Source organism: Bacidia gigantensis (assembly GCF_019456465.1).
Source record: "Bacidia gigantensis strain McMullin 20006 chromosome Unknown contig_49, whole genome shotgun sequence".
NCBI classification, from domain to species: domain Eukaryota; kingdom Fungi; phylum Ascomycota; class Lecanoromycetes; order Lecanorales; family Ramalinaceae; genus Bacidia; species Bacidia gigantensis.
Window position 1 is genome coordinate 283,198 of NW_025408612.1, and position 465,103 is coordinate 748,300.

The following is a 465,103-nucleotide window of genomic DNA, read 5'->3' on the forward strand; positions in this document are numbered from 1 at the left end:
CAAAGATAACAGGTGCGGAAAGACGCCACCAAATGATCCGCGACAGAACCTTCCCAAAGAAGGTTCAGCCTTGTATGACCAAGCAGACATCTTCGTAGCCTAGTCAAAGTGCATTTGATTTCATAGAGCCTTGCGAAGGGCGTAATAATGTAGGATCACTTCAGACTCGGAGGGTTAGCGATCTTGACAAACTAAAAAGTGACTCGCACGTGCTGCTTGTGGCTCATGCCTCTAGGGCTCGGAGACTTTGACCAGTGGACAGCACGCTGTAGCTCATAGTCAGTCACTAGTGCTGATCCTTGACTTCAGTGTCTCGATAGTCTTTCGTGGTAGGTACGGCGCCACTATTGGAACAAAAACGCCCGTCGAAACACGCTGAAGGCTGGCGGTGATGGACGGATGCAGAGGCGGGCACGGGTCGGCATCAGCGAGTCTCCTAGAAGACATTTCGGAGTGACTGTCTCGCTACTGTCAAGAAGTAGCTGTGGCCATCAGACGGATTTTGCGCATTTGAAAGTGGCACTGTCCTAGTATAGCTGTTGTGAAAGGGATAGGGTGAATCACTGCTTAAATGTAGCGCTAATGTTGTGCACGTTATTGATCCTTTACTGTGGAAAACCCGTCCCACAAAATTTACCGATCTTATTGGGACAAAAGGCGGGTGTGTGGACATATCATTTGATGCCAAGCATCATAGGGCTGCTCGACGCGGACGCGAATGTCGTTGGGGCAGAATACCATGTAGGCAATCATACGCTCTGATGAATATAACCTTGCCCGAAGAGCTTATACAGCTTGTGAAGGACCAGGTATCTTGTAGAGATCTTCAAATAAGACAGCTTGCATTGTTGTTAGGTGTGCGTCCCTCCCTTTCGTATTACGAAGACCCCTACTAAACATCCCCAGATCCCGGCATGCCGTCTCCAGACTATCATTGTCCATGGCGTCGAAGCGACTGGCAAATCATTGGCCCTTGATAGACTTCTCCCCCACCTACAAATACCATATGCCGTCATTCGTTCGAAAGAATGCATCACAACCCGTCACCTTCTTGAACGAACGGTCTCTTCAGTCAAACAATCGCTGACAGTCCATGACGACTCAATTCCCTTGCCAGACATTGACGGACGATGCGAAAATCTCGCTATCTTCGTAGCCACGCTCCAGCAGCTCCTCAATGGCCGTGATCGTTTCATCCTCGTATTCGACAACATAGACCGCCAGCGAGAAGCTGCGCCAACGCTTCTACCTGCCCTCTGCCGACTAGGTGAAATCGTACGGTCCACTCCCCATCATCAACCTCACCCCCTTCCTCTCTCCTACCACTCTTTCAGACAGCCAAATAACAACCTTCAGATCCCCAGCATAACCACTATACTCGTCCTCCGCCTCCCGTCCCCCCACCTCTTCTCACACGCAGCAATCCCCCACATCGAATTCCCGCCCTACAAACCTTCCGAGCTCCTCCAACTCCTGTCCCCCTCGCCCTTCCCCACTGGCTCCCTCTCGTCCACCGCACGCACGTCCTCCGGCGAAGCACCTCCATATACCTACAGCGAAGAAGATACGCGATGGCTATGGACGCGCTTCCTCGGGCACATGTGGGACGCATTAGGCCAAGGCGCCGCCCGAGACATCGTCTCTCTCCGCAGGGTATGTGAGAAGCTATGGCAGCCATTCATCCAGCCCATCATAGACGGACAGTACGGGGTGCGTGGATCGCAAGAGCTACCGAAGCTGCTGGTCAGGCATCGAGCGTTATTGCAGAGCGAAGCAGCGCTCATACCGAGCATCATACCCATCCCCATGACGTCCGTTGCGTCTTCGAAACCAGCCGCCAAGACCTCCGGTAAGATTCAGCCGCCCCCTTCCCTACTTGCCAGCTTTACTAATATAAACCGCACAGCACTCAAACTCCCCTACATCCCCGCAAACCTCCTGATCTCCGCCTTCCTAGCCTCCCACACGCCCCCCAAAAACGACATAGCGCTCTTCTCGCGCTCCTCGCACTCCAAGCGCCGCAAACGCGGTGGCGGCACCGCCGCCACTCCTAACCGCCCTTCGAAAAAGAACACGGGCATACATTCCCGAAGGAGGTTAATGGGCCCGCAGCCTTTCCCGCTGGAGAGATGTATGGCAATTTTTCATGCGGTGACGGAGGGAGATGTTGCGGGCGGAACGGCGGAGGTGTTAGTGCAGTGGAAGACGCTTGCGGGATTGAGGTTGGTGAGTAGAGCTGGTGCGGGGGCGGGGGGAGACGGAGGGGATGTTTTAGAGGCGGGTGGGGGGAAGTGGAGGTGTGTGGTTGGGGAGGAATTTGTGAAGGGCGTGGCGAGGGGGGTGGGGGTGGATTTGGAGGAGTATACTATGGATTAGGATATGGAACCGAGGATGCAAGAGGAAAGAGCAAGTGATGAGGGAAGGGGAGATGAAGGTGCAGAGCAGGGGTGAACAATCTCAAGAGTTGCAATATCCTTTACCTGGCAATACTATACATTATATGGCTATATACTACCCAAGCCTTCCTTCCATGATACTCCAGTCTAATGCAATGCAACCCCATGCCCAACCCTATGCAAAGCACCTTTTCAGATCATTCAAAATACCCCACCACTATGTTACAACAATCTTACACCCCTTCCCATTCCACGAGCTCCAACAACTCAAAGTCCCGAGTCAATCATATCAACTACATTATGCCCGCTATACTCATACCAATCCATACAAGTCTGCCCGATACTCTGCGGCAGCGTCTTCTGCTTAATTTTCTCCGTCTGCTCCATCACATTAATGTAAAATCCTGCCGACACATGCCTAGATCATGCACAAGTCAGCCATTCACAATCTTTAGAAAACATTCCACAATCCATCCCCTAATTTGCTGGAGTAGGTCGCCTCAAAAGAGCCCACAAAAGAAGGATCACTCACCAAGCAATATGACAATGAAACGGCCACACCCCCGGATTATCCGTCTCATACTGCACGACCAAATACGACGGCACGTCCGGACCGCCCGCCTGCAACATCTGCGAATCTCTCCGTTGCGTATTCTCAATATGTTTTACTTTCCCGTCCCAGACCCCGACGCCCTCGGCCAAGACGTTGAAATTGTGCCCGTGCAGGTGCATCGGGTGTGTGGCGTTGTCGAGATTGCGGAAGATGATGCGCACGGAGGAGTTGGTGCCGAAATTGTAGACGTTCCATTGCGGGTCGTCGGGGTAGGATGTGTTGCCCTGGTTCGCTGCGATGAGAAGAGGATGATCATAGTTTGCGCGGAAGGATTCGCCGTTCATCTGGAAGACGGTGAATCCGGTCGCGTTCTTGTTGTGGGTTATGTCGATTTGTTGGGTGGTGGCGGGGTTTTGGGTGGCGGGGAATTGGAAGAATGGGATTGTTTTGTCGAGGTCGTCGTTGCCGCATTTGCTATCGTCGTACGGCGTAGCGGAGGTAGTGGGTTTGGTGGTTGTGTTGGCTTTTTCGTAGTAGATGGCGGCGAGGCCGTTGTGGTTCTTCGCGATTGCACAGTTTGGGGACAAATCGGAACGCATCCAGACAGCGGAGTCGGACGGCATTTTGGCTTCGACGATCACGTCGGTACGTTGGCCGATGCCTAACGTGACCATATTTGTGTCGTAAGGTTTGACCGGAACGAAATCGTTCGCCATTACCTTCATCGTGTGGTTGTCGATGGTGAAACGGATGAGACCTTCAGCGCCGCCGTTGATGAGGCGGAGACGGTGCTTTTTGCCAGATGTGAAACTGAATTTCGCGAGACCTGCGTTCGGAGTGCAGGCTGTGCCATCGGTGATGAGCGAACAATCGTACGACATTTTGCCGTTGATGAGGCTGTTGTCAGAGAACACCGGGGGCTGGGTGGAGAGTTGCATGGTTTGTTTAACGAGGTCGAAGTAATCTCTGTGAAACCAGTCGCCGAGGAGGACAGGCCCTACGTCGATATCGTAAGGTTCATTTTTAGGTCCTGAGCGAATTTCTGAGTCAGCGAGAATCACCCACAGGAGACCGATCTCGCTCACCATGGATAATTAGGGGCCCAAACAAGCCCCCAGCGTACTGGGCTGAGTAGTGCGAGTGATACCAAGTAGTACCGTAGAGATCGGCTTTATAGTTGTAGGTGAAAGATTTGCCCGGAGCGATCGGACATTGCTGGACCGAGGGGACACCATCATACCAGGGAGTTTCACGCTGCAGAATTCCATGCCAATGCAGCGAAGTGCCTTCTTCGGGATTGCTGATTTGGTTGTGCACATTGACAGTGATCATATCCCCCCAATTAGCTTCAATGGTTGGTCCAGGAAATTGGCCATTGATCAACAGCACGCTTGTGTTGACACCATCTGGAGCGATATTTCCTCTAGCAATTGTGAAGTCATAAGAACGGGTGACTCCTGTACCGGGTTAGCTAGCTGTTATATTGTTTGAATGGATGAAACTCACCTGTAGTGGGTGACTGCTCGTAAGGGTTGGTGTGGACGGCGTCGCGATTTCCCCAAGGATACCCGTTCACCAGAGGCTGTGCATGTCAGTGATGTTCAAGTTCTGTAGATCAGAGTTCATACATTATTGGTCAGAAAATCGGCAAGCTTTGGAGCAGACAGAGTACCCAAAACGGATTTGCCTCAGTGGGAGTCAGTAGGGCATTGAAAGTCACATGAGAAGTTCATACCATTTGTAGCAGTTTGAGGTAAAGCGGCGACAAGACTGCTAACCTTCAAGATAGCATTGAGGACTGAACCCATGATAATGCGGTGTGCTCAGCCTCGTTGCTGAGGTCGTGTTAGGTGTATGTAATTTTATCTTATCACGTCTTATTATAGCCAGACGACCAAAGCTATTAGGGAGTAAAGAGTAAAAAGAGGGAATCGAATAGGTACAAGAGACCGAAGCAAGTCAGGTACAATAATGACTAGATATTATAGACTCTGATACGAGAAACGAAGACAATCCGAGTTTGGGTAAGCACTGAGATAGCATCTCCAACAATCGAGCGACTGAGAGATTGAATTGCTATCAGAAAGCCAAAGAATGATGAGAGAATGACATGAAGGGTCTTATATAGTGACTTCAGTCGTTACATTACCACAACGTGTCAGGTTTTTCGAAGTCGGGACTAGGCTTCAATGAAGGTATCAATCATGCAAACACACGCACCTTGCCTAAGGGCGTGTATCAGCCACAATCTCTCGTGATAGAGGGTTACTGTCCAATTGAGTCATGCGCCTGGCGAGTCCTCATGTAAGCTCCAGATGCCAGTGATCGCGCACTCGGGAGGTGAGGGGCTCGACGAGTCGATAATCGAGTCAAAGACTCCGTTGAATGAAGAAGTGGAGTCAGGCCGTGCATGAAAACGTGGTGTGGCACGTGAAATGGGCTCGAGATGGAGCGATCGTCAGCACCGTTGAGGCGTCTAGTGATTCATTGATTGGATATCCTGCAGATCATCGCGTCATGAAGCGAGCGCAGGCACGGGAAACGCAGTCGAAAACCCGACTCATGCAGGCTCATGGGAATGGAGGTCATCGTGTGGGTTGTAATTCAGCGAGAAGAAGCTCGCAGCGGATGCATGTATGTCTCCCGCGCCCTGGAAAAGAGGAGAAGAGGAAGCTACAGAAGCTTTGATTTGTGGAGACCGTCCGGCTGCTTCGCTTGTTTAGTTCCATCTTGCAAGCTGTAGATACGAAGATAACGTCAGATCGGGTGTCCTGTGCTCTTAGTCTTTCCACCTTAATCCAGATGTTCCCGATGGGGCATAAGTGAGCGGAGACTTTACTGTGGCCTCATTTGGTGTCACGTGGGCTTAGGTGGAACATGAGGTGCTGGGCAGTTATCAGGCGCTGTTGGTTTCGACTAGAATGACAATAGACGGCGATATCGGACCTCAGAATTGGGGCGATGTAACATTCAAGCATCCGCAGGAATGTAGAGGGGTTCGAAGAGCAGGAGATCGCTATTCCAGAAGTGGTTGATGTCTCTCTTAGGCTGATAATGATGATAATGATGCTCCACCTGGGACGTTGCATCAAATCCTGAATAAGGCTGACGGAAGTGGCTTGCGCTTATTCTATTCGCCGATCCGGGACGCTAGCTTAGTAAGTAGCTTCAGGGGGTCATCGTCAAGATTCTCACTCTGTGGCTCTGCTCTGCATCTCTACAGTCAGCCTTCTTGGCCTCCACCTCGAGAGGCATTCAAAGGTCACTGACTGTGTCGATTGTCGTCTTGCATCGGGGGTTGTCTTGAAGAAGGTGAACGAGCACCTGTTCAGAGGCAGGATCTAAGCCGCCAGGACGACGATCTATCGCAGCCCAACCTGATGTCTTTCCTGCTTGAAGCCTGACTAAGGTCCTTTTTCGCATATCATGTTCCAAAGCCTTCAGGAGCAACAATGGTCCGTGGTTGTGGTCCGTTGTCAACGCTACCCTTCGAGCCACAAGCTATGCCGTGTGATCCCGCATTCATCCTATCCTATCATACGGCAGCTTTGCTAGGTGTTTGCGACTTGAGTTCCGCTCTTGGTTCCTAGTATATACACCAGCCCTTTTTTGAGGATGTTGGAGGGAAGCATTACTGTACCCGCATCATGTCATGTGCGTCAATATGTATGTGCCACGAGGCCACATGCAATGTTTGACCGTAAAAGGTGGGTCGCTTCGATGTTCTCGACCACCCTCCAATTTTTGAGGAATTTTCGCGATTACGGTTAAGTAAGGCTGGAAGATGCTTATGGTAAGCTCGTCAGTGAAACGTGCCTCCAGGCAGGCGTTACCCGCGCCATTGCTGTTTCTGTTTGATAAATCTCAGTGTTTACTTCGAAGATCAGCTGACTATAGCCGTTGGCAGGTCGGTGGTGAACTCGAGACAGATTGTTGCTTAAGGAGATGAGTTCGCGTAAAATTATCGAGAAGGATCATGCAGATCCTTCGGCAAGTTCAGTACTTGCAGTTCCAGCGGAGCGGCTCAGCCTTATGCTTGAAGCACGAGACCCATGATGATCATTGCATCCCACGAGGGAACTGTTCTGTTCTGTTCCTTGCAGCAACATCGAGATGAACGTCAATACAAACGGCCGAGTCTCGCCCCTAGCGGGCGTCGGAAATGCGAAACTCTCGGTCACCGAGTTCAGCTGCATGAACTCAGCCACTTTTTCTCCGTGCCAAGAGCAAGGCAGCTTTCATCTTGTCCGGTATTCTAGCCAATGCCTCCGTCCTCCATCAACTTTTTAAGACTGTCAAAGACTCGTATATCGAGAACGAGGCCAGTGACAGAAACGCCACATTTCGCAATCTAAGAAACAGCTCATTCAGGCATGCAGTCATCATCTTCAGTAGGGTGTTCGTCGTGCGCGCACCGGCCTGGAAGGGTTCGCTTTCGCTTTCGCCTTCAACTCTGCCTAACGAGAATGGAATATCTCTCGAAGCAGACCATATGCTTGCCTAATTCCCCAGAGTCATAGACCATACCAAATGAGTCCAGACCAAGCGACCTCACTTGACATACCCTGCTGACTCGTATTCGCCTACATCAATCCAATAAAGTTGGGTGAAATTTGAAGTCATTGGGGCAGAGGAACATGGCGATTGCTCCTGCCAAAATGAAGCAATGAGAGACGGCAAGTCTCTAGGAGTTCTGCATGCGTTCTGTATTTGTACGTCTGCAGATCTCGCTTTCCTTCACATCCGCTGGGACTTACTAGGCTAACGGTAAAGTGGAAATGTCAGTTGTCACATTCTTGCGCTCCTTCACAATCAAGTATGGTAGCATGTGCAGCGCTAGTCCTTAGCAGCATCGATTCAATATTTCCATCAGCACAGCAGTATAGATATTGGCCACGGCATTGAACCTTTGGCAATATCATCGACTCACCACATCGTCCTACTTCAGACTACGTCGTGTGCTTCCGTCTCTGAGGCCTACTGTACCGTAGCTTTTCCGTCTTTTGGTCAGCGTACTACATGTAAGTGCTCGAAATTCCTTGGTGACGATCGACACGGAAGTGCTTGGTCCTCAAAAGCCGTCAATTGCATAATCAACATCGCCGCAAGCCCCTATGGTCTTTGGTCTGAAAACCTCGCGAGTCCTCTCTGAAGACCATGACCGCGCGAGAATCTTAAAATAGGTCTCTCAGAGTCAGCCTCGTCCGGAGGCTTATTGCGCCGGTTGAGTAAGCTGACTCGAAGAGGTTTACCTCGGAATGCTTAACACAGCCCCTGCGACTCACATGATGGTCTACGAGTCGCGTGTCTCCGACCTACAGACGGCCAAAGTAGAAGGATCCTGCGATTGGCGCTCCTCCCTCGAGACCCCTTTACGGGGCAAACGACTTTTACAAGCCTCGTGGTCGGAGCCGTCCACATTGGATTGGAAACCCAATGAACGAGGAGAGAGCCATCTATAAGCCGATGTTACCGTGACCTTCACAGCCTTGTAATTGTCGTACCTTGATGTTCTCAAAATTGAAGCTGAAGATCATCTCAAGATCATTAGGAGGGCACCTCGTAAAACAAGTTTGATATCATGTTAAGTATTTGACTGATCTTTCCCATCAGCATCTATCTCACATCAACCTTTCTATCGAGCTATCCACTCCAAGTTCTATCCCAACCACTAGTCAAGCCATCCACCTCCATTAAGCCTCACCAACAAAAGTACCTACCATCTCCCAACCCTACAGCAATCATGTACTTCCCTACTGCTTTAACCCTCTCCTCCCTCCTTCTCCTTCCTTTCGCCCTCACCAGCCCCCTCACCGCCCGTGACACCTGCAGCACATGCTCCCCCAACCCCTAAACAATATCTGCGATCAGACGACCTCATGCTCCCTGGTCAGCACCTACACATATTGTGCCTGCCGCGCAGGCTACCGCGCCAATACGGCCGCTCCGCCTAGTGATCGCGGCGTGCAGTGGCGCCTCACGACGCCCTATCAGGAGGGCAGGGTCTTTGTCGCCCCCGGTGTGAAGTGTGACACGCTGTGTGACCATTGGGAGTTGGGAGCCCAGGGGTGTCAGGAGGTCAGTGTTGCTGAGGGGTGTGAGTAGGTGTGTGGATGGTTTGAGGAAGAATTGTGGATTGACGAGGGTTGAGGAGGGAGGGGAGGATCCTACTGAGGGTTTGACAGGTGGTTTGGAATAAGGATACCAGTAGTTCAAGTATAAATCGAGACAGTCAAGGTGTGATGAATGATTAGGACTGTGTATAGCAACTCGTATAGTCATAATTCGTAAACTATCACTGATACCGCATACGCGTCAAGCTGCAAATCTCGCTTAAGCTTCATATCTCGCGCTAGTGAGGGCACACCTGACGGTGACTCTTCCACGCCGCTCCCTTCACAAGCAGAATCTTCACACTGACGCCTGCTGAGACATCATCGAGGTTTGTTTTCTTTGCAATCACCTGAGACATCATGAGAGACACTTTTCAGATTCACCTGAGTGTGAAGCGTGTGAGACTTCATCACACGAGTCACTCACGATACCGATTCACACTTCCCTCACTTTCCAGCGTCCGAGCATGTCTCACTGGCATTCATGGCGAATATTTAAGGTGTTCACACGTATACAGACGTGTGATCAGTCACAGACTTGCGTCACGCTTCCCGTGAAATCAGGTGTGTACACCCCCCCTTGCCTATATAAACCCCCTCCTCTCCCTCTCTTTTCTTACTTTCTTCTCAAGCATCACAGCCTTTCTGATGGCTTCATAATTATATATATACGACAATACCTCTTCATTGCAAGGGCTCTTACTGACCGTCTCTCAGGAGGTGTACAGATTCATGAACGGTCTTCACATGGATCGTATCATGCAAGCAAGCCCATCGAAGTCCCTTGTGCCAACAAAACCATCGACGTCTTCGGTCCCGACCTGCCATTCCACCCTTCGAGCCCCTTCCGACTTTCGGAGCTCCTGGAATACCAGTGACCCAAAAATGCCTCTGTGCACACCATATGAACTGCAACGCATCGCAGCGAATGGTTAACCTTTCCGGGAGACCTTACGAACGGCTCTGCCTTGATCATGCTCTGATAGCTCAACTAAAATAGTCGCCAGCAGACCTATCGTACATGGAGTACATTGGCTCCCTAAGCGGTGGTCGTTTGTTTGCCTACACCCTCGAACTTGTCGTCGCGTTGATCTCACCATTCACTCTAAAGCGGCTTGTTCTTGGGATCTCTCACGATGTTCGATACCATCTGGGATGAATGAACGTCCTTTTACCGTGTCAACGAGCCTTCCACAAGAACTGTAATGCGTCTCAAGCGGAGACCATGTCTTCGCTCTCACACATCGGAAAGCATTCGCCTTGTTTTTTCTATAGCGAGTCCACGTGCAAGCATGCACAAACAGCTTCTCTTTGGTATCTGGAGCGATGATGTACGGCTTCCGCGATGGGTTGAAGACACTACACAGCACAGAACACTCCAATGGGGCTCGGCTTTACTAACATCCGATCAAGGAGGGCATGTTCACTGATTGACTGAATTTTCCAAAACTCCTTGGATTCAGCGAATATCAGCCTCGATTCCTCCTTTCTTTCACTTATAACAAGGAGGATTTCCGGTATCTGGTGCAATTGGGCAGAGTCCAGGCGCAACTGGCACGATGCAGCAGACCGGTCTCATTGAGTCCTTTGACGTCTGCTTGTCTGACCAATGACGAATCGAGGCAACACTGATTTGTTCTCACATACAAAATCTTTCCATAGGACTTATTGAGAGAAAATCCAAATCTCTCTGCTCTAGCATGTGGCCAGGCTGCGACTTCGAAATCAAACAATTCCCTGGTCGAATGTCATCATGCAAGCAAGCAAGCACAAGTCGTTGCGCCATTTTCGCGTCGCCACAACCCTGGTGGAGTGGACAAGCTCAAGACAGCCATGCAATTCTACGAATCACGACTCATTCATCCTTCGAGCAGCTCATAGGAAACTTCGACACATCTTCACTCCTACGACGGTTACTTCTGCAGAATATCGAGGTCGAGAGCGGTGCAAGGGTACGAAGCCATATTCAACCGGAGAGGCAGAGCCAAGAGAGAAGCCACACTTGCTTCAGCCGCTTACAAACCAGGGCAATGTACATCTGACAGGGTTTTACACGATAGCTGCATTCGGTCCTTACACAATGTCTGGCGTACGCTAGCAGGTCATCAATGCCTTCTAGACGTCACATCCAGCATGGCAATCTGGGTATCGTTGGCATTTTTAAAGAGGACTCAAAATTGGAAGGGTCCTTTGGAGATCGTAGTGAAACTGCAACGACTGCCAGGACCACAGGACAGCGGGTCCTCTTCTTTCTATGCCTATGTGGTAACCTCCTCTGCACCGTGTGGTACCCTCCTTTGCAATGCGTACAAGTATCGTCACAATGCAAGCCCTGGTCTGTTCTGACCACCCATATCAGACCCCCAGCAGAACCCTAAATGGAGACGAGATGGAACAACAGTCGGGGCCCGACAATAAAGCCCAGTCCAGTCACGGCAGTCTGATCGCGTTCCCAATCGAAATCGACTATAGATTTACGGCTATGTCCTGGTAAAAAGCTTCGGTTCCGGCATCTTGGGCCTACGTCAACTATACAACTGGGCGAGAATGCGGTACTCGGGATCCTAACTACGAGCACGGTCATCTCGGCGGAGGTCTAGGCGTGCTTAGATCGGTATGCTAAATGGGAGCTCTAGCTGAGCCGCAAATACAAGTGTCTCGAAGCCATAGCCTTTACCCTGCCACCGAAGCTGCGTTTCACCCCGAGGCTAGAGCTCACTCTCGAAGTGACGGACCCAAAAGCTGCAGGGCTGAGGCTACCCCGAGGAGTACCGCTTTTGAATCACGGAGGCACGGACTAAGTGTCGGGCACATCTCGGGCAATCGAATTGGTGGGCTCGGACGCTCTGGATAGACAGAAAGGCCTAAAATTCAGGCCCAGCCATTTTAATATCTCATATGCCTGTCAAGAACACAGGCTGAGATCCGACGCGGACACCTACTCAGCGGCAGGCTTTCAAGCACGCATCGAATAGAGATGAGGAAAGATGTTGGGAAATTCATAGCAGAAATTTCGGTACATGGAACATTGGCAGGTAGGCCATAACGTCCATTTCATATGAGTGGGCGGAATTCGAGGTCTGAAATCCAACCTAAGTTCCCTTGATTGTCGCTTCTGTTCTGCCACAGCGACGAACATTTCCAATTCATACGTCCCACGGACATTGTAGTAGCCCATATGAACTTCAATGCATCGGCTAATGCAATTCTTCACCATATTTCGAAACTGATCGAGTGCGGTATCCTCTGATATCTCGATATATACACAGCATACCACCATCAATCCCGCCTACGGTGGTGGCAAAGCTCAAGTGGTCATCGAATGGCCTCTCTCGCAGCTCCGCAAGAACCTGTAAAATCAGCAAATAAGGCTTGAAAAGTGTCGAAAGTGAGGATCATCAGATCTCAGAGGAGATGGTGAGGTCGAAACAGCCACTAAAACGCAGTAAGTGGGAAGTTCATAACGAGCGTCTCATTCTACGACTTCAGCGAAGCTGAGGCTCTACGACTACAAGAATTAGCCAATATATCCCATTTCCCGCTTAATAAAGCATTTGAGACTCCAGGGATCAGGGAACAGGCAATGTACGTTTAGGTAATTACACCTCTTGGAAGTTATAAATAAAAATATTGGGCGAACGGTATTCATGCTCTTGTGGCTGAACGGAATGTCAGAGCCAACAGAACTGGCGACCAACGGGATCGACGCGAACTGGAGTACTGTGGAAGAATACGACGAGTGGCCGATCTGACTAGAGGATAGATTGACACGGTGCAACAGACAATGAACGAATACGATGCGGACTGGAGCATCGTCCACAAGTACATGGATCGCTCAAGTAACTCAGCCGATGAGCTGATGCCACGGAAGTGCCTTCAAAGGGAAACTTGCCATCCTACAGCAGTAGACCACATCTAATCACTGTGGAATAAGCACATAAATAGGTGCTGTATCTTCTGGAGGAGGCACGGGATGGCTAGGTTGTAGACTGGAGCATCATCCTGGGGCAGTCAAGTAACAGAGGTACTCAATCACATATCGCCATCGAAAACACCGATGAGATGCTACCTCTTCAAACTCAGCCTGTCCTGAGTAAAGGGCAGGAGCTGGTCAACAGCTTGTACTCAAGGTCGCACGAGTGGCTCACTGTATATGATGGCGGAGCTCTTTGTACTCCCGATTCAGACTTGCGCTGATGTCTACAGGGAGGAAGAAAACAAACCTTATATTTCTGAGCTTCTGTACTACCTAGAGCAGGATCAGCCCTGTGAAACTAGTCAAACGTTTCGCGGGCTCAATGTAGGAGTGGACATCGGCATTAGGGGAGTGATGGGGAATAATATGGTAGACATAGCCAATGGAATTCGTACAGAGTGAGACAAGCTACATGGCGTGAAGGGAAAGATAAGGGAATGAACAGGTCTTTGTTTTCGCGGTATGACTTTAGCGATTCGAGATCGGGAACGATGGCAGCTTGAGCGATGAGGAATGCTGGTATATGTAGACACGTGTGTGATGAGACATAGTGGAAGCGTTTGAAGGAAGTAGATCAGACCAAGAAGGTGCCAAGTTCAAGGCCGTCACATCCTTTTGAGACAGGAATGGGCTGCTACCTATTGAGACGGAATTTTCTCAGTGAGCCTGGATTCTTTAATCACCAATCCTTTAACCACGGATTCTTAGACATATCACACCAGCGCGACATTTCTCTTTCCCGGTCCCACCTGCGGTGTAACAAGTCCTTATATTCTGACAATGTCATCCCTCTTGGTATTTCCCCTTTCATGATGACAGAAACGTCTTCTGGCTTCAGTGTTCTTGACAAGACTTCCTGTGCGTCATATCCGCACGCTCCTAACGCTGATATCCAATTCTTCATTAGACCAAAGTATGCTTGCTGCAGTCCAGGAGGTACTTCCCGTTCTAAGTGAAGTATAAAATTAGAGACTGGAGTACCGTCGCGATCCTCCTCATAGACATTAGCGCCAGCCTTAATCAGGATAACAAAAAGATCTTTCATTAAATCCATGTTATCGTGAAAATTGCTTTTAGCGCAAGCGTTAATGAGACAACCTTGCAAAGACTGGTGTGGCAAACCATCCTTTCCTTGCCTTTGGAGTAGCAACGCCACTTTTTCTTGAGTCTTATGAGAAGGCATTTTCACTACCTCTGATATCAGTGAGTGCATAGGGATCGCTTCATAGGAATGGAGGAAATGGAGGCCGTGGTCTAATACAAGACGCAAATAATCCTGTTTGCTCGTCAGACGTTTTCTTCTTCTAGAGTTTCAGAGTCTCAAAGCACCGCAGTCCCAGTGAATAAGACGTCTTCCCAATGATTTCTAGCATAAAGTGTGGGGCTTGCGACAGTCGGGTCAGCACCAGCCTCCATGAACAGCCGTCGACAATGTATACCCCGATTCAAGTCTCCCGCGTTCATCGCGCAGTCGTAGGGACTCCATTTTGTTAATGACGGCACCCTGATTGAAACGTCAACAAGCTAGCAGCATAACTGCGGACCTGACTACCTACATTGCTCTTGGACTCCGGATATCTGGCTCGAAAAAATTAACGTTGGAGCCCTGGTCAATTAGAAAACTGCATATGCTCGGCTGCCTGAAGTACATAGCGTACTATGTGTGCTCATTTCAGACGAATTCAGACAGAGGAATAAATTGCTATTAGAAGGGCACTGGCGACTCACGTGCAGTAGACACCGTCCATAAATGTCACGGTCATTGAGGCGTACTTCCTTCAGACTCATTGCTCGAATCAATCCTTCTATGTCTCCCTCTCTGATTAATTGGAAGCATTTCGAGTCTTCAGGAAACAAGAGCGATACACTAAGAATGGGTTTGTGGAGGAATGATCCCGTATACGATATCCTTTGTTGGAATGCAACAGATACCCAAGGATTTTGTCTGTTGTTAGGAAGAAACGAAACACAAGCATCAAGAATTTCTTCTTCTTCATCCTCCACTTCTCCATGCCCCTTGTGCTCTTGTCCTGCGTATTCGAATTTGAGCATCCTGTTCAGTCGCGTTCCACGATTCATCTGAAAACTGAGGGTACCAGCTTGTGTCTTACATTCTTGATACGACTGGCTGCATTTGATTTGTCTTGTTCGTTTTGGGGCCGGTCGATAAGCTGCGCGAACGGAAGTGGTTAGAACAAATACAATTACAAGCAGTGGTGATCAATTGAGACTCATGTGGATTGTAGACCGACCTTTCTCATTAACTGTGATACAATGGGACGTCACTAGATGACCACTCATACGTTTCACGTTTCGTTGAAGATTCTTTTCCTCTACTTCATCGATGTCGTCGTAAGACCTCTTTTTCCGTTTTCCCTCTCTGCGCCTTGACGCCTGAAGAGATTCTTGATCAGCCTGAGCCAAGATTTGCTCGATGTCGTCAATGATGGCCTCTGCTGCTTCGGAGAAAACAATTTTGTCGGTGTCGTGGGCTAGCTGAGATAGTCGTTGGAGGGCTTCCTGGAGGCCGTCTTCTGCGACCGCGGCATTCGGTGCCATGGAAGCTCTGTCATCTCGGCTGGTGTCTTCTGAAGTCTGACGAGGGAGATCTTCGGTAGGGGCCATTGCTGCATGCGCTACTGACGAGGCTGGTGGAAGACGCTCCAGGAGAAGTTCAATCTTACGCTGCAAATTTGCGTTCTGATCGACTGACAGGCTTGAGAGCTCTTGCATCTTATCTCCTTGTTGTTGAACAGCATTGGTACAATTCTGAAGCAGAGAATGTGTAGTCTCGTACCCTTTCCGCATGGAACCAGCTAGTGTTGTCGAGAAATCTTGGAATTTGTCCCCAAATTGTTGAAAGGAGTTGGAATGATTCTGAAGTGAAGAGTAGGTAGTCTCATGACCTATCCGCATAGAATCAGCGAAGGTCGAGGCCGACTCCCTACGGTGCTCTTCGTGATCTGTTACTAATGCAATCAGTCTGTTTGCCAGCATCTGTACATCTTCGATCCGGTTCCTGTCACAAGGTGAGTCTCGCGGCTTCAAGGAGCCATTCAAAGTTATACGAACCCTTCTAGAACTCGCAGTTGAAGCTGTAGGGTAGTGAGGTGGTCCTGCACAAGTCGTGACATCCTGTCTAGTTCTTTCTCTTGAATCATGCTCTTCACATTTTGCCATACCACCGCAGCTTTATTGCGCTTCTGTGGGGATAGCTTTTCCAGCTTCCGGCGAAACAGCTCCAGATTCTCGGTACATTCCCTGACCAATTCGGGCAAATCATTTGACAAATGGAGACTGTTGCTGCTAACAAGCTGCCCAAAGACTTTCGATAGATTGTGAACGTTAGACGTTGTTTGTCGTATCGTTTGCGGGGCATTCTGGATGCTTGATATTGTGGTATACAACCCTTGCGAAGAATGCAAAGCTAGGCCCAGGAGTGTGACAATACTAGCAGCTGCTTCCATCACCTCTGATTCTGAGCTGACGCGCGGCTGCCACGGTAGCCTTGTCGAAATCGGTATTGCACGTACGCTCCTGAGCACCCCCAAGAGATACCAACGATGGGATCTTGCGGGATTGCTTCAACTTCTCAAAAATGATGCCATTGGCGACGGAATGCATCAAATGATATGAAGTCTGATTGTTGTTGGAGAATAATCGACGACACGGGTGCTCCGAGCCTCCGAGCCTCAAAGCACCGCCGATCCATCCTTGCATTGGTTTGCTTGGCTTGCAGGCGCCACAAGGCAAATTACAGGCATCCAAGACCAATGAGATGCCGTGCGGGGAGACTTCCCCCCCCCCCCCAACCGCCCGAAATCATTAAAATAATGGGTACAGGGACTCTGGAAGATGTTCTGGTGAAGACAAAGCATTTCCTTCAGATGCTTATCGTTTCGCTCAGGCTGGAGATGTCACAGGCCTACAGTACCTTTACATCTCTGGCAAACGTCCATTCACGACGCCAATCCAGAGGAGGGTCAGAGCGCGTTGTTGGTAGGTTTCCCAGTGTGAGGGAGCATGGCATGATTTGCGGAATCAGATGTACTCACGTCAAACAGGTCGCGATTTGGTGTGGTCAGGCCTAGTTCATACAATTCCTCCTAGACCACGGCGCATCCACCGAGGAGACGACGTTCGAAGGCCTGTACGAAAGTCCCTCCCTTTGATTCTCCCGAATACTGACCTGTAATAGGGAGACCATTGATGCCGCTTTTCGACACGTATATGGGAAAGTCAGTCCAAATGCACCACTCATTTCCCACCTTATGAACCTGGAAGACTACCTTGAAGATCAGCAACTATCGCTTGCCCACCGGATCGTACTAGGCCGATCTTCAAGGGATCTCCAAGAGGTACTGAGAGACCAACCGGAGCTAGCCAAAGCAACGGACTATCATAATCGGTCTGCCCTATGGTGGGCTGCTCTTCGCCATGACATCCATGCATGCAGGACACTACTATGCTTTAACGCAAACCCGAACAACGCAGATTACCAAGGCGAAACTCTCATGCAAAATGATGCCGGAACAAGTTACACCGAGATCCTAGAGATGCTTGTTACTGCTGGTGGCTCCATAGGAAGTGATGACGCCCTCAAAGAGACACCTCTTCATTATGCAGCTCGCTCGGACAGCCGTATCGAGAACACATACTTCTTGCTTGGGAACGGTGCCAATGCCAGCGCTACGAACGCCAATGGCGTGACGGCAATGCATGAAGCTCTACAAGTCGACGCTGTGGACACTGCCGAGCTGCTCATCAATTATGACGTCAATCTCAATGCTGAGGATATGTATGGGGATTATCACTGGCACCTTGCAATTACGTTGTAAGCACCAAATATCCTTGAACATTTCATCGGTGCAGGATACGATTTGCACATGCCTGGAAAATACGGAATGTCAATCAACGACTACCTTCAGATGTATCCCAACTCAGATCTCGAGAAGCTTTGGATGGAGAAAGAAGACGTCTCCAATAATCCGGGATTGAGGACCTTCGACGTAGCTTCGAAACCTTGGGACCTGATCGACCCAGCAGCAGTCCTTCGAAACATCTTCACGTCTTCAGACTCACCTTCAACGCCATACAAAATCCGACAATTGAGTCGAGGATTTACATCATGGCTGACACCCTTACTGTGGGGCGATTAGGTAGGCAGTCCGCGGAATGTCGCTGTTGAAGAAAGCACGGGTACAACAAAGGGAACTGTGGACACCATCTCCTTAATCTCTTCTCATTCTTGGTCAGCATGTCACATCAAAGCGTGCTATATTGCTGGACACTAATCATCAGAGACAGCTGGCCAAGTGGCTTCAGTCTACGCCTTACGAAAACTTGGTGCTTGCCTTGCACTTCCACAGAAACTCCAAAGGGTGCCGCAACATGCATTCCTCGCAGAGCTGGGAGATTATTACTCAAGCCTTACCCTTCTGCTTTCCAGCCAATCTTCGACCGTCTACCTCTGCCAAGATCCTCTCTGGGTCGATAGTGATGTATTCTGAAGATACATCAGATACATGGGAAGCTTAGGCAAAGCCGGGTACTTCTTAAAATCGGGAGTGTTGAGTAGAGAAACACCAGAAGGATGTCAGCCTCAGATCTTAAATCGACATTTGAGCAACAGAAAGAGTACCGCGCTAGAGAAATACTATCTTTGAGGAACGCCATTGCTACAGTCCGCTGAAGTGGACTGGGTGTCTGCCTTGGAGTGGAAGCCAGTTCCTATTGCAGCCAAATCTCGGCTGCCAGGCCATGAACTTGACATACACAAAGGGCTTCAATTCACATGTCAGCGGATTTAAAACAGCACAATAAACTCGCGAAGTCAATAGAGGCTATCCAAACGTCTCGACATAGTATAATCTTGCTACCAACCGCCCTCTATGTTCTTCTCAATGATAGTATTGTAATTTTCCTGCATCATCTCCCGATGGCTATCATTATCACCACACTCTCCAAGATAATCCCACATATCGATTGCACTCTCTCGTCGGCTGTCACGATCTTCCTTTTGTCAGCTAAACACTCACTTAGATTTAACTCAGAGTACTTACCAGACGCGACATCTGTACCAGAAGTCTTGTCGATAATCGCTGATGCAGGAATACCATAGAGACAGATGTAGGCCCCGTGAATATGCTGCGATGCACGCTCGGGGATCTCGACTTGTAGCTTTTCCACCAGGTCGCTAAGCTTGAACAATTTCATGCCCTCCAACTTGTCTGTGGAAATGGTACAAAGTGCCCAGTCACCTTTTCCACCACGGTGGTTCCAAGGCTCCTTGCATCCCCAATTCTCAGCGTGCTCACGGTTAGAAAAGAGAGAAATGAACGGAGAAGCATCCCGATTGCCCCATGTGAAATGTTTCTCGATGGCCTGCGTAAATTTTGTCTCATCAGTAAAGCCAAAGGTCGTAGTGGTATCCTTGGCTTTAAAGCCTGTTTCTGTGGAGAAGGTAGTATGGCTTTGTGAGTACTGGATGCGGTAGAGCTCGCTGGGAGGGTTTGAGCAGATGTATTGGTCCATGTTGGAAGGATGAAGCAATGCTTGGAAGCTGGATGATGTCTGCTCAGAGGAAGGTGGAAGTATTTGTTCTGACGCTTGGTTGCAGGAAGGCAATATCAGGCGAGCACGTTAGGCTCAATTGAGAGAGTGCAAGCGGCAGTCACTAGCCGCCATGTTGAGCAAACAAAGCTTGAACATTCTATTTTGCAGTACTGGGAGACCCTCTTCTCTATCCTCCTATTTGAAGCATGATCAAACACGTCTGATCAGTCCCAAGTACCCGTGTAGCTACCAAAATCTACGTCAGAAGTAGCCCGTTATTCAGTGCAACAAGTCTCATAAGAAGACCCTTCGTACAAACTAGTTTCATTCCAATGGAACGTGCTTCAAAGTCCAGACGCCTACAGATCCTCAATTGCAGTACGGAACAGCAAGGGCTAGGGCGCTGATCACATCAACCGGACACTTGCGGTCCTTTGTACTCCTCAATCGCCCACATCAGATTTTTGCTGACTCTGCACCCTAGACTATGGCTATTTTCTAGCATACCTACCTAGCATCACCCTTTCACAAAGTATCGACGCTCAGGTAATGGTCAAGACGCAGCCTTGCTACTGTTCTCCAGAACCCTGTCTTAACTTATTGATCCCTGACCTTCCAATGAAGCCCATTGATTCCTCGTTGCCTATTACACCTCTGCTCGCTGGATATTGGAATATTCCTCGATCAGATTGAAAGAGCTTGGAAGCCGGTCAATACATTGGCTGCTGCAGTCACTCCAATTTCTAGCTTGTGACGCTATACGGAAGAGATCGAGCAAGGGAGAAGTCGCCTTCATCTTGCGTCTTTCTAAACTTGGCTGATCCTGGTGTAGGTATGATCTCACGAAGTACGCGGACAACGCATCACAATTGAGCCCTCAACAGTCTAATAGCCTATGTATCCTTTAAGCAAATATCTCCTCTGTCATTAACGCCTATCTTTGGACGATTATTCGGCTATCTGCAGCAACAAAGAAAGAGAGTGTGCATCCACTAGGACAAGGCCCGATGGCCCAGCATGATTCAAAGAACTCAAGATCTGATGAGGTAGAGAGAATTGCCCTGCAGCAAAGGACATCAGCCCTGTTGCAGAGTGCACATACGGATATCAGCAATGCTGTCTTTCAATTGTCTGGCTAGCATCGACAAAAATCTAGTTCATTGGTGAAGGGCATGGTTGGGATGCACCTACAGGAAGAAGAGAATAAATAAGAGGGTTCATTTGACCTATTGGCGAATTGGGAGTCGAATTAGCTGGACTTTAACAAAGTAGGAGTAGGGATCCCCAATTGGCAGGCAGATCTCAGGGGAAAATTACTGCCCTAACGCTAACGCTACAAAGTACCTTGCTAACTATACTTGGCCTAGTCTACAGCTGGTCCTGAGGACCTTGGGTCGCTCTTTGCAGCGTAAGTTTGTGTAAAGCCTAATACAAGGGAGCGGCGCTTGTATGGCTGGACTATTTCTTCGAACCTTGTTAGCCTTGTAGATAGAAAAACAGGGTAGTTAGTGTACCACGAAAGATTGAGAGAGACCAGCCTCCAATGAGAATGTGCTCATGCTGTCGCAGTACTAATTGTGGAGGTCAAGTCAGGGATGGAGAGGGGTATGGCTACCTCAGCGAAGTTCGCAGAATGATATGATATGATTACATGGGATGCAGAAGAGGTATGCTCTGCCCACATGCGTAGAAAAAGATCTTCTCTTGGCATTATCCGCGAATTGATAATACCACCTCGCTCGCTTCTAGCCCTACATCGATGGGGGAGAAGTTAAGCTGTGACAACCCTTGCACCGCTCTGACCGTCGGGACATCCTCAACAGACACGATATCTCATTGTCCACCTGCTCTTGCAGCAAGAAATCCCTACTAATATCATTACTTCCTAGCAAGGCTTACTCCCAAACCCGCTTTCATTCCGCAAGTAAAGCACGTCAGTCTTGTTCTACTGGTACAGCACAAGTATTGCAGCACAAGTTGCCCCAGCTATCACATACTATATCTCGACCGATAAGCCAGCAACCCTCGTGCATTCAAATAGGCACTACATCCACCTTATTGATCAGCTTTGTACCGTAATTGACGTATCCAATCCACCGGAAATTTTTCAAAATGCCTTTACAATCAATGCCCACGGAAATCATCGAAAAAATCTATTCTATGTGTCTGGAGCCAGGCATGGCGCACGCGTCACCAGTACTTGGCAAGAAGCTCTCGTCAGAGACTATTTACAGAGCTACCATGTTGCACGCATTCTACAATTTCAGAAAAATCGAAGTCTCGCATCTCGTAGACCTGGAAGCGAGATGCAAGAGACCTCACTACACGTTCGACTACTCTTTTGAACTCGCGAAACCTCGAGAACAGCCAAGTCTCCAGGCGCAAATTATGCACACTCGATGGTTCACGTCGTCACGGTTCGAACGCTTCGTCAAGCATATACTTTCGATCAAAACTCACATCGCCCTCTCGAAAATGACCAATGACATTTTTGGGCTCAGCAAACAATTCGCAGATGGGTTTTTTGGAGACTTCGATGTCTTTTCAGTGGGGATTACACGAATGACCCATGCAGGATATCATGTTGAATTACATGGCGTCCCACATCCTCACATCAAGATCAACACCAGGCGACAGACCGTCAGACTTTTCCCCCCAAAGGTCTATGTACTTCCACATACCATCCAGAGTTCTACCAATTGGACCAGAGATCATTTTGATATTCTCAGCGCAATACGCTACTACTGAGCTCCTCGGGGAGCTACCTACTTGAGAGCAATAAGATGTGATCAGAGACTTCTCCGTGAAGCAAAAGAGAAAGCTAAGGATGCTATGGATGAGGTAGTGCGAGCGAGGGTCAGTAGCAGTCCACAGGACTAGAGGAATAGCCTAGTTACCCAGGACTTGGAGCTACTGCGAGCGCCAATTTGGCTCGACAGGGTTGCAAAACCCGTATGCAGATGAGAGAAACAAAGCAAGTGACATGATATGAGGCGCAGCTCTTGATCAGGCCGTTTCTTATGATCACGAGTATGATTCTTAACCATCTGCTATACAAATTGCTACTGTCCCAGGCAAACGAAGACTTGCCATTCGTGCGGATAGGTCAGAATCTGGGTTTTAATGATTTTGCAATGACGACGATACAAAGAGGCACAGCTTGAAGCCCAAAGACCTAAATTATCCACAGAAAAAGGAGGCTAGAGAGCTCTTGCTTCTTGAAGAATCGGCCGTCTGGATTCTGCCAATATAGTCTCACCTCCCCTTTCACTCACCGACCAGGCTTTGCATCGCTCTTCCCTTCATAGCGCTCTTCTTGCATGACACCTCTTTCCTTACGACCCTCCTTGTTTGCAGTATCCATACTGCTATATTTATATATATCAGACCATCTTTGCGCTTTTGAACAACAAAGAGCTTAGATAAACCTCGGAAGACAGCTAAATTGCAACCTGTTAAGCTATTCCAGGCGAAGTGGCGGGTCAGCTAGCAACAATCCAGCCGAATGACCATCCGCTCAATGAGCGATGATGCAAGTCGCTATCTCAGGTGATCCAAGTACGAGAACTCCGCACATAGATTAGTGTTGGCCTGCTCAACCTGCACCACAGGAGCCTCTTGGGTGGATGTAAGAAGAAGGATTTGGCCAGCTCAGTCAGCACCACAGGAGCCTCCTTGGGTGGATGTAAGAAGAAGGATTTGTGCCGTTGTCTGACAAGCCGTCAAGCGTCGCTCGCGGGCCTGGAATTCGTCATCTATCTGCATCGTCAGGCAGATGTCATCCGGCTCATTGACTAGAAAATGTTTTTTCCTCACAAAATCTTCGCGTGGAAGCTGCGCTCACATATTGCTATTGACATCGTTGATCTGCTAGTGCACAAGGTCAATCTCGATCCCGCGACTTGCTTTTGCTTTTTCCGCAACCTTCCCCACCTAACCTGGCTTTTCTTGACAAGCGGCGGCATGCGAGAGTTGAAAGTTCTTGAAGAGATGTCTGCGTAAGAAGGCGCAATGATGCAAGTGATGCCAAAGTCGAGGAGCGTGGGTGACGCAACAGTTCCACGGTAAGCACGCAGGCACCCAAGTGACCAGCTGAGCATTGATCATTCCCTGTTGCATGTTGTTTTGCCGTTCTTGCGGTGGGGTTGGATACCGCCCCAGTCGCAGGTGGGCTCGATGCAAGAGCGTAGATCGCCCTAGTGGGGCTCGGTGTCATCGGCACGGCGTCGGTACTGCAGTTGTTTGATGTGTCCTTGTAATGGCTCCCAAGTGCTTCTGCGTTGTCAAAAATGGCCGAACAGCAAGGCCATCGAAGGCTTGTACTGTGCTGCGGCTGTTCTTGAGGGCCCGTTAAATCCACCCATTGCTGGCTGATTTCGCCTATTGTACGTGCCCTGTCTTGGCTCGTCCGGTTCTGTTGAAAACATCGTGTTATATATATTTATAGCGACATTCAGCTATTTGCTGAATGCTCTCTCGATCAGCTTCCGTTAATCCTGAGTTGACTGAAGTGCCTCAGCTGTTCGCTCTCATTGTCATGTCCATATGCGGCACTGGTGTATGGCGTTCGAAACCTGGGAAGAGATGCACGAACTTTGCTCCAAAAACGATGATCAATCGTCACCGCTGCTCGGTTCTGGATGTTGCTTATGGAAACTCCTTCCTTGGGAATGCTGATGCATCGTACCTTCCCTAAGTGGGTGAGGCTATTCTGATACTGGGTCCAATTGTTGGGCATGATCCTGACTCCACAAGGCTCACACCACTTTTTCCGCTGGCGAGGAACTTTTGAGCCTATGGATCGCTCTGTAAAATCGAACTTTCCAAGACGCCCTTTCGGAATTGCGGATATACTCTGCTGATGCAATATGCGCAAAGCAGTTCTGATGTGGCGCTCCCAAACCCGGATTTGGTACGCGCTCGTCGCGGACCGCGCAATGCTACACATCGTGAGCAACAACCTCCCCCTCTTCTCGTTTGGCGTTTTGACCCCCATGCTACCCCACGACATGGCTTCGGCGTCAAGTTGTTTCTCATGCGCTGCTTTCTCATCTAGAGCTCACAAGTTCTGGTGCATTTGGGGAGATTGTTATATATATATATATATTTAGAGGGACTGTTCCTCGACGGACTTGAAGTCCTTCTGTTGCGATAAAGCTCCACAGATCAGGCGGAGGATATCATCCGCCAACCACGAAGCCATCTTTCCTGGCCCCTTGAAGAACGAGGAGGCAAAGGCTAAGAGCCCGCCTGTTGTTTCGAGATATGCCCGCGGAGAATATTTTGGAGAAGTAGGTTTCCGATGTCCTCCTTTGTTGCTGACCTTCGCGTTGAAGCGCCATACTTCTTCTTCAGGGCACCTAGTCGGTCATGGTTTCCTACCGCTTGCCGACCTCCGTGCAACTAATGGGCGACGAGGTGATTGGCTCGATGTGTGTCTAACACCGCCGGCTTGTCTTACCCAAACGCTCTCGCTTTGAAGAAGTTCTCTGGAAAGCGAGGTCGACCGAAAAGTTCTTTCTCCCGTCGCTTCGACATGACACCATTTTTGGTCGGATGACCTGAATAGCAGTCCAGACGAGTCGTATCTTGAAATGACTCTCCTTCTCAGCCGGGTCGAATGTTCCCCAAAAGATCATTGGGGCGGCTGATCAGCCAATGTGCTCCAACATCAGCAAAGGCGTTGTAGTGGCTGCATGGACGGTTCGCCAGGTTGAGCCATTGTTCGGAGAAGCAGAAAGTGCAATTGAAATTGCGGTCGTGCTGAAGGGCAATTCACCGTTGCGGTTTTGATTGTTCTTGTCATCTTTGGCCTTGAACAGCGAGGCTCGCAGGACTAGTTCTGCCTTGCCGTCCGCGGTAGCCTCGATTGGCAGCAATTTACTCTTCCCTTCCGTGCGATTGGTCGCTGTAGAGCGTTCCAATGACGATTTGGCAAGTGCGCAATGAAAGAGTTTTCATTGATCTGAGGCTGTGGCAGTCCAGCATCCAACGGTAGCTTAGTTGACCAATGAATTAGTGTATACTCTTGGGTACGCCGACTCCTTGTGATCCGCCTTCTGGGCGATCTCGAACTCGGCAGATCCGCACGTGGAGCGTCCATCAACGCAGCGGAGACCGCATCGCTCACCAAAGCCTTCACTTCTCCGGCCGCTTCTAGCGACGATGTATATATATATTTAGAACGGACGGTCTTGGCCGTCTGTAGTGCTTGTCTCCACCCCGAATCCAAGGGATGTCGTGGCTGCGGTCACGGAAACTGTGTTGAGATGCTGAAAGAGCTTGATTTTCTCCGCGTGACCAGGATCATCGTTGTACCAACGCGTATGTTGAACGTATTACAACTGATGTTGACATTCATAGGACGATAAAGAAAAGCAAACCGAGCCGTCGCTCAGAGTGGCCTAAAGAGGCGTTTCAGTTTCCATGATTGGAGCAAACAGCCCGAGCCAGTAGACAAGCCTAAGTCCGTAAACGACGATAGTGTTGTCGATGACTATTACTCTGCGTGCTGAAATGGTGATATCCAGTTCGATATTCATGACACGGTCAAGCTCGGCGGAGGTATTTTGATAATACATCGCGTAAGGGGCGCCGATTTCACATCTCCACGATGCTGAGCCTAGTATACTTCAGCGCGATCTTCACATATTGGGCGCGCGGTGCCACTTTTGACAAGTCTCTGCCGCCTGGCGGTGGTTTTCTGTTGATCGCGCTGTGTCTAGGAGCCGCATTCTTGAAGGATCGCGAGGCGTCGAACTCCGATCGAACGGGTGTCATCAAATATTTCTCTTGCAATCGTCTGCTTCTCTCCCTCGAAAAGACGAGAGATCTAGCTTGAGGGAAGAATTTGGTGGGGTTCAGGTACATCTTCGTTCCTTCCCAGAATGTCTTCTCACATTCAGAGATGCAGGGCAGCTAGATGAGTCAGATTTCAGGCACAAGTTGCTGCGCTTTTGCCAGCACTTTAGCGCCTTGCCATATGTTCCTCGCATGCCGATACATCTGTCTGGCCATGATTTCAGCTTCAGCTGGTGATACAAGCCCCGCCGATCGTTCACGGTTGTCCTTGAAACAGGTCGGGGGTATGAGTTCTATATATATTTAGAGGCTTTCAGACGCTGAAAGCTTGAGATTCCCGTCTTCAGACGGCAGGCGAAGTTTCAAGGTCTTGGGTCGCTTTCTCTGTGTCCGAATTCAATAGCCCGCGCTATCCTCGTCTCTGGTAAAGGAAATGACATAACTTGTTCTATGAGAATGAACTAGAAAGGTCCTCTCCCAACACCTGAGAGGGTTTCTTCGTTCAGATGGAGTGAGGCCATTCTCATAGCCAAGAAGGATCTCACGACACACTAGAAGCGAGCAACGTCTAGCTTTTGACAGCTGGGGTTTCTTGTGCACTCATCTTTCTCTGACCTGCTGGTGAGAGACTCCAGCACCCCCACAGAGATGAGTCTTCCAGACTGTCAGCTTGACACTCTTGATCCCGCATGGCATCGTATTGAATCACCTTGCCTAGTGTATAGCTCATGGATTCTTTCTCCGCTGCTGTCAATCTGACGTTCTCAGGGTTTCCCGGCGTATGTCACTCCCTTCTCGACGGGTCCAATCCCTTCAGGAGCCATGCGACGACTCGCCGAAACACATGTACTAATCGAGGACCTGGTGGAAGATCTGTAGCGTCTCCCAGGCAGTCACGATTTCAGCTGGTCGGCTTGTTCGATCGTCCATGGTTGCAGAGGCAGGTACTCTAGCAGCCTCATGTCCATTAGCTTGGCGGAAAATCTTGTGGTCGAGGGGTATCCCGGAGATATCGCGGCTCGTGGTTTATTGGCTTACCTAGCTGTCCATACGGGTCAGTAAGTAATTGAGCATCCGTGCTTACTGGGAGCAGTTGCCACTTGCAGCTCTGGAAGTCGAGAGAGCCAAGAGGGAGACTCTTTTGCTGATATGATTGTAGGCTTCCAATTAGAAGGAGAGCATACAGGCCGAGGACCTTTTGCGCTGCGTTACGCCTTACGGCGTTTGGTTAAGACGCCGTTCCGGCACTCTCATAGTGGCTGTCCATGGATTTGCGAGCCCATTCTCCATCACAAGATCAGCCGTACCCACAACAAAGAGGCCTTCATTATATATATTTATAAGGAGCATGTCCTTGGGTGAGCTTCGATACCAAGACTCCAGCTTTGGTGGTCGTTCCTGAAATCGATCTCGATATCTAATTGAGTAGAAGGATTTCTCCAGAGTCTTCTACAACTTTCGTCTCGGATTTCTCGATACCGTTCCCGTGGTTCGCCCACTCCCCGACTAGAAGTCATAAAGACGGCACTGAGAATGCCCAACCGAGCGTTCCCTCTAGGACGCCCAGCTCGTCCAAAAAGCGATGTCGCAATGTGCATTTCATCCTGGAGCTGCGCCCCTATCTCGACCTTGAAATAAGCTGCGTGTGACAATGTCCAAGTACCATTGGTCCTCAGTATTTGCGACGTTGAGAAGCTTTGTGGTGCTATCGACAGAAGGAAACGAAGCAGTGATCCCTTTGAGTTCTAGATGCGTTATTCGTGACCAGTCTCAAGGTCTAGCCAGACTTGAATAACGGCATCAATATCTTTATATATTTACTGAGCTAATTTTTTGACGCCGTGGAGCGAGTGGATTCGTCCTCACGGCGGTGTGATTTCGTGTCCGACGACTTAAATGCTTTTAAAAGTGGCATCACTGGTATCCCTTACGCGTTAAGCGGGACCGTTAGACCTGAAGACGTTGTGCGTTTGTGAGGACCATATCCAGGCTGGGCTCCATGCGCCGCAGCTTTTGCAGGCATCGTCGCACTAGTCTCCGCAGTGCCATTAACTGCTCGATTTGGGGTTGATGTGTCCATTGGCACGCGATGAGCGGGTGAGAGTACTGGGTTCCACTCCGCTTCGATTCGAGCTTCTCGCTTTGCTTCTTTCCACTCGTTCTCGAGTTTCTCGAAATCTTCAGATGCATTTTGTTCAGCACTTTTCACCGCTAGAGCCTTCGGTTGAGGTCTGTGCAGGGACGCCCATCCTTCAAACTTGACGGTCTTCTCATGTTCGTGTATGCGCCGTGTTTGCTAGCTGGATGAACGTGAGGACTTGGGTTGAAAGAGCTGGGAGGAATCGAGAGTGAAGATGGCGACCCGTCGTGGAAAGGATCGATACTCATGATCTTTTGTACAGAACTTCACCTAAGTTTTCCAGTGTATTCTCTTCCAATGACCCTCTCTATTTGAATCATCCATCTGCACAGCAAGAGGAGACATTCGGAGCGGCGAAATGGACAAGAGTACCAAATGTGGTTCTGATGAGCAAGGGAGCCATAGCCCGAGTCAGGACGAGTTTGTTCGACAGCCCGAGGGATAGGTTAGTCAACGTTCCGTGAATTGGTCGATGGCTCGGGAGACAAGAGTGAGTTCTACCAGATCTGCGATCTTGGTGGCGAAAGTAGTAGCAAGGCTAAGAGACCTCGCCACGATAGGTGCTTCAGGTTGCAGAAATCTTTCACTGCGGCCCGAGTATGATACTCGAAATAGCATTCGATCATTGTAATCAGCGACAAAGTAGTGATAGAGGTCTGTTGCTCGCGCTTGACACTCCTTTCGTCAACAAATGGGCCGACTTTCCTCCCGTGGTCAGCAAACACTTGATGACACAGAATGTTCGAAGAAGATTTTATATATATACGATGCTCCAAGCATCCTTGCCCGCTTTCGCAGGCGAATATAGGTGACCTGTGGTCACGGAAACGAAATGCCATCGAGTACGGCTGAGGCAAGGGTTTCCAATCCACTGCATATCGTACAGCACCTGGTGTCTGGGTCGTTGATCAAGCCGTTCCATCCGACGCTTGTCCGGGGTTCCTCGAGGTATTCGCGCATTACCACCCAAAGCTCGCGATGGGCTTCTTAAAGAGCTGGACCACAATTGCACATGCCTAGGTACGGAAGTAGTCAGCCGGCTCCCATGGTGTAGAGACGTGGCTGAAAAGGTCGCGTGGGTGTCTGAGTGTTCTTTGCGTCGGCTTCAGAGGAATTTACCCCGGAGAGACTGATGTGTATGCCCACAAGCTTGGACCGCATGTCCAGAAGTCTTCCCCGTTTTTTGACCATCGACATGCTCCTTGACCCCATCTGTTGCCTCTTGAAACTTGAAGCACGCCTGTCGTTGCTTCTTGATCTGGTGCATCTTCATAGCTACGTCGTAAGGGTCTGCTTCAGGAAGAGGACGAGCCCATCTATGGAGGCCATGTCTTTGTAAGCCCTGCCATTGTGCACCCAAGATTTTGCCTCTACCATCCTTGGAAGTGTCTTCTCTGGTCGTCCTTGTTCATTCAACGGCGTCAACGACTTTTCGGGCTCGGAGAGGGATTCTCAGCTTCCTTTGCAGCATCGTGGAGAGCTACATGCCGCATCACATGCCGCATTCCATCATGATTGAGGGCTTTCACTGCCAGTCATAGCCGATTCGATCTTGAAGAACTCCAAGAGCTGTACTACCAAGTCAAAGGCTTGGTGACGCTTCAACGAGGTAGACTTCGGCTGCTCTCTTTGAAGTTGAGTTTCCATTGCGGTATGAATCAGCCAGCGATGAGGCATCCCACAGCGCCTCTCTGAAACATCTACTTGATTCGTCCCCGTGTTGTCGTTGTACTCGATCAGTAATTCAAGACTTGAGTGTCATGTCAACTTTTATGTCATCACGACTTCCAGCTCTCCGAGGCCGAAAGCCAGACGAGGCAACGTCAGAGGTATGGCCACGTAGTCTCGTCGGCCGCAACAAAGTATCAAACATAGCATTTGTCGGGTGATAACATGCCAGTGAGGCAGGCGTAACCATCGTGGTTGGATCTTCGATTGGACCTGCATCGGATCTTCCTTGAGTTTTGAGGCATACAGCAGTAGCGAAAGCATGGCAGTGAGAACGACAACTGGACAGGTCCCCAAGCAGTTTGGCGGCTTTGCAACTCGAGCTAGTGATGACACGCCGATACTCGTATTGAGTAACTTCGATACCAGGATGGATACCGGGTCGACGAGTAATCTCAACTCTAATCGTCCTTTCAACCATATTTGAGGTATCAGCAGAATGCCCCAACCAGTCGCGAAGAGGCAATGGTGCCCCGAAGAGCCAGCGCGATCCACTTTGGGGAATCCAGCTTGACTGTTGTTGGCAAGGCAAGTAGTCCAACAGTTGGCGTACAGTCCATGTGTGATCGCCACGAGAAGAGATAAGGGTGCTTGGGCGGAGCGTGCATCCCCTGCCGTACCTTTCTGCAGCTTAACCAATGGGTTTTCGGGCGTCGTCCCGTACGAGACTTCCCGAGCCACGATGGCGAAGCGTGGTGTCCTCAAGTCTCTGTCCCCTTTACATTCTCTGCAAGCTGCTCAGAGGAAGTTCGAACTTCTCTTTGCCGGTTCTCCTGAAGACAAAATCTAACGGGCTACCTTGGAAGTTGTTGCGTTGATGGTCTCGAGCGAGCGAGAAGCTTTCTTGAGAGCTGATGTTCGATCCCTCAGGGTGTTAATGCTGCCAAGATTCTCTTGGTTATTTGTCGCTGCATCGATCTTCGTTGAGCTCTGAAGCTCTCATGTCACCAGACGCATATTGAGAACAAGGGCCAACACGCTTGGTCATCGGGTAACCGTGAAGCCAAAAGAATGCCAAACGATGGCAGACGGGAGATTGAAATGTGCCCTGCTTTTCCAAAATCTTCATCTTTGATGTACCTTGAATTGCTTCAGTCAATGCCCATGAGGGTGTACACCAAGGCGGAATCCTGGGCTAGGGCGTCAGTATATATATTTAGAGTTTTCGGACGAAGAAAAGTCGATTCATCCAAGTAAAGGTCTTTGAAGTGAGAAGGTGAATGGGTGATGCCTTGTTTTTGAGCGCCTGGGTTCTCAAATTTATTGACATATTTGATTTCGTTGACTGGGGCTTAATCTGCTTGAGATCGGATGCCAATGTAGCCATGTTCATGTTTCAACAGAGAGGTCAGGCATCCATAGACGGAATGGGTAGAGAAAAAAGTCAGATGCTGAAGCAGGCAGTCGAGTGACAGCTTTCACAAGGCTCAAGTCCTTGTAGTCCATGTAGACGGCACCAGACGTATATGCTATATGTGTTCGAAAGATGAAAGTCCGGGATATTTGCCGTTGGCTGAGGTCATGTGTGTATGGCCGCCGTACAGCTGTATGACTCGTGTAATGAGGAAGTTGATGGTCATACATTTGATGACAGGATGTCTGGACTTGGCGTTATCTTGTAGGGACGGGAGCCGCTTGTCCTAGGAAGGAGCGTATGAGGTCGCACTAGGCGGCATAGAAGCTGTTTGTATTTGACTCGGACTTTTATGGACAAGATGACATGATGTAATTTGATCTTTGCACCGTCTAGTGCGAGGCACTTCGTAATTGTTGAATCCGAGGTGCCAACCGGCACTTGTCTTGCCATCGAGAACATCCGACGTGAGATGAAATTGGAATAAGAGTTCGCGCAGGGTTGAAAGGCTTTCCAGTAGGCTGACTCGATGGATGACTATCCTTCCATAGTCCTGCGCGAGATGCGGGATGTATATGAAGTTGCGTAGGGGGACTTCTCTTTATGATTGGGTCACAAGATGGTCTGATCCTTTTGTAGTCCGTTACCAAGCAGCCGCCGAAAATGAGGTCGTACAGAGGGGCTTCAGGTCTTTTCGAGCTTGACTAGCAGTCTTTGTGATGGTATAGTAATCCGGATGCGGAAAATTCCTCTTGTGGTACATAAGGTCATCCTCCATTGTGACGGTGAGGGCTATGTCCGAATCGTAATCACTTCATCCAGGCCATCTGCGAATCCTGAGAAGGCAGAGACGTGCTGAACCAACATGCTGAGTTTAAGCTTGATGGCCGCGAAGAGAAAGTGGTGCTCATAAGAGTGCTTGGTGTTCGTAAATTTTGATGCTCATGAGGGAGGCTTGGTCAGTGTCATGCTTATGAAAGAAGCTTAGTTAGTCAGTTTTTCATAAGGAAGGCTTGGTCAGTCCGATACCCACGAGAATGAAGGCTCGATACGCATGAAAAGGACCTGGTCACTTCGATGCTCATGAAGAAAGTTTGATACATATAATGAGAGCTGAGAAACCTTGATGCTGGTGGAGAGGACCCCATACCTATCTTCAAGACTGTTTCGGCTTCCCGCTCGTGTGAAGAGTGTAATTATCAGGGGGAAGAGGAATGTATGGTAATGAGGAGGATGGCTCGATGCTCAACAAGGAGGCTTGGTGCTCACGGAAAGGGCTTGTTGGGCAAAGGTAGAACTTGATACTCATGAGAAGAGCTCAAGAAAGGTGTGTGGAAGACGTAGAAAGAGTTGGAGCGGCTGGACCAAATATATACCCGTGGGTGGAGGCTTCTGGAACCTTCAACGCTAGAGAATGGACCAAAGTGTAACCTGAACTTTTTATTGCACATGATCCTCTTGCATGTCGCCCCCAATGACTCTCGTTGGTGACTCAGATGTTCACACATTGAAGTAGCTTCACTGCCCCCTTGCAATCACTCGCAGCAGACACAGGTCTGGCACTCCACTCGCCGTTCACACATCCTCGTTCACTTCCATACAACCCGCTCGGTCATAGGGTCCAGGTAATGAGTTACTTGATGAATGTAGAAAGTGACTTTGAGTGTAACTGCGTGATTTGTCGTTCATCCGAGACTTTTGTGGTGTTTCTAGTATCCGAGGTGAGTTAATTACGTGCCCAAATTCAATACACCATGTCTTACCGCCATCACAATCGTAAGCACCTCGTCAGCAGACTGTTCCAGCCCTCGCCCTAGTGGTGTCTGACATCTATTCACAGTCAATTGTATTCCGGCTGTGCGGCATGGTCGTTTGAGGCTGACTGTGCTCCAGGCTGTGAGCCGTCCTGACTCGTGCTGATCGACTGGGGCAAGTACAAGCCTTGCATTCGATGAATGAAGTAAGACATCCATGCTTTGCAGTCACAAGAGTGGAAACAGACATTTGCGGCCACAGGATCTCTCTATTTGTCATCCGGACGTCTACAGATATGCCCTCACGCTTTTCCTAACTCGGAACCTGAGTTCCAAAACTACAATCACAAGCCTACTTTGAAGAAAACACGAGTTGTGATTTCAAATGACGGGAGATGGCCTACAAGTTTGTCGACCGTGCGTTTTACCAGGAGAAAGAATGGAGCTGACTCAAATTCCTAGAGTTTGGTCCAAACCCCTGGCCAGAAAGCAAATCAACCTTGACATTTCCAATTCTGCAATTGAATCCCGACGAAACAGTACATCAGGCGCCAACGTTTAGAATTTCGAAGTTTTGAGGCTTGGTAGCAAGAAAATTTGGTACAAGCCTGAACTGGGTCAGCGTGGTGGTGGTGCAGACGATTGGTCGGCCGAACGAGCATTGCAAAAGCTATTCATTAGTAGCATGCCCACGTTCAGGCGGACAAGAATCAGCAAAGCCAATGGGTCGTATAATCTGTCGAGTGCCTTCCGCTGGATTGATTATGTTGGCCTTGTCCAGGCCATCTCCCCCAGTGGAAGTCTCTGCCAACGATTAAAACCTACAATCTTAAAATATTTGGTACATTTGAAAGATTGAGATAATCCAGTATGACTTGGACCACTTTTCTTCAACGATATCCAGGGCGAGAGCCTCTACAGTACATCACGGACAGGCTTTGGTCACTAGCTGAGTCCCAAAGGTCGATGACAGACAAAGCAGACTGAAGGTATCTAATAACCGTACAAGTTTTGACAATCTCCGACTAATTGTCATCTCAAGTTCCAAGCACAGATTCTTCTGTCCACCACGCAAAGTGACAAGCTTACAAAGTCATATGTTTGAGTGCAAAAGACGTAGCCAAGGTCTCAAGGTGTTCATATCTTAGTTGAAATCGCGGAGCAGTCTCCGTGTGCTCGCCGAGCTAGGCTTATAAGGACTGACAGGCTTGATACATATTTGTAGGAGTGATCACTGCACTAAGTAGTAGGATAGCAAGCTACTTCAGCTCTGAATATTATTCTGGCTAATTTTTGGCTAATGGTCTGTATTAGGCTCTCTTTTGGCTGAGAAGTTCGAGCCATCAACAAACCCTCTTTCACATCACGGCCACGAGAATTAATCACCAGCAATAGGCTCACAATGAAGCTCATGGTCAAGGCTATTCAGCTATAGTAATTCCTATGCCGAGGCCGTCGGTCGAGCAAAAGACTGAAAGAGATGGAATCAAAACGATAGTCAGTGGTGATTCCTTGTTCGGGAGACTCCATTCCAAGTCACATCAATTGCTCTTCTACATTTTCTAGTCCTGAATTTGCAGATGCCGAAAACGTCAGCATCCACTGCCCGCAGAAATCTTTGACTTAGAAGGCTGTAGAGCCGCTGACATTACTACAACAATACAGACTGCCGATCCGGACATGCCTGATACCTAAAGCAACAACCATGTCACCATCACTGATGGTTATGGGCGTTGGTATTTTTCGGTAGGGAGGCAGATTCTAGCAGAGCTAGTCCACACTTTGACGCCGTCGTGCAGGTCTCGTTCAGATGCAACAACGACAACGCATGAGCTTTGGGCAGTGGAACCAACATCGATCCTCACAAGCGGTGCTTCGTCCTACAACGCTCGTGATGAGAGTGGTAGGAGGCTAAATTGCATCCTCACAAAATTCTGGAATCAGCTCACGTCAACATCAAGCAGTGACTAGGTAGACGCAAATTAGGTTGAAGGCAGGCTAGTCTGCTGCAAGGGAAAATAATTATACGCAGTGAGAGGGAACGATTACAAAAATTATTCCAGAGGACAGTCGAAGTAGCTTGCACCAGCCTACCTGCTCCATGAACACAGCGGAATCGACGCGGCTTGCATCCACCTGCCATCAAATATCCAGAATCCTCTGGCGCAGGAAGTACACTCGCTCTCTCGAATTCTGCTACTTTTTGTTTCAAAGGGGCAGATATATGGATAGGGCTGGCTACCATCTAAATTGTGTAGTCTGATGAACAGATTGGACCGTTATTGGCAAAGAAAATGGTCCCATACTCATTTAGGCCGTCAATTTGGGATGCTAGCCGTCAGATTGGTTTGGCTGGTACTCTGTCAGATTCTTCTGCCACGGTTTACTTCTAGAGAGATTGCTGACAATTGACTGACTGTAGAGTTCCTGAACGAATTTTCGCCCATCATGTCTTCCAGACCTGCTACTCCCTAGGTCAGACAGAACCTGTATCCAAGCTTTGAATTTTATTCTTTCAGTCCAAACCTTCAACCGTATTGTTTTTAGTCAGTTCGGCCTATGATCTTGGCTGACTAGTACATAGACGAGGTACTTCATCGAGAGAGAACGCGAGTAGTAGGTGATGCCGGATGCAGATACCTTAGCTAAAAGTTGCATGGCACTAGGTCACAGAAACAGTTCACGATTGTAGAATGGTAATATTTCAGCCAATATAGTAGGATTGGTTGGCTTAATCAACGTCAGCATCATCCGGAATACTTCGGCCAAAGCCCCCCCATAACAAATACCTAGCCAAAGTCTAGCAGATCCCAGAGTTTGACGCTTATATTCAAAGTTGGAACAGCTCCCTGTCGCAGAACAGGCCTGTATGAGCATTGAGTCTTATTTTGTCTCCGACCTTTTCAAATTTCGGAACACCGAGATTGACTGTGAGGCCTCGATCGATACAAGAATAGCTGCCACGTAGATTGCCGTGTATCAAGGACAAGGGTCGAGGAAAGTATCATGATTAGTGGATCGGTAGACAATTCTGAGCTGGGAAACTGGAGGATGATCAGACTCCAGAAACCTTGAGCACGATCACGTGTAATTAGAACAGCTATCGTAGGATATTCTGGACTAGACTAGGTGTAGCTAGACCTAAATTGCAAACCAATCACATCCTATGTCCTTTAGCGGGCCGCTAGTTCGATCACTCTCTCAAAAAGTCAGGTCGTTCAGCGGGTTTTGACCTGCTGGAGCTACACAAGACAACGCCAGGGGGGCTCGTTGCCCTCCACAGGCCTGAATAGGCCTGTCCGTTGTGTACGCTCTCCCAGATGCCATTAGGATCTGGTAAATATATATATACTCACAGCTGAGTATGTTCTTCCATGGTGACTCACTGATTCTTGGATCTTGACTGACTTAGATTTGACGGCCGTAGCATTCGTGTCGGCAAAGCCTCCGAGAAAGGAGGCGACGATGGTCGTCGGGGTGGTGGTGATTGCTGTGGAGGGGGGAGGGGGTGGTAAGCTGCATCCCCGTTAACGTTGGACTCATACGGTCAAACTCAGAATGGTCCTTACTAAATGCAAGCCTACGATTAGTCCCATCGGAGCCCCGAGTTCGAGACTTCCCAGGAACAAGAAGTTGTCAATCCGGCTGCCGGTACACTTCTCCAAGAACCTATCAATCAATCATCAGATGCTTTCAGTCTCTTAATCCAGGCTTCGAATCGAATCCAGCCGTACCAGGATAGTGACGCTCATGCAAAGATCAAGTCTGAACAGCATAACACCCAGCAGATTGACTCCGAAAGACAACTTAGCCCCTTCCTGGTATGTGATGAAAACCAAAACCCTCATTTCAAACAAGTAAGACTTTTGATTAATTCTGCTCACAGCTTTCAGCAGGAACAGATCTTACGCCTCGAAAATTACAACCAGGAACCGTTTGATCAGATGTTTAACTACCTGTACACAGATAGACTAGACAATCTTCCAGCAAATGATGGAAACCGATATGCTCGACTCGAAGAATTAAGGCTGCTAATACGCCTTGCCAATACATTTCAGCTTCCTGATCTGCAATGTCAGACCGTTGATCACGTGCGAAAGCATAGGCTGGTTGGTAAAATCGGGATACATACATTCTTCGACTGGGCGTATGACATCTACACCAACGAGTTCGACCACACTGTCGGAGACGTATCCAAATTCTTTGAAGAAGTGGTTCCTAGCTTCCTACAGAGGATCGACAACGACAAAAACTCTATCGAGAACTTCTCCAAATCCTTTCAAGACATGGCCCCTGGATTCCTACACAAATGATGAGGGTACAAGTCCAAACGGAAACCTGCCATGATTCACCTCGTCAAGCTGGTAGCAGCTGGCGGAGAATCTGTGGTGGCGGTCTTGAAAGTATCAGCCAGTGGTGTAGCGCTGATCGAGATCGAAGCATCAGACAAAATACTACCTGTGAACCTCATTCAAGAATCGAAGAGCGTCACTATCGGAGGCTTGCAATGATACACTCCGCCAACTCCAATCAGGGGCCTAATGCGCCAGGTCTCCCTCATTCGCAATGGTACCAAGTGCATCCACGACGGAGAGCTAAGAGAGATTGTCTGGCGCTATTTTCAATCAGGCAACGAGAAATATCCTCAATAGTCAAGAGCTCGCCAGCATAAGGTGGTCGTTCCATCATTTGACATCCCTCCTCTGCAGAAGAAGAGCACAGGAAACCTTCCTCGTGGTCTGATCACACAAGAAGATCAAACCTCCAGGGACACAACGTTCTCGTTCACCACAGACTAATGCAAACTATGAAGTTGCAGCAGCAGACTCCTCGCCTTTATTGACTGCTCCACCATCAGGGACAACCTGACTTCCTACAGCACAGACTGATGCAAAATATCAGATTCAATCGTCAACCCAGGAAGAGCCAAAATTATAGCAGCATCCACTAGAAGCACGTCATCTCCAAGCCGTTCAACCCAGTTCCCGCCTAATCTATACCTCAATGCTTCAAGAAACCGTCCGCCCATATCAAGCTCATAGAATCTGGACCTTAGGACCACATCTTTCCTTATTTTTTGATGTCTCAGCAAGGTTTTCCTTCGTGGTCAAGTGTCTCGTGTAATATCACAATCGACGAGATACATTCTAATCGGCAAATATGCCTACCAAATGCAAACGTCCATCAGAGCCGTTCGAACTACCGATGCACACAAGAGTCGCTGTATACACCTTGCCTACGGGCGAGAACGTTTAGGAAAAGATCAAAATACATAAAATTTGATGGGTCTTCGTCCACAGAAACCACAGGTGACACAGAAATTCCCGAGACAACTTGACACCATGCTTGCAATCTGAAGCCAGCTCCTAAAGTTGTGTAAATGTCAGACCGCCATTCCTCACAGCCTCCCATGAAAGCAAAGATTGCATCAATCAGACAATTGCTGTGATCAGTGCCGTCCATCAAGAGATCTCCAACATCAACGTCCCGCAAACGAATCCAGATGCTACAATTCCTGTCTAGAATATCAATCAACAGGTCGCAACTTCACCTAAGTCGCACTCATCGAATACCAAATAGTACCAGCCCCAAAAATCGCAGCGAGACATTTGACTGATATCATGGCAAGACTCCCTGTCGCAACGTATTATTTGACGGTGCTTCTTGAAGTATCAGCCTTTGGGGAGACAACGAAAATCTTCTAGCCACAAACATATGCAAAGGAAACGAATGTCAACCTACCTCATCCCGTCAACCTCTCATTGCTCGAAAGAAAGGTCGGACAAATTGCCGTTGCAATAGTTGAATCGAACATGGTAGCTTGAGGATGAAGTCGTCCGATTCAAGCGAGAAATTGAAGAGCGTAATGCCGTAGAAGCCTTGGCAGAAGTCCAAGGCACGGTGCGAATAAGGTTTCACGGATGTAATGCTCAAACCTCTTTCCTGGAGCAACAAAAAGTGTATGGAGAGGCGAAGGTGAGAGAAATGCATCAAAGAAACTCCACCGAGCAGGAAGTCGTCCGGCATCCCCATCGACGACCTGGTCGATGATTTTAGAGAATCGAAATTTGGCGAGCGAAAGATCCTGATGGATTAGACATCGACACCGAATACCCCACTGTACACTGAAGCCTTTGAACAAATTACTCTACGTGATACTTGATATTATCAGCCAAGAGCTAATATCGACGAAGAACCCTTACATCGTCACCCTGCGTTTGGCAGATCAATGCCATTCGCGAGTACACTCACGAACATACCAAGCGAACGATGATCCGAGCACACCACCTCGTTACAAGCCCTTTGGACTAACTACGTCCTCAAGTTGGTGGCTCAAGAGCGACTAATGTTTCGTCGCTTCCTAATGAAGTATCATCCATATCTATCATTCGCAACCAGCAAACCTATCACAACAAAGCCGAGATACCACAGTACAGCTAGAGGTAGCTAAGTCTTGGATTCTGGTAGAGGTGGAACTGATCATGCGTAGTTAAACCACTTCATGAGAAAAGAGAACAACAACCCCTTGATATGGACATGATTGATGCGCACGTTGATGGATCAACGATATCTTCACGATTTCCGGGCGTCAATTGCTCTCGCTCTACCCAACAGCGCCCGATACGAGAAGGACTGAGTCGGCCACCACCAGCTTGGATAGGCGTTCCAGGACCTTTCATTGTCAGTACTGCACAGAAGGTCTTAAATCACTGGATCTGAGGACTTGAGAAGGATCATGACTTGCAGAAGTCTTTTCCTCGAGCGACTTTACGGAGGGGCAACTTAGAATGTGGTAATTGCACGATGTTACTGAGCGAACCACGTCCTCTTGTCTTGAGAGCTGCATCCGAGAAACTCACACAGAGCATTCAATAAGATCCCAAAATGGCTTTCGACATAGGCACCCTCGCTTGCGTGTGTCTTCAAGGGCCAGACCTCGCACTATTGGATGCATGCAATTCTTGACGCCTAGGATACATTGAAGGTGCGAATGACCTAACATTGTGGTTGGTAGTCCTGTCCTTGGAAGACCAAGACTTTCGTTCTCAGTCTGGGAAGGACTGGAGATAACATCCTTTGCACCGCCAAATGAAGTATGGCGAAAGCGACGAAGTCAAGAGATTGCCCGAAACGCGGAACCCCAACATGCTACAACTGCGGAGAGGAGGGACAAGTGTCCCGTGGGTGCAATGCGCCTCAGAAAGAGAAATCTTGCTATCGCTGCAGCGAGACTGGTCATACCTCAGGATACAGCTTCGAATAACAACATAGGAATGAAAGACATTTTAGACCTTTAATTGAGTATGACACCTGCAGAGATCTACGCCAATGGCAATATGGTGTCCCGAAGCACGTGGATTTCGTAATCCTACGGTATCGGCCTCTTGGACTACAATGATACCCTGGGAACGAATGGCACAGGCGTTTGGTAGACGAAACCTAGGAGGGAGTGCGACACGAGTGGAGGCATCGGCCTCTCGGACTACGATGATACCCTGAGTTTGGAAATTCAATAGATGAATTGTGGGAAGGAGCGTGGCACGAGTGGAGGAAGACGATTCGATGACACTATCCAGTACAAAGTTCCTAGCATGCGTAGGTAATTGTTCAGATTGTCTAGTTTGAAGCCAACAATAAAATGTTAATGGCAAACGTTGGAAAGTAGGTCCAAAGGACAGAATGAACTGCAAGCAGTCTAATGATAGTAGTTCCGGCGGTTTGCTAAGTCCCACCAAATAACAATAAAGCAGTATCAAGCAGAAGTTTGTGTAATTTCAATGTTGCCCTGAGACCTCATGTCCGAAGCTTATCTCCTGGTAGTATTATGGTATGCAGGACCACTGAACAGTATGATCCAACCAGTTCATTCTAAACTTGGGACTGGACCAGTGCTTAGAAATCCAACTAGTTCATTTACTCAAAATTCTAGCAGTCCAGCGAAGGGTAGCGTACCCTTAACCTCGACGGCTGACTTGCAGAGCAATCTGTGCCCGGCAATCTTCTCAGTGGAAAAAATGGCACACATTCAGAGCCCATGGCGGTGTACGCTTGTGTCTTGGGGACTGGATGATGTGGTATACTCTCCCTATGTTACTCGAGAAGAGCCCATCAAAACTGGCATAGAACCTGCTGGTGTACCTATCATAAAGTATGCAGGCATCAAATTTAGATGGCCCTTTGGTGAGCACCACCCCTCCTTGCGTCAGCTTAGGAGGAAATCAGTCCTTGGAGGCTCACCAACCTATTCGATCAAAGAATGCCCGCTGGCTTGAGCTGGGGGGAAGACAAAGATTCAGCTTCTGTTTCATGCCGGTGGATTGAGAAAGCTATTATGCACGGTATGCTCATCAAGAAACGAGTCAACGACCAACAACCACAACCGAGTTCTCTCGGCTTTGTGACACAACTTGTCAAGAAAAAGGAACTCGATCTGTCATATCGGCGAAGAGTCCTCGACAAGAATATCGTGAGCGGATCGTGAAGACTTGCCGCGCTCTTTTATAGTGTCCCTACTCAAGCCAGATGCTTCCAACTTCACCACCAAGGCTCAGGTAGCCAAACAAAACCACGGGCAACCCAAGGGGATCTTCTGCTCGGCATTGAATACACCTTGTGATAATACACTCCGCCTGAAAGATCACAGAGAGCCGCGCATCCATGCCTTAGTGGTCTACGTCATGCCAACCGCTAGGTTTCGCCTACACAATGAGTGCCTACATCCAGACGCCGACCAAATTGTCTTACAGCCCCATCCATCGACACTACCCTTCCTCGCCTGAAATGCATTCCCAGCATCATGCCTTCTCTCATCAACTTCCAGGCGCTATCGCCCAGAAATGGGCAGCAAAGACAGCCTACTACCTTCAGCAACAACAAAACCATCATTCGCACCAGCAGGCTCATCATGGCTTACATCACAATAGCTATGCTCAGTACCCCGCACAAGAGAAGCAGTACAACCGAATGCCAGGCAATAATGGGGCGAGTAAAGGGCATGATCGAAGAATGGACCGCGGTGCTAGCACAGGATCAACTGTGTTAGATATAAGCAAGATATCAGGCTTTCCAATTGTCTGAACTTTTGGCTTAGTGGCGATATCAACATCAACAGATGAGAGAGCCTCGCTCAGGTTCTTGCACAACAGCAGCAGTACAACTGAATGCCAGGCAACAAAAGATCGGACGTTCGCCATCACTGAAAATGGACCACGGTGCTGGCTTAGGATCAACAGAAGGAAATTCGCTGGGAGACAATACAAGAGTACCTGAGCGGGTTGCAGAGCTATCCAAGGAAGGTACTTTAATAAGCTCAGCAAGAAGAAAGAGCTCATGGGAGAGCATGATCATAATCATCTGGTGTTTGTTTTGATGGAGCTCAGCAAGAAGAGGAAGCTCATGGGAGAGCACGATCAATAATTTTTTTTTGGCGGGGTATGGGTATACACATCACCCTGCACATGCGGAGTCATGTACATCAGAAGAATGAAGAGCGCTTCCGTTGAAAAGAGAGGAACACATACAAACCGCTGAACATCGATCACCTAGACCATAGGTTATCGTCTTGGTCGCACCTTCATGACATTATTGCAAAGGAAATCCGTCGTTATGGTCGACGCGATCAGACACCAAAACAAATGATGGCAAATGCAACCCCCATGGCAGCGACGAATCGAGATCCATTCGTGACAGCGTGCATCGTGCTTTCCTACCCCGATCACAGTCACCAGAGCGGTGACCTTTCGAAACTTTGCGTTTGGTTGTATCCTTCTTGCATATCTCAAAATGACAGCACAGCGGTTCGCGAGTAGAACGCAGTTGCCGGGAGCGAGCATGATGGTCGAGGGCATGGTGCGCGCATTCCTCAACCTCATGAGCGACAGACGTTTCCTCCTCTGCTTGCAGGCATAGCTCGAGTTGATCGAGGTAATACACGCTGTAGTCAAGAATGGGAAGATGTAGATCGTTCAAACCTTTCCAAGTGTCTTGCGTAATCTAGTTCTATTGATCGCTGGCTCATTCTGGAGCGGCGATCAATAGAATATAATCCACCTCTCGTGCGTGCAATTCTTAATGATGCCAGCACAACCAATTTAGAGCACGTCTAAAACGCTGCTATGTCTACTCGTGAGAGGAGAATGTGTTGCGCTCCAGCGATGCCATTCCCTCAGCGTTTATACTCAGTACATTTTTGCCCCCGGCGTGCATACTTAATACATGCCCTGCTCCTACCATATGCTTGGGATCTCCTTCAAAGCTTCCTGCCACATCATGCACCACCTCCTACTGCAGAGCCCCTACGTCTCCATCCATCCTTCGGCGGAAGGGCGGCCTCTTCCCATCCACAAACACCCCCGTCGTAAGTCTATACTTTCTCTGCGTAAGAATATCCTCCATACACCCCGCAGGCCGCCTGCGTGTCCGTTGGTCCTGCTCCCAATACCTCCTCCTAATTTTCTCCTCCCTCTCCTCTTTCGTCAAGCCAAAGTTCCTGTTCGTGCCAATGCACCACCACCAGTTGTTCCAGTGGTCGCCGCACCATCGGAAGGTGCCGTAGCGGTAGACGTTGAGGATTTGGCCGCCGGGGGATTGGCAGTGGAATGCTAATTCGAAGGCTTGGTGGCAGGAGATTGTAGAAGGGTAGAGGTTACGGGGGGTGATGAGGGATTTGGAGGGGGGAAGGTCGGGCTCTGTGGGGCTAACTAGGTCAAAGTCGTCGTCGTCATCGTCATCGTCATCGTCGTCTTCGAGATCGGCGAAATCGTCTTTGGAAGGGTTTGAGAGGGACCTAAGATATGCGACGAGCTCGCTATTTGCTATCTCATCACGAGTTCTGGGTCTTGGGGCTGCTGGCTCTGTTGATGTTGATGTTGGTGCTGGTTCAAGGGTTTGGGCTTCTTCAAAGGGCGCTTCTGGCTGAGTTGATTGCTCGGGTTGGGGGGTGGTAGATGGCTCGTTATTGCTCGAGGAGCTCCACAACCAGCCCATCAGGCAAAGTATAGTTGGTCAAGTCGACGTGATGGATCTGGCAGCTGTAGAAGCTTTCGGGATGGCGGTGGTGTGAATTGGAAGTTCATGCTTCTTGGCGTTGTAGTACGGCTTCAATTCAGATGCCTACGGAAGGTGCCGAGATTTAATCAGAATGTGGCTAGAGTATAGTTCTAACGGTGAATCTATAGCGTTGGGCGGGGCTCATGGTCCCTGCTTCAGGCTACTGCAAGCCCTAGAACCATGGCTCTGGGATCATCCTTGCGCGTTCTGGACCAACGTCAGTTTTTTGCACTTCAACTTCGCGATGGGCTCAAGTTGCTAAGGATATGATTTAGAAGGAGTATCTGTATTTCGCAAGGTACAGGTCCGATGTGGCTGCCGTCTGCTTCACTCAAAGCGCTCTAAGTGGATGTGAATTGGGGGCAGAGATGTCTTTTGGCCCCAGACTTCACAGCTCCGCGATGAGATGCAATCAATCACTGTTCTTGCGCAGGACATGCCTCAATGCTCACGGGCGCGCAGGATGGAGCTGCTCGAGAAGGCCATTAGCCCTTTCGAGCTCCCAGATTGCGTCTTCTGCCCTCACGAATAGACGTTACAAGTCAACCCAGACGTCCACAGGTGACGACGAAACAGGCCACATAGCAGCCGCGGAGAATGAGGGTATCTTCTTCTTGGACAGTCAGTGACTATACATTTGATCTGCAGAAGAGTGATGCTGACGTTGCTCTAGATGTCTTCCCACTCAAGCTCAATGTCATCCTCTCACCGTTTAGAACATTGGTCAATACGAGCAAGCTGCTACCACGTCTTATGGGAATGTTTGACAGCCCTGAAGACTCGGCTGCACATCCAGCCGCTATTGCAAAGCGAGCGACATCGCCCTCGACTCCGATTAAAATCACTGAAGTTCTTCCAAGAGTTGAAGAAGGGGGAACCTTTGTGAAATTCACCTACCCTCAGGACCAAGATCGTAAAGAGATTGAGAAGCAGATCAAGAAACATCTGAAAGAGCACCCAATCAAGCCATGGTTCAATCCATTCAAGCCAGCACGAGCTTTCATGGTGAAGGGGGTCCCTTGGTTGGAAGATCTTCATCGTCTTCCTAGCCAGATGCTGAAAGTTGAATTTGTTCCGGCCAAAGCAGGTCAGCCCTCCGAAGATGTATCGGAAGAAACTCTCTATACAATCTTCCGCAAATACGGGAAGATCAAAGACATCAAACCGCAAGCGAAAGACTCAAAAGAGCTCCCAAGATATGCTCTCATATACTATCATTGGATGAGACACGCGATTCTAGCGAAGAATTGTGTACACGGGTACACCATCCCACCGAACCAAGGAGGTGGTAGTGCAGGCTCGAATCTGAAGTTGACGTATCAAGGGGACAAGAAGCCGCATCTATTCTGGGACTGGCTCATCAACCACCCAAGAATATTGTTTCCCCTCCTCGCGGCTTTGCTTGGTACTGCTGCGGTCGCAATCTTCGATCCCATTCGGACCTTCTCGATCAAGGCACACGTCACGCGATCTTTCCACATCACGGACAATAAGATCTACAAGTGGTTCATGTCACAAGCAACCAGAGCTAATCAGCTCTTGAATATTCGACGCAAAAAGGGCGATGACACGCAAATCATGTGGGATGATCGAAAGGATTCGATTGAGAAATTAAATACATGGCTGATGGAAAGTGCTGATACTTTCATCGTAATTCAAGGTCCAAGAGGATCAGGGAAGAAAGAATTTGTGTTTGATCAGGGCCTCAAGGGAAGGAAGAATACCCTGATCATCGACTGTAAAGCCATACAAGAGGCTCGAGGTGACAGCGCTACGATTCGAGCAGCAGCTGTTGAAGTTGGCTACCGTCCTATTTTCTCATGGATGAACAGTATGAGTAGCCTAATTGATCTAGCAGCACAGGGAACTATTGGCACCAAGACTGGGTTCTCAGAAACGCTTGACACGCAACTGCAGAAAATCTGGCAAAATACCTCCACCGCCTTGAGACAAATTGCGATAGATGGGAAGCACAAAGACGACAAAGATGCCCATTTGGGAGACGATGAATACTTAGAAGCCCATCCAGAGAAACGACCGGTGGTCGTGATTGACAATTTCCTACACAAAAGCCAAGAAGGTGGCGTGGTCTACGACAAGCTCAGCGAATGGGCAGCGAGCCTGACCACCGCAAATGTGGCCCACGTCATCTTCCTGACTACAGACGTCTCCTTCTCAAAATCTCTCAGCAAAGCACTGCCAGATCGCGTCTTCCGGCAAATCTCCCTAGGCGACTGCTCACCTGAAGTAGCCAAGCGCTTCGTTATTAACCACCTTGACGCCACAGACGCAGCAGAAGACTCCAGCAAGTCAGACTCAGAAAAGAACGCTCCTCCACCATCTCAATCACGAGACGACCTAGGTGAACTCGACTCCTGCATCTCCACCCTTGGCGGCCGACTCACAGACCTCGAATTCCTCGCCCGCCGCATCAAATCCGGCGAAACACCCGTCAAAGCCGTCGAGGAAATAATCTCCCTCTCCGCCTCGGAGGTCCTCAAAATGTTCATCCTCGACGTCGACAGCACCTCCACCAACGGCCGCGGCTGGTCGCCGCAACAAGCCTGGCTCGTCATTAGAGCCCTCTCTGCCTCCGAATCCCTCAAATACAACGACTTCGTGACCAACGGCGGCGGGGCCGAAGCACCGCTGCGAGCGCTCCAGCAAGCTGAGCTCATCACCATCGTTTCCAACAATGGTCGTCCTAGTTGTATCAAGCCCGGCAAACCGGTCTATACGGCCGCGTTCAAGAAATTGACCGATGATCGTGTTTTGAGGGCGAGTATGGATCTGTCGACATTGGCAGAGGATACGAAAACGGAGAATGCGACGATCGCGAAGTGTGAGGATGAATTGAGGGTGCTAGGGGAGCTGCCGGGGAAGCCGGCGGAGACGGCGGGGAGGGTGAGGTATTTGCTGGGGAAGCTGAGGGTGAGTCAAGAGAAAGTGGAGGGTATGGATCGAGAGGCTTCGAGGCTGAAGAAGGTGCTGCAGGAGGAGTATTGATTGATTGCCTTGATTATGGGGTTTGGGGGAAGGAGAAAGGGGAGGCATCTTGTGGGTTTGATAGGGAGCATATGATACCACTCTGTTCAATTGATTTGAGAAATGTACATGGTCTTTCCAACAAGCTCTTCATCAGTCTACCCTCTTCTGCAGGTGTTTGTCTTGCTTGTTAGGGTATTATGCGAGCAACCGCTCCTTCCCCTGAACCCCTGGATCAGTGCATTAGCTTCACGGCGTTCTCCGAGCCGGGTTATACAAAGCCTGCTCAATTGCTCCTGCTGCTTGTAACGCGTTCTTCCTTCTCTTTCAGAACTCTTTTTTCCGAGGAATGCAGCCTCGTGAAGCGGTCTGTATCATAGGGGTGAGGAGGATGCTGAAGGTATCTCTTCGATGCCTGGTGTGAAGAGTGAATCGATCGTTAGGCTGCCATATAGGTCAGTATCAGGTACACCAAAATCTCATTCGCCTTGTTACCAATCGCCTCTGACTCATGGTAAGTTGCTGGCGTTTCAATGAGGTTTTACAAGATGGAGAAAGCGTTTACCCTGGCGTACAGTGGGAGCCAGGGCCTAATATTCGTCGTGACAAGCTGCGAAGACCCCCATAAACCAATCTCAAGCCTCTGTAGCGCTCTGAAAAGAGGACTTACAGAAGCAGAAGATGCTTAGTCACCTCGTTCTGCTTATAGCGGTGGTAAATGCACTTAAGAGGCTAGATAAGAACGGTTCTAGACATGCTTCCGTGAAACTGCAAGGCCATATTGGGAAAATGCAAAGAATATACGGGCTTAAGGGAGGCAAGGCGGTGCTCTTCCTGCCAATCAGAGCCGTGTATCAATACCTCGTCGCCGTTCACTAGCGTTGTTTTCGTTTCGTGAGTTGTTGTGCTAAGTTTACATCCCCAAAACAAACCTGCTGCGTCGACGATCTGATTGAAGTCAAGCTATCTCTACAAGTACTAGATATCAGCATCAGGCTCTTTCCATCCTTTGATTCATTCTTAATTCAAGTAGCACGATTCTTAATCATCTACAATGGCTTTGGCACTAGTTGAGCATGGACGAACTAATCAGCTCGACATCGAGCGAAATCGACTTACAGCCCATCTCCAGGCTTCAAACAGTCTTGCCCCGGTGGCATCAGTCTACGCCTTTTTAGAGAATGCCCGCGACTCATATCGCCTTTGCTCCTCTGGGGCTTGTGGGTCTCGTATTCAGCGAGCTGATTACCAGTTCGTAGTGATCCCGGGGCAGAGCACGGCCTCAAATGGTCCAGCATCAGGTAATTAAGTCTCTTCTACACGATCGAGACCACCAAATAACCATATTCGCTCATTAGACGTTTACCATGTCCGGTGTTTTGAGCGAATTTTGGGCGCACAATTGGCCCAGTACCTCGAATTCCTCCTTCCCACCAACTGCCATTCGTGGTCAGAACGCGGCTTGCTAGCTTATGAAAGTAATAGCAGCATTATACTAGACTATGGTGCCACAGCAATCCTTGAGGAGTTCAAAGCTCGGCAAGGCGTTTACACACAATATACCTTCTGGCGTGAGATGGATGACCACACGACGTGGTCGCTAAACCGCATTTCAAAGCCGACAGAACCGGCCATTGACCCGGTTGACAACTGGAGCATAATCACAGATTATGTTGAAAATGGGAATGGGTTGGCCGACGGCCTCACGAGATGGAAGACCGCGAAAGTAAGTGCTCAAACACAGAGATGAAGGCTTAGGAGAAGGGCTAATCGCGAAGTAGGACCTAGTCGCGAAAAGGGAGGTAGACATGACCCCAGAGTCGCGAGCCCTGATAAGAGAGCGCCACAGCGTGACGGCGGCAAATGGCATTCGCCGATTGGCTACGAGAGCTTGGCCCTGGGATAGTTAGACGAGATGAGGAAGGTTTGACGGTGCTGTCGGTAGTGTGGGAGGTTTTGGCTGTGCTTGTTCGTGTGTCGGTGGTTTCGAATGCTTGAGAGGAGGGGATCTGTTGTCCGTGTGTTTTTCTTGTTTTCTGTAGCAAGGCGCTGGCGGGAAGACTAGAGTTTGCGGTCTTTGCTATTTGTGTTGTCAAGGCTGCAGGCAGGCTGGACAAGACTCTCCTAGTCAGAGGAGATCATATTTCTGATCGTCTTTTCTAGATTTTACGGCAACTCTGGCGTTTGCTTGAGCCAGAGGGAGGCAAGCTAGCATATCAATATGAAGATATGCTAAGAGAACGCCTGACAGCTCTTCACAGGCCGAATAAAGACCACTGCACATCAAAGCACTACTCTGACGAGGAAATAGCATGGAAGAGATATTCCTCTACGGTTTTGATCAGATCAATACGGCATAACCACCTGAGACTCAAGCATGTTTGTATGTCTAATTGTAGAATTTCAGGACTGATAAAGGAGAGTCCAGCGGGTCTTTTTGTCAGTAGGACTATGATCTAAGGCTCCTTGAGGAGTTGCGTCGATGTTGAGAAGCTAAATGTCTCAATATGCGAAGATATCTAAATTGTCTCTCGCTCACGAAGACACAGAAAGAATCACTGAATGGTCTATGCTAAAGCCTTACAATGCCTGAAAAGTACTTTCTGTCGACGAAGGCATTACTTTCTCCAGTATTCTTGATCATATGGTAGCGCTTGCACACCGGCGAGAAAGGGAAACTAGTAGACAAGGCATACCCAGGAGGTTTGAACCCATATTGGGCTGGAACCAGAGACATGGGAGGCAAAACAAAGTTGTCACTGCCGCTAAGAGCCCGGTATCAAAGCTTTGTTACCGTATGTAAACAGATTCTACTTTCTAGGTGTGTTTTGCCAGATTTGACTTCACACAACGGACCACCTTCATCTTGAGCATACCCGTTACGAGCTTTATTCTACCAGCTACTCTTCATCATTCAAGTAATCACTATTGTCATCAGAGAAACGATCTCAGAAACGTATTATGGCTCTTCCTTTTCCGGGTTTCGAACGTGATCAACTTCTTAACATGGAGCGAGACTCTATTGAGTGGCACTTGATACTCTCAGACACGTTTGGCAACCAACCCCCGTTTCTCTTTCTTGAAACGGTAATCACACACGATTGCATATGCACTTCATGTAGGGGAATTATCGATATCGAAGATTACGAGCTGGCTCTGAAGCCAGGAGTAATCGTCGCCCGTGGGGGTGATCCAATTGGTAAATCCACTGCGCCTTTTCTGATGGAGGCTTCAATCTGATCTTCTTTTTTCATTAGATCACTATCATATTATATGCTTGGAAAATATCGCTGGCCTTGATTTTCGTACAATACTACCCTACATATATCCAACCAGCCACCGTATGATACCTTTACGAGGCTTATATAACTGGCCAGACGACCAGTGGCGCTTGCTTGATGCAGGAGCGGAACTCCTTCTGGCGGAGTTTCAGAGACGCTGGCAGGTTGTCTCTACATGTCCGATCTTACAGACCGTCACGCCTCAGATTCAGCAGGCTAATTGGGACTCATACCACTACGACCCTACCGAGAGGCCGGTCGTAGCCAATGAAGTGGAGTGGAATCTGTTTGAGGAGTATCTCGGTCAAGCCAATAGCCTCTCGCAGGCTTTGGGAACATGGAAGCGGGCCCGCGTGTGTACTATTGAAATTCCATACTGGCGCGGTTGTGAGTGCTGACTTTGGAGTAGGATTTGATGGCGATCCCTGAAGAAGAGCTGACACCTCAAGACCGGATTGAAATATCTGGGTACACCCACACAGCCGTTTGGGCCATCATTCGCCTGGCTCTCGTGCCTGGGCTTGTTGTGAACTGAGATTTTCTCCCATGCCATGCCAGAGGTGAGGATGAGGAGCTCGGTAACGCCAGAGTTCAGGGCTTGGCTGATCGTATTGAATATCAGAAAGAGAGATTGGACGTTGCAAACATTACCAAAGATAAAAGTGGATTTACCAACATGCTCACTTATTTGCGTCAACGAGTGCGTGCAGATTGTCGTGAGCTCAACGGTGCTTCGCCGTTCTTTAGATGATGGAGTAGGCTTGCATCATGGACGTCATTCGACTGAAAAGGACTATCTCTTTGAATATCTCATCTATTTCGACTACTAGTTTTCGCTCTGCACTGGAATTCCTGCTCTCCAATTGACGAAATCACGAAAGAACAAGACCACATCAAGACTGCCGACTCAATACCCACCGGGAAACCCTAGGAGAAACCACAGAACTACCGTGAAAAGCGAATCAAATAATTGCAGAGGGTGTACTGTGGTATAGCGCCATCTCTAAGAGACGAAAGCGGACTTGTCTTCTTGCACTGAGCATTTTCAACTAGCACATCCACAATAAAATGCACTAAAAGAACACGAAATAGACCGGACCATGCCAACAGCTAATGGAGCTTATCAGCGAGATCAATACCAATACGAATGGCGAAACTATGATAGTCTTCCTTTGATACTTCAAGACATACCAGCGTCGAAACAGGCAAGCGCGACTGACAGTTGCACCATTGTCCATCATTACTATTCGACTGATATCAGAATCCCTTATGCCGATCTCTTACTGATATGCTTGAATAAATGAGACGAAAGGGGCTAGAAGGAGTGTGTTTGATGATAGATAGGGTAAAAGGCTTACATGCTAAAGGCAGTATTTACCGATTGCAGAAGATAAAATTAAGCATAGCACTCTCAATATCAATCAGCATCCTTGACAGAACTTGCTCCCTAGTACCTCGAACATCCTAGCAGCCAAACAGGAAATCACGACTTGCTCTTGCAGTATGCTCTGTCTAGGCTGTTCGACTGCAGTTTTGGCATATTAATTGCTTTTATTGGTTTGACTCTCATCTAGCTAGTCAATCCAAGGCTCAAATGGCCCCGAGAAATATGCACGATGAGTACAGAGGTGGAAAACATGTATGTTAGAGCAATAGCAACCCATCACAGGACTTAGAAATAGAGGAAACTGCAATGAAAACCCAACATTATAATGACAGGGGCTCTTCTGCGGTCTCCTGCGTGTTTGTTGTAGGTAGATATGCAACGAACGAATCACTTCTTCAGTATTCCCAGTCTTTGTTATTTGGCTGCATTCGAGTCATAAGAATGTCCCCCCACAGACTTCTTGCCATTCTGCTGTAACGGAAGAGACGCAAAAGGCTCAAGGGAACGTGCTCAATAAGAGAAAGGGGACGAGGACAGGTCTTCTAGACTCATGCCTACCAATCGCAACCTTCCAAATTGACAAACCATCATCAAGAGTAAACTAGACAATAAACAGAGCCATTGCTGCAATCTCCTCCGTGCTTACAGTGGCTAGACAGCAAGAACGACCTACCCTTCTCATCCTCCCCGATTGAGCACTTTCCTACATTCGTAACATACCTATTTTACTTTCTCGACTTCCCTCTTCTCCACCTCAATAGAAGAGCTGCAATAAGCTCCATGAAGGATACTTGACAAAGACAGAGGTAAGGAGAACGGCTAAATGGGCAGTGCTTTCTGATTGCAAACGGAAAAACATGAGAGGATCATGAAGAAGAGTAAGTTGCATAAGGGTTTAGCGTTGTCCAGCTATGGCTCTTGATTCTGCAGTAGACGGATAGAGAAAGGGCGACTTACCCTTACAGCTTCGCCTGTCTGCTAGTCTTTGATATAAGAAAGCCCATTCGATCTGCGCTCTATCGTTTTTTTTCTCTTCCCACCGTGTGAGATAAGTCCAATGTGCTGCACTACCCCAGTAAAGCCCCAAATTGAGCAAGATGCAAAACGTGATATCACAGAAACGGCATCAGCTTGAGCATAATGTGGTACCCACCCTCCATTTGTGAACATTCGACATTCAATCTATGATCCAGTCCCAAATTCATACTACACAATACCCCTACCCACCCACAAGTTTACGACGTCCGGATCTCTTCAGACGTGAGGTAGGCAGGTATCTAGTCCCCACCACCACCATCACCACCCCCATCTCCTCCGCCGAAGTCTCCACCGAAGTCGCCGCCGCCGCCATCGCCACCTGTGACAATATATCAGCAAAGGTCTCTTGCAACTTACCCGAGACAAGATGTTTTGAGTAAGAAGACTAGCAGCCTTGATGTTGCCGTTACTCGAAAGCAAGCTGGGAAAGAAGAGCGATAGCTTACCAAAGCCGCCGCCGTCACCACCGCCATCGCCACCGCCATCGTCGCCTCCGTATCCTCCTCCATCTCCGCCATATCCTCCTCCATCTCCACCGTAGCCTCCGCCGTCGTCACCGCCGTAGCCGCCGCCATCGCCGCCTGTGACATAATCAGCCTGTCGCTTTTCCACTTTTCTTAAGATCCAATGAAAAGCCTCAAGAACTGTACCCATCTCCATCATAGGGCCAAGGGAGCAGCCAGGAAGGCTCTCCTCCCACGTCCTTCTCCTCGAGTAGAGTCGAGCGAAAGAGAGTAGGAAAAGCCAGAAAAGGAAGATCAACTCACCATGATGCCCATCAAAAGCACTAGCCAACGCAGCACCTCCCAACAACCCTCCTCCAACTCCTAACGCCGCACCGCCCGCCGTGCCCAGCCCTCCATGTTTCTTCGGCGGCTGCCCATACCCTTGCTGCGCATACCCCTGCTGCTGAGGCGGATACCCTCCATACCCGCCCTGCTGCTGGCCACCACCACTCCCATGCTTGCCCCCTCCCAGCACACCACCTAGCTTTCCCAATAAGCCGCCCTTCTTTGGCGAGCGCGGGGGTAATTGCTGCGGGAACGCCCCTCCGCTTTGCTGCTGCTGCTGCTGCGGGGGCGGATAGCCCGATGGTCCTCCCACGTAGCCCGGTTGCGGTGAGTGGCCGTATTGCTGCGGTGGTCCACCATATTGGCCTTGGGGAGGACCTCCATAACCTTGCTGAGGCGGAGGGCCGCCGTAAGCTCCTCCCCCGCCTCCACCTCCGCCAGCGCCGTAGTAAGAGTCTGCCTCACCGCGCGAGACACCGGACTGATGTGCACGCGCGTCTTCTTCGGCTTGGAGCTGGCGTGCGAGACGTTCGTCTTCTGAGACGTCTTGGTGCGTGGGGGCGCCGTAGGGGTTGTTGCTGCCTAAGCCGCCGCCACCGGGGGCTTTATCGGCCGGGTAGGGGGATGTGGGGCGGGGTTTGTTGTCGGTGTTGTACCCAGGGGGAGCGTGGAGGGTGCGGAGTGAGTTGAGGCGGCGGGGGGTCCCATTGGGATACGCCATTTGAGAGATTGATGTAGAACCTGTGTGTGTGGGTTAGATGAGCTGGGATGAGGGGGTGGGAGGGTGAAGGGGAAAGTGAAGAGTGAGGAATGAGGGTGAGAGGGTTAGTGTTACCATTCTTTGTATTGGTCGTTCCATTGAGCTTTCCAACCTTCAGGCACCTATAAATCGTTATGAGTTTGGAGGATATGGTGGGGGAGGGGCTGGCAGTAGACGTGCCTTTGGAGGTGGAGGGCCGGACGGCGGTAGGAAGTCTGACATTGTCCGATAGAAGATGTGGTGAGGCTGTCAAGGCAGAGTGTTGTCTTTCAATTGAAGAGTGGGAGCATTTCGTAAGGATGAAAGATGAAAGTCGGTCCATGCGGGACAAGCATTGCGTATTACTGTGGCGCAATCCGATTACTACGGCACGCGACAACGCAAGTAGGGCAAGTTTTGGTTTTGTCACGCGTGCTTAATCGCATGCCGTAGTCCTGATGTACCGATGTACAGCCGGCCCTCACCGTATACTTTCTAGCCAAATGAAAGACGGTTTGCACTTGGTACAGAGCATCAAAGAGACAAAGTCCTTAAGCCCGGTCTGCTATTGGTCACTGAGACTTTATAATCAGATATCTACGATCGGAGTGTTGCCGATTGCCAGTGATTGACGGCGTCAAGAGGAAAAGTGGAATGTTCAGAGTGAGCGAGTTCACTATCAGTCACTGACTACATATAAGCCATTAACGTTCCGGAAGCAAGTCGAAAGTGCCAGGAGCAGGGGGGTGGGTGGGGGGTTAGGTCGATCACTTGATTCAAGCGGTCCACAAGATTCTAATCGGTTATATACATTACAACCCTCTTCCTCTCTTCTCGACTCACTCCTCCTCCTCCCTCAACCACCAATAATCCTCCAATTCCCTTTGCCCCGACTCCAGCGAGTCTAGCACCTCCGTCAAATTCTCCTTCCTCGCCTTACTAAGTTCCATCTGCTGTACGATCAACCCCTCCGTCTCCTCGTCCTCCAATTGCTCATCCGTCTTCAATTGCTCACGCGGGAGCACACTTCGCAACAACGCCAACGCTCGCTGCATCCTCTTCGTCGCGGCAATCAGGACTTGCTCGTCTTCGTCGGTGCGCTCGTAGAGAGTGTCCATCAGGTCTTTTAGTGAGGAGATGAACTCTGTCCCTTCGGGGATGTCTGTTCTGTGATAGCCTTGCAAATGCTTGTTGTATTGTTTTGCTTTGTTCAAGATGTCCGTGGCTTCTGATACGTGGGTCCAGTAGCTGGCGGTCTCGGAAGGGTAAGCGGTGTCCTCCACGGGCATTTCCTGAGACGGTGGATCCTTTTCTAGTAGATCCAGGTAGTGAGTTGAGTGCTGCGCGAATTGATCACCGTGAAGCCCAGGAAAATGCATGTTGATCAGGCCATCCATTTTCACTTCGCCTTCCCCGAAGAATGTGGGAGGGTATCCCTGGAACCATCTTCTCGGTTGGTAGAGTCGATGTTTGCGGTTGGCTGGAAGGTTCAGCAACATCTTCATGATGCCCTGGTCGCCAGTATTGGCGGCGGAGTAGTCTTTGGGTCTTAGATAGGGAAAGGAGGTGCTTCTTATCAGAAGTTTGAGACTCCACTCGCAGACGCGAATCATGTACACTCCATTATTCAAGCCAACCCAGTCTTTGGTGATGAGAACGTTGATATGATCAAGATTTGTATCCGAGGGAGGAATGAAGGTGGACCATGGAACTTCTTTGTTTAAAATGATGGTGTCTGCATCGTACCATCTAATTTGCATCAGCAGGCGAACCATGAGAGAGTTATGTCTCAACCAGAAGAGGATCTTCTACGTCAAAACCGTTGGAGATTCCAAACACTTACACCATCCATTTCATACGACTCTCTTCAGGCTTGGCCATTTCCAGCGCCATGAGGGACTCCATAAATAGGGACTTGCTGTAGTAGGCCTCGTACAAATCGGTTTTGGAAAGAACATTTCTATCGAAGTGATGCGTCGAGTAACCCCACCGGCGTCCGTGGTCTATATGGGTTTGCTGGGGCCTTTTGTACCTGTCTGGAGCGCCGTCGCCAGGTTCGTCCGGCATTCTGAACGCCATGCTAACCTGGATGAATGGAATCGATTTCGTCGTGACATTATCATGATCATTTCCTTGCGTTTCGTGCGTGCTCAGACCCTTCTCTAGGTTGCTTTCGCTCCCAAATCTCTCGTTCTCTTTATCTTGTGTTTTGTTCGTTTTATTTGTTTCAACAACTTGCTCGATTTTTGTGACATTCGCTGCAGATCTATTTCGAGCCTCATTTCCATTCTCTACCGTACTCGCATGAAGCAAATTCGCCTCATTCCCATTCTCTACCGTATCCGCAAAATGTGAGTTCTCAGGGCATCTGCCACTAAAACGCAGAGCTCTGATTCCGCCAAAAGAAGAGATGAAATCATGCCGCAAATACAAGAGAGACAAAAAGCCAAAAGCGGAGATGCAAAGGGCAAGCACCAGACTAGCCCGACCAGCAAGCAACATCTGCAGGAGAGAAGAGAATTCGACAGAGCCTTGACTGTTCGAGACACATCTTGCAATTTATCGCAGGGCACATTTCAGCTCTTATGTGCAAATCATTGATTGAGGAGGGATTCGATAGGGCGATGTCACACAAGAAGCCATGCTGGAAGCCAAACTGTTTCACCAATATGGGGTGCCTCAGATCCCAACAGAGGCCCATTGAATTAGCCTTATTTAGGCCAAAGTCAGCTAGGGTTTTTCGAAATTACTGCGACGAACCGTGTGCAGAAAAGGAAATTGAGCCTTGCTTTAAAGGCCTTTCTTCCTTCGTTTTCGAAAAAGAGGCCTTCGATATTAATACTGTGTCTATCTTCTTCTCGAATTTTGCTGAAGGTTATCCAGGACGCCTCGCCAGGGCCATCATTTCCAGGCCCGAGTTATCGCAAGAGAGTTTTGAAATGAGCAAAACCTTGGCATCGCTCAGTGGCACAGCTACAACAACCGAGACTAGACAGGAAGAAGTTGCGTCTGAGCCGCATGGCATGATACAACAACGCTCGATGTGGTTCTGGCTGCGAAGGAAGTTCGTTAAACAATGATGCGAGAAGGCAATCCAGTGCGGCGTCGGACCCGGGGGCTTAGCATACATATCATTCTTGAACTCGCTAAACTGGATCGCCATGATGATAGACAAGCATACAATAATCGCAATGAAATCACCATATGATATAAGCACAGAGCACGCTGATTCACATACGCCCGCCTTTATGCTCCTTCCGGTTGCTGATCCTACTTTTCCTCGTCGTCGTGGTTGCTGCCATATCCTTTCTGCGCATTAGCTATGCATTAGCCAGTCGTAGTTTGTATTTAATCTTTCTCCTCTCGTGTCCGGGATCCTTCCTCAGTCATGTAATTTCAAGCTCTCCAACCTGGCGCAGGAGGGGCGCCACTCGTCTGGCCCCCATATGCACTTTGCTGCTGTTGTCCCTGTTGTCCCTGTTGTGCCTGACCCTGTCCACCTTGCGCTCCACTGTAAGCGCTAGCTTCTTGATAGGCCTGCACCTGTGGCTTCTGCTGGTACTGATCATGTCCGCCATACTGAGGTTGCCCTGGGTATCCACCGCCGTACGGTGGCTGGCCCTGAGGCGGGTGTGCATTATATGCACTTTGTCCCTGGCCTGGTGTTTGACTTGGCGAAGGAGTGTAAGCGCTGTAGTCTCCAGGCATTTGTGGCTGGGACTGAGCTTGAGAGGACGGTGGGTAGCTGCTGTAGCTACTCTGCGCTGAACTTGCTGGTTGGCCTGACGGAGGTGGAGGAAACGAAGGAGTATTCTGAGGTGGTGAATTGGGATGCGATTGATAAGGCGGGACGCCGTGGGGCTGCTGGGAAGCGGGATAAGGGGAGGAATGTCCGTACGCCTGGGTTGATTGTTGACCTTGGCCATAGGATGCCTGTTGTCCTGCCTGTTGCTGTTGGCTATACTGTGATTGACCAGACTGCTGCTGCTGCCCGTATGAGGCTTGCTGCCCGGGTTGCTGCTGTTGCCCGTATGATGCTTGTTGCTGGCCGTACGGAGTTTGTTGCCCAGTGTGCGATTGCTGACCGTATGAAGCTTGCTGCCCAGGTTGTGTCTGCTGACCATATGGTGCTGGCTGGCCAGACTGTCCCGGCGGTGGAGGGTACTGCTGGCTTTGTTGTTGCCCGTAGGGCCCAGTCGACGAGGGAGGCTGTGGATATTGTGGATTTTGTTGCTGACCGTAGGGTGGGTTTGAAGCTGGGGGCGGGGCATATGACTGCTGGTGAGGCTGCTGGCCATAAGGATCAGGAGTATGAGCAGCGCCATAAGCCCCTTGTTGGCTAGGTGGACCAGAGAAGGATGGTGCTTGTCCCCCGTATGCACCTGCTTGTGGTTTGTTTGAAACTCCTCCTATAGCGCCAGATAAAGCTGGATTTGACCCGTATTGCTGAGCTGAGCTGTAGGACGACTGGGGCCCATTATTCGGCGATTGCTGCATCTGTTGTGCTTGTACCGCATGTTGCATGCCACCACCATAGCCCGACACATTTGTAGATGAGCCGTAAGGGTTGGATGCTCCACCTCCTGGTACTTGATATGAAGCTGGGGGAGCCTCACCCGCATAAGAGCCTCCAGACCCACCCGTCGATGAATATCCGTAATTGCCCTGGCTCTTCACCGCGTCTCAGCATTGGAATAGACATTCACGATTCGGAGCTTACCTGTTGGTGACCGTAGTGGCTATGATAGAAGTTCGACGCTGCCCCTGCTACACCTCCATGATGTCCTCCAGCCGGCGCACCTTGCTGTCCAGGAGGAGCAGAGTTCGGCTGCCCATGTGGTTTATTTCCACCACCAACGAAGCTGCCCACTAAATGGCCAACCTGGCCTCCAATTCCACCATGACTCCCCCCTCCACCGCCTCCATGACCTCCACCACCCCCGAGAAATTGGCCAGCGAGACCTCCAAAGCCTCCAGGCTTGTTTTGCTTTCCACCTCCTATGCTGCCAGCAAGGTCCTACTACATTTTCAGCAAGATCGCGGTATCGAAAATCGAATACCTACGCCGAGTAAGCTGCGGTCAGCCTCGCTGACCTGGTTAGGGTTTCCCTGGCCGTCAGGCATGCTGTACGGATGGTTGTCTGGCTGTGGAGTGGGATTGACGATGGGTACAGATGCGCTGGGCTTTTCCGGCACTGTCCAGCTGGAGACACCTGCGCGAAGGATCAGCAGCCCGCAAGAGCGAGAGTGTCTGCGTATGCTGACCTGTTGCAGTCTCGACGTAGTAGAATTCTGCAGGAAGCTGAAGTCAGCATTGGCCCCCACGCGGTGGAACCTTTTGAACTTTGGAGGCGGGAGAGGCTGGCGCACTCTTGGATTGACCGTCCCACTGAGCCACGTAACCGTCTGGCAGTCTTGGAGGGCTGTGGTCTGGCCCTTCTTGAGTCGATGGAGTAGCAGAGCGCGACATTGGAGAGGATCGTGAGGGTAAGCAGTCGCAGGAAGTAGGATTGCTCGCATGAAAAGTAAGACTAAACTAATCAGTGCGCATGAGCCCAAGCCGACCCAGGCAAAAGCCACGAGCAACTTCGAGCCATGTTCTGGGCCACGCTTTCCACGCTACCGTAGACTAGGTCGACATTCAGGGGCGGTGCTATATATATTCAGCTATTGCAATACGAAGATACAATTGCACTCTGCAGTGTGACAACTCCACGAGTTCTTCTTCTTTCGAAAGCTGCATCTATGTATATACTCGCTCCCTGGACAGAAAGGGTATATATACTGTGCGCTGCCCAGGGCCACACAGCCGTCTAAGTAATAACCAAGTCAGACCATACTCCTCTCCCTAGCTTGAACCGGACTCTCTAATTCATAGACCTCACGCCTCTGTTCGCTCTCGGCACTTCGCAACCGTGGCCGCTCTCTTGGCACTCTTTCCATCGGTCTGGTCATTCTCTCTTCCGTGGTACCACTAGCATTTTCTACGTGCCTCTTCCTTGCCATCATCTTCGCAATTTCCTCGTCTCTGATCTTCAATTGCTCCTTTCTCTGTCCTTGAAGACGCATTTGCTGCACATACACCGCTCCCAACGCCGCAAGTAGCATTGCCAGCATCGGTAGTCCCACGCCCAGCCCTACTGCAAGCTCATTGCTCTTCCGGTTGTTGTTAGTGCTCTCGCTGGTGCCATTCTTCTGCGTGCAAACTGTTGAGACCGTAGAGTTGTTATTGTTAGAAGCGACTGGTGCGACAGATGACTTTTCGATGAAAGAAAGCGACGGATTGGTGTAATTTACTTGATTCACGGCTCCGGGCACCTGGCTGTCTCGAAGCACTATGGTCGGAGCGCTAAACGGGAAAGTCTGCGTGCAATCGCCAGGGCCGTGGCCAGTGCCACATTGGAAGGTGTTGGGGGGTTGGCACATGAAGAGGTTGACATTGTTGCCTGTGACAACTAGACGAAGGTCAGCACGGGAAGCTTTCTACTGAACCCCGGAAGAAACCCTTCGATAATCGTTGCGCAAGAGGGGCAGAGTGATGGCAGTGTAGTGATAAGTGGGATCTCGATCGAGAGGTGAAGACGTACCATTATTGCAGGGCTTGGGGCATGCGCTGTTTGCCCACGTTCGATCAGTGCAGGCTCCGCGACTCGTGACGCCGTGTTGAACGCAAAGACTGTTTTGAATATCAGTATAAGATCTTGTCAAGTCTGAGCGCTACCTGGTGGAAAGGGGGTTGGGAGAATAATGATGTGAAATGTGTATTTTCTTCACGAACAAGATCTTCTGTATGACAGCTTTGAGAGCCACTCACCCTTCCACAGTACAATATGAATTCGGGGAGTTCTCACAACATGCAGAGGCAGAATCTGGAGTTCCCTGAGTACTAGAGCTGCAGGCAACCCAACCTGACGCAGGTTGTTGATTTGGCCAATAGCATTGTTGATCGGCGGTGATCGACCAGATTGAAGCAAGAAGGATTATGAGGATGTAGATGTGATTTGGTCTGGGCTGGAGTGTTCTTATGCTCCATGGTCGGAGCATCTAATGGTCTGAGGGGTATCGTGAAAATGGTGGTCATCTGTCAGAGGGCCGGGACATTGACGCTTTTGCTCAAGCCGCCGTAGACATATGATTTGAATGTCACTGAAGTTCAGGCTGTACTCGAGGTCCGAGATTACTGCAGAACTCGCCGCAGTTTTGTTTGGTAGGAGGCCCTGCAGAGGTGAGCTGACCTTGTATTGTCTCTCGCTCAAGGTCAACAGAGGGCGTATCGACGCCTGAATTTGAAGAAGTAAGATCTGAAGGATGAGGATTTTCGCATGTGCCCGCTCGTGTCAGCACCTTTAATAATGAAGGTAAAGCATCCTTCGGAATTGAAAACAGCTATCGTGCATCCTCGCGGCGGAGTGCCTATGATCATCAAATCTTGAGTGAGGCTAGTATTCTGTCAGTCCTGCTTTTCGAAAGCAGGCGAAAGTTCTTGTGATATTCTCACAGATATCCTCGCATCTTACGATGAATGATCATGGCAGATATAAACGTCTCCGATCTTCGCTTGGTGCGCTTGGTCCAACGCCGTGACTGTGCCCCAACCTACATTCGAAGGGTCACGCCTCGCCTTCGCGACAGCGGCACAGCGCCATTTGAGTACTGCAGTGGGGGCTCAGGTACACGGCTGAAACCTCAACCTGCAGTTTCGTGACCCTGGCGCAGCTTCAAACATCTGCAGGTCATCGGCAAGGTTGCGATCCTTCTGGGGGAAAAATTGTGGCTTCTCAAGACACGACCTTGCCGAGCGGGGGCATATACTGACTCTCCACGGATTTCACTCATAGCTCGAACTTGAACAGATTTGCGCAGTCCCTTTTAAGGGTCGGAAGACACCCGAAGCCGTGATAGTTGGTTCAGGGAGAGGAGGGATGTCACTGACCGTTTTGGCGGCCGTGTCGTTGGCGCCAAGGGCTGACCAAATCGTGACAGCGGCCTAATTCACGGGTCATACAATAGGGAATCAACTCGGCAAACGCATGCATGTATCATTCGGTCTGATTACTTAGTAGGCCTTGAATAGAGAGGCTTTGCATAAGCTTGTGATCCCTCGAATTCATAATCAAAACAATGGCACAGGGCTTCATCAGAGTGATCCATGTATAAATTGATACCATTGCACTCATTATTAGCCAGATATACTTACCAGACAGTCTGAGGATCCTACAGACTTTCCGTTTGCAAAATGACTGATTAAGCATCATGCCGTCCCCCTGTCTCTTGCTTTGCTCTCACGGCTATCCTCAGTCCCTTCGCTGCGTGGATACACCTGACGCGGCAGGTCCTGGATGTTCGCGTGGTTATAAAATTGCAAAAATTCTAAAGATGATGCCTGATGTTCCCACCAATCTCGGATTGACTCTGCCTCACTTTTGGCGACGACTTCAAGGAATGAAGGAATGTCGCAGACCTTGAAGTTCCCATCGTCCGTGTTGGGACTTACGATGGCGTAAGAGATCACTGAACATACTCTGAAAAAGCCAAATTCGGGCACTATTACGACAACTGCCCATTGAGCAGGGGCAAGATTTCCAGGTGGCAAGTGATCGCCATTGAAAAGGTGCAATGTTCTACTTACGGTGCCGACCCCGGTGCCGAGCTCGTTCGAAGAAACTTCTCCTAGAGCCATGGCGTACGCGATGATACTAGACAAGTCTTTCAGGCTTCCACCTCTCGATGCATTGAGCCTACGAATTGCGTCAATGCTCATAATGAAACGAACCTTGTACAGCTAGGCTCACCACATGAAAAGGTTCTTCAAGCCCGGCACCAGACGTGTCACTGGCAAAGGGATATCTGTCAAGGGAAATTTTTTGGTCTGGGTATCATGGCGCTCGGCAAAACTGCCTGTACCTCTTTGTAGCATCCCCTTTACTCCTCGTACGGAATTCCAATCGATTGGTTCTTTCGGGTGTGCAGTATGTTTTGACCCATTTTCTGATCCAAGCAAGACATAGAGAAGCTGAGTCACGCGTCCAGTGAGTCTCGAAAGTTCAGGCAAAGATTGAGCGTCATGACGAGTGAAGTAGTCATTTATTGATCTTCTCATGAGGTCATCATGGTAGACATCGCAAGCAGGATTGTCGTTCATAAGATCAAGCGCAGATATCGAAGCAACATTCAGCATGTAAACTTTACGCAAAGACCCCGGATGATGCAGTAGTGAGCTAGTACCAATCCTTTCGAGATGACGGTGCCCACTCAAATTAAGGCTTTTCATGTGTCTGTATTGCAAAAGTGAGGTAACAAAGTCCAGGACATTGGCGGAGGTAAAGGTTTTAAAGCAAGTCAAGTCAACATGTTCGTCATCCTTTAGAAGTTTTAGCAACAAGGTCTGGCTTGTCTTTGTGTATAGAAGTGTTTCGGCTTCGTTGTACAGTTTCTCCCTTATTTTGGGCCAAAAATCATTCAGGATCTCCGCCTCAGCCATCACCGAGGGAATGATGGTCCCAGATTTGATGATCATCTCGGCAAGTTGATCTAAAGTTTGGGATCGTAAGCTACGTGGGCTGAGGTTTTTGTCGAGTTGTGACTTGACTAGCTTTGTATCGACTTCTTTTGAAGGTTTGGGAGGAGTCTGAAAAAATTTGTCTGCATTCAAAGCACGGACAGCTGGCTCTTCCCAGCCTGCCCCTCGCCAAGTATCTTCCAGCGAGCTTGTGCGTACGAGGCCCCATTCGCAGCAGTCTTTGACCAATGTAGTCACCCACGGAGGTTGCTTGTCGTCGGCGTTTTCAAGAGGGTAATAAGCTTCGACGTATTCTCGAGCACTCAGCGGCGCCATGAGCTGGACCTCCTATGAGGTCATCAACAAGAGAAGTACTAACGATTCCCCAATCGGGAGCTTACTCGCGCACACTCCATCCCAAAGAAATCAACAAAACAATACCGAATTTCGGTGGACTTTGAAACATCAAATATTGTAATGCCTACAGATTAGTCAAAGGACGGATCAAACAAACATTCGAAAGCGAAAGAAGACAAATGAAGAAGACCAAAACCTGGCCTCATCGCTACAGGCAAGATATACCCACCATTATTTTTATCGACATCATAGTATCTCGTATGCGTTGGCTCAATATTGCAACGAGAAAAATATCCTTGCTTTGGATCGAAGCCAGCACCAAGCAGAAGGCACGTTGCGATAAATGGAAAATGAATCCGGGGCTTCTGCGTCTCATTCAATGTACCTGCTCGTTCACATTTCCAAAAGGTTTCATCAGTAATGGCAGCCGCTCTGGCTAAGTCTAGTTCCAGCGGTATCCGATTGGAAGCATGTTGCAGGATAGTCAATATTTGCACACACCTCTGTACAGCAGAGGCGCCATAGAGCCATTGATGGTGCGCTACAGCAAGGCAACGGTACCTACCGTTGATCTTCGCAATGACGAAAAGCTGATGCCGTCGACCCATGTTGCAGGTGGCAAGGAGCTTTGCTTGAACTGCAAAAAGTCCCTTGAGTCATAATGATCTGTGCAGCTGGCTCGAACATAATTCTTCATACGCGTCTAAGACAATACAAGACACATTCATACGTTTAGTAATTTGGCGTGCAAAGACCCAACTGAGCTCTCGGGCGTCAAGATGGCTGGGAGACATTGAGTTGCAGCTCCTGGTGGCTCCTTCCTACGTTATGACCGCGCTGAGGTAATGTGTCACGTGACTCACGTCGCGTCGCGTCGAAGTGGAAAACGAACGTCGTTTGACATCCCTACGAGCTCTAAAGCCACGGAAACATGTCGACCACGATTCAGCCAAGGGTCAAGCCGCGACCAGCTCGTAATCATGTGCCTTTCTCCACGCAGATTGACACGCTGACTTTGCGCAGATCCTCCTGGACCCACCTACCTCGCGTACACTCCGAACGGCAGGAAGTTGGTCACAGTCGGGAATAATGCTGTCGTCCGAGTCTATGAGACAGGCTCAGACGGCGAGCCCACAAATTTGGATGACTGCCAGGAAAATAACACGGCGGTGGCGGCAACGGTTCGCTAGCAATCCTAGATCTCGACTTTGCTGATTGGAGATTGGTAGAACGATTTCTTCGTCGCCGGGGCAGAGGATGGCACTGTTTGCATGTACTCGCTCGATACGTACACCTACGATAAGCTTCTGACAAGATTTGCGCTGCCAATCCGAGATATTGCAATATCACCAGATGGTCATTGGGTAGCAGTCTCCAGCGAGTATGAGCAATCGTTCAAGTTTATGAGATGGTCTGAGAATTGACCCGCAACATAGCGAATTGGAAGTCAAAATCGTGAATACAGAAGATGTCTACAAAATCCTCTACTTGCGTAATTTGCCGAAGCCTGCAAAACATCTCTCTTTCGACCCTAGCGGAACCTATCTTGCAGTCTCGTGCGCAGACGGCGCCATCTACATTTACCGCCTCAGCAAAGAAGAACCTGAACTGCTGAGAAAGGTCGATGGGGTTATTCAAAATTTGGAAACCGATTCAGAAAAGAGCTCAAGAGTGATTTGGCACCCTGATGGCCGCGCTTTTGCTGCTCCAACCGCAACCCGAGAAATCCAAGTCGTATCTCATGGTGATGGTGAGCGGCAGCGGACCTTTTCAACTAGCTCCATGGGCGCAATCACAGCCCTTGCTTGGTCCCCGAATGGAGCATTGCTGCTTACGGCCAGCCCGGAGAAGAAGATCCTACTCTGGGACACGAAGACGACAAAAGTCATTGCACAGTATGTTCTACTTTGTTTGACTAAACTAGGAAACACTAACATTCATATAGATATGAAATTTCCAATGTCATCAATCTTGCGTGGCATTCGTTTGAGAACATCGTATCGTTCACTACTTCTGACGGTGAACTCTTCATCTACGATAAGTTTCTTGAGCCCGAAGTTGCAAAACAGCTTGAGAAGACGCTGCAGCCTGCGCCTTTCATTAGAGATCCACTCGCTGAAACAAGTGGAAACGCTCGAAGGACTTTGGTGAATGGGCATAAAGAGCCATCGGAGTTCCGCAAAAGGCGAGGTTCGGCAGACTCATTGTTAGATTCGATCTTAGGACCGGAGGAGGAGGACGATAACTTCATCAGTGACGACGATGGCGCCGGCTACACTAATGGTGCCAAACGCGGGAACAACCACCTGGATGACATCGACGGTTTCGACCACAAAAGAAGAATCTCCTCATGGCAGCCACGTATTCACCAACCTTTCCAACCGGGAAGCACACCATGGCGAGGCAGCCGTAAGTATCTGTGCGTAAATCTCATCGGCTTTGTGTGGACAGTAGACCAAGACACCCACAACACAGTCACTGTAGAGTTCTATGACCGCGATTATTACCGAGACTTCCACTTCACCGACCCCTACGAGTACGACAAAGCCTGCCTCAACTCCAATGGCACCCTCTTCTCCTGCCCCTCCGGTAAAGACCATCCCTCCATGCTCTTCTACCGCCCACACGAAACCTGGACATCCCGCGCAGACTGGCGCACGTCTCTCCCCGCCGGCGAAGAAATCACCTCCATCGCCCTCTCAGACTCTTTCATCATCGCGACCACCTCAGAAGATTACATCCGCATCTTCACCCTCTACGGCACCCCCTACAGCATCTACCGCCAGAAGTCCTCTCCAACCGTAACCTGTGCCTCCTGGCACGACTACATCCTCACCATCGGCAACGGACCCCTCGACAGCTCTGGCTCCACGAAACTCAATTACACAATCGAAAACATCAAGCGCGACGAGACGTGCCAAAGCGAAGACACCCTCGCCATACCCACGGGCTCTACCATCAAATCCGTCTTCTTCTCCGACCAAGGCGATCCCTGCGTTTACGACACCACGGGTGTGCTGCTTGTGCTACAGCATTGGCGTACTCCAGGCCAGGCGCGCTGGGTTCCTATCCTAGACACAAAACGTCTGGAACGGCTGGCAGGCGGGAAGAAGGAGGAAACGTACTGGCCGGTTGCTGTCGCGCAGGAGAAATTCCATTGTATCATCCTCAAAGGCGGGGACCAGCATCCTTACTTTCCGAAACCGCTACTCAGTGAATTCGAGTTGCAGATCCCTGTGTCTGTCAAGAAACCTGTGGCGAAAGCTGCCGGTGGTAGTGGTGAAGCCGAGGAGGCAGAAGCCACAGCGAACGAGGGGCCTAGGCTTGAGGAGGCATTTGTGAGGACGTCGCTCCTGCGCAGTCTTCTCCAAGATCAAGTAGAAGCGACCCATGCGACGCATACGCAGCGGACGGAGCTGGCGAGACGAGAGCTCGAGGTCGATAAGGTGTTGTTACAGCTATTGAATGTGGAGTGTAGGGAGGGCGAGGAGCGGGGGATGAAGGCGCTGGAGATCGTGGGATTGATGAGGGATGCGAATGGGAAGATGGTGGATGCTGCGGGTAAGGTCGCGGGCAGATATGGCAGACGGGTTTTGCAGGAGAAGATCGCTGAGGTGGCGGAGCGGAGGGTGATGGGACTCGAAGGGGAGGAAGAGTAGGTCTATGTTTGAATCTGGTCAATTGTGTTGTAGAGTACGATTTGGATGGGGTAATGATACTTTTTGTTTTGACAATACGGCTCTGCTGCCTCGACACCTCGTCATTGCTATCCAATTACGGAAGACAGTAAACGATACTCAATCCAGCGTATCCACTTTTAGCGACATCTCTCAGCGCCTTGATTCATACAGACTTTGGGTCAAAGGCTTGAAAGAAAATCCTCACTGTGTTTCTGTCCCCGTGGTACTCTGTCCTGAATGTTAGAGTGCAACTTTGCCGTCCCAAAATCTTATTTTTTTTGACTCATGTCCGTCGCCAATTTGGCACGTTGTTCGATATGTTGCTTAATGAGCCGTATTATGTCGCCAGCTGATATTAGCTCTGCGTGCTGAAGCACATCATGTCCTACATGGTTGATTGGATCTATTCTAGCTCCTCGGGCGAGAAGGGAATTGACAACAGCAACCTGCTTCTTTTCAACAGCTTTGTGTAGGGGTGTTTCGTCACTGTATTCATCTTTCACTTCTATATTGGCTCCTTTGTCCAGCAGATACCGCGCTATTGGGTTAAACCCATTCCATGCTGCCACGTGGAGTGCCGTTTCGCCACTGGTGTTGCGAAAGTCAATATTTGCCCCCTTCTCAACCAACAGTCGTACGATGGACAGACAATTCCACTGAGTAGCTACCAGAAGTGGTGTTCTCTGAGAACATTCCCCTTGGATCTCACTGGACGCCGTCCCACTAGGAGAGATATCATCTGTAATATCCGAGATCGGGTCAATTTTTGCTCCATGGTTGATCAAGATCATTGCTTTGTCATAGAATCCGTAAGAGCAGGCTTCGTGTAAAGGAGTCCAGCCACATTCACTTGCTGCGTCTACGAGAGCACCCTCTTGTATTAACATACTCACAGGAATGAGATTCAAGGCTCCAAACGCGCAAGCACTATGTAGGGGGTTCTGTTGGCAGGGTTTGAGGCGGTGACATCACTTCCAGCATCCAAGAGCAACTTTATAATGCTCTCTACACCTGCGGTTGCCGCTACGTGCAAGGGAATAGTGCCGTGTGCTTGATAGTGACCTTCCAAATCAACCGGGCAAGCGGTTCTCGAATGCACATCAGCTCCATGCTTCAGCAGAACTGCGACGACAGCCTCGTGTCCATTTTCAGCTGCGAGGTACAATGGAGTTCTCCCATGGAGGGTCTTTGCATTGACATCTTCACCTGCAATCGCTAAGATTTCTAGAGTTGTGGCGTCACCAGACTCGGCCGCTTCAAATAATTGCTGACGGCGATCACCAGCAATCCTTAGCTTGATCATCAAATCAGCCGTAGTAGGCTCTTGTGGTGCGATAGACCTATCCTGCAATTGGCCCACGCCCCTCAAAGTGGAAATTGAATCAACTATCGAGGAAGGATGTTGGGAGCCGCCAGTTGAGACCACATCAAAATAGCGTTTGATGGCAAAGCCAGCATCTGTATCTATGGAAATTCGCCGCTGTCGAACACCTGGATTGATGACCGTGGCACGAATATTACAAAATCTTGGCTTTTTGTTAGATGTGTATTCCCGACTTGTGCAAAAAGACTAACTTACACACAGACGGCTGTCATGGAAGTGTCCAATGTGAGCTTATCGTGAAACAATCTGTCGGCAGTATTTAAGACGTCTTTCCGAGCTCCTAAGGCCCATCGCATCCTAGCTGTCGTCGATCTGGTCCCATTGTTGCCATTATGCCCATCGAAACTTCTCGCGTGTGGCCTCAATTTCAGTGCAAGCTGTGCCAAAGTGGTCGAACAACTCTGGATCGGGCCCCTGAGATTACTTACGAGTTCTGTCAAGTGAGCGTTCGCTGCTACCACCTTCTGCACCTCTATACTTTCAAGGGTACTCCGCAAAGATGATAAAACAACCTCAAATTGCTTGACATCTTGAATGATTCCGGTAATTTCACTCGGAGCAACTTTCACAGTATCGACAAGGCTAGAGACTGCCTTGGCAGTCTGTAAAGCTGCGGTTCCAGCTGCGAGAACCCCAGCAAAAATTGAAAATGGGTCTGCCATGGTAAAACAAGGAACGGCGGGTGAAAAAGATGACTTGACTCAACCTTGTAATTCCATAGACGACAGTACGACAGCGGGATCTCTAAGAGAGATTCCAGTATCAGATCCGGGATCTGGTCAGACTGGTCTGCTGCCCCTACTTGTACCATTAGCCCATCAGGGCCAAGCATGTCAAGAATGAACCAGAGCAAGGTCTCGAAAAACCTCCCGCGTTAAACGGAAGGAATTCCAAGGATTGCTGATAAGCCAGGCAAAACATTTCGCGCCGACGTCTGGTGTCGAATGGTAAAGAATTCAGGCTTCTCGTAGGGCATCCATGCTGGCCCCCTCGTGCCGCAGTTTTCAGGCAGAGGATACTCAGTCGCGGCCAAAGGAGCGCTAGCCTGAAAGAGCGCTAGCTGTCCTGCGTTGATGAGGAGATTCAGTCTTGGCAAGTTTTACCGAGATCGAATTCATTTTTGAATTGCGCAACTCATGACTTTCTTGACATTTGAAGATGTCCGCAGTCTACAAGACCCTTTCGAAACCCTCCAAATCCTCCTCTTCTCGGGATGCCACCAATGGCAACGCTCCACACCGCACCAAGCAAAGGGTACTAATCCTTAGCAGTCGAGGTGTGACATATCGACATAGGCACCTCCTTAATGATATCTACTCACTCCTCCCCCACAGCCGCAAAGATGCCAAATTGGACACGAAGACGAAGCTCTATCAGCTCAATGAATTAGCTGAGCTCTACAATTGCAATAACATCATATTTTTCGAAGCGAGGAAGGGAAAAGACTTATACGTCTGGGTCAGCAAGGCGCCCAATGGGCCAACCGTCAAGATGCACATGCAGAACTGTGAGCACGACTCCTATCGGGTACAACTTGTAATTCTAGCGCTGACTCTTTTCAACAGTACATACAATGTCTGAGCTTCACTTCCCTGGAAACTGTCTCAAAGGATCCCGCCCTGTCCTTTCTTTCGACGCCACGTTCGACTCTCAGCCATACCTTCTCGTCATCAAAGAGCTATTAACGCACACATTTGCCGTTCCGCAAGGCGCACGAAAGACGAAACCATTCATTGACCACGTTATGAGCTTCACAATTGCAGATGGCAAAATCTGGATACGGTGCTTTGAGATCAAAGAGACTGCAGTATCGAAAGGCGAGAAAGGTTCGGAAACAGAAAACGGCATCAATGGCGCCGCCTCGGGTAATGCAATTGAGGGTCCTGCGGCGAAGAGCAAGGGAGATGGAAGCTCCAAGATCAGTCTGGTGGAGATCGGACCAAGATTCGTTCTCACACCAATTGTGATCTTGGAATCTAGCTTTGGTGGACCAGTGCTATACGAGAACAAGGAATTCGTGAGTCCGAATCAATTGCGATCGGACTTGCGGCTGAAGAAGGCTGGACGGTATAACCGGAGGAGCGAGCAAGATATTGAAAACAAGGCTAAACGTGGAGATCTGGGTCTCAGGACTGGTGTCGGCAAGAGAAAAATAGATGAGTTAGATGAAAAAGTACTGTTTGCGTGACCAATGCTGTGCCAGGTTTTGGACCTAGGCATTGTCATCTACTTCACAACGTGCGGACCCCTGGAGAGACTGCGGAGAATGAGCAGGTCTGTCAGCATCGACAGTGGAAGCTATGCCAAGCGCGAGTCTTCGTGACCATTCACGGCTTTCTCAGCTCCAAGCGGACAAGGAAAAGTATCACAGTCTTTGCTGTGGGCATTGGTATTCGTGCTGATGAAAACGTGACACATGTTCTCAAGCTGACACCATAGGTAGAGACTTTCCTATGGATGTGGATGTCTCGTATTTTATGCAAGCCTGTGGACCCACGATACTTACAACGAGTTTCATTTGTTTCTCTCGAAATTTCTCTAAACGAAGAGTGCTTCAGAGAACCTTACGCTCGAACTGCGAAGACTGCATAGGTATAGCCTGTTACAAAATGCTCAGCATCAATGGCATCCGATGTAAAGCCTTGACTAATAATATAACCGTAACGGGACCAATCGCCATGCCCATTGAAGCGGCGTCTCTGAGTTCAAAGTTCCAATGAATGTTGGCCGATGAGTATACCTGATTTAGGACTTATGCCCTTCATTCTATACGCAAAGATGCATTGCTTGAATTTGAACTTCAATGCCATTCCTGCTCACGCTATTCAGAGGGTTCACCTGACAAAGTCGAAAGGCGTGGGCAGCCCTGGCCTCCGATAATTGCTGAGTTCTCTGCTTGCTTGACCTGCAGACTGACGGTAATGAGAGTATGGCTATCATGCCTTGGCTCAGGAGATGCCGTATCGTGAGCTTCTACCCCAGTTTCTATGGTGGAATTCAGCAAGGAAGGCCACAGCCGATCAGCGTGTGATGTATTGGCAACGCTTATGACTCGAACATGTCTCGTCTCTGGTGATTCAGAAATCCAGTAAAGAAGCCTTCTCGCTTTTCGATTGTCATTTCATCTTGGCTGTGACGTTCCGACGTGCAAAAGCGATTTGTCCCATGCACCAATTCACTTTTCCGCAGCATCCCAATACCGAGCATCCGTCTGATTTTCGGAAAATCCAACCACGATAAGGCTACCTTACGTACACTGCCTAGCGCAGCAAGCAAGTACAGTGGATAGGCTAACATCTCATCGGATAAAAGGACCTCTGAGCATATGCACGCCTTAATGCATCTAAGCAAAATGCCCCGCGCCTCTAGACTGTGAGCGCTTCATCAGCTTCAGCCTTGTCTGCCTGTTTCCGCTCACATCACAAAAACCTGAATATTCGCTCCCCGCTTCTCTCTTTCCTACTTCTCTTCTTTCACCATCCCAGCCTTCCACCTCACTACGAGCCCACAACTCCTATATCCACACCCACAAATCCTGTGCCCATCGGAAATTCAACCATGGCGCCTTCTCCCTCCGCCTCCAACCCCTCAGTAGGCGAATATATCCGCCACATCCCCGCCACAGTCTGGGTAACTTTCAAAGCCCTGGTCTTCGGCGTCGTTGTTCTTATGTGCATCGGAGGCCTGCTCATGCTGGCTGGCTTCTGCTTTGCGGCCATGAGTGGGTTTCTGGGAGGATTCTTTAGCGCGGCGAAGAAGCGATGGACAGAGAATAGGCGGAAGAAACAAATGAAGAAGAGGTGGGCGAGGGAGGATGAGGAGAGGAGGCAAGAGGGTGGGGGGCAGCAGGAACCCCTCAATGGGGAGGGAGAAAGGGGGAAGGAGGCGGATGAGGAGACGCTTTGTGAAGAGGAGACTGCTGGAGGGAAGGAAAGTGTGTGATTGTAAAAGAAATGAAAGATTTGTGGGGAGCTTCGGGAGCTCTTGAGCGATCTGATGGGGTCCAAGATTGATATGGAAGACTGAGTAGGTACTGATATCGTTCGGCATAGATCCTTTTTGGGAGGGTTGGAAGCAAACATGGTGAATCGAGGTGATCCATGGGCACAAACGACTCCAGACAGATTGTATAGGAGCGTAGGTGTATAGGCAGGTCAAGAATGCAACATTGTGGTCTCCTGAAGCTAACACCGCCTGACACGTGAGCTTTCATCGCGCTTAACAAGAGACCTGGAGAACGCCGGGTCAACTATCAGACGCATACTTGCCAGAGATGTGCTGCTTATTCCAGTTTCAGTGAGATCACGCGTTGGATGAAGATCATGGCTGAAGGTATGTTGGTGAGCTGCGACAAGACAGCTGCTACTAATCTTTGTGCAGTAGCTCGAGAGAAATCTTTACCACCATCCAAATCGTATCGTATCTCCAGCTCTTTGAGTACTACGACTGGTTCATGTGAACCATTTGATTCACAAAGATGCTTCCTCCTCAAACTCCCAGCAGAGCTACGGGTTCATATCCTATTCCTCGTTTTGCCGACTCACGACTCAAGTACCTCAGCTAGCAATACATGGATCTATGGCTCCGTGGCCATACTGCGCGTCAACCATCAGCTTTACGAAGAAGGACTCCCCATCATGTACGGCTCTTCTACAATGGATATTCATATTGGAAATCATTACGCTTCATTTCGCCATAAATGGGCGTTCCCTGGCTGCCCAGCCAAAGCATCCGTAGACATGCCGTTGAGACAGTGCAAGTGGAAGCCATTGGCGAATTTGGTTCAAAACTGGCGGGTGACCATCGACCAAGCGAAGGAACAGGATTTGGTTACCTTCTACGCTAGGCACCGGTTCGAGAGGTTGGACTCCTTAGTCGATAGGCTGAGACACAGTGTGGATGAGTTTTATGGTTTCTTGAGAGATGTCAGGAGCGCACCAGGATTCAGGGTAAACAGTAAGACGAAAGTCACCATCGAACTTGCCGGAGGGAACAACAGCCCAGAACAGGCGAGGTGGAGGGATTACGTTCTACATCCCCTGGCATGGTTGGCTCACGAGAAAATCATCGGCCTGGAAGTAGAAAGGGACTTATCAGCACCAGACCAGCGATACGATGTGTCTACTTATGTACAGCCTAGCACCATTGGATGCCCCACTTCCGATGATGTCTGGTTGGCCGGACAATGGGACTCTCTTTGGCCCGTCCCCCTTGAAGACTCGTATTGAGTCTAGAATATGTGACTATCACGTCGATCAGCTGCTATCTTGCCAAGAGATCATGAAAGATTATTTTCGAATACTGCATGTGGGACCTTGCCTTCAAAAGGGAGGTCGATCTCGAGTGTGGCACATAGTCTTTCAGAAAATACAAATGTAATGCTCAAACATGAAGCCGCAATAAGCTGCAATCATGCTAAGATCATTGGGTAAAGGTTTTCCCAGGAAACTTGAGGGCTAAGACAGCAAGTCGGGAGTGATCACCAAGCAGTAACGACTTCATTGAAATTATGCAAGAGCGTAATTGCGTGGGAAACTCAAGAATGCAACAACATGAATGCCAGTTTAGGAGAATTTCTTAAGGGGCGTGCCGCCATTATCGTAAGGTGCAGAACGCCCCGAAAGCTTTTATGACGGCTGGGAAGGAGCCTAAAGATAGTACAGAGAGCCTAGACGGAGATCGGCTTGAACTATCCTTGCTGGTAACGCTACTGTACTCTTCGTACCTCCACTATTGACTTTGCATCATACCATAGCAATGGCTGAAGACATCTCCGTCTATGGCTATGACAGGTCAATGCTTGCTTGTCTCGACGATACACAATCACAAGGATCATGCCCTCCTCAGAGCACTGTCTTTTCTTCGAACAGTCCCGTAGAAATGAAAGCAGCGACACAACGCTTGCTCAATCTACCAAAAGAGCTTCGAAGCCACATTCTTTCCTATCTCCTCCCTACCACCTACCTTTTCCCGGAGCGCGCTCCCATCTGGCAGCGTGGCTCTCTAGCAATACTACGTACCAACCGCCAATTACATGCAGAGGGAATATCACAAATATACAACTCATGCACGATGAGTATCAAAATTGGGTTCCAATCTACTCGCTTCCGCTACGAATGGTTTGGGCATAAGATCAGAGAGAAGTCGAATAGGCTCTGGCGGTCAGAGAGTACGCAGGAAGGTGGCTGGAACTTATGGGCTTGCCATACGGTCATGCCCCTCCAGAGTGTGCAGTGGAGGCCAATGGCAGGCTTGATCAGGAGGTGGTTGCTGGTCATTAAAAGCATAGACGAATATGACGGGATGGTGCATCACAGTGTAAGCAAGGTAGAGCCTTTGGCCTTGGGCTTGAAGGCTGGCGTGGAAGAGTTCTGCAGCTTTCTACTCGAAGTTGCAAATGACAGTAAGCCAAATCGAGAGACAACTATCATGGTCGTATTCAAAGGCAGAAAGACTGGCACCGGTGAGGAGCGATGGAGGAACCTCATTGTGCAGCCTTTGAGGCAAAGAGCTATGGATGGCATGATGGCTTTGGAGATCAGAGACTTGACAGGGTGACCGGGCCACTCGACGAATCCAATACATAGGGGCCAAACAAATCGCTTCGAAGTGCATGGGAGAAGCGAGGCACATGTGAGAGTATCATACTCCTTGTCTCAACCCCCGAGGGGCGTAAGTATCTGGATCAGTCGGAATCATTCGGCTATCAAAAACTTAACATATTTCATTAGGAACGACTATATCGAGCAATTATATGGGCATATGCTATCCAGGACTTGGACTGTTCTGTGCCGTGATGAGCTGGAAGGCCGAACCATGATTGACTGTGTCCGCCATAGGAATGGCGACATAGCAGAGATGGTCGGTCCGTACGGGCCAAGTGCTCTCACAGTATTGGTTGACTTGAAGTCTCATAGGTATACCTCATCCTGCAGTGGCAGGTAGATGATAGTATCAATGTCACCACACATGGAGACGCGATAAATCAGATTTGGCAGACACCAGTAGTGTGAACAAGTGACCACCCATATTGAGAGGCGACTGATTTCACACCTTGGCTCAAGGATTCGCTGCATCGCAGGTTGACTTCTTGGGTCAGGGAGCCAACCTCAACCAAATTTTTCAGCTTCGACTCGATCATGCGATAGCCAAAGATGTTTCAAGAGCACTACCATACTTTACCATCACAAGAAGGGTTGATATCAAATGCAGTGGGCATCGTCTCAAGAGGCACATGAGACGGTCGAGCGTGAAGCAGTATAGCCCTTCTTCATGATTGTAAGAGGGTCATGGTGACTGACTTTCATTTCTCAGCTGATACAAAGGCTGTATGGCATATGTTGTTTTCGATCATTATGCAAGTCCAAGACGGCTGCCTTGCGATCAATTGAAACCCCTCACGACTGCATGCAGGACTTACGTGTACCCGCGAGGCTTGGGGGTCTTGGATCTCCCCGAAAGGAGGTGCATCTTCCGAAATGCGACAATTGCCATGTCTTGCGCTGACAATTGAACGGTTTCCTGCAGTACGCCACACCGCTGCGTCACCGTGAAACCAAACATCCCACAAGGAAGCTGCAGCTCCGTCGCAATCACTATCGGCCAATGGTCTCACGGCCCGGACCTACTTCGACTAGTACGTGATGCGATTCGATCTATGCCTGACGATGACTCAGGGCCAAACCAGGAGTTTCTTCTTGTTTGCTTTCCAAATTAGGAATGGAGTGCCTTGCGCGATCAGTCTACAGTCCATCCATGTCAACGTGTACGGCACAGTCAACCAAGTGGAGTCTATACGATGAGAGCTGGAGTCCTTGCACATCGTCATCCTTCAACTCGCAATTCTCATTCGCTTTCGCTTATTCCACCGACAAGCTGCGAGTTTCACACTATGCAGAAAGAATCAATATTTCATCGTTCAGACTGCGAAAGAGGCTACAAGCTTGCTGGAGCAAGGCATGATGGCTCTCTATATCTTCAACGAGAGAGAGAATAGCTCATATGTCAAGACAAAAACAAACATCCTGCGACCTTCGCGGTGAGCTAAATATCTGCAGGAGGTCAGTTGCCAGGCATGATGTTCGGCCATGGACTTTGATTCACTCCTTGCCTCTTGTAAGAATACAATCGATCTACAAGACCACAAACCAGTTGATAACGTCAATGGCTTGACAACGATGCCTTCACAATGTTAGCCTCGTATTCGATGAAGGCATGAAACACTTCCTTTGACCAGGGTCCAGCCTTTGGTGATATCCACAGTTTCTCAAAGGTGACTTTGTCTCCGATCTCATCAGCTCCTCTCGTCCACGACTCAATCAGCTTACAAGGATCCAGCCGGGTTGAGCTCGGAAGGCACCTCAGAAAGACAATGACGCAGTAGCGATCGCAATGACCACCTGTGAAACAAGATGGCTCCTGACGTCGGGGTACACGCACGCTCGCAACCCCCGAACGATGTCATGGATGACTTTCTACTTCGGAAAGAGCAATGATGTTCAGCCATGTTGCTCGGATCGGCTAGCAGCTAGATGACTAGACGGAATCACAAGATGGCACGGGAGAAGTCGACGGATATAAAGAGGGAGAGGTATCTCATGATACTGTCTATAACTCTCAACAAGACAAATACTCTTTCTTCGTCTCTACTTCTCTAGCGAAAGCCATGGCTCCAACCTTATTCACCATTTCGTTAGCATTGTTGCTGCCAGCATTCTCCCTTGCTGCCCCTCTTCGTGAGAGTGCATCCCTTATTGACACGGAGCCCATAAATTCCTCGAAGCAAGGTGACTACCAAGTGACAACACAACATGGAGCAACTGATCCAATTCCTACACAAACATCTCCTAATGGTTATCACGAACCAAGTCTTTCAATTGTCATTCCGATCTCAGGATCAGCAGGACGTACTGGGGCTAAGAGACCCGAGCCTACAGCTTTTTCCTCATTGAGACCCTCCGACCAACCATCAGATCCCATTGAATCGGACGTAAACAGCCTCGCCCGTCGAGAGAAAGCTTCAGCCTCAGAAAATTCGGTCAAGCCCGCCAAATCGACGAATGGAGGAGCGGCTCCGAGTCAAGCTTCTGAGACAGGCGCTCCAGCTTCTAAATCACCAAAACCAACACAATCAAAGTCTCAAGACCCAGCTTCAAGTCAACCATCCGACCCTACCCCGTCAGCAACCAAATCGTCGCCACCGAAGCAGTCTTCGTCCAAGGTACCAGAACCAAGCACAGAGCCTTCACAGACTCCAAAATCTGATTCTGGTCAGCCATCTTCCAAGACAAAGCAGCCAGTACAGTCTTCTGAACAAACACCTAAGCCCAGTGTCTCGGCGTCTGAGTCGTCGCCGCCAATAAAGTCCTCATCCAAAGCGCCAGGTCAAAGCTCAGAGCCCTCGCAGACTTCAAAGCCCGACCCAGGCCAACAACCATCGACCAAGACGCAGCAACCGATTGAGTCCACCAACAAAGCGTCTGTTTCCAGCCAAGCACTATCCCAGAGTGAAGCACCTGACCCTACTTCCTCAGCGCCCAAGTCGTCGAAGGCAGTGCAATCTGACTCGCAGACACCAGCTCCAAGCCCTCAGCCCTCAAAGAGTGAGGCAGCCACTCCAGCGTCAGGTGATGGGAGCGGCGGCCAGGCATCTGCAACGGCTACACCAGTATGAGGAACCTGAAGGGAATCTCTTGTTCGGACATAGAAGTACTGAACGAAGAAGGAGCAGCATTCGGCTGTTCTGTTGATTTTGATCTGGATTAGAGGTGACGGAGTGAGTGAGATATCCATGCATTAGTATTGAATTGGGTTTTAAGAACAGGAGATGACCGTTTCTTTAGAAAGTATGTACAATAAAACTGTGATCTGCGTGCTCCCATTCGGCATTTGTGGAATCCATTGAACTTTCGTCACCACTTTACAGTCTCCAATTGATCAACTTTCCTATTTTAAGCAGCGCTTCAAAAGCTTCTACTCACTTCCATATCTGTTGGGGACGGGTAAGAATATTCCTGTTGTCTTTCACCTCTCATTCGCCTACATTCCCAGGTATTTACAGTATTCCTAGCTTGCGTTTTAGTCAATAGCACAAAGCCAAGTCACAGCAAAGAGTCCATTGCACAATATCAGGAAGCCACAAAAGCCTATTGCATTATCCTGCTTTTCAAAAGCAAGCAGACACTTCTCAAAAGCTCCCCTTCCTAGCCGACTCCCCCTACTCCTTCCAGCCCCAACGCCACGCTAAAACTATACCATCGCCAACCCAATCTCATCAACCAGCCTTGCCAAACCGCCCAACCGAGCTCCACCCAATACTGCCCTGACTTTTCGCCTCCTCTTGCCTCCTCGTCTCCTCCCCACCGGCCTTCTCCACTCCTACCTCCGCCTTCCCATCCGCCTTAGTCATCCCTTTTCCCTTCGCCTCGCCCTTTCCTCCTCCCTTTTCCTGCTCTCCATCCCCCTCTCCTCCAGCCTCTGGCTCCGCTTGCCCCTCCGCTCCTCCCTCCGCCTCTTCCTCTTGCCCTGTGTCATTCTCCCGCCTGAATTTGTCGTACCATTGCTCTGCCTCTGCAAGTTCCTCGTCGGTATACTCCCGTTCAGGGGGTCTGCTGCTCGCGGCGGGGCCGGTTGAGGCGGAGGCGGAGCTGCTGGTTGGAGGGGAGGGCGTCTCTGGAGCGCGTGGAGGCCCCCCTTGGAGACTTACTTGCTTCTTGTACATCTCTCTGAGCAGGTTGCTCATGATGCCAACAGCGGAACAGGCGTTTCGAGGCTTTGCAGTAGGTCGGATATGGTTGTTCTATTGTTATTATTCACTTTTGGTTCGTATGAGAGTGATTGCGAGGGAGATAGCTTACTATATGCGTAAGAGAGTGGGAGCGCTGAAGGCTATTGCTGCTGCAGGATGCTGTAGAGAATGCTATTGATAGTCCTGTTTTGCTACAGAATGGACAAGTAGAAAGGCTGTACAGATATGTCATGCGGTTGCAGTATTAGATGTAAATGGGGAAGGTGGACATGGTAGAGCAGATCTGTGTGGGGTGGCGATATAGACGACGCATTGGGAAGACAAGGGGTCCGCCACGCGGAGGATCTGCTAACACTCTCTATGCAATTGCAACATGTTCAATGAAACAAGATATTAACAGGGGGATTTCAAGCTGCTATTGACTGATTCAAAGCTAGTATTCATTACTACATCCTACCTATCGTTACAGAGACTTTCCCATAAACTTCCTCTTCGTAAAGCTGAGCCACCACTGCAGAAATGTGAGATGTATGCGCAAAGGTACTGAGAAATAAAGCAGCTTACCTTGGATGGGGTCGGACCATCTGCATAGACTCTCGCCAATAACCTCATTGCAAGTTCCTGTCTTACCTGAGATAGATACCTGATTGCCTATTAGCAGATCGCCAAGGACTTGCATAATCAAAGCTCACTGCCGCAGCGTTTCCGCATCATGTCGTTCCCTTGGAGCCTCAAATGCCTGATTCAATGGAAAGCTCGCATCGCCCGGGATGGAGAATTGATCTAGAGCAGTATTTAATAATGCCTGCATCCACCGTGTCAATGGTTGCTCTATTCCATCACATCTTCGCATCCCAGTGGTGCACCATACCTTCTCCGCATCCTTCTTGCTCATTGAAGCCTTGATCTTCCCCAAGCATTCAGTCAAGAACAGTATACCATATATCAACAATCGATCTGCTGGGCCCTTGATCTCGAAATTACGGAAGAAAGTGTTCGCTCGGAAGAGGGATAGGACTTCATCGAGAGAGTCGTATGATTCGCTTTCTGGATCGACTTGGAGCTCTGATGATCCTGCAGGTAATGGTGGCAGTGTGTAGGCGGGACCTCGTGTGCGCGTACGTAGGGGGAGTATGGCGAAGTTACCTTTGTCGGAGTCAGCATGGTTTATGCCTGGGGATCTGGATACGCAGAGGCTGCGAGAAAACGTACCGATCAAACGAACATCTTGATCCTGAAGGAAGATTGAGTGATATGCCTGCGCATGGTCAGAGATACAGACAGTGGCTGCTATGATAAATACTCACGGGCATCTTCACATGCTATGTTGAGCTGCAATCGTGAAATAGGTTAAGGATGACTGCCTGAGAAACATGCGGAGCTTGCGGAGAGCGGAGCCAAGTTTTGCCAAGACTCGAGCTATCTAGGCTTAGCGCTAGGGTATTTACGGGTGACGCGCTCTTTACCACGCGTTAATTGGCACCTCAGTCGCTGAGGCAGAAAAATATTCTGCAGCCCTCACAATCGCAATCATGTCTGACTATGAAGATGATATGGATGTAGATGGTCCTGTGACCAAAGATGCCATCACTTTCAGCTCAGACAACACCAATGCGAAGGGCAAAAGAAGCGCTGCAAATTTACCCGTTGAAGCTGAAGATAGTCTGCCATGGTCAGTGCTGCATCACTTTTGGCCTTCATATGCTGAGAATTTTAGGGTCGAAAAGTACCGACCAGACACCCTAGACGACGTCTCAGGTCATCAGGATATTCTCACGACCATCAATAAATTCGTTGACTCTAATGTTCGTCCGAATCCCAAGTTGAAAGTATTTATAGAGGATGGGGATTTTGACGTCACTAGAAACTACCACATCTACTGCTCTACGGGCCACCAGGCACCGGAAAGACGTCTACAATCTTAGCACTTGCGAGGAGGATATACGGAAATAGGAATATGCGTCAGATGGTCTTAGAGTTGAATGCCAGTGACGACAGAGGAATTGATGTCGTGCGAGAACAGATCAAAACCTTCGCGAGTATATTGACTCTTTCAGCAAAGAGAGATGACATATCACTGAGAGAGGATAGGCACGAAGCAGATTTTTACGTCTCTGCCAAAAACAGGCGACGACCAATCAATCCGGGCATTCAAACTCATCATCTTAGATGAAGCCGACGCAATGACAGCGGTAGCGCAGATGGCTTTGAGACGAATAATGGAGAAGTACACAACTAACACAAGGTTTTGCATCATCGCAAACTACACGCACAAGCTTTCCCCAGCGTTATTATCCAGATGCACAAGGTTTAGATTTAGTCCATTAAAGGAACCGGATATCAGACAATTAGTAGATCTCGTTATCGAGAAAGAAGAAGTGAAAATTCAACCTGAGGCCATTGACAGCCTTGTCAGATTAAGTAAAGGGGATATGAGGCGAGCATTGAATGTTTTGCAAGCTTGTCACGCGAGCAGTAAGATCCATCCAACCTTTGATCCGCAAACCCCACGGTAGCTCATCCCGTTATATAGGCACACCACTCCTAGTCAAAGGCCAGCCTCCGCCGAAGACGATCAAGCGAGAACTCATCACGAATGAAACCATATATGACTGTATAGCTGCACCTCATCCGGCAGACATCCAGATGATCCAAGATACCCTCCTCGCCACCCCAGACATCACTTCCTGCTTGAACACCATCAATCACTTGAAATCCAGCCGAGGCCTCGCTCTTGCTGACATACTGACCGCTCTTGGAGAAGAGCTTGCCAAACTTGAAGTTCCACCACAGACGAGAGTAGCTTGGCTTCATGGGCTTGCGGAGGTAGAGTATCGGTTGAGTGGAGGAGGGAATGAGGTCATGCAGACTGGTGGTCTGGTAGGTGTGGTGAGGCAAGGGTGTGATTTAATGGAGCATGGTGGGACGAGGTGAATCCGGCCGTTATTGCAGGTCTTTGCGGCTACAAAGCGATTCTTGAGAACTGAACGAGGTGTTCCAGAGCGGAGTAGGAATATAGTAAGGCGCGTTCATTGGGAGTATGACATCGTATGCGACATCTTCTTGAATTCTAAACAATTGTTAGTAAAGCTGCTAACTTGCATCCGGTGTAGGCATCATGATGTGGTCGTCCTGCACCCCTTTAGACAAGTCATAAATAAGTCTTCCATTGGACGAACAACGTGGTGTATAATGATCGAGAGGCTTGCAGAAAGCGCATCGTATGTATTGTAAGTAACGAATCCTACCAGTTGAGCATTGTGAAAGACAAACATTTGAGTCTAAGCCCAATAAATACCCGCATCTCCTCCGCCTACTTTAATTGATATTCTGCCCACCATCTTCTGCACAACCAAAATCATTATTCTCAGACTCCCAAACGCCGACATGATCCCTCACAATGAGCGTGTTATGCAATACAACCTGTGTCCTTTGAATCCCAACCACAGCCTCCTTCTCCGATCAAATATTCGACAAGTTATAACTCCTTATCTTTCCATCAGTCTTATGCACCCCACCATCGCTATTCAGATACTCCAGCACATAAGCATAGGCGTCCGCAAGATAATGAGCTGTGGCTTCGTCACCACTACCTCACCAACAATCATCAGTAATCCTCCTTTTAACCGCGTGGAAAGTGCCGCTTGGGAGGGAAAGGGCTGAGGGGAGGGAATAAGGTAGGTGGATCTCATACCGTTGTTCAGCAACCCAATTCGCCCCAGCACCAGCTTGCTGCTCCTTGAGACAATTGACGGCTTCTTGGTCGTTAGAACTAAGAGATAGAAACCATCAGCATGATTCTAGATCTCAGCAAATTCATCATTTTTTGCAGCTTGACCGCGCGACGGCCAGCCACAGCAAACAGATCCAGGATCACTCACTTCAAATAATCGCCTGCCCTCCAATTTTCGATATCCGTATTCTTGAAGTGACTACAATATTTCTTGATCGTGCCCCCTACCCCACCAGCACCATGTCAGCCTATTTTCCAATTGACCATCTCACAGAACGGCAGGGGAGGAAATACAATTATTCTTAAACATCCCGAAATTCGCTGCTGTGCCAGTCTTGTGAGTCTTGTTGGGGTAGATATCGCCATAGGGGTAGTCCGAATCCATCTTGCACCCACTGCAAACCCCCATTAGCTCAGCCTAACAAACGAACGAGTCGAGCATTTCTGTTTTGGCTGTGGGCTGGGTTGGGAGGTAGGTTAAGCGTACTTCTCCTCCAGAGCGATTGCCAGGTCTGTAGAACAGCACGGGCGTCAGCATTGCAGAGGCAGGTGAGTGGATGAAAGAGGGGGCAGCGGGTGCATACAATCGACTTTCCAATTCTGCAAGGTGGCGAGCTGCTTCTTGCGAGCTGCGGCTGCTGTGGGGTTATCGCAGTCACCGGCTGGGAGTTCTCGATGGACGTCGTCTCTTTCCATTAGGAAATCGTCTCTTGTCGTCAAGTCGGGGCTTTCGGGGTCCAGAGGCGATGAGGAGGTGGGGAAGGCTAGGGTGTTGAGGAATAGGGGTACAAGTGCGAGGAGGGATAGGTATTGGGATAACATTTTGGGAAAGTGATTGCAGATGATATTGATGCTCAGGGTGTTGGGATGCTGTGGGCTTGGAATGATGGATCTTCTTAACAGCCATCCTAGACTGCTTCTTATACATCGTTGAGGATTAGAGACGATGATGAGAAGGAGGGTAGCGAGATGTCAACATGGAAGGCTATGTTCATAAGTCCTATCTTCTAGGCCTCACTGTCAAACAGCGAGCTTGCACATGAAGCAAAGGTATCCAAGGGTGCCGTCGAATTGTGACATAGAGAAATTGACCGCCATGTTCTTGGCTCAACCCAGGAGCTCCCGAGACCCGCGATCCTGGGGTAGTGGCATATTGCTGGGTCTCGAAAATACTTAGTTGACATCGTTACTCGGCGGCTGGGGCAGCCGGGTACGAGAGACTGAGTGTGCAATGAAAGATGTGTGAGCATGTCATGCTATACTTAGGTCAACCAAGACGGAGAAGGGTATGTAGGATGGCATGCTAGATACCATTGGTCCTCACCATCAACACCATGACCCAGCTTGGAAGTGCCTGCTAGCCGGCTCTCTTGGCGGAGACGCCTCGCTGGTAGGTAACGCCTGCCTAGCATGATCTCAAGAAAACTATTTGGTGTGGTTGAAGGGGTTGTGTGGATGGGTGGCATCAAGCGGATTGATAGCGTCAAATTAGTAGTAAAAAAGAAAGCCTTCACGGTAACTCAATTGTGCAGGTTTCATACGTCGATAAGCTGCATAGGGAGATCATTGCTTTGCAACATTGAATTAATAGATGCTGAAAGCAGCGCGTTTGAGTAGATCAAACAATATCTTCAGTCATAAGCTCAGAGGTCTAGAGGCTAGAAAGAGCACAGAACGTTTGTCACGCAACACTTATTCAGACATAATTTTACCCATAATGTGTTCTCACCTGGAGGATTACGAAAGCGTGTACTTTCTGCACCCACATCGCTTTCCGTCATTGACTGGCGGTGTCTGCAAGATCAAGACTATATGTCACTGAGTTCGACATAGTGCTTCCTGTGGCTGCAGCCTCGGGGAGGCTGGGCACTCAAGCCGTACGACCGCTTAGTGGTGTCCACGTGATGTGAACGAGTTACGTGAAGTAGCTTCCCTGGGAATATGGTGGTCTCCAAGTATTGTGGTTGTCGATGACGACTCGGGCGCAGCAGCCTCTATGCCTTGTTACAGAAGTCGAAACGGGCCGTACAAATATTCCGTGTTCGAGATGGTGTGCTGATGCAAGACGATCCCGCACAATTTTCCGGGCTAGATCGTGGCTCGGGGTAATTTGGACGAATGGTATTGAACACAAGTCTGTTGGATGGAGGACCGTTGTCCGACCTTCTGCATTATCTGCTTCAGCTAGTCAGAGATTGTGGTAGGCGTAGCCGAAATCATTAACGGTAATCTTCGTGAGTCGCAACTGTTGCCTGGTCATGCTTGCATTGGCAAATCAAACAGGAGTTTCAATAGCAAGGCTCAGCGGGCAAAGGCGGAAGCAGACGTAATTTGTCGATGAGGTTGACGGCGAATATGCCGTTTGAGATCGGCTTCTATAAATGGAGATATACATACCTTGTGTATGCAATAGCTTGTGGCTCGTTGTAGTGCGGCACTGAGTCTTTCCCGTCGTCATTCGTATTCGATCTTGTATCTTCTAATCACTAAACCATACCATTTGAAACGTCCATAGTTGGACCAGCTTCGACCGAGTCTGCCTCGCTCTCTTGAGGCCCAGGCCTCCGTCGTTTGTTATACTTTCCTCTTGCACTTACGTCCCCTTCTGCCGGTATCACTCTTGTGGCAACAAGGATAAATCCGTCTGCACCGCCTTTTCCAGTCATTAGAGGGTGTGTTCTCCCTGGCAAGGACTGCCATGCCTTAGCTCTACTGTAGTAGATTGTCGGCGCAAGGAGCAGTCTTGGATCAACGGGGAAGTCCTCGCTTGGAACCTCACCATGATTATTCAGAAAGGCAGTCTTTCTGTCTGAACTGTAGCAATCCGCAAGCTCGGCTAGAGGTTCTATATAGGGCGAGTAGACCACGATTTGAGCTGAACCGCGGAGCAATGGCACGAGCTGATTCAAGACTGAGATTGGGCTCATCACGCTAGCCACTATCAAGCCGTCGAAACCACCAGCTCGAGTCTCGTCCACTATGAAATTGACACGCTCCCATCGGCGACGCTTGCGGATGTAAGTTGCTCTTTTCGCTGATTTCCAGGATTTGATTTCCTCTATGGGAGCTTGAGGAGGTTCAATGCACGCAGAGTCGGCAGCAGGATCGGTGAGCTGAAGCCAGGAAAGAGTCTTCAAGTGACAATTAAGGGGATGGTCGGGAGGCGGATTGTGAGGGTCGAATGAGAAGTATCGAAGTAATGAGAGATTCGGTTGATGAAGGGAGTGGACCACTGTGATCGTATTCGTGCGCGAAGGTAGGCTGCTACTCCGTGATCGCATCTCTCCCGTCGGATCATGTGACTCCTCATCTTCAAAGGGTAGAGTCTTTCCGTTCACGGCAGATTTGTCGTCCACCTCCCCGTTCTGGCCTCGAATGATCTCCCTTGTTGAAGGTACTGATCCACCGACCGATGATGCTGCCATGTGTGGCGAATTGCGGCCTTCAGAAGAAAGGAGCAGCCCCAATTTTTCCGCGACGTAGGCAGTCACCAAACCAGAGGTTTCATCAACTACAAGCCATCTACCATTACCAGCAGGGCCATCTGGCTCCTCAGCAGTATAACGGACATCTGAAACTCCGTAGTGAAGATTTGACCAGCTACCTATCAAAGCCAACGTATCTTCACGCAGTTCAAGAATTTTGGCTGGCTCTCGTTGCGAGACGGACTTGACAAGCAATGACACATCTACAGGTAGTACAGTAAACCTCTTCAGATACTTTTTCGTCTTCCGTAAGGTGTACTTAGCAAGTGCGAAAGCAGTCTTCTGATCGAGTGCGGCATGAGAGTCAAGGATCTTTGCAATCACTTCTTTTCCCGAACCTTTGCTAGATGTTTTGAGCGCTTCAATTTCTTGATGGGTCAAGACCTGGCTACTTGGATCGTCCGTCGTGTGGCGATTCGTTCGCATGATGACTTGGCCATCTTCACCAACAACATCGTACTGTACGCCATCACTGAGCTTGCCCATGGAGTCAGCATCCAGCTCAGATGGCGTGGTAGAGTCATCATCTTGAATATCCGCGTAGATTTCTGCGGCCGGCACTATGCGTATCCCATGCTTTTGCGCGGGGCTTCCCTCCTCTTTGTCAAGGAGCTCGAAGGTGAGATGAAATGGCCGGCCCAGAATGTCATTCGATTGAAAGTGGCCATATTTGCCCAGGTGAACAGTTCTGGCAGAGGTCAGACGGAATCGCTCGCTTGGATTGGCAGTGCCTGCTCACTCCAACTATTGAACGTACGTATTTGGCCTTACCTCGACAATGTTGTATAATTCTGATGGCAACTTCAAAGCAACATGTGAGTTTGGCTGTATCAAAGTAGCCCTCATCTTCCCAGAATATTGTGAGAGTGCTCTTTTTTGCGGAGTGCGGAGCCGTTCGTGATAATCCCGCCCAAGAAGCCTTATATCCGACTAACTCCGGGGATCTCCACCTTGGAAGGTCCCCCGGAGAGGAATTAGCAACCAGCAACCAGCTATCTGCGTCGTCTCATACTTTAGCCAGCAACCTATCACCAGTATCGTCTCTCCTACCACTCTCCGAAGACTTGCCTTTCACATCAACTCAACACAATCATTATGGTAAGCTATCTGCACCACGATGTGAACATAAATCTAATTCTGAGATGATCTCCAGTTCAACCCAACCTACTTTGACGAGGACCCTATGGCTGCAATGGGCATGTTCCAACGCGGCATGCCACGCACCGGTGGCCCTCCAAAGCGCTTCGATGAATACTACCGTTGCTATCCAGTTGCCATGCTGCCAGGCCCAGAACGAGACAACGTCAACCACGGTGGAAAAGTGATTATGCCGCCCTCAGCGCTCGACAAGCTTACAAGACTACACATTACATACCCCATGGAATTCGAAGTGATAAACGGAGCAGCGGATACCTTGACACATGCAGGAGTGCTGGAATTTATAGCAGAAGAAGGAAAAATATATCTCCCATATTGGGTTCGTCCCCACCCCTACATCCCCCATTCAACTAACCAGCTCCTCCCTTCCACTTCCCCTCCTCCCAAAATGACCCCTTCACTAACGACTCCCTCCCAATAGATGATGCAAACCCTCGCCCTCTCAATCGGCGACCTCGTCCAAATAAAATCTACCGAACTTCCCCCAGGCAACTTCATAAAATTGGAACCGCAGTCCCCCAACTTTCTCGAAATCTCCGACCCAAAAGCCGTCCTCGAAAACGCCTTCCGCAATTTCGCCTGCATGACCACCGGTGACATATTCACCTTCCACTACAACGACACTGACTTCGCGATCAAAGTTCTCGAAACGCAGCCGTCCACGGCAGTCAAGAGCGCAATCAGCGTCATCGAGACGGACGTAAAGGTCGATTTCGCTCCACCGGTGGGATATGAGGAGCCGAAGCGAAGTGGGACGAATACACCAAGAGGACAGGCCGGGGGAGGACCAGGTATGCCAGCGGGAGGAATGCTGCATAGTGCGGGTACGATGGCGCAGGCGATAAATTACTCGTCTATAGCCCCTGCCTCTAATTCAGCTGCCGCGGGCGCGAAGGCTGTATCATCGAATTTTCTCACGGGGGGCCATAAGTTGAAAGGAGGGAAGGCAGGGACGCCGAAGCCGTCGACGCCGGTGGCGGGCGCGTCGAGTAATTCCACAGTCCCACCAGCAGCAACGGGAGGAGGAGGAGAGGCAGTAAGGATCAGGAGGACGAATGGACCGCAGCCACTTAGATTACCACATGGAAAGCTGTTCTTTGGGTATGAAGTCAAGCCTGTGAGGAAGGCGGGGGAGAAAGCGGGGAATATAGAGGAGGGGGAGGGTAAGAAGACGAGGTTTGAGGGTCAGGGACAGACTTTGAGGGCGAAGAAGAAGTAGGTAGGCTACAAGGTTATGTAGATAGAGACGATGAAATGATGATATGCAAGTCTAGCCCACTTTCGAAGTGGTGTGCTGGTTAATGTTGAGACTGGCCCGAAATGGTGCGATGATAAATGTAGAACGGGCTGCGAGTTGTGGCTGTGGAGTACGCATGAGGCATGAGTGGGCATGGCTGCGAGTGGTATGGAAGCAAGTGGAAGTGAATGTGACAGTGGATTTTGCTGCCTCTTGACAAGCTATGACATCAAAGTGACCATAGGATTGGAGGAAGGAGCTCAATACCTTGGAGTAGTAGGAGAAGCCAAGTCTCAGACCCTACTCAAGATCCAAAGTGATAGATAGCAAGCCTAAAAAATGTATAATCTTTTATGGTGATATGGAAGGGCCCAGGGTTGCTATGATAAAGATGGCTCACAGATTAGACTATACCAAACGTGAGATTCCCACAAGTGTAGCGTTGGACCAGCAAAAGAAACATGGAAGGAAGCCTGTATACTGATGGGAAGAGAAAGCAGTGGATGGTGGCTAAAGCCCAAGGTATCTTCCAGATGATACCATACCAAGATGGGAATTAGGAAGGTCTAGCATCGAGCCGGGCTTAACATTCAAAAGATTCGAAGAGAGAGACGGGAAATAGCTCAAAAGGTACGGTGGCTGAAGCCCAAGGTAGTACTAGTTTCCAGACCAGACCATACCCAGATGGGAATTAGGAAGGGTCTGGCGTCGAGGCCCCCTTTATACTCATGAGATTCGAAAAGAGAGGGGAAATAGCCCAAAAGGTACGGTGGCTGAAGTCTCTGTACGCCATCAACCGTACCTTCGAATCAAAATGGGTGGGGTGGGCTAAGGTAATTCAATGTTGGAAAACAAATGAGAGATTAGTAAAATGCGTCTCACAAGATAGGAAGGGACAGGACAGGGGATTGTGAAATATCATGTATTAAGGTACTGTTCTGTTATTAAAGCTCATAAGCAATTCAGCAATGTACTAAACACACGAGTATACCATCAGCTAAACAGAACAATTGTGCATCGTGTTGCGCGGGGGAGTCGACGAAGCGGCGTTATTCTCAAGCAAAGGGTGCGGTGTAGTGTAGTCGCCTGATCCAGCAGGTTTTGTTGTCATAGGTTTGTTGTGTTATTAGCCGATTGCGATGTAGACCTTACTTGGGCCTCGGGGTCGATTATCGTGTTGAGCCAGTGATTGAAACAAGATACTTTCCGAATACTGAACAAATTGGGGATTAAAGCAAAAAATTGACAAGGGTGTTCATAAGCCGATAAATCTGTCTCACTGAAGGAAATGATTCTGCCTACCCAACAGACATTCTTCACTAGGCCGTCCTGTGCTGTTGGGTTTGGGTATGGATATTGAAAGTCGTGATAATTGAAGGGTAGCCCCTGGGGTAATCTGTGTCTAATGCTGCGTCACATCATCCGTCGTAAACGTCGTTTGCCCCCCTTTTTGCCGATAGACCAGTGGTAGATGAAAGACATTAGGAATACAACCATTGGGTATGTGTTGTGTCCAATCTGATCCTCAGCATGTACGATCACTCCACGATGATCTCTACGTTCGATTGCTGCCTTAGCTCGTCGCTGCCACGCTGCTGGTGACTGGGATGACGTCCACGCGCGAATGCATTCGGGACGCGTTCAGAAGGCCCAAGTGGTTGACGGACTGGCATTCCACGGTCACGAGAGGCGTTTTCGTAGTTGTTGTTGCTCACGGAACGATTGCTTCCGATAGCGCCGGCGCCGCTGGGACCGTTTGTTGGAGCCTGATGTTCGTTATCCCAAGAGACTATTGAGCGAAGGCGACGTGGACTCTCTGCGTTTGTCATGTTCGAGCTACGATTGAGCGCCATGCTACCGAAACTGTTGACTAAATCGTCTTCTCCGTGACTGAATGGACCTGTCGAGATTGCTTGCGCCTTTGACACACCATTGTAGTTGCTGAAGCGAAGTTGAGTGCCGAGCGGCACGTGGAATGCTGTTTGGGCAGATGCGGGTGATGGCGTGTATGCGCGAAGGTCTGCAACAGACTTGGCTGCACGAAGGCTTTGAGGAGTGGTACCGAATCCACCTGGTGAGTCTGGGATGCCAAGTAAGCCTGAAGATTGCTGGCCCCTCAAGACATTGAAATTTCCCTGCTCAGCGCTTCTGGCCTCATTGAAATCGATGGTGGCCGCTTTATTGAGAGCACGAGCACGATCGCTAGGCTGGATTGTATTGACGTTACCGAGTGGAGGACTCAGGCGTTCGTGACGATACACGTGGACTTGACGTTGTTCACCATTCCCGTGGGAATGATGGATTAGTGACATTGAATGAGCAAGACTGTGTACAATTCGTCTATCACTGGCAGAGAGATGCGCAGGGAAAATGAGCGCTTCGCGCTTCAAGTCTTCTTTGAAAAGACGTAGTTCATCGTAAAGACGCAGCGTGTTGGGATCATTAAGATCTTCCAGATATAGTTAGCATCACCGAAAGGACTACAGGAGGAGGTCTTACTCGGCATTTCTATCTGACCTCCAATAGGTGAAGGCGTATTTGTCGGACGCGATGCCATGGATGACATTGATGGCTGGTTCTGCAGAGAACTCCCTGGAATCGGACGATGCTGTTCTTCCAGTTGACCACGGCGTTCACGCTTTTCGCGTTCAATGCGCTCACGCTCCTGCAGAGGCAGCATCTTCTTATACTCGACACGAAGCCTACGACCTTGAATATCATAATGGTTGAGAGTGCTGATGACGACTTCAGTTTCCTCAGCGGATGTGAAATTAGCAAAAGCGAGCCCACGGAAGACTCCATTGTCGAAATGATAGTTGAAAGCATATGGAAGGGGAAGCCCCAACGTAGACATAAGATCGAGCAGTTGCTCTTTACGGACGGCGAACGGAATGTTCTTGATAACGATAGCTGTCGGAATAAGCTCCTCCTCTACATCATGGGGATCGGAGCCGCGATGGTGTGCTGCGTGCATATTACCGTTTGCAACATATCCTCCCATTTGTGCCATCTGTTCAGGAGGCATCCAGCCCTATCGATCATCAGTTCATGAAGAGATGTGTAGTAGTAGTGTATATAGACAACGTACATTTGGTAGCAAGGGACGACCGCGCATTGAAGGCTTATAGCCACCACGACCGGTAAAAGCATAGCCCGGAGCAGCTGCTTGATTGTTAGAATCGAACGCACTTGAATTCCAGGTATGCGCTTGTTGCGTATCAAGAGTACCATATGCAGGTGGCATTGGCCCATTCATCCTCTGGAACCTAGTTGGGTCATAGCGAAAGCCTTGGTCTTGCGGAGGAAACATGTCGGCTCCTGAAGCCAGGCCACCTCCATATGCATCGAATTGCCTAGAAGGGGCACGATGCATGTTTTGTGGTTGTGTCCCTCGAGCGGGAGGCGAACGTGCGGAGGCGTTGTCGTAGTAGAGATCACCACCCTGCGGGTTGTTCATGACCAAAAGAATCCAGTGTGTGTGTGTGTTAAGATATAGCTTTGTTTTGTTTTTAATGAGGCGCTAATGCGTCTTGATCCGTAGCTCCGAATACTTCTTCGTCGTCACCACCGCGTGATAGACACTCGTTTCTAGCGCCAGCTAGCCCAACTGGCTTCACTCAACGCCCACGTATATTCTGCTGCTGGCACTCGTCTCTGCACGTTCACAAATTGTATATTCTGTCGTGATTCTTGTAGCTATCTAACGTATCCTGGTTCAATCAAGATGTCATGGATCGTCTGCACTTTACTCGTGAACCCCCTCTCGTTACGGCCGTGGGCAATGCGTCAAAGGTCGTGTGGAAGACGTGACGAGTGATATATAGGTCTCTTATCTTCCATTCATCATCACTCTCATACCACAGGGTATGCTGGGATGGTGCTTGAGCTGGGGAAGATGTGGGAGATTCGCTACCTGAGGAGCTCAAGGACCAAGCTTGGCTCCGGGGGTGGCTTCTCGGGCCCTAAAGAGATGGCATGGATACAAATAGTATGTGAGTAACAAATGAGTGATGTTGTTGCGATGCGACCTATTGTGCAATTATAGATGGAAGGGAGAAGTCTGGTGATGCGAAGTATTATGGGATGAAGAAGAAGTTTTGGTGTGAGAGCTCCGCGAGAAATCTAGTTCTAGGAAAATGATCGGCCGCTACAGGGTTAGAGGCCACTGCATACACGCTAACCCTCTCAATGGTGCGTGTTCCCTACAAGGTATTCGCTTGGGAGATTTAAATGGGGAATGGCGTTCTTGGGCGTTCCCCCTGCCGGCCAATTTCAATTCGTGTTTGATGTTTGATTTGATTGTTGCGTAAAGCAGCACACGGAAAAAAGGGGAGAGAGAGAAAGAGGGAGAGAGGGAGAGAGTCAGTCCCCTTATGTTTAACGTGATCGATCGTCTATTATTTCATCTTTGTTGCAAACCTCTATCAGGATCAAGAGCGAGTTGGGCGCGTGGACAGCTTCTCTCCGCTCACGCCTCCACTCCGTTTTGGGCAGGGCGTCATGGCTCAAATGCAGTCTACGGTGGAAAGTGGTCGGGTCATAAATGGTCCATACAGACTGCTCACATGCGGTGTTGCTGACTCGATTGGTTAGGGGCCTGGAAGGGCAAGCTGATGCGATCCCATGGTATGATGCTAGGGATCCCACCGCAGTGTGTGACCCCCCTTCGAGGCCTACGGATTGGTTGGGGGCGCTTTGGCAAGCAGAAAGGAAAGGGCCTTCTAGAAAAGCTAAAGGCAGGAAGCTCCCCGGTGCATGCTTCTGTATGGCGGGAGCTTCCCCTAGGCTCCGATTTCCACGCGACCGGAATGATCGCTCTATCTCCTTGGTCCTTGCTGGAAATGAGATGTCATCATTGTTTCTCCTATACAGGTTACAACAAGAGCAAAGCGAGAGATCAGCTAGGTGGATGACTTGGTGGTGGTGGTGGATCGTCGCTGGGTCGAATCGATAGAATACCGGAGAGGCGTTGGCCTTCAGGCATGGCGCTCCACATTGCGCGTCTGTGGCTACTACTGAGTGACTTCGAGTAGAAACCCCTCATTTCGAACACGGGCTACTGCAGCCTGGATGAACCAACTTTTCGTGTGGTTCTGAGGCTTGTTCGTTCTTGAATTCTGACAGCTTCGGCGTGAAGAAAGCACTCACGGAAGTTGGCTGCTAGAATCTACATGGCCTAGGAGCGGCTCCCTGACCAACTCCATAGGGGTTGAACGTGGCCCCCAACATCCAATTTCGACATCGTCAAGCTTGGATGATCATATATCCTTGTCGCGCGAACGTGGGCTCCCGCTTCGGCCTGTTCCAAGATATTTCCTAGCCCGGCTAGCCATATGCACGATTGCGGCCCAAGCTGACACCAGCATTCCTCCAGTGCCCAACGACTGGCTGTGATGTCCGTGATCCACCGTTGAAGTGTGCAAAACCACTGTGCTGGTGCATAAGGCCCGCATATCGTTTTGATCATGTGACTTGTTGGATGTCTACCCTTTGGGCTGCACCTTCTGCAGGGCGGCTTGCACAGGGCAGATCAAGAGCTTCTTCGTCTCCGTTCGTGGCTGTTCATGATTATCTGGGGCCTCTGGCAGGCTTTCTCAAGTACAGATGGCATGCTATATCTACCTACCGTAAGGCTTCGCAATAGAAAGATTTATATAGAAATGAATGATCATAATGTCACAGAAACTTAAAAATGAATGATTGGTCTCTAGATGCCCTTCTGCTGCTATATAACAGCTATGCTAACCTGCTTCATACCTCCTTGACGCCAGCGCTTGCCACAATTCCGTCAATACGCCACGAATGACGCCTCTATTCTTCCTACATCATCGTACATTTGCCATCCCTCCTCCTTTCCTCCTCATCCCCTAGCCTCTCCTCACCTCGCCCTCCCCTTCCACCAGGCCTTGGTCCATATCTCTCCCCATATGCCCTGCCCTCACCTGTTGGTCGTCTTGGCATCGGAGGCCCATGCGTCGACGGACCTCCTGGAAAAGCGGCGGCATGTTCAGCGTACGCTGAGCTAGTAGTCCTATGCCTTACTCCTTGAGGCCTAGATTGGTTCGTGGAGGCTGCCCTCGTACGGGCGGAGGTAGGACTATAGTCCGGAGCATTGTAGACTGGCGATCTTGCTGCTTGCTCGTAGCTCGGTGGGGGTGCTTCCTCTGATGAGTTGCGGCGACGAGACACGGGAGGGGCTTGTCGGGCGGAGTTGGTGGCGGGGGGAGGGGCTTGCCGAGCGGTGCCGTGGACGGTATTGGCCATACTGCCACCTCGGGGAGGCACCAACGGCGCTCCTCCTCGTCCTCCGCGGGCAAAGCCAGGGAAGGTTCGACGGCCGGAGGCATCCGAGTTGCTGACATAACGCTCAGAGGCATCATTCTCACGGCGGCGAGCTTCTTGTTCCCGCCGTTGGCGGTCATCTTCCTCCTCCTGTAGCTGAAGGGCGTAGGCGAGATCGTGATCTTCTTGCTCACGGTTGACAGAAGCCGCTTGAGATCCGTCGATATTAAGGTTCTCGATGTTTGCAGTAGGCATTTCTAGGTGAAAGTGAGCTTTATTGTGGCTTGGCAGTGAGTGGATAAGGGTCACATACGTATCTCACGCGTGACACTCTGCCATCCGTGTCTATCTACGGTCACCGTTTCTCTGATATCACCAATATCACCGACCGGATTGAACTCCCAAGTGAAAAATGTGCTTCCCCCTTGGCCGTTCATGTCCACCACGCTTTCCCAGACGACCTCTGAACGGCTAGCTAAGCCCTCGTCGGTGACGAGAGTGAAAAGCTGACTGGTGTCGCGATGCTTGTACAGGGTGTTGAAGTGATTATTTCGGAAGTAAATGGAGACTGAACCAGGTCGAAGCTTTTGAGCAAGGTATTTCAATCCATATGGAGATGTTTGGGTTGCTGTAGAATCTAGGAATGACTTGACAAAAATGGCATCTCCAAGCAATTCTCTTTCTTGCGTATCCAAGCCTACGGTATTCAATCTCGTCTCGAGCCCTAACTTTTCGACTAGAATATTTTGAGATTGTTCATGGTCTGAGGCACTGCGCTTAATCGACTCAAAAGCTACATCATCTGGTGATACAAGCCAGCTATGAACCAGCGGAACCCCGAAAGTACCATAAAGTTTCAAGTCAAGACTTGGCTTAAAGCCCGCGATCATTTCGTAGATGCGTCCCTCAATGGACAATTCCGAGATCGGCGCATCCAAGATACTTGTCTGTTCTTGCTGGGGGAGAAGAATTGGGTTGACGTTCATTCCATTGTTGAGGCGCACAAGGAGTTCATAGAATCGATGCAGAGGTATTTGGCGGCGGTATGGGTCACCATGAAGTAGCTCTTCAATCACATAATCGATCAGGTTGCCCAGCGTCACTTGTTCGCGATCCCTCAGTCGATCTGCGAGTGTGGTATAGCCCGTGGAACCTGGACATGAGAGCACAAGGGCGTTGACAAGAGCTAGCAAAGGGCAAGGGCCATTGGTGTTCTGCATCATTACTGGTAGAAGAATCGGCTTGCTGGGAGAAGACGGATCAGTCCACATAGTTTTGCGTATTTCGTAAACCTGTGCCATCTCAGCTGCGTGAGGGTGCGCAGTATCGGAATGATCGGAATTTGATATCAAATCTAGAAGAAATTGGGAGTCCTCGAAGCTGTAATCACCGGCTTCGGACGTCGAAACAGGTATCGTTGGTAATTCTGGAGAAGCGATCAAGTGGTGGGTGATGGGAGGAGTTCCAGCAAGGCCGTCGGAAGCAATTTTGTTTCCAGTGTCAAAGAATTCACTCGCAATTTCGTTAGATTTTGGCCTCGATGCATTTGGCGCCTTCCCTTGCGGTCTCTCTGCATAAGTAGAAAAAGGAACATCAATCGTTTCATTCAGCAATCTCTCGCGAGGCCAGTGTGGCTCTATTCCGTCTGGAAATCTAGACGACGCATTTGGGACAGAAGTCCATGGCTCCCTCAAAACGCCTTGTGACTCGGTACTTGTGCTTCCTGGCTTTGGATCCAAATCCCAGATGTCCGCACTGCTTTCGACACCAAGATTGGGTAAATCGAGAACTGGAGGCTTGTCATCCTTAGCTCGACGAAATGGATTACTAGAGATCGATGGATACGGCTCCTCTGGTGTTACTACATCAGGGTTGACATGATAGGACGGATCCACTTTTTCTTGCCATACTCTCGCAGTTTCACTGGAGGATCTAGGCGTCATGTCTCCCCCTTGGTAGGCGGCAGTACACGATATTTATCGTGTTCCTCTTGCAACTGTGGTCCAGCAGGAGAGCTGGCTTGCCCTTGCACGACATTCGGTCTTTCACCACTACGTGTATCCAGCATATTGAAATCTTCCGAATGACTTGAGAAAGAACGAGTATTTCCCTCATTCACGCCCTGAATCTCTTGCCCGGCTCCAATTGAGGGCGTTTGTGGCAGAGGTTTGGAAAGGCCCTGTGAAGGAGCCCGTGGCGCTGTTGGTTTGGTCGGCCATCCTTCAGTGATGGTGTTTCGGCCATTGCTGGTCTTGCGAAGGGTCATATTTCTTCTTCGATGATTCTACAAGGTTCACTCATCTCATCACCGCAAGATTCGTCGCATTTGAGGAGCGAGTCCTGGGAATGTGGCAGTCTGATGTTGGATTAAGACATCAGGCAGTCGTTTTTGGGGAGGCGATGCACAAAATTGCCACGACATACGCGCAGTGTGTAAGAACAAATCCGCACATATACAGACACAATGTGTTCAACAAGCTCTTTTATGCATCAAGGGCGCTCAAGATGAATGTCTCACCCTCCGACGCCGATTTAATATAGCTGTCCAAGCTCCTCACGCTCTTTCTTTCGTCCGACCTTGCTTCGAGGACAATGAACGATCTTATCTTATCTTTTTAGCGCGCCGCGAAGATCTAGATCATCAAATCTTGCAGACCGATTGATACACTCACACTTCCAGCGTTGCTTGATCCTGAGTCGAATCAAAGGGCAACGGGTAACGACCAGACCTAGTATTTTGAAGTCTCTCGCCCTTAAACCACACAACCCTAAACCCACTTCTTCACAGCTCCATCCCAACAACCGCGAAAATGACAGAATTAACCTTCACAAAATCCTTCCTCTCAACCCTCGACTCCCGCCCTATCAAGCTCCCAGCCGACTACATCATAGACCCCAAAACCCTCACCCTCGAGCATGCCTACACACTCCCCAAAATGCCACCTCCACACCCTCCCATGCGCAAACCCTCTCCATCCACTTCCACCGCAGGCACCTCCACCTCTCCCTCTGACCCCAATGCAATCCCCACCACCCTCACCGTCACGCTGAAATCTTCACGAAATCCGCCGCTGGAATTGAAGGTAGAGGATGTGGATGTCAACTTGACGAGTGTGCTGAGTTTGAAGGAGAGGGTGGCGAGGGAGCTGGGGTTGGAGGGAACGGGGAAGGTGAAGGTGCTGTGGGAACGGAAACCGGTGGGTGATGCAAAGAGCGTGAAGGAGGTGCTGGGAGAGGAGGGGTTGAGGGGGAGGGGGACGGGGGTCGAGTTTGGGGTTATGGTAATGGGGTGGAGTGCTAAGGATGCGGTGAAGAAGGGGGAGAAGACGGGGTGGGCGCTGCTGGTGCTGCTGGTGAGGGGGAGAAAATGGATGTGGATGAGCCTGAGACGAAGAAGGATGGGGGTGTGACGACTGGGGCGGGTAAAGCGATTGATGACGGGTTCTGGAATGATCTGGGAGGGTTCTTGCAGCAGAGGTTGAAAGATCAGCGGCTTGCTGAACAGGCTCTGGGGGTATTCAAAGGGGCTTGGGAGAAAAGGTAACGCCAGTCATGATGACGTGATAATTTTACAGCCATGGCGTTTGGAGGCATAGCGATGATAGCATACATAAAGTTCAAGAGCCTCGCACTTAGCCATCTTGAATCCTCGATGGGTTACGTCCAAATCAGGCCATGCACAATGAGGAGCAATTTTTGATGTCGCATATTGTTCAAGTCTATGGAAATTGCAGTCCACCTTCGCAAACATGGCGCACAAGATCCCTTACCCTGTTTGCTTGGGCTCCTTCGTAGAAACCACATCAGGCCTCATTAACATTGTCACACTTCATTGCAGCTGGACTCTAGCGCTTGCCCTTCTGCACGTCTTTCAGGACCGTTGCATACTCGATCTCGTCATCTCTGTTGGCTTGGATTTCGACGGCAATGCCAGTAAGGGCGTTCTTGAGCGATTCTTTTGAAGATGCGTATGTCATCTTGGGCTTTATAACATTCATCAGTACTGCGTCGTCTTGCTGGTCCTGCGTTGGAGCTTACCATCACCAGGGCGCCCTCATCTGGAGACCACGAAATGAAGACAATCTTGTTTCTGCAGTTCAGAATGTTCAATTTTCGTTTTGTATATCCCTCGAGCAACGCGTAGTCCTCTTGATAGGAATCTCTTACCTTGTGCCCTCCCCACCCTCAAGCTCATACTGGAGATCATAGATAGCGTATCTCGGACCTTTTCCCTCCTTGCCTCTATGAGAGCTCTTCGCATTCAGCAGCTTCTCCTGAAATTTGTCCCAGTCAGCTTCTGAGGAGGTATCCTCGACCACGATTTCTTTGTAGTCATCGCTGATCTTGAAAATGATGTATTTGATCTTCTTGCTGAGTTTAAGGTCGTCGAAGGCGGTAATGCATTCTGGCGCGACAGCAACTCTGTGTTGCGGTATGTGTTAGCACTCGGAAGCCTGAAAGCGCATCCGTCCGCAGGTGATAGGCAGTAGACCTCACCCTGATTTGCTCTGTTTGATAGTCAGCACGTGAGGAGCAATCGCGCACTGTGTGGTGAGGATTTTGACGTACCATGATTGCTTACTAGGGCGGTCTGCGAGTGTGGGTAGTCTGCTAGACCCGTCGGTTCAGGTTTGTCTGTAGAGGACTATCAGCCCAAGTATCGAAGTCGGATATTTGCAGCCTAGCAATGATGACTGCAATGGGGCGGTGCTGTTAGGATACTCAGCTATGCGTTAACGTACCAACAAGCACCAAGCTAAGCTGCAAGGTTTTGAAAGGTAAATGTTATAGTGAGAGGAACAATGTGGAGATTTGAAGGTGTTGAATCTACTGTCGTGTTGTCGCAGCCGCAGAGAGATGTTTGGTGGGGGAAGAATCTCGGCGCTAATGCCCCCACCAGTTCCTTTGGCTCAGCGACACGTAGAAGTACGGAGATACGTTTAAGTCAATCGCTACAATTAAGTTAAGTTGCAAAATACGAGTTGGGCAATTAGATACCAGAAGATACCGTATGGAGATAGGTAGGTGGCAACCTTAGTTTGTAAATGTCTTAGCTACCCAATGTTATGCCACACCTGTCTGATCGCTTTTCAACAATGCTAGAATCACTATATGCAAGTAGACGACCTTGGAGTGGAGAGACCCAAAGTAGAGGATTATAATGACAGCCGACCGAATCGAAAGGTGAGATCCTATGACGCCAGGCTGAATAGATTCCGTCGAGTCTGGCCAGTAGATTAGAACATGCCTCCACCACCCATACCTCCCATGCCTCCCATACCACCTCCACCCATGCCACCAGCAGGCGGAGCCTTCTCTTCAGGAGCTTCTACAACGGCCACTTCGGTGGTACCAAGCAGTGACGCTACACCGCTTGCATCGACCAAAGCGGTGCGGACGACCTTAAGAGGATCGACGATACCAGCAGCAATCATGTCAACATACTCGCCCTTTTGACTGTCATAGCCCTTGTTGAAATCGGAGCCATATTCGTCGGTAAGCTTGCCGACCACAACGCTACCTTCGGTGCCGGCATTCTCAACAATCGTCCGTGCAGGCCGGGTGATGGCGTTTTTAACAATGGAGACACCGAGCTGTTGATCGAAGTTGCTTGGTTTGAGAGTTCCAAGGGCGTTGGCGGCGGCCTTTAGCAGGGCAGTTCCTCCGCCAGGAAGGATGCCCTCCTCAACAGCGGCACGAGTAGCGTTGAGTGCATCTACGACTCGATCCTTCTTTTCGCCGACCTCGATCTCAGAAGCTCCTCCGACCTTGATCACGGCAACGCCGCCAGAGAGTTTGGCAAGACGTTCCTGTAGCTTCTCCTTCTCGTAGTCCGAAGTTGATGGATCGTTAATGACACCACGGATCTGTTCGCAGCGTTGAGTGATGGCATCCTTGCTACCCTCACCGTTGAGTATTATCGTGTCTTCCTTTGTGATAGTGATGGAGCCGGTCGTGCCAAGCATTTCTGGCGTAGCCTTTTCTAGCTTAATATCGAGCTCATCTGTGAAGACAGTGCCGTCTGTGAGGATTCCGATATCCCCTAGTATTGATTTGCGATTGTCACCAAAGCCAGGAGCTTTGACTGCAGCAACCTGTAGTTGGCCTCGAAGCTTATTGAGAATGCAGACAGCCAAAGCCTCGCCGTCAATGTCCTCGGCAATGATCACAAGCGGCCGTCGCTGTTGGGTTGAAGCCTCTAAGGCAGGAATGATGTCTTGAATAGCCGAAATCTTTTTCTCAGAAAGCAGGATTAGGGGCTTCTCAAACTCAACTTTCTGGGCCTTTGTGTCGGTGATGAAGTATGGGGATGTGAAACCTCGGTCAAACTTCATACCCTCAGTCACTTCTAGCTCATCCTCGATCGTCTTCCCTTCCTTCACTGTGATGACACCCTCCTTGCCGACCTTCTCCATAGCGTTCGAGATCAGCTGGCCGATGTGGGTGTCACCATTTGCGCTTATCGTAGCGACCTGGGCAATTTCCTCCCCTGTCGTAATATCTCTTTTTTTACTTTGAAGGTATTGTACAACAGTATCTACAGCTGCTTGTGTGCCTCTCCGCAAGTCCATTGGATTGCATCCTGCGGCGACATTCTTCACTGACTCGGAGAATATGGCTTTCGCAAGCACTGTAGCGGTGGTGGTACCGTCTCCAGCCACGTCATTGGTTTTGGAAGCGACATCCTGCAGTAATCGTGCACCAAGATTCTCAAACTTGTCCTGTAATGTAATCGCTTTTGCTACGGTGACACCATCTGCACATTCCGTCAGCTGAGCATTTGATGTGGTGCCACATGATAGAGCCACCTTTCGTTATTTTCGGTGAACCATAGCTAGACTCTATCAAAACATTTCTTCCTTTGGGGCCAAGAGTCGTTGCGACTGCTTTTGAGAGGGTGTCCACGCCCTTGAGGAGGGAGGTACGGGCTTCGTTGCTGAATTTGAGATCCTATGGCAATGCCCGTCAGTGGATATCCAGGTTCAGGAGCATTTGTGCTGTAAGTCATGCTCGTCTGCGAAGAGTGATCTGATATTGGAAGGAAGCAAATACCTTGTGGGCGTATCGTTGCTGTTGGAAAGCTGTGAGAGAAGCGGCACCAATGCGAGACTTTGGGATCGAGTTCGCACGTGATGCGGCAGAAGAAAGGAACGAGGCTCGAGCCCCAGAGGTCAATGCTCGCTGCATAATTAGATTCGCAAAGAAAAGACTCTTAAAGGAAACACCAGCTCGTACAGGGAATAGATGAGCTTAGGGAATATCATGAGCAAAGAATTTTCTTAGAGATTGGCGGCAGGCGGGTCAAACGTTATTCCGAAGCGGTCGGACGAAGCCAAGCCGCTAACGGCAAGTCGATCGATTAGTGCCGGAGATTGCCATGAAATAGGGGAAAGGCAAGCACAAGGCTATAATTCGTGACTATTTACCTTGATATGCTTACATGATGAGTTGAGAGTTACCGTAACTCATACGATGACTTAAGAATGAACCTGCACCAGGGTAGTCCTGACGGCTGAGACAAGAAGGCAGACGGGGAAGAATAGGGGGCCACACGCCAAAAGCTCCATGAAGTCCCACCGTAAATCCACGAGCTCTGCTCCTAACTCTGAGGCCACTTTGGGGACTCTATCGTGTACCCGGCCCTCATTCTCCAAGCTTACAGAGCTGTCATTCAATGTAAGGTATTGCGGATTTTCCAACAAGACAGCAGGTGCGCGTAGACGGCTCTCTTTATGATACACTTGATTAAAAAAACTGGTGTTCCCTTGCGAGATTGAGAAACCTGAGGTGGTGCGTTGATATGAAAGGTGCTTTTTCTTTCTGTGGAGTGCACAGCAATAATCTTGAGATATGGAGTCCTCGTAACGATAAGCAGTCTTTTCTTAGGGAAGCATGTGAGTCATGGGTTTAAAACGAGTAAATGAATTGCTGTCATTTCCCATTAAGCGAAGAATGAACACAATTTTGAAAGTCATCCTGTATCTTTTAGAGGAATAGGCAAAAATGAATGATATTTCAACGCCTCACAAGTCATCTTTCCGCTCGTTTTCCTCGTCAATGTCTCATCACCCAGAGGTTGGTAATCGACATATACAAGCACCGAGAAAGAAAGCCTGAAGATGCCGACCGGGTGTCTCAAAGTTTGAGCGCTATGCAAGGCTGGAGAAATCTTACCAGCGGCAAATGAAAACACTTCCAGCATCTCAACCAGTCTCGAGGAAATGTTGTCTTGAACGCCTTCGACTCTTCGTATCTTGGATCAAATGCGAGGAACACTGCCTGTAATCTCATCTCATAGGAAGCGAAACATTACTACAGTCTTGCTCGGATGATTCGCTTTCCGAGCGTTTGTACGGCTCTTGCATCTCAAGACGAGGGAAGAAATCATCACTTTCGACATCAACGCACAACCTCATAGGCCAATCGAATTCGACTCTTTCTTTCCTTCTCCGGCAGAATACACGCCCAAAGCAGAGATATGATCCTTGGAACCCGGGTAAGTCTAGGAAAGGATTCGGACTTACCTTCAACGTGCCACATCATATCGTATCAGACTATGAGGCTCTCTGATTTCTCAAAACATTATCAATGAGTCTTTGCTACCCGTCAGACTTGCAATCGCTATGATTCGACTCCAGACTGTCCACAACAAGCCATGAAGTCGCAAATTACTGACAGAGTCCTGTAAAAGATTTCATTGCAGCTCCCAGTTGGACCAAAACCCTCAAGAGATCTCATATTATTTAGAATGAGCCCTGATCGCTGTTATGGCAGAACCTCACTATTCTCAATTTCTGTATCGGCTGGGAAGCTCGGGTATTGCTGGGTTCATCGTCATAATGCCGAATGTCAAGATACACAATTCGAACATTGAGAATGAAGCTCTGATTCGTCTTGGGGACTTCAGAGAAGTCTCTCGGCGCGTCTGACGCAATATGCTTCTTGTTCAGGAGTGTTCAACCCCTCTCGCCTCAAAACTAGCTGCACGATGGCTGAATCTACTGTACTTCGAGCTGCGAGCGGCTTCAATTCCTGAGATTAATGTTTTCCATTACCGGAATGCTGCGTATCACGACATGGACTCGGGATGCCAGAAATAGAGCCAGAGATGTCCCAACGGCTTAGAAGTGAAGCCACTCCTCGTTCTAGATGTAATATGCTCCCTCTTCATGATTTCCTGGCTCTTTTCGCCTTAGAAATGTGTAGTAGATGGCTGTGCTCGCTGTGCCTAAAGATGCAAGCGGTCGACCCTTCCGAAAAAGTCGAATCTATTGCCTGATACTGAGTATCAAGACACCGGCTAGGGTTACAGAAATAAAGCTCGAGATGTGCCTAGGGCTGATGAGTGAAAGTTCTCGCTGCTCCTGGCTTGATGCACTATTTCTCTATGAATTCCTGTCCGATTCGGCTCTAGAAACGTTGAAAAGATAGCTGGATTCAGCGATTCTAGCCCTGCAAGCGGCTGAGACCTTCATTGCAGCGTGATATCTCTGGATTGGCACCAAGGGACGCTCTGTTCCTTCAACCGCGTAGAAATAAGCATTAGAGCTAAACAAGGTAGGATACTCTCTCTACACAGGCATTCTCTGGCTGTGAAAAGCTCTCAGCTCGCTAGCAACGGTGTCGAATCTCAGGGAGGTTATATCTGCGTACCTGTTGGCTAGGACTGATTCATTTTCTCGATAAGGCAGAAGCGAGAGCGTATATCAATCAAGGTAGGATGCGCTACACGTAGAGGCTTTCCCTGGCTGCAAAGAACTGGCTAGCTTAAAGATCTACCACTTAATCAGATTCCAGATATGAAGGAAGGTAGACAATGTTGTTCAGAAGGAGAAAGCAGGCCGCGGCAGGCCATTTCATTTGTCAACTATCCTATCATACAAAAGAAAAAGGAAACAATCACCACGCCCACTCGGGGCCGCCACCGAAGACACCCGCTTCTTCCATATCCATTTCGTCGTCCACCACAAAGGAGCCACCGGAAAACGCGCCGAAACCAGTGCTGATGTCGTCATTCACTTCATAGGAGCCATAGGAGTGAAAGGCGGGGGGTGGGAGGGGCGCGAAGGGGGCGAGGGGGCCGGCGAAAGAGGCGGGAAAAGAGGGTGGGGCGACCAGACCAACCGGCAAAGACATGGGGGCGGAGGGGGCGAGGCTGGCGGGGAGCGGAGCGGCGGGGGCAGGGACGGCGGCATGACTCAGCTCCCGTAGGAGCGCCGAGAGACGCGGCATGGCGGTCGTGTTGAAGGTTGTAATTTTGCTGGGAGGGGGCGACGGAGACGAGAACAAGAGGTCCTCTCCTCCGCCAACGGCAGGGAGAGAAGCGGCGACGAAAGCCTTGCGGCTTCCCACCTTGGGGGAAGCCGCTGGCGCGGCGGAGGGGTTGGCTGCCTTATTGGCGCCAGGTTTCGTCTTTGCTCGTTTGTTCGATGAAATGACCGCGTAATCAGGGTCGCTGTCTGTGTCTGCCTGATCTGCAGAGTTGGTGGAGGCGGAGGGGACGTCGTAACGACGCCCCCCTCGTCTAAGAGGCGGCGGGTTCTGTAGACCATCTTCCTCTCGCTTTCGTCTCATTTTTGCAAGGTGCTGGAGTATAGCGTTTGGAGAAGCATTCGAGTTCATATGGCTAGCAATTGTGTCCATGGGCAGCACGGTTCCAGTCTCATTACATCCAGACTGTATAGCAAGTAACAGCTTCTCATTCAGTTCGGCTACGAGATGTCAGCTAACCAGGCTTTCAAACCTCAAGGAACTTGACTACTCACTGGACCAACGTACGAGTTTTCCTCGCGGACGGCGTGGCATCGCTGAAAGTGATGAAAGATATTGACTGTGTGAAAAGTACTCTCGTAAGAGCTTGGTGATTCTCGCGATTTTGCCCTGGGCTAATAGTCGATTTCGATGGGAAATATTAATTCTTCTTCGTCTTCTTTGTTCCAAGTAGGTCGATGGGTATAAGACAAGTTGGGTAGGAGGGAACTGGTCAGTATTTCAGTCGTTGCCGTGCTTCGTGGTATGTTGTAAAGCCACTGAACGATGCTGAGGACTTTTTGGTCACTGAGTTTCAAGAACTTATTTGATCGCTATGTCGAAATCCCGTCAACACTGACCCAATTGCTGTCGTCAAGGTACTTACGATGACAGCCCCTGGGGTAATGGTGACACCTGGTGTGTGTGGAGTTGACTATTTGGTCAGCTTCATTCTCTCCAAGTATTTTTGCGATTGTTGCTCATCATCAGACGTCATCTCTAAGCGTAGACAGGCTGTGGAGTACGACACTGTGACTTTGGGGGATATAGCAGTCTCGACTTACGTAAGGATGAAACCTGTTGCTGTTACTGATAATGTGCTTGGTCGGCGCAGGTCTTATTTCCTTCATCCTCTCATTTGTCAGCGATTGTTGTCAAAAATCTAGTCGTCTTATGTGGGGATGTGGAAGAAAGAGGATGGAGGCTGGCAGGCTGAAGCCTAGGGGCATGGCCGTAATTTCCTCTCAACACTCGAAAACACCATGTCCTGATGACGAACGGGCAAGTGGAGGGGCTAGACAGGGATCTCCATACCTCTGATTGATTCGCTAGACGCTACTACGTGACAAGGGACCGCAAAACCGCGTCATGCACGGAAGATTAGGTTGAATTGATGAGTAGGAGTGTCATAGCTGTGAGTTATCTCGGGGCAGCTAGTTGATGGGTTTCTGGCACAAAGTTACACGGAAAGTGAGCTTGACGTGAAAATATTCAGTCTATGAAATGCTTGAAGAAGATGAAAGATGATGAGTAGGAGTACAAAGAACTGAGGGCGATGAAGACTGCTTTATACACCTTCGAGCCCAGACAGCGTCGAAGTGTCCACTTGAGTGATTGGCGGTCGAACCCGGGGCGGTGATGTGGCCCAAAAGAGTGAATGCAAAGTTTTTGGTCGGGTGATGGAATAGAGTTCACGAGAGTCTACGAGTTCAGCAACATTGCCCTGACAATCGGCGATCGGGCTGTGATCTAGCCGTAACTGTTCAACGGGCAGCCGGATCGAAGAATGATGAATGGAACAAGGGGATTGCTGGAAGAACGGCTAGGCGACCAATCAGTGGTTTTGCAAACGCCTCGAGTCATGCATGTGAGGCTAGCATTCGATTGGCTTTGTAGCTTTGATAGCAGAGCCTCAATTGTGGGCCGGTAGGAATTGCAGGAGAAGGGCTCACTGAATGATGCCGGAGCCGTACTGTATCTAGCAATATCAGCTTTCTCAAAATTGGAATACATTTATATGCCGTTGGAGCGACCATAAATGCTTTCTTGCACGGGCGAAACTGATGAAGCAGAACTCTTTCACAGAATGAGTAGCGATATTTTCTTCAAGCAGCACGGCGCGAAAGTGCACGACGGCGATGCTACTTCACCCTAGCGCTTTCACTGTTCATTTCTTCGACTGTAGGGCGTGTTCCTGGTGACTGGTGTGTTTCAGCTTGTGCACAGTTGTTGCATCAACGCAGGAGCAAAAGCAGTCTCTCGATCCCCCTGTATTCATTGATTACACGCTCACAACATACTGAACAAAGTACAGGCTCCAAATTCGTCTTCAAATGATTATATTCGCCGCCACTTCAGCTGAATCTCCTCTCCTCGTTCCCAAAACCCCTACCAACCTCTCCGAGAGCCTTCCATCGGCGCATCGAAGTTCAGAATCTGTTGGCAGAAGAGATTGGTGCAATGCAAGAGCCTAGATACAATGGATTGGGTAGTCGGAATCACGCCAATCTCAGGCAGTGCTTGGAGACCGAAGGAATGAAAAATACTACAAGCTGAGTCTTTCGATCGCCTACACAAGATTCAACTATACCATCGTGCCTTCGGCGTACAGATCAAATGGCGAGGAGCATCATCGTCTGGGCGAAAACTGTGCGCTGAACGAGCCCAGGGGTGGAGTATCACCAATCTTGAAGCCATATTCGGAGGCATTCCAGTCATACAGAAATTGGCAACGAACAGCGGGAGCGGCAGGTCGATAGCTACGAGGACGCTGCCAATGCCGCCGGAAATGGAGAATTGGAACCGAGTTTACTACCCTTTAAGCTGGATGGGCTTTAAAATTAGTCTATATACCTGCGTATTTGCTCCGAAATCAAGCAGTATTTCCATTTGTGTAAATCATGAACTTTACAGTTTCGCTTATCACCCGCCCGGAAATAAGAAATTCCGGTCCGTTTTGGTATTTCTTGACATCACAAAGACTACAGGCCTCCTTGCACGCATGTGATAGCACGGTAAGAACACTCTAAAGAGGTCTCCGAGCATGCTTTCCATCCAAGTAACCACCGACATCACTTTTTGTCCATGTTACGACTTTCAAAGTCGCCGAGGAGCATCGACGACCTGTCGCTCTAGCATTTCATCTAGTAATGGTACGCGGAATGGTGACCGTGAAGCGTCATTGCTTCGCCTAGGGTGTGAGCATTCAATATATTTTCTTGCCGACTGTAATCGCCACCGTGTGAAACGTGCTGGAGGGTTCACCGGTGAGACCTTGAGGATTTTTGATTTGTGTAAACCGTAAAGCGTAGAGACTCAGCTGTAACAGGGCATGGTCATCAGAACCGACTGTGTGTGGTTCAATGCCTCAAAACTTGAAGATGAGGCCTGGGCAGTGATCCATTGCTAGCAGAAGTAAGTCTCCTTTCTGCAGTACAGGCTGAAAATCCCCAACCGCGGCCAAGATCAGCCTCACGATTTTTCTCTTGATAGTCATTCAGCCGCTGCTGAAAATTGTTGAAGGTGTGATCATTTTGATTGGTGTGACCATTAGTCGAAGGAGCGCTGGCGATACTGAAGTAATCTGCATTGGTACGAGTTGTGACCAGTCGCGGGAGATGAACTAGGTGCGACAATCCATGGTATTAATGACCACATTTCGACAGCGTTTGTCTCATGCCATTCTGTACCTGGAAAGGTTCCTTTCCATGATGCATCTGACTCCTTGCTGTATCCCAGTACGCGCTGATCTGCTGCGGCAGGAGCGATCTGGCAACCTAATCCGTGAACTTTGTGAAAGCTCTAGAAATTTTTCCACCAAGATGTTCCAAATTTTGAGTACCTCTAGAGCATCCACTCACCCTCACAAGTGACACGGTATGAAGATTGAGAGGTAGAAGAACCCTGGAGTAATACCACATCCAGAGGCTAGGTAGATATTGAGACTGACTTCATCCTGGGGCCACTAGAACACTCAATGAGTCGACAGGCTGATTTTTGCTTCGTGCAATGGAGATTTAAACTTTTACCAAGCTTCAATAGGCCATTTCACAGAAGGATCTTACAGGCTTCAGAAAATCCAGGATTTTGGGTGCACTGGAGTCCAATGTGAGTCGTCGAGGCTCTGCACTGTGACATATAGTCTTTCACCGTTTTGATAAAGTTCCTCCACGATTGAAGAGACCTCTTTCTCCTAATGAGTGACATTCTGTAGATGGATCCAGGATCATGAGGAAAGAAGGCGCGACCCACTTTAAGTGCCGAGACGTGGCCAGCCAGATGCTCTCTCTATGTAATCGAAAGACCTAATCATTTGCCTGAAATCTTGCTCTTGAAACCCTGTACACTCGACTTCTCATGGTCATCAGAGCGAATCGTGAGGTGAGAGTCTCGGTATTTTGATTGTTTCCGATTATACCGATGCGAGATTGAAGGACTTGCCACGTCAATTCACCATCCATTCAATGAGCTCAACTTGTACCGCCGCTCAGGGTATTCTCATTCCTTTGTCTGGGACCCTAGCAGAGTTCTAATGATCTAGCCACGATTGGTACCGAAGAGCTAGTTGTGCAGGAACGGTTAACTGCGTAGACTCCTCCTCGTTGGGCATTCCAATTGGGCCCAAAGCGTAGATCTCCTGCATAGCGATGAGGATCGGCAAGGCTAGGAATATTCTTCTGGGCCCGAGCGGTTGATGTACCCCTGAGTCTCTTTATAAGGATGCTTTACAGTCGGACATTAATCGAAGCTGTTCGTTGTGGTTTCAACGATTCGCTTGGTCAGGACTGTGAGGGTCAGGACTTTACGGTAAGGTCAAGGACCTCCACCGTTTGAAAGTCATTGCGAGGAAGGCCTGCGACTAAGTTCCGACAGTTTCTAGTTACTTGAGTCACCCTCACATGATTTGTAGTGTCTTCAGCCTGCCAGTGCACATCGGCATTGTTTATTGAGGAGGTATTCCGCGACAGCTGCTACGACCCATCGCCTGGCTGTGTCCAGCTGCTTTGGCCGCTGTGAATCATCAAGGTAGCAGATACGCAGCAGGTAGTCGATCTCCTCCAATCGTTTGGTGCACTTTCCTTTGTGCTGTCGATGCTGTCCATTTGATTTCGTTGTTGCTGATGTGCTCGGGCATGGCGGTTGTGAATTTCGAAGACCTGGGGGTAGAAGCCTGTCAGGAAGCTGCTTCAGGCAGATCGCTGGAAGTCCTCCAAGGGTGTTCCATAAGGATCACACGATGATGAGCACAGGGCAAGAATCGACAAGTGTGAGGTACGGTATGGTTCACAAGAAGGCATAGTGATTACGACCTAATATGAATGACTCCCGCTTGGCGTCTCCGGGAGAGCGTGAGATGTTTGCAAAGTCTTGGCTACATCGGCCGCTAGGTTGCCTGCATTTCTTTTCCACGAAGAAATTTCAAGTCAGAAAGAGGTCACTTTGCTACCTTCCTACGTAAATACTACAGAAAATTGTTTGGGCAGGCTCCCTGCATAAAGCCACCCTCCATGATACTCCTAGTACAACCAAAACGTTCACAGCATGCATATTGAGCTACGAACTCCATGCAGAAAACGAAAGCTGCAATCATCTTTGAAAATATTCTGACCAAGAATGCATGACACGGACATGCTTCCCGCAGGTGTACGCTCCAGTAGAAGCATGCTCCGGCTGATCCATCCTCAAGCAGATCTACCCTCCTGCAGATATACCCTGCAGCCAGCCGGATTGCCTCATAGACCACCTGAACAGTGTCCAGTACTGCGGGTATCTCACGAGAGAAGAGTAACTTGGAACTTTCTGGCAATAGACAACCCATGAATCGACGACAGGTAGCCTCTGGGCACTCAGAAGGAGCCGCCGTCAAGTATGGCGGGATTACGAATCCTTGTGGTTTACCATACACAGCACCCTAAAGTATGAAGGCGTTGTGCTACAGAACAGAAGCTCAGGGCACATCAACATGTAATGAAGCTAGCGTTACTGTGGATGAGAGAGATGAATGACAGGCTGGTAGCAACAACCTCCAGTCTACAACAATTTGTGCACACTCCCCTCAATCAGTTGGCAATCAAGATTGCGGCTTATGCATACGCACTTCAATCACGGGTGGATCGATTCCTGTAGCCTATCCGTGGGCATGCATGGAAGGTAGTGCAAGGGAGAAATAAATGGCTCACCAGAATCACAACATCTTGCTACACAGACACTGTCGAAGGCAGAACATGGATCTCCTTTCTCCTCGCGTGTCATGAGCAAATAAAGAGCGCCTTTGAGTCAACACTGAGCTGCCGTACTTGATGGGCACGCGGTCCAAGCAAGTTCAAGAACCGGGCGCCAATGTGCCTACCAATGAAATTGACAAACGCCTACGAAAGTACTCATTGGTTGTACACAGCTCTGGGTCCAGAGAATTGTCAAACACTCTTGTGAGCTGTTAAAGAGCTTCTGAATTGACTGGCTACGCAAATTCGCTCCCTGACGTGCCTTGATTGTCACTACCCTCCTCATCTACGACTACGAGGACTCCGACTCTTACTGATCCTAGATACGACCGAGAAGACTCCTCAACTTCTTTTAGTGAATCTGGCTAGCTAAAAGAGCAGCGGCAGCAGCTATAAGATTTGCTGTTTGGATGAAATAGAGACACTGGACCAAAGATTTGGAAAACCTGTCAAGTTCAACGGGAATTGTCGACATAGCTAATTGAGCCATCTTCACCACCAACCCTCTTCGTGTCCTCAAACTTTCGACCTGCTGATAACGGCTTACGCGGCTGACAGTCATTCCTTACCCTCTTTGAATCGGGCTGTTTAGGTGAGCGACCAGAGGGGATCTTCCTACGAAAAGCTCCGTGGACGCTGTGTACTTGGCATAGTCCACAGACGAAAATCAAAGCTAGGGCTCTACAACTCATGAATGAATGAGCCTCATACGAGAAATGGCAGAATGCAAACAACCAGGAACAAGCCGTCACCAAGACCTCAAAGGTTCCGACATGGGCACGGACTACAGACTATGGATCATTTGAGAGTGCTATTACAGTCTCCAGCCGATCTACTTTTACAGCCTTGTCAACGAGCCTTGCACCATCCAAGCCCCGCCATCATCACAGTACGCACTTTTAAGCTCGATTACCTCACGAGATTTCCATGGTCAAGCGACTTCTTCTCCCCTTCCTGAACTTCAATAGCATCTCAGCAGCTAAAAGAAGAGATGAAGCAGATGCAAAGTTATTTTACAAGACATCCGGCAAGAATTTTCCCTTCAGAGCATTAGCAATCTACGAGTGTGCGTGATATGGGGAAAATAGAGTGCGCGTGACAATGGTGGATCTTCGGCGGTGAGTATATTTGAAATTACGCTACGGTGCTACGTCGCTTCCTAGCAAGACTCGATCTATCCTCGAAGTGCAACTGAAGATCGCTAAGCCCGATATGTGCTCTTCGCCTGCTAGAAATTTGCACCAATATTGCAATTTTTCTACTGTCCCCACCTTGGCTCCCATGCCTGTGATGAATCGCGAGGTGATTAAATGACAAGACTCAACAGCATTTCAATCCATTCTAGAACATACGAGGGTTTGTGCTTGCTGCTGTTCAACGCCAGTGTTTTCGATGCAAAAGTCTAGACCCATGATCGATGCCAGCGAGGTTCCGCCTGCCCATGGACTGCCCATAGACGATGGAGGAATGTACAATTCGGGTAAGTGCAACAGCTTCCGCCTCTATTCCCCCATTCTGATCCGCTGATTGATAAGCAATCCATTCTGGGTCGCCCTGGTGAATGACTACAAATCTGCCGCCGTTCCTGCGCCTGAACTTCGAAGACTCAAACACTTCGCTTCAGATAAGACTTCTCCACAGAACAAAGGTATTGGATCAACGCCAAAGACGACTGAGACTTTTGCAGTAGTTGACTTCAAAGAAGTGTGTCTTCGTCTTCGACAGCAGTACCTCGCCACGTCGCTTTCAGTGAATCAGTTCCCGATCATCATTTGCCACCGCTCGTCTGAAACATCGTGAATAATGGGTCAAGAAGAAGATACCAACCAGAGTGCTCCCAACGACCAAGACCAGACCCCTGTCACAGAAACGCTCGAAGATTATAAGAAGCATCTGGAAAATCTCTTGAATCACGTATCTATCACAGACCCAAAGTCGCAAGACGCGGTCCACGTACAACATCCCAAGGCACAATGCCTGCAAGCCTAGCTGAACCAGAAATCCAGATGAAGATCACCAAGGCGGACATCGAGAAGGTAGCTACCTCTTCGCCTTACTTTGACACTCACTGACACTCACCCACCAGCACCAAGATGAGCTCATTACCGCATACCAAAAGTCGTCAAATATGATTGAGTTGCTCGGTCACTGGCGTGAGTGGAGCAATTGGACGCTTTACCTCGATGGCTGACCATGAACAGCGAAAGGCTTACCGAGGCCCCGTGGTACAGACATTATTTTCGTACAAGGCTGGCTGTCGAAACTCTTAGGGAAGAAGCCGGCGGAGTGGTGTCCCGATTACAAGCATTACTTCTAATTGGTCGCAAGAACGAGAAAACTACATTGCAGTGGCTCGATTGGGGGGTGGAGGATCATCTGGCGTCTGCTTTGCAACATTCAGGAGCTAGTGACGGACGGATTAGGACATGCAATAGTAATGGAAGGTATCTTTAGCTCGCCGGCGTGATCAGACAAGGCGTGAGCTATGAGAGTGGAAGGGGCGCCCGGCAGGGCGTAGGATGGCTTGAATCTTGCTAGGACTCCGTGCATCATAGGAATAGAATATGAACCAATAGCATTTGTATTCATTATGAAAGCTGGCTTCAATAGTAGCTCTCCTTTGTGCAAATTCCTTTACTGATCAGAACTCGGAAGCTTCGTGGTCTTACTTTTAACCAGCCTCATCATTTCAGGCTTGTGCACACTCAGTACTACGTCCTTTGCGGATCAGACCAGGGCTCATCTTGCCCCTGAAGGGCGCCTGCTTGTCTCCTCGCCTCCTGATTATGTCCACAGCTTTTTCAGATGCTTGATATCACGGTCGTTGAGTCAGGAATCGTGGTGGCGCCGGCCAGGGTTGAGGAAATGCGTCCAAGCTGCTATACCGATGAGTTCCTCGCATGTTCTCATCGTAGATTGGAACTTCGTTGGTCGAGTGTCGAGGGAAAGTCGAGTTGGCTCAAGTAGGACAGGGGGTGGATGGGCCAGGGGTCGTAATGCGACTGCTGAGAGGCTCGCTGAGCGATTGGGAGGGTACGGTGACGGTCTCAACGCAGAAGTGCCGCGGCGGGGATATGTGAATTCAGTCCCTAGATGAGATGTCAGAAAACAAGCCAGTAGAGCAGTAGGAAGGAGGCAGACGTACTCTCAACAGATTCGGTGGCTGTGTTGTGGAAGGACGAGGAATTTGACACTACCACGGGCGCAAAAAGTGGTCACATTTGCAGAGAACACAGCGAAGACAGGGGACCAGTTGTTCCCGAAGGAAAGCCACGTCAGGCTTGATTGATGTTATGGTACAGACTGGAGCAGGTGCTCGTAATAGTTGATAGAAGAAAGGAAAAAGGCTCCGCTCATTACAATGTCTGTTTGAAAATCCATCCGTCTTCGTCAGGTCCTATCCACCTGTGCTTATCCACCATCGCATATCTGGCCGTCTCAAAATCAATCATCTGCTGAGCTCTCATGACATATCTTGATATCAATAGCTTCAGCCACCCTCATCCGTTCCTGGGAAGACTGTCAGCAAATATCCTTTTGAAGTCTTCAACGAGGGCTGCTTACAAATTGAACACAGTCACATCGGTGTCCTCATCCTTGCTGTCGTGTTCGTCTACATCCTTCATTGCGCTGTCATCATCTTCTTTCTTGACTGTAGAACTGTCAGCTAACACACAGAAAGCTCTGGTGAGGTCCTCACCCGTAATCTTGCGTTTCTTGCTTTGGTGGCGAGTAAGATCAGTAGCGGCGTCAGAAGAGTCATGGAGCGAGTTATCATCCTTTGCTTTGCGTTTACGCTTCGTAGTATGGGAAGCAAGAATGTTCGTAGTGTCGTTGTGCTTAGTAGCGGTGCTGTTGGCTGCACTGAATGCCACGTTCTCAGGAGTAGCAGATACGAGCATGTGATTGGGGTCGTTGGTAGAGTTAGTAGCGATACGTGAGCGGATTAGAGCGAATCGATGCGACAAGGCTTTCGCAGTCACATCTTCATTGATAGATGTCAACATATCATCGCTTGGTGTGATAGTGAAGGGATGGAGTTGTAGAATGAAACGAAGATGACTCCAACCCCGCACTTGGGTGATGTTTGGATGAGATTCAGCTTACCAGGTCCCATGCGAGCAGCTAAGGCAGATAGGTTAGGTTTAATAGCGTGCACTTCGAGTGTGTGAGCGAAAAGACGGATTTCGTCTTCGGGGTGCCACTTCATAGTGGCGTGGAGGTTGATGAAGGTGGTGGGGCTGAGAGTGAGTTAGAAGGCAGCCTAAAAGTGAATGAAAGGGGTTAAAGTGGTACAAGTTAGGGGGGAGGCGGCCCGTGGCAAGATCTTCAAGGTAGTTACGGTATGAATCTGACATAAATACCAGATAATACAAAGCGGAGAAGGCAGGAAATTCTTGAAAATAGTATAATATGGTGTTTGCAGACGCGAAGCGAGCATATTTTGGCTAGGGGAAAAGACGCTAGTACGCGCTAACGCCGGATTAGGAATGCTTAGATTTGATATCAAACCGGAGATGTAAAATAACAGAACGTTTATAACCATTAGCAGCGCTGCGTAATGTTAAACAAGGCAGGTCTAACTTGCTGCCGCTAGGGAGAAGGTAGATCTATCGACGGAAGAGTCTGCAAGAGGTATTAGCACTATTAGCGGTATTTTAGAAATATTGTAAGTTTCTAAATAAACCTCTTACCAAACCTGCTAGACATAGAAGTTTCACTAAGATGAGGCACTCTTAGCTTGCTGCCGTTTTAAACAAGACTTGTTTAATAGCTAAGAAGTCTGCCAAAAGTAGTAGCATCGTTAGCGGCGTTTCGAAAATACTGAAACTTTTCTGATTATTTCTTACTAGACCTATAATGCCTAGAAGCATTGTTAAATTAGGCAGCTTGAGCTTATCGCCGTCTTGGATAAAGCAGATTTATCCGTCGGCGAGGCTGCAGATGGTACTAGCACTGTCAGCAATGTTTGAAAACTCCGTAATTTTCCAAGGAAATTTCTCACCGAGCCTGCCATATCTGTGAGAACCACTGCCAGATGCGTGTGATAAGCTCCAAAGACTAAGCGCTAATCTCTGGCCCTCTTGGACAGATCTGAAATAGCCGTGTTCAGCTAACCACAAGGTTGAAACTGGGCAGTCGCACTAGAATTCTGAATGACGATAGGGAAGCCTTTGTAGTTTCAATGGTTTGATTTGCTGGCCGATCCTTTGAGCAGGCTTGAATCTGACGTCTTTGGCTATTCATCGAATCTCAGTGCGGTAAGGGAAAAAGAACGAAAAAATTTCTAGAAAGCGTATTCATAGACATGTGGCAAAAAGATGGTCTTTGCCAATATTCTTGAGCCTCTAAGAACGGAACAGGAAAGAAAAGTGGAAAATATAATTGCAGTAACTAATCAGAAACATACATGGCTCATGAATCTTTGTCACCTTCTTTTGACATACTCTTACAGCATTGTTGACTAGCGTGGCACGCCCAGCATGACCAGCGCCGTGATGACTTTCACGATCTCTAAGCTCGTCCTTCTTTCGTCTTCGTCAATCTGCATGGCTTCCCTGACGCACTCATTTAGCTCGTTGCTATAGTTGTCGAGCTCTAGAACTTGTCTCGTATACTTTCCAAAGTGGACCAACTGAGAAGTGCTAACGCGCTGGGCTCGGTCTTGGTCTATCATTGGTCCGCGTCCAGTGGCAAGATTCTGTACGCACGCACCCATGCTCCAGACATCTGCTTTCGCAGTAGACTTACACTCAGGCGCTGCCCAGTAAGGAGTTCCCAAAATTCTGTTATCCTCATTTTTCGAGGCGGTACCAAATTCTCCAATCACAACGTCGGGGAAAAGTTGAGGATGCCGCTGGTTGCGGCGCAAGAACACGTTATCCGGTTTGATGTCGCCATGTATAATCGGATCCCAGACTTGTGGGACAGAGGGGAAATCATCCTCATGATGGTAGCCATGATGTAAGAAAGCCAGTCCCTGAGCCATTTGTAGATAGATGTGCCAAACAAGACTTTCAGGTGGCTCTATCATTTTACTCTTATACCCTAAAATCATGTCAAAGAGGTCGCCTGCATCGCAGTATTCTGTATAAATCTGGCCCTGGGGTGGTGGTTCGGTTGGTAATAGATGACTAGTGGTCTTGACGGTGCGGACAATTCGTTCATTTCGACGACGAGCACGTACGATCCGAACCTCGTGGAGCCAATCAGATGGTGCATGCGTGCCCAGGGCAATGATTTTACAAACGAACAGTTTTCTATCACGTTCTCGCTCGATCAGCACCGCCTTTCCGTTGCCTGACACGGGAAGGTTCTTTTTGTGTTGATATTTCGACCTTTCTTTCCTAGTGTTTCTCACGAGATTTTTCATCACAGTTTTCCGCGATAACGGCGGCCGAGCACCCCATGGTGGTGTTGGAAAGCCACCAATTGACCTTGTCATGCGCGCAGAACCGGGAGGTGGTTGTATAGGAAGGCCACCACCTACCGTTGACATGGACGCAGAACCGGAAGAATGTGATTGACTCATCGCAATCACGCTGGGTAGGCTAAATTAATATGATTGGCAACGAGTGACGAGCAGGCCTGTAGACTGGCAAAGTGACGGCGTCGAGATTATCTGAAAGCTCACAGGACGGACAACAGTTACAGTTGGGTTTGGAGCGTCCTGGGCCCGAGTCAATATGACTTTTAAAGTACTTTCAAATGATACTGAGCAGCATTGAGCGATTGTCTGAGTTGAAGCAATCGTTGAGGACGATAATGGCTTATTCGGTAAGCCGCAGCAATCAGTCTTTGTGAACGTGATTGACCTTTTGTCAAACGTTTGTGGTGGAAACTCCATTGTCTTAAGACAAACCCTCGGATACTCGATTTTCGCGAGAATGGCATTGAGTCCGACCTATAGCGAGACATCATCATTTGATTCATTGTTAGGAGTATCGGATACTGCCGAGCGTTGGGCTTTCTTTTTATTCCTGGCTGAATCGCGCTTTCCCAGAGAACATGGTACCCTTGACAGTCATCATTCGTCCAAAATCGAGGTTGCTGCATTCGTCCTCATGTAATCATAGGTTCCGATGCATCTGAACATGCTCGCTGCTGCTGTCTTGTGCCTTAAAATTTGCAGGTGTCCCTTTCTCTGTTCTCAGTCTCAAGTCTGCTGTAGCTTCAGCTGTGAAGCCCCATGACAAACGAGTCACATAATCTTGTGTGTCAAAGGATGTTGATGTTGATGCAGCTTCATGGGATACGGCTTGGCCCTCGTATCGTACCTTTGAGGTGTACGTCTTTCCAGTGGATTTTCCCAAGAACAGTAGTCTCGTGGCGACAACTTGTCAGGATGTGCGGCATAGAACAACCATACTCTCTGGTGAAGTCGACGGGCTCCCTTTTGGGCCCTTCGTGATTGGACGATCGTGTGCATTTTTGACAAATCTGCGCTGGTCATATCGCAGAGAGCCTTGGTCTGATCAAGCGATTTGTATTCAGATCTGCATTAGACTCGAAGCACGTTTCTCAACAGCAAGCGGGTCTTCAACCATTGATAAAAGTCTTTGTGGATCGAGCGGCGTCCTTCAAGGACCTGTGAGGAATGTCTTCATAGTGTGCTATAAATTTACAGACTGGAGCAACAATTGAAAAATGCTTTGCTCAGATCATAGGTGCTGCAAGGCAAAGTACTGCCGCAGCAAGCACTCTCCAAAGATCATTATCCTACCACGCCGTGCTTCACATCCCATATCGTAGCAAACCTTTCTGACCCTGTTACATGTTTCATCACACAAGCAACCCTGCTAATCCATTCACGCCTCTTTACCTTTCTTCTTCTGCTCGACCTTCAGAAGCAAAGCGCGGTTGATGTGTGGCAGGACGCCTCCAAACGCGATGGTGGCCCTGATAAGGGTGTCCAGCTCTTCATCACCACGAATCGCAAGTTGCAAGTGACGAGGTGTGATACGCTTGACTTTGAGGTCTTTGGCTGCGTTACCAGCAAGTTCAAGGACTTCGGCAGTCAGGTATTCGAGAACAGCAGTTACGTAGACAGCAGCTGTGGAATGAGTCAGAAAATCAGGGACGGGCAAAGCAAGCTTGGAGAGTGCTTACCCTTGGCGCCAACGCGCATTTTGTTTTGCGTGTTATTCTTGAGGAAACGCTTAACACGACCACATGGAAACTGCTCTTCACATCAGCACGATAGATCCTACGAGCGCACCACAGGAATGTCTGTGGCAGACATCATGACGCGTTGTTCACCACATTTTCAGTGCGCAAACAACGGGAATGCAGGATGGCCCACCTGTAGACCAGCTTTGGCCGAATGCGACTTCTGACTCTTTCCTGCTACCTCCTTGGGCCCAGCCTTCCCACCGGTAGATTTGCCTTTTCCGCCAGCCATTTCGCGTCTCTTGTATTTGTGAGGTGCTTGTAAGTTTTAGAGGAGGTACGCGACGTTGGTGAGATGGTTGTACGGCAACGTTTGTTCCGGAGTGGTGACGTGGAAGTGTTGTCGATGGTGTGGGGAATGAGAGATGACGGAGCAGAGAGCGCGTGAGGAAGACCAAAACATCCGACTGCCAAGCCATTCTAGTTTTCCGGTGGACCATTAAAGTCCTTGATCGCCCATTGTTTTGGGCAAAAGTCATCAACCGCCCACCGTGCAGAAGAGAGTGCAGAGGTGTGAGAAGCCATCAATGTCTTCTTTCATAGGAAGGGAAATATCAGCTCAGTAATCACTGTATATTCATCTCAGCGAGGACTGCAGGGGACAGACTCTGTGCTGCAAATCCTTAGGGCTCCAAGGTCTTTGTGAGCACCAAAGTGGAGATGTCTTTGGCCAAAGTCAAGGCCATAGTATTGAGAAGAATCGATCACAATACATTCGGAGCACAACGGGTAGAAAAGCTCCCTTCGTAGTCTCAGAAAGCGAAGACATCGGATGTTCTTGTCGGTTGTGTATATCGATTGCTTCGTTGCTTTAAACGAAACAACTTCATGATTATTTGACGCTAGAACTAATTTTGGCAAGGCTGAATGGCTTGGCGTCCAGAGCCGCAATATTAATTCCGAATGCGCATTTTCGTCAGGACGCATTGCCAGTAACATCCAGGAGGGAAAAGTAGACATCGATAAATGGCGACAGTAGGTCAAGCTTTACGTGTGCTCTTACTTAGCCTTAACTGACCGCGTGAAGGGCATCACCACAGTCTCTGAAAGCAGAGACCTTCGCGGTCTGAGCCTCATAGCTGCCCATTCACACATTCGCGGTCTTGGAGTAGACGATGATACACTTACTCCTCGAGCGTCCTCACAAGGCCTTGTGGGTCAAGAACGAGCGCGAAAAGCGGCTGCCGTCATACTGCAAATGGTCAAAGATGGAAAAATTGCAGGCAGAGCAGTTCTCATTGCTGGACCACCCAGTACAGGAAAGACAGCCATAGCCATGGGTATGGCGCAATCACTGGGTGCCGATGTGCCATTCACTATACTCGCGTCGTCGGAGATTTTCTCCCTAGAAATGTCAAAGACAGAGGCTTTAACGCAAGCTTTTAGAAAGTCAATAGGAGTGAGGATAAAGGAGGAGAGTGAGATGATAGAGGGAGAGGTTGTGGAAATTCAAATCGACCGAAGCGTCACAGGGGTCAGTCGTGTCATCATCGTCACTTAAATAGATGCTGACGATGATGAGGAAGGGCAACAAACAAGGCAAGCTCACAATCAAAACTACTGACATGGAGACTATATATGACATGGGTACGAAGATGATAGACTCCATGTCAAAAGAGCGTGTGATGGCCGGCGATGTCATTTCAATAGACAAATCGTCAGGCAAGATCACCAAATTGGGCCGCTCTTACACGAGGTCAAGAGACTATGATGCGATGGGCGCAGATACTAAATTTGTACAATGCCCCGACGGCGAGCTCCAAAAGCGCAAGGAGGTTGTGCACACTGTCAGTCTTCATGAGATAGATGTCATTAATTCTCGAACGCAAGGCTTTCTCGCTCTCTTCTCCGGCGACACCGGCGAGATACGAAGCGAAGTTCGGGATCAAATCAACACCAAGGTGGGTGAGTGGAAGGAAGAGGGGAAAGCCGAAATCGTCCCCGGTGTTCTCTTCATTGACGAAGTACACATGCTGGACATCGAATGCTTCTCATACATAAACCGCGCCTTAGAGCACGAGCTTGCCCCAATCGTCATAATGGCCAGCAACCGGGGGAACTCGAGAATACGCGGAACCAATTACAGATCTCCTCACGGGCTGCCTTTGGACTTTCTTGACCGCGTTGTAATAGTCAGTACCCAAGCATATGGCGCGGATGAGCTGCGGCAAATCCTGGCCATAAGAGCGCAGGAGGAGGAGGTCGAAATCACAACCAATGCCTTGGAATTACTAACGAAAACTGCATCCGAGACGGGTCTACGGTATGCAAGCAACTTAATCACAACATCAGCCTTGATTGCACAGAAACGCAGAAGTAAAGACGTCGATACGCAAGATGTCGAGCGGAGTTACCGTCTATTTTACGATCCAAAACGGAGTGTAGCATTCGTAAGTGAGTTTGAAAAGAGGTTCATTGGCGACGAAGGTAGCGTGCAGTTCGCAATCGTTAACGGTGATGCTATGGAGGTGTCGTAACGATACCCAGATGTGGCACTATTGACTCCATGGCGTTCCAGCGATTCAGATCAAGAGATAGAGCTGTTATAATACCCAAGTAAAGAAAAGTATTCGAGCGTTGATGACGACGATGTACTATACAATTACATTGAGCTGGGGTATCACAGGGTTACAGATCAAGGACTTTCAACCAATCGCTCGTCCCAACTTCTCTATATTCAACGCCGTCACCAAAATATCCAGCATCAATCCACGCTTTCATCATTTTACTATCATAAGGTCCATGCGCTTCAACTCTGTCTCTGCCGTCAGACCATCTGTATTGCCAATGTCTGGATTCGTCGATTTCGTTCGTGTCGTCGTCATCGTCCTGCCGCGAGTCAACCCACTGCTCTCCGGTTTCCCGCGTGTATTGCCTTGTCAGCAGCTCGCGTTCCGTGTCGTATATTTCCGTCTTTCCTCTGGTGAGCAGTAAATCTGCTGCCTCAGTAATAGCCTCGACGGCTTCTTTCCTTCTCGTCTCCTTGGGATCTTCAGGGGGCTTCTCCTTGTCGACATCCATTTCGTCTCCATTCTTCCGCCTATTTCTTTGCCACTTAGGTTTCTCCTTTTTCCCTGTCCCAAGCCTCGCGAGCGCTTCCAACACGGTCTCTCCAATTTGTAGATTTGAGATCAAACTTTTCAGGACGTCACCTGTCAGCATCTTATCATCCTCCATCTGCTTGGCCCGAAGCTGTTCGTTTCTTTGGTCGGATGCCTCTTTAGCTCGCTTCATGTCCTTCTTACTGACGCCCACAAGCCAAGAATCATGCACAGCATCTGGATCCGCGGCTTTCCGTACAAAATTGCCGGAAGCATCAAATCTCCCTTCCTCATTCTCATTCCTCATATTAAAGGCATCCACCTTCGGCGCATGTTCCTTCTTCCCTCCTGCACCAATCTCTTCATCTGCCTCACCCAGAGCAGCACGGTCCTCTTCATCCACCTCGCTCTCATCGCTGCTGCTCTCCTCCTCTTGCTCTCTGCCCTTTCCCTTGCCACCTCCATTTGCAATCCCATTCCCATTCACTGAGAAATCCGCACTGACGTGACCTCCACTCTTACTATTCAGCACCTGTCCCTCAATTTCCTTTTCATCCAGAAACTTCACCTCCTTCTTCCTCCGCTTTCCCTCAGCAGCGAGCTCTTCATCATCGTCTCCATCTACACCCTCTCCGGGCTCTGCTTCCTCTATACCCGCGAACATGTCATTTTCCACCTCCTGCTTACTGCCCCGCCCATTGGACTTTCCCTGTGCCTTCAATTCTTTGGCCTTTGCGTCTGCCCTTGCATCAAACCCCTCATTCGAGCTGTCGCTCTCATACCCATCAATGTTCACCGCATTTCTTTTCACTTGCTGTCCACGCTTGCCGATCTCGTCAGCTTCGAGCATGGCATCTTCTTCTACAGCGTCTGGGGCGAGCGCAGACGGGTTGCGCACGTCAAAGCGAGGTTTCTTGGAGGCAGAGGGATTGTCGTCGTCTTGGAAGTGGGTACGAGCGAACTCTTCGCCTGCACGTTTAGGCCGGGGGCTGGCCGACGTGCTGGCATGATGAGAGCTGAGTAGGTGAACCTGATAGTGATGATGTTTTAATCGCAGGTTTGGAATTCGGAAGCTCATCATCGTCATGCCCGAGGGCCCTGAATTCACCAGATTCAATGTCTTGGCATTACTTATCGATAAGAAAACAACAAAATTCTTGAAAGCTTGAATAATACAAAGACTGTGTGAATTCATTGAGCGTGGCTTCAAAATGGCACCATCTCGCCGAATGCAAAAGCAGGGTCCTCCACCCGTGCTTGATGAGTCGAAAGTATCGAAATTGAAGAAGCACGACCCAATTGCGGAGGAGAATGTGCGAGGAAAGAAAAGGAAAGCTTCAGGGGAAATCAAAGAGCCAATTTGGAAACCAAAGACATCGAATGGTACAAAAAAGACAGACAGGAAGCAGAAAACAGAACCTGCAGTTACCACCACCGAATTCGCGCGAGGCATCAAAAAAGCATCGCCCCACAAGATACCCACGAAGGAATCGATAGCGTCCGATGAAGATGCTACTGAATTACTTGGGGGTGACGATGAGATCGACGAGGATTTGCTTGTAGACTCGGACGATGCCGATGACGCACAGGAAGAGGATTTGCAAGACGATTTCATGGCGTCAGGATCATCAGTCTACGATTCAGATCTTGAAAACGACAAGGCGCAATTTTCGGAAGACGACTCGAACGCAGAAGAAAACCTAACAGCGGCGAATATAGAGGGGTTGTCAAGACGGTTAGGCAAGAAACAAGAACACGATGCACAGATAGCGCAGCTGGAGCTTGAGGAAGCGACTTTGCAGACCAATATCGATGGCGACCGGCCTCAAGTTCTGGATGGAGACTCAGATATCGAAACTCCAAGTGCAAGATTGGCTCCGGATTTGCAATTACTAAGGACGCGCATGACAGACACAGTGCGAGTCCTTGGTGATTTTGCCAAATTGGCTGAGCCAGGCCGATCTCGAGCGGAGTATACATCGCAACTCGTGAAAGATATCTGCTTATATTACGGCTACTCGGAATATCTAGCCGAGAAGCTGTTCCAACTCTTCACGCCGCAAGAGGCTTTCGCTTTCTTCGAGGCTAATGAGACCGCACGACCAGTAGTCATACGCACCAACACCCTCAAATCCCACAGGAGAGAATTGGCGCAATCGCTGATCAATCGCGGTGTGACTCTTGAACCAATTGGCAAATGGTCGAAAGTCGGTCTCCAGATATTTGAAAGCCAAGTCCCACTGGGTGCAACTCCTGAGTATTTAGCGGGCCACTACATCCTTCAAGCAGCATCCTCATTCCTGCCGGTCATGGCGCTAGCACCTCAGGAAGATGAGCGTATCCTTGATATGACGGCTGCGCCTGGCGGGAAGACGACTTATATGGCTGCACTGATGAAGAATACAGGTAGTATTTTCGCCAATGACGCCAACAAGACGCGAGCCAAAGGTTTGATAGGCAATGTGCACCGTCTTGGGGTGAAGAATACCATCATCTGTAACCACGATGCTCGGGAATTTCCCAAGGTGATGGGTGGCTTTGACCGCGTTCTGCTTGATGCACCTTGTTCAGGCACAGGGGTCATTGCCAAGGACGCAAGTGTCAAGACGAACAAGACGGAGAAAGATTTCATGCTGCTGCCGCACATGCAGAAACAGCTTCTGCTCGCAGCCATTGACTCAGTCGACCACGCCAGCAAGACAGGCGGCTACATCGTGTACTCGACTTGCAGTGTGACGATTGAGGAGAACGAACAAGTAGTTCAATATGCATTGAACAAGCGGCCGAATATCAGACTTGTCGAGACTGGGTTGCCCTTTGGAGTGGACGGTTTTGTGAGCTATCAAGGCAAGCAATTTGACTCGAGGATGAAGATGACGAAGAGGTACTATCCGCATAAGTACAATGTGGATGGGTTCTTTGTCAGTAAATTCCAGAAAACTGGAGCAAGTCTACCGGGAGCTACGGCAAACGGAGCGGGTCAGCTAAATGGGAAACATGGCGAGTCCAAGATAGTCGAAGATGATAAGAGGCCGATTCCGGAGAAGGAGGAAGATGCACTTGGCGAAAATGATTTTGGAGGATGGGATGAGGAGGAAGACGAGGCATACGTGGAACGTGCGAAGAGGAAGAAGTTGAAGAGGAAAGGAGTTGACCCCAAGGCAGTTGGTGGAAAAAGAGGTATCAATGGCCATGCGGGAAGCACTGTCAATGGCGGTAGTTGATAGTATTGGAGTAAATAACTGTCATGTTGCCACCAGCTGAGGTACTTACATTGTTGTCAAGCTGTCGATAGTCAAGGCGTGGGATGTCTTCCGCTCCGCCACTGGCGCTGGCGCTGGCGGGGAGATATGGCTGGGAGTCTAGAGCTATCCGAGCTTATCTCGGGTGCCAAGGCCGCCTGAAAGGCCCCACCTCACTTAACGGGCCCCTAAACAGAGTCCCCGCGCCCGCTAGGCCACATCCCTGCATTTGGCGTCGGAGCTGCCTTGCGCCAGTACAACTAGGAACTTAGGTACACCACTCCGGCGGTGTGACCAACGGCAGATGCCATCAGGGAAAAACTTAGACGGCCAAGCTGCATGATTCATACGGAGGTGCATTATTATCATTCGACCGTCAAATACTGTAGGCCTTGGAAGGCTACAGCCTCATCTCTGTGACACTGTAACATTTCACGCTGTTATACTACCTCACGCTACAGAGTGTTGCACCATAAACACCGTAAAATTCAGAAGATTTCTCACACCCTTCAAACAGACATCCTCAGCGCGGTGACCTTCACTACAAGCTTCACTAGATCGTCAAAGGTCCACTGGATCATTCACCCCAGTGACAAGAATGGAGGTTGCACCTTCCTCCATCTCAGATCCAACCGACGACCCTCCACCACCCGATCCTCCCTCATCTCCTCATCATCAACGACATATCCGCTACGCCAGTCCTCCTCTGCCTTCCACATCAGACGCTCCATCACAACCGCTCAATCGCCATCGTTCCCAAACTCGATCACCTCCTCCCCTGCCTCAGACCATGGACCCTCCCCAGCCTTCAAGTACCGCAGCTGCAAATGAGGCGGCTGTAACCCCAACACAAAATCAACCGGTGCAGCCTGTACCTCCGGGGCAAAGCCACGATAGAATGGAGACGGACGAAGACAGTGACGATACGAGGTCAGAAACAGGGAGAAACACACCTGAACAGTCTGAATCAACCCCGGAGACCGCTCCGCAACCAGCTGCTGTAGATGGTGAACCCATGGACACCACCCAAGATCCACCGCCGGTGACCGTTGCTCCTACGAGCACGCAGCCTCCACCCCCAGCAGCTACCGAGACAACAAATACCATTAACAACATTCTTCGAATTGGTATGACTGCGAACATTAGCATGGGCTCGAACGGCATCGCAACGTTGCTAGACACTCCAACCTTCTCGCTCAATATGAATGGCATTGATCAGCAAAGTGGCAACGTCCAAGTCACCATTCCCACTGGCGCCCTTGAAAGCATCCGAGCAAGCAGACAACCTCCCCCACCTCAGAGAGAAGACTCTGTCGAGTCAAGAAGACGAGAACGCCGGGAAGAGAGGGAGCGGGAGCGTGAAGAGGATAGAGATGACTCGAGTGAGAGCTCAAGCGACGACGAAGAAAACCCATATTGGGCGAGTTTCAAGGAGGACACTTCTTCACCGGACGAACGAGAGATTCAATCCATCGAAGAAGCGGAGAAAAATTTGCCCTTGGCCACTGATCATGAGCACTGGGAAAAGACTACATTCGAGTCAATTGATGACCCCGAGTACATTCCAGATCAAATAGGTAGGATTTCGTGGACTCTCAAAGGTGTGCATGGGACACCGGACAAGCCAAACAAGGAGCGGATTATGAGGTCTCCGTCTGTGAAGATCGGAGACTACTATTGGAGCATTAAATATTATCCAAGGGGAAATGATGGCACCGAACAAGTGAGTGTATATTTAGAATGCTCTCCTAAATCAAATGAGGAGGTAGAAAAGCAGGAGAGTGAGCAGGATAAGGATAAAGAAAATGTCCCACCAGTAGCAGCAGCCCCTCTCACTGAAGGTGAGGCGAGCGACACGCAAATGAGTAGTGCACCCATGGAAGAAAGTCAGACACTGCCTGATGCCGGCTCTACCACAACAGAGCATCCGGCTACTACTGCACAGCCAGTCCAGTCACAAGCGACCGAAGCTACTCCCGATAGTGACAAGCCATGGCGTGTACCCGCTCAGGTATGTTGTGTCATGTACAACCCGAATGAGCCACGAGTCTATGTTCAGCAGAAAAGCGCCCATAGCTATTATAATGAAAATCCAGATTGGGGCTGGACGCGCTTCCACGGTCCGTGGGATGATCTTCACCAGCGAAAGCGGTTTCAGCGTCAGGCCATGCTTCGAAATGACACCTTGGCATTCACTGTATACATCCGTACCTTCAAGGATGAGACTAATGCGTTATGGTGGCATGCACCGAAAGACAAGGCCGCCTGGGACAGCATCGAAATGACCGGTGTGCGTGCCTTCAAATGTGTCCGACCCGACCAATCTAGCGCTGTCATCTCTGCTCTTTCGACATGGCTTCATCTCACCCCAATCTTGAATATGATCCGCGAGGCACATATTCCTGATTGCTTCACTGAGCCTGACATCCGACCGAGGCCTTTATTGGAGGAGTTGAGGGCTATTCTAGAAGAAACGGGGGAATACTCAGATAAGACCAAGGAGCTTTCTCTGAGCCTGATTTCGACATTGATGGATGTCAACAGCTTCGATGGTATTCGAAAGATGGATGTCGTAGCGTTGTGGGAACATTTGAGACGCCTGTTGACATTTGAGGATTCGAATGCTTCATCGCTGGAAGAAGCTTGCAATTCAAATGTAGAAGCCTTCAAAGACATCCTTCTCCTTAAGCAGCCCGATCTCTTTAATCTAGATCCACAGTCGCGGAGATATCAGCCCGAGGGCCGGGATGTCCCCGCTGTCGCTTCCACCCATGAGCCTACAAGTGTTCAGGAAGCTGTGGATCTTGCCTCGCAGCACCTGGAGAAGGCTTTCCGAGCGTGGGAGTGTTTTCCACAACAGCGTCAAGAGCTCTCCAAGCATCCAAAAGTGTTGCAGATTGAGCTCCACCGTCAACACTTCGACCAGGCCGACCGTAAATGGATGAAGCTGGGCCACAAAATTGCACTTGATGAGCAGATCACCTTTTCGAATGCTTCCTATACCCTCTACGGCATCATTGTGCACAACGGCTCGCTTGAATCACAAGAATTCTATTCCGTCATTAGACCAGCTGGACCTAAGACTAGGTGGCTTAAGTATTCGGGTGAGAGCAATTCGCGCAAGGTTTCAGTGTTGACAACGAAGCAAGCTACGACGGCCCATGAAGGCAGCGGACCTCCAGTGCTTGACAAGAAGAGCTCTGCTTCGAAGATAGAAAATGCTGCTGTAGCGTATGTTGTCATGTATGCACTCACAGATTCTCTGAAATCGATTCTCGAAACACCTTTCGATCGAAAGCTGCTCGACTCTCGCAAGACTCAATCTACGCCAGAACTTCAAGCTGTCAGTAATGCAAATAGTGAGACCACGTCTGCACCCTCACAAGAAAAACCTCCTGTCCAGGTATCGGTGTACTTTTACTGTGGTGACGCCTTCTCTGGAACAGATGAGATTGAGACATTCGACCCTTGGTCAGAACGAATCCGGAACCAAAGTGAGGACGTATGCCAAATTACCCTTCCCGAGACCGTGAAGGTGGAGGAGGTCAAGAAAATACTGGATCATATATTAGGAAAACATAAGGATACGGGCCCCACCAAGCCAGTCAACATCTGGCTGCTTGATTCCAGAAAGCCTTGCCTTGGCTCTTCGCCCGCATTTTACTCTTTTGAGCGTCATAAAGAAGAGGCCTTGGAGGTCGTTCCTCAATTCAGTGAAGGGTGTAGGTTCTGGCTAGGAGGCCAAGATTTGGCTATCATTCGAAAAGTCCTTCAGCAGCTTAAGAATGAAGATCCAATGCTGGTCCTAGAAGAGGTGAAAAAGGCTGAGACGGCAGCGAGGGAGGCCGAAGACAATACTCCTCCTGTGGTGGACCAGCAAAGTACGAGCACGACTGAGGGCCAAGCCGTAGCTGCTCAAGCAACTGGAGAAAATGCCAGCTCAAGCATCGAGCCACCTGCACCAAGCCAACAAGTAGAGGAGCAAAACGCTACTGCTACTGTGCCAACTACTCCCGGAACTTCCACTGCGCCAGCTGCTACCGAGGCTACTACTGCGTCAAATGCCACTGAGACTGCTACCTCGCCACTGACTACTGGTTCTACTTCTGAGCCAGTTGTTACTGAGTCTGCTGCTGTACCTCAGAGTAACACCACTGAAGGAGAGAGTGCTACAGTGCCGAGTCAAACGAATGAAACGCCTACGCAAGAACAGACTGACGCCTGGGGTGACGCGCACGGGACCTCTGGTCCCCCAGCAATCATTGCAGAGGAGAACAATGGCCTTGAAGCGAGCCATACTGACGTTGTGATGACTGATGCTCATGACAACGAAGTACAGCCGCCCCCACCCCAGCCAACAGCTAGTCAGCCTCGCCAGACATCGAAGAAGCCACCCAAGGCCGCGGTGCGTCAAGTATTTTGTTTCCTCAAAGTTTTCGATTGGGAAAATCAGACACTATCAAGCACTGCGTCATTCAGCGCCCCTCTTGCGTCCAGCGTACTGTCCGAGATAATGAAGGCTATGGGCGTCGAGAAGAAACCAAACTCGGATGATGAGATGACTGATGCTGATCAACCCGAATCGGAGCCAGAGCAATGGGATGTCTATCATGAGCGATTCCAATTCTCCAAAGCCTACGACCTAGTCACATCAAATATGACTTTCGACAACTTCACTCTCAGCACCGAATTTCTGCCTGGTGATATCCAGATCATTGTCCCTACTGACGGCGCGTGCTTCATAGCGCAGCGCCGTCCCAATGAAGAACAGTGAGTCCCTTCCCTCAAAACTAGCCTATGACTACTAATCATGAATCCAGGATCAGCGCTCTTATTGCTGCCGGCAAACCTACCACCGTATCCCAGTACATTTCACATCTTCTCGCCCAAACCTACCATCCTGCATATTCCGTCCCCCAACGCACAACCTCCTATCTCGGCTCCAACTACTTTTCCGGCTCTCAATCATACTCCCGCCCCCACGGTCAAGGCACGCTCGTTACCATGACCGGCGATACGTACACCGGCCCCTTCACCTCCGGCCTCAAGTCTGGGCCCGCTGGAAAAATGATCTTCGCGAACAAAGACACCTATGAAGGTGCATGGGAGCACGATGAACCTTCCGGTCAAGGGCAGATGATGTATGCGAAGACGGGAAACGTTTACGAAGGCGGGTGGAAGAAGGGAAAGAGACACGGGCAAGGGACGATGAAGTTTGAGGTCGCGGACGAGGAGATGAAATTGTGCCAGGTGTGCTATGAGGAGGAGATGGATAGTCTTTTCTATGCTTGTGGGCATGTTTGTGCTTGCGAGGGGTGCGCGAGGCAGGTGGAGAGTTGTCCGGTTTGTAGGGAGAGGGTTAGGGGGGTTGTGAAGGTTAGGTGGACGGTGTGATCAAAGTTAGGAGATTCTATAGTAGGAGAAGGTGAGAGCATAATTCGGATATTGAGACCCGACCAAGGGGAAATATGGAACTTGTGAAAGCAGAAGAGCGAGAGAGAGATAGTGGAAGTGATTGTTGCTCAATAGCTTGCGAGGTGTTTCGGAGCGGAGAATCCATACTCTCTTTTTATTATTCGAGCATAGGTATTTTATCCAGACGAAATTGTAGCATCAGACAGTCTATCCATTTCGATGTGACCTTTTCTCTATGTCTGGCTGAGGAAATGTGCTTCATCTTGGGCCCGAGAGCTGTAGTCTGCCCCGGGAGGTTGTTGAAGATATTTGTTCAGTTCATGATGAGGCCTGCCACCAGTGACTTCTCTCAGTAAATCTCTAGTCTGAGACAGCAGATCGCATTCTTGTCTCCTTGGAGAATAAGGCACATGCCACTGAAATTAGATCCATGGATCCAAAATATATGTGATCAGCTCCTCACTGAAACAGCCGTCCTTCATCACTCTATTCTATCCTTACTTCTATCATTCATGCGTAGCCTCCTTCTCGCCTGCACCATCCCTTTGTATTTCCCGCTTCTCCTCGCCTTTCTCTGGAACTCTTGCCCAGGTTGCAGCCACAATCAGTGGCCAGACGATCGTGGCATCTGCCCATACTTTGACACCTAGACAAGCAAGCGTCCTCGTCAGCATTTTAGATAAATAAATCATGCTTCCTCACTTTCATCACTTCCAGCGACCCGCTTCCTTCCTTCGTCCTCTTATCAACAGAGCAAAACAAAGGATCGAAAAAAGGGTGAAAGAAGGGGTGGAAGAAGTGGTGGGCGGTTCAAACAACAGAAAGAAATATAAACATACTCAACCCCCCAACCTTCAACTTCCCCCAACTAACCGCCTCCTCCGGCCTAGCCCCCGCATCGCTCCCATCCATCTCCACGCCCGTATTCACATACACCGCCGCGTCGGCGCCTCCGCCCTGCAAACACGCGTTCATGATGTGGTGTTTCACCACTCCTCCCCCAAGATGATCGCCCCCATCTTCGCCCCGTGGAGCTGGCAGTGTCGTGTTTTGCTGTTGAGGAGGTCGATGTCGCGCGCTATGTCGAGGAGGAGGGGGGAGGTGGAGAACCAGGGGTGGAGAGACGGAACAGGGGAAGGAGAGACAGGGACGCGGTTGCGAGCGCGGATCATGAATTGAGCGAGCATGTCGCCGATGGAGCCGTCCGTCAGCGCGGGGCAGAATATCGGGATTTTGTTGCGATATGCCCAGGTGCATATGCTGGAGTCATCGTTGATTTCGGCGCCGAGGCGGGCTATGAATGTTGAGGGGGAGAAGATGAGGGGGTTTTCGTCGTCGGTGTCGACGTGTGCCCCCGCCTTCGCCCTCGCGCCCTTGGGTGGAGGAGGTTGTGATTGTCGCTGAGCGTGCAGGTGCTGCAGGTGCGCGAAGGAAGCTTCTTGCTCTTCGAGCATTTTCCAGAGGAGGGGCGTGATCCAGTCTTCGAAGGAAACATAGTTGTTGTTTGGGACGAGGAGGTTGCCAATGCGATTGATATGGTCGGAGCGGAGCTGTGCGTCGTTGGCGGAGAAGCTGGGTGTTGAATATGTGGGGCCAAGGCATTTGATGATGTCTTCTTCGATGCCGCCGGCTGTGGCGACTAGGCAGGTTACGTGCTTGTGCTCGACGAGGTAGCGGATTGTGGAACGGAGACCGGAGGAGACTAGGTTGGAGGTGTAGCCGAGGAAGATTTCGGATTGGATTTCTGGGTGCGAGGGAGAGGGAGTTCGAGGCCATGATCGCTGGTAGTTTGTTAGGAGAGATGTTCCAAGATTACTATAGGACGTTACCATCGTATCAATGATTCGTACGGCTTCTGCAACAGAAGTAGCTTGATAGCCGGTGTGTCTCATTGAGTCAAGCATTTCAGCTACTGTGATATTGCGATCTTGGTAGTGGTTGAAGTCGACCCCCGACACCTCAGGTGTGCCTTCGGGTACATCGGCTGAGTGGCCAAGTATGTTGTCTCTGAAATTGTCCTCAGAAGCCATGCTGGATGACACCACTATTTTTTCCTCGAGAAGAATGAGAAACGAAGTATGGAAAAAAAAACGTTTGAATGAATAATTGGGAAGGCTCAGCGCCAGCAACAAGACATAGACAGCTCGGATCGTTATATCTTCGCTCCAGATATTGGAGTCATTCTCAAAGACGGCAGCCCATTGTGCAGATATTGCATCAAGATTCCTACGTGTGAGTCACCGGACATATTGGAGTTTCCAGCTTCGCTAGCTTAGATATCAGATCGCAATAGGCATATTGATCATAGAGTACCTACATTAGGCGTTTTTGGAAGTGAACGAGAGCGATAAAAGAGACTTCTGTCCCCCTATCATAACCTATAAAATCGGCTGATATTCGTCGATGAGGCTCAAAATCAAGGTGTTCTAGCCGAGTGCCAAGCTTTTGGCGACAGAACTCTATTTTCGCTAGACGAGGCTTCACGTTCTTAAAGGAGGTGCTCTTTCTGCAAAAGGCATAGCAGTAGAGAGCACATTGTCGAATCAGACCATAATAGTTAGAAATACTCCTTTTTCAGCCAAATTCGCAGGCTAGAACATGTTAGATCAGCCGGATTAGGCGTTAAAACAAGATGCTAGGACCTGCAATGGTATATACTCTTTGAATTGATAGCTCTCTCTACTGGTATCATGTTGCTCAAGCAGATAGAGCAAAAATGGAACAAACCACCCGCAGCCACAATTGCTTCCGTGCCACCCCCTTTCCCGCTATATCATCTAGACCTCTCCCCCTTTACTAACCGTGCATCTCACGGCCTCCGCCGGCCGTCTGGCACGGCGGCGAGCCGCTATTGGCTCTTCATCCTCCTCCTCCTCCTCCTCCTCCCCTGCTGCGAACGCAGCGGCAGCAGTCCGCTTTCGCTCCGCCCAGGAGCGGCGCAGCGGCCCCTCGTCATCCGATTCGTCGGATGATATCATGATTGCCTTAGGTGCCATTGGCTGCTGCACCGCTATGGTGGCAGCTGGAGAAGGCGCGGAAGGTGCTGGTGGCGCCGGAGCCTGACTCCCAAGAACGGGAGAGGGCTGCTTGGCTGGCGGCAGCATGTTAATTGACGTGGAGGCCGGGCGCTGAGGAACGGCCGGCGGCGGCATTGTGGCTGCCGGAGCGGGAGGCGTCTCGATTACTGGCTGTTGCACTATTGCTGAGGCCGAAACAGGGCGCGGAATACTCGCTGCCGACGATAAGAGGGCTGGTGCAGGAGTGGGAGCCTCTGCGGCAGGCGCTTGTTGACGATTATGGCTAGAGACTCGGCGCTGATGGGGCGCCGGCGTTACCCAATTGGCTGGTTGCTGGACGATTGGTGCCTGCTGGCGGGGTGGAAAGTTTCCTGGCACTATCGGGTACGCTGCGAATCTTGCGGGCATCCCTGGCATTGGGGCAGAGTTGAGGACAATCGGTGTCTGTTGTGGCTGTTGTAAGACAGAGATTGCGTTATTGGCCTGGATCTTGAACCGGTTCAGAGCTTCAATCTCAGCCTTACAATTGTTGATATCTGCAGCTACAACACCTGGATGAAAGCCTAAGGCATGAACCATGTTGGTACAGATCGTCCTCATGAATTCGGCTGAGTCTAACTGCTCAAATCTCTGCTGGTGGTTGAGTACGAATTGCGTGGTGGAATCGAGCTTGTTCGAAGATTCTTTGAGTACTTTATTGAATTCCTGTTGATCTTGTATAAGACGATGAAGAACGACATTGGCATCCATGGGGGGATTCATTTGCCGTGGAGTGGAGGCTGGAGAGGGAGTACTAGATTGTGCTGATGACGGGGAATCCGATGGCGGTTGTGAACGCTGAAATGATGTTTGTGATCCTAGTGCAAGCTGTGGACGAGCTACTTGTGCTGAAGGAGAAATACGTGGTCGTTGGACATGACCTTGGGGTGGAGATGTACCTTGTCTTGACGCCTGTGGTTGGGTTTGAGCGAGATACATGGCCGAAGCGTGCATATGCTGATTGGCAACAGGATTACCGGTTGGAAACGTAAGCTGAACGTAGGCATTCAAGCTCATTATGGATTGGCGCAAGGTGCGAAGTTCTTCTGCTTGCTTGGCAATGATTTTGTCTTGCTCGGCGTCATGTACTGCTAGCTTTTCATACTTCGCTGTCTTGGAGTCTTGCTCTAAATTGTTGATGCGGAATAGAGAGGCATCATTTTCAGCTTTGCCAGCCTGGACACTGGCACTGATCTCATTGAATGATTGACGGAGGCTATGGTCCGCTTGTCCCTGTCTCCACGACTCTTGCTTCAGAGTATCCAGCTCGTTGGTCAACGAATGCCGCAGGTTGCTATGTTCCTGCTTCTGTCTCAATGACTCTTGCTTGAGAGTATCCAGCTCGTTAGTCAACGATTGCCGCAATTCACTGTGCTCCCCTCTCTCTTTGGTGAGATCATCCCTTAAGCTGTCTAGCTGCCTCGACAATAAAAGCCGCTGGCTTCGGTCTTCATTGGTTTGCTTCGTAAGGTCGGCTCTGAGGCTATCTAGTTGTTCAGAGAAAACTGCACTGTTTGCGCTTATTGCATCTTTGACAATGTCGACCTCTTGCCGCACTAAGTTTGCGTCCTTGCATTGGGTGGTCGAATCCATCAACGATGTTTCTGGAGCTTACATGAACATCAGTATCAATATGATGATGGTGAAGTAGAAGTAAGGGATTAGGACATTCACGACGCGCGTGAATAGGCTCGGTGAATGGAGGTGAAAGCAATAACAACATAAACATAAGTACACCGCACAAGCAGAACCTTTATAAATACACACCTCCATTGGTGTCAGGCGACTTGACACTTGTCTGAGCTTTCGGACTCGGTGGCTCCATTTGCGAAGTGGCAGATGGCATATTAAGGTACATGGACTGATGTCGTTGTGGATATGGATGCGGGTCAACTGCAGAATTGGGAGGCGTCGGAAGTTGCGAAGGCCCGTGACGCGGTGGTGACGAGGCTGCTTCTTTGTTTGTTTGCACGGAGATGAGGTCGGAAGCCTCAGACTGTCTTAATCGCGGGTCCCTTCGTGGGTCCCGATAACTGGCAGAGCGATTGATAGTAAAATCGTCGTCTGGCCTTCGCCGCCAGACGTTATTCTTCACTTTCCCAGCATCTCTGGGTCGAGTGTCGTTGAAGCGGCCATTCGACGATTTCCACGGGCTCGTGCGCCCCAACCCTTTCGCCATCTTTAGGACTACTCTATGGCTCTATTCATAACAAACCTCATCAGGTGTCACATTCTCATGCTCAGCGAAGCGCAAGAAGTATACAGAGCAGTATAACGCAACGCTGCAGGTGTGTCTATGTGATTCCAGAAAGTGATTATGAATTTGTGATGAGTCGCAGGCACTATCTGGCCTAGACCGACTAGCCAAGGGCTTGGGAGTGCTTTAGTTGATTAGTTCTCGTTAGACGCCCTTTAGGCCCTGCACGCAGTCGTATCTAGCTAGAAGAAGGTAAGACTTGTATATCAGGTGACCCAATAGAGCTGATCTTGCAGGGATCACTGCAGCAGCAGCCTTTCCGACACTCACGCTGATTGATTCTAATCTCCCGTGCTCACTGCTCAGTGCTCAAAAAGCTTTAGACTTCTCACCGCATGATTGCCCGGACGCGCACACCTTTAACAGGCACGTCAATAAGTTAACTTATGGTTTATAGGATCTTGTATGAAGCCTAGGACCGTTGTCAATAATTAAGGTACGAGGGTACCAGCGAAAACTTTTCTTTGTTTATCTACTTTAACCAAATCCGTCGGTAGCGCATAGAAATACCGCTAAATCAGATGATGAACCAATAGGGTAGCAGCAATGAAGTATAACATATCGCAGCGGCAGATATACTTCCGTATTGCATGTGAGATGGAAAGCTCGTATATTGCACACTACCATGCTCGTCTGTGTTCATTGAGCTGGGCTCGCCTCCATTTAGACCACAAATGATCCGACGCTGCTAGCTACTCCACAATTATATTACATGGTAGAATATGAATGCGTATGCTACAGTGAGAATTTGGTGCGAACCGCGAAGGAATCTGTCAACATTATGATGAGCCTAGACCGCAGGGTGAGGCATCGCAACATGACCGTAATCGATTTTCATCTTTGCTCGTCGCGGGGTCGGTAGTGCTGCTGCGTTGGGGCTCTTCCCCGCCCGTCCATGTCCATCCGCAGCCGTTCCTCGCGTTGGGCGAATACCTCTCTCTGGTTACGCATGAGCTCCTGCTCTTGCTCACGTCGTCGTAATCGTTGGAGCTCGTCAAGCCGGAGCAAATCTGATTGCTCATGAGGATTTGAAAAGTGTCGTGGACGATCGACAATCTGCACTTCTGGCGAGCCTTGGTGCTGAGCTGGGCTGATGTTCGCCCATGGGGACGGACGAAGGCGTTGCTCTGGTGCCGTGTGCTGTGTAGGGGGAGCGCGCACTTCGGGGGGAGGAACCCGATGCGAATGTTGAGTCAATTGGTTAAGGCTCGAATACGAAGAGGTACGGGAATGCGGAGCCGGTGGGGAGATTGGTCCTCGATCTCGCTGTGCCTGTAACGAGATGGGTCTAGACGACGACGACGACGAGGTCATGTACGGCCCTTCAAAGGGTTGGTGTGGGACTGCTGATCTTGCCTGTTGGGAGAGTCTTTCATGCGATGAAAGCTGTGAAGTTCGTCCCATGGCATTGAGGTCTCTTGACTGTAGGAGTGGATCAGATCGATGCTGCTGGTGCATTGATCCCCCAAGAGAGGAGCTTTGAATGTGATGAGCTGCAAGTTGAGACGGGGTCTCTGACCTACCAAATTGCTGGGGTTGAGGACGAGATCCCTCAGGCGCTTGTGGTCGAATTAAATGCCGCTGCGGAGGCTCAAAGGACTCGAGAGACTGACGCTGCTCCTCGCGGCGTAGCTCTTGTTGATAATGAGCATTGAGCAGACTACGATGCGACGTTTGGGAGTGTGGATTTTGAGAGCCTGCTGGTATCTTCTGGCTGAAGCTTGACGGCTCTGGAGTTGAGGTCCCACCATACACATCCGATTGTCGTTTAGGTATCTTAGGTTCCTCGGGCTCGGAATTTAGAACAGAGAAAATACTCGACTTCTTAGGCGGGGCAGCTGGTTGGGGAGGAGGACCAGATTGAGGTGCTGGGACCGAGCTTGGCCGCGTTAAATCAATCCTCGAGATTTGAGGAGGTGGGTAATTTGAAAGCGCAGGCGATTGGGTCATTTTACCCTGCTGAGAATGACTGACGCTTCGACCTATGACTTGATGCATAACGGACGGCCCTCCCGACTGATTTTGACGATGGATGTTCTCTTGAGGTCGCCGTAGAAGCTCTTGCCGTTGCTCGATGATGCGTCGGCTTTGTTCATCTGTCTCGACTCGAGGTGCATTCATCTCGGCCATGATGTTGCGTGGATCCTGTCTGTTTATGGCCGATAGTTGTTGAGCCTGCTGGCGTACTTGATTGTGTGCTATATACTCAGCTGCTCGAGCTTCCTGTTGTTGACGCTGAATGGTCTCTTGCTGTCGACGATGCTCGCGTTCTTTGCGCATTTGATATTCTGCTTGACTTTGCTCCATAATGTGCTGTTGCTTAGCCATTAGATGAAGCCGCTTGTCATGATCTGATTGATCCATTTCTTGCGGCCGATGTTCTTCTGTGACGTGGCGGGGCTGCTGGCTAAGTCTGCTGGCTTCTGGGACCAGTTCAGAGGTGGAAGCTTGAGTCATTGGCGGCCGTTGTTGCAGAGGCTGTTGCATCGGTTGTTGTATATGGATGACGCCGCGGGGGCTTTGAGGGCCTGAAAGAAGTAATTGCGCAGATGAAGCTGCAGCTTTTTGCTCGGCCTGGGAAGAACTTGTGATTCGCGTTGCAGCAGAGGATATGTTGGGAGGAGACATCCGCGTCTTTGCCCGTCGCACAGTCGAGGGATTGTTCTCAACCGGAACCGAATCGATAGGAGCGATGGGTCTATGGCTTTCGCGCGAGGAATTTGAGTCGTATCGCCTCTTTGTGTTTGCTGGAGTCGGGGTAGGTACCATGCCCAAATCTTCACCTTTATTCCTTTTTTCGTCTGCGGTCCTAGCATCTTCCTGTAGCTTCCTACCATTTTCGCCCTGTTTCGCATCAGTCTCCCTTTGGTAGTGATTTTTTATCTAATAGACATGTTAGTCATTCTGAAACCCCTTTTGCATGAACAACACGAACCATCTGCTGCGTTTTAGTCTTCATCATCTCAGCAATCTTTTGAAAATCGGTTCCAAAATACTTGACATAGTTCCGGAAATCAGTCTTTTCAGGTACTGACCAGTAACTGTTCGTTCCAGAAGGCTGCTGGGACTTCGCCTGTTGCTGCGACGGCGGTTGTGATTGCGATTGATTTGGTTGTGGTGGTTGCACTTGCATTTGTTCTTGTTTACGACCTACGGCTAGCTCATGGACTGGCGTAGACTCCGTGGTAAAAGGCTGCTGACCTGCCATCCATTGTTCAGTATAAGAAGGCCCGGAATATGGCACACTAGGTACGCTAGTAGGCAAAGTCGCTAGAAGCTGGGCCGCTTCTTGCTCATCAGCTCGGTAAGCTTCAGAAGCCGGCTCATTAGTCAGAAGCCTGCCAGCCTGTGAAGTATCTTTGAGGGGAGAAGGCGTTTGTGATGAAGGAGGAGGACCTGCCGCGAGAAGTTGCTGCGCTTTTGGTTTGCGCCCAGGTTTCTGACCAGTGCCGGTCTTACCACGTCGAGCCACCGGTCTCTCTGTGCTCTGTGATCCTGGGATGCCATCTTTTCCTACTGTCAGTCGTCTGGCTGGGAGGACCGTCGCTGGCACCACAGCCTCTCCTTCCGCAGACTCCCCAAAGGTAGGAGCAGCAGCACGACGTGGTCTCCCACTTTCTGTTAAGGCGGCATTCTGGGCTTCGATATCCACTGCACCGTCGAATGTCGCCAAAAGCCCTCCACGAGGACGAGTTCGCTCTGCCCTTTCATTCGCTTCCCGGAACTTCTTACCGCGTTGCGTCTTGAGGAATTTCTGTTCCTGTATTTTGTAATATTTTCCTTTTTTGGTTGCATAGTAGTGTCGAACACAGTCCTTGTAGGTTCTACCGTCCAATTTTTCGGCGATGTCTCCGAACCGTTTGGGGTTTGTGACATAATGATAAATGAATTCGTTATGCTCCTTCTTGGAGAAAGTATCCTTCACTGGCAGATACTCAAGTTCATTAAGAACGTCTTGTGGTTCGATCAGCTCGTTGAAATCAAGGAAGCAGGCTTGTTCCATCTCTGATGGGTCCAGCATTGCCGGAACCGTCGCTTCTCGGTCTGGATTGTAGGTGTCTGCAGGGACATAAACCTGGGCATCACGTTCTTCGCGTTCCCGCCGTGCTTGCTCTTCTTTGGCAGCCGTTTCGACAGACTCTTTGAAGATGGCTTCCATGCTATAATCGCTAACAAGTCGACGTGACCGAACAGTCTGAGGCGCAGGACTTTCAAAGGCTAACTCTGGAGGCGTCGAGACTTCATGAACGTGCTCTTCTTTGATAGTTGCGTCTATAAGATCTATTTCTTGTCGCCAAGCCTTGAAAGCTTCTGCGAAACGGTTGCGAGCGTCTTCGTCTGCAGATAATTTGTTATCACGCTCCTCCCGTAGGCTAAGGTGCACTAGGTCTCTGATAGTATCCTCTTCGTCAGGCGTTTGCAAGCACTCAGCCTCAGAAATCGGAGTGGAGGGGGAATCGCGTAGGAAGGGTAAGTATTCTAACGGAGGTGTAGGCGGGACGGAGCAGGGTTCGAGAGCAATACTGCCCGGCTCGCTCTTCACGTCCGAGTCATCCTCCTCATCGTGCTTTGTGCGTGGCTGACTCTCAAGTCTATTTGGCTGTTTCCTGATGCTAGGCGCCGGAACCCCTCCCGTTTTGATATCATTAAGCGCAGATGCAAGAGCTTCCAATTCCAGGAATAACCGCTGGATCTCAGGGTCACTCCGAGGCGAGGGGGTCTTTGTGCTTCCAGACGCCGCAAGTCCCTTTCGTGATTTCTTTGAGCTTTTTGAAAGTCCGCATCATCCAAATCCATGTCAACATCGGCGTCGCTGAAAGCTTCATTTTCAGAGACGTGGGTTGACTCCTCAGGAGGCACTTTGACTGGCGACGGAGAGTCAGCTTTACTGATTATGTCTTCTTCCTTCTGCTCTGCTCCTCCCCTCAAGCTGGGTTTCGCATCGTCTCCATTAAAGGGCGCGCTTTGCTGACGCCACTGCTCAACTGCAGATTGCGTAGAGTATGTCGAGGATCGCTGCTTTTCCTCTTCGATTTCTATGTCTCGTCTTGTGGGTACCTTATTCATAATTGAAGGCCCCTTTGGCGCAACGTGTTGCAGCGCCGGGTTCCTCCACGACCATGCAGTCGTCTGCGCCCGTCCTCGACCCAACATTGTTGGCCCACGGGTCGTCATTGAGCCTCGCATGGAAGGCTGCATCGGATTGCGTATCGATGGAGGAGCCCCACGTCCTGCGCGTGGGCCTGTGGGAATTCTCATTGGTGATGTTTGCATGTTTGGCTCGTTGATCGACGGTCTTGAATTGTATTGTGGGGCTAAGTTGCCATTCCGTCCCTCCTCATCAAGAGCTTTTCTTACGGACGGTTGCTCTTGATGGGCGCTACGGGGAGCTGGTAGAGGACCAGATTGTGGAAAGCGTTGACTCCAGTTTGGCTGTGGAATCGATTCAGGAGGCGCATCATTAGAACGAGTGCTCGTAGGTCCAATATTCGATGACGCAGGGCGAGCTGCATCATCTTGGCCTAGCCTTTGCTGTAATTTAGGTGCAGTCGGCGCTTTCAAGGTGCTCGTAGATGGGGGTGAGCGTGGCTCTTTGGAAGGCTCAAGTAACGCCCGGCGCGATGGGTGTATGTTGACTTCGCCTTCTTCACGAGGTGGTTTGGAAGATTTATCGGATGTTAAAATCGTCGGTGGAAGGACAGTACCGAATGCAGGGACGGAAGGAGGAGGGACAGGGGAGTTTTCCCGCGAATTACGCAAGACGTTGTCATTTCCACGTTGTGATATGTCAGCACGCTCAATCTCCTTTGCGAGCAACGATTTTTCAGCACGCTCATCCAGAGTGGGCCTTTTCTCCCGATTAGAAGCAGCTAATGCTCCTCTCATGCCCGGAGGGCCAGGACCAAAATCCTGAGCACTTGGCTGTGCAGGAGTTGAAGATGTCGACCGAGATCCAATATACGAGTTTCTCGAGTCTGGACGGAATGGTTCTCTCTCTCTTTCTCTATCAAGACGGGTATCCTCGTCCCGTCTGCTTTGAGCAAAGATGTAATCGCGCGGCGGCAGGTCCCTTGCCCGATCTCTCGAGTGGCTTCTCTGGTCATACAGTCGATCGTCTTGGTGGTAGCTCTTAGCTCTGTTGTAGTCCCAATCGCCGCGGCCTCGCCCACGAAAGCCACCTCTCCCCCGAAGTGGGAATGCGTCGGCAGCAGATGAGTCCATCCCTCCTCCTCTTGGGTTTGCATGCGGATCTCTTGATTCCCTGTAGGGCGATCTTGACCGAGGTCGAGGCGGTGGAGATGCCCTTCGATCCCGCGCATCAAATCGGTCCCTAGGTTCCCAATCTCGGCTCTGGCCTCTGCCTCTTCCTCGAGGAAAAGATTCCTCGCGGAAGGCTCTCGCCCTTGGCGCGAAGCCACCCCTTCCCGTTTGAGCCCTTGGACCACGTGGTGGCTCTTTCGGACCTTCCCCTCTTGCAGCGTACCCATCATTCCTCTCGTGTCCTGGGTCTCCAGACGCGTGTCGGTCAAATCTCGGAGGAGAGCGATCTCGCGGATAGCGACTTCCGCCAGGCCCTGAGGGAAAGCGAGATGCCATTGGATTGCCTTAAGCCCGTGCGCATGCTATATCTGACAGGGTAGATACGCGCGCTCATGTCAAGATTGCTTGTTCTATTTGCAGAACATTCCCTATCTGCGTTGAATTGGGATCAGGTGAGGTTGCATTGTCGCCCTCAGCGTTCCCCCTAATTATACAATCTGTAGGAGCAATGAAGGAACTACCACTCAGATAAGTATTCGTAGAGATTTTGAGAGCCCAATGCTGGGTGAGGATTGAACGAATTGCGACTAAACGGTTGCAGATAACTTCGATGAGGTGAAGACCGCAGATTGAAGGTTGATGCCAAGACTCACAGTCTGACGCTGGGACGGAAGGCGCAATGGAACCTCCCGGTAGTAGTAAAATACGCTTGTACTGTTGTTCAAGGGTAGTCCTCTTCCCAAAATGCACGTCCTATCAGAAATAGTGGTCAAGGCACTTAATATAGGATCTCTCAATCTCACTCTTCCAATTCTACCTATTCTTGAGCAGTGCATTGTTTTACGAGCATGCGAGAGAAGCTGCGGCACGATCTGTCGGAATGGATGGACAACGATTTACATTTCTGTCATTTGAGCTGTGGCAGCCGCAATAGGCGTTCTCTTCAGCAACGATGAAGGATGCCCCGGGTTTTCTATTATTTACAAAGCCTGGAGCCGGACTGGTAAACGCTTGGGAAGCTCTCCTACCCCTTCAAGATATTCCAGATTTCTTCGTCGGGTCTTTCGAATGGTCCAGAGCGCTCTGGCCCGGCGGATGCGGCTGAGACACTGGAATCTGGAGATGCTTCATCTTCGCCTGCTCCTTTTTGCCATAAGTTGTGCCCCCGACCCAGCCCCCCTAAGAAAAATGTGGATGGCTGTTCCTTCTCTTTGGGATTTCGGCTCCTGTTTGTCGCAATATAACCAAATTGCATTGTCCGAAGCCGACTGCGAGCTGGCAATTCTTTGGGATGGTCAAGCGTTCGTTGTCGCGAATAATGCCCTTATTGAGGGTCGAATCCACTGTGGTGAGAAGTCCCATGGAAGAGGCAACGCAATGCTTTGAGACGCAGACCCGCGAATTGACGTTGACGACATCTGGATAGACCGAGCTTCGTGTCCCCAGCATCACAAGTCTCCCTGGATGATGGTCCTGCCTCATGGGAGTAATTCTCAGAGGCATTGGGCAGGCACTTTGAGCAGAAGCTAAACGTGCCTCATCGGCGATGCATTCGCTTGAGGAAGAAACCGCATGTTTGATGAACCAACCGGAGTGGCTTTAGTTGTGGTCCAGAAAACCAGGGGGAGTTGTCAGACGCTCGACCTGCCCGCTCCTTCAGCAATGATCAGGAATCGAAAAGGCGTTCATACGAATGTTTCCATAGCCGCCACTGCCATACGAGACCTTTCGCTCTAAGTCATCTACGTCTGAGACGACTCCTAAAGGACTCTTTGCCTTCAGCCGCCTGTGACGTGAACTGAGTAAAGGACGAAGACTCTCGTGGCCACTATCTGGTGACTTTGTCCTCGACTTGTGCAATGGAACTGGCATGTTATTTGGCGTCAACCATTCTTCTCTGATGATCCACAATTGACAGAAAACGGCTCAGCCCTTGGCATCAGATATAAGCATTTGCGAAGCATTTTTGGTGGACGTTAGCCTGGAGCTTTCAATGGCAATTTCTCTAGGGGAGAACAGCTCGATAAGCATCCACAAAGAATTGGCGCATCGAATTGCGTGAACACGAAAGCTCCAACGGCTGAGATATGCACATCATTCTCGAGGCCTGAAGTACACCATGCTATTCGTCAAAAGGACTCCTTATCGTGAGTCCGATCGCGAGGCCCGCCCTAATTTCGAGCTGGGGCCAAGTCACTAACTTGTTCAAGCTTTTGGTGGGGGACCGAGCCGCTTCTTGCATGATAGCTCGGCCAAGGAATTTGATTCGATGCTCAACCCAGCATATTGTTGCATGGCCCTCACCTCCTAATCTTGGAATAATGGGAAGCCCAAGAGCTGGGTAAATGACCCGAGTTGCGGACGAGACGGTCAGAAAAGCTCCGAGATCCTTCTCTTGAGCAGACCATGGGGTGTTCAGCCCCTTAGACAATCTCCATCCCTGCGCAGAAAGCTCAGAGTCTCGCTTCGCCCACCCAAAAGCTGTCAGACCTACAGAATCATGCAGGTCTGCGGCCACGACATCCCCAGATTCACACTTAGATCCCGGGTCCACCTAGTAAAGGATCAAGTAGACCGCCCTCGTCTACTCTCGCCTCTGATTCGTTCGCAGGTCCTCAGCCCACACTCGGCCATGGCTTCGTCTATGAGATCCCGCTCTACCGTATGGACTATTCAAGGCGTCGTAATCAGCAATTCGATAAGGTCTCTGCATGCCATTCGCCGTATCCGCTCCCTTGGTAATTCATCATATTCATGTATCTAACCCATGCTGGACGGGTATCATGTCGGTCTAGCCTTGCCCTGTAGCTATATACGCCTCGTTACCTCGTGAGCCGTCTCGACGCGTCGGTCATCTGTTTGTTTTCCCCCCAGGCTTCAAATCTGCGCTCTCCAAACCTAACATCGATCATCCTCGTGAAACCACCGACTGAGGAACATCCTTCATCTACCGCAAAATGTCGGACAACCCAGAAACATCGGCAGCGCCGGACTGGCTCGACAAGGGTGATCATGCCTGGCAGATGACCGCTGCCACCCTGGTCGGTCTACAGTCCCTACCTGGACTGATGATTCTCTACGCGGGCATCGTCAAGTCAAAGTGGGCCGTCAACAGCGCCTTCATGGCATTCTATGCCTTCGCCGCTGTTCTGATTTGCTGGGTCCTCTGGGCATACAAAGTCGCGTTCGGAAAGCACATGCTTCCATTCGCAGGCATCCCTGGTCCTGCACTCTCAATGGAATATCAGCTTACTCAGGCCTATCTGCCGACCAGCGACATTTCGACCTTCTTCCCCATGAGCACGATGGTGTACTTCCAATTTGTCTTTGCGGCGATTACACTAGTCATCACTGCTGGCGCATTCCTGGGGAGGATGAATTTCCTGGCTTGGATCATTTACGTGCCGCTCTGGCTCACCTTCTCCTACGCCGTCGTTGCTTACTCCATCTGGGGCGGTGGCTTCCTCGCTGTACTTGGCGTCATCGATTATTCCGGTGGGTATGTCATTCACTTATCTTCCGGCACCGCAGGCTTCATAGGCGCGTGGTGGATCGGCCCACGACTTCCCAAAGACAGAGAAGACAATCGACCAAACAACATCCTCGCTGTATTGATCGGTGCTGGTATCCTCTGGCTCGGATGGAACGGCTTCAATGGTGGAGATCCTTACGCCGCAAGCCCAGATGCCGGAGTCGCCGTTCTGAACACCAACATTTGCGCCGCTACAAGTATGCTTACCTGGACTCTTTGCGACTATATCTACTACGGCAAACCCTCAATCATTGGCGCAGTCAACGGTATGATCACGGGTCTTGTCGCTATCACACCCGCTGCAGGTGTGGTCGCTGGATGGTCTGCCATCTTATTGGGTCTCGGCAGCGGTAGCGTTCCTTGGCTCAGCATGAACATCTTCGGCAAGAAAGTCAAAGGAATGCGCGATATCGACGATGTGCTTGGCGTCTTCCACACCCATCTTGTAGCCGGTGTTGTCGGCGGTTGCGGGACCGGTATCTTCGCCGACGTCACCGGCTCCGCCGCATTCGGCCTGAAGAATCCCGGTGGTGCAATCACTGGGAATGGCGTTCAAGTCGGATATCAGATTGCTGGTGCATGCTTTGTTTTCGGATGGAATGTTGTCTGGACGAGCTTGATCATGTGCTTTATCAAGTATGTGCTGAGGATACCATTGAGGTACGACGATGAGACGCTTGAGATAGGAGACTTTTCTATGCACGGGGAGGAAGCGTACGTGTTCGGGGAAGGCAGCGCAGGTTATGTGCACCATCATTTGAGAGGGGTGGAGAGGGAAGGCGTAATTCTTGGACAGGACACTGGAGGAATTGTCATAGCTAAGACGCCGGGGGTTGAAGGTATTGAGAAGGACAGTGGCAGTGGCAGTGGGAGTAATGGGAAAGATACTGTTGAGATCAAGAAAGACTGATGCGTCAGCTTCGATGAGGGTGGGTTCTACTTGTATTGATCCACGTACTGTGATACCTATCTAGTTGAATTAACATAGTGTCTCTGAATTCGTAGCCTGATCGAGAGTGCAATTCTTGCCAAAAACTCGCTTTCCCAATGACTGCTTCGTCACTGCCTGAACGAAACTTTCCAAAGCACCATATGGGTCTATCATAGGTATTCCACTGCAAGCTAATTGTACTTTCTCAGCCAGAATACGTCCGGCGAAAATGGCAAGAGCGACCAAATTAGATCTACCCCTATTCAGCGCATAAGGTGTAATTTGGGGGCCGTGCTCCGTACTAAAGCAACAGGACCCTGCAGGTTTTCTCTCTTCCTCCTTTATCTTCGTACAGGGAGACCTGCTCGCTCTTTCCATCCCACGTGAAGTGGAGCCTTTCTCGCTTGCAGCCAGGGTCGATAGAAAGGAATAGTACCCCCAGCGCACTCAATGCATTATCTTCAACCGTCTGTTGGTATATAGGTAGCCGAGTGGGCAGCAAAGTGGCATTGGACACTAGATGTGCTGTAGCCAACTATATCCAGCTCCGACTGCGCCATGAAAGTCCTTGCTGAGTTGATAGGTGGATATGCGCACAGGCTTCGACTTCTCAAAGATCATCAGCCCGTCACAGGCGTCTGCTGTGGCTTAGCTTGGTTAGCCCCCTGGGGCGCTCATGATAAACCTGGTAAGGACCTTGACTGCATCGATATGGGCGATGAATAGCTCTTGGTCCTATGAAGAACAGGAATAGCCTTTGTGGCTGCGGCAAAGACTGATGTACCCACTCGTGTGAAGCTCAAGCGCTTTGGCAATGACTGAGAGCAAGGTACGGTAGGCAAATGATCTGGATTGAACGGGTCTGGTTCATCGGCCTCGTTGGCATATAATTGCTCTTCAAAATTCATATATCAGGAGCGACAGCCCACGGTAAGTTCTGAAGGTAAGATATAATCAAGTGTATAATATCATTCAAATAATCAGTGTATTTTTCTTATAAGGAAGAACCAATTGCAGTCTTCAGTAACAGATGTAAGTCCTCTGGCAAACAGAAGATACAATGCGGAAGTAAGTACAGGTACAATGGCTCTTCAATGACAGGCTCCAGTTGACGAAGTGAACGCTGCTTAACGCGTTTTTGGCGGCCGCAAATTCATCGATGAATGCCATAGGCGAACCATATGATAAAACAGATCTTGTCGTCACTTTCTTGATGTTCTGTCAGGACCAGTGTCAGGACCAGTGGTCAGAATGGTAGAATGTAGCTTCCAAACTTCTCAAGCACTTGCTGTCATGGGTCAGAAATCAATATCTCTTGCTCAGGTGCTGCTACTCAAAATCTTTGGGTGACCTGAGGTATGAGGGTAGGATATTCTCGTTTGCTCTTTTTCTCTCCTTCTGAACGTTCTGCGAGGTACTAGATAGCTACGTGAAGTGGACTGAGGAAAGCACCGAGTGCCAGCTATGTCATTTGGTGAACGTTTCGATCATGAGGTAGGTTTTTCGCATTCTTCATACTTGTCCTGGAAGTTGTCGCTCGATTACTTCGGCATGGGTCTTTTGAAATAGCTTGATCAAGCATGCAGCGGAGGCCTGACGAAGCTTGAAAACTGACGACCAGGTCTAAGTCTAACCATATTAGCGATGAAGCTGAAGGTAGGTTCTTGGCACACCGCCCTGTTGTGTGAACAATGCCCATGTGAGACGGTGGAGGAGCCTGTTGCTACAACGTCGATGGAGCCCCAGGAAGGTTTTTGGATAATCTTTGTGCTGTTAAAGGACAGGCAGGCTATTCTAGCCGTTCAACGCGTCAATTGCACCTTAGGATTCAATGTGGTACGTGCCTCAACATCTTCTTTGTAGTCCACAGCCACCTGCCCTGCTCTCGCGCTGTTTGCTGTAAATACAACCCGCCGACCTGCATTGGCTGCATTCGAAGATAGCTCTCAAGCCGAAGATTGCCCTGAGTCGCTTTGCAGACGCAATACAATGTCTGGATGATCTTCAAGCATGCCGCGAGCTTCAGTGGCCTTGAAGGCGAATGTCTTGGCATAGGGGATGGCTGCTAGTGAAGTGTTTTGGCTTCCTTACCTTCAGTATCCTGCTCAAATAGCGATACATATCTCAGGTACCATACAACTTCTGCAAGAACCTCGAACTGATCCCACTATTCACTCTGAACATGTTCTCAAAGCTTCGTAAGTGGCTCAAAGCCACCGGAAGCATTATCGCCAAAATAGAGGAGGGCAAGGTGGAAACGGTCGAAATTCAACCAAAGCCCAAAGCGCCTAAGTCTTCAAGTGCAGCAGTCGAAGAAGACGAAGTACCGTTACTAAACAAGGACGACGAATAGCTAAGTCTAGTAAGAGAAGGCTCAATTTGAAATGCACAGAAACTGACCAGCGGTCCCTTAAGTCACCGCACATATTACTGTACCCACATCAGCGACAGGACGACCTGCTACTAGTCGCTCTTACTGAGCGTAATCCTTTACGAATGGTGAGTATCCTGGTACTTCTAGAGTATGCCTCCTGCTACGGCCTATTTCATCTGATCTAGCAAACCTCGCCTATCCGCGTTGTCCATCATCGACTGACGTTTTGAACAGATCATCTACTGATGCATACGTACTAAGAGTGAATGGAGCGGCCAATCTGGTCATGAGTGCGTAGGCAGTATACGATTTCAGACTAGAATGTCATAATTCAAGATTTCGAAAGCCAATCCGTCGTGGCTCAAACGACGCGAAACCGATATTCTGCCTAGACCAACTTTGGTTGACCCTGCCAGCCATCATTGCTTCACTTTTATTGATCAATGCTTTCACTAAACACTAATTGCCAGCGGTAGCTTCAATTACATCGGGAACAGATCCTGACGGCTTTGCAGCTTTGATGGCTATAATAACGGCGACAAATCACAACGAGGCTAGCCGATTGGCTCGCAATCGAGATAGACAACGAACAGGAGGGTAGAACGTCTCGTTCTAGCTGGCAGAGAAGTATTTATGACAGGCAAGCCTCAAGCAGAAGAGTAAGTGGAGGACGATGCATAATCAAAATCAAGCGTTGTTTACCTATCATTGGCTGATATCACGACATAATGTAGGCAGGCTCCTCTCATATACGCTTGGCGTCTCAAAGCAGCATTACCATTCGAGGGCTGTCTCTGCCCTAAAGACTCCGCCATCGTCGTCCAGCATGTGATCCGGATGCTGAGTTGCTGCTAGCGGGGACTCGAAGATCTATATCTGACTAGGATAAGAAACGTAAACCGTGCTTTTACCTCACTTACTGGAAACATTGTTACTGACTAGACTTTGGCAATACTTGCAGTTCAGGCCTCATCTTCTTCCAAGTACAACAATTTACCCAGTCAGCAATTTTTTTTCATACGACTGGAATTCTATCAGAATGTGGTCTATACCAATACCTCGAGTCAGAGCTTCATCTCACCATTGCTATATCTGTTCACTGAGAATTTCTCTTACTACAATGCTAGGCATTGTCATTCTCACCATCACCGCATCTGGCTGCTATGGATTACTGTGTCCTTTCTGCAACGCATTGTTCATCCCCACGGGATTCTTATCCTGACAAATGGACAGGACCAGCATCGGACTATTTGCTACCAATGGAAGCCCAAACCACGATCGAACGAGTAGCCTCGTCGTCCCCACTACCGATATCACAAAACGCCATGTCCAAATTCGCCACCCTACCATCAACGAGTCGCCCTACTATTCCTTCACCATCCTCATCATATCCTCATCGATTGTGAAATGGAAGGAGATCGTCATTAGCAGCGTTTACAAGGCTATCGGCTCGGGCTCGGTGCGTCTAAATGACATGGTTGCCGCTTTACGTTGCCCCCAAAAACGACACTCGGCGCTGCCATCTGATAGGGGCCTCAGACGTCACTTCCTCCCCACGCCACCCAACCACGAGGCTGCACAACTTCAAATTTGAGCTCCGAGATGCTTAGGTTAGGGGCTCGGATCGCGCGCTTCTACTGTACAATTTGGTGGGCTGGGGGTGGAGCACGAAGATGTGGGAGGCGTCACACGAGCGCCGATGGCCACCCGACACTGCTATATAGGCAACACCACATGACAGCGGCAGCAAGGGACGTAGGCGCCAGCCGAGCCGTATCTTTGTTTAACGACGCTCTTTTACTTGCCTCAAGACTGTACAGGGGCTTGGGGACACCTGGACGAGATCCGCCGCTACCCCTGGTATCCGCGACATTGATCAGATGGCGTATAGGACGCTCGTGGAGGCTGACCCATGGGGATCGTGCCAGGTCCTTTTTTTACTTGGTATTTATCGTGAGGAAACGGTATAGATTTCAAGCTGAATAGGGGTTGATGGCATACTTGGGAAGAAAATTAGTAGGTCTACAGAAATTCATCAGTCAAAAGCAACCACCAGTCCGAACTTCGAAGCAGAGGAAAAGGCACGAATTAATCGTTGAAGAAGGCTCTCCAGGCTTCGAAAAATTTTCACCGCTTTGCAAGCACCTCTAGATACCAACCCCAACAACAGAGATACCTCCAATTGCCCACCACCGACCCCAATACCATCTCCAAAACCCAAACCTCACGACCCATCAACCCTCTCCCTAATCCAATCCTCCACCTCCCTCCGATGCTCCACCAACATATCCTGCAACGCAATCGTCGGACTCTGCACCAGATTGCCAAAGCGCTTACTCGGCTTTCTGATCCGATCCGGACTCCACACCAAGTGCGTGTTCCCCACAAAATTGAGAGAGTTGGCACGATACCATTTCGAAAGATGAAAGACGGATTGGTCTGATGCAGGGATGATGGCGTTCTGGGTGCCGTTTGTGCTAGGCTCGGAGCCCGCGGGCGCGGAGGGGATGAAGTTGATCATGCCTGTTACTAGGGTGTGGAAGTTTTCTAGGTTTGTATTAGCCTTTCATTTAGGGAGTGGGGGGCTGGAGGAATGGAAAGGAGTTACCGCGAGTATTCAGTAGATACATGATTCCCTGGTATGCAGCGCCAATGCCGATGAAAAACACTTGTGGGTGATCGTTAGGCCTAGGACTGGTTAGAAAACCTGCTATGCGGTGCTGGGGGGGGAGATGCATACTCAATGTAATTGTCCCATATGTATGTAGCAAGCTCCTGCGTAGCTCCAACGCGCTTGTAGACTTCATCATCAGAGCCCTCGGCCTAGAAAATCCGTCAATCATTTCCGGGTCATTTTGACGACCTGGGCTGCTTACTTCTAGATCTGTCAGAAAGGAAGGAATGTTCACGTCAATGACACCATATCCTTGGTCTGCACTCCAGCTTGTGTAATGCTTGCAGCTATCAGTCTTTCGAGGACAGTCAGTACTGCAGTTATGAGAATTGAAAGTATCATACCAGGAAGGTGCTACGAAGTTCAAGCTGCCCATCGAGCCCGCTCTTGTTGCTTGTTAAGTCCGGGCTATCTCTAGGTTAGCTTATAGCACGAGATGTTGTAGGGAATGTGTATTTACGGATCGTGGAAAATGATCACTAATGGAATGTCCTCCTCGAAATTTGGTCTGTAGGGTGGTGAGCGCCGTGCCACATTTTGAGATAAGTCACATACGTTGCCAAGAGCTCGTTCTCAAAAGAGCTCGACAATTTCTCACGAAGCACTCTCAAGTTTATCATTCCTAGCTTCTCTTTCATTTGCGCTGCTTGATAGCCTCGTAAGACATCTGTTCGCGTTTAGAATTTACTTAGAGGGAGATGCTAGCATGATGTGTATTCACCATGCATTCGCTCCCCGCCAACAACTGCGAGAGAGCCTATTTATCAATCAACAAACCTTTCAGATGAGAACAGCGATGACCCGACCTTGTTCCACCTGCTTGGGGTACAAGCACGACCAGTAGCGAGACTGTTGCGTGCGGACTTTCTGTACTATCGTGATAGCGCTTGTAGCTGCCTGGCGATCCTCCAGACGCGGTGGCGTCTCTCCGTTCAGGGTTCGCGTCACTGCCAGGGCAGAGCGTGCTATGGACCGCAGATTATATCCGCCCTTACCAATTTTCAGTATACTTCCTCCTAATGCAGAAAGTTGTGAACATACCTCGAGGCTTACGACCACCTTCCCACCCGCAAGGCTTTTTAGCATATGTGTCATATGAGCGTAGCATGCTGGCGTAACGAAACATCCGCCGAGCTGATCGCCATCTGCAGCATCAAAGCCAGCGGCAACTGGTTTTGTCAGTCGCTACAAAAATGTGTTGATAGCAGACTCACTCATCACTAGATCTGGATCGAATTCGTACGCGACTGGCATGACGATCTGTTGGAAGGCGTAGATGTAATCAGCGTCCGCCATGCCTTTCGTAGGCCACGGTATGTTGATGTTTCTGCTTTGGTCAGGCTGAACATCACAATAGTCAAGGCTTAGTGTAAGACATACTTGCCGAGGCCAGGCCCAGCGCCGCAGTGTAGATGATCACCACCGGGTCCGGCTGGATAGAAAGTACCGTCTTCATGCACGTGAATCGATATATAGAGGACATTCGGGTCTTGGTAGAAAGCCTGTTGAATACCGTTGCCATGGTGGACGTCCCTAACAAGGAATGTTAGACCCTTTCAGTCCATCAGGAAGATTCGAGTCTACCAATCTAATATGAGGGTTTTTCGAACCATGTCTGGAAAGTCAGCATGGCAGACTTTCGTCGCAATGGAAACATTATCGAATATGCAGAAACCCATCGGACGATTGCACTCTGCATGGTGACCCGGCGGCCTTATGATTGCGATGGCATTCTTTACTAGACCACACGCGACTGCTCTCGCTGTTTCTATAGCTCCTCCAGCGGAAAGCTTGGCGCACTCGAAGGTGATTCCATTTAGGTAGACAGAGTCTAGATTGTACCCGTACTCAATTAGTGTCTGCGCGTCCTGTTCTATGTCGCAGTCAGTAAAGACTTGAAGTACACATGTTCAATGTTCCTCACTGGTCGTCAATTTCATCATCTCCCAATGCTTCTGATCATGTACTAGCTCGATCTCGCTCTCGGCGGCCTGTCTTACATCGATCCGCCTTAAGGGCTTCGGCACCAATGCTCCTTGACTCAGGAAATTGTCGTCTATGAGGCCTGCGACACAGAGTTCTTTGTAAATAGCAAAGATCCGCCTCGGATCCTCAGGATGATAGTCTCGCCGGTCTTTAGGGGGCTCAAGCTCGCAGTGATAGCGCATGCGAACATCATAGCAATAGCCCGTCGGAAGTTCTGCGAGGAAAGGAGCAGGTGGCTCATGCTCTTCCATTTGTTCTTGCTCAAGATCAGATAGAAACAGCTCGAACTGTTCCTGAGCTGGCTTCATGTTCTCTATCGAGAGATTTGACGTGTTTTGCGCCAGAATTGATGCCTCTCGAGAGGCGTCTTGAGCTTGCTTTGGTGCGCTCAGGCCCAGCACATCATCACTGAACGGGATCGAGGCTGTTTGTGTTCCCAAAAAGCCGTTGACTGAGGTTGAACCCATCGGCGACGATTCTGGGTTTCTGGGGCGCGACATAGTGCTGTAGCCATTACTGAAATTCGAGTTGTTGGTTCTGGAGGATAGTGTGCTAGGAATGTCTATCATGTGTACATCATTTTCGTCGTTCTCCATCTTTGGAGATGCTGCCGCTAATTAATACTTCCCCAGATGGATACTTCGAAAGCAAGTCTTAGTCTGATTATGACTTGCTTCACATCTTTGGAGAGACAATCCGTTACTTTCTAGTAAGAATTTGAGAACGCCTTTTGCAGTGAATATTGCTGAATGTAACTTTTTGCCAGAACTAATCGCCAAGCAACGGTCCTGATCGCCAGTGGTCCCATAGACTTAGTTGATGCTTCTGTGGACAGCTGTGATTGATCCAGGCGACTTGGGGTCTTCGCGTCTGAACCAACAACTATTAGTCTCAATAAAACTCATTCGCTCAATAACGACTGTCGCAGGTCGGGTGAAAGCCAAAAAGGTATTACAATCGGAATAATATTGAGTAGCGCCGCATGTTACAGGGCGAAAAGGCTTCGGTCTGGCAGATTGAAAGATTACAATTTGTAAGATCTGTGAACTGTACAGTACCCTATGTCGAGATCAAAAGAAACACTGTCACCTTGGCCTACAGTCTTCTATACCGCAAAAGAGCAAACACACATAGCTAGCGCCAACGGTCCTCTCTCTATAATGGAAGGTACCCCATTCAGAAAGGACACAAAGACTTGGCACTTTGTGCAGATAATTTAGACTGGCCAATGAGAAGGCTTGAGATGAACTTCAAGGTAGGCTGGTAAAATTGAAGCGAATTTTGGAGATTTCATTCCTTATCTATCTTGGCCTCAAAGGTCACGGGAAACGCATTGCAGTCTTCGTCCGACTTCATATCACGGACCGCCTCATTTTGTTGCTCTGTTGTCATATCCATCTCCGACACTATGATGCGCTATTTCAGCGTGTAGCGAGGAAAAGCATTCTATGACTTGTCGACCTTGGAAATATAGGCTGTAGGTGGTCAGCATCATCAGATCGCCTACTCTTAGAAGAAACATACCAAGAAGGTCAATCACACGGCGGGAGTATCCCCATTCGTTGTCGTACCAAGCGACCAGCTTGATGAAATTGTCGTTGAGAGAAATACCAGCCTTAGCATCGAAAATGCAAGAGTTGTTGTCGCCATTCAGGTCAGTTGAGACGAGGTCATCCTCGGAGTATGAGATAATGCCCTTGAACTCGCCTTCCGAGGCTTTCTTCATCACCTCCTTGATCTGGTCATACTTGGCCCCCTTCTCAATGCGGCAGGTCAAATCAACCACAGAAACATTGGGTGTGGGCACACGCATCGCCATGCCGGTAAGTTTACCGTTGAGGCCGGGGATGACCTTGCCAACAGCCTTGGCGGCGCCAGTGCTGCTGGGGATGATGTTTTGAGCAGCAGTGCGGCCACCTCTCCAGTCCTTTGCGGAAGGTCCATCCACAGTCTTCTGGGTTGCGGTGTACGAGTGAATGGTCGTCATGAGGCCCTCAATAATGGTGAAGTTGTCATCGATGACCTTGGCAAGGGGCGCCAAGCAGTTGGTTGTGCAAGAGGCGTTGGAGATAACCTCAATGTCGCTCTTGTACGATTTCTCGTTGACACCCATGACGAACATGCTAGCATCAGCAGAAGGGGCAGAGATGACCACTTTCTTGGCGCCGCCTTTCAGATGGGCCTTCGCCTTATCGACTGTGGTAAAGACACCAGTAGACTCGACCACGTAGTAGGCTCCGGTGTCCTTCCATGGGATGTTTGCGGGATCCTTCTCGGTATAGAATGTGATTTTCTGCCCATTGACAATGAGATCCTTACCGGAAACCTCGATGGTTCCCTTGAATTGCCCATGTTGAGAGTCATATTTCAGCATATAGGCCTGCGTAGTGTGCGATCAGTCTCCGGGCATGCGCGGGGTAGTGGGGAAGTGCCCGCGGAGGAGAAGGGAAGGCACGTACGGCATATTGGGTATCAATGAATGGGTCATTGACGGCAACAACCTTGACATCGCCATGTTCGACGCTATACAAACTTTAGCTCGGAGCTCCTTCCATGCAGCAGAAGAGCTCACGCGTTGCGGAAGACAATGCGGCCAATGCGGCCAAAGCCATTGATACCGACGAGAGTTTGAGACATATTGGTTTACTTCGAGTGAAGTGGAAGGTGATTTGTGATATGAGGAAGAGGATCAAGCAGCTGAAGAAGTATACAGTTTTTTCCTGAGCAGAAAGCTTCGGGTTGAAAAGTTTTTGAGTCGCCGATGCAATTCCGGCGGTGGTAATGCTTTAGTTCTAGGGCTATAAGTTGGTGTGGGCCTGGGCTGTGGGCTTTATCCACATTCTACGTCATCGGTCACCCCCGAGGGTATGACTCCACCACCACGGCGGCCTCAATGGCTTATGATATCGCTCACCAAATATTTCTTCATGTCTTGTGACTTATGAATACGATATGTGCCTGCTTCACAGCCCTCTATTTCCAATAATGCAATAGTAATGTGCATGAGTGATGCGCAAGAAGATACTGCCTTCAGTTGCTTTGCATTTGCAATTGCACATCATCTGACAAACGTGAATCAGATTGCCTCCCAGATTAAATACCCAAGTTTCGGAGCCCGCAAGGCCAGGGTAATCTTTTCTTAGTGAGGCTTGTAATGCGAGCGAGATTTAGCCTCGCTCTCGCCTGCGTATTTAAAGCGTTTCTTCTAGAGCAAGGACCTGATGAGGCAACTTGTCAGCCGATGGGGGTTTGGTGGCTTCTGTGACTCTGACTTACAACGGCACTGCGAGACGGTAGATACACCTGAACAAAGTTCTTTCGTCCATTCCATTCAAAGGGCGTTGTGAAAAATCGTGTCCCTTTCGCGTTGCGACCGAAACCTGCATAGGCTGTATCATCCGTATCCAAGACGATTTGGTAGGTACCGGCAGCTTGGACGCCCACACGATAGTCTGTGTAACTCTTCTCGGGGTGGAAGTTGAAAATCCAGAGTAAGCCAGCCCGCTCGAAAACTATCACTTTGTCCGACTCGTTCTTGAGGCTGAGATGCGCTTGTGGGGAGTGCAGCCAGCCATACTTTTCCTCCGTCCATTGCATCTTGGCATCAAATTCGTTCAAGAATTTGTACCGAAGGTTGTCATCATCAGGGAGATTGAACTGTCGCCGAGCATACCAGAAGCTGTTATCATTTCCCTCCCTTGGAAAGTCAAGCCATTCGGGGTGGCCAAATTCATTACCCTCGAAATTCAGGTAACCCTCACCCCCAAGTCCGTGCGTGATGAGTCTGATGAGTTTGTGTAAGCTCAAACCCCTCTCAATTATCGGTGTGAAGTCGCTCAATTTGGACATATTCGTATAAAGTTCCTTGTCACAAAGCCAGAATAGCAGAGTCTTATCTCCCACCAACCTTGCCCCCTTGTTAGTAGGGCCAAATATTAAGAATGGCTGACTTACGCTTGATCATGGCTCTCTGCGTACGCTATCGTGAGTTCGCCATGTCTTCGATCTGTCAAAACGTGGGTCAGGTGGCCCATGTTCCACTCGGCATCTTGCTTCTCCTTGAGCCATTTGATGTAGAGATCAGGTACAGCCATGGCCAGTCGATAATCAAATCCGATACCCCCGAGTGAGAGCGATACACACAATGCGGGCATTCCCGACACGTCTTCTGCAATGGTGATACAAGTCGGATACAGTGAGTGAAGCATCTCATTTGCAAGCATCATGTAGACTACGGCTTCTTCGTCCACGCTGTCTCCAAAATACTCTTGGTAGCCTCCAGAGAATCCACTAACCATCGTCAACCTAATGAAACGCGGTGTAGATGGTGGTGTACTCACCTTCCAATGCCGTGATGTAGATAGAGCATACTCGTGACACCATCAAAACGGAAGCCATCAAATTGGTACTCTTCCATCCAGAAGCGTAGATTTGATAGCAAAAATCGTAAAACCTCATGATTACCGTAATTGAAAATCCGGCTATCCCATTGTTCATGTCTACCCCGTGCACCTTCATGAAAATAAAGGTGATCTGATCCATCAAATTCGTTCAATCCATCATTGAAATTTTTAGACGCATGACTGTGCACCATATCAAGCAGTACCGTTATACCCATTCCATGAGCAGTGTCAACTAGCTCCTTGAGGTCTTCAGGTGAGCCAAAACGGCTACTAGCTGCAAAAAAGCTGTTGACTTGATACCCGAAGCTCGCATAGTACGCATGCTCCATGATTGCCATGAGCTGTATGACGTTGTAACCTAGATATTTTATTCGTGGAAGCATGTTCTTGGTAAACTCTTTGTAGGTGGAAACGCGGGTCTCAGGAGTAGAGATACCAACATGAGCCTCGTATACTCTCGCACTCGCCGGTCTTGGTGGTCGAGTGTTCTTGAATGTATATCGCTCGTTTACAGGTGGGTTCCAAAACACGCCATCGTAGACGGGAGAGAAGGCAAGATCTTGGGTGACGCGCTTGATCCACGGAGGGTTGCGCTCGGCACGCTCATGAGAATTTGGGACCACCAGGGAGATCTATCTGCATTTAAGCAAGGTCTCTCAACGCCTTCTCAATAGTGTCATACCTTGATCTTCGAGTTGTGTGGTATCACTGACCGCCCATCCTTTGCGAGAAGAGTGAGATGCCACATGCCAAAGTCTCCTCTTGTCATTGGTGTTGCATCTCTATTCCAGTCGTCTGGAGGGACAAAAACTCAGTATATGTGCCATACCGTAGATCCGCTGGAGCATACTAAAGTCCCCCACCAGGTATGCGCGCAGGGCGTTCGGTGCCCACTCTTTATAGACTATATCACCATTCGGCAGCGACTGCAGTCCCATTGACTCGTAACCCCTGCTGAACTTCTCAAGCCCCCCTTCTGATTCTTGAAGCGTTTTGATCCACTGCTGCGCCTTGCTATACCTCCGTTTCAAGGCATCCTTAAATGGCTCTAGCCATGGATCCAATTGGAGAACACCTGGAATAGTCAATAAAGAGACACAGCTTACAGTCGCAGCAAAGCCTCACCTGTGCCATCTGCGGGGATGGTATTGTTTGCAGGTCCCCTAAGCACAGAATTCTCAGAGGACTGGTTCAGAGAAGATGTCATTCTCGCAATATGTTTTGGTCAGGTTGCTGTCATGAGCGACTTTCCAATAACGAGAGCACCAATCGTATGTCCCAGCGTGAAGCCTTCGCCATGGTGTGTGAAATAGCAAGCGACATTCAACGTGGGGTTGGAGAAGAAAAGCTTTCTGGACGTCATAGCCCCACCAACAAGGTCAGTCCAGGCGACACCTGGGGCCAAGATAGTCCTGCCAGTTGCTGCAAGTTGCGGGGAAATTGTCCTTGGATGGGGCAACAATTATTGGTGGGCGACTCTTTCAGGGAGAAGCGCTGCTGAGGATACCCTGTCTATAGGGTATTGAATCCCATCCTGCAGCCCTGGGCGAGGGGCTTCTTCATCCTTGCCAAGCCTTCCATTCGAAAAGGGGCAACTCGCGCAAATATCATGCCGTTTCCTCTCAAGTCTTTCCTTCTCCTCCAACGCAATCATGACAATCCCAACTGGTCCCGGCTCTTTTGAGCTGGCTTTTTCCTCCAACACAGTGATTCGTGTGATGAGAGCATCCAGTGATGCCTCTCAAGTTTATTATAGCCCCACGGTCGGGGTCGTTACGGATTGAAAGTCCTGCGGTTTTATCGGCGGTGGTGCTGAGGTAGCAAGAGCTACTGACAGGCCTCGCCGAGGGGAGTCAAGAGATTAGAGGCTGAAAGATTGTGATCAGCTACAAGCACATAGATTGAAAGTAAGATCCTCTAATGGTCGCCAAATTTACGATATTCATGAGACCATACAGATCCAACAAAACTTCCATTTCACCTAAAAAAACAATGTCTTTTACGATTCTAGCCAACGAAATACTCCTCCATATCTTGCAATCCTGCAACAGTATTGCCGACCTCCTTTCGCTCGCCTCAACCTGCCACCACCTTCATTCCATTCTGAATGCCCCCGCCAATCGACTCCCCACCCTGTATTTGGCTGCAGAATCTCAATATGGTCCTATTCATGACGCCACTCGTATAGTCACGCACAACGACACACAGCCATTACATATGCCTAGAATGCCTCCCCCTCAATCTTTTGCGCTACTCAAACAGCTCATTGAGGTGGGTTGTGTGGCCAATACGTGGGCGGAGCTCTACCCTTCGCAGAAGTGGCGAGGCGATGACAGCGCATCCAGACGCTTCCTTACACAGGGCGAGCGCTATCGACTTCGAAGAGCTTGTTACCGGCTGTGGCTATACAGCTTAGCTTTTCACACGCCAAATTTCTCGCGAACCGCGCGGCGCTCTCCTTCCGTGATGCGAACCAGAGCAGCTCTGATCCGATCCTGGCCAACATTTGAACTTGCTGAGCTTCTTGATATACAGCTCGTATTTCGCCAGATCCTAGACTCTACAATTACCCCTAGTAATGGTACCGTCCTTCGACGTCACAAAAACCGCCATCCGGATGATCCGTTCCCACTCGTTTCAGTGACGCATCCAGCAAAGTATGCATACATGAATGCGAACTACAACAATTGTACGCAGAATGGCTTCTACTCATCTGTGATGTCTCACTTTCACAGCGCGCCTCATACATCCCATCTGGTTCCTTTTGCAACTACTGAGAAGTATGTCCGCACACAGCGCGAGCTGCATGGGACGACCCTTGAAGGATGGGGCGATGAGATCACGCATTATTATGTGCTGGAGGACATGCTGAAGCTCAATCCGTCGCAGCTGCTTTATCTTTACCATTCTATCATGGAAGCAACACAGGGAGGCTTCAATGCCGGTTCAAGTGCAAAGGGTTTGGTGGAAGCGTTTGTTGCAGGGTTGGATCAAGCTGGATTGTGGTTTGAGAACAATGGAGAAACGTTAGGGGAGACTATATCATTCGTCATCAGGGAACGTGGAGGTGAGGCCCAGGAAATTCGGTCAGCTGTCGAGGAACGTTCACTCGGCGTTGTTCAGGAAGACGAAATATGATGTAGAGCGGTTGTTAGAGTAGAAGGATGCTAAGTAAACATTGAGAGCAAGCAATTCCGACCTTGAAACCCATTGTTTTGCAATGAAATGTGTTTCTCCGACTTCCTCGTTTTGTTGTTGTGGCATTCCCCACTTGAAGGGCTATGCCATCAACGCCGGGTAGGACTACCCCACCCGATGAGGATAGAGATGTTTAAAACAATTGCAATCCAATCACTCGAAGCCATCGATATCCCGCTGAGGCTTACACTTCCAGTCTCTCCATTGGCAGCAAATGTAGATATCCTCAAAAATGCTGGGGCCGAAGCCGGTGGCTATTTTCCCTACCCTCTATGGTCATCCTCAACCTCAGGCCCGACGCTCCTGTCTCACGCTTTTCTCGAATTCCTGCTCGTTTGCGACATCCACACGCAATCGCTCCTCTTCACAGTTCCACCGTTCTGACTTTACAAGCCAGCCATTCACGGGGAGCTATGACCCTGGCGAACGAACGTCCGGTCCACTGGGGGATGCGTCAATCCTCGGTGCCCCGCGTATCACACCACGAGTTTTGAAGCAGCATTTGGATAACTTTGTAGTGGGACAGGAGAGGGCGAAGAAGATCTTGAGTGTTGCTGTTTACAATCATTACCAGCGTATACAAGAAGCGCAGCGGAGAGAAGATGAAGAACAAGAGATCTTTCAGCAGCAATTACGGAGAACGATGGCGGATGACCATCCATTGGAAGGTAAAATCATGCTACCAAATTCTTTCTAGCTATGCTGAAAAGGTACAGGAGATTTTCCAGGCCAAGAACAGGCCATTCCTCTCCATCCACCATCTTCTGGTCTGGGGACCCCTCCCATTATAGACCCTTTACCTCTCACTCTTGACAAAGCAAATGTCCTCTTACTCGGTCCCTCTGGCGTGGGCAAGACACTCATGGCGAAGACTCTTGCTAGAGTCCTCTCAGTTCCCTTCAGCATGTCAGACTGCACGCCCTTCACGCAAGCAGGTTACATTGGTGAAGACGTTGAAGTCTGCGTACAGCGTCTTCTCGCAGCGGCAAACTACGATGTAGCAGCCGCCGAAAGGGGCATCATCTGTCTCGACGAACTTGACAAGATCAGCTCCACGAAGGTGAGCCAAGGCAAAGATGTTGGCGGCGAAGGTGTACAACAAGCCCTTTTGAAACTCATCGAAGGCACAACCCTGCAAATTCAGGCCAAGACCGAGAAATCCTCACGAGGGTCCAGCTCTCCGCTGACGACCTACCCTACGAATAGTCCTTTGGCGGGTGGTGGTATAGGCACGAACATACCTCCACCATCATCATCCTCGGGGTCAGGCCCAAACCAGTCTTCAGGGCCCTCCAAACCGGAGACCTTCAACGTCCGTACCGACAATATCCTCTTCATTTGCGCAGGCGCCTTCATCGGCCTTCAGAAGATGATAATCAATCGCATCGCGCGTGGCAGCATTGGTTTCAACTCCCCCTTGCGCTCCTCATCGTCTTCCTCCTCGCTCGCCACGGGGGCTAAAGATACCATGATATCTGTGCGCTCCGGCAGCGAGGAAGCCAAGACCTTTGAAAAGCATCTCCCCTTCTTCTCTCCTCAATTTTCGGATCAAGGCCCTGTGACAGAGTACAATCCTCTCGATCTGGTAGAGCCGACAGATTTGCAGACGTATGGTCTGATTCCCGAGTTGGTGGGCAGAATACCAGTGTCTGCAGCCTTAGCAGCACTAGATGAAGTTGCTTTGACTAGGGTCTTGACCGAGCCAAGGAATTGTCTTGTGAGACAGTACGAGCAATTATTTCAGCTAAGTGGGGTTGAGCTGAAGTTCACGCGGGGCTCACTAAGGGAGATTGCACGGGCGAGTCTGGAGATGGGAACCGGTGCTCGCGGACTAAGGACTGTGTGTGAAAGGGTACTGACGGAGACCATGTTTGAAGCTCCCGGTTCGAGTATTAAATATGTGCTTATCACTGAGGCGGTCGTCTTGCGGCAGAAACCGCCAGTGTATCTCGCACGTGGCCAACAGCATAGGTTCCATTCACTGATTGCAGGTGAAGAGGAAGCTTACGACGCCAAGTTGAGGAGCGAGAGGGGGTGGCAGATGATAGTGGTAGTGAAGGGCAGCAGGTTGTGGGGACGTTTGAGGAGTATAGAGAAAAGAGCAAGGCGGCGGGAGTCTTGTGAACGCTAATGGGACCAGAGATTATTATCGTGACCCATCTTTATGACAGGTACCATCACGCCATCCGCAACAAAAAACCCAACAAGCATGGCCTTAATTATTTCGATTGCGGCCTGATGCTCGGGCGATGACCTGATCATCCATAAAGGGCGGTCAATGCACACCTCTGAGTGCCCGTGAAAACCTCGACTCTGAAAGCATGCGGCCGTGGTAGCGGTGTCAGGGATGTGTTGTGGCGTAGAGAATTGACATCAGCTCACTCCAACGACTGACGAACCGGACTGCGAGGATTGCAGCGAAACGGGAGACAGCGAATTGAGAAATCGACAGTCACCGAGACAGAGCAAATATACCGGTCTGTTCTTGATTATTGGATACCTGATCTAACAACGATCGGTCGCGGAACGTCATGTTGGCGGACTCCCCATTGGCTGAGACTAGTCCAGAATTTGAGGTCTAAGCAAGAGGCAGGGAAAGCAGCTCGTTGATGATGAAAAGGGATACTATGGACGATGACTTCAAGTCGAGTGGATGAAACCTCCGAGACGCCAAATCGTCTTGATATATTCAAGAGCGTGTGAATCAGAATCGAGTGATCTTCAATCAGATCGGATGATAATGATAACGATGATCACGATGCACGCGACGACAAGGGTTTAAGGGGGGAAAAGATGAACAAAAGGAGTAGTATTCTCGCCCGGTAGGTACACGGAATATTGAATCTGAAAATCTACGTTTGGGGAAGCGCAAGATCATGCGTTGGTAAAGCTGCAGCTAGTTGCAATAGATATTTCAGACATGACAATAATGCACTGTGATGTATTTCGATGATGATGCTGTTTCATGCAACGATATCAGCGTACACTTCTCTTGGTTCTGGTCTTCCTCATTCGGCCCGCGGTAGAATTTGGGTCCCTTCTTCGTGAGAGGCCAGAACAAACATAGATTCCAAGAGCCCAAAGCGATAATGATCAAGCGAAGATCAGGTAAACAGGAGCTAATTAGGTTTGAAAGGGAATGGTGATGGTGGCGGCGACAAGCTCGAGCTCCATGATACTATTCACGTTGTATCCTCTTCCAAATTGGTAGTGATACTACGCTATCAAGAGCATATTATTTGCCCCACGCCATCAGAATCGCCTATCATAATGCCTTATCACGGTGCGAGACTGCCAGGTCTGAGGTCTCCAACAGGCTGATAGCTTGCTTTTAGGTCAAGCCTTCTCATCAGGAATTGCAAATATGTGCAAGTGACAGACCCTTCGCCTTACCTAGTGCTAGAAATCACTGTGTCTCATTGGTAAGCGAGACACTTGCTTTCCTAGGACTTGATCTGAAGGGTCTCAATCTCCAGGGGCTGCGATACTGCCGATCTGCCATTGAACACAGCCATTGTAAGACTAGACTTTGCATTAGTAAATGTCTTCCCACAATCATACCAGTGACCAGAGAATTGGCAAGGACTTACTGAATCAAGCAACCATCCACCATGCTTGTCCCCACTCGGATCGCAACCGTCCACGACCATCTTTCCCAGCCGCCTCTGACAGTCATCTCCACCAGTATTGAAAGCCTGATCTGCCTTCGTGTCTGCAGGGCAGGCCGCCAAGTCATCCTGCGAGTGGAAAGTAACTTTGATGGATACCGAATTATTCCCACCTGTAGCAATGCCTTTAGGCCACCTTCCGTCCTGGCTGAATCCGCCACTGTCATCTCTTGCAGCGGGGTTTGCTTGGAGATTCTTGCCGCAGAAATCGTCGATAGCATCGTGGGCGTCTTTGGGGCTGAAGGACTTCCATCGGTCTCTGTCCGCTTGGGGGTATAGTGGATCGGAACCGCAGACGACAGTCTCTCGGGACTCGACATAGATTTGATATATGGCGCATTGATCCGTGTTGGTGCCTGCGGCTTTGAATTTAGGGTCACCCTTGTTGCAGTCGTTGATCGTCTGACTAAGAAAGCGTTTACAGGAGGCCTAGATCGATCTTGAGACTGTGTGATAAGGGGCAGCATATCTCGACTAACCTTGTTGATCGGATATCCGTGATCGTGAGCGCCACCTTTCTCGCAGCCGCCAGTCTTGGGCTCCCAAGTAACGCTGATTGTGCTCATTAATCCGCCTACTGCTTGTTGATATTTAGCGTCCTTCCTTTCACCCTGGTTGATCCTTTGCCCATCAAAATTGCCACAAAAATCATCGATATTGTCAAGAGCTTCACTTGCTTGGACGCCCCACTTGTAATCGTCCGGTGCGCATCCGAGCGCACCAAGGTACGTAGACGGCTCTATTGCGAAGACTCGTTTTTCGGATTTCATTTTGTCGCCGCCCGTGTGGTTTTTGTCAGGCCCGCATGTGAGGATCTTGCTAAATAGATCATTACATTTTTGCCTAAGTAGAGAGTTCAGCGAAGTCTATAGACAGACAATTTGAAAGCAAACGTACTCGTCATCAAGAGTATATGTGGCGCCTTCGCCTCGATTTCCGGTATACGATACCTGAAGGACCGCTTGCATCCGATATTCATCCTGATCGTACGTGAGCAAGGGCGAGTAATTCGAGCTTGCGGTGGAGCCCTTCTGCTGCTTGCAAAAGTCTGCGATGTTGTCCTCCAGAAGTTAGCTTTGTCACCTACGTGCAGCTTGTTGTGCCTCACCTTTACGCCCATTACCCCTAAGACTCCTTTTGAAGCAGCATCCTCGCAGTCTGCTTCATGTTCAGCAGTCCCGCCATTGTCATCAATGTGCAAACGCTGATACTCCTGCCCCAAGTAAACCTGGATAACAAGGTAGTCGAAGGGCGCAGCGCTGGGGTTTCCGCTATTGGTCGTTGTCGTCAAGGTCGTAACACTGGGTGTGGGGATGGGGTGAGAATTTGTTTTGGTGGTATCAGTAACGTCACATCCTGTGGTCTTCGCGCTTGCTGCTGCCGCGCATGTGGATGTGGTATGAGGCTGGTTCTCAAAATGGAACCAATCTGTAGTGCATTCTTCGGTACATATGTTCGCAGTTATCTTTTGACATCCTTGATCATCATCACCTTCGTTCCTTCCGCCATCTACAGGTTCTCCGTCAAGCAGGTTTGGCGGTATAGCCTTGGGAATAACAAATGGCAGGGCAGCCACCGCGGGCCCTCCTAGCAGAGCGCCAACTATGGCTTCTGCATAGACAAAAGCAGTAGTGCATCCCTCTATTAACGTAGTGTCTGCAGTGACAATTGACGGCGTATAAGTCAGCGTGTATGTTGATCCCGGCTCGGTCGTAGTAGTCACAATAGTCTTGTCGGCTGACTGCTGTTCGGTTGGTTTGGCTGCAGAGATTGCTCCGACAGGGTTTCCACTGACGGCACGCAGAGAACAAGCAAGAACTATCAATAGTCTTGAGGAAAGAGGGAGACTCATGCCGCAGTATTTTCACGAGAGAGACCGAAGGCCTGTAATCATGCTCAAGGCAAGAGGGACTCATTTTTGATATATGAACATACATACAGTGCGCACATGCATCCGTCGTCGGGTCAACTTATCTGCAAATTTGGCAAGCATCAAGCAAGACCTGAAAAAGTTTAGATCAGTTGAAGAGGCCCACTATGAAATATCACTCAACGACATAGATAATTGCACTCGTGACGGAGCTATATATTCCCGTGCTGTGGAAGAGACTCACTCCCTGTTGGAGAAATTCTGGAAGGAGTATTATTAGCTAGAAAACGATGAATCGAATGACTAATCTCTAGAACTAGCTCAAGGTCAATTTAAATGCCTTTCTTGGCTTGCCTTGCCCAAGCTTGCCAAGCGACTTCTCTCTATCTTCGCCCTAAAGGAATCTAAGCAGCTGCTGATCTTATGCCTCCGATGACCGAGTCCTCCAAAGCCTAGAGTTGTAGAGGGATCGAAAGAGTATAAGTCTGATGATAGTTCCTGCTACTCATCCTATGATTTATGTGCCCCGAGGCGGAGTGATGCCTCGCATGACAATGCCCAGGCGTCTTCATCTTTCAATTGCTCCAACCATGAAACTATCAAGATCATGCTTTCAAGCACGTCGCAGGACATCTATCGTACGTCATCTTCTACTTCAGTCTTGTCTGACCCTAGATGTGGCTATGAAACCATCAGCTTTGCGGACAGCGCGTGTTTGATCTGATTATTTCAGGGCACTACAAATCAAAAATCTTCCTTCCTCAGTCAATGACCAACGATGAATAGCCTCCTGGAAGATTGAGGCTTTGGATTTATATCCTCTATGATCTATTGAGCCTTGTTATACTGTCTTGGTGGTGTGTAAAGGGGCTTCTGTTCCATTTAGTACGCTATGTTCAACAACATATGGTGAGGTATCGAATACAAGCATCTAGGCGGAGCATACATGATTAAATCTAAATATTGGCAATGCTTTTCAAATGTCAGTCGTGTGCTGGGCTTCAGATCTATATCTAGAATCCCATGTCCGGCTCAGCGACTTGCGCTACAATTTAATCTTGGCCGCCAGGGTTTCGTATTGACGTTTCTCTAATATCTACCACGGGAACATTGACTGGCTGCAAAGTACGACTCGGGTGCAATAACTAACCCACCTGGCGCTGTTACTTCGTACGTCATCTACTGTGCTCGGATCGCTTATCTTTTCTACCGCCTATACCGCACTCCAGCGTGAAGTCCAATTCTAAATTTCTATGGGTTTTTGTCCTCACATCCTGTTATCCATAAGCGGCTTTGCCATAGCAGAAGATCCACCAGCGAGTCTTGAGCCCTTATGGAAAACGTTTCCTGGGAAAAGGGACACAGGTGGCTGCGATGACGATCTTCAAAAGATCAAAGACACCTACACGGAAGCTATTTCACTTGTCCAAGCAGCCGTCAGCGCTCTCGGTGCTTTACAAGATGCGAAGCCTGAGGACGCAAAAGGTGGCCAAGAATGGGACCGACAAGCTAGAATCGCCAAATCCAATGTTCAATCTAGATTTTGACAATGCCGGAAGAACTGATAAGCGAACACTGAACCGAACGGGAGATATTCTGAGTATGTAGGGTTCCTGCCCAGGATGAAGGCATGCTCATATTATATAGAAAAGTACAAGGCCGTGAATCGAATAGCGACCAACGCTGCTCCCAGGGACGACCATTTCAAGCGAGTTTATTGCACGCCTTGTTTCATGATGTTTGTGGATAAAGGTAGACACCATGGAACGTATCCTTACCAGGTTCTAAGTTTCCGTTTGGGGCCTTTGTATGGGACGAGTGGATGGTAGGAAACCGCCTGTGGCCAGCCTCCGAACTCAAGCGTGAAAATGCGGAAGAGGACACAGACCCTTTACATGCCCTTTGTGAACTAAATAAAGATGGAAAGAACACTGGGACCTTTGCACTTCCTCCCTCTGACATGATAGTACTGTGTGATACTGCACTGGATCATATGAAGCCAACCTTAGGAAAAGATGTTCAAGAAGCGAATTCTAATGTTCATGAAGGAGATTCGTTGTTACAATCGTTGAGCGCTCTGTGGATGCACGACCTGATTCACATATTCTCCTCGCCGCTCGGTGAACTACGATTAGATCCTTAGATGGTGCGTTTCGCTGACCATGTTCCAGTACCCGACGAGCCAGTAGCTCGGCAAGATCAAGGCAAGATTACAGGCGGAGACGAGAACACTTATGGTTTCGATGAATGCGCCAATCTTCCAAAGCTTGTGTCCGACGATGCCGCAATAAATGCGGAAAATTACATAGTGTTCGCTGAAGTGAGCAATGATTGCTAACTGAAGCAAGACGGATTGCTGATCATGATTTTGAGCCATATGGCTGAATGAATAGGACTGGGGTACTGCTAATAAGGGTGGGCAAGCTGTGAAGTTACCTGATGTATGAGCATTTAAGGCAGTGAAGCCTGTCAATGCCAGGCGTAATCAGCTCAACTCAGTGGAAATAAACGACGGAAAGGTCCTGCTGCCAGACAAATCGCCAGTGGCAACAGCACCGAAATGAATAATTTTTCGAGGTGTTTGAGTATTCGGCAATGTATTCATTTCAACGTGAAAGTGAGGCATCTGTCTAATAGATGATTAAGGGTCTACATATCTATAACTAATTATAGCTAGCAAAATAATTTATCGCGCCAATCCTCATTAGCAACAATAATGTGCCGCACTACGTAAAGAGGTGAGAATATATGGCTTAGGCTATCTCTTCAAGCTTCTAAAACGCAATACTCCATTCATTTTATATGAGTACGTTCGCATTTTCCCTAAGCCTCAAAATCTGTGGAAATAGTTAATCCAGAAATATCCACCGTCTACCTTCATTTTACAAGCCAACAGAGGGGGTGTTTCTACCCTGATGTGGCTTTGCTTCCGGCGTACGAAGCAACCGTAACACTCTAAGAGAGTTTTAGTTATTCATATCCTTCGTTCCATTTTCTCAAATTTCTTACTTCTACTTACATTCGTGTCAGAAGTCGACGTTGGGCAAAGTGTATCGTCATCGTCCGATTGCAACAGGCTTTATAGGTAAGGTATCAGGTGGGAGATGGGCATGATAGATTGGACACATTCTTTTGTACGCAATGCCTCGATGCTACCTCAAAAATATGGCAGGTTCAACATGGCCCCTCCCAAAAACCCAAATACCACAATCCTAAAGCTCGATCACTTAGAAGGTAAATACACCATCTGGGATAGGCCAGACTCAGAGGATGCGGTTGAGGAGATTACGGATCAGACAGCAGAGGGCAAAGCTTTGTTTGAATTCATGGCTTGGCTCCGATCTGTGCCTGGACATGAGTATACGATGTGGGGACGAATGCATGGGAAAGATGATTGTCTCCTGATTTTCATAGGTAATGATCATAGCTCTGCGGTTTTCTAATGATTCGCCCATCCCTAACCCTTCGATAGGATGGGACGAATATACATCTGAGCCTTTTGACGCGTCCAAATCAATCAAGCAAGTCCTGGATTCTGGGCAGCTTGCAGCATTGCAGAGCCATCTCTCAAACCCGCCAGAGGTCATGAACATCCCATCTCGTCCTCCACTCGGGGAGGGGTTAGCATGGCCAAGGTTTTCATGCGAATGGGTCACGTGGAGCATGCCGTCCAAGCTGGACCCGACATACCATGAGAAAGCTGCTTCTCAATTCGATGCACTAGGCGACTCCATCAAGAGCACTCAGAGCATGCCGAGCGGTTCCAAACAACGTGATTTGGCTGGCTCTTACCGAGGCTGGCTGTACAACGACGAAAGTGCGGCGCCTGTCTCGATAGAACCGAGCGAGAAAACGCATATTTTCTGTTTCTTGTGGAGAAACTCAGAGGCTGAAATGAATTGCAAGAATTACAAGGTGGATAGAGAGCTAAGAGAGTCATGGCATGAAGATTTCGCAGCGCTTGAGCATGAATGGGAAGCCATGGGGATGCGCAGCGAGAGCGTTCACCTTCAACTTGGAGACTTTGGTCATCAGCTTCGATGGCTCGAACAGCTGGCGAAGGTCCAATCGAGGGACTTGACCGCGTCTGCTCGAAGTCAAGGAATGGAATGCGTGGTCTCTTAAGACCGAGAAGCTGTCCATGCACGTTGGCCCATGTTCATGTAAGGAGTAATATAGTTGATGCACGCTCGCATGCCATGCCTTTGACTGCCATGTGGACGAAAAGGGAAGCTTCGGAACGGGTGCATAGGGCAGCTAGCCGTCCAATTCGTGATTGGTGTAAGCTGGCCAATGGCGCTTTTTACGAATATGTATGGCGACCGCGACTGCTTCAGCATGTCTGCTTCCTATTATTCCTCTGGCTTTCAGGTACAGAAAGCTCGCAAGATGAAGGAAGTCGAGGGTTGGAAGGGGATGCGGCGGCCGGCAAGCGCCATGAGAGAAGGCTTGGCATTGCAGATCCCTCAACATTTTGCCTCGGCGTTGTGGGCAAAAACGGCTCATCAGCTGGGAAGTCGTGCTGCTGTCTGGGGACAAGATGCGCCTTTCACTTGACGTTGCCGTGTGTGTTGATGAAGCTTGGAGCTGCTCTGACTTAGGGGAAATGGCATGGAAGTGGATAGGGCGTGATTGACCAGGTTGTACAAGCAAGGAGGAAGCTCCCACGACCTCTCTCTTCCACAGCAATATTGACGTCGAACCCCGCAAGAAAACCCGTCACTCTCTCTTCAAGTTGCTTTCATCCCTTCTCCAAGACCTAAAGACCTTGCAAGGCATCAGATATGGCGCACCTCACGCTCGCAAAGGAGCTTGGGGCACCTCCTCCCCACGGAAAACCATATTCGGTTATTGTACCCGGTTCAGAGAAGGAAGGACGAAGCCCGATCTACAGGCATCACAGATTCAAAGATGGACCACTCAAGACACTGGATCCCAATGTAAGCCGATCAGCAGACCATGGGGCCGAAGAGAAGGCTGTCTAAATCTCTATCAGGTGTTGACCGCCCACGATATGTTTGAGAACACGGGTAGCGTCCCTACCATGACTGTCGAGAACCCATGCTGATAGCATTTCAGCGAACAAATTTCCCAATAACAACTGCCTTGGTTGGCGACCGTACGACTCTGTACGCAAGACGTGGGGCAAATACCAATGGATGAATTATGCCACCGTACAAAAACGGCGCGCGAACTTCGGAGTTGGAGTTGTCTCGGTCTGTAAAGAGAGCGGAGTGACCGATGAAAAGCATGCTGTGGGGCTCTGGTGTCAGAACCGACCAGAGTGGCAGATCACTGGTACGATCCTACAGCCCTAGTGGTTGGCGTGTGTCACTGAAAGAATTGCAGACCTCGCTTGCATGTCACAAGCCCTATTTTCGGTATCCCTTTACGACACGTTAGGTCCTTCCACCACCGAATATATTATCAATCATGCCTCAATACCGTGCATCGTCACATCGCTACCCCATATTCCGACGCTGCTCAAGCTGAAGCCCAGGCTACCGACCTTGAAAGTCATCATCTCCTTGGACCCTCTGGAGAATGGCGAGAGGGACGGCTGTTCAAAGAAGTATTTACTCAATGCTGTAGCTTCGGATCTGGATGTCAAGATATATTCTATCGACGACGTGGAATCTATCGGCGCTTCTTTTGGAACACCTCTCTATCACCCTCCTGCGCCCAGTGATATTGCTACAATCAACTATACATCTGGAACGACCGGCCCGCCGAAAGGGGTCACCCTGCTTCACTCAAATACTGTTGCAGCTACCTCTTGCGTACATGTCATGTTTGAGCATAGACCCTCGCGGACAACATTGTCATATCTCCCGCTTGCCCACATTTACGAGCGGATGACTGAGCATGGTCTTCTCTGGTGTGGTGGAGGTATAGGCTACTTTCATGGTGATATTCTGCAACTCGTCGACGATTTGCAAACCCTCAAACCAAATGCCTTCATCTCTGTTCCTCGCCTGTACAACCGGTTTGGGGGTGCTATTCGCGCTGCAACTGTAGAGCAGCCAGGGTTTAAGGGCGCACTATCACGCCATGTGATCGATACTAAAGTTGCGAGAATGACGCCACCAGAGTCGCCTAATGCCACGAACAAACATGCAATCTATGACCGAATATGGGGCCGAAAGGTTGCATCAGCCATTGGTTTGCAAAACGCTGAGTACATGATATCTGGATCTGCGCCCCTCGATCCAAGCTTGCATCGTTTCCTCCGGGCCGTTTGTGGTAACAAGTTTGTTCAAGGCTACGGCCTGACTGAAACGTACGCGCTCGGACTGTGTCAGGCTTTGGATGACATGACCGTAGGCAATTGTGGGGGCGTATCACCTTCTTTGGAGTTCTGTCTTATGGATGTGCCTGACATGGAGTACCTCGCTACCGACAAGCCGCAGCCAAGAGGTGAGGTGCTCATGCGTGGACCACCAGTCTTCGCAGGGTACTATCGGAACCCAGAAGAAACTAAAAAAGCCATGCTACCAGATGGCTGGTTCCGGACTGGCGACATTGCCACGATTGATAACATGGGACGCTTCAAGATTATTGATCGCGTGAAAAATGTCCTGAAGCTTGCCCAGGGTGAATACATATCTCCTGAACGCTTGGAAAACATCTATCTCTCGCACCTCAGCTATTTGGCAATGGCCTATATACATGGCGATAGTCTTCAGACCTTCCTAGTAGCTATCTTCGGTGTGCAACCGGATACGTTTGCTCCTTTTGCTTCCAAAATATTGGGGAAGACCATCGAGCCAACAGATGTAGTAGGCATCAAGGCAGCTTGTGAAGACGCACAGATCAAGAAAGCAATCAAGAAAGACCTCGAATTCGTTGGCCGAAAGAATAAATTTGCTGGGTACGAAAGGGTAAATAATTTTAAGCTGATGGTAGATCCATTTACGATTGATAATGAGTTACTGACGCCTACGTAAGACCTCTCCAATACTCTGCAGGCGTACGTTGAATCACTAACATCTGTTTCTACAGGTTGAAGATGAAACGCCCACCAACCGCAAAGATATATCGAAGCACGTTGGACCAGCTTTATGCTGAAGCATTGCATGATGAAAAACAGACGAAAGATCTCAAAGCAAGAGCGAAATTATGAGCAAACTGGACATAGAGTTACTTTTGCATAGCGTTAGGATTTAGGCTAACGACGTAATCAGACAGGATCCTGCAATGTATTATGGACATGTACTTAGGCATTGATAACATTTAGATGAAAGAAGAAGTGAGTACGCCGCTCTCTGAGTTTGCTTGGATAAGTCTCTGCATGTCTCGCTGCGTATACGCAAGAGCTGGGGAAGGATAATCCCCGTTGACTGATCCAGCTTAGTCCTTTTCGACATGGGACAATATAGCAGTCGACAAGCTCAAACCAACATCTCTATTAGTGATGCGTCACTGATGACTCGGACGCTACTGCAACGATCAGTATTGCAAGATCAACTGCGAGTAAAATGCTGCTCCGTTTTTTATCAGACTGATTTAGACCTTCTCGTGTGTGACGCCCAAATTCTTGATACTTTTGCCTCCTCCCGACTCAAGCAAAGACTTAATATACCATACAATCAGCCTTTTGCCCCCGTGGAGAAAACTCATCAGCAGGGTGACCTACAGGATGACGCTAGCAGAAGGATGGTACTTCACGCAGACCAATCCAATCCTAATTCAGAAGCCTTTGATCTCGAGGCTTGATATTGGGCCCACGGTGGCTGAAAGACTCCACTTGTTCCCGATCATTAACCAGTTTTATTCTTCATTCCCACCAAACAGACTAAATCACACCATATCTTGACCAGCTGCAACGACTTTCCCATCTCCTTTGAAAAGTACTTGACATCTCCCAACTCGCATACATGGCACCACTCTCAGTCAGTTCGAGAGCCGTCGCGACTTTCATGCTAATGAAAGAGCGTGACAGAGCGTTTGATGCTGAAGACGATCAACACGACTTTTGGGACGGATTCTCTTCATGGGATAAGATGACGATGAAGTACAAATTCATAGCATGCGTACTCGCGGCACTTGGTATGGCAATTCTTGTTGCTGTCTGTTTTGTTTTTGTGAGAGTCCGTCGAGGGAACCGGCGAAGGACAAGCGGACTTCCTTCACCATTGCCCAGCGCCCAGCGCCCTCGCCCAGGCCAGAGGGATATGCTTTCAAAGGGGTGGTTTTGGACACCTAAAGATGCCCGGACTCTTTTCAGGCCAGCACAAGGTTCGCCTATATCCCAGTCTAAATAGCCAGAGCGAATAATGACCTGTCTCAGAATTGGGTATTTTGAGCCAAAGTACTCCAAATAATACGGGAAGCCAACGTCACGATGACCACATCGCTGAAGTACACCTGGAAAGCAGCCAGTCAGACGATTCATCCGCGAATAAGCAATCTTCAGCAACCGATCGTCCAGCGAGACCTCCACCTTACACCCCATGCAGTCAGGGGTTCAACTGAAATTATCCTGCCCTGACAAAGATGACATCCATGATCGGAAGTAGGATTACAGAAGGGGGTTGAGTCTGCATATACCCGTTGCTAGAACAAGGATGAGGGAAAAAATGACATCGCAGAGCAATTACTGATTCGATCAGGCTGCAATACTTCCGTACATGCATCGGACATTATTGGAGCGACCTAAGCCACTTCGCTGTGTACCTTTATCGTTTCCTTTTCATTTTGCCTTTTGCTCTACTTTTCTTCTCCTCCCTCGTAATGCCTCGCCTACCTTTCAATCGCCCAGGATTCTGAATAAAAAGCCCAAGCTGCTTATTTTTGACAAAGACTTCGCTTCATCACAATGACAAGCACGACATCCTCATGGCGTGCCCTAGTGACAATCTATACCGACTCCGACAAACCCCAAGTCGTCAACATGACCTCCATGACTTGGATAGACAAGAAAAACATTACACATTCAATGGACTTCCCGGGCGGAACAGGCAAGCTCGGCTCGGGCAAAGCAAGAGAGTACTGGGATCATCTTGAAAATCAAGGCACAGCATTAACTTTTTTGATTCTTCTGGGCATAGGCGCATTGATCCTGTTCATGGCAAGCTGTGGCCAGAGGTGGGACCGCAATCGACGGAGGAGACATATGGCGAAACAGAAACGGCAGGAAGAAATCGAGCGGCGTGAGAAGTTGGGAGGAAATAGCCATGGTGAATGAAGCCGAGCAAGTCGTATTGAGATTCCTTTGAGCTGACTCCTCCCAAGAAATGAACCGCTTTTCTTCCATGAATCGGTTCCTCAATACACCGCAGGCAGCACGAGAGGATTTCAGAGCCATCTGATGAATAAAAATTTCCACCAGGGTATATAAGGCTTGACGACAACTGGCTAGGAGGCCAGAGAAGCTATCCTATACCCTGAATGTGGCCACTGCCCAGTATTGGCTAGTGCCAAAGGGCCTTCTCTTTCAAGAAAGGTGCAAGGATAATACCTATGGATCAGCCTGTATTTACGGACAGAACATCGACAAAGGTCAATCTTTCAGACCATTCGGTCGATGTAAAGGTCATAGCAAGCATACACCAGAGTTTGCACAATCCAGCCATATAAGCCCATTACTAGCATAATAGCTGCTTTTAGTAGTAGCTTTCGCCCAAAAAGCCACCACAGACCCACAGCTTTTGATTGTTTCGGCATTTCCGATAGATCTATCTTTAAAAGCGGCCTTTGCTTCCACTATTCCTTCTGCGTAGCGGCTTCTCTATCTTTGACTCGACAAGTTTCACGTCTCATTCGCAATAATATCACACAAAATCTGCCACTTCCTTCCAAAGACAGCGACAAAGCAGCCAAATTACTCTACAACATGCCTCCCTTCCCGCCCTTCTCCATCTCACCAGCTCAAATAACGACCAACAATACTCTCCCCTCCAACACAAACAACCACTCAAACTCCTTGCCAGTACTCACTCACGGCTTCCCCGTCATACTCACAAGCGGACGCCCGCCCCACATCGACCTTAGCGCATGGATCCCCTCGTCTAAAGACCTACTTTTCATCTTCGGCATCTTCCTCAACTTCTTCTTGGTGATTTACTGGTGGCGGTCGTGTCAGATTCAAGCGGAGCGAAGAAAGGTGGTGGATGTGATGTCGAAGAATTTGAACGGGGAGGAGGAGTTAAAGGTGCTATGAATGGTATATACGGAAATGAAACTTTTGCGTGTCAAGCTAGCCACAGTCTGGGCATGCACATGAATAGAATGCAATGACATAGGAAAGACAGGTGACGCACAAATCAGCTTCGTATCCACAGATCGAAGTACATACCATTCCACCGAAAAGCCAGCTTTTGTAAATTGCCATCCACCAAACCCCAAATCAATCAGCCTCTGCCATGGCTCCAACGGTCCACAAACTCGGATTCCATTTTCCTTTCAGGCTTTCTTCAAAAGCTACACTCATTTCCTGCCTTGGACACTGCAGCACATCTCTCCCTCCCCCAAACCCATCCTCAAACTTCCTGCCTGAAAAAACACAAACCAAGTACATTTGCAGCCACCCGTCTCTCCATCCTCATAAAACCCCATCTCACCCCTCTATACCTCCGTATGGACGCCAACAAAACCCTCAGCATGCTCCTCCCCCCTTCACACACCTCTCCTGCCTCCCCACCCCCCTCCACGCAATAACGCGACGCACCACCCTCACGATCCTCGACACGGGGATGGAACTCGCACTCCCCGACGGCCTTCAAGTGACCTTATCATCCCCACCATCACCCTCCACCCGCATACCAGACATGCTTCTTGCAAATCTTGCGCGTTTCTTTGGCTTTGAGCACTTGCTCGGTTCCGTCAGCGGATCGTCAAGGGGAGGGGCCAGTGGGGATGGGAGGGCTCATGTTTTCGTCTTCTGGTTGACGGGTGTTATGGTGGGTGTGGTGGTGACGGTGGTATTTTTCTGGTGCAGGGAGGTTTTGGAGAAGAGAAAAGGGGGGTGGCGTGGACGCAGACAAGGATGGTATCAAAGGGGAGGCGGGGGGTGCTGGTGGGCGATTGGGAAAGCGAATTGAAGATTGAAGATGTGGAGATTGGGTTGAGGGAGTGCGGTGAGAAGGGGCTTGAATTGCCAGAGGCGCGATAAAAGGCCTGACCGGTGCTTGGAGGGGAGATGATGTTGGATTTTGCCATGGATGTTGCTGAGTGTGTGAGACGTAGGTCAACTACCTTGGACGTATGGGAATGCTTAATCAAACCCCTTACCTGAGGAAATGCTCTTGTTCCAACGTGCGGCGCCCAAGCTACAGTGAGAGAAACTTACCTACTCGGGGCGGCAACAAGCGAACATATTGAGAAGAAGGAGAACGTGATGACTTTCAGTGTGATTACTCACTGAATCTCGTAATATTCACAGCTATGTCTGCTTTCTGTACTAAGCAGCCCGTATCGATAGTATGTACTGTATGGACACCATTAATCTGCTAGTAGACGCCGACAATGCAGCCATAGTTCGTTGATGCGCCATGTTATGCAAGCCAGCATGATGAACGCCGAAAATGCTTAGGAAGCGCCGAAAAATGATGCGTATAGTTTGACGAAGTTGGAAGGTACTAGGAAGTAGCTTTTGGCGGTGGCGAGGTCGTTGGGATGTGACGTTCAAGCATTGTGTATCAGGAATCGCGTTCAGTTAAGACGGAGCCTCGCCGGGTTCAATCACAACAGCTTCATCCGGATCGGTGATCTTCACATGTTTTGCTGTTTCCTTTTGTTTCTCTTTTTCCTCGTCCTTTCTCCGTTGTCTCTCCTCCTCGTCCTCGAGGATCTGCTCGTTTTTCCGCCTCAATTCTTCATCCTTGTGCTCTTCTGCCTTTTCCTCTTGCTTTTTCCGTCTCTGAGCTTGCCGATCGTTACGTTCTTGCTCGATTTCCTTGGGGGTCTTCTTCACCCACACGCGGTCGGCGAGACTCCATTTGTGTCCTTGATACTCATCGGTAACAAGCGCTTTGTCGCCATACTCACGACTCAAGACTTGATTGTAAGCATACGGTACCTTAGCGACCGCACCTTCATACATCGTTTCTCTCATTGGCCAAAGATCTCTCGTTCGATAGCGATGGTAATTCTTGCACAGCCACATGCCAGGTGAAACTTCCGGGTGTATCTCAGCCACGGCGGTGATGTCAATGTACAAGCCGTTACGAACGTCAATCCAGCGCGCATCGATAATGTTTGCGCCACTGTTCCGCATGCGAACGTAAATGGCGGGGTTCACATCGAGATGGTATTTTCTTGTGATAGGCTTCGATTTCGATGTGGCGGGATCGACCTCGGTGTCGTCGGATTTATAGTTGTAAAAGGTGGCGTTGTGGTTGTCGGCGAGGTGAAGGAGGGTACCAACGGAGATTTGAGTGTCAATGTCCCAATCCCAGGGCAGCATTTTTGAGTTCCACCACCAACCGAGGAGTGTACCGTGGGCCAGCCATGTCTCCATGCCATTTTTCCGAAAGAATTCCAGGTACGAGCGTATCAAGTGTACCTGAGTGTCTGTTTTCTCGTCATACCCCAAGACGTGATGGTGGTATCTGTCGTCGTAGTGGTTAAGCGCTTCGTCACCATTTGGTTCGTGGAAGTACTTTGGATAGGAGTCTTGGACTGGCGGTCTTTCGTGCTTGGGGGTCTGGCCCCATGAGGATCTCGAGAGGCGCGAAGTAGCGTCTGATATAGAGTCTGGGAGGAAAGCGGCTTGGGAGAAAGATTGAATGACTGATGCTGTAAGGAGGAAGGCGAGGACGGCTCTCATGATAGGGTGGAGGTATGACGGCCAGCGCAACATGAACACTCGAAGGAGGTTTCTGCGATCATTGAAGTAGACTGCGGAACCATCGGAAAGACCAGAGAGGGAAGGACCAGAGATTCCGGCGTAGAATTACGAGATTGAAGATTGTTTAGATATCCCCTGTCCCACGACGATAAGGGTAGCGGACGGTGAAGCGGGCAGTCAGTGAGCCTTGGAAGCGAGTGACAAGGCGGAAGAAACGATAAGCATCAAAAAGGAGAGTAACAAGAAAAGAGCAGGGAGTCCGAGTGATTAACACAATAATTGATGGGTGTGGTAGGACAGCAGGGACTGGGCATCATGGGGGGGGTTCATCAACCCAAGGCCCTAAAAATAATGACGGACCTGGGATGCATCTGATTCGTCCGAGACGTCAGCATCTGTCGCGTTCTCTCTTGGCACCGCGCTGCCAAGAGCGGATGATCGGAAAAACGGCCCATCAACGAAGCAAGTGAGCAGAGTCTGAACGCGCGGCCTGCAATAATAATAATGATAACATGATTATTATTTTAATTGTCTCCTACCCTGATGGTGGCCATCATTATTCGCCAAGGGACAGTCAGCATGAAGCCGTGTTAGCTTTGCATAAGACTGCAGGAGATTGCATGAGACCACTGCCATACTACTTTATCCGCCGGACTTGGCTCTGGAGCGGAACGGCTGGTGACAGTCTGGAGCGCCTGCGCTTGTATTCCTTACTACGGCGGTGCATCTTCAACAGGATCAAATTCGTAGGATAGTATATCCGAATCTGGATACAGATATGTGATCTTATCCGCTGCAACATATTCGGCGCTAGCTGCGCAGGCCTCGTCCGGTGTTATCGCCGTTCTTTCTGACCTGGAAAAGCATTGACGGAGGTGTGCGCGATGCCAGTGAGCTTCCAGAGTGCCGCTGAAGTACCACTGCTTTCCGAGTGCCAAGATCTTGAACGGGTGTGCGCTTGGAATGCCTTTGAAAACCTCAGTTGCCATCTGCTCCATTGTATCCTTATGGACCTGGTCGTAATTGGGCGGGCGATGGTCCTGGCTTACCCGAGACTCATGAAAGACATTGAGGACCTCCAGATGCTGCAAATTCTTGATGATCACCTTAGATGGTTAGTACTTTGTTGCCCACTTGCTTCCTCGAATGACTTACGATACACTGCTCTGCTACCGTCCCAGTCCTCCCATTGTCATTCAGCCGAATGGCGAGCTGTCGTAGCTTAGAAAACGGACGGGAGTGTAGCCAAGACGGCATCCTGTGTGAGTGGGTAGAGAAGCAATCGATCATAAGCGCTTGCAGATTTGTTTGACGTGCCAGTGCTCGCTCCAGCAAGGACAACCATGGCAAGTGTAATTTCTTAGTGGTCATGAACAGTTTCAGGTTTTCCGTCCGTTCAAGAAATCGCACGCAGGAATAAAAGTCTTGCTGAGGAGACACATCGTAGAACTGGATGATCAGATGCTGGACTTTCGATCTCGTCACCTCATCAAGAACTTGGCCAACGTTCCAGCAGTCTCTCAATTCGAGCCGTGTCAGTAATGGATAGTCCGACAGGCGCCATACGTCAGATCCAGGGAAGGTTATCTCCGCAAGTGAAAGAGACGTCAAGGATTCTGGGCACCACTTGAGCATTGAATCGTTTCTAGGATAGGGTACTCGCTCGTCAGGCCTGATTCGGCCTGGAAAATAGGAAAGACGGACGTTCCTCAATCTTTCTGTATTGAGCTTTTCTAGAAACCTGCAGAAAAGATCTGGAGCCGTCCATTCTGCCATGTCGATGGAAATACTGTTGAGCCGCAGCCTTTGTACTGTCGATTGCTCCTCTGCGATCAAATCCCCAAGGGACGGTGCTTCCATACAGAAATTGAGATTAGTCTCCTTCAGAAGAGCTTGAGAGCCAAAAAGGTAATTCAGGTCATCCGCGACAGGTCGTGCAGCCGAGCAAAGATGCAAGCGCGACAAGGTGTTAGGCTGTAGATTCTGGATGAGCTGCTTCAGTGGCTTGCATGTCCGATCAAGGTGAACATAGTAATGTCCAATCTCAATATCCCTTGCAAGATGTAAATGCGGGCTTTGCGCGAGGTTTGCGACACGCTTCCACTCAGGGTCGTCGACATGATATGGAATCGCAATTCTTTTGTACAAGTAGGAAATCGCGAATTTGAAATAAGTCTTAGATGTCAAGCACAATGATATCAAATCTGCGGGTAGTGAGATCTATCAATGTAGGACCAAGCTTGGGTTAGACGTGATCCTTGCAGCTACCTTGGAGGACAGAATGGCACTGTGACACTCACATATTCTAGGATTGCATCCCGTAGCTCAGCGGGCAATCTAGAGGGATCACTGGTCCGCATCTCGACTTCGAGAACATAAAAAATGGTCTATCCGTCATGAAAAAAGAAGAATATATCATGTACGAACGGCGGCTGCCTATTCCACGAAACATTGACATCTACTACCAGAACGTCACGTATGACGCGTCAGCTATGTCATCAAAGCCAATCACACTCTATTGTCCATCAGTCTCCTAGAATCTGCAAACAGGAAACATCGAATTGGATGTGAAATTGTTTATTTACTGAAATGCACTGCCCTACTCGTACACTGAAGTGCGTACCGAAAGCGTTTTGCAGAACGGACTTCCGTGCCACACTTGGTAGACCACAGGACGAGCATTTTTCTCTTTCCGCCCGCCCAGCGCGTACGAACCCTTCTCGGAGCGAACGCATTGGCTTGACAGGTTTGTTTACAGTCTCGAGGGTAACGTAGCTGTTACAATAATCAGATCAGTGCTGCTTTTCAATTCGCTGTAGGCCGCTTGCAATGCCGTGGACGTTGTCGTGCAAATTCATCGCCTTTGGCCCAGTTCAAGACATCGCATGGCGCCGTGGACTTGCCAGAAGCAAATTATACCTGTCGCCTGGGTTCATATGTGGAGCGTTGACACATTTTCAGCTGACATGAACCATTTTATGATGCAAGCATGGCCACTTGTGCTCTGCTAGCATCCACACACGTAGTACCTGTCCAGTCATTTCCTGCGGCCGTAATTCACAGACCGCGGCAATGGTCAGAAAGGACCTTGGAGCTGGTGTGGTCGCGTGCTCGAATCATTGTAGATCGTCTTTCAGACATTTCTCAAACAGTCGCAAGCTTGGCCCATTCACACAAGTCGTAGCGAACGATGGCAACCGTTGATCAGGGAGGAGAGCGTTGAGAGGTTCGATATTTTGCCGTGGTCTCTCCGAAATCGCCTTTCTCCACCGTCGGCCGAGTTCCGCGAAGGTGGGCCGAAGTGGAGCCGCGGAGGACTGCAATCATATAACTTAGGCAGTAGTATTGCTCTCTCTCTCAACCTGTAAATATAAATCTTGACATTTCGCGTCGTGCAACGCCTGGCTATAGTGTTGTTTTGCCATTGTTGGAGGCTCACACAGGATTTCGGCGGTGGCAAATGCGCTTTATGAGTGTCATGCCTTCCCCACCTGTCCCGTGGGGTGTTGTGGAGGTTCAACAAAGTTTAGAAGGGTGTAAAGTATAGTCTCTTTATATAATTTCAGCTTGTCCTCAATCAGTACTCAAGAATCTTTCATTCTCCTTGAAATACCTCTCGCTTCGACCAAGATGGAGGGCGTCATGAGGACCACTTTGGCGGAAGAAGGCTTGCGTTTGCTATCTACTGGCAAGGTGCGCGAGATCTATGAGCTCGATAGCTCAAGATTGCTCTTCGTGGCTACCGACCGAGTCTCTGGTAGGTCTCTGACCGCGCTGAGATGAACCCAACATGGCTGACATCTCATTTCAGCCTTCGACGTCGTCCTTGACAGCCCGATCCCTCAGAAAGGCAGTATCCTTACACAGATTAGCGACTTCTGGTTCAAGCTGCTATCCAAAGAGATTCCAAGCCTCAAGACTCATCTGATCCACGCCGGGCTACCAGACGCACTAGAACAAACTCTCAAGCCTGAAGTAGCCATCCAAGTGCAACATCGAAGCATGGTCGTCAAAAAGGTCAACGTGCTACCGATAGAGAGCATAGTTCGTGGATACATTACTGGTTCTGCTTGGACGTCGTATCAAAATGATGGGACATTCGTCGGCATAAGTCTTCCCTCGGGCTTGAAAGAATCACAGAAGTTAGAGCAGCCCATTTGGACCCCGAGCACAAAAGCGGAACAGGGTCAGCACGACGAGAACATCAGTGCGCAAGAGGGTCAGCTCAACCTCCATCTCGGTGGTCATCTAGCCAATTTAGGCCTTTGCTGACGTCTCCTGAACAGTCGCTAGGATCGTGGGCGAAGATCTTGCACGCCAGATCGAACGCCTCTCTCTGTTGATCTATGAGAAAGCTAGTGCCTATGCTGCGAAACGAGGAGTCATCATAGCAGATACGAAATTCGAATTTGGGGTCGACGAATCTACCGACCCACCTTCGCTTACTCTCATCGACGAGGTCCTAACTCCCGACAGTAGTCGGTTTTGGAGTGCTACCAAGTACGAGATAGGCAGGAGCCAAGTATCAGTTGACAAGCAGTACTTGCGAGGTTAGACAGATCCGCCACATCTGCCGGGAGAATACTGACTCTAGGACCAGATTGGCTTGTTGAAACTTCTCAAAAGGGCAAACGTGGCGTTGCGATCCCCAAACAGGTAGCCAAAGACACTTCGAATCGCTACAATGAGGCATACCAAATGCTGACCGGAGATCCTTGGGACGCCAAATGAGGACTAAGATCCTGCAGTCGAGGGTCTGGAAGATCGATACGCGAGAGGATCCCCCATGTTGAACCATCAACTCAGTCATCCAGTGGAAGGCTCGAGGAGCCTCCCGAGATTTTTCCCGGTCCAATAAGTGTTCCTACCGGCAGTGTAACATGCAGCGGTTGCCCTTCGAGCAGGCACCACGAATCAACCGGCTGCTTAAGGGTCTAGGAATCAAGGCTAAGGAAAGGTCTTTCGTACGTTATGCTCCGCATACTTTCATATCTGGTTACTATCATGCATGATCTCGAGCTGGCAGCTGTCAAATCTCGCGTGGATGAAAAGATCTTGGGGCGGAGCAAGGGCAGAGTGATTCGGGTTTACTGGGAAGGGTCAAGACTGACGGAAGCCATCTCGCCTTGCAGCATCTAGTCCGGACCACACATATGCATGCATCAAACACATTACCTGGACTACCAAGATGTCACAAGGGGCAACCAGAGCTGAGCGGCTCATAGTGTCGATTTACTAATCTAGTCTTGTCAATTCGGGTTTCTTCCCTACCTTTTCGCCTCCGCATTCTAAGCGGATCTCGGAGACAGCCAGCGAATGACTGTGTGCGATTGGCATTTGTGTTGCATTTACTGTTATTTTCACTTCTGTTGGGATTTGCAGACTAGCCGGGGTTGTCCATTTCATCAATCTAGCCTTTTGTGTACACATGACACTGCTTGCCAGGACACTGTTTCTGGATATATAAGAACGTACGAGTGATGCTACGATTTACCTCTCCACAGCTTCAGAAAATCTCAGAGAATCAGTCTACAGTCGCAGTTCATAATTCACAATTGACCAAATTCCCAAATTACCCTTCACAGCAAAACAATTTCAGCTATTTCAACCCTTTCAGCAATCATCTTAGCATTCATCATGTGCATCACCCAGAACATCTTCTTCGAATGTGGCTGCCTCGAGGACACCAAATACACCATGTGTGATCGAGCGATGACCGAAGTAGGCCACAGAACCCAAATTGCACCTGCTGTCACGAAAAAAGTCCTATGCCCCGACCATTTTAAGAGAGGTCTAGAGGCGAAGGCAAACAAGACAAAGGAGGAGAAGAGCAAGCAGGGTAAGAGCTAGTCACTGCTGGTTTGACTCTCCAACCGATTCTCCATTGAGAAGAGGTGGATACTTACGATGATGCAGGTCGACTCCGTCACTCGAACATGCTACCTGTCTGGTACGAATAAGTACCAATGCCAACCACATGAAGCGGAAGATGCAGGCATGGACGATTAATTTTGGAGTCGAATGCTGGTCATTTGCTAGATTGTTATATGATAATTGGAATGGTATCTTGTACAGTAGTATTAAATGAAGTGCAGTCAATCTGAACCATACCTGCAATGAAGCTTAAAATAAGGTCGCAGTTCCGACTCCGCGGTCTGCGCATTTCAGCCAGCCACCGGCACGCCAAGGCTGGAAGTCAGTCAATTTCAAAGTAGGTACCTTTCATGTATTCACCCCACGCCCTATGGCGCAATATTCTTATGTATGCGATCCATTTACGCTCTCTGCTTCTTCTTCTTTAATACTTGTTCCCTCTTCGACCTTTGAGAAGCCAACCTGCTCTCGTCCTCGCTCCTGGCTCAGATCCCTCACATCCGGAACGCTTCGGCCCTCCAGGTGCCACTGCTGTATAGTGCGAATGATGTCGACGCTCAGTTGTCCATTGTTCTTCAGCGCGTTCTCCCAATGTTTCGGGATAGCGTCGCCCAGCGTCAGATAGCGCGCCACGCTACCGACCATCATCTCACGCATCTCGTTGTCCTCGTCCGTGTTGGCGTATATATACTGGACTCGCCTCAAGCCTGGGAAGGTGTCCTCATTGTGGAAGAAATTCCTGATGAGATCAACGACTTCATGCCCAAGAGCCTCGATCTCGAGCTTGTTACCCAAGAGGTACAGATCAAGCAGTGGTCCGACGTCCTTTTCGGCTGCCGGGGCTTTGATGGCTTTGGAGTAGAGCCAGCCGACGAAGAGCTCGAAGGGCTTATCGTCAATGTCGGGGAGTCCGTAGACTTTCGTCTTTGAGGCTTCGAAGTCAGGGGAGTAGAAGAGGCGGCGGAAGAAGGGGGAGTGGTAGCACAGCAGGCGCTCGTGCAAAATCCAGTGCGTGTTCTCTTCGCCGACATAGATGTTTACAAGGGCATTGGTCAAGAGCCTAGGGGACTCGTCAGCAAGGGGATCGAAGGACGTGCGACAGCTGAAAAGATAAAGAGAGCTGTAGAAGAGGAGATGGGGAATCGTACTCGTTCAGAGGCTTGTTGGGTTTAAGGGAGGCCTCGCTAGATACCGACATGGTTGGACCTAGATGGAGGGAAAGGTGGGGCTCGAAATAGTGCAGATAGCTTTCGAGATGGAGGTGGGGGCGTTGAGGAAGGGACGCGGGTGATTGGACCAATTGGTATGATCTCGAATGTTTCTTATTAAAGCACTGTAGATTTCTAAGCAGATATATCACAGAAGAGAAGGCAATTAAGTTGAGCAAAGCAGATGGCAGATGGGTCAATAATACTACTGATCCCAGCCATTCCACGGCAGTCGTCCCAAGCTCAATGACGAACTCAGCCCCAGCCTAGGCCCAATGTGGCATCGTCTCCCGCCAGGGCATTAGTGCCTCAACCCTATCTTTCTCGCCACACTTCAAATCTTCGCATTGCCTCGCAAGGGCCTCGGTAGGACGCAACCCACAGCCAATGATTGTGCTTGCCGTCTCGCTGGAATACCGTTGATTGAAAATGCCTCAATATCAACTGTGGCTGGTGCTGGCGGCGGGATGAAACTGCCACTTGGCAATTGCTCCATCTCATGGCCTCTACGACCGAGGCCACATCCAATCACGTGTTGACTCTCATCTGTCTGCATACTATATCAATTTGGATTTCAAAGCAGTATCGCATACTCTCAGCCGCTTCGGCCGCTCCCAACAATTTGCTCTTTGTGCGGGGAAGGCCAGATGCTCGTAAATACCCCTGACCATGAAATGTCATCTCAGCTAGCTATGGACTTGCTTTCCTCCCATACGATGGCAGCGGCAACAAACGGTGCTGCGAGGATACCGCACGATTAGTGGGTCAACCGGGTTTTCATTTTTGCTATCTTTATCTGGCACGTCTTGGACTATCTGAAAGACTTCCCAATCATCTCATCGTTCTCCCTTCTTAGCCTCAAGATCGGTCGTTGGGGTCAAACTTCTTTGACCAAAAAGCCCTGAAATGCTTCTCTTGGCCTTTTTCGCTTACCTCCGTGACCTCACGAGGTGTTAGACTGAACGTCATGCTTCGCAGGTAATCGCTCAGGCGTTGTTCCTTTCCGGAAGTCGTGACCGTTACCACCCCCTGGTCGATGCACCATCTCAAAGCAATCTCACCTTCAGACACGAAATACTTCTTCGCTAGCACAGCCGAAAGCGCATCTAGTGGACCAGGCTTCGCTTTCGTTACTGCAGCGAGCGGTGCATACGCCGCTGTGGCTATACCATGCTCCTTGTGATATGGAATGAGTGGACCATGTTGAAGGTAAGGATGATACTCTATTTGATTGATTGACGGCGGCGTGGTGGCTACCTTGAGTGTGGCTTCAAGCTGCGGGATCAAGTAATTGGATACCCCTATTGATTTGGCTTTCCCCGAGGCCTTAACGGTCTCCATCGCTGTCCATGCCTTTTGCAGGTCGGCATCCGATTGGGCAAAGAAAGGCTCGTGGATGAGATACAGGTCGACATAGTCCAGTTGCAATTTCTTCAGGCTTGCGTCAATTCCCTTAGGGATGTCATTCACACTTTGCATAACCTTCGTCGTGACGAAGAGCTTCTCGCGGGGAACTTTGCTTTCTTTGATAGCAACGCCAACCTCTGTTTCGGTGTTGTAGGTTTCGGCAGCATCAAGATGATTGTAACCTAGCTTGATGGCAGTCTTTATAGCATCGACTAGTGTGCGATCAATTGACGAGTGATCGGGCTTTTTATACCAGGCTGTACCAGTTCCGTAAGCAAGCATCGGCACTTGAATGCCATCATTCAGCTTCAGAAGTGGAATTGGGGTATCAATCTTTGCCATTCTCGGACTCGATTCGTTGAAATGTCTGGCAGACCTCGATGTTTTACATTTGCGACCAGCGATTGGGAGACTACGAGTCAAGCTTGATCTGCGAAAGAGCCCGTCGTATACTAAGAAGCAATATTGATGTTCTACTTTCATGCCTTAATATAAACATAGATTAGAACGCAGTGACGAAGTCTAGACATCGGACATCCGGAGATAAGCTAAAACGAACCGTAGCCAAACCGCATGGCTCTGCTACCACTTCGATGCCACATTTGAAAAGCGACTCGTACACGCGAGGACCGATTATGAACTTGCCATTGACAATGCTGTGTTTCTCTAGCGAGCAGCAGATGTGGTCCAGATTTCGCCATGTTTAATAGCTTCGCAATATCTTGCTACGCATTACGTCACCCATATGTGCTCTAATCCTTGACGAGATGACAGTTCTTCGTCTCTAACTATCTTTACGATTCAATTTTCATCGTCTCATTCCTGTATATGCTCTCACGCGTTCTTTCCAAACACTCACATTCTCTCCTTAGACGCTTACCCGTTATGACTGCTCCTATCTCAACAAATGCGCCAAATGGCACCACTAATGGCGCATTTTCAGGCGTATCGCTCAACGATCTGCCAAAGACAAACACATTCACATCCAATCTCCCCTCGGACTCAGCTTTCAAGACACCATCTATCTCACACAAGGCGCCGCGCGATGGACTGGGCCCTCGAATCGTCAAAGGCGCACTGTACACCTATGTCAGACCTGAAAAGGCTGATGAGCCGGAGCTATTAAGTGTTAGCCCTGCAGCGATGCATGATATTGGCATGAAGAAGGCTGAAGACGAGACGGAAGGCTTCAAGCAATTTGCAGCAGGCAATAAAATCTTCTGGGACGAAAAAACGGAGGAGGGAGTCTATCCCTGGGCGCAGTGCTATGGAGGTTTCTGGACATCGTATCGATGATAGAGACTACACGGCTAACAGTGTCTGCAGGCTGGCAATTGTAAAGAGTTAAGATTCCAAAGAGTAGGATGCATACTAATGCAATAGCTAGTGGATCGTGGGCAGGTCAATTGGGAGATGGAGTAATACTTAGTCTCTGCTTAGCAAAGATTGAGCTAATTTGAAAAGCGAGCAATCTCATTGTTCGAAACAACAAATCCAACGACGAGCGCGCGCTATGAGTTGCAGGTAAAAGGTGCTGGAAGGACACCATATTCGAGGTTCGCCGATGGCAAAGCTGTCCTGCGGTCCAGCATTCGCGAATACGTTGTTTCTGAAGGTTAGAGACCCTATCATTCTGGTATACTGGGCCCGATCAATAATCTATCATCTAGCTCTCAACGGTCTCCACATACCATCGACCCGCGCGCTGTCGCTTACGCTGCTTCCCAAGTCCAGGGTTGTCCGTGAGCGCCTAGAGCCAGGTGCGATAGTGGTCCGATTTGCGCAATCTTGGCTCAGGATAGGCACATATGATATACTACGTGCACGCGGCGATCGCAATCTGATCCGGCAGCTATCGGATTACGTTGCCGAGAATGTCTACGCTGGTTGGAGTTCGCTCCCATCCGCGTTCAACGCCTCCAAATCGCCTTCGGTTGCAAGCGTACCAAAAGACACCATCCAAGGTTCAGCCGAGACTGAGGAGAATCGCTATACCCGTCTCTACCGCGCCATTGTCCGCCGCAATGCTCTCACCGTGGCCGCCTGGCAAGCCTGCGGCTTCATGAATGGCGTATTGAACACGGACAACACGTCACTCCTCGGTCTGTCTCTCGACTTTGGACCCTTTGCATTTCTTGACAATTTCGACCCTAGCTACACTCCCAACCATGATGATCACATGCTTCGCTACAGCTATAAGAACCAACCCTCCGTGATCTGGTGGAATCTTGTTCGGCTAGGCGAGAGCATGGGTGAGTTGATCGGCGCAGGCTCTAAAGTTGACGACGAAACCTTTATCTCCAAGGGTGTCACTGAGGACTTCGCACCCGAGCTCATCAAACGCGCCGAAACACTCATCCAGAACATTGGCGAAGAATACAAAGCTGTATTCATGACCGAGTACAAACGCCTCATGCGTGCACGGCTAGGCTTGAAGAGCGAGCAGGACTCTGACTTTGATGACCTGTTCTCCGAGCTCCTTGACACCCTCGAAGCAGCCGAACTCGACTTCAACCACTTCTTCCGACGCCTATCATCCCTCCGACCCTCTGATCTAGAGACGGAAGATCAATGCAAAGCCAAAGCTCCCATTTTCTTCCACAAAGAAGGTGTCCCCTCTACCGCTACGCTCAATGAAGAAGCCGCCCGCGAGCGCATGGGCAAATGGTTACGAATCTGGGCAGAGCGGGTGAAGAAGGACTGGGGCACTAATCCCGTCGGCCAGGAAGAGAGGGAGAAGGAGATGAAGGGTGTGAACCCGAAATTTGTGCCTCGAAGTTGGATCTTAGATGAGATTATTCGAAAGGTGGAATTTGAAGGGGAGAGAGAAGTTCTGACGAGGGTCATGCGTATGGCGACAAACCCATTTCAGGAGCGGTGGGCCGATGGCAATGACAAAGAAGCGATAGCGGAAGAGGAGAGGTGGTGTGGTGATGTGCCGAGAGAGGGGAGGGGAATGCAGTGCAGCTGTTCCTCATAGAGTGAGGTGCTAAACGAATGCATGTCATGATGATACTGCTGGCTTGTCTAGATTTTCAATCATAATTCATCGTCTTCGGTCGTCTCATCGTCCTCATTGCCAGCTTCATGAGCCGAATTCGATTTTCTACCAGGGTTTATGGCTGCCCCATCCAACCCCGATTTTGTTCCCCCCTCATCCTTCTTTCCAAACGGCAGATCTCTGCTTGGTGGCGGTGTGTCTGAAGTCTTTTCCGCACCGGCCGTCGTCCCGGTCCTGCGATCCAGGATATCACTTTCTTCATCGTCGTCTTCAGTCACATCCTCATCCTCGCTACCCTCCGGCGTCTCCTTTTTTTCTTCCTCACTGTCCTCTTTCTCAACCTCTACCTGCTTAGCAAACGCCTCGTCATCGTCAGTTTCCTCCTGACCCGCCTCCTCAGCCTTCCTCTTTCCCATCCTCGAAGACTTCGCTACTTGTCTATCCGCACCCCCAGCTTTCGAGCGTGCACTCTGCTCCTTCGCCAGTTCCTTCTCATCCACTTTCGCCCCTGCAAGGATCCGCTGATAATCTCGAATCTTCAATTTCTTCGCATTCAGCAGATCGCAAAACTTGCTGAGAATCGCATTCTTATACTCTTGCTTTGTAGAAGCTAGGTCCTCAAGTTGCTGGGATAGTTGCTGGATGATTGATTCTTGCTCTTTGCATTTCAAATTTAGGGCGTAGATCTCTGTGCTCAAAGTGTCGGCACGGCTGACGGCTGTGTGTGCCCAGCCGACGGTATCAATCTCAACGTCATCGTCTTGCGGGAGGCAAATCTGGCCGAGGCGTTGTGTTATGCCCTCTAGATTCCTGCGGACGATTAACTCGAGTTGGCTGCCTGAGACGGTGGCAACAAGCTCGATCTTGTCAGGTTCTTTGACAGAGTCGCCGGGTTCCGAAAGAGCTCGCTGCAGCAGAATCGATTCGAGCCTAATTGCCCATTCTTCCTTGCTCTTTTGATATTTCTTCTCGCGTAGATTAGAAGCATGGCGTTGGGTTACTTGACTTGAGGTGAGCAAGTGTCAGTCAAAACGCAGTGACGAGGGAATGAATGCCTACTTTCTGCAGCATAAGGACTTTCACCCTCCGTGGCTTGAATTGTAAGGTCAAGAGGAGCGGGCCCGTTGGCTTTGACGCTGACCAGAACGAAGTTGCCCTCGCTGTCACTTCTCGGCACACGCAGGACGTGCTCTTGGCTTGGGGAGGCCATGCTGAAGCGGGGTAAAAGGCCACAAGACAGACCCAGTGATAAGACACGAGATGCAAGTGCTTATGGGCTCGATATCGCGGGGCGTCACGTCGAGATAGGCGTTGGGCTTGATACCTGATTCGGACTTTAGACCATGGATGAAACACGCGTTTTAGCGTCCGCCTAGTGTTGCCAAGACTCGCCCGCCTCTCGATCTACTGGCGCGACCTGCCACCGCCGGTGGAGTAAGAAAGCGGTCCATGCGTCTCAACGACCACCCGCTGACTGCCAGCTGTACTCCTCCTTCCCTGAATCATCGCCCTGGCCATCTCCATTCTCTGCGTGATCTTGCAGCGGCAAGGCATTTGTCGCTCGCAGCGCGGTGCTGCCCACGGGAATGAAGCTCGCGTAGACAGTCTCAATAGAACAGCATACTAACAAACAGGTCTCGAAGATCACCTCACCCTCAATCATTTCATCATCAGATTCACAGTGAAGATGCATTACACTTCTCCGACATCATAGACACAGCGCATTGGCACCCTAAGGCCACCTCAACAACACCAAACAGCGCAGATTTGAATATTTTTTCCTTCTCCGAAAGTGCAGTCATGGCTTCTTCGATATTGAACCAGAAAACTTTGGGCGAGCAAGCTGTTGAGAACTGGGATGATGACATGGATTTTCAGGGACTGGATGCTCTGCACCTCCGCCATGCCTCCAGTACGACGATTGGTTCGACGCAACCCCACCACCGTGATTCCTTCTCATCAAGAATGTCAACAAGATCCGATCGAGAATCGATTGGGGCAGGCGACGAGGACTGGCAAGTCTTGCTCCCCACGGACGATGAGAAATCAACACTGGATGCGATCAGCTCAGCGAAGAGTGCAGGGATACCCATTCCACAGAATGTGCCAGGTTCAGCGTTGCTAGGTGGTACAATCAAAAAGCTTGGAGGTCGAAAGTTGAAAAAAGTCCTAGGTGACGATTGGGGTGATGACCTTGAGTTGCCGAAGCTTCAAGATGGTGGCTTGAAGCTGAAGAAGGCTGATGCCGCAGATTTCCCAGATTCGTTGAGATCCTTTAGCAGTGAATTCCCAACGTCCCCAGTCCCATCGAATCCCAACTCAAAAACCAGTTTCATGGACCACTTGGCATTGGTGACTAGAGCACGGACTGGTGCTGCAAAATTGGAGAAGTTCAAAGACGATGATGATGACTTCTTTGGAGATGTTCCCACCATTAAAATTGCTAAAAACAGATCCCCACAGAAACTAACGAGCATTCTCCCCTCCAATAAACCAGGAAAGCGCGAGCCTGAGAACATCGAAGAGGATCTAGAGTTCCCCACTGATGGAAAGCCCCTAAGACTTTCAATACGCAAAGACGAGCCGAAGACACCTGCTTCAAACATGACCGACGACTCGGATCTGGACTGGGCAGAAGGAAGCTTAGGCACTCGATTTGGAGGTACACGGCGGGATTTGAGGTCTAACCCAAGTTCATCCATCACATTCAGCCCCAGTGCGTCTAGTTGTTTGACAGCTGAAAGTGACGATGGGCTAGAAGGGTTGATTTTACCGGACAGTAATTTTAAGTTTGGTGAGGCCCTCAAGAAACGAATGGAGAATGTGCCTAGCGAGCAACTGGAAGCTGCTTTTGAGGGAGGAGCCCCCAAACCTCCCATCCAGGAGACAGCACCTCCAAAAGAAGACTTTTTTGCCGGCCTTGATATTGGGGATGGAGAGGTCTTTGACTCTGGCAAGCTCACTCTCAACCGCAACATCAAGCACAAGAAAGCAAAGCAGACTAGTCCAACAAGGCGACCTGCGACGACATTGACGTTCACGAACAAGATTGAGCCAGGTGCCAGTAAAATACCTAGACCTCAGTTCCATGATCGGCCTCGTTCAACACTCGAATCGGTGTCGGAGAGTGGTCCAGCGCCCCAGTATAAGAGAGCAGGTTCGCGGGTAGGTTTCCATTCCGCCCATTCATCTTCATCATCAGCCATACCTACACCATCCACGCCATCTTCGTCACACCCCACCGCACCATCTACTCCAAGCCGCCGTGGCCTCAACACAAAAACTTCGCATGAGGCGTTGCGATCTCAAAACACTACGACTTCGTCAAATTACTTAAAAGCCAAACGGTCCATGCCAGCTATGGCAAGGACTCAGCCGTCACCTGCCCGTCAGCAGACTTCTCAGCGTCCTCCTTCGCGAAGCGGTCAAGTGCTACCCTCTCGACCAAAGACACCAATTGATCGATCTGGTGCAGAGTCTAGCATGTCAACGGCAAGGAAGGCGCCAGTTCCATTCCTCCCAGCTGGCACCTCGCAGAGACAGTCGCATCATGTAAGCCTCAAAACATCCACATCGCGACAATTCCATCGGCCAACTTCATCCGACTCGAATGAGAATGCGCCAATCAACCGACCGCTGTCTCGTCTTTCGCAGCCTCGTCGACCAAGCACACCGACTAACAGCCGACTTGCACCTGAAGCCCTGGTGAAAGAAGCGGCCTCAAAACGAACGCTGACCAAGCCAATGCGGCGAAGAGCATTTGGGGATGGTAATGAGCTAGAAGTCTTCGATGACCTCCCAACTTCCGCGTCAAGCGAGTCCAAATTTCTGAAGCAGCCAGTAGCTCGAGGTGCTCCGAAATCCGTCCAAATGCGGAGTAAGCTTGGTCTCCAACAAAGCAATACATCAAGCACCTCGGTCAATGAGCAGCCCCTCCCCTCCAACGCCGTCCAAAACCCTCAGTCCAGTCAAGCAAGATCATCTTCCTCGCTTTGCTCGTGACACAAATGCTTCGCGTCTCGCTCGTGAACAACGTATCGGCTCGGTATCAGCAACTCTGCATGGAGCCTCCACGTTGACTACGGTCAGGGAGACAAACGGACCTCTTTCCTCCATCAGCACGAATTGGAGACCGCCACCACCTGTGTCACACAAGAATCTAGCTTCTCCGATGGTTCATTCTAAACGTCGTCCAAAAGCCCCGCCACAAAAGCCTCGCTTGATTAAACCTATGGGTGAAGTCCACAGCCATCCTAAAGAAGAGAAAGGCATGCACTGGAATCCTACCCTTTTTTGCTGGGAAGGCAACGAGAATGCACTCGCGCCCTTCGACGTCCCCTCAGCTTCCCCCAAAACAACTGGTCTCTCAACCCCTAAAAGCCCAGGCAATGGCGCAACTAAAGCTGCACCAGCTCTGATCGCCAACGTTGGGGCAAGCAAAGGTGTCCAGATGAGCGGTGGCATGGTCTTCGATCCGCATAAGATGCGCTGGTTGAAAGCTGGCCACACCAACTTCAACGCACGCTCCGAGTCTAACCCCATGAGCCCAAAGACAGACGATGATGACGAAGATCCATTCGCTGGCATCGACGATCTAGAGGATAAACCAAAGGCGCGTTCAAAATCTCGAAATACCGTCCGCGATGAAGCCTTAGATCCCTCTGGCCTACTAGCCTCAATATCAGCTGAGCAGGACAAATCGGACGATGCAGATCCACTGAAAGATGACATGGAGCCACTGATTGGTGAGGAGTTCGATGTGGGTCCTGAGTTCATCAAGAGATTGAGAGTCGAGGAGGAGAGATGGCGTAGTAAAGTGCAGCCGTGGATCGAGGAGCAAGCGGAGGAACGCGAAGATGAGGGATGGAAGTGGACGATCAGGGATATCACGGCAAGAACAAAATTCATGCTCGAGGCTTGACGGTGTGCATTCAGATGATTGTGACGTGAGCGGGCAGGAAGGCGAAAGGGAATTCGGCGTGCATTGTGGCGCGCAAAGCTTGGATGCCAAACCTTTGACATTATCTTATATGCAAAGCGAAGGAGTCTTCTATGGACATTACTTAGATGTGGTGATGAGATATGTGATTCATGCCTGCTAGCTAGGAGAAGGGGCGGCCATCTTGCTTTGTTACTGCTTGTCTAGCTTCTTAGATAGCATTTTCGAGGGACAGCATTGTAATGAAGAAGAACTGAATTTTTTTGTAGATAAATTTGGACTACATGTCTCTTTTCATACAAAAGACCATGTGGGACCGTTTTGTTGGGGAAGAAATGTTGCTTAATGGTTTCGTGATTTCAGTATGTACATGAGAAGTCTAACGCTGCTTATCGAGATCGTTGGACGTCATTCTTCGCCTCCTAATCCCTTGACTCGCACTCTACTGCCTTCTACAGCCTTTCTAATTTACATATATGCTGATATTTGCTTTTCTGGAGGACCATACTCTGCCTGGCTGTGAGGCTCACCAGGTGCCATCTGATGGAATGTATTAGTAAATAGCATTTGTGAAAAAAAGGGGAGGGGCAAAACATACAAAATTCGTCTCTGGGTTCTTTTGTTCTTTGGCAGCCGCACAACGAGCCATCGTCGGAGAACTGCAGCACACGAATCAGCGTTTGTTCCTTTATCGAAGCAGGCTGTCATATGAATAATATAGGGGGGCTGGGCAAGGGGAGAAAGGGTGGCAACAAACCTCCTCGAAATTACATCCGTGAAATAGAAATTCTCAATTGCCTTCCCAAAAGGCTTGCCCTCAATTCTCGATCCTTTGTTTTGATCCACAAGCTGGACCTTTGACAATTGAGGTAGGCCTGAGCCCTCAGCAATGTCGTAGCGTCTCAACGTCGGACTGATCTCTTCCATCCGATCCCTCAGTGCTTCCACGTCATCATATGGCAAGGGAGCACCGAGGTACTCGCTAGCTGCTCTGATGATCTTCCAATCATCTCTCGCAGCACCAGGCATCGAGGTCGCTGCTCTACTCATCTGCGTCCTCCCTTCTGTATTTACGTAGGTGACGTTCTTCTCCGTGTAAGCAGAGCCAGGGAGAACGACATCTGCGAGCTGTGCACCTCGATCACCATGGTGGCCCTGGTAGACTACGAATGCGTCCTTTGGAATGTCTGAATCAGTGATTTCGTCAGCGCCGAGCAGCCATATGATCTTAGGTTTCGTCTCGGCGACGGCGGGAGACGGGACGGTAAAGCCAATGTCGTATGCACCAGCGCGGGAAGCAGCGCGCTGGAGAACATTGTAGCCTTGCCATTCGGGGGTGATGAAGTTTGAGGTGTTCTTATCGACGAAGCTGCCGACTATCTCAAAGATGGCTTTCGAGTCTGGGTGTTCAGTCGCTAGACTGCCGACTATAATCAAGGGTCTTTGTGCGGATTGGAGCGTTTTGCCGAATGGACCGGCGAGAGCCTTCTTCAGGTCCGATGCAGAGGTACCGAGATGCTCGAAGTCGAAGGTGCTTTCGAATGGTTCACCTACTAGCCCGATTTCTAGATCTGACCGGAGCCATTGCTTTCGTATTCGCGCATTGAGACCAGCTGCTTCATGCCTAGGGTTTGTGCCGACGAGGAGGATTGCATCAGCTTCTTCGACGCCGAAGATCTTGCTGTTGAAAAGATAATTCGACCGGACGTCGATGCCATGTGCAAGGGGTTTGTCGCCCCCAGGCTGATCAAGAGCCAGGTTGTCGGAGTTGAGCTTGTTGGCGAGATCTTTCATCGCAACGAGTGTCTCTGTTTCCACGAGATGACCGGCTATGACCTTGAACTCGTTTGCCTTGGGGGCAAGCTTTGAGTAGGCAGTGCCAATTTCGACGAGAGCTTGTTCCCAGGATGCTGGTTGGAATTGATTATTCCGCCGTATCAACGGTGTAGTCAACCGCTGTGTTTTCAGTCCATCGCATGCAAAGCGAGATTTGTCGTTGATCCACTCTTCATTGATATCATCGTTGAGCCGTGGAAGTACCCTCATGACCTCAAGACCCCGGGAATCTACCCGAATATTTGATCCTAAGGCGTCCATCACATCTACCGATTCCGCATGTTGTAGCTCCCAGGGGCGCGCTCTGAAAGCATAAGGCTTTGATGTGAGGGCACCAACGGGGCAAAGATCGATGACATTCCCAGACATCTCCGAATCCAAAGCAGTTTCCAAATATGTTCCAATTTGTAGGTCATTGCCACGTCCCGTCGAACCCAGCTCTGGTGCGCCGGCGACATCATTGGCAAACCGTACGCATCTTGTGCAGTGAATACACCGATTCATCGAAGTTTTGATCAGCGGCCCAATATTTTTGTCTTCTACCGCACGTTTCCCTCCGACCTCATGGAATCGTCCCCGGTCTGCACCGTACCGCATGGATTGATCCTGCAGATCGCATTCGCCTCCTTGGTCGCAGATGGGACAGTCGAGGGGATGATTCGCCAATAAGAATTCCATAACGCCCTCTCTTGCTTTGTGCGTCAGTGCCGAGTCTGTCTTGACGACCATACCCGGCTGCACCGGCCAAGCACATGATGCCACTGGTTTGGGGGCTCTTTCGACTTCGACCAAACACATGCGGCAATTCCCCGCAATCATGAGCTTTTCATGGTAGCAGTATCGAGGGATCACGACACCCGCCTTCTCACAGGCCTGAATCAGGGCGGATCCAGCTATGCAATGGTCAGAGCTATTTGCAAAAGTGCAGGGAAAGCTGACGTACCTTCGATAGAGACCTGTTTGCCATCGATTGTGAGTTGCACTTCGGCCGGTCGTGTCGCGGTGGCGGTGAAGGCTCTCTGCCCGCGCCGTGCCAAACGAGCTGCAGACCTCGAGAGGTGCGTGCGCAGCATGGTAGGCTGGCTGGATATCAGGGCTCAGCAGAGGGAGATGGGAATATCTAGATGCAGGCGTGGCATAATCTTGGGACAGTTATAGAAAGTCATCAAGTGGTCGCTGATTGGTGGGAAGGCCCTTCCGTCTTTAGTGCGGTCGGTACATGAATGCAGAGAGGCCCAATCCACCATTTCTGGGCTCCTATACCCAGCCCAGTCCACCGACCTGTGCAGCGGGAAAAGACTTCCGAAGCTCAATATTAATATCAATCTTCACACCAAATGCAGTGTGGAGCCCCCTGCGTCTTGCTAGTCGGCCATCCGTGTTTGCCTGAAGCCAAGATAAGGGTAGGGATCCTTCGTCTGTCGGACGCGGGTCTTACTTGTTGCGACTCAACTTATCTTGGATGACGAAGGCAGGAGAAGCAGAACGTGCTGTCAGATCCGAGCAGCATGCTTGAGCATACTACCAGTCCCTGCAGTGCAATCTGTCTCCTCCTCACTCCGTATAAATAGCGGACTACCCATCCTTGGCCATCTCTCTGCACCGCTATGATCAGCCGCTGATTGATTCCTCTGCCCATATCCCATCTCCTTCGAACCGATGAGGCGCCATGCCTGATCCATCTTCACGTACACCAAACCTGTTTGAGCGCCTACCACCCGAGCTCGTGACGCGGATCTATGTTCACACAGGAAACACTCAGTTACCACTCACATGCAGATACCTATATAGGAGTCTGAACAACAGCAGCGCGTATATCGCCTTCTGCACCCACCTCTTCCACCCTTACAGCCCGCTGGATCATGAGACCATCAAAGTCGCACAGACTCAAGTCTTTTCTCGCCAATGGTTCACAGCCGAGATCGCAGAACAGGTCGAGGCTGCGTGTAGAAAAGGTGTCTGTGCACGACATCAACGCCTGACGCCATGGATCGAAGCCTCCGTCCCGCTGCCGTCTTACCCCAGCCACGAGTTGATCAGGACACTGCTCCGCTGGTTTATCGCTAGACCAACGCAGGTGGAACGTTCACGTATTCTCAATTCGGATGACCGAAAGGTCATCAAAGGCTCGATCTTCACATCCGATGCTAGCATCGAATCCCAAACGTTCCGCAAGAAAGACAATTGGGATCAACAACCTCGAAGCGGATTTGATTCTCACATGAAAGAAGACCCAATGCTGAAATAACCATTATCAACGACGCCCGGATATCAAGTATTTTCGCCGAGCAGCATGACGTGGATAGGGGCAAATGAAACGAATTTCGGAAATTTCACCTCATATGACAAAAGTATTAAAATGAACAATTGCTAGAAGCCCCGGAACCTTTCGCTTCGAAAATTTGACAGTCAGAATAATGCGACATGAGACTAGATTTCCACGAAGCAATTTCCCCGGCCTTCCCCTTACCCAGGAACTTTTGGACCAGGTTTTTGAGAACATTCGCCCTCTATGGGAGGCTGCATGTTGACAAATCACTCAATTCAAAAGGCCGTAGTCGAAACACGAGCAATACGGTCTGTCGCGGGAAATCTTGGTCTGTGATTGGATAAGCAGCTTTTTTTAGGGTATCATAATGCTAGACACATCTTTAATACCAATACGCTATGCATGTAAGGTAGACGAGAACCCTCCGTTAGTCAACAGCAACCAGATCTGGGACCTTTAGTAGCATCCATCTCAGTCAGGTTGACCCTCTTCTCTCTTGCGCCTGGGAGCCCCCCTGGTCCTCTGACTCCACTCCTCCGATCCTCAAGATCATATTTGCCCTGCTCGATTCCTTCATAGATCCGCTGCGCAACGTCAAGAAACGCCGCTTCAACCCCTTCCCCACTCTTCGCCGATGTCTCCACGTACTTCAATACATTATTTGTTCTGCACCAGTCCTCCGCTTCTTGAAAAGTGACGGCTCGCTTGTTCTCGCCCCCGAGAGCTTGTGACGTCGCAAGATCACTTTTGTTACCCACGAGCACAATGACAATACCATCATCGGCTATTTGTCTCAGGTCGCTCAGCCAATCTATGGCATGCAGAAATGTAGGCCGCCGAGTGACATCGAAGACTAACAACGCTCCGGAAGCACCCCTGAAATAAGATCTTGTGACAGATTTGTATGTTTCTTGCCCTGCCGTGTCCCACAACGAGAGCTTCATTTTCTTCCCCTTGGGGTCAGAACCTTCTGGAGAAGTTGGGGAGCTGTTGCTCGGCCCAACATTGACAACACGAGAGCCAAACTCGACGCCAATTGTAACATCGTGTTGGGCGGAGAAGCGCCCTTCACATAAGCGGACTGTAAGAGAGCTTTTGCCGGTGGCGGAATCGCCGATGCAGACCAACTTGGCTATGTAGTCCCAAGGTTGGCTCATAATTTCTTGCAACGGATGATGTTGATTCTCAAACCTCAGTCAATGACAAAATAGGCATAAGAAGAATCCTTATGAAGCCCATAGAGAACTCCAGGGGCCAGACTTTGAAGCGCGCGAGCGGCTGTTTTAATTCATTGAATACATGGAGCCTCGACGGTCGGATCACGATCAGGCCTTTCAGAGAAGAGCAGGCTTCATAGAAAAAGAGCAATCTTTACAGCAGCCTGTCCATGGTGAGCTTAGCTGACAGACGCGCATTGTTCGTGTGTCGTCAACCTCACAGAAAACAGCGAATGTGGATGAGGGCCAATGAGTTTTGTCTTGGCAGCAGACTAAGCCTAAGGCAGCTTTAGCGTCTGATATGTGGGCTAGACCCGGAGTGACGCAAAACGCCTATCTGCCTGAAAGCACGAGACTGCAACTACACCTACCTCCACCTTTCTGCCTATGACTCTCAACAACCTCGATCCCACAGCATGTGCCATCAGACCACTTACCAATCATGAATGACTCGAAAAGCCATCGTACATCGGTCTTGGCTTCACCATCTCTATCGGGCTTGCCCTTTTTGACTTGCCCCGCTTGTCATAGCAACATCGGAAGCTATCTGCCTCTCCAGAAGGTTTTCAGAATTCCAAAAAATTGTCTCGCAGCTTGAGACATGTTCTCTGAATGTATGTCTTTGCTTTCATGTCCCCTCTATTCCAGCTGATCGCACATTAGATGCGAGCAAGTTTCTCGCACAGTCACAATCCCGCATAAGTTTCGGTGGACAGGAAGAGGCTTCCCGAAATCCTTTGCAAAGACGACCAGCTCAAGGTACTTCTCGTTTCCAATCTACTCGATCATACATTCAGCGCCCCACTCCGGCTAGCCCTTACCAAGGCGGCGCTTCGCTATCGCAATTCCCCTTTGCGTCCCGGGCGAATGCACCACTCTTCTACAGCGCTCATGATCAGTTTAAAGAGGAAGACGACGAAGAAGAGCACGAGAGAGAAGTAGCAGAATACTACGCATTGCAGCGATCTCGAAAGCAGCTTGGTGGAAGTCGGCTTGCAGAGTCATCGGAGGCTGAGGATGGCGGTAGCAGAGGCTCGGGACTCGATCGGAGTCAGGACAGCCGGAATATGGATGGACGGCAAGCAGATACCAATGAGCCTGGTATCAGAAGCTCTTGGAGGGGTGACAAGTCACACAACGACCTCCAAGGAGCGGCTGCAGACGAAAGCCGTCAGCGGCGAAGCAATAGCTTGGCGCGTATCGACAGCAAGTCGAGCAGCACAAGCAAAGGCATCATGGAAGACGTCGGCCTGGAAAGTGTAGCACGAAGCACCACGAATGAATCAGATCACGCAGATCCGCCAGACTATCTGGCGCAGGAGATTACTCCTGATGATGATCTTCCTTCGATTCAACAGTTTCGAAAACCACCAAATGCAAGATCCGCCTATCTTCCTACAGAAACAGACCAAGAAGATATGCAGCAAATGTCATCACCAGACTCGGACACTTCGTCGACGCCTCCCGTTGTTTCATACCCTGCCGATCTTCCACCTCGCCACGACGTCTTCTGGGGTACGCTATATGTCATATCTGTTGCTGCTCTCTTCTCCAGCTTCGCCCTCGTATGGCTGCACACATCAGCACCGTCGCTCAAGAAGCCGCTAGGGGATACCATTTACTCGACATTACATGCTTCCTACCATCTCCTTGCTATCGATACCGTGGTCGCGGTCATCGTATCGTTGGTATGGCTCTCACTCCTTCGCTCATATGTGCGGCCACTGGTCTACACCATTCTTGTGGCAGTGCCTATCATCCTCTTCTCCTTCTTTCTCTATCCTTTGATCTCGAGCTTTCAAGGAAGGTACCACGGCGATAGTATTCAGGACAAAGCGATGCGAGGATTCTCCTTCATCCCTGGCATATTGGCTCTGTTCTGGGGTTTTGCTGTCTACAAAGGCCGTCATTCGCTAAGCAAGGCAGTCGGCATCCTGGAATTCTCTTGCCGCATTCTTGCAGTTAATCCAGGACTTCTCATCGTCGGCTTCGCGACTCTGATCGGCGTCACCGTTTGGAGTTGGGTCTGGCTGGGAATGTTCACACGCGTTTTTCTCGGCGGTCACCTCTCAGCAGGCGCTAAGCTCTATATCATTGACGCTGGCACCTGGTGGCTAGGCATCTTCTTCGTGCTCGTCTACCTCTGGACACTAGGCGTCATGTTTGGTGTTCAGCGCGCTACCACAGCAGCAACAGTGAGTCAATGGTATTTCCACCGCCTCACCGCCCCCGCTCCTCGATCAAAGGAAGTCATCAACGCCGCCCTCAACCATGCGACAAGTACTCTGTTCGGGACTATCTGCCTCTCGACCCTCCTCGCTCTAGTCATCCGCCTACCTTACCTCATCCTCCCACGTCGTGTCCTTGCCCTAGCAGGTCTCTGCTCCTACACGGTCCTCCCCTCCACAATCGCCACTCTTACCAACCCTCTCACCCTAACCTACAGCGCCATCCACTCGCAACCTCTAGTCACCTCTTCTCGAGCCCTCGCCCGCCTCTCTTTCCTCGCTCCATCATCCAAACATCCACATTCAGCACAATTCCACGCACGGAATACGCCCACCCAGACGCCTTTGCACTCTTATACCCTATCCCTCCTCCTTCTCCGCGCAACCCGCTTCATAACCTCCTTAGCTCTTGGCTTTGGCGGGTGGGTCAGCACCGCACGCTCGCTGACCCTAGCATCTGCGAACGGAGGGACTACTATCAAGGGAAGTCTGTATGCCTATGTAGTCGGTCTGATTGCGGCAGCCATTGGGTGGGGAGTGCTCGGAGCCATCGATGGGGTCGTTGCTGGGGTTGTGGATGCAGTGGTAGTGTGCTGGGGCAGTGAAGTCGGACGCGGCCAGGGAGTGAGATATTGTCGCGAAGCTGACGAGTTGTTGGGGAGAGATGATGGTGGGGATGAAGAGAGTAGAGGCTTTTTAGGAAGGCGGTAAGATCTGAGGTATGGAACAATCAATTGGTGGAAACGGTTCTTGGCAAGGCGTTGGATAGGAAGGGCTTCGCATAGAAAAGGGGTTGTTAGGAGCAAGTAGAGAGCTAGATAAGAATCAATGGTATTGATCTCAATACAAATTGTCTAATGACCGACCCAAATGGGAACTCCATGCATAGAAATACATCTGCGAAATATCATCATGTGGTACTCGCTTCTGCTGGGTAGGCCCATCGCAGGCCTATCTTATATTTTGAAGGACTCGTATTCTTGCAGAGCCAAGATATAGTCTTCTCATTCTGCTCCCCCCCAAGCCCATAACCACCTTTCCACTCGCTCAATCCGTGATCCTCCACCGATCAAACCACTTCAAATGCCTCCATTTCTTATTATCTCCTTCCATCCCAAACACCACTGCCCTGAACAACCAGAACAGCATAGTCACAGCCACGTAGAAGACCCCGTATACCGCCCACTCAAGCTTCTTATCCTTCCTCTGCAACGGCCTGGTAAACCAGTCCATCACAAACCCCATCGTGAGTATCGCAAAATACAGCGCTGGATAATAATGGTGCACGTACGTCACTCGTGCCATAGCCACAAACGGCGCATAGTGCAGAAACCACCCGATCACGGGATACAAGCCCCCATAATGGATATGATCGATTTCCTCGGGCTTGAGCTCATCATATCCCCTTTGCCAGCGGATGGTATACCACGCTACAAGGGCGCCGAAGATGACGAGGGAGGCAGTGGAGCCCCAGTAGACGAGCGGGTTGCCGAGAAGAAAATATTTTATGATGGTATCGTCCCAGCCGCACATACGAAGGCCGACGTTCAGAATGGGCCACTGCCAGAATTGCGAGGCGAGGTCATCCTGTTTGTCGGGATCGGGGACGAGGGCGTTGTTGGAGGTCATCATGGCGACATTGAGGTGGACGAAGTCGCGGAAGAAGGGGGATTTGTAGGAGCCTGGGTCGCCGGCGGGGACTGTGGTAAGCAGCGATTAGTGCGGTGCTTATAAATGGAGCATGAGATGGGAGGTGATAAACTCACGTCGGTCGTTGAAGTGTGCTTCGACGTTCCAGTGGGTGTAGACGTCGCGCGGTTTGTTCTCTTTTACGCAGGTGACTTCAATCTGTTTGAAGCCCCACTGGGGGAGATTGACATTTCCAGCGCGCAGATAGCAACCGAGAGAGGTATGCCGTAGGCGGAAGGCTGTTGTTAAGGTGCGGATTTTAGAGTAGTCTCGAGTGGCGGCGTCGTTGACAACTTCCATGGTCCAGTGATCCTTGTCGTCTCCGACTGTGGTATTTCCATAACACGAAACTTCATTGTCGCCCTTTGTGACTGGAGCAGAGACAGAGTGAGAATGCAGGTTGCGCCCGGTCTGGGAGTGTATGAGACGCATCACGTCCCCATTGCTGACATACTTGATTGGATCGTCCTGCGAGGGCAATGGTTCATTTCGATTGGGATAGAAGAACCAGTCATTGTTTGCATCTTTGTGGTGATAGCAAGTAACTTGTTGCTGATTAGATCCTTCGGGAAACGTCTGAACGTGAGAGTGCAACAGTCCACCTCCGTAACCCATGTTCTTCAGTGTTGCTCTTGATCCGTACGCTACTTCGAGGGGGCTATCTTTGCCGACTTCCGTTCCCTTGAGATTTGCTTGAAAAAGAGAGCTCATTTGAGCATCTCCTGGACCGCTGTTCTCGAGAACCAAAAAATGGATGTAGAATGAGAACATGTACACGATCATTGGAATGACGATAAGGCCTAGGATACGAGCTCCTAGATGCGCCCCAAGTCTCGCCTGCGATTGTTAGCCTCGTTCAATTCACACCAGCAGAGTTTTGTACCTTTGGCATATTGAGATCGCCAAATTTATTCCATAGATCCTCAGCGGTGTAAGCGCCGACGAGAGCCGTACAGAAGAGACCAACCCATTTCACACTGCACACACAACCAATATTTATGCCGGTCAAGGTAAGCCATAAGAACCATTCAGCAGAGAAACTCTCCCGCCTCAAATTATGGAATCTTGCCCAGCAGAGGGTTGTGGTGAATGTGAAAAAAAGGAGCATTGAGTCCAGCAGTATAAATCTTGAGATAGTTGCGTATGAATTTTCGAACAACACCATCATTGTCACCAGCCAGACTGCCGGCCGCCTCAAGTTGAGTTCCCTTGCTGTGAAGTATGCCAATGGCACACACATTGCTCCGAAAGCTGAGTTGAAAAGTCTCATGAAGGTATAATTCAGCTCTTCTGGATATTTCTCGCCCGACTTGAATTCGAAAGATCCGTTGTATCCAGCCATATAGCCTGATAGCCCTACTAGCATCTTCCCCAGCGGAGGATGTACGTCGAAATAGAACTCCCTCTTCAGGTAATGCGAACCGAATTTGCCAAAATGTGCTTCATCCCACGTCACTATATTTGAGATGCCGATTCTGTACATTCGGGTGAAAAATGCGAGGGCAGTAAAGATCAAGGGGGCGATCAAGAATTCATATTCGTCGAGATAGGATAGAATGTTACTATGACTCGTAGGCTGTGGAAGCATTACTATTAGCTGCTGTGTACGGAATTTCTTTCGCTCGGCGGCATACCTGGACGTTCTTCTTATCATCCACTTCTTCCATAGGTGCAATTGCAGACCCATTTTCCCCTTTGCCTGGGGTGTGTCTTTGCCTTAGGTTGTGGTCTGTTTGAGCTGCTCCGGAGGCATGGCTTGCCTTGGAGCTAGACATTGTGCCTTCGAAACACAATGGACGGAAGTCCCTGCAGTTTTGTGGGCGTGTGTGAAAGTGACGGTATGGCGCAAGGAGGGTGGGCGCTGACAGAAGGGTATGAATCGCGGCAACAGGATATTCGCTATTGCTATATGTGTTCCCCCATTTCTTCGGGTTCGGAGTGGTACGGGGAGCTTGCGAACGAGCCTTGAACGAGGGTTGAGTGGGCGAGCTGGCCTTTCCAAAAGACTTACGAATTTGCAAGGCGGCGTAATTAGAGTTGCGCGGAAGATGCCCGAGAGATCAGAGAAAGGGGAACATGCCAAGACCTTCCTTCAGCCATTGCTGGAGATCTTAAATCCAGCCAGTGTACATTGGACGCAGTCCACAGTGGTAATGACCCCTAGGTTAAGTTCTTTTGAACGTGTGATATAGTATATAAACCACCAGAAATCGCTCTACCACCAGGAAGTCCGGCGCTGGGAATCATGTCTCCACCCTTTCATTCCCTGGTGTGAGAGACAAGTCTAATCTGAATTCGTACCAATCATACCTACATTGAAGTCAATTGCTCATCTATACTTGATAATACAGCTCAATCATCTTCTCGGTCTTGTAATCGCCCATAGTCCCCACCTTTGTCTCGCTTTCCCTCACCCCTCGTCCTTTGCGCCAGCCGCGATATCCACCCTCCCAAGCCTTCGCTTTTGGGAGCGGGCGGCTCTGATGCCTTCCCATCGCCATCAGGGGGATTGATATCAAGACCAGGTATGGCGTTGTCCGCGGTAAAGTTACCTAGACCACGTCCATCACGTCGAATATCCAGTGACGGGACTGGTGAACGCCCGCTCATCAAGGAATCCACCTCAGCTTGCTGGGCTGGAGTTGGCATGGCAGTCGTGGCATCGCCAAAAAGCTGACTCATATCTTCCAAACGTACATTTGCAGTTTCTGGATAGATGAAATATACTGCTTGAGGTCAGCGAAGCTGGGGTCTGAGAAGGGCACACAGCACCGCTTCTCGGGATGAGCTTACCAAGGACGAAGCTGGCAGCACAAAAGAAAGCGTGCACGAGGTACAGTCGCCACTTGATCCATTCTTGCAGGATAGGCGTCATCTCACCTACCAACCAGTTACAAGCCCAATTCGCTGCGGTGCTCAGACTTGCCCCCTTAGCTCTTATGCTGAGAGGTAAAATCTCCGGCGGATAAAGCCATGGAATTGGACCCCAAGAAGCTCCGAACGCTGCGTTATAGATCATCACAAATATCACGGTCAAAGCTGGCGTCGCGTGAATATCAATGAAGATGAAATATGATATGGCTGACAAGGACAGTATCATTGCCAGTGCGCCTGATAAGAGAATAGGGCGTCTCCCCCATTTGTCGACAACATACCAGGGTGGTACCGTAGAAGCCAGATAGGTCAGGCCATTGATTCCAGTCATGAGAATAGCGTCGCGCCCTACCCAGCCTGCGGATTCGAATACAAGGGGTGCATAGTAAGATATGACATTGATACCGTTCAATTGAGCCATGGCTTGAGCAGACATAGCGATGAAGACACGCTTAGAGTATTTGCGGAACATCTCATAGTATGTTCTTTCGCCTTCTTGGCGCTGGAGTAGCACATCCATTTTGATCTCACGGTATTCCTGTCGCGCTTTGTCGTTATGTATATCGCCACCTCCGTAGAGATTAGCTATCACAATGATACCTTCTTCGTCATGATCATTGTCAAGCAGCCATCTATGAGTTTTTAGCAAGGTCTACCACAATCACAAAAGCCTCTCTCACCTTGGTGACTCGCAGATGATCAAGGAGCCAAATCCAAGAAGCAAGCCCATAACGCACTGTAACAGTAGCGGTATCCGCCAAGCATAATCATTATCTATGAAGCTGCAGAAGTAATCCACCCAAACACTCGCTGCGTAGCCGCTTATGTTGCCTGAGAACTCGATACACGCGAGCTTCCCTCGATTGTGGGGCGGCGATATTTCGGATTGATATACAGGGACGATAGTCGAGAGAGCACCGACACCAAGTCCTGCGATGATCCGTCCAAAGATCATCAGGGGCATGCCATTGGCGCAGGTCTGGAAGACGCCTCCAACAAAGAAGACCGCCGAGCCGTAGAGGATGGTCCTTCGCCGACCAAGCACATCCCCTATTCGTCCCACGCCCAACGATGCTATGAAGGCTCCGACTTCAAGAATAGCAACCATTGTCCCTATTTCTGCTCTCGTGGGTTGATTAAAGTAGTCTTTGAAGAAGGAACCACTAGATATGTATCAGTGCCGGCGCTGGCGCATGGTGGGAAGCGCCTCATACGTTATAATACCAGACATCACGCCCTGGTCGTAACCAAAAAGGAAAACCCCTAAAGAAACAAAAACACTTGTAAAATAGCTACCGGCAATCAGCGTATGCTCTTGATCAGATACGACATTATTAGATTCATACAGCAATGGTTTGCCCACCAGGCCATGACTTTGTGCTTTCTGGCGGTTGCCTGTCATTATGACCGCCAGTGACTTCTCAACGAAAGAGATCTTCCTCGGCGGAGGACTCGGTATTTCAATAGCCTCTTTGTCGACTCCAGGTTTAGCACTCCTGCTTGGCGAAACGGTATCGAGTGGATAGTGAACGTGTTTCGAACGCTTCTCTTGCGCTCTTGAGCGTGCAGAGCTCTGATCTATAGAGCCCCGTAGATTGATGCGGAGAGGATCCTCCTCTTCAGCGAGCTGCTCAGCGAGGTCACCGGTATCACTCCAGAGGGAAAAGTCTGAGCCTGCAGAGTCCGTGGAGCGCCGGTGACGGAGACCCTCCTTCTCGTCTATCGAGGCGGAGTCCCTGTCTGGTCGCCGGCTAGGGGATAGAGTGCGGAGAGGGATCGTTGCGGAGTCGGGACTCTTTAGGCGAGGAATGTTGGCGGTGACAGGTGGGCTAGCCAGAAGCAGCCCGTTCAAGGAGAGGAGGAGGCAAGGTATCCAAGCAGTTGGGAATAAAAGGTATTGTGAATTCTACCAGTGGAGGGGGGCGCTGGGGTGGATCCACGGGGCTCCAGGGGGAGGTCGAGTCGCGCGCACACGATCACGTTGGAGGAAGAAGCATTTGACTTGTGCAGGCGTCTCTACCCAAAGCAACAAAGGAATCCTATGACTGGGCTGGCTAGACTTCTGGCAACAGTGGCACGAGATTCCGCCGAAAAATTGGTGGTAGGACTGACAATGGGATCCTTTCTCTCACTTGCTGAGTCTCGTAGGGCAGCTTTTTTTCACGCTAAAGTCTTCACCATACAGTTGGCTCCACTGAATCTATGCAAATAAGATACCTCTCATGCAGCTACTCAGGTCGCGAGCGGGGGAGATGTGCCACGGTCAAGGTATGAATTCAGTCTTGTTTCCATGCAAGCGATCGAGAATGGAGAAAGGTAGATTGAAAGTGCACCACCAGAATTCCAATTTCGGCTGCAACGACTACATCCTTCGAGGCTGAGTACAATATGCCCTACATGAAACACTCGTAGTTCTAAGGTGAGGCGGGAATTGGGTGGAACGCCGCTTGGGAAACGTAGGTAGGCCGGCTACATGCCTCTTGCCTGCATTCACCGCCTAACTCATCTGATATCAGAAGACAGGTAAGAGGAGCTTTGGTCTTGAGAAGGCTTCTCTTGCCAGTTGCTCCGAAGCGTCTCGCATTATCTCTGTAAATATAAGTGGCAACTGCCTAGCATTCGCGACTCTCAGATCGATAGCTTGAAGGAGCCGAGACTTACTCATTTAGCACATTGTTTGTGCAGATACAGGCCGTCATGAAGGCCTGTATTTCCAAACCCATGCTTTATCACTGCTCATGTGAAGACAAAGGCATTCATCTTGTAGCGCTTCTACATGGTCTTCATTACTGTCACTTGTTGGCGTACCAGAGTTATACGAGCCTGCTGCGACCCATTACCGGTAACATCATTCGAGGGCAAGGTTGACACTATTCTCTGCCATCCAAGTCCTGTCCAGCAGAAGGCATATGGCGTAGTCGTGGACGCTCACGGTTCATGAGTTGAACCCAAACTTAGAAAGATCATCGAGCGCGGCATGTAGGCAAGGCAACATATTATTGCCAAAACGCACGTAGATCGTCCCAAGAACTCGTACTATTTTCAAAATGATGCTGTGTATGCAGTTCTGAGTACAATTGTTGTAATGATGGTCCTTGCATCATCATGATTTGGGTCTTTCTTGGTGTGGCTGGTGACGACGGTGCCGCTGCAATTTCGGCAAAGTCCAATTTCCCCTGCAGCCAGCCAGTCATTCAGTCGCAACCACTCCGGAGGCTCTCAACCACACCAGCTCTCCATCGTCTTCAACCTCGAGTCAGCACTCCTCCACCTCGCCATCTACCTCTTTAATTCTGTGCTGCTCGAGGAAGAAAAGAAAAACCTTGCTTGGAAGGCATCTGTACTAGGTCCTGCCGCCTCCCGCCTCGCTCTTTCCTGTTTTTCGCTTTCCCTACCACTTCGAATCGTCACCGTTTGCTCTCTCGACCGACGTAGAAGCGCATCTTCTCAACGAGGAACGACTTGCCACGTGTAAAAGCGATACAATCGTTCTACTCTCTCCGTCATCCTCTTAAATAGTGCACTCGTTGGTTGGATGTGACGACGTTATACTGGTCGACCCAAATCACGCCGTCTTGGCTGATGCAATTTCAAGATGGGGAGTACAGCATTTGGCAATTTTCATGTAGGTCGGAAAAGCTTGAAGCTTGGAGGTCTTTTGTCGCTAACGGCTCGCTACCAATCTAGGACTTCTGTCGAGACTCGACACTACCTGTTTGCAATGTATGCTCCCTCCTCTCAGACCTCCCTAGCAACGACAACTACATACGCAGCAGCTCACCTCTGACAAATTTCTCATAGCTTTTCGATGAGTCGCCAACGCAACAGAAAGCGGGCAGTCAATTGAACGGAGCATTGGATTTCCGTGGGTGTGCATTGAAAGGCATTTCATTGAGCAATGACCGTAATCTTGCAAATCTCGGCACGTCCCTCTGCTCGGAGGAAGGATAAAAGCACTAATGTATCACAAGGCTCAATACTACTCTGCGGTATAGCAATTGCCGTCACAATCTTCTTACTGCTACGGTCAGAACTGAAAAGAGCTGCTGTGGGCAGAAGGTTGGTCTTATGTCTTGGGTTCTAACAGCGAAGGCTGACTTGGGCTTTAGGGAATTTCAATTGTTTCTTGTGGGCTACTTAATCGTCTCGCTTTGCGAGATCTTCACTGTTGGCGGCTTTCCATTAAACAGAAGTGTCCGTCTGGTACGTTTTAGACTCACCACTAGTGGGCGCTCAGCGCTGATACTTTTTCCAGGCTTTTACTGCGGTGCACATTGGTGCCATCGTTGCGACACTATGGGTGCTTCTACTAAATGGCCTAGTTGGCTACCAAATACTGGACGACGGCACACCAATCTCGCTGGGCCTCATCCTAATCTCGGGCATAGCATTCTTTGTGGGTGCGGGCTATGTCGCACTCGACACAGGCTTCGGTTACACGGATACCTTCGCTGGAAGTCGACAGGCACCGAATTACAATCTTGCATTATACGTCCTCTATCAATTGTTCCCATTGATTTGCTTGTTCCTATTCTTTGTACTGGAAACCGTCTTAGTTCTAAGGGTACTTGGTGAAAAGAAACCTATGTGTACGTCTTGTCCCTTTAGTAGTGCCGCTGTTGCTAACGAAGTCAAGTGTACCTCTTTGGGGCTGCCTTGCTTTTCGCCATTGGTCAGATCTTCCAATACATTGTCAGCACGCATATTTGCCAGGGAACGAATGGGAAAATCGACGGCGCTTTGTTTGAAACATTATTTACGCTACTCTCGGTCGTGATGCTGTGGGTATTCTGGTCAAGTATTACAGAGGACGATTGGCCGATGCCTGTAGCAGGAGAGGGAACATATACGTGATATGGTGCATATCGCGGCGTGTTATTCATGACGATTGATGTTATTTTAGCGAAGTCCTTTAAGCATAACATATCCTCGAGTTGCTATGTATCAGAAGATAATGGTTCGGACCCGGCAGTCGGCTTTTGGAAGAGAGTTGCACTGAGCCAAGATGACCGTCAAACAGTGCAGAGACCAAAGGATATCTAAGGGGTGGTTCTTGTCATGCATGGCCCGGGCAGGAAGATGTATACTAAAGCATAATAACAAAGAATTACGACGTAGAACGCTTGACGTACGGTCAAGCTTGCCCTACAATGCCTTCACAAATTCCATCTACGGTTTATCCGGCTTGAAGCCTCGACCCCGAAATGTCTTGGCATAGACAAGGCGCGCCTAATAAAGCAAGGCGATGATTTTGTCACCACATCATTCAGGATGATCGTAGCCATATCATCCCCGATCGCTCTATGTCAGAAATAGCAACAGCCAGTCAAATCCCCTGATATAATGGTCAATTCTGACGATGACTACGTGCAAGACATATCAGATGAAGAGGTGGAAGCCCACCAAGTCACACGAGGCGCTGGCGAAGGTTCTACGGCAAGAGGGACCGGCAGGAAGGGAGGCGGCTGGGAGGTCACAAGAACATGGGAAAACGTAGTTGAGGGTGCTGATGGAACGATTAATTCCACCGTCGAAGGTCTACTTGAAGCAGATAAGCGGAAGAGGTGAGAAAAGCACGGTGTAGAGCCAAGATGGTGACCTTCATTCTCCCCACACAGCCAACAGCATGCGATGAAATGCGATGCCCCAGGCGCACAAAATAAGAGCACGATATATGAGCGTCATGATGGTGCATCTGACTGACAGTCTCCAAATGCAGACTTCTCAAAGATACAACGCCGCTGCAAAGAGGCATAATTCGACATCTTTTGATTGTCTTAGACCTCTCAGATGCGATGGCAGAGAAGGACCTACGTCCGACGCGGTACCTGTTGACCCTTCGCTATGTGCAAGAGTTCATCAATGAGTACTTTGAGCAAAATCCTATCTCGCAACTTGGGATCATCGGCATGCGAGACGGTCTAGCTTTGCGCGTCTCCGACATCTCGGGCAATCCAAGTGATCACGTTTCCAAGCTCCAGGAACTACGTAAAGATGAGCCGAAGGGTCAGCCAAGTCTGCAGAATGCACTAGAGATGGCGCGAGCAGCGCTCTTTCATGCACCCACTCACACCACCCGAGAGGTCCTAGTGATCTTTGGCTCCTTGCTCTCCTCTGATCCTGGAGATATACATACAACAATATCCGCTTTGGTGAACGCAAAGATCACGGTGAGTGTTGTTGGGTTGGCAGCTCAAGTCGCTATTTGCAATACTCTAGTGACGCGGACTAACCCCTCGATCTCTTCCACCGAAACCTATAGCGTCGCACTCAATGAACAGCACTTCCGAGATCTTCTCATGCGTGCTACCGTTCCCCCAACGACTACACAGGCCAAGGACGCGGAAGAAGAAGCTAGCAAATCCAGTCTGCTTATGATGGGGTTTCCGTCCCGTATTGTAGATCAGGCTCCAACTCTGTGCGCGTGCCATTCAAAGCCCACGCGGGGAGGATATTTGTGTTCGCGGTGCCAGAGCAAAGTTTGCAGCTTGCCAACGCAGTGCCCAGCGTGTAACCTGACGCTGATACTCAGCACGCATTTGGCCCGAAGCTATCATCACCTCTTCCCGCTCAGGAATTGGAAGGAAGTCTCCTGGTCACGTGCCCAAGCTTCTCCCCAAGCCAAGTGTTTCGGCTGCCAAACGGGGTTTCAAATCCGATCTACGGTCGCTGCGCCAGGAGAGAGGTCGGGAGCGGTGGGCCCGCACAATGGGATGACTCTGTCGACGAGCCGAGGGAAGGCCAAGAAACCGCATGAGATACCGAAGTCTACGAATAGTGGAGTGAGCGAGAGCGGGAGATATGAATGCAGAACTTGCAAAAACCACTTCTGCATCGACTGCGATCTTTTCAGCCACGAGGTCATCCATAATTGCCCCGGCTGTCAGAGCCGAGAAGGCGTCCTCGTTGCCCAGGTATCAAGTCATGAGGCGGACCAAGTGAAAATGCAGGGGGTGGAGAACGGCGGATGATACTACGCGAAGCTGTGCAGATTTGATTGCTACCATGACCTACAGAAGCGTTGGCGTTGTATGGCGTGCCTGCCACTGCTGAAATGGCATTGGGAATGAGATTGGACATGACTGCATCACACATGATACCCCAGGTCGCAAGTCTGCATTGAGGTTAGGATTGGAGTTATGATTGGAGACTCAAGCTAGGTTGATGAGTGAGTCCTAAACGTCGAAGATGAAGAACTGCCTTGGTTGTGAAGCTACATGCCGTGTCGCTCTGTGGGTCAGGTATCAAACCCACCAGACCCAAGAAGGAGGGATGACGGGTTATCGGGGTCTGTTTCGTCTGAACAGCGTGTCATGCTAGTGCCCTTCTGAACAGCCATATGGCTCACTATGAAGCTGAGGCTCGTGACCTGCGACAATGATCTGCGACGCAAGCAATCACACGTTCCTGGGGCCTAGTCAAAAGCGAAATCCCCGTGATCCTTCACCGTTATGGGTCCCTAGTGTCTAGTGTGTATCCTCTGTGTGTAGTAGCTCTCCCCAAGGCTGACTCGAGTCACTCGACCATCCGCCTGCAGTTAGGGGAGCTTACCTAGTCAATCACCGTGCCAAGCTTGAAACATAGAGGCAGCAATGACTGTATAATTAATGCTCCATTCCACGCCTGAGACGCCTTTCCAACCGGTCCAACGCTCAAGATGACTCAACACGGCAATACTCACGATCTATACTTTAGACATTGGAGATTAGATTTGACAACACCGGCTGGAATGCCCCAAATAGAGACATCTAGTCGAGCATGAGGACTAGTGAAATCTCTTGATCGATGCTGTGCCGCTCCGGCTTGTTTTCCCAAGCCAGAAGGCTGCTAGATGGACTAGATGGGGCCTTATGCACGATTTGTAGACGCGCTGAATATAGTGGGCGGTCTGGCTGGCCCTGGGTGCTGTCGACCTGCTTTCAAGGTTATGCGGGTAATTCCAGTCTGCTAGGACTTTTTTCCTCCAATGACTGACAATCGCGATGCTACCTCGCCGTGTCCTCCTGGCTTAATAATCTGGATTGCCTGCTGCCCGTCTCTACTTTTCCTTCCGACATACACTCCGCATCTGTGGGGAGGTCTTCGCGTAAAATTTGTTCAAACGGCCGCCGTCAGTCAGATCGTAGCTCTTGTGAAATCCCCCCACCCCCCAAAGCATACAGAACCAAATAATCCTCTCCTGGCCCGCACTGTTCGCCCAACCCCAATTTTCGCGTGAGACAGCAAGCGCTATGCGATGAGAGGACTCGTTCCGAAACATGATGCATTCAGAGTGGCTGTGCCTTGCCGTCTCGAGCGTCCAGTAGAAGGGAAAGCGTATCAACACCTGTTGGTGGTGCGGCATTGACCATGAACCATCCTTACTATGGCGGCTCTCATTCTCCATTGGCTCGTAGAGCGACTATTCCTATATCATCTACTTTGGCCCCTTCAGTGTCTATGATAGATCCGGCTTTGGAAACCTCGAATTTTCAATATCCATCCACACCCATTGCTCAGAACAATGGACATTTGCTGCCGAATCAGCTCCATATGAATATGGCTAATGAATTCCCGCCGTCGCCTCAACACCAACGGCAGCAAGCGCAGCAAGCGACACAAGAGGTTCCACGGGCACCGTTGGGGTCACCAAAACGCAGCCTCCCATCTAAAGAGGTCAATGAAGACAATCTCGACGAAGCTTATGCCAAGTTCATCCTCTACTGCAACCCATCAATCCCACTGGCCGTCGAAACTGAGGAGCTCAAGAAAGGATTCCGCAACCCACCGCGCAGTGATGGCAACATCTTCTCAACATGGACTCTGTTTGTGCTCTTGCAGAAACTGGAGAAGAAGGAGATCAAGACCTGGGCCCATCTTGTCATAGAGCTAGGCGTAGAGCCACCGGATAGAGAGAAAAATCAGAGCACTCAGAAAGTACAACAGTACGCTGTTCGGTTGAAAGTATGATCTTCTAATGCCCATCTATGTGTTGTTTTTGTTCCAAAATATACAAGATATTTTCAAAGTGCTTATGTTTCTGGTCTAGAGATGGCTTCATGCCTACCACGTCGATGCCTTCTGCAATTATCTCTCATCCAAGCCAAGCACCTACTACACCGAGAGGCCGCAGACAGACGCCGAACTTGCTGAGACTGTCCGAGAAGGAGTCCCACCAGAGGAGGACCTTGCGGTCCGGGCTCTGCTCCCGGAATGGCGTCCTAAACGTGGTCGGCGAAAAGCTGACGACGTCGCAGAAGGCGAGCAAGGGATAGACGGTACCAATTCGATCAATCAGCATCATAGCATTCGTGCGAGTAGTGCTGAGATATCAACAATGTTTGAGGACCATTACTCCGCTGCCCCTTCGAGCGCCGCGCCTTGGAGTGCGTCACCACACGTGCCACAAGGCGACGTGTGGCAAGCAGCACATGTAGCCATTGCACCAAAAGCTCACAGCCCAGCGCAGCAGCACCAAACTCTCAGTGCCCATCCGAACAGTGCGACACAGCGGATGTGGCAGTTTCCGCGGACGGGTGGGAACACGGCAGAGACTCCGGCTTCCCCTTATCCGCAAAGCGCCATCACCCCCCGAGCTCCTTATTCTGCTGCTCCAGCCTTTGGCGAGAATGAACCAAAATCAGCCCTGCCAGGGAGTGGCACTGGCAGCGCCAGATCGCCAAACACCAAGGTTCGGAAACGTCATGCTTCTGCCATCTCCAGCGCGTGGAATCAGGGTAGCACATCAGGTGGGAAGATTAGGGGAAGACCACCGAGTAATCGCAATGTGCAAGACGGACCCTTTGGCACCTTCCCTGTGAACCCAAATGCCAAAGATAGTAATACATCACCAAACACCCTTCCAACACCCATATCTACCACCACTTCGCAACCACCGCAACATTCTAGCCTTAGCCCACCTCAACAGCATTCGGCTCAGATGTCGCGCCCAATTCCTGCGTCTTCGCAACATCGGCACACGCCAACGCCGCCCGGCGACAGCCATGTGGGTGGCCGCAAGCCCTCGAAACTTCAACTCCAGGTACCACATCAGCCAGGCAATCCGGTCCGTCTCGCCACTCCACCTCGGGTCCTGGTCAACGGGGAGTCACAGCTTCAAGCGCCGGTCCACCAAAGACAACCATCTGCTGACTTTTTCGAGACGTTGGGCGATGTATCCGAAGAGGAACTAAGTAATATTGACCCGAACGAAGAGGATGAGGGTAATGTGGACTGGAGGCGACGTTGCGGCATCCTAGTGCGGAAGTTACAGGAGAAAGAGGAGCAGCTGAAAAAAGTACGGAGGGCGGTTTTGGATGCTGTCATGTGATGCGTTCTTGGAGATTCAAGTGTCATGATCTAACGAATGATGGCCTTCGCATTGAATCACTCAGCCTGATCTGCGCTGTCATGCTCAAAAGCTACATCGATTGCTATCTACCCGCAGGCTTTTCAGGCTCGACTCTGCACATGTTGACGAGTCCACAAAAGGTTGGTGCCGGACCTGTCACGGGGTCCTTGTGGTTCCTGGTGATGGGTTGTGATGGCTAATCTCAGATCTAGTCCCACGCCGTTTCCTTCAGCATGTTCGTCTTCCGGCCCATGAAACGGCTAGGAGGATTGCTCAACTTGAAACGAGTCTCTGACGGCAAGACGCGCCGGTTACCCCAGGCATACACCTACTATGTCCGAATTCTCAGAAACGAATGAGGCCTGAGCAACGTTGCCTCCTAGCTTCGTGCTTGATTTTCGCTTACATAAAGAAAACGGGTGCTTTCTCCGTATCAGACCACCCAACAACCCACGCACCAAAGAAATTTTATTAAATGACTTGGAAATATCTCGAACCTGGATGTGGAAATCGAATCGACCAGGAGGAGCTAGAAATATAAAGCAAAGACAGCATTTCTGGCACATGAAAACAATAGAGAAGAGCAAGTGATGAACAAATGACATCTACCTAGAATTAAGCATTCGGAGATGATGACCAGAATGACTACATATAGCTCCCAGCAAACGCTGAGAAGGAACACGTAGACAACATGATACAATATAAGATTCCCAATACAACATAATCACACACAGAACACAGAGAGATCAGATATCATTTGACTCGCTACGCTAATGTCTCTTATACAAAGGCCGAAACTTTTCCGAGTCTTTATCCTCCGTCCTCACGATGAGGAGGACGTCCGTATGCAAGTGCCGAACAATCCCATACGTTGTGTTCTCCGCTATGCATTTCACTTTCGCTCGCTCGTTGTCGACTGCGTGATATATGGCATTAAGGCGCCAGATTCAGCTGCTTTAACATGAAGCGATCCACGATGCAGGCCTTGCCACATCCGTCAATCCTTCTCCCCGTCTTCCATCATTTCCATCGTTGTTCCGAGTTATAGATCGAAAGCTCAAGACTCATGGCGCGAAAGCCATACGGACTCAAAGCATACAAGTCGTTTACTTACGTCTCGCCGCCACCACCGCCAGCGCTTGCACCTCCAGCGCCTCCGCCTCCACGACCTCCACGCCCTCGATAATCACCCCTCCCGCGTCCGCGTCCGCGCGCACCACGTTCACCGTCGCCTCTGAATCCCCCTCCACCACGTCCTCTGCCCCCTTCGCGATCTCCTCTATACCCACCACCGCGCCCCCTCCTATCTCCACGCTCATTGCCCCCACGGCTCCGACTTCCACGGTGATGATGCCGCTGCACTTCGCTAAAGCCGTCTCCGGTAGCACCTTCCTTCGCACCAGCGCCAGTACCGCCCTGTGCATAAGCAGGCGTGCCCATGACATCAGTGTCAGCCTCTGGAGCCGCAAGCGGGACGTCTTCGGCCCAGCTCTGCGTCCCTCCTGTCCCGGTCAGTGTTCCGTCGGTGCCGGTGTCCGTCTCCGCTGGATCACGCGGTACTTGGACCCAATCGTCGCCTCCCCCGCCGCCACGCGTCGAGACTTTGGCTTCCCAATCCCCTCCACCACCTTCGCCTGAGGTTTCCTCTCCGCCACCAGCTTTATTAGCTGCGTCGGCGCCGATGCCGGAGGCGCTGGGGGCATCGTGGGCGTTTTCGTTGGGGCTACTCACGCCATTGGTTTGATATGAAGGTGGTGGACCGTCAGTGGTTTCGAACTCAGTAAGGCCAGCATGGGCGACGGTTGGGTCGGTGCCAATCTCGGCTGCTTTGGGTTCGTCGTCAAGAGTGGCGGTTGGGGCGGTGGGGGAGGATTGGGCGACTTCTTCTGCCCATGCTTCTTCGGCGCTGTAAGGGGCGTAGGAGAAGGAGAGATCACGGACTTGTTGGACTATAAGGGTCATTAGTCAGGATGCGCTTTGGAGGGGTGGGGGCAAAGGATTAGAAGAGGGCGAAAGGGATACTGACAGGTGTATTCGGAAGGCGTTGAATCCACCGTAGGTACTTTCTCGTCTTTGCCAGCAACGAGGTTCTCCATGGCTTCGACTGCGCTGGCTTCACCTCCGTAGACCAGCAGCAGCGCACCTTCAAACGCGCGATTCTCGGGCGAGGTTTCATCTCCACCTTGCCTCTTAGCAGCAGCTGCTCGTAGGAATTTGCTCAATACCAATAGATTCTCTTTAGCTTCCTTCCGGCCATCTGCCACAGCTGCCTCAACTGCTGCCTCCTTTACCTTCTGAGCTTTATCATCGCTCGAGGTCTCCCAGGCCGACTTCTCTTCCTTTAACCTCTTCTTGAAATCTTCGTCTAACTGCTTGAATTGACTTATCTGTTCTTCGTATTGTGCAAGTTGAGTCTGTAAGCCGGGTTTTTTCTGGGCCTGAATTTTTTGGTCGGAGTTGATTTTCTTGCTCGCAAGGAGTTCGTCAAGGCTTGTGCCAGGGTTCTCGGCAACTATAGAGTCGACCTTTTGAGTCGCATTCTGGGGTGACAATTCACGTCAGCCTGAAATGGAGTACCAAGCAATATTGCTGAGACTTACAAGCTTCTTCTTGATATTGCGAATGTTTCTACTCAACGTCAACAACAGTCTTCGTGATGGAGTTCTTTGGCGTCCACCTACTTTGCTAGATCTTTGACAAAAGGGCTCTCATAAGCATCTGTTCCATTTGTAGCATTTTCAGCGCCTGCTGAAGCATCTCCCGTATCAGGCTCCGCTACGGTTGGTGACTGGGCTGCGGCCTCAGCTTTCGCTTTCTTTTTCTTGGCGCTCTTTGATTCGGAATGAGGAGCCACGTTTGGAGGTTGAGCAGAAGACATTGTTGAAAACCGTGCAAGTAGCGGTGTGGGGCAATTGAAAGCGTTTTCGAGAGGCACGGCACGGAGTGTTTTTTCGAGGAAGGACACCGAGAGGATCTAAGACGTTCAACCAAGTTTTGCGAGGTTACAAGTTTACGAAATTGTCAGATTTGAGAGGTTACTTCTTAATTGCGGTTGAGTTGGGTCAAGAGCGGAGAATGTTGAGGTGTATGGGAAGAATTGCAGGTAGGGAGTGTCATGCAAACACTTAGCGGAGCTGTCAAAATACGTAAATTGCGTAGGGCTGAGATCGCCCGCTACGAGGGATTCAACAATAAAGCCAGTAGCCTTCTCGAGTAGCCTTCTCCTACATCTCGCACGTCAGTCCCGTTACGATCACAGGATTCGACGGGTTTGGGTCATGTCTTCAACCCACCCATTGCAGTGAGGGGAAGAATTGCAGCCCCCGCTTTTCGAAGTCTCCGTAGACGAAGTTGCTTGTGTCACTTGCGAGAGAGGCAATCTAAAGCACAGCCATAAGGATATGCCTACATGTAGTTCAGAGAGCCCAATTCCGGTCATTTGCGTCGGCCATTTGCGACTGCCTAAGAAGACTTGAAATGAACAAGAGTCCAACGTATGATCGTAATCTGGCCTGAACTTGTGCAGAACGAGATGCGGAACACAAAATGAGAAGCATCAATTGGTTCTAAATTCACGGGCATTAGAATACTGTCACAAGTCCACACTGCTAACTCTGTCAGAGTGAGCTCCATGGCAGTGCACAGTCTTGGTACAGCAATCTTCGCGAAGTTAAAATGACTTGCTCAGGACGCTCGAAACGAAGTCTGCTGCAAAGGGTTTTGAGAATGATTGTATTTTGCAAAGCAGAATAAAACCGACGGGAGAGCTTATGACTGATGGGTCTAGCAGCACCATGCTCATTCGGCATTACTCTTAGAATCTTCCGTGCCGTCTGCTCGATCAATTTGGCAACCGAAAGGACGCGCTCGGAGACTCGGAGACTTGGAGACGTTGTGGGTATGCCTGCATGTTCTCACTTTGCGTCTTGAGGAGAATGACAAAGATATCAGGAATGAAGCAAACCCAACAACACACGAAAAGGGGTCGAACGGCTTGAATTGCGTGCATGACCGAGCGGGCGCTAACCGGGTGGCTTGGCCCAAAGAAGACTAGCGGTTTCTCACCCAGAACTTCACCTGCTGAAGGCGAACTCCGCAAACTATACTATCATACACATCTAATGCGATCCTATTTATCGACATGAAATGCCAGAATCACCGACACGCTACTGGATCTGCCTGTACTCACTGTTGGTCCCTTTCAAGGGCGGTGCCGCCGCTCCCTCACCTGCTTGACGACCAATTAGTCACTGGGGACTCGAGGTACCTATCGCGTGCATAGACACCTGCAGATCACGCAGTGATAGCTTTGATCTTTCTTTTACTGGGCGCTTCTCACAATGGCTGCAACATCAATCATGTCTGGAGCTATGTCTCCCCCAGCCGACGGGGAGGCAGATGTTTTTGTGAAGGCGGAGGAGGAAAACACAAAGCCCGCGCTAACTCCCCCAACGAGCGAAGGAACCAAAGGCAATCGGGACGACTCTGGTTCTGAGCTCTCGGACCTGGAGCCTGAAGAACCGCAAATTACAAAGCCAGTTGAAGCGCCAAATAGCGACGATGCTAACGCTGAGATTGTGCCGGATCATTATTACGAAGATGGAAAGATCCCAGTTTTCAAGCCGGTAGGTGGACTCAGAAGAAGCTATTCGATGTTCAAGATCATGCAGCAGCTTATTGACATGCGCCTTAGACCATGAATCAATTTCGAAGCTTCAAAGATTTTATCAGCAAGATAGATAATTATGGTATGAAATCTGGTATCGTTAAAGTCATCCCACCAGAGGAATGGTAAGATCAAGAAAGTGACTTCATGATTGACCATTGGCTGAGCAGCTTTAGGCGAGACTCTCTTCCGGCCCTTGACGAAGCGGTAAAGACGATTCGCGTCAAGAACCCTATCACTCAGGAATTCCATGGAACACATGGTACATACACACAGGCCAACGTTGAGAAACAAAGATCGTACAATTTGCCTCAGTGGAAGGGCCTGTGTGAAGAAAGTAATCATCAGCCACCGGCTAAAAGGGGAGAAAGAAGACGTAACCAAGAAAAGCCTACACAAGCCCGCTTGACTCGCACGAAACGGGAACCTTCACCAGCCCCGACTGGGAGGAAAAGAGGACCTGGTAGGCCAAGGGTAAGACCCTTGCCTGCTCCCCGGGAGCGAAAGAGCAGTCATGATAGAGCCACAAGCGAGTCGAGTACTCAAGTGCCCCCAACCCCAAAATCGCCTTTGCCAAAGACGGCGGGGAAATCAAAGAAATCAAAGAAATCAAAGAAATACAAGCCTGCAGATGATGACGACGAGCCTAAGTCTGGAGGTCGACAGCCAAAATCTGTCTCCTCAAGACGGCTCAACAACAAGCGTGATCAAGTAGATTTTGTAGACGAAGAAGCTTTCCACGATTTCGATTACCGAATTTACAATCAAAACGAATGGACGACTGAGCGGATGCAAGAACTGGAGACTGCTTACTGGAGGAGCCTTAATTTCAATAATCCAATGTACGGAGCAGATATGCCAGGCTCCCTTTTCAATGACTCGACAAAACACTGGAATGTTGCTCATCTGGAGAACCTGTTAGACGTACTTGGCCAGACGGTTCCAGGCGTCAACACAGCGTATCTATACCTAGGCATGTGGAAGGCTTCCTTCGCGTGGCATCTTGAAGATGTCGACCTGTACAGTATCAATTATATCCACTTTGGAGCTCCAAAGCAATGGTACAGTATTTCGCAAGAAGATGCAAGGCGATTTGAAGGAGCCATGAGAAGTCAGTAGCAGATGTTGAATACTCCAATTCAGTTTTGCTAACGCTCGACAGGCGTGTGGCCGACCGATGCCAAGAATTGCGACCAATTTCTTCGGCACAAAACGTATCTCATCTCACCGCAGCTACTTCAATCGCAGTACAATATCAAGGTCAATCGCTTGGCCCATTTTGAAGGCGAATTCGTCATTACTTTTCCTTATGGGTACCACTCTGGATACAACCTCGGCTACAACTGCGCCGAGTCGGTGAATTTCGCGACCGAATCATGGCTTGATTTTGGCAAGGTTGCGAGAAAGTGCAACTGCGAAGCTGATAATGTTTGGGTGGATGTACGAGAAATTGAGCGGAAGCTCCGAGGCGAACCAACCCCTGAATACTACGAAGAAACGGATGATGATGATGAAGACGATGAAGATGTCGACTCAGGCCTGCCTACGCCTCCGGGCAGCGTGAAAGGAAAGCCCAAGCGTGGACCTAAGAGAAAGCGAGCAATTAACGAAAAGGAGAGCAAGCCCAAAATCAAGAAACTTAAGATTCGTGTCAAAGCACCCGCCTTCGAGCCTTGCATCCTATGCCCGAACGACAATAAGTTTGAAGAGCTACTACCTACAGATAGTGGACAGCGCGCTCACAGAATCTGTGGCTTCTACACTCCTGAAACGTACGTCTCGGATGAACCTGACGGAACATCAATGGTTCGTGATATTGTCATGATTGACAAAGCCCGCTGGGATCTTAAATGCAATTATTGCCGTAGTCGGAAAGGCTCCGTCTTCCAATGCTCCTCCAAAAAATGCACGAAGGCCTATCATGCGACATGCGCCATGCCTGCTGGTATACAAATCGATATTGGACCTACCTCGGTTTACGGAGAAGATGGTACGGAGTACGTACATACCGGCCAAGACTTCCGATGTCGCATACACCGCAGTAAAAGAAGCAAGAACGCTGACAGTTGCAACCTCGAGAATAACGAACTTATCTACTCGAAGGCCAAGAAGCTTTGTGTTGGCGAGGCAGTGCAAGTGCAGTTCTATCAAAGTGACATCTTTGCTGGCAACGTCATTGAGAACAGGAAAAGCGAGCAGAACGTCTTGCTTGATGTTCTACCGAATGGAGACCGACTTGAGGTGGATTGGAAGTGGCTGCTTTTCTTTGACCCTGTCAATTCACAACTGCCGGTGCCATCAGAGGACGCCAAACCTTTGCCAGCGGACATGCTCCGGAAAAATAGAACTACCGCTGAAGACCCTGCTGCAAAGGTCGATAAGCCCAAGCCTAATGAGCCGTTCTGCGACCCCAACACCATCTACAAATGGTCGGAATTTGAATCTTGTCGGCCATTCTTCAACAAAGCTCAAGAAAAGATCGATTTACTGAAACCTGAGCAGCTTTGGTATTTCCTTGGTGAAAGATCGACAGAAGCGAAGCAGTATTACACCCATGATCCATCGATCAGACGTCATAATCAGAAATCCAATTTTCTGGAGCTCGAGAAACTAAAAGAAGTTGCCAAGTCCATGAAAGCCATCAAAGACCAGAAAACTTTCTTGCCTCCTCCTGGTTCCGTCAATCAGCATGCCATAAACGCTGCTCGAGCCAGTCATACCACCAACAGTCACTTGACCTACTCGCAGCCCAGCGTCCAGGCAAGACCGCCAACGTCAAAGGAAAGGCCTTACACGGGTAAATATGCTATTACTGATCCTGTAATCCCACAAGCTCGTTCCAAAAACAACTACGGCAACACAGATATGCAGGCCCTACAGAACCAGAAAATGTTTCAACAACGAGCGGCAGCTGACACCGCGCATCAATACCGTCCGAATTTTTATCCGTACGACCGCTACAACACTTCATCACAAGGAATGCACTTGCCGAACACATTGCAAAGGCCGACAGCTCCTACGGCGCCAATGATGCCAACATTATCTGTAGCTCCAACCCCTTCGATATACTCACCTGACCCTCAATTCGATGCCGCAGCGCTGCTACGAAAAGTCAATCTTCCTGCCATGAGCCCAACTCAAGAAGTCTCGCTTGCTCCAATTACACAGTCCTTATATCACCATCAACAGCCCTCAAGCTCCCGACCACCAGCACCAGTGGCAAACATGATGAGCAGCATGCCTCAAGAAAGGCCGCGCCAGGTCGAATACGATGGTTTTGAGCGACAACCAGATTCTCATCCCGCTATGTCAACACCACCTCATTCGGCGGTATCAACATCGTCTAGTGTAGAAAGCGTGGTGCAAATGGCTGGCTCAGCCATATCTGCTCCAGCAACGAAAGGGGTGTCGCATTTGAAACTCGATCCAAAATACATCTATCTTCATGAGGCTGAAAAGGTACGGCCTCGATTTTACCAGTCACCCTATGCACAAGGAGGTGGCTTCACGGAGCCCTATCTCCCAGTCGCTATTGCAAAAGAGAAGTCTCGCCCTCGAGGCCAAAGCATGAGTGAGGCCTATCTCATGGCCCGCACCCCAAGTGAACAGGATACTGTAAATGCGAAAGTCTCTCAGGAAAAGGTCAAATTCCAGCAGCAGCAGCAACAAATGGCAAGTCAACGGCGACAAAGCATTGGGCATCAGCAACAGCATCAACGACCCTCCTATCAGTATCACCGTGCTGCGCAATCACAGCCCTCCCATCTCCCAATGTCAGCAATCCAACGGCCTTCTTCAAACCATATGCATCCGACCCCGTCGTCATATTTCGATATTCATACGCCCATCTCCCCCTCGTATCCAACGGCATTTTCGTCGACTCCAACTAATTCCTACTATCCACCGTCATACCATCCTATGCACCATCAACCACCAAGTCAGTATAATCAACACCAGCTCCACTACACCAAACCCGAACACAACGCCAATGCGTACTTAAATCAGAGGCCTTCCCTGACTTTTCAATCCACGCACGACTTCCAAGAGCAAATGAGACAAGAAGCACAACGCCCTTTCGCACATGAATCAAGCTTCGAACGTTTCACGCAGCAATTAAAGGATGCTGGCATCAACAATCAAAGCGGCCATGCAGGAAATTCGCAATGGGGTACTGACGGGTATCATAGCCGTGATGGGAGCAGCAGTAATGGTCACAGCCACAGTAACTCGGGGCAAGCGGGCAGCCCTCTTCGATACGAGCTTGGTATCGGAGGAGAGGAGATGTTGCCAATGATGCCTTGAAGAAAGCATGCGGACTCACATACAATGGACAAATTCCGTAATCGAGGAATTACATTTAGAATAGACCACTCCCTCTCTTCCTGATCGTTGCATGGGAGTTGTACATAGCCTCGATCTTCGCAGTCGTGGTTTGCAGTATTGGTGCTTTTTGGCGCAATCACATTGAGATACAGGATTTAATGATATTAAGATGACTGGTCAAGGGATGTGCTGAGCTGGCTTCACGGCATTCCGGAACGACAATAGCAGAGGCACATGTATGCCACAGCAGAAACACTCTGTGTATGATAGGGTCAGCTAATGCAGGTGGAGCATGTACAGCGATAGCTCAAGTATCATCATAATTGAAATGTATGATTTGTTCCTAAACATCGTCGGCAGCCGACAAGAATCCAAATCGTAGCTCACGATACCGGATCCACCTACACAAAACTTACTGTTACATCTAGCTTAAGATAATTCATTCAATCACTTCAAGTCCAAACCCTTGAAGCGTCAAACAGCCCTAACACCCTCCGCACAAACCTCAAACTCGACCCCCTTCTCCTCTCCCCTGGTCGGCTCAGCCCACGGCGCAAAAACGAGCTTCATATACCTCCTCCACCGTCTAGGCGCCCAATCGACCTCATCGTCCTCTCGCCCCATTGCGGACCCTAGTTTCGGACCGCCACCTCTAACAAAATTTGCCTCCTTGATCACAGCAACACGACAAGCGATCTGATTTGCCCACGCTAGTCCCAGCGCTGGCGTCTTGTCTCCCTTTCCTACTTCAGCACTTTTACTAGGCGAGTCGCCCCAACCTGTAAACCAGCGCATTTGGTGGTTGAGACTCTGTACTGTTGGAACCGTGGCCACTGACGGGAGGCCCCATGGCTCACTTGGCGGCTGTGTAGGAAAAGCTGGACTTGAAGAATAAGGGCCGGAGGAGCGTTGCGTTCCTAATCCTGCTCTTGCGGAAGATGAAGGGCCGGTCGCGATGGGTTGAGGAGTTGGCGCGAACCGGTCACTGACTTGATTGGCGACTACAATCGCGCAGTTGTGTTCACGGGCAAGATTGCGGAGAAGGGAGCCGAGACGGACGAGCTGCGTGTTCCTCCGAGAGAGAGACTCGAGACGCTGCTTCTCTGCCGATGAAGTGGAGCTGGAAACAGTTTTCTCGGCGCGGTAGTTCGCTGCTATGCTGTCAATTACGACTAGTCCGATGTTGTGGCGCGCAAGGGCGACGGGGACTTGATACTGGAGAATGTGGTCTTGAGTCTCGAGGTCTGAGGTTGAGATGCTGAGAATGTTCGAGAGAGTGGGCCGAGTGGAAGGTGGGAGTGAAGTGAAGAGCGGGTGAGAGTTGATAAGTTGAGTCAGGCGAGGAGTGGGCAGGGCGTGCTCGGTTGATATGTAGAGCGCTGAGCGAGAGAGACCCTGCGAGGGTGGTAGCTGGACTGCTAGGAGGAGGAACAGGAGGATCTGAGTCTTTGCTGCTCCGCTATGAACCAGACGAATCAGTCCCGACAAACGATTAAGGATATAGACAATGTGAGACAAACCTCTCACCCACAAATTCTGTAATATATCCAGTGGGTATCCCCCCACCAACTATATCATCCAACTTCTCGTTTCCAAGACTGATCGTCTCCCATGTCTTCTTCAAAAGTGACGTGCCGTCCGTTCTCAATCGTCCCCATCCCTTTTCACCCCTCTGCCGCACATCCTCAAATTTCTTCCCCAAGCCTTCCCCATGCTGCGCGCTTTGAACTCCAAGCTCTGATTGCAAGCTCAGAAGCACGTGCGAGATCAGTCTTTTGAGGTCCAGCAATGGCAATTGCGCGCGTCTTGCAACTTCTAAACTGTCAAGTGTGAGAAGGTCGGTGGTGGTGATAAGATTCTTCTCTAATGAGGGGAGGAGGTGACTGTACTGGGCATTAGGGAACGATGGCAATATTGTGAGGAGATCGGTCATTGCCCATCGTTGCTAGAAGATACTAGCCTGCAGCGCATCTTTGACAAGAAGATCTGATCTCGAATTGCTCATTTGGGCGGGACGGAGCGCCAAGCATTGGGATTGCCCGCTTGAGGAAAGATGTAAACAGTGGCTTCCATGCGACAACCACATCTTCCACGGCAGCGTAGGCTTTACACATACCGCAGTGACATGGTCACATTTGAACCTGCGAAACCGAGCCCATCTGTAAGGCCAACATGGCCGCCAAACGCTTATACCCACGCTCTACAGTGAAAGGCATTGTGAAGGCGCATTCAAATCGCAAAATCGGCAAAAACGCAGACATCCTGGTAGGAAGCCTGAGTACTTCAGGTGCACTGCTAATAGGCCAACTCAGGTCTTTCTCAACTACACAATGTTCATGCAAGAGTATACTACCAGCTTCATATTCTAAGGAACGTAACGTCACTGATCTGTGGAAAAGTTTGATGCACGAGGCGACTTTGCAAGCGAAGAAGAATGGAACGAAGAAGTTGACAGCTGCTGCCGTCAAACAGGCCTCCCACGTATGAAGCAAAATTTATTCGCAAGTGTGTACACGGCTGATTAGAGATGCAGAAAAGTTTGATGAGATTCAAGGCTTAGATGTTTCTGATGGAAGAAAGCGAGGACATGAACCCAGTGGCTGTGAGCATGACGATGGTTGATGAAGATCGAGAGACTTTGAAGGGCAGGGCTTCATATGGCCCCTTGAGTTGCAGGTGCTAGTTGAAGATGTATGCTATGCGCTATTGTTAGGTGGTGAGAGTAAAGCACGTATTTGATGTTTATATCCAGGCCGTGATGAAGCCAGCTTCCACGGATGTAGGCAAAGCAGCCCCGACTCTGGGTATCACTCACGTCAGATCTTTTGACCTTCGCTTCAGTTCTCTTCCAATTTCCCTGTAATTTATCCTTCAGCGGCTACGGCACCACCACCGCGTCCTCTCGCTCCACGACCGCGGCCAAAACCACCTCTTCCACCACGGAAGCCTCTCCCGCGACCACGACCTCGAAAGCCACCACGATAGCTATCAACGCTGCCTTGTCCAAATGTCTCCATGTTCTTCTTTTGCTCCTCAGTCCTGAACTCTCGTCCACCGGGCCTCTTGCTACCACCGTCCTCTCGATCTTTTGCCTCGCTCGAGATGTTATCAAAGAATGAGGATGCCCTATTGTAGCCTGCGTTCGAAGACTGATTCAAACTCGTTTCGCTTTCAGCCTGTGTACCATTGACTGACTCGCTTGGTGTGCCATCGACTGGGCTACCAACAGGCTCGCCGCTAGCTATGGCCTCCTTTACAAGGTCTTGCTTGTTAAACTTTGCATTGGCTGATTCAAAGTCGTAGTCTGTCTTCGGCATTTCAATTTTCTTCGTCTGGGACTCCGTTCGGGGTCGCCCACCACGATATCCACCCCTCCCCCCACGATTGCCGGCTGCGTAACCACCCGTTCCAGGTTGCCTCGATACTCTGGCATTCTCATTCGTCCGCATCTCGTTTACTTTCTTTGTCAAGTTATCCATAGCACTCTCCTCACCACTTTGCTTCTTCTGCTGGCCTGTCCCAGGACCTAGCTTAGCCATGGCTGCGGCTACTGCCGCTCTTGCGTCCCGGTTGGCATCTTCAACGACCTTCCTCGATGGCGGAGCAGTTGGCATATCATTCGCTTTCCCAGGTGTAGGCCCCAGAGCATTGCTTGGCGCTTTAAGAGATATCGGAGCCGAATCAGCAGCAGTACCTGCCCCGGTGTGTGTCGATGGTGTACCATTCATGGCTGCTTTTGCTTTCGGAATTGGGCTCTTCATGGGTATTGCTGGTTGTATGCGACCACTTTTCTGTGTACCGGGAGTCGATTTAGGGGCTACCGGTTCTGGTACTGAAGATTGACTTGGCGGAGCGAGGGCAGCTGCAACATCTGGCTTTGACTCAGTGGGAGGGGGAGGCACAATTTGGGAATTTGCTGGAGATCGACTTGGGAGTTTCACAGCTGCGGCTGGCTTTTCAATTGCTGCCGGCGGCTGTGGAGGTTGCGGAGCATCATTAAGTGCCTCTCTACCTGGCGTTGCAGGCTTCGAAGCTGGACCGTGCTGCGGAGGAGGCTGACCTGGGAAATGTTGTTGCAGGTGCGGTGGCATCATCTGCCCAGATGGACCCTGAGGGAAGCCTTGTCCGTGGGGAGGGTACCATCCAGGTGGTGGCCCATATTGCATTGCAGAATAGCCCGGGGGAGGGTAATTTTGAGGAGCTCCATAAGGTCCTGGTCCCGGTCCTGGTCCTGGTGCAGATCCAGATCCAGGCCCAGGCCCAAAACGTTGACTCGGCGGAAGTCCGTAGCCTCCATAAGGATATGGCAACTGTTGAGGATATCGGGGAGCTTGACCTCTACCTTGTGGAGGTCCATACTGGGGGTGTTGCGGCATCTGTTGCTCGGGTTGAGAGGGGGCTGATGGGACGCCCACAGGTCGGGCATTCTGGAAAGCAAATTAACACCTGTACATGCTAGTTGAGCAAATGCAACCAAACGCGATGAAGTGTAATTGTCAGAAGGAAGGCAACGGAAATATCCGCATGGTTTTGCGCTCTCGGTGGCATGAATGTATGTTTACATCCGAAATGCTTCATCATATTGACATGGTGGCTGTAATACACGTGCGTATGGAGGTGGATTACTTACTCCTAAAATTGCAGGATCATCAGGCACCTGAGGCGCCTGTGTCTTTTTTTCTGGTTCTTTCTCGATTCTCAAATCTTTCACGTCGCTCCCGCGGAAGACAATATATTCGTAAACGTTATCGGAAGGTGGTACTTCCTCTTCTGAGCGTCCTTCGGTGCCATACGATTTCACTTGCTCTAGAGCAACTGTGCTATTTTCGGAATTTATTTCGTGAAGGGTACCGACATAGCTAACAGCGTCGTTAAGAGCGAATCGAATCAATCGCAGACTGGAGACTTATACCGGATGTCACGCTTTGATATGAGGGATATTCTTGATCTATGGTAGTATCAGTTAGCTTGAGCAAGCCTCTGCGACGACCTCAACCTCACCCAATGTATTCAGACATGATGTCAAGCAAAGTACAGTGGGTAGATGATGCTGGAGGATCGAGAAGGCAATATAGTATCGGCAGAAAGATCACACAAGTCGAAGATGACGCTCTCGGAGTGTACGTCTAGGGTACATGAATTATGGCATGGATTGACGTTGCTGTGAAGGAAGCAGTCGCGCGGAGCATTTTAGGCTAGCCTTGTACAACTTTTATGCAAGCCTTGGCATCAGGTCGGTGCGAATCATTCCACAAAACGCTTCTTCACTTTGCATTGCTCGAGATGCTCTGAGATGTAGATCGATCGTTCACTTGAGGTGCCTTCAAGTATCGACTCTATAAGTTGATTTTCTTCGAGCAAGGGTGACAAATTGCCAGGGATGGCAAGAGAGAGATAGATCTCGATATTTTACTTGATCAACGCTCAAGGCTTCCGGGATTCCGAAGCAATACTAGGCATAGCCAAGTTGCACATTTTGGGCTCTCCGTCTGATTCCCCTAATTACTTGCACTGTACAGAATGAAACAGGCTGCAAAGCTTTCTTGTGGGCTCTATAAGCTGTTAGCAATCGTGGATTAGACGGCATCCTGAGTACTTGTTGCTTGACATGAGGGATATCTAGGAGGACTGGACAATGGCATTTTTACAACAAGAATCTCTGTCTGCTCCACCAACAGGGTCGAGTCAGGATTTGTTCCTACAGCTAGAATGCTACGACTTCTCTAGGGACCAGGACTTTCAGACCGGTTTGCAGTCCATCTTATCATCTAGTAGCTCCAAATCAGAAATCGAGCATTTGACCCTTCGCGCTCAATGTTTTTATCTCTCTCGAAAACTCGCTATACCAATAGATTTTGCTGCTTACAAGGTGTGGCGGGAGCGTCAGAGAAGGCCCCAAGCCTTACCAAATACGAATAATATTCTGAGCGAAGGCTCTGATGTAGTCGCGGAAAGCACAGTATTGCAGTCTGGCTTAGGAAATGGGCAACGAAACCCTTCTAAGGGGATCAATGAGGAAACCTCGGCTCCTTATCCCAACAGCTTCAGCCAGATAGTCGAGCTGATTAGTAGTGGCAAACCCATTTCAGGAATCAGAGATATCCCTAGCACCATATTAGAAGGGCAGGCCTCACAGTCCCTGGCTGAGAAAAGAAAAAAGCCGTGGGAGAAAGAAGACTTTCCATCGAAGCCAGATCAGCTATCAGAGAATACAAGCAAGACATAAGTCAACATCAGACTGATTGCCTATCCATGCCTAAACATTGATGAGGCGATTATGCGCAGTACAATTTGTCTCGGGCACTAGCATGATGAAATATCTCTAAAATACATGGTCTCATGGTCACACAGCGACTCTTTCACTAAAATACAGCTGGAGAAAATACTGCCGCGATCATACCCATCTTCTGCTCACAACATTTCTAGTTAATGTATAGTAAAGTGCCTGCACAGACAACGAAATTCAACGAGACGCCTAGCTGGCAAAGAAGTGCAATCTTGAAGCTCAGCATGAACGCATGTTTGCCCTGCCGATACTAATGTCCGTCACCCCGGGGGAAAGCTGGTCAGTATCGATCTAAGAGTGTGACCTTCGTCTAGCCTTTTCCAAGACTTCATCCGGCGGGGACTTGCTTTGTCTTTTAAGTCAAGAGGCTGTTCTGAGCATCCATATGGTGATAAGTAGGATACCTTAGATGAAATTGAATGCTTTCCATGCCAAAAGGATGCCGTTAATGAATTCGATCGCAAGCCAACACCGATCGACTGCTAAGATTAATTTTCGAGAATGACAGTAGTTCATTCCAAGGAAATGAGCAATTGGCGAAAGGAATGGTTGAGGTTACTATCTTCATGTAGCGAGACCGTCTGCCAATATGGTTTACAGGAAGGAATGTCCACAATTGAAGAGCGATGAACAATAAAATGTTCAGCGGTAGCCACCGCCGAAGCGAGGCACGTTCGCAGGTGCGCTAGAAAAGCGATTACTGGCAGCACCAGTGGGTGCGGGCCCAGTTTGACCGGCGTAGGTTTGGTTGCTGCACAGCATGGCAACCCGAGAGCCGAATTTAGATCCGCGAAGGGACACCATATGTTTCCTATGAAGCAATTAGACTCGGGAGCGCTTGGGTGTGTTGAAAAGACGAACCGAATCTGAGATGCCACAATCTCACGATGAGTTGGATTTGCATGTGTCAGAATATACTGTATCAAGTAATTTCCATATTGATCACTCGCAACTATTTTTGTTAGTACTCGAAGGCAGCCAGTATATGTATTTTACCCACTATCGATCAGGGGAATGCGTGGACGATCAGGCCGGCCTTCACAGACACGCTCGAGATAACGCTCCAGAAATTCAGAACCTCCAATTTTGAGACATTTTTCCACGACTTTGGAAGCGAACTGATCCATACTGTACTCAGTAGCATAACGGAGAATATGTTCGATGGCGCGGCTGCGGTCAGCTGGTGCACCATGCTCGCAAACGTGCTGGATGCACCAATTTCCAAATTGGCCATGAGCAACAATATCGATGCTACCCAGTACTTCATTGATGCATGGACGCTTGGAGGAATTCAACATTAGCAGGAAACTTCTCGGAGAGCCAGCGAATCATACCTTATCTTCTTCCAGGCAATTCTCAAAGATGTTTTGCACGACCAGACTACCTGTCTCCCCTAGGGCTACTTCGTGCCACATGCCGCGGAGAGCCTCATTGACGAATTTCATGATTTGTGGTGGCGAGTCAGACCAGCGTAGCTCAAATAATTTTTGCCACACATGGCAGGCGTAGCGATGGATTACAGTTTCTGGAATACGACGGAGTAGCTCATGTACCATGACAGCTTTGTACTCTTCTGGGACCGTATCAAAAGCTTTTTGAACCACATGACAACCAAATGGATCCATACTCAAGCTCAAAGTGTTGCCACGAATGGCGCTGGCAATGGCATTGACTTGCTCCGGGGTGCCATGCTATTCCTCGTTAGCACTAGAGCCACTCAAGTGAATGCAGTAAGCTCACTTCAAAGCAGCGTTGTACCAAGAAATTTCCAAACCGATTGACCATCAATGGATAAGCCTGCGCGACAATGGACTCAATGATGTCGTACTTTTGTTCCGCTGTTCCAACCTTCAATTTTTGCTGAAGAAAGATCGAGGCCTGTTGATCATTGTTGCAGACTATCTTGTCAACGATGTATTTCCAGTTGCAGGAGACCGAGCGATCTAGAAGACGGCGGTAATTGAGTGGCTCCATAGGTTGGAGGTAGGTTTGTCCCGGAGATGACGGAGGCTGTGGCTCTAGTTAGCTGGTCAAGACTTTCAAGGATGTATCAAACATACTCCCGAGTTCCACGGATTTGGAAGTGGGACGCCGCCAGAGCTGAAGGTGCTCGCCGTGGGCGAAAGTGGAGTACCGATTGGTTGAGGCTGATAGCCTTGATATGCTCCCATGTTTTGAAATGCTGATCCAGGATTCATTCCGCCGAGGTTATCAGCCACCGAAGGCGTATACATGTCAAAATTGCCACGAGGTGCAAAAGCCTGATTGTTCCGATTATCTTGGAAATTGAATCGACCGAAGCCACGACCCATATTCGAATTACTGAATCCTGTCGAATCACTCATGACACGGCTGGCGTTGCTGCCTCCAGGAGAAAGTGGTACGGCATAGTTTCGCTGCTGAAAAGAGTGCTCTTGTGGCGGAGGCATGGGGCCTGCGTTGCGTTGATTATATGCTCGCCCTCCTGCAAAGCCCCATGCCGAGTCTGGTTGCATGCCCATACTGAAGCCTTGGCGAGGAGCAGCCGACCATACATTGGATGAGGTGTAAGAGTCTGAGAAATCAGAACGAGCTTCGTCACTGCTAACCCAACTTTGACGTGGAGCGCCTGCGAAGTTGCGATTGATTACTGTCGGACTTAGCCCTCCGTCAGGGGCTAGGGGAGTATGGGTGTCCAATGTTTGCTTCGGGACACGTTGATTAATCTCTTGTGCTTGAAAAGCGAGCCGTTCTTTAGCTACATCCAACTCTCGCTTCAATCGAGAGACTTCAATAGTCTCGCTATGCCCGCTCTTATCGTGGGTCTGAGAACCGTAGGTGTTGCTGCGAGCGTCCGAGGCTGGTGTGAATAGAGCGGAGCTGTTGGAAGAGCCATCGGGAGGCTGGATGTTTTCTTCATCAGAATTTGTAGAAAGAGCAGATTGCTGTTGAGCCAGCTTTATTTGTGACTCAGACAATTTGGTTAGTAAGGCGTCTATTGCTCCAGACTGCGTCTGTTCTGCACTACTGGGTGTAGTAGGTTTGACCTATAGAGGCTATAAGGCATGTGCGTTCAAGAATGCGAACGATGCAAACCTACCGTAGCCGCCATCAGTGTGACTTGCTTCCCAGATTCTGCCCCAGACTTTGCTTGCAAATTTCTGAGCTTTGAGGTGGACAAGGGTGATGGGCCTGTGTTACTATCGTTTTGATAGGCTTGTTCCTGTCTCGTGTTAGATCCCCTTTTCCCCTAGTGTCAAAAGATTGCTTACGCTGCCAATACAGCTCGCAGCTCCAGCGGTACTATGTTTGCCTTCCTCTTCCTCGTGGATGGCGAAATGGCTTGATGCACGTCCACGCTTGCTAGGCGATCCGGCCGACTCAAGACCGGCCATGGTTCGAGATGAGTCAATAATGCTTGCGTTTCTTGACGGTCTGTGTAAGCGTGCAAATTACGCGTCGTAGATTCCGTACGAATGTGCTTCAATTTGCATGCGTATTGCCAGGAATGGACCGAATGTCCAGAAGCCTTGTGCAATGAGGTTGGTGATGTAGATGTTTGCAACGGTAGTAAGATCAACGAAATTTAAACAAACAATTAGAGGAGATTGCAATTAAAAGTTAGAGTTGGCGAAGTAGATGGCAGTAACGAAAGACAGGGAAGGAGCGTTTGATAGAACAAGGCTCTGAAAGAATGATGGCCTTGAACCATCCGACCTTAGTTGTCAGGAAGACCGTTGTTGTGGAAAGGCGAAGATTTAGAAGCCGCTATAGCTAAGTTGACACCTTAAGTGGGAAAGAGCGTGTAACACACGCGTTGGGGCAAATTTAGCAACACACACCATGCTTTGATGGTGATGAAGCGTGTCATAAACCTTTTCAAGTGAATAAGGAGCGCTCTTGTATGGCCATCAGTCTACGAAGATATCACGATTGACACATACCAAATCTTGCAAACGCTGTTTAAACAATGCGCCAGGCATCTCTGTCTCCAGGTCGATAATATCAGCCCAAGAAAGCCTACCGATCAAGAGACATAGGACGATTCAGAAAGCCTCCAGGATTTGGTCAGTGAACCCATTGCAACAACACCAGCAGAACCTTGCGACGCACATCTCTTACTAACGATGATCAATTCTGGCAGCCCGACTCCTGTAAGCAGCGGAAGAAGGCGAGCTGCTTGTCGAAGACCGGCTTCATCTGAGCCCCATACCACAAGCTCGAGCCTTTTGTTCGTGGCAGGGCGCAGATAGACAGCTCCAATCCCTGACTCACGGGCAATGGTGGACTCGCAACCATTCGCTCGCTTGAGAATGAGATACGAGTCTCCTATGGTAACTGGGTTGGCCTGTTCGCCTGATTCTAGGTCATCTTGCCCAATCGCTATTTGGATGAGGTTACCACTGGAAGTCGTCGGACGGTTTGCCTCTAACAGAAATTCGACGTCAGCCGCAAAGTATTGATGGAGATTTCTTGCGACTTGTAACGACACAGCTGAACAACCCGGCGAAGCTGACCGAATTGTGAAATGACCTGGGGATCGAAGGATGGAGTTGAGAGGGCCTGATTGAAGGCCATATCGGAAGTCGTTGTGTCGTGGAGGACTTCCAACCATCTGGCAAAGTAAGCATTGCGGCTAGATAATGGACGTCAGATACATACACTCCATCGCCCATTGGCATGAAGTACAAAGGAATGTGAAAGCAAGACCGCGTTCGACAACCTCTCGAAAAGTTCTCCGTCTACTATTAGATTCGACGGCCAGTCACGGCAGTAAGAGCCAGATACCAGATGGAATTGGCTTATGTTACGAGTGGTCAACGTCCACGAGGAGAAGGCTGGATTCCGTTCCACGATCATTTTTCCAATCTGATCGGGCGTTTTGAGAGCATCTATTTTCAACCCCGCTCTGGATCCTATGCCTGCTGGATCGGGTATGAGCATCGTAAAATGCAAAGGTATCGGAGGGACGCAGCTTTGTCTAAGGGTCTTCTCGTAGAATTGCAATAGAGGTGGTGTGGTGAGTGCCCCCTCAAACCAATGGCCTTTGTTCTCAAGCTCAACATATTTAGTTGAGCTGGACCCGTTCGTTTGCGAGATGAGCTGGTACATGCGACGCGAATGAAAGACAGGCACGTTCTCATCATCTTTCCCATGTTGTATCAGTATAGGTATTCCTGCAAAGTTACTCACTAGGGTCTCATGCCGCGAGCCAAGCAAAGCATTCTGAATGCAGAGTTCCACGCAAGGATGAGCTTCATTCCACATCCCATATGGTACGTATGCTAAGGTTGATATAAGCCTCAGGACGGAGACAGTTCGAATAAAGAGCACCTTGAATGGAGGAGTACCCGGACAGTGGAGCCGCACCGATGATTTTGTCGGGTTTGTGAGTCAGTATGTGCCAGACACCTTGTCCTGTACTTCTTTAGCAAATCTCCGAAGCACCTGATTGAAAAATGTGTCTCTACCTCCATTAGAATGACCAATCACTAACCACCGATTTGTGTCGGCCGATACGTGGTCCCAGCCTGAGAGTTCGATCCAGCTCGAGATTGAATCGATGGCAGCTTCAACATCAGCTGAACCCCATTCGTCTAGCCTCTTGTCAGCTTCGCCCAGATAGGGACTCAATGACCCTACGCCAATCGTCTCCACTCCAGGTCGTGACACCGGAGGGCATCAATACCCACCCGGGAAGATCCGGACTTCCATCAAGCGATCGGCGTGTCATAGAATCATTCACGTCAACTCCTGCGCCGTGTAGGACGAGAGCAATTGGCATTGAACTTGTGTGGCCGAGCCTTGCACTCGCACCCACACAAGCTTTTCTTGAGGGCGGTCGCAGAATAGCGTACGAGACGATGCCACTGGGATGCAGGAATGTGACTCGGTGCGGGACGTATAAAGACATCTGCTTGATCTGTACATTCACAAGGCCGTATTCGAAGATGGGTGAATTATTCGTGGTATAACAGATGGAGACCTTGAAATCGGCAAACCTGGAGCCCAAAAAGGAGATACGAATTATCAATGGCCTTGACTGTCCGGGTAGCAAAAGCAAGGGAGACGCCTGCTGCATAGCAAGTGAAAAACAGCGCTTCGGAAGTCAGTCAAACTGTTCACATATGGACGATCAATGTTACTTTGGATGGTAAGGCGGTTTCCAAGCAACCAGTATCTTGTAAATCAACCTTCTCGACGCGAATAATAGAACGAGTTGCATTGGTGAGCTGAACCGACCCATATTGCCCAGCTGGCTTGTTGTTCACCGCCTCTGGAAATAAACATGATTTCGAGTGGATGAGCAACGATTCCTCTACTACTGCTCCTGTGAGACAGCAAACCAGACCAGGATGCGCGATTCCTCCAAATAACCTGACATCGCGCACGAGACGAATGTTGATAACATGGTCTCCGGGGGCCAACTGTAGGATCAGCGGCTGCCTACGATACGCATAATAGTCACCACCAAAGAAATGCTCGTCATCCAACCAGAACTCCAGAACATTTTCGACATATAGGCAGACTGTGATGATTTCTGATCCATAGCAAGTGAGAATCCCTCGTGTCCAGGCTTGCCACTGTAAGGCAGCCCACCCATAGACTGATTGTAACGATAGCCAATTGACGCTGGGGAATTCGACATTGAGCTCGCCTGAAACATTAGCAGACGCAGGGATATCTAGCAAGCTGTTGTCTAAAGGATGCCTTTTCCACTGGTGTTGCGACCAAGAGACGCTACCGTCCGGGGCTAGAGAGCTACGGAAGGTCGCATTACCATCGATTGATATGTTGCAGAACCCGCCGATGTGTTCTAGAGGATCTGCTCCCCAGGTTGCCTCTACGCGCGATCAACGACATCAGCCCTTGGATCGTCTTGAGAATACCTCGAGTTCCAATCTGAAATGGTCCGAGGACATGCCAAATCTCAGAGAAGCTCAGCGGATTAGCGGCATTCTTGTACATTATCGACATATTCTTGAGTAACGCTAGATTTATTTTGCGATCAGTCGTAGCTGTGGCGAGATACGAATCTTCACAAATGACATGATATCCTTGCCTTCCGAGCAATTGGCAGCATTCACATTTCAAGATTGGTGCAAGTCAGAGTTGCCTGCCTCTTTCGTTGCATGGAAAGGGGATTTGCAGAGCAAGTGATTGGAGCTAGAAGAGCCGCGACCTCTATCATTCGAGAGAGTCGGGGGAGGTCAGGAGGCCTGCCAAGCACGGAAAAACTATCACCCGCTGTTCTGATCGAATTCGGACAACCTCGTAAATTGTTTCAAGACCTCTACAAACTTGCGCCAACCTCTCTCTTATCACGTGTTGTACGTCGTGAAGCTACTACCAACAGCCCGACCATGGTCTCTACACAAGCTTGAGATCTAATATATCAGACATCTTTCAATCGTTATAAATCTGTTGCAGCAGGCTGCTCAAGAAAATTCAACCTTGCAGGATCTCCTTCTTTGACGGCCCTACGTACTCCTCACAAAACGCTTCTACCAAAAGCCAATATGATGACATAGACAAAAGATAAACGAGCGTATGAGCGCTACTATTACAATGCCCTCTGTTGCGACAGAGCGGCGAAGGTCTTCCTCATGTGTGAACGAAAGATTTCCAGACTTTGACCCCACGATCGAGTCCAGCAGCACATACTTGAGTGCATATCAAGAGCATAGCCCCGTACGTGCGTCTGCCCGGGCAATTAGTCCGGGCAGCGTCAACCGTGCTCTGCGCGCAAGCACTTCCCAGTCACGCAACGAGGCGCACCTAACCTGGGGAAATGGATCGATAAATGTTGCCGGACCAAGGCATCATGGCCCGCAAAAGGGTTTAGGCGATGCGTTCAGGAGCATTCGAAGACGAAGAACTAGTGTATCTGAGGGCGCGCAAGAGCTTGCCGAAGCATTGAAGGCTCCTCTCTCCGTCGAGCTTGTTGTAAGTTTCTGGAAAGAGCGAAAGCGGCGGAAGGAAGCTGACCGAACCGCGCCTTAGGTCCTTTGTCTCATCTGGTATATGAGCTCCGCCCTTACAAACACGTCCTCAAAGTCGATTCTGAACAATTTTCCAAAACCGATTACCCTTACAATCATACAATTCGCCTTCGTTTCTGGGTGGTGTATTTTCTTCGCATTATTAGCGCATGTTTTCCCACGACTCCGCAGCATCATACCCGCACTAAAGCATGGCATTCGCCCTCCGAGTCGCGACGTGATAGCGACTACCGTGCCTCTCGCTTTATTTCAAATTGGTGGGCATATCTTATCCTCCACAGCTACAGAAAAGATACCAGTGTCACTTGTCCATACAATCAAAGGGCTTTCACCGCTCTTCACTGTTTTGGCTTACCGTTTGTTGTACGACATTCGCTACCCTTTGAACACATACCTCTCCCTAATTCCGCTGACGCTTGGAGTTGTTTTGGCTTGCAGCGTTGAGTTCTCAGGCAATCTATTTGGCATCATTTGCGCCTTTGGTGGGGCACTCGTCTTTGTCACGCAGAATATATTCTCCAAAAAGCTCTTCAACGACGCCGCTCGCGCTGAGGATGACGGGCCTTCAGCAGCTTCAACCTCACGCAAACTAGACAAGCTCAACCTACTATGCTATTGCTCTGGTCTCGCCTTCCTGCTGACACTTCCGATATGGCTGTGGACAGATGCTGTTCCACTCTATTCGGCCCCCCTCTCGCTCACGCCTCACATAATTCGCTCTTATCGTCAACCATCCTCAATGTACCTCCCTCTTGAGTTCTTCTTCAACGGAGTCTTCCATTTTGCCCAGAATATACTGGCTTTCGTACTTCTCTCCATGACCTCTCCGGTCACGTACTCGGTGGCTTCGCTTATCAAACGAGTCTTCGTTATCGTTATGGCCATAGTCTGGTTCGGCAACAGCACCACGCCTGTTCAAGCTGCGGGCATAGCCCTCACCTTTCTCGGCCTCTACCTTTATGACCGTACAAGCGATGCCTCGAAAGCGGACCGAAGGGCAAAATTAGAGCTTTCCACCAAACATGAGCCATTGCTTCCTCTCGCAATGAAAGACACTAGCATCACCGAATCACCAGTGGGTTTAGGTCTCAGCAAGATGTTTGGCTCCGCAAGCGGGCAAATAACAGGGGAAGAGAAAAGATCAGATGCGACTGGACCCGGAAGACCAAGAGCTGGAAGTATGAGTGTCAGTCCGCACCCAGGTATGAAACAAGAAGAAACATGGCGGCCTCGAGACCATAGCGTCAATCGTACTGTTACTGTGAGATGATGAATAAATGATAGAATAACAAGATTTTAGAGGAGATGGTCTCCACGAACACGGTGGCCGTTCATGCATATGAGGTTAATGAAGCTAGAAAAGATAGATAAACTCATTTCGGTCAATAATAATTTAATGCTCAAACAACACCTTTGCAGGTACAGTAACGAGAGGCATCCCGTGATAGTATGACCTCAAGTACGCATTGAACATGGCGAGACCATGACTTGATAGCCATCAGCAAACGGAGCGTCCCCGAGATGTTGCCGCCGTTGGTAAGGAAATTTCAACTGCATTAGCCTCTTCCAAAGCCTTCGTTCTTCCAGCTACGACGCGATTTGCTCTTGGATCATCTAGCAGAGGAAATGGAAGTTACAATTTAAGCTTCCACCTCCTACAATAAAAATGTCCGCGAATGAGTTGAGGGAGAAAAGCGAGAACTCTCTGCGGACGCTTGATGAGGGTAGGGCGGAGCTAGGATAAGCTAGCGCCAAAATACGGTGGTCTGGAAGAGGTGATATCCCTAAATTGAGGGGGGCTTGGGAGCATTAGGACCGGGCGTGTGACGTTGCCTTGAGCTGTTAGGATGGGCAATCTGCAACGAACGCGTCCTATTCTATGTCATATTCCTGACACTACGTCTTTCCGGCGAGCAGTGAATGGAAACTTCGCGCCAAAGAGCTTCCTTTCACCCTATCCTCCACCTGCTACCTGCTACCTGCCAGGGCCTTTTGTCCGGTGAGGGGGCCATTACCTCCTGGGAGCGTCATCTCTCCGCCTGACCATGCGCGAGCTGCAACAACCGCATGGGCTTCCATGATATCCAATCGAACTTTGCCAGGTGGAGATACCTGAGATAGTCTGTCCGCTGATTCTGAAAGCCTTCGGGTATGTTTTTCGCCATGGGATTCTCCTTCAGCCTTCCCAAATCCCTGCTTTCTATCCCAATCCGTACTTCAAAATCGTACAGTCCCAGAGATTGCGCCTTGATCCTACTCTTTCCCCAAGAGTGAACCCCTCCAACAGTACGAGATGACTTTGCCTCTCTGCAACAATCAGAGCTATTAGAGATGCCTGCGTATTATCTCCAAGATTGCCACTACTTCTATCGCACTGCTTTGAAGCTGCTATCTATCCCTACCGTGGTTGCACCTGCATTCCATTGAAGAAAAGCTCATTCATCATGGTAGCCCACAAATTCACTAGGCCTGGCTCTCTTGACGGGTCGCTTGAACAATCAAAATTCGAAGGCAGCGATATGGAGCAAGCATCTGCTCAAAGCGTCAAGGAATCTTTTTCGCCTGCCCAACAGGAGCCTTTGGCGCAGGATGGTGTCATTCGGAAGCCCGGAATTACGTTTGCTCATCAAGACAAATTACCAAAGCTGCCGATACCGGAATTGGAAAGCAGTCTGAAGAAGTATCGAGATGTATTGCAACCACTACAGGGGGCAAGAGAGCAGGCAGATACAGCTGCAGCGGTCGAAGAATTCCTGAAGGCAGAGGGCCCTGAGCTGCAGTCAAGGTTGAAGAAGTATGCAACGGGAAAAACTAGCTACATTGAACAGTTTTGTAAGTGAATGTACATATATGAGAGTATCAGTGATTAATTCTGCAAACCAGGGTATGATTCGTATCTCAATTTCGACAATTCCGTAGTCCTAAATTTGAACCCTTTCTTCCTTCTAGAGGACGACCCTACGCCAGCTCGAAATAACCAGGTCACTCGCGCAGCGTCCTTGATTGTCTCTGCTCTCTGCTTCGTTCGTGCAGTTCGCAAGGAAGAGCTCCCGCCCGATACGATTCGAGGCCAGCCTCTATGTATGTATCAATTCTCCAGACTTTTCGGCACCGCACGTGTTCCGACCGATAATGGCTGCCATATCGCCCAAGATGGCGGATCGAAACATGTGGTGATGGCATGCAAAGGTCAATTCTACTGGTTCGACGTCCTGGATGACAATGCAGATCTGATCATGTCAGAGAAAGATCTAGCGATCAATCTTCAGGTTATTATTGACGATGCCGAAAAGACCCCTACTCAAGAAGCTGCGCGGGGAGCGCTCGGAGTCTTGAGCACCGAGAATCGAAAGATCTGGGCTGGACTACGGGATGTGCTCACTAGAGATGGGGACTCCAACAATGCCGAATGTCTCAACACTGTCGATTCTGCCATTTTTATTGTCTGCCTAGATTACACGGAGCCAGCGTCGCCAGCAGAGCTCTGCGGAAACATGCTATGTGGCACGTCAGAAGTTGTCAAAGGTGTGCAAGTTGGGACTTGTACAAATCGCTGGTATGATAAGATGCAGATCATCGTCTGCAAAAATGGGTCTGCAGGCATCAATTTCGAGCATACAGGTGTTGATGGCCATACCGTACTTCGTTTTGCGTCTGACCTATACACGGACACGATTCTTCGCTTTGCTAGATCTATAAATGGCCTTGCTCCGACCCTTTGGGCGTCTAACTCTCCCGATCCCTCAAAACGAGATCCTGAATCTTTCGGAGATGTTTCTACCACACCGCATAAACTCGAATGGGATATGTTGCCTGAATTGTCCACTGCCTTGCGTTTTGCAGAAACCCGCCTCGCAGACCTTATCCAGCAGAACGAATTCCAGACTCTCGAATTTGGAGGTTACGGGAAAAACTTCATGACATCTATGGGGTTTTCACCGGATGCCTTTGTGCAGATGGCCTTTCAAGCCGCTTACTACGGCCTTTATGGCCGCGTCGAGAACACGTACGAGCCAGCAATGACAAAGGTCTTCCTTCATGGACGCACTGAAGCTATTCGTGCAATCTCCCTTGAATCTGCCGACTTCGTGCGCACCTTCTGGGCCGAGAAGTCACCAGCAGAAAAGATTGAGAAGCTTCGCAAGGCCTGCGATCAGCATACCAAGCGCACCAAAGACTGTGCCAAGGCCCAAGGCCAGGACCGGCATTTGTACGCTCTGTACTGCGTCTGGCAACGCGCTGTAGACGAAGATGGCGCCGAAGCCGCATCGAGCAACGGATTTAGCAGTGACGGCTATGCCAGCCCGACAGAAGACTCTACCTCATCGCCAAATCGTCGCCGCTCCCTTAGTAAAGGCTCGGACAACGATGCCAACCCAATCGATAGCTCACGGAGCCCTTCGCGCCGCCAACATCAGCCCTCCCAGGCAATGCCCGCCCTTTTCGCCGACGCCGGTTGGGACAAAATCAACAATACCATCCTATCCACCTCCAACTGCGGCAACCCTGCACTACGCCATTTCGGCTTCGGCCCCACTTCCGGAGAGGGTTTCGGTATCGGCTACATTATCAAAGATGACACTGTCAGTATTTGCGCGAGCAGTAAGCATCGGCAGACCAAGAGATTTGTGGACGCTATTGAGAGCTATTTCCAGGAGATTAGGAAGTTGCTGAGGGGAGGTGGGGGAGGGACGAAGAGTAAGCATGCTAGTCGGGCGAGAGAGGCAGAGAGGGTTGAAGTGTTGGGAAGGAAGGGACGAGTGGTGGGGCAAGGAAAGGAAGTGGGAAGTCAGGATCATGGGGATGAAGAGGTTGAGGATGATGAGGATGGGCTGGGAGGTTGTGAGTAGTCTCCTTTATTTTCTCCCTTTTGCACTTTGCTATGTTGAGAAATTGCTTTGGGGATATGATGCTAATTTTCTGCCTTCAGATGGTTTCTTCGATGCTGGAATGCTGCTACAGGCGCTCAAGGCAAACCAAGACGAGAAGGACCGGCCTAACGAGAACTCATTTCCTCGGCGACCGACCGTGGGCAAGAAATTGACTTTGCGAGAATATTGACGCTGAATGTTGTGTATTTACTCTTCATACAAGTAAACGGTAAATGAAAATTTGGACAGCGGCCATCGGCTTACCCAAAGTCATGTTGCCGAAGCTACGATCATTATCGCTTCTTCTATGGATATGTTTGTAATACTGCGTGCGTGGGACAAAATCCACATTTTACGACAGGGGGAAGTGGCAGACCAAGACGACGAAGGGGAGGAGGAATCTGAGCTTATGAGACTGCATTCGTGAGCAAGGCAATTAAATTCCGATCATGCTGTTGCAGCTTGCCTATTCCCATGGCTTGAGGCGACAAAGCGTTGTATAAATATTTGATCAGAGTGATTCGTCAGGAATACTTGTTAAGACAAGTTCAAGAATCGAAAAACGGTATCATACTACAACTACAAGAACGTTTTGGTCTACTTTCCCCAGTAAATAATGCGATGCTATTGATGGTGCCCATCCGCTCAATGCTTTTCCCTTGGTCTCATCCCAGCATTCCCCATCACACCGGCAAATTGAAGCGCTTACCCTGCAACACCCTACATCAAGAAGTCAGCTCCAGGTCCGTACAAACACTTCACAATCTCGTCTATTGCAGCGACAGACTTTAGATTCAAGGGGGGCCTACTTCGTATAATATATCCAGAAGAAATCCGAGTACAGCACCGTCTGCACCACCCCTGCGATCCATGGTATCTGGTCCACGTAACCCTCAGCAAAATACCTGTACAGCCAATTCGGGATATATAGCGCCCTGTACAGCCCCAACGCAAACAAATAGTGTGTCGTTATTGTCTCTGCTTCGCCTGTCCGTTGCAACATGAACAGTTGCGGTAAGATTGCGACAGATTCAAGCCAGATAGAAAATGCCCATAAGATCTCAGAGATCTCGTATTTGTAGGGAAAGAGGATACCGAGGACGGCTGAGCCGCCTAGGAGATACTCGACTTTAAAGGTATCGATGTTAGGGTCGTGGGTTGGTTTGTAGTCATTCAGCATGAGATAGACGGTGTAGGCTTGGGCGGAGAGGAAGAGAAGCTTGAAGATGGTGTTGTAGAGTGAGCCTGAAGTCAATGTCCAGAAGATGTCTATGTTTGGAGAAAGGGGGTAAGCAGATGTTGCGGATGCGCTAGGGTAGGAGAGGCTCTTAGAGATAAAACCTGCTGACTGCGAGACATACCGAGATATCTGGTCGAGTAGACAATCATATAGAGCGCTTGCGATTTGAAGGATATGCCGGAGCAGCTCTGAATGGCTGTCAGGAAGGGCCAATTGAAGGGGGAGCTCTTGGAGAACGTACATGGGAGGATCGCATCTTTTGGAGGAGGATGAGGATGGAGATGAGGTGGGACAAGTCCGCTTGGATGATAGCATCGTCAGCGCAGATTCTCCAAGCTTGTGTCCTGCAAGAAGTATCGATAGGTATGATTGGTTACCTAGAATGCGGAAAATGTTCATAATTGCGCGAGTATTTGCTTCTTCTCCGCCCAGCGGCGCCTCGTGTAGCACGTCAAATAATACTAGTTATCTGGATCTCCAGGTCTTGCAAGTCAGCCATCAATTGTACGTTCGATAACGTGTACTGGCCTTTTGGAGCTGCCCCGATTTACAATTTTCAACAAAATGACACGCATGGGCTTGGCAGACGCGTACGGCCCGTCTTTCGCCCGTAGTCAGACACATTTAGACCCAAATTCTATTGCCTAATTCGGTACAGTCTTCCAACGCATTGATAGTGAGCTTTGACCGGTGCACCTCGAGCAATCTGGCCGAGAGAGTCCTCGCTGGATTTGCATGGATGCGCTTGGTATATCGACTGCGCGTTAGATTGAGACTTATCACTTTGGCCTTATTAGTGCATCAGCCACATCCTGCGGAACAATAAAGCCGCTGCATGACAGCCGCTAGCGTGGTGCCATCCATATCAGCCTTTCAGCCCATCGTCGCGGCTGATCAGGCCCATAAAGTCAAGTCTTTGTTCGATACTGGTTAGTGCTGTGCGCAACAGGAGCTGCATGACCGCAGAAGTCAGGCCCAGCTCACATTAATTAGCCAATACAGATACCATTTAGACCCCGGGTGCTGCACACCAGCCACCAGTGGCTTCCAGTACTCGATTATTGCGCCTTATGGTCACGGCCACGGCGACGTGTATCCCGGCAATGTTTCTTTGAGACTGCTCTACGATACTGATTCAATGCTGCAACCTACACAGCTTTATCAAACAATTGCCATCTACTCCTCAGTCGCAACCACAATCGTCACAGGTCGAGCAGCTTTGACAAATGCAGTCGACATGTCGAAATAGATCTTCTTGAGAATACAGGCTTATAAAAGATACCCAATGGCTCTATCAAGTCGTGCAGTACATTGATCTACGTTTGGAGATGGATTGAGTACCTTGACCGATACCGCTTGGAACGCCGACCTCGACTGGCAATGTCAGTGTCCTCAACTCAAGGCAAACATCCCGCACAGACACCGCCAGGGTCAGCCAAAAGAACTAAATTCGCAAGAATAAAAAGCGCTATCGACGCCCAGCTCGATGAAATCATTAAGGACATTCTCCCCAATACACCCTATATCCTCCGCACTCCACGAGACAACGGCAACCCAATCTCTAAGACCCACTCATCACCGTACTGGCTACGTGGAACGCCATTAGTGCCTGGCGAACAAGAGCTGCAATATATGACCTTCCGTCAATCGCCAGAGGGTATGCTACATTCCTTGGGGCTGTGGGATGATGGAAACGGAGGTATCCCTGCACCGGAGAGGCCCCTGAGTCGAGCAAGTAGCGCTCATACTCCAGGACAGAGTCAGCCGGTGAAAAAGTTGAATTTCACTGAGTATTTGAACCGAGAGAAGAGCAAGAGCGTAGGCAAGGATGCTGCTCCACAACAGAAAACAAAGGAATTGGCGAAAGGAGAAGCGAACGGTCCGGTTGAACGGCAGCATGATATTGAGCCACATGCTGCAAAGACCAATGGTCAGAACCCTACAGATAGCGAAAAGCCGTCTCGCTCCCCAATTGGGCAAAATCAGCCAGGTCAACAACGTAGAACGGTAAAGCAGCCAGTGGTAAATAGACAGTCTCTTGAACACATGCCACCGGGCGTGTCTGCTACTCCATCGCCACCCGCGAAGAAGCGGCGACTATCCTCTGAAAACAATGTTATCACTCAATTGGAAGAGTCAACCCAGAAGTCACAGGACCTATCCGAGCAGCAGGTCAAGACAGCTGATGATGTTAACAAGTCCTCATATGCCAATGATCCTTCGCAGGAGAAGCCTAAAGCTGCGCCGTACTTAGTTGAAGATACAGATATTACGGCTAGCCGGCCAGCATCGGCCAAGGAAACCAGCAAGAAAGATAGATCGCCAAAACTTCCTCCAATGCTTTCACCGACCCTGCCGACCGCCGAAGCGTACAGGCTACCGCCTTTGCTATCTCCTACATTACCAAAAGACGTGGAGGAAGCGATTCTTGAACTCAAAGCTAAGGTACAGAAAGCGGCCGACCAAAATGCGAATTCTCTAAATCGAGCGAAAAGTCCATCATTGCATGCTCCCTCTGGAACTGATCGCGTCAAGGCGCCTGGAGAAACAGCCAAAGAATCGAAAAAGGGTGTCTCTCCAGCCGCAGCTGATAGGGCAAATCATCTTAATGGAGTCTCAAACCCTTCCAAGCTTCGCGAAAATGAGGATCTCCGACCCACCGAAAAGATGAGAAAAGTATCATTGATTGTAAAGCTAAGAATCAAGCGAAAGCAAAGTCGTCGAGAGCTGAGTCAGTACCTCAATTTGAGACCGACGCCTAACAAGGTGCACTGGGAGAGAAAGATCTCGCCAGAGCACCGTGCGTCTTTCACACCTTCCAAGGAGCCGGCCTTACCAAGTTTGAAACGGGAGAGAATTTGTTTTGAGGAAGGCACGGCCAGGAAACGGCGGCGCGGTTCAGACTCCTCGACACTGCACGCCGAGACACCATTGCCACCAGGATCATCACCACCAACAACTAGACCTCTCAGCGCTCAGAAACCACGCCTAGACGCTCGTCCGACATCAGCCGCAATGCGACGCGCAGGTTCAGGCCAAAGTCTTGCGACAACACCCCAAGGCCAAAGTCGACATGGTACGCCTAGTGTAGCTGACAAAGAATCTCCGTCGAAGCAAGAGCGACTGCGAGTAGAGTATCGTGCTGAGATGCTCCGGCTTGCTAACATAGGTCGAGACCTTAAACACGAAGCTGACAGATACTTGAAGCCTGAAAGCCGCACCGAGGACGACGTTAAGATCGGCCTAGTCTTGGGTACTGAAGCAGTGCTGGCCTTCATTCTTGCGGCTGCGGTACTCGATGAACCTCCTCGACGAGAAGGCTTGCCTGGTCACACGTCACAGTGGAAAACTGTACTACCACTTCTAGGAAGCCTCACCTTCAAAGCAAGCTCGTATCCATACCTTTTCGGTCTCCTCTGCCAGCTCGAAGGCCTAACACGCGACGTGATACATAATTACGAAACAATTCACTTCCGAGCAATTCTTCGCGAACAGTACGCACAGGGCGACGAGCCCCCTTTGCAGAAAAATCACGCTTTCATCAAAGAATATGTAGAAAATGAAATGAGAACTGAGAAGCTGTGGCCTGAGGGCTACGCAAACCTCTGGTTGCCCGATTTGCAAAAACATTTTCCTAAAACGTGGGGAAAGGCAAGACAGGTTCCAGGCAAGGGGAAAGCGCAGGACAGCATTGACTTGAAAGACTACACCAAAGACGGCTTTGCGCTGCCAATGGGCAAAGCAACGAGTGCGATTGAGGGCGTAAACGCAGGCATGTGTTTTCTTCAGGAGCACTGCGAGCTGGAGAAACTGGATTGGAAGGCGAAACTAATCTTGTAGGTGACCGCTACTTTACCAAGCGCGTCACTCTCAACTGCTTGCAACTTGCCGAATGCACCAAATGACCGGCCGGCATGAGGACGCAAGACTAGAAAGAGCAAGAAGTTAAACAGGTCTATTAAGAGATTGAGAGATGTCACCGTTCGCTTGGACTGAGAGTTTTGATGATTACAAGGCATGATTTCTTGAACTACCATATAACCCGGTCTCCAGTATGATGATACTGTGAACCAAGCGACCTGATAGTAAATTGCAATGATACTTTTTCAATGTTCAAACCGTAATTCTCACAGGGGTCAACTATCGCACATTTACTTCCAATTGTGCATGCTATGGAGTATTTCATTCGGATTGAATAGCAACAGAGACCCTTAATGCACATTATCAGACTGCGCACGTGGAAGAATCATCCTCTGCATTCAAAGAGATGGAAGAGTTGCGGTAAGCTCGTGATACCATGTGCCAAGGTGCCAAGGTGCGTTGATTTTTAGGTTGCCAAGATTTCGGCCCGTGCTAAACCGCACGCCTTTCCCAAAGTGGTATTTGGGCTTTCGACAAATGGTATCCAGGCATCCTTAAATTTTTGTTCTTGTCATGCCAGCAGTCATTGTGAAGCACATCTCCTGCTGTAGGTTTGATCAACTATATCATCTTCCATCTTCCGACTTCTTTTGATCCTCCGAGCTGCTCTCTTGAGATCACGGATCTCGGCACCCACCCTTCGTCCGTCCCTTTGAACACTCTCTTACTATGGCTAATGATGAATACGATGTGAGGCCTATGGTTGAGACCTGATATTGCGTCATACTAATATCTGTATAGTTCCTATTCAAAGGTACCGTACTCGATATGAACCAGAGCTTGTTGAGCTTGGGCGGGCTCTAGGCGTGTACTGATCACCCCGAATCTCTAGTCGTCCTGATAGGAGACTCCGGCGTCGGCAAATCGAACCTACTATCCCGTTTCACACGCAACGAGTTCAATCTTGATAGTAAATCAACAATCGGGGTCGAGTTCGCCACCCGCTCCATACAAGTCGATGCGAAGACAATCAAAGCGCAGATATGGGACACTGCAGGGCAGGAACGGTACCGTGCCATCACGTCAGCATACTACAGGGGTGCAGTAGGGGCACTTCTGGTATATGATATTAGCAAACACCAGACATACGAGAACGTACAGCGGTGGCTGAAAGAGTTGAGGGATCATGCGGATGCCAACATCGTCATCATGCTGGTGGGCAATAAGAGCGACTTAAGGCACCTACGGGCAGTCCCTACAGAGGAAGCAAAGGGATTTGCAAGTATGTGCTAATCTTGGAAATTTGCACTGGTGCTACAGAGCAAGTGTGCTAAGTTCTCAATAGGCGAAAACAATCTCTCGTTCATCGAGACCTCAGCCTTGGATGCAAGCAACGTTGAATTAGCATTTCAAAACATCCTCACTGGTAAGCAAAGGCGCCTTGGATCTCAATGAAAACCCGGGCTAATACATCTATAGAAATTTACCGAATCGTCTCAAGCAAAGCGCTTGATAATGGGGACGGCGGCCAGAATCCAATTGGGGAGAGGAAAGTATTGGAGATCAGCAAATCGGCGGAAACAGAACAGAAATCAGGAAAGTGTTGCTAAGACTTTGAGCAGAAGCAGGGCGCTTGTTCAAGAGTGTTACTGACATCTTAATACTCGTATGAAATTGATTTGTCTATTTGGCCTTTTTCCGAAGTCTTCTACCCTCGCGTTTCCAGAAGGAAAAAAGTAGTCTTCCTTCTTACCCATCCGTTCATTCTCTCTATCTTCTACTCGACATTACCATTCTTAGGGAACCGGCCACGCATATACCAGGAAACGTCGGCTCGCAAAAATCCGCAAACAGTTCTTCGTCGGGCGCTGTCGTTGAAAAAGACGAAACTGCTGCTTGCATAGATCCCACCACTTGTCTTGCGGAGGCGTACTTTCTCACGTCATGCTCTTTGTATTATCGCCTTTGATTATCAGAACGCTCGCGAGAATGAAGGCTGTGTCGATAATACACTGCGTTACTACGCAAGGCTTTGTGGACAATAATTAATGGCCACTCCGCCAGTGCCGTTACATTTGAGGTTTCTATCTTTACCTCACCCTTTTCCAGTCTTAACTCTTCACTAACAGACTTTCAAACGCTCAGGATTTCCGGCTGAAGGTGAAAGTGAAAGTGAAAGTGAAAGAGAAAGACTAGTGCCAGGCCAAGAAAGTTGAATGTCACGTGCTCGTGCGGGTCACTGGATGACCTCGCTGCAATTTCCTTCCTCACTCCCAAGATATCAACATGTTCATTTTTCGATGACGAATAAGTCCTTGGGCAAGACACTCTACTCTTCACTCCGCTCCCAAGGGCCCTTCATCAAGTCAAACTCGAATGCGCTCTTCAAGCGTCTCCCTCACCCATGGATCAGAGCTTCAATACCATCCCGGAACCTCGCTCAAGTCCGACCAGATCATGAACTATCTCAGGAAATGTGGTTCACACCATCAGGACCCCCACGTCAAGTCCATGATGATCTCAAATTCAAGGACATGAGTCCACCAAGTCAGCGGACGTTAAAGCTGGGCAAAAGTCGTTCCCCACCTTCCCCTCCGCCACTCCCATCAATATGCAATTCGCTAACAATTTCAACAGCACTCAGTACGCTCCAATCTCGCCTTCCTAGCCTCCTGGCTTCCCCATTGCCACAGAAAATACTTTCCCCCCACATTACTCTCCACCTATTCCCCTCGACGCACCCCCACCTCCCAACAGTCACTGGCAGAGTCCCCTACCATGCCGCCCTCTGGACTGCCCCCATGGCCTGGGGCCGTGTTCCCATCCTCGGAAACGTAAAATTGATCATCATTTCCGAGCGCATGGTAAAACACGGCTCCTCTTCTAACATCACCGACACCGGCACCTCAGTGCACAACGAGCGCCTCATCGTGCGCTGGAAGACCTGTGGCAAGACTAAAGGAAAAGGGATGGGCGCGCTGTACCGAGGCATCGGAGGGAGTGAGCAAGTGGATAAGATCACGGAATGGTTGGGCGGCGACGCGAGAGATGATGAGGAGTTCTGCGGGCTCTTCATCTTCGAGTTCGATGAGGAGGGCAGGATTCTGACGCATACGATCGAGCATGCGGAGGAGAGCGGACCTTTGGATCGGACGAGTAGGGTGGTCAGCGTGACGGATTGGCTGTTGAGTCGGGTCAATGGGAAGAGGAAGGTGCCGGAGATGGCGCTGGGTTGCGTGGAGGGAAGACAATTGCCACCCCGCTCATCAACATGGCAATCTAAACCTGGTTGTCTCGCTCCAGATGATCCTCTCGCAAAGCCTCACAGTTCTTGTCACGCGCTTGCAACAGGCTTCTGCAACGGTGAGGGGAGGTAGCGAAGAGCGAGTGGAAAGGAAGATGTTACATTGTGTTGCCCTAAGTAGATACACTATCCTCCAACAAGATGCGATTACACAGACTCCTTATTCTCATTTGTGGCTTTTGTTCCCATAGAGGACTTATGCTCAAAATGGAAAGCCAATAGAACAACAAGGTCATAGCCTCATGTACAACGGACTAATTACCCTTCTCCAAATCTGCGAGGATCTTCTCCCCCTTTTGGCGCGCAGACTCGAAGTCACCGACCATATAGAAAGCACCTTCTGGAAGATCGTCACCCTCTCCGTTCATGATTGCCTTGAAACTAGCAATCGTATCCTTCAAATCGACCAATTTACCCTCAATACCAGTGAACACTTGCGCAACAGTGAATGGCTGGCTCAAGAATCTTTGCAGCTTTCTGGCACGCTCAACGGTCAGTTTGTCAGCCTCGGATAATTCGTCCATGCCCAAAATGGCGATGATATCCTGCAACGACTTATATTCTTGCAACATTTGTTGCACACGGGAGGCAGTTTGGTAGTGATCTTCGCCTACGACCCTGGGATCAAGCATACGAGACTTGCTGTCAAGCGGATCAACAGCTGGATAAATACCCAATTCTGAGATTCCACGGGACAAGACGGTAGTGGCGTCTAGATGGGCGAAGGTGGTAGCTGGAGCCGGATCCGTCAAGTCATCAGCAGGTACGTAGACGGCCTGCACCGACGTAATGGAGCCTTTGTCTGTGGTGGTGATTCGTTCTTGCATGAGACCCATGTCGACAGCGAGGGTGGGCTGGTAGCCGACGGCAGAAGGAATGCGACCTAGGAGAGCGGATACCTCGGATCCAGCTTGTGTGAAACGGAATATGTTATCAATGAAAAGTAGCACTAGATCGGTAAGCACAAAGCAATCGAATGGCGAGAAACAAGGTTACCATCTTGGCCTTCCTCGTCTCGGAAGTACTCAGCGACGGTCAAGCCTGTCAGAGCCACACGAGCGCGGGCCCCTGGAGGCTCGTTCATTTGTCCAAACACAAGTGCGACTTTAGACTCGCCGTCAAGCTGGATGACTTGCGTTTCCTGCATTTCGTGGTATAAGTCATTACCCTCGCGAGTGCGCTCCCCGACGCCTGTGAATACAGAATAACCACCATGAGCCTTGGCAATGTTGTTCTAGTATCGTTAGCATATGATCCGAAGAGCCTGTGTTGATGTCGTACAATCAATTCCTGAATGAACACAGTCTTGCCGACACCAGCACCACCGAAAAGACCAATTTTACCACCACGAGCGTATGGGGCAAGCAGATCGACGACCTTGATTCCCGTGACAAGTACTTCTGCCGAAGTAGATTGGCTAATGAACTCTGGAGCATCGGCGTGAATCGGCTTCTTCAGGGTATGTTTGATAGGTCCTCGCTCATCAATTGGATCCCCTGTGACATTGATGATGCGCCCAAGTGTGCCGGGTCCAACGGGGATCATAATTGGTGACCCCGTATCACGAACAGAACGTCCTCTGACCAATCCCTCGGTGCCGTCCATAGCAATCGCCCGAACAACGTTCTCACCGAGATGTTGCTGACAGACATGAGCATAAGTTTCGGCCAGCGATTGTATGTACTCACAGATACTTCGAGGACGAGCTTCTGGCCAACATTTTCGGTTTCTAAAGCGTTGAGAATAGGTGGTAACGAATCTGTATCAAACTTGACTAAAGGGTGGAAACTGGGTCAACGGTCCATAACCTTCGCAATCAAGCGGCTTCCTGTCTTGTGAGGGGTTTTCCTTACCGTCGACAACAGCTCCAATGACCTGATGTATTTTGCCATCCCCAACAGAGCTTGCGAATCTTGCCCCTAAAGCGGGCGTAAGGTTCTTTCTGATCGGTTGAAACGCGTGTCGAGCTGGTGTAGGCCGTGGCAGTGAGGAGGTTCGCAGAGCTCTTGAAAGGCCGCTGTTACAATAACTTGGTTAGCATGGTCACGAAACTGCATCAGAAGCTTCTGACCTCTTCCACATAATGGACGTTAAGAGCAGAAAGTCTAGAGGGAGTGGAGTGGAAAGGAATGTGAAGCAATTGATATGCAAACAGCTGTTAGGGAACGAGAAGATGTCGGAAGTAACATTTTAGTCTTGGCGCGCTAGCAAAAATCGCCTAAAAGTGTAAAGAATCATTGCTACATGCCCAACTCCGAGTTGCTGTTGCCAGCAGATGCGACCCAATTGATCGACACAGGCGACGTGGAGCTGCGACTCTCTCCTTCGAAGTAGTCCCTACCTATCGCCGTCGTCACCACCCTAGCAGCGGCCTCCCAACATGCTCCGGTCGCTCCCTAGAGCACTTCGTAGCTCCTGTCCTTCGAGGACTCTTCCAATACATCCACTTCCCAGCACACCGGCAAATCCGATTTCAGCATGCTTGAGGTTGCGATCGTCATTGCAGACGCGATTGGCGACAACTCACGCTATCTCGAATCCAACTCTAGCAAATATTGAGAAGAGATGGGAGACCATGCCTCCCCAGGAGCAAGCTGAGCTTTGGATGTCATTGCGGGATCGGATGAAAGGCGACTGGCATGAACTGACATTATCGGAACGGAAAGCTGGTATGTGGCCCTGTCATGCGCTGTTGAGAATAGGAGAACCTTAGGAAATGGCTCCGATCATGCAATCTGGAAGGACAATGACTGCGCAGTACCCAAGCACGCAACGGATTATATCAAGCTACATCTACAAAGTGTGTGATGCTAACGCTCAATCTCACCAGCGTTCTGGATAGCATTCGGACCCCACGGTCCCCGCTCCGACTATCCCCCAGGAATGGACATGTATATATTCAAATGGACAACGGCCGCTGTTGCTCTCGCCCTCGTCATCTTCGTTGTAATTGGGCAGTTTGCAAGGGAACCTCCGAAAACAATGAATGCACAGTGGCAGGAAATGACAAACGACTATCTTAAGGTAAGTGATCTCTGCACGCCCTCTTCGGGCCTAGTGCATAGATATTGCTGCCTCAGGCTTTCAGCCTCCCGGATGCTGGACTACTTAGATCTCCTCGCTGACATATGCACCCCATCACAGAATCAAAAGACGGAGCCAATAACGGGAATCTCATCAGAGGGTTACACAGGTACGATGGTGCAGAGTAAACCCAGAAAAGGAGGAGTTCCATCAGATGATGACGAGTAGTGGTATTAGATACTGGCGTCTTGCAAAATTAGTTGATCATTAGAGAGACGGTGTATGCTATGAAGAAGGTACATATTCGACTTGAAGCTCCGCTTTGAAGCGAGGAATTTCTCCCAAATTACAAATTGCATTATTTTCTGAATCCACCAGAGCCTAAACCCAGCCCTGCACACTTTTATGTCTTCGAGGTCGCCATACCGTATCTGTTCGTTGTCTATTCGTAGTGGAATGCAGCTTAACCGAAATTCTTCAACCATGATCGTATCGTCGTTCATAAGATGTATGGTGCCGCTCGCAAGCCATTTTGAGGTCGCTAGCCTAAAAAGATCGTCTTCCTGATTACGCACGCCCCTGCAAGGGCAAGCTCCTCTCCATTCTCGCTCCCTCGCCGCGCCTCATGATCTCTAAGCTTCTGGGAAAGTACTCCCTCAATCCTAATTTACTCCTTAGAAATTGGCCTGTCTTCTCCAATCGCTTAATGTCTCTCCCAACTTGCCAGTTCTCTCCTTGTGATACTCCTCCATTTTGCACATGAGGAGCGTCCTCGGGATGTGTGCCCCCTACGCCACCATTCCCAGTTGCGCTGTCAGAATCCTTCAACCGCATCTTAACCACGTCCATCATGCATTCATCCAATCGTGCGTAGAAGTCTGCGCGCGATGCAGAGTCTGCGTCGTTGTTCCAGCCTTCATCTCCGCCATGCGAGTTCAAATTGCCGCCGAGCTTGATAAGGAGCTCAAAAGCAAGCGGGGAGCCGCCGGGCAGGCGCGAGAGCTCCTCAACTGGTGGGATCAATTGCGCCAGTGTAGAAGCAAATGTTGCGGTAGGAAGGTGAGTCGAGACGGAATCCTGCAATCGGTGTAGGTCATGGTTCAAAACGGTCATTTTGCGGTCGAGTTGGTAGTTGAGCGTAGCGGCAGCGGCAGGGTCAACGTTCATTGCTGAAGAGATCGAGGGAGGCACGTCTATGGAGATAGCGTTAGCAGACTCAATTTAATTGGAAAGTAGTGCGCTTACCGGCGCGGAGACCACGTTTGTCGATCCACGCGTGCATGTCTGCGCGCTCGTCCTCCAGTGTTTGTAGACGATAGGCAGCGTCTTCCACCTGCCCGCGGAGGTCTTCTATCTCCTCTTTGTAAGGCCGGATTGCGTCATTGAAGGCTTTGGTCAAGGGGTCTGGCGCCGGGTCCATGCTGCGGCCTCTTGGTTCTGGATCGTGAGTTGTTTGCAACGGAGCTGGATGCATTTGGCTGTAAGATGGTTCGCCTGCAGTAGCTGGTCGATATGTCTGCAATTTGTCCTGAGAATTAAAGTCTGAAGAGTATTGGGTATCTTTGTAAGGTTGTGTAGGGGAACTGTCTACATTGTGCGGCATCGGGCGCGAAGGCATGGGGAGATCGCCGTGATCTTTGGATGAGCGATCCCTCGACAATCGGCGAAGCCAGGAGGTCATGTTAAAAAGAAAGGAAAGCTGGCAATGAGCGGACGGGCCGGTAGAAGAGTCGACCCAGGTTCTCTCTTAGCAGACACGAGGTTGGGGATGTTAAGAGGATGGAGAGGTTGGGCGGAAAGCGGAGGCTGGGGCCCTCGGGCCCTACCCGAATCGGGTGACTGGGCTTCCGAAAAGATCTGGGCGCTAATGCACGGCTGTCGCCCGGCCCGCCGCGAGACCTTGATCCACGCCGGACTAAGACCTTTTTTTCGTCTCGTCTGGTTGGCCACCCTTATTCAATATCAAAATCTTCGGCTGGTGAAAAAACGATACTCGGACGCGCATGATGCATTTGACTCGGTAGCTTACATCATACACTCACACAAGTCTCCAATCGCGAGACATCTCTGCAAGGCGGCCAGGATGGCGCCCGCGGTAGTGGAAATCGCTGCGCAATCTGCAGCCAAGGACTTCAAGACAGAATCGGCCACAGCGAGACTGCTAGGATCAGGTAAATGACTCCTGAGGCCCTTCATAGACTTATCCTCAAAGCTGACCTGACCAGGTAGTGCTGGCATCGCCGAGTTGGCCATCTTTCATCCTGTGGACACCATAGCAAAGCGATTGATGAGCAATCAACAGAGAGTAAGCTCTATATCACAACTGAACCTAGCAATCTTCAAAGACAAAGCACATGATTCCGCTGTCCGAAAATTTGGCTCTCTTTTCCCTGGGTTAGGCTATGCAGCAGCATACAAGGTTCTGCAAAGAATTTATAAATACGGTGGACAACCCTTTGCAAAGGACTATCTAGCAGCACATTACGGACATCAGTTCGACAGAACTTTTGGCAAGGGTAATGGTAAAGCTGTCATGCACGCTACTGCGGGAAGGTGAATTGCACAGCAATCAGCTTCAAGAGTAGCAACGTGTTGACTTGATGTAGTCTTGTTGGGATAGGAGAAATTGTTTTGCTACCTCTAGACGTGTTGAAGATCAAAAGGCAGACAAATCCAGAAGCTTTTCGAGGTCGAGGCGTGGTACGAGTCTTTGCCGACGAAGGCTTTGGTCTTTACAGAGGTGCAGGTTGGACTGCTGCGAGAAATGCCCCCGGATCTTTCGCTGTTTGTCTCTTCCTTCCAATGAGTATTCTGACACAAATCTGACTTTGAATGCTTAGTTATTTGGTGGCGCAGCCGCAGCAAAGCAGTATCTGTATAAATTATCGGACTACAACACCGCCTCCTATCTACAGAACTTTGTTGCCTCCATCGCTGGCGCCACGTCCTCGATACTTGTCTCTGCGCCCTTAGATGTCATCAAAACTCGAATCCAGAACAGAAATTTTGAGAGCCCCGAGTCCGGCTTCAAGATCATAGGTAGTATGATGCGTCAGGAAGGTTTCCGGAGCTTCTTCAAGGGTCTCACCCCGAAAATACTCATGACTGGACCAAAATTGGTTTTCAGCTTTTGGTTAGCACAAACTTTAATTCCTGCTTTCAGCAACATTGTATAGTCAGCTGGCTTATATGTATATACATTGTAATTTGTTAAGGTTTGTTCATTAGCATAATCAAATAAACATGGCTACTGCAGACTATCGAGCAGAGTAGGAGCAGTCTCATGTATACTCTGAGATGTCGTGTGGGGCTTATTAGATAGTGGGAAATGTTGTTTACGCCATTTCTGCTATGTGTCAGGGTCTAGGTGGGCGAATCACTTATATGTGTCGTTTTTCGTTGGTTTAATAATTCAAGAAGAAATAAGAACGCGGTTATAGCAGACGATTGAGCAAAGCGGAACTGGTTTCATTGGTATCTAGAAATGCTGTTTAAGACTATACTAACGAAAGAATTGGGGTAGCCCGCCGCTGCGGGCCTACCCAGAGGCGTGAGAGGCCGAGGAGCGCTGCCTGAGTTGGCTCCGAGAGCCAGACGGACGGTTGGCGAGGGGGAGGAGCGGGATTGAAGCGTCTGGCGCTTCCAGCCAATCATCCTCGTCTTGCGTAGTCCACTTGACAAACAGGGCTTGTACAAGCCCTGCGACACAGGAGACGAGGCAGCAAAAACCGAAGACCACACCGATTGTAGCCCAATCTAGGCCTGGGCCCAGCCAAGGAAGCCTGAAGGAACTAAACAACATAGCAGAAGCGACCGTAACCACCAACGAGGCAACAAGTTGCCAGGCAGGCCAAGCCCGCCGGCCAGGGCCAGAAGCTTGTTGCAAGCGCGTGACAAAGATTGTGAGGCTTTGCGAGAGGAACATCTGGAGGAAAACAACCAGATTTAGATTGCCATGTTGTTGAATCGGGTGGCATTTAGCATGAATACCTCCGTCTGGCGTCATTTTGCAATTTTTCTTCATTGAAAAAAGGCAGAAAAGAGAAGCGGCAGCCAGGATCGAGCCACGAATCAAAGCTAGAGTCCACATAGTTCTGGTTTCCCAGCGAAGCGGTCTGATTGGAGCAGGCACGTTATCGTATGCGATTGGTATAACAACCAGATCGCCGAATGTAGCCATAATAGAGACGCCAGGTCCGCTAAGAGTCTCGGCCCAATTGAGGTACCAAAGAGTATAGAATAGGATAGCATGGACTGAAATAGTCATCCGATATGCGATATATGCCTGCAATCTTGAGAACACTAGTCTGGAGAAGCCAATTGCATCTGTCAAAGCTCTTAAACCTGGGGTGATTAGGACCATATCTGCGGCTTGTCTAGCAGGCGAACTCGCGGTCTCGAGTGTGATTCCCACATCTGCTTTGACGAGAGACGGTGCATCGGTTATTGCATCTCCAATAATTGCTACTGTCGCCCCGTATCGTTGTAGTGCTTTGATAGTCTCAAACTTTTGTCCGTGTGAAAGCTCTGCGAAGCCGTCTGCGCACATGATACGAGCCCCTGGTTCCTGGGAATGGGTAAGTATATGCGTAAGTTTGGCGGAATGGTGAATCCTAGAGCCCATTCCTGCCTGGATAGCTGCCTCTTCTGCGACGTCAAGGGCATCTTTTGTGAGCATTCTGACATTCAAACCCAGGTCTTTCGCTTTCTGAACATTGAAATCTAGCGTATCAACCGACGGCCAGCGCGAAGCTTCGTTCCTTTCATTCATAGTCATCCTTGAACAAGTCAGTTTCAAGTCATACATAAAAAACCTGGAGGTGTACCTTTCAACGCAAAGAACATTAACGCGGGCGAGAGCTTCCATTGAGAACAAAGTCCTGACAATAGTCTTCTTTCCGATCATGGATTTAGCCTGAATTCCGACAATGATTATGCTGACTCCCATCAGACCAAGAGGGGCGCCATTCGCAGTAAGAGCACCAGTAAATCCCAGCAAATCAAGCAATTTGCCATTCATGAACCACTTCTGGCAAAATGTGAACAAAAAGCAGATAATGGCGAGGTACAAGACGCCCATTGCAATGGAGTTGATAAGTGTCAAGTAGGAATTAGTCCTGTGAGTTTCTTGTGCAAGTGCCCTGCCGAGCATTGTATCATTGCCTGTCGAGGTCACTTCCATAAGCGCATTTCCACTAGTCAAAATTGCTGATTGACGGATGGTTTCGCCAAAGCCTCTCAGTACGACACCGGTTTCACCTGATAAGCCTGACATGTCGAGTTCAAACTCAGTATTGGAGATAACAAGTCCATCTGCAGGCACCTCAGAGCCGGTCACAAGTTTGACGATATCTCCAGGGACGAGGTTGCGGGAGCGTATTGTTTGAGCAGCTGAGTCCCGGAGAACAAGGCATTTGCGTTTCAGAGAGAGTGCTTTGTAGCTTTTGTTTGCATGCAGAACCGAAATGAAAAGTCCCAAGAGCAAGAAGCTCGAAGATATAATAGCGGAAATGTAGTCACCGGATACCAAGAGAAGGATGATGTTGAATTGCATTGTGTGGGCAAAGACGCCTTTGGAGTTGGCGATGACGCTTTGCATCGTACGAGCCCAGGTTGGCGTGAATTGGTTGTAACCGTGAACCTTGCGGGCCTCTTGCACCTCGTTCTCTGTTAAACCGGGATGGCGGTCCAATTCATGACGAGTAGGGCCTGGCATCTTGAGGAGCTCGTGCTGAGCGGCAGCTGAGGGAAGTCTAACAGCTGCTAAGCGACAGTGAGCAGAAATGAAGAGCTGCTAGGCGGTAGTTGAGTAAAGTCGAACAGCTGCTAAGCGGCAGTGATCAGAGATGAAAAGCTGCTAGGCGGTAGTTGAGTAAAGTCGAATAGCTGCTAAGCGGCAGTGATCAGAGATGAAAAGCTGATAAGCGGCAGTTGAGGGAGGTCGAACAGCTGCTAAGCGGCAGTTGACAAGTAATGGAGAGCGTCAACACGGCAGTTCAGACGGAGATGATGTGGAAATGTGGTATGTCAGAATAGTGAAGAGGGGTGGAAGTGGCAGATTGAGGTAGTGAGGTAAACAAAAGTGCGTAGCCCTAACAACAAAATCCACCTGCAAGAGGCAGGCACGCAACAGGGAACCGCAAAGAGTCCCTTCCTATGAGCAACACCACTATAGCACCCGGCAGCGCCTTTCACGAATACAGAAGGAGTTACTATGTTGAAGCCTTGGAATCGAGACATCTGACAGAAGGTATCAGGGGAAGTAAAGGAAAATGCCATCTTTTAGGCTGGAGAAACGCACATTCGGATGACTTTCACTATTAAAGTGGAAGGAGGTACCCTGTTCAATCATTGAACGCCAGTGCATCTGGCAAGACGCTTTGACGGAATCTTCAAATTCTCCACCCTTGAGCTTTGGAAAGCCTGGCCATACAATTCATCTGTATTTCATATGAGGATTTTCGGCAAGGTCCGTTACCAAGGGCTCGAAAGACGGCAATCGCCAAGCTTTGGAGAGTCTACAAATGCAACAAGCAGGCCTTGATCATCAGGACAGCCGAAACGGTTAATCAACGAGTATCTCAAAGGCTGCCATCTCCGAGACTCGCACAGCCTATGAGTATGACGGAGCAGTCTCGTTAATCTCGACGTTTGATGGGTTTCTTCCATAGAGGCTGTACAAAAAGGTGCATTTGAGTCGTGGGAGGCCGCAGATGCTAGTGACAAAGTCTTCAGCTGCCTTGTATTACATTGCCAAGATCTAGGAAATGATATCAATTCTGGGGAAAGTTCGGTGGCATCTGAAAGCCAGTGGGTATTGGAAAATTGAAGGGAAAATTAGGAGGCGGTGGGGACCGGTTCGATTTCGGCCCATGCTGACCACTTTTGTCAGTGACCATGCGACGCGAAATTGCTATACATTACGTTAGTCAGGTTCGAAATGACTAGGGCCAAGAACTATTTGCCTTTTGATGATACGCCAGCTCCAATTTCAATGTCTGGCTCTTCCACTACCATACCACCCTCTAAAGTCTCCCCACCAGTACCACCGTATTCGGCTGTCAGCATCCATTTTTGATCCGCATCTGTCAGCTTGTATACTGGGATGATACTGACGCCCGTCGAGTAGTCGCTGCAATCTCGTGGGCCGAAGCCAACTCCCCATCGCGTCTGTAAAGGGTTGTTAAGGTGGTGCTATGACAAGGATTTAGAGGGCATAATGAGACGACAGCAGGCTTACCCTGAGTTGCATATCTTGGCTTTTATAGCGTTCCATCCCTTCCTTCGCTGAGATGGCATCCTTCCGCGATACCATTTTGACGAAAGCGTGGCGTTTGTCAACATTGACAATGCAAGTTTGAACAATACCATAAGGGTGGAATATTTTCCGAAGTGTTTCCTCAGAACACCTGCACCAGACTTAGTACACCTATGTTGCAGAAACCAGGCTTCGAGGGACTTACGTGACTCCGCCCACAAAAAGTGTCCGACTCAAGACTTGATTTCCATTAGTTACCGCGTTAAAGAAAGCCGATAAATCTGTATGACGCCATACCTTTGATATGCTCATGAGGTAAATTCTTATCCCAAGTGATAACTTTCGGCCCAGGAGGTGGTAATCTCCTTTCTCGGCCTCTTGGGCTTTCACTGCGCTGGCGATACGGGTTTCCGCTACGACGCTCATCTCCGTGACCATAGCTTGGACTGTCGCGACGGCGACGAGGGCTGTCATCTCGGCGCTTCTCGTACCCTCTGGGTGAACGCGACCGAGAACGTCTATATCGTCCAGGTGGTGAGCGCATACCAAAATCTCCGTTTCGATCACGCGTTGAATTGTCAATAGAACCGTACTGGCTTTGACTGTATGTTTGTTGACCTGGGGGCGCCTGCACTGAATTATTCGTCCCAGCAGCCATAAGCGCTGAAAGAACAGCAGCCCATTGCTCTTGAGGAATGCCTTGAGCTTGAAGCATTCCAATAATCTGGACTTGCTGCTGCAGCTGCTCCGGTGATGGGAGGTTGCTTTGAGGCGCAGGGGCAGGGCTGCCATGCACATTTATTGTCCCACTCTGCGCTTGTGGTAGTGCTGGTAGCGAAGTCAAACCACCACCTATTCCAGCATAAGCATTGCCTGTGGTTGGAATGCCAAAGGTATTCTGAGCTTGTGCATGAGCGGGAGCATTAGTGAACAAGGCAGGAGAACTTTGATCGTAGGAGGTCGAGTTGTTACTTTGCCCTACTTGGTGAAGTTGCCCTGCAATATTAGAATTGCTCTTGGCCATGCTTGCAAGAGCTTGTAAAATATTCGAGGTGTTTTGCTCCTGAGGAGCCATACCAGATGCATCATTCAGTGGAATGTAATCTTTTGGTGGAGATCCTTCTGGAGTAGTACTGTTCAACGCTATGAAGGATCAATCAGACGATGAAATCTAAAGTACGGCAAAACCTTGTAACCGTAGCTTACCATTCGTTGTAGGGACCGCTAACTTGTTTCTGAAGCCAGCCAACATATCTTGTGGAAATGTAGAAGAACGATCCCAGATATCGACAAGTTTGCTGATTCTACCCTAAAATTCACAGAAAATTGCGTAAGTCAAATTTACGCAGCATACTTGGAGAAGGATACTAGGACAGAAATTCTCGTCCTGCGTTTCCATACAGACAATGATGCGGCAACAAGCCGTTCACTTGCAAGGGATCTCAGATGTACGTGCAAAGGTGCGGTCTAGCAAGCATACCTTCTGTTCTTCAGGGGCTCTATTTATAGTTTCGTTCACGAAAGAGGGCAACATCTCCGTGACAAGTTTGTGGCCGGCAGCATACGTTCCGTCTTTTGTTTGTTCACTTGGGCCAAGGGACTGTCCATTCTTCTTCGCCTGTTCTACCCAGCCCCGTGTTACAGAGTCTACAACATAAAGTACCCCAAGTTTATGGGATGGTGGAGCTTTTTTGATGTGTGAGTATATTCGCTGGATGAGAACAGTTGCGGACTTTTGAATACAGATAGAGGTTAGAGACATTCACATTTACGTTGGGGATGAAGGACACTTACTTGAATGTTCGCATTACATAGTGATGTGAGATTAGTGATTTTACTTTGGGTGACTCCAGGCGGTTTGAGGCTCAACATTGACTCCAGGATTTCGTCTAGCTCGCGTGCTACAGGAGCCGACATAGTTGGGTGAGTGTACAGAATACAGACTACTCCAAGGGATCACGATGGATCAGGGGGAGGTGAGAGGTAATGACTACGGTCACTTTGACCCAGATAGCTTTCAGTACTAGGCAGACACAGCTAGAATGAAGTTTTAGGTTCAATAGTTGATGAGTTGCTAAGATATCGGACACAAGCGTGCTGCGAGTGATGCAAGTTGTTTCGCAAATTCACAGTGCAATGTCTGATCGTTGCAATACCAGCACTTCATACCATGCTGCCAGGACGCCCCATCAACCAGCAATCCTTCCAAGCTTGTTCTGTGAAGATTATGCGGATCGCGTCAATGGAGATTCAGATGGCAAAGAATGATGGTTGATGAATTTGCGAGATGAAAGATGAAAAGACGTCGGAAAGCGGTAGACACGCGAAAAGCCAAGATTGGCCTGCCAAGAGCAGTGTAAGCTAAGCCAATATAGGACTAGACTAAGAGGCCATCGAGTCTCTTTCGTTGACATATGTTCAAATCAAGTATCTCCAAGACTTCAGCCTCAAAACATCACTCCGCACTCGGAGATGCTGCATTTAGGTCGGCCAAGTACACTTCAGCATCAGTCACTATCTTTGCATGGCGCTCTATTATACTTTCTGGCTCCACCAAGTGGCAACAGCCACGATGGCTAGGAAGCCTTAGGTAGGAGGGCGGACTACCACTGAGTGGACCCCACCGAGTCTCTCTCTCTCTCTCTATATAAATATATAGACAATCAATCGTTCTCCTGGGTCTCTCATTTTTTTTGTAATTCCTGGTATCTGAAAATTCTAACTTCAGTCTTCGGCTTCAACTATTTCTTTGCGGGCTAGTGCTATTCCATTACCTTGTCTTCTTTTCCTGTTCCGAAGGTGATATTTATTGCCCATTGCCAACATGATTTTCACCTGGTAAGAGTGCTTCGCCATTAAACCAAGTAGCAAGTTAACGGCTGCAAGCGCCCTACATCTCCTGCTAATATCGGTATCGATTGCTGTCGCAAAGCCTAACGCCACGGTGACGCCCCATCCAGGAAACAACGGTATCACGCCTCGTGCGGAACTCGACGCCTCTGATGGGTGGCCCAAGATGCCCGGCGACAAGTATTTCGGCAAGGACGATGTGACGATTGGAATGGGTCATGGAACATGCTGTAACAGACCCTTCAAGGAACTAGGCAGATGCATCGAACTCATGAATTTTGGGGGCTCCATCCCTGGGCCTGAAAGCTCGTGCGCAGAGGATTGGGACTATTATTACTCCTGCCGGGTAAACATGGGCATCACCGCTGATGGCCAGAAGTGGATGGCCTGTTACCACGTGGCAGTGCCTGATAACAGCTTTACCGTCACGCAGGGAGATGTGGATACTATGCAGCATCTAACATCAGCATTTGCGTCTCAGAGGAGCAATGTATGGTGTCCTGATGACATAGAAGGATGTCCGTTAGGTCAAGGTCTGGTTGCAGGTGCAAAGCAGAATTGGGGCGATTTCGAGAAATTCAGCAAGCAATGCGTTGAAACGATGCAGGAGGCGGAAGCATCTCTATTGGATATAGATGTTCAGATGACAGGGCCGCGGCGATTCATGGAGATTTGGGCTTGTCATGATAGCTGGAGGAAAAGTGAACAGCTTTACCTTGTGGACCCCCATGATGGGGGTTCAACGGGTAGTGGACTGACTGACCCTGGTAGATGCAAGAATTTAGGTAAAAACATGAAAGGATAGACAGACGAGTAATGAGATCCTGAACATGCAATCTTCCAATACTTCATCCCAATGCTTTGCGTGTAAAGACAAAGCCAAAGGCCAAAGTGGTGGATACCATGTGGAGCTTGACACTCCAAGAATGGGTACCCTTGCTTTTGCTTTGGTGGCTTAGTCTGGTCAGCTCGGCAAGGATCGGTGTGAGAAAAGGGTTTTCCGGGATTCAATAATAATAATGGGAGCTCTCGGGGAGACTTAGCGGGAGATCTGACGTTTTGCTTTGCCCAGCAAGATTTCGTTTCTTTTCTTTATTTGAGCTTCCCAACACCGCATTGCCCGGAATCAATTCTTCCTGTGAAGATGATCCTGGCAACCAGGATGAACAGCGCGATTGCGCTGCAACGAACACTGCGTCCAGTCTTCCACTTGACGCAGCCAATTGCCATAAACGGCTTCCGGGCCTACTCATCCGCCCAAACGAAGGTAGAAATACTCCGAGAAAATGTGCTCACCGATCCTAACATTTTCATAGTCCCTCAAAGATACCTTTGCAGACAAAATTCCCAGCGAGATCGAGAAGATCAAAACACTAAGAAAGGGCTATGGCTCGAAAGTAGTTGGCGAAGTGACTCTGGATCAGGTCTACGGAGGCGCTCGAGGCATCAAGTCCCTCGTCTGGGAAGGCTCGGTCCTTGATTCAGAAGAGGGTATCAGGTTTCGGGGCAAGACCATCCCAGAATGCCAGGAGCTACTACCAAAAGCGCCAGGAGGAGCTGAGCCACTCCCAGAAGGTTACATCTATCTGGTCGAGCTCATTTATAAATACAGCTAACACGCTTCAGGCCTTTTTTGGCTCCTTTTGACCGGTGACATCCCAAGCGTAGAGCAAGTACGACAACTGTCAGCGGAATGGGCTGCCAGAGCAGAAGTTCCAGGCTTTGTGAAAGAGATCATCGATCGTTTGCCAAATACGCTTCACCCAATGGCCCAGTTTTCCGCCGCTGTAACAGCCCTCGAGCATGAGTCTGCATTCGCCAAGGCCTATGCTAAAGGGATGAATAAGTCAGAGTACTGGGCTCACACTTTTGAGGACTCAATGGATGTGATTGCTAAACTGCCCTCAATTGCGGCTCTGATTTACCGTAACGTATACAAAGATGGCAAGGTTGCCCCCGTACAAAAAGACCAAGACTATTCGTTCAACTTTGCCAACCAGCTGGGCTTTGCTGAGAACAAGGATTTCCTCGAACTCATGCGTCTATATCTGACAATTCACACCGACCATGAAGGCGGAAATGTCAGCGCTCACACTACACATCTTGTTGGCAGTGCTCTCAGCTCTCCTATGCTCTCACTTGCTGCTGGTCTCAATGGGTTGGCAGGTCCATTGCACGGCTTGGCTAACCAAGAAGTGCTCAATTGGCTTCAGAAAATGAAGAAATCTGTTGGCAGTGATCTGAGTGACAAAAGCATCACAGACTATCTCTGGTCTACGCTCAAGTCTGGCCAAGTGGTACCAGGTTACGGCCACGCTGTCCTACGCAAGACTGATCCACGCTACATGGCACAACGCGATTTCGCCCTCAAGCACCTACCAGATGACCCAATGTTCAAATTGGTCAGTCAAGTGTACAACATTGCGCCTGGCGTCCTGACGGAACATGGGAAGACGAAGAACCCATTTCCCAACGTTGATGCTGTGAGTGGAATTTTGCATTAACGGGAATCCATGTGCTGACTTCAATAGCATTCTGGTGTTCTCCTGCAGTACTACGGCTTGACAGAGGCTAGCTTCTACACAGTGCTGTTTGGTGTCTCACGTGCCATCGGTGTGCTGCCTCAATTGATCATTGATCGCGCGGTAGGCGCCCCTATCGAGAGACCAAAATCATTCAGCACGGAAGCTTGGGCCAAGTTGGTTGGTGCTACGTTATGATTTCGAGGGATCGAGGGATGTAATCATAAAGGAGCTCGCCCATTTCCAGATTGTCATCGTCGATCAGAGTACTCATCTATATACACGCTTTTCGAGGGAAGCGAAGGTCGGTTTAAAGCTTACCATTTGAGGGCAGAGGCGTAAGAGTTGGATTTGGGCGATTGCTCGCTGTATCTCTGTATTATGCTAGTGGTGTGTTGAGGCTGTTGGGAATCCTGAGCGATGCTTGTAGTGGAGCCCCTACACTACGAAAGGAATTGTCTTCACCCAGTCCGGACACCGAAAAGTTTGAGCCGCTTGAAGCCGAGACTATGATAATAATGGATATTTCCGTAATGCATTGAGTTTTCTTCCCGGGCGAACGATGCAGCTTCGGGGGCTCAATATTAGGGCTGAGATTTAATAGCCAAGCGCTGTTCCCAAACTTTTCTACGCTAGAGATCCACCGCTACCTAGGCTTGGCGGGTACCAAAATAACAGCATATCCTAATTTCAAGAATCTAGCTATATATAATCAACGAAACGTTTTTTAGTAAAATTTTGTATACGAAATATCTTCTTGAGATACAAATCAGTGACTTTATACGCAACAATATCGCTATTAAAATAAAATTAAAGGTAATATCTAAGCATATAACTTTCCGCCAAGACTAGAATATGCTGTTTTTTTGGTACCCGAGGGCTAGGGTGCTGATTAACCTGGTCCATCGGCGACTTGCTCTACGAAATTAATCGTCTTTGCGCGTTGCCCCCCATTTCCAGTCACTTCGTCCTCACTTCCCCGTCAGAACTTCGTAGAATCTCCTTTTAATCATGGCGACGGTACCAAAAGAACCCATCCTGGGCGGCGGCCCAAAGACTCTGGAAAAGAAACCCGTCAAGTTTAGCAACCTGCTTCGTGAGTGCTTGAAAGGATGTAGGAAGGCCGAAGACTGATGAGATCCGTAGTGGGAGCTGGACTCAACATGTTCGAGTATGTAGCGAGGCAGGGAAATCACATTTGAATATGCTGACGGGTCGCAGAGTGACAACTTTGGGCCAAGTATGCGCATTGTTCGATCAAAATTTTGCAGGAGCTGCTGTTGACGTCCTGCCTCATTAGCCTCTCGAAGTCATCAAGACAACCATGGCTGCAAACCGGAAGGACGGCTTCACAGGTGCTATGGGGCGGATATGGGGCAGAGGTGGGGCTCTAGGCTGTACGCATTCTCCCACTCTCACTTTCGTACCGTTCATGCCGAAGGAACCTTGACCTCCCCAATACCATGAGCTGATGTCTGCCCATAGATTTTCAAGGCTTGATACCCTGGGCCTGGATCGAAGCCTCAACCAAGGGCGCCGTCCTCCTCTTCGTCGCCTCGGAAGCCGAATACTACGCCAAAGTGGCCGGAGCCAATGATTTCACTGCTGGCATCGGAGGGGGTATGGCAGGTGGTGTTGCTCAAGCATATGCGACCATGGGCTTCTGCACCTGCATGAAAACAGTCGAGATCACGAAACACAAGATTGCCGCCTCTGGGCAAAAACCACCGGGCACGATGGAGACGTTCATGGATATTTGGCGTCGTGAGGGTATCAGAGGCATCAACAGAGGTGTAAATGCGGTCGCAATACGGCAGACGACGAATTGGGGGAGCAGATTTGGGTTGAGTCGGCTGGCAGAATCCGGGATCAGAAATGCGACGGGCAAAGAGGAGGGGCAGAGACTGTCTGGGCTTGAAAAGATCATAGCGAGTGGAATTGGTGGTGGGATGAGCGCTTGGAATCAGCCTATCGAGGTCATCCGGGTCGAGATGCAAAGCAAGACCGAGGATCCGAACCGACCGAAGAACTTGACAGTTGGGAAGGCTTTCCGATACATTTATGCTAACAATGGTCTGAAGGGACTGTACCGGGGTGTGACGCCTAGAATCGCGTTGGGCATGTGGCAGACGATCTGCATGGTGGGCTTCGGTGATATGTGAGTCCCCTCCTTTTGCTGGATACTCGAAGGCGGATGATACTGATGACATCACGTCAAAAGGGCCAAAGAAGCCGTAGAGAAGCTCACTGGTGACAAAGTCACAGCCAAACACTAGCCCCAGAGAGAGTGACACTCGTCTTCTTTATTTTGCTTATAAAGAATACTTGCAGAGTGGCGTCAGATGGAGGTGTCTATGTTGAATGCCACCCGATTCAACAACATGGCAATCCAAATCTGGCTGTTTCCTTCAGATGATCCTCTCGCAAAGCCACATACTCCTTGTCACACGCTGCTTCCATTAGGAAACTTGCGATGAGTCAGTTTCCAGGTATAACCGGCGTATTGCAGGAAAAGCATGTTTGCACAGCCCAGGCGTCAAGGTGTAGCTTGGGAGGATTTATAGACTTATGGCTTTGTTCGAGTTGTATATTGCTCGTTGATTTATAACCCAGGATAGAGATCAATTATGTACAATGTCAAATATCCCTCGACCACCACCACAAGATGTGGATGGGGTATCATGGCCCGACGGCGAGCATCACAACTAAGTACTGGTTATCTGCCTATGCTAACCTTTCCTCTGCAGGCATCAAATAATCAATTTTCTTCGAAAGATGTTTTAGCTAATTTTATCAAGTGATGAGAATAGACGAGTCCACAAGAACGTTCAGAACGCCGTCCTGCCGTTCACATACCACAGCCGCAATATGAAGCGTCAATCAACAGGCGAATGTCAAAGAAGGCCGCTCTTGGCTATGTTCATAAGGGTGGAGCCATTCCTCTCTCATTCTCGCCTCGTACGATTGGATGCAGATTGGCTTTTATCTCAAAACAATGCTATCAAGGAATTTGAGGCAGCTACAGGTTCCAACGCACGCGCACAACGCACCCTCGCCGAAGTACGCCTTCGTGCTTTTCTCTAACAGAAGCCGGCGAGATGGCGTTCAAGGAGGATCGTCTTTGTGACTGCAACGATTAGATGAAATTAGCTGCTGTGTCGATGTCTTGATGTCTTGCTTTCATACGTAAAAGAAGGATTTGACTCCCAATCTTCCCCTGCTATTGAGGCTTTCGCCTAGCTATAATGTTTATGATCCCCATGCTGGCATGAGGTAGATTGCTTTAACAAAGGGCGAAAACATCAAAAAGGTACACAATCTACAAGGGTATGAGCTAAATGTGTGAAGAGCATGTCCGATTATACCTACGGATTGTTTCGGCTTCAATTAAGAAGATACAAGCAACACACAAATTGAAGATGATTGAGAATATTTACACTTAGACGTCGATGGCCATGGTCATTCTCGAATACTACAGCTGCAAAAGGCTTCTTGACCACCCTCATGTGGTTCGTACTACGCGCTGCGTGCGACGTGGAAATTCCTAATCATGACTTTCTCATGCTAACACTGATAAAAGCGATCTTTTCCTCACCTCCTCTTCCATTCTGCTCCCCAAACCCAACGCATCATACAGCAATTGAAGCTCTACCCAACAACTCATCAACTATCAAACATGTGCCTTTACAGGTACTGTAATTACTGCTGGCAAATGGACAGGAAAGTCCTCATCTCCGACAAATATCCGAATTGCGCCAATGCAGTCCGTTGTTGCATGTGCTACGTGCTCTTCCAAGCCTGTTGTCAGCCCGCTTCCGTGGGACCTCACACCAACCTCTACTGCGACTATCATTTGAATCAATATGAGCGACGTCCGGTGAGCGAGCCAATCTTCGAACCACCTTATAAGTGTTGTGGGAGACTTCCGCCGCCACTTCAACCTCCCAAATAACAGACTCCATGAGCTGTGGTTGCTGGTACGAGCATTGGCGATCTCGTAAGTACACCAGAGCAAAGACTATTGACCCTGGCTGTTTTGAATGAGATTGCTCCTGCTGGCGGCTTCTTCGGATGCACTGATAGCGAGAAGCTCCTCCTCTTAAGGTCGACGTCGACCAACAGGCACTGATGATCGTGAGAATATTTCTCTTCTAGATTTATGCAATGAGAAAGTCAGACAATCAACTTGATGATCAGTCCTACTCCTGGTTTCTGATCCTCCTTGAATTTGGTTCGGAATGGACGACAGCACCGGCTGGCATTGACTCTTACGGCTTCCGGGACGTCTATCGAGAGGATTAAAGGCACATGATGGGATTTTAGACGACACAGGCCTTGAGAAGATGCAAAAAGAATAAATTTGCTTGATCTTGCTAGCATATGCTTGCAAAGGATTACTTGAAAATAGGATGCTTTAAGTAAGAGTCGACTGTCTACGCACTCTTTGCCTCCCTTTCACGTCGCACCGGCTGGCCCTCCAGCTACGCTTGTAGTTCCTCCCTTATCTGCATTCTTCCCTTGGTCGTCTTTTGCCTCTGTTGGAGCGCCACTCGCCTTGAAAGATTGCTCGAAATCGGCAACGATATCATCAAAATGCTCAGTGCCAACAGATATGCGGATCAAGTCTTCAGTCACTCCACTATCAGTCTTCTCCTCATCGCTGAGCTGCTCGTGCGTCGTCGACCATGGATGGATCGCAAGCGTCTTCGAGTCACCAACACTATCGACCTCAAAGTCAGCTCACGCACTTGATGTCCAACCACAGCAAGGGGATACCCACTTGGCCAAGTTCGAAATCAACTTAAATCCATCCACGATCTTCGCTCCCGCCTCACCTCCACCCTTCACCCCAAACGAAAGCACGCCACCGAATCCCCTCTTCAAATACTTCTTCGCTAATTCATGGCTCCCATGGCTCTCTAACCCAGGATAGCTAACCCAACTGACCCTCTCATTCGCCTCCAACCACTTCGCCAATTTCAGAGCATTCTCCGCATGCCGTTCCGCCCTCAACGACAACGTCTCCACCCCCAGAATGAATTCATGAGCCGCAAATGGATTCATCGACATGCCTAAATCCCGCAAAATCTCGACCCGGCACCGAATCGCAAACGCGATGTTCCCGAACGTCTCCCAGAACTTCAGCCCATGATACCCTTCACTAGGCTCATTGAATTGCGGGAACCTCTTCGCATTAGCCCCCCAGTCGAACTTGCCCCCATCGATGACCACACCGCCGATGGTCGTTCCGTGGCCCCCAATCCATTTCGTGGTCGAGTGCACCACGATATCGACCCCGTATTCAATCGGTCTCACAAAGTAACCCCCCGCACCAAAAGTATTATCCACCACAACAGGAACGCCTTTCGCATGCGCCACCTTCACAATCGCCTCGAAGTCCGGGACATTGTACCGCGGGTTGCCTATACTCTCGATATAGACCGCCTTCGTCTTGTCATCGATCGCTTGCTCGAATTCCTCTGCGCGATCGCCCTTGACGAATTTCGTGGATATGCCGAGCCGTGGGAAGGCGACTTTGAACTGGTTGTAGGTACCCCCGTAGAGGTTGGAGGTGGATACGATGTTGTCGCCTGTGTGCGCGAGTGCTGTGATGACCATCAATTGCGCGGCTTGGCCTGAGGAGGTGGCGATGGCGGCGACGCCGCCTTCAAGGGCTGCGAGACGTTTTTCTAACACGTCGACGGTGGGCTAGGAGGAAGGAAATGTTAGTGGGGGGGGGCCAGGAGCCAGTGCAGAAGCCGGGGATTGAGTGGCTAGCAGGAGGGGAGCGTACGTTCATGATACGGCTGTAGATGTTGCCGAATTCTTTGAGCCCGAACAGGCGGGCGCCGTGGGCGCTGTCATTGAAGGCGAAGCTCGTTGTTGCATAGATGGGGACGGCGCGGGCGTTGGTCGCTGGGTCTGGTGTTTGACTGTGCAGCTCAGTCAATCAGGCTTGCTTTCCCGTCTGAAGATAGAAACATGAGGCGGGGAGAAGTTGGCATACCCAGCGTGCAACTGCAATGTCTCGAACTTCTGAGTGGGAGGCTCTTCTGAACCCATCTTGAGGACTTAAACGCGCTTCACCGCCGGTGGTGTGTTTGCAGCGAAATGAGGAGTGAACGATGGAGATGGAGTATGCAGGAACGCGTAGAGGAGAAGAAAACAATCGGGATGTGGGAGTAGAATAGTTCCCCCACCTTTATTTGCCATGTGGTCGAGGGTCGAGGGGGTTTCTCAAACCATCTCCACCTAGCACCAGTAGCGCGAATGATGCCATTGCACGTGACTAATTGCTCTGACAGCACCGACAGTGGCCTGACAATGGCCTGATTCAGAACAAGAGAGAAAATAGAAGCGAGATCAGAGCATGGACTAGTGCAGAGGCTCACTCTTGACAGACAAGCGGTCAGAAAGCGGGAAAGCAGTTGCGCATATTCCGTGTATTCGTTTTTCAGCAAGAAAAGTATTGTATGTACAACAGTCACCAAACCGTAGTTCCTTCCCCTAAAAAAGCCTTACAGAGGTCGAATGGTTGCGCGGGCTCGTAAATCTTCGGGAATGTAGAAACAAATCGCTCATATGTTCGAAAGAGGTATGTCCAATCATCAAGTCATTCATCTTGTCCAAAGGTTTCGCGATGTTTTTGAAACTCTTCAGTCTGCGTTGATCATGTCTAATGATGCGCAGAGCTGCTGCAGAACCTTGCTGCGCTGAGTCTCTTCCTGCCGAGTCTATCGGCTTAGGCGCTTGCCTTGAGCTCTCCACCAACCCAGGTCTCGTGGTGGGTCTGCTCGGCCGTGGGGGCATTGCCACGGGTTCGGAGAACGTGGAGAGAAGCTAGAACGGTTGTCACAAGGTATACAATACTGAGAGAACACATTAGCTCGGACGATTCTGATATCGACTTCCCATCCTTAAGGGAGAAGTCAGAAGAGCATCAAGACTTACAATGCCACAGTCCCAAGAGCGGTACCCCAGCCCATATAGCCGCACACATGGCCGCCACAGAGGACCAGCTTCGATCGGAACACGGCCAACCTGATGGTGCTAGCAAACCACAGTATGCACAACACTGCGTCCAAGGCGAGGACAATCCATTTATTGAAGAAGCGAGGATTTGACTTGCGGTTGGCGTGAGTGATTTGTAGTGGGGCATTGAAGGTCAGGTAGGGTAGCGAGAGGAGTGTCAAGGCTCCCACAACCAGGAGCAAGACCGGGGCTTGTGGGCAGATGGAGGGTTTGGTGTGCTCTAGGTACCATTTCGTGACTACGCGAGGCACCCCATCAGTGCGCTAAGCGGATGCTTGGAGGGAGGGACATACCAAAGCCATTGAAGCCAAGAGTGGCAATTGCAAGAGCGGCCTGCAAGGCGCGCAGAGGGAAATTGAGGTTCAGCATTTGGTGCGGTATCAGGAGGTTGTCAAGGAGGGTGGAGAGCAGCTGGGATTGTTATACAGCTGGTCTCAAGCTTGGGGATATAGCTGTTGTGAGCGCGGAAAGGTGAGACAGGTTGTTTTTTTTTCTTAGGCGACGACAGGGGAGTTGAGGTTGTACTTTGTCGCAATATGGACGCTTGTGCGGTGGAAGAGAGCGATGATAATCTGTTCGTATGGATGGAAACGTGATTTTGTACCTGCAAAAAGACTGTGATAGTGGATGAATGCCGTCGAGGCTCTGATGAAAGCGAAAAGAATGTGGGGGTGGTGCAGAGGAAAAGAGAGTGTAGAGGTTGGTTGATTATTGTTGGAAGGGGGGGGAGGGAGAGGAGAGGGATGGAATGTAGAAACCAGGCGGCGGCTTGCGCGACTTGCCTTTGAATCATCATGCGACAGCCCCCCTCGACCCCCTCGACCAACAGCCACTAAATCCGGCTTGGTCTAAAACATAGAAACACCAGAAACCGGGCTCTAGAACCAATCACCCCCAGAGATTCGTAAACTCTGCCTTGCGGCAATGTTCGAAACCATGTCCCAATGGTCCTGGATTCTTCAAATTTAGTTGGTATTATTATATCTATCATTATGCATTATGCATCGTGCATCATGCACAAAATGCTGCACAGGATGCCAATCATTTGCATTCCATCCCGTCGACCTCACACACCAGCATCAAGCGCCGGGAGGAACCTGTGGGCGTCGCCGCTCGGTCTCCCGTATGAAGATCTCTGAAGTCTGGGGGAACGAGGGGGAGTAGGGAGTGCAATAATTCATGCATCAGTCACACAATAGCTTGTCACTTCATTCATTGCACACCTCGTGGTCCCATAGCCTTATCTATTTCGGCTTTACCCAACCAGGGCCACCAGTAGTCCTCCTCCACCAGCTCTTCCATCATTTCCTGCTCCGAAGGCAGCTGTCCAGCCCCCCGAGCGGCCTTCCGAGCAGCCTTTCGAGCAGCTTTCTTCGCCTTGGAGTAGCCACTGACCACATCCTCCCGTTGAATCACCCTGACTCGCTCGCCCAAGGGGACGACATCCTTCATTGCATCGCCATTCCCTGCTGTCTCGTCATCCAGCAAACACTTCCTCATCTCTGCACATGCCACTCGAAATCCCGCCACCTCCTCGTTGAGCTTGCCGTCCTCATCCAAAACTTGCATCCTGGCCGTGCCTTCGTCAAACCCCCCCAGAATTCCCTCCCCCTCTCCTGGCGTTGCCCGTCTTTCGCAAACGGTCCTGTGTAATGCCTGCCTTTACCTGGCCCGAACACCGGATGGATATCAAGCTGACCCGAGCGAACGAGCTCTCTGGCAGCATCAATGCCCTCCGTACCCGGGTTCTGCTCTTCCGTGCATTTACCACTGCCGTCTGGTGCACGTACGAGCTGGACTGGACCCACCTTGGCGGGTTCATCATCGTCCGAGTCATCCTGATCAACTTGTCCATAGGGCGCAGAGGACAGGAGATGAATGCCCCCGTCTGCATCTCCGACGAGTAGTTGAGTGAAGTCGGGAGAGAATGCGCCATCCTGGATTGCAGCACCAACTTGAGCCACGTTCCGGATGAGGACATCTTCTGGGTGTCGCCGGATGTCCCATGCTTTGACGACACCATCTGAGGATCCAGTGTAGTATTGCCAACCTTCTGGGCCCCATAGGCTCATGCGAACCCCTGTATCCGTATCGCCCCTCGGCCGATCAGGATCGAGCTCTAACAAAGGACTATCATGTCGCAGACAATGTAATGCCATATCTGGCCGCCTATAATCCCATACAAACGATGTGCCATCGGTACATCCTGCGGTGACGATGTTTTGATCTCGGGGATTGTAGGTCACGTCCTGAATGTCGATAGCTGAACTCTCAAATTCCGCCACAAACCGTGAGAGAGACCGGACGTCATAGGTGCGTACTACCGTCTTCGTATTCCTCTGAGCAAGTGATCCACCCGGAGCTCCGCCCGTTACAAAGAAGGGCTGCAACGGGTGCCACGCAGCTGCAGTCACACTTTGCGAGCTGGGAGTGACTTTGATGCTTTCCCGTTTGTTGACATCCCAAAGACAAAGATGGCCCTCGCGAGCATAGTCACGGTCGCCGATCTGATCCCATTGGGAAAATCCGGCCAGGAGCAGATTTCCATGATGCGCCGCCGGGCCCCAATGTATACATTCCGGCAATATTCGTAGATTCATTCTTGCTCTGGCACGTTCTGATGAGAACGATTCATCAGACTGGATGACCCCATCGTCGCGCTCATGAAATACGGAGATAGGATACTCGACACTCTGACAAGCTGTGGCAAGGATGTTTACAGATGAATTATGTACGACGTCTATGTTAGTGACGACTTCGGGATGCCGTAAGCTTCCGACACACTCTTTCAAGCCATCCTGCACATTCCAGACTTTCAGAAATTTGTCTCGACTCGCTGTGAACAGGTAATGCCCTGCAGCTGAGAACTTGACAGCATTGACAGTCTGATAAACCATAGGATCGCAAGCATCATAGGTCTCTTGATGAGAGTTAGGCCCAGTAGGGATGCTATCCGGCTTCGGTCTTGTGGTTCGATGATCAGGTAACTCCCACATCTTATTCTCGTCAATATTGCCCAAAAGGAGATTGAGTGGCCTGTTGTATTGAATGTCCTCCGCATTGGTATGAGCAGCGGCACCCACAGCATAGGACACCGAGTCAGGTGCCCAAGCAACGTTGACTATATCGCTTGAAGCGCCTTTCCAAGCTCGCCACTGCTCGAGCCGCTCAACAGTACGCAACTGTAGGTCGCTAGAGATGGGCCTCCCCATAGCCGGGTCAAGCTCGCGTCGTCGTAGTAGGGATGGTAGCTGTCGATCATATCTTCTTGTGGGGTCAACGAGTCTTCCCTGGAGAGTAGTCATCCATCTTCTTGGCCCGTGTCCTTTACTAATAATAGATCTTAGCATAATTTCGGATGTTCGCATCTGTTGTTGGTCTTCATTAGATATTTCTATTGTGTCGAAATCATCTTCAGTGACAGATATTGAACGATCGTCTAGCACTGCAGTGGCGATGATATTTTCTAGATGAGGATCAAATGCTGCTTTTGGATCACTCACCCGAACAGCTGTGCCAAGAAGCGTCGACTTCCTGCTAGAAACGGGAAAACCGGTATTGTCGGCCATGTGAAGTGCTTGGAAGGGCTTTGAACCGCTTGATGTTGCTCTCCATTTCTTGTTACTCGTAATCTTGGATGTCTCATTAAACCTGCCTTGAGATTTTGATTTCCCATTCAAGCGTTCGATGTAACCTGCTGCTTGCTCGGGAAATCTATCCAATAACTGGCGTCTGAAGCTTTCTGGCGGCAGCGATGCAAGATTGTTGTGGCTATCCTGGGGTCTTTTCTGTCTGTCAAACACTTCCTTCAATACCTCTAGATTGGCGACGGCGTTCTCTCTTTTCGACAGTGTTCGAGGTTCCGGAGATTCGTGATTAGTTGTAGAGACTGCGGCTACCGGCAAGGCAACTTTTGGCTGTTCGTTCAGGACATTCATCTGGGCATTATCTGCTAACCACCGTTCCTTATGGTTTGTCTTGACGTTTGAAGGCACGTCAGCCCAGGCAAATGTCGGAGCGACGGCATCATCTGAAGTTGACTTTTGCCCTTGCTGGCTCTCAGATGCAGCCAATGCCCTCAAGGTATATATATCAGAGATCTTCTCCAGTATGAAGTCTTCTTGTTTGTCTGTCAATAGAGGGTTGTTATCACGAAGGAAAATCCTAAGGTCCTCACCCACGATATCATTCATCATGCTTGTTTCTAATCGCTCGAGCGATCCATTAGATAGCTTCTTGCAAAACCTTTGACGGTGGCTTTTGATCGCAGGTGCTATGAACGTCAAACAAAGTTTTATTGCTTGGTCAACTTCCTCTCTCGTCCATGAGTTTGCTGGAAGATTCAGACCATCGCTTGCCTGCGCACAACCCTTGGTCCCTACCAGCATTTCGTCTGTTCTTCTCGATGGCGAAAGAGGATCGCATTCGGGTGATGTCCTTGTCTCCAAACCGCTTGGCCATTCCTGAAGTTGTGCAAAGCCATTGTCAAAAGATTCCCAGGACTCGTTCTCATTGGATGAGTATTTACGGAATCCGTTAACCCTTGGAATTCCGTATTTCTTTCCTCCTCTCCTTCTCCTCTCCTTGGGAAATCTTCCACGGTCAAAGCCAGGTAGAAAAGAGGGGATTACAGACTGATCGAAACTTGTGTCATATTTCTGGGTGAGATCTTGACCAGCAGAAGATCTCCTACCATCGATGGATGACAATGGCGAGAGGTCAGTATTAGCAGAAGCTTCTGCCCCACCAATCTTGACCGATCTTACATGACCTTCTAGTCTAGATGGTTTGGAGGAAGGGATTGATTCGCGTGGAGCATACACAGGGACGATCGGGGACACTTTAGGAGTTGGAACCAATTCAAAGTGGGAACACGGATGCTTCGACGGTAATTGAAAAGGTGCGGGCTTTGCGCTCTCTGCCGATGGTCTATCTATGGTTGTAGGGAGCGTAGAAGGCGGCTGAGGTTCCATCCAAGTAGATGGTCTGCTACGGGCAGCATTGCTTTCACCTGATTCCATTGATGGAACTTTAGACCGTCGGCTTCCATCATCATATCGTGATGACGGATTGATAGATAGGGCTGAAGTTTGAGGTGTCGAAGCTTTTGACACGCGCCCCGGTATTAAAGGTGTCATTGACAGCGTCTTTTTCGCTATCGTTGAAGCGGCGTCACTCTTCGTACGGATTTCATGTGGCATGGTTAACCTTCGGTCAGACGATCGCTTGCGTTTTTTCGGTACCAGATTTGACGCTACATCACTCTCTTGCCTGGCGTCCCCCACTGATGAGAGCTTCCTTGCATTCTCAAACGTGTCGGGAGGTGGGCGAGTTATACACCCATCCTCAAGCGATTGGCGTCCAGTTGACCTCAACTGAAATTGTCTTTGCCTAGCTTTCTCGCCGACAGGCCATTCTTGTTCATAGCTTCCATGCCAGGCGGCGACCCTATCAAGCCACGGAGCTAGACTTTCCTTCGTAGGCGTCTTCTGAACATTTTCTCGCAGGCTAAAGGGTATTGTTTCGTCGAAGCTATGTTTCGATCGGGGTTTGAAAAATGCAGTCTTATGCCTTGATTTTTTTTCGGTTCTCGGCGTCGAAAGATCCGATGGTCTTCCGTCAGGGCCATTCTTCAGCTTGTCTTTGCGTGGTGTCTGCAACGTTTTCAAATAGGTGACATCTGCAATACTGGATTTTGCTACCACCGATGCACTTTGCTCGTCACCTGGATGTTCATCATGTGTCAGATCAACAATTTCGATCGCCATTGGTATGCCTCATTACGAAAATGAAAGGCGAAGGGAGATTCGTGGAGGGAACTGAAGACGATATCGCAAGTTTTGCATGGCCTGCGTTTATCATAAGCCTTGCTCGGTAGCACGTTTTGGAGAACGCCTCTTAGTCTGCCACTTGAGCGATGGGGGAGCATTCACATTCACATACACATACCATGGACTGCTGACGCTACCTAAATGGCGATGGGGTTGGTACAATCTGCACAGGATTCACTTTCATAATTTAGTGGAGAGCGCGTGGTCGCGTCCGCCTAGGCCCCTGCACTCCGGGATGCACAAGCCACATTTCAAAAATCATCATTAGAAAGATATCATAAGCTTAAGGGATCCAGAAGTATCTTGGAACCGAGAGACGTGCTACATAAATACTTGAGGGACCGAACACTATTATAGCCCATCGCCCGGCTCCCAGTACTTCATCCACCTCTTATCATAATCACTGCTAGGATCATAGAAACGAAGATCTGTGCTGAGCCGAATTCTTCCATCTTTGTCTTCGTTGCGACTACTTCCATGTATCGTGTACGGATCGTGAAAAACAACATCCCCTGCCTCAAAATCACTCACGAGCCATTGACCTCTTCCACCTGCTTGGTCGCGATGGAATTCTCCAGCGTTGGCCGAAAGCTGGCCAAATTCGCCCATATGAGCATTGAAGGCTGATACGCGTTCTGCCTCGGGCAACTCCTTTGCGCGTGCGGCAAAATCTTCTTCCATTGAGTGACCCAACGAAATAGAGTCTGAAAGATATATTAGGCCGCCTCCATTAAGGGAAATGTCGCCTGTGTGGAAGTCAGGTTGTCAATGCTCGACAGCTAGGATATCGAGCCTTACCGATCGGGACCCATGCAGTAAGAAAGTAAGCAGATCCTCCCCGCAGAAACAGCTTATCGTAGTGAACGCCCGTGCTCAAGCCGCCGGGAATGTTATGCCGCAGCATTGTCCGTTGGAGAAGAATATCTGCCTCCCAGCCAGTGAGGTCTCTTACCATTTGACGCAAGACTGGATGCTCAAGGAACCTCAGATAGTCCGTATTTTTGTGTGACGCGATCATTCTGTGCTGCTCGGCCTCGTTCGGTGGAAGAAGGCCGGCACCAATGCCAGCGTGGTCGCTAGGTACGGCTTCTCTGTTGAAGATACCCTGCTCCGGCGAAGTACCTGGTTGAAGCATCCCGAGACTTTCGTAGTACTCAAAGTAGCTGCATAGATCTGAGCTTGAGTGCAGTCTTGTCGTGTTGAGAGATTACCTTTTCCGAACATCCATAACGTCTTGACGTGGTATAAGATGTTTAAGAAAGAGATATCCATCGTCCTCCAGTCTTTTCCTCAGTTCTGGCAGCGGGGTATCTTTGCCCATAGGTCGCAACCTCCCCACATACTTATCGTCGATAGTCCCCTGAACACCCTTTACAGAAAGTTTCAGGGGATTTTCTGTTTCAATTTCCACGGTCGTTGTCATATCGAGCGCTCGATGATGAGTCGGTCGCCTCTAGTATCGAATACTTTGCAGTTTTCAATCGAGACTGATTAAAGCAGTCTTCCCCAAGACCAAATTATCTTCAGAGCGATTTTATATGTAGCATGTAGCTATTGCATCATAGGCGACCTAACCCCCCACTCTCCTTTAGCAGCCGAGAAAGCAACCCATCATCCCTGTACTTTTAAGCGCTATATAGTCATTTTGTGTTCCTCTAGGCTCACGTGCGTCAAACGCTTAATTTCTCATTCAAGTTGGGAACTTTCCATCTTGAGACTCGCCGGTCTTTCACCAGTTGAATGACGGTAGATTTTCTATGAATGAGGGCGTGTGCACTAGAATGCTCTGATTTTGACTTGAAGAGAACAGATTAGCAAGTTTTCTCTTGGAGCTGTCGTCATTTGATAGAACGTAGAGGTGCTCTCAAAGAGCCGAAAGCAAGGGCGCAAACACCGAGCATCCCTATACTGCCAAATGCATATGCTCTTTCCCGCCCAGCCCACCAATAAAGTGTGCAGAAGGCAAGAGGTCCAACAGATCTTCCAATTTGTCCTGCTCAAAGATCAATCAAAGCTTGCGCAGGACTAGGATTGTGGCTCACCCCAGCTACGATGATGACCTAATTTCTCTCCCCTTTCCGAGTCTCCAGATTCGAAGCTGCTTAGACTGTTCAAACCAGTGACGACAGTGCCCGTGGTGACTGCGAGCAAACCTGCCGCAGTCCAAAGTTGACTCTCAGTATGCAGTTGACTGAGTAGTATGAAGCTTGCTGTACATGCGACTACTCCGACTTGCACCACGCGAAGAGGATGCAGGCGCCGAGTAAGTGAGCCTTGCAATAGCGATGCAATCAGGCCCATAAATCCAAGAAGCCTCCCCGTCTGGGAGGATGTATATGCGAACAAATCATACGTCATAAAAGGGAGTGAGAACTCCATGCCACTGAAGAATAAAATAAACACGAAGTGTGTGAAGTTGAGAAGAGCATGAGAGTTAGTACGTGCCGTTAAGGGCGTCGAGCTTTTTGATTGTACAGACGACCCATTTGAGGTTGCTTGGGGCCTAGATGATGGCAACGTTTCTGGCAGGTAGAAATAAAGATAAAAGGTCTCCACAACTACAAGAAATAGCGAGAAGCTTGCAGCCGTTGCAAACGGGTTTGCAACCAGTACCTCGATGTTGGCAAGTGCTGCACCCAATGCAGGTCCGAAGGTAAAGGAGATGGAGAAGCACACGCCGACCAGTGCCATCGTCGCGCCACGCTCTTTCTCGTTGCTCAGATCAGCGGCCATCGCAGTCGCTAATTGCACGTTTCCCTCGCTCAAGCCTCCAACCACACGACTAGCCAAGAATGTGCGGAAGTCTGTTGCAGCGACCCAGAGGGCGACTGAGGCTATGTTACCAGCCATAGACCACAAGAGGGCGGTACGACGGCCATACTTGTCGGACAGTGCACCTATTACAGGTGAGGCTATTGCTTGCAAGAACGAAAAGAGGGAGCCGAGAGCACCCCCAAGTAACACTATATCATAACGGTCGCTAATGGGACGTGAAAACGATGATTTATAGCTATTGAGCCCATAGAAGATTCGATTGAGGAATGAAGAAGAAGCTTGCGATCCTTCAAGGTTCCGATAAAACTCAAGGAGTTTGGGGAAGAGGGGGAGGATGAACGTGAAGGAGATCTGTTGACAGGAGTCAGTATGCAAGTTTGAACGAAGTCTAGACAGAGGGTCTTACGAGATCTAAAAGTAGAGAAATAAAGATGACCCGAAGAGTTTGCTTCCTCTTGAGAGGATCTATCGGACCCATGTTGACCTTGAGAATGAGATGACGGGGACTTATACATATGGAGACGCAGATGGTGGTTTGGAAGCGGTTGCTTTTCCGGGCGGGAGCGGCCCTTTTCTCAGGAGATTTCCCGAGGGGTTCCCTCCTATTTCGAAACCTCCCTCACCTCTTCGCCTGATGTTAAGGATATAGCTGAAGGTGACAGCTCCTCTGCGCTGCACTATAGACTCACGTACCTTCACACAGCCTCACAGACGTTTGAGCCTGTCTCTTGAAGCTCTATGATGCCGAGCAAGCCGTGAGCCTTTCGTCCTAGAAGGTGAAATGCTGGTCTGAAGCGACCATTAACGGCATGACACAGGTGTCTAACCCAACGCTTGAATAATCCTGATGGGAGTAGCACGCCGTTCTGACGTATGGATGAACTCGTATCAAAAAGGGTTCTTTCATGGAAAGGACTAAGTGACAAATCACGTTGGCATTGATGTCATCTACCTGGAAAAAGTTGACGTACCGGCCAAAAACACGGTCAAAAATAAATGACTTTTCATCTTGTGCGCGTGTATAAGATTTGGACGTTAGTTGTCGAAATTGAAAATTGGTCACTCCTGTGTTTCAGTTGCAATGCTCTTGCAAAATTGTCCATGAGGCCACTTTGGGAAGAACTCGCTTGCGCCCAGACTCCTAATACTTCTTTCTGCATCGAGGATCAGCCACAAGCTGAGATGTGGATGGGCGACCATCCAGTCTTGCCCGCCAAATCCCTCGATACTGGCGAAGAGCTTCCTGCTCTTGTTGATGCCAACCAAGGGGTTCCTGCTCGGTCCAAAGTGTACAGAGCAATTTGGGGGCGTCTATTTCTTTTACCAAAGACTCTAAGCATTGAAAAGACATTTCTGTTGCAAATTCATCCAAACAAAGCGCTTAGCGAGAAGCTACACAAGGAGAACTCAAGTTAGTTTACAGACCCCCAACACACCAGAGTGAGTTAGCAAGAGACAAACATTTATTATCGGAAACATCTTTGAGGTGATGCAAGCAGTGATCCCTTCTTTCAAGCTGTTGAGCACGATTCACTTTCGGGGATTCAGGGACGCTATCAAGTATTATCTTGCTAGTGTGATAACGTAATTAGGATTGCTATGGCGTCGGGGCCTTTGGAAGTTTTTGATGTACTACCAGGTTTGAAGCGCATTCTACTAGTACAACGTGCGGAAAATTTGAATAGCGAAATGTTGAGAAGCTTGTATCGGTTCATATTCCAGGCCAGCGAAGATGTGGTGCGAAATTGCCAGCAGACAAGGCAAAGCCGGGAGATCAAGCATACATTTCAGGTTTCTTACTGAGATTGCAAGATCATTTTTCAAAAAAAGACAATAGTACATTGGTGGCATTGCTGTATGTGCAGGGGTATATCTTACCAAGAATGGCGTTCGAAGCACGGAAGTGTCACTATGAGTTATCTTCGTCCCGACATTGGCGATGCGATCTATGTTCCTGCCTGAGCGCCATACGCATATCTTTCAGGGAATGTTGTGGAGTGTATGGCTCGATCCAACAATGTCCTCAACACCGGTTATGATTGATTCTCAATAGGAGGGAATAGTAATTAATGAAATTCATACAGGTTTCGTCCTCACGCAGACAGGGACAATGTGGCGCTGTTCAGCGCCGCACTCAGCTTTGCCCCTCATGATGAGCAGGGAGTGCATTTACCCGCGACGAAAAGCAAAAAGAGTCGGAAGGGAAGACCGAGATTTACGCTCGCCCGATGAGCGAATTTGATATACTTGGGGACAAATCTAACGGCGAGACATATCTATTACGGGAAGTATCTTCAATGGTCACGGCCTCGAAATCCAACTCAACGGACGTTCTCACGCTGAACGGGACATATGAATCCCTTTTGCGGAACAAGTCATACTCCGAGAAGAGAAGAGCGTCGAGCATCAGCATAGAAGAGAAGACAGCTCTATAGACTGCAACTAGTCGTAAATGTGCAGCCCATGTTTGGTGATGGCTCGCTGTGCCTATGCCTATGCCTATGCCGATGCCCCTTATCCTAGTCTCGAACGGTACTAGTGTTCCTCGAATTGGGTGAAGGAGCGCGGCAAGCTGCCCGACACCAATGACCAACGTTTTCCGCCGAACGACCTCCTCCTTCATCTAACCACCTGAAACTCCACTATGAGACCACCCCTCCCCACCAAGCCGCCGCCCTCTCGCCCAACCGCGACTCAAATGATCGTCACTGGTGGCCTGGGGACCATGTTCTGCGATCATAGGATGCGTTGTAGAGGACATCGCTCGTCACAGTCCTTGAGCTTCCCGAAATCATTAAAGAGCAGGTTATCGGATGATGGGCTCACCTGCCATCCAAAGAGGTGAGGGTTGTGCCTCAGGGGCAATGCCGATAACAGGCAGTAGCGCAATTGCCCTGAAACCTGGAGGAACTCAATCACCTTCCTGCGTCTCAGCAAGGTAGATTTCGCATTCATGATCGCCTCCTGTGCACACGAGCTTGCTGCTGGTGAAAACTGCACTCTCGCTCATGTGGCATGCTCTCTATATCATGCTCTCGCTGTTTGTAACCATCGGTCTTTTGCAAGCATTCTATATCACAAAAATAGCGAGATGACTTCAGATCAAATCATTATTGTTCGCGACAGTTGTGCTCCTGCAATTTAGCCCGTGTCGCATAATTGGTTCATCTCCTCAAGCTTCAAATAGCACCCTCACCCCTCCACCCCAACGATCTCAACGACCTTTACATACCGACGGTCTTCGCCATTCTCTTCTTGTCGCCGGTTGGACCGGTGACCTCGCCTTTGCTCTTTGTGGCACTTTCACTCTTTTGAACTGTACAAATCCATTCGTTTTTCTTCTTGCACCGTCTTGCTAGCCAAGCGGAATTCTCTGTTTCAGACCAACCCAATCACCACCTTACTTTCACCCAGCATTCAAGCAGGCTTAGAGAACTTGGATAGAGGTCATAGGACGTATTTCCTGCATCCGTAGGGCCGGCCTGGACATTGTTACAACGTCTCTAGGCTTGAAGAGCCCCCAATATCAACATGCGGTTGTTTATGATCATTTGTGCGCTAGGGTTCAGGACGCGTGCTCTGGCTACTCATTCGCTCGAAATGCAGAATGTCCAGGAAGATGCCGCCGTTCACCAGCACAATCACCTAGACTTCCACCTTCTCAAATCGAGACAGCACCTTGGGGTGAGAGCGCTCGCTCCGGGCTCTCCCAACCAGGACACCACGACTCACACAGACAACACCCCAAGTCAGGATACTTCCCCTGTATCCCAGGAGAATACTTCCCCAACTCAGCCAGACACCCCAGCCGATCAGCTCATTGATGAGCTTGACAAGCTATACGGGGAGTCAATTGGTACCGGATCTTGCGACGATTGGGCTGGCAATCCAGACGGCAAGGTATGCCAAAAACAACAGCCGCAGCCCAGTCAACAACCGGCGCAGAACCAGCAACAATCTCCAGCTGGTCAAACCCCTCCAAATCCGGCCCCAAAGCATGTGAAGATAGTAGATGAGACAGTGATTGTGGTGGTCACTAAGACAATCGGAGACTCGCCTCCACCTTCTTCACCAGCCAGCTCTTCGTCTTCATCTTCCTTGCCGCCATCACCAGCTGTACCCCCCACTCAGCAGAAGCAAGACACTGCTCCGAAACCGGCGCAGCCGCAACCACCAGTCCAGCCCAAGCCTCAACCACAACCACAGCCGCAGCCACAACAGGCTGCTAAACAAGAACAACCAAAGCCTCAACCCCAGCCTCAACCTCAAGAAGCTCCAAAGCAGGAGCCAACAAAGCCACAACCGCAGGCGTCTCCTCAGACCCAAGCGAAGCCACAACCCACAAAGGAACAACCTCCAGCGGACAACCCTTCGGGCTCCGGTGTCAACACCGATGGGCTGCCCAAGGATTTTGTGGATAATCTGGACTGCAACGATGATATCTTCAAGGGTTTGTCCAAATTGCACCACGACATCCATCGTACGAATCACTCGCTTCCTTTGCTTGTCTGGAATGACACGTTGTTTGAATATGCCAAGGAAACGGCGGAGAGTTGTATTTATGGGCACAGCCTGTCAGTCTGCTAATTCAAACTTACTTCAATGAAATTTGCATATTGACATGATCTAGGGCACCGGGTGGTGGGGGGTATGGCCAAAACATTGCGTCTGGAAATGCTCCCGGCAATATCTCCGCAGTCCTTACCAACGGCTTTTACAATGCAGAGATCGAATTGTTCAAGGAAGCTATTGCAGGTGAGTGGGGTACCAATGAACCAGCAATGAATAACTTCGAGGAATGGGGCCACTTTACGCAAATTGTTTGGGAAGGCACCACCTCATTCGCCTGTTACACCGCAACATGTTCTCCACCAGGTGCCGACCCTCTTCAATGCAATCCCGCAACAGGTGCATCATACTTGAAGAATGTAGGGTGTGGCAATGGAGGTACTAAGGCGTATAACACGGTCTGCAACTACTATCCGCCAGGTAGGTGGTCGGTAAACCAGGTGTTTGAAGATTTGCTAAGCTCTGAGCGACAGGAAATTATGCAGGCCAGTATTCTTCGGTTCCAGGCCCTCAGGACAAAATGCCATTCGTGCAAATGACTGGCAATGGCATTGTGGGCCTTTGAAACAAGTCGGGCTGTGGGGGTAACTTCTTGTCAGGCCAGTTGCCCACGTGGAATAAAGAGAGCAGTGCTTTCAAAGCAACGACGGATGCTTGACTTGAGGCGTTGTCAGCGGAGAAATCCGATGAACCTCGACTTCAAAGGGTGTTTCGCGATGTACTCAGGATAGTCATATGTAGATATTCACTTCTTCAACCTTCGATTGCCGGTAGGCAATCAGATTAGCAAAACGCTTTTGCTGCTACACGATGAGTCAAGGTGTCAAAAGCTAGCAAGTCAAAAGCTATTCATGAGGACCAGCTACTGTTTAAAGCCAAGATCAACACCGCCTAACATACATCGATACCGTGCCTTTTTTGCCCACGTTAAGACGGATCAGGATAAGCTCCTTAGGTAATCACGGCTAGCGGGCCGCTCTATCGGGGTCCTTGCAATGGCTGTGATGGCATGAATAAAGCACGCTGAGATCAATTCGTCCAGATCCTGAATGAGGCCTTCACTAGTAAATGACGGTCCGCTCGTGGACAATCGCTCAGAACGGTCGAGCAGTCCAGAGGTTTTTGAGCTCTAGGCCTCTTATTATCACACGCAAGTGGACAGGTGCATTACCATACCGGGCTGCCCACCCGCCACTGTTGTGGAGTTGCTGTCGCCAGTCCGCAACAATGGCTTCCGATTGTGGTCCGCAACAAGCTTCAGATAGCTTTCATCTGGTCAACCGGCTTGACGCGAGCCGTAGCCCGTACGTACGCTAGTCCTACGCCTTCGATTTTTGACTGTCACGTTAACAGATTGGACGGTAGGTACGAGGACACATGAATAATCCTGTAGCGTGGCAAATGTGGGATGAAGAATCCTTAAATGTTGCGAAGAAATACAACAAGCTGTTGTTCTTAAGCATTGGATATGCTGCTTGCCATTGTGTGTTTTCCCCCCAGCCTGTATCATAAGTGAAAACGTCTGATGGCATACGAAGGGTGTCACGTCATGGAGCGCGAGTCCTTCGAGTCTCCCGACGTTGCTGCTCTCCTGAATGAGCATTTCATCCCTATCAAGGTGGATCGAGAAGAACGGCCCGATATTGATGCCGTGTATATGCAATATGTCCAGGCTACTACAGGTTCCGGAGGCTGGCCTCTGAATGTCTTCCTGACTCCAGATCTAGAGCCTGTATTTGGCGGTACATATTTTCCGGGTCCTAGCGAATCATCTCATGGGTCCGCACTTGCAGATCATGTTGGCTTTTTGGACATTCTCAAAAAGCTGAGGACCGTGTGGGCGGAGCAAGAAGGAAAATGCAGGGATAGCGCAAAGGATATCATCTCGCAGCTAAGAAAATTTGCCGAAGAGGGTGTCCACGGTGAGAAGATGAGCCAAAGGGAAGGTGAAGCGCTGGAGATTGAGTTGTTAGAAGAGGCTTGTTCGCATTTTGCAACACGATTCGACAAGGTCAATGGCGGTTTCTCATCTGCCCCCAAGTTTCCCACGCCAGTGAATTTGAGCTTCCTACTACATTTAGGGCAATGGCGCGAGTCCGTGAAGCACGTCGTGGGCGAAGAGGACTGCGATGGTGCTAAGCACATGGTCCTTCATACCTTGAGATGCATGGCCAGAGGTGGTATACGGGATCAAATTGGCTATGGTTTCGCCCGATATTCGGTTACCAAGGATTGGGGACTTCCACATTTCGAAAAAATGCTCTATGATCAATCCCAACTGCTCAATGTCTACCTTGATGCATTCCTTATTAACCGTGACCCAGAAATGCTCGGCGCCGTGTATGACATATCTACTTATCTGACCACGGCCCCCTTAGCAGCGTCTACTGGCGGGTTCTTCTCGGCAGAGGATGCAGATTCCTATCCTACTAGGACTGCTGCGAACAAACGGGAGGGGGCTTATTACGTCTGGACTTTAAAAGAGCTTAGGACCTTATTTGACTCTCATGTCAGCGACATTCTGGCAGGTTTCTATGGCGTCAACGAGGAAGGCAATGTCTCGCGAGCTCATGACCCCCATCAGGAACTTGTTGGACAGAACGTGCTCAAAATTAGTAACACCCCTTCGGCTTTAGCCGCCGAATTCGATAAACCGGAGTCCGACATAATAGCTGCTCTCAAGTCTGGACGTCAGAAGATTCGCGAGCATCGAGACGCTCATCGCCCACGACCTGCTCTCGACGACAAGATTGTCGTCGCATGGAATGGGTTAGCTATAGGTGCACTAGCCCGCACCTCTGCTGCATTGCGCTCCATAGACACAAAGAAGGCAGATGTTTGTCTGAAGTCTGCAGTTTCCGCAGCTGAGTTTATCAAACGCGAGCTTTTTGACCGTGAGACACGAACTTTATACCGTATCTACCGCTCAGGTCGCGGTGACACAAAGGGACTGTGTGACGATTATGCCTTCCTCATCCACGGTCTCATCGACCTATATGAAGCAACTTTCGATGACAGCCATCTTCAATTTGCGGACGATTTGCAAAAAATTCAGCTTGAGAAGTTCCGCGATGTTGAAGGGGGAGGTGGATTCTTCACCACCCCGTCACCACACCCTCCGGATCTCTTGCTGAGGCTAAAGAACGGAATGGATTCTGCGGAGCCGAGCTCGAACAGCGTAAGCGCAAATAACCTGTGGAGACTGAGTAGCATGCTTGATGATGAAGATTACGCTAAAGTGTCTCGGGAGACTGTCATGGCCTTTGAGGCTGAGATAGAACAATTTCCGCATACGTTCGCAGGCATGCTTGGGTCTGTTGTGATGGGTCGACTCGGGGTAAAGGGCGTTGTACTAAGCGGACAGGTACAAGAGGGGGTGATAAAGAAACTGAGGGAAAGCGTAAGGCCTGGTACTACTGTCGTCGCTATCGGAAACGGACTCGGCGAATGGCTTAGAAAGAGGAACGCACTGCTCAGTGCTATTGATGCAGAAACCCCGAATATAACGGTTTGTGAAGGCCGCGTTTGCCGACAAGGCTCCGAATTTTTATGATCATGTAGTATGCCATGTCTAATGAAGTGTAATTGAATATACATTGCTGGGTAGCTACGAGTCATCAGTCATCATCCATCAGCTCAGCTAATTCCCTTTCCTCCTCTTCCGTTAGCATACTCTCTTTCTGTTTTTCTCCTGTTTGCTCCTGACTGCCTGTCCCATCCACGGCGTGCTCGGCCTCCTTCTTCGCTTTCCCCAGCTCATCCGCCCTCAAAGACCATGTCCTCAATGTCTGATCAATCCCTACCGTCACCAGTCTCTGCCTGCTAAGTAGGAGGCACGCCGTGATCTCCTCAAAATGGCCCGAATAGGTATGCCACAACTTCCCGCTCCCCCTTTCCCACACCTTTAAGTCCTCGTCTCGCCCCGCAGTAATTACCCATCCTCCAATTTCATCGACAACCACCCCCCTCACGTAATCACCGTGCGTCAGCACTGTATCGGCCGCCCACCTGCGCTCGCGGGACAGGCACTTTGCCGTTCCATCAGAACTCGCAGTCCACAAATCTTGATCCTCGTCGAAGAACAGCGAATTGACAGACGTGTCGTGCTGCAGAACAGGCGTTTCGGCGTCCACTTCTTCAGCAGACGTCAAGTCACGCTTTATTTTCCATCGTCGGATATGAGGATCGCTTGCTGCCGAGAATACCATCACGTCCCTCGATCCACCGTCTTGCCCGTCTCCGTCTTTCCCAATGCTTGTAGGGGTCGCAGGATCCACCGCCAACGCTAACACCCCCCTCGTATGCCCATTCAGAACATGCAGCTTTTCCCCTGTGCTCACATTCCAGGCTATAACACTCGTATCCGCACTGCCAGACACCAATACATCCTTTCCGCCGGCACCACCCAGACCTCCATCACTAGCTCTGAAGCAAAGCAGGCATTTCACGAAATCCGTATGCCCACGAAACCTCCTTCCGCCCTTGCAAGTAGTCGTATCCCATGACCAAATACTTTTATCCCAACAGCCCGCATAGATAGTCTGGCCATCAGACGAAAGTGCTAGGCTGGTTGCCGGGGTTGAGGGACCGCGATAGATGTGGGTAGTGTCTCCAGTCTGCTGCAAGCGTCAGTGGGTCGCACGCAAGATGCCTTATAAGACGAATCAAGATAATGGCGTGGAAAGAGCGTGAGCCATTCAGATGTGCGAAAGCGATGGCCACAGGAGAGCAGACGGCAAAAGGTGGAATCTCACCCACTTCAATAGCGATCCTCCTCACATTTCCGACGCTTTCTGCAATGAATACCACGTCAGGATCTGAAGGGTCGGCATGAATGGCGAGAAGCTTTGAGGGTAAGCGGATAGGAAATCCCTGAGTGTTTTTGGATTTTTGGGCCTTGCGGTTGGTCTCTGCGACAGAATGACTGGTCCAAGCATTTAGAGAAGGAAGGCTACGTGTGAGATATGGAATGACTAGTGGGAACGAACCTTGTCTGGAAGAAGTAGTCGCTATCGGAGGGAGGCATGGCCAAGGATTGCACGACTTAAAGGAAGACTGAGATCAGAATGCGGTAGGACGAGAGAGCATATGGAATGCCCGAGACTCAAATGTCGACTTCTCATTATATGCATCATACTCGCTTCTCGGTTCGAAGTGTTCTACCTAAATCAAGAGATTCCCCAGCCCAATCCTGGTCCATCTTCATGATACGACTCGAATGTTGTCCGCGCCCCCTTCTTTTAGTGATCATAAGTATATTGGTAGACTCTGGCCGACATTCAAACTCGCTAGCTGTCCTACGGCTTCCCAAGGCTACCGTCGTTTGCAGCAGATCGTCTTCCGAAAGCGACGGGGCTTGCTAAGCGGAGGGCTGCTGAAGGAGGCAGCCTACGGTCTATTGCCCCGTTCATTCACCTGTTCCCCATCTTGTATGTCCATTTGTGGACGAGATATTGTTGTTCCGCGTAAGGAAATTGAACGTTCTAGCTCGACGGTCTCTGGCCCTGATCGTACTGTGCTGGACAATGCCCGAGGCAAGTGGTAGCCCAACTTGCCAGCAGGAACGCTCAATCCATGAACTACGATGCTGCAGATGGCGAGAAACCAGACAATTATTGTGAGTTGATCTCCTAGCTTGACGGTATCCTCATGATTTTTTTCGTTGTCCTCGATACGCTTCAAGAATTCAAGGGCAAGGTACAAGTAGAAGACAGCGCTTACCCCTATCGGACCGAAGAATCCTGTAAATAGCATGGCCTGAACATCTTCAATCTGCCAAATCTTCCAGTGCAGGACGGAAATGACAGGCAGTCTGCGAAGCAGAAGAATGAGGACGCCCAGAGGTACAAGCCGATAGATCGGGATCACATCGTTATGAGCGAAGCTGCCCCATGGGGCAACAGCACCAAACCACATAAAAATAGATAAGTTGAGAAGCATGTCGATCGTCGGCTGAAATGAGTCGTCAAGTGTCTCGAGCCGGAACCAATCGTCCCACGTGAAGAAGTTTCCCGCAATGAAGCATGCAAGCACGTCGTCGGTGCCAATCATACCACAAGTGCCAGTGACGAAAAGAGCTAGAGTGATTGCAAACACTAGAAAGCTCTCTCGATCGACAAAATTCTTCTTCTCCGCCCAATGCAGTGCTTCCTGCGCGATCCAGCCCACGGCTGCCCCGTACACGACGCTCAGCATGATAGTATATGCCCAAGTTTCAGCAAACCAGTCTCTCATGGCGAAACCCACTCCATGAACTCCACCAACGCCGTCATTACCTACATACTTGATGATGTACAAGGCAAGAAAGAGGAAAGGGTAGCCAAGCCCATCATTCGCACCGGACTCGGCGATGATGATCTTCTGCAAATCTTTCGCGATATTTTGATCGGCGAATTTGCCTTTGACAATTGAATTTGATAGAACTGGATCAGTCGGGGTCACGCACGCTGCAACAGCCAGCGCGTTCAAATAGCTCAAGCGCGGCACCAATCCCCAAATCAGTAAGCTACTACATACCCACATGCCCGTCATGCCAGGTCCAAGCAACAACGCCAAGCTTCTCCAGTTCTTGTAAAGGTATTTGCTTGGGAGCTGAACACCAGCCAAGACTAGTTGGACGCCCAGAACGAGTCGAGTGAAGTAGAGTGTAGCCGTGGCCAGCTGCTCTTCCGACCCAAAAGTGTAGTCCAGGGGCTTGATGAAGCCAGTCCCATGGGAGAAAAGTGTCCCTGCGCTCAATGCGATCAAAGCTTCGGAGAGGTAGAAGCGTTCTTTGCACAAGTAGCTGACGAGACCAAAGACAGTGACGAAGCCGCCCATGACGGCACAGACGACATTGAAACTCGAGATATCGAGAGTCGGCATTGTTCCAGAAGGTGAATACGTCCGTGTTTGTCATATGTCCACTGATGGCTGACGACGCGCAGATGCTCAAAGAGTAGGCAGTTGGGGTACATGTGAAATCTTTCGATTGTGAAGGTGTTTGCTCAAAGAGCGATTTGCACATTCATGAGCTTCGTTTACTTTTTGCATCAAGCCTGTTGTCACTGTCACGGGCCGTAGACGAGGAGGAGAGGAAAAGCCAATGTGTATCAGAAACGGCCAGTACTTGTATTGAACTATTCTTACTAGTGGATTTGGAACGACATGCTGATGGCTTGATTGCAAAGAAGAGGCGGTAATTACCTATCTGTGGCGCCGTCCATCCTTTTCCCAACGTCCCAACACCCAATGGCAAGAAGAAAAGCCTGGGATAGATGATGCGTAGAAGCAGAAGGGAGGGCAAGCCAAGCCTTGACACAACCTAAGACGTCAGGGCGGGGCGGAGGCTAGCATATGCGCCCTTCCGAATGTTCGACAATGCCACCCAAGTACACTTTGATGAGAGTGTTCGACCTCACCAAATAGCCTACGTCTAGGCGCAGCTTTGTTCATGGAACGCCATTCCGATTCAGCCCAAGCCTTGGCTGCATCCACAGCCACCCACTAATGTGCTTCCAACCAGTGCAGCATCATCATCGGGGTTCTGACCTGTCTTCATAGCGTTGAGCTTGCATCATGAAGAAGCAGCCATTCCTTTCATCCTTATGAACCCGCATTCCCTTTCCTTGCGCCCTCGTTAGCGAGCTTGTCTACTTGTATGTTTCCAGCTTCGCTGGCATGCCCCTTGACCCATTCAAAATTTGTCAAGACCCTCAAACGATCCCTCTCCTCGATCTTGCAAAGAATGTTTTCGATGAGATCCTTATTCTCAACTGCTTTTCCCGCTGCGTTCTTCCAGCCATTTCTTCTCCAAGTTTGGAACCAATTCGTCAAACAATCAATAGAGTATTTCGAATCTGTGATAATTACAATGTCTCGATTCCTAGGAACAAGTTCGAGCGCTCGCTGAACAGCTGTAAGCTCTGCTCGCTGATTGGTCTGCTTAGGTCCTTGCAATGCCTCCGAGATGTTTCTACACCCTGTGTCAGCTAGGAATGCTAAGGCAATATATCGCTCCTTACCTCTTGTCGCCTCGTCCAAAGTAGACGCCTATGCCAGCGAATGCGCCAGCTGTACCATTGCCAATCGAGCTGCCATCCGTATGTATTCTAATTGGTCCAATTTGGCTTGAGCTACCAGGAACTGCCTTTGTGGCTTGTCGTTCTTCTTCACTTTTATACACGATAGTCCCAGTCACAGGATCCAGCTTTATTCTCGGATCAAAGCCATCGGTAGCTCCTGAAGGTAAAGGACCATAGCCAGCCTGGTAATCGCTCTCACAATACTTTTGAAGAGTTGAGGGTTTCTTAGCGCTGCCATTCGTAGGCGTCTTCGTTTTCTTGACCACGATAGGCATAGTCTTAGCATTTGGTCGCTCTTCGGTATCATTTGATGTAATGAAGGTACTCCTGCCGTCTAGAGACACGAGGGATTGCTCGATCTTCATGGTGGGTTCGTCTAGAAATTTCTGGGCTTCTGATTTAGTCCCGAAACAACGATGCTTAGGTTTAGTCCACCCCTTGATTTGCTCCTGAACAGATTGCCAGTCCGTGTATATCCCGGGAGTTCTTCCATTTTTGACGGCATAGAACTTGGGCGTTGAAGTGGCTTGAAAAGGTTCTTCTCCAGCAACAAACCGTTCTGCATCAGTAAGGGTCGGAAACGATTTGACTATAAGGATGGCTTAGTGTAGCAAGCCAAGGGTCGGTTCAATGCACATACACGTAGCCTTTGGGTAGCCCTTGACTTGTTGGAGGCAATCCGCCCAAGAAGAGTACACTCCAGGCGTGTGTCCTATGCGTACGGCGTAGAATTTGATTTCGGATCCTCTTTTTCTCTTCGTGCCATTCGACGTCACTGAGCTTGCTTGGGACTTAGACATGGCGAATGTATGATCTTCCATGGCGTTTAGAGTAAGGCAAGCCTTCCACCAGGGATTCCAAGCTTGAGTCACACGGATCGGCTGCCACGACAGCGACCAAAATCTCAAGTACGAAAGGATCGCCGTCTCTGTGAAGACTAGAGTGCAACTTAGAACATTGTTCTACAGGGTAAGGCCCCTTCTACATCGCGTCACTCGCGTCACAGGTGCCAAACGTTAGCACCATGGGCCCCGAGCTCTCCGGAGAAAAGAGGGGCCGCGGGGGACTAATGGTGTCTTGTCGATGGGCTCACAAGCTCAGTCCAAGATGTTATAGAAATACCAGGCAACTCCACATAGAGCATTTCCATTCAAGTTTTCAGCGATTGGTCAGTAAGTAGTATTCAATCTACCTCTATTGTTTCCACCCAATCCCATGCCAAGAAGACAAATTTCGTCTATGCAATTACATAAGCACCCTAGAATGCAAGATGGGTATCCATTGCCTTCATCGTATTGGTTACCACCAGACACCACGCTATAGCAGCATTGATTTATGACAATGTTCAATCTAGTCAGTAAGAGGTCTGTTGTTTAGTCGCCTGTAACTCATAATCTGGGACAAGGTCAAACCACTCGGTCTCTGCATTATACCGATATGCCTTAAACTCGACCCCATAGGGTTTCTTGGAGCTGTTAGTGACTGTCTTCGCCTCACCTCTCGTGTTTTACTCACCGGTTCAAGCATGTACAACATTCCCAAGGGAGCAACCAAGTCTGCAACATCCTCCCGCTTCAAGCCCATAAAGTAGGCCAGAAGCACTCTTGCTACAGACCGATGGCCGACTAGGAGAACATGGTCAGTCATCCGCTCCACCTCGTGAATCACGGGCCGGAGTCGATTGATGATGTCGAGGTAACCCTCCCCTCCCGGACCTGGGTATCGGTAGTGTAGTTTGTCTCGTTTCCTAAGCCTACTCATCGTCAATCACGAAGTCCCTCAAGAACACTAAACTCAGTGAAACGGTAATCAGATACGGCGTAGATCAGCCAGGACTTACTCGTAATCTGCAGCATACTTTTGCCGTATATCTTCGTATGTGAGGCCTTCCATAATGCCTGCATTCAACTCGTCAAGCATCCTCATTTGTTTAATCTCGAACTCTTCTTCATCGAAATACTGAGCCGTCTGTATGCTTCTTTTGAGCATCGAGGTCCACACACAAAAGCTTTTCACACTATCCTGACTTTCGCTTGTTGAATATTCAGGATTCGGAGGCGTAGTATCGCCAGGCTGAGGAGGAAAATGAGTAGAGACAGCTTTGTCTTGCTGTCGAACCTCCCAAATTTCACGCTGATCCTTGACAAAGGCCGTCAGGGTCTTTGCATATGCATGACCTCCTTCAGTGAGGTCGGAGTCGCCCCCAATCTTTCCCATGATGTTGTCTCTAGATTCACCGTGCCTTGTAATCCAGATCTGTCTAGGCGCCAAATTGAAATTCAATAGAAAATAATTGGTTTGTGCACTCAGAAATCCTCGTATCTGATGAGATATGATTTTCCGACCCACGTCGATCATCTGAATATATTGCATGTTGTTCTCCTCCTCATAATTTCCAAGTGATACGTAGGTCTTTCGATACATCGATACACGCTTTTTAAAGTCTTCCAAGGCCAGGACTGGATCTTGCTCCTTGTAGTCAGGACCAGAAAGCTTCAAACGCATATTAGATTCCAGGAGTGTCTCATCAATACACAATGACTCAAGGAAGAGAATGCCCAAATCGGGCCCGGCTCTTGCCCGAACCCTGTCCATGATGGCTTTGCGACGTTTGGGAGTGCTGTTCGTGGCATCAAAGATTCCTACAGATCCTCCTCGATCCAGGATGTAGTCCAACATTTCGTCAAGAGTCTCCATTGCAACCTGCTCCCGAATACTGGCAGCTTTCTCATTGCTTGGGTCGAAAAAGCTGGCCGTCTGTTCCAAGGATTGACCAGGTGACGGATCTCCAGCATCAGCTCTTGCTTCCTCATCAGGACATTCAAGATGGTCCGCCTCGGTGTTAGCCTTACTTTCCGACATTTCAAGTGCGGCTGGGGGCAATCTCTCGAGAGGTGGCGTTTCAGGGGGCATATCTCCGTTGATCAGGATCCGAGTGGAGGGTGAGGTTGGTGGCGTGGTGAGATTCTGTTCACGAAGAAGGCCGTTCAACGAAGCTGTCACCATACTGATCTCTCTCAACGTAATGGTCTGATAATGACGATCCGTCTTTGACCTCGTCACCGATGGACCAGCCACGCCACGCCGCCTTTCGCCCACGTTGAAGATTCTTGTGTCGTGCTGTAACCAATTCAGATAGCGCGCGAGCTTCTTGGTGATGTAGCTTTTACCACGAGCAGGTAAACCCACCATGACAATCACAAGCTTCGAGCCTACATCTCTTTGCGAGATTTTTCCGTCCGGCGAAACTTTGGATTTTGTAAGGCCTGGTATGTCAAGTGTAGTAGCGGCCCGAGGGCGCAATCGAGGAGATCCTGAATCGCGGCGTATCGGCGGGCTGTCATTTCCAAGCGCTATTTAGGTTTATCATGATAGTCTAGGGACGACGGACTTACATTATCGGGCTGTTCGGCGTTGTAGTGGCTGGTGTGCTACAAGGGGTGTCGCTCAAGGCCTTTCCATCCACGACACCAGCCTTTTTCGCACCATTGGAAGGACTTGTCAGCAGGCCCTCATTAGGACCACTCCCGTGAGACTGTTGAGCCTTTGCTCTTTCGGCGTCTGATGTACGAATGCTTTCTGTGCTTGATGTCGAGAAATGGCTCATGATTGCCGTCTTTGCCATGCCTGAATGCTGGCTGTGTCGATGTGAGCTTGCAGGCTTCTTCCCTGTATTGTCGCTTAGATCTCCGATATTCTGATGGAGGTCATGGGCGCGATATTGGCCATTGGATAGCAGTGGCATTGCAGCCGACCGTGGCAGATGTTAAATGCGAATCAGTGGGGGCCGTAGACTGTTTCGACAGAGGAGAGAGTCTCGTTTCGAGAGAGGCCGTAAAGCTGGATGCGGTGTGCTTAGTCGCACAAGTCGTCAGGTGAAGGTTGGTTGAGCACAATGGTTGATCAAGCTTGAGCTTTGTGGTTTTGAAGGTACTGAAAATCATTTAAAATAATTTATTGCTCTTGCATCACAGGAACGCTTCCAAGGGTCGTCCCGCGAAGGCCGGGGCGCTTGGCGCAAGCCCCCCTGAGCAGCAGGAGCAGAGTGCAACGTGATCTGCTTGTTGCCAATAGCCCAGACGAAGAGTGGATGATCACAGGGAGCCCCTATGACATTGAATGATATGTCGCATCAGCCTTTCGAACAGATGCATCATGCTGGTAATGCAGCCCGCCACCTATGCACGGCATAGCTTACTCGCAGCAATCACAGCTCCCGCCGCGCTCCACAAAAGTGACCAATGGTATTAGCTCATGCCACCCACGTCCCTCGCGCTGAGCTTATCTGGCTTCGGTGGGATATCCAGAACGTCCAGTAACTAGATTGTTGCTGGACAGCTGGACCGGGTCCTCATGAAGGTGCAATAATGTAGTCTGACAAAGTTTTGGCAACTCTGTCCAGGGCGGTACCGTCATCGTTGTAGCACATCCTCATCGATCTGCGAGTCTCAACGTGAGGATCAGTAGGCAAGAGTATGCCGCAATAGACAGAGCAGTTAGAACAACTACCACGTTGCCACTGGTGCGGAACTTGCGCTGGTTAAGACCATCTTCGCCAATCTCGGAGAAGAATTGTTTGTTGCCTTGTTGTCTTCTGAAGAGACTGAGCAGTAAAATACCGGCACCGTAGACAGCAAAAAGAGCACCGATGGAATAGAACTCCGAGGTAAAAATCTTGAGGATGACCAGCGAAAAGGAGAATTGTCCCAACGCAGTGCGAATGTAAGCCCCTTCGAAGGTTCTTTGCGCGGCTCGAATTTCGACAAGTTCCTACCTCATCTGTTAGAGCCGTCTCGAAACGACTTATCAGCGATAATTACTACCTCATCGGTCAAAATCACTGACCGCGCCCTGTGCGCACGGAGGCGATAATCATCAGAGCCATGCGGCTTTCATAGATCAAGTCATTTCGGAGTCATGGCTTGAGCTGTCAATAACTTACTTCGAACATGCTTTCAACCCTTTCCAATACAACGGCAACCCACTCAACAGCCTTCGAGAGTTTGTAGTATCGTCTCCTCCCTCTCCTCTTCGGTATAAGACGAAGATTTTCCCCGGAGCACTAGGGTCTAAGCCTAAACCCAATTAGGACTTACACTAGCCAGACAGAAATTTTTCGGTGCTCATTTCTAGTATAATGTGCTCTCCATGTTTGCATTCCAGACTATGTCCAAAATGCAGAGTAATTACATGAGCATGTACGATGGGAGCACAGGTGGGAGTAAGTACATTGATGCTATGTTAGCCTCAAGCAAATCGTGTACGATTTCCTATCGATGCAAACCCACGTAAATGATCATGGATTACATTGATGGATATCCTATGCTGAACTTCGATTTCCAATATGAAAGATTGCTACGCATGCCAGGCCTCATGGCAAGCTCTGTTACCAGGTTCGCCTTTCTCGTCCCATTGCCATGCCAAAAACTTCCAATTCAACGAAGGCCGCCAGAAAAGCCCGTAGCCCAAGCCGTCTATCCCTTCGTGCTCATACGCCTCTGCCACAAGGGCCCCTGTGCGTGGCATTCTGTAGCCGAAAATGACTTTACTGAAGCGAGAGTGCAACATCGCCATACAACACATGACACAGGGTTCATGAGTTACATACAGCTCGAAATCCAGGCAGAGGTAACCGCCAGGTACGAGGCTGGATTGGTCATATATTTCTTTCTCTGATGCCGTAAATGTAAAAACCCCAGATTGCTGTACTTCTTGTCCACTGATGTTGGACTCTGCTGAACATGCTTTTCGTTTTTGTGAAACAAGATCAATCGCTCGCATGACTGCATGTGCCATGGCATTACCATTACCGGGCTTCTTCGGCGCAGAGATCCCCTTCCAGCGAGCGTCTCCTGCTGCAACTATGACTGAGGGAGCGTTATGGTCGCTGCGATTCACGATGAGCGCCCCAACTTTCTCTCCTATGCCCTGATCGCATGCATCAAACCCTACTCGCTCGGCCAATGCCATGAACTGCTGCACATCAGCACTTATCTCTTGGGCGGCCTGATCTATCGAGCTGTGCTGTGGGCCAAGTGGATTGTGTTTTTTATACACAGCTGGCCAGTAATCCCGAGACCACTGATGAGCTTCCTCTGCTGAACTTGGGGATGAAACCGGTACTGTAATCGTAAATACATTCGGTTTCAAGTCATATCGGTCAAAAATTGCAGACTCCTGCAGTAACGCAGAAACTGCTTCGTGTGGCATGCTGGACTTGACGCAGAGGAGCAAACATAAATGCAGCGTCTTAGAGAAGTATGAAGGCTCTTCTTTCGCGACGAGCGTTCTGCTAGCTCCTATTCCACATGCCTGCTCTTGCGCCCCGCAAGATTTGGATGTGGCGACAGCATATTTATTCTGCAAATTCAAAGGCAGGTTTTCCTTGCGAACGACTCTCCGCAGGTGAGCAAAACCTGCGCGATCAGTAGCCGCAAGGGCATTGTCGACGACCCTAATCAGAAGAATTAGGCAGCAAATCACTCTAAATACGAAGAACATGCCTTAGGATTGCTGCAGTATCCGTCGCCGGAGCTCCGACAACGAATGCCTCTCCAAGCTCAAACCGGGCATCGACTTCGGCTTTTGTGTGCAGGGCCGCTAGATGTCTTGAGGACGTGGCAGATACACTAGGATTTGCAGATGGTCCATCGTAACATGCACGCTGGGCGTAGGCTCCATCCACCATAAAAATCGGAACATGCCCAAAACGTGCGGCTGAAGAATCGAAGATTTTGGCATGGCGGATTGCTTCCGCTCGTTCGCTTCTCGCCGGTGGTCCTCCGGGTGACTGGGAAGCTTCAAGCTTCCGAGCCCAACCTCACCAATGCCTTCCACCATAACTTTCGGATTTTTGCTTTGACGAAGATGTGTGTTGCATAAGGAGACTGGATCAAGTTCGATCCACTTTCATCACGCCTTTATACCTCTTCACCTCCCTCAGCTATAATCCAATGGCTCCCATTACCGACGACACGGCCGAAGGCCTTCGCACTACAATACACAAACTTGAAGCTCGCGTCCGACAGCTAGAGAGCAGGATTGGTGGCGGATCAGATGATGAGCATCAAGTCGGCAACTCTCCACGATCAATACGAATGATAATAATGGGACCTCCTGGTGCTGGTATGGATACTCTACCTGGCGCTGAAAGCTGTGAAACGAGGCTGATGCTACCTACAGGAAAGGGTACTCAGGCCCCCAAGATTGAGGAGAAATATAAGTGTTGTCACCTGGTAATTTCTGTTCTCGCAGTCTTTAGACCATAACATGCAATTAATCTCCGCACAAAGGCTACAGGTGATATGCTCAGGTCCCAGGTGGCGAAGAAAACTGCTTTGGGACGTGAAGCCAAAAAAATTATGGATCAGGGCGGGCTGGTCAGTGATGAGATTATGGTCAACATGATCCGGTCTGAGCTAGACGGGAATGAGAAATGCAGAAAAGGGTAGGCAAGCTTGATTGGCGATTGCTATATCTGTCTTAATAATGGCAACAGGTTCATTCTTGACGGCTTCCCACGCACAGTCGCACAAGCCGAGCGGCTGGATGATATGCTTCGGGGGAAAAGTCAGAAACTCGAGCACGCAGTGGAGCTCCAAATCGATGATGGTCTGCTGGTCTCTAGAATAACAGGGCGCTTGATTCATCCAGCCACTGGCCGCACCTACCACAAGACTTTCAACCCCCCAAAATCTACAATGAAGGATGATGTGACTGGCGAGCCATTGATCCAACGGTCTGACGACAACGCTGAAACCCTAGAAAAGCGTCTAGCCACGTATCACGCCCAAACCTCGCCTGTTGTGGCATACTATCAGAAAACTGGAATTTGGAGACCCATTGATGCAAGCCAGGAGCCTGGCCAGGTATGGAAGAGCTTGTTGCAGGTTTTCGGCGATGAAAAAAAGCCTCTCTCAAGTGGAGGTTTGCTAAGTCGAATCGGTTTAAGAAGCTGAGTGTCTTTTCATCTACTGCTGAACATGAATCTGGGTGGCGCTTGAATACCAAAAAGGTGCAAGCGATTGTCTGTATCAGAAAAGTACGAGGCGACGCGTTTATACCAAGTGTACCCCTGTTGTTGTAGCTCAGTGTAAGATACACCATTGGACAGCTACAGTCGAGTTGCCAGTATTAAATCGCTCTGCTGGATGTTCTACTGCCTACTCATCATCCAAGCGTGATAGCGGTTTAAGAAGTTTTCAATAAGATTTGGGAACAAATCCAACCGCGGATCCTCTTTCCATGATAACATGCATACACTCAGGGCTGCTCGCCGTTACGGTATATGCCTTGATCCTGCAGCGTCATTCACATCTAGCTACTAGCTGGGCGACAACGCTGGTCTCAAGCTTTACGTGCTTAAATCCCCCTTTGCAATGGCGAAACTATAGTTTGACCTATAACACGTCCTCAAGAGACCTCAGGAAGTGGGGAATATAGTGATCCTACGAATGAAATCACGGCGCGCACGCATCAAGTGTAGAAAGATGAGCCAAGAGTTCAGTGGCAGCAAGTGAGTGACAACATTTTCGCAATCTATCTTGTTACTATTGAGAGGTCATCAGCGCATTGTTTGTTAAGCCGCGCCTTTTCCAGTCAAGCAGTCACTTGCCACATCTATGGGATGAAGACATGGATCGCTTGATATACTACACAGAAGGCGAAGGTGGATCAACAACTGGAGAAACTACTGACCATTTGAAGTGGCCTTGGCCTGCGACATTGTCCAACGTCAGGCCCCATGATCTCTTCAGAAATGCGCGACCAAGGATGGGCACTCAAACAACGCATTACGGCTTTGGTTGCAGAGCGCGTTGCTTGCCTCGAACAAAGATACAACAATCATTTTAAGCAATGCATTAGGTAGCGGCAGCTGTGGCCAAAGCAAAAGCCAACGGCTTCCTTCCCGCATGAATGGGCGCTGATAATTATCCATTCTTGACCGATCAAGGAGCAAGTAGTTGAAGACTCAAAATGACAAATATGAAGGTCTTCCGTGCAGAACAAGAAATTAGGCCAAAGATATGTACGAATCGACGAAGCGGGACGTTATGATGAAGCAGGAGGAGGTTCGCTGTCAACACGATGAATAGAGAAGTCTCCCCAAAGTCACGCCTGATTTGGATTTTCGTGACGTCCAAGTAGATGTTTGTGAACACGAGACGAGGTTTCAGGATACCCGAAGAAGCACTCGATTGTAAGTCTCCTGTTTCCTCAATATCCCCCAGTTTAGAAAGATAGAACAACACCTCATCCTACACACAGCATAGCATATTCTCAAACTTTTGCATATACAATAGCTCATTAGCTCCATTTACTACTGCCATGAAATCAAGTTCCAGCTTATGATCCTTTGATAGCCCAAGCGCGCTTGCGAAATGCTGTCCCTCTCCGGACCAGCAGTAGCAAGCTCTAGAGCTAGCAGTCAATGGGGGTGTTTCCAAGAATTTACTCCTGTGACGGTCTTACAGATTGGGGCCTTTCCTGTCCCAACTTGGGAGAACCATTTTGTCGACCCTATGGCAGAAGGGACCCTTGGCGAACAGCGGCACCGGCGGAGCCATTCATCACTCCACTTTAATTAATTTCCCGATCTCCATTTGATGATTCCACACGATATAGATACCGGGTAGGTGACATAATATTGATGACAATGGTGACACTCCTGTGAACTCCTGTTTCTCAACGTATGATGAGGTGCTGGCATCGGATAGTCGATTCTTTCATTAGCATTTCCTGCAAGAGAAGTGTTTTAAACGTGAACAAGCGACTCAAGTCTTTCCATCATTATCAATAGTCAAATTATGAGATTGAAGTCATCAGAGCTAGAGGAGATGTCATAACAGCGCGCTATTTGCCTCTCAATTGCGTAATACCTCTATCCTTCTCTCCAACCTGCCGCCCAAGCCCCAATTTCCTCTCGCTCAACAACCCTTCTCTTCACCCTTGGCCCCGGATTTCCCATTTTCTTAGCAAGAACACACGCAAGTAGGTGCTTACAGACCGGGATATCATTTGGATGCTTATCCCGCATCAACCCACCCCAACATCCTCCCTCTCTACCACCATCATTTGGTGTGTCTTGCTGCAACTCGGCTCCACTACCTATTGCCCAATCCTCGTCGTGAAATCCCCCATCCTCTTTAGAAAAAGCAGAGAAGGCAAAAGCAGCACATGTGCAACTCCAAGCCGTTGGTCTCACCTCGTAACTGACATTGTCCGTCAATTTGCGATTGCCCTGATGTACTCGAGATGAAAATGTAGGGGCGTTGGAGAGGACGTAGTAGACGTCTCGGCCCTTGGAATCCTGACTAGCGACATTCGCACTCGCATAGTCTACTGAGTCGGCAGGATCGCGAATCTCAGCTCTAGGAATAGTTGATGCCCCGGGACTCAGAGACAGGTCTGTTACTAAACCTCGGTCGAGTAAGTCTAGGGCCGGAAGCAGAATGGTGGGGAAAAGAGCGTGCAGGGTCAATAAGACTGGTTTAAGGGGTCCTGCGTCTACCTGCGGATTTGTAGAGGGCGAAGCTGCGACACTGCTTTGAACGGTGTCCAGGAGTGCGTTGATCAATATACTCGTGCTATTGATAGTTGAGTGGATTTTCATAACTGTAGTGATCTATCGCGTAAGGTATTTCTAGCCAAGTGCTGATTAAATGCTGCAGAAACTACTGTTCTACACGTAGCATGTTGCCATCTTTATCGTCAGTTTCGAGCAGCCATTACAAACTTCAAATTTTGGCTTTTCAATCTAGATATTTGATGTTTAAACACTTCTAGGTCACGATAATGTGTGAGTCATGCTGGTTAAATGAACGAATACGCTCTCTTAGTAAGTGTTCTTCAACCTTTTCCCGGGTGAATCTCCTTGCGTCCATTGTGTACTACTATTTGTTTTTATTCTGTGTTTTCGATGGTTACTTTGAGAAGGGAGAGCTTTGGACTCTGGAATAATATGACCTTCAGTGTCATTAGGTGATAAATGACGTGGTCTGTTAGTCGCTATCCGAGTGAAAAAAAGTGAATAAGGAGTCCAACTGCCCTCTGGACGAACGGCAGTCGAGACGCCCACAGTTCTCACAGAGCCATCGTCCAGCACCTCCCATGCTTCATCCGAGCGTTTAGCTACACACCTGTAGTGGCCAGTCTCAAAAGAGCCCATATGCTGTACAACAGAGACTAATTGGTATCTCGCAGGGCCATCACCGTCGACGAAGGCAGAGAGGTCTAACTCTTGGCTAAATGGTACGACTCTAGCATTTTTCTTGTATAGACCGTATCCCACGCGTTCGAAGCGCAGAAAGTCTAGCTCTAGGACTTCGGGAACAGCAGTCATGCGAGAATGCTGCACGGCGGTCGAGCGCTTTCTGCATTTCTCACAGCGGTAGTCATGCACCGAGACCCTAGCAAACGTATTGGATCGAAGAACATCATCCAGTGCTTGCCCATACTTAAGTGCAACACCCAAACGATATTCGTAGGGAGACAAGACACGTGACTCATGCTCACACAAGCGACAGACAGTTGTACGTGCTGTTTGATGGCCAAGCAGACTCTCGAGAGATTTCCGGCTACTAGACGTGTTGATTAATTTGACACTGCGTACTACAAAGATTCCATCATGTCCTACCTAGAGTGACACTCCAGCATCGCGTTGATAACATAAAGGTAGAACTCATTGGCATCCTGCTGTCGGTTCCATTTCCATTTTGAAAAGTTTGAGCACGCACGTAGTGTGGATCCAAATTCGTGCAGGTTTCGATTTGCATCTTTGGAATCGTGAGCCTTACTCCAGTAGACAAGAGAAAGACGTTGAAACGCGCAGATTGCACATCGCTGGGTCTGATGGCCGTGAGACTGATGGTCTCTCAACCACTTCACAATTTGCGGCACATGTAAGAGTGCTTGGATTGTACTGTTGCGATAGCACATCACACCGTGATTCCAAAAGCCGCTGGATGATGCAGATGAAGCTTTTGTTCCCGGCGGCGCTTGCGAATGGGGGCATGTCTACAGGTTTTTTTAAGTCAAGACCTACTCGGGAAGGCGAAGCTTACTGTTGTAGCCTTGATACCCTGGTTTTGGGATGACTGAGAGGTACCCTGTACGCTTGTATGTAACCGAGTAAGTGTCATCCTTCTTTCATCTTCAATGGTCCGTTCAGTTGCCGGTACAAAACGGATTGGGTTTCTCAGAAGTGTCTCAAAGACTCCAGTCATATTGGCCAATCTAGCATGCGAAGTTTCACCAAGATTTTTGGAAGCGCCTTCGCGACCAGCAGTATGGGCTTTTCCTCTGCCCCCTATCATGATCGGCTTCAACTTACACAAACCTGGTTATGATTCAATGCGACCACCTTGAATACTGAGAATTCTTTTTGCGTATGCTAGACGGAATATGACGAGATTCTTTGGTGGGCGGTAAAGGATATAAACGCCCTTCCTACGAGTTTAGGGCTATATAGATCAAAAGAAAAAGTCTGCGAGGACACCCTTGGCAAGGCAATTGCGCTTTGAAAGGTGCAGACATTGGCAAGAGGATTAGAAATAGGGAATTGAGAACAGAAGACATGGATTTTGGCAATTGTTCGGAGGTCAAGAAGCGTTCAGGCCCATTCAGGCATTCCATTATTGTATTTTCGGGCTGGCTTCGAAACTGAAATAAGGTTGGTGGACTTGGCATTATAAGCGCGGGCGCAATGAACCTTGTCCTCATCCGAGGCTTTCCTTACCTCAGATTAAGGTAAGCTAAGGAAAGGTAGACCCTTGTCTTAGTTTGTACTTACAATGATGTCGGTCTGACGAGTTGACAACATCTCGCTCAGGTCTCCTTTAGCACAGAGGCATCTCCACTATGGCGCATGAGAATACTGGAGTCTGGCAGCAGTGTTATGGAAACATCCAAAGTCCAAGGTATACTGTGAGCACAAAAATGAAGGTAACCTTGACTGACCTCCCTCGAAAGTCGAATTCAGTGATCCGGCTGGACTATTCACCTTAATTCAACCGGTGCTACAGTCTTGCCTTCCTCTCAGGGACTTGCACTGGAACTCATCATCCCGACCGCTCAGATCTATCTCATCCCTTCACATCGAGCTTGTTCCTGACACAAAAAATGCCATTGGGGATGTGGATGCTACAGTTCAGGAGAGCTCCCAGGACGAAACGGGCCCCAGACATCGTACTTTATCTTCAAGTGGTGTTCCCTCAAAGAAGGAAAGGCGGCATCAATTTCCCGGACTTCGACAGACGCCCTATCTGAAAATCTATTTGCTATCAGGTACCGACCTTGAGGCATACAAGTCACAAACAAGACCCGATCTGCAGGAATGGGTGAACCGCCAGACTTCTGCTAGACAAAGCAATGCATCCATAAATAAGCAAGAGAAACATGATGCATTTGAATGGCTCATTGTCCACATCCTTGTAGATACTACGGAGCTGTCTGAGGTATATGCTAGTGGTAAGGCTGATTCTGAAAGCATCCGAAAAACTAGCTCCTCCCGATGGAAAGCTCGAAGTTCGAAGACCGTGATCGAAAAGGTCCGTTCAGACTTCAATAGCCCATCCAAGCATGCCGCCGATCGGGTTACTCAGATCCAGCTTCCCAGCTCCCAGGAAATCGGCATCAATACGAAGCGTGACTCACAGGAAGATCAAACCCTCCTAGAAGATGTTGTTAAGAAGATGAAAGCTCTGATATTGGCATCCTTTGATCGACGTGTGCAGCAATATGAAGAAGACATTAGGGAGAAGGAGCTTCAGCGCAATCTGCCTGGATGGAACTTCAACACCTACTTCGTCCTGAAAGAGGGACTTGCGATAGGCTTTGAGAGCGTCGGTCTTATAGAGGATGCGCTTACGGGATACCAAGAACTCGCAGCCGGTCTGGGGGCGGTTGTCGATGAACAACTCACTGCAAACTCCGAATCGGATGCCTCTCACTTTCAAGACCGTACAGTGGAATTTCAGCATCTTCTTGAGAAGTGTCTCGCAATTTCAGAAGACAACAGCACCTCGTTAGAAGTCCCCCAGGTTGAACTTGCAAGCCTCGGTTCACTAGTCTTAAATACGGACAGGAAGGCGTTCCGTAAGCTGATACTCGAGAATAACATTTCAATCTTCGATTTTCAATGTTACGTCTTTGCGCGGCAGGTCTCGTTACAGCTTCGTCTAGCAAATGTGCCGTTTCTTGTAACGGCCACCCTAGCCAACCCCGCGCAGGCTACTCCGTCTACCAATGGAAGCAACACAAAAACTACACTAAATGACGCAGGGCAAGTGAATCATCAGAAGCTCGCTCACATCTGTGAACTTGCGCTTACCTTTATTGCGTCTTCAACGTGGGTCATTCGCCAAGACGTAGAAGCCTGCTTAGACTACGCTACCGAGCAATGTATACGTGACGGGCGCACGCCTTGTCCCGCCATGAACCACATTATCGTCGAGAATATAGTTGCTTCGTGGACGTTCTCCGCATGTCAGAGTATTTTAGACTCTACGTCGACACGTGTGCTTTCGCCTCACCTCGAAAAGGCCCTGAGACAACTCAGACGCTCTTCGCGAGTACATCCTGAATTAGTCAATCGCGGCGAAGAGAGATGTGATGATGATACTCGACGTAAAAGTTTTCCGATGCGTGCGTCTTCGTTATCGTTCCGAAGTCCGTCTACAGCATCAACTCAACTATTTCCGCTGTCAGAAAGTTCCCATGCGGGTCAACAGCTTGTATCATTGTCGCTATCCCATGGAGCGGGTGAACTTGCAAGCTCGCGAGGCGAGCTTCTAACTTTAGCGAAACGTACGCTTGCCACTCTTGGTATGTTTTTGAAGACATGGAAAATAGGGTCTTCGTTCACGACTGAGCATTCTGAGACTGAGTCCTCTCTTGAGGACGTCGATCTGAACGATCAAGCAGACGTGGACGAACGCTCACAGTCGCCTTTCCCTAGTCCTAAGACAACTACACAAGGAATTGAAAATGCCTTCTTGCTGAGGGCCTTGAGCTCCAAAGACAATTTCTACGCATTGTATGAGGTAAATACAATTCAAGCAACCGATTGCCCCTATTAATTTCTTGCAAGGACTTAACAGCCTCGACTTTAGCACACTATGTCATTTCCGACCAAGCCAAAAAGATAGAGGCTACTACAGCTGATCTAGCGATACTGTACTTGTAAGTAGAGCCACTCATTACACACATGAGCACTAGGCTCATCTTTTTTCAGTCATCTCGAAGATTTCACCACAGCGGTTACTTATTTCAGGCAATTAGCACCCTCTTACGACGATAAAGAGTGGTCTAACTTAGGAACTCTAATACTTGAGATGTTAGCACATTGTCTGCGGCATCTGGGATATGACAACGAATATATAGCTGTAGCCTTACGCGCCTTGAGACGACTAAAACCCGATGTAGAACCACGGCTGACCTCGTCGTTGTCTCTGGGTGAAGTATTCAAGGCGTCCGCAAGTCTTAAGGAGCAAGTTACACTTCCTTTTGACGCCTTTTTCTATCAAGGTACGCTCGAGCCTTACATCCAGCATGTATTTGGCCAAGATACTTTTGAGATGCACTTTGACTTTCAATGTGGGCTTGCAGAGATATTCGAAGCACATTCACTGTGTGTGCAAGCTATCGGAGTCGGTGAGGAGGATTTCAAAAAGTTCAGCATGTGTAGCGGGGAGGGTATTGCGGTCAAACCAGGTTTAAATAGGCTAAAGATACGATCTAATGTGCGAGTTGCATGCAGTCATCCTCAGTGATCAGCGCTGACGATGAATAGACGATTAAACCTGGCTGGTACGTGGTGGATAAGATTCGCCTGCTTGCTGGAAACATCGTCTTCGAGCAACACAACTCCCAGCCAAGCGATGCTCTTGTCCTTCCTGGGAACAAACCAGCTGTAATCGAAAGCAATCCTCGGGCGCAAGACTCCAGACAATTCATGGTGTGGGAAACTTCCGAAAGCCTTGCTGTGAAAGTATCACCCTCTAGGTACATTAAACTCTCGCAGCCGCGATCGATTGACGTCGAGATTTTTAGTGGCTGGAACGATATCATAGATGCCACAATACTTGTGCGAGCCGGCTCCGCGGGGCTTCGAATTCATACAGCCGAAGCGCAGACAGCTGACCGGGCAAAGCTGGGCAGCGACACTTCACAGTCTGGCAGTATTCGATTCGATGACTTGGCTCGCGACAAGAAGATTGTCATATCTATTCCATATGAATTGGAGGCCGATTCAGATGAGATCCAACTTCGAGTCGAAATCTCCTACAGAACAAAAGATGGTACTTTCACCTACGCCTCCAGGATCAAGGTTCCCTTGAAGCTTGCTATCACTGTAAATGTTCAAGAGAACTTCAAGAAGAACTTCCTTTTCTCGCGCTTTAGTATTGGTCCAGCGACTTTGTCGCCCATTCGACTAATCAGCACAGAGATTACAAGCAACGTTGATTACGACGCACAGCTCTTCTCGACAAACGCAGACCACCTAAGAATATTTGATCGTCAACCCTATTCGGCAATTGGGAAGATTCAACGCAGGCGCAAGGATGTCAGAATAGATGCAGCCAACCGAATAGAGCCACGGATATATATGAAGATCAAGTACCTGCTCGAAGATGCAATGATTACGAAGACTGTTGACGTGCACTTATCTGAAGCTTTAGCAGCCGCCCAAATACAAACCTATTCTCGTCTGCTATCACAACACTTAATTACTCGCTTACGTAGTAGAATGTCAGCCGCAGATCTCGAGATCTTTGCATTGACGCAGACAGTACCTCTTGGCTCTTTCGCGGATTGTGGGTGGGACGACGTGTTACAAGTCTTGATACCCAGTCAAGTTGTTAGACTAAAACAAGTGTTGGAGGGCTGGCATCAGGTGGGTGGCATTGAGCTACGTTATGGGACCGGCTCATAAGACCCTAGAAATGCGCGTGTCTGCCTTTTGACCCCAAGGAACGTGAACCATTGCAACGGCAGCTCGATGTTCCAGTCGATATTCCAGATATGATGGTAGTACACACTGTACAGCTCCGGCTTGACGAAAGCATTGCTCATGCCTCCAAATTTGGCACCTGCCTGACTCAAGGTCAGACTATCCCGGCGGAGCTTGACATCGAACACACCAGACAGTGGAGCAGAACAAGTGCAGACGGCGGACCACTAGACTTCTGCTACAAAATTATCGGCAGCGCTGATGATTGGCTTGTTGGGGGCCACCGCAGCGCAACCTTCAGTGCCAAGGTAAGCAAAAGTGATTGATTCATTGCTCCGATGCCATGCTTCTAACTGTTCATAGCCCTCCGATCGGCATTCGTTCTCCGTGTTTCTGGTGCCTCAAAAGACTGGTCACCTACTTCTGCCTAATGTTCAGGTTCACCAAATTACACAATCTTACCCAAACGGTGACGAAGATGGCGAAAGCTGCGTTTCGACTAGCTCAGTAACCTGCACAACCGACTATGTGAATCAAGGGGAAACGGTTCACGTCATCCCCAATGTCAGCAGCACTACCGTCAGCTTGGCACCAGACAACGTGGCTGATGGCGTATGGCTCCTCGAATCGCAGCAGCGCGTGGAGTCAAAAGCGGTCTAGGACATGAGTCCCATTACGAGGACTAGGAAAACCGAATGAGCCATTTCGTCTATACCATCACTACCACTATTAACACTCCGTTGAGCCTTATTCCTGGCGGGAGGGTTTAGCCCAAAGAATACGGCTGAGGATATACAGCTTTGTATCGTTGTGTGAAGAGCCAAAAGTGGCGTTGCTTGTCAATACCGGTGCTAGGGCGAACGACAGGTGCATGAGTAGGCCACCTGAGAGAGCGATCAGGCCAGGTCAATTGGCGGTCCAGATCAGGCCTGTCAGAAGCCAAGCCACTGAAGATATCCGTATCGCGCCAATCTGGCGTCATTGAGTGGAGCTAGGGGGTGGGCTAATCGGAGCTTCTTACCCAGCGTTTTAGCAGCTCAACAATATCTCCTCATGGTCCTTTTCTTCATACAGACTTTGTTATCCTCTTAGTAGCTGAACAACAAGCGACATGGGCGCTGTCTCCGAATATCTCCATAGCCCTTTCACCTCGACCGCTCCAATCGGACGGGTGCGGGCATTGTCTACCACTCCATGAGGAGCTAGAGGCTTCCCATGCTAATAGTTAGTGAGGTAAGTGAGGCTGGTACAGGCTGGTTGCGAGACTGGGGTAGGAAAGTCAAAGGTCGAACTGATGGGGAGCCGAGGCGATAGTACTAGTCAATGACAACAGTGAGAGACAGGAGCCCAATAAGACTTCATCTCAGTCGATGCAAACCGATGCAGACCTGATGCTCGGAAGATAGCAAAGATCATAGATGAGAGGCTAGACAGTTGTCATTTGCCCTCCACTGGCAAATTTGAAGGCATAGTCTGCCCATTTACACAGGGGTCGAGGGGGTGCAGATCAGGCCCACGGGGTGCGGCCAAAAACTCTTCCCACTTTAGCTTTTGCCCTTCCGCACCATAAACCGGCCTCAGAAAAACCCCCCAAAAAACATTCTCGCCCCTTTGCTCCCAATTCCAACATTGCTTGCCATTCAGACATCTTGTGAACCAGCTTGACTGTAGCTTGAGTATATGTCATTCTGCATCTCCTGCCCTGATGCACCTATGTCGTACCATGGCTGATTTCGTAAGGTAGCATCTCGACCTATCCCGCTCAACGTTGGCCGTTGGCAACAACCAGCTGAACGACGATCTCCATGCTCCTACTCATATAGTATCCACGCACTCCACAATCATGCCAGCCAGTGCCATCTCGCCAGCGGCGAAAGCAAGTTCAATGGATCAATCAGCCCCACTGTCGATTTCCAAAGCCTCCTCTTCGTCCCCTTCCCCAGAGTTCACACCAGCAGACCGCTCACAATCCAACACCTCCATATCATCAACAGACGAGGATACCACAACAGTACACCCTCTCGACCTGGAAAGATTGGATGCCAAACTCACGTCTGCTGGAAGGAAAGAGTCCACGCAGGGGCTGAAGGTGGGGCATTCGTCCGTAAACACGAAGCCATCGAGCAAGGTGCTGCGTGACACGTATGGGAATGAATTCGAGCTACCAGAGATCTCGATCAACCAAGTTAGGGCTGCTATCCCAAAGCATTGCTTCGAGCGCTCAGCTCGCCGAAGCTTGGGATATGTTGCTCGAGATTTCGTGCAGCTTGCCGCCAATTGGTACCTTTTCCGTCACATCCTGACACCCCTTGTCGCCTCTCCAGTCGCTTCGACATTACTATGGTCCACTTTCACAGTCATCCAAGGCTTCATAATGACCGGCCTATGGGTCTTGGCCCATGAATGCGGACACCAAGCTTTTTCGGAGTCCAAGACAATTAATGATACCGTCGGGTTCATCCTCCATTCCGCACTTGGTGTTCCTTACTTCTCCTGGAAAATCTCCCACGGCAAACATCATAAAGCCACTGGTCATCTAGAAAGAGATCAGGTGTTCGTCCCGGTCACTCGGGATGTGTATGCCAGCAAATTCGGGAAGCTTGCTCATGAGGTCGCGGAGCTAGGTGAAGAGACGCCGATTGGTACGGCCTTGCACCTGATAGGCCAGCAACTGGTAGGTTGGAATCTGTATCTATCGGCAAATGTGACCGGCCACAATAAACATGAGAATGCACCTGGTGGCCGTGGAAAAGGAAAGATGAATGGCTTTGGGGGCGGGGTCACCCACTTCGATCCTGATAGTCCAATCTTTGAGGAGAAAGATAGACACTTGATCTTGTTGAGTGACTTGGGTCTTCTAGCGACTATCGCGGCCTTGACCTTTGTGGGCATGACATTTGGATCCTTTGCCCTCACAGTCGGCTACATCATTCCGTACTGCTGGGTCAATAATTGGCTTGGTAAATTTGCCTCCCTGACCTCCTCTTTAAGCAAATAGCTGACAGTCTGAATAGTATGGATCACCTACCTCCAACATACAGACCCGACTCTCCCCCACTACGAGCCCAGTACGTGGAATTTCACCCGTGGAGCAGCTGCCACCATCGACCGTGAATTCGGATTCATTGGCCGATACTTCATGCATGGGATTGTAGAGACCCATGTCCTCCATCATTTTGTGTCGACGATCCCCTTCTACAATGCCGATGAGGCGTCAGAGGCAATCAAACCGATCTTGGGCCGCCACTATCGCTCCAACATCGAAGGGGGTGCGCTAGGCTTTATCAAGTCCATTTGGACCTCTGCTCGTCATTGCAGCTGGGTCGAGCCGAACGAAGGCGCTGAAGGTGAAGGAAAAGGAGTTCTTTTTTTTAAGAATCGCTTGCAGACCCAGTAGAGGTCTGTAGTAAGAAGATCGACTAGGCCAACGGAAAACAGTGCCCTCGTTGGCTTCTAAGCAATCAAGGGGCCTAGACATGAATGCAATATGAGTCACGCCATCTTCTACGTGATGCCCCGGGGCTCTTTCGTCACTCCGTCGTCGTTTGTCATAGATTCTTGAGCTCTCACATCTGTTTCTCCTCTTCAACTTAGAGTTGGCATAAAGAGTGGCAAGTGTGCCAATGTGTTACGTTTTGGAGGGTCGTCCTTGTCCGCGAGTGTTCGCGAGCATAGGTGATTCTATTACATCCAGGAAGATGTTCCATGTTAGATATTCAGATACCCTCGTTAGATCACTTAATAGATTCACTGACGAAATTTACCCAGTCTTCTCTCATGCAAGTTGTGACATAACCTGAGCATTTACCAACGGGGAGGGTCACACGCTTAACCCGCCTCTCGAGCGGGATGCTGCCTAATCATCTGATCTCAGTTCACACGCACCAAAGAGAGGTAATTGTTGAAACATATTTCCATGCCAAAATTTGCACACTAGAACAGTATTTACTTAACGTCATAGAAGCTAAAGCAATGCCCCTTACCCCTCCCTTGTCGCGACTGAAGCTATGCTGCTTGTAAAACGCCCCAGACTCATGGTCACGATGTTCCTCATACCTGGGATTGCGTACTAGGAAACATGAGGTTCTAGTTGCCATAACAAAAATGCCCCTTCTAACTGTCATAACGAACTTTGAGACATACAAATCGCGACTTTCCTCGAAGGAATAAGCTTCCCCTTGTGACGTAACGCCCCTTGAAAGCCAGATGACTCCCGGAGAACCGATTCTTTATCCTCTGTATACAGCGTAACGGCAAAATAGGCCGGTAGCAGCAGAGAAGGGGTATATGAGAACTTTTATGCTGGAAAGTAGACCTTGGAGATCTTCGGAAGAAGCCACCCATCCCAAGCGGTGCTGAGTGATAAATGAAACAGTAATTATCAGACCATATAGTGCGATGTGAGAACAATGTGTCAAATGGTACCCCAAGCGTCCGTAACTCGTGATTTTGAAAAGTCGTACACAGGTCTTCCTAGCGGACCATGTTGCGACTGAATTCGAAGGCTCCTATCTGGAACCTTACGCCAATCGTTCACCAGACACGTAGCGAGTGCTGACTCATCGTTAGCGTATCGACTCTAATGAATCTTGCAAGATAGTATGACTCACCTATCTCGAGGACTCGGACACTTTTTAGCCCTCCTCGAACCATCTGCCCGTTTGTATATTAGGGGCCCTGTCAACTCGTCCAACTCGCCGTACGCCTCCGTTAATTCTCCGTCGGCCGTCTCGATCTGCGGAAGATCGTGAGACTGCAAGGCTGTGCTTGGGCGCATGCCGCTGTGCATAGGCTGACTCATATGACTGGAGTCAAAGACTGAGCCATAGGTTCTTTTCGGTTGGTGGGTCGGCGCGTGAGTTGCCCCTTGTGGAAGGCTTGGAGGCTGGTTATGATAGCCTCCAGTCGTGTAGCCAGATGTGGAGAAAGGGTTGGGAGGGCCTTGGGTCATCCCTGGATTGGCCGACTTAGGCTCGGAGATTGGCGGCTCTAAAGGTGATTGATGTACTAGGGCTTTAATAGATGGTAGGGGGCCCTGATTTGCCGTGGTTGTATTGAGCGGAGTCAGGGAACGTAATTGCGAAGACGCCACGGACGACTGGGTTGGGGGACGGCTCTGATCGTACGGCTCGATAGCTGTCTGTTGACGACCGATTGACATTGCTCCTGAAGAGCGCCGTGAATCTGGGTAAGACCGCTCATCAACATACGGTGGGGGAACGTATGAGGTCTGTTGGGGTGGTTGGCTTGGATATACGTAGCCCTGATGCCCTGACATTTGCCGTGTGTGACTTTGAGGTCCGTAGGTGTACGCTTGTTGGTACGTGTGGGACATTGGGGGGTGAGCAGCCATTGTGGGCGTCGAGTAGTGCGGAGTGTTAGCTGCCCCAAAGCTGAGATGGGATGTGTAGGAGCTAGCTGACTGCGGAGGGGCTTGTTGATACGCAGCAGTTTGATAGTAATTGATATCGTGCACCGACGGTCGCCGATCTGTACTGTAGGAAGATGCGACATCAATGCTTGCATTACTGGTTGATCGCGGCCTGTCAGGAACGTGTTGACCAGCCGGATAATGATCCAGCACAGGATGAGATCCTCCGTCTACCATGTCCTTATAGCCATCCGTCACTTTATCCCGACGTCGCATGCGAACATCACGACGGATGCGCACACGACAGCCCTGCTCATTGACCAGTCGGCTGAGTTCCGTGCTTTCGGCCAACCCAGGAAATCTTTTTGCGCTGAACACAGAGAATGCGGCCGACTTGACTTCTAAGCGGTAATGTACAAAATTGCGTGGGCCACTTGCATTTCCAGCAGTCTTCTCACGAAGCCTTGGGCTGGTTGCAGGCGATCCCAGGTCTGCGTCTTTTGCCGGATTCTTCAGCTCTTCATATAGATTGAAGCTCAGGCGATACTTTCCCTCATGGCGAATGGACAGGTCTGGGAATATGAAATAGCCAGCGGGCTTCGGGCGATCAAGGTAGGCCATTCCGGCAACAGCAGTACCTGTAAGGACGGCCAGGGTATTTGCATTCACCGGCACACGACCCTGATTCATTGGGCGGGCATGTTCAAGGGTCGTGAAGAGGAAGAAATTGGCTTCATGGCTGAATGTGATATCCTTTTTCTCATCACCGACCCCTTCCAAAATGCGCAGCTCGACGATTGGGGGCGGGTCGACCGGTCGTCGGTCAGCAGAGGCTACAGAGCAGTTTGTCAGTTCAGCGAGGAGCCAGAAGAGTTCAATCAAACGTACACTTTGCACCGGCGCCACAAGCTCGTGCTCTCTCCGGCTGTTGAACAACAGTCATCTGGTACTGTAATGTCCGGCCGTCCTTTGTCCGGCGCGTCATACTGCTGGTGGTCTCGTTGGGAACCATTGTGAGGGTTTGGAGGGCAGCCATGGCACCGGGATTTCAGAGAGCAGACTGGAGTACTTAAGCCTTGGCGCTGAAGAAGTGGAATCCGGACACAACTAAAAGGCCTTGAGTCGTGTGATATGCCAAAGAATGTTCTAGCGGAGTTTGTGCAGGTTTCTTGCGCTCCAGAAGATTTGTCCAAGTGTCGCGTAATATGCGGACCACAGCTATGACGATCGCCCGAGATCGGGGCTCTGGGATCGTGTAAATTGTGTCTCCCAGTATCGCGTCGCTTTCCGATGGATTATGGGAACGATGGCGACGACGTGTTGAAGGTGGGCAACGTCAGAAGGACTAACCAAGACGGCGGGTCCAAAGGAGTGGACGTGCGAATGGCAATTGGGGCCGAGAGGTCAGAAATGATGAGAGCCCGTCAGCGGGGCGGTGAAGCTTGGGCGGGGGAAGCACGTCCTGCAGGAGCCCACTGGCGCTGGGTAATGCTCTGGCTTGATGGCTTGTGCGAGTCCAAGGTGCTGGTAAGGCGCAATCTCTTGGTGGCCCAATCGACTTCGTTGTCCAGTCCAAGAACACAACGTAATGAATATGTGCATGCGTTTGTGGCTCCGGGTTTTACTCTCTGCCTCAAGTTTCTTCCTGCAGGGTCACGCAGCGCCTTCGAATCTCGAGGTCAGGTCCAGCGGCGTTTGTTCTCAATGGCCGCTCCTTAGTCAGTACTCCTCGCGCCCACCAACACAGGGGTGCGAGTACAAATGTTGTATGGGCGTATGGAGGAGGGGACTGCAGAACTTCAAGGGGATTCGTAAAGGAGATAGAAAAGCACAACCGTCGAGCTAAGATTCAGCACACCAACTAAAGTACTACACTAGGTAGAGCGTCGCTCCCTATCCGTCTTCCCCTCTGGCTCAGGGCGATCATACCCCTTGTCAAATCGCTAAGAGGACTCCTCCAACCCTGTCCACGACTGTGTCCAGGGATTGGATGGAGGCAATCCACGAATGACAGGCTTCGAATGCCTCCACCCTCTGCTGGATCGCCTAAGCACTTCTGGCCTAAGCTGGGCGGGGTGGCGCCCATAGACAGTGGTGCACTTCTTAAAGCCAAGCTAAAGTAGTCATGAGGGAGACACCCGGCCAAGCCACCACATCATGCCGAAAGTCTTTCACCCCCTAGCACCCAACTGAAGAAACCAGTAGACAGCTAGTAGCTACATGGGCAAATAACAATCACCACTAATTAAGTAGATTTATGCTCGACTTGCACAGCAGGGAGCAATGAGGACCGACTTTATGGAGTGATTGGCTCCGAAGAACCGTCAATATTTGGGAACATGGAAAGCTGGGGAATACGTAGATCGCTCTCGCACGGGACGCTCGTATAAAACGTAGAGACGGCTTCCGATAGTGTCGCGTCCACTTGGAGTGGAGACGGACGAATGAAAGAGACGCCTTTTCATTTCTTGCTCTTTAATTGGAAGTGTGACGAATAACGATTGTGTGACCGGCTATTCAAGCCTTAATCCTTGAATGGTCGGATATTTAAAATTGAGCTCTAGGTACAATAAATAGTACACCAAATAGTGCAATTTAGATCAATTTGAATATCATGTACAGAGATAAGGTAGTTAGGGCATCTGATCGAGTCAGTGGTACGCGGGACTAATGTCCTCTCTGATCATCGCTTGTCTAGTCATTGAGCGCTTCTTCGTTCCCTATCACGCAGCTCAACATCTGTAAACCGAATCAGCTCACCTTGACCGCTCTCGGCAAGAGGCAAACACGCGTGGAAACATCCACCCATACATTGCACGCTGGCTTCGTAACAAAAACCAGTCAACCTACTTACATTCCTGTGGAGGATGATAGAAAACAACAGACGGACAACGTCAAGGACTACACGTACTGCTGCTGATCATGGAGTACGCGCCTCTCTTGCCGCTTGCCCTTGCTCCTCGCGAACCGCGAGCGACCGCTGCCTGACCTTGCCACTGTCGATCCTCCAGATTTTGTTTTTACTCTGCGATTGAAAGACATTACTGACAGCATGACTACGATAAGCATTTCTTCCGCTGACGCCTGGGCCGTTCAGAATGATACGACATCAGATAAAACAACCAATGAGTAGCTCAACCACACAGCAGGTTTTCATACTTCAGCACTCAATAGCTGTAGAGCAAAGCTTCAGGTGACGATCGTCGGTATTCCTCAGCCGACCCGCCTTATGCATGACCGTTGATCAACAGTATGGCGGAACCCGTCGGTGTCTTTCCGGCTCTTATGCTAAATGCACATCGTGCGGGCAATGTCGCCGAACCAGTTCTAATATATGTATTTCATTGCAATTATGTGGATTCGACGAGAGAGCCACAAGACTTTCGCATTCCTTCTCTCCGTCTTTTCTATCTCGCCACCCCACAGTACAGACGTTACCGGGACTGCGGTAAAGGAGGTGCTATTAAGGTCACCTTGCAAATCTGAAGATGGCCCGAGTTTCATATGTATTGTGTCTGGGTGTTCCCGACAATCCTGGTGGGATCGCATAGCCGCTGCGAAAGCCAAGTATGCGCTCCAGACCTGGCGGGAATAGATGCAGATTAGTAGTATATCACCGTATTCCATCAATCGGCGCGCAGGTAGGTGTCCTAGCTACGCAGCTCTAGATCGGGAGACATTGGCAGTACTTATCTCATAAATCATCTTTCTTCTGAGATCATCAGCCTGAAATAGCAACAACCTTTAGATCACCAGAACGACAGGTGTAACTGGTCTTGATCGTCGCGTGTGTACAGACGCGTGAGCTGTCCAGGATCTCTTGCTCTTTCCCTAGTCCATCGCTGGGCAATCGAAAAAGCATCTGAAACCCAGAGACGCTTCAGCAACGAGGCAATAAGATAAAGCGTTCCAATCTAGATGAATGAGCCTATTGGCCGTTGCGACGCATTGTATGAAGGCATTTTCTGCAACATTCACGGTTGCGACGACTTTCCTGAGTGAAAATTGTACGAGCCTTTTGATAAACCGCCTCGTGCATGCGTGAATTACGCACTCTTCATCAATAGAGCATAGCGTCATCTCGTCTTTTTATCACTTGCGATGACGAAGTAGTGTTGATGCGCCATATCGCATACATGAGAGAGCTTCAAACGCGCTCGAGGACACAGCCAACTCTATCCATGCTTCAACACAAACACACGTCACGTACGAACTGCCTTCTGATGAGTACTAGTGCACGTGATTCAATCGCCTGCGTTTGTTGTTGCGAAGCTTCCATTCGCAAGCAAAAGGTAGGACGTAATGCCCAGAGGCACTGCTTTACTGCCTTGGTGCCTAGATATGCCAGGAGATGAGCAGGCGCTGTGAATCAGCATTCTGTGGCAATTCTCGGGCCTACCTTCTTCTCTGTATTGATTTATGGACAACGCTATACATAGAAGCCTAGTATTTCATGCTACGCTCCTATCTCGCAAAGCAGTGAACCGAATACTACAAGCCTTCTTGCAAAAACAAAACATGCCGTAGAACTACACAGCCATCAGAAGGCTGCCTTGCGTCCTTATGAAGCCATCTGTCACGTGGGTCATCTCGGACAAGGATCTCGAGTGGAGTCCGGTGCCCCTATTGTATTATATGGGAAGCATTCTGTCCAATGTTCAATTGATTTCTGCGCCTTTCCATGGATCCAGATGCCCCCACTCCAATTCAGTCGACCCAGTCAACACTTTCTCTCCCTGAGGCCGTCTTAACAATTTGAAGCAGACTTGCACTTTTGACCATCATCAAGAGAGCGTCGATGCCGCGCCACATAAGCGCAGCATCTGTATCCAAATGCAAAGCAGTCTTGACCTGCAGGAGGTAATATTTTATGATGGATCAATCAAGGCCAAGGATTGGCTAGCGAGTAGTTGCTTATGATGCCCATCTGCTGCGTTCACAATTGCATTAGTAAGGAGGCGTGAATCAAGTGAAAGATTCAGCTGAACGGAACAGAAAAGCAATCATCAAGCATCATCTAGTATGAGATTGGATCTCGGAAAGCTCTTTGTCGAAAATGAGGCGTCAACAGATGTGACTGGCTTCAACAACTGGATCAATAGCGAATACTCTACCACGAAAAGCGACAGTGGGTTCTCTCAAAGAGAGTGAATCATAATTTGGAGTTTCGATCGGTTCATTGGGCCATCATACTAGTGCCCAGGGATGATTGAGGCTACCATCTGAGGCCCATTTTAGTCCAGTATTCACGTTAGCCAAGGATCTGAGCTCATCACGGATATCAGCGTCGTTTTTGAGGACTTCCATGGGCCTCTAAATTTTTCGCTTGTCACACAAGAAGGTGTCAGAACACAACATTAAATCAAGCTGCAGCGTCAATCTCGGCTCTTGCTAAGCAAAACAATGTCCCTATCCATCAAGTATACAGGACTTCCAAACCAATGAGACCGCCTTTCCGCATCGCGGATGAGACTTTATTTCCTAATATAAAAACGCCAAAGCACCGACGCTAGCATTATCTTTGCCCTTCCTTAGCTCCTAATGAGCATAGGTTGAATTTAAAAAGTAACAGTGCAATCCTCATTTGGCTTTTGCGTCTTGGCGACGCTGTTAACTAGCAAGGGAGATATAGGCTTGAGAAGCAGAATTCCAGATTGATGACATCCTTTCCTTGAGAACTGCGAGCATGATGATGAAGAGGATCGGGATCTGGGCTCGTAAGTATCAGCAACAGACGTACCGCGAGATGACTTACCCAAATAAAAAAGAGATTACGGTCTTTATGAAGCTTTTTGACTTTCTGAGCATGCGCTTTTCTAATTTGTTGCTGTTGCGCTTCTGTGAGAGCCTCACGGCCAATGTTGAAGGTCTCCTCATTGGCGGAGATTTCCGGTCGATCATGCAGCAATTCGCATTTCTTATCCAGCACAGCCTCACCGGCAGCGCGGAGAGCCATAATTTCTTTCTCGTTACGTTGTTGCTGGTCACGCGTTTGATGTGGGTAGATCTCCTCATAAGAAGGTGGAGATGAGGGTCCAGTGATAAGTTCCCACCAGCGATAGTCTCCATCCTTGAGTTTGCCTGTGTTGTTGTCGGGATTCTCAACGCGAGCTCCACGTTGAGGTACAAGATTACTTATACGTCGCATCACAGGATGAGTTTGATAGTCTGTGAGGGCTGGCATGAGCGGCAGAGCGCGCTGGACACTCTGCTGGAGCTGCTGAATTTGTGTTGATATTTGATCTCTCCAAGCTGACAAGGCCGGACTTGCAGCAAGCACAGCAGCATCGGTACTGAGATCGTGCTCTTGAGTAGGCTTGAGAACAACATTGGTATTTCTACCAAGGGATTCCAAAGGAGACTGGAGCCTGGGAGCCGGCCGAGCCTTACTGAAGCCCAAATCATCAGTACTCGGCGTCCCACGACATACCTCAGAGACTTTGCCCGTGTTGGACAGGATACCGGAACCAGATCTGTTAGAGGATACGCGGTTCAAATGCGGAGTCATCAGTCGATCAATTCTTTTATACGATGGGTCGAGGTTGAGATCATCAAGTGTTGCACGCACTTCCTGCGTCCCTGCAATTTCAGCTGGTCGCATACCGTTCAGACTGCGAATAGTAGGATCAGCACCGCTGGAGCGAAGCTTGTGGACCATCCTAAGATTTCCATGAAGAGCGGCTATGTGCATAGGAGTCATGCCATTGTTATCTCTCACATCTGGATGGGCACCACGTGCAAGCAGACCAGCAAGCAACCGATAGAAGGAGAGCGAAGCGCTGGTATGGAGCATTACTTGGCCATTCATCCCCCTGAAATTGAGATTCACCTTGTTCGGCTTGTCGTCAAGGTCGATGATTTCCAGTGATTTCAAAACCAGGTCTTCTACATCTCTAGATTCTGAATTGATGTATGGAGCAGCAGCATATTGGAGGTTTTGGGAGTATGGAAACTGTGTGCCCTTGCCAAGTCTTGAGTTGTTGACGCCAAATGATGTTAGGATGCCTCTGGCAATGTCAGAGGCTTGTGGTGGTGGACTACCTGCAAATTGCTGATGCACCAAATGTAGTGCGTGTTTCAATAGGTCTTGTTCGTCCGTGTTCACATAAGTGAAGTGAATCGGGTTTTGCGAGGACAAGGGAGTTCTGGGGTCGGCGGATTGACGAACAGTGACAGTCACGGGACCTGGATGTACAGCTGGGGGCAGGACACAAACTAGCGCGCTTTCACTCCACACGCTTCTTGTCGTAGCAGGAATGTCACCGAAAAAGATCTGTGAGCTTGAACGAAATCCTTCTCCCAGGCAAGTGACCTCTACACCACCAGATTGAGGTCCGTCGGCCGGAGTGGTCTTGCAAATGATGGGCAACTTCGGCAACGCCCTCCCGGGCATAGGTTCATTGCTTGGATTCCGATGCCCTTGGGCTTGAACGTGGACTTGCGAATATGATTGAGGACTAGATTCGGGGCTAGGAACTTGGCTTTGCCAGGCGGAACTGGGCGCGGAGAAGACATCCTGAAGGCTCTGAAGATTCTCGACGCTCTGTGATCGAGGAAAGAAATTCCCAGTAGCAGGCCATGGCAAATTTGGGCTAGCTTGCATATGGCTTGAGGTAGGTGGAGTTGATAATCCGTGCGTCGATGAATGATGGGAAGGCAGAGGCTGCGGAAACTTCGAACCAGGCGGACGAGACAGGCCTATCGGCACGCTGCCAGCTGCTGGAGGACTCTTCATTCTTTCAGAACTCATCTTAGTCATTGTAAGATCGGGTCGCGGCCTGCTAATCGCATTACCACTTCCCTTCCGCCTCTTGTGCTGGGGTCCAGGCAGCGCCGTAGGAGACGCGGGACGAGAACAGTTCGTAGAGGCAGGGTATTCTGGATTCACTAGCGATGAATCCCCAAGACTGGGAAATGAACTCTGTGATTGCGAGTGCTGGTGTCGATATGATAGATTTAAACTTTGAAGGTCGGGCGTAGAGAATGAGTTGCGCCCATCCAACGACGGCCCTTGCAATTGTTGATAAAATCCTGCGCTACTGGAGCCCAAGCTCCCGAAGCTGCTCGTGCTTTGGAATTCACCTGGGATCTTTGTAGCCTGTGGGGTCTTATGGTCGTCTGTGATAATGACGCTACTTGAAAGAGTTTGCGCTATTAACTTGTCATCGCTATCTTTTACCGTGAAGATGACTCTGGATGAGGTTCAGTAATAGACAAACTGCCAGTAGTAGAGCAGACTTTACCGATATCCCACTTTCTCCCCATGATGACGGCTATAGCATTGTATTCGCATTGGGCAATGAACTTGCATCGTGTTGTTTGGTAATTCTTCTTTACTTTGCCCAACCAATGTGCTTCTTTCCCCGGTCTCTTCGTCCTTGTAAGACTCCACATTTTTCCATTCAAGCACTTCTGCTTTGTTAAAGACAATAATACGCTTAGGTTGGTCTGTTCGCCAGTTTTCTTCGTCCTGTTCGTTTTTCAACTTCTTTCTAGCGATGCGTTTGTTTTCTCTTCGAATGCATTGCTCGCCTGGATCGTCGTCAGCAAATCCGTCAGAACCGAATGAAGGGTAATAGACCGACAGATGTAGACGAAACCACCACTGCTTGGCTTATTTAGGTCATTCTCTGCCATTTCCAAGCTTCGACTTGGAGGATTGCCAATTTCTTTACATGGATCATCCTCGCGCGTTGACTGGGCAGCTCGATCAAACGCACGCTGCCTCTTTTGAGGATCCTCCATTGCAGTTGCGGAGACGCAGTGAGCATAAAGCTCCAGCATGGAGGGGTCCTTCAAAGGAGGTGGCTTCATAACTAATTTCGTTCGGGCCATGGTAAAGCTCTGGAAGTGGAGATTTTTGATGCCTTGGGGTAACGACGACATGGTTAGTTTCACATGCATTTGAGTCTCTACCCTTTGAGTTCTCGGCAATTCGCTCACACGCAATCTCGTGTGATTAGCCGGCGTTCGTTTTGGTGCTTGAGAGAGCTGAGCGAATGAATTTGGTGGATTTGACTGACGCAAGTGCGGATGAAAGGCATCGGAATTTTGAGGGAAGGAACCATTCACAAATCGAGGTTGCGTGTAAGACGACTGGCTGAGGTGTATATGGCCAGATAATGATTGTTTTGAATGGGTTTTCTAGGATATTCAACGTTAGCTGTCTGAAGCAGAGGTTATCTGTGTCAATTGACGCACTCTGACGTTCCCTATTGGGGGTCCATATCCCAGGTTCGGCGCACCATTGTTCTGTGCAGCTCTGATGGGTACTTTCGGTAGGTTATGATTCAAGTGCTGATTGAAGTTGGTCGGGCTGCTGGCAGCGCTTTCGAAGTCAAAGAAATCATTACCAAAGTTGGGATCATCTTGCAAGAATGGTCTGGAACGCTCCGTGTTGGGTGGTTGCTGCTGTTCTGCGTAGTCGGCAGGAATTGATATCAACGCGGGGGCATTAACTTGGTTGCTCATAAGAACATCTCCAGACGAATCATCAGAAGTGTTGGTGCTATTTGTTTGGGAGTCGCTTGAAGACTCTTGAGTCGAGGCGCCTCTGAATGGATCATACAGATCACCGGCATTGGCAGTCATAACCTGAGGTGAAGCGCCTTGACTGGTAGTATCGGATAGTAAGTTGTCGAGGAAATAGCCAGGAGAGGGAGAAGCGTATGAATCATCGTGATCAGTCTTCAGCCCGTCCATCATTCCTTCGCTATATATTCGCGCTGTTCGTGAATGGATACGGAAGTATAGATGAAATGTAGCGCGTCGACAGAAATGTGAACGTAGCCCTGCTTTAAACAACCGGAGAGGTCGTTCCTGATGCAATTCAAGCACCCAGGTTAGAACTAAGTGCACTCATCCTCAGAAAAGGCACGTCGCTTCAGTAAGGGCATCAAAAGACTCATGCCGATATAGTCTTGTAGTCATATTCTTATAGGAAGATGTCCACAAATGGATGACCTCTATGGCCAATGTCTGATAAACGCAATACAATACGCGGGGAAGTTTGCTCGACTGGGGTAATCCCAGGTTGCACCATAGGGCTGAAGTGGCCCGCAGCGAGAGTCTTCCACTACAAAACATCTCCCTTTCGGCCGTTGATATCACGCTTACTGAACAAGAAGGCCTCTCCCGCCAGAAACGTATTGCTACATGAAGGTCGTGGAGGTGGTTAAATCGATCAACTGTATGAAATAGTAGAGGAGCCTGTATCAATAAATACCGTCACAATGTCAAATTTCTAATGTCAGAAGGAGGGTGAAGATCGATTTACATTCGATGGAGGCAGCTGTAGTTTACTTCATGACAGCGACTGGTCGTATGATAAACAAGACACGGATGTGCGCAGGATTTTGTTGAAACTTAACAATATCGGTGTTCCAGGAGACTCTGATGAAGATCAAACGACGTCATCTCTAAGACCTGCTAATCGTGTCCGTCATAAGATATAAACATGGCTCTTCACACGTACATCCTTGGAGTTCGTTCAATTACTGTTGAACTTTCCACCAAGTTTGCTGTTCTCATTGTGGCCCCGTTTTGGTCTACATCATCGCAGCACATTTCAAAGAGCGGAATTTCCCTCGCGTAGGTGCAGCCAAGGCAGCATAATGGCTCTTCCAGACGCGGATTTACACCCCGTCGCTACTGGCAAGTGAGTCGCAATAGTTGTGATTTCATGTCTCGAAGGATATCTAGGCCTATGGTTATACACGGAGAGCTGACCTTGCGCATTTCTCAAGAGCGAAGGAATTGGTCGACAAGCATAGCGGGCCTCGTAAGCTTCCTGTAGAGCTGTCCATATTCATCTCTTTAATCGACGTCAGAGCCCTTGAAACTATACTCGGGCTGGTTTTGCCCCTTTGGTACGTCGCCGACGCGAACAAGATTTCCTACGGAGCCCACAGTCACTGGCGCTTACACTCAACAGTGCAGAGGGTATGGACTGTGCTTGAAGAAAAGGTAAATCGTCAGCTCTGCGCAATCTTTAAGCGAGTATTGATTTTACCAGTCCATCCCGTACCAATACCTAGAAGAGAATCCGTACCACAAAACAGACAATCTTCTACGTCTGAACCCTCGAGGTTGGCGTTTCCCACTTCCTCCATCAATCAAGTCATGGCCAGCTAGCTGATGTCGCTTGGCAAGGCCTAGTACCCACGCTCGAATTCGAAGGCAAACCGTTATATGAGTCGACGGTCATTTGCGAATTTCTCGAGGAGCAGTATGCCAATCATGGCACACCACTTCTTCCACCAGATGCTTTTGAAAGGGCACAGATGCGGTTATCCATCGAGTACGTCACGACAAGAATTGTTCGCAACTTCCATCAATTTCTTCAATTTCAACCTAGCGAAACAGCTCCCTCCATCGAGGGCAGCAAACAGACGTACCTTGACAGTTTGAAAGAACTTACCCGGAGGATGGACGAGAGAGGACCGTTCTTCACCGGCAAACAGTTGCAGCTCATTGATATTATCGCCGCTCCTTGGGCTTTGAGAAATTGGATCTTCGATCATTTCAAAGGTGGCCTTGGCATCCCACCAGAGGGAGAAGATGGTCAAGACGAGGAGGTTTGGCAAAGATATAGGATGTGGGAAGGTGCAGTCAGCCAGAGGAGAAGTTTGCAAGAGACCACAAGTGAGCGAGAGTATTATCTCCCGATATACCAGCGATAGTAAGGCTCGGGTTAGGCTGTGTACTGTGAATCAGGCGCTAACGAGTCTGACAGTGCCAACAATACAGCCCAAAGTGAAATGGCAAAGGCTACGCGAGAAGGTAAAGCTGTTCCTTAGACAGTTTGTGCTCGTGTGAAAGCATAGTTACGCAATGTTACGCGATCGTCTTTCCGGGGACTGAGGCTTCTCCGAACCATCGCTTGAGCCACAAAAGGGAATGGAAAACTGAGGAACTCGGCGACATCTCTTGTCGTTTCTGCCAAGATTACTTTACACCTTGTTACTGCAGTCTTAAACAATGCAAAAGTTCTTTCCTCACCTACAGTCTTCTCGGATAGATAGCACTCCGACCTGTTGTTCGAAGCCTACGTTCTGGTACTGGTACGGTGGCAATCGAAAAGTAGCGACTGAACTGCGCTGGCGTGAAGGTCGTCTCTCCGTAGTATCTGAGTTGGCAATCAGGGGTGAGGTTTTCTATTGGGGGCGCAGCGACCTCACTTCAATCCGGGGCGCCTTGGCGAGTTTTCCTTTCCCTTAGTCTCGTCTTGCCGCTCTTTCGACCGGCCCTCCAAAGCCCTTGTACGGCCACTTGGCTCATGATTCGTCGCCTTTGCCAGCTCTTCCTTAGTAAGCGGGATATTATGATTGGGACAATTTGGCAGACCCAGGGACCTGCCCTTCGTGATTCGTCCCAGGCCAGATTCCGCTGCTCTTGGCTCTCTGTAGCTCCTTTTAGCGGCGGGAGAAGAATGATGTGTCAGGGGCAAGAGCGCCAAGAAGGGGCCCCGTCTTGAGGGCTAGCGGGTGGGTGAAATTAAAGCAGCCATTTCGAGAAATGGTGCAGGGAAATTGGTCCTCTCCTTTATTGCTCCCCCAGCGCCCAGCCTGCTTCCATTCTTCCCTTCATCGTCCTTCTTGTTCTTTGGAACTCCTACACTCCTTTGGCCCTTCTTGACGACTGCGACGACACGCGATTTACTGCTCGACGCAGAATCGCACTTCCACTCATTTAACACTCCCTCGCCAATATCTAATCATTCAGACGCCGTCGGTTGCCAACACGCTCTTTTAGCCCTCACCAAAAAGCCACATCATTTACATTCCACAAGGACTTTCCGCGACCAAGAGGTGTACCATGAAGTCTCTTGTTGCTTCCGCAGCGGCGTCGACCTTGGTGCTGCTTGCCTCTGCCAATCAGCAGATTCCACAAGGGGCGGTGCGCCAGGATGGCTGGGGCAATGCGATAGTGATCAATCTGTGCTCGGAAAATGCCTTTTACGTGCTTGACAACAATCCTACCACAGCGACCATTAGCCCATCGGCGACTATGTCAGTTCCGCTGTACACTAAAGCTGCGGACGGTGGTGGTGGAAGTATCAAAATGTTCACCGATCCTAAGATGGATCTCTATGCGAAGCCAGCCAGAGCTTGCACTCAATTTGAATTCACACCCACCAACGAGCAGGTCTTTCTCGACATCTCGAACGTGAATTCCAACAATGGCGAGGGCCAGAATGGGAATGGGGAATCATGTGACGACTATCCTCCCTTCATGAAGGGTGGCTTGCAGCTCGTTGTCCCTGATTTGGAGGATATTCTGTGCCCTCCTGGACAGAACCCTTGCAAGACCGCGTACTCAAAGTACAACGACGACTTCGCTACCACCGCTACGAGTGTTTTTCATGACATTAAACTACTTCTCTGTCCTAACGGAGGCTCCACCGGCGGCCAGATTGGAAGTGGCAAGTCTGATGGCTCAGGGACGAAGGCCGCATCTCAATCCGGGGATGACCAGAACGATCAGCAAAAGGATCAGTCACAACAGTCGAAGGCGAACGACCAGCCCAAGAAAGACCAACAACAGTCACAATCACAATCACAATCACCACCCCCGAAGCAAGAGGTAAAGGTCGAGGACAAGCACGCTCAATCGCCATCTCCGACGGAGGATGACGATGATGTTGTTGTAGTATCACACTATGTCAACGCACCAGCAGTCACCGTGTACAGCTACGTATACGCAGAAGGGGAAGGGAATGCCGAAGAGCACAACAAAGAGAAAAGACAAGAACACGTCCACCAGCACGTACACAACAAAATCCACAAACGAAGGCACGGTGCATAAGTCATTGCGATGTCATGTGACTTTCTCCTTCTTCGCGTTATCGCTATCCAGCGCTCTATATCTACACTCTCCCGATCTAAAGGCCCCCGAAGCGGTTGGGTCGTTGACCATGTAGGACACCTTACAGGGCAGGTTCCTTTTGCGTTCATTCTCCGCGATTGGCATAATGTTTTCAAGTCAGAAGACACATTTAGCTATCTAAGTGGTTCGCGGGGATACAGGCCCACCTCATCTTTTTCACATTTGCATATTGGAACGATCGGTTAGCGGAGAATTCTTCTGAGAAATTTGCATCATGACACAGCGTTGGAGAATCTGTATGTGGAAAGAGGTCATCATCGCCATATTCTTTAATTTTGTGGACATATCTCTGATATTCCGGCTGGCGATTTATTGCAAGGATTTGCAGTGGATGCATGCATGTAACGGAGCTAGCAACAACAATCAAACATTAAAAATTCACATCTCGTTGCAGTGTCTTTTCGTTTGGGCCCCAGTATAATTTATTTTCTTGAAGTCGTTGTGTCCTTTTCCCATCAAAAGTCCAGTGGTTATGTTTAATGATGGCTACGCTCTCAATCGGCTTTCAAAAGCTGATCCTGCTCTCAGATTGATAGGAATGACCAACTGAAATGCAATGCTAAAGAAAAGCCAAATGATATTTTTGGCAGAGGTATTTGTACAACGCAGTCGACTCATCAGCCTTTCTTTCCTCTATCTTTACCCTTGCTCGGTTTTCCCTTCTCGTCTTCCTTCCCTTCCTCACTAATTCCATTAGCCTCTCCATCCACCTTCGTTCCTTCCTGCTCCTTCTGCGTCTCCTCGCCTTCCTTCTTCCCCTCGCTTTCCTGCTGCTGCCGATTCTGTATCTTATTCTCTATCAGATCATGGAACGCTGTAATGGCCCTTATCAGACTACTCAAATATATACTCATGAGTTGATCGTTCGTCTTCACACTCATCGCCCTTGTAAGCTCCGCCCCCTGATCCTTCCCGTTCTCCTTCATTCCTTCTAACTCAGCAGATGTCGATGCAGTCGGGTTGCTTAAGTTCGGCAGAAGATTGAAGACGTCTTGCAGATTGGCCAGAATCGCGTGGTTAACCGGTAAATCCTTATCGGTGACTTTCTGTAAGTAGGTACCAATGTCTCGGAGGCGAAGGTGCAGGCCTTGTAAGGATTGGAGCTGGGAGGTAATTCGGGTGGAGAGGGTTCCGACTGCGATGTCTCTGATATCGCGTAAAAGATGCTCGACACCTATCTCTTCGGCCTCTTCAGCCTCTATTATGGAAGGCGTGTGGACAAAAGTTTTAGTCGTCGTAGTTCCATCCTTTACTAGGCCGTCAGTCTTTTCTTCAAACATTGTAAAGACCGAGCAGCCTGATAATGACGAACATCTTTAATCTCTTCCACCGCAAAATAAGCATCTGTGGGTACGCCAACCTCCTTCGGCTGAACGTCGATTATAACGAGAAGCGGGTTGGGCGTATATCGTTTGAATAACTCATTGATCTCAAGATCTGACGCACGTAACTTTGGACCAGAGTGGTACCATCCTATCAATTTTTCCCTCGCGTTGACCTTCTTGAACATGTCGTTCATTGATTCGACATAATTATGATCTAAGAACCATACTGAAGGGTCCTTTTCGTCTTCTTCGAAAGGAACTTGAAGCACTGTCAGTGAGCGAAGGATTGAGAAATTCTGGTAATATTACAGACCAGCGAAGCTGTTTGATACTCTGACGTTCTTGCCATCATTCTGGCCTAGGAGAACGCCGACGACCCTTTTACCGGAGCCTTTACTCGACCGACCAAAATGATCTGCGGCAGAAAGGAGGACGAGAGGAGCCACCGAGACATTACGCGCCACTAATGAGAGGGTCTCGGCGGTAGTAGTAGGCATTGTAACGCACGTAATGAGGTAGAGACAAGTCCGTACTGTTTCTAGATAGTTGTAGCTTCAAGCTCGAGCTCGTTAAATGTTCAGGACACTAAGACATAAAAATGACCTGATTATGGCTAGCGTCGTTTGATGCCAAAGCATGCATAAACACCTTTTCAGACAGTCGCAAACTCTGGTCTACACTTGCAATGTGAGGGATAGAAATGGAATTTACGTCAATGGCATGAACATTTGTTGCTGCCTACAGTATCACGCTGATCCGTTATGGTGGCGGTAGAATTTGCGCGACGTGGGTTCCGTGGCTCCCATTTGCACTTCAAACACCGGTCACAGCTTGTCAACTGGCGGGCACCTCATGCCAATCAATACTCTGGCAGACTAAAGCAACCTTTACCCTACAAAGAGAGGCCGGAGCTGAAGTCTCTTGCGCAAGCCCACTCAGCAACCTCATCCAAACCCTCCATCTCTCCACCTGACGGTGGTGATCTGGTTAGCTTTACGAAGCGCAAGCGAACCACGATCTTTTACATTGCCATTATCACAGGCGCCGTTATCGTCACATCTTTCGTGTACCTCCAGGTATGAGTCTATCCTGTTGAGATAGTATCGTTGCCAATTGACGGAACAAGTACGCTGATCCGCTACGACTCGAGAACCCTACTGTCGCCGAACGAGACACGTTGATCAAGCGTGAGAATGGAATTACGGCCTCCTCACCAATGCGTCTTCGCATGGAATCCCTCATCAAGTCTGAACAGCAACGGATCGTGAACGAGCTGGAGCGATTTGATCCGACACATAGATTCCGCGTTGATTCTTGGTCCCGACCAAACGGTGGGGGTGGCCTTTCTTGCGTGCTTCAAGATGGTAAGGTGTTCGAAAAAGCAGGCGTAAACACATCGGTCGTATATGGTACCCTGCCGCGTCCCGCAGTCCAGAAAATGCGAGTCAACCATAAAGCGCTTGACCCAGACGTGGAGAGTCTTGAATACTTCGCTGCGGGCTTATCTTGTGTGTTACACCCCGCAAACCCCCATGCTCCAACTGTGCACTTCAACTACCGTTATTTTGAGACAATGGACAAGGACGGGACTTGCAATGCGTGGTGGTTTGGCGGTGGCACTGATCTGACTCCAAGCTATCTCTATGACGAAGATGCTATACATTTCCACCAGATCATTAAGGGGGCTTGCGACAAGCATGACAAGTCCTACTTTTCGAGATTCAAGATCTGGTGTGACAAATATTTCACAATTCCGCACCGGAAGGAGGCAAGAGGCATCGGCGGAATATTTTTCGATGATCTAGATGAGCAGGAGAAGGATCAGGAACAACTGTTTTCATTTGTGAAAGATTGTCTCCTAGCCTTTTTGCCCTCTTATATGCCATTGCTTGAGAAGAGAATCAATACACCTTTCACATCTCAGGAGAAGGAGTGGCAGCAATTGAGACGTGGTCGTTACGTTGAATTCAACCTGGTGCACGATCGGGGCACGAGCTTCGGGCTCAATACTCCCGGCGCGCGGGTAGAGAGCGTGCTGATGAGCTTGCCGCTTACTGCGAGATGGATATACATGCATGAGGTTGAGAAGGGTAGTAGGGAGGAGAGACTTCTCAAAGTGCTGCAAGAGCCAAGAGATTGGGTTTGAAGCAATTTTGGTATCATTCACCGCAAGGCCGGTAACCTTGCTCACATTTTCATGGCACCGACATGCCATTTGGTGCAGTCACCTCTCAAATGGTCTGGATCTTCCGTTCCGTGCGGCCAACCTGCCTTCATCTGTAGGTGTTATAAGTTGTCGTAGTCCCAGAGCCAAGGGTTTCCGAAGAATGCGATCTCGCATTTTCATCAGGGGCTGCGGGTTCAGCGCTAGCGGTGGACGACTGTCGAAAAGAGGTCTTGCATGAAGTCGCCCTCCCTATCAACGATGCTGGGAAAGGTGGCGTTCTCATCGCACATGTCCATTCCGAGCAGGCGCTTGAAGAGCGAAAATGGCTTAGGCGTAATGAGTTGTAAATATGTAGAACTTATTCGCCATAATCCAACAATCTATCCATGGCAGCAGTCTTCTCGCACGCAATGCATTTCTGCAAAGCTGAAGCTACCATGCATACATGCAAATCCCAACCTATCCCAGAGTATTTTTGTTACGCTCTAATGAGTTTCAAGTCCATGCTGGGAAGCTCATCAACCTAGGATCACACGTCAGTGTCCAGCATTGTAGGATTATCCAGGTTTACTTACCGCTTTCCGCTTACCTAATACACTATCGGGGGTGTCAGTGCGAGACGGGGTGGCCTCTCGGCTTCGGTTTACGATAACATCGCTGTGGCAGCTGTCATGATAAATCCTTGATCCAATCTGGATCGCATCCATCCAAACCCAATCCGAAACCTCCTCATTATATGACGCTGTAAATTTTTCCTGGCATATGGGACATGGCTGATTTGCTAGAAAAGGATCCGTTGGGACAGCCACGAATTTCTGCTTCTGTTTCGAAGGAGCGATTGAGGTTGACTTTGCTATCGTGTCTGCCGAGGGATCTACCGGGTTGCCCTCTGGATCGTCGCGTGATTTGATCCATTCTAGCTCATCGACATACCAACTGCGATTTTGAGCTCGCCTCGCTGCCTCATTCATTCTTTGGTTAGTCCGGAAATGCCAGTCATAGTGACGACGCTTCTTCTCTCGTCCTCCGTCATCAGCAAGGAATCTTCTCCCACAAGTAGTACATTGATTCGGTTGTGAGTCATAGAGAAGGGAGACTAAATGCAATCGAGGCCTAAAGAAATCAGTATTGATATTTCTAGTTCAGACAGATCAACATAACCCACATTTTTAGCGATGTAGAGTTTAGCTGAACACCTTTCAGTTCCTGGCGCGATGGAATTACTGTTGTTAGGGGCGGAGTTCCGTAGGGGGGGTTTGAGTAGTACTTGCAACCGACTCGCTTAAGATGCCAGCTCTCTTTAACGATGAGAGTAAATCAGAAACTCCTCCATTAGTAGAGCCTTGAGATGCATTGCCGGCATTAGTCTGTACCGCGGATAGCTGTAGCGGCGTCACAGGTTTTTGGGCATTTGAGATGATGTCTGCCAGATTTTTAGACATAAGGGTCTGTATATCAGTAGACGATGGTTCCGGTAGCTGGACTGGGATTTGTGGTGCTGGATTAGATTGCGGAGAGGGGCCGTGATACAATGTAGGCTGTTGTGGGACTGAAGGAGCATAGATTGTAGGACCTGCGATCGGCAAGGTAGTGGTAGCTCGTGGGACTTTTTGAAGCTGCGTGACTTGATCTCTCACCTGTTGCAGCTGGTCTGGGGGGTGATATTGCTGATGTAATATTGTCTTCAGAGCAATCAAGGCATCCAAGCGGCCTTTTATGGACGAATCGTATGGATAGATTGCAGATTCCCCAAGGGCTAGTCTGATTAGCTCATCAATATCTGTGTGGAGCAATGGTAAATCAATCGGCGGAGACCCCTGGCGATTTGCGTTCGTTGCACGAACAGTATGTTGTGACGCTGGCAAAGATGGCGAAGAATTTGTGTACTGTGCCGGCGGAAGATACACTTGAGGCTGCTAATTGCCCCGATCAGTTGATTCCACAAGATGCCGATGGTCCAGGCTTACCTGCTGAAAAGTCCCAGTCGGCATATGATATTGCTGCTGGCCAGGTGTAGGCAAGGGCTGTCCTGGAGATAGAGGATAATGGCCGTTTGCCTGTGGGGGTGTTGGAGAATTTGTGTAGCCGAGATGCTGTTGAGGTGTTTGTCGACTCCGGGCGGCGGCCTCATTCCTGTTTTGCATCGCTTGGCGATGCTGCTGTTCGAACGCAGCATTTCGGGCTTTGGTAAGGGCTTCTTCTATCGGCCGGACGACCTCGTGAGGGAAAACAGACTTTGTTTCTAGCGAACCTGGGTTAGGAAGCTTCCACGTTTGAAGCATTTCGTCTAGCTTTTGGCGTATTGGAACCCCAACCAAGCTATACGCATTCATAAAGGTGGAAAACAGATTGCGGCTGAGGAACAAGGTGTATGGTGTGCCAACATTCTTGACGATCGAATCAAGTAGGTACAGGGCAGGGAGCTTGCGGCTTGGAGGAGTCTACCAACACAGTCAGGCGGCGAGATCCCAATTGTAAGCCAGCAACACACTGAAGAAACGAGTGCGGAATCGTTGAAAAACCATTCAGAAAGACGAACTGATGACTTACACTCTTAATATGATTCTCCAGAACTCTCGAGATAGCAGATGCATGCTCAATCATCTCTTTCGCAATGACTGTTAGGTTGTTGATCGCCACTCTTGAAGTGTCAATGAGATCCTCGAGGGAACTCTTGTAGTCTTCAGCGGCTTCGTCAGATGGAAGTCCAACAGACATATTGAAGATGGGCCCTGGAAGGGTGGAAGAAGGATGCAGATGAGGGTAGAGGCAGATGGGGTGGGAAGATGCCTTCCAAATAAGGCAACGATGGTAATGCAAAATCCCAATAGTAGAAGCTTTTTAGCTTGCAATCCCGTCTTCTAGCAAAGAGAAATGCCACGGCCTCAACAGTACGCTCGTGAGAAGAATACTGGCACTGATTATTTTGAATCACTGCTAGTCTACCCCCGACCAGGTCTCTATACTTAGTATGTGTAGACCGTGAAGATCCTGCTCCTGAACTCCAGCAATTTTTCTGCGACCTACGACCTCATTTTCCGTAGGAGAGACATCGAAAAACCTTTGGTGGATCAATAGGAAGGACGGTCGTCGGTCTAAGAGGTGCTGGTATAGAGAGTTCGGTTATGCGCAATTTTGATCGGATGTAATGTGTACAGGTGAAGCCAACATGAATAAGCCTATATTAGCACCATGTCAAAGAAGGAGGCATAAACAAGCAGCAGACGTAGAGAGTCGAGGTGTTTGATTAATCGGGAATGAATCTATCTTGCCTTTCAAGTAGATTTCAAAACAAGCGCTTACTGCTAGCGCCCTTAGCCTACCCGAGCTTCAACATGATCCTTTCCTTCAGATCAATATATTGCGATATATATCATGTAATTAGTAGAGCATTGACTAATGGAGGCTTTGAGTATTGATATATTACTATGATGCGCTGACTCCTTCAGCGAACAAGGCCTTGCGAAGGACATAATGGTGGTGGGTCGGCACCTTTGAAGCACGAGTTCACTCGTTTCAGGGTAAAGGCTTGATATTAATTGAACCGGACTCAAAGTTTTCGGCTTGGAGTCAAAGGCGTCTAGAGGCCTCAGATTTCTACTCGAACCAAAAAAAAAATTGGCTCCGTAGAATTCTACCCGCAATCGGGGAATGAGAGAAGGTGTGTCTGGGTAAAGTCTTCATGGAGCTTATATGCACGAATCGGCTTGCCCGTGGGCCGTTATGATGCTGAGATATCGAGGGGACTCGAAGTTGCCAAGCTGTCCGTCGCAAATTATATTGAACAACGCAAGCTCAAGAGCGTCAAAGCTTTAGAAAGGCCATGCATCAATGCGAGCCACCTATTGGTAGCTTGAGCAATGCCACTTAATTGACTATTTCTGCTATTAGATTACAGTCGCCAACGACTTGCAAAAGATCGAATCGATCGTAGTTCGAAAATTGTGTTACTTATAAGCATGTTATGTCGTTGGTTCTTGCGTCCAACTAGGCGCATTAAATACCTACGAAAAGTAACGCGGGAACCCGTCGACGACGCTGGCTTTCACTTGACAGCAACTATGGTCTCCAGCTATCCTCGGTTGATTCGTAATAATGATCTGCAATAAAACCTGCGTTCCCAATGCTCCTTTTGCTTGTTGGAGTGTAAAGCGATGGCTGAAAATGGGGCCCTCACTTTAGACACACAAGAAGCGCTTGTTGAATGGGTACTATTCTCCGCCCAATATACCGCTCAATTACTGACCATGTACATGGTAGATAAATAGCTTTCCATTGACGACACCAGTGTCATCACTTGCAGAATTGAGTGATGGCCATGTTCTATGGGAGATGCTAGGTGCGTGAAATGCTGAGCACCACAAGCAATGCTTAGGTGTGATGCAGTATACATCGATGAGCAGCACTTCAGTGAGGATTTGCCGAGTTTCAAGCAGTCCTATCATGCGCGGCGTCAAAATCGTACGTGTAACAGCGAGGTTGCGAAACCTACATGGCTGATAGCCTTACAGTCCAATACATGCTGAGTCGTATACAAGAACGGCTAAGAGAACAAGACCAGGGCTACGATACAATCACACAGAATGACATACATGAAATGACTGCAGAAGACTCGGCTGAACCTGTCGCAAAGGCAAGTTGGTAACCATTCATCGGGACTCTTATCCTCGCTGACCGTCCTGGAAAGTTCATCCGAATGATACTTCTCATAATCCTCTCGTCTCCGAGATTGAGCGAGCTAGTGGCAACGATACAGACACTTTCCGAGGGCACGCAACAGGCCGTTGGTACGTTAATGCAGGAGGTAGCACCAGAAATAGTATCAAATGAAGCTGCAATTCTGCCTGAGCTTCTGAACGAAGAAGAGCAAAGTGGAGTCCCGCCTATTTCTCCAAAACCTGACCTAAGAGCGGAGGTACTTCAGCTTGAGGAACAATATGCCAAGATTGCCTCCCAGCTAGAGCGCTTGAATAAAGACTACAAAGACCTAGAGAGGGACCATCACTCTGTGTGTGGGACCTTGGAGAGATCACAGAAAACAAACGTCAGTGCCTTTCTATATTCGTGGCTGGCTCCTAATACCTCCTAGGACGCTCTAGCTTCCCAGGTCGTAGAACGAGACGACCAATTGAAGAGATTGAGCTCTGTGAATAGTCAGCGAGAACAGTCGTCAGTCCGCGAGCTCGAAAACAAGATTTCCCAGCAAGAGGAGCTCATTTCCAGGCATGAGAGCGACCTTACGAAGGCGCACACCCAGCTGCAAGAGTCTCAACGCGAAAAGAAGAAATTGTTTGAGGAAAGCGATAGGCTTCAAAAGCTTCAAGATGACTACGACGCAACGAAGCTGGAGCTTGAGAAGCAAAGCCGAAAAGCCAATACGGTCGACAAGTATGTGCAGAAACTCCAAACAAGTCAGGCTGCAGAGAGAGAAAGAGACGCACTACGGCAGGAGCTAGAGGAGGTTCGCACGGAGATAGCTTCTGCGGCAAGTCTTCAAAGGGAAAATCTAAAGCTACAGAAAACAAACGATGAAGTGAGCCGAACACTCGCCCAGATTGAGCGGGAACACGGAGAGCTACACGTGTCCACGAAACAGCTTCGTTTAAAATGTGGAAGGCTTTCACAACAAGTAGACGATCTTAACGAAAGATTTGCTCAGGATCAAGAGACTATTGCCGAGTTCAGAGAAACCAAAGGTGACGTTCCAAATCCCGCTTCACCAACGAATAATAACCAGTTGGATGGCGAATTACTCATGTCTTCCGAACGTGATACCGACTTGTAAGCGAGCAAGACTTTTTGTATTGGTATGAGGTTTTAATGTCCAGCAGAAAATCGCGCCTCTCAACTTTAGAGAAGGACCTTGCAGATCGAGATGCAACAATCACGAACCTTCGACAGGAACGAGACGAAGCTAAAGCCACTTCAGATGAACATTCCAAGGAGCTACGGAAATTGCAACAGGATACTATCGTTATAGAGAATTCATTTAACCAGGTTCATCACGGACATCCTGTAGAAGGGTTTGTAGCTACCACCTTACCCAGGCTCCGAGTACTGACAAAACTAAAAGGACTGAAATATTCAGACGTATGCGCGACCAATGCAATACTGCTGAAGCCCAGCGATCACAATTAGACAATAACAACAACACACTAAGAGTAGAAATCCAGCGTTTGAGGAATGAAAGAGAGGCTCCTCCACATAACCCAAGAAGCTTTAACGGCACAAGTGAGAGCCAAACGTTCGAGGAGCTCAAGCGACAGGACCTTGAAAGCCTGACTCTTTCACCATCCAAAAATGAGGCTAGGAAGCAGGACCGGGAGGTATGGAAGGGCGAGACGGATGAGGGGCCTCACCACGAGGTGCTTAATAAGGCAAACTTAACGAAAGACCTCACAGATGGGGAGCCGACAAACATTCTCAAGGAGTCACGCGATTCCTCGGTTGAGCAAAGCAAGGTAAGTGACCCTTCCCAACCGTAGAGGGGGCCCTGCGGTTTTTTACTCAAAGCCCGGGTTTTGCTACAAGCTAGGGACTGATGTTTGCAGCAGGTGGATGAGATGGACAACAGAGACGCCAGTGACACATTCGGCTATAACGAAGCTCACTCAAGCCGCCCAAGGGACATCAACAGTCTCGAGGTAAGCAGCTTATAATACCTTTTTCGGTCGCCATGCCTGACTACTTTGTTTCCTCTAGCCCCAAACTCGCAGCTATATTCAGAATCTAGAGCTTGAGACTCGACTTATGGCATCAGCCTATCACGACATATCGAGCAGGCTACAAATGCACAATGTGACCCTTCAGCGTCGAGCTGAACCGCCAAAGAACTGGCTAGGCCGTCAGCGAAGAGCCCTCGAGGGTCCAATCGGGCTTGCTCGATAAGAGGGCCTTTTGACAGCTCCTCTGAGCCGATGATTTGCCTCACTCAGCGCCGGCGTTTAAACCTTGGAGGCCTGGTTGGTTTTTAAAGATACCCAATCGTTATTGCAGCAAATCTAGGAATAGATATCTGACAATTGTACTTGATTCTCAAGGATACCCAAAGTGTTGTCGGGTTTAGAAAATAGATCCGATGACCGTATAGGCCTTCCCAATTACGATTGACGTAGTACTCATACATGAGTGAATCGTGTAGACATTTGTTCAGAGATCCTCACTCTGAGGGACCTCTGTCAGCAGCGGCACGAATGCGAAGTAAATTGTGCCATGCGATGAATCTTGGTGGTCACTGGCATCGCGTGCTTGCAGCGCGTGCTCATCCTCAGCACCAGGAATGCTCGGACCGAACCATGATCCACTTAGATCGCTCTTTGATTTATACCATCCTTCCGTCCCCCCTTTCGAGCTCTTTACCTTTTCCATTCCATTCGTAGTCGGCTTTCCATTTGATTCTTTCCCAACCCAACGACAAGATATCGGCGTAACTGACACTGGCCGTATCTGGGTATTGCGGATGTACGAGGCCAAAGTTGGAAGTCCCAATACTGTCCTTGCTGGCACCTTCACTAGGCTCATGCATCTCTGAGCTCTTTTGGTATACCGCCCGTTCGCTCTCACGCTCCGCATCCAATCTTGATTGTTGCTCCGGGCTGACCACTATAGAAGATGATCGTAAGCCTAGGCGCTTCTCATTCTCCTCTCTTCGAATGCGTATAAGCGCAGCAGATATGCCGATGGAGACCGCAAATACGGGATCTGCAGAGCGAGAGATGATGTACTTCGCTATTGGCTTTGCTTGTGACATCTTCATGAAAGCCACAAGAAAGGCTTGCTTGTCAGTTCTATAGCATGAGGACCGAGGGGCAAGGCTGATCTAATCTCAATCTGCATTATGAACTAGTTCTACGGCAGATGCTACACTAAGCGGGTATCTGGGATCACAAATGCGCAGCCTCATTATTAGCTCTGGCCGCTGGAGAAGGGGGCTTTCGTCAGCTTCAATCTCCAGTTGCAATTCAGATCGTGATTGCCAGACGTGAGAAAAGAGTGTTGCAAAGTCATTGCTTTTGGGCATTTAAAACGTAGACGTGCGTACATGAAATCAATCTCTATTGCAGTTTACCCCATAGCATACTCATGTTGAACGCTTGGTAAACAGCTTGAACAGAGATGCATAGATTCAGGACTAATTTCGAATTCTAAACTGTGGGGTGAAACTCTACATCGTCCCAGTGGTAGATTGCAGCGTTTTTGTTGCGAAATGGACGCCAAGTGAGCAATTGACCAGGGCCGTCATCATTTCCTTTCAATCCCATGTGATTCGATCCGGAGTAAGAATAAACCCAAGTACCCAGCCCTAAACGCCGGTACAGTACCCTCGTGAGACCAACAGACCCTCAGATTATGGACACTTTCGTCGCACAGTCTCCAGGCGTTCTTAGGCAGCGCCACCAAAGGTATTCTCCCCAGAATATCTAGCAAACACACCATTAGTCCCTATTATTTATTGGATGGACATAATTAAAGCTTTAGCGACAGCACTGCACTTACGTGATGTACAAAAACCCGTCTTCATCTTTGTGTTCTTCATAGATCGAGCTCATTAGAGCTGCAGTAGGCGGGAGAACCTCATCGACGAAGATGAAAATGGCTTTTTCTGGAGAGAGCTTGATGCGTTTGCGGATGACATATACGAACTGACCGACAGTAAGGTCGGATGGGACCAGATACTTCTTTTTGTCGATAGTCGCAATGTCTGATTTCTCTACCTTTTCGCAAATGACCTACAACAATCACCGGGTTAGACATCGTGCCGAATACAAGCAAGGTATATAGTATGGGCTTTTTTGAGATCTTGTAAGAGTGCTTACTGGAATGCGGTCTGCATATTTTTGGCGAATGCGTTCTGCTTCTGCCTTGCGCTTTTCGAACGGATGCTCGTCCTTGAACTTGGATCGCATGATGATGATGACTCGTGACTGTTGTATTTCGACTGCTTTAGAGATGCGCAGTGAGATGAATGAGATGAGAATTGTTGTGTTTGATGTAGTTGAAGGGTGACAAGAAGAGGATAAAGATTGAAAGAGTGAAGAAATTCAGGCAGCGGGGTTGAGTAATCGCGGCAGCTTGCCACGCGCTAGCACAACCCTACTCGCGAGCTCTAGTACGAAACCGTCATGAGACCCGCATGCGCAGCTTTTTCAAGGCTTTTAATTAGTAGACCATTTATATCTATATATCTCTCTCTCCCTAAAATAATATTTTAAGGCTAATAGTCTAAATACTATTACTCTTTATCTAATAAAAGTAAAATAAGTTTTATAATTACTATTATAATAAATTATTAAAGAAAAAGAAATTATTTAAAATAAATATTAATATTTATTACCTTTATTAATATTAAATATATATAATAAGTTTAAAAGAGATTTTTATTTATTAAGATTTATTAAGGAAAGAAACTAATTCTAAAAAAGTAAATTATTTATATATAAATATTAATATTTATTAACTTTATTAATATTTAATACTAAGTATTTAATATATAAGTTTTATTTAAACTTTTATATTACTTTCTTTTAAATAATTATTATTTTTAAAAGAGTTTAATAAAAAAAGTTATTAAATATTATATATAATTATAAAAGTTTATATTATTTATAAAATAATAACTTTTAAATTCTTTAAAATTAATATATTTTAATTAATTAATTTATATTTATTTTATTTTTAAGTAAAATATAATATTTTAAAACTTTTTTTTATAATACTATATATATTAAATAAAGTTAAAATATTTTTTAAAAATAAAGAAAATATAAACTAAAGATTTTATAAAGATTTTTAAATAAATATAAGTTTAAAGATTATTTAATTTAATTAAAAATAAGTTAAATATAATATTTAATATAAATCTTTTAATAAATTTAAAAAGTATTTATAATAGCTCTAGGCCTAGCTTAGTATAAATATTTATTTAGAGTAAGCACTAAGCCTAATTAGGTTTAGTATATATACTTATCTATACTTTTATCTAATTCTTAGATAGACTTCTATTTATAGTTAAAGTTTTATTAATCTTTTAAACTATTATTTTAAAACTTTAATAAAATTCTAATTATTATTAGTATAAGGGACTTAATACCCCTATTTATAATAATAATAATAAAGATACTATTTAAATATAATAAAAATATATAGAAATAATATTATAATATTTTTTAAATATTATATAATTTAATAAAGCTATTAGTATCTATATACTTAAAATACTTAAATATAATAACTTATAAATTAGAAAAGAAGGAAAATATATAAGATATTATTAGGAAAACTATAGATATTATATACTCTATAATCTATAATCTTAGTAACGCCCTACTTTTAAATAGCTACCCTTTTTATATTCTATTTAATATTAATAAAACCCCTAAGTAATTCTTTAAAAATAACTCTAATATAAAGACTAAATATAACCTTAATTATATTATTATTAAAAATAAAGCTTTATAAGAGTTAACTATAGTTATATACTAGTTTAAAATATAAGAGGTAGATATTATAAAAGATAAAAAAAATTATAATAAAATCTAAAAAATTATTAATTAAATTAAAAACATATTAGTAATACTATTAAAATAAAAAATTATAAAAAAAAACTTATTTTATTTTTAATTTTAAATAAAGCGACACTATCTACTTAAGCGAAATAAGTAAAGATACTATAACCTATATATATAATATAGTAGAGTTAGTAAAAAGTATTAAAAATAAGCCTATAATATAATATAATACTACTATTAATATAATTTAATAATATATAAATCTAAGTATAAAAACTAACTATTAATAAATAATAAGTTAAATATATATTACGACCTTGCATAATAGGTATAACTAAGTAATCGCTATAGTATAGAGACTATAGCTATACTAGGTTACTAGGAAGAATAACTAAAAAAAGGAAAAGATAGCTAAAGTACTTAAGTATACTTAAGTATTAAGAGTACTAAACAACCTTTAAATTAAATAAGCTTAAAGTAATTAAAGGTTGAGTACTATTAAGCAAGTTAAGTAAAATTATATATATAGAACCTTTTATTCCCCTTTTTAAATAGATTTCTTTATATTTAATATAAGTTTTATTTTTTACTATAAAATCTAAAATAGTTATAACTTGATTCTATTTTGCTATTTTGCCTTTATTTGTCTTTTAACCGCTATTTATATTCTAGGAAAACTAACTTACTTATTTATAGTTAAATTAGCTAATACTATTTATTAGTTTAAATACTAAAGTTGTAATATATTAAATATTTTTAAAATAAATATAACTAGATCTATAATAGATAGGCAATGCCCTTAGTAAAAATAAATAATACGTTGACTAACTGCTACTAAAAAGGATAGAACTAAACCTTTAAAGCCTAACCTTTATTATAAAAAAAAATAAGCTTAACAACTAGTTATTCTAGTTAAATCTCTATTTTAAATTAATATCTAATATTAGGGATAAGATTAAAGTAGCTTTTATAGCAATTTATATAAGAGATAAAATACTATTATAGATTAATTTAGACTTTAGAAAGTATATAAAGATAGCTAGTATTAAGACTTATAAATAGATCGAAAACTATTCTAAATTTAAAAAACAAATTTAATAAGTATTTAGACTTACTAATAAGGAATAGTATATTAAATTAGTAATATAATAACTATAATAAACTAAAAAAGCAGCTAACTATGCAATTATCTTCTAATATTATATAGCAATAATAGAATAGAATAATAAAGCTTAAATATTTATATTTAAGCAAAAACTAAAGGATAATATTTAAATTAAGCTTATATATTATAGTAGAAAGATTAAAAATACTAATAATCTAATAAAAATAGTAATTAAAATTAGTAATAAACTATATTAATAATATATAGAATAAAATAAATAATAAAAATAGTATATAGGACAAGTTATTATAAGATATAATAATAATATAATAAAATACTAAGGACGCTATAACTATAAAGTAAAATAGCTAAAAAATACTAATCTATAAAATAACCCTATAGAGCTAGATATATTAATACTATAATATAATAGTAAAGGCAACTATAAAAAGCTTAACTAAAAAAAGTATTATAGATATAGTAAAATAAAATATATTATATATAATTATTAGTTAAAAAACTAAGTATAAAGATAATTAAACGTTTTATAAAAACTTCTATTACTATGTTTATTATTAATTAATAATAAAAAAGCTAAAAGCTTAATAAGTAATATAAATTTAGATATATTATCTTTTATAATAATAGACAACAATGCCTAAGAATAAATATTAATTAAATATAAAAAGTAAAAATAAATCAATATAATAAATAATATTTTATAAAATATAGAAGAAATATATAAATTACTTAATATAGATTTCAATAAAATAATAGAATAACTTAAATAAGGATAATAAATATATAGATAATATAATTATAAATAAAACTATTTTAGAAATAAGCTATAGAACTTTTTTAATAAACTAAGATAATATAGAAATATAGAACTAAGAAATAGCAATAAATAACTTTTTAAAAAAGTACTATATCTATATATTGATTTCTAGCTTAGATACTAGATAAATAATACTATATATATATTAGAAGATAAAGTCTTTAAAATAACAATATAATAAATTATCTATTAGGAATCTTATAAAAAAACTATTTAGACTAATTATATAATTAACTAAAGTATATCTTATTTAATTAATAAATATAAAAATAAATTCTTTCTAAAATATAAAAACAAATAATATAATTTATATTGCTAATCTTTAATAAAAAAAACTTAAAAATAGAATATACTTATTATATATTTTATAAAAAAAAGATTAGCCTTTAATATAATAATAAAACCTTATATAGTAATATTATAAAAGCGTATTATATAAAATATATTAAAATAAGAAATTATAATAAAAAATATAACTTAAAGCAATAATTAATAATTTTAATAAAGCGTAAAATATTAAAGGATATAACCTATATATTATAATAAATATATAGTTTAATAATATATTAATAACTATATTAGTAGATATAAAAGCAAAAAAGAATTATATTTCGGAATAAAAGGTATAAGAAATATAAATTAAAATATAAATAATAAATAAACTATATATAATTATAATAGCTATAAAAAATATAATAGGAATTAACCTAATTATAAAAGAAACTATATAAATAATAATAGCTATTTAATAGTATTATAAAAGTATAATATTTAATATATTTAAAATAGCTATTTATAATATTATATTAAGAATACTTTAGTTAAAGAAGCAGAACTTAATTATTAACTAGCTATTTAGAAACCTAAAGTTTAAAGATAAATTTATTATTAAAGCCTAGAAGCTTAAGTAGTCTATAATTATAATCTTAAATAAAAGAATTTAATAAAACGTTATAGGTACTTATATATCTTAGATTTTAAAAAATAAATAGCTAAGTAGTATATTAATTTTAGTAAATATAGAAGAAAAGTTAACTAATTATAAAGCTAGAAAAAAAAGTACTAATAAAGCTCTTATATTATTAAAATATAAAAAATAAATATACTTTTTTAAAGAAAAAAAAAAAAAAAGCGTTGCTACTATATTAACTTTAAAACTATTAGATTAAATTAATTAATAGTAAATAACTAATATTTAAACTTATATATTAACTATTAAAAATAGAACTTAAAGCTCTAAATAAATATTTAAAAGAAAACTTTATAAAAGGATTTATAAAGCTATTATCTTTTTTAGCTAAATATTTAATTCTTTTTATTTTAAAAAAGAATAGTAAACTATAATTATATATAAACTATAAAAAGCTTAATAATATTATAATAAAAAATTAGTATTTATTATTAAATATAAATAAATTTAGAAATTAACTATAAAAAGTAGAATAGTTTTTAAAACTTAATATATATAGAGTATATAACCTAATATAGATAGTTAGAAGCTACAAATAGAAAATAGCTTTTAAAATAAAATATAAATTATATAAATATATAATTATACTTTTTAAACTAACTAATATATTAGTATTATACTAGGAACTAATTAATAATATTCTAAGGAACTTACTAGACTAGTATATTATTATATACTTAGATAATATATTAATATTCTTAAAAATAATATAGCAATATATAAAAGATATTAAAAAAATATTTATATATTTAATAAAAGTAAACCTTAAGCTTAAACTAGAAAAGTATAAGTTTTATAAGAAAAAAGTACTTTTCTTAAAATATATTATAAGTACTAAAAGCTTAGTAATAGATCTAGAGAAAATATAGGTAATACTAGATTAGCTAGAACTAATAATAGTTAAAGAATTATAATTGTTTTTTAAAACAATTAACTTTAATAGGAAATTTATATAAAGGTTTTTATAAATTATATTATCTTTAATAAAGCTAATAAAAAAGGAAACAGAATATAACTAAACTAAAAAATAATAATAAGTATTTAATTAACTAAAAAAGGAATATATAAAAATTCTAGTACTAAGGACTTTTTAATTAGGAAAAGCAATCTGAATCGAAACTAATATATTAAATATAGTAATAAAAGTATACTTATAATAAAAAGTAAATAATAAATAGTATTTTATAGTATACTATTTATATAAAATAATAAATATAGAATAAAACTATAATATCTATAATAAAAAACTAATAGCAATAGCCGATATATTTTAATAATAAAAAGTATATATAGAAAAAGTAGAAAATATTAAAGTATTTATAGACTATAAGAATTTAATATACTTTATAATAATAAAATAACTAAACTAATAATAAACTAGATAAGTAGAACTATTAGTATTATATAAATTCTAAATTAATTATATATTAAGAAAAAATAATATTATTGTTAATAAACTTAGTAAATAGCTAGATTTATATTAATAGAAATATAAATATTTAGTAGCAATATTTAGATAAAATAATAATAAAATATTATATTTAATATAAATTAATATATTAATAAAAAATAATTTTATTAATTAAGTATAAAAGGCATATTAAAGTAATAAAATAGCTTAAAAATAGATTAATTTAAGATAGAAAAAGCTATTAAAATATTAATAATAATATTATATATTAAAAGAACTCCTATAGAAACTAATATAAAAATATTATAATAATCTAAAATATAGATATCTAAAAACAGTTAAAACGTATAAACTTATTAGATAAAGTTAGTCTTTATTAAATATAAAAATAGCAATTAATAAATATATTAAAGAATACCCTTTATATAAGAAAAACAAAGCTAAAAACTATAAAAAATATAGTTATTTATAGAAAATATACTTATTAGAGTTTCTATAGCAATATACTATAATAGATTTTATAATAAAGCAACTATTATTATAGGGCCTAAAAACTAAAAAAATATATAATACTATAATAGTTATAGTTAATAAATATATAAAATATACTATAATAATACTATTTAATAAAATATATAATATAATATAACTAGTATATATATTTTTAGATAAAATAATTAGAATTAAAAGATTTTTTAAAAAAATAATCTTAAATAAAAATAAATTATTTATATTATTATTCTAAAAAATAATTATAGCAGAAACTAAAATAAAGTTAAAGCTTTTTATAATATATTACCTAGAAATAGATAGTTAAATAAAAAGAATAAATCGAATATTAAAAATATATTTATAATATTATATTAACTAGAACTAGAATAATTAAATAAAGCTTTTATCTATAGCAAAGTTAGCATTTAATAACTTAATATTAAATACTATAAAAATAATATTATTTTATATAAATTATAGAAAAAATCTAAATATAAATAATATACTAAAAGAATTACTAAGATCCTAGAAAGCTATTAAATATATATTAGAATTCGAATAAGTATATAAAAATATTATTAACTCTTTAGAAAAAATATAAATTAAAATAAAAAAATAAAAAAACAAATATAGGATAAATAGACTTTAGCTAAAAAAGGGAAATAAAGTATAGCTTTATATAAAAAATCTTAAAATAAAAAGACTAAATAAGAAACTAGATTACTTATAAGTTAGCCTATTGAAAATTCGGAAATAGAAAAGACTTATTAACTATAAACTAAAACTATTAAATAATGCAAAAATATACTTAGTATTCTATATATTACTTTTTAAAAAAGCAAAAAATACTAAACTAATTCTAATATTATTTAGATATAAATCTAAAGAAAATAATACTTTTAAAGTTAAAGAAATATTAAAAAAACAATATAGTTAATACCTTATTAAATAGAAGAACTACTTAGAAAAAGAAAATATATAGGAACTAAAAGAATATTTATTATTTAATTATATAAGGAAGCTTTAGTACTTCTACTAGCAGTAGTAATAGGAGTAAATAAAGCTTCTACTTATTCGTTAGACTAATTATAAAAAGAAAAGTTAAAATTATTAAAAAAAGGATTATTAATTACTAAGTCTAGTCTCAAAGCTAAAGTCGGCAGATATATATTATTAGATTGCTATTTTCGCTCTTTTTTATAATATTTATTTTCTTCTATTTCTAAAATATTCTTTATATTAAGATTACTTAGTTAATTTAGCTTTTTTAAATAAAATTATTTTATTTTATAAATATATAATAACTTAGAACAAATAGCTAGCTCTTATTTATCTAGGTTATTAAAAATATTATACTGCTTATTTATCTTTTTCTTAAAAGGAACTAGATTATATTTTCGATTATATTTATTATACTTAATATAGCAAACTAACTAATTAGTTTTTATATATTTAAAACTTTAAGAAATATAGTTCTTATAATAATATATAATGATATAATAACTATAATAAAATTTTTTTTAGAAATATAATAATAGCATTAAATATTATTATTAAAGGATTATATAATATAATTAAGAGAATTATATAATAAAGGAAATTAGTAACTAAAAATAGTTATATTAAAAAAAAAATATTATAATTTTGCGCAATAGGCGTAACTAAGTAATTGCTATAATATAAAGACTATAGCTGTACTAGGTTATTAAAAAGAATAACTAAAAAAAGGAAAAAATAGCTAAAGTACTTAAGTATACTTAAGTATTAAGAGTACTAAACAACCTTTAAATTAAATAAGCTTAAAGTAATTAAAAGTTAAATATTCTTAAGCAAGTTAAGCAAAGTTATATATATAAAACCCTTTATTTCCCTTTTTAGATAAATTTCCTTATATTTAATATAAATTTTATTCTTTACTATAAAATTTAAAATAATTATAACTTAATTTTATTTTGCTATCTTGCTTTTACTTATCTTCTAACTGCTACTTATATTCTAGGAGAACTAACCTGCTTACTTGTAGTTAAATTAGCTAATACTATTTACTAGTTTAAATACTAGGGTCGCAACAATATAAAGTTAGCCTTAATATAAGAAAAAGAGAAAAGTTAAAAGCTTAAAACTTTAATATCCTAAGTAAATAAAATACTTTATAATAATAAAAGAGTTATAATTATAATTAATACTTAAAAGAAAGAAGTTAATTAATAGCTAAAGATAGCATTTTAAGACTTTACTAGGGTTTAAACTACTTATAAGCTATACTATAATAATATAAACAATATATTATATTAAGTTAAAGCCTTAGGAAAGGAGGTGTAACGCTTATAAGCTAATATAAAAAAAGTTATATTTATATTTAATAAAAACTATAACTTAGAGCTTAATAAAGAAGATAACTTTATATTTTAATAAGTAACTTATAGAGTAAATATATATCTATATATTAAAAATATATTTACCTTAAATAATAATAAATATTATTTTAACTTAAGTAAGTTTAAAAAAATAAATAATATAAAGCCTAGTAATTATAATATCTTTTTAAACTCTTTTATAATATAATATTAGACTTTTCTAAATACTATAAAATTAACTTTATTTACAATTATTATAAAGAACTAATATTTAATATTATTAAGTCTTATATACTTACTAGTATAATAAGTCTTTATCTTATTATTAATAAAATATAATAAAACCTAGATAATATATTTAAAGAGACTAATAAAGTAACTAAAGCCAATACCTTATTATATAACCCTAAGTTTTTAATAAGCTTAAATGGAAATAAAAATAAAACTTTTAATAAATTCTATACTTGCTTTACTATTACTATTATTTCTTTTAAATTTAATAACCTCTCAAAGGTCTAAAACTTAAAGTAAACTATTATAAAGAAACTTTACTATAAGCTAGTAGATAATATAATAACTAATAGTTATTATAAATATATAAAATAGTATAAATACTATAATATTAAAATATATTAAGTTAATAATAATTTTAATAGTAAATCTAATAAAAAGAGCTTATCTTACTTTATATTTAAAAGTATTAATACTTTAAAGTTTAGTATAACTTTAAATATAAATATATATTGCTTTTAAACTATAATTTAATAACTAAATAAAGAAGAGTATTATTAAAAATATAAGAAAGTAGGATATATTATAAGAGATAAAAATATATTTTATAAAAAAGATAAATAACTTATTAATAAAAAGGTAACTATATAATTAAAATTAATTAAGATTATTAAGCTTAATATAAATTATAAAGAATTATTAAATTAAATATTTTTAAAAAAAGATATTCTTAGGAGTTAAAATAAATATAAGAGAAAATTAAGGAACTAAAATAATAAGTAGAGTTATAGAATAAGCTAGCTATTATTAAATTCTTTTTTAGCTATATTAACTTTAATTAACTCTTATAATATAGTTAATAATTTGATTTTAAAAAAGAACTTTTTATAAAAATAAGTAATATTTTAATTAAGTATCTAATTAATACTAAAGTATCTACTCTAAGTTTTATAAATCTTATATTAGTTAAAAAATATAAGCTAAATATTATACCCTTAACAAAGCCCTATAAGCTTAAGCTAGCGAATAATAAGCTAGTATTAAATATTATTTATATAGCTTATATAATATTCTAGTTAAAAGATTACTTAAATAAAATATAATATTTAATAATAACTTTAAGGAGCTTTAATATAATTTTAGGCATATTATAGCTAAAACTATATAATTTAGATATTAAGTTTTTAACTTAATATTTAATATTTAATTCTAATTATTATATATTATATTATTTAAAATATTATAAACTAATAATAATATTAAGTAAAGGATATATTTAAGATATAAAAAATATTATATAATATAATATTATAGAAATCTTAGTTAATACTTTTATTAAAATATTTATAAACTCTAAGAATAAAGTTATAACTATATAGCCTAAGTACTTTAAATAGTTAAATATTAATAAAAAAATATATATTATATTTATTACTAATATAATAGCTATTATTATTAAAAACTATAGAAAGTTTTTTAATAGAATTAAAAAGACCCCCTTAACTAAGGAGGAATTATAAAATTAAATATTAGTTAAATATTATAATTAGCTAGAAGTTTAAAATTTAAAAAAAGCTAATAAGTTATCTTTATAATAATTAATAAGTTATTATATTAATTTAAAAAAAAAGTAGTACCTCCTTTTAAAAAGGTATATAATATATTTTATAAATAAGTATTAATTATAAAGAAGTATATAAATAACATATTAAGTAAAAGCTATATTTACCTAAGTATCTTTTTATATACTATATTAATACTAATTATAAAAAAACTTAATAATAGCTTATATATATATATATTAATTATTAAATATTAAATATTTTAATAATAAAAAATTGTAACACCCTATTATTAATTAAAGAGACTTTAATAAAACTATATTAAACTAAAGTTTTTATAAAATTTATTATCATCGCTATATTTAATAAGATTTAAGTTAAAGAAGGCTATAAAAAAAAGATAATTTTCCATATAAGATATAGTTTTTATAAATATAATATTATATTATTTAATTTATATAATACTTTAAGTATATTCTAAGCTTTAATTAATAATGTTTTTTAAGAGTATTTTAATAGATTTTATATAATATACTTAAATAATATCTTAATCTATAATAATAATAAATAAAAGTATATTAAGTATATTAAAGCGATCTTCGCAAAGCTATATATTATTTACTTATTTTTAAATATAGATAAATATAAGTTTTATATAATAGAAGTTAAGTATTTAAACTTAATCATTATAACTAAAAAACTATATATAAACTTTAAGAAAGTAGAAATAATTTTAAGGTAGAAGACTCCTAAATATATAAAAAATATATAAGCGTTTTTAGGTTTTATAAACTTCTATTATTATTTTATATTTAATTACTCTAAAGTTATAATACTTTTAATAATTTTAATAAAATTATTATAATAAAAGGATTTTAAGTATATATAATTTTTAGATAAGTTAGAATAAAAAGTTTTTAAGGACTTAAAGTATATTTTTATTATAATATTTATTTTTATATATTTTAACTTTATTAAAGAGTTATAGCTTAAAATAAATACTTTTAACTATATAGTAATAGTAATCTTATTATAGAAAGATAATATTAAAGTCCTATAACTAGTTATATTTCTATTAAAGAAGATAATTCTATAAAAATATAATTATAAAATCTATAATAAAGAACTTTTAACTATTATAAAAGCTTTTAAAAAATAGTATTTAAAGTTAGCTAATATATTAATTAAAGATCTTATTAATATAATTATTAATTATAAAAATTTAAAATATTTTATAATAATAAAATAATTAAATTATAGATAAGTATAATAAGCTAAGTTCCTTTCTAAATTTAACTTTTATATTATTTATAAACTAAGTAAATAAAAAATAAAACTTAATAGTTTAATATATTATCTTAGTGATATATTAATTAATAATATTAATAAAAAGTATTAATATTAAAATTAAATTATTATTAAATATAAATAAATTAAGTCTAGGCTAAAAGTTAATTTAATATACTTTTTATTAAATAAGTTAAAAGAAATAATTATAAATTTAGCTATATTAATATATTATTTAAGTAAAAAAGAATTAAAAAAGAATAAAAAGTTATAAAAAAATTATAATTTAATAAATCTAAACTAGCTATAAGTAATAAAAAGTTAAAAAAAGAATTATTACTTAAAGCTAGGAGTAAAGCACCTAATAAAAAGTTTTAAAAAGAATTATTAAGTAAGGAACCTACTTTATTTAAGGAGGAGTTAGTATATAGGATCTATAATATATATATAATAAATAAGATTATTTAAGTAATTATATATATAAAATAAACTAATATATATTAAATATCTTTAAATCTAAAAAAACTAAATTATTAAGACTTAAATTAAGATTTTATAAAATTAAAAACTATTTATTATATATTAATAGTTAATTTTTCTTATTAAATAATAAAAAGTACCTTTATATTTATATTATAAAATAAGCTTATAACTTATTAATAAAAAGTTATTTTAATAGAATATTAATATATAACTATATAAATAGGGAATATTATTAGCCTAGAATAATAAATATTATTATAAAATTTATAAGGAGCTATTATATATATAATAAGTTAAAAAGTTATTATAAAGGAAAGTAAAGCCTATTTAAGCTATTGCCTATACTTAAGTATTATTAAATAAATATATTTATTAATTTTATTATTTTACTTCTAATATATATTTATTATAAATATTCTTTTAAATATATTATAATAATTATAAATAAGCTATTTAAAAAATATAAATTTATTAGCTACTAGCTATCTATAAGCGCTAAAAGGGCTTATAGGAGCTAGGGCAAAAGGGGCTTAGCGGGCTAAGCTTATTAGAAAGTTTTTTGTCTACTTTAATAAGCAAAGTAAAACTTTTTATAAAGGGTATTAGCTTTTATAAATAGTTTTTTAATAATTAGTTCTTATATATTACTATAAGCCTATTTACATTCTATATCTTCTATTATAATCGCTAGTAAAAAGCTAGCATATTAGTCTTATAGTTCTAATTACTTTTACCTACTATAGAAAGTTTAAAATAATTTAGTATAGCTATATACTAGGAGGTCTTAAAGATTTAATTAAATCCTAATAATTTTAATAACTTAAACTAAAACTACTTATATATTAATAATAGTATAAGCAAGTCTTTAAATATAATTTAAAGCAATAACCTTTTAGCTTAAATTAGGGAGTATAACTGCTTATTAAAAGAACAGTAAAAACTTATCCTCTTTAAAGCTAAAAACGTTAAACTAAAAGTATAAGTAAAAACTAGCTTCTTTTAGCTTATTGTTGCTAGTGTAGTAGTAGCCCTAGTTTTTAAGTTAAAATCTTTTAAGCTTAAAAAGCTAAAGCTTTATTATAATAAAAGTAAAAGCAAATATAGCTGCTAGTTTAATTAAGCTAAGATTAAGTTTTTAAGTAGCTTAGAGTCCTTCTTAAATAACTACTTTAAAATTATATTTTATATATAATTATTAGAGGGTATTATCGCTTAGCTTTAAATAAAGCGCTTTAAAAATACTAATATAGTAGGGGCGGTTATAATTTTCTTTTAGTTTAAAAAATATTTTCTAAACTAAATTATTAATTTAGTTAACTACTAGCTCTATATTTATAAAAGTTAGGAGTAAGCTAGATAATAGTAAAATAAAAAAGTAATAGACTTTAAAATCTACTTAAAAGAGTTAGAGGTTTAACTATATTTTTTTAGGCTTTAATATTAACTTTAATTCTTTTTAGCTAAGTTGAAAAATAAGCTTAAAAATAGAATTTTTGCTAGTAGTAGTATATTATATATATATAAGGATCTTTTTAGATTAGCAATAATATATAAAAACACTATAAAATGTTCTAACACCTTTAATTAAAATTCTAATAAACTTAAAGTAGCTTAAAAAAAAAGTAGAAGCTATTTACTTTTTTAAATAAGTATATATCTAAGCCTAATGCCGCTAGCGGCTAATAAATACTTATAGCTAAAAAGTAAAAGATTACTAAAAATATAAAGGAATAGTATAATAAAAAATTTTATTTTATTTACAACTTTCCTAACTATTAGTCTAAAGACTACTTTTAAAAAAAATAGCAGTTTATTAATATAGTAGATATAAATAAATTAAAAAATAAAAAAGCTTTATAAGTGCCTTAATAGTAAAGCTTAAAAAATATTTAATAAAGGTAAAGTCTATAATTTATACTTAAGGCTAAATAGATTAATAAAATAATAAGTACTTTATTAAAACTTTAATCAACTTAGGGGCTTATTTAAATCTAATTATTTAAAACTTTATAGTTTAATAGGATCTAGAACTTATTACTATTACTTTGTTAATATTAGGATATTTAAATAGTAGAGATATATATTATTATTAGTTAGTTAATAGCTAAAAGTAAAGCAAAAAATATTATACCCTCTTTTATACTATTAATATTATTAAAATAGATTTTATATTTAGAATACTAATATTAAGTTAATACTAAATGCTAGTAAATTATTAGACTTTAAAATAATAATTTAAAGTTAATATTAGCTGCTTTAAAATTGCTAATTCTAAAAAATTTATAAAGAAGATTAACTTAAACTATAATATTTTTATAGTTATTTACGCTAGCTTTTTACTAGTATTTAAAAATAATTAGCTTTAAGTTTTATTAAAGCTTAAGTAGTACTCTAACTTATTTAATAATAATAAAGCTAGTATACTACTATAACTTAAGTATAGTAATTATACTATTAAACTAGATAGTTAGAAACTTCTATATAGCTTTTTATATAACCTATTAAAAATAAAGCTATTGGAGCTATAGTAGTATTTAGATAATACTCTTACCTATAAGCTAATTTAGTATTCAACTTCTCTTATTAATACTTTAATATTATTTATCTTAAAAAAAGATAAAAGGCTATACCTCTATATAGATTACTATAGCCTAAACAATATAACTATTAAAAATTATTACCTATTACTACTAATTATAGAGACTTTAAAGTACTTAAATAAGTTTTAATAGTTTATAAAGTTAGACTTTAAAAATACTTATTATTATATTTATATTAAGCCTAGTAATAGATAGAAAATAGTATTTTATATATAATATAGTTACTTTAAATATAAGGTTATACTTTTTAGCTTAGTAAATACTTTAGTAATATTTTAAGCCTATATTAATAGGGCTTTAACTAGCTTAATAGATATTATATATATTGTTTATTTAAATAATATCTTAATCTTTTTATAAAAGCTAATAGACTACTAGTAGTATATATAAAAAATCTTAAAATATTTATAAAACTTCTAATTATATATTAACTTAAAAAAATATTAATTTAATATAATTTAAGTTAAGTTTTTAAAGTTTATTATTAATATTAAAAGTATTTTAATAAATAAGTTCTAAATAAAAACTATTTAAAAATAGCTACTACTAAAAAGCTATTAGGATATTTAAGTACTTCTAGGCTTTACTAACTTCTACTACTAATTTATTTATTAGTATTTAAAAATTATTACGCCTTTTATTAGCCTATTAAAAAGTAATAAAAATAGTAAAAAAGTAGGACTATTTAATTAGATTAAAAAGGCTGCCCTAGCTTTCTATTAGCTTAAAGAGATTTTTACTTCTATCCCACTACTATAATATTATAACTTAAAGTAGGAATATAAGGTAAAGACTAATATATTATAGTTTACTATAGCAGGTATTCTTAGTTAATAAAATAAAAATAGCTATTAATATTTAATAGCATTTTAATTATAGAAGATAATTCTAATAGAATAAAATTACTAAATATATAGTTAAAAACTCCTTACTATTATAATAATATTTAAGTAATAGTACTACTATTTATAGGGTAGCTAATATATTATTTAAGTATATTATAATTATAATAACTTTAAAAGGTTTTTAAAATAAAAAAAACTAAATAAATAGTAAGTATACTAGGCTTTAAAGCTAGCTACTTATAATTTTAAAATTTTTTACTATTTAAAAAAAATTAATTTTACTAATATTCTATTAAGGCACTTTAATTATAAAGGGGCTTTATTATTAAATATATCCTTGCTATTTATTTTATAGAATAAGTTAGCTCTATAAAAGGAAGGCCTTAAATTTAAAAAAAGAGAAGCTACTAATAAAGTATTTATTTTAGCTTTTTTAATTATAGGAATATAAATAGTTATCTTAAAAAGGGAAGTTAATAGCCTAATTAATCCTACCTACAAAAATATATAATAGCTAATAAAATTTTTAATTAATAAATTTTAAACTAAAAATATTTAAATAGATAAATTTAAAACTAATTAGGATATATTATTATAGTACTATTAAATTAATACTATATAGGCTTTAAACTCTAAAAGCCTATTAAAATGTAATAAATATTTCTATATTCCTAGGGATAATATTATTTAGGAAAAACTTATTAATAAATACTATAATAATCTACTAGTAAGTTATTTTAAAACTAATAAAATAAAAAAGTTATTAATTAAAAAATATTATTAAAAAGGCTTAGTAGCTTAAATTAATAAATATATTAAGTTCTATAATATTTACTAGTATATTAAAGTATTATATTATTGTCCCTGTAATATACTTTAACTTTTTTAAAATTTTATAGTCTATAGAAAGAAATTACTATAGACTTTATTACTAGCTTGCTTCTTAGCAAATATAGAAATAATATTTATAATACTATTTTAATAGTAATAAACTATTATACTAAAATAGCTAGGTATATATTAATAATAAAGAAAATTAATAATGTTTTATTAATAGAAGTTTTTTTTAAAAAAGTTATTTTATAATATAGTATACTTAATAGAATAGTAAATAATTATAGCTCTTTATTTATAAATATATTCTAGTTATTTCTATATTATATAATAAAAATTTGTAAGCAGCTTAATACTGCTTTTTACTTATAAATAAATAAATAAATAAAATATTAAAACTAGGTACTAAAATATTATTTAAAAAGTTTTACTAATAAAGAATATAATAATTAGGTAAAACTATTCCCTATAGCTAAATATATATATATAAATAGCTACTATAGTAATATAAGTATAATATTTTTTAAGTTTATATATAGCTATTACCTTAAAATATGCTAAAAAATGGAAAATAATTCCTTTAAAAAGAAGGTATTTACTATAAATAAATATATTAAATATTTATAACTATTATAGGACTAAATAGCTAAGTGCTAGCATACTACTAGCGAAAATTAAACTAAATATTATAATTAGAAATATACTTTAAAAAATACTATATAAAAGACTTAGTTATATTAAATATTAAGAACTTTAAGTAGAAGTATCTAAGTAAGAAGCTTTATTTAAAGTTTATTAAGCTATTTAGAATTAAAAATAAGATTAGGATATAAGTATATTGCTTAACTCTACTTTTAATATACTAGATCTATTTTATATTCTATATATTATTACTTAAATTTTATATTTATTAAAATAACGCTAAAATAGTATTTATATAAAGATTAAAACTAATTAATAATAAAAAGATATAGGAGATTAAGGAGGTAATAAATAAAGTTAAGAATAAAGATAGAATCTAGTATAAAATAAAATAAATAGGTTAAAGTATTAATTATAATTAATAGCTACTAAATAAAAAATTAAATATTATAGTAGATTTTTAAAAAAACTTTAAAAAGCAAATAGTATATAAGTAGAAGTAATTATAATAATATTTTATAAGCTAGCTAAAATATATAATATATATTTAACTAAGTTTTTATATTTAATTATTATTCTTTATATATTCTATCTTTTAAACTATTTATAAAATACTATTTTTATCTATCGCTATTCTACTAATATTATTATTAGCTAAAAAGAAAATAAGAGCAATAGATTAGAAAGTGCCTTTTAACCTATAAATTAAAAAATATTTATAATAGCTTATAGTTAAAGAAAAAAAAAAGATAAATAAAAAGTATTTATATTTAAGAAATAATATTATTTTTAAATTAAATTAATATATTAATAATAGGAGTAGTAGAGGGCAATTAAACTATTAATAATTAAATATAATTAATATTTTTAAACTTAAGTACTGCCTTTTTAAATTAATTTAATAAAAATATATTAAGCTAATACTTAAGTATTACTATTAAACTAAAATCTAATATAGATTAGAAAATACTTTAATATATAGGTTAAAAATTCTAACTCTAAATACTATCTATAATTATATATTAAGACTAGTTTAATAAAAGAAACTAATAAAAAAAAATTTCTAATTACTAGCAGTATATTAGTATAAGTATTTTATTAATAGAATAATTTTACTACTATTTTAATTTTTAATATTTATTTTATAGGCGCTACTGCTAATAAGTTTATATTGCTAAAAATATAAATATATATAAGTTTATAAAAAAAAGCTATATTTATTAGTTTATTACTATCTTTTTTATTACTACTTTCTTTATTACTACTACTACTACTATCTAAGCTAAAGTTTAATATTATTTTACTTATTAGTGCTAGTAAAGAGCTAATAAATATAATTTATTTTATTTTTTCCCTATACTATAATACCCTTTATATTCTCTATTTTTTACTTATTATTATTAGTCTTAAACTTATAGTCTAACTCCCCTTATATATATAAGTACTAGTATAATAATAGCGCTAAAAAAGACTTATATTCTAGTATTATATAAAGTGGTATTATATAAAGTTATATTTTATAATTATAGAGTTATACTCTATATAAGTAAAATTATACTTATATATAATTATCTCTAGTCTCTCCCTTAATGCCTTTACTTTTTCTTTTAACTCCTTATTTTCTTTATACTCCTAATTCGCCTATATATAGAGTATTGTCTTTATTACTAGGGTAAGTCTATAAGCTTTTTATTAAACTTAATATTTCTTAAAAAGTTTATTAGTATAACACTAAGTTATACTACTAAAGTAGCCGCTAGCGTAGAACTAATAGGCAATTAAATCCTATACTTACCTTTAAAACTTTTCTATAAATTATATCTATTAATACTAGCAGTATATTAGTATTTAATACTTATTATTAAATAATAATCCCTACTATAATAGCTATACTTATATAAATTATAAATAGTATAGCTATAGTTATAGAAAAGTTTATTACTATTAGTTAAGTAAATAGTATAAAGAAAGTTATAATATCTTATTTCTATTAGACTTATACTAGCGCTAAGCTAGCGTAATTTATAATAATAAAGTTAAATAAAGTAAGTAATAATAATATTAATTATAATATAATTATTTTTATAAATAATTAAAATAAAAACGCTAGCTATAAGCTAATAAGGGCTAATAATATATAAATTAAAAAAGCTTTAAAAATCTTAAAACTATACTAGTAGTTAGCTAGCAGTTATACTTATAAATAATAAAGCTTATAAAAGATAGTTATTAAGACTACTAAAAGAAGAAAATAAATATAATAATAATTCTTTATTATAATAATAATAATATTAGCTACTTAATAATAAAGTATTATTTTATAAGTTCTACTAGTTTAGCTTCTTACTATTTATACTATAATAGAGGAGCTAGATATATAATATTTCTATTATATATTAATACTTACGCTATACTAGTATACAATAATATATAATAATAGAAAACTCTTTTCTTCCCTTTTGCTTTTAAAAGTTTAAAAGGTTTTTAATAAGCTTCTATAAAGTAATTTATAACCTGTTTCTACTCCGCCCCTATATACTAGAAACTAGCATATAAAAAAGGAGGCAATTGTTAGCCGCTAGCTATTTATAAGCACTAAAAAGGCCTATAGGAGCTAGGGTTAAAAAAGGCTTAGTAAACTAAGCTTACTAGAAAGTTTTTTATCTACCTTAGTAGGCAGGGTAAAACTTTTTATAAAAAGTATTAGCCCTTATAAATAGTTCTTTAATAATTAGTTCTTATATATTACTATAAGCCTATTTGCACTCTATGTCTTCTATTATAATTACTAGCGAGGAGCTAGCATATTAGTTTTATAAAATTTATTTTTCTTAACTTAATTAAAATTAAAGCTATTATATAGGTGTTTATTAAATAGGTTTAATATAAGAAAGGCTATCCTTTAAATATTCTATTTAATAGAGGAATATAATTTATATTATATTTCTAGAAATATTTATATAAAAGGATTAGTATATAACTAAAGTTATCTTTAATATTTTATCTTAAAATAAATAAGTAAATTAAAAACATAAATATAGATTTAAAATAATATTTAAAAATATATATTAATTATAACTAATATAACTAAGTAAAATTTCTAACTATTATTAAGTTTAAAGCTAACTTAGGTATTAACTACTTAATAAGGCTATTATTATTCCTAGCTATTAAAGGTTATTTATTTTATTTAGGCTTAGAAGCTTTAAAAGAAATATTTAATAATATATTTTACTTATAAAAGAATAAAGTTCAAGTAGTAGATTAACTAGTATATAAGCTAGATAAAATATATTAATATCTATAAAAGAAGCTAAAATAGGCTTAAACAATATAAAAAAAGTATATTAATTATTATTATTAATTATATTTAAAATTTAAAATTAATAATAAAATAATATTAAATATTTAAAATATTAAACTAATAAAGCTATTACTATTATTAAACTATAAAAATTTAAATTTATCTAAAATTATTTAAGTTATTAATAATATAATATATAAATTAGAGTTTTTATAATTAATAGAAAATATTTTTTTAATATTCTACTTATAATTATTTTATTTAAATTATTATAATCTTTTATTTAATTAAGTTATATTACCTCTACTACTAGTCTTTATAAGTAAAAGACTTAAAGATAATAAAGTATTAAAGATTATTAACTCCTATATTAATTAGTATATAAATAACCTTATTATTAAAAGAAAAGGCTATTTATAATATTATATTTACTATTATAAATACTTAGAATAGAATAAAAACTTATAATAATAAGTATAAATAAGTACTAATAATTATTTATAGCTTATAACTAATTTTTATTATAAATATTTAGAAAAGGCTAGATTATATAAATTATTTAAAGTTTTAAAAAATTAAAGCCTTATACTTACTAAGTTGTTAACTAATTATAATAGTTTTAGGCTTAGCTTAGCGTAGGTATTTACTTAGAATAAGCGCTAAACCTAATTAGGCTTAGTATATATATTTATCTATATTTTTATTTAATTCTTAAATAAACTTCTACTTATAGTTAGAATTTTATTAATCTTCTAAACTACTATTCTAAAACCCTAATAGTATTAAATAAATATATAATATTTTAATAATAATATATTACTTATAATTTTAATTATAATACTTTTATTTTTATTATAATTAATTTAAATTAATTACTTAATACTTTAAATAGTTTTAAGAGTTATTACTAAGATAAATATCTCTAGAGGCTACTAGTAATTCTAGAAGTGTGCCCTAGAGTATTATTTCTCTTAGAGTATTTATAAAGTCTTTTGGGGCGTCTATATAGAGTTTAGGGTGTTGTTGTAGCAGAACTTAGTATAGAGGCTAGCCGTCATTTTCTGTTTTCTACTGCCACTTTTTCACCTTTTGTTCCTGCCTACGTATTAGCTAGCATCTCGTTCCTTCAAAATGCCCAAAATCAAACACCGACTACCTTGCCTCTTCTCGAAACGTTCCAAAGCTGTATACCTGACTAACTTGCCATTCAACATTCTCCTTCAAATCTGCGACTATCTTCCTGCAAGCGCTAAAGGTTGTCTCGCTCTAACGTCGAATAGTTTCTCCCTCCTTCTTCCTAATGCTAGATCAGGACTTCAATTGCCTTCGGAATACTCAATGGCCGGAAAAACGGTGAACTACCCCACGCAATGTCAACATCAACGTTACATCTTTTTACGATTACTCGAGGTCGATCTGCATCCTCACCAATTTCTTTGCTGGGACTGCTTCACTCTTCACCCACGGACAGCGTTCAGCGAGTATAATTGTCGAAACGAAGTGAGATTAAATCGGCGAAGAGCTCATATCTGGACCAGGAGGCTCCTTTTTATGAGCTGCTCTCGAGACAGGCGCATGAAACATCCTCAATTTCCGGTGACGCTGGCTGGAATCGTCGACCTTTGCCCATGCATCAAGTTGACACCTACAAGGAAACGACTCATCGAGACTATGCTTTACAAGACCAACCAGCAAAACGGTATTTTATTAACGCCCTGGCACACCTGTTATCATCAATACCATCAAGTACGCTTGGAAATCAAGATCTGGCTCTATTTCAAAGGCTCTACTGGTCCTCTGATGGCCAGAACCGAGTATCGGCGAACTGCTCCACACGGCAGACACTTACTTGCGCCTCGTAGATGCTGCCCTCACCAGAGCCTTGATGGGACTTTATCCACACTGAGCAAATGCCACGACAGCCATGACGAGGATTCGACTTGCGCAAATTATCGACGCTTCAAAAGGTGTTCACTCTGTAGAACAGAATTGATCGAAGCCCGCCTGGTTGAGAATTCGCCTTCTATCATGATGACGCACATTGCTTGTTTTGAAAGATGTCTCTCCGACGAGAATTGGATTCACAATGCAGTGTACTTACCACAAATGCTAAATGAGAATTGAGCAGCGTGGGTCCTGCCTTCCATCCTCGAGGTCCCCAGTAGGAAGCTCTTACTTCGAATGAATGTAATAGACTCAATGACCGCGACTACCGTTGTCCAGGTATCATGCCATGTTATTATTAATGTCTGTTTTGACTCTTGAAGTTTATTCTCTACATCTATTTGCAATTTATTAAATATGATTGAAAATTCCACCATCATCGCATCATTTAGTTTGGCAATATCCTTGGCCTCGCTGCTCCTGAAGGACCCCATCAACCTCCTCTGGGAGCGTTGGTGGGACCGAAGGATAGGCAAAGGCGGCAGTCTCCCTCCACTGCCTTTGGACGTGGAGTTGGAATCCGGAAGGGGTGTACTGGCACCGTCCGAGGACTGTTCCGGGTGTGTAGTCCCTCCTACAGGTCTGGACTTCCAATCATTGGAGTCGCAGGCCTGGGGATGAAGCCTGGCAGGGATATTCCCCCACCCTCGATCCCAGACTAGCTGGGTCGAGGGACCCGGGGGAGGACAAGAAATCCAGTGGGTGGGTGGGCCCGGGGAAATATCGCTCTCCTACAATATCGCTGTGCTTACGATGGTGGATCGGAACACAATGGTCGAGGGTAGCAAGTGAGTCGATCCGACGGTGCAGTTCCCTTGTCTGAGCTGATTTTTGATACAAGATTAATCGACTGGCCCGGATCCTCAACTATGGAGTTGTACCTCATCAGGTGGCTTAACTCACGGCGACCGGTGGTGGCGTGTGAGTCATTGCCGTGGTTTCATTCCTACCCTATGCTTATATCAGGCATGAGCAGGCATTGGATCGATCAAAGACTAGCAGTCAAGCCCATACTGAACCAGGCATCTATAAAAGTCAATTATTTCCAGGTCGCTGCAACAATTGGGTGGTAAGTGAGTTTAATGGGTGAATCACATGTGAAGTTTACGCTGACGTTAGTCCAAGCTGCTATAAGGATCACATTCTACTACCGGTTATGCTACCCCGAAATGAATGTGATCTCCTTGCTTTGCAAGACCCACGACCATACCCATTTGATCCGTCTTTGGCCAAGTGAGGCTTGCGCCGGATTTTCTACGTTTTCGTGCAGCACGCCACTGTCTTCACCAATTTCATCGATTGGCACACTCAAAGTCCATCAGCCTGCAATGATCCAAAGGTCTTCGATGTGGACGCGTTCACAGCATTTTCATTACTGTGAGCCTATACTTTGGCCAGCACGACACCCTCTTTAGCATACAAACATCTTCGGTAAAAGTGGCAAACAACATTCCCCCCACATCAACGCATTTAGCACGTGGGGTTTGCTTCATGCCATGGAGGCATGCAACATGAGAACACCTTAGGTGTTACATAAATGAACAGAAGGAATTATAGGGACTTTAGAGTTAGGCTCAATATACGGTATAAAAAATAGCAGGATGCGAAGGTGTATTCACAACGAGAGCGCAGTATATAAGAATCGACGCTTAGCAGGCGGAGTCGGGCCCAATAAATGGTTAGGAAACTAATTAGTACCTTATCTAGGTAGGGAATATTCTATACAAAGTACATAGAAGGCATGTCCTATATAAAAGGGTATACTCCTTAATAGCGACTTTATATATTATAAATTTAAAAATCTAGTAAATTACTATACTACCTATTATATAAAGTATTATTAAATTAATTTAAAATAAATATAATACTTTAATAGTATATTAATTATAAATATATAGATTTTCAAAATATAATAGAAATTATATATATAAGAATCTATAAGTAAAATAAGGTTAAAGTAATTAAAATTAATTAATAAAAGTATATTTATATTTATATTAATATTTATATTAATATTAAAAGTTGAAAAATAAATTATTAATAAATATATTATAATTTAATTATTATTATATAAATTTTTTTTATTATATTAAAATAATATAAAAAAGATAATAAATTTATATTAGTTTACAAAGCTTTTTAAAAAAAGTAATTTTAAAATAATTATTATAATATATTATTAATATAATTATATTATTTTTAATTAAAAAGTATTACTTTTTAATAAATAATATTAATATTATTATATATAAAAGTAAAAAGATTAAACTAGTTAATTTTAAAAAAATATTATAATATTAATAATATTAAATATATAATATTTAATAAAGAATAAAAGTAAATTCTTTATTATTATTAAAAAGACTTTAAATATAAAATAAATCCTTTTAATATTATAATATATTTACTTAAAGTATATACTAAAGATTTTAATAATTATTTTCTTATTAAAAGTATTATATAATAAGGGTAAAAATAGTTTAAAATAGGTTTTAAGGAACTTTTTTTAAGATAAGGAATATAATAATAATATAAATTACTTTTAAATTTTTATTTATTTATAATAGTATTTAACTATTATAATTAATAATAATATTTAATCTTTATTAATATATTAGTCTCTTTTAAAGTTTAGATTTATTTCTTCTAAATTGATTAAATTAACTTTTTTATATTAAGAATACTTATTATTATTTTATTAAACTTATTATATAATAAATATTATAGTTTTTAGCTATAATTGTTAAAAGTAATTATATATTTTTTATTTACTTTTTAAAATTAATATAAAAGTAAAATATAAAAATAAATTATAAATTAATAAATATTAATATTATATTATAAATAATAATACTTTTTATTAAAAAAAACTAAAAGTTATATATAAATAAGTTAAATATAGTTTATATTTTTTTAAATTAAAATTTTTAATACTTTTTAAATAAATATATTATTATAATCTTATATAATAAATATAATAGAATAACTATTATAGAATAGAGATTATAGCTATACTAAGTTATAAAGAAAAAATAATTAAAAAAAGTAAAAATAGCTAAAGTTCTTAAATATATTTAAGTATTAAAAATATTAAGTAACTTTTAAATTAAATAAGCTTAAATTAATTAAAAGTTAAATATTATTAAATAGATTAAATAAAAGTTATATATATAAAACCCCTTATTTCCCTCCTTAAATAAATATTTTTATATTTAATATAAGTTTTATTCTTTATTATAAAATTTAAAATAATTATAACTTAATTTTATTTTATTATTTTATTTTTACTTATCTTCTAATTATTATTTATATTTTAAAAGAACTAACTTATATATTTATAATTAAATTAACTAATATTATTTATTAATTTAAATATTAAAGTTATAATATATTAGATATTTTTAAAATAAATATAATTAAATTTATAATAAGTAAGTAATATCTTTAATAAAAATAAGTAATATATTAACTAGCTACTACTAAAAAGAATAAAACTAAATTTTTAAAATTTAACCTTTTTTATAAAAAAAAAATAAGTTTAATAATTAGTTATTTAAATTAGATCTCTATTTTAAATTAATATTTAATATTAAAGATAAAACTAAAAAAACTTTTATAATAATATATATAAAAGGTAAAGTATTATTATAAATTAATTTAAACTTTAGAAAGTATATAAATAAAGTTATTAGTATAAAAACCTATAAATAAATTAAAAATTATTTTAAATTTAAAAAATAAATTTAATAAATCTTTAGATTTATTAATAAAAAATAATATATTAAATTAATAATTCTAGTATTATATAATAATAATAGAAAAGAATAATAAAGTTTAAATATTTATATTTAAATAAAAACTAAAAAATAATATTTAAAATAAATTTATATATTATAGTAAAGAAATTAAAAATATTAATAATTTTATAAAAATAGTAATTAAATTTAATAATAAATAATAAAAATAATATGTAGGATAAGTTATTATAAAGTATAATAATAATATAATAAAATACTAAAATATTATAATTATAAAGTAAAATAGCTAAGAAATACTAATTTATAAAATAACCTTATTATAAGACTAATATACTAGCTCCTCGCTAGTAATTATAATAAAAGATATAGAGTATAAATAGGCTTATAGTAATATATAAGAATTAATTACTAAAAAACTATTTATAAAGGCTAATACTTTTTATAAGAAGTTTTACCCTACTTACTAAGGCAAATAAAAAACTTTCTAATAGGCTTAGCCTACTAAGCCTTTTTTACCTTAGCTTTTATAAGCCTTCTTAGCCCCTATAGATAGCTAATAGCTAATAATTACTTCCCCCTTTATATACTAGTTTTTAATATATAAAGGTGGAGCAGAAATAGGTTATAGATTATCTTATAAAAGCTTATTAAAAACTTGTTAAACTTTTAAAAGTAAAAAGAAAAAAAAGAGTTTTCTATTATTATATACTATTATAGTATAAGTATTAATATATAGTAATAATAGTATTATATACCTAATTCTTCTATTATTATGTAAATAGTAGGAGGCTAAGCTAGTAGAATTATAGAATAATACTTTATTATTAAGTAGCTAGTACTATTGTTATTATAATAAAGAATTATTATTATATTTATTTTCTTTTTTTAATAGTCTTAATAGCTATCTTTTATAGTTTTTTTTACTATAGGTATAATTACTAACTAATTACTAGTATAGACTTAATATTTCTAAAATCCTTTAATTTATATACTATTATTATTACTAGTGCTTTGCTAGCATTCTTCTATTTTTAGTAATTTTATATAAAATTACTATATTATAATAAATACTATTATTATTTACCTTATCTACCCCTATTACTATAAGTCGCGCTAGCTTAGCGCTAGCGTAAATCTAATAGAAATAAGATATTATAACCTCTTTTATATTATTTACTTAATTAATAGTAATAGATTTTATTATAACTATAGCTATATTATTTATAATTTATATAAGTATAGTTATTATAGTAGAGATTATTATTTAATAATAAGTATTAAATACTAATATATTGCTAGCGCTAATAGATATAGTTTATAAAGGAATTTTAAAAATAAATATAAAATTTAATTACTTACTAGTTCTATATTAGTAGCTATTTTAATAATATAACTTAGTATTATATTAATAAACTTTTTAAGAAATACTAAGCTTAGTAGAAGGCCTATAGTCTTACCCTAGTAATAAAAATAATATTCTATATATAGGTGAACTAAGAGTATAAAAAGAATAAAAAATTAAAAAAAATTAGAATTAATAAAAGAGAGGTTAAAGCTAATAGTATATAAATATAACTTTATATATATAAAATATAATTCTATAATTATAAAATATAATTCTATATAATACTATTTTATATAATATTAAAATATAAGTTCCCTTTACTATTATTATTATACTAGCGCTTATTTATTTAAAGGGAGTTAGATTATAAATCTAAGACTAATAATAATAAAAAAATAGAAAATATAAAAGGTATTATAATATAAAAAGAAAGTAAAGTAAATTATATCTACTAGCTCTTTACTAGCGCTAATAAATAAGATAATATTAAGCTTTAGCTTTGATAATAGTAGTAGTAATAAGGAAGAAAGTAGTAATAAAAAAATAGTAATAAACTAGCAAGTATAGCCTTTCTTATAAACTTATTAATAGTAGCGCTTATAAGGCGAATATTAAAAATTAAAATAATAATAAGATTATTTTATTAATAAAGTATTTATACTAATATACTATTAGTAATTAGAATTTTTTTTTTATTAATTTCTTTTATTAAGCTAGTTTTAATATATAATTATAGATAGTATTTAAAATTAGAATTTTTAACCTATATATTAAGGTACCTTCTAATCTATATTAGACTTTAGTTTAATAATAATATTTAAGCGCTAGCTTAATATATCTTTATTAAACTAGTTTAAAAAAGTAATACCTAAGCTTAAAAATATTAACTATATTTAGTTATTAATAATCTAATTACCCTTTACTACTCTTACTATTAATATACTAGTTTAACTTAAAAGTAATATTACCTCTTAGATATAAGTACTTTTTATTTATTTTTCCTCCTTTTTCTTTCTTTAACTATAAGCTATTATAAGTGCTTTTTAATTTATAGGTTAAAAGGTGCTTTCTAATCTATTACTTTTACTTTTTCCCTAGCTAATAATATTAATAAAATAGCTATAAATAAAAATAGTATTTTATAAATAGTTTAAAAGGTAGAATATATAAAGAATAATAATTAAATATAAAAGCTTAGCTAAGTATATATTATATACCCTAGCTAGCTTATAAAATATTATTATAGTTACTTTTATTTATATATTATTTACTCTTTAAACTCTTTTTAAAAATCTATTATAGTATTTAATTCTTTATTTAATAGCTACTAGTTATAGTTAAGGCCCTAGCCTATCTATTTTACCTTATATTAGATTTTATCTTTATTTTTAACTTTATCTATTACTTCCTTAATTTTTTATATCTTTTTATTATTAATTAGCTCTAGTTCTTATATAAATACTATTTCTATACTATTTTAATAAGTATAAAGTTTAAATACTAATATATAGAATATAGAATAGATTTAATATATTAAAAGTAAAGTTAAATAATATATTTATACCCTAATTTTATTTTTAATTTTAAATAGCCTAATAAACTTTAAATAAAGCTTTTTATTTAAATACTTTTATTTAAGATTCTTAGTATTTAATATAATTAAGTCCTTTATATAATACTTTTTTAAAATATATTTCTAATTATAATATTTAGTTTAGCTTTTATTAATAGTATGTTAGCGCTTAGCTATTTAGTTTTACAATAATTATAAGTATTTAATATATTTATTTATAATAAATATCTTTTTTTTAAAAAAATTATATTTAATTTCCTAGTATATTTTAGGATAATAGTTATATATAAATTTAAAAAATATTATACTTATACTACTATAATAGCTATTTATATATATATATTTAGCTATAGGGAATAGTTTTATTTAATTATTATATTTTTTATTAATAAAATTTTTTAAGTAATACTTTAATACTTAGTTTTAATATTTTATTTATTTATTTATTTATAAATAAAATATAGTATTAAGCTACTTATAAATTTTTATTATATAATATAGAGATAATTAGAATATATTTATAAATAAAAAGCTATAATTACTTATTATTTTATTAGGTATATTATATTATAAAATAGCTTTTTTAAAAAGAACTTTTACTAGTAATATACTATTAATTTTCTTTATTATTAACATATACTTAGCTATTTTATAATAGTAATCTACTATTATTAAAATAATATTATAAATACTACCTCTATAATTACTAGGAAATAAGCTAGTAATAAAGTCTATAGTAATTTTTTTCTATAGATTATAAAGTTTTAGGAAAAGTTAGAATATACTATAAAAATAATAATATAATATTTTAATATATTAGTAAATATTATAGAACTTAATATATTTATTAATTTAGGCTATTAAGCTTTTTTAATAATATTTTCTAGTTAATAACTTCTTTATTTTATTAGCTTTAAAATATTTTACTAAAAGATTATTATAATATTTATTAATAAACTCTTTTTATATAATATTATCCCTAGAAATATAGAGGCGCCTATTATATTTTAATAGGCTTTTAGAGTTTAAAGCCTATATAGTACTAATTTAATAGCGCTATAATAATATATCCTAATTAGCTTTAAATTTATTTACTTAAGTATCCTTAGTTTAGAATTTATTAATTAAAAATTTTATTAGTTACTATATATCTTTATAAGTAGGATTAATTAAATTATTAACTTCTTTTTTAAAATAATTATTTATATTCCTATAATTAGAAAAGCTAAAGTAAATACTTTACTAATAACTTCTCTTTTTTTAATTTAAAGCCTTCTTCCTATAAAGCTAACTTATTTTATAAGGTAGGTAATAAAGATATATTTAATAATAAAGCCCTTTTAAAATTAAAATACTTTAATAAAGTATTAGTAAGATTAGTTTTTTTTAAATAATAAAAAATCTTAAAATTATAAATAGCTAGCTTTAAAGCTTAGTATATTTACTATCTATTTAGCTCCTTTTACTTTAAGAATCCCTTAAAGTTATTATAATTATAATATATTTAAATAATATATTAGCTACCTTATAGATAATAGCGTTATTACTTAAATATTACTATAATAATAAAGAGTTCTTAATAATATATTTAATAGTTTTATTTTATTAAGATTATCTTTTATAATTAAAATACTATTAGATACTAATAGCTATCTTTATTTTATTAGCTAAGAATACTTACTATAATAAACTATAATATATTAATCTCTATTTTATACTCTTATTCTAAGTTATAATATTAAAATAATAAAATAAAAATAAAAATTTCCTTAAGGTAATAAAAAGCTAGCTTAATTTTATTAATTTAATTAAATAGTCCTGCTTTTTTACTATTTTTATTACATTTTAATAAGCTAGTAAAAGGCGTAATAATCTTTAAATATTAATAAATAAAATAGTAATAAAAGTTAATAAAGTTTAAGAATATTTAAATATTTTAATAATTCTTTAATAATAATTATTCTTAGATAATTTTTATTTAAAACTTATTTATTTAAATACTTTTAATATTAATAATAAACTTTAAAAACTTAATTTAAATTATATTAAATTAATATTTTTTTAAGTTAATATATAATTAAAAGTTTTATAAATATTTTAAAACTTTTTATATATACTATTAATAATCTATTAACTTTTATAAAAAGATTAAGATATTATTTAAATAGATAATATATATAATATCTATTAAGTTAATTAAAGCTTTATTAATATAGGCTTAAAATGTTACTAAAGTATTTACTAAGCTAAAAAGTATAACTTTATACTTAAAGTAATTATATTATATATAGAATACTATCTTCTATTTATTACTAGGCTTAATATAAATATAATAATAAATATTTTTAAAGTTTAACTTTATAAACTATTAAAACTTATTTAAGTAATTTAAAGTTTTTATAATTAATAATAATAAGTAGTAGTTTTTAATAGTTATATTATTTAAGCTATAGTAATCTATATAAAGTTATAGCCCCTTATTTTTCTTTAAAATAAATAATATTAAAGCGCTAGTAAGAGAAGTTAAATACTAAATTAGTTTATAAGTAAAAGTATTATCTAAGTACTACTATAGCTTTAATAACTCTATTTTTAATAAATTATATAAAGGGCTATATAGAGGTGTTATAACCCTAGTATTTAAACTAGTAAATAGTATTAGCTAATTTAACTATAAGTTGGCAGGTTAGTTCTCCTAGAATATAAATAGTAGTTAAAAGGTAAATAAAAGTAAAGTAGTAAAATAAAATTAAGTTATAATTATTTTAAATTTTCTAATAAAAAATAAAACTTATATTAAATATAAAAAAATTTATTTAAAAAAAAGAATAAAGAGTTTTATATATATAACTTTATTTAACTTATTTAATAATATTTAACTTTTATTATTTTAAATATATTTAATTTAAAGGTTATTTAATACTTTTAATATTTAAGTATATTTAAATACTTTAACTATTTTTTTTCTTTTTAGTTATTTTTTTTATAACTTAATATAGCTATAGTTTTTATTTTATAGTAATTACTTAATTATACTTATTATATAAAGTTATAATATTATCTTCTTTTTTAATATAATTATTTTTAATTATTAATTTCCTTTATTATATAATTCTTTTAATTATATTATATAATTTTCTAATAATAGTATTTAATATTATTATTATATTTCTAAGAAAAAAAAGTATTATAATTATTATATTATTATATATTATTATAAAAACTATATTTTTTAAAGTTCTAAGTATATAAAAATTAATTAGTTAATTTACTATATTAAATATAATAAATATAATTAAAAATATAATTTAGCTTTTTTAAAAAAAAGATAAATAAATAATATAATATTTTTAATAATTTAAATAAATAAAAATTAACTACTTATTCTAAGTTATTATATATTTAAAAAATAAAATAATTTTATTTAAAAAAGCTAAATTAACTAAGTAATTTTAATATAAAAAATATTTTAAAAATAGAAAAAAATTAATATTATAAAAAAAGAAATAGTAATTTAATAATATATATTTATTAATTTTAACTTTTAAATTAAATTTAATAATTAATAATCTTTTTTTTTAATAATTTTAATTTTTTTTTAATTAATTTAATAAATAAGTAAAAGCTTTATTTATTTTTATTATAACTGCTAGCAGAAGCATTAAAGCTTCCCGCATAATTAAATAATAAATATTCTTTTAGTTTTTATATATATTTTTTTTTAAATAATTTTTCTATTTAATAAAATATTAATTATATTATTTTTTTAATATTTTTTTAACTTTAAAAGTATTATCTTCTTTAAGTTTATATTTAAATAATATTAGAATTAGTTTAATATTTTTTACTTTTTTAAAAATAATATATAAAATATTAAATATATTTTAATATTATTTAATAATTTTAATTTATAGTTAATAAATCTTTTCTATTTCTAAATTTTAAATAAGCTAATTTATAAATAATTTAGTTTTTTATTTAGTTATTTTATTTTAAAATTTTTTATATAAAGCTATACTTTATTTTCTTTTTTTAGCTAAAGTTTATTTACTTTATATTTATTTTCTTATTTTTTTATTTTAATTTATATTTTTTTTAAAAAATTTATAATATTTTTATATATTTATTTAAATTTTAATATATATTTAATAGCTTTCTATAATTTTAATAATTCTTTTAATATATTATTTATATTTAGATTTCTTTTATAGATTATATAAAATAATATTATTTTTATAATATTTAATATTAAATTATTAAGTATTAGTTTTATTATAAATAAAAGTTTTATTTAATTATTTTAATTCTAATTAATATAATATTATAAATTTTTTTTTAATATTTAATTTATTTTTTTTATTTAACTATTTATTTCTAAATATTATATTATAAAGAGTTTTAATTTTATTTTAATTTTTATTATAATTATTTTCTAAAATAAAAATATAAATAGTTTATTTTTATTTAAAATTATTTTTTTAAAAATCCTTTAATTTTAATTATTCTATTTAAGAATATATATATTAATTATATTATAATATATATATTATTAAATAATATTATTATAATATATTTTATATATCTATTAATTATAATTATTATAATATTATATATTTCTTTAGTTCCTAGGTTTTATAATAGTAATAGCTTTATTATAAAATCTATTATAATATATTACTATAAAAACTCTAATAGATATATTTTTTATAAATAACTATATTTTTTATAATTTTTAGCTTTATTTCTTTTATATAAAAAGTATTCTTTAATATATTTATTAATTATTATTTTTATATTTAATAAAGACTAATTTTATTTAATAAGTTTATATATTTTAATTGTTTTTAAATATCTATATTTTAGATTATTATAATATTTTTATATTAGCTTTTATAGGAGTTTTTTTAGTATATAATATTATTATTAATATTTTAATAACTTTTTTTATTTTAAATTAATTTATTTTTAAGCTATTTTATTATTCTAATATATATTTTTATACTTAGTTAATAAAGTTATCTTTTATTAATATATTAAGTTATATTAAATTTAATATTTTATTATTATTTTATTTAAATATTATTATTAAATATTTATATTTTTATTAATATAAATCTAATTATCTATTAAATTTATTAATAATAATATTTTTTTTCCTAGCATATAATTAATTTAGAATTTATATTATATTAATAGCTTTATTTATTTTATTTATTATTAGTTTAATTATTTTATTATTATAAAATATATTAAGTTTTTATAATTTATAAATACTTTAATATCTTTTACTTCTTTTATATATACTTTTTATTATTAAAATATATTAACTATTATTATTAACTTTTTATTATAAATATTATAGTTTTATTCTATATTTATTATTTTATATAAATAGTATATTATAAAATATTATTTATTATTTATTTTCTATTATAAATATACTTTTATTACTATATTTAAAGTATTAATTTTAATTTAAATTGCTTTTCCTAATTAAAAAGTTCTTAATATTAGAATTTTTATATATTCTTTTTTTAGTTAATTAAATACTTATTATTATTTTTAATTTAATTATATTTTATTTCTTTTTTTATTAGCTTTATTAAAAATAATATAATTTATAAAAATTTTTATATAAGTTTTTTATTAAAATTAATTACTTTAAAGAATAATTATAATCCTTTAATTATTATTAATTCTAGCTAATTTAATATTATTTATATTTTCTTTAAATCTATTACTAAGCTTTTAATACTTATAATATATTTTAAGAAAAATCTTTTTTCTTATAGAACTTATACTTTTCTAGTTTAAACTTAATGTTTATTTCTATTAAATATATAAATATTTTTTTAATATTTTTTATATATTATTATATTATTTTTAAAAATATTAATATATTAGTTTAATAGGTTTTTTAAAATATTATTAATTAGTTCTTAATATAATACTAATATGTTAATTAATTTAAAAAATATAATTATATATTTATATAATTTATATTTTATTTTAAAAGCTATTTTCTATTTATAATTTTTAACTATTTATATTAAGTTATATACTTTATATATATTAAATTTTAAAAACTATTCTACTTTTTATAGTTAATTTTTAAGTTTATTTATATTTAATAATAAATATTAATTTTTTATTATAATTTTATTAAATTTTTTATAATTTATATATAATTATAGTTTGCTATTTTTTTTAAAATAAAAAAATTAAATATTTAGTTAAAAAGGATAATAGTTTTATAAATCTTTTTATAAAATTTTTATTTAAATATTTATTTAAAGTTTTAAATTCTATTTTTAATAATTAATATATAAGTTTAAATATTAATTACTTATTATTCATTAATTTAATTTAATAACTTTAAAGTTAATATAATAATAATACTTTTTTTTTTTATTTTTTTTAAAAAAGTATATTTATTTTCTATATTTTAGTAATATAAAAGCTTTATTAATATTCTTTTTTTAATTTTATAATTAATTAACTTTTTTTATATTTATTAAAGTTAATATATTATTTAGCTATTTATTTTTTAAAATTTAAAATATATAAATATTTATAATATTTTATTAAATTCTTTTATTTAGGGTTATAATTATAAACTATTTAGGTTTCTAAGCTTTAATAATAAGCTTATTCTTAAACTTTAGTTTTTTAAATAGCTAGTTAATAACTAAGTTCTATTTTTTTAACTAAAGTATTTTTAATATTATATTATAAGTAGCTATTTTAAGTATATTAAATATTATATTTTTATTATACTATTAAATAGCTATTATTATTTATATAGTTTTTTTATAATTAAATTAATTTTAATTATATTTTCTATAACTATTATAATTATATATAGTTTATTTATTACTTGTATTTTAATTTATATTTCTTATATCTTTTATTTTAAAATATAGTTTTTTCCTGCTTTTATATTTATAAGTATAGTTATTAGTATATTATTAAGCTATATATTTATTATAATATATAGGTTATATCCTTTAATATCTTATATTTTACTAAGATTATTAATTATTACTTTAAGTAATATTTTTTATTATAATTTTTTATTTTAATATATTTTATATAGTATATTCTTATAGTATTATTATATAAGGTTTTATTATTATATTAAAAGCTATTTTTCTTTTATAGGATATATAATAAATATATTCTATTTTTTAGTTTTTTTATTAAAAATTAATAATATAATTTATATTATTTATTTCTATATTTTAAAAAGAATTTATTTTTATATTTATTAATTAAATAAGATATATATTAGTTAATTATATAATTAGTTTATATAGTTCTTTTATAAAGTTTTTAATAAATAATTTATTATATTATTATTTTAAAAACTTTATCTTCTAGTATATATATAATATTATTTATTTAATATTTAAGTTAAAAATTAATATAAAAATATAATACTTTTTTAAAGAATTATTTATTATTAATTTTTAATTCTATATTTCTATATTATTTTTATTTATTAAAAAGATTTTATAGCTTATTTTTAAAATATTTTTATTTATAATTATATTATTTATATATTTATTATTTTTATTTAAGTTATTTTATTATTATATTAAAGTCTATATTAAATAGTTTATATATTTCTTTTATATTTTATAAAATATTATTTATTATATTAATTTATTCCTATTTTTTATTTTTAAGTATTATTATTTATTATTATAAAAAATAATATATTTAAGTTTATATTATTTATTAAGCCTTTAGCTTTTTTATTATTAATTAATAATAAATATAATAATAGAAGTTTTTATAAAATATTTAACTATTTTTATACTTAGTTTTTTAATTAATATTTATATATAATATAATATATTTATAATACGTTTTTTAATTAAACTTTCTATAATTACTTTTATTATTATATTATAGTATTAATATATTTAGCTTTATAAGGTTATTTTATAAATTAATACTTTTTAGCTATTTTACTTTATAATTATAATGTTTTTAGTATCTTATTATATTATTATTATATTCTATAATAATTTATCCTATATACTATTTTTATTATTTATTTTACTTTATATATTATTAATATAATTTGTTATTAATTTTAATTATTATTTTTATAAGATTATTAATTTTTTTAATTTTTTTATTATAGTATATAAGCTTATTTTAAATATTATCTTTTAGTTTTTATTTAAATATAAATATTTAAGCTTTATTATTCTATTCTATTATTACTATATAATACTAGAAGATAATTATATAATTAGCTGTTTTTTTAATTTATTATAGTTATTATATTACTAATTTAATACATTATCCCTTATTAATAGGTTTAAATATTTATTAAATTTATTTTTTAAATTTAGAATAGTTTTTAATCTATTTATAGGTTTCTATACTAATAATTTTATTTCTATATTTTCTAAAGTCTAAATTAATCTATAATAGTATTTTACCTTTTATATATCTATTTTATTTTTATTTTTATTTTTAATATTAAATACTAATTTAAAATAAAAATCTAATTAAAATAATTAGTTATTAAAAAAAAAAATTTTTATAAAAATAGTTAAGCTTTAAAGGTTTAATTTTATCCTTTTTAATAGTAATTAATTAATATATTATATACTTTTGCTAAGAGCGTTACTTATTTATAATAAATCTAATTATACTTATTTTAAAAGTATTTAATATATTACAACTTTAGTATTTAAGTTAATAAATAATATTAATTAATTTAATTATAAGTTAGTAAGTTAGTTTTTCTAGAATATAAATAGTAATTAAAAGGTAGATAAAAGTAAAATAATAAGATAAAATTAAATTATAATTATTTTAAATTTTATAGTAAAGAATAAAACTTATATTAAATATAAGGAAATCTATTTAAAAAAAGCAATAAAAAGTTTTAAATATATAACTTTATTTAATTTACTTAATAATATTTAACTTTTAATTATTTTAAGTTTATTTAATCTAGAGGTTATTTAATATTCTTAGCGCTTAAGTGTACTTAAGTACTTTAGCTATTTTTTCCTCCTTTTAGTTATTTTTTCTTATAACTTAGTATAGCTATAGTCTCTATCTTATAGCGGTTATCTAGTCACGCCTATTGCGCAAGGTCGTAATATACCTTACTAGTAGTAATAAGCTAAAGAAAGCTAATTTTTATTTATATTTTTAGTTTAGTATATTTTTATTATTTTTTTAATAAGTAATTATACTCTTTAGCTTAAGTTAAAAAGTTATAACCTTAGACTATATTTAAAGACTTATTAATATTATTATTAGTCTATAAGTAGTCTTACTAGCCTAAATTTTTAAAATTATTAAAATTTAATTAAGTTTTTAAGACCTTTTAATATATAATTATACTAAATTATTCTAAGCTTTTAATAATAGGTAAGAGTAATTAAAACTATAAAACTAATATACTAGCTCCTTACTAATAATTATAATAGAAGATATAGAGTGTAAATAGGCTTATAATAATATATAAAAATTAATTATTGACTAAAGAACTATTTATAAAAGCTAATACTTTCTATAAAAAGTTTTACTTTACTTATTAAAGTAAATAAAAAACCTTCTAATAGGCTTAGCCTACTAAGCCCTTTTACCCTAGCTCCTATAAGCCCTCTTAGCGCCTATAGATAGCTAGTAGCTAATACCTATAAAGTTAATATATTAATATTATAATATAATAATAAAAATAATTATAGAAAACTTAATTAAAGGAAATATTATAAATATAATAAAATAAAATATATTATATATAATTACTAGTTAAAAAACTAAGTATAAAAATAATTAAATATTTTATAAAAAGTTTTATTATTATATTTATTATTAATTAATAATAGGGAAGCTAAAGGCTTAATAAGTAATATAAACTTAAATATATTATTTTTTATAATAGTAGATAATAATATTTAAAGATAAATACTAATTAAATATAAAGAATAAGAATAAATTAATATATTAAATAATACTTTATAAAATATAAAAGAAATATTCAAACTATTTAATATAAACTTTAATAATATAATAGAATAATTAAAATAAAAATAATAAATATAAAAATAATATAATTATAAGTAAAAGTACTTTAAAAATAAACTATAGAATTTTTTTAATAAATTAAAATAGTATAAAAATATAGAATTAAAAAATAGTAATAAATAACTTCTTAAGTAAATACTATACCTTTATATTATTTTTTAGTTTAAATATTAAATAAATAATATTATATATATATTTGAAGATAGAATTTTTAAGATAGTAATATAATAGATTATTTATTAAAAATCTTATAAAAGAACTATATAGACTAATTATATAATTAATTAATATATATTTTAGTTATTTAATAAATATAAAAATAAGTTTTTTCTAAAATATAAAAATAAATAATATAAGTTATATTACTAGTTTTTAATAAAGGAACTAAAAAGTAAAATATATTTATTATATATCCTATAAAAAGAAGACTAATTTCTAATATAATAATAGAAATTTAAAAAAGAATATTATTTAAAGGAATTATTAATAATTTTAATAAAGTATAAAATATTAAAAAATATATAGCTTAATAATATATTAATAACTATTTATATTTATAAATATAGAAATAAAAAAAACTATATTTTAAAATAAAGAATATAAAAAGTATAAATTAAAATATAAATAATAAAAAAATTATATATAATTATAATAGTTATAAGAAATATAATAAAAATTAATTTAATTATAAAAGAAACTAAGGTATATAAATAATGATAGCTATTAAATAATATAATAAAAGTATAATATTTAATATATTTAAAATAATTATTTATAATATTATATTAAAGATATCTTAGTTAAAAAAGTAAAACCTAGTTATTAACTAGCTATTTAAAGAATTAAAGTTTAAAAACAAGCTTATTATTAAAGCTTAAAAACTTAAATAGTTTATAATTATAACTTTAAAAAAAGAATTTAATAGAATATTATAAATACTTATATATATTAAATCTTAAAAAATAAATAGCTAAATAATATATTAATTTTAATAGATATAGAAAAAAAGTTAATTAATTATAAAACTAAAAAAAAATATTAATAAAGCTTTTATATTATTAAAATATAGAAAATAAATATATTTATTTAAAAAAAAATTAAAAAAATTTTTATTATTATATTAATTTTAAAACTATTAAATTAAATTAATTAATAATAAATAATTAATATTTAAATTATATTAGCTATTAGAAATAGAATTTAAAGCTTTTAATAAATATTTAAAAAATAATTTTATAAAAAGATTTATAAAGCTATTATCCTTTTTAATTAAATATTTAATTTTTTTTAAAATAAAAAATAATAAATTATAATTATATATAAACTATAAAAAACTTCATAATATTATAATAAAAAAATTAATATTTATTATTAAATATAAATAAATTTAAAAATTAGCTATAAAAAGTAAAATAATTTTTAAAACTTAATATATATAGAATATATAATTTAATATAAATAGTTAAAAGCTATAAATCGAATAATAGCTTTTAAAATAAAATATAAATTATATAAATATATAATTATACCTTTTAAGTTAATTAATATACTAGTATTATACTAAAAATTAATTAATAATATTTTAAGAAACTTATTAAACTAGTATATTATTATATATTTAATAAAAATAAACCTTAAGCTTAAACTAAAAAAGTATAAGTTTTATAAAAAGAAATATTTTTTTTAAAATATATTATAAATTTTAAAAAGTTAATAATAGATTTAAAAGAAAAATATAAGTAATACTAGATTAGCTAGAGCTAATAATAATTAGAAAATTATAATTATTTTTTAAAATAATTAACTTTAATTAGAAATTTATATAAAAGTTTTTATAAATTATATTATTTATAATAAAATTAATAAAAAAAATATAAAATACCTTATAATTAAATTAAAAAATAATAATAAATATTTAATTAATTAAAAAGAAAATATATAAAAACTTTAATACTAAGAATTTTTTAATTAAAAAAAGTAATTTAAATTAAAACTAATATATTAAATATAGTAATAAAAGTAGATTTATAATAAAAAATAGATAATAATAGGACTTAATAGTATATTATTTATATAAAATAATAAATATAAAATAGAATTATAATATTTATAATAAAGAATTAATAATAATATATAACGGTCGTTTGCCTATGCAAGGGCCGTGCAACGACTAGCTTGGGTCGTGTACAAGCTAGGTTGGCTTGGCAGGTAGTGACGAGCCACAGACGCAAGAGAAGGTGAGCTCTGAACGGCGAGCCTGAACACTGCGACAGTAATGCGATTTATACGTGGAGCTCCGTTAGGGTATTCAGTAATGAATGTATTAACAACTAAGGAGCAAACTATCTATCGCTGAACGAGTGACATTATATATCAAATAGTGATCGCACTGTTCGCACTGTAACGCAGGCCTTAGCGTGCGTACTCTGCGAACACTGCGTTACAACGAGCGGGCCTGGTTGGTCTCGCTAAGCCAACCAGTAACGAGTGTCCTTTGTTTCCTCTAGCGCAGTCAGTGCGCTGTGTAGCCTGCGGGGCGTAACATAATAGTTAATATATTTTAATAATAGAAAATATATAGAAAATATTAAAATATTTATAAACTATAAAAACTTAATATACTTTATAATAATAAAATAACTAAATTAATAATAAACTAGATAAATAAAACTATTAATATAAAATAAATTCTAAATTAATTATATATTAAAAAAAATTATTATTAATAAATTTAATAAATAACTAGATTTATATTAAATAAAGTAATAATAAAATACTATATTTAATATAAGTTAATATATTAATAAGAAATAATTTTATTAGCTAAGTATAAAAAATATATTTAAATATTAAAATAATAAAATAGCTTAAAAATAAAAAAAATAAAAATAAAAAAAATTATTAAAATATTAATAATAATATTATATATTAAAGAAACTTCTATAAAAATTAATATAAAAATATTATAATAATTTAAAGTATAAATATTTAAAAATAATTAAAATATATAAATTTACTAAATAAAATTAATATTTATTAAATATAAAAATAGCTATTAATAAATATATTAAGAAATACTTTTTATATAAAAGAAATAAAGCTAAAAACTATAAAAAGTATAGTTATTTATAGAAAATATACTTATTAAACTTTCTATAATAATATATTATAATAGATTTTATTATAAAGTTATTATTATTATAAGACTTAAGAACTAAGGAGATATATAATATTATAATAGTTATAATTAATAAATATATTAAATATATTATATTTAATAAAATATATAATATAATATAATTAATATATATATTCTTAAATAAAGTAACTAAAATTAAAGGATTTTTATAAGAGAATACACTAGGTACAAGCCTTAATATATAATATATATAATATAGTTAGTTAATAATAAATTAATTATAAGCTATCTAATAAGCTATAGTAGAAGTAGGGCCTTATACTAAGCTAGGTAAGGCTAAGCTAAACTTAATTAGAATATCTTTATCCTACTCTTATTATAATCTATAATAGTATACTATTAAAAATAATAAAAAATAATATCCTTATTATTAATATAGCTTTATCTTTATCTATTTATATCCTAGCTTTTATAGAAAATCATCTCTATTTAATTTAATTATATTTTAATTATATTTTAGTTCTTTTATACTAGAAAAAGCTTATTTCATTAGAAGCTATAGTAATAGCAAGGTTAAGCTAATTAGGCTAAAATTTATATTAGAAAAGCGTCTAAACGCATAAAAAAACTAGTAGTAAATAGAAGCTAATTAGTTGAAAATAAGTATAAAAAGTTAAAAGTAAAAAATTATTATTTTAAATAGAATTAGAAGATTATATAGAATTATAGAATAACTATATAATTAAAAAACTATAGCTTAAATTGTCTAGAAATTACTTAAAAGCTATTAATAAGTTTTAAGTTATATAAAGTATAGAAAGCTAACTAACTTTAAGCTATATAAGCTAATATATTAAAAAAAACTATATTAATTATAGTATAGACTATCTAAGTAAAGATATAGTCTATAAAAGCGTAGTAGTAGTAAAAAATTAACTTATAAAAATGTATAAACAAAGCCTATTAATATATATATTATAAAGGCTTATATATATAATATAGAGGAGGCTAGTTTAAGTATTTATCTAGATTATTTTATAAAACGTTTTTATTTAATTAGTTAGAAACTATAGCTTTAAATAATATAATTATAACTTATTTCTCTATCTCTTTTATATATATTTTAGCTTAAGAGAACATATTTTAAAGTAATAAGCTTAGAGGAGGAGTAGCTATTTAAGCTTTTTAATTAACTTAGTCTTTAAGCTTATATTATTTATTAAGCTATTTTTATAAGCTTATATATTAATAGTAATAATATCTAATTAGCTATAGCCTTTTTAGCAAAGTTACTTATTTTTTATTATTATTACTATTAGATAAGTTAAAGGGTAGTTTATATAGCTTAACCTAGCTAAGAGCTATTATTTCTTTATAGTTTTTAAGTTAACTAGCCTAGTAAAAGGGTTAGGGAATAAATAGTTTTTAGTAGAATTTAGCTAAGTATTAAGATTATAAAAATAGAATTCTAATATTTAAATTAACTAATAATATCTAATCTTAAGGTATTACTATTATTTATAAGGAAATATACTAAGTATAAGCTTTAATAAGCAATATATATAATATAGTTAATTAATAATAAATTAATTATAAGCTATTTAATAAGCTATAATAGAAGTAAGGCCTTATACTAAGCTAGGTAAGGCTAAGCTAAACCTAATTAAGACATCTTATTCTGCTCTTATTATAATCTATAATAGTAAGTATATAAAACTTTATAAAACTAAATATTAGTTTTTTATAATAATTATAAATAAATTTAATTTTATAGTATTTAGAAGGATATAATACTATATTATAAGAGAGTTTAAAGAGGTATTATAATTACTAAGCTTTATATTATTTATAATTATTTATTAAAATATAAAGTTATCTTTTTTATAAAACTTTAAATTATAATTTTTATTAAATATAAATATAACTTTTTTTATATTAGCTTAAAGGTATTATACCTCTTTTTTAAAGCTTTAACTTAATATAATATATTATTTATATTATTATAATATAGCTTATAAGTAGCTTAAATTTTAATAAAAGTTTAAAATATTATTTTTAGCTATTAATTAACTTTTTCTTTTAAAAAATTAATTATAATTATAATTTTCTTATTATTATAGAGTATTTTATCTACTTAAACTATTAAAGCTTTTAGCTTTTAATTTTTCTCTTTTTCTTATATTAAAGCTAACTTTATATTTAACTTATTAATAGTTACCTTAATAATTAATTTCTGTATTTAAAAATATATATTATAAAAATTATATTAATAATAGTATTATACTATATAGTAAACTTGTTTTTAATACTTTTTATTAACTTTATTATATTATATATATAAGTTATAATATTTTTACTTATATTACTTAAGTAAATAATATTACTTTATTTAAGGTTAAGAATAAAGTAAGTTCTCTTTATAATTTTTTACTTTAATAGCATTATTAATATATTTTTAACTTAATTAGCAACTTTTTAAATTTTATTATAATTTTCTTTATTTTTTATAATATTTATTTCTTATATTTTAAACTAGTATATAGCTATAACTAGCTTTTATAAAACTTTATTTTTAGTAATAATATAATTAAGGTTATATTTAGTCTCTATATTAGAATTATTTTTAAAGAATTACTTAGAAGTTTTATTAGTATTAAATAAAATATAAAAAGGGTAGCTACTTAAAAGTAATATATTACTAAGACTATAGATTATAAAGTATATAATATTTATAGTCTTTTTAATAATTTCTTATATATTTTCCTTCTTTTCTAGTTTATAAGTTATTATATCTAAGTATTTAAATACTAATAGCTTTATTAAGTTATATAATATTTAAAAAGTATATTTTTATATATTTCTATTATATTTAAATAGCATTTTCTATTATTATTATTATAAGTAAAAGTATTAAGTCTCTTATACTAATAATAATTAGAATTATATTAAAGTCTTAGAATAGTAGTTTAAAAAATAAATAGAATTTTAACTATAAGTAGAAGTCTATTTAAGAATTAGATAAAAGTATAAATAAATATATATACTAAGCCTAATTAGGCTTAGCGCTTACTTTAAATAAATGCCTATACTAAGCTAGGCCTAGAGCTATTATAATATTATTTATATAAAATAATAAATATAGAATAAAACTATAATATCTATAATAAAGAATTAATAATAATAGTTAATATATTTTAATAATGAAAAATATATATAGAAAGAGTAGAAAATATTAAAGTATTTATAAACTATAAAAATTTAGTATACTTTATAATAATAAAGTAACTAAATTAATAATAAACTAAATAAATAGAATTACTAATATAATATAAATTTTAAATTAATTATATATTAAAGAAAGATAATATTATTATTAATAAACTTAGTAAATTTTAAAAGTAGGTAAGTAACTTAGTTAATTATAATATAACTAGTTATAATTATAAAAATAATCTTTACTAAGCTGCTAAGCTATAAGTAGCTTAGTGTTTTAGCTTTAATACTCTTATCTAATTACTATATATATTATAATTTATTATATTATTTATACTTAAAATAATAAAAAATATAATTTAAATTATTACTATATCCCTTTATATATATAAAATTAGTTTTATACTTTATAAAAGTAAATATTATTTTTTAAAAAATAAAATTTATAATTTAATATATATATATACTTTTTATATTAAAATATATTTGTAGCTTATATAAAATATAAATAGCTTTTAAAATATTTAACTTAAGCTAAACTTTTTATAGCCTTTATAGTCTTTAAAAGTAAAATAATCTAGTTTAAAATAAGTTTATTTTAATTTAAAATTAAATTAATCCTAAAGCTAAAATATATAATCTAAGTAGCTAGATATTAGGGAAATAGGCTTCTATTATAGATAAGGTAATATAGATAGCCTATAAGCCTAGCTCTCTTTAAAATAAGTAGGAATTAATAATAATAATAAAAATAAAAATAAATTTAATAACTATTAAAGTTAAATATATTTAAAATTATTTAAGCTAAAGGCTCTTATTAGAGCTATATATAAGTACTATTTAAACAAATTATATTATAATAAGTATAGTAGTAAAAGGGCTATAAAACTAAATCCTAATCTAATTTAAAACATTTTAAGTAAGATAAAATATAAATAAAGTAAACCTCTTATAAGTAATAAAAAAGCTAGACTTTATAAAGTAAACTATTTAAATACTTAAGTAATAAATAAAGAGACTATATTTTATATAATAGCTATAATATAAGAGTAAGGTAAACTTTTTACTAATGATAATAAAGCTATCTCTAAGGCAATTTTTAATATTAAAGTAATTAAGTATTAAATTATAAAACTATAGTCTTTATAATATTAAGATAAGTTCTATTAGTAAAATTCTTAGGAGAGTATTTAGAAGTATATAATATTAACCTATTACTACTTAATAAAGTTAGATAATAAAGTACTAAAGATACTATTTTAAATTTAAGTTATAATAAAAAGTCTTAAAAATATTTTAAAATAATAGCTTTATAAAGCTATTAGTAACTATATCTATAGTTAAATAATATTTTAACTTAATTTATTTATTATTAATATACTTTTTAAAGAATATATATTTAATCTATATATACTTAGTTTTACTATAGCTTATAAAGTCTTTTATAAAAATAATAGTATTTTAATTATTATAAAAAATAACTATTATAAAGGTAAAAATATTTTTAATAAACTTTTATTCTATTAAGAGTATATAATTAAAAGTAATATTTTCTAAATTAATATTAAATAAAATAAAAAAATTAAATATAATTTTAATTAGCTAGTTAAATAAGTATTCTAGTTAAATAGCCTTTTTAGTTATATTAACCTAGCTAATATATTTAGCTTTATAAGTAGATAAAGCTATTATAGGCTATTATTTAAAAAACTAGTTAATAGTAATACTTTATAAACTAAATATAAAACCTAATATTAAATAATAAATAAAAGATTTTTAATATAGTTTATATTAAAAAAACTAGATAGGGGGTTTAATAGCTTTTTAAAAATAAGTTTAAAAGTTATAATATTATATAAATATTAAAAAATATATTTTATAGCCTTTTAATAAAATTTATTTAGATTTAATAAATAGTAGTTAATAATAGAAACTATATATATAATATTAAAGTAAGTACCTAGTATTAAATATATAAAAAAGCTAATAGTAAATTAGTATATCTTATTAGCAAAAGTTCTAGCGGCAGTTTGCGCAAGTGCTTGCAAAAAGCGCAGAAAGCAGCTTCCGTTTTTAACCGCTTGCATGCGCGGGCTTGGCGAAAAATCATAGAGTTTCGGCAAAGCAAACCTTTTTTCCTTATTTTAAAACCTTTATAACTCCCTCAATATTACACGTATTTTAAAGATTCTTGAAGATTTGAAATCTACGCTAAGAGTAGTCTTAGTAAGTAATTTATTAAGTATATATACCCCCTATTGAACGGGGGTTTTATATAAAAGTTTTGTTTTTTTGATTTGTAGTTTGCGCATAAAAGCAGATATATACTATTTGCGCTTTTAGCTAGCTACCCACACTTTTTACCCGGGATATAGCCTAAAACTTTTTGCTAATACTATATAAATATTATTATAATTATATAACTATTTATAACTAGTTAAAGCTAAATAATTTTTATTAAAGTACTTATACCTTTTTTTTATATTAAAGTTAAGTATATTAATTTACTTAAAAATATTATAAAAATAGCTTTCTTAACTTAAATAAATAATATAACTTATAACTTAAACTTATATTTAAATAATAATTAAAAAGGCTTAAGTCTTTTATATTAAACTTTTTACTTAGTTAAGCCTTTAGCTATAAAATAGTTTTTATATTTAAATTAATAATAGTAAAATTATTTATATATATAGTAATAATAATATTTAATTTTAAATATAGGAATATACTATAGTTTTTAATAAGTAAATAATACTTTAACTCTATAAAGAAATTAAATAAATATTAGTATTAAATCTATAGTAATTACTTTAAGTTATATAAAGTTTTATAAAGCTTATAAACCTTTTTTATCTTATTTTTAAAGCTTTTAAACTATTTAATATAGATATTTTTAATAATATTATTATAAAGGAAAGTAGTTTTAATATCTATTTATTAAAATTTAAAATTATAGGCTATAGTAATAATAAAAAGTACTTTATAGTTTATTAATTTAATAACTATAGTAAAAGTATTATAGAAATTAATACTTTTATATTATTAGAAGCTTTTTATAACTTAGTAAGCTTTATACTAAAAAACCTTATTAGTAAGCTTTTTTTTAAAGGTATATATTTAATAATTACTTAAAATATTAACTTTTTTTAAAAAGTTAATTAAATCTTAGGTATTATTCTTTATAAAAGAATTAAGTTCCTTTTCTATAATAAACTATTAGTATTTTTTTAATAAATATTAGCTATAGCTTTATTATATATTTTAAAATCTTTTAATTCTAAGTAATTAAATACTATAGAATATACTATTATTTAAATAAAAAAATATTTATATAGGGGCTAGTAAATATAATATTAATAAGTAGATTTAATAATTTAAAAAACTTATATAAATAAAAATAATAATTAAGTTAAATATCTTTTATTAAAGTAGTAAAATTTTTTTTTAATATAGTTTAATTCTATAAGTATAAATTAGTTAAAAGTTAAGTACTTTAATCTTAAAGTATTTATAAATAAAGTTAAATAATATAGAATTAATTAGTTAAACTTAGCTATTAGTATATTATCTTTAGAAAATAAAGGGGAGAAATTTTTTTAATTAATATTATTATAATAAGTAAAATTAATATATTTAATATTAAGATCCTCTAAATAATACTATTTTAATACTAGTAATACTATAGAAAGTCCTATTATTTATAATAGAAATATAAAAAAAAATTTCTTTTTATTTTTAGCTAATCTTTTTTTATTAAGAAACTACTCTATATAATAATAGTATTAAATAAAACTACTAAGTATTACTATATAATAGAAATTATTACTTTTAAAGCTAATAAGTCTTTTTTAAATAGCCTTAGTCTTAAATTTAATCTAGTCTTTACTAGCTAGATTTTAATTCTAATATATATTATAAGTATTAAGTTTCCTATTATATAACTAAGAGTAATCTTTGCCTAAAGTAGATTTTAAGAGATAGACTTTCCTTAATATAATATAATAATAATATAAAGAACTACTTTTAATGTAGTCTATTTTTACTTTTAGTCCTTTTTTACTTTGCAATAGTATAACCACTATATTTAGTAGTAATACCTAGTTTTTACTAATATATTAGCTTCTCTTAAGGCTTAGATCTATTTCTTTTAAGCTTATTAATATTAAATTAACTCTTTTATATTAGGAGCGCTTATAAGTATTTTATTAAACTTATTAAATAATAAATATTATAGTCTTTATCTATAACTACTAGGAGTAATTATATATTTTTTGCCTATTTCTTAAAATTAATATAAAAATAAAATATAAAAATAGGTTATAATTAGTAAATATTAATATTATACTATAAATAATAATACTTTTTATTAGAAAGGGCTAAAAGCTATGTACAACTAGGTTAAATATAGCTTATATTTTTTAAATTAAAACTTTTAACACCCTTAGGCAAATATACTCTATTATTACTTTATATATATATAGCTTAAATAGGCCTAGGTTACTATATAGCTTATATTTATAAATATAAAGAAAAAGTATTATACTTATAATTTACTCTTCTTTAATAACAATTACTTTTATTTTATTTACTTTAAAGATTATATTTATTATCTTTTAATAATAGAATTAAAGTTATATTTAAATATTAAAAGACTAAAACTATTTTAGAAAGTAATAATTTTTTTTTTAATTTAATAATCTAAGAAGCTATAATTATAAATAGTTTTAAATAAAAGTTACTCTATACTTTTATATAACTATAAAACTAATAATTTTAGCTTATTTACCCCTAAATAAAGTCCCTAAAGCTAATTAGCTATTAGTATATTAAATAAAATCTATATTTACTTTAGTATTAAATAAAGTATTTTCTTTAAATAAGCAAACCTAAAAACTTATTACTTTTCTATAGAATTAACTTATAAATAACTCTATAAAATTATTACTACTTTAAGTAGTTTTCAATTATAGAAAGATAATTATATTATTCCTATAGACAACTTTCTTTTAAGATTAATTATTAGAAAATTATTTTAATATTTTTAAACTTAATACTTAGCTTATAATTTTAAAAGAGTTTAGTTAAAGGTTTATAATAACTTATTTTAAAAGATTAATATTAAAGACGTTTAAATTATCTAATAAAAGTATATACTACCTATAGCTTAAATAGCTTAAAGCTCTATAATAAAAGTATATTATTACTTAATTAAAATTTTTTTAATTTATAGAAATTTCTTTTTTAAAATAAAATTTAATATAAATAAAAGAAAGCTATATTGCTAAAATATTAAGTAATAATATTAGATTATTTTTATATAATCTTTTATTTAAATAACTAAATAATCTAATAGCGCTAATTAATAATATATAACTAAATATTAGCTTAGAGATATTTAGTTAAAATTAATAAAATACTTAAGGAGTAGCGTTCCCTAGCTAAAAGATTAATATTTAAAAGCTTATAAACTAGAATATATAACTAGAGGTTTTAACTATATTAAATAAAACCTTAGAAAGAATAATTAATTATATTATAGTATAAGCTTATTAAGATACTTTAATAATAAATTAAGTTAAATATATTATTATATAACTAATATAAATACTTATAAAGAAAGTAATAATAAAAGGGAATTTAATTTTATAGCTAAAGCGCCTATAACTTAAGCTTTTAAAAAACTATTTAAAGTAGCTAATATAGGTTTACTTTAACCTAACTATAAAAAAGTATATAGTAATAAAGATATTATCTATACCTATAAAAAACTAATATATTAAGATATTTATACTTAGTTACACTATATTAAAAATGAAACTTAAATTAAAAATAAAAACTTAATTAAAGAAAATATAGCTTTATACTTTCAAAGCTTAATACTTAATTTCTAGCTTAATACTTTATCTAAGGACAAATATATAAAATTTATATAATTATTTTTAAAATTAATATAATTCTTTATAAAACTATAAAAGAAATTTAAGCTAACTGTTTTATTAGTACTTATATAATTATAAAAGTAATACTATACCTTAGAAGATATATTAGAATAAAAAGAGGTTATATTATATATATAGTTAGTTTCTAAATTCATAGAGCAAGCTAATATAATAGATAAATCTACTTAATATACTTAGGCTTAAACTAATATAATAATTAAATTTTAAATAATAATTCCTTTACTTAAAAAATAACTTAAATATTAAAGCTTTTACTAGTAAGCTTAATAATAAGAAAGAGTTATTTTATTATATTATAATAGTATATAAATAAGAATATAAAAAGGTATATAATTTATAGTAAAAAGAATATTAAAAAGATAATTATAAGAAAAAAAAGGAAGTATAATATAATAAATATCTTATATAAGGTTTATTTTAATTATTTTACTTTTAATAAGCGCTAAGGAATATAATTACTTTTAATAGATATCTTAATTTAAGGCTACCTTATTATTATAATAGATTATTACTTAATTTTTTATAATAATAATCTTTATTTTTTCTTTATCTAAATATACTATTAGCTTATTTATATTTAAATTATTAGGTTTAAAGCAGCTTTAAGCTACTTTTATTAGTGCTAGCCCTACTATAGCTAACGTTAAACCCTGCTTTATAGTAATTATAGCTAGTAAGAAAAGAGTTATTAATAAATAAGCTACTTTTTATAATTATAGCTAAAAATACTTAGCTTAATTAAAATTGCAGTAGCTATATAGGTAATTAATAAAATAGCTTCCTATATTAATAAAATTATTAATATAATTATAAGAATTAAAAAATAAAAATATAAGCTATTAATTTTAATAGCTTTAAACTTAGAAAACTTATTTTAATAATCTCTAAGCTAATTATACTACATAAAAAGCTATATATTTTATAGTACTAAATTTATATTAAATAAATACTAAGGTAAATATAAATAAAAAGTAGTTTTAAGCTATAGTAAATTATAAGAATATTAAAAAAAAATTTATATAATAATATAATTAGAAAAATAAAAAAGTCTTTAGCTTTAATTAAAGATTAGAAGTAGGGATATATTTTAAAAATATAGTAATTAGCTATTATATTTTTATAAGCAAATTTAGATATAAGCTAAAATATAAATAATATAATTTTAAATTTAAGTCTAATAATACTTTATATACTTATATTAAAGATAAAAAGCACTAGTATAAAACTAAATATATTAAGAAATTTAAATCTAGTTTAAGCTTTATAAAAATTGAAAGTTAAAATTTAAAAAAAATTAAAACTTAGCTATAAACAATTCTTATAAAAGAAAGGTAAAAAAAAATAAACTTTAACTAAACTTTAAAAATTATAGAATTTATAGCTTTTTAAGTCTATAGTAATAAACTAGTTTTTAAAACCTAATATTATTTTATAGCTATTATTTATTTAACTCTTAATAAAAGTAGTAACTAAATTTATATTAATATAGGCTATAGGATAAGTTTAATAAACTGCTATTTTATTAAACTTTATATATTTAATTTAAAAATTTTAAAATATAAATATTTAATAACTTTAAAAGGTATTAATTCTAATTATTATTTTATAAGTAATTATATTTTACTTTTATTTTTAATTAAAAGAATATTAAAGCGAAATAAAGTCTATATTAAATTCTTAAAAATTTTCTATTTAATAAATAATCTTAAAGAAAATATATTTTTAAAAATAAATTTCTTTAAGTCTTAAATAAATTATAATTAAAGTATTAAAATAGTATATTACTTTTAATACTTATTAAAGAATAATAGTAAATGTATATTCTATAGCCTATAATAATATTAAAATATATAGAACCCTACGCTTAGAATAAAGATAAATTATTCCCTTATATATTATAAGTTATATTTTAATAGTTTTAAAAAAGAAAGCTACTCTCTTAGATTAAGATTTTCTTTCTAAACCTATAATATAAAAAGCTTTCTATTATTTTATAGATTTGAAAGTAATTTTTATTATAGTATATAATAATATAGATAAACTTATAATTATCCTCGCCTAGGGAAAAGTTAAATATATAATTAAATATAAAGATTAAAAAATATATTTAATTAATAAAAAGATTTTAAAAGAATAAATTTAAAATAATATTGAAAGTAAGAAAAATAACTATAATATTTTAAAAAATAGTATTATAAAAAGTAAAAAAAATATTAAGCTTAAAATAAAATTAGATAATAATATTATTATTTATAAAGATAATAATATTATTAAGTAATTATTAATAGTAATTAAAATATTTCTATATATTTTTAAAAATATAAGTAATATTATTAATATTTTAGAAAATAATAAATAAAAGTATCTTTTATTAAAGATTAAGAAGTATTATTAATTAAAATAAGCTATAAAGTCTATCTATAGAATATAAAGTCTAAAGCTTTAATTAATAAAAAGTATAATAAAATATATAAAAAAAGTAAAATATCTTAGATTAAATATCTTATATTTTTTAGTTTTTAAGTTTTTATAGTATAAGAAATAGTCTATAAGGGGCTAAAGAAAAAGCTAACTTAAAAAGATAGAATTATTATAAATATTTAAAAGCTTAAGAAGATTATTTTTATTAATAGCTACCTTCTCCTATAATAAGAAAAGATTATATATTTATTATAAAGCTATTAATATATTATTATAGTAAATAATAATAGTATATATTATTTATTTTAATTTAAAATTTCTAAATAATATATTAGAGTATTCTTCTATATATATATATATTAGCTACCTGCCTTTTAGCTTGCCTATTAGCTAAGTTAGGGGCTAGCCTTATTGGGCTAGCGCTATCTTAGCGTATTGCGCCTTAGAGTATATATTTTCTAGATTAATAAATAATTATTATATACTATAAATAAATACTTATAATTTAGTAGCAATATAGCTATATAATTTTAAAAACTATTATTATATTTATATCTTATTCTTTAAATAATATACTAGTTACTAAAGCCTTAACTAAAAAAGAACTTGCTTTTTTATTACTAAACTAGAAAAGTTTTTTAGCTTTTATACTAGAATATTATACTACTATAATACTTATATATATTTTTATTATAGTTTCTATATATTTAAAGGGCAAGACTAGTATATATCTATATTTCTTAAGCTTAGAAAACAATATCTTAGCTCTAGCTTATTTTATTATAATTTTACTATAATTTAAAAAAATTTAATTATATTTTAATACTTATTTTTAGTTTTCTGCTATAGCTCTTCTATAAAAAGGAGGAATTTATTATAATATATATTATAATTTATTATAATTTATTCTTTTCTACTTAGTTATTTTTTCTTAAATTTTAAGATTTTAAGATTTTAAGAATTCTTAATTTTATTAATAGTGTACTTTCCTTTTTAGAATTAAAATAAATTAATAAAGTAACAATTAAGTAGTAATAATAGTTACTTTATATAATTATAATATATAATAAGAACGCCTTGCGCTATATATATACTTGATTTTTATTTTTATTTTTTATTTTTATTTTTTAAAATTTGCTATTTTCTCTACCTTTATATTTCCTAGCTATTAGCTTTTTACTATAATTTTCTTTTATAACTATAAATATATTAAAATTTCAACTTTTTTAATTTAGAGAAAAAGATTAAGATATTAGTGCTTTTAGAAGTTAAATATATTATTTTTCTAGCTTTTAATCTTTAGGATTTTATATCTTTAGAATATTCTTTTAAAAAAAAATTAATAATAATATTAAAAATCTAATTATATAAGTTATTTAAAAAATAAGGTTTTAGACTACCTTGCTTTTATAGATCTTAGATAAGAACTTTTCTTTTTTAGCTTTCTTATTTAGAAACTTAAAATATAAATAAATCTAATTTCAATCTTATTATTAAAATATTTAAATTTAATATTAAATTTTTACTTTAAATTTTACTTATATTACTATTAAATTCTAGGTAATAAACTTCTATTTTAATTAATAAGAACCTCGCTTTTAAAATTAGCTAGATTTAAATTAGTTCTAAAAAAACTAATATCTAGAATATAAAAAAAAAGGCTTATATCTTCTCTTTATACTAGCCTTTAATTCTTAAGCAATAAGTGATAAAAATAACTATAATATAGATTTTTTTTATAATTATACTTTTTATTATAGGAGATTAAAAACCTTTAAACTAAATAGTTTTTACTAATAATTAATTCTAATAATTTTTAGTATTATTCCAACCTATACTTCCTAAGTATTTTACTCTTTTTTTAAGTTTTTAAAAATCTAATTAATTTTATATTTATAATATTAGTTTATTTAAGTTTATAAATAATATCTCTCTTATAGAGTTATTAGATAAGAAAACTATATATTATAATATTTTCTTTTTTACTTTAAAAATAAAAGTTAAAACTATAAGTAATAATATAATAATAATTACTTAAAACTTAAATCAATATTTTTAAAGAAAAATTCAAAGATAATATATTAAAAAATTATTAAATATAGTTTATACTAGTCTATAAACTTCTATAGAACTCTAATACTTTAAATTAAAAAAACAATTTTATAATTTTTTTAATATTATACTTGCTTGCCTAGAATTAATAAAATATATAATTATTAATATTTAAAATTATAAAAACTTAGAGAATTATATTTAATAAGTTATTTTTAATAATAGAAATTCTAGAATAGTAACTTTAGAATATATTTAAATTATAATAGTCTATAATTATATAAATATATAGCTATAGATTTTATTACTATAGTAGTTAATATTTATATTTATAATTTTTAATTTATTTTAATAAATTTAATTAATAAAAGCTAACTAGTTTAATCTTTATAAATTATTTTTAAAATTAAATTCTTATAGTAGCTATATTTTATTAAATTTATATAATAAGTAGAATAGAAATAGGCAGTTTAATTTATTAAAATTTTGCTTTAATTTATTTAGATAATTAATATCTAATAATAAATAAACTATAAAAAATTATAAATTTATTTCTATATACTTGCGCAATAAGTCTAATAAACCTATTAAGTAAGAAAAAGATAAATTAAAAAAAAGTTATTAATATATATTATATTAAAATTAAGCTCCTATATTGAAAAATTAAGGTAGATTTAATAAAAAAAGATATAATACTAATAAAGGATAAATAAAATATTCGTTCCATATTAATAAAAAGGAAAATAATAATCTTAAAAATATTAAAAACTTTATTAAAAATAATAATAATACTTATAACCTAAACTATTATTATAGTATATTTTATAAAAATGAAAATCTTATTAATAATCTAGATATCTTATTTTCTAAGGAAAATAAAATTCTAAATTATTTTTTTATAATTATTAATAATATAAAAAATACTAGATTTTTATAACCTAAAAAACCTAGTAGTATTCTAGCTTAGTTATACTAGAAAGGTAATACTAGATTCTTATTTAATAATAAATTATATAAATATTTTAAGTTCTATTTTTATTAAAATAAATTTTCTTCTACTTATTTTAAAAATTATTAAATAAAAAAAGAAATACCTCCTCCTACTATTACTTAAAAGAAATTATCTTCTATTTTATATAAAAGCTTAAAAAAACTTAACTAGGATTTTATTTCCCTTAATTCTTTTAGAATTTTTAAATCTAATTTTTTTAAAAACTTTTAAATAAATAAATTAAATAAAATATTTTTATTAAGTAATATTATTAAAGAATTATTAAATTTATAGTCTACTACTATAGTAAATAATCTTATAATTTTATTAAAATAAAGAAATTAAGAATATTAAGCTATTTTACTATTTTAAAAATTTAAAAAATTTAAAAAGAAAAATTTAATAAAAAATCTACCTACTACTAAAACTAATATTTGCTTATTTTTAATTATTTTATTATTAGCTTTTATAAATAGCTATACCCCTAAATATAGCTTTAAAAATTATATTTATACTATAGCTATTATATTAATTTATAGTATATAAGTTATTATATATATTAATAATAAATATATAATATTATTTATTAATAAAAAATTTTTAAAATATTATTTACCTAATATAAAAGTAAGTACTAGAGTATAGTTGTAGAGGAGATATTCCTTAATTATATAGTAATTAATATAATAATTATAAAAAACTCCTCTTACCTTATACGCAAAGCTATTTACTTATGCTAAGACTTTTATTTCCTATATCCTATATCTATATTAATATAAATAATAGAAAAACGAAAGCAGTATCCTTATTACTATATATATATATATAGCGCTATATAATTATATTATATTAAAAGCAAAGATTACTTATAATTATATATAATTGCTTAAATTATAATAAGGACTTTATCTATAACCTATTATATATTAGCTTTTCTATAGTCTACCTTATTTTTAAGGGGCAATTGTAGGAGGAGCTAGTAGCAGGAGCAATATTAATTCCATTTAGACTATTGATTCCGTTTAGATAGGCGGCGCTAGCGGTTTTGCTTTAGCTTAATAGAGAGCGATCCTCTTAGTCTTAGCTTCTATAAAAAGATATTATTTATTATAAGCATTAATAAGGTCTTTAGATTTATATAACTATTCCGCGTTGTATTATAAACTGTTTTTATATCTATATATCTTTTATTTAACTAGATAGTATAAAAGCCTTTATAGGGAGACCTGCTTATTAACTACTAATTCTATTTTATAGATTAAGCTATTAAGATATTCTTTATTTTCCTAAATAATTAATAGCTAACAAGTATTAAAAGCGTAACTATATAAATCCTTTATTACAGGGAAGGGCTTAAGCTATGCGATAAATATAATAGGATATATATATATATTATATAGGAGCTTAAGATAATAAGCTAAATTCCTAACTTTCTTAATAATAAAGAAAAGGCTAATATATTAAGGGCTAATTAAAGAGGCTTAATATAGTATAGCCTTAATATAAGATAAAATACACTTTGTCCCTTTTCTTTATATTAATTTTTATATATTATTTATTATATTATAGTTTTAATATTATAATAGTAAAAGCTATAGCTTTTTTAGCTTCTTTATACTTAATTTAATATAATCCTTCAAAATCTTTAGCTAGAAAATCCTATAATATAATTAAATTATTATAAACTTAAAAGTTATGTATAATTTTATTTAGTACTAAATTAATAATAAAGTTTATAGAATTGTTAATAATAGCGCTAATAAATAAAATAATTAAAAGCTAGTTTCTAGCTAGCGGTTAGCTAATATCATAATGTAAAGTAATTTTAATACTTTAGTTTATTTATTTAAACTACTTATTAGTTTAAAGGTAATAAATAGTAAAGGTAAGTATAGTGATATTAAGCTTTTTAAAAATAGCTTTCTAGAATTCTAATATAAATTTAGAATTATAGTCTAATATAAATAATTAAAGAATTCCCTAATTTTATTTTGTAAGAAATATTAATATTTTATTTACTTACTTTTTAGCTCTTTATATAGCTTTATTAGGCTTAAAAGTATTCTTTTTAAAAACTTATAGGTAAGTATAGCTAGAATAGTAGGGATATTAATATTAGGTAACTTAATAGTAAAATCTATAGCAATAGTATAAAATAAGATTAATAATATTATAATTAAATTAAGATTACTATATAGTAAGTAGTATTTTATTTATATTATTTAGTAAAGTAAGCAATAGAAAATATAAGCCTATAGCTTATTTGCTATATAATAAATAAAAACTAAGCTAGACAACTAATTATATATTTACTTAAATTTACTATAGCTAAAGCAATTATATATAAATAAAAAAACTTTTTTTTCTATAGTGTTAGGTATATATAAGCGTTTATACCTATTACCTAATATAAAGTAAAAGAGATTGCCTCTAAGCTTAAAGCGGATACTATATAGCTCTTAGTCCTTATTAAAGACCTTATTTTCTTCTAACTAACCTGCTTCTAACTAACTAGCTTCTAATTACAAAAGATTAAGTATATATTTCTAGTAGTTGTCTTCCTAATATATAATTTTAAAATAGTCTTTAAAATTATTTAATATTTTAACTAGTATAATATAATAGACTAGTAGCGTATTGTCTATAATAAATAGTATATTAAGATTGTATATCTTAGTAAGGAAGGTATTTAGAACGCTTTAATTACTTCTACTTATATTGTTCCCAATTCCTATTAATTAGGATAAAGTATTAAAAATAGTATTTAACTTTCTAGCTTTATATTATATATTAAGTTTATAGCAAAAGAGGTATTATAATACTTGGACTAGCTATAGATTAAGCTTATTAGTATTAAAAGTTAATAAAGTTGTTTATTTAAAGATAAGGATAGTAGCAGAATAGTCTATATAAATAATAATAATATACTTAGCTAATTTAATTATATATTTAATTTTTTTAATAATCTATATAATACTAGCTACTTTAAGCTTAATAGGCTAATGATTATATTTTATATTATTAAATAGCTTATTAAAAAATATAATAAGCTAGACTATAGAGCAAATAGGATTATTAATTATTTTATTACTAAAGTAATAAAGTATTACTGCGAAGCCCTATACCTTTAAAGCGTCTAGATCTATATAGAGTTTCTATATTACATTAAAATAAACTAGATATATAGGACTAGAAATGGCTTTCTAAAGAAGGTAGTAAGAATTAAGCTCCTTATTTATAGGGTTCTTTAGAGTAATAGTAATAAAATGTTATTTATAAATGTTTTTTTTATGTTTTTAACGTTTTTAGTTAATTTAGTTTTATATTTCTATAAGAGCTTTACGAGCTATATATATTAATAAATTATCTTATATAACTACCTAGTAAAGCCTAAATAGATTTCAAAGTCCTTAAAGTTTTAAGGGAAATATAAGTTTTAAATAACTATAATTTTTTTTTAGGTAATAGCGAAGCTAAACTAATTAATATATTGTTTTAATAGTTTTATAGATAAGTAGCTAATAAAGAACTTAATAGTAGAAAATATTATATATTTCTCCTAAAATAAATTAAAAACTAATTATAGATAAGTAATATATTTAAAAAGTATTTTTAAGAAAATAATAATATTATTTATAAATATATAAACAATATTATAATATAGGCGAAGAAGCTTATCAATACTATATTTAATTATTCTTGCCTATAGTATAATACTATAGTAAACTTATTCTTATTTTTAACTTTTATTATAAACTAGTAGAAGTATATTTATATATTAATAATAGTTATATAAGTATAGCTAGCTACTATTTTAATAATATCTATTTATAAAGGAAGTAGGTATATATTATTAATAGAAGCTTTATTAAAAACTTTAATATTAACTATAATATATCTTTTTAATTTTTTTTTAAAAAGTATTTTCTAAATAATAAAGCAAAAATATAAATATAACGTTAACTAGTTTAATTAAAATTTTTTTTTTATAAATATAACTTATTAAATATATTATTAATAACTTTTTAATCTTTTAAGCTAATAAGGTAAATATAAACTAGTTTTAAATTTATATCTAGTTTTAAAAGAATTAGTATTTATTTTAATTCTAGTAAATCTATAATAGTTTTTTAATTAGTTTAAATAATAAGAAACTTCTTAACTATATCTACAAGCTAGTTTACTATATATATATTATTATAGACTATAATACTGCTAGGTAGTTAGTGTTCTAGGCTAGTGTCAATTGCTATAAGACTAATAATAGAAGAAAGGATATTAAAAGTAGCTATTATAGTAAATATAATAAAGCTTTTAATTAATCTATTTTTTTATCTTTTTTAATAGATAAAGTTTACTATAATATATAATATATCTTTAAATATAGTAAAGTAATAAAAATCTTAATTAAACTTTATAATAGTACTTAGTTTTATTTTTTTATTAATAGTAATTAGTTCTAGAAAGGTATTTATTATTTATATAAATAATAATAATATATTAGTAAAATAAGAGAGGATACCTCCTTTAAAGCTTAAATTAAATTAATATTTTAATTTAAAAAGTAAGTTTTAATTTAGTAGCCTCCTAGTAAAAAAGACTAAAACACTTATAAGGGAATAAGGAGGTATTATAATAAGCTTATAAGAATATATTATCTATTTAATAAAGTTAAACAATTATTTAAAAGTATTAATATCGATATTAATATTTTAATATAAACTAATAATAAGGGATTGCTTTATAGGATATATTATTATATTTTTAGGTATAATAATATTTTAATTAATAAGAAGGTTAACTTTAAAATTATTTATAAAATAGATTTCTATAATTAATTTTGCAGTAGTAAGAGTATTATTAAAAAGTTTCCCTTTAAACTATAGTAAAGTAGTAATAAATTCAGAGCTTTAATATAATATGCTACTAATTCTTTAATTAAGTATTAGTAAACTAAATTTAAAAATCTTTATATTTAGTATTATTTCTAGGAGCTTACTTTTATTTATAAGGGTTATAATATAATTAGTATTAAGATAACTAGAAAAAATATCGCTACTATTAATATTAATATTAGTAATAGTATAGTAATATTTAATAAAAACGTATTTTAGCGAGGTTAAAGTTTATTTATTAATAGACTAAATAATAGTTTTAGTATTAGAGGGGTTTTAGTAAAAGGCAGCAAGTAAATTAATTATTTTACTTTAGGTAGTAATATATTTACTACCTTTAAGATATTATAATATAAGGTAACTTTCTTACTAGCAGTAATAGTAAAAGGTATTTTGTCTTTTAAACTATTTATAATATTTCTAGCAATTATAAGTTATAGTTAAGTTTATAAAGTAATTATCTTAATCGCTTTTATAAGTATTACTATATTAACTATTAAAATTTTTATTTTTATCTAATTCCTCTAAAAGCTCTTATAATCTTTAACTCCTATTAAAGTTATTTAATAAGTTAGGTTAAACATTTTTTTTATCTTTAATATAAACTTTATTATTATAGCAATTACTATAGTTGTTGTAAAGGCAATCCTAACTAGACTATAAGTAGTTAAAATTACTTTAGCTAAAACGCTTATTATTATTAGAAGAAGTACTTAAACTAGGCTAAGAACTTGATTTGTTTCCTCCTACTGTTAGAAAGTGTTGAGGAAAGGGAGCCATAAATTGTGACTAGCTGCTTAAAGGCTAATTTCTTATTTTTAGCTAATATATATTAAGAGTAGTATTCCTATAATGCTAATTTTAGTTTAAGTAAGTATTATTTTAAATAAAATTACAGAAACTAAGAAAGGGTTAAAAGGGATAAAATAGTTTAGTACTGCCTTAACTATAATAAAGTCTTTAATTATTATATTAACCAACTTATTAGCAAGGTTAATTACTTATTTTTTATAATTAACGACTTTACTTTTACCTAATAGCTTATTATTAATATTTCTAAATATTAAAACTTTATAAAAATATATTAATAAAAGTATTATAATTTAGTTTAAAGATATTGTATTAGAAATTAAGATTAAAACTATTCTATATAAGTAATAGCTAGTCTATAAATAAATTAAATTCTATAATTTTTAATATTTAAAAGAGCGATTATATATACTTATAAAGTTTATAATATTAAGTAGTATTTAAAAGTATATACTTCTTACTAAGATATAAGCTTATACTAGTAAAATAAAGAGGTTTAAAATAGTAGAGCAGGAAATTTTCCTATTTTTTAATATTATTATTATATATAATAAATTATTTCTTATTATCTATTAGTTCTAATATATACTATCTAAAGGTTTAACCGCATAGTAAAAGCTAAAGATTATTTCTTATTAATAAAGTACTTTTTATCTTTATTCTATCATAAACTTTATTTATAAAAGCAAAAATATCCTAAAAGTAAATATCCTTACTTATATACTTTATTCTAGAAGTAGTATTTATAGACTTATAATTATAAAAAAGATTAAAAAAGCTTAAATCGCCTAAGACCTATTAATCTAAATTACTACTTACTAAAGCTATTCTACTAGGACATTAAGGGCTAGGTAGTCCTAGTAGACTAGGAGGGCCTAATACTTTAGCTACTTTTAGTTAGAGGTTAGTAAGAGCGGCTTAGATAGTTTTATTTATAATATAATATATTATAGCTTCGTCTATACTAATAATATTGCCGCTTATAAGATTCTAACTTAAATTAATATCAATAGAACTAAGTCCTTATTTTTATTCCTTAATTATTAGTAAGTTAAGACTAATTAGTTTTTAATAGATTCCTTCTTTAGCTAAAGTCTAATTTAAACTAATATAAAAGTTTATATTTTTACTAATAGAGATACTTAAGAAGGACAAGGTCTATAATATAGCGTTTATTAGAATTAAAGCTAGTTGACTTATAAGAGAGTATAATACCTTTTAGAGTTTCAATTAATTAATAGCTTATTATAATAGCTAAGTAGCTTCTAGTTCTAATAAATAAGCTTAAGCTTTATTACCTTTATTAGAAGGCTAAAACTAAGGCTAAAAAAGCTATAGTATCTATTATATAATTTAATTAATTTTTTAATAATATCAATATTAAAGTTTTTAATATAGTTATAGCTTAAATTGTAGAAATTATAAAGCTAAAAATAAAGTATAATTGTTTTTTAATTAAGCTAAAGTAGTAGTAATATAAATACTAATAAAGCTAGCTTAAACAAATATTATTATTAAGGTCTTTACTTCTATAATAATAGAAACGGAGATTGTGTTAGTAGGGTAAGGTTAGCTAAGTAAGTTAGTAGGGCGCTAGTAACAAACAATTGTTTAAGAAAAAGAACGCTTAAGTAACAATTATTAAAGGAGCTAGTATAGGAGATAGGTATAATAAGCAAAATGCCTCTTACTAGCAAGTTAAGTTAATTAATTAGTAGGAGTAGTATAACAAGTAAACGCTTATAGTAAATTAGTAATTAGTAAAGGGAAGCTAGTAAGCTGTTAGCTGCTCTAGTAAAGGAAAACTAATAAATTGACTAAAAAAGTTAATAGTCTTTAGTAAAGCTAGTTTTTAGTACAAACCAAGTGTTATTACTATTAATATAAAAGTAAGTACTAAAGTATAGTTATAGAGGAGATATTTCTTAATTATATAGTAATTAGTATAATAATTATAAAGAACTCCTTTTACCTTATACGTAAAGCTATCTACTTATGCTAAGACTTCTATTTCCTATATCCTATATTTATATTATTGCCTATTTTAAAAATTAAAACTATACCGACTCTTATAAGAGTTAAAAGAATAGGTAATTAATTTTATACTATAAATTAATAAAAAGAATTTAACTTTTTTTTTAAATTATAAATAGCTTAATCGCTTATTTTAAAAGAAAAGTCTATATTATAAATAATTTAGATGCAAATATATTACTAAGTTTAGATATTCTCTTTTTTAAAAGCTAGATCCTTAACCTATTAAATAAAATAGCTATTTTAACTTAAAATTTAAATATAAAAATTAAATTAGAAGTTATTAAGCAAGGACTACATTTATAATATATAATCTTTTTAAAAGATAAAATAATTATTCTTCTTTATAATTAGAAACTAATATTAATATCTAGTTTTAATAAAGATTTTAATTTTAGAAAATAAAATATATTATTTAAGCCTATAAATACTACTATTATATTATTTATATATTTAATAAATACTTTAGCTATAAGTATTTTTACTTAGAATTCTATATTATTATTAATTATAATTTTTAAAAATATAAAATTCAGTTTTATTAGTAATATAAAAGTAGATAATATATTTGCTATTATAGTAGATTTTAAGCTACTTGTATTTAAAAGAAAATATAATTTAAAAAAAAAAAATATTAAAAAAAGCCTTAGCTATCATATTAATATTATATATAATTAAAATACCTATTACTATATTAGATTTTTTAATTTAGTCTACTTTATTAATATATTTTAATAATTTTAAAATTAATTCTATATTACTTAAAAAAATTCTAAAATTCTAAAACTAAAATCTTATCTAGAATCTAATATTATAATTTATAATAAAAATAATAAAATATTATAGATATAAAATATTATTAAAAGCTATAAGTTTTTATTTAAAAATATAAAATATTAAGCTAGAGTTCTTTAAAAATAATAAATAAATATTTTTTTTATTAATAACTAGTAAGAGATCTATAAGCTAGGTTAAGCTTAAATCTATTAGCTTAAAAGAAATAACTAAAAAGTTATTAATTTTATTTTTAATAAATTTTATAAATAAAATCGTTTAAAATAAATAAAAACTTATACTTTATTCTTATTTCTATACTTTATTATATAGAAAAATATATTACATAGCTATAAAAGCTAAGTAATAATTAATATTAAAGCTTTAAATTAGATTATAATTTTTAACATTTACTTTATACTTATATAATTAGATATTCTTATAATAATTTCTAAATATAAATATATTTTAATAATAAATTGCGCTAGCTTCTTTTATTAGTTTCTTATTAAAAAAGATTATTAATTTAAGTTTATAATTTTATTTTATTATAAATAAAAAGCTTTTAAATATACTTTAATAAAATATAAAAATTCGCTAGCTTATACCTAATATATAATTAACTATATACTAGGTATTTATTATAGATATATTAAAGCTTATATAAATAATATTATAATATTTTTTAATTCCTTAAAAAAATATAAAGATTATTTTTAAAATATCTTTAAAAAATTATTAAATCTTAATATCTTATTATTAGCTAAAAAGTTATTCTTTAAATACTTATCTACATAATTACTAAATTAATATATAAACGCCCTTAGCTTCGCCTTTAATAAAGATAAGCTAGCTATAATTATAAAAATTATATTTTTAAAAACTCTTTATTATTTAGATTACTATCTAAGACTAATTAAATATCTATATTAATATATTTTATTCTACGCTAGTATTATAATATTTTTTTAAAATTAAAAAGTAAAACTTTATTAAGTCTTATATAAAAAACATATATAAGGCAAAGAAAAGTAGTAAGAACTTAGATACTTAAGCTAATAAAATCGGAGTTTAACTTATTTAAGATTCTATAAAAGCTATTTATATATTTAAAATTTTTTATATATTTTAATCTCTATAGAATCTTATTTATTAATATCAATGTATTACTAGAAGTTAGTTTTAGTATTTTTATTTATTATATTAAGGACTTTAATCTTTATAAGAAAGTAACTACTATTAAATAAAAATTACTAAAACCTATTATATTTCTTTTTATACTATTAACTTAAACTAAATTAAAATATTAGCTAATAGAATTAAAAGTTATATATTTAATATAAATAGTTAAAAAATTATAGTACTTAATTAAAATATTATATTAATTTATTATTATTTTTATAGATTATTAGGCGATAATAAATATAATAAAATAAAGTTCTTTAAATATAATTTCTATTATAAAATTAAATCTATATCATATTTAGTTATTAGAGTACTTTATGCGTTTTTATCTTAATATTTATTATAAAGTAGGAAAAGCAAACATTATCTTTAATATACTATTAAAACTTCTTATTATTAATAACGTGTATAATTATTTAGAAACTAAATCTAAGTAAATTATTAAGGTATATTTTATTATAGTTGTCGAAATATCTTTAAAATTTAAAACTCGAATTAAAACTAATTATTAAAATAATATAAAATATATATATATTCTAGATTTCTTAAGAATAAATAATACTAAAAATTAAAATGCAGCATATTTTCTATTTAAACTTCTAAATAACTTTATCTATAATAATAATAAGATTAGAAGACTTTATTTTATTCTGTTTTTAAGTCTAAAATAAGAAATCTTCAAAGCAATATATAATAATTAAAGGTATCCAAGTTTTAATTATATATATAAAAGTATTATAAGAAATTTTTATTTTTTTAATATAGCTAAGTATTTAAAAAGATACTTGTTTTACTATACTTTATATTTAAATAATAAGATATTATATTATATTCTTTTTAAAACTTTATAACCTATTTTTTTACTTTTTTATTTTTTTAATATTTTAACTATTGATTTTATTCTTACTTTGTTTATATTAGTACTAGATAATTTTAATTATATAATATTAGTTGTAGATAAATTTTTAAAAACAATTATAATAATAGCTAAGAAAATTATATAGATAAGCAAGCAGTAAGCTATTATATTTATTAAAAGGTTATACTTTATCTTATAAAGTATCTTACTTATAATTATTTTAGATTAGGATAGAAAATTCATTATAAATCTTTAGAAAGTTATTATATTTTAGCTAGGAATTAAATTTATATTTATTATTACTTAGTACCCCTAGGCTAATAATTAGTTAGAATAATTTAATTAAATAATAGAAATTGCTTTTTAATATATAATTGTTTTTTTAAAAAATATTAGATTATAACCTTTTATTTTTAGCTAGCTTTCTGCTTTAGTTTATAACTTTACTTCTTAAGTAATAGGAATTATACTAATTTAAGTTTTATTTAGCTATTATATTTATAAAGTATTAGATTTAGTATAAGCTTTACCTCCCTTTTAAATAACTAAAATTAAAAATTTAAATTTAATTATAGTTCTAGCTTTTTTACTTTCTGCTAAGGAAGGATTTTCTTATTGTTATATATATATAAATATATAAGATACTATCGCTTTTGCTGCAATAATAATAAGAAAGTAATATAATAATTGCTATATTTAAAAGTTTTTTAAAAAAAGCAATTAAATATTATTATATTTATATTATAGTTATAAACTACCTAGCCTAAAAAACTAGAACATAAAAATTAAGCAACAGTTTGCTAGCTTTTATAAAGTTATTAAAAAAATTAATCTAGTTTCCTATTGTTTACAACTCTTGCCTTTATTAAATTAAGCTTATCTAGTAATATTTATTACTTATTTTAAGCTAACTTTACCTTTATTATCCAATCTGTATTACTAGAATTTAATAACGCCTATTTTAATAGCAGAAAGGAATCTTATATATTAGTTTTTAGCTATTTTGCAAAAACGTATATAATACTATTATAGCAATAGGTTTTTCATTTAATATTTTATATAATTTAAAAGACTAAGAAATAACTATAATTAATAGCTTTATTTAAAAGATATATTAAAATTACTAAAACTATAATTTAACTTAATATTAAAATAGTAATTACTTATTAACTTAAAATAAGTTGATTATGTAATCAAGCTAAAAAACATAAATATATATAATAAAATATATATTATATAAGCTTAGTAATCAAAACTATTAATAAATGTATTTAGAATTAAATTGCTACCGTAGCAAACTAGTGGCAAAACTAATTTTAAATATAAGTGTAAGCCTTAAATCTGACGTAAGAATACAAGCTTTCATTATAAATCCCTTAGATTTGTAACATAAGCTTATAGTAATATTAGTAATTATATTTGTAATCTATGATTGGAAATACAAAGATTACAAATCCTTAGATAGTCCTTCCTTAAAAATCAATTAATCTAATATTACTTAATTGTTTTTCAATACAATTGTCTAAGATTTCAAACATACGCCCTAAACTTTTACCCCTACCTACGATATAAGTCCTAGACTATATTTCCCGATCAGGCTAGCTCCAACATTTCTCTAAAACTCAATTTTGTTAAAAAACCTTAACTTCTTCCGTTTGAACGTAATTTATCCTCTGATATTTAACTTATAATAAAAATAAAATCGTTAGAGTAAAATAAAATTTAATATAGGATTCCTTTAGAAGTGTTCTTTATTTCTACTTTAGCTTCTAAGAAATATCTATCTACTTTTTTAAAACTATACTAAATTATACCGAATTATTATAAGATTTTGTTAAAATTTTTCGAAATATAACTTTTCCCTTTTTTAATTTACACCTATACTTACGCTTTTTTCCCCCTCCTTATAAAAGTAATATAATCGTAAGTTATATTATATTATGATTTAAGTATATTGTATATAAGAGTAGGATAGAAATCTTAGTATCGCGATTTAGGAATAATTTAAAGTATAGTTTTTAGCTTTAGCTTAGGCTATACCCCTTTAATAAGCAGAGTTTCTATATATATAATATTTAATATTAGTTTTCTTTTATTTCTTAGTAGAGTAAGCCCCTATAGGCATAGGCATTTTTTTTTAAAAGTAGCAAATTATTAGAATATTCTTCTATATACGTATATATTAGCTACCTGCCTTTTAGCTCGCTTGTTAGCTAAGCTAGGGGCTAGCCCTATTAGGCTAGCGCCATCTTCTAGATTAATAAATAATTATTATACATTATAAATAGATACTTATATAATATAAAATAATAATAGTTTTTTATAAAAAATTAAAATATTTTAATATAGCCCTTATAGATTATAAAAGATTTATTTTATATATTTAAAAAAAAAATTTTACTATAATTATAGCAAAATTTTATAAGATATTATATTAATTATACTATTATTTTCTTAAAAACTTTATTAAAATATTTAAAATATTTTAAATTAATATTTTCTTTATTTACTAAGCTATATATATTTTTTAATTTTAAAATATTTTTTATTAAATATTTTTCTATAATATTTCTAAAACTATTAATTAATAGTTTTAGTCTGTATATAATAGAGAAGTATATTAAAGCTATTAAAAATATAGCTTTCCTTAATACTTTAAAATTACTTAAGTTATACTATAGCCTTATTAATTTTTTATAATAAAATATTATATAGTTTTCTAAAATAGTAGAACTGCTTATTAAATATAAGACTAAGCTATTTAAAGGATGCCTTATAAAAGGGGGTAGGGAAAGAAAAGCTTACTTAAAGAAAATAAGATATTAGAGTATAAAGAGAGAATAAATTTCGTTTAAGATACTATACTAGGCTATAACTTTAAAGGAATATTAATAATATAAAGATTATATATATTAATTATATATAGATATTAATATATTAAAATAATATAGGTTTATAGTAATATTATATTATATAAAAGACAACTTAGATAGTAATATTTTTATTAAAGCTAATATTTAAATATATTATAGCTTTTTAATAAAATAGAGAAGTAATACTAGCCTATAAAACTTGAAATTGCCTACCTAGTATAGATACTAAGAAAAACTAACTATAATATAAAATAGAAGAAAAATAAGCTACTTATTATTTATATAGACTATATAGCTACGTTAAAAATTTACTAAATAATTATTTTAACTTTATTATCTATAAATAAATTTAATTTTTATTTTATAAAAGCTAAATAATATATTAGATAATATAAATTAGATATACGCTAATATTCTAGTAAATTAAATACTATTTTAAATACGTTTTTATACTTAATATAAAATAAGAAATTAATATTTAAAAATAATAAAGTAAATAAAGTCCTAGATAATATTTTTATTTATATAATAACTTATATAAAAATAGCTCTAAAGTTTAAAGCTAAATTAGTTAAAGTATATAGGAAAAACTTAGCTTAAAGTAAAATATATAATTCTCTTAATTTAAAAAAGAATAAAAAACTTAAAGAAAAATTATTATAATTTTAAATAAAAAAAGATTTAATCTATTATTAAAATTTAGGCGATAATAAACTAAGATTATATATTTTTTAAAGTTTAAAAAAAAAATATTTAATTAAGCTTATAATTAATATTATTATTATAAATTTACTTATAGTTATAAGTAAATTATTAAAATATACTATATTAGGTATTTCTTATAATAACTAAAACTATATATTATATATTATTTTTAATATTAATTAAATTAAATTAAAAGATATATATTATATAATTAATTATAGCTTATATTAATACTACTATATATATTTTATATAATTATAATTAATTTTATATAAAAGCTACTAATTTTATTAAATAGCTTTAATTAACTTTTATTAATAACTTATAAATTTATAAAAATAATTAAAAATATACCTAAAAAAGATATTTAAATAATAAAAAAATAAATAAAAGCGCTACTTCTATTTTTTATTAATTAGAGAATATTAATCGCTATAATATTTAACTATAATCCTAAATTTATAGCTATGCTTTAGAAATTAATTTTTAAAATCCTAGGTATAAAAATATTTATTTTAATTAGCTACTATTTATAAATAGATAGTTAATCTAAATAAATAAATAAATTAAATATTAAAAATAGCTTTATACTATTATCTAACTATTAACCTTAATACTAAATAGGATTAAAACTATAAATTGATAGTTAGCTTAGCTAATAACTTTTTAAATATTATAATAAAAAATCCTTTAATAAGATTATCTATAGTATAAAATTAAATAAAAAATTATAGATCTTAGATAATAATATACTCTAAATAGATATTATAAATATTAAAACTAAAGTATATAAGAAAATAGTTAATACAATTATATTTATAGTTACGTAAATTAAGCTTTACTATAATAAAAGCTATAAACTATTTTAAATAAATATTAGTAATAAAGCCTTTATTAAATTATATTTTAAATATAATCTTAAAAGAGTTAAAAATAGAAAATTTACTAATTAATAAGTAAAACTATTTAAAATTATTTAAACTATAAATAGAAATACTTATAAATTAAAGCTACTTTTAACTTAAAAAGTATATTTAATTATTTTAATAATAATATTAGAGTTAGCGCCCTTAAGTAAAAACTTATTTAAATAAACTTAAAAAAAGCTTCCACTTTTAATATAATATAAAAATAGTAATAGAAAAGACGAAATTAAAGTTTTTTTAAATTAAAAAGTTATAAGATTTAAAAGCTAAAAAGGTAAAAATAAAAGGCATATATAATATCTTATAAAATAAAAAAGGTTTAACTTTATATATAATATATAATATAATAAAAACAACTTAAAAAGTATAAAAAATCTTATTAATAACTATATTAAAAAATTTAATAAATAATTATAATTAGAATTTAAAGCTAACTTTAGGTTAGCTATTAAAAATTAGTTTTTATAGTTAAGCTTAAAACTATAAATAAGTATCTATTTATTTAATATTATTAATCTAGTTTTTATCTATTAATATTTAATAAGTTAGTATAAATTACCTAGAAATTTATTCGCTATTAATTAATAATAATAATATTTAATTTATATAAAAGTTAGTAAAGCCCCCGCTTTATAATATTTTATATATTATAATTAAAATATTACTTTATTTTATAACTTATTAGCTTTTAGTATTAATAAATAATATATTATAAGTAGTAAATACTTTTTAACCTAGATAATAAAAACTTTTAAAATATTTAATTTAAAAGAGAAAACTTAAAACAGCTTATTAATAAAATTTTAGCTAATAATTAAGATATAAAGGAAAAACTATATTAATATTTAAATATAGCTTAAAATACTATTAGAAAATACTTATATTATATAAATAATTTATTTATAAAGTATTACTTAAAAAATAATAAAATAGAAATAAATTTAAGCGACTTAGTATTTAATAAAAATTTATTAAAATAAGTTTTATAATATTAAAATAATAATATCCCTAGCTTTAACTAAAGGAATAAAGATATATAGCTTCTTAAAAGTTTTTATCTTTTATTATAATAAATAATAATTTTTTAAGTAAATAATATTAATAAAGTAAATCTTTTCAATTAATATTTAATAGTTTTTTTAAAAAAAAAAAGCTAAAAACTTATTATTATTTTTATAATTAAGATTTTACTTAAATAATAAAAAGCAAACTAATAAAGTTTATAATAATAAATAATATATATATAATATATAAAGCTTTATATAAAAAATTTACTTTTAATATCTTTTTTTAATAAAAACTAAAACTTAAAATATTAAGTATATTTTTAGCTAAGGACTTAAAGTTTTAGAAAAATATAATTTATATAATTTTGCTAAAGCTAAAGTCGATAAAGTTTAGTATTATAAAAATAATATAGATTATATAGCTAAAATATTAATAAATATCCTTATTAATTTTAATAATAAGAATAACTTAATATATAATACCTATAATACTACTTTATAAATAAATATATATAAACTAAAAGTAAAAAAAAAAAAAAAAAAAAAAACTAATAAATATTAGAATTAAACTAAATAGTAAATAAAATAAAATAAAAAAATCTATATCTTTAAATATTGCTATAAGAATAATAATAAAAGTAGATTTATTTATAAAGAATATATTTATAATAAATTTAACTTTAAAAAAAAAGTATTACTACCTATAATAATAATTAATATAAGTAGTAAAAATATAGTTTTTATAACTTTTAAGAAAAAATTATTACCGTTTCTATAAAAGATTAATTAAAACTTAATAAAGAAAATATTATTTTTAAAACTATATTAATTAAAAACTATCGCTAAAATTAAGAATTATTTTTTTTAAATAAATTTACTTAAAGCTAATTATATTATTATTTATTTATTTTTATAAGTAAATAAAAAGGAATAAAAAAAACATCTATTAGTAATATCTATTATAATAGCTAAAAGCTAGTTTATACGCTTAGAGAAAGTATTTAATATTATATATATAAATTTTAATATAATATAAAATTTAATAAAAGCTTAAGTATAATATAAAAACTTTATTAGTTTTTGACTTAATTATAAAGTTTTAGATAATAAAGGAAAAATAATTAACTTAAATTAAAATAAGAACTTAAGAGATATATATATTTAGTTAATAATAAAAAAGCTAAAAAATCTATTATAAAATAATAGCGTTTTTAGTCTTTTAACCTTAATTAATAAAGAATTTAAAAGTATATAAGAATATTAAATTAATTAAAAACTAAAATAAAATTTATAATTAAAATAAAGTTTTCCTAAGAAGGATTTTTCGCAGAAAATATAAAACGAATACTACTTTATATAAGATTTTAGATTATTAATAATTAATAATTAAATATAAAATATAAAATAAAAGTGCTTTATAATATAACTAACTATTAAAGAACAATAGTATTTAAATATACTCTATAGTTTAAAAAGTTATTTATAATAAAAAATAAGGAATAAATAGTTTAAGAGAAAATTTAATATAAAGATAAATTAGTATTATAATATTTTAAAAAAATAAAAAATTTAAATAATAGCGAAGCAATAGACAAAGAAACTTATAAGGCAGTATTTAGCTTTCAAGTTAAAAAAATAAAAATAAATTTTATCTAAGATAGTCTTAGTATTATTAATACTTAGTTTAATAAGGAATTCTTAGTAGCTAATTAACTAAAAGCTAAAAGTTATTTAAATTAAAAAAGTAAAACTTCCTAAGTATATAATATATAAAAGCATAAGTATTAAAAATAATTTAGAGTAAAAAGTACTAATATTAAAATTAAATTTTAATATACTATACTTTAAACTTTAACAGCTAGTATTAAAATCTAATTTATATTTTAATATTATAATACTTATTAAAACTTAAAGAAAAATTAATAGAAAAAATACTTTAGCTAAGAAATAAATTAAATATAAGTAAGGAATAATAATAAATAATATAAAATTTAAAATAAATATAAAAATAAGGATTATAGTAAAAAACTATAAACACTAATAAAGAATAAAAGCTACTTCTACTTATACTATTTATTTAGCTACTAAAAGTAATAAGGAGCAAAGTATATTAAAGAAGCTAGTAGACACAAGTAAGTATATAAATAAACTAGTAATAATAAAAAAGCTTAAGCTAAACTTTAAGTTTTAAATAAAATTAATATTATATAAGCCTAAGCCCTAAGCAAAATTAAATAATATAAAAAAGAACTAGATAAGAAAAAAATTAGTATTATTAAACCTACTAATAAATATATTCTAAAGCTTAAATTTATTTAAAAATACAAACTAAGCTAGCATTTATAAAATACCTTTTCCGATTATTAAAAAAATATAGCTATAGAAAATTAGCTTAATCTAAGTATAAAACTTATAATATAGTAAAGAATTAAAGCTATAAATGTTTTAAATAGCTTTAATAAAAAAGATTTAGAGTGTTATTATAAAAAAGCTCTACTACTAAAGATAAAGAATTTAAAGAATATATTACTTAATAATAAGTTTATAAAAATATATAATATTATAATTAATAGTAAATATTGCTAAAAGTAAATAATTTAGATCGCGAGAACATAGCGATCTTATTTAATAGGGGCAACTATTATATAACTAAGGGTAATCTTTACCTAAAGTCGATTTTAAGAGATAGACTTTCCTTAATAATATACTAAAGCCTATACTAAAATTACTACTTTATAACTTTTTAAAATTTAATAAAGAAAATAATTATATATTTTTAAGTAATAGCAAATATATTAAAGGTACTTTTAATTAAAATTAATTATTACTATAAAGAAGTAGTATAAAAGGATAAAGTATAATACTATTTGCTTAAAAGATATATATATATCTTTATAAGATTGCTATTTATTATTATATATTTTATAGATAATAATATCTTTATTACTACTACTGGGCTTATAGAAATTTTTCTAATTATTATATTATAACTATATAGCTATGTTAAAAATAATAATTACTTATTAACTTAAAATAAGTTGATTACGTAATCAAGCTAAAAAACATAAATATATATAATAAAATATATATTATGTAAGCTTAGTAATCAAAACTATTAATAAATGTATTTGGAATTAAATTGCCACCGTGGCAAACTAGTGGCAAAACTGATTTCAAATACGAGCGTAAGCCTTAAATCTGACGTAAGATTACGAGCTTTTATTATAAATCCCTCAGATTTATAATGTAAGCTTACGGTAATATCAGTAATCATGTTTGTAATCTGTAATTGGAAATACAAAGATTACAAATCTTTAGATAGTTTTTTGTCTATAAATAAGGAAATCAATTAATTCAATATTACTCAATTGTCTTTCAATACAATCGTCCAAGATTTCAAACATACGCCCTAAACCATTACCCCTACCTACGATATAAGTCTCAGACTATATATCCCAATCAGGCTAGCTCCAACATTTTTCCAAAACTCAATTCTGTCAAAAAACCTTAACTCCTTCCGTTTGAACGTAATCTGTCCTCTGACAAGCTAATATTAATAATAATTATATTTTTAAAAGAATATTTCTCTAGCAGGCTAATATTTTTATTCTTCTTTCTTTGCTTTTATCTATTTTGTATTTTTATATATAGAAATTAATTTATAATTAATTAATACTAAAAGAGGTAAGTACTTTAAACTATTAATATAAACTACTTTTTATTTATTTATACTTAATTAAATTATTCTATCTAATTATTTTTTATTTATATAAAGTTAGGATATATAACGTTCCTTTCTAAGTATTCTATAGTATAGATTTCTTTTAGGAATTTTTAATAATAGCAGAGATTACTTAATAATATTTATTAAAGTATAAGCTAACTACCCTTATAATATAGATAAAAAAATTGAAATACAATATTATTTCTAGTAATTGTAAATTAAAGTTCTTCTCCTATAATAATATTTATACTAGCATATATTATACTAGTAGTAATTAAAAGGGATTCCTCCTTACTAATAATAATATTATTATTTTTATTATTAGACCTATAAGTAGCTTAATATTTATATACTTAAAAATATTAAATTTAAATATAATAGAATAGGGATTAATAGAGAAAATACTTATATAAATGTTTAAATTTTATTTTCTTAACTATAGCTTTATTATAAGTTAATTTTAATTTAAGTAAAAAAAATATAATTTCTACTTCTAAATTATTATTAATAAATATATTTAAATCTTTAGATAATAGGGCGGTTTTCACTTTTATAGGAGTTTAAGGAAGGGGTATAGATATAAAGAAGCTAATTTTTATAGCAATATTAGCTTTAGCTTATACTATAGATTTTTTTATAAATTAAGGGCTTAGATAAAGTACTTAGTTATTCTAATAGCGGCTAGGCAAGACTTTTAAAATAAGATTATTTAAACTATAATAAATTAATAGTTTTATACTTATAAGTATTTAAGTATAATTAAGGTATAGAATATATAGAACTATTAATAATAAAACTATTATTTTAATATTATTTTCTATTCTTAGTTAAAACAAGTCAAGCTATTATATATACGTTTAGCTTTTTTTAGCAAAAGTAGTATAAGCTATTTATAAGTAAAGTAATATATTTTATAATGTTGCTCTAGCGTTATTAAGTTCCTTAAGTATTATTAGTATTTCTTTATTTTAATTATTTAAAATTTTATATAATATAAAATAATAATATATAATATTTAATTTAAAAAGAACTAGATATTTTAAATTCTAGTTAAAAACATTAAAAGCACTTATTTTATATTTTTATTTATTAGAAAATATAATTTAGTAGTAGGAATTTAAGACTTAAAGTATATATATACTAAAAATAATAAAAAGAAAAGTAGCTTAACTAAAAGATTAAATATTTAATAATAATAAAAAGCAGAAAATAGTATAGCTAAAGCTATAGAACTATATAAATAATTATTAAAAAAAAAAGGTAAAGGTTAGAGGAAGGTTAAAAAGGAAATAAAAAGAATTATTTAATATTTAAATAAAAGTCTTATATAAAATAGCTATATCTTAAATTATAAAGTATAAAGTAAATTACTTTTTATAAAATAATAAATATTCTTTATATAATTAAGCTATAGCCGTAGTTCTATTAATATATTTATAAATAAAAAGTTCTGAATAGAAATAATTAGTAAGTATTAGCTAATAAAAATCTAGAATATAAAAATAAAAGATTTTATAAGATTAGCTTAGAAAATCTTATTAATAGTATTATATGTCGGAGGACAGATTACGTTCAAACGGAAGGAGTTAAGGTTTTTTGACAAAATTGAGTTTTGGAAAAATGTTGGAGCTAGCCTGATTGGGATATATAGTCTGAGACTTATATCGTAGGTAGGGGTAATGGTTTAGGGCGTATGTTTGAAATCTTGGACGATTGTATTGAAAGACAATTGAGTAATATTGAATTAATTGATTTCCTTATTTATAGACAAAAAACTATCTAAAGATTTGTAATCTTTGTATTTCCAATTATAGATTACAAACATGATTACTGATATTACCGTAAGCTTACATTATAAATCTGAGGGATTTATAATAAAAGCTCGTAATCTTACGTCAGATTTAAGGCTTACGCTCGTATTTGAAATCAGTTTTGCCACTAGTTTGCCACGGTGGCAATTTAATTCCAAATACATTTATTAATAGTTTTGATTACCAAGCTTACATAATATATATTTTATTATATATATTTATGTTTTTTAGCTTGATTACGTAATCAACTTATTTTAAGTTAATAAGTAATTACTATTTTAACATTATATTTAGTTTTAAGAAGTAAAGTTATAATCTAATAAATATAATAAATATATATCTCTTTATAAAAATAAATTTATAATAAATAATAATATTAAAATTAATAAAAAAAATAAAAGTAACAAACAATACTATTAATAATAATAATAATATATAATAATATAATTCCGCTATAGAACTAAATTTCTAAATTTTTTCTTTAGAAAATATTAAAGTAACTAGTATATATATACTATATAATAATAAAAACATCTAAAAGGTAATAAATTATAGATAATAATTATATTATATATTGTAGCTTTTAATAATTATAGTTTTAAAGCTTTAATAGGATCTAGTAATCTTATTAATATAAAATAGAATATTATTTCTATATAAATATATTAAAAACCTTAGATATTATATTAGAGGTTAGTAACTATAATTATTTATAATTGCCCCTATAATTTAAATATATTTAATAGTAAAAAAATATAGCTAAAAAGTAGTATTAATAAAAATTCTTTATAAATATTAATTATAGCTTTACTAATTAAATAAAGCTTTACTATTAATATATACTCTATTATATATAATAAAGTCTAATAAATTCTAGCTATATAATATAATTCTACTTTTTAGTACTCTAGCTAACAAAGTAACTTAAATAATTATAAAAAAAGTAATAAAAGAAGAAGCCTAATAAGTACTAAATAAGTAATGTTCTAGCCTCCACCTCCCTAGCTAGCAAAGGGATTTAAAGAATTATATATAAAGTAGTATAGGATAAAGCTTAATAAATAATAGATAAATAAAAATCTAGCTTTATCTTCCCTAGCTAGTAAAATGACTTAAAAAATTATATAAAAAGTAGTATAAAACGAAGCTTAAAAAGTATTAAATAAGTAATATATACTAACCTTTTTACTTAGGCTAGTAAAGCAACTTAAAAGCCCTTAGGAGAAGTAGTAGAAAACAAAGTTTAAAAAGTACTAGATAAGTAATTTGTATTAGCCTCTATTATAGCGGCTAGTAAAGCAATTTAAAGGCATTTAGGAGGAGTAGTATAAGATAAAGTTCAAAGAGTACTAAATAAATAATATAATTAAGCTTAGAGCACTTCCACTACCTAAGTAATTTAAAGGCATTCGCAACTACAGCCTAGACAGCCTAGACTAATTCATTATTTTATTAATATCTAGTGAATATTAAACTTAAAAATCTAAAATACTTATTTATAAAGTATAAAAAGTAATTTTTTTACTATAGCAATATATATAGTTAGTAGAATATAATTATTTATTTATAGTATACTATATTTTATATAAGCTATAAATCTTTTATTCTAATAAAGGGGAGCTAATTAACTTAATTAGGAAAATAATTAAAGTTATTATATTATATTTATTTTTAATATTACATTTAGTCTATATTAACTAATAAATACTTAGCCTATTAATATTATAATAAATTTATTATTTAAATAATATTACTTTAAGTTACTTTATTAACTATAAAAGCTAGTACAAATATAATAAAGTTGCCCTTTTCTTATATACTATTTAAAAGGAATATATTATCTCTTAGTTTTATTTTAATTAAGTATTATTTTTACTAGACTATATTCTAGTACTCTCCTAGTATTAATAATATTAATAGGATTTTAGGAGTCTATATTCTTACTCTTTATAAATTATATTCTATTTTACTCTTAAGATAAAACCCTCCTAATACTATATAATAAAGGTACAATCAACTGTAAAAAAAAGTTATAGTACTAAAGTATACAACCCCTAAATCTAAAACTTTTATTTAAATTTCTATATTTTTTTTATTTTTTTCCTAGCTAATATATAATATATAAAGTTTATTTTTAAGAATAGATCTAACTTTATTAAAATTATAATTATTAGCTTTATCTATATTTTCGCTAGAACTACTATTACCTATCTATACTTTTTTTAGTTTTTAAATAGGATAGAAATATAGAGGCTTATTATCTTTAAATCTAATAGGACATATAGTTTACTTTAAACTAGAAGTATAAAGTATATCTAAATATAATAAGTATATATAAATTAGATCTATTAAAGACTTTAATATTTTTTTATTAAATTTAGCTTAAAAAGAAGGCTTTAATATTAGCTATAAATATATATTATAAATTAAAAGTAATAAAGGGTAAATTCTAAGTATCTAATAACGTATATAAAATCTAGATATATAATATCTAATAGCGCTTTAATATAATCTTAATTAAATTAATGCCTTACTATTAAGCTTATATATTTATTTATCCCCCTAGTATTTTATTTAAAAATTTAAAGTTCTTTTATTAATTTTTCTAAAAATATTATATAAGTAGCTTTAACGCTCCTAGTTTAATTAACTATATTTCCCAGTATTATTTGTTTTATTTAAGTTATGTTTACTGGGAAATATAGTTAATTAAACTAGGAGCGTTAAAGCTACTTATATAATATTTTTAGAAAAATTAATAAAAGAACTTTAAATTTTTAAATAAAATACTAGGGGGATAAATAAATATATAAGCTTAATAGTAAGGCATTAATTTAATTAAGATTATATTAAAGCGCTATTAGATATTATATATCTAGATTTTATATACGTTATTATAATCTATAGTTCATAATTATTTTATATATTTAATTTTAACTTACTATAGTCAATAATATTTTAAAAGTATATTTAACTTCTTTTAATAAAAATTATAATAATAGATTTAATTTATATATACTATTATATATATTTTATAATTCTTTATAATAATTAAGTATATATTTAAAAGATATAACCTATTAATTATTAAAATCCTAATTTATAATAGTAAAAGGATTAAAGCTATTATTTAGGTAATTTAAATTAGATTCTTTTATTATATAATAAGTAGTAAAGCTATGATTAAAAAGTACTATATAGAAGTAATTTAAAATTTAAATATTAAAAAGTTTAAATAAAAGCTTTAGTTTATATATAAGATTATAAGAAAGGAAATCCTACCCTTTAGTATATAATAATATTAAGAATAATTAAAGATATTAAATTTAAAGATATAGCGAAATAGTTTTATAAGGATAATAGAGTTTTTAATTACTATAGATAATAAGGTTAGCATTTCTATTAATAGTATTACAGAATTATAGTAATATAATTAAAATTAAAGTAAAGTAAGTAATAGAAATAAGTAAGCTTAGTAAAAAAGAAATAAATAAGAACTAATATAATATTAATTTAAATACTAATTTAATAATATTTAATATAATATATATATTAGAAAATAATATAATAAATATAGATATTATTATTATAAACTTGTATCAGTATTAGTAAGTAAATAGTAGAACATAGACTAAAGCAAAGTTAATAAAGAATATATAATACTTTAGAGTAATAATAAAAAGTATTATTTATAAATAGAAATCTTTAAGGAAATAATAAATATAATAATTATATTAATATTATATATTAACTTATTTAAGCCTATAAATATACTTAGGCGCTTTAAGCTATATATCTAAATTAAAATTAGCTTTATAGAACTACCTTAATTAAATAAACTATATAATTAGAATATAAAAGTAAATAGCTAAGTTATTATATATCTTTATATATATTAAGTTATAAAGAAGTATCTCTAATAGGAAACCTATATTTTATATAGTATTAATATTACTATTCTAAGTATAGTTAATATTATAGGAGTACTTTTAACCCTATATTATTCCCTAGTTTTAGTACTCCTATTATTACTTTTTATTAATTATAGCTTAATTATTAAAAATATTAGATTCTACTTTATTAATTTTTTCCTAATATTATAATAACTTTTAATATATTTTAAGTTAATTATTTATTAACTTAAGACTATTTCCTTTAAAGAATATAGTCTCTTATATAGCTTTAATAATTATATTATTAAAGTTAATATAGCTTTAGATAATAGGATATTAAATAACTTCTCCTTTAATATATATATATATATAAAATAAATAATATTATTTATATTAATATTAAACTATATCTAGTTATTTATAATTCTATTTTAGCCTATATAAACTAAATAATATTCTTTTATTAAAAATATTAAATTAAATATTATATTTATAATAGATGTTATATTTTAATTCTTATTTATAACTATTAAATCTATATAATATTAGTATTATATAGGGAAAGTATAAAGATACTTACTTTTATATATATAATAAGTTATATTAAATATAAAGTAAAATGGAATAGTTAGTACTATTAGTTAGGGATCTAACTATAAAGATCTAAAATTATATATAAAAATGTAACTATCTTATTATATAGTTATATTATTAATAGATTTCCCTAAGAGAAATATAATTAGTAGTAGTTATAGTAGTTAAGTTTAATACTATAAAGGTACTAGACTATATTAAGGTTTATATGATATAGTTATATAGTTTCTAATATTATTAGTATTTTTAATAAGCTATTAAAAAGACTAATATAAAGGTTAAAAATACCTATATTATAAATAAAGGAACGTTCTTAGTAATAGGGCTTTAAATTTAAAATTTAGCTTTAGAGCTAGAGTTATAGTTAGTTATAGATTCTTTATTAAAGTAATTTAGGTTAGGTATTAATAATATTACTATAAATTATATAGATTAATTATTAAACTAAAGAAATTAATAAAAAGTATACATAATAAAAAAATAACTATAAAAAAAGTTAAAAAATATATTAGTAATAAATATAAAAATAAAAATAATATATAATTTTACCTAGTATCTAGAAAGCTACTACAAAACTAAAATTTAAAAGCTTAATTAAATTTTATATTACTTATAATATAAAGCTACAAATTTATATTTAAATACTAGAAATAAAGGTAGAGTAATCCTATGCTTATAATTACTAAAAATACCCTACTAAAGCTTTTTCTATAAAAAGTATAATATAAATAAAGGAAATTACCTATAGTTTACTTTTTATAAAGCAAAAATAATAGTAATATAAGGGCTAAGTAATACTTATAAATCTATTAAAATATTTATTTTAGCTTTATAATTAAGCGCTTTTAACTTTAATAATACTATTACTTAATTTATAAGGTAAATTTATCCTATTATTACTTTATAGCTTCCTTTAGAAATTTAAGTTTATAATAATACTAGTGGATTGCTATCGCATTTATATAATAGATTAAAGCTTAAATAAATATAATAAATCTTAAATATATAAGAGTTTTTAGAAATTAAAATTTTATAGATAGGAATAGAAGCTATAAAGGTAGTTCTAGAACTATATAAATCTATATAAATATAAATTATAGTATTAATTATAAAGGGCTAGATCTTACTATATTATTACTATAAAATAGTATCTACTTATATTAAAATTCTTTAAATTATAATCTTAGAATTTAAATATATATAAGCTCTATATAATTTATACTATAAATATATTATAAATACTATATAGCTATAATACTAATATAGAATATACTAATATTTATTTATATTATTAGTTTTATTTATATATAGTTTAATATACTTCTATACTATTATTTCTACATATTTATAACTTTATATAAAGCAGTATAGATAACTTATTTTAGAGCTAAAAAGAGAAGTAAATATAGTTAATATATAATATCTATATATAGTTTTTATAAGTTAATTATTTTTTTATATTTATTTATATAAAATCTTCTTTTTAGTATATAGGCTATTATAGCCCTATATAGCTACTTATTATACTTTAATCTATTTTCTGTAGATTTAATTTTTCATAGTAATTATATAGATCTATATCTCTTTTTACTAATTTTTAAAATTCTTTTCCTATTTATTTATTTTTTATATAGACTTTTATAAATTTATATTATATTATAATAATTCTTAGTATAGTAGATAAAGAGAATAATCCTTTAAATATATAAACTAATATATTACTTAAATATATTAATATAAATAAAAGACTAAGGGGTTATAATAAGTATAATTAGGTTATAAAGGTAGAAAGGCAAATATGGATTAATAATTACCTTAAAGCAAATAAAAAACTTATATATATCCTTTAAATAAAGGATATATAGCTTTATACTAACTATAAAAATAATATTCTTATAAATAAGCTATATTATTTTATATTAAATTAACTATTACTATATAGAAGCTAGGTAAGAACTATATTAAGGAGGTAGTCTTATTATAATTATATATAATTATTATAATAAGAGGCGCAAATATATATATAAGTTATTAATTAGGTAATAGTCTATTTTAGTCTTATAAAGTCTATTATAATGTCTATATAAGTGCTTATACTAATTATATATATAAGAGAGATTATTAGTAAAAATATTTATTTATACTAGGTTTATATTAATTAAAATAACTATACTTAGATCTATATTAATTAATATAAAAGAAATAAAATAAAAGTATAAGTATAAATTAGCTAAAATAGGGGCTATAAACTATAAATAATAATATATTTTTATTTATAATTATATTAATTTATATAATACCTAAAAAGTAATTTAAATATAATAATATAAATTATATAAAATACTTTAAAGAACTTGTAAAGTTATTTATATATTATATAAAATTATTTAATTAGTTATTAAAACTATAAAAGGAAGAATAAAAAAAGAATAAAAAAATTGTAAACAAAGGTAGTTTATAATAATCTAAATAGAAAAGTATTAAAATATATAGATTAGTATAGAGGCTTTTAAAGCTATAAAGAGATAATATAGACTATTTTATATAATAATTATTATATAGCCGCTTTATAGCTGCTTAACTAATCTATAATCTTTCTTTAAAAGCTATATATATTTAATAAAAATATATATAATATTTTTTATTATTATTATTATTATTATTATTATTATTATTATTATTATTATTATTATTATTATTATTATTATTATTATTATTATTATTATTATTATTATTATTATTATTATTATTATTATTATTATTATTATTATTATTATTAAAATAATTTAATATATTAAACTTAATAATAAAATAATATTTTCTTTTAATTATAATATTTTTTTATTATTAATATTTAAAATATATATTTTATTAATTTTAAATTTTTTAATTAAACTTTATATATTAAAATAGTAATATTTTATTTATATATTTATTATTAAAACTTTATTATAATAAGCTTATTAAAAAATAATAAAATCTTATTTTAATATATTAAGCTTTACAATAGAATTTTATATTTAATTTTATTTTATATTAAAATATAAAAATTCTTTTAGTTATAGAAAGATTATCTAAAGTTATAGATTTTTATATAATTCTTAAAGATCTATAAAAAGCTATAGAAGAACTTTATAAATTTTAATCTTATATTATTCCTAAAGAGGCTAAAGCGTGTATATTTTTTAATATTTAATATTATAGCTTTATAATACAAATTTAGAAGAATTACTTTTATAATTTTAACTTATATAGAAATTATATATATTTATCTATTCTAATCTTCTAATTTATAATAAAGCTATTTATAATTCTATATTATATCTGTTTCATATTAATATATATTAAGAAAATATTTAAAAACCTTAATATAGCTAGAAATATAGCTATATATATTAATATAAATAAATTTATAAATAATATAATTAAGAATTAAAACTTATAAAAAATGGAAATATTAATAAAATAAATAAACAGCCCTATATTAGCAAAGTAACTAATTAGTATAAAGGCTATATAAGATTTAAACTTCTAGAAAGACTTTAAATTTATATTATAAATTAATAACATATTATATTTAGCTATATCTAGAAATATTAACTAATATAAACCTATCTTTAGATAATAATAATAATTGCGTACTTAGTATAGTCCTATATAGAAATAGTATATAAAGGTAAAAAAGCATATTCTCTTTATTAGAAAAGTTATAGAATCTTTAAGACCTATATAATAATAGAAAATTTTATAAATAATTCTTATATAAATTATTATAGGCGTAGAGAGGGGCTTATAAATAGTTACTTATTTAAAAAAAATTAATAATTAATAATATAGGTCTATAAATAAATATATTAACTTTAAACTTAAAAGAAGTATAAAAAAGAATTTTAGAAGTGAAAAAAATTATAAAATAGCAGTAAAGTAACTATTAAATAGTTATAAAGAATATTTATAATATTTTTATATATATAAAAACTTTTATAAAAAATATTATTATATATTTATATATTTATATTTATTATGTTTTTATTTTTATATATTTATTTATATAATTATTTGTATATTTATTAATTAATTAAAATATATATATTTAAAACTTATTTATTATTTAATAGTTTTTTTAATAAGCTTTTAATATATTTAATTAATCTTTTAATAAGTTTTTTAATGAGTCTTTTAATAAATTTTTTAATAAGTCTTTTAATAAGTTTTTTAATAAGTTTCTTAATAAGTTTCTTAATAAGTTATTTAATAAGTTATATAGTAAATTATATAATAAGTTTTTAATAAATTTATTAATAAATATTCTTAATATATTATAATTTTTTAATAAGTTTTTTAATAAATTATATATTAAGTTTTTTAATAAGTTTTATTATTAAGTTATATAATAAAATTTATATATATTTCTATATAAAAAAATTATTTAATTACCTTAATAGAACTTTACTATAGACTATATTATTTATAAATTAATTTTTAGAATTATAAAAAAGTATATAAAGTTATATAATATCTATAATTTTTAATAAAGTAATATATAATTAATTATAGCTAAAGTATATATCTTATAAATTAATTTTAATAGTTTATAAAGACTATTTTTATAATTTATTAATAGTTATTATAAAATAAAGATAGATTAGAAACTAAGTACGCAAGAGTATATATAAATATTTATTTTTTATAATAATAAATTTAACTTTATATAAAAGCTATTACTCTTTATTAAAAAGACTACTTAAGATTATAGTTTCTATATAATTCCTTTATATATTTATAATAATTAATCTTATTTTATTATAAAGCTTAATCTTTAAGTATAAATTCTATAAAAGTATAATTAAAGCTTTAATCTTTAGATATAGAACTAAAAATAATAATCTAATAGATATAAAAGTTTATAAATATTTTATAGAAATACATTACTTAATATTATTATTAACATTAATAGTATTAATAAAATAATAAGGTTACTTAGAGCTAAATATTTAGTTTAAATTTAAAAATTAAATTTAATAATTATATTATTATATATAATTAAGATTATTTATTAAATAAAGAAATTATAATTATTCTAAGCCTATAAAAGCTTTATAATAAAGTATATATACTTATAAAGTTAGGTAGGATTAAAGAATTAATACTAGATTTCTAGGGGAAGCTATATTTATTTATAAAAGATTATATTATAAAATATCTATCTAATTTATTAAAAGTACTACTTATTTTCTAAACTTACTTAAAGCTATATATTTTAATATAAATATAAAATAGTTAATTAAAGCTAGATAAAGCTATTATGCAAGGATATATTAACTTAATTAGTATAATTTCTATATTTAACTATAAGAATAATTTAAGCGAAATTATTTTTAAATAAAACTAATATATCTTTAATTAAAAAATCTTTAATTTTTATAATATTATAGAAAGTATAATAAACTATAAAAATATTATATTTATTTTATATTAAAACTTTATTTTAAATAATTAATTCTCTCTATTTAATTAAGTCTATAAATTAGCTATTCCTTAGGATTTAATAAGTTAAAGTAAAGTTATAAGAAAGTAAAATCTTAAAATATAAATATAAAATCTATTTATTAAAGAATAAAAGCGTTATAATATTTAATAATATAATATATAAGATAATTTCACCCTTTATATAATAATATATATAAAGGGTAGTATAGAAGAAGATTTTATAAGTCTTAGCTAGTTTTTAAAGAAAGAAGTATCTATATATAAAATCTTATTTAATAATTATATAAATCTAATTAAAGTATACACGTTATTGAATATTAAATTATATAATCTATAAATCCTAAACATATTCTTAAATAAAAATATTATAATTTGTTTTATTATATATTAAAAGATTACCCTTAATATGATCTTATTATAAAATAAGTAAAGGTATATAAAATTTAATAAAAGATAAATTTATATTTATAAAAATTTATTTAGTTAGAAATAATTTATAATTATAATAGGGATTTAGAAACCTAAAAGGAATAAAAAGATATTATTATATATAAAAAAGTAAATTATTATAAATATATTAATAAAACTATCCCTAAAATATTATAGAATTTATAATATTATTATAAATTAAAGTATTTATAAAAATATAGTATAGACTAGTACTAATAAAGAAGAAAACTATATTCTAAAAATAATAAATTTATATTTAATTATTATAAAGTAATTTTAAAGTAATATAAACTTATTTAAAAGTAGGATAAATAACTTTATTAACTATATAAAGGTTTTTAAAGCTAGTTACACCTTTATAAATAGTTAAAAGCTTTTAAAGGTAAAAACGCTCCTTTATATATAAACTATATAAATAAATATAGCTAATTATAAACCTATATTACTAAAGTTTCTAAGCTAACTTTATAAAGTTCTTAGAGAATATATAATTGTTTAGAAAGTTATAGTATAAAGTATTATAGCTATCTATATATTTAATATTATATTTAAAAAAGGCTATAAAAGTAAATATTAATTTATTTAAAATTATTTTAATTTATATATTACTTATATTATTAGTGAAATAGACTAGCTACTAGCTAAAAAAATAAATTATAAAAGTTTATATAGTTAGAAGTTTTTTATAAGTATTATATTTAAATAAATACTATATTACTTATTATAGCTTAATATAATAATTATTTAAATAATATATAACCTTATCTTAGTTATCTTATATTACTACTATAATATAGTCTTCGCTTTTATATATATATTTATATATATATTTAATAGCTTCTATAAAGGTATATACTTTAATATTAATATATATATTATACTTTAAAGTTAAGTAGAAACTATATAAAATTACTTAGTAGTTATCTAAAAAAATATTATAACTATATACCCTTTTATTCTAAATATAGCTATTTTATTAGTATCTATATTAAAAGTATTTAGACTTTATAACTATAGTTTTAAAATTAAAAAACTTTAGAAATTTCTTTATATAAATTTCTTTAGAAATATTTTTTACCTTACCTATAGAACTTATAATAAGGTTTAGCTTACTATAAAGACTATATATTATTTATAGTTTAATAATATCTATAAAATAGCTAAAAAAGTTTATTATAAAAGTTAGTAATTCAGTATAGATAAAGTTATTAATATAATTTTAGTCTAAGAAATAAAACTTTTTTTTAAAAAAATAAAGATATATATATAAAAAAAGCTATATTTCTAAAACTTTAATATTTAAATATAACTAATTATAGTACTAAAGATCTTTTATAAATCCTTAAATAAAGCTTTATATTTAATATTAAAAATATATATAATAAGGTTAAGATAATCTTTTAATAAGTATTTATTTAGCTTTTATATAACTTTTAGCTAGTAAGGGTTTATAATAAATATAATAAATAATATAAGTTTATTAAAATATTATATAATAGCTATACTATTATAATATAATTTTTTTATAAACTAATTACTACTTATAAAAAATAAAAGTAAAATAGTATAATAATTAATAATAAAGAGATTAGTATTATTATAGGTTATAATATCTTAGACACTATTATATATATCTATATAAAGCTTTTTCTAATTATATTAAATATAATTAAGAGTTATTTAATTAATAATTATAAAGTAGTTAATTATATATTATTAAAATAATTTTATATTATTTAGTATTAAAAAGTATAAACTAATATAAAGAAAAAGATAATATTAAAACTAATATTATTAAGTATATTTCATTTATATATATTTATTATTATTATTATAAAGCTATATTAAAATGTCCTAGCCTAGTTTTCTATATAGAAAGAGTAATATATAATATAAAGGTATATATATAAGATTACTTTAATTTATTTTAGTAAATAGCTAATCTATATAATTAGAATATTAAATTAAAAGAAAAACATTATAAATACTAAACTTTATAGTTTTATTAAAAATAATAATAAAGATTTTATTATTTATAAGTAGGTTTATATAGTAAAGATTAATACTCTTTTTAAGAATTAACTTTATTTATAAATTTAATAAAATTTAATATAGACTTTGTTTTTATTAATATATCTTTAAACACTTTCATATAATTTTATAAATATTAATAAAAAGATTATAAAATTTATAAATTATTTAAATAAGCTATTTTAAAAGGTTTTATTAAAGTTTATTATTTTATATAAATTATATAATTATTATATATAAAAAATTATAAAAATATACCTATATAAAGTAAAGTAACTAACTTATAGAAAGCCTAAGCAAGCTTTATAAATAAAAAAGCTCTCTATATATTTAAAAAGGCTAAATTTTTTTATTTCTATAGAAATATATATATAAGAAATAAAGGTTAATATATTATTATAATTTATTATATACGAGCAGAAATAAATTATATTACTAATATTATTTTATAATAATCTTTATAAAAGTAATAGAAGCTTAGGCAAATTTATATTAACTTTATTTTTATAATTATAATAAATATTAAAATAATATAAAAATAAATAAATAGCTATAAAACTAACTTATTTATAAGCCTAGTATAAAATTTTATAATAATAGTATTTATATTATATAAGCTTAGTATTATAGAGTATAACTTTATATAAATATATAATATAAGCTTTTTTTAATTAATTAATATTAAAAAATTTATATAGAATATATCCTTTATAGTATAATAGCTTAATTTATTTATATATAGGCTAAAAGACTATATAAAAATAGAATAAGCTTTAAGAAAGATTTATATAGATTTAGAAATAAATTATAAGTAAAATATATTAATTTTAAAGCTATATAGCTTATAATAGGTCTTTAAAGCTTTATAAAGAAAAGAGATTAATATATATAGTTATAGGTTAGTTACTAATATATTAGAAACACTTATATAAAGGTTATATTAAAGTGTATTAGACTATAAAATAATATAAAGAATTAAGTAAAGAAAAGGGTAATAAAAAGCGATTTATACTTAGACTATAATTATTTATAACTATTTAAATTAGCTATTTTTAGCTCTAATTAATATATAAAAAATTTAATAATAATAAAAATAAATTTAATTAAATATTTATAGAATATTTAGTTAATATAAAATAGGTACTTATATATATAAAGTAGTATAGATTTAAATTATAATTATAGTAAGCAATATAAGTTTATATAGATTAATAAGTATAGAAATAAAATAAGGTTTTTTTTTTTATATATATATAATATAATACTATAATAGTATATTATAAGTATATAGAACTATAAAGAAATTATAAGGAAAAGTAAAAGAAATAGAGGAAATAATATTAAGAGTTAACCTATATACTTACTAATCTAAGCTAGCTAGGGCCCTAGTAGATAAAAGGTTAAAGACAATAAAAGGAGTTTAAGAATAGGTGTATTCCTTATATAAATACCTATAGTAAAGGCGTTATATATTAAGTTACTTATATATATATAATATATTAAGCTGCCTAGCGTATAATATATTACACTAGCGTATATTATGTTATAGCCCCCTATAACCCCTATATAGTCTATATTAAGTTAGTTAGGATTATAATAAATAAAGGCATATTATTCTATACTGGTTTATATTAATTTATTTAAAAAAGATAAATAATATATAAAAGAAAATATATAAAAATATAAATTAATAAAAATCTTTATAATAACTATACTATATAATTTAAGAGTTAAAGATTTAAGCTTAGCTTTTAAAATATAAAAAGCTTTATATAGAGACTATAAAAGTTCTATATAAAAATATAAAGAATAAAAAAAATTAAAATTTAATAATTTTATTATATAATATTAGTTTTTATTAGCTTATTAAGACTAATTAGAAGGCTATATAATAATAATATAGTAATAAATTATTTTAAAATTATATTATCTTTAAGCTAAGCTAATTATAATATAAATATAATTATTAATATAAATATAAAAAAAAAAGCTAATAGCTTTCCTATAAAGGATTAGTTTATAAATACTTTATATAGTTTATATAAATATAAGTAGAGATAGCTATATTTATAAATATTAATTTAAATAATAATAGGCTTAGAGTTAGTAGTCTTAAATATAAAAGCTAGTTTAATATCTAATAAAGTATATTTTTAATAATTTTAAAACTATAGAATAACTTATAATACTAGCCTTATATATTCTTATAGCTATAAATATTCTATAATTACTTCTATATCTATATAAAAAGCTTATATATTTAATATGATAATATTAATATTCTTCTACTAATAAGTATAGCTAATTACTATATAAGTATAGCTAAGAATAAATATAAATAAGTTAAAACTAATTATAATATAATTTAAGGTTAACTTTTAAGTTTTAAAGACTATTAAAGTAAATATATTTTATAATAAGAGTTAAATTCTTAAATAAAATATTTTATTAATTATAAAATAATTAATAATTATTTAGATATAAGTATACTTTTAATAATTATTAATATATATTTAAATAATTTAATCTAAAATATTAAATAAAAACTTACTTTAATACTTTTTTCTATTAAAAAGATAACTTCTAGTAGACCTTAAGTATTAACCTTAATAATTAACTTATATAAATTATTTAAGATTCCCTTAATAAGAAAGTAATTATTAAAATATATAATATATACCCTAGGGATATATATTATAATATTAAAGAAGTTTATTTTATACTTAAAGTCTTTATATCTTTAGTAGTAGTAGAGAATTTACTTTTATTTCTTATTAACTACTATAAATTTAATACTATTAAAATTATAATACTTTTCTAAAATTAATTAGTTTAACTTCTTTACTTCTATTTATAATAATATTAAAATTATTTATTAAAAGGTAATACTTTCTAGTTAGAATTAATATAATTTTAATAGTAATATATTATAATACCTATTTTAGAGTTATTTTATTTAAAGAGCTTTATAGAATTATATAAATTTATTATTACCTTTATATTATTTTAATATAGTTAGGAAAATTAAATAAAATATTTTCTATATTATTATTTTAAATACCTATAAACTATAAATAAAAAGTAATTATATTAGATTACTAAATAGTAATATATTACTATAAAAGTAGTTAAAGATTATAAAGATTATTATAAGAAGTTTTATACTTACTATAGAAATCTTATTTATAATTAATATTTAAATTTTATAAAAATATACTATTATCTCCTTTATATTAAAGATACTTATTACTATATTTAATAATTATAAGTTACTAATATAGGTTATCCCTAAAGTAGAATAAATTATCTTTTTATTAATAATATTTATAGCAATCTTAGTTAGTACTATCCTAAGGAATACTATTTAATATTTAATAAACTACCTTATATAGTAAGTAGTTTTAAAATAAATAACTTACTAGTGTTTCTAAAACTAGTAATAAAAAATTAAACCCTAAATCGCCCCTATATATATAAAGAATTAAATATCTATATTATAGTATAAAAATAGTTATATTAATTACCCTCTAGCTATAAAACTACTATAACTATAATACTTAGCTTAAAAGCTTATTATATAGCTTTTAATTATTTTTAAATAACTTTAATAATACTTATTTAAGTTTTATTAGCTAATTACTTTATAGCCTTTAAATAAGCTATATAAATATTATATATATAAATATATTACTATTATATATTTTAGCTTATTAGCTCTATAAATTTCTTTAAAACAAGTTATAAATATTATTCTTAATAGGAGTAACTACTACCTCCCTTTTTAATTATTTTTAATTTATTTTCTAATTACTAAGCAAACTCTTATAGAAGTTTAGTATAAAAAAAACTTCTTTATTAATAAAGCGCTAGCGTAGTAATTTAATTAAAATAGGCTTAAATAAGCTATAGTTAATAATAATAAGGTAAGATATAAAGTACTAGGATTATTACTTCTAAAAGGTTAAAGCTATTATATATTATTTAATATTTAATAATACTGTTTCTATTTATATTTCTTATTATAGCCTCTTAACTTTAATACTTAAAGTTAAAGTTAGTAAAGTATTAGAAATATATTAAATAGTTAAAGATAAGGTTTTAAAAGCACTTAAAGTATTATATAATATTATATTAATAAAAAGAATCTATATTAGTATTAATATTATGTTTTTCCTTAAGTAAATATAGTAGTTTAATTTATATAGTATATTTATTAAAAATATTAATATTAAAGTAAGAGTACCTATAGTTTTATTAGAATATATAATAGCTAAGAAGGAATATTATAACCTCTATAAATCCTATCTACTATTTAATAAAGTACTCTTATAAAGTATTTAAAAATTAATACTAAAAAAGGCCTTTTAACTTAGCTTTAATAATATATTTATTAATATATAATACTAGACTAGTAGATATAATATATTAGGAATTAATATATACTTATTAAATAAATAATAATTATAAAAAATATAATATAACCTAAGTGTTTTTAGCCTTTATATAATAGTATATATAATATTTATTATCTTTATCTTTAAATATATAATTAGATATTATAGCTAGAAAGCTTTTCTAGTAAATATTTTTATATTATAGTAGTCCTTTGCAATATAAATCTTTTTAGTAAATATATACTTAAAATTAAAATATTAAAGTATAAAGCTCTAGCTTATATATAGGGTTAAGAATATTAATATATATAAAGTTTTTTTTAATTATTTTATTAATTAATTTTTTAACTTAAAGTAATAAATATATATAAATAGTATTTTAGTTCTAGAATTTATATTACTTTATTATATTTATAAGTTTTTTAAACTTACTTATTTTAAGTTTATATAAGAAGTATATTTTAATAAAATATTACTATTTATAATAATATTATATCATTTCTTAAAAGTATTTATTTAGAATACTTATATATTTTCTAGTTTAATATAAGAATTTTATATATAACTTTTAGCTTTTAAAAAATATAATAATAATAAATAATTATAAAAAGCTAATAGTATTTATTATAATATTAATTCTTAATTTAGCTTAAATAAAATATATTTTATTAATTTTAATTTATATTAGGACTAATATTATAATATTTTTATTAATTATTAATTATAGTTTATATATATTATAATAAATAAGCTTACTTATTATTATTTATTTATAAAAAATATAAAGCTTTTAGTTAAATATTATTTAATTTATATTCTAGAAAATCTAATAAATTTTAATTTAAAAGTATATTTATAATAGTTAATAATAATTATTTTAAAACTATAATATTATTAAACTAAGCTTTAGTTATATATTTATTACTATTATTAATAACCTTTATTATTATACCCTATTATTTATAGGCTATTACTATTAGCTTATATTATATAAATAAAGCTATAGAAAAAAAAGAACTTTTAAATCTAAGTAGTTCTTTATTAGCTAATTATAAAGCTTTACTATAATATTTACTTTTAAAAGTTAGCTAAAGGCAAAGTTTTTATTATATATCTTTAGATATATAAAGCTTAGGTTAATAATAATATTAAAGTAATTATTAAAGGTATTATAAGTAGGGTTAAATAAAAATATAACTAGAAGACTATTATTAATACTATATTTTTTAAGCTCTTAAGTATATTAATATATTCAAGTGGATTATGCCTATTTAGCTATTAACTTATATAAAGAAGTAATACTTTATTATAGTTTATATTAAATACCTTCTTAAATAAAGCTAGATATACCTTTAATATATTAGTATATATAGCTTATATATAAGAATTCTTTATTATATTTATAGTTCCTAAAAAATATTAGTTTAAAAAAACTATTATAGCTAACTACTATTAAGTACTATAAAGTAATATTTATAGTAATTTTATTTTTTTAAAAATAATAATTTCTAATATATTTATTATTATTTTATAGATATTATATAACTATTATAACTTTTTACTTTTTTATATTTTTTTAAGCTAATTTATAATATTAATAAAAAAAAAGAATACTTAAAAATACTATAAAATATTATTTAATTTTATTAATAATATATTTATAGAAAGTAGTAGCTACTTTTAACTATTAAAATATCTTTTATAAAAAATAATATTATTTTTCTTATTAAAAAAAACCTACTTAGCTATAGGTATTTTAAGTTCTAACTCTATTAAATATAGCTATAATATTATATCTTTTATTTAAATTATAAAATAAAAAATAATAATATAATATAGGATAAATAAGGTATTTTAGGAATAGTATAATTATATTTATTATAAAATTCTTCTTACTATTTAAAGAACTAAAAACTATATTTTATAAGTTTTAAAATAGAGTCTAATATAAGATTCTAAAAGGCAATAACGCTATTTACCTTTATAATAAAGATAAAATTAATAGTATTAATATTTATATTTATTTATTTATAACCTTAAAAGTATTAAAATAAATAGTTTTAGTAAAAGAATATCTAGTTATAATAAAAGCAAAGATAAAGAGCTTAGTTCTTATAAATATAGTACTTATAGCGGGTTAGACTTATAATATAAATAAAATATTAATTATATATCTTATAAATAAAAAGCTATATAGCTAAATATATAATTATTATAGTAGACTTACTATTAAAAGATTACTTTAATATTTTTATTATTAATAATATTAGATTTAATTTAAAATAAATTTAAAATTATATTTATATTATTTATAATTTTATAACTATAAGTTTAAACTTAATAAATGAAATAAAGCTATTATTAAAAAATAAACCTATATTTAAAAAGCTAGGTTCTAGATAGCAATTATATAAATAGTTATAATATATATATACTAGTATATAAGCTATTCTTTAAAGGTAGTTTTTAGTAAAAAAGAATCTTAATAACTATATAACTAATTAGTATAAATAAGAGAATTAAACTATAAGTTATAAGAGGATATTATAAATATATATTATATAAAAAGCTAGAATATAAATAATAAAGCTAATATAAACTATAAATATTAATTAATAAAAATAATATAAATTATACTAGTAACCCTACCTTTATATATAATAGTTATTTCTTTTTATTTTACTAGCTAGACTTTAACTTAAATATCTTAAATACTAATATATTTGCTAGTAACTTTTTTTAGTTCTATAAGATATTTATATTATTATTAAAGTTAAAGAAGCTATTATTTTTATTAATAAATAAAGTACTTCTTAAGAATATTAATCCTTTTTTTAGTATTAAAAAGCTATTATTTTCTAAAAATATATAAATAATTATTAAAAGTAATAATACTAACTTAGCGCTAGATATATTATATATTAATACTAGAACTAACTATAATACTAAAAAAGATAAGCTTAATAAAACTTACTAACTAGATAAGCTATTAAAAAAAGTAAATATTAGTAAAATAAATAGTGCTAAAAAAGATAAGCTTAATAGAACCTATTAACTATTACGATCTAGATTACATCCCTCCTAGTTATATGGAAATAGCGGTATTAAAGGCTTAGTAAGTGTCACAAACTACTTTTATATAAAAGTAAATACGTATAGACTAGAAAGTCAATATATAGCAACATTTATTAGGTATATAAGTAGGGTTTTCGCCCAAAATAAAGCTAGTTCTTTATTTTAGTTCTCTTTATCTTTTTTAGGCCTTAGGAGCTAGTTTTTACCCCTAAATAGACTTTTAGCATTAAAACTAAGATTATTACTATTACTATAATGTCTAAATAATGATATTGCAAAACTAAATTTTACTAAGGGCTAAACAATAGTTGGTTCCTACCTTTAACCTTAGTTGCCGCTATATAGCTAAATAAAAAAGTAGTTATAAATGGTTTTTATATATTTAAAAAAAGTAATAAAAAAAGATAATAGCTACATTTAAAAAAAATATTAATTAAATAACAAATTTGAATAAAAGCAAATAAAATTTTTAAGCTTAATAAATACTTAATATATTAACTAATAAAAAGATTAAATAAGCAAAATAGTTAAATAAAAAAATAACCTATAAAAAATAGGAAGCTAGTATTATTTACAAATAAATATATAAAATATTTAAACTAAATAGGAAGAAGTTAAAGATATTCCTTATTAAAGTATAATTTAAAAGAAATTAAAAGAACTTAATATTTAGAGTATTAATACTCTTAAAAAATAGAATAATTTTATTAAAAATATAAAACATAATATTAAGCTTTATACTAAGTACAAATCCTTCTAAAAAGTATTTATATTAGTTAATCCTCTTTTTAAAAAATATGAAAAAGCAATACTTAATATTATAAAAATTATTAAATAGTTAAAAGAAACTTTGAAAGAGCTAAAAGAAGTAAAATAGGAAATTAGTAATTTATAAACTTTTATTCAAAATAAAAAAAGTTTTTAAAGTTTAAGTTAAATCCTTAGTATAGAACTATATTTAAGCGGAAAATAAAATATAAAGTAATAGTAATTAAAGTTATATTAAGCTATTATAGAAAAATCGCTAATCTTAAACATTTTATAATAATACTAGATAGCAAAGTTACTTATTAATTATAAAGGAGCTTATTACTAGATAAGCTTATTTATAATATAAATAATTATTTTAATATAAATAATTAAATTAAATATATCAAAAGTTAGTTAGGTAGTAATATACTTAATTATATTACTATTTTTTTAAATAATAAGTATAATAGTTCTATTTTTTTTATTATACCGATAAAACTACTTAAATATTTTAATAACTTATATTGCAATTATAACTTTGTTAATACTATAAAACGAAAGTATGCCGCTTTTAAATAAAATACTCGTTTTTTCTAAGCTTTCTATATAGAATTTAAATAAATAGTATATAAGTTAAAGAAAATATTAGATTAGTAAAAAAATAATTTAAAGGAGCATTTATTACTATAACTTATAGATATATTAGTTATTAATTACTTGGACTTGCTTAAGGAAATAGCAATCTTTTTTTTTGACAATAAGATATAAGAGTGTAATAAGTGCCTCCTAGTTAAGATTTATATTTTATTATTATAAAAACTTATATTTTATAATCGCTTTTCTAGACTAGTAGTCAATTTCTTAAAGCTATTTATTAAAATAGAATTATATATTGTTCCTATAAAGTGGGATCCTTTTTAAATAACTTAAGCTAAGAAGAATAAAGACACTAGAAACTATTTTCTTTATTATAAACTTAATTATGCTGCTAAAAAATACAAATAGAAAGGATTTTTTTATAATCTTATTATTAAAATTTAGGAGATTAACTTAGAAGATAAAGAATATTAAGAAATGTCTAAAGAAAAAGAAAATAGTAAGCTTAAATAAATAGAAAACTAGAAGTTTATATACTAGATATTATATAAAACAAAGTTAAATATAATAGGTTAATAGATACTAGTGCATTAGGCTATATTTTTATTGATTTATACCTTGCATAAGAACTAATAAATTAGTTTCTAATTATTGTTATTCTATTATTTAAACTAAAACTAATAAAAGCTTTTAATAGAATAGATAAGAAACCTATTATATATAAATTATACTTATTACTTACAATTCAAGGAAAAATATCTTTTTTAGTACTATTCTTAATTATAGAGCTTAGTAATTACTTTTTAATTATTAGATTTTTATAAATAAAAGCAAATCAAGTATTTATCAATTATTTTGAAAGTAGAATATAATTTCTATTAAAAAGAATAGAATAGCTAATTACTAGCAAAGTACTAATATAATAACAATTCTTTACTATTAGAAAACTATTGGAATTATAAAGGACTTTTTTTATAGCATTTTTGCTGAAACTAAAAGGGTATTTAAAAGACTTATAGAAAAGAAATAATTAAAAGTTTATAATTATAAAGGCTTTTATATTACTAAAGACAATATTATAATTAAAGTTAATTTTAAAATAACTAACAGTAGAAGAAGATATAATATTTAAAAATAACTTTAATATTGTAATAATCGAAGCAGTATTATTTTTTTTTAATTAGAATAAAAAATAAACAAAAAGATAATAAATACTATAAGATATTTATACTAGATATCGATTATTTAATTAAAATAACAAAATTATACTTAGAAACTTTAGTAGAATTGAATAAAATAGCCCTAGCTTTAATAAGGGAAGAGCTTAAAGCTAAAATATTAAAATAGTTATGTAATATATTAAAGGTCTTCGATAAGAAAAAGGCTACCTAGCTATTACTTTATTAGAATTATAATTATAAAATTAAGTTAATTAGCTTTATTAAAAAACTTTCTAAAAGTAAGCTTTATAATCTAGGTTATTTTAAACTATAAAAATTAAAAGAGTATATTTAAGAATATTTTATAAAAGAATTTATTATATTTTCAAAAGTATTTTATATATTACTAATCCTATTTATATTTAAGAAAAATAGATTATTAAGAATATATATTAATTACTAAAAATTAAATAAAATTACTAAAAAAAATAATTATTTATTTTTTTTAATTAATAAGACGATAGCTAAAGTAGCTAAATATAAGTATTTATAAAGATTAATATTATTTTAGTTTTTAATAAAATATATATAAATTTAGATAGTAAAGATTATACTTTTTTTATAACTTATTTCAGAATATATAAATATAAAATGCTATTTTTTAAATTATCTAATTTACTAGCTACTTAGTAGGGCTATATTAATAATATTTTGTTAAAATATTTAAAAGACTTTTATTAAGTATATATAGATAATATCCTTATTTATAGCAAAACTTTAAAAGAATATAAAAAGTATATTTGAAGTATTTTTATAAAACTAAATACTATTAAGTTGTAAGTAAATATTAATAAATATAAATTTAATATAAAAGAAACTAAATTCTTTAGTATTATTATTAATAGCAATAATATTTATATAAATCCCGATAAAATCACTACTATCTAAAAGTAGGCAACTCTTATAACTATTAAATAAGTATAAAGTTTTTTAGGCTTTTGCAATTTCTATTAATACTTTATATATAATTTCAATAAAATAGCTTAAGCTTTAAATACATTAATAAAAAAGGATTTAAAGTTCAAATAAATAAAGCTTAAAGATATAGTTTTTAGTAAACTTAAAAAACAAGTTACAGAAGCCCTAATACTATAATATTTTAACCTAAGTTTAAAATCGATTGTCGAAACTAATTCTTTAGATTATATTAATAAAGGAATCCTCTCCTAAAAAAATACTAATAAGTATATTTACCTTATAGTATTTTATAGCAAGAATCTCAATCTAGCTAAATATAATTATAATATTTATAATAAAAAATTGATAGCTATTATTAAAGTGTTTAAGTTCTAAAGACTTAAACTAAAAAAAATAGAAATTCTGATTAAGTTTTTACTAATTATAAAAATTTAAAGTACTTTATAGTTAATAAGAAGTTATCTTAAAAATAAGCTAAATAGGCTAAAATACTTATAAATTATAATTTTAAAATTAAGTATTAAACTAGAAAAAGTAATATTAAAGCTAATATATTAATTTAATAAAGTTGTAAGGATTAAACTAAAGAAAATAATATTTAAGTTTTATTACTAAAAGAATGCTTTAATTTATTTTTTCTATAGTTTAAGAAAGAACTTAAGAATAAGTTTTTTTATTAGATTATAAAGAAAGCAAATTATAAAAATATTGATTTTAAATAGTATTATATTATTATTTATAATAGTACTACTAAGGATAAAAATATAAACTTTAAAGAAGCTAGTATTAAAAGGAAAAGCCTTTACTAGAAAAATAAGTTATAGGTTCTACTAATATAAATACTTACTTTAATTAAAAAGGTTTATAATTAAGTTTTTACTAGTTACCTAAAAGTTGAAAAAATAGTTAAACTATTTTAATAATATTACTATTAGCTAAAAATAATAAAACTAGTAAAAATATATATTGCTAATTATTATACTTATAAAAGAAGCAAGTACTTTTAGGATAAATAATATAGCTTATTATATTTTTTATTTATTTTTCAATAATAATAGAAAATAATTAGTATTAATTTTATTATTAGTTTTTTAGAATATAATAGAATAAATAGCATTTATACTATTATCGATTTCTTAATTAAAGATTAAGAATATATACCGTTTATTTATAGTAAAAATAGGATTTTTATAGAAAAAATAGTTATTATTTTTATTAAATATATTATTTCTTATTATAAATTACTAGATATAACAATTTTAGATTAAAGGGGATAGTTTGTTTCCGATTTATAGAAATTAATATATAAAAAACTAGGAATTAATAATAGGCTTTTAATAGCTTATTATCCTAAAACTAATAGATAAATAGAATAAATAAACTAGGAAATTAAGACTTATTTTTAGATATTTATTAATACTTATTAAAATAATTAAGTTAATTTCTTACTTATAGTAAAGTTTATTTATATTAATATAGATTCTATAGCTATAAGTATATTACTATTTTTTATTTTTAATAGCTTTTATTTATAAATAAGCTTCTCCCTAGATAATACTAAGTATATTAATTTTTATAGCTATTTATAAATAGCTTATATAGAAGATATTTTAATAAAAATAGAAGTTATTATTAAGAAATATCGAAATTATATTATTAAAGCCTAGGAACAAATAACAACTTAAACTAATCGCTATAGATAAAATATAGAATATAAAATAAATAATTGTATTTAGCTAAAAACAGATAATTTTAAAACTATTTAAACTAATAAGAAACTAGATTATAAATAAATTAGTTTTTTTAAAATACTTTATAAAATCGGATATTTATATAAGCTAAATTTACTTCCTTTAATAAAGTATAGCAAAGTATTTTATATAAAACCCCTAAAAAAAAATCATAATAATCCGTTTTTTAAATTAATTAATTTAAAGTTTAAACCTATTATTATTAATAGTAAAAAGGAATATAGTATAAAGTATATATTATAATCCCGCTATAGTTATAATATATTATAATATTATATTAAATAAAAAAATATTAAATATAATAATTAATAGAACAATATATATAGCTTTAATTATTTATTTAAGCTAGTAATAAAGTTTTATTATTGTTATTTTATAATTATAAGTAGTCCTAACAAACTATTTTACTATTATATAGGACGCCCTTAAAAATTATAGTATTCTAATTTGTACTATTTTAATAATATATATATATATTATTTACTTTACTAATACTTTTTACTAATAATATTGCAGTATAATAAAATAAAATAAAAAAGAAAGTAGTTTTACTAGGATTTAAATTTAGGATTTATAGGTTTTATAAAATAAAATAACAACTACTTACTGTCAGTATAAACTAGCTTTTTATTAAGTTTAGCTCCTAGAACTATGTATATATTACTAATTATATTATAAGGCTTGTTGTTGTAAAAAACTATAAAAAAAGAGTATATAAAGTAACTTTTAAACCTAAAACATAAGAGTACTTAATATATATACTAATAAAAATTTAGTTTAGCAATAATCATAGCAAAGTTTCTATTATAATCTTGCCTTTTTAGACTATAAAAAAGCAAAATTTTAATTATAAAGGTATATAAGCTAAAAAACTTAATAGCAGCGTAGTAATAATAACAAGGTTTTAATATTCCCTACTTATTATAATTATAAGCTTATTACTTAACAACTTTCTAATACAATTTTTAATTATTTTTAACTAATTTAAATACTATTCTTTTTGCTAAGGCGAAAGTATAAATAGGATACTAAAACAAAAGGAAGCTATAATTAGCTTAGTTTTAAACTAATCTTTTTTAATAAAAAATTAGTTAAAAAGCTAAGTTATAGCTACTTTCAATACTAATTTTAAGCTAAACTATTTATTTCTTACTGCTAATAAAAAGCTAATACTATAAAATAGAACTTGTTAACTTTGCTAAGATTTGAATTTAATCTTTTAGTCCTAATTATATAAAATATTAATTAATAAGTATTCTGCCTATAGGATTAGGATGTAATTAATTATACTATATGATCGCTTAATAAGACTAGAAACTATTAAAAAAATATTTAAGCTAAATAGAAAAGTATAATAAAATTAAAAAAGGATTATTTATTAGAATACTTAAATATAACTTTTATTTTAATTTAAATCCTTTAGAAATATAGTCTCTGCAATCAATAATAAAGCTATTTAGCTATTCTGTTAAAGAACTAGGATATAGGAACAAAGTATATAATTATTAAACTTTTAATAACTACTAAAAAGTTTAATTTTTTAATTAATATAAAGCTTTATTTACGCTTTAAACTATTTGCAACTAATATAAAAATATATTTTAATAAAAGGGGGGTATTATTATAATTTAGACTACGTCCTTCCTAGTTATATAGAAATAGCAGTATTAAAAGCTTAATAAGTGTCACAAACTGCTCTTATATAAAAGTAAATATATATAGACTAGAAAGTCAATATATAGCGATATTTATTAGGTATATAAGTAGGGTTTCTGCCTAAGATAGAGCTAGTTCTCTATCTTAGTTCTCCTTGTCTTTCCTAGGCCTTAGGAGCTGGTTTTCACCCCTAAGTAGACTCTTAACATTAATTAAATAAGCTATTAAAAAAAGTAAATATTAATAGGGTAGCTAGGGATATAAATAAAGTTATAAAGCTAATTATTAGCTAATATTATATTAATAAAAAAAGTATTTATAAGATATAAAATCTATTTAGCTAAGGATAAAGCTTTATTAAATATTTAATCTTGAAAATATAAGCTAGGATAATATTTTATAAATTAATATATATATTAATAACTTATAACTTTAAAAGTTATTTTACTTAGTTAAATACTTTACTAATTATATTAAAACTTTCTCTTTATAAAGCTAGGGTAAATATAGTATTTATAATTATATTAGCTTTAAGCTACATAATTATAATATAAAACTTTTCTTAAAGAAAGCTAATATTTATTTTATATATTAATATAATTAAATACTAGATAAATAATTATAATTAGCTATATTAAAGAAGTAAAAATATTATAAAATATTAATAATTTATTCTCCTTTCTTTTTAATCTTTTTAAAACCTAAATTTTAAATAACTATTTAAATAAAAATCTTAATACTTAAAAAAGAGTAGCTATTAGGGGATTTAAAAGTAATTTTTTAAAGCTATATTTCTATTACTATATATATTAATATTACTTTATTAAGTAACTTATTAATACTTATAGTTAGAAATAATAAAGTAATAATAGGATATAGCTATAAAGATATTATTAAGAACTAAATATTAAAAAAATTAATAGAATATTAAAAAATATTTAGAATCTTTATACAATATATAGCTATAGAGCTAGTAAATACTTTTAATTTTTAATATACTATTTATAAAACTAATATTTATCTAATAATATATAACTATATTAAACTTATCTTTATAATTATTATAAAATATAATAATAGTAAACTTAATAACCTAATTATATATTTATTTAAGCTTTATAAAGGCAATTATAGAAAAATATATATATAATATCTTTTTTTTACTTAAAGGAAAGAAAGAAGATAAGGATTTAAAAATATAAATAAAATAGTAAAAGATAGAAATTTAAGTAATTAAATAATATTAACTTTACTAAGAAAAGTATATTTAATAAAATATTAAAAGGATATATAAAATAATTAAATAAAAGGTTAAAATATAGTAGAAGGATTTAATAAAGAAGGAAAAATGATATATATATATATATCTAGATCTAAATAATAATTAATTTATTTAGAATTTAAAGTAAAAAAGGGAAAAATAATATATAGAAGTCTACTAATATTAATAGTAATAGTAGTAGTAACTATTAATAACTACTATAGCTATTATTATTATTTTAACTATTATAATAGCTATAGCTATATTATTAAGTAATATTATATATAAATAAAACTACTTTTTAGTCTATACCTTAAATATAGTTTAACCTATATACTAAGATACCCTTTAGCTTTAAATAGGGTTTAAAAGTCTTCCTAGCTACTAGTAATTAAAAGTATATATATTTAAGTTAGATTAGGGGATAGATTTATTACACCTTAGAGGGGGAAATAAATCTTATATTATATTAATAAAAATAAAAAAGTTTAAAATATTCTTAATAATAAAAAATTTAGCTTAATAGTAATATAAGTTTAATAGGATCTTATAGCTTTTTATATATTATTTACTTTTTTTAAAGTATCTTTAATATCTTCCCTTCCTTTTTATTTATAAAATACTATTATATAATAATCTTTATAAAATATAGATTATTAATACTCCTATTATAGTAATTTTTTAAAAATAATTTAAAGTAGTTATATATTATAGTAATAAGCTCTTTTACTATAATTTCTTTTTATATACTATTAAAAGTAATTAAAATAAATAATTTTAAATTAACTATTTTATTAGTAGCTATTATATATAGCTAATTACCCTTTTAAAAAAGTATAAATTTATTTATTTAAAAATATATATCTAATATAGAGGAAAAATATATATTATAATATATATTTAGTTATAAACTAATAAAATTATTTAATAAGGAAAATAAATAATAAAAAGTATTAAAAGAATTTATAATAAATTAAAAAGAATATAAATTATATATTTAGCTAGCTATTTACTTAATTATTTACTTACTTACTTACTTATTTACTTACTTACTTACTTACTTACTTACTTATTTATTTTTACTTTATACTTACTTACGTACTTATCTTTACCTTATACTTATAAAATAAATACTAGCTAGTAAGAGATATATTATAATATAGTTCCTTAAATATATAATTTAATTAATTTATAAAATATAAATAAATTTAATATAAAAAGTAGAAAATTATTTATTTATTACTTTTCTAAAATTTAGTCTTTTTAAGAGTATATATTTATATATATTACGATTCTATTATTATACTTACTTTACTACTAAATAGATAAATCTCTATATATATTCTCTTACTTTCCCTATGCTAGCCTTACTACTATACTATATATCCTATATCTTTATAATATTCTATTATTACTTTATTTAAATATTATTATTAAATATTTATATTTTTATTAGTATAGATTTAAATATTTACTTAGTTTATTAATAATAATATTATCTTTTCCTAGTATATAATTAATTTAGAATTTATATTATATCAATAGTTCTACTTATCTAGTTTATTATTAGTTTAGTTATTTTATTATTATAAAATATATTAGGTTTTTATAATCTATAAATACTTTAATATCTTTTACTTTTTTATATATACTCTTTATTACTAAAATATATTAACTATTATTATTAACTCTTTATTATAAATATTATAGTTTTATTTTATATTTATTATTTTATATAAATAATATATTATAAAGTACTATTTATTATTTATTTTTTATTATAATATTTAATATATTAGTTTTCATTTAAAATATTTTTCCTAATTAAAAAGTTTATAATATTAAAGTTCTTATATATTTTTTCTTTAGCTAGTAAAATATTTATTATTATTTTTTAGTTTAGTTATATTTTATATCCTTTTTTATTAATTTTATTAAAAGTAATATAATTTATAAAATTTTTTATATAAATCTTTAATTAAAGTTAATTATTTTAAAGAATAATTATAATTTTTTAATTATTATTAGTTCTAACTAGTTTAATATTATTTAATATCTTTTTTAGATTTATTATTAATTTTTTAATATTTATAATATATTTTAAAAAAGGTACTTCTTTCTAATAAAATTTATATTTACTAAATATATAAATATTTTTTAATTTTTTATATATATTATTATATTGTTTTTAAGAATACTATTATTTTATTGAAATATATTATAATATATTAGTTTAGTAAGTTCTTTAGAATATTATTTATTAGTTCCTAATATAATATTAATACTATCTAAGCCCTTTTATAAATATAAAAACTATTTATAATCTATATATATAGAGTCTTTAACTAGTTTTAAGTTATATATTATTAATATCTAGTTTATTAAACTAAATAATAACTAGTTTTTATTTAGTTATTAATTAGCTATTAGCTAGCTATTAACTAGCTATTACCTAGTTAATAGATTTTATAAATTCTATAATAAAACTAGATAAATATCTTAAAATAAGGTTATTAAAGTTTTTTAGCGTTGGATAAAAAAAGCTTAATTTCTAACTTCTTTATTTTTAAAGCTTTTTAAAAAATTCTTAAAAATTCTTTAACTTTAAGAAATTCTAAATATATAAACCTTATTTCAAGACTATATACTACTAGTTTAACTTAGTAAACTTTATAAAAAATATCTTATATATAATATTATATATAGCTATTAAACTAGTTAATAAACTAGCTATATCTAGTAGATAAATCCCTTATAAACCCTTTATTAACTATTTATTAACTCTTTATCAATCTTCTAAATACTTTTAACCTAGATTTACTAGGGTTTTAGATATAGAGATATTATTTTAATTTAATAATAACTATTTATAAACTAAATTTATTTAATTTCTAGATTAGATATAAATAATCTATTAACTAAAGTTATTTTTTAAAGAAAAGTAAGATAGTATATTAATTAGTTTAAAAAGTATAACTATATATTTATATATTTTATATCTTATCTTAAAAGCTATTTTCTATTTATAGTTTTTAGCTATTTATATTAAGTTATATATTCTATATATATTAAGTTTTAAAAACTATTTTATTTTTTATAATTAATTTCTAAGTTTATTTATATTTAATAATAAATATTAATTTTTAATTATAATATTATTGAGTTTCCTATAATTTATATATAATTATAGTTTACTATTTTTTTCTAAAATAAAAAGAATTAAATATTTAGTTAAAAAAGATAATAGCTTTATAAATCTTTTTATAAAATTATTTTTTAAAAATTTATTTAAAGCTTTAAGTTCCATTTTTAATAATTAATAAATAGATTTAAATATTAATTACCTACTATTAATTAGTTTAATTTAATAGTTTTAAAGTTAATATAGTAATAATACTTCTTTTTTTATTCTTTTTTAAAAAAGTATATTTATTTTTTATATTCTAATAATATAAAAGTTTTATTAATATTTTTTGTTTTAGCTTTATAATTAATTAATCTTTATTCTATATCTATTTAGATATATAATATTTTATTAGATTCTTTTATTTAAGATTATAGTTATAAATTACTTAAGTTTCTTAGCTTTAATAATAAATTTATTTTTAAACCTTAGTTCTCTAAATAGTTAATTAATAATTAAGTTTTACTTTTTTAACTAAGGTATTCTTAATATAATATTATAAATAGCTATTTTAAGTATATTAAATATTATACTTTTATAATACTATTAAATAGCTATTATTATTCATATAATTTTTTTTATAATTAGATTAATTTCTAATATATTTTTTATAGCTATTATAATTATAGATAATTTATTTATTATTTATATTTTAATTTATATTTCTTATACTTTTTATTTTAAAATATAGTTTTTTCTTATTTCTATATTTAGAAATATAGTTATTAATATATTATTAAGTTATATATTTATTATAATATATAAATTATATTTTTTAGTATTTCATACTTTACTAAGATTATTAATAATTCTTTTAAATAATATTTTTTATTATAGTTTCTTATTTTAATATATTTTATATAATATATTTTTATAATATTATTATATAAGATTTTATTATTATATTAAAAGCTATTTTTTATTTTATAAGATATATAATAAATATATTCCCTTTTTAGTTCTTTTTTTAAAGACTAGTAATATAAATTATATTATTTATCTTTTTATTTTAAAAAAAACTTATTTTTATATTTATTAATTAAATAAAATATATATTAATTAATTATATAATTAGTTTAGTTAGTTCTTTTTATAAAGTTCTTAATAAATAATTTATTATATTATTATTATAATAGTTTTATAGGAGCTTATAGTAGATTAGAAGGAGCTAGCCTAAAGTAGCCTAGTGCGCTAAGGCTTGGCTAGGGCTTAGCGTCTATAGATAAATATTATATATACTTACTACTATAATAGCTCTTTATAGCTATTATTCTAGTAATACTAAAGATTACTACTCTAAGTCCCTTATAATTATTTTAAAGATTCTATCTTTTAGTATATATATAATATTATTTACTTAGTATCTAAACTAAAAATTAATATAAAGATATAGTACTTTTTTAAGAAATTATTTATTATTATTTTTTAGTTTTATATTCTTATATTATTCTAGTTTATTAAAAAGATTCTATAGTTTATTTTTAAAGTACTTTTATTTATAATTATATTATTTATATAGTTATTATTTTTTTTCTAGTTATTCTATTATATTATTAAAATCTATATTAAATAGTTTAAATATTTTTTCTATATTTTATAAACTATTATTTAATATATTAATTTATTTTTATTTTTATTTTTTATATTTAATTAATATTATAAAAAATAATATATTTAAGTTTATATTACTTACTAAGCCTTTAATTTCTTTATTATTAATTAATAATAAATATAATAATAAAAGTTTTTATAAAATATTTAACTATCTTTATACTTAGTCCTCTAATTAATATTTATATATAATATATCTTATTTTATTATATTTATAATATTTCTTTAAATTAAGTATTCTATAGTTACTTTTACTATTATATTATAGTATTAATATATAGCTTTATAAAGTTACTTTATAAGTTAGACTATTACTATATTTACTTATCTTTATATATTATCTTTATTATTTATTTTACTTTATATATTATTAATATAACTTATTATTAATTTTAATTACTATTTTTATAAGATTATTAATATTACGGATTATAATGAGAGCGGATGGGAATGTCTCGATTAGGCTTAGCTCAGCCTTACCCGGCTTGGCATAAGGCTCTACTTCTACTATAGCTCCTTAGATAGCTTTCAATCAATCTATTATTAACTAACTACATTGCATATATTGCTTATTAAGGCTTGTACCTAATACGTTTCCTTACAATTAATATTTTCTATTGCTTTACTATAGCTTATAAATTTATTTTAAATATTGTTTTTTAGTCTTTATTTAAATATAAATATTTATACTTTATTATTTTATTTTATTATTATTATATAATATTAGAAGATAATTATATAATTAGCTACTTTTTTAATTTATTATAGTTATTATATTATTAATTTAAAATACTATTTTTTATTAATAGGTTTAAATACTTATTAAATTTATTTTTTAAATTTAAAGTAATTTTTTATTTATTTATAAGTCTTAATATTAATAATTTTATTTATATATTTTTTAAAGTCTAAGTTAATTTATAATAGGATTTTACTTATATATATTATTATAAAAGCTATTTTAATCTTATTTTTAATATTAAATATTAATTAAAAATAGAAGTTTAACTAGAATAACTAGTTATTAAGCTTATTTTTTTTCTTATAAAAAAAGTTAAGTTTTAAAGGTTTAGTTTTATCTTTTTTAATAATAGTTAATTAATATATTATTTATCCTTATTAGAGATATTACCTATTTATTATAAGTTTAGTTATATTTATTCTAAGAGTATTTAATATATTATAACTTTAATATTTAAACTAATAAATAATATTAAATAATTTAATTATAAATATATAAGTTAGTTCTCTTAAAATATAAATAATAATTAAAGAATAAATAAAAGTAAGATAATAAAATAGAATTAAGTTATAATTATCTTAAATTTTATAATAAAAAATAAAACTTATATTAAATATAAAGAAATTTATTTAAAGAAGGGAATAAAGAGTTTTATATATATAATTTTATTTAACTTACTTAATAGTATTTAACTTTTAATTACTTTAAGCTTATTTAATCTAGAGATTATATAATACTTTTAATATTTAAGTATACTTAAGTACTCTAGCTATCTTTGCCTCTTTTTAATTATTTTTTCCTTATAACCTAGTATAGCTATAGTCTTTATTCTATAATAGTTATCTTATTATACTTATTATATAAGGTTATAATACCTGGCTATTAAAAATAGTAAATAGTTAAAAAGTATAGAACTTAAAAAAGTAAATATAATTAAAATAAATAGAAAATAAAATATTAATAATAAGAATAATTCTTTAAATAAAATAGTTATAAAAAAGAAAAAAACTTAAGGTTATAAAATTCTTTTTATTTTATAATAATTAATAAATAATTTTATAACTTAAAGTAATTAAAGTTAAATAAAAGTTAAAAGAGGTTAAAAGTAAGGTAATTAATACTTACTTTTATAAAGTAATATTATAATTTTAAAGTATATTAATGTAAATAATATAATATATATTTATTTTTAATATATTATATATTTACTACTTTAATAATACTAAAAACTCTACTTTATAGCCTATTTATATAGTAATTAAAAATTTATAGCTTAGCTATTATATTTAAAGTATTTAAAAATAAAATAATATAAAACTTTTTCTTTTCTTTTTTTTATTAGATTTTAAAAGTTTTTAATAAAATATAGTTAAAAAATATAAATAATTTAAATTTAAATATAAAAGCTATATATTTAGACTTAAAAACTATATTATATTTATTTATATAATAATATATATTATTATATAAAATAAGAAAATACTTTTATAATATATTTTATTATACTTATTTATATAAATATAAAACTTTAAATAATAGCTTATTATTAAGAGAAAAGTAAAGTATTAATAAAATATTATAAATAATATTCTTTAAAGAGAAAATAATTATTATATTATAATTTATTAAATATATAAAAGTGTAAACTAATAATTTAGCTTATTAAAAAGTAGAAAAATATTTTAAATACTTATTATTAAAGATAAAAAAGTTTATATTAAATAATAAAAATTTCTTTTTTTATAATAAAAGTTAATTTTTTTTAATTTTAATAAAATATCTTTAAATTAAGTACTTATTAAGAATCTTTTAGAATTTAATAAAAGCCTTTTTTAAGTATATTTCTATTATTTCTTTATATTATATATTTAAGTCTTAATATATTTATTTATAAAATATTATTTAAAAGTATATTTAAAGTAACTTAAAAATTTAATTAAAATAACTTAAAAATCTTATTAAATATAATAAAAATTAAATTTTATTTAAAATTTACTTTAATAATATTTATAATAGTATTTAAAAAAAGAATTAATATAAATATATTTAAATATAAACTTAAGACTATATTAATACTTTTTATTATATTCTTTTTATTTAAAATATATTTATTATAAATTAAATTTAAGATTTAAAACTTATTATCTTTTTTTAAAATAAATAATAATAATATATTTTATAATTAAAAATAAAATAATAAATTTAATTAAATTATCTTAATATATTTTAAGAATAAAAATAAAAAAAAGAAAATTTTAAAGAGTTTTTACTTAATAATAATATTAAATTATAAGATTTATATAGTAATTAAAATATAAATAATAAATTAGTTAATAATATACTATCTTAATACTATTATTAAGTTCTTTAAAAACTATATTAAAATCTTTTATAAATATTATATTAATAAAATACTAGCTATAATATATATTATAAGTAGAGGAGTATTATTATATATAGATTTAAGTTGTTTTACACTTACTTAGTACTTTTCCAAGTACACTTAACATTGAGTTAGAATATAGTCTTCTATTAAATCTTAAAATAATATTATAATAGTTTCTCTATAGCTAATAAGCCTTTAGATTCGTTCTATCTAGGAACTCGACATCATTGTCCTAAAATTAATTCATTGAATACGTCTTGATTCAATCAGGTCAGCATCACAGCAGCCGATATTAAAGGTCTTTATGTGTTGAAATAGCACACAAATGTCACTTTCTAGACGGATTGAAAGCGTTTTCTGTATTTCTCCAGCCTATCAGACACTCTTTCGCCGTTCCAAAGTTCCTCGTACTCCTCTCCAAACTACGCTCTGGCAAACCGACCTGCTCCAAGGCAAAGCTGGCTCCAACCGCTCCATAGCAGGTGGCTTCGTAAATCGATTCAGTTTCAAGCAGCCCGATGGCCAATGACCCAAGATACGCATTGCCGGCACCGGTCGTATCAATGATACGAGGGTCATCTATAACATTGTCCGTTATACTGTTGTCTGCTATAACATCGCCCGTCATAATATCGTCTGCTATAACATCGTCTGGACTGTAACATGCTGGGGACCAAAAAGCGCAATCTACCGACATTGTGAAGCTGCCTTGCTTGCCACAGCGTACAACGACATAGCCTCGGTTTTCTCTCCCGATTCCGGACCTTGCAAAGGTGTTCGCGTAATCAGTGATCATTGCGGATGATATTTCATTCTTCGAGTTTCTTACAAAGATAGCCGTCAACTCAACGTGATTAGGAGAGAAGACATCGACCAGCCGTGCAGCTTGTTGAAACAAATTGTAATTTGCAGGGGTACAGGAAGATGGCCTTGGTTCCCACACTATTAGCGGCTTTGCTTGTGTATGTGCAGACCGCCGTAGTGCGAGTATTT

General features: G+C 41.3%; 115 protein-coding genes across 115 annotated transcripts; 47 read left to right on the top strand and 68 right to left on the bottom strand.

Moving 5' to 3' along the window:
* Nucleotides 1–2,663: 2,663 nt before the first annotated feature.
* Nucleotides 2,664–4,757, bottom strand: KY384_000148 (uncharacterized protein; the record flags this gene model as incomplete). The annotated part of the gene is made up of 6 exons (XM_044808685.1): nucleotides 2,664–2,814; nucleotides 2,929–3,979; nucleotides 4,011–4,406; nucleotides 4,456–4,531; nucleotides 4,578–4,636; nucleotides 4,685–4,757. 6 exons carry the CDS (start codon nucleotides 4,755–4,757, stop codon nucleotides 2,664–2,666), a joined length of 1,806 nt encoding a protein of 601 aa, XP_044665438.1.
* A 10,501-nt stretch (nucleotides 4,758–15,258) lies between these two features.
* On the bottom strand, nucleotides 15,259–16,417 carry KY384_000149 (uncharacterized protein; the record flags this gene model as incomplete). The annotated part of the gene is made up of 3 exons (XM_044808686.1): nucleotides 15,259–16,057; nucleotides 16,111–16,299; nucleotides 16,350–16,417. 3 exons carry the CDS (start codon nucleotides 16,415–16,417, stop codon nucleotides 15,259–15,261), a joined length of 1,056 nt encoding a protein of 351 aa, XP_044665439.1.
* Nucleotides 16,418–17,309: 892 nt separating this feature from the next.
* Nucleotides 17,310–17,876, top strand: KY384_000150 (uncharacterized protein; the record flags this gene model as incomplete). Its single annotated transcript, XM_044808687.1, has 1 exon — nucleotides 17,310–17,876. The coding sequence occupies one exon, from the start codon at nucleotides 17,310–17,312 to the stop codon at nucleotides 17,874–17,876; it is 567 nt and encodes a 188-aa protein (XP_044665440.1).
* Nucleotides 17,877–18,913: 1,037 nt separating this feature from the next.
* KY384_000151 (uncharacterized protein) lies at nucleotides 18,914–19,572 on the bottom strand (the record flags this gene model as incomplete). The annotated part of the gene is made up of 2 exons (XM_044808688.1): nucleotides 18,914–19,050; nucleotides 19,101–19,572. The coding sequence occupies 2 exons, from the start codon at nucleotides 19,570–19,572 to the stop codon at nucleotides 18,914–18,916; spliced, it is 609 nt and encodes a 202-aa protein (XP_044665441.1).
* A 2,133-nt stretch (nucleotides 19,573–21,705) lies between these two features.
* Nucleotides 21,706–22,382, top strand: KY384_000152 (uncharacterized protein; the record flags this gene model as incomplete). The annotated part of the gene is made up of 2 exons (XM_044808689.1): nucleotides 21,706–22,233; nucleotides 22,323–22,382. The coding sequence occupies 2 exons, from the start codon at nucleotides 21,706–21,708 to the stop codon at nucleotides 22,380–22,382; spliced, it is 588 nt and encodes a 195-aa protein (XP_044665442.1).
* Nucleotides 22,383–28,321: 5,939 nt separating this feature from the next.
* Nucleotides 28,322–28,879, bottom strand: KY384_000153 (uncharacterized protein; the record flags this gene model as incomplete). Its single annotated transcript, XM_044808690.1, has 2 exons — nucleotides 28,322–28,572; nucleotides 28,837–28,879. The coding sequence occupies 2 exons, from the start codon at nucleotides 28,877–28,879 to the stop codon at nucleotides 28,322–28,324; spliced, it is 294 nt and encodes a 97-aa protein (XP_044665443.1).
* An 8,049-nt stretch (nucleotides 28,880–36,928) lies between these two features.
* Nucleotides 36,929–37,683, top strand: KY384_000154 (uncharacterized protein; the record flags this gene model as incomplete). The annotated part of the gene is made up of 2 exons (XM_044808691.1): nucleotides 36,929–36,977; nucleotides 37,004–37,683. 2 exons carry the CDS (start codon nucleotides 36,929–36,931, stop codon nucleotides 37,681–37,683), a joined length of 729 nt encoding a protein of 242 aa, XP_044665444.1.
* A 5,968-nt stretch (nucleotides 37,684–43,651) lies between these two features.
* KY384_000155 (uncharacterized protein) lies at nucleotides 43,652–44,356 on the bottom strand (the record flags this gene model as incomplete). The annotated part of the gene is made up of 1 exon (XM_044808692.1): nucleotides 43,652–44,356. One exon carries the CDS (start codon nucleotides 44,354–44,356, stop codon nucleotides 43,652–43,654), a length of 705 nt encoding a protein of 234 aa, XP_044665445.1.
* A 243-nt stretch (nucleotides 44,357–44,599) lies between these two features.
* Nucleotides 44,600–47,425, top strand: KY384_000156 (uncharacterized protein; the record flags this gene model as incomplete). The annotated part of the gene is made up of 3 exons (XM_044808693.1): nucleotides 44,600–44,636; nucleotides 44,909–45,040; nucleotides 45,093–47,425. 3 exons carry the CDS (start codon nucleotides 44,600–44,602, stop codon nucleotides 47,423–47,425), a joined length of 2,502 nt encoding a protein of 833 aa, XP_044665446.1.
* A 1,033-nt stretch (nucleotides 47,426–48,458) lies between these two features.
* KY384_000157 (uncharacterized protein) lies at nucleotides 48,459–49,154 on the top strand (the record flags this gene model as incomplete). The annotated part of the gene is made up of 2 exons (XM_044808694.1): nucleotides 48,459–48,705; nucleotides 48,763–49,154. 2 exons carry the CDS (start codon nucleotides 48,459–48,461, stop codon nucleotides 49,152–49,154), a joined length of 639 nt encoding a protein of 212 aa, XP_044665447.1.
* Nucleotides 49,155–53,291: 4,137 nt separating this feature from the next.
* KY384_000158 (uncharacterized protein) lies at nucleotides 53,292–54,883 on the bottom strand (the record flags this gene model as incomplete). Its single annotated transcript, XM_044808695.1, has 3 exons — nucleotides 53,292–53,429; nucleotides 53,468–54,642; nucleotides 54,838–54,883. 3 exons carry the CDS (start codon nucleotides 54,881–54,883, stop codon nucleotides 53,292–53,294), a joined length of 1,359 nt encoding a protein of 452 aa, XP_044665448.1.
* Nucleotides 54,884–55,479: 596 nt separating this feature from the next.
* KY384_000159 (uncharacterized protein) lies at nucleotides 55,480–57,803 on the bottom strand (the record flags this gene model as incomplete). The annotated part of the gene is made up of 3 exons (XM_044808696.1): nucleotides 55,480–56,389; nucleotides 56,484–57,119; nucleotides 57,769–57,803. 3 exons carry the CDS (start codon nucleotides 57,801–57,803, stop codon nucleotides 55,480–55,482), a joined length of 1,581 nt encoding a protein of 526 aa, XP_044665449.1.
* Nucleotides 57,804–58,036: 233 nt separating this feature from the next.
* On the bottom strand, nucleotides 58,037–60,110 carry KY384_000160 (uncharacterized protein; the record flags this gene model as incomplete). The annotated part of the gene is made up of 4 exons (XM_044808697.1): nucleotides 58,037–59,311; nucleotides 59,361–59,657; nucleotides 59,735–59,891; nucleotides 60,031–60,110. The coding sequence occupies 4 exons, from the start codon at nucleotides 60,108–60,110 to the stop codon at nucleotides 58,037–58,039; spliced, it is 1,809 nt and encodes a 602-aa protein (XP_044665450.1).
* Nucleotides 60,111–60,469: 359 nt separating this feature from the next.
* Nucleotides 60,470–61,230, bottom strand: KY384_000161 (uncharacterized protein; the record flags this gene model as incomplete). The annotated part of the gene is made up of 2 exons (XM_044808698.1): nucleotides 60,470–61,095; nucleotides 61,128–61,230. The coding sequence occupies 2 exons, from the start codon at nucleotides 61,228–61,230 to the stop codon at nucleotides 60,470–60,472; spliced, it is 729 nt and encodes a 242-aa protein (XP_044665451.1).
* A 1,661-nt stretch (nucleotides 61,231–62,891) lies between these two features.
* On the bottom strand, nucleotides 62,892–65,104 carry KY384_000162 (uncharacterized protein; the record flags this gene model as incomplete). Its single annotated transcript, XM_044808699.1, has 4 exons — nucleotides 62,892–63,378; nucleotides 63,433–64,487; nucleotides 64,541–64,620; nucleotides 65,062–65,104. The coding sequence occupies 4 exons, from the start codon at nucleotides 65,102–65,104 to the stop codon at nucleotides 62,892–62,894; spliced, it is 1,665 nt and encodes a 554-aa protein (XP_044665452.1).
* Nucleotides 65,105–65,427: 323 nt separating this feature from the next.
* Nucleotides 65,428–68,155, top strand: KY384_000163 (uncharacterized protein; the record flags this gene model as incomplete). Its single annotated transcript, XM_044808700.1, has 5 exons — nucleotides 65,428–65,470; nucleotides 65,520–65,677; nucleotides 65,726–65,877; nucleotides 65,933–66,391; nucleotides 66,442–68,155. The coding sequence occupies 5 exons, from the start codon at nucleotides 65,428–65,430 to the stop codon at nucleotides 68,153–68,155; spliced, it is 2,526 nt and encodes an 841-aa protein (XP_044665453.1).
* A 290-nt stretch (nucleotides 68,156–68,445) lies between these two features.
* On the bottom strand, nucleotides 68,446–70,222 carry KY384_000164 (uncharacterized protein; the record flags this gene model as incomplete). Its single annotated transcript, XM_044808701.1, has 3 exons — nucleotides 68,446–69,048; nucleotides 69,105–69,702; nucleotides 69,756–70,222. 3 exons carry the CDS (start codon nucleotides 70,220–70,222, stop codon nucleotides 68,446–68,448), a joined length of 1,668 nt encoding a protein of 555 aa, XP_044665454.1.
* Nucleotides 70,223–70,718: 496 nt separating this feature from the next.
* On the top strand, nucleotides 70,719–71,748 carry KY384_000165 (uncharacterized protein; the record flags this gene model as incomplete). The annotated part of the gene is made up of 2 exons (XM_044808702.1): nucleotides 70,719–71,067; nucleotides 71,126–71,748. 2 exons carry the CDS (start codon nucleotides 70,719–70,721, stop codon nucleotides 71,746–71,748), a joined length of 972 nt encoding a protein of 323 aa, XP_044665455.1.
* A 1,370-nt stretch (nucleotides 71,749–73,118) lies between these two features.
* On the top strand, nucleotides 73,119–74,788 carry KY384_000166 (uncharacterized protein; the record flags this gene model as incomplete). Its single annotated transcript, XM_044808703.1, has 3 exons — nucleotides 73,119–73,360; nucleotides 73,852–73,892; nucleotides 73,941–74,788. The coding sequence occupies 3 exons, from the start codon at nucleotides 73,119–73,121 to the stop codon at nucleotides 74,786–74,788; spliced, it is 1,131 nt and encodes a 376-aa protein (XP_044665456.1).
* Nucleotides 74,789–75,317: 529 nt separating this feature from the next.
* On the top strand, nucleotides 75,318–76,118 carry KY384_000167 (uncharacterized protein; the record flags this gene model as incomplete). The annotated part of the gene is made up of 1 exon (XM_044808704.1): nucleotides 75,318–76,118. The coding sequence occupies one exon, from the start codon at nucleotides 75,318–75,320 to the stop codon at nucleotides 76,116–76,118; it is 801 nt and encodes a 266-aa protein (XP_044665457.1).
* A 2,107-nt stretch (nucleotides 76,119–78,225) lies between these two features.
* Nucleotides 78,226–79,233, top strand: KY384_000168 (uncharacterized protein; the record flags this gene model as incomplete). Its single annotated transcript, XM_044808705.1, has 1 exon — nucleotides 78,226–79,233. One exon carries the CDS (start codon nucleotides 78,226–78,228, stop codon nucleotides 79,231–79,233), a length of 1,008 nt encoding a protein of 335 aa, XP_044665458.1.
* A 600-nt stretch (nucleotides 79,234–79,833) lies between these two features.
* Nucleotides 79,834–81,620, bottom strand: KY384_000169 (uncharacterized protein; the record flags this gene model as incomplete). The annotated part of the gene is made up of 6 exons (XM_044808706.1): nucleotides 79,834–80,358; nucleotides 80,872–80,950; nucleotides 81,000–81,112; nucleotides 81,179–81,453; nucleotides 81,520–81,565; nucleotides 81,615–81,620. The coding sequence occupies 6 exons, from the start codon at nucleotides 81,618–81,620 to the stop codon at nucleotides 79,834–79,836; spliced, it is 1,044 nt and encodes a 347-aa protein (XP_044665459.1).
* Nucleotides 81,621–81,839: 219 nt separating this feature from the next.
* KY384_000170 (uncharacterized protein) lies at nucleotides 81,840–83,241 on the top strand (the record flags this gene model as incomplete). Its single annotated transcript, XM_044808707.1, has 5 exons — nucleotides 81,840–81,979; nucleotides 82,025–82,112; nucleotides 82,172–82,346; nucleotides 82,399–82,782; nucleotides 82,841–83,241. The coding sequence occupies 5 exons, from the start codon at nucleotides 81,840–81,842 to the stop codon at nucleotides 83,239–83,241; spliced, it is 1,188 nt and encodes a 395-aa protein (XP_044665460.1).
* A 1,276-nt stretch (nucleotides 83,242–84,517) lies between these two features.
* On the bottom strand, nucleotides 84,518–84,862 carry KY384_000171 (uncharacterized protein; the record flags this gene model as incomplete). Its single annotated transcript, XM_044808708.1, has 2 exons — nucleotides 84,518–84,552; nucleotides 84,625–84,862. The coding sequence occupies 2 exons, from the start codon at nucleotides 84,860–84,862 to the stop codon at nucleotides 84,518–84,520; spliced, it is 273 nt and encodes a 90-aa protein (XP_044665461.1).
* A 1,664-nt stretch (nucleotides 84,863–86,526) lies between these two features.
* On the bottom strand, nucleotides 86,527–88,371 carry KY384_000172 (uncharacterized protein; the record flags this gene model as incomplete). Its single annotated transcript, XM_044808709.1, has 2 exons — nucleotides 86,527–88,213; nucleotides 88,283–88,371. 2 exons carry the CDS (start codon nucleotides 88,369–88,371, stop codon nucleotides 86,527–86,529), a joined length of 1,776 nt encoding a protein of 591 aa, XP_044665462.1.
* Nucleotides 88,372–88,620: 249 nt separating this feature from the next.
* KY384_000173 (uncharacterized protein) lies at nucleotides 88,621–89,902 on the top strand (the record flags this gene model as incomplete). Its single annotated transcript, XM_044808710.1, has 3 exons — nucleotides 88,621–88,623; nucleotides 88,679–89,002; nucleotides 89,105–89,902. 3 exons carry the CDS (start codon nucleotides 88,621–88,623, stop codon nucleotides 89,900–89,902), a joined length of 1,125 nt encoding a protein of 374 aa, XP_044665463.1.
* Nucleotides 89,903–91,458: 1,556 nt separating this feature from the next.
* KY384_000174 (uncharacterized protein) lies at nucleotides 91,459–93,377 on the bottom strand (the record flags this gene model as incomplete). Its single annotated transcript, XM_044808711.1, has 3 exons — nucleotides 91,459–92,369; nucleotides 92,420–92,951; nucleotides 93,009–93,377. 3 exons carry the CDS (start codon nucleotides 93,375–93,377, stop codon nucleotides 91,459–91,461), a joined length of 1,812 nt encoding a protein of 603 aa, XP_044665464.1.
* Nucleotides 93,378–95,740: 2,363 nt separating this feature from the next.
* On the bottom strand, nucleotides 95,741–98,468 carry KY384_000175 (uncharacterized protein; the record flags this gene model as incomplete). Its single annotated transcript, XM_044808712.1, has 3 exons — nucleotides 95,741–96,459; nucleotides 96,516–98,153; nucleotides 98,174–98,468. The coding sequence occupies 3 exons, from the start codon at nucleotides 98,466–98,468 to the stop codon at nucleotides 95,741–95,743; spliced, it is 2,652 nt and encodes an 883-aa protein (XP_044665465.1).
* Nucleotides 98,469–99,012: 544 nt separating this feature from the next.
* Nucleotides 99,013–99,612, top strand: KY384_000176 (uncharacterized protein; the record flags this gene model as incomplete). Its single annotated transcript, XM_044808713.1, has 1 exon — nucleotides 99,013–99,612. The coding sequence occupies one exon, from the start codon at nucleotides 99,013–99,015 to the stop codon at nucleotides 99,610–99,612; it is 600 nt and encodes a 199-aa protein (XP_044665466.1).
* Nucleotides 99,613–100,047: 435 nt separating this feature from the next.
* On the bottom strand, nucleotides 100,048–100,774 carry KY384_000177 (uncharacterized protein; the record flags this gene model as incomplete). Its single annotated transcript, XM_044808714.1, has 5 exons — nucleotides 100,048–100,185; nucleotides 100,241–100,292; nucleotides 100,370–100,624; nucleotides 100,700–100,710; nucleotides 100,772–100,774. The coding sequence occupies 5 exons, from the start codon at nucleotides 100,772–100,774 to the stop codon at nucleotides 100,048–100,050; spliced, it is 459 nt and encodes a 152-aa protein (XP_044665467.1).
* Nucleotides 100,775–101,439: 665 nt separating this feature from the next.
* On the bottom strand, nucleotides 101,440–103,390 carry HSP60 (chaperonin; the record flags this gene model as incomplete). The annotated part of the gene is made up of 3 exons (XM_044808715.1): nucleotides 101,440–102,959; nucleotides 103,012–103,153; nucleotides 103,256–103,390. The coding sequence occupies 3 exons, from the start codon at nucleotides 103,388–103,390 to the stop codon at nucleotides 101,440–101,442; spliced, it is 1,797 nt and encodes a 598-aa protein (XP_044665468.1).
* Nucleotides 103,391–106,102: 2,712 nt separating this feature from the next.
* On the bottom strand, nucleotides 106,103–107,008 carry KY384_000179 (uncharacterized protein; the record flags this gene model as incomplete). Its single annotated transcript, XM_044808716.1, has 3 exons — nucleotides 106,103–106,205; nucleotides 106,485–106,914; nucleotides 106,969–107,008. The coding sequence occupies 3 exons, from the start codon at nucleotides 107,006–107,008 to the stop codon at nucleotides 106,103–106,105; spliced, it is 573 nt and encodes a 190-aa protein (XP_044665469.1).
* Nucleotides 107,009–116,237: 9,229 nt separating this feature from the next.
* KY384_000180 (uncharacterized protein) lies at nucleotides 116,238–116,887 on the bottom strand (the record flags this gene model as incomplete). Its single annotated transcript, XM_044808717.1, has 2 exons — nucleotides 116,238–116,691; nucleotides 116,754–116,887. 2 exons carry the CDS (start codon nucleotides 116,885–116,887, stop codon nucleotides 116,238–116,240), a joined length of 588 nt encoding a protein of 195 aa, XP_044665470.1.
* A 1,254-nt stretch (nucleotides 116,888–118,141) lies between these two features.
* Nucleotides 118,142–119,176, bottom strand: KY384_000181 (uncharacterized protein; the record flags this gene model as incomplete). Its single annotated transcript, XM_044808718.1, has 1 exon — nucleotides 118,142–119,176. The coding sequence occupies one exon, from the start codon at nucleotides 119,174–119,176 to the stop codon at nucleotides 118,142–118,144; it is 1,035 nt and encodes a 344-aa protein (XP_044665471.1).
* Nucleotides 119,177–120,485: 1,309 nt separating this feature from the next.
* On the bottom strand, nucleotides 120,486–121,078 carry HTZ1 (histone H2A.Z; the record flags this gene model as incomplete). The annotated part of the gene is made up of 3 exons (XM_044808719.1): nucleotides 120,486–120,730; nucleotides 120,787–120,856; nucleotides 120,980–121,078. The coding sequence occupies 3 exons, from the start codon at nucleotides 121,076–121,078 to the stop codon at nucleotides 120,486–120,488; spliced, it is 414 nt and encodes a 137-aa protein (XP_044665472.1).
* A 734-nt stretch (nucleotides 121,079–121,812) lies between these two features.
* RVB2 (RuvB-like protein 2) lies at nucleotides 121,813–123,323 on the top strand (the record flags this gene model as incomplete). Its single annotated transcript, XM_044808720.1, has 3 exons — nucleotides 121,813–121,821; nucleotides 121,874–122,320; nucleotides 122,373–123,323. The coding sequence occupies 3 exons, from the start codon at nucleotides 121,813–121,815 to the stop codon at nucleotides 123,321–123,323; spliced, it is 1,407 nt and encodes a 468-aa protein (XP_044665473.1).
* A 151-nt stretch (nucleotides 123,324–123,474) lies between these two features.
* KY384_000184 (uncharacterized protein) lies at nucleotides 123,475–124,895 on the bottom strand (the record flags this gene model as incomplete). Its single annotated transcript, XM_044808721.1, has 2 exons — nucleotides 123,475–124,826; nucleotides 124,850–124,895. The coding sequence occupies 2 exons, from the start codon at nucleotides 124,893–124,895 to the stop codon at nucleotides 123,475–123,477; spliced, it is 1,398 nt and encodes a 465-aa protein (XP_044665474.1).
* Nucleotides 124,896–125,098: 203 nt separating this feature from the next.
* Nucleotides 125,099–127,111, top strand: KY384_000185 (uncharacterized protein; the record flags this gene model as incomplete). Its single annotated transcript, XM_044808722.1, has 1 exon — nucleotides 125,099–127,111. One exon carries the CDS (start codon nucleotides 125,099–125,101, stop codon nucleotides 127,109–127,111), a length of 2,013 nt encoding a protein of 670 aa, XP_044665475.1.
* An 808-nt stretch (nucleotides 127,112–127,919) lies between these two features.
* KY384_000186 (uncharacterized protein) lies at nucleotides 127,920–132,480 on the top strand (the record flags this gene model as incomplete). The annotated part of the gene is made up of 3 exons (XM_044808723.1): nucleotides 127,920–131,899; nucleotides 131,950–132,404; nucleotides 132,443–132,480. 3 exons carry the CDS (start codon nucleotides 127,920–127,922, stop codon nucleotides 132,478–132,480), a joined length of 4,473 nt encoding a protein of 1,490 aa, XP_044665476.1.
* A 570-nt stretch (nucleotides 132,481–133,050) lies between these two features.
* On the bottom strand, nucleotides 133,051–133,519 carry DYS1 (Deoxyhypusine synthase; the record flags this gene model as incomplete). The annotated part of the gene is made up of 2 exons (XM_044808724.1): nucleotides 133,051–133,190; nucleotides 133,384–133,519. 2 exons carry the CDS (start codon nucleotides 133,517–133,519, stop codon nucleotides 133,051–133,053), a joined length of 276 nt encoding a protein of 91 aa, XP_044665477.1.
* Nucleotides 133,520–133,530: 11 nt separating this feature from the next.
* KY384_000188 (uncharacterized protein) lies at nucleotides 133,531–134,574 on the bottom strand (the record flags this gene model as incomplete). Its single annotated transcript, XM_044808725.1, has 1 exon — nucleotides 133,531–134,574. One exon carries the CDS (start codon nucleotides 134,572–134,574, stop codon nucleotides 133,531–133,533), a length of 1,044 nt encoding a protein of 347 aa, XP_044665478.1.
* Nucleotides 134,575–135,321: 747 nt separating this feature from the next.
* On the bottom strand, nucleotides 135,322–137,779 carry KY384_000189 (uncharacterized protein; the record flags this gene model as incomplete). The annotated part of the gene is made up of 2 exons (XM_044808726.1): nucleotides 135,322–137,204; nucleotides 137,368–137,779. The coding sequence occupies 2 exons, from the start codon at nucleotides 137,777–137,779 to the stop codon at nucleotides 135,322–135,324; spliced, it is 2,295 nt and encodes a 764-aa protein (XP_044665479.1).
* A 912-nt stretch (nucleotides 137,780–138,691) lies between these two features.
* On the bottom strand, nucleotides 138,692–144,454 carry KY384_000190 (uncharacterized protein; the record flags this gene model as incomplete). Its single annotated transcript, XM_044808727.1, has 3 exons — nucleotides 138,692–140,740; nucleotides 140,793–142,522; nucleotides 142,543–144,454. 3 exons carry the CDS (start codon nucleotides 144,452–144,454, stop codon nucleotides 138,692–138,694), a joined length of 5,691 nt encoding a protein of 1,896 aa, XP_044665480.1.
* Nucleotides 144,455–147,075: 2,621 nt separating this feature from the next.
* On the top strand, nucleotides 147,076–148,560 carry KY384_000191 (uncharacterized protein; the record flags this gene model as incomplete). The annotated part of the gene is made up of 1 exon (XM_044808728.1): nucleotides 147,076–148,560. One exon carries the CDS (start codon nucleotides 147,076–147,078, stop codon nucleotides 148,558–148,560), a length of 1,485 nt encoding a protein of 494 aa, XP_044665481.1.
* A 4,641-nt stretch (nucleotides 148,561–153,201) lies between these two features.
* KY384_000192 (uncharacterized protein) lies at nucleotides 153,202–156,211 on the bottom strand (the record flags this gene model as incomplete). Its single annotated transcript, XM_044808729.1, has 15 exons — nucleotides 153,202–153,245; nucleotides 153,293–153,502; nucleotides 153,564–153,643; nucleotides 153,696–153,778; nucleotides 153,832–153,924; nucleotides 153,974–154,037; nucleotides 154,090–154,137; nucleotides 154,185–154,296; nucleotides 154,351–154,386; nucleotides 154,436–154,619; nucleotides 154,671–154,798; nucleotides 154,844–154,956; nucleotides 155,010–155,162; nucleotides 155,214–155,502; nucleotides 155,554–156,211. The coding sequence occupies 15 exons, from the start codon at nucleotides 156,209–156,211 to the stop codon at nucleotides 153,202–153,204; spliced, it is 2,295 nt and encodes a 764-aa protein (XP_044665482.1).
* Nucleotides 156,212–156,905: 694 nt separating this feature from the next.
* GPD1 (glycerol-3-phosphate dehydrogenase) lies at nucleotides 156,906–158,252 on the bottom strand (the record flags this gene model as incomplete). The annotated part of the gene is made up of 4 exons (XM_044808730.1): nucleotides 156,906–157,031; nucleotides 157,123–157,995; nucleotides 158,075–158,138; nucleotides 158,188–158,252. 4 exons carry the CDS (start codon nucleotides 158,250–158,252, stop codon nucleotides 156,906–156,908), a joined length of 1,128 nt encoding a protein of 375 aa, XP_044665483.1.
* Nucleotides 158,253–158,806: 554 nt separating this feature from the next.
* KY384_000194 (uncharacterized protein) lies at nucleotides 158,807–161,225 on the bottom strand (the record flags this gene model as incomplete). Its single annotated transcript, XM_044808731.1, has 7 exons — nucleotides 158,807–158,833; nucleotides 158,892–159,522; nucleotides 159,570–159,905; nucleotides 159,956–160,650; nucleotides 160,701–160,828; nucleotides 160,869–161,093; nucleotides 161,144–161,225. The coding sequence occupies 7 exons, from the start codon at nucleotides 161,223–161,225 to the stop codon at nucleotides 158,807–158,809; spliced, it is 2,124 nt and encodes a 707-aa protein (XP_044665484.1).
* A 1,019-nt stretch (nucleotides 161,226–162,244) lies between these two features.
* KY384_000195 (uncharacterized protein) lies at nucleotides 162,245–163,156 on the top strand (the record flags this gene model as incomplete). Its single annotated transcript, XM_044808732.1, has 2 exons — nucleotides 162,245–162,658; nucleotides 162,815–163,156. The coding sequence occupies 2 exons, from the start codon at nucleotides 162,245–162,247 to the stop codon at nucleotides 163,154–163,156; spliced, it is 756 nt and encodes a 251-aa protein (XP_044665485.1).
* A 292-nt stretch (nucleotides 163,157–163,448) lies between these two features.
* KY384_000196 (uncharacterized protein) lies at nucleotides 163,449–165,347 on the top strand (the record flags this gene model as incomplete). The annotated part of the gene is made up of 2 exons (XM_044808733.1): nucleotides 163,449–163,884; nucleotides 163,933–165,347. 2 exons carry the CDS (start codon nucleotides 163,449–163,451, stop codon nucleotides 165,345–165,347), a joined length of 1,851 nt encoding a protein of 616 aa, XP_044665486.1.
* A 1,334-nt stretch (nucleotides 165,348–166,681) lies between these two features.
* KY384_000197 (uncharacterized protein) lies at nucleotides 166,682–168,736 on the bottom strand (the record flags this gene model as incomplete). Its single annotated transcript, XM_044808734.1, has 5 exons — nucleotides 166,682–166,738; nucleotides 166,807–167,286; nucleotides 167,364–167,727; nucleotides 167,782–167,945; nucleotides 167,972–168,736. The coding sequence occupies 5 exons, from the start codon at nucleotides 168,734–168,736 to the stop codon at nucleotides 166,682–166,684; spliced, it is 1,830 nt and encodes a 609-aa protein (XP_044665487.1).
* A 2,734-nt stretch (nucleotides 168,737–171,470) lies between these two features.
* KY384_000198 (uncharacterized protein) lies at nucleotides 171,471–172,879 on the top strand (the record flags this gene model as incomplete). Its single annotated transcript, XM_044808735.1, has 3 exons — nucleotides 171,471–171,484; nucleotides 171,927–172,098; nucleotides 172,169–172,879. 3 exons carry the CDS (start codon nucleotides 171,471–171,473, stop codon nucleotides 172,877–172,879), a joined length of 897 nt encoding a protein of 298 aa, XP_044665488.1.
* Nucleotides 172,880–173,538: 659 nt separating this feature from the next.
* KY384_000199 (uncharacterized protein) lies at nucleotides 173,539–173,822 on the top strand (the record flags this gene model as incomplete). Its single annotated transcript, XM_044808736.1, has 2 exons — nucleotides 173,539–173,694; nucleotides 173,751–173,822. The coding sequence occupies 2 exons, from the start codon at nucleotides 173,539–173,541 to the stop codon at nucleotides 173,820–173,822; spliced, it is 228 nt and encodes a 75-aa protein (XP_044665489.1).
* Nucleotides 173,823–174,114: 292 nt separating this feature from the next.
* On the top strand, nucleotides 174,115–175,701 carry KY384_000200 (uncharacterized protein; the record flags this gene model as incomplete). Its single annotated transcript, XM_044808737.1, has 1 exon — nucleotides 174,115–175,701. One exon carries the CDS (start codon nucleotides 174,115–174,117, stop codon nucleotides 175,699–175,701), a length of 1,587 nt encoding a protein of 528 aa, XP_044665490.1.
* Nucleotides 175,702–177,572: 1,871 nt separating this feature from the next.
* On the top strand, nucleotides 177,573–178,065 carry KY384_000201 (uncharacterized protein; the record flags this gene model as incomplete). The annotated part of the gene is made up of 2 exons (XM_044808738.1): nucleotides 177,573–177,933; nucleotides 177,989–178,065. 2 exons carry the CDS (start codon nucleotides 177,573–177,575, stop codon nucleotides 178,063–178,065), a joined length of 438 nt encoding a protein of 145 aa, XP_044665491.1.
* Nucleotides 178,066–180,410: 2,345 nt separating this feature from the next.
* Nucleotides 180,411–181,523, bottom strand: KY384_000202 (uncharacterized protein; the record flags this gene model as incomplete). Its single annotated transcript, XM_044808739.1, has 1 exon — nucleotides 180,411–181,523. The coding sequence occupies one exon, from the start codon at nucleotides 181,521–181,523 to the stop codon at nucleotides 180,411–180,413; it is 1,113 nt and encodes a 370-aa protein (XP_044665492.1).
* Nucleotides 181,524–182,257: 734 nt separating this feature from the next.
* On the bottom strand, nucleotides 182,258–183,320 carry KY384_000203 (uncharacterized protein; the record flags this gene model as incomplete). The annotated part of the gene is made up of 2 exons (XM_044808740.1): nucleotides 182,258–182,650; nucleotides 182,955–183,320. The coding sequence occupies 2 exons, from the start codon at nucleotides 183,318–183,320 to the stop codon at nucleotides 182,258–182,260; spliced, it is 759 nt and encodes a 252-aa protein (XP_044665493.1).
* A 1,854-nt stretch (nucleotides 183,321–185,174) lies between these two features.
* Nucleotides 185,175–186,275, top strand: KY384_000204 (uncharacterized protein; the record flags this gene model as incomplete). Its single annotated transcript, XM_044808741.1, has 4 exons — nucleotides 185,175–185,301; nucleotides 185,356–185,763; nucleotides 185,831–186,094; nucleotides 186,145–186,275. The coding sequence occupies 4 exons, from the start codon at nucleotides 185,175–185,177 to the stop codon at nucleotides 186,273–186,275; spliced, it is 930 nt and encodes a 309-aa protein (XP_044665494.1).
* A 1,527-nt stretch (nucleotides 186,276–187,802) lies between these two features.
* On the bottom strand, nucleotides 187,803–188,616 carry KY384_000205 (uncharacterized protein; the record flags this gene model as incomplete). Its single annotated transcript, XM_044808742.1, has 2 exons — nucleotides 187,803–188,538; nucleotides 188,567–188,616. The coding sequence occupies 2 exons, from the start codon at nucleotides 188,614–188,616 to the stop codon at nucleotides 187,803–187,805; spliced, it is 786 nt and encodes a 261-aa protein (XP_044665495.1).
* Nucleotides 188,617–189,503: 887 nt separating this feature from the next.
* Nucleotides 189,504–190,375, bottom strand: KY384_000206 (uncharacterized protein; the record flags this gene model as incomplete). The annotated part of the gene is made up of 2 exons (XM_044808743.1): nucleotides 189,504–189,527; nucleotides 189,560–190,375. 2 exons carry the CDS (start codon nucleotides 190,373–190,375, stop codon nucleotides 189,504–189,506), a joined length of 840 nt encoding a protein of 279 aa, XP_044665496.1.
* A 543-nt stretch (nucleotides 190,376–190,918) lies between these two features.
* KY384_000207 (uncharacterized protein) lies at nucleotides 190,919–193,013 on the top strand (the record flags this gene model as incomplete). The annotated part of the gene is made up of 3 exons (XM_044808744.1): nucleotides 190,919–191,306; nucleotides 191,502–191,648; nucleotides 191,704–193,013. The coding sequence occupies 3 exons, from the start codon at nucleotides 190,919–190,921 to the stop codon at nucleotides 193,011–193,013; spliced, it is 1,845 nt and encodes a 614-aa protein (XP_044665497.1).
* Nucleotides 193,014–193,072: 59 nt separating this feature from the next.
* Nucleotides 193,073–194,244, bottom strand: KY384_000208 (uncharacterized protein; the record flags this gene model as incomplete). Its single annotated transcript, XM_044808745.1, has 2 exons — nucleotides 193,073–194,034; nucleotides 194,094–194,244. 2 exons carry the CDS (start codon nucleotides 194,242–194,244, stop codon nucleotides 193,073–193,075), a joined length of 1,113 nt encoding a protein of 370 aa, XP_044665498.1.
* A 590-nt stretch (nucleotides 194,245–194,834) lies between these two features.
* On the top strand, nucleotides 194,835–197,955 carry KY384_000209 (uncharacterized protein; the record flags this gene model as incomplete). The annotated part of the gene is made up of 2 exons (XM_044808746.1): nucleotides 194,835–196,884; nucleotides 196,913–197,955. 2 exons carry the CDS (start codon nucleotides 194,835–194,837, stop codon nucleotides 197,953–197,955), a joined length of 3,093 nt encoding a protein of 1,030 aa, XP_044665499.1.
* A 486-nt stretch (nucleotides 197,956–198,441) lies between these two features.
* On the bottom strand, nucleotides 198,442–200,882 carry NUO78 (NADH dehydrogenase (ubiquinone) 78K chain precursor, 5-prime end; the record flags this gene model as incomplete). The annotated part of the gene is made up of 4 exons (XM_044808747.1): nucleotides 198,442–198,513; nucleotides 198,572–198,632; nucleotides 198,731–200,702; nucleotides 200,753–200,882. 4 exons carry the CDS (start codon nucleotides 200,880–200,882, stop codon nucleotides 198,442–198,444), a joined length of 2,235 nt encoding a protein of 744 aa, XP_044665500.1.
* Nucleotides 200,883–202,440: 1,558 nt separating this feature from the next.
* Nucleotides 202,441–203,235, bottom strand: KY384_000211 (uncharacterized protein; the record flags this gene model as incomplete). The annotated part of the gene is made up of 2 exons (XM_044808748.1): nucleotides 202,441–202,458; nucleotides 202,564–203,235. 2 exons carry the CDS (start codon nucleotides 203,233–203,235, stop codon nucleotides 202,441–202,443), a joined length of 690 nt encoding a protein of 229 aa, XP_044665501.1.
* A 661-nt stretch (nucleotides 203,236–203,896) lies between these two features.
* Nucleotides 203,897–206,234, top strand: KY384_000212 (uncharacterized protein; the record flags this gene model as incomplete). The annotated part of the gene is made up of 2 exons (XM_044808749.1): nucleotides 203,897–203,909; nucleotides 203,959–206,234. The coding sequence occupies 2 exons, from the start codon at nucleotides 203,897–203,899 to the stop codon at nucleotides 206,232–206,234; spliced, it is 2,289 nt and encodes a 762-aa protein (XP_044665502.1).
* Nucleotides 206,235–206,570: 336 nt separating this feature from the next.
* Nucleotides 206,571–208,987, bottom strand: KY384_000213 (uncharacterized protein; the record flags this gene model as incomplete). Its single annotated transcript, XM_044808750.1, has 4 exons — nucleotides 206,571–207,223; nucleotides 207,290–208,049; nucleotides 208,096–208,788; nucleotides 208,847–208,987. The coding sequence occupies 4 exons, from the start codon at nucleotides 208,985–208,987 to the stop codon at nucleotides 206,571–206,573; spliced, it is 2,247 nt and encodes a 748-aa protein (XP_044665503.1).
* Nucleotides 208,988–209,564: 577 nt separating this feature from the next.
* KY384_000214 (uncharacterized protein) lies at nucleotides 209,565–212,751 on the bottom strand (the record flags this gene model as incomplete). Its single annotated transcript, XM_044808751.1, has 5 exons — nucleotides 209,565–209,938; nucleotides 209,985–210,718; nucleotides 210,767–211,249; nucleotides 211,301–211,915; nucleotides 212,696–212,751. The coding sequence occupies 5 exons, from the start codon at nucleotides 212,749–212,751 to the stop codon at nucleotides 209,565–209,567; spliced, it is 2,262 nt and encodes a 753-aa protein (XP_044665504.1).
* Nucleotides 212,752–213,984: 1,233 nt separating this feature from the next.
* On the top strand, nucleotides 213,985–215,129 carry KY384_000215 (uncharacterized protein; the record flags this gene model as incomplete). The annotated part of the gene is made up of 4 exons (XM_044808752.1): nucleotides 213,985–214,145; nucleotides 214,196–214,289; nucleotides 214,342–214,675; nucleotides 214,990–215,129. 4 exons carry the CDS (start codon nucleotides 213,985–213,987, stop codon nucleotides 215,127–215,129), a joined length of 729 nt encoding a protein of 242 aa, XP_044665505.1.
* A 300-nt stretch (nucleotides 215,130–215,429) lies between these two features.
* On the top strand, nucleotides 215,430–216,843 carry KY384_000216 (uncharacterized protein; the record flags this gene model as incomplete). Its single annotated transcript, XM_044808753.1, has 3 exons — nucleotides 215,430–215,650; nucleotides 215,806–216,504; nucleotides 216,765–216,843. The coding sequence occupies 3 exons, from the start codon at nucleotides 215,430–215,432 to the stop codon at nucleotides 216,841–216,843; spliced, it is 999 nt and encodes a 332-aa protein (XP_044665506.1).
* A 1,592-nt stretch (nucleotides 216,844–218,435) lies between these two features.
* On the top strand, nucleotides 218,436–220,395 carry KY384_000217 (uncharacterized protein; the record flags this gene model as incomplete). Its single annotated transcript, XM_044808754.1, has 2 exons — nucleotides 218,436–219,029; nucleotides 219,115–220,395. The coding sequence occupies 2 exons, from the start codon at nucleotides 218,436–218,438 to the stop codon at nucleotides 220,393–220,395; spliced, it is 1,875 nt and encodes a 624-aa protein (XP_044665507.1).
* Nucleotides 220,396–221,526: 1,131 nt separating this feature from the next.
* On the bottom strand, nucleotides 221,527–223,294 carry KY384_000218 (uncharacterized protein; the record flags this gene model as incomplete). The annotated part of the gene is made up of 4 exons (XM_044808755.1): nucleotides 221,527–222,365; nucleotides 222,443–222,956; nucleotides 223,017–223,044; nucleotides 223,098–223,294. The coding sequence occupies 4 exons, from the start codon at nucleotides 223,292–223,294 to the stop codon at nucleotides 221,527–221,529; spliced, it is 1,578 nt and encodes a 525-aa protein (XP_044665508.1).
* A 1,462-nt stretch (nucleotides 223,295–224,756) lies between these two features.
* On the top strand, nucleotides 224,757–229,384 carry KY384_000219 (uncharacterized protein; the record flags this gene model as incomplete). Its single annotated transcript, XM_044808756.1, has 4 exons — nucleotides 224,757–225,041; nucleotides 225,110–225,207; nucleotides 225,259–226,193; nucleotides 226,245–229,384. 4 exons carry the CDS (start codon nucleotides 224,757–224,759, stop codon nucleotides 229,382–229,384), a joined length of 4,458 nt encoding a protein of 1,485 aa, XP_044665509.1.
* A 495-nt stretch (nucleotides 229,385–229,879) lies between these two features.
* Nucleotides 229,880–231,338, bottom strand: KY384_000220 (uncharacterized protein; the record flags this gene model as incomplete). Its single annotated transcript, XM_044808757.1, has 2 exons — nucleotides 229,880–230,864; nucleotides 230,926–231,338. The coding sequence occupies 2 exons, from the start codon at nucleotides 231,336–231,338 to the stop codon at nucleotides 229,880–229,882; spliced, it is 1,398 nt and encodes a 465-aa protein (XP_044665510.1).
* Nucleotides 231,339–232,269: 931 nt separating this feature from the next.
* KY384_000221 (uncharacterized protein) lies at nucleotides 232,270–234,423 on the bottom strand (the record flags this gene model as incomplete). The annotated part of the gene is made up of 3 exons (XM_044808758.1): nucleotides 232,270–233,832; nucleotides 234,036–234,303; nucleotides 234,407–234,423. 3 exons carry the CDS (start codon nucleotides 234,421–234,423, stop codon nucleotides 232,270–232,272), a joined length of 1,848 nt encoding a protein of 615 aa, XP_044665511.1.
* Nucleotides 234,424–236,683: 2,260 nt separating this feature from the next.
* On the bottom strand, nucleotides 236,684–239,065 carry KY384_000222 (uncharacterized protein; the record flags this gene model as incomplete). Its single annotated transcript, XM_044808759.1, has 5 exons — nucleotides 236,684–236,971; nucleotides 237,026–237,382; nucleotides 237,432–237,701; nucleotides 237,752–238,717; nucleotides 238,943–239,065. The coding sequence occupies 5 exons, from the start codon at nucleotides 239,063–239,065 to the stop codon at nucleotides 236,684–236,686; spliced, it is 2,004 nt and encodes a 667-aa protein (XP_044665512.1).
* Nucleotides 239,066–239,697: 632 nt separating this feature from the next.
* KY384_000223 (uncharacterized protein) lies at nucleotides 239,698–240,782 on the bottom strand (the record flags this gene model as incomplete). Its single annotated transcript, XM_044808760.1, has 2 exons — nucleotides 239,698–240,285; nucleotides 240,459–240,782. 2 exons carry the CDS (start codon nucleotides 240,780–240,782, stop codon nucleotides 239,698–239,700), a joined length of 912 nt encoding a protein of 303 aa, XP_044665513.1.
* A 2,913-nt stretch (nucleotides 240,783–243,695) lies between these two features.
* On the top strand, nucleotides 243,696–244,943 carry KY384_000224 (uncharacterized protein; the record flags this gene model as incomplete). The annotated part of the gene is made up of 1 exon (XM_044808761.1): nucleotides 243,696–244,943. The coding sequence occupies one exon, from the start codon at nucleotides 243,696–243,698 to the stop codon at nucleotides 244,941–244,943; it is 1,248 nt and encodes a 415-aa protein (XP_044665514.1).
* Nucleotides 244,944–246,117: 1,174 nt separating this feature from the next.
* KY384_000225 (uncharacterized protein) lies at nucleotides 246,118–248,734 on the top strand (the record flags this gene model as incomplete). Its single annotated transcript, XM_044808762.1, has 3 exons — nucleotides 246,118–246,505; nucleotides 246,557–248,515; nucleotides 248,604–248,734. 3 exons carry the CDS (start codon nucleotides 246,118–246,120, stop codon nucleotides 248,732–248,734), a joined length of 2,478 nt encoding a protein of 825 aa, XP_044665515.1.
* Nucleotides 248,735–249,227: 493 nt separating this feature from the next.
* Nucleotides 249,228–250,183, bottom strand: KY384_000226 (uncharacterized protein; the record flags this gene model as incomplete). Its single annotated transcript, XM_044808763.1, has 5 exons — nucleotides 249,228–249,264; nucleotides 249,354–249,813; nucleotides 249,906–249,972; nucleotides 250,026–250,084; nucleotides 250,162–250,183. The coding sequence occupies 5 exons, from the start codon at nucleotides 250,181–250,183 to the stop codon at nucleotides 249,228–249,230; spliced, it is 645 nt and encodes a 214-aa protein (XP_044665516.1).
* A 981-nt stretch (nucleotides 250,184–251,164) lies between these two features.
* On the top strand, nucleotides 251,165–253,624 carry KY384_000227 (uncharacterized protein; the record flags this gene model as incomplete). Its single annotated transcript, XM_044808764.1, has 1 exon — nucleotides 251,165–253,624. One exon carries the CDS (start codon nucleotides 251,165–251,167, stop codon nucleotides 253,622–253,624), a length of 2,460 nt encoding a protein of 819 aa, XP_044665517.1.
* Nucleotides 253,625–254,374: 750 nt separating this feature from the next.
* On the top strand, nucleotides 254,375–257,022 carry KY384_000228 (uncharacterized protein; the record flags this gene model as incomplete). Its single annotated transcript, XM_044808765.1, has 7 exons — nucleotides 254,375–254,395; nucleotides 254,447–254,459; nucleotides 254,538–254,927; nucleotides 254,991–255,071; nucleotides 255,125–255,198; nucleotides 255,958–256,183; nucleotides 256,283–257,022. 7 exons carry the CDS (start codon nucleotides 254,375–254,377, stop codon nucleotides 257,020–257,022), a joined length of 1,545 nt encoding a protein of 514 aa, XP_044665518.1.
* A 181-nt stretch (nucleotides 257,023–257,203) lies between these two features.
* ATP2 (atp2, beta subunit of the F1 sector of mitochondrial F1F0 ATP synthase) lies at nucleotides 257,204–259,031 on the bottom strand (the record flags this gene model as incomplete). The annotated part of the gene is made up of 6 exons (XM_044808766.1): nucleotides 257,204–257,898; nucleotides 257,946–258,183; nucleotides 258,231–258,590; nucleotides 258,638–258,723; nucleotides 258,803–258,966; nucleotides 259,021–259,031. The coding sequence occupies 6 exons, from the start codon at nucleotides 259,029–259,031 to the stop codon at nucleotides 257,204–257,206; spliced, it is 1,554 nt and encodes a 517-aa protein (XP_044665519.1).
* Nucleotides 259,032–260,540: 1,509 nt separating this feature from the next.
* KY384_000230 (uncharacterized protein) lies at nucleotides 260,541–261,654 on the bottom strand (the record flags this gene model as incomplete). The annotated part of the gene is made up of 2 exons (XM_044808767.1): nucleotides 260,541–261,166; nucleotides 261,219–261,654. 2 exons carry the CDS (start codon nucleotides 261,652–261,654, stop codon nucleotides 260,541–260,543), a joined length of 1,062 nt encoding a protein of 353 aa, XP_044665520.1.
* A 402-nt stretch (nucleotides 261,655–262,056) lies between these two features.
* On the top strand, nucleotides 262,057–263,149 carry KY384_000231 (uncharacterized protein; the record flags this gene model as incomplete). Its single annotated transcript, XM_044808768.1, has 4 exons — nucleotides 262,057–262,144; nucleotides 262,199–262,526; nucleotides 262,580–262,757; nucleotides 262,814–263,149. 4 exons carry the CDS (start codon nucleotides 262,057–262,059, stop codon nucleotides 263,147–263,149), a joined length of 930 nt encoding a protein of 309 aa, XP_044665521.1.
* Nucleotides 263,150–263,511: 362 nt separating this feature from the next.
* Nucleotides 263,512–265,689, bottom strand: KY384_000232 (uncharacterized protein; the record flags this gene model as incomplete). The annotated part of the gene is made up of 1 exon (XM_044808769.1): nucleotides 263,512–265,689. The coding sequence occupies one exon, from the start codon at nucleotides 265,687–265,689 to the stop codon at nucleotides 263,512–263,514; it is 2,178 nt and encodes a 725-aa protein (XP_044665522.1).
* A 1,241-nt stretch (nucleotides 265,690–266,930) lies between these two features.
* On the bottom strand, nucleotides 266,931–269,148 carry KY384_000233 (uncharacterized protein; the record flags this gene model as incomplete). Its single annotated transcript, XM_044808770.1, has 7 exons — nucleotides 266,931–267,143; nucleotides 267,214–267,382; nucleotides 267,437–267,470; nucleotides 267,529–268,374; nucleotides 268,438–268,540; nucleotides 268,712–268,963; nucleotides 269,026–269,148. The coding sequence occupies 7 exons, from the start codon at nucleotides 269,146–269,148 to the stop codon at nucleotides 266,931–266,933; spliced, it is 1,740 nt and encodes a 579-aa protein (XP_044665523.1).
* Nucleotides 269,149–270,247: 1,099 nt separating this feature from the next.
* Nucleotides 270,248–272,801, top strand: KY384_000234 (uncharacterized protein; the record flags this gene model as incomplete). Its single annotated transcript, XM_044808771.1, has 4 exons — nucleotides 270,248–270,799; nucleotides 271,398–271,656; nucleotides 271,708–272,564; nucleotides 272,613–272,801. 4 exons carry the CDS (start codon nucleotides 270,248–270,250, stop codon nucleotides 272,799–272,801), a joined length of 1,857 nt encoding a protein of 618 aa, XP_044665524.1.
* An 813-nt stretch (nucleotides 272,802–273,614) lies between these two features.
* Nucleotides 273,615–274,879, top strand: YHM2 (Mitochondrial DNA replication protein yhm2; the record flags this gene model as incomplete). Its single annotated transcript, XM_044808772.1, has 6 exons — nucleotides 273,615–273,699; nucleotides 273,750–273,774; nucleotides 273,825–273,843; nucleotides 273,904–274,000; nucleotides 274,089–274,761; nucleotides 274,825–274,879. The coding sequence occupies 6 exons, from the start codon at nucleotides 273,615–273,617 to the stop codon at nucleotides 274,877–274,879; spliced, it is 954 nt and encodes a 317-aa protein (XP_044665525.1).
* Nucleotides 274,880–277,058: 2,179 nt separating this feature from the next.
* On the bottom strand, nucleotides 277,059–278,666 carry KY384_000236 (uncharacterized protein; the record flags this gene model as incomplete). The annotated part of the gene is made up of 4 exons (XM_044808773.1): nucleotides 277,059–277,323; nucleotides 277,384–278,312; nucleotides 278,398–278,536; nucleotides 278,611–278,666. 4 exons carry the CDS (start codon nucleotides 278,664–278,666, stop codon nucleotides 277,059–277,061), a joined length of 1,389 nt encoding a protein of 462 aa, XP_044665526.1.
* An 884-nt stretch (nucleotides 278,667–279,550) lies between these two features.
* Nucleotides 279,551–280,004, bottom strand: KY384_000237 (uncharacterized protein; the record flags this gene model as incomplete). The annotated part of the gene is made up of 2 exons (XM_044808774.1): nucleotides 279,551–279,873; nucleotides 279,929–280,004. The coding sequence occupies 2 exons, from the start codon at nucleotides 280,002–280,004 to the stop codon at nucleotides 279,551–279,553; spliced, it is 399 nt and encodes a 132-aa protein (XP_044665527.1).
* An 843-nt stretch (nucleotides 280,005–280,847) lies between these two features.
* Nucleotides 280,848–285,403, bottom strand: KY384_000238 (uncharacterized protein; the record flags this gene model as incomplete). Its single annotated transcript, XM_044808775.1, has 2 exons — nucleotides 280,848–281,251; nucleotides 281,302–285,403. 2 exons carry the CDS (start codon nucleotides 285,401–285,403, stop codon nucleotides 280,848–280,850), a joined length of 4,506 nt encoding a protein of 1,501 aa, XP_044665528.1.
* A 414-nt stretch (nucleotides 285,404–285,817) lies between these two features.
* KY384_000239 (uncharacterized protein) lies at nucleotides 285,818–286,889 on the bottom strand (the record flags this gene model as incomplete). Its single annotated transcript, XM_044808776.1, has 3 exons — nucleotides 285,818–286,212; nucleotides 286,265–286,629; nucleotides 286,678–286,889. The coding sequence occupies 3 exons, from the start codon at nucleotides 286,887–286,889 to the stop codon at nucleotides 285,818–285,820; spliced, it is 972 nt and encodes a 323-aa protein (XP_044665529.1).
* Nucleotides 286,890–287,491: 602 nt separating this feature from the next.
* On the bottom strand, nucleotides 287,492–288,719 carry KY384_000240 (uncharacterized protein; the record flags this gene model as incomplete). Its single annotated transcript, XM_044808777.1, has 2 exons — nucleotides 287,492–288,592; nucleotides 288,648–288,719. The coding sequence occupies 2 exons, from the start codon at nucleotides 288,717–288,719 to the stop codon at nucleotides 287,492–287,494; spliced, it is 1,173 nt and encodes a 390-aa protein (XP_044665530.1).
* A 3,122-nt stretch (nucleotides 288,720–291,841) lies between these two features.
* Nucleotides 291,842–293,468, top strand: KY384_000241 (uncharacterized protein; the record flags this gene model as incomplete). The annotated part of the gene is made up of 3 exons (XM_044808778.1): nucleotides 291,842–292,815; nucleotides 292,872–293,208; nucleotides 293,382–293,468. The coding sequence occupies 3 exons, from the start codon at nucleotides 291,842–291,844 to the stop codon at nucleotides 293,466–293,468; spliced, it is 1,398 nt and encodes a 465-aa protein (XP_044665531.1).
* Nucleotides 293,469–294,037: 569 nt separating this feature from the next.
* Nucleotides 294,038–296,363, top strand: KY384_000242 (uncharacterized protein; the record flags this gene model as incomplete). Its single annotated transcript, XM_044808779.1, has 3 exons — nucleotides 294,038–294,114; nucleotides 294,164–294,171; nucleotides 294,349–296,363. 3 exons carry the CDS (start codon nucleotides 294,038–294,040, stop codon nucleotides 296,361–296,363), a joined length of 2,100 nt encoding a protein of 699 aa, XP_044665532.1.
* Nucleotides 296,364–296,427: 64 nt separating this feature from the next.
* Nucleotides 296,428–297,836, bottom strand: KY384_000243 (uncharacterized protein; the record flags this gene model as incomplete). Its single annotated transcript, XM_044808780.1, has 3 exons — nucleotides 296,428–297,426; nucleotides 297,545–297,734; nucleotides 297,799–297,836. The coding sequence occupies 3 exons, from the start codon at nucleotides 297,834–297,836 to the stop codon at nucleotides 296,428–296,430; spliced, it is 1,227 nt and encodes a 408-aa protein (XP_044665533.1).
* Nucleotides 297,837–298,198: 362 nt separating this feature from the next.
* Nucleotides 298,199–299,674, bottom strand: KY384_000244 (uncharacterized protein; the record flags this gene model as incomplete). The annotated part of the gene is made up of 1 exon (XM_044808781.1): nucleotides 298,199–299,674. One exon carries the CDS (start codon nucleotides 299,672–299,674, stop codon nucleotides 298,199–298,201), a length of 1,476 nt encoding a protein of 491 aa, XP_044665534.1.
* Nucleotides 299,675–300,394: 720 nt separating this feature from the next.
* On the bottom strand, nucleotides 300,395–301,694 carry KY384_000245 (uncharacterized protein; the record flags this gene model as incomplete). Its single annotated transcript, XM_044808782.1, has 3 exons — nucleotides 300,395–300,764; nucleotides 300,814–301,462; nucleotides 301,514–301,694. The coding sequence occupies 3 exons, from the start codon at nucleotides 301,692–301,694 to the stop codon at nucleotides 300,395–300,397; spliced, it is 1,200 nt and encodes a 399-aa protein (XP_044665535.1).
* A 529-nt stretch (nucleotides 301,695–302,223) lies between these two features.
* KY384_000246 (uncharacterized protein) lies at nucleotides 302,224–304,618 on the bottom strand (the record flags this gene model as incomplete). The annotated part of the gene is made up of 3 exons (XM_044808783.1): nucleotides 302,224–302,626; nucleotides 302,714–304,210; nucleotides 304,269–304,618. The coding sequence occupies 3 exons, from the start codon at nucleotides 304,616–304,618 to the stop codon at nucleotides 302,224–302,226; spliced, it is 2,250 nt and encodes a 749-aa protein (XP_044665536.1).
* A 686-nt stretch (nucleotides 304,619–305,304) lies between these two features.
* KY384_000247 (uncharacterized protein) lies at nucleotides 305,305–307,561 on the bottom strand (the record flags this gene model as incomplete). Its single annotated transcript, XM_044808784.1, has 5 exons — nucleotides 305,305–305,643; nucleotides 305,697–305,762; nucleotides 305,816–305,895; nucleotides 306,264–307,327; nucleotides 307,440–307,561. 5 exons carry the CDS (start codon nucleotides 307,559–307,561, stop codon nucleotides 305,305–305,307), a joined length of 1,671 nt encoding a protein of 556 aa, XP_044665537.1.
* A 265-nt stretch (nucleotides 307,562–307,826) lies between these two features.
* Nucleotides 307,827–308,831, top strand: ADK1 (adenylate kinase; the record flags this gene model as incomplete). Its single annotated transcript, XM_044808785.1, has 4 exons — nucleotides 307,827–307,998; nucleotides 308,056–308,108; nucleotides 308,166–308,320; nucleotides 308,372–308,831. The coding sequence occupies 4 exons, from the start codon at nucleotides 307,827–307,829 to the stop codon at nucleotides 308,829–308,831; spliced, it is 840 nt and encodes a 279-aa protein (XP_044665538.1).
* Nucleotides 308,832–310,753: 1,922 nt separating this feature from the next.
* Nucleotides 310,754–313,187, bottom strand: KY384_000249 (uncharacterized protein; the record flags this gene model as incomplete). The annotated part of the gene is made up of 3 exons (XM_044808786.1): nucleotides 310,754–311,497; nucleotides 311,933–312,508; nucleotides 312,936–313,187. The coding sequence occupies 3 exons, from the start codon at nucleotides 313,185–313,187 to the stop codon at nucleotides 310,754–310,756; spliced, it is 1,572 nt and encodes a 523-aa protein (XP_044665539.1).
* Nucleotides 313,188–313,738: 551 nt separating this feature from the next.
* Nucleotides 313,739–318,484, top strand: KY384_000250 (uncharacterized protein; the record flags this gene model as incomplete). Its single annotated transcript, XM_044808787.1, has 8 exons — nucleotides 313,739–313,790; nucleotides 313,843–313,894; nucleotides 313,949–315,914; nucleotides 315,962–316,053; nucleotides 316,106–316,574; nucleotides 316,664–317,767; nucleotides 317,815–318,132; nucleotides 318,188–318,484. 8 exons carry the CDS (start codon nucleotides 313,739–313,741, stop codon nucleotides 318,482–318,484), a joined length of 4,350 nt encoding a protein of 1,449 aa, XP_044665540.1.
* A 451-nt stretch (nucleotides 318,485–318,935) lies between these two features.
* Nucleotides 318,936–321,221, top strand: KY384_000251 (uncharacterized protein; the record flags this gene model as incomplete). Its single annotated transcript, XM_044808788.1, has 3 exons — nucleotides 318,936–318,995; nucleotides 319,569–320,784; nucleotides 320,839–321,221. 3 exons carry the CDS (start codon nucleotides 318,936–318,938, stop codon nucleotides 321,219–321,221), a joined length of 1,659 nt encoding a protein of 552 aa, XP_044665541.1.
* Nucleotides 321,222–322,344: 1,123 nt separating this feature from the next.
* Nucleotides 322,345–324,231, bottom strand: KY384_000252 (uncharacterized protein; the record flags this gene model as incomplete). The annotated part of the gene is made up of 3 exons (XM_044808789.1): nucleotides 322,345–322,378; nucleotides 322,435–324,028; nucleotides 324,084–324,231. 3 exons carry the CDS (start codon nucleotides 324,229–324,231, stop codon nucleotides 322,345–322,347), a joined length of 1,776 nt encoding a protein of 591 aa, XP_044665542.1.
* Nucleotides 324,232–328,805: 4,574 nt separating this feature from the next.
* Nucleotides 328,806–332,030, bottom strand: KY384_000253 (uncharacterized protein; the record flags this gene model as incomplete). Its single annotated transcript, XM_044808790.1, has 4 exons — nucleotides 328,806–328,904; nucleotides 328,951–331,387; nucleotides 331,439–331,727; nucleotides 331,781–332,030. 4 exons carry the CDS (start codon nucleotides 332,028–332,030, stop codon nucleotides 328,806–328,808), a joined length of 3,075 nt encoding a protein of 1,024 aa, XP_044665543.1.
* Nucleotides 332,031–332,263: 233 nt separating this feature from the next.
* On the bottom strand, nucleotides 332,264–332,897 carry KY384_000254 (uncharacterized protein; the record flags this gene model as incomplete). Its single annotated transcript, XM_044808791.1, has 2 exons — nucleotides 332,264–332,358; nucleotides 332,441–332,897. The coding sequence occupies 2 exons, from the start codon at nucleotides 332,895–332,897 to the stop codon at nucleotides 332,264–332,266; spliced, it is 552 nt and encodes a 183-aa protein (XP_044665544.1).
* Nucleotides 332,898–333,808: 911 nt separating this feature from the next.
* On the top strand, nucleotides 333,809–334,876 carry KY384_000255 (uncharacterized protein; the record flags this gene model as incomplete). The annotated part of the gene is made up of 2 exons (XM_044808792.1): nucleotides 333,809–333,852; nucleotides 334,315–334,876. The coding sequence occupies 2 exons, from the start codon at nucleotides 333,809–333,811 to the stop codon at nucleotides 334,874–334,876; spliced, it is 606 nt and encodes a 201-aa protein (XP_044665545.1).
* A 1,135-nt stretch (nucleotides 334,877–336,011) lies between these two features.
* Nucleotides 336,012–337,001, top strand: KY384_000256 (uncharacterized protein; the record flags this gene model as incomplete). The annotated part of the gene is made up of 1 exon (XM_044808793.1): nucleotides 336,012–337,001. The coding sequence occupies one exon, from the start codon at nucleotides 336,012–336,014 to the stop codon at nucleotides 336,999–337,001; it is 990 nt and encodes a 329-aa protein (XP_044665546.1).
* A 698-nt stretch (nucleotides 337,002–337,699) lies between these two features.
* RPN8 (proteasome regulatory particle subunit) lies at nucleotides 337,700–338,904 on the bottom strand (the record flags this gene model as incomplete). Its single annotated transcript, XM_044808794.1, has 3 exons — nucleotides 337,700–338,329; nucleotides 338,395–338,666; nucleotides 338,721–338,904. The coding sequence occupies 3 exons, from the start codon at nucleotides 338,902–338,904 to the stop codon at nucleotides 337,700–337,702; spliced, it is 1,086 nt and encodes a 361-aa protein (XP_044665547.1).
* A 264-nt stretch (nucleotides 338,905–339,168) lies between these two features.
* Nucleotides 339,169–340,553, top strand: KY384_000258 (uncharacterized protein; the record flags this gene model as incomplete). The annotated part of the gene is made up of 2 exons (XM_044808795.1): nucleotides 339,169–339,483; nucleotides 339,534–340,553. The coding sequence occupies 2 exons, from the start codon at nucleotides 339,169–339,171 to the stop codon at nucleotides 340,551–340,553; spliced, it is 1,335 nt and encodes a 444-aa protein (XP_044665548.1).
* Nucleotides 340,554–341,131: 578 nt separating this feature from the next.
* On the bottom strand, nucleotides 341,132–343,292 carry KY384_000259 (uncharacterized protein; the record flags this gene model as incomplete). Its single annotated transcript, XM_044808796.1, has 4 exons — nucleotides 341,132–341,687; nucleotides 341,853–342,490; nucleotides 342,542–343,015; nucleotides 343,125–343,292. The coding sequence occupies 4 exons, from the start codon at nucleotides 343,290–343,292 to the stop codon at nucleotides 341,132–341,134; spliced, it is 1,836 nt and encodes a 611-aa protein (XP_044665549.1).
* A 1,774-nt stretch (nucleotides 343,293–345,066) lies between these two features.
* On the top strand, nucleotides 345,067–347,462 carry KY384_000260 (uncharacterized protein; the record flags this gene model as incomplete). The annotated part of the gene is made up of 7 exons (XM_044808797.1): nucleotides 345,067–345,211; nucleotides 345,317–345,618; nucleotides 345,664–346,355; nucleotides 346,406–346,597; nucleotides 346,648–347,035; nucleotides 347,129–347,218; nucleotides 347,277–347,462. The coding sequence occupies 7 exons, from the start codon at nucleotides 345,067–345,069 to the stop codon at nucleotides 347,460–347,462; spliced, it is 1,995 nt and encodes a 664-aa protein (XP_044665550.1).
* A 433-nt stretch (nucleotides 347,463–347,895) lies between these two features.
* KY384_000261 (uncharacterized protein) lies at nucleotides 347,896–348,324 on the bottom strand (the record flags this gene model as incomplete). Its single annotated transcript, XM_044808798.1, has 1 exon — nucleotides 347,896–348,324. The coding sequence occupies one exon, from the start codon at nucleotides 348,322–348,324 to the stop codon at nucleotides 347,896–347,898; it is 429 nt and encodes a 142-aa protein (XP_044665551.1).
* A 633-nt stretch (nucleotides 348,325–348,957) lies between these two features.
* On the bottom strand, nucleotides 348,958–349,480 carry ATG8 (ubiquitin-like protein atg8; the record flags this gene model as incomplete). The annotated part of the gene is made up of 3 exons (XM_044808799.1): nucleotides 348,958–348,994; nucleotides 349,071–349,303; nucleotides 349,391–349,480. 3 exons carry the CDS (start codon nucleotides 349,478–349,480, stop codon nucleotides 348,958–348,960), a joined length of 360 nt encoding a protein of 119 aa, XP_044665552.1.
* Nucleotides 349,481–465,103: the final 115,623 nt, after the last annotated feature.